The 576,716-nt window shown below is 30.5% G+C and overlaps 2 protein-coding genes across 3 annotated transcripts; one reads left to right on the top strand and one right to left on the bottom strand.

Annotated features, from left to right (window-relative positions):
- Positions 1-156,495: 156,495 nt before the first annotated feature.
- Positions 156,496-402,431, bottom strand: Gycalpha99B (guanylate cyclase 1 soluble subunit alpha 2). Its single transcript, XM_085960885.1, has 14 exons — positions 402,211-402,431; positions 375,019-375,831; positions 233,055-233,137; positions 213,937-214,019; positions 208,326-208,480; positions 202,195-202,406; positions 201,126-201,400; positions 191,818-192,002; positions 188,073-188,252; positions 175,545-175,683; positions 169,013-169,179; positions 160,723-160,866; positions 158,126-158,280; positions 156,496-157,218 (listed from the first exon to the last, which is right to left on the bottom strand). The coding sequence occupies exons 2-14, from the start codon at positions 375,235-375,237 to the stop codon at positions 156,969-156,971; spliced, it is 2,247 nt and encodes a 748-aa protein (XP_085817011.1). The 5' UTR covers positions 375,238-375,831; positions 402,211-402,431; the 3' UTR covers positions 156,496-156,968.
- Positions 399,949-575,833, top strand: Gycbeta100B (guanylate cyclase soluble subunit beta-1-like). Of its 2 annotated transcripts, XM_085960888.1 has the most exons (16): positions 399,949-400,042; positions 401,195-401,334; positions 558,895-558,949; positions 559,354-559,427; positions 559,559-559,659; positions 559,862-559,980; positions 561,083-561,235; positions 562,966-563,119; positions 568,769-568,923; positions 569,449-569,580; positions 570,265-570,347; positions 570,584-570,754; positions 572,272-572,509; positions 573,901-574,038; positions 574,744-574,901; positions 575,286-575,833. In XM_085960888.1, the coding sequence occupies exons 3-16, from the start codon at positions 558,947-558,949 to the stop codon at positions 575,404-575,406; spliced, it is 1,800 nt and encodes a 599-aa protein (XP_085817014.1). In that variant the 5' UTR covers positions 399,949-400,042; positions 401,195-401,334; positions 558,895-558,946; the 3' UTR covers positions 575,407-575,833. The 2 variants fall into 2 exon arrangements, with proteins under 2 accessions (XP_085817014.1, XP_085817013.1); XM_085960887.1 differs by lacking the exons at positions 399,949-400,042; positions 401,195-401,334 and adding an exon at positions 558,607-558,633.
- Positions 575,834-576,716: the final 883 nt, after the last annotated feature.

The following is a 576,716-nucleotide window of genomic DNA, read 5'->3' as shown; positions in this document are numbered from 1 at the left end:
GAGAAGATATTATTTACATTGAAAAGCTATCAAAATTATAATAATAAAGACTATTAAATATTTTTAAAATTTAAGATAATTCGTATTTATTTTATATCTTATAGGGAGTTATTTATCTTATTTAATGTCAAAATAATATTATTCTAAAAACATGTTATGATTATTCAATTCGTAATCATTTCTACTGGAGCTTATAATCTTCACTGTTGTCTGCAAATACACGTGTGCATGCAAATAAAGTCATTAGGGCGCTTGACCACTCATAGAAATCGGCACATCTTTTTCCAAAACGACGTTTTAAAAGCAGGCCAGACGTTCTTCATATAACATTCAGTATCCACTAATAATACTTTGATAAACCAGATTTTAAATTTAAACGATCATTTTTTCTGTCCGATCAGTCTCCGCTTCAGTCGAGCTGTCAGTTAAACTGACGTGTAAATAAAAAACTGATGCGGCAAGCTGAAACCTTAGACAAGATGGGTTTTTCATCAGTTATTGTATCCGTTTTCAGAGTTGCCAATATGTTTAGAAGGTTATTATGCAAATAATATTTATTTGTAGTGGATAAAAAATACGCAAATATACAATTCGCTGATTCTCAACTGAACAGACCAAAACAGAAACCTTGAATGAACAAACAACACATAGCTATCGTCTAAAATTACCCTTTTAGAATATTTATTCAATCTCCACCAAATCGATAGCATTATTTAAAATAATAACCAGTTCACAATCACTGAAAGAATAATATAATCTCGTATTATTGCTGTATTTATATTAACAATAATAATATAAAATAGTATTTACTATAATAATATTATACTCGTAGCATGCATAATATATTATGAATGTGCATATTATTGCATATATTATTTTTTGTGAGTAACTTAATATCTAGAGTTATATTTTTGTACCAAAATTGCATGTCGTTTCCAAATATGAGCTTTGTGCTCGGTACAGTTTGTCCAATAATTGGTAAAAGCACTATCTTGATTAAGGTCGAATTTATATGGCACTGCTTTTGACTTGTTCAGCGCAGTTGGGCACTTTACCGTACGGGGAATGCTTGTTTAACTTTGTAAAATATTTTCCTATACTAATCATATAATTAATTATTCATAATACTGCTTTGAGTACATTATTTTATTAGTAATTTAAAGAATACAAATAAAGCAATACTTAATAACTAGTACGATAGAATGACTAAATGCGTGCAATACGACTTCATATAAATATAAACGTTTCTATATAAATATAATACGTTCTAGCCTTTGATACAGACAATCTTGTTTGGAAATTTATTCTCATCTGCAATAGAGTTTTTTAATTATCCACTTATTATACTGCGCCATAAAATTGACTATGTGAGAAGCATTCATCACTTAAGTTATTTCTTGTCACATTGAACGATTGACCTTATTATTTGTTGTTTTGGCGAGAGTAAGGTAAACCAAGAATTTAAACCGCTTGAAGCTATAGGTATAGGAGAATCAATTTGGTGATTTAAATGTTCATATCATTCTAATGAATTAAATCACAAATTAATTTAATTTTTCTTGAAACGTTTAGGAAAGAATAAAGAACAACACACGGTGATAACCCAAAATTCATATCTGTATACCAGAGGTAAACTACGGTAAATCCAAAATGACAACTTCACAGGAGAGACGAATTTGTGATTTTTGGAACTTTCAACTTGTGGCATTCGTGAATGGAAAAAGATGAAATTTATCTATTTATCAAAATCTTTTTGTTTGTTTACCGCTGTAATTCGATTATAAGTTTCATCAAAAGAATTGTATGTTTTCTTACTGTTGTTTACCTCTAATAATTATGGAGTTACAATGACATTTTTAATTTTGAACTTTTATAATAATGAGTTATATGAGTTACAGCTGTTTACCACGTTTGCAGGATAAGTAATGAAGTAACTAACAATAACTCCATTTCACGGTTTTTTGAGTTTATTTTACCTCTGGTATACAGATATTATATGGTTATTATTGATTTCAAGCGAGAATATAATTATAACGGTATTTTTAAATAAAATAAAATAAAACTGTAAGATTGAGAATCCTTTAAATTGAATGACAAAATTACGTTTGACTCAAAATATAACATAATGTTGCAATAACTTTTGCTTCCCGAAATTTGTTAGGATTCAGTTGTCACGTAGTATAAGCTCTCAACAATTTTAGCTTAAAGTTTAGTTTCGGTATTTCACATCAAAATATTGTATGATTATGTTATACTAGGTAGAAAATCTATCCAAGGACACGCAAAAACAATCTATATTAATAAACTAATTTAAGTGTATGACTATTTATTTTGTTTGGTTATAAGTCAAAAGCTACACTGATTAATGAAGTTTTTACGGCTTATAGACTAGGTAGATCGTTACAAATTTGGTTGATGTTATTAGATTTTATTTTGATTCTCTATATTTTAAAAGAAACGACTCATTAAATTAATGAACGAATCAGTTTATTTGATTCGAAGGCCATCACTAAAATATACATACTTGGGTAAATTTGAAGGTAGGTATTTTTTTGATTGTATTGTGTGTTTTTGAAACATTTTAATCCAATGATCGAATAATTGATAAACATCTGGGTATTTTGTGGATAACTTATTTCAAAATATCAAGAATAACTAAGAATTAGTATTCAGTACTGCAAAATACATGTCGAAAATGAAAATCAATCAAATCTGAAAATAATTATTAAACATGGAAATTTTAACCTTTAACTTGTAATGACACACATCTCAACATTAACTTTCAATTAGTATTTGGCATAGTATTGTTAAGTACATATCTATATTTGAAATTAATGTAATTAGACAATAAAATATTGGCATCCATCTATATTGGTATTTTACATTTAGCAATATTTAATATATATTTATTTTTAACTAAAATTATCGCTAATTTTACATTTAAAAGTATTTGTGTAATATAATATCAATATGTAAATGTATCCTGAAGGGTATATTTAATTAAATATGTACAGTGTCAATTAGGGAATCCAATCCCGAGCCAAAATTCTGATCCCGGTTCAATTTCGGGATTACAATTTTCACAATCCCGGGATCCTGGGACTGGTCCCGGGATTGGCATTTTTTTCCATTGTTAATATAAAATTTTTATATTTACAAATAACATTATTTAAGACATTTATTGTTAATACTTTGGACGCAGAAGACGCACACGGCGCGTAATGACCAGGCGGCCGATCGATGTAATTAACGTGCATTTTAAAGGGGGCAATTAAAACCTCATTATATATACAGCAGCGAATGCGTTAATATTGTATACGTTCAATCTTGGAAATACATAAGTTTAATGGAGTAAATAATATTTTAATATAAATAATAATGTGAATTTAATATGAGATTGCTGTTTCTGACAGTAAATACTTAATGAATGGGTTAGCGAGATTTAAAATAGTAAAGCAAATCATGGTGTCCTTATGGCCTTTCCGCTTCATAAATCTAATTAGTCAGCCAAATATGAAACTGCCGTAAAACGTATGAGATCATGGTGAAATTACTTTGTTAAAAGTGCGAAGCATTGTTTTTTCCAATCTTTCTAATTTTTATTAATTTATGCGAAAAAATAAAATGAATCGGCAACTTACACATGGGTTAAAATCAAACTTCATTCAAACTCAGTTTATTTTTTATGTAGCTATTTTTTCTTTTATATTTTCGTTTTTAATTTATTTTTCATAAAAATTGATAAAAAAGTCAATCCCGTAGGTTTCGGGATTATGTTTATCAATCCCGGGATTTATAGGTATCAAAAATAGTCCGAATCCCGGGATCCCGGGATTGGAATGCCTAGTGTCAATAGTTTGGTCCAATTTTCAATTTTTAATATTTAATTTTGTGCTTGGAGTCAGAGTATGTAGGTATATTTAATAAGTTTAGCAAGTCACTAACATCCATTTATCGTAAAAACAAAAATCTGTTAACACATACCTCAATTCTATAGAGGCCCATATGGTTTTATTACGATCGGATATGGCCAAAAGAAATGTACCCATTAATATAAAAAAGAGATGAATGGATATTTTACGATGATTTCAATTTTACAAATATATTAATTTGACTCAAGAATTCAACACTTTAACGCAAGATTAATTTCAGAATAATATTAGACGTGAGGTTTTTCTTGTATTTGTGTCATCTGCCATTACCAGAACCGGATAATCTAAAAAGCAATTCTATATGAATAGAAGTAAGGTCACCAAAAATTGCGACCAAATAGGATATGAAGGCCTTCAACAGTAATGTTTCTGGTGGGTATTTTTTATACGAAAGTGAACTTTTATTTAAAATTTATAAATATTAGTTATAAAAATTACATAATAATAATGTTATTTAGTTTGACTTTTCATGATACGCCATTTACTAGTAGTGTTGTTTTCGTTTTTAACTGTTACATTTTTGTTATTCTCTATAATGATTCTTTATTACAGTGCAATAAAGCTTATAATATAGATAGCGTTTGAGACTTTTTACAGCTGTCACAAGCATTCTTCTTAGAGTAACTTTTTGTATGTGCACTGCAAGAGAAAATATTTCTCATAAACTGTCACAAATCTTTCAGTTTTACATGAAGACCTCGTGTTATAACCTAATACCAAAATAATGTATTAATATATTAAGTATTTAGTCATCACAATAAATTATTATATTTAAAGTTTAGTTTGGTTCACAAATTTAAATCTGTTTAGTTTAATGATTATAACTTATTATTATAAATTATAATAATCGTCAGTTAAAATTACACTTGGTATTTTTATAGGCTTCATTTAGAAACATGGCGATTTTGCGGCAACGCAGTACTTTGGAAATTCACGAAATCGCAAATAATTTCAAAGTGATTTGGTATGTGCACACGTGTTAGTGAAATTCTCACGTAGGAAATTCGAATCCGTGAATATGACCGGATGTCGAAATGGCGCATGGATTTTCGATTGTTCGGTTGGTTAGGGCAAACTTTACAGTTTGTTACGTTTATTGTCAAACTAGATAATGAAATTTTGCGGCAGAAAATCAAGCGAAAATTGAATACTTTTTACAAATAATGTAAAAGTATTATTGAACATTGAGGATAAGAAATAAAAATTCCATAAACTCAATGATTCCTTTTTTCCGCTATCACTGGTCATTGATTTGATATTGTTATAACTTATAAACTCATGGTGTTACTTTGAAAGCCGTAATATATTAAATTATTGAGGCAAATAAAAAAGTCAAAGTTTTTTACTTCTTCGCAAATTGAATATTATATTGATCCAGTAGTGGCTGTTCTAACACTATACAAGTGTACTGGACTCCCTATATTTTTTAGAATATAACCATAGGTGAGTATTTTTTATTTATAAATAATTGGTTATTAATTTTATCGTAGCACAATAATTCATAGGATAATAATAAAAAATGTATTGTTAGTAGTGCTCAAAGATATCATATTTTAAAGAACCGTGCCATATTATTATTTCCAGGATTGAGAATCTGTAAGAGTACTTTATCAAATTTTAGTAAGTTAATTAATTAAGCTCCGTAATGAATGAGTTCGCTTATTAAGACTCGAGTCTCATGTGATTAACTCTAATGCGATGCCATCCTTTTTTACAAACATTATTGATTGTTCTATAGCGAATAAGTTAACTCTCAACTCCAGTTTACTACGCAACAGAGAGGTAATAATAAATTTAAACCAAATAGTATTGGAAAACGTAGGTACAATATTTTATTGGGTAATACAGAATAATTGAAAACAATTTTCATTATTCAAACGAATCCAATATAATTATTAGTTACCAAAAACTTTAAAAAAAAACCTAACCCACTAGATGTATTCAAAATATATTATGAGAGTTAAATTAAAAAACCACACTTTCTTTATTCATTAAATTATGTACATTTTGCATAACGGGTTCATCTGTTTAAAAAATCACTATTTTTTCCCGATTGTATCAAAAATTCTCAATTCAATTCAATTCAAAAAGTTTTAGAATCCGTGTACATTTTATGTAACGATATGACGTTATAATATCTAAACATGAGAAACAGGCTATCCTGAAATGAGTGGATAAGAAAATAAATTATTGTCAAATGGTTTATCAATATTCCATTAAATTATAAACATTTACGGATTTAGAGAAAATATGCAGAGAGAAATATATGAATTTGAAAAGCGAGGTACGCATTTATTTTTTTTATTTTTTTACAGAAAAATAATAAACAAAAGTATCGGCTATTTATAAGCAAGTTGCAATTTTGTAATTTAAATCCACTAACTTACAAAATATCAATTGGTGGCGCTTTTGCAGTGGACTGTAATTTGAGGATGCTGGTGGATTACAGGTATAAAGTGTGACACTGACCATTTATATTGAAGGCTCGCGCGCACTGGAGCCGGTTCGGTGTTCACGCACTGGTAAACGGACGGTTCAGAAGGTCACTCTCACTTTTTTCGGGATGAATAATGATGATAAGTTCATGATGGATGATAGATATGACGTTCACTCAAACCGTATCAGATTTAGCAAAACGAAGGTCAAACAGATGCATTTTGTATGAATCACTCTGTAGTTAACGCAGCCTCATTCGTATCGTATCAGATAGAGCGCGATAGCTTTAACAAACCTACGCGCTCGGCTGTATTGAAGTCACTAAACTTAACTTTCATCACGATCGATCATGACCCGAGACTGGTGGTCTTGTGACAATAATTGGGGATTTGAGGTTGGTGGGAAGAAAGGGTGAATGCGAATATAATTGGCCCAACCATCAATTTTATTCTCACAACCAGATTTTATATACTAAAATCATCTTATACCTACATACTATAAAGTATTTTAATATAAATATAATACAATACTTTAGCTACATTCTTACTGACAATAATATTTTTGAATTCCGAATCACACATTAATTTGAACTATCACGATTTGGGTAAATAATTCATAAATGGCTGCAATATAAACAATAATTGTCGACATTTTATCACTCTAACGGAATGTGTAACGACTTTTATTCGTTAATACGCATTATAATGGCTCTGTAACGGCCGCTGTGCCACTGGAGAGCAAATAAATAACGCCTGAAGTTGAAGAGTGCCTGAGCTTTGAGCTTTGGAAGCGAAACGCTGGTTAAAATTTTTGCGAACAGCTTTCAAATCGCACATTTGCAGGCTGCGAGAAAGTATGCAGTCAGCTTACAGCCGCTTGCAGGAATTGCCGTCACTAATTGAAAAAAATAATTGAAACGAAAAAAAAGAAAATTTTCATTAATCCGTATGGTAGAAATACGAGTATAATATGAGTATTTCACACTTTTTTAGAATAAGTACTTTAAAACAGCCGTATTGTTATTTTATCTGAATGAACAGTTATATACCTCTATATTGTGTTTATTTTTAAACTAAATGCATCTATGGATTTTTTTAAATATTCCATTTTAGAAAATAAAACGATTTTTTTTAAAATAAGCAACTAATACGAAAAAAGAATTCTAATGGATTTAAGTTTTGTACTATTCCATTTAAGTCGTTTCTTGCGACCCGAGTTTTGCCTTTCGGCATCTTTAGGCGCCGTGTACAATCACCAAAGGTAAACACACACTGACTACGGACACTCTTAACTCTAGCTTATATAATAAATCAATACAATAAAGTAGGTAAAAACTCAAGTCAGAGGTCACAAAAAATACAATAAACAAATTATGAATAGTTGAAGTATCAGTAAAAAAACCTAATTCCTATCTTATTAATAACAATACACTCGATAGCATATCGGATCGCAAAAAATGACTTAAATGTAATAATACAAAACTTAAATCCATTGGAATTTAAATTCAAATTCCATAAAGTATCTTCAGTCGATAGTATTAATAGAAAAAAGAAGTGTTCATAATAATAATGTTGAGGAGGTAAACAAATGTTTAAAAAATAAGCTTTCCATTTACATATCTATGCAGATGGCATTGTCTTGACACCTCAGGCTGATTTCATTGAAACTACATAATAGACCTTTGGTGCTGACTCCAAGGTCATGGAACCATAGGCACTTCAACGGTTGACATTTAAAACGATGCTCAGTATTACGTGTGTCAAACAATCAAGCCAAATCAATGGTATAAAGGTGTCAATTTAGCTCGACTGACCTATCAAACCCATATTTCAAGTTAATAAAAAGGATATTACTAGAAACGGCGTTAATCTTAGTTACTGAGTTTAGACCATTCAAGTCCATGGCCGACAGTACAACAATCCTCCAGAAATCTCTATCCCAAACTCTCTCTCTCTCCAGTGAGTCACACCCAGTCTCTTTGCATCCCTATAGACGTTATCCGAATATCTTCATCAGGGGCAATCCAGGGTTCTTTCGCAATTTTTACGGAGATGTCTAACTGTATATCATCTAACATCGTGACATTGACTATAATATCGGGCTTAAATAGTTCGCAAAGCTCAGAATTCCTACGGATACGCCACCTTTGGTTTTCTTTAACTGGTCCAAATATTCTTTGGAAAATATCATTTTTGATAGCCTTTTTTATGCATATATGTATTTCTTCTTAGGCTTATTGATATACGAGTGAAAAATGTAAATAATATATAAAAATAATTACAAGATAAAAAGAACTTTTTATGTATTAATAAAAACTTTTTATTGTACTTGATAGAAATACTGAATAAGATAATACAGCTATGCCATTTTGACATTTCATATTGATTTCCATAGTAACGCACGTAAATATTAATAACTTAGTTGCTAGGATTCACTTAGCAACCAATATTACTTTTACCGATTTTTTTCAGAAACATACAAAACAAAATTAATTGAAAATGAATTTAATTTTGCTTAAAGATGGCCAAAAGTTTAAAAAATGTATTAAAAGTATTAAAATTATTATGTATTGTCGTCGTGTTCTGATTAATTCTAAACGTTTCAAATATCTAGCTAGTCCGGAAGTTAGTTAAAAATCTTGGAAAACAACAAAAAACTGTACCGGACAAACAAGAATACGAGCTAATAAAAATGTGGTAATAAGCTATATTTTTAGTGGAACATAATTAATATAGTTGCATATTATTAATATTATGGTAAATTCATTTATAGGTAAATAAAAATTATGCTTAGTTTTCTTATAAAATATCTCAAATTAGGGACATCATATCGAAAGAAAAGTCTCAAACTTTTTTGATATCCCTACCTCCAACATACATTCTTGGTGTTTGAAGAAGTTAGCAATTCACTTTATTACCCGTTACATCCCGAGTGACAATCTTTCCATGTACTTAATCTAATTAGAAGCGATAAATAAAGTTTACGAGACACCTGCCAAGTAAATAAACATACCAAGACAATAAAGGGCAAAGGGAGTTATACCGTTGTCAATCCAATTTTAGCCCTAAACGGATCTTCTAGTATATGAGCTGTGTAGGAGCTGCTGAAAACTAAAATGGTGTAAGTACACACATAATATGAAATCAGTAGTCTTGATTTATACGATTGCGTAAATAATTAAATTGGATTGATGCTTGTCAATAAAAAAATTCGTTCAATATTTAAATTCTAAAATTGTTAACTTTCCAACAAATTACATAGTTCCATTGTTTACTAGTAGTGACAATTTTGTGCGCTTACTAAATGTATTAAAAGTGAATTAATAATATAATATATTCGACGGGTTTTTGCAAATACTTAAAATATTCAAAGTTTGTTTTTATACTTGGTCTTTTAACCCATTCGCTGTAAACCTTTGAATTAATATTTAATTACCACATTTAAATAACATGCTAATTATATATAATGACCATCTGATGGGAAACGCACCAGTTGCTTTGGACGTAGTGAATGGATTAAGAGTTTTAATTTTATATTTTATAAGCGAGAATTAACTGTATTAGTTATCAGTATGCATTGACGATTGGTGAGTGCGCATAATGCCTGAAGATGACGAAAAAAAAACCAGGATCAAAAAAGACGATGTAAACGGAATAGTAAATCAATTATTATAATTTTAATTCAAATTCCATTAAGTACTCTTGGGCGAAAGTATTAATTTTATAAATTATAATTTATTTACATTTTTAACTATCAATTCTATTTAATTCATTTATTGAGACCCGGGTTTTGTCTTTCGGCATCTTCAGGTGTATGTACTCGGTATATGTGCACTCGGCGATGAAAAATGCACACTGACACGTTTAATAGTTAATTCTCGTTTATATAACAAATAAATATAACAAAATAACGTGGACAACTTCTTGGTATATAAAGAAGCAAGGGTAAAAACATGTGTTGGAAATTTGAAGTGTTTCTAAGTAGGTACATTATAATATAACCAATTCTAATACATGTAGAAAAAATGCTATACTCATAAACAATGGAACTAATTGAATACAAAAATTTATAAATAACACTAATACGCATAGTAATTTAATGTATTATGTACGTTGATGTATTTTAGGTGTTAAAGATATTGAAAAAAAACATTCAGATTATGAAAATTAAGAGGGAAAACATAATTTTAAATGTATTACCTGAATGTAATTTTGCACTGCAGATTCATCTTCAGATTTATGCGTTAAGAATTTTTTGTCAGAAATACACTGAGATAAAAAAGCCAAGCAATAATGTTAGATCCCAGGGGATACGCAACCCACTTAGTCCTACGCATAAGGCACTGTCTTCTCATACTGGAGATCCAGATGCGATTTATGGTGCGGTAAAAATATTATATAATATATATATTAGGTATATATTTTAATAAACTATTTATTTTATTCAAAGAATAAGACACAATATTTCAGAATGTAAAATTGTATATACTTATATACATAATTTGAAAACATCTCATGCATATTAATAATTATAAATACTAGAAAAAATCAAATTGTAGAAAAATAATAACAATATAAAAATAACTTTTTATATACAACGTTTTTAAATTTCCTGTTGAATTATTATGCTGAATTTGCTTACTAACTTGTACTTGATATGAAGTAAATAAAAAACAAACAAACCAACAAATATAGAATACTGAAATGTCATTTTGATTTCCATCGTAACGCACGTATATATTAATAATTTAGTTTCTAGGACCACCCCCTTAGCAACCTATAATAGTCTTTTACTTTTTACGTATTTTTCTGAAATAACTTTCCATGCAAAACAGAATTAACAGAAAATTAATTCAATTATGCTTAAAGATGGCTAAAAATATTTAAAAAATGCATTGGCATCGTGTTCTGAAAATATATTTTCAAATTTTCAAATGTCTAGCTATTCGGGAAGTTAGTGAAAAATCGATTGCAAGATTTGTACTGAACAAAAAACCACCGGACAAACAAAAATACGAGCTAATAAAAACGTTGTAAAATACGACACCCGACGGGACTTGAACCTGTATCTGCTGGATTTGCGCCAGTATGCTTTTCCAATTAAGCTACAGAAATCTTATAACGTAATTTGATAAGCATTTCATGTAACAAGCTCTAGTTAAAATTGTCGTGATTCAATTTCTATACAGTTTCACAGCTGACAAGTCATAATACTACCCTGATCTCATCCCTTACTTTCATATCTATTTTTCACAATTGAATATGTTTCTCTTTGTAGCATATATTTATACATCAATGTGTTTTGTTCATAATATAATGTATTTAAAATGTATGACAAGTAAATCAAATTTGATGCATATTAATTAATTATGTATTGACTGGATAATCAATTTTTTAAATAATAACATTTTAATTAGAATGTAATATTGATGATACTTAAGGATAGTCGAAATATGAAGATGACTAAATGTATATTAACTGAAATATTTGCAGTTAATGCAGTAGCATTATAGTAACGGGAATGTTAACAACTAAATATTTGTTGCATATAAACAGAGTGTTTTATTTCCAAAAGGGAATTGTACTAGTATACATGTTGATTCTGATTAAATGAATGGCCAACTTTTTTCAATTCAATGAAGATATATTGTATACATAAAAATACGTGGCAAGAAATTACGCCCTTTTTTCCTATAAAGGTGATTTTGTATTAATGCGGTAGAATTTATACAAGCAATAAATATCTATTTGAAATCACATGGGAATTGCAGGATCAAGTATTTTCGGCTCTGTTCTTTTACGTTAGATACTAAAATAGTTTTGTATACAGAATTTTAATGTTCAATGGTACTTATTTTCTCTGGAGGTCTGTTTTATTTGGTTGTAAATCAAGATTAATGATTATAAAAACATCAATATCAGATATCTAACCAAAAATATTTAAAAAGGTTTAAAATATATGAAAAATGTTTTTTTATTTTAATTCTAGCTTTATACATAAGATTTAGGATTGTTGTATTCTTATTATTAAAGATATATAATTTCTACATTAGAAATATACTTATTAGAATATTTCCAGAAAAGAATTGAACCAAGTGAGATTCGAATTCACATCTTTTACTGTCTGGAAGCCAATGGCGTCCCTAGATACTGCACTACTGATGCTGCACCTAGGCAGCGTCAAAATGCCGCTCCATTTTTTTATACTTACAGTATTTTTATCATCCTTTCCCATATCTAAGAAATGTGTTGTATGGAGACATTACTAACAAAATATCAGACTTTAATAATTATTTGCAGATCTGCACGTGTCGTTTCTGGTCACCAAGGACGTCAAAAGGCAACGGAAGTAAACTAGAAATCGCAAACCTAACAAAACAAGTGAGCTGATTTTTTTAATGGAAAGATATTTTCGTTATTAGTAAGTTTAGGTAGCTATTTATATATATTTCGAATGATTCTCCTTGATTTGCCGCCCTTCGAGTAACTGCCGCCCCCAAGCGACGTTCAATCTGCCTTACCCCATGGGACATCACTGCTGGAAGCTCTTATACATCAAGCCGTATATGACGCAAGCAAACAATAAGTTATCGATGTATGTGTGCGAAAGATTATAAAAAATAGGAATTTGGCAAATTAGTAAAAATGAAAAGTCTAAGTCATTGAATTACCTACTAACATTTCACACACAATATAACAATTGTCATACAAAGTTATTTAAAATTCTTTTTTCAAGGCTCTAATGAAAAATTAAAATTTTAGAATTATCTCCCCTTTTCTTGCGCACGTAGATATTGAAAAAACATTAGCCTTACTTGACGAAATTTGAAAGATGTCAGACAGCGTAGTTAGTACCAATAATTATTCATATAAGTAATAGACAAAATATGGTAGCTAAATGGTAAAAGTACAAATCAATGTTTGAACCACAGTTGGTCTACGTTTTTTCGGTTTAAAGTTTGCTATAATATTTCAATTCAATCATTTTTTGTTAAACGTTAAATTTAATTAAATTTTCTTCATGACGTAATTAGCCCACTTTACTCCCATCTTCTCAAAAGTGTAGTTGAACTAATGGCTGCCAACCATTAAACAATAACAAGGAGTATTAGGAAAATCTGATACCAGTTCAATGGGAACACACCGCCTAAATGATGTTGGAGAATATTAAAGTCAAATTGAAATTGAAAACACGAAATGATGAGTGTAAAGCTTTTTGTAAAATGAAACTCACTCTAGGGTTTCAAGTTATAAACATTTTTTTTTATAAAAATCGATATTCTTAAATTAAATATAAAAAAACATTAAATCTACGAATTTGTCAAAAATCTTCTATGCATGTTAGAGAAAACTTAATTAACTAAATTTTAAAAATAAACATGACCATAAAAATATACCCTTCAACGAATGCGCATTTTTATTATGTATATTTTTAATTGACTGTAAATAAAAAAAAACATATGGAATTTTAATATTTTTATATATTACGCATTTATTAATTAGAATACTTTAAAATTTAAATTATTAAAAAAAATGTATCATATTGAAAACTTTGTATTTTTCCGATAGGTGTCTATGGTAGGTGGAGTAAAACGATAATATGACGTGTCATAAATAATAATTGTTCTCATACCACATTTATAATATCATTACGCCGCCAAATACTTTATTTTTTTATTTTTACTGATAGTGGTTGTTAATAGCCAAAATTCGGTTCAATGAAGTTGAGAACTTATGTTTAAAATATACCCAAGTGTCTCTTAATTTCATATGCATACGAATATCCTAAACTTTTGATGGCAAAAAGCTTTGAGCCCGAAGCTTACCGCAAACATAATTATTATTATATGTAGTAAGTGCAATCTCGTGTGCTGACCATTGAATTTCAAATAGGGGAAAATTTACGCTACGAATAGTAGTTTAATTTATACATGGAAATGTTTTTAGAAATTCACCTACGTGTGAATGAAAATAAAACGAAGTTTATGGTCCAAAACCGATGAGGCCGGAGAGAGTAAATAGTTCGAAGTTGTTGGCCGTTTTATCTACCTGGGATTTAATATTACACAATAAAACGAGATATTTGAAGATATACAGTAAATATCCACCGCAAAAGCTGTTTATTCTCGCTGCTGATAAATTTTAACTTCAGCAGGGCTATTATAATTATTTAACATGTTAATGCGTTTCCGTTATTGTTCTTGATCCAAAATAGCACGGATACAACTCATTGGTAGCACTGTATGTTAGTTGATTCCAAATTCATTTTAAAATCAAGTATGACTTGTCAAAAAATATGTTGCAGTACTACTCAATGACATGTGACAGCTCGCGGTTAACGCAATCACGAGCGGCCGTGTTAACAAACGTCATGCCTGACAGTTAGTTTCCCGGTACTTATAATTAACTACATACTTGAATTGATTAACTACGTCATATTATCATATTTATCACTTTTTTAAAAATTGGTTAGAATAGCCCGCAGAGAAAATAAAAGATTCTTTTTAATAAAATTATAAATAATACCTACATGCTACATGTAATCATATCATATGGTAACGAATCGTAAAATCGATGCATAATTTTATTATAATGTAATAGTTTTCGCAATATATATTACGCACACGAGCGCTGCGTCGTATATTCCGTTCGTTTAAACCAGTGTTTCCTAAACTTTCAACATCTGTGTACCCCTTCTATAGTTTATGTAATACTGTGTACCCCTCGTCAAAAAAATGCATCTACTTTAATAACAATCAAAATATATTTTTTCTTTTTTTAGTATGTAGGTACATAAACAAAATAATAATAAACGAACTTTAAAATTAATTCATAATAAAATATAAATAAAATAATTAAAAGTTATATTGTAAATAACATTTCTTATAATCAGAATGTAATTGTTTATGTTGAGAGGAGAGATCATCGTTACTTGGTTCCCTGGTTATTAATTTTAATCTGAGTTGCGGTTCCACATCCAAAAACCTGTTCCTTTTTTTTTACTTATTGTCTACAAATGGTGAAAAAGCAAGTTCGGAAGTTTGAAAAGGCAAGATGTATGTCAGGACTTTTTTTATTAAAACTGCATACACATGTTGCATTTGCAACCAGAATGATGCGGACCAGTTACAAAGTACACTCCTTACATTTATTTTTCAAGAATCCGTCTGAAGCTAATTCCAACAATTGGTCTTCTTCCGCATGTGATAAACCTTCTAGCATGAATATAGTATTGATCCCAAGTCCCGGTGCAGCGCGTACTCCCACCAAACTCTTCCCGTACCCCAGGGGGTACGCGTGCCACACTTTGGGAAACACTGGTTTAAACGAACGAAATATACGCAGATATAAATATAAGCAGGTTGTATATAGCAAATGCGATCAAATATCTAACTTGGCTAAATTATTTTCAAAATATATTATTTTATTAACCTTTATATTTTTCAAAAAATAATGACATAATGTTGTGACTTTTTTCACATTTTTTCCCCAAAATTATTAATTATTGTAGTACTTTTTCATAACTATAAAGTCTGTAAAAGAAAAAAAATGTTTTCTAGCGACATTTATTTAAATACATTAAGCAAGTAAAACACATACTAATGGAATTGTTTGGCGAGGGATTAAAACCATGATAATTATCAATATAAGATTAAGACATGAAACTCCATGGAGGTACTGCTTCATATAATCTGAATTAAGCCTTTTGTGATTATTACAAAGCATTGCAGCGAAGAGTAAGTAGCAGTATAGAAGCATCTCTTAAGCAGCTTTCTCCAGAGCTTATAAAATTAACTTCCAGTTAATGCCAGTGGGACGGAATAAGCAATTACTATTGCATATTATGGTACCCATCATTATTTTAAAGCTTTCGTATTGTTAATTTCGACTTACAGACGACTTATCGGAGATTATAAATAATTATTATCAATCCAAACAATATTACAGCTCACGTCTACAAATAAATGTGGGCTATTCAAAGCTAGAATTAGTATTATAGATTTTATAGAATTATTATTAGTAAGATGAAATTGTTGTAATACCTACCTAATAATTAATAATCTTTTAATCTAATAATCTATAAGTACCTACATGAGTTAAATTAATTTTATTATAATATAAAAAAACAAGGGTTTTCGAAGTCATACGCGAAAAAGACAGTAAGTGCCCAGGAAGGCACAATCACGAATAATACAAAATATATAGGTACATATTATATAAATATTATTTTTAACACTACACAGGCCTAGAGGCACAATGATAGTAGTGTAGTTTAACAGTAGTGTATTTAGTAATAGTGAAACAATTACAAACACTCAGGCCTTGATAAAATAACATAAAAATATTGTGTCCTCACCTAGAATCAAACCTGGAGCTCCCGGATAAAAAGCCAGCACCTTAAGTATTGCACAAGGAGAGCCGCCATGTCAATATATATATCTGTTCAACCTGTTGTGGGGTGACTCCAACGGACAGGACGTGTCTCAAGGATATTTACATCAGAAAGGATCATGAGAGTCGGGATATCCAGGATATTATATAGGATATCTGGATCGCCCAGTTATCACAGCCAAATTGTTCTACTCACTACAAATACTTACATACTATACCTACTACCATCGGTTAACAATATAAATTGAAGTAGGCATAAATAATTATGTCGTCAAAGGTTGATTCGATATAATTAAAGAAGATATCAAGTTATCCGTTTTTTATATCTCAGAATAATCAATGTCTTTGAAACTTTTAAGTATTTAAAAATGTCTTTGTCATCATTGGAAGAATTTAATAATCTATTTTTTAAGTTACAAAGTAAACAATAAATACCCAATATTTTTTAAATCATTTTATATTAGTTTAATGCTTTCAAATCAAAAGATATTTACATTTATTTTTATACAGTGTTGTAGATACAAATACATTATAAATTCGTACATAATATATAAACGTATTAAATTCATAAGCTCCAAGACGGTCTTTATACTTTCTATATATTTCCATAATATTCTCTTCCTCCATGTTGAATCTTTATTAAATCAATTTCATTATAAATATTCATTCGGGTGAAATAAATTCATCGAATCGCTTTAACATTCAAACACAGATTATGAATCTGTGATTTTTTTAATATTGAAAATGTATTCTTATTAAAGTTTGTTGCATTTTATAAGGAATATAATGAATTAATAAATAATTTACAACTAGGAATATACATCATCGGTTATACTAGGAATGTCTTATTATAATCGACTTTTTTATATAATGATCTCGTAGGAAAATCAAATTTAATTGAAAATAGTTTTCTTGGTCTCCCTTGACCTTTTCTTTACGTTGCTAATAATTTCCGTCCATTTTTGCGATGTCACCATGGGTTACCGTACGAGATTGACTAGTATTTCTATACACTCTTACATCATTCAAGTGATTATACTGTCTTGATCGCAACGCTTACTCTCATATCTATTTCTCACAATAATTGTTGAGTAAATTCAACACTCGATTCTATTTTTAGTTTGTTTCTTTGATCTTTATGTATTAATTCTCGATAATAGTTATGCCAATTATTTTTATTACCGTATAGGAATAAAAACATTTGAAAAAACGTACTGGTCATTTAAGGTGATTCATAATGTTTTAATGGATGTAAATATCATTAAAGTCTGAACTCTATCAGAGCATCCGGAAAGTTAATGGATTTGTCATTAATAAAAACGTTATTTATTATATCTCATTTTAAAATAATAACAATTGAAATTTGAAAATATGCCTGGGTACTTATCAAAATTAGATCCAGATTAAAAAACGAAATACTTGATGCTTTGGTATTACTTCGGGATATTCAGAATAATGTGTTAATGGGCTTAAATCTTTAATTTTTTATATTGTATTTATTGTCAACACAATTGGTTATTTTTAATTTTAATTGAAATTGTATTTGTATTTGTGATCTTTTCATAAATAAATAAAACTGTTTTACTTTCACATTATTATTTATATTACAATATTATTTATTCCATTAAACCTATGTATTTCCAAGATTGAACGTACACTATATTAACATAAATGTCTTAAATAGTATAAATAATTATACTAGATTTATTTTTGACCGATTTATCAACGTTATTTGTATATATATAAATTAAATATGAACTATTGAAAAAAATGCCAATCCCGGGACCAGTCCCGGGATCGTCAAATTGTAATCCCGAAATCCCGGGATCAAGATTTTGGCTCGGGATTGGATTCCCTAGTTGGGAATGAGAATTATAAATATAACTTGATTGTATTGGTCTTTTTATCACATAATCGTGGTAGTATTAAATTAGATGTATCAAAAGTACGCAAAACTTTGTAAATCAGTGATGAAAAATTATTTAGCGAAAATTTCTGATTGATAGTACTAAAGAAAACGATAGACGAATAGGTTGAGGGGCGTCTGCCGTTCAACAGAACGCCTAGTGGCGATAAAACAGACCAATATTAGTTTACACTATATGTTGGTCGAGTAGTTTTACCATTCCAAAAATTGACGCCCGCACCCGCCGCCACGCCACATTTGTCAGTTAGTCTTTTAATGTATAAAGTTCAGCCAATTTTCTGTAATATTAATGGTTCAAATTTTAGACATTTATCTGAATTCAATTATTCTGATCAAATAAAAAGATTGACATAATCTTAAATCAGACCCACTAAAGTTTGAAACTTAATGAAAGTAGCTACATTTTCAAAGAAGTCTTAGCAGATAATCAGACGTTAAGGTGACAAAAAACAAACATTTTTACGCCGAAAGAAAGAAACGTAAGATAAAACAATTAATTTTAGTTTTATCTGTGCTGTAAAAGAGATCTTAATAAGCCTTCAGAAAAAAAACATATTAAAAAAGAGTTCATTTAATAAAGCAGAGGTGGTGAAGCGTGGTTTTCATCGAAGCTCTTGTAAATTCATTAAAACCGTTTCGACTATTCCAAATCGGTAAGCAAGTTGTATTCTCAAACATTTCCACATCCTTTGAGGGCTGTCTCTTCGTTACTTTCAGTGAGGGAGTTATTTTATATCCAATGTACTTCATAGTTAATATTCCGAATGTTTTCAAAAACCACAGAAAAGCAGTGGTACAAAATATATCGTTTTTCAACGTTGAATTTGATACAATTTGATCAATTTAGTTTTGTTATAAACAAACATGTGTTTTCTTCGACTGAAGAAAGGAAAAAGGTCGTAATTCACACAAATCTTACAGGAGATACAAAACGTTTATGTTGTGATTTTAAGCATAAATCTTAAGGGCGGACGTGCTCAGCGTGGGTCAAAATGAAACTTTTTTTTCTATTTTCAAAGCATGATCCTGGACATACCTTAAACGTTGTAGATAATCTATTAATATAATTTTGAAGCCTTAATATTCTTTATATTTATTTTAAATTTTCATGTTTTTGATGAATAAATAGTATTCTTTTAACTCTAATGTTTTAAATAGTATTTTTACATAACTGTGCAGGTTAAATATTTTTTACATTAATGTGTTGGTGCTGTTAAAATTTTTTACATTTATTTAGTTTTAAACGCATTTATAAAACCATCAGTATAATTTATATCGACATTATTATAGTGAAATATTTACGATAAAAAAATATATTTATAATCTCTGTGATCCCACATTTGACAAGAATTAGGCATTTTATTATTCAAAAAATGGGCAAGATTAACACATTTTAAGATAATTCTAAAGATACTCATTATAAGCTATGTCTTTGACCATTCAAGTGTGATAAACCTAACCGATTTTTTTAAATATAATTTTATTAAAATAAATATAAAAGATAATAAGGCTTCAAAATTATATAAATAGATTATCTACAACGTTTAAGGTATGTCCAGGATCATGCTTTGAAAATAGAACAAAAGATTCATTTTGACCTACGCCGAGCACGTACCCCCTTAAGGGGGGACATGCTCGTCGAAGGTCAAAATTGAGTTTTTATTGTATTTTCAAACCATGATCCTGGACACTCCTTAAACGTTGTAGATAATCTATTTATATAATTTTGAAGCCTTATTATCCTTTATAGTTATTTTAAACATTTGATGACTGCATAAAGTATTTTTGTTACATAAAATAGTATTCTTTTAAACCTCTCGCTCTAATGTTTTAGAATATAGTCATATTTCGGTACATAACTGTGCAGTGGTGTTAAAATTTTTTACATTTATTAATTTTTAAACGCATTTATAAAACCATAAGTATAATTTATTACGAGATAATTTTTGTAAAATATTCACGATAAAAAATTATTTTGATAATCTCTGTGATCCCAAATTTGACAAGAATTAGGCATTTTATTATTCAAAAAATCGGCAAGATTAACACATTTGAAGATAATTCTAAAGATATTTATTATAAGCTTTGTTTTTGAGCATTCAAGTGTGATAAAAATCTTATGAATAATGATTGCTTTATAAGAATTATTGACCTAAGAATAAGGTAGTGTTTTTTTGAAATACGCCATTTCTTTTGTCATTCCCTAGTGGTTAAGCTACAACATACGGCCGTAGCCATAAAATGACAAACTATAATTAAAGTAGGGAGTAAAATTATGTTAACGTGCGTGTTTGAACATGTACCTAACCGAATTTTTTTTTATTTTTTTTTAAACGGTACATGTTCAAACACGCGCGTCAATATCATTTTATTCCCTACTTCAATTATAGTTTGTCAATTTATGGCTACGGCCGTATGTTGTAGCTTAACTACTAGGGAATGACAAAAGAAATGGCGTATTTCAAAAAAACACTACCTTATTCTTAGGTCAATAATTATTATAAAGCAATCATTATTCATAAGATGTTTATCACACTTGAATGGTCAAAAACAAAGCTTATAATAAATATCTTTAGAATCATCTTGAAATGTGTTAATCTTGCCGATTTTTTGAATAATAAAATGCCTAATTCTTGTCAAATTTGGGATCACAGAGATTATCAATATAATTTTTTATCGTGAATATTTTACAAAAATTATCTCGTAATAAATTATGCTAATGGTTTTATAAATGCGTTTAAAAATTAATAAATGTAAAAAATTTTAACACCACTGCACAGTTATGTACCGAAATATGACTATATTCTAAAACATTAGAGCGAGAGGTTTAAAAGAATACTATTTTATGTAATAAAAATACTTCATACAGTCATCAAATGCTTAAAATAACTATAAAGGATAATAAGGCTTCAAAATTATATAAATAGATTATCTACAACGTTTAAGGAGTGTCCAGGATCATGGTTTGAATATACAATAAAAACTCAATTTTGACCTTCGACGAGCATGTCCCCCCTTAAGTGCATGAAGATAATTATTTTGATGTTTTATGTTCCCATTAAAACCCAATAAAAATGATGGTTAGGTCTTTTTTCACACTTTATCCTTACTATCATTTGGACACAACGTGTATTGAAAAAACTGAGGGTTACTTCTTTTTAACTTTTACAGTCGAAATATTATCCTATAATACATATTAAACTAAAATAAAAATTATATCTGTCGCGCTCAATTTTTCCCTACTTCCATTATCATCAGACTCTTGTACATATGTAGTTACATGGCTTTCGTAACAATATGTTCATTTAAAATTTAGGGATGGTCCGATATTCCATACGTTTAGTAATCCATACCGACCATAATTGACCGAAACAGAGTCAGTTTGATTTTTGTTTGAAATCTGTTCCATTCTATCGTCGCCTTACGGCAAAAGTGAATAATATAGGCGCTTCCCAATTCATACACCTCATGAGATCAGTTGTTTTTCCACTGTATTGTTGTTAGCAAGTAGTTGTTTAAAAATAAAACTTCCACAGGCTTTTTTTCAGGCCGGGAGAGCGTGTTGTAATTTAGAGCCCCGCCAATAAGTTAAAAATCAATTCTAAAACTATAATAACAACATAAATGTGCTTAGATGTAAATTAGTATCAAAGTAAACGTGTCTGGTCGGGCCCCACCGTAGATGAAGTATCAATTATTATCAATGACCTATCCCTAGAATCGAAATCATATCAAAATCTCGTAGTCATACTCGTACCAAATACCATAAGCTCAGTGTCATAGTTGTTAATTACACAACTTAATTAATTAACATTTCACCAACTGTTGGTGACCAATTATAGAGCCGTTCCACCTTTTTTGTATTTTGAGTGAATCAATTTCATTTCGCTTCATAGAACTCGCGTATGTTTTGTTCTGAACCGATATTCGTTCAATCGCAAAGCTTTAATGAAAATCGCAGGTGGAGCAATGTGTGGGTGGTCTTTAAATACTTTAGTTAAATTTTTGAATGGTGAGTGATATCGTTCATTAACCAAAATCCATTATTAATTTAAAAAAAAAACTTTATACATTATTAATTAAAATATTTTTAAATTAAAAAACTACTTTTTAAATATTTTGGATCGGTTTCTTTTATTTTGTTAACAGTCGATTCATGGTGGAACTACATTGTACTGTTGTTTAATTTAATAAAACGCATTTTTTTTGTAGTACTTATTCCACTTTTAATCAATAAATTCGGACCGGTTTCGTCCGCCTCAGAGGGACATTTTCAACTTTTCTTTCAACTTTGAAAATGTCCCTCTGAGGCGGACGAAACCGGTCCTAATTTATTGATTAAAAGTGGAATATGTAATACAAAAAAAATTGCGTTTTATTAAATTAAACAACAATTTTGGATCGGTTTCACCCACTTCAGAAAAACATTGTCAACTAGAAGTATTCGCCAGCAATGTCAATTACACTATTCTACCAGTCAAGTTGCCTGAATAGACTCTTATGCCTTGATTACACGTAACGAGTACAGTGGCGAGACAGAAAAATGTTACTAGGCTGAGAGAGTGGTGTGGGCAAGAGAGTGTTAATACGTATTTTTCTCTTTTCGACTATGTGTGGCGAGTCAGTTCACTTTCGATCAAAAAACAGGTTAGTTTTGTGTACCTACCAAGAAATGGATCGTAAAACGTACATTAAAAATGTACTAAGCTGCTCATATCACTCCTGGTAAAAAAATTGAATGAATTATTGCGTGAAGAAGATAAACGTCTTTGGACAAGATAATGGATTTTAAGGAGACTAGATCGTGTGCAACATACCTACTATCTTTTTAGATAATTGGAGTCAGAAGACTCTAATGAATTTAGAGCGCTTCTGAGAATGGATGTAGAACGTTTTAATAAATTGATAAAAATATTACTCCAATGTAACAAAGAGAAGATACAGTCATGAGAGAAGCTATACCTGCAAAGATTAAACTACAAGTAGCTTTGAGTAGCGAGCGCATTTTGAAATGAGTGGCAAGTACGCACCGAGTGTGTGTTTAAACATGCCGAGTGGGCTAGTGAATCAGTTCCAGTAGGGTGGGGTTGGGCACTCGGTCTAGTAAATAAAAAAGCGTCCGAGTGACTGTCTCGCCATCCTACTAGGCCGAACGCTCGGCCGGGCGCTTGGTAATTTATGTTTATACCAACCGAGCACTCGGCCGAGAACACTGTCTTGCCACTGTACTCGTTACGTGTAATCAAGGCATTAGATAGAATCAAACTGGCATTGAGCGCATTTAAACATCTGAATAGTATCTTAAAAAGTTTCCTCCCATTATATCTAAACCGTAAAGTGTTCAACGAATGTGTGTTACCAGTGCTCATGTATGTATGTGAAATAAGTAGCATAGCGTTATATAGAAAAGTGCACGTTAAGTATAACGCGGGAAGACCTCAAAATAAGTCAATAGTTATCAAATCTTTTGGAAGCTGACAAGAGTATCTACTAGATATGATAGAGGTCACTAATTAGATGAAAAAGCAATAGGGTTGACACGTCGTTTGGTTACTAGGAAAGCGCTAGAATAATGCATTCTTAAAATTATTGTATCCAAGGAGTACTAAAAATGATTTCGTTGGTTACGTGTGAGAAAATAACTAGGAATGGAGAAAAGTGGAAGAAGTTAAATGTATAAAAAGTTGATGAACCACAGTCGATGTTGATGATGATAATTAACTTTAATTAATGTAATGTCTTCCTTCAAGAATTGACATCATTTAAAAGAATCTCAGATAAATTACATGTTTTTCACCAAATATCCCTCACACCCTTTTGTCTTAGCAACTTAATAGGGAGGTTTATACTCTATAAAGTCACTCATTCATTGTCAGTAGCGTCATATTTGCAATATTTTGTGAATTTGTGAACTTTTGTTTGTGGTTATCTCCCTTCCACACTTCCCCGAGTGACAAAGGAAAAAATCCACGCCATTTGAATAAAGTCTTTTTTCAAACGATTTAAATGTAAATTTTCTTTTCTACGCGTACAATAATATTGTATAGGTAAACACGCGAACAGGCGGATTTAACGCTATGTGCGTTTAGCAAGCGCTCAATAGAGCCCGATACGTTGTGATAATAGGTTCGTCATTAATTTCGTTCTACTTACTTTATTTTAAATGATTGTCGTAAAAGGTTTATTTGAAAAGGTAAATAATTTATAAATGTAATACTAATGTATACAGATATACACAGTAATTCAGTATGGAGCCCACACTACTCTTTTCATAATATCAATAAATTGGATCGAGTACAAAAACGTATTCTCTTTTACAAAATACCCTCACATTAACTTGCCTAATTATTCTTCATTAGTAGTATTCATTCAAGTATTCATCTAACAATTTTGAAAATGATGATGATTACATACTTAATTAGTAGAAATACTTATTATGCGATAAAATGAAACCGCTAAGAATTGTATAACATGTTGAAAAAGTACTTAAAATATTAAAAAAATAAACTCGGCGCATTGCTCTCTCAGATGATTACTTTAACCCTGACGGCTAAAATTATTAAACATAGAACATGCTTTGCCTACTGATTCTCTGAATGCTGGTTGTCCAAATTCGAAAAAAAAATATTTTGTCAAAGTAACCGAATCCAAAGGATACAAACAATTTTACTTTTCTGAAAATTATGTAATTACAATAATAAAACTAAAGAAGTAATAACAGACGAACAATACGTCGCACAGAATGTAGGCTACTGAACGAAATATGAAAATAATCGGCGCGCATAAGTAATCGGGCGGAGCGTCTATTTTTCGTAACGCTTTTGCGTCGGAGATCATGAATAAAACAGGTTCCATGTTAAAATTATAACATTAAATAAAAAAAACCTAATTATTTAAAATAATGTTATGTTAGAAAAAAAATTTTGTATTACACAAAAATACAAGAAAGACTTTGATAAAAACCTAGTAGGTCCGAGCTCTTTGTAAAAAATATGTTTTTTTTTGGTAATATATTATTACAATACAATATTATATAATAATATATTGTGTTTTGTTGTAATACATGGAATGACAATTATTTATTTCAATCTTTGAGCCTTTTTTCAAAGCTTCTATAACGATGCGGAAATCATTATATTATAATAAATATACCTCCATATTATAGAAATTGTATTTTCAGTAGGCTGTTATATTGTTTCTGTAGTCTAATTATGTATTCAATTGATAACACTAATTGTTGAAAGAGAAATTTGATTAATTTTATTATTTACATTAGAAAAATGAGAAATATTTAGAAAAATTACAATATTAATTATTATTTATATACTTATGTTATCTTTCTTAAATCATTTATTACTTATTATTAATTATTAGGTAAGTATAAAATAGTAAGTAGTAAATCATGAAACGTACAAGGAAATTTGAGCTAAATATACATTGTTTTGGGAATGTATAAAACAACGCCTACCTAAACTCACCTTCTTCTCCTTCAATGGCGCTACAGATCAAGTCGAGCACTGGACTCCTACACCGCCATCCTCCAGCCAAAACGGTCCTCCGCACGTCTTTTCCAGTTGCTGATTTTTAGCAGCTGGTTGGCATCTTTTCTAATATTGTTACCCCATCGTGTACGTGGCTTTTCCACTGGCCTTTTCTCTCTTGGGCTTCCTTCGAGGATCTTCTTCGGTATCCGTGACTCAGGCATACGCTGGAAATGGCCTGCCCAGTTTAGCCTCTAGAGTTTTATGAACGTGGAGAGTTTTGAAACTTGGTATAAGCGGTAAGTTCCGTGTTGTACCTAATTCTCCACTCCCCACCATCATTCACGGGTCCGTATATCCGCCTCAGGATCTTTCTCTCAAAGCAGTCCACCATTTCAGCTGCTTTCATATTTAGCGACTGTTTTATAGAGCCGGGCATTCGTTTTTCTGTGGACATTTCTAGATTTGAATATGGACTACAATGAGAAGTGCGATTTATTTGCAGCGGATATTCGGGCTTTTATTTCTTACAGTTTATCGTTCTCTTTTTTAATTTGGAACCCAGGTATGTGAACCGGTTGACAACCTAAAATTGATGGTTTCCAAAACTGGAACTTTGGTCCAGCCTACTCTGATTTTGTCGGTTTTGTACCATGACTTTAATTTTGTTTTCATTTACTCACTAACTCACCATAGGCAATTGGAATATATCAACATACAAAGATATTTGGGTGAACATGGTTATTATTTTCTCAATTTGAATTACGATTGGCAAAACCTTGTACTTCAGTAGAGCAAAAAATTAATTTTCACGATTTCTAAGGTAGTTTATATTATTAAATTATAGGTAAGTTGCATGGTGATCATTAAATAAAAAAGACAAAGCAGGTATCAATGGATACATCACAAAAATAAAGCTATTTTGATTATTCTTCGCCCATAATTATTCTGTCCGGCTACGCTACAATTCTTCGCGTCTAATTTTCTTTGTACAATTTATTCTTAACTACGTGTATCGAAAAAATACTTTTGACAAATAAGAAAATTTTCATTTATAATGAATGACATTTTTGCGAATTGTTTTACATGTTTCCAAAGTTGTTTCGTGTACATTTTTGTACTTTTTTGTTTTATAAATTTGAAATAGGTAAAAAAAGTCCACGTAAACTAGTTGGTTTAATTATTTTATTAATACATATTTTATTTCATGTTTTAAAAGTCGTAAAGGAGGTAGGGTTATATTTCAAATACAAAATTAATGACAAACTACTTTGTTGAATCAAAAGCAATCTTCATTATTAGTATTAAAAATTAACGAGTTAACAATTACGTCTATCTCGGATAAAAAAATCAATTGACAGTATGGACGACGAGATTGCTTACAAAAAAAAATTGGTATGGAGTGCATTTAGACGTCTGAATAGTATCTTCAAAAGTGACCTCCCATTGTGTCTTAAACGTGAAGTATTCAACTAATGCATGCTACAAGTGCTCATGCATACATGACGTGAAACATGGATCCTTAATAAAATAAAAATCAAAAAATTATGATGGCGCAACCTCGCATGCAAAGTGGATGTTGGGCATACGTAGAAAGAGCACAAAAGAAATTCGCAAAATTGATAGAATAGCAAAAGGCGCTGATGGCGGCAAATGGTCAACAGCTAAATAAATGCAGTCATTTATTGAAATATTTGAAGGCGTTTCCATGGTAACAATTTAATTATACACATACTTCAAAGGCAACAAAATATTACTACGCGTTGCCATGGTAACAATTTGAGAATAAAAAAGTTATCTACAGTTATACACAGTTGTTATACAGTTGACTACAATTATTATGAAATTGTTTCCATGGCAAAGCCTAGACATATTTTGATGTATAAGTATATTTATTCTGAAATTGTTACCATGGCAACACCTTGATATATTTCGATGTATCTTAAGTATGTTAATAAATAAATTATTACCATGGCAACGCCTAGAAATGTATCGATGAGTATAAAGTTTTTTTATTATAAAAATTTTACCATGGCAACGCATTTTACATTTATCTACAGTTATATACAGTTATATACAGTTATCTACAGTTATCTACAGTTATCTACAGTTATCTACATTTATCTACAGTTATCTACAGTTATCTAAGGTTATCTACAGTTATATACAGTTATCTACAGTTATACACATGGTAACATTTTCATAATTAACAAGCTTTACATAAATCTAAATAATTCTAGGCGTTGCCATGGTAACAATTTTATACTAAACAAATTTTACATATTATATTGGTAATCAAGAAATACGAAACAATCCCAGGGAAACTGTAAAAATGCGCTGGATCGTCGAACTCGTAAAGTTCAGCGGTCATACGTGGTATTATAGGCGAACTAGGAACCGAGATAAGTGAAAGGGCCTAGGATATGTCAGGCAGTAGATCGACTCTGACTGATCATGATAGCATACTGTTGTTATTTTTATTATAAAAAAAATATTTAATTAGTATTAGCAGTGGAGCAAAGAAAATTTTCCGTCCGAAGAATTGTGTTGGGGTAAAATTGTATCCAAAGAATTGTGGAGAAGACTGTTCTTATACCTACAAATAAGACAGCAAAAGGTAATCGATTGCTTGACAAATACTGTCATTATTTAATAGGTAGAACTACACGGTAAAATGGCACACTTATGAAAAGGTTACCAGAGTCCCTAATTGACAAATTGCACGGTTGTAAAAATAAAAAGTGAAGTCATCAAAGGAACTAAGGATACTTACTAAACAAAAAAGAGAGATTAATTAACAATAATTATTGTTTTCTTTTATTTTGTTAACTGTCATGTTCATGGTGGACTGCATTGTACTGTTGTTTTAATGTAATAAAACGCAATTTTTTTATAGTACTTATTCCACTTTTAATCAATAAATTAGGACCGGTTTCGTCTGCCTCGGAGGAACATTTTCAACTGAATACATTTTTTTTATTTACCTATTGTTATATTATTTCTGTCGCTTTGGATTTTGTTTGATAAATATTGGTTTATAAAAAAAATGTATTCAGTTGAAAATGTCGCTCTAAGGCGGACGAAACTGGTTCTAATTTATTGATTAAAAATGGAATAAGTACTACAAAAAAAATGCGTTTTATTAAGTTAAAACAACAAATATTTATTGTGTTTCTTCCAGATTTGAAATAAATGCTAGAAATCTTGTGAATTTTTCGTTGAACACAAACGGTAATTATTAAATTAGTAACAAATGGAAGAACGTTATAACCAAGATTTTCAAAGATTCTGAGGTCAATTGGTAATTAAAATATGTGATAAACACTTCTAGAATGATGTGAAAACTAGTAGTTAATTTTGTCGTAATAGATAATATGACGTCGTAGTTTAATTGGTAAAGCACATTGGTGCGAATCTAGTGGCTACGGGTTCAAGTCGGGTGTAGCATATTTTTCAAAGATTTTAATGTAGTACCTATGCAAAGATATATATTATAATATGTGAAACATGAACTCTTAATGTAAGAGAAGTTAAAAAAATACGAATAGCGCAACGTGGCATGGAAAGATGAATGTTGGGCATAATGCGTAAAGATAACAATGGATAAGGTGGCAGACAAGAGTGTGCGATGTGATAGAGGTCGCAAACAGATGAAAGGCAATGGGTCGGAGATGTCGCTCGGTGAGTGGACAGCCACTGGATAAATGCCGTCGCCAAGGGGCACTAAATGCCCACAGGGACGCCCGAAAACCTGCTGAATAGACGAGTTCATAAAGTTTGGTGGATGTACGTGGCAGAAAAGAACTAGGGACCGAAAAGAGTGGAAAGAGCTAGAAGAGGCCTTTGTTTATCAGTGGATCAACCCCGGCTGATGATAATGGTGATATGAAGTATCGAGTAAAAGTTTTTAACTGTTCCTAAATAATTATTCTGGATTATAACGAGTATATTGTAAAATTTAAGCTGTTAAAAGTGGGTATTTGCTAGATGTTGCATAAATGTAACGTGGAATAAAATGTTATTATTGTAAGTAAAAAAACAATTCCCTCTTACGCCAACGTAATAGAATTAAAAGATAAATAAACATTAACGCTTTCAAAGATAGGTTGTTTTACATGCCAGAAGAACATTTTTTTTTTCTCGGAAAAAATGGACGTTTACATTTTGTTTTTTTATGATAATTATTAGGAATAAAAATTACAATATTGTCTAACTTACTTTGAAGTAGTGAGATGATAATATCTGAACAAATAATGTATTCATACACTGGCACCCAATGAACACTATAATAATACTACACACAAAGAGTGGGGGGTTTTAGGGGAAGTATTCATTCAAGAATGGACGATCCCGGCTAATTATGTTTTTTTTAGTTTGTAAAAAAGATAAATAAAATATACACATAACCTGTTGGCGCCATTTATACTGGCGTAAATCCGATTTACCCACCGAAAAATTAAACTATTTTTTTCAATAAGTAAGTAAATCAATGGATAGGTTAGTCATAGGATTTTAAAATTTTTTAATGAATATAAATAATTTTGAATACCTCAGAAACATAATATTATTTATTATTAATTAACTGTTTTTTTAATGAACGAATAATTAACATGATTTAAGAATGTAACATTCTTTTTATTGAACATACGTATTTTAAAAACGCTTCTGAGATATATATATATATATAACCAATAAAAAAAATCTTTTTGAAAAAAATACGATAACCTGAAGGATGGCGCATGCACATAGCGCAGCGTCATATGCCAAATTGCGTACAATAACTACTCTTACCAAGCAATGATTGTAATAATTAGAGAATATTAAATAATGTAAATTTAATATAATTAGTATATAATATTTTGTAACTGATATCGATTTCGAATGACCAAAATATATTTCCACTTATTTATTTAAGCTGATGATAGAGACTATAATATAAATCCTCCCGGCCGAATGCTCAATTATTCTCCAGGATTTATCGTCAACTCTTTTTCTCTCCAGTCGGTCATACTCAGCATCTCTGCATTTATTTTCATACCGTGTCACATCTTAAAATGTGAATGGCTGCCCATATAAGTATTCGCGTCATATTATAATATTAGATTAAATTGCTCAAAAAACTCAGTACAATATCTTACAAAAATGCTTCCAGATATACAATTTAGAAAAGGTAGAATAATGTTTCAAACCGATTTTAAATTTAACGGGCACATAATTCCTTATAGTGTTGCTAAAAAAAGGGACAGTGAATTAAAATATTTATTAAAAAGATATTTTCTCATTACACTCACTTAAAAAAACAAACGAGATTGTCGCAAACAAAAAAAAAACAAATAATCTGTACTGGATTCTACGTACCCACTTTCAAAATGAAAAAGGCTTACTGACGACATTAATTAAAGTGATAATTTGTTTAATATTTCTAAAGAATTTACTTCTTTCAGAATTATTATATTCGGTTGAACAATAATTAATATCTACCTACTTAAATACCTACCATAAAGAATGCTAGAAATTCTACATATCTATCTATTTGTATGTGAATGTTATTGAACAAAATATGCCGATCGAATTTAAATAATTCATGAGTTCTTATAGGGTATTTATGATATAGGTTAGTGTGATAATTTTTTTGAAATCGCTTAAAAAATAAAGTAAATTAGCTGTACCCACACGTATTAGGTGATATTCGTGAATACATAATTCTCCGCTTAGGTACATGTATTTATAAACTAATAACTACTCATTATGATAAAAAAAATCATAACTATGACATTACGAAACAATAATTGGGTGTTAAATATTTTGTTTCATCATAATAACGTTTATTAAAGTGGTTTAGAACAGAGTTTTTCAATATTTTTACACCTGTGGACCACTGAAAATAGGAAACACGTTCTGCGGATCACTAACACAGAAATAACGTATAACACGTAAAACCATTAATATATTTTCAGAACAAACACATAATGTACAAACACTTGCGGCGCATGGGTTTTAAAAAATTATTGAAATTTCTAGCATATGCATCTGGAGGTCAAAAATTTGCAGGCCACCAAAAAATATCTGTGGACCACCGTCTGAATGAAATTTAATATAGGTAATAAACTGTTATTCGATTATTTTAAAAATATAAAGTTTTAATTAACTTCTATGTAAAGAAGGGCTTAGAGTCAGATGAGGCAAAAATATTATATTAAAGAATATGTTTTAATAAAATCATAAAATAATGTCATTTGCACATAGTTTTGTATTTGCTTTAGGTGTGTATTAATAACTTTAGTGTAATATAATGTAGTGGCTAGTTAATGCTATATTCAAAACCACAATATGTAAGTACCACGAATTGTATAATGTACCTAATTGTTTGATCTAATTCTAAACATTTTAAAAAGTGTATGATTACTCAAATATGATACGTAACCCATCGTTTATCATTATTTTAAATATTTAGCAAAAACTGCGTCAATCATCAGTCCACCTCATTTGAACGGTAGCAAAAAAAACTGATGTGTCATTGATATAAAATGTAGACGTTAGCCACTCCTTTGACTACAAGTATAATAGAGAAGGCGCAATGCAATGGCTAAATAATTTTCACCATAATAATTAGTAGGTAATAGTAATCTTTCTCTCTGTGGTGTAAAATAATATTTTTGTTTTTATTTTTTGAAACTAAGTTCATAACTAATATATTATTTATAATGTGATATTAATTAATTAAGTCTCTGTTTGGAAATCTACAATTTCATTTGACGCTTGGGTACAAGGTTAATTCGATCGATAACGGTAACTCCATTAGCAAGAAACAATGGCACAATGATGGTGCATAAGTAATGAATGATGAAAAGGTCACGCCTTTGGGATGAATGACGCCCAACGATGAGCAAGATAGCGACCATATTTACAGGGAAGGTGAGATGGCTTTATGGAAATATTAGAGAATTTTCCTGATTGAACGGTATACGAATTTGCCAAATTATCATATAAGCTGACTCAGCAAAGTAACCATATCTGTAGACATATTTTGGTAAATTAATACTATTGACTGAGGGTATTTTTGATAAAATTTGAATTTACATTCTAACTGATTCAAGTTTTGTACTTTGTCATTTACATTAGAATCAAAATGAATTAAAATTTATTGTGATTTTATTTAAATTGTAAATATTGGGTAAAACTAAATGCCGCATATTTAACGCTTGCTTTACGATAATGAATCATTTCACCTTACGAAGGCTCAGATCATCATCCATGTCCGATCCTAATACAATTATATGGGCCTCCATAGAGTGGAGGTTTTTATTGAGGCTATACTTCAGCTGAAGCATGATCTAAAACGATCGTGACTACGCGACGCGCAGATTGTGCAAACGACGCGTGACGAACGAAACATAATTTGTCATAAAAATTCAACATGCGTCAATTTAATGCGTATTGTTATTTAAGTAATAATAATAATATATTCATTTACATGTTTTATTTTTCGGGTAAATACGTAACGTTTTTTAGTCATCTTTACACGATTTAAGAATTAATTCCTCCGACGCCATCACAAAACAAATTGACGTGCTCACAGGTCGACTATTGCTCTCCAAATGGCAATGCGGGCGAAATTACGTCCCACCTATTGCTGAAAATTATTTGCCGTTTCACTGAAGTATGCTCTTAACAGATTTATAATAAATGAATTTTAGCCACTTGCTCAACCTAGTAGGTCCATACTCTGACTCAAACACAAATTGAAAGACAATTTGTATATTTGCCAGACCCAGGATTTGAACTGAAACCCACGACGTTATAGACTGACGCTTAAGTCACTTGGCCACCATGGGGTCGCTACGAAGGCTCAGAGCAACCGTATACTGAGCCTCAAGAACGGATGTTTGCGACGGATACTGGGTGTACGGCTGGTATGACTTTAGGGGTAACGAGAAGATAAGAAAATATACAACGCAGCTTCTCATCACGTTGGGAGTGAAGAGGCAATGTTGGATCTGGCTCAGCTACGTGGTGCAGATGCCAGAAGATAACCGTAACCTGGCTTGCCTGTTCTTTAAACCAACTGGATGCCGGCATCCTGGAAGGCCCCTAAATACTATCTATAAAATGTATACGGCGAAGTTAAGGGATACCGGTATGATCTGGAAGACTAGAGCAAGCAACAGAGATTCTTAGAGAAGCCGTTTGGTATTCAAATACTCCAAGGAGACAGATATAGCTGAAGAAGAAGAATACATATTGACCCGATTCTAATAGTGTGGTTTAAAGCTGATGTTAGCCTCTACTTCTAAGACATGGATTATCAACTTTTTAAAGATACGACCCGCTGACATAATTGTGTGAAAATCAAAATAAGTGTTTATTATAATAAAACGTGATAGAAGTGAAAAAAAAATATTTTTCTTTGCGTCTTCATAGTTTACAACACTGCCATCGTCAATATCATGACAAGAGTGAACGGAATTCTCATCAGCACTGTTATCCATCTTATTTCCACTTCTACTGAGTTTATCCGTATTCTCACAAAGTTACCCATCGGTTATATAATCTTCGTAAGATATTTGTTTACGTAAAAAATAGACAATGAGAATTAGATTATTATGGCTTCTTGTTGATTTTCTGAATGCAATAAGTAGGTAAGTATTAAATTTAAGTAGAGTTTCCACTTCATAACTTTACACTCTGACTCTAGGGTGACAATGGTGTAATATATTATATTTTTTACATTTATATTATTTATTTATTTATTTATTACTACATATTATATTAATACAGGTGAATATCATTTAATCTAATTTTATGGAAGGTAATCAGGCAAAGAAGCGTAGCAGTGTAGTAAAAAGTGCAAAGTTATAAAGCATATAATCTGATTTCTTCTTTGAATTTTTTGTATTTTTTTTTTTGAGATTTGAGCACTTTACACGTTTGGCCGGCAACTCAAAATCAAAACAATATATCTTATTCACTTTGTAAAGTAGATGTGTGTAGGTAATACTAATTATATTTTTTTTCATATTTTTCATGACCTCAACGGTGCGCAATTTGTATTGCGCTACCGAATGGTTAGTTGTTCAAGACCAAACGTAAACATTACTTGTTTATTTAATTTTTGAATTGGCTATGACGGTTTTCCGTTTCAAATAAACTGGATTTATTCTATTGATGGAATTTTACTACGCTTCAAACTATCTTGAAATGAATATTTCAGGATGACGCTACTTTTCCATAGAGGGACCCAGTTTCAACAGCATCAAATAGAAGTAAAGCATTGGAAAATTAAATAATCTGTATCAGCCTATAGACTTAATTAATTTGAAAATTTATCATGTCTTTCGTTCAATCCCACCGCACTTCACTGACAAGTGTCGAGGTGGCCAAATTAATTGCCCTGGGGAAATAGCGCAGTACCAACTACTTGCGTAAACCAAGAAGACAGTGGCTCTCTTAAAATGAGGATTTTTTAGATGTAAATTAACATAATTATATTACTATGGCTGTCATCGGATTCCTGTAACCCAGATCTCACTAATTATAATATTATTTATTAAATATTCAATTTTCATGTACAATCAGTCAGTACCTTAATATATTATGATTTCGTAATATTATGGGATAGCGGAGCTGCAAATTCATAATATTACGAATTAATATTATTTCATAATAATTTCAACATATTATTTCATAGTGTGCCGGTCAATAAATAGCGAGTCAGAATCGATTGGACATCTCACTCGATTACAAATTTCTGTTAAAGACACATCGCATCGAATTACCGTTATATTTATTATATTTGCATCGATTGTACCCTTGTAGTTATTTGAAACAGTAAATAAATTATTGCCTCCTCCATCACGAACAACTATTACCGTCTTTCATTTATAATACCTATCCTCCGCCGAATTAGAATACGATGTCGATATACAATGGAAATTTATTATCTGACATATTTTGTTTAATATAATAATTGAATGCATTTTTTCAAAATAGTTATTCAGAATGAACCCGTTATCATACTCGTATAATAAAGTTTTATCACAAACTACATAAAAGTTATGTAATTACTTCAGTGATTTAAACTGAAAAAAAATACTTAATAAATATCATTACTCAGCCTGACAAGAATCATTTTGGGAAATATAAAGTTCGCATTATATTAAATTTTGTATATATTATAATATTACATTCTTCTTGATAGTAGTTTGTCACGTGTGCGAATCCCCGTATTTCCAATGGACCAGACTCATCCTATAACAAACACCTGGATTGTAACCTTTCACCGTGTCTGTTGTATGTGATGAGCTTTAGAATAATTCAATCATAAAATAAAATATATGCAGTGAAAAATGATGGTTTAACTTGAATCTTTTATCTCTATTAATTTCTGTGATATAAATAAATTATTTGAATAGTTTAGTCTTATCAATTCTATTTATGGGTCCAAGGTAGGTACCTATACATATTATTATCAATGTTTGAATTTATCCAGATAAAAATATGCTCTAGTAGAATCTTTTACTATTCTAGAAGCATGTATACAACATATTGGCTGAAAGATCAATGTGACAAAAAATAATTATATGGCCAGCCTGGTCAACTAAACGTATAAACTCTCAGATCTCAAAATGAACGACTACCTTTTCGATTGTGTTGAGTGTTTTACTCTTACTTAGACTGATGAGCATCAGTCTTAGGAAGCAGCAATATGTGGACCCATGCTAGAAAGAGAATAGTAGCGTACACGATATAACCTGGAGCTATACAATACCAAGCAAGAAGAATGTATCACTATCTATTCTTTACATTTGGTAAACTTTGATAGACCGGCTATGTAGCAAAAAGTGATAGAGCTACATCGTCGAAATGCATCTTGGTTAACAGACTGGGCGGTCAGAGGTCGACTGGCAGGTCCAGACTTCCGTGATTGGATAGTGTCAACAAGGATGCTAGAGTAGCCGTTGCAGACATCTGTAGTAGTCGTCCGTCCAAGATAGGGATAGATGTTAAAGCTCTTGTTGGAGGTCAGATTTCGCCCTGAGTTATTAGACCAATAATGATACTGATAATGGAATCTAGTATATGAGGAAAGAAACCAAAATAATAATATATGAAACATTAAAACACAGGTTAGTAATTATGTGGCGTAAAGATGATTAAAAATAATAGTTGATTAATATAACGTATCAAATATGTAGGTACGTAATTATTATTACCAAATTAATGATGAGCGCCACTGCTTCCATCAAAAGGGCGTATGTACACAATGGCATGTATCCTGTCATTCACAATATGACGGTCTGGTGCATATTATAATAGATATATTATATTAGATTATAGGATAGGGCTGAAGAGATATAATTATTTCATATAGTTTATTGTAAAATCTCTATATATATAAAAATCTCGTGTCACGATGTTTGTGGTCGCACTCCTCCGAAATGGCTCGACCGATTTTTATGATTTTTTTTATGTATATTTGTTAGGCATGAAAATAGGTCAACAAGTATATTTCATACCGCTAGGTGATAAGGGTATCTCTATCCAGAAAAAATTTTCTTTTATTTTTTTGAAAATTTCTATTTGTATTTTTTTTATTATTTTGCCTCAAAAAATACTTATAACTCCAAATTTTCACTCTCCTACCCCCACCCTCCCATTTTTAATCGCGATTTTATTATTTTTGTATGAACAAATTTAACCGTCGTTCGTATTTCAAACAGAATGAAATTATTTACATTGTTGAATGACAGATGCCGCTACGTCCGAGAAGAATTCAAGAGAAGCGTCACGTCATTTTGACATTTTATTCGGCATATCACAACGCAGTGCGTGCAAAATTTTGTATGATTTATTTTAATTTATATATTTTTGTGTGCGTGTATTACAGTGCACAATGCCAGCAAGACGCAAGGGGGTCATTTGTGCCGTCGAACGAATAAAGCAACAAACATGCAAAATAGTAAAGCAGAAAGAACATACGAACAAATCCAACAAGATAACAAAAACGTGCATGTGAGCATGTTGCAATTGCGTGCATCTCAATCACAAGAGGCACGAGCTGAACGAAATCAACAATGACAATTGTAACGGAGCCAAGCGCGCCGGTTTGTAGTTAACACACGCATAGCAATTGACCGACAATGCCAACAAGTACATTGAGCATTTACATCCGCTTCGTTCCTTCGTCTCGCATTCGAGTACGAGCCAGATATTGAATATTCCGCTCATCAAAAAGTGCTGATTGGTGCTATGGACAAAGAATGTCCCCATTGTCATGCTCTCAAATTCAAACATGAGTCAACCGGGATGTGTTGCGCATCAGGAGAAGTGCAACTACCAGAAATTGAGATACCACCAAAACTATTGAACGGCTTGCTCATCGGCACGGTTCCAGATTCAAAGCTGTTCCTGAAGTCTATTCGCACATTCAATTCATACTTCCAAATGACTTCGTTCGGAGCAACAGAAATAGTTCACAATACTGCGGCAAATGGTCAACAATTCCATTCTACGTTCAAAATCAAAGGCCAAATATACCACAAAGTTGGCTCATTGCTGCCAATGCCAAACGAACCACATAATTTTTTACAAATCTACTTCATGGACGGTGAGGACATCAATCGTGTGGATGCACGTTGCGGCTACAATAACCTCAATTCGCCTAATGCCAGGCGCATCGTCGGCAAACTAGACGCCCTATTGAATGAGCATAATTAATTATTGAAATTCTTCAAAGCACACATGCACGAATTGCAAAGTGACAATCACGCTATTGTCATCAATCCTGATAAAACACCAGCTGGAGAGCACGTGCGTCGATTCAATGCGCCTGTTGTTGACGACATTGCTGGAATCATGGTTGGCGACCGCACATCGACGCGAGAAATCGTGATTCGAAGAAGAAGCAATAATCTGGAGTTCATCGCTGACACATACCGTTCATACGACGCTCTCCAATATCCGCTAATTTTCTGGAAGGGACAAGACGGTTATTGCATAAACATTAAACAACGAGATCCTATCACAGGTAATTCATTCATTATGAACATCATTACTCATTTTGAATTGAGAAAATGAATGGTTGGTGTTTTTTTGTTTTTATCAGCGGTCATCGACTACAGCGCTCCATTCCACTTTCTGTCATAGATCCCATCCCCACACACTTACGATACATTCGTTATTTTTTATTTAACAACCAAAATATTTACTACAAATAATTTATATGGCAGGACAACGTTTGCCGGGTCAGCTAGTAACTATATGAAATTGAAACCATTTCATTGACTTCAATTGTCATATTACTGAATATTATTAATTTTTGATATTTATTTATAAATTGTCAATATATATAGTTTTTTTTTTATTAAAATATTATTTTTAAAAATCTCATTTTTTCCATGTTTGATCCCAAGAATATCATAATATGGGCCTTCACAGTCCGCTGGGTGGAGGTTGTATTAACAGATTTTTTTACGAGAGCCATTTGCTGAATTGATTAACTTCATACCCTATCTTCAAACATACATATGAATTTACTAGACTCGGTTTTCGAACCCGGGCGCTCGAGCACCGTGAGCTCAAAAACATACACATTATTTACAAGAAAATGTTTTAACAAATCTTATATTATATAATAATTATGACGTGTGGATGTCATTGGATTCCTGTAACCCAGATTTCAATTATAATATTATTTATTAAATATACATTTCTCACGTACAGTCAGTACCTATATATAATTTATGATTTCGTAATGTTCTGAGATAACATATTTAAAAAAAATACGAATTAATATGATTTCATAATAATTTTAACATATTATTTCATATTGTAAATATGTATAAATAGCGGGTATAAATATTGGACATCTCACTCGATTACAAGTTTCCGTTAAAGAAACATCGCACCGAATTGCTGTTATAATTTATTACATTGCTTCGATTGTACCCTTGTAGTTATTTGAAATAGTAAATAAATTCTCGCCTCCTCCATCATCACGAACAACTACTACCGTCTTTCATCTGCAATACCTATCCTTTGCTAAACCAGGATATTATCTACATTCATAATACTTATTATTGAATTTATCTGCAATTTCATAAAATTGCGAATTAATATTATTTCATAGTAATTTCATAATGTAAATCAGAATCGATTGAACATCTCACTCGATTACAAGTTTCCGTTAAAGACACATCGCACCGAATTGCCGTTATAATTTATTATATTGCTTCGATTTTACCCTTGTAGTTATTTGAAACAGTAAATTAATTCTCGCTTCCTCCATCATTACGAACAACTACTTAAGGCTATACATCAGTAGTTGAGGCATGCTCTAAAAAGATCGTGGCTAGGCGATGCGCGGATGCGGGTCGCGGGTGCAAATGACGCATGCCGAACGAAATATAATTTGTCATATAAATCCAACATGCGTCCATTTAATGTTCTGTTTGTCATAGAAAGTGGCCGTGCATATCCACGGCTGTGCATATATGACGGGTGGTAGTGGGCACTTTAACGTATGTTCTATTAGTAACAATAATAATATATTCATTGACATGTTTTCTTTTTCAAGTAAATGGGTAACGTTTTTAGTCATCTTTGCACGATTTAAGAATCAATACCCCCGTCGCCATCACGAAACAAATTTACTTATTCACACCTCGACGTTCACTCTCCGATTGCCAGCAAGTCCAAAATTTCTTCGCGCCTATAATTGAAAATTATTTGCCGTTTCACTGAAGTATCGTCCTAACTACCGTCTCTCATCTGCAATACCTATTCTCCGCCGAAACAAAGAATACCACAGAATTTCATGTATAAAATTTGGTTCTAAAGAAATATTTTTTTTTAAATATGTTAGTAATGTATGTGTATTAGTGTATTCCATTATTATATTACTAATCGCTCAACTGTAGTATATCTTGTTATATATTTTTTTCATACAAACTCGTTAAAAGTATAAATGCTTTTAAAATAATTAAGAGGAGTAAGTTAAATCTTTGAACGCAGAAAAAAATGGTACCGCTATGTAAAAAAAATTTCTTTCAGAATAAAAGATCTTTTTAAAAAGGAAGTGTGACTATTTGTAAAAAAAATGTTAGAACTCCCTGAAGCGATATTCTTTCAGATGTCTTCAAAACCTTGATGTGAATAGTAGTTTTAATTAGCAGATATATGAGACTGTAATATAATCAAAATTGCTGTGAATAGCTCGCATAATTATAATATACATATTTATGATAGGTAGACATAGCTCTTAGTTATTACTACCATAAAATATTGCTAAACATGCTTTTACTAGATTAACATGATAAATCGTCTAGAATTATCAAGAAAACAAGTTAATATTAATACATCAAATTTCATTAATCGCTAAAAAAAACTATGTAGATTGAAGAGAAATAATTTTGAAAAATCTCTGAAAATAAGGATTTAATATTTTTGAATCAAGTGTAGGTATATTCAAAATTGAATAACAAATAATAATTTTTCCCAAGTGAAAATAAATTTAGTAAAGATGACCCCTTACACCAGTGTTTCCCAAAGCGTGGTACGCGTACCCCCTGGGGTACGGGAAGAGTTTGGTGGCAGTACGCGCTGTACCGGGCTTTGGCTGCGCCTGATGCAACAAGCATTAATACGACAACAATACAACATCCATGCTAGAAGGTTTATCTCATGCGGAAGAAGAGCAATTGTTGGAATTAGCTTTAGACTATTCTTGAAAAATAAATATAAGGAGTGTTCTTTGACATCTTTAACAACACCAGGGAACCAAATTATGATGATCTGTCTCAACATAAACAATTTCATTCTTCTCATTGAGATTTAATTTATGTTTTATTATGAATGAATTTTATTTTTCGCTTATTATTATTTTGTTTATGTACCTACTAAAGAAGGAAAAAATAGATATATTTTGATTGGTATTAAAGTATATGCATTTTTTTGACAAGGGGTCTCAGTGTTACGAAAATTATAGAAGCGGCTCACAGATGTCTAAAGTTTGGGAAACATTGCCTTACACTATAATATATACGTATACCATGTGTGTAATAATGTAATCACAAAGCTGGTTGCCTCTCTTTGGCGAAGTTTAAAACACGTCCGATAGCGGTTATATTAGAATTAATTTGTATAAGTCATACGCGGATCGATCAAAGTATTGGAGTATTTATCCGGGAAGTGAAATAAATACATGTTCGAGTCTCTCTCACACAGTATGTTTCCGATGCTTTTCAAAATTATATAATTTAAAAATTCTCAAAAAGTGGAAAGATAGCTGAGTCTCAACATCACATAATTCTGTAGAAAACAGACCCAATAGTCTATAAAATAATGATGGTAGAAGAATAAACAAAAATAACTCTGTTTCAAAACCATTATAATGGATTTCGACCACGTAAACGCCAGTTGAATTAATGAGATTGTTTATAATTCGTAATTATATAGTTAAAAAATTACAAGCAAAATATTTTACTAATAAGTTTGATTACAATAGAAAAATAAAATTGATTCTCAAATAGATCTTATATAATATAAATACATTATATTTGCATCACCATATTATTTTGATCTGCCTGAATAATATCTTCAAAAATGACCTTCCACTGCGCCTACAGCGCAAAGTGTTCAACCAGTGTGTGCTTCCCGTGATCACATATGCGTGTGAAACATGGACCCTAAGTAAAAGAGAGATCCAGAAACTTATGTGGTATGGAGAAGTGCATGCTGGGCATACCGCGAAACGACAAAAAGAGGAATGAGTGGATAAGGAAGCAGACAAGGGTTTTCGATGTAATAGAGTTTATTAAAAGCCTTAAATGGAGATGGGCTGGACACATAGCTCAAAGAAGAGACAATCGTTGGACAAATTTAGTCATCAGTGGTATCCAAGAAGTACAAAACGTCCGCAAGGTAGACCTAGACGTCGCTGGATCGATGAAATGATAAAGTTCTGCGGGAGTACGTGGCAACGCAATGCACAGGACCGAGATAAGTTGAAGCAGCTTGAAGAGGCCTTCATCCAGCAATGGATAGATTCAGGATAATGATGATGATTATTTTGATCACTTTGTTAATTGCTAAGTAAGCTTGAGTAAGTAAGTGAATTCAGTGGTCGTGGAAAACATTATGGATAAATGATTAACGTAGAATAAAACATAGTTTAACGATATACTTATTTGTTACTCTGTAAACATAGACTCGGGTAGATTTAAACTATTGTTTTTAGCTAGGTACTATTTTTTTAGTAAAGGGTTTGAATGAAGATAGTTTTCATTGTGGGTATGTAGGTATAGGCTATACGATAGCCGATCGGCTTAAGCGTCGACCTATAACATTGTGGATCCCATGCTAAAATCCTGGGTCTAGCAAAAACACATATTGTTTTTCAATTTGTGGTTGAGTTAGAGTATGTACCTAATGGTAAACATCCATTTCTCGCAAAAAACAAAAATCTGTTAATACAAAACCTTCAACCTGTGGAGACCCATGATATGATCTTATTAGGATCGGACATAGTGTATGTATTTATATTCAGGTAGATGTATTTTTATCCATATAATGGAGTCAAGAAAAAATAACAAACTTTACATAGAAATTTAGATGACTCCACATTGTGATCGTCCGTAGGTTTTGCGATATAGAGAAAATAACGAGAATGTGATTAAATTCTTCAAAATTAATTTTGATGTTTTAAAATCGTCCTAATTCATGACAAATATGACTATATGAAAAGTGCCAAACCATAATGTTTCAAGTGCGAGAAAATCAATTGTTCAGGAGAGACTAAAAACTGTTTAAATAAATAATGCATAAATTCATTCTTGCAATATTTATTTTTGAACTTTCATTCTTCTGTTAGGTTATTATAATCATTCAATGAGCAATCAATTAATGGTAGATAATAGAAAAATTAATTAAAAAAAACAAGATGAACAAAACGTTTTAAGTGCCATCGCGTGTGCAAGTCATAACGTTGTATGTACCACTTTACTTGCACAACAGTAAGGTGAGTGGGATGAATAAAATAGCCTTTTTCCTCTGGATAAATAAGGCAACATGGCAGCAATATCTTATTTTTTCTCTGCATACAAAGGTATTGGCGTTTTATTTGCTGCAATTTCTTTTTAAAAAAGTTTAGGAAACTCAACTTAGTGACCCCTGGTTTCAGCACTGAAGTTGTAAGCCATGAACTCATTTCGCTATAAGGCCTTATTGTTTGAATTTTACCAAAACTCTCAGATGTTACCTTGATCATCATGGCTGTAGATATCATCAGCTTTTTGGTGTTAATCATCTCTTTAAAAATATATATCCAGTTAAAGAATGTCATAGTACTCACTACCAAGAACGGATTTTTCTTTCCATCATTTGCAACAAGCTCAATTAGGTCTACCGGAACAATAAGAGCTACTTGTCTTTTCTGTTTTTCAATAACCGCAAAATCCCGATTACAATGACAGAAAGGTATGCTTTTTTACTGGAAATTTATGAGTGATTTCCGAAAATTATCCTTTGGCAACTAAAGTTAAGAGCATTGTAAGGACAGCCTGGTTTTTGTTTTGGCCTGCACAATTATCAGACCACAGAATCAGTTTTTGTTTGTGAGTAATGTATCCTATCTCATTACACGTGAAAAATTTGTACGAACAGGAAGCTATTTTATTGGATCCCCTTTGACCAACAGTTCCATTCCAAAGAAACATAACTCCCCTTTTTTCGCCATCCAAATGGATTCCCATATTGATGCAAACAAGTTGTCCGCTATAATACATTTGGGTATGAGTTAATGTGGGAAGATACATCGGTTGTTGCAGATCAAATTGAACCAATCGAACATCTGAGTCGAACCCTCTTGATTTAATGCCACCTCTACTTATTTCATTTCTTGCAGCTTCAGCTTGCCGGTGATGAAATTCCAATTCCTGCTCGGTACGGCGCTTTGTTTCTTCTGTTGAGGTGGTATCAATTTTGATTTTAAGGGAGTCACGTGTAGGACATGTATCAACTCTAGGGGGCTTGAACGAAAGGTTAAATTCCATCAGAAATATTTCATTGAACCATTGACGAGATACAGGCGGCATATTAGTTCCATCACGGTGCTGTTCCAAGAAACCTCTGTATAATTTGACCACATTAAGTTTTGTCGGAAGATATTTTCTGTTGGGTGAGTTGTTTCGTTAATAATGACTTTCCTGGGCTGCTATTGAGGATATAAAATCCATTATTCCTAGTCTCCATAAGCCAGAGCGTCTTTGTCTTTTTCCACTGCGACAGTGCAACCAATAAGGCACTTACAACATTATGACTTGCTACTTCAAATTTTTACCACTAGGAAGCGGCATTCCAAAATTATTTTTAAGGTGCAAGTAAAGGCCGGTAGATACACCGCAAATCACGAATAAAACGCATTTGAGCCTATGCGGCACTTACAACGTTATGGTTAGGCACCCTTCATACAGCTAAATATTATATACGCGCAACTTTATAATATAATATGGCACAAAAGGAATACTATTATATGTAAAGTATGTTTAAATAATGAAAATACCTTTCTTGTCAGCTTTCAATTTGCACTAAGAAAATACTTAGATCACGTCTGATTCAACACTTCTCATTTCCTATTTCAACAAATTTCCTTGCCACTTTCCCAGAAGCTGCAAAAACTTGGGCAAATGAGTGCCGGCGGTCGCTTTTATTGGAGATTAAAACGAAATTAGTTTATGAATACATTATCATGCCATCTTGTCCATTTTACCCCAGTTTCATCGGTAATACTTAGGAAAAGTATATCGAAAGATTAAACAAAACGACCTGGAAAATACACCATAAAACTATATGATAGCCATAAAAATTCAAATTGAAATTTTCGTTTTTAAATTAAGATTATTAAAAAATGATAAATTGATTTAAGATCTGTAGTTAGTGATGGCCCTACAAAAAATTCTGCCCCATTCTTTATAAAGAGAATAAATATAATTAAGCTAGACAATTACCAAATAAATCATTAGAGTCTGAGGTATTTGGTTGATATTTCTGACACTTTGGTTTGTGTCATTTAGCAATACACAGATTTATTATTTTGACATCATTTTACTTTTAATCAAAAATACACCATTAATTATTAATAGTCTCAACGCTCAACCATTAAAATAAAAAAACATTCCTGGACTTTTTTGTTGCAAAGTCAGTAACTATGTCATACAAATCTAATTTAAATGCCATCTCTGATTCAATAGACAATATTGTGAGTCCACGGTTTCAGATAAATTTAAAAATATAATTGACAACTTCCAAAATTCACGAGTATTGGCAAGGATATTTGGATAAATTTAAAATTATGTAAGTAGGTATGTATCTACTTATAATTCAAATATAATTCGCAAATCTGCATGTGTCATTTTTTCTGGTCACCAAAGACGTGACGTCCAAAGGCAATGGAACTAAACGACACATCGTGAACCCAACAAATAAATTACAGTCCTGTAAAATATTTTATTTTAATTAATACATTTTGTTTCCAATTAGTGAGCTGAAGTTTTTAATGGAAAGCTATTTCCGTTATTATCAAGTTTATGTAGGTATATATATCTAATGATTCTCCCCAATTTGACATAGTCAAAATTAATGACATTATCTACTCGTGCACCCGGTCTTTTGGTAACTGCTGTTTTTCAAAAATCTCTACTCATTTACTTTTTTCAATTATATATAGGTAAAATATGAGGCTCCAAGGCCAAACGGCCTTTCATCCTTGTCATCTGTAGTATTCGCGTTTGAATACCTATTAACGAAGAGTGCATGGCTCTTCGTCGTGGGTCTGAAGGAAAAAAATGACTTGGAAAAAAGGGGATATACAGTGGTTTCTACTTCGAATTGACTGAGCTAGCACTGCGGTGTACCTATTTTATTTTTTTATGTCTATGTAGATGGAGAGGCTACCAAATAAATGGCTTCTTTTTGTCTCGTATCGTAGGAAAAACATATAAACTAAGAATAGCAGTATTGCTCATGGTCTCGGAAATTCGGTGGGGATGGCTGGATTGTAATTGTTGAGATTTTTGATTGACTTGGAAAGTCTGCTGTCATGGAGCTGTAGATTTTTTTAGAAAGACGTGGTCGTAAATGGTTTCTACGTCCAAGTCTCTATGAAAAATGGTATTGCGTACAAACCATGGGGCATCTGTGATTATTCTAAGAGATTTGTTTTGTATAGTCTTTAGCGTTTTAATGTATTTTGTAGGATTAGCATAGCCCCAGACGGGGGCAGCATATGTCATAATGGGACGGGTGATGGCAGTATAGAGAAGAAGTTTGGTTCTAAGGGCGTGCTTGCTTATTATACCTATCATAGGGCGTAGTCTGGCGTTTGTAACTTGAGCTTGGCTTGGTTTTTGATTTCCAAATGTTTATTAAATGGTAGATGTTCATCTAAAGTTAGGCCAAGGTATTTGACTGTATGAGTCCAAGGAATATTAATGCCGTGCATCTTGATGTTTTTGACTTTATGCTTGTGTCAGTCGTATCTTTTTATGAAAGTCTGCAGGTACTTTGTATATTCTAGGAATCTAGTGACTGGGCGTCTATCGCCTCTATTGGTAGGTATATTTTGAAATTATGAACCGAAAGATCGGGAATTTTGAATAAATTAAATTATAGTTCGTCTGTAGGTTAACTAATTATTTAGTTAGGCCGTGATAATCACGATGGTAATAATAGGTTTTGATACTTCACGGATATGGAACTGAGCATGTAAGATGGTGGAGTGGCGTTATCTCGTTTTTGAAGGTACGGGTTATTATATTTATATTATAAAATGAAAACACGCTATTTTGCAGTGCGAGTACCACTTTCGTTCATTCAGTCACAAGACGTTATAAATGATACAAAAATTATTGAAATAAATGGATTACGACAAATCTAAAGTCTAAATCTAACCAAAAGAGGTATGTCCGAAAAAGAAAATCAGTCTCTTCTAAATTCAACACACAATGGATTCTAACCCCAGCATTATGATGAAGGAAGAAACCAAATAATCAGTTACGTACCCTTTTGTAAACAACAAGTTTAGTCTTAGTCACTGTAGAATGTACAGTGTAGATATGTCAAAGCATGTTATGAAATTAAATTCATACCATCGCTGTACCCTTTTTGTAAATAGTGAATACAGCAGTAAGTACTTTCATCGTGATTATATAATTTTATGTTTGAGTGTTTATATTTTTATGAAATTGTATGTCTGCGTTGTATAATATAATAATACTGTGCGGATATGAAATATATAAGTAAAATATAATCATGAATATATTTTGTAAATGTTTGTTAAAAGTGAACAAATGAGCATAAAGCAAAATTCAAACCCACACCACGTAGGTGCCTACCATTAATAATTATTTGCTAACATGAATTTCGAATTCGGTGTTTGATTAAATTAATGACCCAACTTTGTCCGTTACCGCTTAAATGACCATTTGACCAGAATAATTAAACTTTACGTAATATATTTTGAATATAATTATATATTCACAAGATTAACACAATGTATTACTCATGATTTGCCTACGAAATTAATATTAACTTTTTTATAATAATGTGTCATATTAAGTAGGTGGTTCATTATTGATTTGTAGGTGGTAATTGATACAAAATAGTTCCCTTATAATCATCACAATTGCACAGGAAGTGAATCTGGTCTCTGGAAAACTTAAAAAATAGGGACCAGCCAGCAGACCATCCGTAGTCAGTCTCGAATACTAAACATGGATAGTTTTTAATATAATTATAACCTGAAAGAATAAATGGTGAAATAAGGGTTCTCCAATGAGCAAGCCTATAATTGTGGCGAAATTTATTTAGCACTCATTTAGACACGACGCAAAATAAGACCAAGGTTTCAAATTTAATAACGCAATATTGATAAATTTCATAACCCACGAATATTGTTAAACTGTCAATCGAAAAAGGATCCATCACGCACTAAAATAAATATTTTATCAAATTGAACAATTTTATTTCCAGAATTTACTTATTTGGTCACGATAATATTTATTTTTGTAAAAATATACCCAAATTGTAAAGAAAATTTTACTTGATTTGAACACGAAAACATCTTATCTTTACAGTTATCGAGTGATGGTAAAAAAAAACTATTATAGTATAATATTTTATGATTTCCTACTATTTTGGTCAAAAAATCTTATTAAGTACCTACTTCATCATTTTTTATTACCTACATAGTAAATACCATGATCAATCTACCGTCTTAAGTTAGATAGCTGACTCAGATACGCTGTTCTTGAATTTTGACGTACATAAAATTGTATCTACATACCTACGTATCTTTGATGGATGTTACAACCATAAATCAGGCAGTTGTACTATGAAATCACGACATTGTCGTTTAGTATTTTTTTTTGTAGGCAAATGATTTTATTATTAGAACATAGAACATAAGCACTACAAATCAAAAATTTAAACTGCAAAAAATAAAAATGCCACTGATGCTTGTTAATTAATGTTACCTACTTCGTATTGATAAAATATAAATGTCAAAACTAGTTACCACGTGAACATTATGAATGTTACATTATGAATGTCAAAGCGGGATGGCATGATGTTGTGTTTCAGTCATAATATGCCATCTTAATACCTTGTCCACATAGCGCGTGTCTTGCCACGAAATGCCGTGACTACATGTGGACGGCTCAATGAGGTCACATTGAGCTTTTACGTGCGAGTCAAAATGTGCCATGTGGGCAAGGCCTAGGCTAAGGCATGAATGATTAATTAAGCGACACATCAACAATCGTGTAGACAGCGGTGTTATGTAGAAAAGCGCGTATGTCGATAAAAAAAAATGTGTTCTGTTACAGATTTCCGACCAATCACATCTGGCTGAGTGCGTTACGATAATTGATCTCATGCGTGTAATGTGCGTATCAAAACTCGGCCAAAACCATACTATGCAGTGTTCAATGACATTAATATGGACGAATCATCTGGAAAAGAAAATGACACTCACTTTATTGTCGGGTCTGCCGAATGGCATAATCTGTTCTAACGCCATTACAATAAAGGTGATATTGCTATAAATTCCTGATGCTTTTTGTTGGGTCTGCCGAATGATTCGGTTCAAACCGGTTCACTCAAATGAACATTGACATTAGAAACACTGCTCTTATGCCATTACAATAAAGGTCATATTACTATAAATTCCCGATGCGTGATATCGCATAATGGAAATTGCGTGACGTCTACCTATATATGTGCGAATGTCGCTATGTGCGAATTTACTTGCTAGCTACTGTATTGAGTGCGTCGTCCATTAATAATGTCATTGGCAGTGTTCAATAAGTTCACACATGTGAACTTATTCAGCTGATATAACACGATTCATGATATTATTGGCTCAGTCCGATCGTCCAATTAACAAATCTTTCATGTACGCTTAAACTAATTCTAATTGAATATATTAATACATACATTAAATTACCTATTGTTACCGTTGTAATATTACGGCCTAGCTAAATTAATTGGTTGAACTAAACAAACCGAATTTTATTTTATTTATTCAAAATTGCCGCCCTTTCGGGACATAATTTTTAAAATATACCGTTGAAGCATTAGCCACCCGGTCACTAGAATGCTAGTATAAAATACCCTACCGTGAGGACTTTCAAAAATGTCAGTCGAGAAGGGCCTGTGCGCGAGTCCGCCATTTTAATTATCAACCCAAAACGTAATGTCTAAACAAAATGTAATCGAATAATTTTGTAACCGGACGGCGATGTTTACATGACTCTAATAACATCTATCGACATAAAATAGAACTAACGATATCAATTGATATCAAACCTTTTAATAAAGCAGTTAAAAATAATCTATTAGTTGAATAATCGTTCCTCGCATACTGTGTTTGTCCGCAATATATATAAAACTAGCAAAATAATATAGCCATACTGTCATGTAATAATAAAATAATAATTATTAATCAAATATAATTGTATTCATATAAAAAAAACTAAACTTAGTAGGTGCACATAATACCAAATTAAAAATATATGATTAGAATAACGAAAAACTATATATATTATCCTCATAGCGACATAATAACGTAACTGTATGTAATATTATACCCAAATATAACTTAAGTACTTATTTTAAAGAATAAAATTGTCCCCACGTGCTAAATCCAGTTTTACAATACATAAAAAACCCACCCTTATCTTGTTGTATTTTAATAAGTTGACCTAAATTCATTATTTTTCACTATCAATAATTATATATTTTTTTCAGTAACCAATTAATATACCTACATATTATTATTTAATCAATGACACCCTACACTTATTAGTAAAGTTTTTTTTTTTTTTAAATAATATCACTTGTATTTAATTTGTACTTATACTTACTTACACTTGTACTTATTTGTAAAATTTCTTATGAATACTTAATAATTGTTCAGGTAAATATTTTTATTAATATGATACTTAGCTAATTTTAAATGAAACCTATATTAAGACAACAAGTTTCGAATTCCACAATTCATCTTCAAAGAACTTCTGTTAGTATTACTTACTACAAAGTGAACACAGAAACCCACCAAGTAATTAATTTTAAGGGATAGTTTGCTTACGGAGAGGTTCACTTGAATATTTACGAAAAACAATTTGTTGTCCGCATTCAATAGGTATACTTAATATAACATTAGGGTAGGGAAGTACTTGTAAAGGGGAATCTTGAAACACAACTTCTGGCAAACCATATCTATATTAATCATTAATAGAAAATTACGTTTTGAAATGTATATATTAATAATAGACAGTTATGTTATGTACTATTATAATAATAATATATAATTGTATATATTGTACTATAGCTCGTCTAACTTCTAAGGTTAGTTTCTTGTTAAATTTTGAGAACTTGAATAATAGGTTTTATTACATAATATACTATGTAGGCATATTGGTACCTATATTATTCGTTTCTTAGCATCTTTGTTTCCTTTGTAATCTATGGTATTTCTCGCTAAATACTTATTTCAGCAAGAATTTACATACAATTTCGATAAAATCAATAAAACCTGTTTTTGAGGCTTACAAACTTTTGGCAGTAACGATATCGAATAATCAGTATAAATAATGAAAATTTGAGTGTAGCCATATTATGCTTTTGTAGAGAATTATTGATCTCAAAAGACACCATACACCCATAATGTGTTACCCCGTTTTTAATGGTTATAAGCCAAACTCTTTGAATAATAAAATAGTGATTTAATTTTGTTTAGTAATGAAAAAGTGCTGCGTTTTATAATGTATACCGTAAGGAAAATCGTTACAATTTACTTCACCCACAAAAAATCAAAGATGTATTTTAGGGTTCACGTAATACTTCAAAGTTGTTTTTGGGGTTGTATCCCTAAGGACCTCGATCTATTTTTTCCTTTAGTTCATCTCGCCGTTGAAATCTATTTTGCGTCCTCGCTTTGGGGCCGCAAAAAAACCGTGCACCGGATTTGTCTGAGAGCAATATTTTTGTAATGTCAAAAAAATGGCACGCGTCTGACGAAAAATTTACGATCTTATTTCGCGCCAAAACCTACGACTTCCTGTGAAAATCTTACTCAAGCTTGACAGTATAATATAGATAGTCATATGAAAACCCGTCGGTGGTAAATACTATTTTCATATATATATAATAAATTATTAATATATATAAATTAAAAAATATCAATTACCATTTTATTTACTAAGCAGAGCATGTGGGCTTCCATTGAAAGAAAGTTACATTTTTATGATTTTTTGCCAGTACCGTGATCGGTCCAACTATAACATCGTGGAAATAAAATAAATAATTAAGGAGCTTTAATATGTAAGTAGATAGACCCGATTTTAATCTAATATACTGAATTTACTTTTAATATGACGACAGCATTTTGATGACTAGTAGAATGGACTTTTGAGGCCGCGGATTATGGGTTTAAATCTCGCATATGGTCAATTCACTTAAAGTGGTGATTTTACTTATGCGATCATCGCATGCGAATTAACAATGTAGGTACATTCAAAAGGCAGTCATTTTATATATGCGACCATCGCATGGCATTCAAATTTCAATTTTAATCTATGTTATCAAATGGCATTGATTCTATTTTTGGATGCGATCATTGCGCTCAATTTTTCCCGTTTGGCATTTGACTGATTTTTTTCAGAAATAATACAATGATCACAGTCGACCGAATTGATTCTGTATAGGTATTCAAATCGCATTGATTCTACTTATGCAACGATTACATGCGATGATCGCATTACAAGTACATGATTTAATTGTAATGCAACTACTCATTGAATCTTTTCGATTTTGTAGCAATATTTATTTTTATTATTAATACACATTTATTTTAATTCAACAGTTGCATTGAGCAAATAACAAAACAAAAATTGTTGGAAACATCAATCTAATATCTTTTTTATATAATTTAGGAAAAAAAACTACTTTTAGACTACTTTTTTTACTACTACTAACATGAGTTCGTGCAACATTTAATCAAATGACGAGTTCTTCGTTGAACATTTCACCGTGGAATACATTTCACCGTAGAATACGTATTCTACAACATGTGGCGCTGGTTTGCTGTTCCAATTAGATTCAATACGAATTTTATGAGATGTCTTTATTGGTTTTAAATAATTTAATGTTGAAACTACATAAATATAATTACAATATGAAAGTATTTCTAATTTAGTTACCTACTTATTTTCTTCTACTACAGTTACTACAGTTAGTATACATACAACATTTTAGAACTTTTTTTAAAACCTGGTACAAATAAAATATGCATTGTTAATGACGATAAAAATTGCCGTTTTTGTTTCCAGAGCCTTCAAATGCAGTGCGGTTATCGCATAAGTAAAATCACCACTTTATAGGTCGAATTGAATTCTATCTCACAAAAATGCTAATAAATTTCTTCGGGCGGCTCTTTGAGTTGTAAATTCAATTTGTCAGATTCCAATATTATATTTAAAATTACAAGATTCTATAAACCCATATAGTTTTACAATATTTCATAAATTATTCATAGTTATAAAGCTGGACATCACAGTTATATTTTGTCAAAGTAGGTACTAATTTGTCATTCTGTGGCATCACCTATCGGAGATCAGCCACCGTCGGGGCGATTTAAAGTCGATCAGCAGTTTCCCGGAAATGGTCGGTTGAGCTGATCTCGTGTCAATCACTAACGTGAGTAAGCCAGCAAATGCGACATGTTTCTCTGTAACTTTTACAGTTGATCTTTCCTTGGATAATTAGCAGGAAAATGCTGTAGGTATGTTTTTTCTTTCATAATGTGGCCATAAAATAACTATTGATGAATCTAATTCAATAAATAAAAAGCATTGTTTTTAAAATTGTCATATTAGGCATTATACATTAGTAATAATGTTTGAAATAACTGAATATTCTCAAAAACGAAAAAGGACTGGTAGGATTTATAAATTTGCGGTCACAAAACCACTCGGCCGAGTCACATACCTGTGCAAATTCAACGTCACGCTAAGTGCCGCAGGAGACGGGGGGATCGAAAAGAGATTTGGGGGATGGGGAAAATATTTCTTACGCATCACAAGAATTGAAGAGAAGAGAAAAGGAAAGAAGTGGCGGAAGGGATGATTGAATTTTCACATCAGCAGTTTTTATGAATCTTTTACATTTAAATAAAAGGAGCCATTGACATCTTACCCGTATAAAAATCGAATAAAAATTGCATATGTTTGTTTTTTAAATCCGGATTGATATGTCTGTCGTATAAGACGTTTACATTCAATCCATTTAAGGATTTATTTTGTCTTACAATCGGAAATACTATGTCAATGTTCCAAAAGAGAATACTGCATTACAAATGTTTTATTTCTGGAGATTTTTATAGTTACCAATACAAATTTTATTATTATGTAATAAAATAGCTCATAAAATTCTATATTCAATTAATTTAAATAAAATAGTAATTTTATTATGTCAAAAGTAATAGAAATGAGCAAATATTTCTAATTCGAAAAGAAAGTACGATATAAAAAAGAAACTACCTAACGATAAAATCAACCAGTTATATTTGACGAAAAACAATAAAATTTAGTTACCAATAATATTGACTTGTGGAATTGACTGTTTTTGTTTCACAATGAGTTATCCGTAATTGATATATTATGCGTAAAAATATACTTCATGTATTATAAAAGAATCCTAGTTTTTACTAACAATGACACCAGAAATAAAGTTTTTCGAGAAGTAGTTGATAAGCCGCTACGTAAAATGGCACGCACAAGAAAAAGTTTTTTAGGATAAAAATAAAGTAAGGGATATCTCTTTTAAACTGAATTATTTACACATTCAGTACACGTGCCTTCTGCTAGTACTAAATTAAGGGAGAAATCTACCAAAGAAATATATTTAGTGTATTATTATTTACCTACCTACATTATTTGAATTATTATACTATGTTTACTTGAAATACATTAGGTATCTTCATCTTTGAGACTATTATCATTATTGACGTGTCTTTATATCTGCTAAAAAATTTACTCTGGGCGATTCAGCGCCAACGCTTTCCGCCTTGGCCAAGTGTCCTTAAGGGGGAGAAGCACGCCAGCAGAGAACCTAGCGGAAAAATACAAAGCTTGCAATTTGAGATATTTTTTTTGATGAGTAATGTAAATAAAAAGGATTTCAAGTTATACACATTTATATTTTTATAAAAATCGATGTTTTTTAAAATAAATATAAAAAATATTAAAACGATGAATTAGTCAAAAATCTAAACGACAAAAAATTGAAAACTTAATAAACTAAATTTTAATAACAAATATGACCATAAAATATAATGTAATAATAAGATGTGACCCTGCAACGAATTCACATTTTATTACATTGTCTTATAATTGTAAGTTTATCTTTAAATTAACAATCTTTTTTAAGTTTTCAGATACATATTTATTAATTAATACAGTTGAAATTGTTAATTATCAAAAAAAAATCTCAAATTCCAAGCTTCGTATTTTTCCGGTAGGTTCTCTGATAGCATGCCTCTCTCCCTTAACCCCTCTATGGCGCAGTCCAGCTATCAGTTTCGGCCCTCAGTTGTTCTCATTAGAAATTCTATGAACGTGGCCAATCCAGCGCAGTCTCTAAATTTTCAAAGAATGTTACGTGATCTTTTCGTTTTATCATTATAATTCGACCATTACGCCATTTACTTTAGCAACCCTAAAGATTCTTTTTGAGAGTCTGATTTTAATGATATTCACGTTTATTTTATCATATCGTAAATAGAATGGTAGATAATAAAAAAAGGTTTTAAATGTTAAATAATAATTAAATTGTAGAATAATAAATTTACAAAGTAAAAGAGATCATGTATCAACTCGAATTCCAATTACAATTTTTTCCTCTATCCGATGTGAAGCTAATTATATTTTGGCATTACTTAGATATTGTGTATATAATTCTAAATCAACAACATTTACACATTCAATTAATTATTGACGGCCCACGATAGCCGAGCAATTTACGCATCGGCTTATAATATCATTTTGTCTCAGGTTTGAATCTTAGGTCTGACAAATACACATTTTGTTTTTCAATCCACACTGTAGATGCCCATATTTTGATCTTGTCACGATTCGACATGGTCAATGAAGAAATTCATTATATTTTATAATATGTTATCTGTCAAATATAATATGTTTTATAATATAATCTCCGAACCCTTTCAAGTAATTTGTAACAAACAATCGTGAAAGTCTCAAAAAACCTTTCATTTAACTAAACTCTCCGTTCTAACCGAAAATAAGGTCAGTTAATAAGGTATTGTTCATAATTTTTCACATAAAACTACACATCTAATTCCGAAAACTTAAAATATAAAAGTAATGGATTTAGTATAAGTACTATGTTTGTTTTATTTTACAGAAAATTTATGTATTTTAAGAATATCTAATATGGCGGCAAATTAGGGTTAGAACCACATTTTCTATTTTGACACATGGATATATTATTAAATTTACATATAAATATCCGTTTTCGTCTGGTTGAATTTCAATGTATTTTTACGACTGTAGGATTTCGAATCCCTCTCAACAATAACATCGATAATATGTACGCTTGATTACATCTGAATAAAAAGACATGGCCGCTTGATATAAATAAAATATATCACTTTAAGGGCGTTAACTATTTCGTAATATTTTAAATAAATACTATAAGTAAAATAGTACTTATTTTCCTATTATTATTGTTATATATAATTTAATAACGATACGGATTGATTTGGTTATGAGTCTAATGACATTTTTATTTTAATTCATATAAATACATAATATTATTATGTAATCCCGTAAATTTATTAAAATCGTTATTACATTCTTAACGTTTATGTTTACAAAATTCTGATCCCGGGATTTCGGGAATACAATTTGACAATCCCGGGATTGGCATTTTTTTCCATTGTTAATATAAAATTTTTATATTTACAAATAACATTGATAAAATCGGCCAAAAATAAATCTAGTACAAATTTATACTATTTTTATTAAGACATTTATTGTTAATATTGTATACGTTCAATGTTGGAAATACATAAGTTTAATGGAGTAAATAATATTGTAATATAAATAATAATGTGAATTTAATACGAGATTACTGTTTCTGATAGTAAAGACTTAATGAATGGGTTAGAGAGATTTAAAATAGTAAAGCAAATCATGGTGTACTTATGGCCTTTCCGCTTCATAAATCTAATTAGTCAGCAAAATATGAAACTGTCGTAAAACGAGATCATGGTGGAATTACTTTGTTAATCGTGTGGAAGCATTGTTTTTTTCCAATATTTCTCATTTTTATTAATTTATGTGAAAAAATAAAATGAATCGGCAACTTACACATGGATATAAATCAAACTTTATTCAAACTCAGTTTACTTCTAATGTAGTTATTTCTTATTAAAAGTATTTTTTTTATAATTTAGTTTTTATTTTATTTTCCATAAAAATTGATAAAAAAGTCAATCACGAATGTTTCGGGATTATGTTTTTCAATCCCCATCCCCATCCCCATCCCCATCCCCATCCCCATCCCCATCCCCATCCCCATCCCCATCCCCATCCCCATCCCCATCCCCATCCCCATCCCCATCCCCATCCCCATCCCCATCCCCATCCCCATCCCCATCCCCATCCCCATCCCCATCCCCATCCCCATCCCCATCCCCATCCCCATCCCCATCCCCATCCCCATCCCCATCCCCATCCCCATCCCCATCCCCATCCCCATCCCCATCCCCATCCCCATCCCCATCCCCATCCCCATCCCCATCCCCATCCCCATCCCCATCCCCATCCCCATCCCCATCCCCATCCCCATCCCCATCCCCATCACCATCCCCATCCCCATCCCCATCCCCATCCCCATCCCCATCCCCATCCCCATCCCCATCCCCATCCCCATCCCCATCCCCATCCCCATCCCCATCCCCATCCCCATCCCCATCCCCATCCCCATCCCCATCCCCATCCCCATCCCCATCCCCATCCCCATCCCCATCCCCATCCCCATCCCCATCCCCATCCCCATCCCCATCCCCATCCCCATCCCCATCCCCATCCCCATCCCCATCCCCATCCCCATCCCCATCCCCATCCCCATCCCCATCCCCATCCCCATCCCCATCCCCATCCCCATCCCCATCCCCATCCCCATCCCCATCCCCATCCCCATCCCCATCCCCATCCCCATCCCCATCCCCATCCCCATCCCCATCCCCATCCCCATCCCCATCCCCATCCCCATCCCCATCCCCATCCCCATCCCCATCCCCATCCCCATCCCCATCCCCATCCCCATCCCCATCCCCATCCCCATCCCCATCCCCATCCCCATCCCCATCCCCATCCCCATCCCCATCCCCATCCCCATCCCCATCCCCATCCCCATCCCCATCCCCATCCCCATCCCCATCCCCATCCCCATCCCCATCCCTATCCCTATCCCCATCCCTATCCCTATCTATCCTTATCACTTATCCCGGGAAAATAGCGCGGGATCCCGGAATTGAAATCCCTAATACGAACTAACTACTGCCAGTACACCTGCGTTCTAAATATATTACTAGAATCCTCTGAATAACTTTTTTTTTATCTTATTGCTATTTTCCAGTACAAGTAGTGAGGGCGGGCAAAAAATTGGCCATAAATACAAAAATGTAATTTTCTTTACAGTATAATCTTAAAATTATCGTTTCACATTATGCGGCCAAAAAGCTAAGTAACATTTTTATTCTTTTGAAAAAACGCAGTATAAAAAATCTTATTATTTTTAATATTAAAAGTTTTTAAATAGATTTTTTTATATAAATGAGATACATATGAACATAACATCAAACGTTTAAATAACTGCCTCAAATATTACTGTTACCTGGTGAATATACCTACTCGTACATCAAAACTAATGTATTAATTATTAGTGTTTGAATAATAAATTATTGGTGTAATTAGTGGAATTAAATTGATCGCGAATTGCTTGAATATAATATAGATATTTATGTAAAATAGATTGTATTTTGAATAACTAGCAATCTGCCTCAATATGCTTTGAATAATTATTAATTATTTGTTTGATTGTATTATAGATATTATAATAGATCATATAAATTACCAACTGAGGTGAGTAATTGAAGTGGTAAATTTTTTTGGTTTGGTATTTTTTTCTTTAAAATATTGAAAAAAATCAAATGCCAACGATATGTTAGGGACCTTACGAAGACTCATATCAGTCATTTGTTGAGTTCTGAAAAAATATGCTTTGTGTAAAGACTCAATGTGCGTGCGACTGATATAATTTAAAGAATAACAAGAACATATTGAAAGTGGAATATATTATATCCTTTTGTCATACTAAAGGTATAAAACCGACATTAGCCTGGCTTGGATATCTTAAAGAATCTTAAACTGGTCTGCCGTTTTTAATCCAACTGTTTGGGCCAATTATGGTCGCCCTCATCCCTATATTCCCATCCTATCTGAAATCCATGTTATTGTCGCAAGTCCATGTGCAATTCAGTTACGGGTCATCAGTCGACCTAGATTGAATAACATTCGGTTACCTTAAGTTACTTCAAGACAACGGGCGTATCTAGGCTTGTTACAGCTAGACTGTCGTTTAACGAGTAATTCGAAGCGCATACAGACTGATTCAAAAGTAAGTTAAGTACTGACTACGAGCGTGTACAGCACAACGGTCGTGGAAACCATAATTCTATTCAAATCTCCGTGTAAACTCCATTAATCAAACTACCTGTGTCCATGTTCCGGCACATAGTGTCTCCTAATTTATCATGCCATTCATTGACCGTGCGCTTATACACACATACAACCTATACCACATTTTATTATCAACGGCATAAAAGGTCAGTGCCTGGCATCTTAAAATAACCCCCCTAGCATCCACATCCACATCCACCACTACAATAATTCCATCAAAATCAATTACAGTGCACCATAAAAAGCGCAACATCGAACAGAATTCTTGATTCTATGAGTTTCTTGCATGGCATGAAAAATCAGAAGAAAACTGGTGAGTCATTGCATTTTAACAGACGAGCAATTATGGTTAAAGAAGAAGTAATGTGTGGAGAACCTATGAAAGCGAGTTCAAAAATATAATATTTTAATTTTCATAAATTTTACCGCCCTGTAGTCATTGTAATAATTTTTCCAAAGCTTAGGAGGTTAAAAAAGTTTTCATAATACGCATTTCAATCAAGTATTTTTAAATAGCCCGGAGCTTTTCATTTAAAAAAAAAATATTCAAAGGAAAAAAACCATTCTACAGAATCGTTAGCAATACTGATTGGCAAGGATAATTTAATAAAAGAATTAACACAAAAAGAAACTTTTTAAACTTAGAGCCTCCTTTTGAGATGAAAATCTTTTTGAATTTTATATTTTTTCACATTAAAAACATATAGGCTGTTCGATACATATTTTTATTGTGGGTATCTATCTCTGTACCGGTAAATTATCGGTTTTCTAAGAATATTTTATTTAAAAAAAATAGTGCTTTCTTAACAATTTTCATTACAAACATAAATATAAGAAATTTAATCGTTTTTAGTTTATTAGATTACTAGTAAGTTTTGAAAACAGTGTATAGTGATTGCGGTGTAATTAGTTATTTGTGGGAGACTGTTTAACTATGAAATTAACTTCAATATTATTGGTATAATAATCATGAATGCGTTCATATAATAACATACTTATTATAAGAGAACTGTTGTAATTTGTATTAAACATGAGTTAAAAATAGCTTTAGTCTATTATAGCAGTCTTTTTGATTAGATTTCTTTATACAGATACAGTATCCTGGCAAAAGAAGCTCCAAAAGATATCCTAAACTAAAATTATTTTCTGGTATTAGTTTGAAAGTAAATTATCTGAGAAGAATGAATGGTGTAGATTACTCTCTGAAATAAATATTACATCACATCATATTTATTGATTTATTACGTAGTACTTTGCTGGTAATATTAAAAAAAAATTATAATCCTCACTGAGATTTATTTATATATTTTTAACGTTATGTACGTTCATTATTGAAATCCATTGTTATGCGTATGGCCGATGAAAGGAATAATTTTACTGTATTAATTAATAAGGAAGGGACAATTTATTACATATTATTTAAAGTTGACATGGATCACTAATGCTTTTGACAGATTCCTTTTTTTTAGTCAGCCATAGACAACTTTCATACCACAAGATATATAAAATTATGTCGTTATTCATATTTTTCTACGATACGATTGATGAGTGCGATTTATTGAAAATAAAAAAAAATGACGAAATAGTCAGTCTTGAGAACGCGATAGTTCAGATGGGCCGGTCACGTTGTTAGACGTGATATATCTAGAGCTTTTCATAAAGTCGCCCCTGGAAAAGATGAGCGGATAACATTGAGAGGGATGCAGAGAGACTGAGTGTGACCAACTGGAGAGAGACTAAGTAAGTAAGTAAAGAAAGCGATGAGGCACTTTACTATAGTTTAAAAAAAATGTATTTTCTGGTTGAAATAAAAAAAAAGATAAAACATAGAGCCGACAGTTGTAAATAAAACATTGAGGAAGATTCGATCTTTAATTTTTATTACGAAGCAAACTAAAATTTAGCATTACAAATTAAATTCCCTTTTATTTATTTTACATATAGTGAACTTTATAAATTTATGATAAATTCAAGACTAGCAAAATGTAAAATGTGTAAAAACAAAAAGAGTAGGTATGTAACAGCATTTATAGAACATTATGATTATTAAAAGAGTAAAAGACACATTATAAAAAGTAATGGAAATAGACCGAATGAACTGAACTGAACCCCTTTTATGAATATATAAAAAACGTTCACCTAAACTCATCCTCACGCAAGTGAAACAATACCGAAAATATTTTGATTGAACGCAGTTACTGCCCTTTTAATTAGAATTACCAATAACGGTTAGTTCTGCATCTTAGAATAACAAACAGCTGGTGCTCCTGATTTTTAAGATAAATATCGGGGACACACAGGATAAAACTACTAATCTATTCTATACACAAGGCTGCTATCGGCGGTGATCGAGGGTAGTTTATCATATTTATATATTGAAGAGAGTAATTGTTACAATATGTTAACAGTCTGAACTATCTAAAAGTTCTATGTTTTAACAGTACCTCTAAGCTAAGTTATTGTAACAATTATAATACCCTAAATATGAGAAACAACCGATGTATAGAAAAGATGCACAGGAATGAAAAAAAGAGGTCTCATTTATAAGCGCATAGTATAGTTCTAATATAACAACCAAATTTTGTAAGCTTTAAAAATTATTCAATGCCAAAGTTCACATTATTAACTGTAATATTATTATCAATAAAAGTACTTACTGATTTTTTAAATTGATATGTGTATAATGTCTTATATGAATAACCTTTTCTTGGATCACGAGACGAAAAATATTATTCTAATGTATGTTTCAACACAAACAGGCTGAGAAACTCTAGAATATTTATAAATTTTCGTAATAATAATAGTTTAGTTAGTTATTCAACTTTACATCAAATTTAGTAGGTATATTTTTAATATTACGTCGGAATATTTAGTGATAATATTATTATAACTAACTTATATACTACAAAATTGCAGAAAAAATATGATTAGGTACAGATATTGATTACTCGCCACATACTTCAAAATACACGCTTTAAAATATAAGTATATAGGTATGCATCCTATATAGGAAGTCGGTGAATTGTACTGGGAAATTAAATTTGTAAATTAATTTCGTCGTACTAATGAAATTGTAACATTTTAGCATGTACATACAAATACAATTTATGAAATATGTCAGTCTTATCAGCGAAATATGTACGTGTGACGTGTTATACAATTCGACTACCTCATGGAATAACACACTAGCTCTAAATTATCAACTTTTCAGGAGAGCAAAAAAACCATTCAAAAAAATGTGTAGCAAAAGCCGTTTATTATGTGCAAATATTATTTAAATTATAATTTATATCTTTAAATAGAGTATCATTTAAGCATACAATCAACTTTTGCAAGACAATAATTTGGGAAATAATACCCTAAATGTGTTTTTCCACGTTAAGTTTGACAACTAAAATATTACATCTAGATTTGGTGTGATTTTTCCCGTTTATATATTTTTAGAGGGTGTATATATCTATACTTGGTGTGTTTTTCCACGTAATTATTATTTTTTTCATAAAAAAAGTACCACGTACCTAGAGATGGTGTTTTTTTTCATGCTAATTCTGAAAGATAATCTTAAATATCTCGACTTAGAGAGATTTTTGTTTTGACTTTTACGGGAAATGACATACTATGTGCTCTTAGTGTTTTCTCTCTCGATGATATTTGATTAAACCAAAAATATGTTTAGATATTCTGATGGAATATGAAGAGATTTTTTAATTAAACAATATTTTATCGCAATAAACTGTATTTTAACCATTAAGTCAGTTTGAGGAAATTGTTTTACAGAACATAATATTATAGTAAAATAATTGCAAAGTTACTTAATGGATATTCCACTCAACATAATAATGATTGGTAGTATAAATTAAGAAATGATAGGATAGTTTGTTACCTATATATTTTACGTAAATTACGTTGCAGCATTATAAACGTTATGTAAATTAAACTTTTTTTTAAATTAAGTATATGAAAACTATCATATAATATACAACTGTATTCTTCAAATTAGATTTAAAATATGTAAAAATAGTACTTATAAGACTTCTATACTTCTATGCAGCTACTTATTTCTATCGCACCTCACTTAGCTGTTTGTAGATGCCAAAGGTAACAATTAATAGCCATCCTATCATGAACAGTGAGATTATAGATGGCATATTATTTTCTCTTATAATGAAAGACTCATACTTCACTTTGTGACACAGTTAAAACTTTTGTAAATCAAAACATGCTGTAACAGTTGTAATGTGATTTTCTTTTGCACGATTTATATCACCCTGTTTCATCTCTCTCGAACGTTCTGTAAATAATAAATGTTGCTGATAATCACTTTATTTTTTATTAAATATTTAATTTACTCAATTATTGTTTCCGTTCCTGTTCAGACGAAGAAATACGAGAAAAATATGCCTTTATATTGGCGTTCAGTAGTAATTGGAAATTGATATTATTTTGATCCAAATCATATGCTATATTGGGGAAACATTTTCACCATATTCAAATTCTCGTCTTAATATTCTTTTTGGCTATTTTTTCTAACATAGTGGGATTCTTTTCTTATGAAATATATTATTAACATGTTCAATTATACTCGTACTATTTTTTTTTGCTTCCTTGAGTGCATGAGAACGGTTGTTGTACCTGCCTTGACTATACAATAGCAATTCTGACTCTTCCTTTTTTTAAAAGCACTCACCACCCACATATTTGATATTGAAAGTGTTTGTAAAAACATAGTTTTACATAATTTTATTATTTCGTTATTGCATGACAAACCATAAATAAGTGCTTTTAAACGTCTTAAAGAAGCTGGTAGTTTTTGGGTTTTCTTTTGCACTGACTTGTCATATCGTAAGATGTAATCCCATTGTTTCTCATGATTGCCAATAATACAAAATGAATCAAAACTAACTTGACGTTCGGATTCACTCATTTTTTGGGCACATATTTGAATTGGCAAGAATTTTTACATAGTGTTCCATGGTATTCAAATATTCTTATATTCATTCACATATTCTTCACCTGAATTGAATGCTTTTTTGGCTTTCTTCCTTTTGCACAAGTCTTAAATTACAGCTCTCTTCTTTTTCTCGATTCAAGTGTGTCAATTTATAGTGAAAATACTTTGTACAGATGCACTAAGTAGGTACAACGTCATGTCTGATGACGTGATGTCTACAAGTGCATTTATGTTTCAAGGTGGCAAAGTACTGACAGAAGTATACTGTTATTTATTATGCTCTAAAATAGAGCGATATATTTCATTCTGTGTAAGATCTGCTGGAGATTTCGTAATTTCTTCGATCAAATCATCAATCATTCCCAAATCTCCTCCAAATTTTTGCGTCATAATGGCACACTGGAAGAACAACTAAAACCCGACAATCCAGGATCACTAGGACTATTCGGAGTCTTCAGATGGGGATAAAATCAACCTGGACTATCCAATTTTCACCCAAACATGCAATAAACCTTTTAGACTTTTTTTACTACCATATTTATCATAAAAGTATAGTAAAAAGGTCAACACATGTGCAAAAATAGGCAAGTATTACCTTATTTACTTATCACAAGTCGTCATGGAATCAATACAAGAAGAATAATTATTGTAGGTTGTAAATTGGAAACTAATGGTGCAAATATGCATTTATACGATGCTTACTAATGATAGGAAGACGTTATAGTTTATATTACGAAACACAGAATATTATAAACATTGAAAATCCTGTAGGAGTCAATAGTACAGACAGAATATTTAAGGTTGAATCATTTATAATTATAACCTAAAAATGTGTTGTCTGAAATAGGAGATTTATTTTTTTATTGTTTCCATCCTTTATTTTATTAGTCTCTTGAGTTTATTGTAATATTCGCCGAGATCTAGTTGGCGACATATTAATTAAATGGAATAGTTCATAACTTAAATCCATTAGAATTTAAATTCAAATTCCAATAGTACCTACCATAGGCCGATAGTATTAATAATAATATTAAAATTAGTAATTTGCACACAATAACAAAAATAATACAATTTTACTGTCACAAAAGCAATTTGTGATAATGAAAGTAGGTGCGATTCATTACAAAGGATAATGATTTTTCAATACAGTGTTGTTATATGTTGATAAAGGCGAGATTTGAAGGTGAAAGTTGAATTAGTGTCATATTCCACGGTGAAATCATAGTTAAATGATACACTAAAATGATTTGTGTAGGGAGCATGTATATTTTTTCCGAGTAATAACACACCAACTACAAGTGGATTATTATTCCATGTAATTTAAGATTTTACAAAAAAGGTTATATAATCATAACTCTACTTACGAGTATTATTTTAAACAGTATTTTGGGTGTTTTTCGAGAAAAAAATCCAAAAAAAAATTGGCTGGTGTGGTATTTTTTTCTATGCAACAATAGCTCAAAAAACATAAAACACACTATTTCGAATTGGTGTGTTATTACATGAGGCAGTCGAATTCTAATATTTTATAATAAATAAGTACCATTTACAGAAAGAAGAAGCAGGTTTATGTATTTATTATTAAGATTCTGGCTTCTTCTAACAACATTCTCTGCATTATACGTACCTCCAAAATTTCCAACTCGATAATCCAAATTTAGTATTATGGTAGATAGTGTTAGTTTCTTCTAGATAACGAGTTTTGTTTCTGCCTCTTCTTCAAAATATTAATTTAATAACCATCGTTGGAGTAGCTGTGTATAACGTATAACTCAGTGTTGAATCAATTAATTTATTATTATGCAGTTCATAAAAAGTAAATATTTTGTCAACATTTTATGAGAGATTTTCCAGAAGAATAACGACCAGCGATTCTTCTGTCTGACTTAGTTAGAACCATAGATAACAGACGTATAAATATAGATTCGTAAGTTCCATACAAGAAGATGCCCCCTATAATTAGCACCATCTATTAGCGTGACTAGAAGTTTGACTATGACAGAACCATAGATCCGAACCCAAAAAAAGTATTTATAAATATAAAAACGAAATTGTGACAAAAATGAATAAAAGTCGATATTTCAATTCAGATAGGTACACTTTATTGCAATGATAATAATATTAACAAATTATGAATAACAACATAAATTCATGAGGACAGAATTATGAAATAATAATAATAGTAACGCTCTTCCTCCATGGAATTTTGTTGTCAGCACTTCCTGTCAGATTGATGACTTCTTAATTATTTCATATTGTGTTTCATTATAAATTTTCATCGCTTGCTGTTATTCTCGCAGTCAAATCCTCAACGATCGACAACATATTGATGTAGATTCTGAAACAATAATTTTAAAATGTACTTAATGTCAAAATATATATGTATAAGGTGAGTCGGAGTAAGTGTAACTTTGGGGTAAGTGTAGCTACTAAGATATCTCAGTATCTACTACAAATTGGATGATGCCATATATGGAAAGGTGATAGCAAAGTCACCGATTTATAAAAATAAACAGAAATAGTGTCGATACCATGTTTTTTGAGGTGACTACTTGGATTATTCTCCAGACGACATTTTGAAGTCGACGAGTGAGATGGTAGTTACTAAAATATTTTTTTAAACACGGAAATCTGCACATTGTGCTTGTAAACATTGGTGAGTATATGTGTTTTGATACGCTGCTTTACGTTGTGTTATCGTTTTACTGAATTACAAGCATTTGAAACCTTTAATCAAGTAGACACACTTCCCCCATGAAAGTAAGCACGTGGGGTAAGTGTGCCTTTGTATTGTGTCACACTTCCCCCATATATATTCCCCCTATATAGTGAATATTTTAACTAGTGATGGGACATGACGCATTATTTATATCGATCGAAGATCGAAAATGTTCGTTATTGAAATAGAATGTTTATAATATGTAAGAATTTGTATAACAGTATAACATAGATAATTCTAAATCCAAGGGACTCTGAAAATTTGATTTCGAATTCGCGAAAATCGCTATAAATCGGATTTTCTGAAGAAGAAAGAAAATTCGTCAATTTGTATGGGGACTGTTAGTTCGACTCAAAAATGTTCTTCTAAGCCTATAATTTAGGATTGCAAAGTTGTTCAATTACCAAATAAAGAAGTTACCGAAAGTTTAATAGAAATGCCACTGTTACAAAAGTTTCCTGCAGAAAATATAGAAAAAACTTTGTTTGAAACACTTTTGCTGAATTCTATCAGTAGTAAGGCGCCTATAAAAAATAAGAAAAAAATGCCCCAGGACCAGAAGTGATCACATGTTATGATGTTATAAAGCAAATGAAAAACAATGTCCCAATAGAAAAGAAAATAAAGCCATTGCAAGACAAAACTAACATGCAGAAGAAGGTATTGAAACCGATAAAAGTACACCAAAATAAAAAAAAACACGAACCCATGTCATCGGAAGAAGATTTGTCATGGACATCAAGTGACGAAAGCGAAGATAATATGCAAGACTATATTAATGTTTGATCAGTTTGATGATACTGCAGTTGCATCTAATTCAGAAATGTTAGAGATTGGAAAATGGATTGTAGTACAATTTGCTACAAAAAAACTGTGAAACATTTTTTCGGAGTTATAATAAAATTTGAGCAAGATGACAGAATTCTGACAAAGTTTGTTCTAAAATTTAAGACGATTAAAAAAGACAACGAAACTATGTTTTCATTTCCAAGAGTAGAAGACATTTACAAAATGAAAGAAGAGGATGTCATCTGCATATTGCCTCAACCATCAACTGGACGAAGAGGCGAAATAATTTTCAAAACAAACATCTCTGGTTACAATATTCAGTAGGTACCTAGTCATGCAATTTCAAACATTGCAATTCGAAATAATTAAGTTAGAATAAATAGTTTTGTAAGTAAGCACTCAACTTGAATTGTAAGTACAGTAAAAACGAAAGAATGATTCGAGAATGAGACCCAAAACGTTACTAGAGATTTATGTTTTTGTGTATTAATTATTATTTTTTCTTTTATATCTTACTCTCTATTCGTATCCACATTTTATTTTTGCTGATTGTTATTTAATTTTGTAATAATACGAAAATAATCATGTTAGGTATATTAAATTTCATCAACTGTTTGTTAATGCTCACTGTTTTGAGCTAAAAAAATAATGTATTACCCTGTTAATTATTGGTGAAGCTATTATAACATTTCAAATTTAACTCATTATTTCGTACACTTATTCTCACGCCGCACACAATCGACAAACCTCTTTATCGTTTTGATTTTACTGTTAGTGCTTACGTCTTTGTCATGTAAGTACTGACTATTTTTAGGGTTACTCTACATTCCTGTATTGTATACTTTCTATTTGTGTTCTTTCGAGACGAATAAAATTATAAGTTGATCTTCAAAAGCCTTTGATTAATTTACCTACCACTCCTGTTGCTGAGATAACCACATTCAATAATTAAGTACTTACCTAATAAAAAACGTCATTTTTGTTTCGGGACATCACTAGCTCTACATACATTAGTATGACACACTTACCCCAAAAAAAATGATAGACATCATTTTTGTTGAAAATCTATACAAAAGTTTTAATTTAAGAATCAATATCCATTAAATGATATATTACCTTTCTATGCATGTAATACGTCATGGTTTTGAAGAACTTTTGGAATAATGGTGAATTTAGTTACACTTAACCCAATATTGGGGTAAGTGTAACATACTGACTAGTAATAAAAAAATATTAAAATGTCGTATTACAGTAAGATATACAGTGGGTTCCTTCTGCACATATTAATTGTAATGATATTGTACATCATATGGTAAAGTTTTCAACTGTTTAAAACATACCTATTCATCATGAACCAGGTTGAAATTCATCTCATTAAATTCTATGTCACACTTACCCCGAATCACTTTATATGTATATGCAAAATATAAATATGTAAATGACTGGTTGCCATTTACACTTTTGTAAGAATGCGCAAATATAATATAGTCATTTTTATTGGTAGGTACGTAATTTACTCAACATAATCTTCTTTATATACCTACCTATTTTGTATGTGTGCCTTGGTAGATTTGCAAACGTGAAAATTACAATAGGTAGGTACTATCATTATTTTGATGCCATGACTGCAAAGAAATTTCAAAGGGCATACAAGTGTATATAGGTACATATAAACATAATATAATAAAAGTAGACTTACCCATTCACTTATTTTATCAGCTATCGGATTGCAAAACCTTTTTATCAACATGGCTTAAAAACGCCGAATAGCAATATTATTCTGACACTTGACATTATGTCAACTCGAAAAATATTACTCGACTGCTTTTGTTTTGAACATTTATCATGTAGAATTGACATGGAATTTGAAAAGACTGATCGAAAGCTCGAATGTTGATTGGCTGGACCATGGGTCAGCTCTGATTGGTCATTGAAAAGGCCTTGTATCATGCGACTTCGTGTGTGACCGTGCTGCCATCTATTCTGAAAACTGAGCATTAGGTGGTCACGTTCGCTGTATGGAACTTTTACCCCCCTGTTAGAACTCACTCTTACATGATGTGCAGGATTCTAGTTTCACATATATTTTCCACGTGTGATATAAAAAAACATATTCTTTATCATCAGCTTCACATTTTTTCGGATGTTGAAATTGACAAACTATAATTGAAGTAGGGAGTAAAATGATGTGAACGCGCGTTTTGAACATGTACCGTTTAAAAAAAATCGGTTATGTACATGTTCAAACACGCGCGTTAATATCATTTTACTCTCTACTTCAATTATAGTTTGTCAGTTTATGGCTACGGCCGTATGTTGTAGCTTAACCACTGGGGAATGCCAAAAGAAATGGCGTATTTCAAAAAAACACTACCTTATTCTTAGGTCAATAATTATTATAAAGCAATCATTATTCGTAGGATGTTTATCACACTTGAATGGTCAAAGACATAGCTTATAATGAATATTTTTAGAATTATATTCAAATGTGTTAATCTTGCCCATTTTTGAATAATAAAATGCCTAATTCTTGTCAAATTTGGGATCACAGAGATTATCAATCTAATTTTTTATCGTAAATATTTCACTATAATAATGTCGATATAAATTATACTGATAGTTTTATAAATGCGTTTAAAAATTAATAAATGTAAAAAATCTTAACACTGCACATTTATGTACCTACTGAAATATGACTATATTCTAAAGCATTAGAGCGAGAGGTTTAAAAGAAAACTATTTTATGTAATAAAAATACTTTATGCAGTCATCAAATGTTTAAAATAAATATAAAGGATAATAAGGCTTCAAAATTACATAAATAGATTATCTACAACGTGTAAGGTATGTCCAGGATCATGCTTTGAAAATAGGAAAAAGCTCCATTTTGACCCACGCTGAGCACGTCCGCCCTTAAACAGTAGTTTACTAAACATATCTATCCAATTATTTGAGTCATAATTATCACTGATTTTCACATTTATCCTACACCAAAGATTCCCAATTGGTCTGTCATGACTCATAAGCGTTTGAGCAAGATTGCTAAGTAACTCAACATTGCGGGAATCGGTGCATCTAATTTGATGATATTAACATTCAAATCGTTTAGAGAAAAAATATTATATACTATATAAAACGTAGGCTTAGAGATAGCATATCGAAAGAAAAAGTAGAGATACCTGGTATCAAAATATCGGTCAAATCATATCTCTGCTAACTCATTTGAAAAAATATGTTAATGATAAAAGCCGTACAATGTTTTGTCCTAGCTCATAGCAAATCATTACTAGTACTTACTGAACTGATAACATCTGAGCATATTCTATTATCATTTTGACAAAACACACATTTTAAAAGATCTATTAAATAATTTTATACTCTAAACTATTTTAAACTTTTGTTCTTCAGAAAGAAAGGTTTTAAAATACGAAGAATGATCAAAGTATCATTAATTCAAAAACCGTCTTAATCAAGAATTTTAAGTACCTACCTATTTAACTTTTTTAAACATTGACGGGAGTTATGAAATGTCTTTACAGATTCTTTTAAATAACCGTGAGTACCTCAGTAAATTAATTTATTAGTTTTAAGTAGACAGTAGTATATTTGAGAGTATACCAAAGTATTAAAAAAACCGTAATTCGAATGGTATGTAGTAGAGGTGAGTTGGAAATACTGTCACCAGTTTGTGTACTCAAGTTTCGGATGAAACTACCCATACTAAGTATTTGTGGCCCAATAAACTTATTCCAAAAAACTTGTGATGATATTATCGCGAGTCGCTGTTTTGTGTACTCGCCAGGTAGACTTTCAACACTATTGACATTAAATGCGCACGAACGAAATAGCACTTGAATATAGATATATTTTAATTTATTAGTCTATTACGTTCGAATGTATGAATAATAATAGGTCATAAATTTTGTGTCGCAGCACAATGGTGAGATGACGCACAGGCTTGGACTTATTATATACCGCTCAAAACATGTTTAAAATTTAAAAAAAAATCAATTAATTTTGTTAACAATAATATTGTAACCTAACAGAAAAACAACTCATAAATTTAAAATTTTATAATAAATGTGACTTTTCGACAAGCGGAGCTCAGCATATTTTTAGCGATTATATTGAAGCCGATACAGATTTGAGTTCCCTGAGCCGATACGTATTTTAAAATACTAATAATATGGAGTTGGTTTTAGTTTCAGTTGAGTATGAAACTTTTACGCATACGCATGCCAAACGATTTATATAGTATTCCAAATAATAGTATTCCAAATAATAGTAGGTATTTTGGAACAAGTTTATATACTAAGTATTTTTTATACTGGTAGTAAGTATACTTAGTCTTCAAAATCGACCAGTTTTCCCATCTCTAGTATGTAGGTATGTCATCACGCAAAAAGGTTGCCATATAATATACATTCAATATTTAGCATCTGCACATGTGATTTCAATCACACTATTATGAAATAAACGAATATTTATGCAAAATAATTGTATAACTTATATCAAAAGTTTATTAAAACACCATGCTTATAATAGTGTCTCCAGAAAATTATAGTATATATTATTCTTTAAAGTGTCTATAAAGAGTTAATTACTTCGGAATAATGCTCCACACGTGCCCCCAAAAAGTGTCCACCATAAATTTATTGCAAACGCCGCTAAATTTTTTTTCTCTCTCGCCGAACGGAAATGGCGCCTATAATTAACAGTCGTGTTCCAAATTCAGATATTGAAACCGGAAGCATTGTCCGCTTCAGTGGCGTACGTATAAACACAGAGAGATTCCACTAGTTAACCGTACAGATGAATAAACGGTCATGGATCTATGGGCAATTGAATTTGATATATTATTTCTTAAAGATGTAGATACCTATTAATAGTTTTTTTTATTTGTCAACATAAAATAAAGTAATATGTATAAATTAATTAACGTTATAATTAATATTGTGGTCGATTTCATATTATATCTTTAACTCATTTAGTGCTCACACCGCGACTGGCGCGTTTGGACTCGTTGGTCATTAGATCAGTGGTAATTTTTCAAAGCTGGACATGTCCACTATTCACTCCTCAGAGATAAATGAACTTTTCAAATAAAAACACAGCGAAAAAACGCACGTGACAAAAACCAAACTGTCAGATTGTATTACAACATACTTGGTCACGTGACTCAATACAGTCCTGCCATTACCTGAAAGTGACATGTCTCATTTCGAATGTCAACAACGGTGGACGTGTCCCTGTTTGAATGTCAACCTACTATTTGAAACCTCTTTTCAATATGAAATCGGTGTTTTGTGGATATTTTTGAAAGTCAATGAAGTGTGTATGAGGTTATAGAATGATATTCCGATAATAACTCATTATCGGCATCTATGAGACATGTCCAGTTTTGAAAGTTAACCGCTGAGATATAATGAACGTGTTATTTAAATGTGGTAATTAAAAGGTTAGCAGTGATTTTAAATAACTAACACTTGAAAATATAAAACAGAGCGATTCTTTAGGAATGAGCTAATGATATAAAGTAGATTCTTTACCCGCTTGGAGTTTGAGAATTAAATTATTTAGACATGTGGCATCACAAATAACTTGGAATATAATGGAAAAAAAATGATAGGAATATGAATAATATCGGTACGACATGAATCGATCAAATAAGATAACCGGATCATGGAGTTCGGCAGTCAAATGAGTCCAGGGACAACTAAAAAAGAATTGTAAGAATAATCGGGATTGGTCATGAATTCCATAATCCTCAGTCATTAGATTTTAACAGGTATGTAAAAATAATATTATATACCTACTACAATGATTGCAATAAAAATTGTGTAGTAATATCATGAAAAATACGTTCTGATCCATTCTCAGAAATGATAACCCCTTTAAAACAAATGAATGAAGAAATGAGTCAAAAGATACTCATCGTAACGAATTTATCAGACCTCGTCATATCACCCTCCCCGAGTACTGTCTGCCTGCCTGTTTTATGGGGAGGTATCAATTGGTGTCTGTTTCGTGGTAGACGATGTTATGTACAATATTCAATATAGACAGATCACTGATGTTTGTGTAGCATGATCGGACGCCACTTCTATTTGGACTAATGGATTGAAAACCATTGCGATAGATTATCTAAATGAGAGTAATTTTACCTTTGCAAGGGACTGTGTTGGGTTCTACACTTTTGCGGTGATTAACGCTGTGAAAACAGATATTCCCAAGACTTTGCTCCGAGACATATCAACCCTAATGACTTTAGAAGAAGCAAGTACTATACACAGCATTAATAATGCAATCAGACAATATATTATCGCAAATTTATAGTTTCATTAAGTACTGAAACTAAGTATAGATAATTATCCAGTGTTGCTTTTTTAAAAATTGGCTCTATAATGCGATGTGAGATCTGGGTCGCCTTATGAAAAGCTTTTGTAATTAATCAAAGTAGATATTACTTTAATTACTAGCGGACTTCACGGATCACTCCAAGATTTTTTGTTGTAAGTTACTTGAACTTGCTAATAATTTTTATTCAACGAATAATTTACAAGATTTAAGAATGTTATAAATTATTAAATATAAATAATTTTGAAAACATTTTTGAGAAAATAATATTATAACCAATAGAAAAAATCTTTTTGAAAAAAGTAAGACACCGATCGAACCGAACGAAATCGAGGAATTGAACCTGCATCTCTCGGGTTTCGCGCCCATGCACATATACCACTATGCTATAGTTATACACATTTATATTTTTATAAAAATCGATGTTTTTTAAAATAAATATAGAAAATTATAAAACTAGGAATTAATCAAAAATCTCTTTAGCGACAGATACATATTATTAATTAACACAGTTGAAATTATAAATTAGCAGAAAAATGTCTAAAATTGAAAGCTTCATATTTTTCCGCTAGGTGCCTCTGGTAGGTAAAGACATCGCCTTAATTACTAGCCGGTATTCGGATCTACCCAAATTTTTGTTATAACGTACTTGCAATTACTAATAATTTTCAAGAAAAAATACTGAGATATATATCAAATTGCAATGGACCTACTAAAATATCAATATTTTTTTATTTAGTTGCATGTCATGATCACTGTTATTTTATTAATGATAATGATTTTTATAAATTTTGATTGTTTATTGTGATTGAATGATAAATCTAAGTGTAAAAGGTGATAAATAATGTAACCACCATTATCCTAATCCCATCCACTCTATGAGAATTAAGCAGCTATCTAAAATCCAATAACCACATCACATGGGTCAAGCACTGTCATCAAAACTAGACGTGATGTGATGAGTGATAAAATAATATAGCCAGGAAATATCCCTCATGGCAAACATTTTTTGTAAGTTAACGATAAGAAAATTAATAAATGGTCTAATACTACTTAGTTGATTTTTATTAATATTAATAAGCCATAATAATAATAATAATTATTATTATAAATATATTATATTATACGACGAAATTCATCAAAATTTCTTCTTTTCTTTTTTCGACCATGTCCGATTATAATAGGATCATATATAGGCCTTCACAGAGTGGAGGTTTGTATTGATAGATTTTGTTTTTTACGAGAAATGCATGTCAGCCACTTGCTCAACCTATTAGGTCCATACCCTGACACACACAAAATGAAAAACAATATGTGTACTTGCCAGACCCAGGATTCGAATCTGGGACCCACGGCGTTATAGTCCAACGCTAAAGCCGCGCGGCCACCGTGGGCGCTTATTCATCATCAAAATTGACCAAATACCTATTCATGTGGGCCTATTAAGGTAGTTTATCATATTTATGTAAGTATTCAGGCGGTTAATAATTGTTACAATAAGTAAACTATTTAATCTATCAAAAAGTGCTATGTTTTAATAGCCATTCTCTTGACTGTGTTAGCTTTTAGAGCGAGATATACAGTTTCAACCGATTAGATGGCAAACTTATTGTAACAATTATAATAGGTACTTCAATATATAAATATGATAAACTACCGTAGATAGCAGCCGATAGCCGCCTTGTGTATACTATAGACCCAATATGATAAGGAAACAACTATATAAATCACGTTGTTTGGTAACGTCTACTTTATGGTGGTCAAAGACTAAAGCTCCTAAAAAAAATGATTCAATTACCACTTAATCTTGAGATATTTATTTATGCCGATACACTATGAAGTATAAAATGCACTATACACTATAAGAACAGGAGCCAAATGACCAACTAAGCAGCATTGACGAGAATCTCTAATCATAGCCTTTTCCCGCATTTTATTCTACCTGATGCCATCACATCACTGAGTCGTTGTTTCTCCATATAGCTCACGGGCAGAACATTTTGTCTTAGAAGGTAGTTTATTACATTTATACATCTTATCAAATTTGTCAAGATGCATAAAAATAATACAATTAAATCTAAATTATTACATTTTTAATTAAAATACATACTGGTTATATGGCCACCAAAAGTTGGTTTTGGTCTAATTTTTATATTTACGAAACAAATAATATACTTACTACTTTGGTTATATTTTATAAAATGATACTATAAATTATATTAAAGTTGTTGGTTAATCAGTTTTCATTCTTAATAATGGTATTACATCCGAAATACGAGTAGTTATCAATAAAATAAACCAATTCGCAAAAATTGATATAATTTCTATTATCATTATGTGATATCTATTATAAATTGAAAATTACGATTTTAATACTTTTTTCACAGCTCACAACTCCTGTCAAGATATAGGTATTAGCATATTTTTTTTTAAATCGAGCGTAGTTATGCAGAAAGCAGACAGTCCACAATTTTCGAAAAAATGAGTTATCATGTTTAACACAAACCAACATGTTTTTTCTACCTTCTGCATAAATCAGCCAGATAGCCAGTATACAAAAATATAACATAAATGATTTACGAAAATTTCACATAACAAAAATCACGCTAAAGTTGATTTGCAGAAAGCAGCCACAATCACTTGAGTGATTTCTGCATTTAATTATGTTCACAAATAGTTGGTCTCCTAATTTTGCAGAAATCACTCTTGACATGACGTTTTTTTCGGAAAAATAGGTTATTTATCAGCCTCTACTGGCAAAGTGAATTTAATTGTAGGTATGATCTGAATAAAACCGCTAGCTAAAAAAACATTAACATTTACAAAGTAATAAAATATTTATAATAAATCTAAAAAAAATACTTACACTGATTTTGCAATTGTCGAATTTTTTGTTCATCTTAGAATATGTTATTTTAAAGAAAACCTAAAAGAATACATATTTAGTATATTACCGCTTGTACACGTTCATGGATTTACACCAATTATGTGTATGTTAAACTATCGCGATAATAACTGTTTACACGTAAAAGTGCTGACTGTCTCACCAATCTCATTCTTCCAAAGTATGACAAGACATTTTATGGTACTATTTGACAGTGACATATTATTTCCTGGCAGGTTCCTTACTATCATTCTACTGCGTAGGCGTAGATATTGCACGGTCCAATTGTCGCGTGAAAATTCAGAAGCTTCTAAACTTTTTGATTCATGCATGCAATCTTGCAATTTGCACAGTAATAGTGTTTACACGTACTGTCAGTAGTAAATGCACGTGTAAACGGGTTATATGAGTTTATAAGTTAACCAAAGTTTGCAAGCGTAGTTAGTTAATTCGTTACCCCAGTCCCAATTTGTTATTGTGCTATTTACCTATTAGCGTTTTGTTTATTCATGTTGGTAAGTAATATTGTTATAGATAGATGTAAGAGTTGAAATCTAGACTTAAAATATGGCAATAGCTATTGTAATAAGTCTAAAACAACATCTATATAGCGATAACAGAAAGCAATAATTAACTTAGTAATATTTCACTTAATTATAAATAGGGTGATGTTATTGCACTAAAACCATACGTTGCTTAAAACTGATTAATATGGATAGGGGGCGTTATGTCAAACGTTTACCTAGATTAGATACTTGTCTACTCACAACCGTGGAATTGTTTCATTAATATAGATGCAGCTTGCGATATTACATAAAGTAATTATATTAGTAATACAATAACACTTCAAAATTCAAATTCAAATAAACTAATTTATATATTGTGAACTTCACAATTTACAAATTCAACATGTTCACAACATGACATGAAAAAAAATATCGAAATGGTATTAAAAACATTTACGATAATAATATTATAAAAAAGGAAGTAAGTAAGGTAAAAATTATACCTCATCATAATCACACTGGGATCCAATTTAATTATTTTTGTGTTTCTGGTTTCGTACTTTACCAAGATCTTACTGAATATCTTGTGTCTTTATAGATTAGTATTTTAAAGAGAAATGTAAATTATATAAATACATCAGTAGCCTGATGCTGAGTACCACCGCTACACGGAAGTACATTGGAACATATATATGTCTGAAAGCGATTGCTTGGGTGGCTCTCGAAAGAATTCGAACGTTCGCAATTAAATTTATACCGCAAAATTGTCGCTTTCAACGCGGCGACCATTGGTGCAAAAGCCAGGCGTTCAGATGCTAACCGAAAGGTCGGTGGTTCGAACCTACCCAAGCGCGTTATTTTTTCATGTGAAAAAAATATCTAAAATTATGCCATAAATAAACCATACACAATTTTAGATATTTTATGGATAGAAGAATATTTATTATCGTCAATTATTGTTAAGTCTAAGTAGATTTTGCTATATTATATCATTAACATATTAATAATAAAATGTCAATTTTTTTTTATTTTGCATATAAAAGTTTTCACTCATCTAAGTACCACTCGCGCGCAATGTTGCTTATCTTCAGTAATCGGACGAGAACCGTCAGCCGCTCGGCTGGTAATATTCTGCGTTACATTTGAATTTTGTGCACTTTGTTTTAATGCTAATGTCACAGGGAGCGGTAAAACATATACATGTTAAAAGCAACAAGTATTTTATTTGTTACATTGATTCTACTTAAATTAATATATATATGATATCTAAACATCTTCTTTGTGTATTTTCATAAAAATTGTACCTTAATAATCTCGCGTAGAAATAATGACAAAATGCTTAACTGCAGACTATCGTTTCTCAGTACATAATTATAATATGTTGACAGCGTTCTATGTCTTCTTTATTGACTCTATACGAGGTAATAACCTTTCCTTATTAGTTCATTATTCTTCATTGTTGATTTAAAAAAAAGTAATAGTTACAACACGATTACCCACGATGTCAAAAAAATCTTTTCTATTGATATACATAACACACACATACACACGATGTTACTCAAAACAGTGATATACTAACTACATTATAATATTCTAATGCGAGTAAAAGTTATGGGTACGGAGAAGCTTCAATCACTGAGCATCTGTCATAGCGCGAATTGAGTCTTTATTAAACTAATTTTTTATTCAACGAATAATTCACGAGATCTTAAGAATGTAACATTTTTCTATTGAACGTGCATAATTTTAAGACACTTCTGAGAAATATATAACCACTAGAATAAATCTTTTAAAAAAATATGATACTCATCAGGATTCGAACCTACGCCTCCCAGGATTTGCGTATAACATGTGCTTTAAAAAGATTTTTTCCAACAAGCACGTTAATAACAACAATAATAATTTTAAGTGATCCTGATACCGGTTGGTAATTAAGGTAATTCAACACTTTGATTTAAAATACAAAGCCAATTGCCAATAATTAGTAACGCAATTTAGAAAGTGCGTCGGAGAATTCTGTAAAAACATTAGTGATCTTTCTCACAATTAAATAGGACACGTATAGCTTAGTTGTCAAGGCGCAACCCGGGGGCGCGTATTCAAATCCTGCTGGGTGTCATATTTTTTCAAAAATATATTTTCTAATGGCTATAATATATTATATTTATCGGACATGTTTTCAAATAACGAGTCTTTATTGGTGCCACTATCACAGTGTGGTGTAGATTTTTCTCATTTTGATAGGTTTTATGATCATTGATACGCTACCCGGATAAAAAATGAAGATTATGTTACTTAAGCATTTATGTCATGAATGCAAAAAAAGTTTGTTTGGAAAATATTAGAGAAAATCACAAATATCTAGCCTAGCATCATAGTAATCATACAATATATTGAAACCAAATAAATAATTATTATGTATGAGGATTTTTTGAATCTACATAATATCTATGATTCAAGCCAGAGTCCTTCTACATCGTTAATACGGCTAACATGCGCTTGTACAGCCAGGCTATATTATTTATCGACCGTATTAAATCTATGTTGTACACGACATAGGATAGACTAGGATCTCATTACTATTCGGAGAATGTATTATATGTGGAACTTAATCCATATTTCCAGGGCCAAAGAAAACCAATCTCTAACTTTGAAGGAAGGATCAAAGTAAAAGGTTCTCACGAGTAGATTCTGTAGCGTGACCACGTCTGGGGATTAACATAAAATGGCCTGGACTAATATTGTTAATTTTACTGTGACTAATATTATTTAGTAGGTATAAAAAATTAGAAATTGTCTCCTCTCTAAGTCACGGGTTTCTAAACTATCGGTTGCAATCCCCAAGAGAGTCTCTTTGAAAGGCTTACCACTTAACTGTCGATTTTAATTAGTTACTTATTAAGAATAAATACGTATTTAAAAGAATTTTATTTATAGATAAATATGAATTTTACCATTTAAAATTGATACTTACATTTTTTTTTCGACCATGTCCGATCCTAATAGGACCATATTATGGGCCTCCACAGAGTAGAGGTTTGTATTAACAGATTATGTTTTTTACGAGAAATGGATGTCAGCCACTTGCTCAACCTATTAGGTCCATACCCTGACTCACACACAAATTGAAAAACAATATGTGTACTTGCCAGATCCAGGATTCGAAACTGAGACCCACGGCGTGATAGTCCAACGCCTAAGCCGCGCGGCCACCGTGGGTGTATTATAATATATTTATTTATAAACATGTAAAACTTGAATTTATGTATACTTCTTACTAGTGATATGCATAATATCATGTTCACATTAATCGGGAGTATCATGGAAGTCATATGTGAGTATGAGGTCGCCATGCACTCATGTGCTTTGATTGAATTACATTACATATGATGACGTTGGTACGAGAGCAGACCGTCATATGAATTGCTTCTTGCATCTCACCACATTCACATGATAATAATATGTCCTCGTCGGTTAAGATGACCCACCTCTTCGGATTTGCCTAGCATCATTGGATTTAATATATTCAATGCCTTACATATTATATTGGAAGGCAGTCCATACTCAGATGGTAGTTCCATCTAGACATTGCTGATCTCTTTTTCTCCTCTGGTGAAACTTACTTATGTAATCATCATAAGCCAACTATTACTTCATGGAATTTGTACACTAGTAACAATGTTACAATTAGTAGGAAAAATGACCAAATTATGTTAAATAAATCGTTTATTTTTTATTCTTTCTCCCTATGATGAAAAGTAATATAAGCAGTTAAAAAATCGCCTGCGGTGTAATATTATTTTAAGTTTATTATGATTAAAAAAAACGCTTAAACAATACTACACGTTTTTATACTTTTAATTATTGTATATCCATAGTTTAGCACTTAATAGCCCAGTAAAGATGCCAAATTTCTAATATCATAAACGAAACAACTCCGCTCTTTATATAAATTTTCTTTATATATAAAACGGAAGCTAACATAGCGTATTAATTGATAGTGTAGCTTATTTATAAACTAAAAAAATTAATGGAGTTAACCGGTTTGCGGATTAAGCAATCGACATTATTTACATTTTATTAAAGTAAGCTTTATATTGTAATATGTTAGGTAGAAATACGTATTAGGAAAGCTACACCTAATATAGAAAGTTTACAAAGTACTGGTATGGAGAGTTTTATATAAGGCAAACCTGTTGGTATCAAAAATATCTGTGACTGGGCTAGATATAGATAGTCCATTCAAATGAATATAATAGCATAGTATAATATTTAAATGAGATTTTATCTATGCAATTATTAATCTCAATAGGACCTGATAATATCAAACAAAAAGATTTAGTCACACACATTATGGAAAATGTACAACAAATACATAATATAATATATTAATTATTGTAGATTTTTTAAATATAAATTATGTTTTATTAATTTATATGCATCGAAAGAATCCAAAAAAACAATATTGTCATTTATATATAAACGGGATCGATTGCTATGAATATTAGTTCAATTTTATTATTCGTTTATTCTGTTCACGATTTTTGTAGTTTCTTGGTTATAACATCTCATATCTGTTTTCTACAAACTTTTCTCATTAACGATGAAACATTTGTTGAGAAAACATAACTTATACTAATATTAAAGTAAGTTTTTTTATGTATCCTATCTTATTGTGAGAGATATTATTTAATCAACATTGTCTCTATAAATATCATACTGCGTTATCGTTATATATTTAGATCGATCCATTATTAGACAAAGGTCTCCCCTAGCTTATTCTGTTCTTTTGCCATGTTTTATTTTCTAGAGACTATAAGATCATGTCCTAAGTCTTTTCGTTTTATATACTAAAGAGTAAATAACAATATAAAATCCGTAGTTATAAAAAATCTTCTGTAAATGTAAATTATTTGAAAAGAAAATTGTTTTAAAATAATAATATACTCTCATTTTAGATTTAAATCACATTTCTCTCTGAAATAGCCCTCGAAATACAAGATTACACTTATTAGTAATATATAATTATTACTTTACCATGAGTTAGACCCTAAGGGGTAAACTATGCCATATTATGGGCCTTCACAGGTTAAGAAGGTTATGTTTACATAATTTGTTTATTTTATTAACCTATAAGGTTGATACACATACATAGTCAAAAAATAAAATGTGAATTTGCAAGACCGATTCGCACCAGGGACTTATGACATTATAAGTCGATATATTGCCGCTAGACTATCGTAGGTATCTGTATGTGTAATATATTATATAATAATATTAAAAAAAACGAAACAAAATCAATACGTTTTATTTTGTAGTAATGCATCGTTTGTATAGTAATATGATAAACTTCGCGATAATAGAATTCACAAATAAATAATAAAGCTGTATTTTAAATCGCAAAATACATATTTAGGTATAACAGAGATTTTATTATAATAATAAAAAAATGATGTCAGGTTAACTATAATGATCAATTCTATGAAATATCCCATTCAATTTTATTTACTTATTATTTTGTTGTTTAATTTAATAAAAAGAATTTTTTATAGTACTTTTTCCACTTTTAATCAATAAATAAGGACCGGTTTCGTCCTCCTCAGAAGGACATTTTCAACTCAGTTTACATTTTACTTATTTACAGTAAATAATGTATCGAAAATTAATGTTAAATAAAAGATTTATTACATAATATTCATATATTAATACACTCGGTATATTATATAAATTCCGAATTCTTACCAGTTATTGACAATATTATTTTTATTAACGACTTTTTTATGTTTTTTTGATATTATACCGCATCAAACTTAATTGAGTGTATCTTTTCGTTTTAAAAAAAATATGTAAAAAATGTTTTTATCGACAAAGTTTTTGATATTTAATCAATTTTATTTAACAATTATAACACACATAATAAAACGTGATTTATGTTTAATAATTTCACATGAATAAAAGCATACGACTTTACAAAATATTGAATAAACAAGATACATTAATATTATAAAAAGCTTACTCTGAATTATTTTCCACCCGAGTTGTGTTGAATGTTCAGTTTGATGGATTATCCCAAAACAAACAGATAATACATTTTTGATAAATATATCTACCTAGTAGCTAACACGAACGATCCATGCATAAATACAAATATTATTATGTAGCATTAAATATATTTTATCAAAACAAAATCCTCGCTTTTCATTTCAAATATTTTCATAACATATTATGTATTATCTTTGTATATTCTTTAGTTCTTAGTATTTATAATAAAAAGGTAAATAATTATTATTCACCGTATAAATTGAATCTTACAGCCCTCTGCAGAGTGAAAATTTTATTAAAAGATATTTTACCAGACATTAATGTCAGCAATTTTCTCTGCTAATTGGATCCTTGATCTGTATTAAAAACACATTGAGACAAAAAACATCATGTCAATTTTGTTAGACACGAGATTTAAACCCACCCACAGCTTCAAAGATAAAAACCACTTTGATTTAACAATATTTATTTCGAAACAGTAGTAAAAACGTATGTATTATACAAGAAAATCTGTTATTTTAAAATTTCAATGAAACGAAATTCTCAATTCTACTGGAACCGGAATTTAAAAAGTAACTGCGATATAATGCTTGCAAAAAACAATATAAACATACCGATTAGAGCACGGGTTCCCAACCTATGGGTCGCCCGCTGAAACACTAAACGTATAAAAATATTGATTTTTGACAAATCGCACCCATAATATAATTATATAACAAGACCTAACCAACAAAATCGACGTTTTGAGTTAGTATTAGGAAAGTATTATATATTTCTTAACCATGATTACGACATATTTTATTTTCTGGATTATCTGCTTATAATTATTGACAAAGATACTAATTTAAGGTTCCAACTACATCGGTTTATTTTAAAAATTGGTGTTACTCATCCAGTGTACATATGTTAGAACGCAAATTAACACTATCAAACAACGAAACTGGTAAACGAGTTACAATTTCAATTAATTAAACAATATGTCTTAAGTTAAAATTATATTGTAGTGAAGAACCTATTTTCGATGCGTTTTATTTACTCCGTTAAAAACCTTGTTTTACAATTTATCGGAGTCGCGGGTCACTTGGCTACGACAAAATGGGGCCACGACTCAAAAAGGGTTCAGAATGTGGATTAGAGAATATCATATCAAATGGAGTTAGGAGAATACTTCATTCACTTTCCGGTAAAAGGTTTTAACCAATAATTGCGGATATTTCTTAATGCCTATAATAACTGAGAATGTCTCCAATTTTTATAATTGTGAAGTTTTTTATTAGCTATGTTTTTCAATAAAAATGCGTTCTAAAAATCTTTTGTAAGTAGATACCTATACTTATATAAAAATTAACAATTAATTACATAACTAAACTATTTAGTTCAGATGATCATGTTAATCCTTATGTAGAATACAACATTTAGCTGGCGCAAGTTTTAAATTTATTTAAATAGTTGATTAATATAATAATTATGTATTTTTAATTTCATACCAACTTGAATTCGAATGTAACATATTGTAATATTATTGATTATTCTTGGGGAAGGGTTCATTTGAAATCCACTGTGTATTGTTAATATGACAGACGATACGTGTCGCTATCAAAGCTAGAATACAATGAATTAAATTACTTAATTCTAATTGCATTAATTATTACCTACAGTGAATTTAGACATTGCTGAAATCGACATATTATTATCAATAAAATAGATTGGTATTAAGAATAAGGTATTGACAATGTAAATTATAGAGCTAATAAAATATAGAGATGGAATAAAAAGGTGTACATATAATGGGTTATCAAAGCCCAATCAGTACAATTTTGACACACCAAATGCTCATACGATTTAAGTTCCTGTATTAACTGTATTTTATACATCTAAAAATACAAAATTGTATGAAGATTATTCTATGTATAGCTGTAAAAATGTCCAACTTCTTGAGAATGCCGTGTAATTGATTTTCATCCACACTTTAGTTCACAACATCAATATTTTATATAATAAGTAACTGTGGTTATTAATTGTTTTGACAATAAATTTCACATAATGCCCGAAGCGTAGTTCGAAGAGATTCATTGTTGTTGTAATAGGTACATTTTAACAACTTATACATGCTCTACAACTGTGACGACTGTTACATAATTTTTGTTAAACAATGAACGCAAATAATCATCGCTATAAGATTGGTTTGTCGAATATCCGTTTTTTTCAAAATCTACCTTTTAATGCAGAATGATTTTCTGTATCTAAATGGAACTGAACCATCTTTTTCTTTAAATTGCATTGTTATGAATACAGCATTCATATGCTGTAAAAACAACAATTTAAATACCTCCATTTATTTAAATATAAGATAATGAAATTTGTTTTTTGTCTCCTGAACATTTGACATTTAGTCTATTCGACAAACCAATCCTACAGCCGACGTAATGTCAATTTTGGTGGGAATCAGAAAAAAAAAATCACTGCTATGACGTTTTAAAAATTTATAGTACTAATTTGTACCCCTTACAAGCGTCTAAAGAAATATTTACTGACAATTTGTGTGCGAAAAGGTGTAGGGCCACACCCTCCCCAAATTGATAAAATTAAAAACAAAACATATTCGGAAAAATAAGTCATTATTTTAATTTTGTCAATATATTAAAAACATTTTTTCTCTGTAAGAGGCCCCCTGGTACTATAAGGAGGACCTCCAACAGATTAAATACACCGCAGTAAGCGGCCTCAGTACTTTGTGATGTATTGTTAACATTGTTATATTGTATGATGAAATCTTTATCTGTAGATAGATTGCAAGTTTTATTAGAGACAATAAAATTCCGTAATATACTTAATACCGTGTTGTGGTGTAGCTAGTGTTACCAAATATCATAATGCCTAAATCCCCCATCAACAATCCTCCAATCGACAGAGTTGAGAATATAATGATAATATTATTGTAACTGTAAAGGAGTCAAGGCTAAACGATGATGCACAGCGAAACGAACAAAAAGTACGTTACCGTTATCTGTTTCTAGGCAAACGAAGGATCGAGGGTAGGTACGGCCAGTCGGCTACCTACCCTTCAGCCCTTACGTCGCCGCCAAATACGATTCGCTACCTTTTTCGCGCCACATCGCGCCTTTACAAATGTTATTAACAATTAATTGTTTATCGTCAAGGGAAATATACTTACTTAATGTCCCTGAATCGGTGTTTTTAATAAGTGGAAAAGTGTAAATCAACACCCTCCGCAAACCCATACTTATCACTAGGAATTGCAATACCAAATGAAAATATCAATATTAGTATTTTGGTATTTCCTATTGAATATTATCAGTATTCGTATATGGAAGTATATGGAAAACAGAAGAATCTACTAATTAATAAAGATATAAATATCTCTTAAAAATATTAAGATTTTATTGCAAAAATATTTAAATATTAATACATATTTTAAAAGTAAAGTTTTAAAAATAAGTAAAAATAAAATATGATTGCGATGCTGATGTTTACAAATACCTAGTTCTAGTAGTTGAACTATTGGCACTTTTTCATGATTATACAAACGAACAGTTAACTTGAATTTCAAATATATCTACTTAAAAATATACCTGACAATTTTTAAAACCCGCAAGCGACTAGCAAAAATATTTGGATACATTTAAAATTATGGAATTTAAAATGTGTTTCGCAAATCTACACGTGTCATTACTGGTTACCAAGGAAGTTGAAAGGTAACGGAAATAAACCAGATATCACGTAACTCGACAAAAAATAAAAGTCCTGTTAAATTTTTTATGTTGATAAATACATTTTGTTTTCGCTTTCAATACCGAAAATATCGGTAATGGCTGATTTTTAAAACCGGTATATCGGTATCGAAAAATACTGTGATACCGGTATTGCAATATCTATATGTAGCTCTGTACACTAAATGTATAAATTATGTAAGAAAACATAAATAGTGCGTATTTCACGATCAAATGGCATTGTCGCAGATCCATTTTTTCGTACCAATAACTACGAAATACAGAGACTTCTTCTATCGGCATTATAAAAACTCGGCGTCTGAAAGCTATTCTTTATTTGCTTTCTTTACATACGAACAGTATATTATCGCTTTGGATATTTTGACCAAATTCTTTGACAGCCCGTTGCCCAACATCATCCATCAAATCTGATGTAATTTTTTTGTTCGGCGTATAAAATTTCACGCACCGGATGTTATAAGATTCAGCGCCACATAATACGATATAAACGAGGTCGTAATCTTATATTTCTCACCAGAAGATTTATTTCCATTAGATTCACAATTATTTTGAACTGATTATACTATTTATTCGAAATATAACTAGAGATTTAGATCATACCCCCTTAAAAATTATTTATAAATTATTTCATAATTCGATTAACAGGAAAATTTTAGTTTTAAAATAGCTCTCTGCATCCTGATTCTGTTTTAAAAAAAATAGTATACATAAAGATATAAGTAAGACTTAAAGTTTTCGTACACTGATTATTATTTTTAAAATGTAATACATAATCCATATAAGTGTTTACAATCCAAGATTTCTGAGCCAAGTTCCTTCTTTACCATCGGGCTAGAGCAATACATCATACTGGAAACAAAATGCTTCTTCCAAGACCAAAACTCACAATATTTTGCGACCGGTTGGGATAATAAATAATAATATGTATAATATAGAAACAGGGCGATCCTGAAGGTTTTTTTTATGATGTGAAATAGCTTATCAATCAAATTATTATTTTAAATATAATATTCATAAAACGCAGTGTAGTAATAAAAATGAAAATACGACAATTTTATCAAGTTTTTTTCCTATAGTTCCTAAGTTATAAAAAATAATAAAAAAATGTTTTTGGTATTTCAATGTTGATTATTTAAATTGACAATAATTATCGGTACAATGTATTAAATAAATTGTAGTTTTGAAATTTTCCTGCTAAAGCATTGCGGTCACCTTTGTGGATGTTATCCAGATGTTATGTAATAATAGTATATATATATAATATTAGTTTAGTATAATCTATAAAAAAATATTTTTATAATTTACTATATTAATTAATATTAGTTGTGATCTAACACTTATTGGAAAAAACCAACCATTGAATAATTCAAGCCATTCCAAGTTTCTACCACTGCTTTTAAGGTATTAAAATATAACTTATTTATTATACAGCGTAATATTATGTAATATCGTCACCGCAATATACTAAAACTACATAACTCTGATTAGGTTATTGTTGGGAAAATGATATTTAAGCTTTACTTGATTAACATAAATCTAGGATCTAGGTTATAATTATTATTTAAAATAAAAATGTTAAATTGTGCTTGCCTAATTGGGTACCATTAGATAATGTTCAATTATTGTACTAACAAATATTATAGATATATATTATTTTATTTATTAATTAATGTATTCATGGTTTTAAAGTTATCAAACATTTCCAATCACAAAATTAATACAGTTCCCATTAACTTCTGACTTAGGTACCTAGTTTTGTCATTTTGTAAAGAAGAAGATTGAATGTAGAATCATATTATTCAATAGCTAACTCAAAAATAGTGAAAATCAAGTTACCTAGTTGTAGTATATTGAGGTGACGATATTATATAATATAATATGGTTATTGTGTGTTTGGTAATTTAAATCAAATAGGTACAGAAAAAGTTTTAATAAAATAGAAATATGTTCAGATAATATTATTCCAATCGGTGTATCGCAGCAGTGACGTCCCGTAGGGGTCGGCAGATTGATCGTCACTTGGGGGCGGCAGTTATTCGAAGGGCGGCGAATCTAAGAAAATCGTTTGGAATATATAGAAATAGCTACGTAAACTTAGTAATAACGAAAATATCTTTCCAATAAATAATTCAGCTCACTGGTTTTCTCGTGTTCCCGATATCTAGTTTACTTCCGTTGTCCTTCGACGTCCTTGGTAACCAGAAACGACAGGTGCAAATTTGCGAATAATTGGTCTGATATTTTGTTTGTAATGTATCCATACAACACATTTCTTAGATATTGGACTCATGAAATGAGATAAAAAATAAGGCGGCATTTTGACGCTGCCTAGGGGTGGCATTTTATCTAGGGATGTCACTGTATCGCAGTGTTTTTTAGCATTTTTTAAACGGAGCTCGATTTCTAGATAATATATTATTATATTTCAGTTTGACGATTTGGTGCGTCGTTAGTTTTATACAAACTATACTTAAGTATACGTATAAGTAGTCCATCGTATAATTTTCTTAAAAATGTATACCAAAATCAGCATATTGTGAAGAATTTGGATATAACACCGTTATATGCCATGTGAAAATACTGCATTTCAATGCAAAACACTTAACATAATGTCCATGGCAAATCATTTGTCAAAGTCAGTGTTTTTGGTACTTTTCACGACCCTTGTCTGTCAATATTGAAAGCTCTTCTGTACTCTATAATGAATGACCTCCAAGAAATTTTGCGGCACTCTTCTTTTCAGAGTATGTTTATACGACAGTGAAACAAAACACTCTACTCTAATGGCGTTTTTAACTAAAAATAGATATCATTTTATAAAATGAAACGTATTTTTTTGTAAAAAAATCTAGTACCTACTACCATAATATTAGCGTTAGTGTAAATTATTCAATACTTGTCTTATCTGTACTACTACAGCTTTTAAAAAATATTATACTTACGTAAAAAATATGTTATTTTAAAACGATCTTGAATTAACAATGGATTAAAAACAATGGAATATATAATAATATATGAACATAATATGAAACAATGGTAACATTGTTTATATATTTTAATGACGTAAATACATATTTTATTGATAGGAACTACATTCAAAAACCGTAACAAATTTACCACAATGCGACAGTTAGCAAACAGCAAATGATTTCTAAACAAATGTAAGTTACTATTTTCCCCGTCGGAGGTTATATTAAGATATTTTTGAACAGGAGTTATTACTACTAATTTATCGGTCCAACCATCTATTGAGCCTATCGAGCCGTCTGACCTTATCGCCACAAAGGCCAATTATATTACATTTAAAAATTGCGGCGTCTTATTGGGGATGCGAAGATCTCTTAACATAGCCTTTGAAAGACTTGGATATCTGCTCCTTAGACATAACCAGGCGTAAAAAAAACTGGTGATGCTTCACATCCAAACAAATGGTCTCGTGATTCGCTCGATTAAGACCGAGTGTGGTGAGGGGTGAGTTGGTTTAAAGGGGTTTATGTTTGTGTTTTACTCATTTATACAACTCATTAAATTCACGCTTTGCATATATATAAGACAATATTACATTTTTGGCAGGTACGGAGTCGAACACTTAACTACGGTTTCGTGGTTACCGTCAAGTTAAACGAAGATTATTTAACAATAATAATAAATATATATATTAGAGTTATTAATACTTTACCAATCTACGTAAAGAAAATATATGATTATAAACTTAGTTTTGTAGTTAGTCTGTCATAATATTTTTTAGTTGAAAATCACTGATATATAATAATGTAAATGTATACTTTACAAAAGGAGATTTTAATAAAATCTGTGCCCTTTTCTTCTGTAATACTATAATCTGCTAAGGCAAGTTCATTTGGCTCCGAAATATTCTAAATCGGCTTCACTCGCTCGGGGATATTTTCATCCTACACAGTAATCTACTTTAACTGCATTTCATTGAGGTCACGACGAGAAATAATTATTCGGGATCTCAAAAAGGGTCCGGACCTTTTAAAGGTGGAATATTTCTGTACCTTCTTAACGGTGAATATATTTTTCGACTTAACGGTAGGTGCTGTAGGATTATAATACATTAGAATATTTAGAATATTTAGAATCCTTAGCTTTACATATTATATACTATATGCTCGTATATTGTATTTTTTAGTAATATACGACCATGACAGCCATTCATAATAATATGCGTATATTCTCATTTTCAATGTTTTTAGATATAATGAACATAATATAATGGTTTTTTAAGAACAAAATATAATCAAATAACAGGAAATTACGTTTAGTAATGCGGTTTTATATTCCCACAATAAACAAGTAACTTGATGTAAAAAGATTTATACATTAGGTATATTGTCTGAATTAAAATTGTCTACAGCGTTTATCCTAATTTTCATATACCCAGAGGCATGATAGTTAGATGATAGTGATAATATATTTTATAAAAATGTGTGTGTGTGTGTGAATAATAAGTCGAGTGATCTAAACATAAAATACTTATATAACTTGGAGTTTTGATTGAATTTTATTTAGCATTGAGTATACATAAATGCCATATTTATTATCAATTACCAAAAATAACTCACCAATTATCACGATGTGTTTATAAATTGTCTTTCATTCATGATAATCATAATCATCATCATCTGCTAGGATCGATCCACTGCTTGGTGAAGGTCTCCTCTAGCTCCTTCCACATTTCTCGGTCTCTAGTTCTTCGCTGCTACTTACGTTCACCGAACTTTATAAGTTCGTTTATCCAGCAGATGTTTGGGTGTCCGTGTGATCATTTAATATCACGGTATGACGGCATATGTTTCTCTATTCGTAGAGTGACATGTACAGTCCATATCCATTTAATCTGCTTAGCGACCTTTGTTACATGAGGGTTCCATTTTTCACATCTATAATAATTGAGTACCTGTCACACACATTTTTGAACACTTTGTGTTTAATACACTATGGGAGGTCACTTTTAAAGATACTATACAGGTTTCAAAATGCATTGCATGCCAGTAAGGATATGCGACCGATTTCATCATACATACAACCATTCAATTAATATTTGTTATCTAAGGTAAACGTATTTATTGACTCACTCGATGTAAGTGCCATTGATGAGGGTCGCTATCGGTTCAACTAAGCAGTTTACAGTTGCTTTTGTTTTTAAATATTTCATCGTTAATCCTACTTTGAAGTTTTCATTTTCAACTTCTTGCCTCCAATTCTGAAGGATTTCTGGGACGTGCGGTGACTGAGGTATACTCTATATTAATGGCGATTCCATTATTCTCGCAGTCAAGATTTTCCAAAATAGCTGTGTATAATTTGAGTGACATTGTGTTGTCTTATCACAGAAGACGACCGCATTTCAGGGTGGATACGATACTCAGTCATGAGGGGACGACGGAGAAAAGAGAAAATAAAATATGGCTTAATAAATTTATAAAAGGATCTATTGTTAAAAAAATATCCATGTCTCCTTGTGCACATTTTTTGACAACCTGCCTAATTAGTTATTAGTCAAAATATGGTTTTCTACTTTTCTATTAAAATACGTTAATTTGATATTTTTTCAATAGCAATTTTTTTTTCAATTTATTAAAAAAATATATTTCATATATTTATACTAATTACGAGGGCAAAGTGCCGGTGCAAAGATTATTGGTTTAAACTTTAGGCAACCGTGTAAGTGGGCAAGATAAAAAGTAGTAAGATATTTTTTTTATTCAGTTTTAATGACAGACAAAAAATAACATATTACTTGGTGTCACCACGGACTTTTAGTGATATAATAGAAAACATTTTTTTAAAATTTCACTAATAATTTTACAATTCAAGTTTTTTAATTAATCACATCCAACTTTGGTATAGTGGCCATGCTGAATAATATCGGTATAAGTAAATAAAAAGGTTTTGATTAAACTTATTTTTACTGTAATTATATAAACAAAGATTATTTTGAAATTTAATAAAAATAAATTAAAACTATCAATTATTTAATTAAAATAACTGTCCTACATATTTGAGGGACCATTTATTTAGAAAAGCTTTGTTAATTAAAAATAACAAAACTTAAACTAAACTAGATTCTTTGACAAGCTCTTAATTATCTTATTAAATTACACACTCAAGAAAAAGGACCGCGTATTGGAACGCCGTTGGTTTATTTCTATACACTCTAACTTATATTACTAAATTGTATAATGATTTCTCGTTGTTTTTATTTTTAAAGTACCAACTGTTACTCTGACGTTTAATCGTTTGTTTACGTAAGGAATTACAAATAGCCGAAAATAATATACTCGCTGCCTAGGCAACGGAACAATTCTAAACTATAATATTATACTGTATAATCGTCACGATTGCAGTATGATACTGTGGCGTAAAGGTAGTGCGTTCGGCTGGTAACCGAACAATTGGTGGTTCGAATCCAATCGAGTGCGTTTTTTTTCGTGTGAAAAAAATAAATTATGTGTTACATGACACGCCAAAAATACACTCTGATCTGATTTCCCAAACGCGCCAAAAGAAGTATAACTTCAAAAATAGTTTAACAGAAAATTATCAGTAAATTGTATAAAAATGAATTAGCCATATTCTGCCATTACTTTTGTCCTCTTAATCCTCCTTTAATTTAACTGATCTTATATATAATACTCAAATAAAATAAATACATTGTTGTTCAATATCCTATATTATATCAACACTTATTTCATTATTACATACTAGACATTGGATTATCGAGGGAATTATCATGAACGACAGCTAAGTATAGACCATAACTCATTCAATAATATAACAATCGATTATTATAAGTTTACACACTTAATCATTATTTTTTAATAAAACTATTTATTCACAAACTACTCGTAGCTATACAATATTTTTGTTAGTGAAAAGAAATTCAAAAATAATAAATTCGTATTCGATTTCAAATCTTGATATCATTTTAATAATGCCAAAAGTGAAATTCGTATTTTTTTGGCTTTTGTTTGTGTAATTTTATACGTTGACGAGTAGGTAGGTAATATGAGAAATTTATTCAGCCTAATGATTTCACGTTGGATTTTCTTAGAAGTATTAATTTACATTAACATTTACATCGGCATTAGAAATATTTATATTAAAATCTTCTTCTCCAAACAATAAAAAAACAAACCTAATTTTTTAATTAACTATATTTTTTTTACTTAACGAAAAATTTACGAGATTTGAGAATGTAATATGCATTATTGAACATATATTCTCATGTTAGCATGTACATGTATGTTTGATATGACTAAAATTTGGAGATACAGGCTAGTAATTGAGGTAAGTACATACCAGCTGTTATTGGTACCTTGATTTAAACCTCAAAAGCAATTTTTCAATATTAGTAAAACTAATACACTTCAGTTGCATGGTGTTGATTAATTTCGTCGTCTATTTAAGACGAATGTGATTAAATTGGCTGGAATCCGATGGATACAGGATTGAGTCCCGTTTGGAGCCACATTTTTGTTTATAGTAAGAAGATGTTTCTGATGTGTTTCAAAATTATATATGTAAACAGAAAAAAATGAGTAAAAATAATCTTGGAACATACTTTATTAACATGTAAAATGATGATTTTTGTTTAATAAATTGTTTACTTCTTTGAAATATTATTAAGTGTTTAATATATCTAATAAAAATAGTTGGCAGTATTCAACATTAAATAATTTTTATTTTGCAAATAAGTAGGTATATTTTTTATGATACAGAGATGAAAACGAAGATGAACGAAAACATTTTTTAGGTCAGCGAAAATTCATTTTTTGTGAATACATTTTGAGTTAATTACAACGTTTTTCTTAGCTCGTATTCTTATTTGTCCGGTGGTTCTTTGTCCGGTACATTGCAATCAATTTTTAACTACCCGACTAGCTAGACATTTAAAACTTTTAGAATATATATTATCAGAACACGATGCCAATGCATTTTTTAATACGTTTAGCCATCTTTAAGTAGAATTGAATTCGTTTTCAGTTAATTCTGTTTTGTATGAAAAGTTATTTCGACACCATTATTGGTTGCTAGGGATCTGGGGTCCTAGCAACTAAATTATTAATATATACGTGCGTTACTATAGAAATCAATATGACATGTCAAAATGACATTTCAGTATTATTTCTATCAAGTACAATTTTTTTGATCGTTTAAGCTAGTCAAGTCAAGTTTATAATATGATTCAACAGAAAATTTAAAAACGTTGTATATAAAAAGTTCTTTTTATCTTGTAATTATTTTTACATAAAGTTGAATACATATATGATATAATTAATGAATAACCTTGATTTAATACACAATTTAGGGTCGTCGTCCTTTAATAATTGGTATATTATAATTTCTGGTACCTACTTTCAAAAGAACCATTAATATTAATTTATAGTTATATTATATACAGTTAAATTAAAATAGTCTAATCTTGTGGCTACCTCCAGCGATGGTCGAGTGGAATGTGTCGGCATACAATGTCGTCGAATCCCCGGTCTGGAAAATTAAAATGTTTTTTTTTTTTATTTTGTATGTTTTTATCCAGAGCATGAACCTTATACGATGAGCAGGTGGTTGAAATATTATAAAAGACTACTGTTAAGAAACCTCTTTGTGAAACAGGATTATAGAGCCAAATGAAAATAATCTTGTTTTAGGCAGCACATGATGAGGTTTTTATCATAATAATTGTCAAAATGGGTCAACGGAAAAAATTTGCATGCAGACGATGTTATATTATTTATAGAAATAACAAAATCGTGAAAAACTTCAGCAAATCGATAATTTAGAGGTCAAAGCACTCACCCATAAAGTGAAAGACGTGAGTTTGACTCCCACTCCGCCCAACTTTTTTTTCTAGATTTTTGTTTTTGTAATATGTATGTTTGTAATATGTTTTCAAAATTTGTGTTATTTCAATAATAAAGAATCAAACATTCTTATAACCTTGTGTATATTTAATATTATTTATATACTCACTTAGGATATTTTATAATATTATAATATGGCATTTGTGGAAAAGGTGGGAAAGAAAGGGTATCTTGACATATTTGTATTACAACACGTCATAATCCTAGAATATTTTTTATCTATATATTATATAAGTATCTGTGGTTGAATTCAAAACAATAATATTTGTTAATAAAATTTAAATGGTAGTCTAATAGTTGCCCTTTGGCATTATTTACTTACACACGTATCATTAAATATTTAAAGCACAATTTTAGGCGATTTTAATCGTACCAATACAACATGTATTAGTCACGTAAAGTTAATAAAAGGTATTTCCTTTCATTATCATCTCAGTGTTGCCCCTAATAATAGGTGTCAAAACATATATATTGCCTTAGTTACTAACGTTTTTTCTGCTTCATTTAATATATAAATACTTCATTTTCATGTGAAAGCAGTTTTATCTTCGATATATTTGAAATATGTACATTTTTATCTTAAGTGGTGCATATGAATACAATAGATCGCTTCTCATTTTGACACTAGTCAATTTGCGTGTTCCCCAGTTATGCTAGTATCTTACGTATATTATACTGTAGTATTAGCAGTTTTTAGTTGCCATAAAGAAAATGCAGGTTAGGTTGAGACTCTAGGTATCCACAGCACGTGATAAATTCGCATGTTTACGTTAGATAATATGACCTGCTCGTTTCATACAGTCATCCCACCGCACACCCAGTATCCGCCGCAACAGTTTTATACTTACTTACAGTATTTTATAAATTATGTTTCAACTACTAAATATATTTTATATAACTACTTGGAACATAAATTTTAACTTTCGTAAAAGTTTAAAACTCTAATATAGACATAAACTTATAAACGTAAAGTTTCCTAAACAATTACAGTTTTTTTAGTTTATGGAAAGTTATTTGATTTCACTTTGATAATTATTTTTAACTTCAAGTCTAGAAATATTACAATATTTATATTGAGATTACTAAGCCAAATGGGTGTATCACAGAATCTTAATAGAGTGTATCACAGGTCACAACTCTACGGTTGGATTTAAAGCATATTTTTTTTTATGACTGAGAATATCTCAGGAGCAGTTACCCAAGACTAAAGTAATCATACACTCAAGTGTGTTTTGACTGAATATACTCGTACATGAGTAGCCACAAGAGGGAGTAGTAGGTAGTGGTAAGTGAAGAGATCTTCACGTTGGAAATACGACTCCGAAAATTTTCTAAATGCAACAAAGTTGGCTTTTGTGGCGACCAGGTTGGACGGTCTGATGGGTCCAAGAGCTGCATTTATATGAAAATTAATTATATATATATATTACAAATTTGAATAAATGGAGATGGGAAAACTCAAATAATTGTGCAAATAACTCAGTGAAAGCTCACTTGAGAGCGTGGCGACCTTAGTCTTGGGTATCTGCTCCTGAGACATTACCAGTCGTAAAAAAAACTGCTGATGCTTCACACCCAAACGTAAAGCTTTGTGATACGATCAATTAAGACCGAGTGTGGTGCGGGGTGGGTTGGTTTGGAGAGGGTCTATGTTTGTGTAGTGCCGTCTCAGTATTAATTAGAAGGTACAGTTTTTGGTAGTGCGTCAATTAAATATCAGCGAAACCAATCAAATTCTAACTTTCTTTGGTTTCTTGTAAACTTTTTAATCATCACACGATCACTTGAGACTTACCAACTTGATGTATTTATTATAAACAAATGTTTTATAATTAATATAATGTGTAAATTAGTGAAGTTTACTCTTTTCTAAATTAATGAATATAAATTTAACCAACGAAATAATGCTATGGCAACATACATTTCTACCTTAAAAAGAGACATTATTATTTAAACATAGATAAAAGTAATCATCTTAATTGTTATTATAATATAATATTATGTGTCATAAGTAAAATGTTTGAATGGCTTTGAACGTGTAACGAAAACCATGTTTTCATGTATTTAATTGGATACTTTTACCTGGGGAAATTATCAAAATTGCCTGCGTCTGTAGAGTTCACTCGCGTGAGTTTCAAGTCTTTAAACTAAATTTGAAGCAAAATACGTCTGATAAAGATATAACGTGAATGCCTTACTTTTATGTACTATTTTTGTTTGACGAGTCTTACTCACACTCTAATATAGACTAGAAGTAGAAGTTTGGGAACATAGATTAATTACCCCACATAGAGTAAACAAAATATTTGTTATTAAAACTAAAAAGGAAACTAAGTAATTTTAATTCGGTTGTCATTTTGGCAACACTAATATTCTTGTTTTTTAATCATTACGATATACAAAAAAGGATAGCTTTCTGTATATAATGATAATGATTGAAGACAAAAACTAAGCATTTAACTAAATTTGGCATATGTATGTGATGGTGCTTTTTATTGGACTGTAGGAAGAGAATGATTTGGACGCTGAGGGGGAGGGAAATTACACAGAGATTCCATCCAGGTACTAACCTTTAATGTTGATAAGGTGGGCGTGATGGGCTGGCTCCATGTTCTCGCGCTCACCTACTAGTACTATCACTCTCACGGTTGCACTTTAGTCTTGGGAGGAAGATGAGCTTATGATAGATGGTAGAAGTAAAGTTCGCTCAAACCCCAACAGGTTTAGCGGTAACGAAGGTCGAATGATAACATTTTGATGAGTCACCCTGTGTTGCAGCAATCATTGTTCAAAACTTATGCTGGCAATGACGTCTCGATGGGTAACAGGTAAACAGGTGTTTATATCAATAATATTGAACAATGACCGAATTGTTTATAACATGCTTATAATCATTGTGGGAGGTAGGGTAAGAAATTTGTATGGAATTAATGCTACCATATTATTAATTGCCCCAAACAGTATGTTTAACTAATATACCTTCTTAAAACCTGACATATTGGTGCCACCACTGGTGCATTTAGTTAACCATTTCTTTCTTTCTTTATTAGGTAGGTATATTTTGTGATATTTCATTCGTTAATTATATTAAACTCCCAACAGATTATTTGGTTCCATTATTTACGTATAATAATAATTTGTATATAAATATAAAATATATTTCACAGGTTTTTACAAACACTTCAAATATAAAAGTTTTGACTATATACTTTTTTTTTACTTGTATGTAGATTGTAGATAATATGGTCATTATATTATTTTATTATATTAGGCGTCTAATTACAAAAAGCGACAAGTCCGCAATTCAATATTTTCGGGAAACAACGTTTTTATGTTTCAAGCTTCAATTATTTGTTTTAACGTGAGATTATTTTTTCCGTTGTATTCTATGTCGAAATTAGAACCAAATGCCAATTTGTTTCAGCCGATAAACTCTTAAATGTAATAAATATAGCCAAAATAATGTTGGACGTAGCGCTATTTGTAGCTCACTTTTTAATTTACTCCGCATAAGGCACATATTTTCGTGGCACTGTCATGAGTTTACCGGATGCTACAATATGGGAGACGCCATTTCCAACATTGAACGTTCCCTTATTGGCTGACTTAAACACGCGCAAAATCAACCAAGCTTTAAATAATATGAAACACGGACTTGACGCTTTTTGTAATAAATCGAGAGTTAAAATATTTTTTTTCGTAGGGTTATGTCGCGTTTTGGAATTTATAGATCAATACATATTGTGTAAAATTATACAAAGAATACGTGCGTATTTTTTTCTCGATTTTGACCAAATGTGGACTTATCGCTTTTTGGAATTAGATGCCTCAAATAAGCAGAATTAATTGTATTCGTTGTCAGTGTGCATTTACCATCGGTGAGTACGCATAGTGCCTGACGATGCCGAAAGTCAGGTGAGTCGTAAAAGATGACTTAAATGGAATAGTACACAACTGATATAGAAGAAGATTTAAATGTATTGATGTTTGATAGGTGATCATACAATTTGTACATTTATTCATACAGCATTAACATCTAAATAAAAATTATTTCATTTAATCTAGCTTGTAATATTATTTCTATGTATACATACAAAAAATAGTGATAATTTTTTTTATAACACTCAATTAGATACATGAATTAGGAAGACATTCATTGATCAATGATGATAAAAAATGTACACACGTGTCAGATAATTGATATCAATCCGGGATAATATAATGTTATATTATACTTTCATGGCTTATACATAATGTGGAAGGTACATTATATTATTTATCACTTAATACCCTTTTCAACAATATATCAGAGCAGGCTAATAATTATCAATAAAGCTTACTCTTTTATTAAGTATATTGTAGTAAAATAATAATCCTATTGATTTTTTCCTTTGAAATACTCGTCTAAAACGATAATTATTTAAGTAAGTTGGTAATATTACCTTTTACTAGAAGATCATACTGACAATATTTTTCCCTTATAGACAGTTAGGCGACCCTTTGTTAAGTCACGTTCAAAATAAATGTTCGAACGGAACCAAACTTTGTAAAGAGGTAATTTCGTAATTTGCCCAACCGTGTAAAGACCCAAAAATGTACGGATAACAAAAAAATACTATTTGGCCAACTATTTTATTGATTTTGTCTCTAGTCTCAGAACTGAGAATAAAAAGTATAGTTAAATTGGTACTGTGAAAATATTACATACAAATAATTATCATTCCAATTCAACCCACTATTTAAACAAATTACATTGTTATTCTTTAACTCAATATTGAGAAAATATGTTTAAAAAAGAAAATGAAGCCTAAATGTATATATACATAAAAAAGACTTCTGGTCTGTAGAGACTTTGGATTGTAGGTTCGATATTGTAGAGAACTTTATACAGTTTACACTACTGCTATTATTTTTCAATTTGCAGAACGTATAAGAAAACAAATCATCACATTGAGTGGATAAGCAGCCAATAATACGACACTTCGGCAATATTATATAATTGAAAAATTCTTTAAAATTGGTGTAAAACCATTTATAACTAACTGCACTATAGTAAGTATTCACACCAATCATAAAAAAATGATAGCAATACTGTGTGAGTAAGAAAATTGAAATCGCAAGTACCTAAGTGATCTTAATATTTTTCATCATCATCATCAGGGGCGCGACAGCCCGGTGTGGGTCTTGGCCTCCTCCAACAGTTCCCTCCACCTGTCTCTATCCAGTTTGGCCGCTTTCCAATTTAGTATCCCCAGAATACGGCAGTCACTGGCAGCTCCATCCAACCAGAGAATCTATGGCCTGCCTCTTCTTGGATTGCTGGATATCACTCTCTGCCGGGTCATTGTCATTCATACGGTGCACATGACCTAGCCATCGCAGTCTCCCAATCTTAATTTATTGAACTGCGCTGCAATCTTCGTACAGTCCGTAGAGCTCAGCTTTATATCTTCTCCTCCAATTGGTGCCGTCCCTGATCGGTCCATATATACGGCGGAGAATTTTTCTTTCAAAAATGTTCAGGGCTCGTTCATAATATCTATAGAGTTTGATAAATGCGTAGATTGCGTTTTTTTCTACTGAGCACAGATTGCATAGAGTAGATTAAATTTAATTGTTGTGACTTTTATTAATTCCGACTGCTCTTACATGAATCCTATTGTATCATTTTATCTCGCTCGGCGTCGCTCTACGTCATGTTTTATGTTATAACCATAGAACTTCACGCTTATGTGATTTGTTTACATATATTGATTAGTTTACATCATAATAATAAAATGAAATCTGAACCATTAAAACGAAATAAAAATAAAATATAATTTTTCAATTAAACCAATCACACTGTAATTTAGCAATATATTGATTGTTAATTTAATTTATAAAATCATTCTTTAATTCTTAAATCCTGAAAACATGAACCTTAATTATTTCTTCTTGAAGAAAATCAATTCACGTAGATCGGTGATGCACAATCCACGGTTTGCGAGCTGCACGAGGCTATTCAAGCCCGTACTGCCGTTTACCTACTAAATGAACTATGAAATCGTTTTATAGTAATGAGCGAATGAGTTAAATGATTTCATATGTTTTATAACTTTTTGTTTTTTTTGAAAATCCAATTTTATGGCAATATTTTTGAGTAGACTATATTTGCTTGGGCTCGAGTTTTGTAAAAAAAGAGTGGACGTAGGGATGAATTCCAAGCACTAACCTTTTGAGGGTGGGACTGCTGGACTTCTGGAGCAGTCAAGCTGCACCCGGGACACTCACTCGCATACTTGTTTTTTATTGTTGGGGTTGAGTTAGGTGTATCACTCGTGCGGCGAGTCACCTTGTACTTCAGGTGTGTATTCGATTTATTGTTATAATTATTATGTACGCCAATAATTGATTGGTATACGATATGCAGAGCAATACATAAAAAAGTGTTCCTCCTTCCAAAATAACTAGGAGGACTTACCACTATAACATAATTATAACATATTTACCAGGGCAATGTTCCTTATTGATGTATAATTGACTTTTTTAGCCCTAATGCTGACCCACGTCGGGGTCACCACTTGTTAATGTCCATAGCATTCATTAACAATTTAACAATAACATAATTTATATTTAAGTTTCATTTTCACATTAAAAATTTTAATTGTTACTGAAAGTACTATTTATTTGTTACCATCATTATATCTATTAACGATGGTGGTCGATGAAAGATATTGTATTTTATAATGAATGGGTGATGTTAACTCATTCCGTGCATCCAACACAACAGTAGTTGGCCATTAGATACTAATAGCATGTTAATTAAATGTGGTAATTAAATAATAATTAACAGGTCCGCAGAGAATGAGAATGAGAATTTTATTAAATTAAACCTTGACAAACAATTTGATTTAGGTGTAAGTGAATGCAGATCGATTGATTTGACAGATTTCTATTTTTTTTAGTCAAAAATCGACAACTTCCATTCTTCACCTCAGAATGTTGATAAAATTCTTCAGTCTATAATATTTGAGTAATATCAATGGCCGATCGTAACTGCTTGGTAAGTCGAGGGCCTTGGGTTTAAATCCTAACCTAGTAGGTTGAGCAAGTAGCTAACATCCATTTATCATAAAAAATGTAATGAAACATCTTCGTTAGGTGACCAAAATTTATAACAGATTGTAGAGGCAATCAAAAAACTACGGGCGAGAATATAGGTACTATTTTATGGAAAAGAGACTCAAGAGATAATAATATAATATCGTAATCCAGTACACTTGTTCCAAATGAGACCTGTAAATAATTATTAAATGGATAAATTTATTCTACTGGTAAAAATGTTGTGCATCACTAATATATTTGAGGAAAGAGGTTATACTTCTTTTCTATGGTACGCGAATGCTTTTAAGTGTACAATTAAATGCAAGATAGGGTAACATCAAAATGATAAATTCGGTAGAATTTGTTATTTTAATACGAGGCAATTTTTGCCAAGGTGGAATTCGTTTAGTGCAAACAAGATAAGCGCCTTTATTGCACAATACACAATCTATGTACTAAATCGCGTTCGTAAGAAAATGAAACATGCTCGAATTTATTCATTGTGTTTTTGTGTTTTCTTGCCATGAATCTTTTGTATAACTGTTTACATATTGTTAGTAAGAATTTAGAAGATGCATTATTATACTTATAGAAGATTGATCCAATTTTTAAATTTTATTTTTTGTTTTTCAATACTATGTTATTAGTTGATAACAAAAGTTAAAAATGAAATCATTCATAGGTACATACTCTTATGTTCGTAATGTATAACGTTACATACACAAAGGTGTCTTTTTTACATAACAAGAGCACGTTCAAATAAGTCATGAAAACGCAAAAAAATTTAGAGAAGGCAATGTAGTAGTCAACCTATTTAAAGTTACTTAGAAATAAGTTTCAAAAGCCCCTAAAACGGTTTTTGAAAATTTTTGAGTTAGATATGTATTTAGATGTACATTTTTGTTATCTAAATGATGGCCAAAGATTGAACTTTAAAAAATGCCAAAATACGTAAGATCAAAAATTAGGGTGAATTTCAAAACCCGCTAAAATGGTTGGTCGTGCTTTTCAAATACCCCTAAAATGGAAAGCCAAAATACTCTTCAGAATGACGTAATGATTAAAAAAATAAAAACATAAAATTCACAGATTTAATAGATATGATTTTTTCTCATTTTTCTCAAAACTACCTAAAATCGTTTTTCTCATTTTTATCAGAACTACCTAAAATCATTTTAGTTGCTTTTGAAACTAAGCGCTTCGTATAATACTGAAAGATATTTAACGTTCGTATTAAATAATACGTATTAAATAATACATACAATAAAATAATTAATAAAATAAAAATGAAATCAGCATCGCTATTGTGTGAAGGGGTAAAGCAGATAGCTTAACAGATTACTTTCTGACATGACGTGGATCGTTTTATAGCTTGAAATAGCTGTCAACATATTAAATAATGCATATTTATTAGAAATAACAAAACCATTGTGATGATTTTATTATAACTTTTATGGACATGGAACGTATTTTGTTCCTGATTTTAATAATGAATAAATGTTGTTACAAAAATTCTATAAAAATTTTGCGTTATTTATTATCAAAGAGCATACGTATCCTAAATTTTTTCGTGCACTAAAGACGTTTTATAACTGCTGTAAAATGATATTAGATTTTTATCTACGCAATATTTTTTCACTTAAGTTTTATCTCGGTCCATCAAAATGCAAATTCGGCAGATTTTTAGACGTCGTACAAAATTTAATGTCTAAAGTGACGTATCTTTATTGATTTTTTCTTCACATTTTATTTTATTAGTTTAAAAAATATAGCTTTTGCAGGGAAAATGGTTTTTGAATAGACGATTTTGATAATTGTATCTACTATAATAATAATACCTTATAATATATCGTTCAGATATATGAATATTCCCTTCATTGCCCTAATATTTTTGATGTTCTTATAAAGTAACCCAATGACTTTATATAAGTACCTAGTTATGTATATATGCGTCGGTGAGAGTAATAATAATTTATTCAAGCTTATATTATTAGCTTATATAGCCTTTCTACGATCAAAATCGCGTCTATAAAAATCCGTGATAAATTATGTCACTATTGCATTGATGTAATTACAAATTACCCATGTCTTTTATTCAATGAATAATTCATTTTCGATTTCAGAATGTAACATTCTATATATTGAATATACATAATTTGAAAACATAAACCTACAAAAAAAACTTTTTTTACGCATTTTCTCGATGGAACTTGAATCTGTAAACGTTGACTATCGGGTTTTGCGGACTTAATATTTGAACTTATTAATAAACTACTAATCAATTAATAACTTTGTAAATAATATGAAACTCTATGCCATAAGTTAATAATATTTTTTGTCTACTCCACAACTGCGTGGAAGAACGACGTATTTTTTTTTTAAATATTGTATTAAATGCGTCAAAACGATAAATTTCAAAATTGGAATTGGTTGCTACATAAAATGTTATATAATATGAAATAAATATATCTTAAAATACTTGACTTAAATACATATGGAAAGTTAACTGAACAGTCACAAATCAATCTCGTATGGTAGTAGGTTGTCAGTGGTATAAGAATATAAAAACAATATGACTATCACTATAATAAAAAAAGTTTAAACACAAAATCTAATTCGTATTATAATATATTGTATGTAAACAATAGTAATAATCTTGATCTCGATCAAATTTAGAGAACCAAATATTTTTTGGAGAAAACGCGTGGTTTGAATATGAAATAGAGTATTTACGTAGATCATCAGTATGTGTACGTTGAATGAGCTATTTTAAAAGCAAATGGAAATATAAAGGATTTTGTATAACTTTCTTTATATTTAAATCAATTATCGTACACGCTTCGTTCATTTTTTGCGTTTGCTCTAGTAAGGGCGTCGCCATTTTGCCACCTCTTTAATAATAACCCCTGATTTATGACTCAAGCGCGTCTGTTTTCCACCGTCATGTTGAATTAATTATCCATTTCACATTTCACACGGGAGACAAGAAGAGTTAGCGGGTTGGGGTGCAGTGACAGCTTATGGGGAGCTCGATATAATCTACTTAGTTACAATCTGGCTGCTTTGTAATTGAGGACATTTAAAATTCTCGGCTGAGTTATATTTTAAATCTTTATTGCCTATTATAACCCGTAAATTTTTCGTTAAGGAGATCAACGTTTTAACATTGATTCTACCGTAGCGGTGGCAAACTTTTTTATGATGATTATGTGAAAAAACAAATATTTTTAATAACGCGTGGAGTACCAATAGCTAACTAATATTGGAAATAATTCCAAGATAAAAAGAACTTTTTAAATTTTCTGTTGATTCATATAAACTTGACTTGCTAGCTTAAACGATCAAAAAAACTTGTAGGTACTTAAAAGAAATAATACTGAAATGTCATTTTGATTTCCATAGTAATGCACGTATATATTATTAATTTAGTTGCTAGGACCATCCTCTTAGCAACCAATAATTGTGTCAAAATAACTTTTCATACAAAACAGAATCAACTGAAGATTAATTCAATTCTACTTAAAGATGGCTAAAAGTATTAAAAACTGCATTGGCATTGTGTTATGATATATTCTAAAAGTTTCAAATGTCTAGCTAGTCTGGAAGTTAGTTAAAATCGATTGCAAGATTTGTACCGGACAAAGAATCACCGGACAAATAAAAATACGAGCTAAGAAAAAATTGTAAAATAAAATAAAAAATAAGGAATTACTAGTATTAGTGTAAATTTACAGATTTTTTTGGCAGTAGATGAAGGGGATGAGCGATGAAGTAGTTAAGAACTGAAGTCTGAGGATGATATAGATTTTGGCATTAGATGGCAAAAGATAACAATGAGGTAAGTGATAGTTCTCTAGCAAGATACAATGTGGAGTGAGATTACATCGTGTGAGAATATCAAGTGAATGTTTTGTTCGATTATTCTAGCCTTTTTATTTAACCCAACACGGTTAAAATAAATGCTTATACAAGATCCCAGGTTTTTGGTGAGAAAAATATTTTAATATAAAAAATAAACATTATTTTTCGCCTTTTTCATCATTATTAACACACTGGCGCAAATCCAGCAGTTACAGGTTCAAGTCTCGTCGGGTGTTGTATTTTTTCTAATATGATATTTTCTAGTGGGCATATGCATGTGATATTTTCAAATTATGTATAGTTTATGCATACACACGTATACATACATACATCCAAGTACATACATACATATAAATGTTGTATATTAATACCTTTGACGATAGAGTCTCGCATGTAAACCATCATTATAGGGTATAGCAATGGGCTATTTGGATAGCTAAGTTGATCATTCAAGATAGGTAGGCTCTGCAACTGTGCTCTATTTATGTCTAATATTTCTTGGTAGAATAATTAATAATCACTCACATGACTGTGAAGTAATTTTGCACCTTTTCAATTTACAGTGCTTGAAGATGCCGAAATGCGAAACTCGGGTCGCAAAAAAATGTCTCAAATGGCATAGTACAAAACTTAAATCTATTAGAATTTAAATTTAAATTCCATCTAGTACCTTCGGTCGATAGTATTAATATGATATATTATTAACTATGTTTCCACACAAATAACGCTACGTTGGTGAGTAAGGTAAATACAACCATTATAAGTTGATTTACTTAGTTGACCGGAAATTTGCTTTTAACCTTCTAAAAACGAGACAATTTAGTAGGTTGTTTGCGTAGGGTTCCAAATACTCTGTTTATTAAATTTTGTCTAACCTCAGTACTATTATATCACACTAGTATATAACTTAATAATACTTTGAATAACGTAAGGGTAAATGAAAAAGAATAATAATTACTTATAGGTTTTGATAATCTAGTAAAAATAAATACGTTATTCCAATTGAATAATTAAGCTATTCGTTTGTAAAATACGTAGATTTATTGTATGGTCACCAGAGGGCACGACACACCTGGAAAATCAAGATATATATTTACTTAATGTTTTTTCTGTGATTCCGACCCAGTTTTTCCAATTGATTACAAAATTCCCAGGTGCTACTTTTGCTCCTTTATGCAAACGCTACTATCTTGGAAAAATAGTTTCCAAAAACAGTTTTTTTGCTTTTCCAAAAACAGTTCGGTAATACCTACTTAGAGTTCCATATTACAGAATGATAATATAAATTACATTAAATTCTACAGGTTGTTTTTTTAAGTTGACATTTATTTTGGTTGTAGCACCATTATCAAGACTACAAAAATAAATGACTTATTTACGCCTACATATAAAAGTCATAGAATGAAACGGAATTATGGTAATTTCATACGGTTTCTAAGTAGGTATTATTCTTGAATGGCCCTGAGGTAAGAAGAAAAGATCACCTGTCTCATTATTTGAATTTTGTACCTAAGTGTAGACATCGATCGAAATAGAAAATTTTACGAACCGGAGCGCTCGATAATTTTTCGAAAATATTGACATTGTTATCGAATTTTATGTATATTTTATGAAAAGAAGTGTGTTTTATATACCTAAAACTGTCAAATTAATTTTTCCACGAGACGAAATGATAATTTTGCCAATTGCATGAGCTGGAACGGCGCTCCGGTGGCTCTGGTCCATTTCGATCCCTCAGTGGAGACAAGTCGTTTATTTGTATAGTCTTGGTAATGATATTAAAACAGAAATAGCTACCGACTTAAAAATAACATATAACGTATAATATAGTTAATAAGATCACTTCAAAATTAATAAATTGCATTTACAATGGAGTTAAATTTAAGAAAAAGATCTGCGTTTAACGCATCCGTGTGAATTCTATCCTTTAAATCACGATTGACTGCAACAACTATATAATATGCAATTATTACACAAAGACCAACAAAAACTCTTTTCCACATTGACTGCTGAGTAGATAATTACTTTTTAAATATCACATTTAAATACCATGCTAATTACATCGATCAGCCGGCTGATCGTTACGCGTTATGTGCGTTTTCAGCGTCCAATGACTTAACTCTTTTACTTTATCTTGTTACGGTACTGGATACAGCATCAGATCACAAGGTAAACACAAGGTGGCACCATTTATAGTGACCCCTGCCATGTGAGACTTTATACTTGTCGTGTTAGGCTTAGTCTATAATTTGAAATAAAATAAACACGTGAATAACAAATCACAAGCGTTAAGAAATAATTTGGATTCTATATTGTAATTTGAAACATTTTATTTGAGAATTTATTTTAATTGAAAAGCCAAAATGTACTTGGTAATTTAAAAGTTTTGCTCCATAAACTGTAGTATGTATAGAATGGCACACTTACAGGTATTCGAATAACAGCAAAATCGTCTGAAATGGCCGGCCATTCCGCAGACGGGAAACACGTTTATAACATTACTGGAGCATACATTACTAATGAAAATTAAGTATCAGAACAGTGAATAAACCAGGGATTTGCACCGTTATTTATTATTAAGTGAAAAAATGTATATCGGTTTGTTTCCGGTTTTTGTTCCGAAAAAATAACGGTTCAACCGGTTTTCGGTTTACGTTTAACTCTTGATTAATTTTTAAATGTTTTTATTTGTATGAAAAAAATATGTTATACCACAATTTAGAACATTTTATGTTACTTGTATGATAGCCCGGCGCCAAGCTCCAAAACCAATAGATGCTGCACCGCATGGCCATTCATAGCCATACGAAAACTGAACGACAACTGAAGTGGGGAGTAAGATCATGTTAACGCGAGTTTTTTTAACACATTTGAAAAAATATCGGTTTTTTGGTTCGGTTCCCATTTTCGTTCTGACAATAATAACGGTTTTTCCAGGTTTCGGTTCAGTTATGGTTCAAAGCCCTGGAATTCGTAATTTGTTTCGGAGTATGGAAGAATATCAAACTTGGCATTTTCGTTTTTTTTTAACGTCTTAATTAACCCAAGGAAACATTGTCAGGTGTTTTTTTAAATAAAAATAAAAGTTTAACTGTATTTAAATTGAACATGTACCCATCGTTGAGATAGAACACTGTCCACTTAATTTTTGAGTTGATAATTAAAATACAATCATTAAGCAATACCATTACCTGATTTTTCAATTAAAATTAAGCATTTGAATCCAATCGCTTGGAAAAATGGATAAAATCTTTCTCTCGTAAAAAATATTAATAAGTATATCTATCTCTGAAGATGTTCATAATACCTATGCTTTGGCGTAGAGCGGATATGGATTTTTTTAATATTACAATAATAAAATACCTAGGTATTACAAGTATATTGCTATTTAACATAATGTCATTAAAATGTTATATAATTACTGCAATTGCATATAATATTATAATAAGTATGAAGGAACTGTTTCCGTTTTTTTGTTGATAAATCAAACTGAATTCGATTTTTTGTATGTTAAAACATATATTAAATTCTTTATTATATAATCTGAATCAAATACTGAATGAACTAAAAAACGACAAAATGGGTCGCGTGAAAATCAACGCTGTATTATATAAGTACCAAATTACTGCTTAACGAGTACGCGCTACTCATAGTCCTGTATGACTGTGAGACATGGCATCTTACTAGGAGTCAAATGAACAAACTTTTGAGCTTTGGAATGCTGTCTCTACCAATAATATGAGGGGTACACTTGTATGACAGTGTTACAAGCTCGAGACCGTGAGCTGATACCTCTTGGTGATTGTTTCGGATGCTGCCAAAGAGTGAGACACTTAGTACCCTCTTGCTCTTGTATTAAAAGCACCTTGTATTTAAACAATATTTTAATTGGTAGAATTTAATTTTTTCGTGTGCTCAGCGTAGGTCAAAATGGAGCTTTTGGAGGTCAAAGACATAGCTTATAATGAGTATATTTAGAATTATCTTCAAATGTGTTAATCTTGCCCATTTTTTGAATAATAAAATGCCTAATTCTTGTCAAATTTGGGATCACAGTGATTATCAATATATTTTTTATCGTAAATATTTCACTCTAATAACGTCGACATAAATAATACTGATGGTTTTATAAATGCGTTTAAAAATTAATAAATGTAAAAAATCTTAACACCACTGCACATTTATGTACTGAAATATGACTATATTCTGAAACATTAGAGCAAGAGGTTTAAAAGAATACTATTTTATGTAATAAAAATACTTTATGCAGTCATCAAATGTTTAAAATAATTATAAAGGATAATAAGGCTTCAAAATTATATAAATAGATTATCTACAACGTTTAAGGTATGTCCAGGATCATGCTTTGAAAATAGAAAAAAAGCTCCATTTTGACCCACGCTGAGCACGTCCGCCCTTCTGCATGCACGTAATGCCGTAAGATTTATGCTTAAAACTACAACATAAACGTTTTGTGTCTCCTGTAAGATTTGTGTGAATTACGACTATTTTCCTTTCTACAGTCGAAGAAAACACATGTTAGTTTATAACAAAACTAAATTGATCAAATCGTAACAAATAATTCAACGTTGAAAAACGATATATTTTGTACCACTGCTTTTACTGTGATTTTTGAAAACATTCGGAATATTAACTATGAAGTACATTGGATATAAAATAACTCCCTCACTGAAAGTAACAAAGAGACAGCCCTCAAAGGATGTGGAAATGTTTGAGAATACAACTTGCTTGCCGATTTGGAACAGTCGAAACGATTTAATGAATTTACAAGAGCTTCGATGAAAACCACGCTTCACCACCTCTACTTTATTAAATGAACTCTTTTTTAATATGTTTTTTTCTGAAGGCTTATTAAGATCTCTTTTACAGCACAGATAAAACTAAGATTAATTGTTTTATCTTACGTTTCTTTAAGGAATGTCCAGGATCATGCTTTGAAATTAGAATAAAAGCTCCATTTTGACCCACGCTGAGCACGTCCCCCCTAAATAAAGCTATGTAGTATTAGAATTGATTACTAACAGAGACATTAACTTGTGATAAAATTATATTTTGCTATGAGAGAAGAATTAGGTCAACCAGTAATAAGAGGCAGGAAGAGTCCCAAGTGGTTTGCGTTCCCCTTTGTGTTGATGGGTTTGAACAAGTTAGTTTGAAAGTGATGTTTTCAAGTGACAACATTAGAATAATATTTGACTTCATCTTCTGTATAATAATGCTGAAGAGATAATATATATATATTATGTTGCATAAAGCGAGACGAGAATATATTATGTAACTTTCATAAATGTATACCTATATAATAAGATCACAATATATTATATAATATATTTTGTATATGCTAAATAAATAACAAACAACATTATTGAATTATATAATATATGAGGGAATTAATAATTGTTTTAAAGATTTAGTAGAGCAATTTTATAGTTACATTTAGTGTCATTTAAGGATAAAATAAAAAAAAACACATTATCAATAAAACACATATGCATAAAACAATTCAGATATCTGTATCAAGACACTGATTACTGATTCAACGTAAAAACTCATAGTTTCCACAGACCTTTTACATTACAAATAAGTAAATATTTTTTAAATATATTGTTTTAATGGTACTTTATATTTCTGTGAATTTAGTAGCTAAATATTTTTTCACGACTGCTGTTTGTTTTAGGCATTTTTTAGGTTATCAAAGGTCAGGGATTCTAAAAAGCCATGTTTAAAGAAATAACAGAAGTTTGCGACGAAATATTAAATAAATAATCATAGTTAATGGTATGTTTTTATACTCAATTTATCGTAATATTGTTTAAATATTTAGATTATTATTATTTCGTAATAATATGTAAATCAAATCGAAATATATGCGTTTCTTTATTGGTAAATTTCACAGTCGGAGCAAGTCTGCAAATGAGAAAACATATCACTATGTGTAAATTTTTTCATTCATTTGACCGTCAATTTACAAAATGTTACTGAAAACCCCTATGCTTGCGTTAAAAAAATATTACTACAATCAATAGAAATATAAAATTGACGAAAAAAATACGTTAGATTAAGGGCATCAAAATTGATATTCTTCCATTGGTGCATTTGTGTCGTATCATTTGCGACTGATGAAAAGTTTCATAAATATTTGTCTTACTATTTATTATATTTTAATGCATACATTTATTTAATTACCATTTTTGTTGATGTTTACTATTGAATGTATGGTTCGTTCACGTATCAGCGAGCGCTAGTAAATAGGATTGCGAGTACACATTTGGGAACCACTGAAAATTAAGTTAAACATCATTTTATATTGTGGCAGAATACATGCATATGTTTTATTATTAAAAATGACGCCAATAAATGGTCGATATAAGTAAAATTCAATTTAAAAAAAATGTATGATAATTAATAATTTATGGTGATCTTGATGGGTAAATATATTTTTAAGTTACGAAGTCCAATAGGATGCAATAGTTTTTACAATGTAAATTTTATTTTATACTTATATGAGAAACTAGTTACATCATTAGACAGTATGAAATTATTAGTCAGTAACCGTGAGTAATATGTAAGTATATGGAAATAATTAGCGCTTCATCTTTGAGAAATTTTCGATACAAATGAATCGTAAGCCGAATATATTTGAACCAAATACTAGAGGTAGGTACCATTTTATTGGCATTATTATCTACTGTAAGTATACCAGTAGTAGAATATATTGATATACTAGGATTTTTTTTATAATAATCGTTTACCTCCATCCAACAGGCAGCGTCACTACTGAAGCGTACCCTATACACACATACGTACACCATTGTTGGAAATATTTCAATAAATATAAACTGTCAAATACTTTTCTTCTGTAAATTTACTGTAAGGTCCAACAATAGGTCGCACCCAAGCCTCCGGCCGCAAAATGTAATAAATTGTAATTTTCTACTATTAGACTTTATGACCTTGTCGAGTTAACACCATAAAATACAACGTCAAATGAAAATTTAGAAACATTGCTACAAATCGAACTTTTTTTATATGGTTTTTCCTTGTTAACTTACTGGCGACTATATTTTTGGCACATATTGGAAATTCGTTCGTAGATTAATGTACTTAATAATTTATTTTCCATTACACAACATAAAAAACTGCGCCAGAATAAAGTAATTTCATCCCTGCATAATAATAATATTGTTTTTTAGATCATAATTATGCGCGTCCACAGGGCAAAGGTAGAATTAACAGATTTTTATTAAAAAAATGTTTGATACTTGTTCCACACTCTTGGTCTAAATACAAATTAAAAAAAAACAACATATGAATTTTCCGGACCCGGAATTAGAACCCGGGGTCCATGATATTTTAAACCTGATGCGTAACTAGTCGGCCGTCATGGTAATAATATACCTACATAATATTTATTAATTGAATATTTTATCTTTCAATAGAAAATGTACTTATTATTTCATACATAATATCATTCGTAGATAGGTATAATTTTTACTTGGGATCTGACATGCTACAATATGCCTGTTGTATTATAATGTCCTAATATGTAAAAACACTGTATTTTTACTTATCAGGGCAGTTATAAGGTTGGATATTTTTGAAAAGATCTGAATGACATATAAATTCTATTATCTCATATAATGTGAAGTCGACATTGATTCAGTGAGAGAGAAAAGCCCTTATCTATGACGATAACGCATTCAAAATGGTTCTACAATTAAAATCTATATTAATATTTATGCATTTATGCATATTCAATTGTCATACCGATTGATTCAATGAAAAATTATTATTACTGGTAGACGATAAATAAATAAATCTAATAAAAATGCAATGCTATATAATATAGAAGAATTACAGCTAAAAATTATTACAATTAACTAAATATGAAATGCATTTTTTTAAATTATCTGATAGGTACAATAATAAATTAGAATATGTCAAAATCATCAACAAACTTTGATTGATCTGATTGAATCATCTATCTATCGTATCTGCTATTAATTAATATTTTTGATAGGGGATATGACGTGTTAAAATAAACTAAATTATTTTTGCACTAAGCGTATTTTTGATTTTATTTAATTTCATTTGTAATAACATTTTAACTACCGCCTATCAGAAATATTGAATGTTAGATACGAGGTGTCAATGTTAGACAATCGATAATCAATATTTTACAAGGATTTTTATAAAATATTTAGTCAATATTTGTATTTGGCTAAGGCAATTTGAACCAAAATATTATTTCCAATCTAAAACCAGCAAACTATGAATTTACATACGTTGCCAAATTATTATAACAAATTTTTTTGCGACGATTTATCTTAACCGTTTATTTGACCCTACTTTAGGGAATGCAAATAATCAATATGAGATATTCTTAAATTAGCCGGACACAGAAACATGACTGCTTTGTAAATTGGAGCAGAAAATTAATTTCAAACCCAGTGTCGCAACACACTGACGTGTTAGTATGCAAGGTATGTTGCAATATAATATTATGTAACCCTACTCAAAAACATTCACTAGAACAATGTGTATATTTTCAATGAAATAGTAAATTATGTATAACTATGCAGTGAAGATAGGTTGATGATCTGCCGACCTGTCTGGTGGACGATCTGGTGACGACAAAGTTATTCCACATCACGATTTTAGCAAATTTTTAGTCTTTATTCTATCTTGTTTTTATTGAACTAACACCAAAAATTATTATAGATAGTGTTGGTTAGTTTTTAAAATTAAATAAGACTGAAAACTTTAAAATTAACTAAGAATAAAAAGACATAGGCTGTGGAAATTCTACAAAAATAATGCACAATAAACATAGGCAGTCGCACTTTTTTCCATTGAACTAAGAATACAAAGTGCAGGTAGTGTTAAGTTTAGGCAGGGTTTAATTCGATTAATTCAATCGAATGGGAAAGCACCGAAAAGTTCTGCATAGTATCAATACCAGCAAACTACAGTTACCTCGGCCACATTATGAGAGGACAAACGTACAGCATTCTACAACTTAGCACCCAAGGAAAGATCAACGGTAAGCGTAGCAGAAGACGACGCTTTATTTCGTGGATTGAAGAACCTCCGTGATTTTTGCTAGTGCAGCTCCACCGAACCTTTCCGAGTAGCAGACGACAAAACTAAGATCGCCCTGTTGGTGGCCGACCTCCACTTGAGGATGGCACGATAAGAAGAAGAATTAAATTTTAAAAACTAACCAACAAAGTCTACTATTAGTATTATTACGAGGTTCAATGAAAACAGGAGTATATTTGACAAGGCTTAGTGTGCACTATTTATAAATTGAACTGATATTTACGTGGTAGGACTCCATTATAATAGTTTTGAAATAAAATTATTTTTATTAAAAATAATTTTGTTTCAAAGCTATTGCATTATTTTTTACGGATGTCCAAAGCCTACCACCCTTCACTATGATGTCATACTTATATATTTAAAAAAATAATTTGAAGCTGGTGATATAAGTTCATAAATTTAATGTAGTGTGCTATTATTAAAAAAGATTACAGACCCCTGCAGAAAAATATCTGAAAAAATATTATGTATCTTATTTTATTCATTATTAATTTTGTGTTAGTTCTTTTACGTAGGTAAAGAAAAGTCTTTTTTATTTTTCAAAAACTTTCCTCTTTTAAAGAATGCTAATTGATTACCGACAGCACTCTTGGCTGAATGGTCTTAACTAATGATTCTTCCATGATTTATTATACTGAACACCGGTTAAATAATTTATGAAGGAAACAATACGAAGTGCTTTGTCTTACAGACTCGGAATTGAAAAGCTTCAAGATCAAAGGAGGTGTTTCGTACAAACAAAACTTCTAGGAAGATGTTCAGAAAATTTGATCTTTTGGTACAATTTTAAGATACAACCGTGATTAGAGGTTTTAGTCTTAGATAATTTAACTCATTTAAATTGTTTATTTAGACGAAGGTGTACTATGAATAATGTATGTAGATATATTATTATATTTTATTTTGTAATGTTCACAATATTTTCATATTAGATAATTATTACGATTTTCATAATATTCATCATCATCATCAGCCTAAATCTATCCACTGCTGGATGAAGGCTTCTTCAAGCTGCTTTCACTTCTCTCGGTCCTGTGCATAGCGTTGCCACGTACTTCCACAGAACTGTATCATTTCATCGATCCAGCGGCCTCTAGGTCTACCTTGCGGACGTTTTTTAATTCTTGGATACCACTGAATGACTATATTTGTCCAACGATTGTCTCTTCTTCAAGCCATGTGTCCAGTCTATCTTCATTTAAGGCTTTTAATAAACTCTATTACATCGCAAACCCTTGTCTGCTTCCTTATCCACTCATTCCTCTTTATTCCTCATAATATTAATTTATTGAAATGTGGGTTGCTGCCAAAAGTTGATAAGTCGATAATTTAGGTATTTAGGATTATGTGTTAATACATAAATATATATTGGTTCTAGAAAAAAAATCAACTTCATCTGATATAATATAATGCACATAAGCACAAAGAAATTAGCATTATGCCTAATTTTAGAGGTCAACTCAAATTTAAAATTGTAATTACTCCATAACATGATTTCGAGACTTACCATTTTTTGGCAGTAACCCCATGAATTTTTACTGTCTTATTTTTCTTATTTTTCGACAATACATCCTGGGGTCAGATTTGATTCTGATTCTCTGATTCTTATTTCTCCTGTCCTGTCCAGTATCCGGTTCATGTTTCTTCTGCTACAATAATTATTGTCCCCATATAGTCGCTCTACCTCATTCTTGGTATTTTTCTCTATGTGGTTTCCACTATAATAGTGTCTCTGGGAAAATTCTTGTCATTTTAAAAATAATTACGAAGAAATATATTTAAGAAAACCAAATTTTTAAAAATTGTAATTGTTTATAATACAATGGTTGAGTTATTATTTTTATTTTATAACCTACCAAAAATGTTTTTGTATCAAAATTCTTTCGAAAGCTGCTGTGAATAATTGCGGTACCCTGCTGGAAAATAACTAGTCTAAAATTTTGATCTAGTTATGTAGTATAATATTCCTAGTACGTGCGCAGCTTAATAGATTTCACGTGACGTACCTATACGTATAATATCAAAAGGTTTAATGACAGCTACCACCTGTATAAAATTAATATGAGGTAACACCAAAACCACAACCATGATTAAGGTTGAATGCCATTTGACTTAGCGCCTTTTAACGCTTTAAGTTTAGTTATACGTTAATGGTACAGTAACCAGAATAACAAGAGCATAATGCATGTGACACGGGCCGAATTGTCTGGCCTACAACAATGGGATATCTGTCTACAGCAGGCTTCAACGAACGCCTCTGGCACAAGACCTTCCTCGTCGAAAGCCAAAAGGCGGTGTCTATAAGAAAAGGAAACTGTGAAAGGATATCAGTGACCGCTATTAAGCAATACAAGTAAATTTAGTAACATCATATTAAATTGAACTAGATTTTACCCTTATAAAATCAAGGTAATGTTTTAAGTAGAGCATTAAATTAATGCAGCAAGTTTTTTGTTTTTTATTCTCTGCTATTACTACTTTTGACTGAGGGTATTTAATAGAATTTTAATTACAAATAACTTAAGTTCTGTACATATATTAACAGTGAGTATCTTGTGTACTACAATATTTTCAAATACTAGATGTATAGGTACATACTTTACTTTAACAAAATATAATAATCTTTTCTCGTTCATTTATTTTATCGTATGTTAATTACAAACGAGAATCAAATATATTTAGTATAATTGTGCATTTTCTATTTGTGAGTACGCGTAATGCTTGAAGATGCCGAAAGGTGAAATCCCGATGGCAAAAATAGTTTAAATAAAATAAGACAAAAGTAAAATCTATTTCAGTTTATTTATATTATGTTGATTCTGAATTGAAGACTCTCTGGATTGTTGCCTTATTTTTTAATTAATATAGTAACTAGAAATGGCTCTCATAAATTAAAAAAATACTCTTCCTAATTATCATATTGTCGTTAAAATTTAGGAGTATTGAATTTCAATTTGGTATTAAATTTGCTGTACCTATACTATTAGAGTGTATAATACAGTCAGATAGCTAAAAAAACGATTTTTTTCCGCTTTGGTACATGTTCAAACACGTGCGTTAACATGATCTTACTCCCTACCTCAGTTATAGTTTGTTAATTTATGGCTACGTCCGTATTTTGTAGCCTAACCACTGGGAAATGCCAATAGAAATGGCGTATTTCAAAAAATACTACCGTATTCTTAGGTCAATAATTATTATAAAACAATCATTATTCGTACGTTATTTTATCACATTTGAATGGTCAAAGACATAGGTTATAATTAGTATCTTTAAAATTATCTTCAAATCTGGTAATTTTGCCTATTTTTGAATAATAAAATGCCTAATTATTGTCAAATTTGGGATCACAGAGATTATAAATATATTTTTTATCGTAAATATTTCACTATAATAATGTCAACATAAATTTTACTAATAGTTGTATAAATGCGTTTCAAAATTAATAAATCTAAAAAATCTTAATACCACTGCACATTTATGTACTTACTGAAATATGACTATATTCTAAAACATTATATCGAGATGTTTAAAAGAATACTATATTATGTAATAAAAATACTTTATGCAGTCATCAAATATTTAAAATAAATATAAAGGATAATAAGGCTTCAAAGTTATATAAATAGATTATCTACAACGTTTAAGGAATGTTCAGGATATTGCTTTGAAAATACCATAAAATTTCCATTTTGACCTTCGTTGGGCATGTGGGCCCTTCCTAATTTGCTTATATAACAAAAAAATAATACAAATTATGACATTACATTTTATTATTATTTTATTGGTTATCATTATGATGTGGTGATTTAGTTTTACTGTAAAACAATACAAATAATGATCATACATATCTTGAAAACACCTCAGACATATACTCACTATACCCACTAGAAAAAATCACATTTTAAAATTTTGCTCGTACCTAGCTTAATTGGTTAAAGCATATTGGCGTGATACCAGTGGAGAAATGGGTTAAAATCCTGTCGAGCATCGTTTTTTTTAATTGTGATTTTTTTTAGTGGGTATTTGTATCTGATGTGTTTTCAAGTTATGTATGTTCAATATATGGAATGTTACATTCTCAAATCTTGCAAATTATACGTTGAATAAAAGAAATGGTTTATTAAAAATGGTTGGCAAGTTCAAGTAGACGATATAACTAAATATTTGAGAAGAGCCGGACGTCGGTTAGTAATTAAGGTCATTTATATTCCTTGATTTAAAACAAAAAAACCGATAGTCAATAATGACGCAATTTGATAAGCATTAATTCATGTGGGACCTACTAGTTTAAATTATCCCATTTAGGTAGGAAGCTTGTAGCATAAATGGTTAATGCACATTGGCGCAATACCAGTGGATATACAGATTCAAATACCGTCGAGCATCGTATTTTTTTAAAATGTAATTTTGTCTGTGTATAATAATATCTTAGTTAGTTAAGAGTTAGTTTCAAGTTATGTATGTTCAATATATGGAATGTTATATTTTCAAATATGCTGAAATATTCGGTGAATTCGTGGCACAGTCTTCACAATGTATTTAGCATGATTTTCAATAACAGATAACGTTACTTCATTGATTTAAAAATATAATGTATATTATTAAATTTACTATATAGAAGTAGCATTAAATTTAGATCAATAATAATATTTTACAAGAAATGTTTACTATTCTCTCAAATCTTCGTCTTATCTTACGCTAATTTAGTTTGTGTGGGTTCATTCACTTGAGAAAGCATACAATTTGACGTGATAAAGTTCGTTGCGAATGAATGCGTTTGTGTGTTGAATAAAATACGCCATATTTCAAACGAATGGTTGAAATAATAATAGCATTATGTCTAAGCAATATTATTCCAATCTTGTTTACAAGGGCATTGACATAAATAAATTTATTCGATAGTGTTATTTTTTCTATACATAATATTATTATGATGATAAAATGACATAACAATGATATGTTTGAATACAGAAGTGATATTTATTGACTAATAATATTAAATGAATCCTTATAATAAGAACCTTGAACAAAGTCAAATAGTAGACATTAAAAAAATATGATAAAAGCACTTATTTAGGGGTACAAATATAGGGTGAATACCCTACCACCGTGACTTAGACTTAACCTACTTAATTATTTAGTCAGAATGATAATTCAATTAATCAATTACGAAATAAAACATATCAAACACTCATACGTAAACACACAGCGGGTCTATTCTAGATACAAAATGCGACTATCGACCGCTAACGTGCTAACGTGATAATGTGTTAGTATTTATTACATACATTTTGTATTGAAATAGTATAATTTTAACAATCAGTTAGCCATTTAATCAGTCGAAACTGTCTCTCTCTCGCTCTCGCTCTCTCTCTATCGCTCATGCTCTAAATTTTAGCACAGCCAAAGGGCATGCCGTTAAAGTATAGCATTTATTGCAACAATTAATACCAGCTAATTGTAATTTTTACAATACGTGCTAATAATTCGATACAAACATACCCTAGTTAGCGGTTTAGCAGACGAAAGCAGCTGTTTGTATAGAATAGACCCGCTATTAAGTAAGAAGTTCAAACACCCGCAGCAGAAGAATAAAATATGCATTTCATTGTTATTGCAAAATAATAACAAAAAAATACATACGCAGCAAATTTTAAAGTCAATAAATAATTCACTCAAAGATTTTCAAACACACTCTCTTACATTTTCATAAAACACATCTGACGTCACTTTGTTACTTAATACTTATAAATTCGCATCGTAATTATTCTTACTACTTGCTAAAGTATTTCTTAAGCCTCAATTACATTGAGCTTCTTTACGAGCTGTTTATTGGCGAATTTACAATCTGCCTGTAATGTCGCCCAGTGTAATCATCGAATAAGCTAATAAGCAGGTTGTAAACACCCTACCGAGAAAAATTGAAAGCCGGTCAACTTTACACGCTACACGCCGGCGTGTGGGCCTACTGCGTCTGCGCAGTAGAGCGCAGTACCAACCTCCCGGTAAAAAAACGAACTACGTTCTGTCAGAATAGTCGTTGGCTTGTGGCTTCTCAGCGAATGGAAAGTTTTGTGTGTAATCATCAAATCGCAGTAGCTGAATCGCCCGCTTTTAAATTCGCCAATAAACAGCTCGTAAAGAAGCTCAATGTAATTGAGGCTTTATCTATGAAATTTGATTCGCTGTCGTAATCATTGTAAATTTTACATTGTCATAATATTTGTAGTTTTTATGGGGGAATAAACTGGGTATTTTTCTTAATCACACTCATCCTATCTAAGTCTTAAAATTGAAACCTTAACTACCCTCATCCTTATTTACATCCCCATAGAATTATATAACTGGAGCTTGACATAAATATTATTAATTATAAATAACAATCTAAGCACAGTAGTTGATACTGAGTTGTTTCCTTTGCATTTCAACTACAATAGATTCGGTAAGTTTAAGATTATTACAATAAACCGATTATTTTAATAAGTGATTTAACTAGCTTTAATTAATATGTATACAAACAATGCCATTATAGCGTATAGCACGATTGTTAAATTGAAAGTTTTTATTGTTGTGTATGAGGGAAATAAAATAAAATTAAAACCACGGCTTTAGAAAATCCTTGTCGTGGATTTATTGCTCAAAGTTTTGCGTCTCGAGCCAAGTTACAGTTTGTATGTAGAGAAAAATCACAATAAGAAGTAAAGAAAAGTCAACTTTGGAATGACATCGCGGCGTTGAATGCTGAACGCAACAAATTTAAGCTTACACAAAAAGTTTATATTATGGCAACGGAGTTGGTCAGTTTTAGAAACTTATGCAGTAAATCTTTCAGAAGCGTTGTCTTATTTTTAATTTAATTATTGACTGTACGATTAATATTAAACGTTTTGTATCAATTGTACTTCCATCTTTAAAAATATTTCTTATTTAATGACAGTTCTAATTTGGTAGATATAAATTCATAACTATTGAGTGAATAATATCATAAAAATCATAGTTATGTAAACATTAGGGAAAAATCTCAGCGTAATGCTATATAGCGAGTGGTTATTAATTGTTCGACAAAATTAAACCATGTTTCTTGTATATAACGCACAGTAGAACCTCATTATTATTATTATTATTAACTTCACTATGAAACGTTATATCAACATGTTGCGTGTCAATACGGCTACCAAATTTTAACACAACATAGTTAAACATATTATTTTCTACTAAATTAACTAAAAATAATTACCACTAATTTTATATTTAACACAAAAACAATAAATTTCAGCAACACGTGCTCGCAGTTTTTAAATGAATGTAGTCATTGAAATCAATATTTACTGGCTACGCGACAAAAAATATTTAATTCAGCCGTAGAAATTTAATCTAACTCTAACGCACATTGAGGATATTATAAGCGTGCCAAATGCTTTTTCATTCGCACTTATGGTTCGCTTTTGTTCAGGCATTGAAAAAAATCAAAATGGCCATTGTCTATAATGTACAGTATTGTGCTTCTTCTCTGATCAATTACTGCCGAGCATATCATAACAACATACTTTGTTAGTTTTAACTAAATTGTCATTATTTTTTATTGTTATTAGAATATTTTAATTCTCACTTTTCCAGTGTAATTAAAGCTAATCAGAGGAATTTTGAGAAGTACATCACTGCATTCTGTATTTATTTGATGTAACGCCGGATAGTGTGTCCACCGCGCACGAGTCATTATGGCTAATATGGATGTTACAAAAATTTAATCTACTCTCTCACTCCGGCAAAGAATGCGCTCCGTTTGACAGTTGATATAATTATCTGATACCGGCTTTCTCTAAATTTTGGACTAGGTAACATTCAGATGAATAAGAAAGACTACATTAATTACAGCTAATTTTGTAAAAAGTTAATATTAATAGTAGTTTTGTTTCAGGCAATTTGAAAAATATATGATAATATTTTTAATAAAACTGATTCCAATTAATTGTTATACAAAAATCTTATACTTAACTAAAATTAAAACTCATAGAAACTAATGCTTTTAACTACATTTTAAGGTAATTCTATTGTATTTCTATACAACACGTAGAGAAATATCTTTTGGAGGTAACACTACGTATTTGAAATAATTAATGTACTAAATTGAATATGTAAAAAACATATTATCTTTTATTCCTATTTAATAGGCATTAAATACAAATATATATATATATATACACCTACCACAGATCTAAGCAAGACTGGTAACGTGCCGTATAATTTATTTTATGACATTATTTTTGAAAGGAACATATTTTACGAAATTGATTCACTTTTGCCATTTAAAACAAAGTTAAATAAAATATACTTAATGACTATTTTACGACTTTGTTCTTTATAGATGACATTCGCTTTATTTCCATACAATGCCCCGGATGAGAAAAGCCACAATTATGATTGAAAGGTCGCACCAGTCGTTTTGTATTTCAAAGTGACGCATTCAAATAAATTAAATTGCCAGAAGACGAGGGAAGAAACCGCAATTTTGCGGAATTGAAGCGATTTGAATATTAGGCTACTGAACGATAATTTATTTTTCATGGAATGCTTGCTCTTGACTCAATTTAGGTGATGTATTAGAACAACGTCTTACACCTACACACCGAATAGAATGCTAGCACACTACGCTAGATATACTGTGATATATATCAAAATATATATATGAAAACAATGTATCTGGATAGCTTAAATAATGTTTGATTAAATGCAATAAATACTCAACAGTAAAATAATATAATATTATATTTATCGGAAGTGAGATGGAATAAGGACCAGGCAGGGTAGGTTGGTTTGACTCCAATAATAAGAAGATTGATGCGTGTAATAAGGGGGGACGTGCTCGTCGAAGGTCAAAATTGAGTTTTTATTGTATTTTCAAACCATGATCCTGGACACTCCTTAAACGTTGTAGATAATCTATTTATATAATTTTGAAGCCTTATTATCCTTTATAGTTATTTTAAACATTTGATGACTGCATGAAGTATTTTTGTTACATAAAATAGTATTCTTTTAAACCTCTCGCTCTAATGTTTTAGAATATAGTCATATTTCAGTACATAACTGTGCAGTGGTGTTAAGATTTTTTACATTTATTAATTTTTAAACGCATTTATAAAACCATTAGCATAATTTATTACGAGATAATTTTTGTAAAATATTCACGATAAAAAATTATATTGATAATCTCTGTGATCCCAAATTTGACAAGAATTAGGCATTTTATTATTCAAAAAATCAGCAAGATTAACACATTTGAAGATGATTCTAAAGATATTTATTATAAGCTATGTCTTTGACCATTCAAGTGTGATAAACATCTTATGAATAATGATTGCTTTATAATAATTATTGACCTAAGAATAAGGTAGTGTTTTTTTGAAATACGCCATTTCTTTTGTCATTCCCCAGTGGTTAAGCTACAACATACGGCCGTAGCCATAAATTGACAAACTATAATTGAAGTAGGGAGTCAAATGATATTGACGCGCGTGTTTGAACATGTACCGTTTAAAGAAAAATTTAAAAAAATTCAGTTAGGTACATGTTCAAACACGCGCGTTAACATAATTTTGCTCCCTACTTTAATTAGAGTTTGTCAATTTATGGCTACGGCCGTATGTTGTAGCTTAACTACTAGGAATGGACAAATGAAATGGCGTATTTCAAAAAAACACTACCTTATTCTTAGGTCAATAATTATTATAAAGCAATCATTATTCATAAGATGTTTATCACACTTGAATGGTCAAAGACATAGCTTATAATAAGTATCTTTAGAATCTTCTTCAAATGTGTTAATCTTGCTGATTTTTTGAATAATAAAATGCCTAATTCTTGTCAAATTTGGGATCACAGAGATTATCAATATAATTTTTTATCGTGAATATTTTACAAAAATTATCTCGTAATAAATTATGCTAATGGTTTTATAAATGCGTTTAAAAATTAATAAATGAAAAAAATCTTAACACCACTGCACAGTTATGTACTGAAATATGACTATATTCTAAAACATTAGAGCGAGAGGTTTAAAAGAATACTATTTTATGTAACAAAAATACTTCATGCAGTCATCAAATGTTTAAAATAACTATAAAGGATAATAAGGCTTCAAAATTATATAAATAGATTATCTACAACGTTTAAGGAGTGTCCAGGATCATGGTTTGAAAATACAATAAAAACTCAATTTTGACCTTCGACGAGCACGTCCCCCCTGGTTTTATTATCTCCTTCCAAATAAATATTAATTTAATTATTACAGATAAGTTTACAGATTATAATTTAGGTGGGTGAAATCACGATTATGCGTTCTGATGGATTTGCGAAATCTATCGGGCGAAGCTGAACGATAATCTTACGGTTAAATCTTTGATAACTGACTGACAATATTGATGTCATGTACTGCGTATTTTTATAGTGATTCGATACAATAGAAAATGCTGCTATCACTACTTCAATATTTTGATAATCATGCTTTATTGTATAACGCATGATTCATTTTGTAAATTATAAGTAATTGACTTTAATTTGAACAATTATGCAGTTTTAATAATTGTGTAAGATTGATTTTCATATAAACAACTTTTGTGCATATCATAGCAAACTTAAATAGCATCATTTATTAGGTTGCAATATTGGTGAATAATTGAATTATTAAATTATTTTTGCTAAATTAGCTTTCTGTTAGAATTTGATTGATTCACAACTCGCTTGTTTTAAAATTTTAGCAATATTATGTTGCAAGATACATTGTAGTTATAAATTTATGGTTTTCTGATAAATCATGCGGATGGTAGGGTATTCACTCTACATATTTTAGTAACCGGACAAAATAGAACATGATTACAGAACAGCAAGTAGAAAAATAAAACATTCATTTTTGTTGTATCTATTTATTTATTAAATACTTATAAAACTTAAGTTTATAAAATACCTATATAAATATTTCATATTATATAATCACTACATGTTGCCCATTTGGCGTAAAAGCCTCAATTTATCTGCCTGATTTTGATAATCATGCATAACTCCACAGAATTATTAAACTCAATATTTCGTTGTAACAAGTCATCAAAATATTTTAACCTCTTGAGACCCGAGGAAGAACCAGCCATCAGAAATTTTTTTTTAATGATTTTATGTGAAATGAATATCATCAAAACAACAAAAAAATTTTTTTTAGATTTTTTTATTTTATACTAAGTAAAATATACTACGTGCACATATGTGCAACCCAGGTCACTATACAGATAAAGCTTAGATATACTACATACATGAAAATAATACAGAAAAGTAAAACATTGATAAGAATTAAGACATTTTTATTAGAAAATAATACAATTAAAATGAAAAAAAAAATACAATACAATAAAAATAGCCTAATTAAATTTATTTACACTTAAACATAGATTGATTAAGACGAGATATACCTAGTTTGCTGGCAACACCGAGTTGAGGCCCGTTTAATTGAGGCTTTCCAGCGATTAGGAATATATAAATTATATAGTTTGATTTTTTTACGGCGTATTGAAAACGAAGTGTTTTTAAAAATCTGTAGAGATACGACAATTGCAATATTAAATGCTATATTTTTCCTAAAATGTCACAGTTATATTTATTATTTATCGGTGTTCTGTTTTGTCACCGATATGTTTCTTCATGTTCTGTTTATTCATGGAACCTATATTTTTTATAGAGGAATAGTAACTCACCGATTAAGAACACATGAGTGAAAGACAACAAATCGCAATGTTTAGAGATATTTGTTGTATAACAAATATTCTAATCATCAATCAATTTAAAAATACGATTTTATAGTAGGTATTAAATATTTTTATATACATCAATTAATTATAAATTTATTTAATCTTCAGAGGTAATTTTATAACTTATCGCAAACAAAATGGCAAAACGTTTGCATCGAATATATCGTCGGTGTTTTGTAAAAAGGGCGAATCAACCATTATGGCGAAATCGAGATTTTAATGAAAATACAATATGTACCCCACTAGCTTTGTTGTGTAAAAACGGAAAATTTTTATCTCCACAGGAAGGTACTTAAAAATAATATTCGACTAAAATTAAATTAAATAAAATTACGAAATAAAAAGCAAATGTGACATATTAGGCCTTTTAAAATATTATATAATAATACCTATTATAATGACGGTATTCTTTCTAAGCTTTGTTCTAAACTTGTTAGATATTTATAATCATCTACAGGTAAAAAACAAATAAATGTCAAAAGTTAAAAGTCCTCCTCCTGTAAAGTAGCATTTTGGTTAATTCGCCCTTTTTAAAAAACACCGACGATATATCTACTATTGTATAATATTTCACTATTTTTTTATTCACGCAAAATTATATCGATAAAATATAAATTATTGCATTATTCTACGACTATTTCTATAGAATAGAATGAGTTTAACTTTTTTGATATATCATCATCAAAATCAGTTGAGGTCGATCCTCTATCGAATGAAGGACTTCTCTAGCCGTCTCCACTCTTCTCGGTCCCTAGATCTTCGCTGCTTCTGCATTATCTATCAAGCGGGTTTTAGGGAATCCCTGCGGGCGCTTAGCGCCCCTCGAGTAACCACTGTATGACGGTATTTCTCCAGCGATGGTCTAATCGCCGAGCAACATGTCCAGCCCATTGTAATTTTATCTGCTTAGCGACCTTTATCACATCGCGTACTAACTCTAGTATACTTCCTTTATATATAATATGTATATTTATGTCAATTCCAACCATTTTAGAATTTCCAACATTTTTTCTACTTCTTTACGTAAATACGTAAAACGTTTAAACTAAATAATTGTTGTGTAAGTATGCATTTTTGCTATTATACTTATGCATAGTGTTTGAAGATGATAAAGAAAAAAACCTGAATTCAAAAATGACTCAAAATGGAATAGTATAAGGAACACCTAAAACAGTCATAATCATAATTACGTATAATACAACTATGTGAATCGAGATGTTTCGGTAGGTATATGATTGTTATGTATTAGTATTTTAACGTTTAATATATTAAATTTAAATAAAATGAAATTAACATTATAATGTAAATCACTAGTACATACATCGAAACATAAAAATTCTCGCAGTCGAAGAATTTACAAACTACTCTAAGGTAACGTTATATAACAAGATGGTTCTAGATGCGGTGCTTTTCTTTCCACTATGGACTGACATTATATACCTCTAAAGTCAGTAGAGAATTTTCCTACAGAACATTTGTAGACGTTGCATAGTGTTGTATTATGTTTCAAAGCATAGCAATATTATCTCGAATTTCGATGTTTCACATGTACGGTTTCCCAGTTCCTGGAATAATAAAATCATTAGTATAATATATATTTGTCATGATTTATCTATAACGCATGAGAGAATACGTATAACATGGGGTACGGTGAGAGAAAAGATATACGTAAACGCAAATTCAAAACTTAATAAAATACTCAAAAATAAACGAATTATTTATTTCAATCAAAATAATTTATATTGCAGCATTAACCTACTTACAAGAAGGTTTGCAGGTGGTACTGCCACCTGGTATTTTTTTCTAGTAATAATATAATTGTGTTTACTCTTTCCAGCATTTAAAAAGTTTAAAGTATCGTGGAGGTATTCATGGGAAGTGGGGAAGTGGAGGGCAAATAACTGCATTTAAATATATATATATAATAAGATCATATTATGGGCCTCCACAGAGTAAAGGTTTGTATTAACAGATTTTTTGTTTTTACGAGAAATGGATGTTAGCCACTTGCTCAACCTGTTAGGTCCATACTCTGACTCATACACAAATTGAAAAACAATATGTGTGTTTGCCAGACCCAGGATTCGAACCTGGGACCCACGATACTAAAAGCTGACGCTTAAGCCGCTCATCCATCGTGAATGTTACCAATTGAATTATAATAACATGTAAGTATATGGAAAACATATACGCACATGTTAGTATAATACAAATTTTAACGAATTAGCAAAATGTATACCATTATAAATAATGATACATTCATTTTGTGTGCTGAAAAAAATGCCTAAATAATTGTGGAACCAGAGTCTACCTGGATATCTGACCTTAAATACCTGATTATTTAATGGTTCCTTTTTATAAAATGAATGTTTGTTAATAAATAAAATGGATCCATCTCCCATCGGTTGTCATCATACATTTAAAAAATCGATTTATTTTATTTTGACATCACGTGCAGATGTCATTGGGTTTAGTGCGATAAATTTATTCGAGCCTCTGTGAACCCTGAATATCGAAATTACTAACCTACGTTTGTACAATTGTTGTTTTAAATGGTTTTTAATGTTTGATTTCGATATTCCAGAGGTGGTTGAAGAAAATGAAAAATGCGTTGTTTTGTTTTCCTTGAATAGTTTGCCTTTCATTTATATGTATATAGGTAATATAAAAGGCATATACTCTTCGGCCCACCTAATAATTAGATCATGTTATATAGATGAGTAAATTGTAGATCATTACTGAATACCGTTTACAATTCCGCGTGTTTAGATAGGTGCCCACTAGGTAGGTCGAAAATAACGTAAGTCTTTTTTAACAGTGTCATACTATATTATATTTGACGCTCAATTTTGCCGACACATCTGTATAATCTTCGCCGTACGTGGAGTGGTGTTTTACTGAATACCTACCACTGAAATGTCACTATTCTAGTGTGTACTATACCATTCAAATTTAATATTGGACTAACACTTAAGTTATTGAGCACGATTATAAGCTTTGAATATACTTGTTACTACATATTTATCATATGTCATGTATATGTCATGTATATGTCATGTCATGTATTTATCATATATTCGGATATTTTCCATTTTATCTCGTATTTCTAATAGGGATTTCAATACCTACTATTCTACTATTTATAAATACCAAAGTACTGATTAAAAAAAATAATATTTTCAGTAATTAAGAAAGCACACTTTATGGTTCTGAAAAATAATTTAATGTTGTTTCTCTATTACTGTATTGCTTATTAAATAGAGTATAGAAGTTAAGTACTGCCAAAATACAAATATATTGACTGAATCAAATAAAAATAAAATAATAAAAAAAACAAAATCCATCAAATATTTATAAAATTCTCCCGATGAATTAACATAATATTTCAAAATAAACAAAATTTGTGACAAATATTATATGATTATAATTTGATGACTATTTTTCCAAAAAACTCTCAGGGGAGTCTGTAACCCTTAGAGAGCGCGTCTCCAGGTGGCGGATAGGAGAATGCCCTAATCAAGGGTAGGAGAAAAATAAAATATCTCCCGCGGACCAACAGACCTGGCCCTCCAGGTTGGGGGTTGGGCAGAGGGCTAACCACACACTCCCGTAAAACAACAACCAGAGTTCACAAAACTAAACAACCGTGCCTCGGACAAATGGCAAATTCACAAAGACGACCCAGCAAGAAAAACGGACTAAGAATTGGATATTGGAACGTACTAAGCCTATACATAACAGGAGCAGAACAAAACCTAGTGGAAGAATTAACCAAATATAAGGTCCAAATCACCGCTATTCAGGAAATTCGCTGGCCAAATAGTGGTGAAATTGGCATTGGACAAGACCTCATTTATTATAGCGGGAATTTGGATGGAAAACATATATTTGGAACAGGTTTTGTTGTTGCCAAAGAGACAGTAAGCAGCTTTCACAAACCCATCAGTGAACGCATATGTGTACTCCAAATCAAAGCAAAATGGTCAAAAATTTCCCTAATTAATATACATGCACCTACTGAAGCATCAAAAGAGACCAAAAAGGAAGAATTCTACGACCTCCTTGAAGCAACATTTGACAGACTTTCAAGGCATGACATTAAATGTGTATTGAGGGATTTTAACACGAAACTGGGAAAAGAGGCGGTCTATAGACCTTTTATTGGAAGTGAAAGCCTGCATAACACGACCAGTGAAAATGGAAAGATGGTTGCTCTCTTCTACAGTGCTAAGAATCTGGTTGTGCGGAGCACTATGTTTCGACATAAAGATATTCATAAGGTCACCTGAAATTCCAGAGATAGCAGGACGCACAATCAAATTGACCACTTTCTTATAGACAGCCGGCATTGGAAGACAATTGAAGACATCAGAAGCTACAGAGGCGCAGATTGTGACACGGACCACAACTTGTCAATAGCTAATTTTAAAGAAAAACTTTCGAAAACCATCCGCAAAACTCCCAAAATAAGGACGAAATACCACGTAGAAAACCTTAATATCATATCTAACCTAAAGAGACTCTTATATTAAGAAAGTCACTAATCGAACCCACATACGGGAAGAGGGCTCGATATCTCGATGTCGAGGATGTCGAGGACCAGTGGCAAGAAGTAAAATAAGCCATCCATCAAGCGGCGGAAAGTACATTAGGAATAGTAACAAAAAAACAATTTTATAAGTCTTGGTACAATGACACGTGTCGGCAGATAGTAGATGAAAGAAAAACGTATAACCCTTTGTCTACAAAATCCACAAAAGGAGAAATATTTAAAGGAATACACAGACAAGGCAAATAAAGCTCGAAATCATTTGAGAAAGTATAAAAGAGCCTTTATGAAACGCCATTTTGAGGAAATGAAGGAAGAAGCTAAGGCCAATAATACAAGGTCATTCTTTGAAGAAGTGAATCTGGAGAAAAGAGGATTCCAATTAAGAACGTCCTCAATCCGAGACCCACAATGTCATATAGTGGCGAAAAAGGACTTAGTTCTTAATGTATGGAGAACACATTTCCAAGATTTACTGCAAAGCTCCAATCCATCCATCTCACTTGAATCTCCAACTGTAGACACATCTGAACCACTTATTGCACCACCCAGCAGAGCAGAACTCAAAGGAGCTCTTCGGCAAATGAAAAACAATAGGGCGGCGGGAAACGACAACATTCCCACGGAACTACTCAATCACGGAGGGGAAGCTTTTCTCAACTCCATGCTGGGGTTGTTTAAACAAATCAGGGAAGAAGAGAGAATACCTGACAAATAAAGAGAGTCACTGGTGTGCCCAATCCTCAAAAAAGGAGACAAGCACAACTGCACAAATTATCGTGGCATATCTCTCCTACCGACAGTGAATAAAGTTCTCTCAAATGTTGTCCTAGCAAAAATGTTGCCTTATGCAGAAGCTGCTCTGGGTGACTATCAGTGTGGGTTCAGGAGAAATCGCAGCACAACGGATCAGTTTTTACACTGCGCCAGATAGTAAAAAAGAGGTGGGAATATAACCAAGATGTCCACTGTCTCTTCGTTGACTTCAAAACTGCATACGACTCTGTGCATAGAGAAACTCTCTGGAAAATATTGAAAGAGTTTCAGTTCCCAGAAAAGCTTATCAATTTGGTTAGGGTATGTACAGCAGGATCGCAAAGCAGGATACTTATCCAAGGAGATGTATCGGAACCCTTCGAGGTGACACGTGGGCTGAGGCAGGGCGATTCTCTATCACCGTTGCTTTTCAATCTTGCATTAGAGAAAGCAGTGAGAGAAGCTCTCAAAAGTGACGGAGGAGTCGACCTGAATGAATCCCATAAAGTTCTTGGCTATGCAGATGATCTGGTGATCCTGGGCAATGATCAGGCACATAAAGTTGATATTTTCACTGAATTGGAGGCCACGGCAAAGAAAATTAATCTTCAGGTTAACGCAGAGAAGACCAAGTGCCTAAGAGTGTCGAGAAAAAACCGAAACTCAGGAAATATTGTAATTGGAAATTCCATATTTGAAAAAGTAGCACAATTTAGGTACTTAGGAACTGGGATCTCTGAAAAAAATGATCTTGACACAGAGCTTGCCTGCCGACTGAAGAGTGGAAATAGAGCTTTCTTTGTAGAGCATATTTGGGTCCAAACTGCTGTCCAGAAAAACGAAATTTCGGGTATACAACGTGATCGTAAAACCTATAGTTCTCTACGGATGCAAAACCTGGAGCATTACGGAGAAACAAGAAAAGGCTATCCAAGTATTTGAAAACAAAATTCTCCGAAGAATACTTGGACCAATTAAAGAGGACCAAGGGTGGCGCATTCGTAAGAATGCCGAACTTTACGAGTCTTTCAAAGCCGAAGATCAGAAATATTCTGAGGGCAAGAAGGCTGAGATGGGCTGGTCACGTTGTAAGGTGCAAAGAAAGCAGAGCTCTCTACAGCGTCTACAAGGGAGTCCCAGTGGGTGTCCGGCCTCTAGGCCGACCTCGGAAGAGATGGTCGGACGCCGTCAGCCGGGATGCAGCGAAGCTGGGTGTGACCGACTGGAAAAGAGAAACTCTGGACAGAGACGCCTGGAGAATGGTTGTGCAGTCGGCCATGGACCTAAATGGATCTCAGCACCAGTTTAATCATCATCATTTTTCCAAAAAGCGTTGAATTTTGGAGAGTTTTTTCTGCAACCGGACTTATTTTCATATACTAGCCTTTTTGAGTGCAAATTGTAGTTTAAATTATCAAAAAATTCAAAAAAATTGCAAAACTCAGCAGTTGTATAATAATATTATGAGCTATAAATATTTTTAAAAGTCAATATTATAATAAATGTAAGTACATACTTTAGATTTTTGCTGTATAAAGATTTATATAGCTATATTTTAACAAATAGCGGTATTCAATAAGAAAAAAATACCGAAATAACGTTATTGATATTTTGTTTTTGTATTGCAAGCCCATGTTTTACTTACTAATTGACCATTATTGACAGATAAGTAAACACTTTAATAAAAAATATATAAATATGTTTCACGTTTGGGAGATTCAAATCATTTACTTAATATTTGACAAAAACAGTTAAAGAGAGAATGAATTTTATCGATATGTGAAATTCCTAACGTCATCTTGCCCCTCCCATTAAAGTTTCAATCACGTGGAAACAGTGAAAAAATTCAGAATACACTGCATTATTCGTATGCTTTATTTAAGGCACGTTTTCACGCTGTTTCTTATCGCTACATAGTAGACAATGTTTCACTTCATTGTTGTACTGCTACTTACTGCTATATTATGCTATATTCTTGTAAGAGTTTCAAGACGGTTGAGTCGCAATATATATTTTAAGCGATTCACAGAAGAGCGTTTAATTACTTATTAATTAACACATTTAAATAACATGCTAATTATATCTAATGGCCCCTAATCAGGACACAACAGCTGTGGCATTCGCGCTGTAAGGATTAATATTTTTTTTATCATATTTTTAAAACCATCTTTTATCTAAGCTACATAACATTTACTTACTAATTTAGGTACTTGTCACCATCTTTTTACGTCGTGTAATATAACAAACATGATTTTTTGTGACTTTTTAAAACAGAAAAAGACGCTATAGCATGTTTTGTGACTCAACAACTCAATTACTGAAGATTAATGAAAACATAAAAATGCTTTACATTACTTATTATATTTTTCTAATTTTAGTTATAACAATCCACATGCATCAATTTAAAACATGACGAATAAAATACCTACGTATTGTTACATTAATTGCACGGTTAATAAAATTACTTATTACACTCACTATTTTTACAATGAGAAAAGGAGCAAATTTTGTCGGTGTTCATATTATTTGACTCCCACGTCGTAGAATGCCAGATTAGACTATCTAATTAAGGCTTGTTCCCAGTTGACCAAAAACGGTGTAACAGTAAGTAATAGAAGTCGCAATTGTCACCAATATGCTGAATGTTAGATAAACAATCCCGTGACAATATCTGAGCATAGCTACTTTCTATTTTAACTTGACAACTGCTGGTATGCGTGCGATGTCTTATTTGCAGAAATAGTATACAATTCTTTAAAGTAGTTTATTTTTAATTATCTAGGACATAGGTAATAAAAATAGCTTATATCAAGGGATTAATTAAAAAAAGATATTTAACAAAAGTTGGACATTTAAATAACAGTAAAATAAAATTATTGTCAGTTTGGTTAATTACGAAATATAATATTTATTTATGTACTTATAAACGGCGAATCCATTTATGAAAAAATAATTTACACAGTGTATACTTACATAGTATCATGTATAATGATTTACTTACATCAAATACATTGAAAAAGTGATTTTTATAAAGTTACTATAATAATATATTTCTAATATTTTCAAATGTTTATAAAAAAGAACACAATATGAGCAACGTCGTTTACTTAATAATGTGTTATGAAATATTTAATCAAAAATATGTATTGAGTAGGTTTATATATATTAGTATTATAATAATGTATATTGACCCTTCTCTAATGGGTTACATTTAAGTTGTACGTATGCAGTTCATCGTGGTACACTTATTCGTGCGCCACAGTACGTGAAACATGAGTTCGTATAACATTTTATCAAATGATTAGTTCTTCGTTGAACATTTCACCGTGGAATACATTTGTACGTATCTTGCAAAATGCAGCGATAGTTTTCAAATAGTACTGTTCCAATTAGATTAACCCTAACCTAATCTAACCTAACCTAGTAAAGACATCTCCACATGTTGTAGTATACGTACAAATATACTCCACGGTGAAAGGTTCAACGAATAACTCGTCATTTGATTAAATGTTACATGAACTCATGTTTCACGTACTGCGGCGCACGAATAAGTTTCCTGTGGTGAACTGTTTACGTACAAATTTCCGTATACGCCTCCAATGACTTCCTCAATCCCGGACGATCCAGTGCCACCACTGATCAGCTGATGTCTTGACTTAGGATTTTTAAATTCACCGTGTCCAACCACCTCTCTTTCAACAGACCAGGTATTTGCCTCTCTGGATTCATATGCTATGTAATATTTGCGTACCCAAAATTATTAATTTTGAATTATTATTTAAGATAAACGATTATGGCATATATTTTAGTTCTTTCACATTCATTCGGTATGAACATACAAAAGGAAATTAATAAAATAAACACTTAATTTACAATATATGAACGTGAAATTTGAAAGAATCAAGTGATAGTAAGTAAAAAGCGCTAAACTATGCACTAAAATTATTAACACTGCCCTACTAAATAAAAAGACAGTGTTTTTGGTTTAAGTGAAATGAGAACACAAATTTTAAACTACTTTTCCTCTTATATTATGTAAAATTATTGAATTGTTTTGATATAATCTTTAAGTTGACAGTATCTTTTTAGAGATTATGTGAAAACAATCTAATAATTTTATATAGGTACTTAATAAAAGAGAAAATGTAGTCGAAACTTGGGTTCTCATTTAACTAAAACCAAAAACACTGTCTTTTTACTTAGCAGGGTAAAATAAGTGTCTTCTGTATAATAGATTTTTACCAAACGAAGTAATTACTTTATATGTCAATATACTAGCATAAAACAGAGGTAAACACAGCTAATAAATCACTATGTATAAAATTTATTATGATATCATTATAATGTAGATGTACTAACTAAAGTAGGAACATCGACTAAACTTGCTTTCCTATCCATAGTAAGAGTATGTACCATCGTGTTATAAATTTAAGACATCCTTACAAGTTGTACGGTGAGAGTTCCAGAAGCAACTAACAAAAAAAGTGACGGCACTAGAAAAATACGAAGTATTTTGCTGTAAAATAATACTTACTTTTATGCTACATTTTCATTTTTTTTTTTCACTTTTCATTTCAATATTAAATTTAGTAAGCTACAAAATCCTCACAAAACTAACTGAATCGAATTTTTTTATTACAATAATAAGAATAACCTTTATCTTCAAAATCCTGTTTGGGAATTGGCCGTCTTCAGTGAACAAATACATCAAAGGTTATCTTTTATCTTATCTTTTAAATATATTTCTACGTGATTATGGCTTTTGTTTCGTATTTTATAAAATAAATATTTTGAATGTTTTGAATAATTTTAAATCCAATTATTATTCCACTGCCTATTTTTCCATTTATGTATTTAATAACTCAAGTGCCATACAAATAATCTGTAGACTTTTTAAAAGAAATGTGTAAGTCATTTTGGTTCCCTATATTTTTTTAACTGGGAAATCTTATGGTAATATAACATATTATATAATTATCGCAGAAGAGTATTTTTTTAATTAAACATCGCAATTCATTGAGAATAAGATATTCATGATTATGGCACTTTTAAAAAAATATTTTTTTGTTTTTAAATGCAATTCACAATCTATGATAAATATATTATTCTGTACATCGGTGCTCATGTATATGTGTAAAGCATGGACTCTTAATTGACTCCAAAAATTACAAGTAACGCAACGTGGTGTGGGAAGGTGTATGCTGATAATATCGCGAAAAGAACTCAAAAGAAACCAATTTATAAGGAAGTAGACAAAAGTATGCATTGTCATAGAGGTTGCTAAGCAAATGAAATAGTAATGAACTGAAAAACCACTGGATTAAACCATCATACAGTGGTACCCAAAGAGGAGTAAACGACCATAGGTACGCCCTAAAACCCGTTGGATAGACGAACTCATAAAGTACGGTGGATGTACATATAGTAGTGGATAGATTCCGGCTGATGATGATGACAATATTTTCCCATTTGTGTTGATGCATGCTTATCTTGAGTGTATGTTCCAGTACAGTAGTTTTTTCATTAATGTCATCAAACTATCTCAATAAGGCTCTTTCAATCCAGGCTAGATAAATTGTATAGTTTCATTGGTGAAAAGATTGCTGAAGATCAATACCCAAAGATTTATTAATCGCCTGTTAGTTGTGTTTTTCACACCAGCGTACGTTTAATCCACGGATTTCCTGGAAATCAATTTGGCCTGCCCTTTCTATATAACTTTTATTCTGTTAATTTACACATAACCGATGATACTTAAAAATAATTAAGATGTAGGTAAACTGTCTCTATATGATGAGGACGGCGAGTAGATAATCACTGGATAGCTGCCGTCCTATAGTGGTACCGAAAATCTTTCACTTTCTGAATGAAGCTTCTTATCCATTTAGTTAACGACCCAGCTGTTATACCTGCGAATATTTATTGCTAATCGTCTGTAATGAGTGAGTAGTAAAATATGTTTATAATGTCGTAGATCTTGTGTTAAAATCGCTGGTTTTCACAATGTTTATTGTGTTTGTAAACAAAGTATGGACCTCATAGGTTGACCAAGTGGGTAGCAACTGTTTATTGTAATAATAAGCTGTTGAAAAACCTCAGAACATCACATTGGATTGGTGAGCCAATAAAAATAATATTAATAGTAATTATTACTAATTATGTTCTGAACAATGTTTGTTGATATCAAATATTATCGTTTTCATAGTAGCATATTCATTCTTCCATCTAACAGCACTTTTTTGTGATTTTACCGAGGCTTTGGCTGCGACTCGCTGTCATATCGCCTCTTCTCTTCTAGAAGGTGATCCGTCAATCAGGTACTCACTCCTATTCTGTTAAATAACTTTACAATTTTGCCTAGCTCTTCCGTCTTACCCACCGCCAGGACACCCTTCTATTCGTCGACATTCTCATAGATATCCGCAATTCGCAGCTGTACTCTGTGAAGTTCATATTTAGGGTATTGTAATTCTATATGTACAATGTCCTCTAAAACATGACATTCATCGCAGAGTTGCGATTCGCTTCTTCCCATGAGGTTGTCAGTAAATGCCATTGCACGTACACTTGCGTAGCGTGTAGATCGGCAGTTTTTGTTTAAATACAAAGCCGTGGGTCACAGATTAGACCCCGCGGATGATCACAGAATGTATGCCGTTTGTTTCAATGTGTATATCCTAATCCAGTGCAAGAACTCAATGAATTCTTCATAAAATTGATAATAATTAATACAACCTCCGCTCTGTGAAAACCCACATGCTCTGGCCATAATTTTGTTCCCTTCACGAATAAATTTTCATTTTAAGGGAAAATGATATTAGCCACTTTTGCAGACCTAGGATTTGAACCAGGGACCTATAACTTTATAAGCCGACACATCACAAAATCAATAAATTAAAAGTTGCTGATTTCTAAAATACCTACTTATCATTATGATTAGAATATTTTTTTGATAGAATACAATAATTAGCTAATAAATTTAATCCCATATGCACATTATTTGGTTCTATACGTTTATCCTGGATACAGCGGCAAACACATTTTGAAAATAGCCAATATACTGGATTATTTGTTAGTTTGGGTTAATTTAGGTTAGGTTAAGTTAGGTTAGGTTATCCTAACAAATAATCCAGTATATCGGCTATTTTCAAAATGTATTTGCCGCTGTATCCAGGATAACCGACTTGTATACATTATTTTGTCCTGAACATTAAAAAAACCGTTTAAATTTCAAAGTAATTTGCTATTTACTATAAATTAGTACGCATGAAAAAAATTGCGTTCCTTACCAGTGTTAAGCAGAACCATTTATCATCCTGCTCTATTATTCAGTCTTTGGGTCTAAATATGAGGTTACATTTTACATTGTATACAGAAGATGGAATGGTGTGCGAACTGTACCTACATTTTTTTATGTATTGAAATACCGCTGTGTTAGAGGAATTTGAGTAAAATTAATCGGTGAATGTACCGCAGCCGGTTGTCAATCCCGTTCGTGGGTCTACCGCAGAGGCATCCCATTCCCATACCGCGGCCATAATCAAATATTTACCCGGACCGCAGAACGACGCAAGCAACGACTGCTTTAATCTCCGATTAGTTACAGATGCCAGGCACCGCACCGCGCCGCACCCGAGCGGGGGAGGGGGGTAATTTAGATTCGCCTAATGTTTCCCGCCGCTTTCATATTATCTTTTCGCTCTTTCGTGTTTCACTTGTGGTCGTAAATGTTAATGTCATTTTTTTCGCCGCCAGTAAGTGAAAAAATATAATTAAAAGGTCGTTTGTGGAAACATTTGTGAATGCATTAACATTCATATTGTTTTGCGTCTAGTGCTTACAGACGCTCAAGAACAAGTCTCGGAACATAACGGAGTTGTGAAGGAAGGAGTTCACTTACAATTGATTGCCCGCACAATTGATCCCCAACAAAAACATCGTTAAATTTTAATTATTATAATTTTTTTACTATTTTTTATTCTGTTATTTTCAAGAATTATACCTCTTTAGATAAAAAAAAACCGGTACAAGTCGGTTATGGGGAAGCCAGGTGGGAATCGCGCTAATTGTCAAAGCCGATTTTGGGCAAAATTTATGAATTCAAGAATGAAAACCTAACCTAACCTTACTTAACCTTACCTTAACTAACCTATCCTAACAAATAATCCAGTGCATCGGCTATTTTCAAAATGTGTTTGCCGCTGGCTTCCCCATAACCGACTTGTACCAAAAAACCATTTGTGTAACTCATGTGATTATTTGTACGTTTGAGTTACTGATACTAGACATGAAAAATACTAATGTGTATTATTTGAAGCGAAGTGTTTTTAATAAATTTATGTGTTTTACGGTCTTTAAAAGTAACGACCCTATAAAACCAAACATAGTCTTAAACGAGCATATCACGATTCCCTACGTTAAATGGGAATGGGAATATCTCAAGACCAGTCATCCGTCACCGAGGTCACCACATACCTACGTGTACTTTTACTGAGTTTAAAAAGACTTTAAATTAAGTGCGCCCACGGGGGAGAGGAACATGGAAAATAGATAATAATTAAATAATTCAGGTAACGAAATTAGTTATTAATAACGTTTAAGCTAATGGTCCCATCAAATCACTCAGCCCCACATCAGACCCGGTCTTAATCAAGCATATTCCAATTCAAATCAAGCTTTAAAATTTTAATCAAGCATTGTCCCGTAGCCGTATGCTTTGTGTGAAGCATCAACATTTGTTATGACTAGAAATGTATCAGAAGTAGCTACCCAAGACTGAAGCATCCATGCACTCAACATGTACTTTGACCGAATTAACATGTCTTAAAAGTTAAGGGCTTACAGTACCTACACATAGGAGAGAGTAGCACGGAAAATAGACAACAAATTTAATAATTTAATATGATAAAAACAAATGAAGTACATATTCATTATAAAATCATATTAATTTATTTTAACCATGATTATTTATTGAATATTAGAGTGAGTAGGTAATAGTTTTTGTTTTTTTTTTATAAAATTTCAAGTGTATCCATACGAGTAATTGTCTGGCTACCAACTTAAGCGATTTCTTCAATTAGTAATGAGTTTAGATTGTGTTAAATACAATTATTTTATGCGTAATTTTATTCGCTTTCTTTGACTTACACCTAGCTAGGGGATACCAATGGCGAAGGGTGACTTTAGGAAATAGGTAGGCTGTGGAGAAAGCACACTTGTTAGATATATTTACGGGAAATACGAAGATAATCTGACATTACTACTGCTGAATAGGTACACAAAAATCGATGAAATTTCAAAAGTTCACTGATGGTATAAATTTAAGCAATTAATTTGAATTATGTATTTTCCTAAACATTTATAAACGCACAATACGCTCGAAATATATTATTGTCATCTTTGAAAAAATCCGTTGTTGTGTATCTATTCCATAACTATTTATAATTTAACCCGTAAAACTAAACATTTTCAAATACGTATATATTTAAAACACAGATTTATGTGATGTCAACTGACATAACTGACTGAATATATTGTCTTAGTCTATGAATGAACTATACTGATAAATTAAAATCACGAGATAAATTATTTTATATTTTTAACTACAATCAATATTATATGTGTATGTATCACATAGAAATATTTTTTTTAAATTATCTTATTAATTATTTTGAATAAATGTGCACTAACGTAATACGTAAGCGCTCCTTAAATGGCTTGCCGATTTGTATAGACCGCCCCAGATGTCTTGAAATTATGAGAAACAAACTTCATATAAAAAAAAAACTTTCGATTCACGAGAACATAATCTATACAATATGTGAAGCGAAACGAGATGTCGCTTATTTTTTTAAACTTTCGAGATATGCCATAAATGGTGCTTATTGAAATAGGGGAAAAGATCGTCAAATTATTATGACAATCATACGATAGATGTCGTTGGGCAAATTGAATATATTATTATGTGATTATATTATTTAATATGTTAATATAAATTTAAAAAATATTTTTCTTAAGAAGGTAGGCCTTAAATAATCGCCTAGTATGGAGTCTTCACCACTGGGGGATACATACAGTCATTTAACATATTCACTGGTGGTAACTGAATTTCTGTAGTAAGATGGCAATCCCCAATATGTTCCTTTTTCTAAATTGTTCAGGAGAGCAATTTTAAACTTTGACGGGATCGAAAAAATCAGAGTTTTTGAAAACCTTACTTTATTGTTAAATTTAATTTGTATAAAATAGATCTTTACAGAGGGATATTTTTTAAATTAAGGTATCTATAGAAGAAATGCTAAAATTTTCCAAATATCTCCAGGCTTTCATGACATATCATATTTTACCATCTAATCCAGGTGGCAAAACATGATATGTCATGGCAATTGATCAAATTATATAGTTGTTTATTGTATTTTTAAGTTGTTTTTAAAAGAAAGAAGACTGCATGTTCTGACAAACATAATTTTATTGTAATAAAAAAATCACATTGTATAACGCGAAAGACACAAAGTTTACAATAATTGTTTTACATTAAACATCACCACTGGTTGGATCTAAATCTTCTAACTCGTTAAACTCTGGAGCCTCTTCCGTTGTGGGTAGCTTTACAGAGTAGTGAGTACAGGTTTAGAGACATATCGTATTCTGCCAAATTGAGAATCACAAAAATGGTGACCAAATATGATATATTATCATATATGTCATAAATTGATCTGGGATAAAAGTGTAAAAATGTAGGAAGTCAAAATAAGTCACGTCATGACATATCATAGTTTTCCATCTTTTTATTATTCAAATAATGAACAAATCACATATTGACACAGCTTATTTTTCCGAACATATAAGACCTAGACATATAATATTTTGACAACTTGTAGATCTCACCTAGACGAGTCTGGTAGTATACATAACTCAATTTGTCAAAAAAACGGACATATTGGGTATTGCCATCTTACTACAGATTTCACATTCTATTTATAAGGGACATTTGTGCACGCCGCATGTCAAAACATAATGTCCTCAGTTATTACCGTACACCCTACACACTACGACTATATTATACCATTTATCTACCGATTTTACTCAAACTTAACGTATATACATTCCTCATGTACAGACAATCCGCGTTTTGATTCAAGCTATGAATACTTTGCTTGCATACCAGTGGACAAGTTCACCTAGTAATTGTTCTGACCTGTCGTATCCAAAATAAATTCCGTATTATATGACGAATTTTGTAAAATATCAATGGTGTTAATAATATCTATGTCGTTAGTGCGGAGTATTCATTATCTGGAGTCCTTATGAGGTTTCATATATAAGCTTGTTTTAGAGCGTGTTCAGAAGAAATTTCTTTAACATCTTTATTTTAATGTACCCACCTATATAATTATTTTCCTTTTGAGAGTTTCTCAAACGAGTATTTTCGGACTAATTTTCTTCAAGGCATGCTCGGCTTTCATTCTCTTGAAGCTCGCAGGTCACTTCTGCTCTTAAAGCATTTTTCCCTGCTCTCGCATGGTATAGTTTTCAATCCCGATATTCTGGAAAATTTAAATTTTCATGCAGTTTTATGCTATTTTTATGACCTATTTTGGTTCATAGCTGTTTCTTCATGTCAGGCTCACCAGGCACCACACAAGCAGACATTTTTAGCGATGCATTATATATTTTGTTTTAAAACTCTATTTTATTGTTTAATTTGTATTTTTCTTGAATTATTGTTGTTGTTTTTTTTTTAAATTTCTTTTGTTATGAAATTAGCGTTTGCTTAGTTTTTTCTTTACAAAGTTGATGTATCTATACCTGTTATTCTAAATGTCATATTGTGAACGTCTTGAATAAATAAATTGTTATGTGCTCAATGTGTCCTTTTAAATAAATAAATAAATAAATAAAATAAAATGTTTAATATGAGATAACAAAATATGTGCAGTATATATTCACCTGTTTATTTTTATTCTTACCTTATGTCATTAGTGCTTTCTCTAACAATCGTCTGATCAACGCATCCTTTGATACTGGTGAATATAATAATGTTTTCTTATTCGTCTCGTTTCGCATACTTACTAGACATTTCTAATCATTTTTGCAGTCTCGTCTAATAAAAAATTGAAAGATAGCACGGTGCTGCGACTTAACCCTTCTTCGAGATTATCTTTCCAGTAAGTTATTCTTCTACCCACATTCCGATAACTCTGGATAGTTATCAGTTGCAGCAGTTTTGGTATAATATATCGTTTCTTATATTTGGTATAGTTATTTTTCTGGCTTAGCAGGGAAATATTTTTTAGATAAAGGTATAAGCTGAAAAATTGAAAGTCGACACAAAATCCTCGTAGTTCTCACAGAGTTAATAAAATACTGAAGTTGTGACAACTCTGTTTTTGTATGTTTATCATTTTAGTGTGAAAATATTCACGATAAACTCGAGAAACATGTTAATTTGGTAAGTTAGTACAAATATTAATAATTAATCATTTTATGCCTAGCTTATAAATTTTAACTGGTTTATTTTTTCCAAAAAAAACTGGCCTACAAGTATCTACCTAGTGAAAATTGGCTGGCAGTGATAAGTTTCAATATAATGACATTATAGAAGCATTAAAGGTACATCTTTATTATTGTTAAAACAGGTATTCGAGTGGAAGTGATATAAAAATCGACTTCAGACCGACTTATTAGAATTGCATAAGCACAATGTTTCTAACGGCTTTATCTTCTTACTTTTTTCTTTTCTTTTATTCTTCTAGTATAATTTGTTTCAAAAATAAATTTATTAAGCACATATTAATGCATGGCAACATTTTCCTTGGTTGAGCCGAGACATTCCCAGAGCTACGCAAATGTAAATGCAATACATTACCTTTTGTACCCGATTAAGGCCACTTATGTTATGTGGTGTGGGCATTATATCTTAACTGTAGACAAACATATAATAATATTATGTAGAGATTGTAGAGCATGAATGAAATTACAATATGGGTCTTCTTTAATTCTTTTTTTATTAAGAACATATTTTGCACAGATAGTTTTAATGGCATTGAATTTAACATATTATGTTTATGGTAGTAGGTATAGGTATTTACATTTCTATAAGAAAACCAAATCAATATAGTACTAAGTTCGTACATACTATCAAATAAATCAAAATTTATAACTAAAAAAATGATATCATTTTTCAATCCTGGTATTAAACGTAAATGGCGCTAAAATATTTATCATAAATTTAAAAAATGCGTGAAACATATTATTGTATTTAAGTAGGTATCTAATATTGCTTGCATAATACATAGATACAGTTTCTACCTTTGTAGTAATAAATATGTGAAGTTATATATGACGATTTGAACACAATAATTACTTAAATATGTAAGGAATAAGTAAAAGTGAGTAAATATCATATTGATTGCTCCCAAGAAAAGCAATATGCATGTGGATGGAAGATAGTTTTACCGACTTTTTCTAAAAATAATTGGATAGTATGCAATGTTGAGGGTTGATGCAACAAGGTATCAACCCTCAACAAGTTAAAATATGATTATTTGAGTTAGTACTAGTAGTAATGACTGTAGTTCCCATAAGAGTCGATTTGTTAGGAAAAAATACCACGCGTGTAAGTGAAAGTAAGAAAGAACCAACCAACATTCGTCTATGGACTGTTTCAATTTTGCAACAAAGATCCAATCAACATTTTTTGTTAAAAATGTATTAATTTCATCAGATAAAGCAAAAGTTAACTACTAACTCAATATTAATAAATAATTACTTTAAATATTTTTGAACTCCTTATATTTTTAAATATAAAAACATATACAACTTAAACAACATTTATCTCAGAAATAGATTTTTGTGGATTGATCCTTTGTTGCATAATACCGTCTAATTGATAGTCATTTTTAAACTCATTGTATCTTTGCGCTGAATATAATATACATTTAAAAATCCAATATGCATTTTTTCACCAGCCACGGATTCTAACCCGTAACCAACGGCTTTGTATTTATACAAAACGGCCAATTTACCAACTTGTGTGACAAAAATAGACGAGACAAATATATGAATACAGTTTAAATAAATTAGACTTTACAAAATTACAGTAGCTGCTTTATTTTTTAAACATATTATTCATTATTTGATAGTAGGCAAGTACGAACATTGCATAATATAAAATTAAATAGAATACAATTGATCAGTAAGTGGAGAATGAAATAACTATTATTGTAATATCAAATTTCTCTATACATCAAAATATTTAGTTTTTTTGTCATTTATGTAATGCGAAGAATTTTAAGTACATTTACATAATATTATAGATTACTGTTACCTACTTGATAAAGCCTCAGTGTTTACGTTTATAAGACCTACTTTAATTACATATAATTTTATATATCAATTAATTTAATTTACGATACGTCGATAGATTAATAAAGCTTTGAAAAGACAGTCAACATATATGTTTTAAAATTATAGAATAACTAATCAATAATAACAAACGATAGTTCGATTCTTATAGATAAACATCGAAAATAATTTTATATTTATATAGTATGTATATAAAGAGACTTTTATTATATAAACATCAAATATTAAACAGATAATATACACAAGATTGCTTATATAAAGTAAATTTTCATACAAGTACCTACTTATTTTAAATCACTATAAGCAAAGTTATACATGGATTATATTTTTTTATATTGTTAGAAGTTTTCTATATAAACACTAAAATAAAAACCTAACATAAACTAGAATAGTATTTATATTGTTATTGAATAGTTAATATTATATTACAAATTTTATACAAAATGAATAATAGTGAAATATTAATAAGTAAATAGATAAATTGTGTGCAGTCTCGTATTTGTATATACAATGCTATGTGGAAATAAGCGACAATATTGTTAAAGCGATTTTTTCTATTTTATATTCTTAGGTACACTTAAATAAATTTCATTATCTACTTAATGGTAGCTATATTCATTAATAGTTGTTAAATATATTGAAAAACAATGTATTATGGTAACTATCTTTAAAAAAAATCTGCAGGTCTTTAGTTATACAGTCAAAGGGAAGATTGTTTTTAGGCAGAGAGAAATATCATGAGTTAATAATAAAGAGTACCTACGTCTTCGATTTGATAAATTTTAATACATATATTGATAAAGTTTAATTTGAAATTCAATTTGTGAAAAAAAGCAGGTTGCAATCTAGTATATTGATTGATTGATTGATTTTATACATGAATTATATTTTTGATACATACAATTGATTAACACATACAATTCATTGATTTTGTAAAGTATAAGCATTGGTTGTTATGTACATATAAGTTTTGTAATAGGTTCCCAATATGCAGTATTTTCAACTGCGTAGATTTAAACTGAAATGATGCCAAAAGTATACCCTCTTCTTTGTTTTGTTCTATTAACCACAGTTAAAAATAAATTTAGATTAAGTTAAAATATTTACTGTGTTATAAAATAGATAGGTACTGTATTCAATAGTGAAAATGATGAGTAAACTTATTTGCATTATGTACTGTTTAGTAATTTACTGAATCCTAATAATTTTCAAGACAGAGTAAATAATTTTTGTTCAAATATTACATTTCATTGTGGCTAAGTGCTTCATTTTAGATTTTAAAACTCAACCTACTATGACACTAAAACACATTACTTCATATTTTCATAACATATTTCCCTTTGGTTAAGTTTTAATTTTTGGATTTATTTCATTTTGTTAACTGTCGATTCATGGTGGAACTGCATTGTATTGTTGTTTGATTTAATAAAGCGCATTTTTTTGTAGTAAATTCCACTTTCAATCACAAAATTAGGACCGGTTTCGTCCTCCTCAGAGGGTCATTTTCAACTGAAAGTTGAAATAACTGAGGTGGACGAAACCGGTCCTAAGTAATGTTTAAAAGTGGAATAAGTACTACAAAAAAAATTGCGTTTTATTAATTTTTGGAATAAAATATTTTGTCAAAACATAATATACTTAGGTATTATTTTATGTAAATTATTTACAATTTTTATTGTATTACATACATTAAAATGAATTATCCTAACTACTTAAACAATTACGAGCTTCGCTTTTATTATATAACATATATATTATTATGTATATAGTACCTCATATAGAAATTAAGACGGAGGTCATTAAGTGCCAAAAAACTGAAAAAATGATTAATTGTAGTCCTCATAAAGGTTCAACAGGGTGCTTCTGGGACCACTGTTTTTTGGCTAAAAATCACTCCAAAGCCAAATGTGACTTACCAAATACGGCCGGCTTACTGAGTCGGATATGTTCTGCGTGACATTATTTGAGGATTTACATGGTTCTACAATTATTCCGCGTATAAAACGTAGCACGCGTGCGATTGGTTTCCTACCGCTGATCTAAGAAGTTACTAAAAGGTTCGTAGAAAAACAGTGTATGCTGAATGCTGAAATTTTTTTATTTATATGCAAATAATTTGAAGTAAATAAGAAAATTAGTAAATAATAAATTTCTATTATTAACAATAATAATTATTATTAGGTTGGTATGTACAGTAAAGCTTTCCTAAATACTTGCATATATAGGTAAATAGATAGGGACATAATTAATTTTTAATATACTATTCATTTTTACAGTATTTATAAATATGTCTTAAAATCACTATAAGGTATAAGTAAGTGAATATTTATTATTTATTTAACGTGTAAAGCCATAAAAATAAATTTTATATTCGCACAACTATTCTACTGAATATTGTACCTATATTTTTTTTTTAAATTAACTGCAATATATCTTAAAGCTGATAGTAAGTTTAATCGGGTCTAGGACGATTCGGCGCCGAGACAACTGGACGCTACGCGATCGAATGAACTTCGAAAATAAATAATGAATTATTTGTACTTTTATATATATATTTAATACTTATATTTTATTATGTTATTTAATACTTTGTGGCAGTTTAAATATGGACACGTAAATAATGATTTAATTTTGCATATTATGTTTAAGTTCCAACGCAAAGAGAGTTCTTTCATTTTATATGAAGCATTCAGGCACAATAATTCTCAATCCGCAATAAACATTATAACGCCAAGAGAAAAAGGCATTTGAAACTACTAAGTAGTAGATAGAAACTTATTAATCTTTCTCGTCTAATATCTGTATCAAATCGTAACGAACAGTCATTCGACAGTGCGGTGCTCATTTTCCCTGGCGCCCAGTTGTCCCAGTGCCGTTTCATAAAATAAAAAAAATTGTAATATTTTAGCTATATAGCTTCCAATGATATATTATATTATATATTAATGCTCAATCTTAACTCAGATTACTATAATGTTGTTCGACAACAAGTAAAGGTACTCAATATATAACATAATTTTATATTATTCTACATGTAATTATCATTAGTTAAATAAAGGAGTTTTATTTTTATTTTAATCAGTAAATATTGAAAAAAAAAATGCACTTAAATAAAACCGTTTTAAACTGTGATACTATAGAAAAATATAACTTCAAATTCAATATCAGTTAATGTATATAATTATATTTTTAGTATACTGCATAAGTATATCATTTACGTAAAAACATAGTTAATATTTAAAAAAAATAATGTATTTACTTAATTTTCAAATAAATATTTAATCCAAATAAGTATTATTCACGCTCAACCTAATTATATAACGTTAAGATTTTAAGTGAGTAAATAACTAAAATGAAATTTTACTGTAAAGTTTAATTTAGCACTATAATTTATATTATTATTAATACGTAAATGCATCCCTTTGTGAAATAAACAAAAAAACACATGCCTATATATTTTTCAGAATATATTACACTCGGGTATTTTTTTAAATGTACTTTCTTATTTGTATTTAATATTATTATTATTGCATAGTTGTTCTCATGTATACATTGTTAATATTATTTACCACACCTAACCGCTTGGTAATTTATGTGAATGAATTATATGTTTATAATAAGATGTGTAGCTGTATTTGTAAGCTAGTTTATTTGTATGCTAACGCAATCTAAGTCTTGCAATTTGCCTTTTTGATTTTATAATTTTCAGGCTTTAGTTATGAATAAACTCGTGAATAAAAAATCTGTACTTAAACTGGCTCTCACATCAAAAATCGTCTTACCTGCCACGTGTCGAATACCTCTATGTGACGTCATCGATATTCACAAAACACACGTTGCCAAATGGAGCTCCGCAGATTGGTCGAATGCGACTCTTTAGTTAAAAAAAACATCTATTGTTGCAATCGACAAGTTGTATGCTTTTCGGGTTTCCATGCGAAGACGCTAAGATGTAAACGAACACCCACAAATTGGTCATTCCTATACCAGCTAGCCGATCGCCGCATCTAAATATCTATACGTTTCGAATGTTACGTGCGACTGTCGCTAGGTCGATGTGACCGGTCTTCATATGCAACACCGGTTCGACGTTATTGGATGGTTTGATTTATGATTGTGTGGCAGACGAGGCCAGTTTAGATGTGAGAGTAGGTTTACTCATTTAATGCAAAGTCGTTCGTCTGATATACTGGCTATGAAGTACAGACATGAAAAACGACCTAGGTGGATAATTAAAAAAAAACAATATTTATTTTAACAAACTATTTTAGTGTTTGAGTCTTTGAAAATTAAAAAGGCTGTTATGATATTGATTTGATTGTTATCGTTAAATTTTATACGGTGAAAGTTTTTCTTATCCTAATGAATATTACATCAATTTTAGAATCTTGTCTACACATATATTATTATAACAAATATATAATCAGGGGTTTTCTTTACCTAATTAAAAGACGGTATTTTTTTGAATAGATGACAATACATAAAAACCAATAAATAAAAGCCAAAACAAGCCTTATATGGAAAAGCGGAAGTACCTAGCGAAGTATAAATATTTGACAACCAAAAACCCAGACACTAGAAAATGAAGGTCTTATATATTTTTGATGCATTAAATTTTTTGAGACACATACTATTTATCATAAATGTATCACAGAATTTTTTTTTCAATTAAATAAAAAAATTAATGATTTTGTAATTTATTTTGAACTATTATAATAAATTTAGCTCTATGATTATACAGTAAGCAAAATATGGCGGGTGAAAACAAATCAACATTAGATAATTAATTTTAACATTGCGATTTGGTCGTAATCACAAATTATAAAATATTTTAAAGACATTTGAGTCGCTAGATTTCAAAATCAGCCAAGTCCATAATAGATGGATAGGAGAAAAACAGTTTTTTGTTTTTTCGAGTACACAGTCACAAGGGTGAAAGTTTATATTATTTCGAGTATAGAATATTTAAAATTAATAAGTTCTACGTTTCGATAATGCAGAAATGTTAAAAAGCAGTAGTTCTTCAGGGATTCACAAAAAAGTAAAAAATACCTAAAGGTGGATTTGGCTGATTTTGAAATCTAGCGACACATTTATAATATAATATTATTTATATTATAGCGTTGGACCTGACACCACTTATTGCATCAAATGTTCAAGTTTCATAATAATATTACCAATTCAAAATTGGACTTTTTTTAAATCAAAATATTTATTATCATCATATTCTCATTTTCCAAAAAAATATATATAATATAATACTTATACTTTAGGCAGATAATCAATGTGCGTCTATTAAACATATTGTATTAATGATTATTAGTAAATAAACATAAAGAATTAATAAATAAATTTAATATATAAGACATGCCTACCAATAGACACTTAACATTAATTATTATTGGTAAATAGGCCGCCTATTACTTATATTTAATTAAAAGTCAATTACATATAATATTTATCTATAACTTATCATCTGTGGATGCACACACAATATGTATTATTAATAATATTTGTTTATACACATATAGCACATTCAAATATGTTCGAACTTTGCTAAAAGTTAGTATTATGTGATTATAAATGGTAATGCATGCGAGGCAAGCACTATTAATTTATAACATCAAACGGAAATGTATTATAAACTATTTTATTAAGTATATTGTAGTAAATAATGTATTTACATAGAATCTTTATAATATATCATCGTTATGAATACCGAACAAGCATAATTTTAAACGTGAAATCATTAATTATTCGGTGTTTGTTTATTTTATTAAATATATGTACATATTTAGTAAATGTACAGAATATAGTTTACTGTGATGATATTATAATATGTGATTTATTGCTAGAAAAAAAATGTTATATTTCAAACTAAAGCGATTTTTATAGAACAACACTTGAGATAATTACAATGTAATCATTAATTTAAGAACTTACTAATATTAATATTAATTAATATTAATAGTTTTTTTTCAAGATTTGGTTCTTCATGATGAACAATTTTATTAAAATTATTTTGTAATAAAAAACTATGAATATCGAAATTTATGAGTGTTAAGAAATGAGAAATATATAAATTAAGATTTTATGATGCGATAAAAATTAGATTAGCAGGTTAAATTGAAACTATAAAATAATTAAGTAACTCTACTGAAATACTTGTAAACAAACTAGCATATTTAAATGACATTATTTTTCATGTATTTAATGCGCTCATACCGAGTAATATTATTATATTGAAGTAAAAATTAAGCTCAGATTGTTAACAATAAACCTCCAGACTTGTTGTTATGTCGAAATAATACAATATATTAAAATAAAGTAAAAATAAATCAAGGTATATTGAAATTGGGAGAGCCGAACTTGTCAGTGTTTTTTTTTATAAAATATTCGTACATAATTTGACACATAAATATTAGAACAATATGTTCTCCGAATTTGTACAACCATTGGAATCCAGATACTATATTCTAACCAAGTGTTGTAATATTGAGACAATTTTAGCAAAATTATTAGTTCTCTATATTAGTTGCTTAATTTGATAAAACAAATTGTCCGGAATGCGGTGTAGGCCGGTTCATGTCCCACTCAGTATTTTTTTTTCAAAAAAATCTTCTGATTTCTGGTTTCTGATTGTTTCACGTCATTATGTATGTTCAAAATAAATGATACATCTTAAAATCTAAATCTAAAAAAAAATCTAAAATGATTTATTGAATAAAAAATAATTATACTGAAATATTATGAAATAAGTAATTATCGTAACAATGTTTAAAAAATAAAATACATCTATAACATAATTACAATACGCAGCTGCTAATTGGGCTTAACAGGTTTTGATAGATATTTTGTAGAATAAAGTATTCTATGTTGTGTTTTTATTTTAATTAATGCATTACCTTTCAGTCCAAGGATTGACTGTTAATAAATCATTCAAGTGTACAAGTTTTAGTTATTAATCTAGTGAACTCAACTTATATACACTAGATATATACAGGCGTAAAACACAACCATATTAAAAATATATATATAATAATAAAATGTAGCTGCTTAACGTCAGATTAAAGTGCGGACTACCTAATAGTTCCCTCCAAACCAACCTGCCTCACACTCACAGACCCTACATTTGAATATTAAGTATTAGAAGATTATTTCTGGGAGATTATTTCAGGAGTAGATGCCCAAGACTGATGGCACTACATACTAAACTGTGCTTTGAATGAGTTTACCAAGGTTTAATTTATTATAAAGTGTAAATGGGAGATAGGAGCATGGAGAATTAACCAAAATAAGTAATTCTAATATACCTAAGTACTAAATAATGTGAAGACATCTTCACGTCCACAGTAAAACGCCGCATTTATTTTTAATAAACATTATAGTTGGCCTTTGTGGCGACCAGTTTGGATTATTTAAATGAAAAATTTCATATGAAATACGGTTATAATTAAATTTGTACGTGTGTATCTATGCCATTGTTGAAATTAAATGTGAAGATCTCTTCACATAATTTTTGCTGTACGTATGATTAGCTTCGCTTTTTTTGCTGTATACACAACGGAACTTCATTTTCTTTTCGTAATTTCCATGTGATTTTCTCTTCCTGGCACTTTGCATAAAAATAAACTCATTAAACTCAGTCAGCGCTCACTTTGAGCGTAGCAACTTAAGTCTTGAGGCATCTTCTCTCAGGACACTCCCAATCCAATTATTGTTTCAGATGCTTCACATCATTAATTGTAAGGTCCCACAAAACGCTCGATTAAGACCGAGATGTAGTGCAAGGCGGATTTTGGTGGATGCCGCTTAACTTCAATGTTGAAATTATAACTTAAGCCAACAAATATTACGAAATGAATTCGTAAAAATTTTAAATGATTTAAAATGAGAAATTGTTTTTCGCTGAGGCGTATTATTTTATTTTTATACAACAATGAAAAGAAACCCGGAAAATCACTATAAATTTACGACTACAAATCAGTTTCAAGTAGACCGGAAACTCTCTTAGCTAGACCTAGGGGAAGATGCGCACCCGGGCGCATTCTGCGTTGCTACTCCGAGGGCACGCGACCGTTCCCGCTTCCACCGGCGCCCGAGTTTTCCCCGGCCGGACTGCTTCCTATGCCGTAGTCTTTCAGGGCTGTAGCTATGTGAACCTCCTGCGGCTCACTCTCCTCAACACCTGGGTGTAGGTATTTTCGCAGGAAGTGACACGTTCCGGGAATGTCCGGCGGAAAGGAACTCGGCAAACATGACCTTTCCCGTGGCTCCATAATGAACCCTGGCGAGTCGGCCAGCCACCTGTTTGAAATAATTGTAAATAAAAGAAACAAAAATAAATTTAAAAGAAGTAACAATATCACTGCAACTGAAATACCGTAAAATAGCCATGTTTTAAACTCGCATTTCGTTAAAAATGTTTTGGAATCGAACACTAGTTTTCTTGTTTTTAGCTTAAATAAAACCGCTTAAAAACTATGTATACAAATTTTTATAAAACCCGCGTAATATAAATCATAGTATTGATATAAACACCCTTTTACTAGACTGATTTTCTTTCACATAATATGATGTATATCGTGTTCCGAGAACGGAAACTCACATATTAACAAGATTTTTAGTCTCTCCTGAACGTTAAAAAACGGTTAAATTATAATATTATCAACTCAAACTTTAAAAACCCTTTATGATTTCTGAAACAAGTGCAAGAATTATTTGTACTGCAATATTTGATTAATAATCATTTAAAGTCATAATTATTTGCAGTAATCGAATAAAATATCTATTTTTTTCTTTAATAAAATAAACTGATATTAATATAATATAGATTATGATTATGACTTATTAACTATAATGAAACAATATGCTTGTTGACATGCAATTAATAAACGTTTTATGGTTTTTATGTTCATATAACACGATAATATGTACTATTATTAAAACCGCCAACATTAAAAATAAGTGCATCATCATTTTTTAAGATGACATAGGTAACTTCTAAAAATATGGCAATTTATAAGTTCGAAAAAGTATGTTACGCAAAAATATTGGGAAGTAGGTCCTGGAATAGGATAAATATATTAAACTATACACAGAAATCACAGGAGTTGGAAAGCATAATATACCTATATATTATAATTATAATACAATGAGAGTTTTAGTACACTTGATAATGAAACGACAAAAAATGGTTCAGTAATGCACTTACTCATATGTAGTTGGACTGACGTTGATCATCAGAGGTTCAGAGCCGGATTCGAACTTGTTGGCCAATGTGACGTTATGGCCAAATAGGCAATATTTCAACATAGTCTTTCCAACAACGCCCGCTAATACTGTACCCGTGTGAAGACCGATCCGCATCTGTAGGAAACATGATATATTTTTCAAAAATCATCATTATTTTGTTTCATTATTTTTACGGGGTGCTTTACGTGGGCGAAGTCGCGCGAAGCGTTGAGTGGCACGCGCAACTTAAACGTATAACCATGTGTGAAAATGTTCAAAAACAGTATTTTTTTGGTTGTATGTTTATACGGTTATACGTCTGAGTTGCGCGCGCCGCTCATCGCTTTGCCGACTAGCCGTTAGTTATTTTTTTTTCAAATATAGAAAAATCTCAATATTCCTTGCAACTATATTGATCGAAAGGTAATACGTTATAAAGTGTGGTCCAACTGAAACTGATGGATTTGAAAAAAATATAATATTAAATTTGTAAAATAAATTTTACACAATTATAAAAGCTACTTATGGTGTGAAAAACAGAGTCAAAATAATCGTTTTCTTATTTTAGATGATCTATACATTATTATATCGTCTCTGTTCTGGCAGAACACACCAACTGGAGAATACTAGTTTTAAAGTTGTTAAAATGCTTGAAATGGTCTATCACGTGAGTGTATTAAGTATTCGTAAAAAGGATGACTTTAAAATAAAGACTGTTTATTTATTAAGAAGGTTTCCAGACGCTAAAGTTTTTTTAATGAACATTTTGGTATAACTAACTCAATATGTCATTTTTTCGAATTAGTGTCTTCTGCCAGAATAGTGACGATATTAACCCAATGAAAGTACCGTAAGAATTTTATTGTCAGAACACCTCTTAGTCGTAATATGATTAGAGACTTAGTCTTCCATAAATTTTTCTAGGAAGGTCAATCTTATGGCGATGCATCAACGTTAATTATAACTAAACACTAATTAGTCCGGTGTTATGGCTGATAAGCTATCGGTCCATATTGGTTATTATTAAGCTATTGGTCCATATAAGGGTCATCCAGAAATCATCACCGGGGCTCTGTTCGTGACGATAACCGATAACTTTTACGTCGGGTAGTACAAAATAATTTTAATAATATATAGTTTCAGTAGGATGAAACCACTACGCACACAGCCAGTGCAACAATGGAGCCTCTATGTGAGTAATTTCAAGAAATTCTGATTTCGCTTGGCCTCCCCGTTTACCAAATTTGACGTTTCCCGACATTTTTAATATGACTTCTTGAAGAAACTGTTGTATGTTAAGAAACTTTGAACAATTCAGCAACTCAGGCAAAAATTTTATATCGAGATAGGAAACTTGAAACTAACAACCTTACGAAAATTCTCTGAAAAGAGGCCATATATTTTGCCAACAAGAGAACGGAAGATATTTGAGGTAGGAAATATTTCATAAATAGCTCTAAAAATGTGCATAAATTATATTTTGTAAAAAAAATCAACGGATTAATTTAAAAAATATTTCAGAAGATATTTATGTTTTACATCCATCACTCTTAATTGATATTTTATTTATTATTTATCTTTAATTTTGTATCCAAAGTTTTAATTTTAGCCGTGTTTTCTTTGAATAACTAGACGTTAGTTTAAAGGTAGGTATTATATTTTTTACTTCCAGGTTACTTATTTATTTATTTATATAAATTCAAGATACAGAAATATAAAATTTTGAAAACAAAAAAACATACAATTTTACACAGAAAAATAAAGTCTCAAAAACAAAATGCAAAGTACACCACTGAAAATATCTACGTCTTTAGGGAGCACATTTACTAATCTTGCATCCCTCGCTAATCGTGCCTGATAGGCTTGACGCGAGGAAACGGTTCCGATCCAGAATAAATCATGGCTGCGACCACGTAGGTAATTGGCTGGCGCATGTAAATTCAAATTTATTAGGACACCAGGATTGGAAACCATCCCTCGCGCTAACAAGCAAAAGTGTTTCAAGGGAAGAAGAGACCGACGAGATTCAAGAGAGTGAAAAGTAAGCATGCCTTGTAGAAAAGCAGTCGGAAAATAATCATTTGACGAATTGTTTTGCAGAAATATTATTTGGATGCACAAAAATGCTTTGATATTTGGCTGAGCTATAAACATCTCAAGATTAAGTTGAAATTGATAGTTTTTATTTATTTTTGTGATATTGTAAATTAACTGTATAAATCATTTAAATAATATAATAAAGAGTTTTACTAATCTATTTGAATTTAAATAACAGTTTTTACAACCCATGTTGCCTATAATTTGATATTACATAAAAATAGTCCAAAATATGAATACAATAAAGGTTTTTTCAATAAAATCTCCATGTAAAGTACTGACATTAATACATGTTTATTGAATTGACATATCATGTCCTGATTCCCAATTCAAATTCGAACTACCGCAGAAATTGCGTAAGCACAATTTTTTTTTTTTTGAATATTTGGTTTTATATATCTAGCTTTCGTTTGCAGCGATATCGATAACTCTTTGAAATAATTTTAGAGTAGATAGGTGTGAAAATGTGAATAAATTTACCTTTATTGGATCTCCCATATGTGTGAGGTGATCAGCACACGCATCGACCATTCGGAGGCCCATCCATGCGATCCGCTGCGCGTGGGTAGACGTTGCTCCCTGAAGTCCACTTGCCACACAGTAAGCATCTCCTATTGTTTCTACCTGTTCAAAATAAATTATCATGAAGGTTGTCTAAAATAAATATCATTACTAGGTAGAGCAATACAATTGATAGTAGGTAATAATTAAAATTATTTCCAGGACTAAAATACTTTATATCAAGCATCTCCAACTTCAAGAAGGCTATCATCTACTCTCCAGTATTAACACGGACAGTAGTTATTTACTACACTCTTCCATTGTGATTTTTTACCGTAAAAATCGGTGTATGTACTTATGTACGCGCGTTAGAAGTTATACTTCTTTGGCGTAACAAAACAAAACTTGTAATAACCTAGATTTTTTGACTAGCTCTTAATTATCTTGTTAAATTACACACTCAAGAAAAAGGACCGCTTATTGGAACGCCGTTGGTTTATTTCTATACAATTTAACTTATATTATCAAATTATATAATTATTTATCGTTGTTTTTATTTTTAAATTAACAACTGCCACTATGACGTTTAATAGTTTGTTTACGTAAGGAATTGCAAATGGCCGACAATAATAAATTCGCTGTCTAGCCAACGGAACAATTCTAAACTATAAAATTATACTATATAATCGTCACAATTGGAGTATCATACTGTGGCATAGTGGTAGTGCGTTTAGCTGATAACCGAGCAATCGGTGGTTCCAATTCAACTGAGTGCGCTTATTTTTGTGTGAAAAAAAATTATGTGTTACATGTTACACGCCAAAAATACACTCTGATCTGATTTTCCAAACGCGCCTAAAGAAGTATAACTTCGAAAAATGTATTTGGCTGAGATCACTGACAGAACTACCCTTACAAATAACAATGACACTTTGTCCTTCACCATCACAAAGAAATACTGAGTTTTGGTTTTGTTTTGGGTACCCATTGCACTCATCGTAAAACTAATCTTATGCTATATAAAAAGCCTACTGCGTAACGGTAAGGAAAACTACGCCTCAGAATAAAGCGTGGGGATTTACACCTTCTCTTTCTCTTAATCCTGCGGGAAGCCCTGAGTGATGCAATTCGAATCAAGTGATACGTCGAAGTCACGCAGGTTTTATCATGTTTAATTTAAAAATTATACGTTTACATAAGTTGCGCATCCATACTACACACTATAGCAGTCTTGTGTATAGAATAGATGCGTAGGTCATGAAAATAAAAATAGGAACGGTAAATGCTTTCTTTTCAAAATTACAATAATATCATCTACAACCAAGTGTACATACACGCTTTTCACATTTTCACGATCAATTCTTATGGGTATTTGGGCATGCCTGTTATACAGCATCTAAATAAAATATACATGTATCCATATTATGTATGCCTCAAAACTACCAGTCCGTGGGCCCGCGCCATGGGTTTTGCGACATTCACGAGACAGATCGAAACATTGTGACCTATTTAAAAGGAATGGAACTCGAAAGTTGAGTTCAGTTATATATCGCTTATATATAGTTATTGTGAAAGTAACTAAGCTTTATATGGGAAGAAATATTTTATGATCACAGGGAATAAATGATCTAGAACTCTCCCTAAGGTTTGTGAAAGGGCCCTAGTAAGCACCTGGGTCGCTCCTAAAGTATATGGGTGGAGAGATGCAGAGAGGCTGAGTGTGACCGACTAAAGAGAGTATGTTAGAAAATGGTTGTGCAGTCGGCCGTGGACTTGAATGATCAGCTTAAATAAGTAAGAAAGGAATAAAGGAATACAAATTAAATAGTTGGACTGTCGTCACATACACAATGCATTGATACTTTTGTTAGTGTAAAATAGTGTGAAACTTGTACTCTTACGCGGCGTTTTACATGGGCGAAGTCGATGCGAATGCGATGCGACGCGGAACGGAACGGCACGGAAATATCAAAAACATGGAGTGCATGTGGAGTGGCCTATGTGCAGATAATACCCGGCGAGCGATGCGAAGCGGCGCGGGGCGTCAGCGACGCGATAAGTTAGTTTGATATTTTTGCGCGAACGAACGTGGCGCGCTGCGAATACTCATTGAATATCTTTATATAAAATGATAGAATTCTCCATGAAGGTATCTTTCTAAATATATAATATTAGTTCCACTTCTGTGAGACAGATATTTTATTATATTTTGTATTTAAAATATGAGTTTCCAAATAAAAAGCCCGTCCATGATGAATATGCGATGCCGACTCATTACCAACTGGTGACTGGCCACGTAGGACAACGTAGCCGCTTCGCACCGCTTTGCTTTATATCGCTTCAAACCGCGTCGTGATCGCGTTGGCATTGAATTCGACCGAACGTTCACATACGTTGACGTAACCATCACAATGGTGGTGGGTGGGTCACGTGGTTCAGTGCGTTAAGCGATGGCCTTCCGCCCGAAATCTCTGGGTTCGATTCTCTGTGTCGACACAATATGTATGCGATTTTCTCCAAAGCCTGGGTGTTTGTAATTGTTCAAAACTACAAACAACTATCTTCTACGTTAAAGCAAGGACATGGTTATTAATCATTATTCTAAAAAAAAACCATCACAATGGTTCACTCATCATCAATTACAGTCCACTATAAAAAGTGCAACCGGAAGATAGTATTTTTTGTTACCTGCGATACTTACTACTTGTGCCTACTTATTTGTCCGTATGTATATGTGAATTATACATATGTTATTTTAATGTGTAATAAAAAAACGACGGAGACATAATACAATGTAAATAATTGGTCATGAGTTACAGAATATTTGACAGTAAAAATATAAAACAGTAGTAATTTGATTACATAGTTATGTCACTATCTACAGTTTATGTTATATTTTACTTCCTCTATATCTCAGTGTCTGTCAACCAAGCATGATTTTTGTATGATTTTACAGAACGCTTAAAAGGTTTCACTATACAAAAACGATTGAGAAACACTGATTGTATACAATAGCATGCATATACTGAAATTTCAAACAGTATTACCAACCATGCAATATTAATATATAAAGGCGGACTTCGACGGGGCCTGCCAAAAGACCGAGTGAACCCAAAAATAACAAGACAAACAAAAACCATGCAATGCCACTGGCGCATATCTAGCATCTAGCTCAGGAGGGGGCAAACTTTTTGGATGGAGGGCCAAATTCAAGAATTTAAAATGAGCGGCGGGCCGCAAGTAAAATACCATTTTTAGATATACACTATTTATTATCACGAAAAATAAACATTACAAAAAGTTAATGAGAAGAATGAAACTGTTGTTGTGAAAATGTTGTAATGAAATTAATGAGTAGAAAAAATCATTTTTTTAATTCAGGTGTTAATTTTGTAGTTGATATTCTCAAAACTGCTTGTAAATAGGTATCGGAGATATTTGACCGTAAAGAATTTTTATTGAGGTCCAAGTTGGTCGAATTTGTCTGAATTAAGGGCATTATAAAATTTGGAGATTTCTTCACGACGATGCAATTCTCTTAAATCAGTGTCACACTGCAGATCAATAATATCAAGTTGTAGCTCACCAAATCTTTGTGAAAAATTGTCATTCAGAGCTTTAATAATTTTACCATATTCTTCAAATTTATATTCTGGTATATTCAGCAACTTCAAAGTTGGAAAGTGGTCCACGTTGTTATTCAATATTTTTCGAAGGAATGACTTGAGTTTTAATTGAAATCCATTCAAACTTTTTACCATATCATGGGCATATATTTTGTTTCCTTGCAACGCGGAGTTAAAAGTATTTAAATGTGTCACGGTGATGTTCAACGTAGAAAAAAGTGGTAACATAGTGTAGACGAGATGCAAGGAAGACGTACTGAGATAATACATTTACAAAACAACAAATTCTTCAAATTTTAATCTATTGTCAATATTTTTTAAAAAATTATAAAAAAGTTATTCGTAATCAGAAGTACAATTAATGATGGCGGGCCGCAAAAAAATACCTGGCGGGCCACATGCGGCCCGCGGGCCGCAGTTTGCCCTCCCCTGATCTAGCTGGTAAAATGTTTTAATATTATAGCATGCGGCCTACATAAATGTACGGTGATAGAGGGAAGCAAAAACAATTGTGGTATAGTTACAATAACAATATTTATTTTTATACGCAAAATAGTGGATATTTTGGTTTATATAGGTAGATTTTCCTGTTTTTTTTTTACATAATATGAAAAAAAATATCCAAAATCAGAGTCAAAATCATTTTTAACACTGCTATTTAACATCTCACCAAAATTCGTGCAGAATTCACGCCAATTTATTTGTTTCGCTTTACTTCCCTAAATATTTCCATTTTCCTGTTGTTAAGTGACTCTCGTGGTGCAATGCGTAAAGCGCTGGCTTTCCATCCGGGACCTCCGGGTTCGATTCACGTTGAGCACACAATATATTTATGTGATTTTCTCAAAGACTGATAGAGGGAAGCAAAAACAATTGTGGTATAGTTACAATAACAATATTTATTTTTATACGCAAAATAGTGGATATTTTGGTTTATATAGGTAGATTTTCCTGTTTTTTTTTCTATAATATGAAAAAAAATATCCAAAATCAGAGTCAAAATCATTTTTAATACTGCTATTTAACATATCACCAAAATTCGTGCAGAATTCACGCCAATTTATTTGTTTCGCTTTACTTCCCTAAATATTTCCATTTTCCTGTTGTTAAGTGACTCTCGTGGTGCAATGCGTAAAGCGCTGGCTTTCCATCCGGGACCTCCGGGTTCGATTCACGTTGAGCACACAATATATTTATGTGATTTTCTCAAAGACTGGCGTTTGCGATTGTTCAAAATACTAATAACCACCTAGTACGAAAAAGCAAGTGCATGGTTAATAATAATAATAAAAACATTTTTCTGATTTTTTCCAATATAAAATAAAGTGTATTTTAAAAAATCATCCAGGATTTTGATCGAGATCTTTTTTTATCCTTCTATTTAGCATCCCATATTCCATTACTTAAAAATGCGTCCAAAATTCAGGTCGAGACATTTTTACTATACTTAATAAATCTTCATTTCCACATTTACCATTTTTTTCAAAATTATGAAAAAAATCCTTTAAAATAAATCTGTCCAGAATCAAAGTTAGATTTTTGTTTCCATCCCTCACAAAGAAACGCTTCTAAAGACGCACCTTTTTCGGTCATTTTATAATAATATTATATACCTAATTATATTCGTTGCAGATTATCGGTCGATGTAAACTCATAGCATTAAGCAGCAATTGGACAGTTAATACATAATATAAGTACCTACTTTAATACTATGGCGTATTTACATGATAAATTAATTGCGTATATCGAATTTACTTGTTATCTTCATCAAATATGATCGCATCGTATACTAAAGAACGAAGACATTAAAAATGACAGGTCTATTTCTTGATTGCCTCATATTATATAATAATACATGAACTGGCTTTCCTATTGTTATCTATACAAATGTCTGTGTTGGACGTCTGTGTACTAATTAATGATTTGGGATCTAGGTAGAGGCGGATAAGCCCGGAGGGACACTCGGATAAATTCTGGTAAACATTTTCATTGTAACTCATGAACAATGAATGCTTATATAGATTCTAAATACGATATCGTAGACGATTATAAAAGCGGATACACACAGTAAGTATGCGATACTAGGATGATGTATACTGAGTTTACTAACTACGCATTTATGCAATTATTTTCACAATAATCTAGTGAAAGCTAATGAAACGTGTAAACAGAGCAAATGTAAACACGGACACATCTGTAATGTTATATTTATTCAGTATAATAATTTATTGTGTTTTATTTTTATTCTAGGTATGATCATAAATTTATAATGAATCCTATGTTTGAGAACTATTCGGAAGAAAATTTAAAATGCTTGTTTTTATTTATAAGTAGGTATGTTATCAAAAAGTGACTAAGTAGGTACCCATTAATTTATCTTAATAGTACCTACCTAAAGTGTTCGACCAATGTGTGCTACTAACGTTCATGTATGCATATTAAACGTAAGAAACATCCAAAAATTACGAGTAGCTCAACGTAGCTTGGAAAGGTGCATGTTGGGCATAACGCAGAAAAATTACAAAATAAACATCATAGACATGAAGCCCTTCAAAACTACCTGCCCTGAACTATACTTGGTCTTAATTGAGCGTATCACAAGACACTTACGTTTGGTGTGAAGCATCAGTAGTTTTTTTACTCCTGGGAATGTCTTAGGAGTAAAAGCGTGCTTTAACTGCATTTACAGAGACTCTCTAAATGAAAAGTGCCCATTTGAGAGAAGAGCACGGTGAAATAATAAAAATAAAAGATTTTAATTAATAATGAATAATTAATAATATAAGTACAAAAAAACAAAGCTCAAGCAAACAAACAACAAGGACAAACAAAATTAAAAAAAAATGTAATAGAAATCCAAAAATTACTAGTAGCACAACGTGGCATGGAAAGGTGCATGTTTGGCATAATGCGGAAAGATCACAAATAACTAATGGATAAAGAAGCAGACATGATTACGCGATATGATATAGGTCGTTAAGCAGATGAAATGGCATGTACTGTACATGTTGCTCGGTGGCTAGAAAAATGTCGCCATACAGTGGTACCCAAGAGGGACTAAACGTCTACAGCAGTATTTCCTAACGTAGGGTGTACGCCCTACCGGGGAGCAATTTCAATATTTTGGGGGGCAAAAAGGTCGTTTTGAAACACATTTGAAGATTAAGCATAGCACAAAAATTGTACTAATTTTCTTCTGAGTTGTACATAAATAATATAATATACATAATTTTTGCCCACGAAAGTTAAATTAAAAATATTATTACCTATTGCATTTTTACTTGAAGCAATTCATTTTTTTCAGAATTTATTATTTAACTATACAATTATGATAGAAGAGGGAGGGGGGGCTGGTGATTTTTGAAGTGTTGAAATGGGGCGGTTGGGAAACACTGATTAGACTCTACAGCGACGCCATAAAACCAGCTGGATGACGAACTTATGAATCTCGTAGATGTACCTATATGGTAGCAAATAATTAAAAAGTGGACGGAGCTAGAGTCTGTATTTTATAAACTGGCGTTCACATCACGTCGTTTGCGGACGGAGAGCATTGTGTCATCGCGTTCGACTATTGCTAGTTTTCAATTGGAGGGAACAAAAGGGAATGCAGTGCTGAATGGTGAAGCGGGAAGGGGGGAGGGGAAACTGCACGCCAGCTTATAGAAGACAGACTCTAGGGAAGACATCCAGAAGTAAATCGACCCCGGCCGATGATGATGATGATGATGATGTAATGAAAAGCATCTCGAAATATTTACTGTCGTCTTGATCCTGAATTATTGTTGATAGTATAAAGTTGTTAACAAGGCCTGAACAAAAACGATGCATGAGTGCGAGTGAGAAAGTATTCGGCACCCTTACAATCTCTGCGACACGCGCTAGAGTAAGATAAAAGGTCTACATATCTGTGAGCTATTTTCCAAAAGTATCGCCATAAAATTGGGGCGAAACGCTTCACATAGCGTCGATACCTTGCGAGCTCGAGTTGCTAAAATTGATATTTTTTGTGTAAAACATAAAGTCAATGGTAAATATTTTTAGTTAATTAAGTAGAAAAGATTGTTCTGTGTGTTGTCTTAAAATGTGGTAGCCGTACTGATAAGCAAGAAGATGGTATTACGTTTCATAGGTAATGTGATACATGTTCGTGATAATTTATTTGTATTTTATTATATATTTTAATATCAGTGACCTAGTGTTTCTTTAAAATAACTTAAATTATGGATATTTTTACCTAATGGTTGCATTTTGACCGCTTAAAAATACTATATAACGTAAAAAAATAGAAAATTATATTTTCATTCTGAGCGTCTAGTGCGAGCACTTTGGGCGAGCACTAGCGAAATGGTCTATGGTCTCGAACATTTGTAGACGAATGCGTTCGCTCGCCCACAAACCAAACGCAAGGCACGCGGCTTCATTTAGCAATGCAACGGGTGGCGTCTAGATGTATCTATAGTTTAAGGTTGTTAATTCATTTCATTTCATTTCATTTCAATAACTATGTGATTATACTAATAATTAGTGGTTTTTATGCTATACTCATAGCAGCTACCTTTTCTGTCCCATTGATATGGCTTGACAATTTATATATAGTTATCAAATACAGGTAATACAAATAAATAAATCAAAATTATTACCTTATAAACATCAAGCTGTCCACAAAACTCGTCAAACACGCTGTAAAGATCTTCGAGCATATTGATGACCATCATTGCAGTTGCCGTGGAACATATTGAAGTGAATCCAACGATATCGCTGAACAGCATGGTCACCCTGTCGTGCGTTTTCGCCTCGATTGTTTCACCTATTAAAGACAAAAAAAACTATAGTCAATTGTTTTCATCTCGTGCATTACTAGAACACTGAATATTTTGTCGAGTCTGACGACGAAAGACACACGGATATTTGAAACCTGCAGATCGTATTTCTAAAATTTAGAATCTGTGAAGTGTAGGTATATTATTAAATAATGCACAAAAGATTCAGTAAATATCTCAACTCATCATATAAGCCAGTTATACTATATATATACTAATATTAATACTTATATATCTCTGATATCTTAGTAATTTGTAGCATCCCGGCTCAAGTCAAGAACACAGTCACAAGTTGTCCGCGTTGCAGCATGAACATTTATATTAACGACTTTATAATATAATCAACTCAAACGAACGGATATTAAAAGTGTTCACACGTGTTTCACTAATCACCCAAATACAATTTCAAAAAATCTTTCTTATTGATAAAGTAGAGCTATCGTGAACAGACTTATTAAAATTCTCTTTTCAACTTATCTCACGAACCTTCAACATAATAAAATTGAAATTAAATGGATCGACCATCTTCAGATGCGCTAATATTTCAGAAGCACTTATGATAAATAATGTACCTAATAATTGATTACAAAAATAAAATAAAAAAACATGGCTTTACATCAGTTAGCATAAATTGAATGTATTTAGAGTGATTCTACATAAAGTGTTTAGAGAGAAATTTTTTTTTTTATGATATTCATATTAATTATGAAATTTTATTGACTGATACCTATTTACATAGTTCATATTATTATTTATTATCATAGTTTTATTTCTTAATTTCTGTTTCCATTGTGAATTTCGTGGTGAAATTCGTGTATGCTTTACAATAACATAATATTATCCTAAAAAGTCGCTGGGCCATCAATGATGGTATTATAATCAAAACCGTCATCAACGTAAAGTTAATTATTGTTGCTAGTATTGTTGTCAGTCCCGTTGCAATTTCAATCGCAATTCACCGGACATGTTGTGCAGCAAGAGAAAAACCGTTGGACAGGTGCAGTCATTTAGTGGTTACTCGGATGGCGTTAAATGACAGCTATCCTGAAATCCGATGGATCGTTGAAATTCGTGGAGAAGTTTCCCTATACCAGTGAATCGGTTTTCTGTCCTTCCAAGGAAGAAGGCAGTAACTGATTCTCATACACTTTCGAGATAAATTACATAATGTTTTTTTTTTCCTTTCATATTTTAGTACTGTGAATTAATAAAAAAACGGTGATATTTTTTATAAGCAAGGTGTTAAAATATAAGCTAATTCATAAACAATCAGTAACTGCAATAAATACGTAAAAATACTGCCTTTTGCTAAGAGATGTGTATTATTTTAGCAGATTTCTATTTTTTCACTAGGGATTTTAACGGTATTTTAGTGATAATATTGATTTTAAAGAGAACAGAATATAAAGCTTTCAAAATTATCTAACGGATGGCATTTATATCTCAATCTCATAAATTTTGTGAGTTACTGCCTTTTTCCTTGGTAAAACAGTCTGTATACTGACGGTATTGCAATATAATATTGTTAAAACATTATAAAATAATTTGATCATTGATTGTTACATTTTTATATTTGAACTCATTCACTTGTTACTTGATAATAAATAATATTGTGGTTATTGAGATGTAGATGATTATAAAATATATTATATATAAATGCATGTAATGGTATGTAAGCAAAAAATATGTTGCAGTTGTAATGAAATGTCATATTACTATTACATATATTTGAATGAAAAAAGATTCTACCGTATAACTGATTTACTTATATAAAAAGTTAAAAAATATATTTGTTATATTAAAATATATTTCATTAAACATACATAATTTTAAGACACGTCAGGAATATACCTACAAGAAAAATACTTTTTTGAAAAAAATACGATGCCTGACAAGACTTGATTTTGTAACCATGGTTTTGGGTTAATGTGCTTTATCAGGTTTAGAAATAACGTAGTGGTTTTTACATGAAATGCTTATCAAATTGAGCTGTTTTCAAATTATTTATGTTCAATATAATATAATATAATATATGAATGTTATATTCTTAAATATTGTAAATGTTATATTGAAATTTATCATAACGTGTCTAATTTGAAGGTATTCGTCCATCGTATACCCCTTAAAATACTAATAATTGAAAAATATTAACAAATATGAATATTCTTCGCATAGGAATGATGTACAAATAAATTAGTTTCTAAAGCTCTCGAAGAATGAGTAATGCCAGCAGAGCATCCCCTATCCGGAGTTCAAACATTTAAAACTCTCAATAGACTGCGAATCATGGTAGAGAGCACCCAAGACAATATGGTGAAACGGAGGTTTTTTGATAAACAAATCTGATAGTGGGTCGATTTTAATGCAATTTCTATAAGATCCTACGAGCAAAAGAAAATGGTAATCTGTTTGCTAAATAATTATAGCCACTGAAGATTTGACACGACGAGGAGAAAAAAACTAAAATTAATCATTTGAGAAAGAGTCATCTATACAATAATTATATAGAATTTATAATAAAGTACCTATTTGCATGATAGACTTAGGTATAAATTGATTTACTGCAAATGATGACGTATGCATCTAGATTATTTTAATTCTCAGCACTTCAATTATTATTGTTATTATTATCGAGTTCAAAATATATATTTGATTGAATTACAACTAATGCATTATAAAATTATTTAAGGATTAAATTTTAATTAGGTAGGTATGTAATATAATATAATATACCTAGATATGGCGCAAATAAATTTTGTAGCTGCGTGACTAAGAAAAAGACCCATAGATGGCGCTGTCCACTGCCTGGATATCGCAAGCGTTATGTAGACGGATTGTGATTTAACCTTATGTTAAATTCATAGTTTTCACTCATAATTTCACAGTCTCGGCTTAGTCTTATTAGCTCTGATCCTTTTGACTATACAGGTCATCTATTTAGAAACTAAGCACCTTACGCTATCGATATTTTTTGTTAAGTGTGGTTATCTAATTGTCAAAAGCGATACCTACCTGAACTGAACTAATTCTTTGGCAAGTTCATCTGGTTATTGGGTCGAGAGAGTCATCTTATCTTGTCAATCTCTTTTCGTGTACCGTTTGAAGTATTCTCTATTATTTTTGATTAAACTCTGTGAACTCTGAATAAATACTAAAACCATAAGTGTTTCTATTTTATAAATAAACTATCCTTTAATTTTATTTATCTTATGAATACGGTAAAAAAAATTGTTGAGCCTAAAAGGTATGATAATTTGTGTTAAAAATCCCCAAGTCTATAACTTATTTTAGTATCTACTATAGAATCTGAGTCTCTGAGATGTAAAAGTATGCATACTTACATTTCAAAAGTATATTAAAAACATCTACAGAGTTGCGTCTAGTATTCAAAAGTATTCTTCCTAGTTTCAAGCTTTGTACTTCGATTTCTGCGTCTCCATTTCCACACAAATATGTACTTGTATACAATCATTTTTAATTCACTACGTTTTTCTTTTCATTAATTGTGTATCTTCTTTAAAAGGAAACTTTGTTTACTCTTGCCAGTAGAACATTTCCAAAAGCGAGTTTCCATGACAACTGAAGCGTTATCGCATCTTTTCGAAATTGTATTAAAAATACGAAAATATACAAACACTTGCGCAATTCCCGAAGAACACAAGTAAGCTGTTGTTGAAAAATTCAACGATAAATAAACACGAGTGGGTATGAATAATATGCGAAGCAATATCACATTTTCTTACCTTTTGAAGTTTATGTTTTCAATTCAAAATAAATAAGTCGTATAAACTCTCACAGGTGGATTGAAAAATTCATATTTTGATTTTTTTTTCAATCAAAATATTGCGTATCCAGGTCTTCTTTTTGCCATACAATAATACGTATAGAATAATAAAAAAAAACTTGTGTGAAAGACTATACTCTAGAAAAAGTTGTATACTATAAAAATATGATACCCATGTACATTTTTTTATTTTTTTATATTTTACAGTACATGTTTAAGAAGTTAACAAACCATTTCTTTCTTTAGTTATTCCTATTTTTAATCATCGAATATACAGCATAATGGTTAATAATAAATAATATATTATTATAAATATTTTTCTATTAAAGAAAATTAAATTAGTTCAGCAAGTACAGTTTTGAAAAATATCAGAAAAATTACTGTTATGAAATACAATTCAATATAATATATATAATAAGAATTGAATTTACCACAATTGTAAATTTATACGATAAAGAACTACAAAAAAAATATAATTTATTTAAGAATTATTCTACATTAATTATTTACTTACTTAATTATTACTATTTATTGACTCATTAGCTCTGAGGCATTCATAAACATAATACAAAGGCCCCTTTATTCGAATACAAAGGCCTCCTATATTATATCGAGCGCGACACCGGTGTCCCATCTGAAACGGGCCTAACTGAAATTGAGAAACAATATGTATATTTGCCAGATGACCCAGGATTCAAACTTGGGACCCACGATACTATAAGCCGACACGTATACCGCTTGGTTATATTAATTATGTATATATATAAATATATATATATATTTAAATCAATGTAATATAATAAAATTGACCAATATAATAAAGATTTATCCTCGATCAGACTTAATAAATTATCTTTGTTCGTTTTAATTTTGACGTAATTCATTTCGAAAAGGTCCGTCAATTCAACCATGGCAATTTTACGTCATTTAGTCTAATATGTCGAAGCTCCTTTTCTCGTGTGACACATTTTGCATTCTGTAACACGTTTTTGGTAACATCGGGTGACACGAGCTTATGTTAGCTCTACAGAGAACGCTTTATTGCAGCTTTCGACGGAGCTTTATTGAGAACTTTGTAAAGAAACGTTGTTGAAGGTATATATTATAAATAATAGCTTCTAAGTAAGTATGTAGTTCTTGGCGCGTGTTTTTTAAAACTGCATGTGAGCAACAGTAACAGTACTTGTTTATCAATTCTGTTAATTGAAAATATTCTTTCGAGTACGATTTTTTTTGGAATGTAGTAGTAATTAGCAATAATTAATACATTTCCTTGGCAATGGTTATGGAATAGTTATATTTCGCACCTACCTAGAAGCGGAATGAAATTTTAAATAATTGTATTTGTTCATAAAAAGCTTAAAAAACAAATCATTTTCTGAAATATATTTCAATTTGAAAAAGTTTTAAAACTCAAATTATATAGATATCCGAATAAGTTAAGGGAATTCGTCAGAAATAAAATTACAGTAACGAAAAATTCTTGCAAAATTCAATGCTTTGTAAAATATAATTTGTCTAAATTATCTTTCTGGAATCTGTTAATTGAACAAAGTAAAGTTATTTCTCACAGAGATGGTAAACAATATTTTGTTTTATAAATGTGTACCAAATTTAATATAATTTGGAGATTCGTCAAAGAAAAAGGTCAATGATTGATGATTAAAATTATTATCGGACCATAAAAAAATTACATTTCCACTCAATTTAAATGAGATTTACTCTCAAAACTTCGCTGTTAAAACTAATAATACAGACATTTTTAATTTAATCTTAATTCCAATAATTGATTCGATGGATTATAAGGGAAAAAATACGAGTTTTGTCAATCTGTGACTTTTCTTCTTAAAATATTAATCAAATTTTATAAAATTATAGTATTATGTATATAATATTATTTTGAAATAAATTAATTATATCTAATATAAAATACTAGGTATCCATAATATATCTTTTATCAATACAATATTTCAGGAATCTATTAATGAGACTACACAAATTTTCAACAACATATTTTCGTAAGTTAATAAAAGCCTTTCATAATTATTTAAAAAGGTTTAAAGGTGATTTGTTACAAATTTATAGATAAAAGTAGGTGCAATTAAAATAATAATGATTTTTGAATAAATATATTTATTTTTCTTTGAATGAGTTTAAAATATTTTTTTTATTAAAAAAAAAATTGTAGTTGACTATGATGGTATTCCTATAAAAAAATTAACAAAGGGCTATGATTGATATAAATGGTTATTTTTTCGCGAAAAACTTTTAAGAATTCTATAATAGAGTGATCCAAATTAAAGTATCTTTAAAACTTTGTAGAGTCTGTAGACACGGGAAAATTTGACAGTGTCCAGTATTACCCGTATAACATCGGAGGATAATGAGGCCTGTTTGAGGAAAAATATTGTTTGCTTTCATTAAAAAATATTTCTTTAAGTTGTTGACATATTTTCTGCCTCATTAAGAACCTTTTGCATACAATTAAAATCATAAAAACTTTTTCGCGCGGTTGAATAAATTTGAATAATGACTTGAAATTTAAAAATATAAATAATTTTTCCTTACCAAGCCAAAGTCTTTTGGCGATGTCCGGCGGGAAAATGAGTTGCAAAAGACTAACGTTCTTTGCTCTTTCTTTGTCTACTGCTCTGTTGGCTTCTTCTATTGAGCTCTTCAGTTTGTCCATTCTTCGTCTCAAACCGTCCTGTGGAAATAATATTTATTTTAAATTTCGCATTGAAATCTCTAAACCATTGTCATATGATTTTTAAATGAATATTTAAATTAACTGTACATCAAATTTTGTTTTACTAAAAAAATACTATTTCATGCCATTAGTTTCAATGTCGGTAATATCCATTTTTTACTTATATTCACAAAATATCAAATCGTAAATAGAATTAAACCTGAGGTTGATTGCAAAGTTTTTTTAAATTCAGCTATTATTTTTTATTTGTAGGACTAACAAAAATATTTTTTTAGTAATCGTAATGACAATATAGTAAGGACATTTTATTTCGCTTGTTTTTTAATAATATGTTTACAATAAGAAAATTCTGTTTGCAGTGAAAAATGGGTTTGATGGTTTTTTGCGAATATTTCAAAATGGTTGAACATTGAGGTTACTTATTTTGAAACCAATAGCCTCATTTATACTCCAATATTATTACAATATCTAAATAAAAATATAGTGACACAAAATGAAATTTTGTTAAAAATATGTAATATTATAATATTTTATATATTAATTATACCGTATGATAATATAAGAGTATACAACGGCATCTAACAAAGTAAATAGGTATAAATCATATAAAAAATAATACAAAGAAGGAAAGGGTGGCACCATCATCAAATATAATTATTTTGACTCATAAATATGTTTGACAACAGGAAGATAATTACTTTTGAGATATAAAATATTTATCACGTCAATTTGTCAAAATGGTGAAAATTAAAACGAAACAAAACAAGAAATTCTTTTGATGAATGTTGGGGTCATTATTGCAGGTGTGGCATACAATTTTGAAAAACATTTTGAAAAGTGACAAAATTAAAGGGCAATGTTATGTGTCTACTAAAATTACAGTAATGGATTTGTAGAAATGATTTTTCGTTTATATTAATAATGGCATTCTCTGTATTGTCAGAATAATAAAAATAGATTTAAAAAAAAGATTACATATCAAAATAATATTATGGGGTCTCCCAAAATGTATTACCCCATTAATTTCATGTCTTTCTAAATCAATAATTCGAAAAGTTTTAAAAGTCTTGCCAGTAGACTATTTTTTTGATGTTCACAACCCGAATTGGGCTTTTTGATTTTATTAGGGCCAATTATGATACAAACCCTAACCTAATTCCATATTTTCTACCAACGTATCATAATTATTGTTGCCATCCAGGCACGTTAATCAAATGACAGTTAGTTACACTGTAAAGCCGTTGATATTGACAGTTGTGAATTTATCATAAATCGCTGTGCGTACAGGGTGACTCATCCAACCAGGACGCTTTAGACCTCCAACGCACTATAATTTGATAAAATTCAACCAAAGCCGCATTAATAACACATATTAACTCATCCATCACGTATATGATCGACGTTTGTTGCGCAAAATCAGATATGATTTGAGCAAACGTTGCGTTTCTCACCCACCTGAACTTGTTATCATCATTCATTCCAAAACACAAACGTAACCGTGGGCTTGACAAACTACCATCAGAGTGTGAGTCGTTCACTTTTTTATGAAGGTGATTGCTTCACACTTCAACATAATTCACACTACCGCATGCAAAAAATTCAAATACATTATTAGCATCAAGTACAAAAAAAATCCTTAGTATATTATGTGCTATGCCGGGCATTAATAGGGTTTTATCTAAGTTTACATAGTCACAGTTTTTGACATTTCGTGAGGCAATCTGGCCCATTTATAGATCAGCCATCAGCTGGTATTATGTGGTATCTAGCCAATAACATGTCAGCCCATCGGTACGGAGTGGTTTGCAGCATATGACTTTTTATATCGATGTGGAACTGAAAATAGTCTCTTTACGATGTTTACGCTTAAAGGCGTCTCCACCAGCGCAACAACAAGTGTGTGAATACGAAACCTGCTCCAGCGCGCCAGCTATTTCAACATCAAATGTTAGTGTCTGGATTGAATCCCTGTGTAACCGCCCTCCCCCAGCATCCAGAGCACTGATAAGTGCCGCAGGCTTTAATTTTTATTCCATCTGTATATTATATTTTTTCTACCCATGAAGGTAAAAATAAAATTAAGATAATTATTTACTTTCATGAAACAATGAATATGGTTACAATTATTATTGTATTAAAGATGAGTTTTTATAGAAAGATTGAAAGTAACCTATTTTTAAATATTACATATAAAACCTTTTTCAGTTTGACAAAATTTCCCCTGTGTGGCAATCAGAATGAAACACAATTTAAATTGATAAAGAATTTCAGTGTCCCTTTGAATCAATGAAATCTCTCGTGAATAATTAACGAAATTCAATTGAATTGAACATTTGCAATCGCGTGTCATTTGTACTAGAATACGTTGTTAAATTACATGTAATTAAGCAATTATCTATTGATGGAGTGTAAGTTAGCCTAATACATCAATTATTACTGAAACAGGCTTAATGTATGAGGCAAATAGTTTACATATGACAGTTCTATTCACATGACGTATGTAACAAATTTTGGCATGTATTGTTATTGATTAACTTACATTGAATAACTAATTTTTCGGTTAGCAAAAAAAACTTAGCATCCAAATGGGTTATTTGTAAATAGTTGATCGGAGATAATTAATTCAAAGGCACAAACAACTCCATAACGTATATAAATAAATTATTACTTTCGATTAGCGGTTTTCAAACTACGGTGCACAAAAAGTTTATAATCTATTATTTATTCGTGGAAAATACATTTTCTCACGAACTTAATATATATTTGAATATTTTTTTCTTAAATATGAGGTGGCATAGTAATTTAGAAATTACTGCTTTATATGGAGAATGTAAAATGTAAAATGAAAAAACCCTCTTCAACGGTTTTTGATAGATAGATCTCAAGTTAGATTCTATTTCGTATTATTATATTGTTGATTTTGAAATAAAATAAAATTTATAACCTACATGAAAATATATTTATAACTTTTTATTTAACGTATAATTTACAAGATTTTTTTTTATTGAACACAAATTATCCAAAAACGCTTTTTAAAAAAATAATGAGCAGAACTCGAACTTGCATCCATCATCTTCCGGTCAATGTGCCTTACCAATTTAAATTTAAATTGTTTATCGTAATACAAATATATTAACTGCCGAACGCACTACCTTTACGCCACAGTATGATACTGCAATAGTAACGATGCTACAGTATAGCACTATAGTTAAGAATTGTTCCGTTGCCTAGATAGCGAATATTGTCGGCTATTTGCGTACTTAAGTACGCGCGTTAGAAGCTTTTTTGGCGTAACAAAACTTGTGATAAATTAGATTCTTTGACTAGCTCTTAATTATCTTGTTAACTTACACACTCAAGAAAAAGGACCGCTTATTGGAACGCTGTTGGTTTATTTTTTTATATTATAACTTATATTACTAAATTTTATAATGGTTTCTCGTTGTTTTTATTTTTAAAGTACCAACAGACTCTGATGTTTAATAATTTGTTTACGTAAGGAATTGCAAATGACCGATAATAATAATTACGCTGCCTAGGCAACGGAACAATTCTAAAATATAATATTATACTGTATAATCGTCACGATTGCATTATCATACTGTGGCGTAAAGGTAGTGCGTTCGGCTGATAACCGAACAATCGGTGATTAGAATCCAATCGAGTGCGTTTTTTTCGTGTGGAAAAATAAATTATGTGCTACATGTCACGCCAAAAATACACTCTGATATGATTTCCCAAACGCGCCAAAAGAAGTATAACTTCAAAAAATAGTGTGCTACAAAATCTTAAGCAAATGTTTACTAGACCGCGTATGGTCATAATCTGGACTCGAACTGTAATACGAAATGTTCGGTCATGGGTTCAAACCCTCAAAAATTGCATGTTGTTTCTCAATATATATTTAATTCAGTGCTACAAACAAGTCTTTAAAGGCTTCAAATTCATCACTTAGGAGCGAACATGGTAACATAAAAGTGTTTAAATGAAGAATTTTCTTTCCGGTCTCTATTTAATTTTAATATGCCTCAGAGTTTTTGTTTATAAAAAATATCGTAAAAAATATTCTGTTTTCTTCAGATTATATTTAATATTTTTCAAAACGGAAAATTGTGTCAAAAGCACACAGCAAAAAAAATAAAATCGCTGAGTCATAATTCTAATTCAATTATCATTGCGTGACTAACCGTTCAAAAAAATACTCATACCTTTTCTGACAACTTGTAAAAAACCATTAAATGTAAAAAATCGTTTAACGTAATGAAAAAAAATACCTAATGAACAATTTGTAAAGGCGCTTTTAGACAAATTATTTGTACAATATTCATATCTCAGGGGATAGGAAAATTAACCTGTATGTACACATTTTTTATACCATTGATAATTTCCTACTATTTAACTTGACGTTTTAATGATAATAGAAACATTAAAAGCGTTTTATAAAAAAATGTTAAAATACAATGGACTTGTTTAAATACATTTTAGTATTATATTATACACTATTATATTTAAATTAAATATATTTTTATATTATATTTTACTTAATAAAAATATAATTATAATTTACTTAATATTATTTTTACTTGTACATATATAATATTTACACCCACGGTGGCCGCGCGGCTAAAGCGTTGGACTATCATGCCTTGGGTCTCAGGTTCGAATCCTGGGTCTGGCAAGTATACATATTGTTTTTTAATTTGTGTGTGAGTCAGGGGGTATGGACCTAATAGGTTGAGCAAGTGGCTTACATCCATTTCTCGTAAAAAAAAATCTGTTAATACAAACCTCTACTCTGTGGAGACCCATATGATCCTATTAGGATCGGAAATGGTGGATAATAATAAGTATATAGTATTAATCGAGAATCAGATTTACTACGTAGTGAATAGTACTATCGTAGTAGATTTTTGGGTTTCCATCGTGTGTCTTCTTCCTTCTTTACTCGACGTTTCGGGCTCGTTGCAGAGGCCATTATCAAGAGATGATATGTGTTATGATGAAAATGAAGTGTAGGTATGTGAATGTAAACATCGCTCTAAGAATGTCAAAAGGAATCCGATTAGCTAAGAGCAAACGTTGCTCAGAGTAATCTGTCAATCGTTACGACCAGGGATACCGGCTCGAATATTGGATTTTGCTAATAGTGCCGAAACGTCGAGTAAAGAAGGAAGAAGGACACACGGTGGAAACCCAAAAATCTACTACGATAAAACACAACCGTGAAAGCCTCAAACATTATATGAATAGTACTTATCAGTAGTATGGCTTAAGTGGTTTTGGAACAGAATTATTTAGTCACGTAGAGGTCTGATACACTGGCTTATTTTGACGCAGCTTACAATGAAAAAAAATCGAATTTCAAATTATCCAAGTAAATCCATGCATTCCACAATTTATAATTTTTATTTCACACATTATTGTGTATAATATTGCTATATGATTAGGTGGCATTTAATTAAATTTATTCACATTCGACTACTTGCATTATACGTACATACTTAATGACTGATTTATACTGTTTGGAAGGGTCTATTTAAATTGAATCTGTTTCGTTATTAGCATCAAATAAACTCGTTACTGGTTGAATGTCAAAAAAGAAATTGACGATTTTCTTATCTCAAAAATTAGTGATAATATTTTAGTTTGCCAAACTATTGGTTTAAAACAAGGTTTTATTAGGTTAAGCTGAATGTAGTTTTAAAAACCCCACTTAGATAATCAATAAAATTTTATTATATAGCAGATTTACGTATATTTTTAATCGACTATAATTACATGAAGCATCTAATATTAATTACAAAAACCAGTAAATCCACAATTCAATATTAATTACGATTTAACGTTAGTCTATTTTCTTATAGCATTTTATTTTCGAATAAAAACACTATACAATTTTCTAATAAGTAGCTGATTGATTAACCCCTTTGCAATAAATTTATGAAAAAAAATCTGGAAATAGTATTTAAATTTATTTATTACTATTATTAATAATTGGTTAATATCTAAAAGATTATGTTATTCTGTGCTTTTGCGCATTAAATCATAACCTAAATATTGTGTGAATTTCATATAAATATTATTTACTTAAGTGTTTTTTGTTAAATTTTGACCATTTATGTGACTTATCTGATTTTGTTATTTTAAGCACATCAAATTATTTTTACATTGAATCACCAAAAAAATACAAATTTGCTTATTTAATTATTTGCATAGTTGCCAGTCACATTATTTTCGTTATTTTTTTCTTATAAATTTAACTCTTTATACGAAAAACGTCATCTACAGGGCAAGATAGGGTTTTAATTACCATAATGACAAGAAAACAATTAAAATCACTGCTTTATATGGCACGATTGAGAAATAATTTTAAATTGCAACTTTTTATGTACCAGTCATTTTTTTGTCAAGCTAAATTTACCATTTTCTATATTCGCTATTGGTGGCTGCACATGAGGTGTTTGTAGTGCATTTTTTTTTTAATTCAAATTGATTTATCAGTCATTTTAATTTGCTGTTATTTATACTCAATATTCATAAATACATATACAAATTTATATAAAATAAAAGTTTTATAAAATCATCTACTTTTGGCTCTGATATATATTATAAACCAAATAATCCTTTTTATAATCTTTCGATAAAATCTTGAGAAATATTTCGATTATAATGGTTGAGTACTTTTAAAACCTTAATAATTTAAAAGTCTTTAACCTAATAATCTACTAAGTCAAGTAAAATCTCCAAAAGCGGATTCAGTAAATAACAAATCCAGTCTTAGCCTTTTTTGAGTCTCGATTATCCTTTATTAATTCCAATCACGCTTAAACCGATCTGAATATAAAATAAAAAATTGGAAAATCGATGAAAATTAAGGAAACGGAAAAGGCTGCAATTAAATTTTATCATACGCTCTTTTTTCCTCTACGATGGATTAAATGAAAATTTTACAGTGTCAAATAAATGACCATTATAAACTTTTTACAAAGCCATGCTGTTAGCCATTAAATCAACGCATTGTAAATTATGTTTGAATTTAAAGACATTTACCTGATAATTAAAAATGGAAATAACTATTTATTTGTGGATTTAAAAACGATCAAATCCCTTTACTGGGTAGTTACTGTATTAACCCCTTTTGTATGTTGAGGTTATAAGCAACTTAAACAGGTATCGTATTTTAATATAAGTATGATTCTATTGATTGAATAAATAATTTAAAAAAAAACTTCTTAAGATAAACTAAGAAAAACTGTGCATGCTGATGTACTCCGCTGAGTAAGAAAATGGTAGTTAACTTTTTTGTATTTAAGTATGACGACGAAGAACTATTTTAAAACACAAACGGTAGTTTCCATTTTGATAAAATTTGGCAAATCAATAGAAATGTAATATCATATCTTTCACATATTTTTATAAAAAAAATATTCATTAACTGTTGCTGTATACTTTTTTTTGACCATGTCTGATCCGAAGAGTGGAGATTTTGTATTAACAGTTTTTATTTTACGAGAAATGGATGTTCGCCACATGCTCAACTTGCCTCAAGGTCCTCTGACTTCAAACATACATTGATAAACAATGTGTATTTGCCAGACCCAGGATTCGAATTTGGGACCCAAGGATTCAACGCATTACAATGGATTAACCGCTTGGCCATCGTGGGCCGTTTTTTAATAACAATACCGTTTTTAGAAATCATATATTTAAGAAAGAAATAAGACATCTTAATTATTGACTTTCCAATCTTTTTTCAAAATGGAAACTGCCGTTTTTGTTTCTATAGCCTCCACTTTTTCTTATGTCAAAATCAAAACATAAAATACAAAACTTTTTCATTCTTTCTATAATGGCTTGCATAATAATAGTATTAAACAAGAACAATATTATATTGTAGGACAACAAGAACGTTTGATATTTATATCTTTTGATGCAATTATTTTTATCTCAAAAACATTATTATTAATATTTATCCACGATTGCTAAAAATGTTTTCTGTCTGACAAAACTTTTCTTGGAGTGTAAGAAAAATGATTAAACACCTACTGCGATGAAATATTGTCGCAGTAAGTTTCTTTGAAATTGTCTTTGCGTATTTTGTAACCATTACGTATACATATTTTATGTCTCTTATTATTTTTCAGGCATTTTATTAGCATTTTTATCAGGGCGAGCATAATTGAATTTTTAAATGTGGCGGTAAAATAAAGTAATGCGATTCTTTAGAAGTGTTTAGGGGGATTTTTAAAAGTGTGTTTTAAAACTTTGGTAAGTATATTATTATATTTTCATTGAATTTAACTAAAGATTGACTAGGTCTTTTGGCTTCAATGATATGAAATGAATTTTAACAAAAAAAAAATACCCACGACGGCTGTGGGGTTTTTGCGTCGGTTTATAGTGTCGTGACTCCCAGGTTCGTATCCTGAGTCTGGAAAAATATATACATATTGTTTTAAAATTTATATGGACCTAATAGGTTGAGCAAGTAGCTAACATCCAGTTCTCTTAAGGGGGATGCTTATACTATCAGAGGCGAAAAGAGGCACCTAACGGAAAAATACGAAGCTTAAAATTTGAGATTTTTTTGATAATTTACAATTTCAACTATAGTAATTAATAAATATGTATCTGAAAACACTAAAAAGATTTTTTATTTTTTTTTTAAATTTAAAGATAAACTGGCAATTGTAAAAAAATGTAATAAAATGTGAATTCGTTGCAGGGTCAAAACTTATTATTACATTATATTTTATGGCCATATTTGTTAATAAAACTTAGTTTATTAAGTTTTAGATTTTATGTGGTGTAGATTTTTGACTAATTCATCGTTTTAATATTTTTTATATATATTTTAAAAAACATCGATTTTTCAAAAAATATAAAAGTGTATAACTTGAAATCCTTTTTATTTATATCAAATTTTATTTTAGGCATGGTCACAATGTTGAAACTCGAGTTGATATAAATAAAAAGGATTTCAAGTTACACACATTTATATTTTTATAAAAATCGATGTTTTTTAAAATATATATAAAAAATATTAAAACGATGAATTAGTCAAAAATCTACACCACATAAAATCTAAAACTTAATAAACTGAATTTTAATGATAATTATGACCATAAAATATAATGCAATAATAAGATTTGACCCTGCAACGAATTCACATTTTATTACATTTTTTTACAATTGTAAGTTTATCTTTAAGTTTAAAAAAAAATAAAAAATCTTTTTAATGTTTACAAATACATATTTATTAAATAGTACAGTTGAAATTGTAAATTAACAAAAAAAAATCTCAAATTGCAAGCTTCGTATATTTCCGCTAGGTTCTCTGCTGGCATGCGTCTACCCCTTAATGCAAACCTCCACTCTGTGGAGGCCAAGGCTTGAACAAAAACAATGCATAAGTGAGAGTGAGAAAGTATTCGGTACCCTTATAATCTCTGCGACACGCGCTAAGATAAAAAGTTTACAGATCTGGGAGATTGTTTTCTACGATATAGCCGGCAAATCTTAGCTTATTGCATAACTATAAGCGTCAACAACCGTGTTGCTAAAATTGCTATTTTTTGTGTTAAACATAAAGTCAGTGGTAAATATTTTTAGTTAATTTAGTAGAAAAGATCGTTCTGTGGGTTGTATTAAAATATGGTAGCCGTACCGATAAGCAAGAAGATAGTATTACGTTTCATAGGTAAGTTGATATATGTTCGTGATAATTTATTTGTATATTATTATATATTTTAAAATCAGTGACCTAGTGTTTCTTTAAAATAATTTAAATTATGGATATATTTAACTAATGGTCGCATTTTGACCGCTTAAAAATACTTTACAACGTAAAAAAAATAGAAAATTATACTTTTAATTCTGAGCGTCTAGTGCGAGCACATTGGGCGAGCACTAGCAAAATGGTCTATGGTCTCGAACATTTGTAGGCGAATGCGTTTGATCGCCCACAAACCAAACGCACGGCACGCGGCTTCATTTAGCAATACAACGGGTGGCGTCTAGACGTATCTATAGTCTATGGCGGAGGCCCATATTATGATCCTATTAGGATCGGACATGGTTAATTGATACTATTTCACGTAGGAAGATTTTTATGACAAATAATAAAAGAGTCAACACAGTATAAATAATATACGGGCTCAAATCCTGTCGGACGTTGTATTTTTTTTAAATGTGATTTTTTTCTAGTGGGTAAATATATATAATATATATCTGAAATATTTTCAAGTTTATGTTCAATATGGGGTATGATATTATGTAAACAACGTTTCAAGATTATCAAAATTATACCTAATTTAGTTGACACACATAATATCGAGGGTATACTGACAGAAAGCATTAACTCATTAAAACAAGTTCTGAGATAATCGCAAAATAGATTTTATTATGATTTAAAAACATTTTTTCTACATTATAAAGACTAACCCTTATGGCAACACACAATATACAAGTCCTGTATTTTGTATACGCAGAACGCATTAGGTCATTATCATGCTTTCTATCAGAATAAAAAAATAACAATATGATTTAATAATGTTTTTATTTTCTCACCATCATATTATATGCCTTTGTGCGTTTTGCCAGGACGTAGAGCGTAAAATTGTATATATTTTGGCATTTAAAACAGAAAAACAGCAAAAAGTAAAATAATGTGTTCTGTCAGTATACGCTCGATATTTTGCTTGTTAAAATAAAATATTACTTTCGAACGTCATTTAATGAGTATTTTTTTATCAAGGGTAGGAATGATTAATTATTATTGTGAATAAATTTGTGTTCGTAATGAATTAAGTTATTCTTTGTAGATAACTGAAAGCAAGTAATTGATAAAACATGTTTTGTGAGTGAGGCAGGCTTTAAGATAGTTTACGTAACTTTTCTAGACTTTGAGACTTCTTGCGTATATGGCCAAATCCCGAGAAAATTTATACCATATGTTTGTATTTAACATTATATAATATAATATTATACAATGTATAATATGTACATGTGTTTGATCCGTATGGCAAAGTTTCTGACTCCTACAACTGCCTCTTGATAAATGACAAATTAGTTTGCTCTTAAAATTATAATTCGAAGCTTTACCTTGTCGAATATAAATTATGCTTTGCTCCTATGTTGGCAAACTACTCTGATTTACATGTGTTGTTTTAAACATAAGATTTATATTATAAATTTGTTATAATATTCAGTAAATACAAACTTCACAGTGAAATATAATATTATACATATCTAACGTAAGGTAAAGTATTGTATTTAAAATAACATAATTACGAAGTACTAGGTATTTATTATTATTGTATTCCAAAATTATTTAATATTAAATTTGGTAATATAATATGATTTTATTGTAATATAATATGCTTTGATTGTAGTACCGATGTATTTAGTCAGAAAAATGTGACTTTAAATAAATTATTAAATATTATTTTATTCTAAATGTATGATATACTATCGTTATCTAATCAATAGTTTAACCACTATCATCAATGCTTAATGATGCCTGTACATTTTTATAGATTCACTTGCACCAATAGTATGTGTTAAAAACTATCGCGATAATAACTGTTTACACGTATAAATGCTATCTGTCTCACCATTTTTTCTTCAAAAGTAAGCAAGACACGATTTTATTATTATTTGGTACCATTTGACAGGTCGTGAAAATTACTTAATAGAAAAAAGGTATGAAAATTATTATTTCATAAAAAAAATGTTGTCATAGTAAGAAAATAGTATCCCATTAGAATAGAGACAAATAAAATCATGTTTATATTTGACATATGTAAGGTTTACTGGGTAAATTAAAAATAATTTACAAATACATAGTAAAATTATAATGAAAAATATGAGATTAATTGGAATTCATTCCATTGTAAGTTTTAACCACAGTTAAAATACAATAATATACTTACTCTATATTACATAAAAAAAAATAAAACAAATATTACTAAAAATGGCAAATAGTTATATTTCATAAATTATTGGCAAAAAAATAGTTCTCACGCCACAAAGCTTATACAAGCTTAATATAAATCAATTGTCGTCGCATTACTTTCTTTTAATAGACAATAATATAGCAGGGCATGTGGTCTAATGACAGTAATGTAGTGGAACTGTGGTGTAGTAACAGAAGTGTAATAATAAAAAAACACCCAGCTTTTGGAAAACTATATAAATATATTGTGACTCACCGGAAATCAAACTTGGAAGAAAGACTTTACACACTGAACTACGCGAGGTAAGTACCGAAGTGGTAAAAAATATTATAATATTATTACTACATACCAATTACTGTTTATATTTGATTTGTATTTTTTTCATAGCTGTACTGGTGATATAAAATTGGTTAAATATATTATACATACCTGTGCTCTGGCTTGTTCGCCAACCAAAATGACGTCTCTTGTTGCATCATGAAGCGGTATGTCAGATATAAAAAGCCCCCTCCCTGTTAATCCTTCCAGGCCGTCAAGGAAAGGTGATCCGATAAACAGCAAGGAATCCGATTCTGGGCAAAATACCATCTGCCCTTTCAATTCTAAGCCCTGCGAATAAAGGAAAAAAGAGAATTTTGGAAATGGCGATAGGCAAAATCTATATACATGATATTATAGCGTAGGTATAATATGGTGACCTTTTGAAATCAGAAATAGAATATACGAATTTGAACTATTTCATATATTTAGGTTTGAAACAGTACATAAGAATAAAATAATACTTATGTACATATTATAAAGTATTTATAAAACCATGATGATAACATTTACCTTATTATTTAAATAGACAAATATATACGTTTAACAAGAATACATAATTTAAAAAAATATAAAGAGTACATTCAGTAGGTATTGAATAAAAAATATTTAATAATTTATTTTTTAATAATTATTCATAAGTACAAGTACCATTTATTGTAATCCATTATAATGTCAGTAATTTAAGTAGATAACTTGATTAATTACCTTAGCGGTAACGGAATTTGAACCATCTCAGATAACGAAGTTGTTAGGACTAATTTTTACAGTCAAAAACGGATCGGTAGGTTAATAGATAAGAGCACTCACACCTAAATAATGAAAAATTTGAGTTTGAATCATGTTCGGTACATTTTTTTCCTGGAATTATTTTCACATAATAAATTCGTGGGGTTAGGTACTGCCAAAAGTTGTTAAGTCTGGAAATCATGTTATGGAGTAATTGAAATTTTAAGTTTGCCCTTGTTATGTTCTATCTATATGTTCAATTACTGTATTTTGATGGTTATTCATAGTCAAAACTAATAAATTAATTTTATAGAGGCGTTCCGGTTCTAAAGATTTATTCAGTGTAATGTATTTGTCAATTCTAGAATAGAATTTTAAATTGTCAAAAAGTAGTTGTCAAAATGAAAAAAAATATTACATAAAACCACGTATAAATGACTTCATTGTGTCACTAAAAAATATGATTGCTTGTTAGCAAATAGGTAGGGTTAAAAAAACTTTTTAACACTGGATGAGCTCCATAAATTGGATAAATTGCCTAATTTTTTTTCTAAATTATGCGTGACTGTGTCATTTTAAAAGCTAATGGGACCTGAAATCACTGAAAAGGTAAGAAGTTTCATTTTAACTTGTAACTTTATACCATTAAACGAGGGAAAAAACGAAATTAAAAGTTTTAAGCACTTTTGCGAACAGTTGTTAAAAAGCACCAGTTTGCTTTTATTTGGGATGTCCTCATGCAAATAAAAACTTTGTGTTTTTTTGCATTTTTTTTTTACAAAAAAATCCCAAGGACTATCGTTCAATGACTTTATATTTTCTTTTTCCTCCATTATCTACCACGCCTTGCCATTCGTTAACAATTTATATAATATATAACGTGACGTAATGAACGTTATACGTCCTTCAAAACCGTATTGACGGCGTTCCAAAAGTAACTTTCCAATACCTCGACTGGCGTGCACTAAAGTGTATTGCAAGTGAGACTGTGATTTATATAATAACTAGCTGACCCGGCGAACTTCGTACCGCCTCAGAATCAATAACCTTGTGTTAACATATTAGCTGAATTAAATTCATTTTTTATTAAGTTAAAATGAATATTCAAAATGAATTAAGTTCAAAAAATTTGGAAAAATCAAACCAAATATTACCAAGGATTACATAGTTTTGGTTGGTTCAGATTTCGAAGCATGATGACTACTGAGCCAACCTTCAGTTGTAAATTGTGCGGTGGCAAGCCAGAAAGATCCAATGAGTTTAAAAATTCAGTTGGCTAGTTGGTTGCTTCGTCTTCGTTTGTACGAAAGTAGTGGTCGCGCGGGGGTGGCGCGCCGGCATCTTGCGAAACTCAAACGTATAACCGTGTGTAAAATGTTCGTAGACATGAGGTAACACATGTCTTCAATCAAAAGGAAAACCTGGTTATGTATCTCTTTATTCACCTCGAGATCAGGATTCCCTGAAACGACATGAATTCGATGTAAAATGTCTTCTGACATGTCATCCTTGTAGTTGTTCTACAGTTCAGGTGGATTCGATGGGAAGCATCTCGAAATAATGATAGCAAATAATGTGCGTATCTGACTTAGAGATGCAGAAACAAATACTTTAGCGATTGTCATGTCCCAATAAGTATCATTTTCAAGCAAATTGAGCTTTTGACATGTAGCACAAAATGTTGGGCACACTACACCATTGACAGTTCGAAGTGATTCAAATGATGTCGGCCCACGAACATTTACCAGCAACAACCGCAAGTAGAATCATTCGCCATTCTTCGGATGAACTGTGTAAATGCGACCAAGAGCATCAGTAAAATGCACATCCGGATGATCAGGAACCGCATCGCCTTGCTTTCGACGTTGAAATTTCTTCGATGAAGCGTTCCAAGTGTAATAACGTGGCATCTTAGAGTAGAACAACGTTCGTGCAAACGGATCGCTTTGGCAAATCGAAAAGAAACTGGTCAATGTTGGCGCTGGAGATATTTCAGCACGTTGAGCAACATTCGATGCGTTAAAATAAACTTGTTGACCATTCTCCAGACGCACCGCCAAATGTACAGCAGTGGGATGACGTTCATGAATGGGGAATGAGAGAATACGCCAAATTGCTTCATTGCAGCTCACATAACGACCAATTTGATAGTGCGTGATTTCATCGTTGGTATTGGGAGTTTGAACGCCAAAAACTACAATATCGCTGCCTTTGGTGACATATTTGCAGATGTATTTGATGGACTTCACTGAATTGCAAAACTCCACGTTGCAATGCCCCTTGAATGTTTTGGAAAAAAAGTGGCGAATACGGAATAATCCAAGTGTTGTCGACCACGATATCGTTTCACTTCATTTTCGTTGTGATAGTTCTACCGTTATCATTGGGTAATCGACGCCGATACAGTGGATAACCATCATTGGCAGTGATAGTCTCCGCCGTTAAGCTTCATGGATAACGCTTGGAACACTTGCCGTCGACCATGCACGGTGATTGGGGGTTGATGGCGCCACATTGTCCATGAATCATGTAAGTAATTACAACATCATGTTGAAACTATCTGGAGCTTGACGTGGTGAAAACGTTTACGAGTACATTACAAGCAAGGTATATGGGAAATATATACATATTAATCATAATAATGATGTAAAACAATTGTAATTTTTGCAAATATTAAAAAAATAGCAAATGCATAAAAACGCAGGATGAAGAAGTAGGTTGTCTGTATTTTAAAGTATTTGCTGATTTTATTTATTTATTTATTTATCCGAAAAATATGTTATTACACTCGCATTTAGGTATTTAATATGTATCAAGTAAACAATAATATTTCCATAGTGAATAGTTATTAGGCATTCAATGACTAAACCTCTAATTGTTAACATAAAATAGTAAATTTCAATATAATTACATTGAAAAATCCACTTACTAACTAATGAGTTTGGTATAATCATGAGTCAATTAATTAATATTTAATAATAAGATAATATTTAGACTGATTATCAACTTTTATATCTTTATTTTATTTATTTTCTTCTTGAGAAAATAACAAATAATGTTATGTTTTTATTGTTAAAATCAAGGTTGATACATTTTTTTAATAAATTATATTATGAACTTTACTTACATTAGCAGCACACTGGCCTTTATCGCTTGGTATCTTGAGAACAAAGACGAATGGCGTATTAGCTCTTTGGAGGATGTCTTTGAAGGTGAGGGAGATCCCCCGCGGTCGCTGCAGGCTGAAGTAAGTCGGAAGTGTGGTCCCGCAGAGCGGAAGTGCATTGCCGAATAGTCGCATAAAGCCGGCTCCTGGGGATATAGACAAAAGCGATATTAAATTGTCCAACTCGGGTATTGCAGCATTCGAAAATAACTAAACAAAAATAATGTACTTGTGAAAACTATAAATACGAAATATGTGTAATTAAAATTCACCACAATATATTATATTATAAGTAAACCACTTCCAAATTTTTTAACTTACATTTCGAGTGATATATTCTACTCATATAAACACTATTAGCTGATGATTGGGTAAAAGATTTAATGTCCTCATGGGAATAAGCAATTCGCAACTCTACAATGAATGTGATGTTTTGGAAAACATTGTATATATAGCAGTACAATGCCCTAAATATGAAGGACGCAGAGTACAGTTGCAAATTGTGCATATCTTTGAGAGTGTCGATGAACTGAAAGGTGCCCTGGCGGTGGGTAGCACAGAAGATCTTAGCAGAATAAAATTGTTAAGTTCTTTAACAGAATGTGATTGAAGGCCTCATCTGCGGATCCTCTTCTAGATAAGAAGAGGCGATATGGCAGTGAGTCGCACTGAAAGCTTTGGTAAAATCATAAAAAAAAACTGATGATTGGGTGAAACAAAACCGATTCTGATATTGGTAAATTTTATATATAATGTTGTGTATTATTTGTGTAATGGGTTAGGGGGATGTGTGAAAGTCGAAAGTTAGGAATTTGGGTGACTTTGCTAGTTGAACTTGCAAAAATTTGTAGACTTTGTAGTAAAGCTGTATTTATATCGTTATGATTAGGAATTCCAATCACGGGATTCCGAGCTATTTTCGACACCTATGAATCCCGGGATTGATAAACATAATCCTAAAACTTTCGGGATTGATTTTTTTATCAATTTTTATGGAAAATAAAATAAAAACGAAAATATAAAAGAAAAAATACTTTTAATAACAAATAACTACATTAGAAATAAACTGAGTTTGAATGAAGTTTGATTTATACCCATGTGTAAGTTGCCGATTCATTTTATTTTTTCACATGAATTAATAAAAATGAGAAAGGTTGGAAAAAAACAATGCTTCGCACTATTAACAAAGTAATTTAACCATGATCTCATACGTTTTACGGCAGTTTCATATTTCGTCGCTATAGGATTTGTTTCCCGAATATCCATTTTTGTCGAAATAGACATTTTAATGCAGTTCAATTTCTTTTATCGAACTCTACCGAAATCATTTATAAAAACAATATATTTTTATCTAGGAACAGAGATATTTTTTTAAAAAACCCGAATACGCCATGTTAAGTTACAATTACTCCGTGGTATTCTCCCGAATGTCCAACTATTCGTACCTGAATATCCAAGTTAATTTCGCTCGAAATATATCTCTGGCTGAGTGTTTATTTCCCGAATATGACTGTTAGCCAATCAAACCGCGCTCACGCCGTGCATCTCGCTCCCACATTCACGCTGTCTAGCTCTAAAACAATCACGCCCACTTTCATATTTTTCGGCCGTCCGGAGACTTCTTTCAAATTTCGTCTTATTGATATTGTTTTTAACGTTACTATTGTTTTAATAGTGAATTCATCAAATTTGAAGAGATCATTCATAGCTGATACATCACCAGTTCGCACTGAACTTACAGTAGAGTTGTGGAAGTGAGTATTTTATCCTAAATAACTGCATTTTGTTTTGATAAATGACACAAAATCCCAACGGTTATATGAATTCTACAGTATGACCCGGCAACTACTATGACGTAAAAAATAATTATTATTTCAAATTATTATTAATCAAACATTGTTTGTCTTTATTTTACTTTTAATCTAGGTACGATATTCTATTTCTCGTATTTCTATGAAAATAAATGCGATGCTATTATTTATTTTTGAATGCGCTGATAGTTAATTTAATTTTATATGTATGTTAGTAACTATTTATTTGGTGGATATTATATACTTAGGATATTGGTACCTACCTTATATTAGCAGCCAATGGTAATTAATTTATACATGCTATTATTTTGTGTTGTTATTCCTTACAATAGTAAATATATAATATTTATTTGGTGGTTTGTAATAAGTTCAATTATCAATTATAGAAATATATAGATATAATAATATACAGATATATATAAATAGATATTTTTTTTTTTGGAAAAAGTATTAATATAAAATTGTTAGCAAGTACGAGTAAGTACCATGATAAAATATTGGAGAAATGACCGTGACGTCGGTTAGTAATTGAAGTAGTAGATACCTTATAATATATTTTCTCATAAGTGATTTTTAAAAAATATGTAAGTATGTTCAATTATTAGAATGGTACATTCTTAAATCTTGTGAATTATTCGTTCAATAAAAAAATAGTTAATTACTTAAAAACTATTTTATTACTTAATCCGAAAAAAAATCGCAAAAGCGATTGCCGCATGTTATTATTACATACGAACTTGGATAATTACGATCATTAAGTATTTAAATAGTAGAGGTAATTATTAACAATTATCATGTAAATAAATATAACATTTGAGGCGCGTACTTTTTGACCACTCAGTAATCTGTGGGAAGTGCAGCAATACGCTACGGTCTTAAATCCCGAACGTCCATGTTTTGTCCCGAATATCCATTATTCTGAGAGAGCGCTAAAAATTTCCCGAATATCCACAGTGAGTACTTGTAAATAAAACGCATTTTCTGTGCATTTAATGATTTATACTAGTATATTATTCTTGGAATCTATTCTTAGATAATGTTGCAATCATACAGTATAGAAAGAATGATTGATACATCTACTGATATTAAAATATACGACAATGAAATTTGTTTTTCGTCTCCTGTAAAATTGACATTTGGTCTATTCGGGAAACAAAACCTATAGCGACGATTTGGCTGACTAATTAGATTTATGAAGCGGAAAGGCCATAAGTACACCATAAAACCTCGCTAACCCATTCATTAAGTCTTTACTATCAGAAAAAGCAATCTTATATTAAATTCACATTATTATTTATATTACGATATTATTTACTCCATTAAACTTATGTATTTCCAAGATTGAACGTATACAATATTAACAATAAATGTCATAAATAGTATAAATTATACTAGATTTATTTTGACTAATTTTATCAATGTTATTTGTAAATATAAAAATTTTATAATGTAATTATAAAATAATATAATATTATAAAACAATGGAAAAAAATGCTGATCCCAGGATTGTCAAATTGTATTCTCGAACTCCTGGAAGAATTTCAGAATTTCGGCTCGGGATTGGATTCCTTAGTTATGATGTCTTTTCTTTTCTCACCTTAAAATCATATTTTTTTATATTTACACGGCACTATTTTTCTTAATTACCTTGTATAATTTATTGTTTTTTATTTAAAGTAATGTATTGTCTGTCTATCAGTAGAAGCAATGAAATAAATTATCGTAGTAATTTCGTAAATAAGTACTATTTTGATCTTTAAAATATTCCGAAAATCAAGGCCATTACAATCATATAAAATCCTAAAATCCTCATGTACCCAGTATTGATAATTGAATCAGAATATTTATCAATCAGGATATTAGAAAGATGGATTTGCGTAGGTTCATCAGCACTTTTGAATAAAATAGTATTTAGAAGTCGAAATATAATGAGGAGTTGAATCTACTATTGAGGCGACACTAGTACGCTTACGTCATATAAGTAAATCCAGAGACTGCATGCATTTAGTGCAGTAGGGAGTTACTAGCAAAACTCGTAGGTACCTATGTGCGTATCTTTAGACGGTAAGATAATACCTCTGACTGAAACTGATGGATGAATTATGCTATTGGGGATTTAAGGATGCAGTCAGTCAACGACATGACGTCAAAGACATGTCAGTCAAAGCAACTAGAAAGCATCACCACTGGATCAGTTTCTCATGTATTTCTATTACAAAACAACTGAAACTCTGATGCCGTTCAAATGATTTCTATGGAACTTTTGTTTTATCAGTCTGTATACCATAACGGGATTTGTGTATGTAATTACGATAATCGACGTTTATATTCTAACTTTAATCAACTTGTATAAAATTTGCGCAATTATACTCAATTTTAATTAACTAGTGATGATTATCAAAGTTACGGCTTCTAACCATTTGGGGGTGCCATAAAACTCAAGACACCAAAATAAAAAGGATGCTGAATAATTGGTTTGTGAAATACAGATCAATATTTTAAAGTCCGTTTATTATATAAAATAATAAACATCACATTTAAATGAGTTTTCTCCGGTCAGTAGGTATGTGATATTTTATAGTTATTAAACGGTAATACATACTACTGGATAAAAAATATCATTTTTTTTTATAATTAAATATGGATATATCGCACCCCTAGTTTTAAACTATTACAAGTCGAAAAAGTGACATTTTGAGTTAATAATGCAGAATGGTTGAAAATATCATTATTTATCTGGTCAAAGACTATCACAAGTCTAAATGAATTCTACGGAAATACAGGACAGAAAGAATAGTCTATAATTTTTATAAATAGTATTATGTGATATTTAAAGACTATGCTATTTTGAGTTGTTATAGTCTTAAATTAGGATTCAAATTTTTAGCGAGTTTAAGACTATGACATCTTGAATTATCATAGGTCAGGAATGGACAAAGTAAATAAAACTTGTGTTGTGGTCACACTGGTGACTTGCCATTCTGAAAACATTGACAATTTGACAGTAGTTTGTTGATAAACACAATAATAAATAAAACAAACAGTGATGAAATCATAGAAAAGGATCTCAGAGGAACACGTGAAATCGTAAGAAAATTGATACCGAATTAAAACAATATGTTAGAGATCACATCGAATGCATTCCTAGGGTAGACTCCCACTTCCTGAGCTCAAACTTTCAACCATGTCCAATCTAATAAGATCATATGGGCCTCCACGTGTGGTTTGTAATAACATATTTTTGTTTTTTACGAGATATGGATGTCACCCACTTGCTCAATCTATTAGGTTCATACTCATACACAAATTGAAAAAAAAAATATGTGTACTTGCCAGACCCTGTATTTATATTAGGAATCTATGACCCACGACGCTACACCAGACTAACTACCAGACAATTTATTGATGGCTCTTTAAATTTAGCAACACTATAGGCTATACAAAGGAAAGTGTCGACAAAATGATCGACCTTTCGTGAAATTATCTCACTATTCTACGATCTTTAATACAGAATTTAATATTAGGCGCTTTCAGTCAAAAAACGATCGATGGTCAGCACAGCATACTTATACAAATTTAAATGATGCACAAAAAGCAAAACAATTAATTGCAGTTCTCTCATAACCCTGTGGTAAAGTCTCAAACTTCTATTACACCAGAAAACTTGCAACATATTTCACAATCTTTGATATTGGTGAGAAAAAGGGTTCTGTTGTATCTGGAACGAAGTGACTCCTAAAAGAGATTCTAATGAAATTGGTAGTTGTATTTACACACCATTAATTGAAAAAGAAATTCTAAAAAATAAGAATGTGCATTTTTGGTCCGATAATTGTGCTGGACAGAATAATAATAAATATTTAGTTGCGTTGTATTTATTATTGGAAACAGAAAATATAAAGTCTATAACGCAAAAATATTTGACCACGGGTCACACCCAAAATCAGTGTATTGCGATGCACTCACTCATTGAAAAAGAAAAAAAGAGAATGCTAAAAGTGCTCCAGTCTTCATACCAGCTCAATGGATACCCATTATAGCCATGGCTGAAAAGAATGATGAACCTTATAGAGTTAATGCAATGGCAACTGATGATATATTTGACCTGAAATTGCTGTCCGACGAGCTGGGACAAAATTATGTTATAACTTCCGTAGGTACGAAGGTAACATGGCAAGCAATCAAAGTCATGCATTTGAAAAAAGAATCACCGTATAGTTTTTTCATTATTTCCAATTTTATTGATTCTTCATACGAGGAAATTAGTATAATGCATCGCATGACGGGTCGTCCGGTTCACATGAATATGATAATTTTACAGAAAGCTTATAATGAGCCACCAGGAATAACCATGCAGAAAAGGCAAGATCTTTTAACTATATGCAAAAGAATTGATACCGATGACGTACCACGATTTTTACAATAATTTGAAAGTCGCTAATAGTACTCAAGTGGCAAGAAATGACTTGGTTCACGAAGAAAGTGATGGAAATTACTCTGATTAATTCTAAATTATATAATAATTTTCATTAAGCCGCGTTGACACGGTCCAAGTACGATCCAAGTACACTTGGACAGAATGCCATCCAAACGCATTTGTATGAGACAGCTTCATACAAATTACTCGGATGCGCACTTGGATGACGGCGTCCGATCCAAGTACACTTGGATCGAGTGCCATCCAAGTGACAGCTTCATACTATTTATTCCTATCCAAGTGCACTCGTATGAGACATCTTCATACTAATTCCTATCCTAGCTACTTGGACCGCGTCCTACTCATCCAAGTTAACTTGGATAGGAATAAATAGTATGAAGCTGTCACTTGGATGGCACTCGATCCAAGTCTACTTGGATCGTACTTGGGCCGTGTCAACGCGGCTTTACATAATATGCAAGAATCTTGGAAAGGTAATCATAATATTATACAATTATATATTTTAAAAATTCGGTAGGTAGGTATGTGATGGTTTACCTGTTCCAGTTATTTTATTTTGAAATAAAAATTTCAAATAACCATTTCGTTTATTATTTTACTTGATTTGCATAATATATTGAAGAGATTTTATGTTGTTTCATATAAGTTTGTATTGTGTGCATGATGGGTTATTTCAAAATTTATCAAAATAGTCCAATTTTAGACTATGACATTTCAAAAAAACTACCAAAAATATGTGTTCTGTATAATTTTTCAATATAATAATAATTTCATACAAAAGTACAAGACCTAATACACATTGAGCAAGAAAATCAGTTTGGTACATACATTTTTAGATTTAGTTGAGGGGGTTTGAATCTTTGAATCCAATTATCTCAGAATGCTGTTTTTTGACTTGTCATACTTTAAAACTAGGGGTGCGATATGTTACATGTGCCTAAAGTGCAAAATTTTCAACCAGTGTGTGCTTCCCGTAATTACATATGCGTGTGAAACATGGACTCTAAGTAAAAGAACGATCCAAAAACTTAAAGAAGTATAACGTGGTATGGAGAGGTACGTGCTGGGCATAACGCGAAAGAACAAGGAGTTCGCTAAAAACCTCAAATGGATATAAACTGTACACATAGCTCAAAAAAGGGACAATCTTTGGACAAATCTAGTCATCTAGTTTTACCCGAGAGGTACAAAACGTCCGCAAGTAGACCTAGAGGCCGCTGGATCGATGGAATGATTAAGTTCTGCGGAAGTACGTGGCAATGCAACGCACTGCACCGATAGAAGTGCATACAGCTTAAAGAGGCCTTTATCCAGTAGTGGGTAGATTCAGGCTGATGATGTTGATACGTTACATATTTTTTTTCTAGTATGCGTGTTTATGAACTGATATTATGAATTTTACATTTTAAAATCTTGTGTATTATAATAATTCATGGAATAATTATATAATATTTTTTCCGTAAAAGAGAACATCAAACCAAGCATATGAATAATTTTCAATATTAATACTGTTTTGCGACTTCAGTAGAATTTATAAGAGAGATACAAAATAATATATTTATCTTGCAGAAAAAAAATATCCGGCGATAAAAAACTTTTTCGATTTCGGAAAAGAAACGATTTCTTCTTCTCAATCGAAAATTTCGCTCTAAAGTGACAAGGCTCCAACTTTATATTTATTTTATACCAGAATATAAAGTGATGACGAAATACTTGAGCTTAAAAATAGCTGAGACGAGCATCGGAAACTTGATGGCTTGAATAAGGGTTCACTAACTTGAACTTTTGAAGGGAGTAGAAGTTTTTGTAAGTTCATACAATATGTGTAAAATGAAATTCTTTAAATTCTCAACACGGATTTTGCATTATCGTTAATTTTAAATATAACTAAGTATATTCTTTCAAAAAATAATACTCATTATCGTATCAAGATAATTTATATGTTAACATATAAAATAGTTATTAAACGAATAATCAACCCTTTTGGTCCTTAAACTGAATCAAACACATATTATGCATTATTTTTTTATAAACTTCCAGCCTGAAAGACGGCTGCTTTATTAATTTGACCAATGTGCGTAATATTGTAAAAATAGTATTGTTTATAATTCAGTCGCCGGACAAATTTACTTACTAAGTGTCAACTATAATTCATTAACGTGCCAAAATCAGACTACATGTCTTTGAATCAATAAGATGATTAAGTTCTGATGTAGTACATAGTAAACCAATCAGGCCGCCACATCCTGAAGCGGGCCCCCAGGCTAGGATGCTTGGCGAGCCCTTTGCCTACCTAAGTTTAAGAGTAGTATGATGTTCTACAGTAGTGTTTCCTAAATGGAATTAAACAGAACCCAGGGTTCTATAAGGTAAAATTAAGGCCATTTCGTGTATTTTTAGTGATTTTTTGTGTTTTTAAATAAATCCACTCGAATTATTCAGTCATCGGCACTTGGCATCATTATATTAAAAACACTGATAACGACCCTTTTTTTGGTATCTAAGTAACATGCAACCGTTCGCCATAATTGCTAAATAGCCATTTTTATTAGTCATAAAATACATTAAGATAGTTCCTATAAAACCTACATTTTTTGAATTATCAATTAATTATATTTATCATCATATCCATCACATCAAACTTCATCCCACAGACAAATAGTTTAAAATATTTAAGAAAAATAGCGGCTTTTTTACTATTGGAACAAATTTGTGGTGTGTGTTTATTTCACTTAATTGATCGATTAACCACGCCGGGCCCCTTAAGCCCGAGACCCCTTGTGGGGGCCATGAAACCAATACACAGAACTGAGAGGAATGGAATTATCTTGGAGAGCCTTTTATTTATCAGTGAATTTCTCCAGAGTAATGATGATAGTAATAATGATTCAGTAATATAGTAATCATAATAAATTTGTATGTCTGACGAAAATTAAATAAAATCATCTAGCAGAATATGTAACGTCTTGTATGGCACTAAGAAAATTGCAGTGATCGACTAAGAATAAATTACTTCTGACCTAATTGGACGATCTCCATTTTCCTATCGATGACAAAGTGCCATGGAAATGCCTTGCAGAAGCTGGCGACACCCATTCTGAGGTCGGCGGCATTCGTGGAGATTTCAGGCGTCGACTGCCTGTCGTCTCGGGTGACGACGTCGCTCGAATCGGCGTCAGAATCCGCGCCTGCGTCACTAGATACTGTTGATTGGGTATCACGGGGAGGGATTGGTGGTGGAGGTCTTCCTTTTGAAGGTACCGGGGCTGCATGGGGTATTGCTGTGATCTCGTACCTATTAGAAAATAAGAACATCTTGTTTAATATACTTGTTCATTATCAAGTAGACATTAAAAAAATGATATATTATGAACTGGATACCTGCGGGTCTATTCTATACACAAGGCGACTATCGACCGCTAATGATTTTTTCTAGTGAGTATAATATGCATGAAATATTTTCAAATTATATATATTCTTTCAATAAGTACAAGCGTTGACAAATATTTTTTTTACGTTTATTCTTTGGTTGATATTTAATGCGTTATTTATTGCAATTATTCAATGTGTCCTTAAATAATTATTAATACATACACATATTATAAACATTCATTTTTATATAATTATTTTTGCTTTACATAGGAGCTAAATTGTTATTTCATATAATATATCAGTTTGAGGCTGTGAAAGTAAGTCATAAAATTTTAATTTTAAAATCTAACATCTTAAGATAGGTAAGTAATTTTCTATTATAACTTTACATTATGCAACTTCAAATCATACAGTTGACATTACGGTATGATCTTTCTGTTCAATAAATAATAGCGCATCTATATCACTATAATTAAAACAATCAAAACAATGCAATAATAATTTATGTTGAATATTGATAAAATATTCTGAAATACAATATTATGAGATTACGTCATTATTATTCAATTTCATTCGAATTTCATTTAAATTTACGATCACCCTATATATTGTGTTAAATTATAGTATACGTTAACACAAATTAATACATTATACAAAGCAAACCATTGATATTCAAAGGCAACTACTAAATACCAAATCGATCCAATATCCACTCACCTAAAATGCCTCGGGTCATTATGATATCGGCTGAATTCTATGACCGCAGTCGTATTGTAGTAAATTTGTGCAATAGCTTTAAGGCTACCGACCAGTAGATAAGCTAATGGCTCCCTCTCGGTCGTGAAATGGAGTTCGATGCAACCATGTCCCACGGGGGTGCATACAAATGCAGCTTCGTAGTCTTGCGATGCACTTTCTGATGCATCGTCCTGTTGATAGAAATATAAATAATTCAATTATTCATGACATTCAAATATTTCTACTTTCATATGTGGTGAAATTTCCAGGCGTTTCAAAGCTGTCTACTTTTTATTAGCAAATCTATCCACCTAGACACTTACATATTATTTTAATATTAATAAAATCATGCAATCTATTGAAAAACCAAGTTAATAGTATCAAGGTAATAATGAATAAATATCGCACAATATGTGTATAGTTAAATCTTAAGTAGATAAGCAAGTGTATATCAACACCAAATTTATTTTGTTGATCACTGTGTATTTAAAAAAATAACATCATTAATGAACAATAAAATTTTCTCAATAATTATTATTATTTTAGCCTAACCTTTATTATAATGTGCAGTCAATACATAGAATAATTAATAATGAAGCAATGTTGTACACATGTATATAATAATAAATAACAACGTGAAAAGGCGACGTTAGTCGAACACATGAATAATGAGAAATTCATATGATTCACAAACTATTTAACGCGTATGACAATATATTTCTGTATTTTTCACATTTTTCTGATATTCTTACTTTTTTCCCATGTTTAATCGTAAGAAGATCATCTGCCTCCACAGGATAGAGGGTGTATTTTTTTTGTTGTTTTTACGTTGGTTTACGAGAAATAGGTGTTTGCCCCTTGCTCAATCTATCAGGTCCAAAAACATATTGAAAAATAATAGATGAATTTGCCATAGTGAGCGTCAATATCAAACCAGAGTATTTTTTTTCCCGTGGAAGTATATTATGTACTAAATAAAAATATTTCAATTATGTTCATGAGGAGTAGTGTTTATTTAGTAGTGATTTATTTAATTTATTTATCTATAACTATATACTAACCACTTAAAAGCTCACCATGTGCACGAAAAACACGTGTTTTATACATATTTTGTGGTGAATAAGTAATGAATACATTTTATAAATTAAATTTTATTATTTTCTAACACAATTTTCTTGATAAAATAATTGTTTGATTATGTATTTTTGAACCAATTGAAAATATCTTCACAGATAAACAAACCATTTTGACATGACATGGATTATTTGTCAAATATTTTATTTTAATCACTATACAGTGTCATAATATAGAGTTACTTTAAAATCTTAAATGAGTAGAGAGCTGAAAGTCAATCGAAAATTGCTGGACAACTATAATCACACAGTAGTTAGTACCAACATGTATAAAACGTCTGATGGTAGACACGGTGAGATAGTTAAACCATGTATTTACTAGAATAGAGGACAAATGGAGCAACATGTCGCGGGACATAACGCTTAACATCTACGTCAATGTCTCGCGAACAATGATGTCGCAGAACATTTTGCTTGTACACTAGTTGTCGCAGAAATGTTACCCATGAGGTTAGATTGGTCAGTGCTGCGAACATTATTTACTCTAATTTAAAGTTTATCGAAACGCAAGAGAAAGAAAAGGTGGTGAGTGTTGAACTACTTACTACAAATAGAAAGAATATTGGTTATTCGAATGACTCTTGTTGAGTTATAATATGTTACACACCTGTCTACACTCACCAAAATTTGACGAGTGATAGACGCGCAATACGTGCGATTACTTGCGAAGCGACAACATGCAGCATGTCTTGTGTCAAGTAGAAATACAGCACTATGTTGCGCTTTATGTTGAGGGACATTTTGACCCCTAATGAATACGAGGCTTTAAACTCTACGGAACTAAATTGCAGTGTAACCCACAGTAATAAGAGAAATATAATCACCTTAGAGATGCCTTAATACAGTATAATTATGGCTGACTATTTCCGACTGGTTTACAACTATATCTATAGTTTGAAAAATATTACTATTCACTTAGTTCACTACAATATAGTGGCTGTTACTGTCATTATTCAAAGTAATAATTCATTTCATCGCGGACTTATTATATAGTCCTTTAATTTATGGTGTACTATTATTCGTATGCAAATAAAATGACGCAATCAAGTTAAGAGCCAGCTTTCATTCATTGTTACAAAAAGTCGCTATTTGAAAACTGTCACGCCTATAAAAATTCTCTTGGGTCAGTGAAATCCCACGTTTATAGCTGAACAGTATACAGAATTAAGGCAATGGTACGGAAGAAAACAGAAAATAGGACACGATGGTGTTGTAAATTTGATGCTGGTTAAAATGCATTACATTGTTTAGTCATTTGTATATTTTTGTAACACCTATCCTTTGAGAGTCCATTATATAGCCGTATCTAATTATAATATAAATATTTTAGTTCCGGTACAAATCAGATAGTTTTTGTTTTCTAATTTTATTAATCAATGGATATAGTTATCATTAAAATACTACAATCCATTAATAATATCGTCTCTGTTCTGGTAGAACACACTAACTGGAGAATACTTGTTTTGAGTAATTTGAAGTTGTTAAAATGTTTGAAATAATGGTCAATCATATGAGTTTATTAAGTAATCTTAAAAAGGATGACTTCAAAATAAAAACTGTTTATTTATTAAGAAGGTTTCCAGTCGGTAAAGTTTGAAAAAAGGAATATTTTGGTACTAACTCAATATGTCACTTTTTCGAATTAGTGTCTTCTGCCAGAACAGTGACGATATGATAATACAGTTAACAGTGTCGATATTGACCAATATCTGTCCATTTCATAATAAATTTATCGATTTAACTGATAGTGAATCTAAAGTAGACGTTATATTCACATATACGTTTTAATGTATCGCTGAGTTTCAAAACCTGCTATAACACTTTTTGGAAATAATTAAGACATATATATCGTTGGATTCGTTTTTAAAAACTCTACATGAAAATTGTATTGCCTCTTTCAAAAGCCGCTACAATTAACTGTCATTTATGACACAAAATCAATGTGTCTATCAAATCCCGCTATAACACTTTTTCATTATGTTGACTTATAGAAATACTTGTTATTATTATTAAATTAAACACGAACTACGAACTAAGTCACTTTGGATTCTCATTTTTTTTACACAACATGTAGGTTCTCTCCTTCTCCAGAATTTACATCGAAGAGTACCTGCCCTGCATAGATTCCTTCTCAATACCTAGAGACCGTTCTCAATCTTTTTCCGAAATATCAGTATTGTTTTTCTGTGAGTGACTTTTCCATTTCGCGTATATGGCCCAACCATCTAAGACGTTCTATTTTAATATAATCCACATTGAATATAACCTCCATTGAATAAATAAATATCATAGCCATTTATTGAAGGAATTTAATAATATCTTAGACATTATAATATATACAGATACTTAGGTCGGTAGTTGAGTGGTTACAGCTTTTGCTTGGTAAGCTAAAGGCGTGTGTTTGATTATTCCAAGGTTTTTTGCAAGTTAACGTTCATTATGTTAAATCAATACTGATGTTATAATATATATAGCATAATACAGTGGCGAAGACCCCATACTAGACGATTATTTAAAGCCTGTCTAAAACCTTCGCGCATAATATTGTTGTCATGACTGAACTTTGTCCAAAATAATTGATAATTAGAAATTTGAAAAAATAATTTTTATGGCGTTTAATCTTATATTAATAATTAATATAGACTGTTTTTAAAAATAAAAAGAAATTTTATCCAATGATTTTTGATGTGTATATTTTAAAAAATACGTAATTTAAACTTATCGCTTAATTTTATAACGTCAGTGTAATAAATTTAATAAAAAGGTCTTTTTTCATTCTTAATTTGACTAAAAGTAAAAGGTAACATTTAAAATTATAAATGAACAATGAAACTGCTAGTTAGCAGGGGTATCAAAGCAGAGGTATTATAACTAATTTCTTTTTCTTCTATCCGATGGTCTTGCGGTCGTAAACTCGACAATAAAGTACGCCCATAAAGTCGACGTTTAAACAAAAAGTGCCATCTACATTTTACGACACGGCGTTTTGACGTTTTGTCAACTGCAGATGAACCAAATTAACTTCTTCCGTCGGGTTCTGCGGAGGTACGCGGAGGATTATGGAGACGGGCTGTAAATAGCTCCGTCAACGCACCTTCAATGTGATGCAAAATTTACGACGACTAAAAAAAACTGGACCACGCGGCGACCCGCCAATATAAAAGTTTATCGCATCTGGATGAGTGGAAATTAGTGAAGTGTGCCAAGAGTTAGCCGAGATTAAATCTTAACAATTTGACATTTAGGAGGCTTTATTGATAATACTTAATTTGTTTATTTCTAGTGTATTGGTATATATTTATAATATCGATGATCTAATATCAATACCCCGTATCTGACCTATATGACGAAAATGACTTTTTGATGTACTAAAAACAACAAAAATACTGCCCATCGACTGCGAAATTCCCATATCTGTAGTTACTTTAACAAAAATTGTACAGCCATTTTAGTAATTTTCTTTATCTTTTGCCTTTAAGCTGTCAAGCGTGTTGCATGACGTGTGTCAAATTCGGCAAAATGTCACTTTCGAGTTATTTAAAAGGTAAAACAGTAAGTAATATAATAAATTTGGATGGTTATCTTTATATAATATATATCACATTTTATTGGAGCTTATTGTTATATTATGCGTTATGTGCTTTGTTTTACCACTTTTTACGTTAAGGGTTATTGGCATGCTATGTAGTTACAACACGTGTGAACTATTAACAGACAGATACGAGATATTAAATATTTAGTTTTTTAGCGTCTTGCACAATTTGTAAAAAGTCACTTACGGGATACTTACATTAAGCTATCGATATATCGTTGTTTCCATTGCAAAATTGTATATCTGCATAATCTGAAGTTTCTATGGGAGCATAAAAACAGTTTAAAAAATTGAATTTTCGTTGAAATTATAAAAACCTTGTTTGAACTGATTCAAGTGCCATTCTAATCAATTCAAAAAAGGTTTTCATAATTTCAACGAAAATGCAATTTTTGTAAATTGTGTGATTTTTCGTGTGTGTAAATGCGATTTTTGCGGTTTTAATTATAAAAAAATGTCAAAAACGCATATTTTGCAGATATATAATTTTGCAATAGAAACGACAAGATTCAACAATATAACCAGTATACTTATAACATCATTTACATAAACGTGATATTATAAAGGCGTTGAGCTTTCAAAACAGGCGATGTGTCAATTTTATAAAAGTGTTTTTTTATGATACATTTTCCTTTCTACTATAACGTCTAGCCATTGCAACATAACCTCGCTGTACTAAATGTCGAAGACAGTTGGCGCAGTATGGAATCGTGGAGTTTAGAGGGTAGGTATATAATATTTACATAAAAACGCAACCACAGTCGATGATAGTATACCGCATAATTTAATGAAACCGCAAATGTTCCAAAATTACCCTACCTAAACCGACATACAATTAATAATTGAGGAATCATTATAATAATATAGTGATATCTCGGTAGGCATCATATCGAATAAAATCAATATTGATAAATTCTCTATATTTTTATTCAGGTAAATCAAATTATCAAACTCAAAAAGACTTGCACAAAATATTGAAAATCTACATTCATTTCCATATTTTTAAGTACTTAGATTTTTGTATTTATTGTAAAATTTCAATGTCATATCGTAGGTTTTAACAAGACAACGATGATATTATAGATGTTTGAATATTAATTAACACGAAAAACGAAAATAACAATTGACAATAAAAATATTTTTAAAACGAATAAAGATAATAAATATAATTACAACTTATGTACAAATATTTTCCGGTTATGCGTTGATGACTCAAACAACGTTTGCAGAAACTATGCAGCAAATTGTGTAGAAGTTAAAATTAATCATGACTCTCATAAAGAGAAAATGAATAATAACGGTATATGTAACACATTTTGGTATTGTAAAATGATAAATAATCACATGAAAAACATTAATGAAAATGTATTTTTAATTAAGTATACCTGATTATGTAAAACATCATGTACGCTGTCCAGTGTAGATAGAAAATCGTGCAGATCTCCTCCAAGGCAGCGTAGCGCTCTTTCTAATCGCCCCGAGCAACATCTTGCAACTAATTCTCCGCCTAGTTGCTCCAGAAACAATTCCGCATCAAGAGCTGTCAATTAAATCATTCAAATTAATACGGATATTCTATCAAAATCACTAAATCACAAACAAGACATTTACATTATTATAAAAAACTTTTAATTGTATTATTTATTACATATATGTATATTATATTTATTTTGATTTAACTGGGAGACAGGGAGAAGACGAATTGAAAGGTGAAAAAAAAACATAAACGCAATTCTAAGAAATTCATTGAAAGCAAACTGATACGCAAATAAACGAATCGTTTATTTTAACGGGTCGTGAAAGAATACAATTAATATGATACACTTATAATAGTTTAACAAACGCTTACAGTGCAATGCTATCATAATATCGAGTGTATAGTAAGTATTAAACGACATTACAATTAATTTGTTACAGATGTACTAAAGTTTCGTATCGGATAGCGCATTATAAAACACACAAACACATAAAACACGATTTAGAAAATAATATATTTCTTTTATCTTTAAATCTATTTTTAAAAATTAAATGTAACATTAATCAAAATAATTTGTTTTACTGAACTAATCCACATCCAAGAATAATGACAGGTTGCAGTTTGGTATTTTTTTCGGATTGGCCTGAAAGTCGAAAGCCATGTCATTCATTTTCAAAACATGTTATTAATATAATACAGATAAATAATAAATGTAACATTCTTTTTTTTAAAATAGACAATTAAAAATTACTTTAGAATTTTTTATTTTTAAAACAATCTTTGAAAATCCATTCGGTACATTTTATTCAACGATTTTATCTAGTAAGTAGATATATTTTTAGGGATTTGTAAATTAATCGTACGTTGTTAATGCTAAATTATTTCTCTAGTTCTAATGTATCATTCGTTAATTGGTGTTAAATACATAGTCCAAAGATGCATATGTAATATTAGAATGAAATCCAGAATATCCAGTATGAGACGGCTTATGTACTACGAGGGGTCATAAAACTTGGAAAATTTGAATAAAATCTAGACGATATTGATTTGTACATACGATAAAGTACACGCAGTTATGGCTTAAGCTAATTGATAAAAGTAGTGCACACTAAATACAAATTAAAACTACATGTATATATTTGTGATACCTATATATGGAAATTCAAAAAAAATATTTTTCACTTATAATAAGTTAGAAACGGTGTAACTAAATGACAATATGAAAACGTAGTATAATCATGAAATCAATGTGTATCACCTATTTAAAGGATTCGAGCACTAGTTTACATTATGAATTAAAAGTACCGGATTTATATAACTATGGTATACATAATATATTATGTACTTATTTTGTGGATATACGATACTGGTAATAACATAAAATTTCCTATTATTATCAAATAAAATAAAAATAAACATCTCGTTCAATTAAAAATAATTACAAGATAAAAAGAAATTTTTATATACCTACAACGTTTTTAAATGTTCTGTTTAATTATTATGCTCAATATGCTCAAACTTGTACTTGATATGAAGTAAATAAAAAACAAACAAACAAATATAGAATACTGAAATGTCATTTTGGTTTCCATAGTAACGTACGTATATATTAATAATTTAGTTCCTCGGACCACCCACTTAGCAACCAATAATAGTGGATTGGATTATGGATTTCTTCCTAAATAACTTTACATACCAAACAGAATTAACTGAAAATGAATTCAATTCTACTTAAAGATGGCTAAAAGTATTAAAAGAATGCATTGGCATCGTGTTCTGGTATATTCTAAATGTTTTAAATGTCTAGCTAGTCGGGAAATTAGTTAAAAATCGATTGAAAAATTTGTACCGGATAAACATCCACCGGACAAATAAGAATACGAGCTAATAAAATCGTTGTAAAATATAGGTATACGTTCCATTGGCATTGTTATGATTATAGTATAATATACATATTTTTTATCTACATACGTCAAATAGAATAAAATAAACAGACAATCAATTGATAACTAAAACACAATAAATTATCAAAACAACATTATTAAATAAATAATTATATGTACTTAAACAAATTATTCATTTTATTGTGATTTTTATCAGTAGTTATGTAAATACGAAAAAATCCAATTACATTTTTGTAATACTCAGATACAAAATTATTTAACCAATGTTAACGACTATTTGAATTTCCCTTATTACTTGTAGAACTTCTTTCATTTTCTGGAATTGGTAAACAAAATAATCAAGATACACAAAAATTGTATTCAATTTCCTTCAACGACCAATTAAATACTTCAACTACAGTTTGAGTTTTATTGGCAATCAGATATAATATATTTCTAGAATGTTCAACGCCTACTTGTATTATAATATTATAAAATGTGATTTCGTTCTGTAAAGTGCCCACTTCAAAGTTTATTTTCCTTTGGCACGTAAAGTATAATTATTTTGTTTAAGAATTTTCACACTCAATTCTAACCACAAAGATATTTAGCGGGAAAGAATACAAATAAACCTACTGTTTAAATGTAAAATTTTTGAAAATGGAATATAAAATGTAATAAATATCGTGGGATTACTACCAAAAGTTGGTAAGTCTAAAAATTATGTTATGGAGTAATTGCATTTTGAAGCTTGATTTTCCCTCTATAATAAGGCATAATACTAATTTCTTTGTTCTTTATATTATGCATGTTCTATATTTAATATTGGATGACCTCAATATTTTTTCAAGAATACATATTCATATAAATCGACTTAACAACTTTTCGCAGGAACCCCTTAAATTTTGTTATGTTATATTCCTACTGATGATATTAGGAAACAAATGTTATATTAAAAACACTCATAAATAGATGCATAGTTTATGTACTTAAAAATTAGATTATTATTTTTATTGATAAGACAAGTAATACACCAATGTTGTATTCTTTAATAAACTATTTTTTTATTCAACGAATAATTAACAATATTTGAGAACGTAACATTCTTTATTGAACATACATAATTTGAAAACACCTTAGATATATACCTACTAGTAAAAACATTTGATTAAAATATGAAACCCAGCGGGAGTCGAACCCGCATCCACTATTATATAAAACTAATGTCTAAAGGGAAACTTAAGCCGTCAAAAACAATAGTATTGTAACTCGTGAACTATCATTAAGTTTGCGTTCCACATTGTATGTATAAAAATAAATATTGTATATTATATTATTATGCATCGGCATATAACGTCATGGGTTACAGGTTCGAATTCTAGGTCTGGCAAATTCACTATTGTTTTACAATTTATGTTTGAGTCAGAGTATGTTCATAATAGGTTGGGCAAGTGGCTAACATTAATTTAAAAACAAAAATCTGTTAATACAAACTTCTACTCTGTGAAGGCCCATAATGATCTTATTAGATTGGACATGGTAAAAAAAATATGTTTACAATATTTCAATTTAAAATATTTTTATCGTTAAAAATATAATATTTTAAATAATAATTATTGTTAGGAAAAATAGTATTGCATCAAAAACAAATTTAATATAAATATTTTTATCATTTCACTAACTTCTTGGGTAAATCTTATAAGTAAATATATTACCAAGACTGCATGCATCTAAATAAAAAGGTCAAACAACCCCTTTCGTATAACGGGTCAGGAACAGTTTGCCAGTTAGGAATCCCCAATTCCTTCGGGACCATTTTCCGGTGAAAATTGGATGGCCGGCAAATAAAATCAACTGGAATTTTTCTGCAGAAAATTGTACCCAATTTATGGACGAGGCGGATAACAGCGCAGCCAATAACAAAGTTATAGAAATTTGATTTGCAACGTTATAAGTTACAAAGGTTATTTTGTTATTTGTAAACTCTTTTTATTGTTTTGTCGAAATGAAAGCATAACGGGATCCACCAGTATAAAGTTAGTTAAATGACTTTTCAGATACTTTATTTATTACAATATGACTGTCCTATTTTTTACATTATATTCAATAAAGATTTGAAGAATCATTTACTTAATATAATACATAAGATAAAGCCTTGGATTTTTATGTATTACAATAAACCTGGATAATTTTCCAGTCAGAGTGGAGTGGAGATTCAAATAATACACTATGTAAAAAATATTTCAAGTTATATACATTTTTATATTTTATGGAAACACATTTTTTTGAAAAATACGACACCCAGAAGGATACAAATCAGCGCACCCATGTGTCCTGACCACTAAGCTATATATATCCAATGTAATTGCGACAAAGTTAACTAAGGTTTTTTAAAATATGTTGTAAAGCGCTTTTTACACAAAAGTTTTTATATTGAATATAATATAGTGAGAAAGTGTTTTAAAATTATGTATATTGAATGTTAAATTCTTAAAATGTTGTGAATTATTCATTGAATAAAATAAATTGTGTATTAATCATGAAAAACATGAATTAGGCATTTTTTTCAATAATACTCTAGGCAATAATTGCATAGATTAGATTATTACATTTCAGAATCATTATGAAATAAATAAATTATTATTTTATAACTAATTACTAACTTATAGGTACTTAATCGTATCGCCGACGATGTTCTTTACAAATGAAACAGCGATGAATATTAAACACGCCGATTTTATGCAGGCGATGTAATATATTATTTCAAATTCTGTTGATATTGGTGGCCATTTTTAATTATTTTAAAGTAAGGTATGTCTTTACAAATGCTACATTCTTAAGTATTGAATAAAATGTAATTTAATTGAACATATTATATAATTTGAAAAAGTCCACTAAACATGTATTTTAGAAAATCTTTTTTTTTTAAATCCTGAAATATTTTTTTCGTTACCCTATTTTACCATCCCATTTTCACAAAGGTTGCTTTAACAGTACCTGAGGGATGTTGCTATCGGCAGTAAAAACTAAAATCACGGCCCGGGCAGCAAAACGTGGCAGAAAAAAAATCACACTCGATTTTGTAAAAAATATCCTTTTCATGTGCCGGTCGAGGAAGTTTGTAAATAAAAGCAATTTAACCAATGCTACACGTCAGATTTCGAGAAAATTTCATATTTTTTAATTTACAATACTCGCGTGGATAGAAAAGGTCTATTCGAAATAATTGAAATTCAATGCATGTCCGTGTGAAAGAATCGTGAACTGTTTGATTAAAATCTAAATCATAAATTTTGTATCGTAAAATTTTAAAGGTATTCGCTCACGAAATCAATCACTGGGGAAAATTATTTAAATTACAATTTTACAATAGTGAATCACAAATTACTTTCAACACGATGTTCCCGCCAAATTACATCGTAAAATAAAATAATGGTCAATTTATATTGCTTTACAATAACTTTTGCTAAAATTTTAAACAAACGGCACTTGATTTTTTTCTTATAAAAAGTACCTAGCATTAAACAGATTATCGAACAATAAAACATCAAAAGTCAAAAGTCCATGTTTATTTGATTTGTTTTATCTTCTATATTAACTATTTATGTTAGCTAGTAAAATTATTATAATACTCACTTTCATCTGCAGTAATTGCTTCATAAATGTCTTCTAAATAGGCGTAATTACTGCAACTACTAACATCAGCTGGCAGTTTGTCTCTGAAATTAAAAAAATACACACAATATAATAATTTGTATTTAAAATTAATTTAGTTATGCTGAAAATTGTCTAGACGAATTAGACACATTTATTTTAGGTGTGATTATTTAAAACTAACACGAATTAGATTTTTAAATGATAAATACTGTAATTATATAATATGCGTGTTTAATTACCACAGGGAACACAGAATAAATGGGAACTGAAATACCTAACGGGTGTGGAGTAACACGTAACCGATCTTGAGTGTGGAAGAATATAGGATAAACTTATGTCATTCTGTGTCAAAAATATGTCATTCTAATCTTTTACTTCGCTCTGACATCTGCTTTCAGTTTGCATTTATTCTCACTTATTCGCATTTAATATTAGTGTATTTAAGGGTTGCAACACACACTTTTGTATGTCTACAATGTGTTTTATTTTTGTAGGCCACTTACACATTCAAAGTCCTGCTTCAAACCACTAGTATTTTAGTATTTTAGTGGCCTAGTTAGTATTATGTGGTGTGGTTATTTTCTGCAAATGGAAAGTGGGATATTCTTCGATCAGTGAAATTTTCTTATTGGGTTTGTATTACATTTTATATGAACAGGAACCTGTTTGATTTATTAAGAATATGGAAAAAATAAGTTATGGTATGATACACGATAACTTCTAAAGATTCTTTTTTTGCCAGATTTGACAGACTGACTATTTTCTGAATAAATACGTTCAATCTACAATGAATATGTTTCTTAAAAAAATAAATCAATTTTAATATGGTTAATCATTAACTTGGGGTGTATTTTTTGAAAACAAGTTTACATATTATTATGACGATGAGCATCTGACTACTGCATTTATTATCTTCTATGTGTAATTTCACGTAATATATTGTAATGACAGAAAAAATGGACAGATGTACAAAATCTATCTTAGAAATCGGTAGCATCAGATGTATGTTCTCCCAAGGCGCAGAACTAACCTGCCATTGATAATGCCAATTGGGAGGGCAATAACTCTGTTGTACCAAATCACTTCGGATATTAACCTGCGTGAGGATGAGTATAGGTGGGAAAATTCCTAAAATAGTGTCTGCTTAGCTCATTCGGTGTAGCTACTTCCTTGTATCTAATTTATATATATATTTTTTTTGTGTTTACACTTTTCTACTGTTTAATAACTTTTATATAATACTGTTTTAATAATGTTTCTTTATTTTAAATGTGATGTTGTGAACGTCTTAAATTATTAATTTGTAATGTTCACTATATTAAAAAAAAAAAAAAAATGAAATTGTAAAAATGAATAGATAAATTGATTTGATGTTATCTAGATACGTGTCCCTCTAACCACATCTTACCTCACCGCCCCACCACTTCCGACTTCCATCTGAATTATTTTATTGCCCGTGATAAATTGTTGCAAGTGCGTTATTTTTACATATTATTTTATCTTTGGAACCTTTTGAGGTATGGAAATGAAACTTAAATTAAAATAGTACTGATAAAGTATTACATAATCTTTGCAAGTTTCATTACTGTTGGACGTGTTTTTTAATAGTTATAATGGAACACACCGACAAGGAGAGAGAGAAACACAGAGAGAGAGAGAGACACAGAGACACGGAGAAGGAGAGAGCACACGTAATCTATTTTGTGTTTCTGTATCATAAAAATTGTGTCGATAAAAAGACTAATATTTAAAAATCACTGTCAATATTTCGTATTTTATTATAAGTACAGATTGACGAGAATAATATATTTTAAAATAACGATTTTGTAATAAAATTCATAAATTTGATGAAAAGTGATTGTTATTTATTTCCAATCATACCCATATTGTTTTCCAGCGAATAAAGCTGTTATCAGTTACCTTCATAATAATTGAAAATTTATACTGTAATATACAACTTAACGGAGTCAAACGCTGTCAATAAAATCACTCAAATTGATTGATAAGTATAGAAATAATATTTATGAAAATGAAAAACGTTTGCAAAGTGGGTTTATTTTTATAAAATCCAAGTAATAGCTTATAACTCTCGACGAAAATTTGATCAAACGTTTCCAAGAGATACGCAAACAAAGCGAATTCTTGTATCACTTGATAGAAGTCTGTTATTGAATTGCCCAACTCCATGTTAAAATCATACAATGAATGATATTCTGTTGAAATTTTTGTATCGAATATTATGTGCATTATTTCAGTTTGACAAATTTATTATTTTTTCTTTGAGATTTTATTTAAAAAAATTCTTTTTCATTAATATCATCATTAGCCTGGATTAAGTCCTCTAATTTAAGTCCTCTCTTTCCATAGTTATTGGTCTTTAATTCTTCCACATCCAATGAACTTTAAGAGCAGGTTTTAGCGTGTCCATGTGGTCGTTTAGTGACCCCTTCTTCTTATTGTGCCATCCCCTAGCGGAGGTCGGCCGCCATCAAGGCGATCTTAGATTTGTCGTCTGGTACCCGGAACAGTTCAGTGGAGCTGCACTCGTACCAATCACGGAGGTTCTTAAGCCACGAAATGCGGCGCCGTCCTTTGCTACGCTTACGATTGATCTTTTGTTGAATGACAAGTTGGGGAATGCTGTACTTTTGTCCTCTCATACTGTAGTTTCCTGGTTTTGATACTGCGTAGAAGTTCTCGGTCCTTCCCCGTTCGATTAAGAACTTGTCAACCGGTTAGTCCAAAGAATTTTGAGGATATAAAACCACCTCTCGAAAGCTTCAAGTCTCCGTGACATCTCTTGGTTTAGCGTCCATACTTACATACTATAGAAAAGAATTGAGAGAATATAACAATGTACCATACGCAGCCATACCCCCTAACCACTGTATTATGGCATTTTGTGAACGGTTATCCATGTTGTGTACTTAGAGTCCTCCATCGTATCACGTACTCTTGTCTGTTTTCTTATAAATTGGTTTCTTTTGTGATCTTTTTGCGTTATGCCCAATATGCACATTTACATGGCATGTTGCGCAACTAATAATTTTTAGATTTCTTTCACATTAAAATTCCATTTTCAAATGCACACTTTTCGCTTAAGATACAATGAGAGGTTAGTTTTATAGATACCATTAAGCCAGACAAATGCGGCCTATGCCAGTTTGCCTATGACATTTGTTGATCCGCCCCATTTGAATGCCATTGATGATGATATTTTTGTTTCAGTAGAGCAGGTTTTTTATTGTCTTTATCTTTGATATCTTTTTGATTATTTATCTTTAAACTTACATATATTTTGGCTTTCATTTGTAAGTTCGTTCATCATATTCTTAAAGACTTCTGGATCCTCTGCGGGATTGGTATGGTTTCATTGCATATGATAAATAGCTTCAATCCTCTTAATAATATGTTAGAATGGAGAAGCGTGTCCCTCTTTATATAGATATTCTCCAACTTCAATCAACTTATTTTCACTTAATATTTAAACTGTAGGGAGACTTTATCTAGGAATAAATTTCAATCATTTATCTTTTCACTCTGATTATTTTCGTTTATTTGCAGGACGCGACTGAATTTATGTACCTACTAAGTGAAAAGTAATTATAATAATATTCAACGTGTTGATTTCCAGCGAATAATTTTGCCTTTTCCGCTTTCTGTAAATTGTACAAAACCTGTTTGAGTGATCAGTTAAAGGTGCAAAAGAGACGGATTTCAGTATCAATTTACGAACGTTGTTCCAAGAAATAATACAAAAAAATTATACAAAGAAATATTAAACAATTTGAAGGGTGTTGATTACAATTCTGCGAGCTTGATATCCAATCCCTTGAACTTCTCACAGATTTTCGGAACAATCTAGACTACCCTTAAACTGCCCACCTTTAGTGAGCCAACGTCCGATCGAGGGTTTTGCCCCCCTGGCTGATTTCAACCTTACGCCCTGACCACTTACGCAATTCGATGTTAAAGTTCCATTATCTTAAAAAGTAGGTCGACAACAACTATATTTTTTACATTCATATTGTATAGAAAATGCCTATAAGAAAATAGTGGAAGCTATAATAGCAACCATAAATATTCCCGTGTAGCCGTAAATATTAATTTTTGGGAGGTCGCATGATGGGTTAAAGTAGGCTGTGTTTAAGTTTTGTTTTGATTATTTTGACCATTTCATCTATGACACCCCGACTTTGCATTGCTTTGTTAGTTTGTTCTAGCATTGTTTATGTGAGTGTCACGCTTCTACTCTGTATTGTATGATCTACGAGACATACAATCTTGTCATTATCGTTCTGATTACCAGCTTAGGTTAAATAATTGCTACATAATACTATAACAGTTTTCGCTATATATTGTTTACGTACAGGTGTGCTGCGTTGTATATTTACAACTAATACTGATGTGTTCAAAGGCTGTAATAATCACTACGTAAATTTGTCATGTTTTGTATAGAATGTCGTTTCATCTATTGGCAAATTATCGTAACAGATCGGCAAATTGTACTAGAGTTGCAGGCTTTTCATCATTAAAACTTTATGCCATGAAAGCATATTTAATTGTAGCTAATATTACCACGCCCATGCCACGATAGCCGCGTGGCTTAAGCGTTAGCTTTTGGCGTCGTGGGTTTCTGGTTCAAATCCTGGGTCTGGCATACATATTGTACACATATTGTTTTTCAATTTGTGTATGAGCCAGAGTATGGACATCATAGGTTAAGCACTAGTGGCTGACATACATTTCTTGTAAAAAACAAAATCTGTTAATACAAAGCTTCACTCTGTGGAGACTCATAATAATGATGGTTATCTTATTATTAACCTATTATGGTTAAATATGATAAAAAAATATATACATTTAAATTTAAAATATTTTTTATCGTTAAAATATAATATTTTAAGTAATAATTATTATTAGGAAAAATGGTATTGCATCAACAAAACTAATTTAATATAAATATTTTATCATTTCACTAACTTCTTGGGTAAATCTTATAAGTAAATATATAAAAAATAACTAATACTATCTATTTTGAACATACATAAATGCATCACTAGAAAAATCTTTTTTATAGAAAAAAATATGACACACGACGAGACTTGAATCCGTAACCGTTCGCGCCAGTATACTTTTCTAATTAAGCTACGCGCATCAAAATTAATTACGACGCTTTTTACATGAAATGCTTATCGAATAGCGTTATAATGTTGTTTATCGGATTTAGTATATTAAATTAAGGTAGGTATCAATTCATTCCTTAATAATTACTAACCAACGTCATAGATCACTGCATAATTTAGTTTTTATTACGTACGTAGACTTGATAATAATTTAATAAAATATTTCTTTTTTTATTATTCAACGAATACTAGCGGAAGAATGACGCGAATCCAGCTCTGACAGGTTCAAGTCCCGTCGGTTGTCGTATTTTTTCTAAAAAGATTTTTTCTAGTGATTTAAAATTATGTATGTTACATTCTTATATTCGTTGAATAAAAGAAAAAGTGGTACTGTTCGGTTATGAGGAATACAGCAGAAAACACATTTTTAAAATAGCCGATATACTGGATTATTTGTTAGGTTAGGTTAGGTAAACCTTACCTAACCTAACCTAAACTAACCCAAACTAACAAATAATCCAGTATATCGGGTATTTTCAAAATGTGTTTTCCGCTGTATTCCTCATAACCGAACAGTACCGAAATAGTTTATTAAATTACCTATCTATTTTCTTAATTATATCACACTATTTTAGGTTGATCTATTCATCGGTTATCTAGTATTATCATATTGTATTACTATTAATACTGTCTTAAGTTCGTAAATATAACCGAAATATACATATTATTATTTTTTTTTGTATTCTTACAGTCCATATACTTTCAAAGGCCGCTTGAATATAGTACTTAATTGAAAAAATATACGTATTATATAATATAACAGTTATGCTTAAATAAGTTTCAGAGCATGTTTAGTCAATAAATTATATTATAAACAATAATTTTATAATAATACTTAATCGTTATAATATTGGATTCAGTTTATATACTTTACACACGGTAAGTTTGTCAGTGTCTGCCATGTACCAAGGGAATTGCTAGAAAAAACAGTTTGGCAAAAATCGCCTTGAACATTTTTCCAGAATATTTGAACATGACTTTTGTTGTTTACAGAAGCAATTTTACCTACTTAATCAAATTACTTGCTCCACTATTAAGATAACAAAGTTATCTTTCGGTTTTGTTATTGCGCTTACTTACAAATAGCCTCTCTCAATTTGTTTTTGCTCTAGGGACTCCCAACTGCCGAAATACTTTTGCCTTTGAAGTGCTTACTTAAGAAAATCAAAATTTTCATTAGGTACACGTTTTTATGTTATGGCTTTCGAAATGAAATTTTGAAAATTCCGCGTGGAGATAAGGTACTACTTTGCGAAAATATAGACCATTATAAATAATTTGTGAGGTAGTGAAAATATTAACAGCCTTATTAATTTTGTCATAAACAATAATATTTAAAACGGCCGTAAATGTGGACCCCTTATTAATAAGAGTACCTACGGGTAAATTAATTATTATTGATCATTTTAACCTCCTACGTGAGTAATTAATACTCTCTTGGAACTAAAACCTGTGGACATGTTCGCTTAACTGAGATCGACGTAGGCAAAAACAAAGATTGCCAAAAAATCCGATGACACGTTTTGGCACTATATGAAATGATCGATAAATCTCGAACACTACTAAACTTATGCGTACAAATCAAAATGCCAGTGCTCTCTTTATATTTTTACGATGTAGGTCATAAATCTTGTAGACAAGACAATTTAAAGAAAGATGCCTTTGAAATTTGGTATTGATATCGAACATGTCCGGAAATTTAGACGTATAAAGTTAGCCGTGAGATGATGTACCTATTAGAAATAGATAGCTATATATCAGTAGCGAAGGATAGAGGTAGGCTGTTAAGGTCCACCATAAATAGTGCACATTAAACTTTGTTAGTTATACATATTTGTTTATATTGAACTAAGACTACAATGTACAGATGGTGTTGGTTAGTTTTTAAAAATCAATTTTATTAAACACAGTCTAAACCAAACCTTAACAGTGTTGGTATACTTTGGGCAATACGACAAAATTGTGCTCACTTTTTCATTCATACTTATTTGTTTTCATTGGAATTAGAATACATATTACACATATTGTTCATTTTTTTTTAAATCATTAAACCCTGCTTAACCAAACTACAATAGATAAAAAATATTATTCTATCTATAAAATATCCAAAGTTATTTATGATTTAATTGCCTAATTATAGCTATTTTAGAGATGGACAAGTATTTTTTGACTATTATTTATTATGGCTTGGTGTCGCAGGGTTTAATTGAATTTTAAAAACTAACCAACACCGTCTGTAAATTGTAGTTTTATTTCAATGAAAACAAATACCTTTAGTGTGCATTATTTATATCGAATCTTAACAGCCTACCTCCACCTTTCGCCACTTCCATATATAGTATTGATATCAAATTCAAAATCGAAGTGTAAATAAAATACGTAATACAAATCACAGGGATACAATGAAAAAACAGAGTAAATAATAACGTAATAAATTAGAAATACAATCATATAGTATAATTTATATATAATTCTCGTAGTCGCTCGTAATTATCAAGTCATATGTATCAATTACTATTTTTATTATTCAAACGAACAATTCACAAAATTCAAGAATGTAACATTATTTTTATTGAACATACACACATAATTTCTGAGAAATAAATATATATTATAACCAATAGATAAAATCTTTTTTGAAAAAAATACAAAGCTCAGCAGGATTCAAACCTGCGTCTCTCAGGATTTTCATCCACGTCCATTGACCACTATGCTATAGAAATCCTATCTAATTGCGACGAATTAGATATATTTTTTTCTATTCATTGGTTATAATATATTTCTCAGAAGTATTTTAAAATTATGTTATGTTAATATAAATATGTATCATATGAATGTTCTTATTGAATCTGCAATACTCCATGATCATCGCGTTTTTTTTATTTCAATGCCCTACGGCCATCTTTGGTGGTAATAAAGCTCAGAGTGAATCGTGCAATGACTAAATGTAATATGTATAATTTACGTCATGACGTAATAATTATATGATCAATCATCCAGAGACTGGAATAATGTCAACAGTGATGTCGAAATTGGATGTTAAAAAATGTTAAAAATCCGAAATAAACATTGGCATACTGCACCGATCAAGTGAAAGAAGTACTGGTGATAACCTTCACTATGTCTTGAGAGAAACAGAGGACAGTCAAAAGTGAATGAATTATCTCAGTTATTACTTATTTTAAGTGCGATATACCCATTTTGAATTTGCAAATAGAATTAGAATATATGCTACCAAAACTACGTACAATATACACAATATTATGTATCACAATGATGTCAATTCAAAAATATGTTTGGTTGCAAGTCCAAGTGCAACGCAGTTGACCATAACTGGATAACATTTAGTTACCTTAAGGCATAAAGCCCACCAAAAAAGCGCTCGATGCGCTCACTACTGAGTAGGCCCCCTCCCACCCGCGCATTACCATGCAACAGGGACCAGCTTCAACTAGACAGCCGAACATCAATAAGGTTAGTGCTTGGACTAACTCCCTGTAACCGCCCCCCGCAGCATCCACATCCACCATCACAATTTACAGTCCACTATGAATAGCGCAGCCAATATGTTTTCTTGATCAAGTAATAATACGGAGTAATTCTACCTATATACAATAAAATTAATTCTATAGTATCTAGCAAAAAATTTGTTAAAAGGACCAAAAATTAGTGTAAAATCATATTTTTATAAATAAGTATTGTTAATATGTAATATTTTGTCTATATAATAATAATATGGCATCTAATATAAAAGTCGTTGTGCATTATAAATATTATTCTCTTATTTAGATAAAAAAAATACGTAACACAACATTTGTAAACAATATGACAACGGTCCACCCAAAATTTTATGACATATACTTCCATGTTATTACTTAATATTGTATCCATTTTCATACTCCGTAAACTCGTTAATAAATAGTATAAAGATAGCTTGTTTTTGTTTCTACTGAAACTTTTCATGGGAAAAGAGAAAATCTCCCCAATTTTCCAAAGCCTTGACAAAACAAATAACTGTCATGGAATCTCTACTGTGGATCAGATCAACGGAAGGCCGAATATATTTGTATACATCTGAAAGATATAAAAGCCTCCTAGACTTGCTTTCCTTGCCTTGGTTGAGGACTTAGACGAAATAATCAGAGGCTTAACTAGTATTGGATGAGGGGCAAAGCGTATTTACTCGCAGAGAAAATACGTTGACTTTAGGTATTCCGGTGCCAATTTTCTTAGTAAAGGATTGATTGAATACACACTTACAGATATATTGTAATATTAATCGAAAAATAAATGATATAATTTATGAAATTTAATTAATTTCGACGAATCACAAGATTTGAGAATGTAAAATTCTTTTTATTGAACATTTATAATTTGAAAAGACTTCTAATTTTATATTGGTCATATATTTTCTCAGAAGTGTTTCAAATTATGTATATTCAATAAAAGAGTGTTATATTCTTAAATCTTATGAGTTTTTGTTGAATAAAAAAATAATTAATTAAATTATTAGCAAGTTCAAGAAAGTTACAACAAAAAGTCATCGAGTGATCTGTGACATCAGTTGGAGTATTGTAAAATCCATTATTTCAAATTCGTCGTAATTAGATAAGATGTCAATAGCATTGTGGTCAATGCGCATGGGCGTGAATCCCGAGGTTTGATTCCTGCTGGGTGTCATATTTATATAGTCAAGGATTGATTGAATACACTTACAGATATATTATAATATAAATCGAAAAATAAATGATATAATTTATGAAATTTATTTATTCAACGAATCAAACGATTTAAGAACGTAAAATTCTTTTTATTTAACATAATACATAATAATTTTGAAAACATTTTTTTCTATTGGTTATATATATTTCTTAGAAGTGTTTTCAAATGATATATTTTCAATAATTTATGAAAGATTTTTATATAATACTTTTGATCAGAGAGTTTTTAAATTTAAAAAAATGTAGTATTCCAATGAAGTAATATTTAAAATTATATGATCTTTTAAAGTATTAATTTTATTACAAATCAATCCATATGTAGGAATTCTTTCCATACACAGTGATAACATAAATATTTGCCTATTTTAATTGATTTATTAAACATAAAAAAAGAGTTTCACAGATACCACGATAATTGTCTTATTAGTGTAGATATTTTCCTACAATATGGTAAGAATTCCGAGAATCATTAATTTCATTGAAACGTTAATAATAATGGATACCCTTTCTTTCAATGTGCATCCCTGCTATACAATATGAGTACATTATGTAGCGCTACGTTCATTAATTTAATTGCGTTTATTTATTTATTATGCTTAATGAAAGGCCATAATAATGGGAGTACCTTTTTTTAACAGCCGCTAAAGCTTAATGAGTGTAAATCAATGTATGATAATTTTGTTTGTAATTATTTCCTATATAATATTATTATCCTACAGCTTTTCCCGTTTTGGCGAGAGATTGTGTGCCTTATTCGTCATGTCCAATAGGTTTAAATAAAACATGCATTAAAGAAACGTTCTTTATTCAGAAAAAAATGTGCGGAATTTGATAAATTTGACTCTTTTTAGGGAATTTCCACCACCCGCCACGTCTCCACACCCGTTATGCAAGCATATACCGTGGCATAATCGGACGATAGGCGCTCTTCAAATTTGTGCCGAAAGTGTCCCAGGAGCAACTTTCCAAGACCTTGGTTGGCGTGCACTAGAATGTACGTGATCCCTACTTCTATATAATGTGTTACGGTCAATTCTCGAAAAAAAAGACCTTCTCGCTCGTCGTAAAATGCCGCAACTTTTTAAAAGCTGAGAAATTTCCCTAGTAGATCTACCAAGTCGCAATGGCCGACCGGTCCAACTGAGTGTCGGACCAACTTGAGAAGCTCTTCCATTTCAACCGATATATGGGGACACTCCTAGAGGATGTGATCGGCATCCTGCAATTCGCCACATCAGCAAGTCGGACATTCTATAAGGCCAAGCTGACAGAGCTTGAAGGCAAAACCACCGTGTCTGGTTCCTGAGAAGTCCAATGGTCTGGAGTCATCTGGTTATCTCCATGCGCCACTGCATAAAATACGTACGCCATTATTAAATTATTAAAAAAATACACAAACAAGAAAACCACAGAAAAGATTAATAAATAGAATTCCTAGTGTGAGTGTCCTACGAAAATGAATTACACATTATATACGTATAGTAGTATATGTTGCAACCTTAATATTCATTAATATTAAATTGGCGTCAGTGCATAAGCCGAGAGCAGTTGTCAGAACAAAGGAAAGGCTTAGAATGACGTATTTTTGACACGTGTTTAAGTTTATCCCATATTCTTTTATACTCAAGATTGGGTGCCTCCCCGTTCCCATTAATTCTGTGTTCAAACAGAAGAAATTTTTCAATATTTATTGAAGTATTTATGACAATTACAATTTATAGTAATTTTCCAACTATATTATTTTGAAAAATAGAGTTTTGTTAATAGATAACACTTAAATTCAGTTTTTATTTGGGTTCCGGTTATAGTTTATTCGGATTTGATAATATAAATTTAAGTAGTTAAAAAATACATTGTATGGTATAAAAACGTATTTAATAAAATTAAGAATAAAAAAAAATTGAAAAATAAACCAATACTTAATTAAATTGTGATGATTTTGGATCAATTTAAAAATATGTATATTATTTTCAAATCATATAATATCTTATGAAAATTATATTGAATCGAACTTATATATCGTGACTAGGGAATCCAATCCCGAGCCAAAATGCTGATCCCGGGATTTCGGGATTACAATTTGACATTTTTTTTCCATTGTTAATATAAAATTTTTATATTTACAAATAACATTGATAAAATCGGTCAAAAATAAATCTAGTATAATTTATACTATTTAAGACATTTGTTGTTAATTTTGTATACGTTTAATCTTGGAAATACATAAGCTTAATGGAGTAAATAATATTGTAATATAAATAATATTGTAAATTTAATATGAGATTGCTGTTTCTGATGGAAAAGACTTAATGAATGGGTTAGCGAGATTTAAAATAGTAAAGCAAATCATGGTTTACTTATGGTCTTTCCGCTTCATAAATCTAATTAGTTAGCCAAATATAAAACTGTCGTAAAACGTATGAGATCATGGTGGAATTACTTTGTTAATAGTGCGAAGCATTGTTTTTTTCCAATTTTTTTCATTTTTATTAATTTATGTGAAAAAATAAAATGAATTGGCAACTTACACATGGTTATAAATCAAAGTTCATTCAAACTCAGTTTATTTCTTGGTTATTTGTTATTAAAAGTATTTTCTCGGTTATATTTTCGTTTTTATTTTATTTTCCATAAAAATTGATAAAAAAATCAATCCCGGGATTCATAGGTATCGAAAAGTAGCTCGGGATCCCGGGATTGGAATCCCTAATCGTGACCATTCCAAAGATGATAAAGTGTAGTAATAATAGTTTATAAAAATATTTACAATCTTTTATTTTGTCATCCAATTAACAATGTTAAACAATCATACTGTCCAAAATTTTACTAAGTAAAACTAAGGAAGTTTACGCGTAAATAATGTAACATTTATTTAATACAGAAGATATCTACTTAGGCAAAATCAATAATTCTGTGATGTAGTCATCTATATCAAATCAATTCAAGATAGTCATGATAAGAGGCAATATAAATCCATGAAATGTTTAATTTCCTCTTGAAATACAACTCAAAACTCCAGATTAATCAACTCTAAACTAACCTAGTTACACTTATGACATACTCTAAGATAGATTTACGTTAAAGTAGTGTCCACTTAGCATCGGGCACCCACCAGAAATGAACAAGAGGATTAACTACTATACACTGCTTGCCCCTTGTGCCAACACTGTATAAAATACTAAAGTAATAGAAACTGTATAACATTACTAGATTGTCTATCGGCTTTGAGATATTTATAATATTATAAAAGTAGGTATTATAATTATTTCCTACATTGTAATATTTTTTTTGTAATTCTTCTTCTTTTTCTTCCTACACCCTGTCACGACCCAGCTTTAGGGCATAGGGCAAACACAAGTTCACGCTACTTCCCTCGATCCATCACCAACTATTACACCTCCTGCCATGCCAGTATATTTACACTTACACTTACAATAAATGTAAATAGAATACAATATTTTTTATAAATAAACAGCTAAAACTATTGCTTGAGGCAGCCAGGGATCGATTTAGATAATAGCAATATTAAAAAAGAAGACAATACAAAATACGTATATATAAAAGATAGTGAATAATTATGTATATTTATATATATAAAGCTTTTCTTCCTCTAAAAGTAAAGACATTAAAAGCCAAAATTCAATTGACACGACCTCGAAATATTGGTCTTCAGCGGACATTTCAGACGCCGCATTAGGCGACGCAACTATGCGGTCTGACCATTTTGTCGACCCTTCTGTTCAATAAGTACGTCTATCTCTTGGCAGAGCAATGTACAAATATATATGTAAAGTCCTACAGCTTACACTGACGGGTCTCGCGATCCCTCAAAGTAGGCCGTAGATGAAATAAAAGCATAGACGCATATAAAATGACTGTAGTTAATAAGATTATTTTGTAAGTGATAATTTTGTTAGCCTTAAGGAATGCCTGTTTTATTTCAAGTATTCAAATTTTCATCTGTATTTTAAATACCTGTATGCGAAGGCTTTATGAGAAGCGAAGTTTACCTCAATTATTTTTTTGCCAGAAGCATCAGCTAGATGTCGAAATGGTCTACGGGTTGGTTGGTAACCAGGAATCAAACCGACCGCAAGGCGGTATTTTTTTCAAGCCCCCAGGATAAAGTCACGTCACTTCGTGATTTTTGGAGCGATTTGAAATTTCTTCTAAAAGTCCAGAGAATTCAACTATTGAGTTCTTTGGCGATTGTTTCGCAATACTTATAGTTCCATAGTGTGGACAGTAAACTAATGGTATCGTACATAATTCGTCAGTTCTGCTGTCGTTTTACTAAGTTTTACCAAGCATTTTACTATACCTTTACAACTTTTACAAATCTGTACAAACTTTTTATTTTTTACTACTTATATATTATGCTTCATGTGAACAACGTGGAACGTAATAAACTGGTGAAAATACCCAATTGTGTCTTAATAATAAAGTTCTATATTGTGAATGTGCCGATCCTCATCATCAGCCACACCACTTCCAGATCTTCTTCTTTTTTGACCACCAGCTATGGTTGAGCTAGCCAAGCCTGGTGCATCACACTATGGATAATATTTTATTAATCACAACGTCATTTATTAGAATATTTAACTGTAAGTTACTGAACGCCTTCTGAAATATTAATATATTACTTTTCATTAGTCATGAAAATAACATGGCATGGTGATATCTACTATTTAAATAACATTAATCTGCTAGTTGTATTCAAAATAATGAAAATGTTTCAAAATACGTGTTTCATGTACTTGAGACTTTATCAAGAAAACGATTATAATAAACAATATTACAAATATACGGAATTATACTATTTCAGTTGAGTGTTACATAATATTTTTAATTTCGTAATAAATTCCTGCATAATAATATTCCATCCAAAAATGGTGTTAGACATTATTCTCACTGTAGTAAAATAGATAATTAAATATCCATTTTCAAACTAAACTTTCCTCAGTAAACTTTTCCATAATATTTTACTTGCATTAAACTTCTGAACGTGTTTCCAACGTTAAGCAGCAGATGTTTGAGAGTTTTCTTATGCGGTAATAGAAATTAACGTCAAGTAATATTTTCATTTTTTCTCGTCGACTGATAATAAATTATAACAATAATTATTGAAAAATTTATTCATTATTATTATTCGACCATGTCCGATCCTAAAGCATCATATGGGCCTCCACAGAGTAGAGGTTTGTATTGACAGATTTTGTTTTTTACGAGAAATGGATGTCAGCCACTTGTTCAACCTATTAGGTCCATACCCTGACAAACACAAATTGAAAAACAATATGTGTACTTGCCAGACCCAGAATTCGAACCTGGGACCCACGGCTTTATAGTCAAACGCTTAAGCTACGCAGCCACCGTGGGTGAAAAATACTTCATTTTTATTTTATTATCTCAGTTAATTATGGTATTCAAATTTTTATAATACATCGGAGTTATAGCAATGGTAACTATAATACAGCTGAGAATTGAGGAATTTGGCCCTAATTTTTAATACCAAATTTACTAATAATTATGGTTTCATACCCACAACCTTGCATACCTGTGATAATAAGGTCTTAAAGGGTAAATTCCAAAATGTACGTGTAAAATAGTAGGCAGTGGCATACATAGGTATATAAGTAAAATGATTACATTATGTAACTTTATATTAAATTTATGTACTACTTATATTATATACTAAAGTCCTATTTTTTTTTTCCAAAATATTTTATTATTTTACGTGCAGGTATATTTTTTCATGCGAATTTATATTGACGTGCCTACTTACCTATAAACAGAAAATATTTTGAATCTTTACGAAATCTTTTTTTAAAAAATGTTGCATTTGTCACACTTATTCTTTATCTTGACAACCACTTAGAACGAACAGCATCTTGACCTTACAACACTTGAACATACTTGACTGAAATTGTAATTAAACTGTAAGCAAAACACTTTGACATAAATAAAAAAATGACGTTCATTACTGACAACTAAATTCCATAAAATGTATTTCTTTTATCCATTTTTCTATTTGAATTCCTCAACAAATTAAATACAGCAAATAATAGACGCGATAATATCTAACTAAGGTAATCTTTTTAAAATAATCATTTTTAAATATGTCATGATGGTATATAAGTTTCAAGCATTTTTTATAATATGGTTGGACCAATTATGGTCGCATTCATCCTTTCTTCCCACCAACCTCAAATCCTCAATTATTGTCACAAACCAGGTAAGTCAGCAGTTATGGGCCACGAGTCGACCGTAATTGCAAGTTAAGTTTAATTACATCAAGACAGTTCTGTTAAAGCTAACCGTCGTTAACCACAGGTGACTCAGACAACTCTGTTCGAACTTCGTTGCATTAAATCTGATACGGTTTGAGTGAACGTCGCGTCTATCAACCATTCTAAATTTGTCATCATTATTCATCTCAAAACATAAAATTACAGTGCGCGACAGCCCTCTCAACATAAAAGGTCAGTCTTTGGCATCCTGTTAACACTCCCCCACCCTAGATCCGTAATCCACCAACCAGCATCTTCAAATTACAGTCCACTGCAAAAGCGCCTCTATAAATTTTTATTAATTCTTACAACTACATGGTTTATAATCACTAAATCATATAGTATTTCCCATAAAATATAGTAACAATATTATAATATTATAAAACCCAAGTTTTTTGGACTATTGCATTAATATATCTACGCACTTATAAGTTTAAAAATATTTTTACATAGCAGATACGTCATATTATTATTCGTAGAAAAACTTCTTAAAAATACAAAATAAAAGACTCCCCAAAAGCATGTGACTTTTAACATACTCAAAGCTCTAAAACGTATGCAGTGTGCGTGAAACGATCGGAAGTAGGGCGTTGTTACACAAATGGCTTTTTTGTGTTACTTGTACAAGATTTCCCAAAGCATCAGCCGCTCAGAAGTACCTCACGCCTGTAAACTTTAGACGTTTTTGTACAACTTTCTTGGAAAATTGCACAGAGTAAAAATATTCACACCTTTGTAAGTTTTTTGTTTTAAGACAATATAATAATATATTACAAGTACAGTAGTATCATATTAATAATATATTAATAAATATTAATTACCTAATCAATTAAGGTAGCATTAATTTTATTTTACAATATAAAAACGTTCACAATAAGACACAGAAAGGATAAAAATCCTACACTATATTATAAAGAGTGAGTATATAAAATACATACAAAGATGTGTTATAAAGTAAAGTAAACATACAAATTGAGAGGTAAATTGTCAAAGAGTACATATTACTATGGTGACAAACATATTATCAGTAGATTGTCCTCGTGTATTAAGAAACTAAGGAACAGTTTTTTTAGCCCAACTAAATGAAAACACATCGTGGCGTTCAGTATTGCACAGCGGAATTAGTTTTAAATGACTTATCTATACATACATCATTCTACAGTGGTAGGTACCATAGGCGATTTCGAAATATAATGGAATTGTTTACGGAAATTTAGGTTTTTATGGTAGACAACCACTACAACTTTACTGCAAGGCATTTACTTTAAACTGATTTACTTATACATCTTTCTAATAATCGCTGCTTTCCGTCGTGTACCTAGTTGATGGCATTGAGAGACTTGTAGCGTTCTTCAATTTGTATGGCTATCAAGTTGTTAACCTCAGTTTTCCGGGAAACTCTCGATGTTTTTGCTGACGACGAGCCTTTACAAATTATGTTTTTTTTCCATCATGGTATTGTGGCTAAATAGTCATAAGAAACAAGTCATTTAAATTTTAAATAAGTCTACGCATCAATTACATTAACATGTATCGTTCTTACTGCTTCGGACATTCGAGTCGCGAATAACAAAAAAGAATGTTATTCAAAAAAATATTTGTGATTGCGTTCGATGATTATTTAGTGATCTCAAACACAATTACAAAAATAATGCTTTAACTTGATCATATCTTCAGATCGTTCACTATGTACCGTCTGACTCGTTCTTATTACGTTCCTCTCCGTTCATGAACGGTGTTAACCGTTTAGCCATGATATCTAAGCTATATCTATAAATATGTATTTGATCAATTAAATTTCCACGTAACTTCAACTTCTTAATTCTGGTTTCAACACCGAATCAATTTCCGCATAATTTAGGAAAGCGTATTACGCACCGTTACTGTCTACACTTGTTCGTCAAATAGTTTTCAATTGTTGACGGAAAGAAGTGTTTTACTATTATAATATATATGTCACGGAATCTTTTGCTTGGAAACATTGACGTGATGGTTAAAATATGTCCATCGGTGATGGAACTTCGTGCGCTACCACTTTCATCAAGAAAAACTGTCAAATTGAGACCGGTTTGAGGCAGGTAATTCGCAGGCATGATGATGCATATGCATAAAACTAGATGAACGACTGTTTCACGGGAAGCCTATTGTTATGTATCTGTAACTATTCTCTCTATGATATCTCCAAATTAATGACAATATTATATTATTGAACAACCCTAATTTATCCACCCTATCTAGCTGTCTTACACACATATAAACCCTTGTACATGAACTAAGCGTCACTTATTATTACTTATTTACTATTTAATATTTATATTATTGTAAATGATTCTGATATCATTCAACTCGGACCATTCAACTTGTTCAAACTTAACTCAGTTCTGCTATCCGAGTTGTTTAACTGCGGATAGAACTTTCTTGAGTTCTTTCATTTTTATTTATACACAATGTAATTATTGTAAATTGAGAATTAACGAATAAACATCTCTGAATATTAACATCCACTGAGTCTTATTCCTGACATACACCTTCCACTGGACCACGTGAAGGATCGGAGCCCGTTGGTAAGAATTTCCGTTGCCGAAAACATAACACTCTGACTTACATGTTTCAAGTCAATCATACATGACCGACGCATGTCTACAAACAATGAACAACATTGACATATTATATTTTAGAGAGTCAATCGTTCACGTTCATCTATTTCAGAACGAATCTATTTAATCGCTGTAGTAATTTTAAGATTGGTGAATTTAATGTGTATTTACTTTACTGTACATTATGTACCCTAAAAACTTAATTTATTATGTACAATATGTTATAATATATTAAATATATATATTTCCGTTATAAACGTCTCATTTTATAAATAGCAGTAAAATAAAATTATTCATACTCACAGGCATCTATACTTGTTTGATGAAAAACTCTCCTGGCATTCTTTCGTCTTTAACGACTGGAGCGCCGTCTGGAGTGACTCGTTCTGGAAATAAAAAAACGGAATATTTTTAGTACGTGATCACTCAAAGGGTTACGCATCAAAATTTTTATGTGGCATGTTAAAATGTCTTATATGAGACATATTATTAAGAGAAGAAACGTGCATATTATCTTAAAATATTAACATAGCGACATGGTATTTAGGTACACCAAAAAGCTTGCATATTTTAATATGCTTCAGAGATAAAAACTTTTTCAGTAGGTATATGAAAATGTGAACTAGTTGACAAAAAAAGTAAAAAAAAAATATTAAAAAAACTCATAAAATAATTTTATAATGCCACGGTAAACAAAGTTATCAAACCAGCGCGCGATAATTTTGGATGCTGAGGATAAACTGAGTGCAAGTGAAATAGAATTTAAAAATGAGATATGAGCAGTTTTTCATAAACCACATAGGTACCTATATTTGTGTGAAAAAAGTTTTAAGCACATATAACTGCTTTGTATGAAAAGTTCTGAACATCATAGTATATCCCATGGATATAGTGTATTCTTCTTCTTATTGTGCCATCTCCTAGCGGAGGTCGGCAACCATCAAGGCGATCTTATCTTTGTCGTCTGCTACCCGGAACAGTTTGGTGGAGCTGCACTCGTACCAATCACGAAGGTTCTTAAGCCACAAAATGTGGCGCCGTCCTCTGCTACGCTTCTCATTGATCTTTCCTTGAATGACGAGTGGTATGCTGTATTTTTGTCCTCTCATAATGTGGCCGAGGTATTGTAGTTTCCTGGTTTTGATACTACGTAGAACTTCTCGGTCCTTCCCCATTCGATTGAGAATTTCAACATTTGTCACCCTGTCAGTCCAAGAAATTTTGAGGATGCGTCTGTACAGCCACATCTCGAAAGCTTCAACTCTCCGTGACATCTCTTGGTTTAGCGTCCATACTTCCATACCATAGAAAAGAATTGAGAGCACATAACAACGTACCATACACAGTCTCAGACCTAGGTTAAGATCTCGATTGCTAAGGATGCGTCTCATTTTTTATCCTTTTCCTTTATTAACCTTTTCTATCAGTTGATGTAAACTCCTTAAACTATCAGCAATCAGTATTAATGTTGTTAATTAATATTTGAATGCTTTCGTCTTACTTCAGATACTAAAAATTAAATAATCATAAAGAAAGGTCAAGTTTTTTTATTTGAATAATAATGATGAATCATTTAAAAGTAATACTTCATTTTACAGAATGTTGAAATACAGGTATATAGAATATTTGCAAGACCAAATTGGTATTGAGCGTATTTATGCATCTGGAATAGTATCTTCAAAGATGACCTCCTATTATATTTGAAGCGTAAAGTGTTTAACCAATTTGTGCTACCAGTGCTTACGTATAAAATATGATGTAAGAGAAATCCAAAAAATGCGATTAGCGCAACGTGACAAGTAAAGATACATGTAGGGCATAACGTAAAAAAACCATAAAATAAATCAATGGATAAGGAATCAGACAATGTGATAAAGATCACTAAATAGATTAAATGACATGGCAAGTGGATGATCGCTAGATAAATGTCACCAAAATGATACTGGACGACCACAGAGACGCATTAAAACCCGTTGTATAGACGAAAAACTAGGGACCGAGAAGAGTGAAAGGAACTAGAGGAGACCTTCATACAGAAGTTTATCAACCTCCAATGATGACGACGCTAATATATTTAAAATTGTGTTCTTAACACATAAAACGCCCGTCTATATCTCACATAACTGTACAAATATTGTGTATTTGTCACTGTTCTGGCAGAAGACACTGATTCGAAAAAATAACATGTTGAGTTAGTTATACCAAAATGTTCCTTATTTCAAATTTTACTGTCTGGAAACCTTCTTAATAAATAAACAGTCTTTATTTTAAAGTCATCCTTTTTACGATTACTACTTAATAAACTCACATGATGGACCATTTCAAACATTTTAACAACTTTAAAGTCAAATTACTCAAAACTAGTATTCTCCAGTTAGTGTGTTTTGCCAGAACAGAGACTATAATAATATGTCCAAATAGCGTATTTGAAAACACATTGCATCATTCAAATTAAATGATATCCATTTAGAATTCAATTTGCATTCGACACAAATCATTGAAATTGCATTTTCTCAAAACAAAACAAAACAATAAACTAGAGATACAACATCCATTCACTAGCTCATTGAGTGTCTGTATTTTACAAAGTGCGTCTTCGTATTGGTAGGGTACTAGTTAAGTTGTATGTGATCATATCATTCTTAGTTATAATTCTTACTTAGTTATATTCTTAGTTGCAAAATAACACCTCGTTTTTCTTATAAACTAGCCTTGGCCTTAATATTTATATTCATAAAAACCCAATGCGCTTTTATGCTATATCACAAGAGTAGGTAGTAAATATAATGGTAAAGATTTTTTTTTGAAAAAAGAAAATTCTTCATTGTAGAGGTTTTATCCGGATATGACCTGAAAATTTTACGACCTCGCATAGCTTTAAATATTGTAAAAATTGTGGCTCCTTCTTCCATTTTTCCATTTTCAAACGCCATGAGATTCTATTCAATTGTAAAAATACCGCATTAAGTCAGAATGTAAGAGCTACAGTGTGGTGTGGAATAACAAAATCACTTAATATAATTTAAGGGCAAAATGTCAGTTGAAACATGTATAACTTATTTGTAAGTCTCGCAAGGATTTAGTTTAAAAAAATAAAGCAATAAATGTTGTTTTTATTCAAATAAAATTGATAAGATAAATAAATACCTAATAAAAAAAATAATGAATAATTCTGATAAATAAATAAATATTTCATTTATTAACAGATATTATTGAAAATTCTATGTTAGTAATTTAACAAAATCCAAATAAGCTGGCTCACAGATTATAAACTCGACATCGTCTACGGCACAGCCATAAATCAAACCTTCTAGGAACATTGCACCGATGTTTCATATTGAACCACGCAAGAAGGCGCCTAGCGACAGTCACACGTAACCTCTCAAAATGTCAAAATATACTCTGACTAGAGACCGGTAAGCTTGACGACTGTATTGAAATGACTAACTTCTAGCCTGTGAGCATGCGTGACCGCAAACTGGCGGTTTCGACTGACAGCATGAATCGAATGCAACTTGTTGCTTGTAACACTAGATATTCAAACTAAAATGTCGCATTCTACCAATGTGCGGAGCTAAATTTGACAACGTGTGTTTTGTGAATAACGACAGCATCACATCGATTTGCATTCTCAATTTTGGTCAAAAGTGCAGTTGGCTGGTTTGCAGATTAAGTAGTCGCATTGATATTTTTGCCACCGTTATAGTTCCACGTTTTCTAAAGAAATAGCTGGGGAAGATAAGTATTGCTCACATTTTGAAGGAATCCAAAAAATGATCCTCTTGGATACATGTAATATTACCCTATTTTAAGATGGTAAGTTCTATCGGCTATCTCCACTCACTCAATATCATCTCTGCATTTTAGTTAATAACAATATTATTTATTTCTCAGTGATAAAACAACGTCTATTAGCTTGAATACTTAGAAAATTTTTTCTAATATTATAATATATAATAGTGTAGACTAAAAAAGCTTTTGCATTGCAATCACCTTGTATTTTGTATAATAGATACCGCTATAGGGAAATAATATGCATATTTGTGAATTGCATAAGGTCGCATATGCTTTGCTAGTTAGCATAATAGACGTTCACTTTAGCCTGCCATTACGGTTATGCGCTTCGCTTTTGAAGAGATTTTCAGAATAATGATAATATTATGTTACAGTTGGCAGATTTTCATTTCCATATCTTTCTGTACGTTTACAAAATATTGGTATACTATATATTTTGGGATATGTATTATATTATACTGGATATATTCAGTTAATAATTAACTAGATACTTCTTTGTAACAAATATTTTATTTAAATTATCAGCTTGTTATCACAGTACCCCTTCTCGAGATATTATTCCTAAGCTTATAATAGAATATATACAACATAATATGTTCTCAGTGTATGTAAATATACTTTCTTGATCTTGCTCATTCGTTGCTTTCATTTTCACTATAGTACCGATGGAGTCTTCACTCGATTTAATGGGCATAATATTATATGAGAAAAATCTCTACAAATTGCAAATCTTTAGCATGTTAACTGCAATATAGTCAGACGTTCATGATATTTTTCTATACGTTAACTGTTATATAACATTTGAAAGTCCTATCCTGATTCTCTATAAAGATAGACTTATGTGTGTAACACATTCACAATACAGTCTTAAAGCAGGGAAACTTTTGACTGATTTTTTTGAGTGAATAATCAAATTTTGTAGAATTAGTAGTATGTTTGTTAAAACGACGTGTAGGTATCCATTAAAATATTATGAAAATAACACAAGTTCAGTAATTTTATACTAGTTTATGTTTCATTTCCTAAGCTTTAGTATTGAATGCTTTGGCATTTGAATTATTGACCAGAATATCTTTGAGGGCTTACGACTATTAAGTGTATCAATATTTGCAGTTAAGAAATCAATAAAGTTGACGATAATAGAAACATCACCATTAAGCAGTAAAAAATCTTATATGCATCTTTCGTGAACCTGCCTATGTATTTTAAAACAATGTGGAATACTATCTGGAATTTATGCCATTTTAAAGATAAAGAGTATGCGAATGCCATCGCACTATTTTAATTTTGATTTTTGATTTTGATGATAACATAATGTCAATTAAGAAACGGGTAAACTTGCACTTCTTGATAGTACTTTTTTTATTTCTGAGTCGATGTTTAGAAGACTAACTCAATTTTGGTCAATATATCGCATCCTCAATAAAATACCTAGTAGGAAAAAAAATATATACAATTTTGGAGAAGAACCATTTTTTAAGTTTAAAATCTTTCCAAAATTCAAGAAAACTCTTATGACGTATGTTACTGGGAGCGCTAGATATCATAAATTAGGTAAAATTTAGTATACCTATGAAACACAATCTTGTGACGCATTTACATTGTAGAATATTTTTAAACTCTTTATGTGCTAGCTTTGGGTACCTATACATAAATGGTCAGTATATTTTAATCTTATTATAATACTTATATGTGAAATACTTCATAAATAATATAATCCGCCAAAGTTTTCCAAGTTTTTCAAAGTTTTATTTACACTATGAATTACTATAATAACACAAAGTACAATTTGGTGTCACAGGATAATCCGTTAAGTGCATGCAGCTTCTGTACAAAACACAATATACGCCAGCCGAGTAACGCTAGATAGAGTGGATTTATTCAAAAAGTTCAACACCAATACCTAATACGCTATTGAATAGTAAAGTTATCATTTAAATTGCAAATTTGCCGAATAATTTTACATAAATTTACATTTAAAGGTAACTACAATTAAAGGGATGGTGTAAGTATTTAAACTTTGTATAAAGTCATTTTTTTAATTAAATTTAATGTTTAAATAATATAGCCTTTATAGTATTAATTAAAAATTAGAAAAATAAATAATGAAAGCATTCAACGTAATAGCATATTACTCTAGTGGCATAGCCAAAGAATAAAATTGTGTATTTTTATATAAAAGCTTGAATTTTGGTATTTTGAAAAGGTATATCCTGATGGTTATTGAGTCGTCATACAAAACCCATTCTGGAGATTTGTATACTTAAGAAAAAAATACAGAAAACTGTTTTCACTTCATATTTACTACGATAATACATATAATTTTGTTTTCTCATTATTTTTACCGAAAATAAAACAATGATAATAAATACCCCAATTGTGACTTTAACTTTAATAACTAAGATATTGAACTGCTTCAAGATTTACCCAGGTGCTTCTAAATTCTAAAATGGCGGAAAAAAGAATTATCATCTAATTTGATTTAGTTTCAATTTGGAGATATATTTTATTGTGATCAATACTAAATAATTGAAGATGAACTTGATATTTAGCGATTGAAAATTCATAAAATACCAAGATGGCGGCCAAAAAAACACATTCATAAAAAAGGGTTTTATATTTTTTAAAACATTGCTTTATTCACAGTTCGTTAGATCTTCCAGGCTTTCCCGCCGGACTTTAATATTATGTAGATGCCATTTAACATGCTCTCGTGAAATCTTAATAAAACATTTGAAAAATCTTTTAAAAAAATATTAAATTCCTACAGATTATTTAAAATTAGCAATAATTTATTTATGATTTGTAATATTCACCTGTGTTGAATGAATAATCACAAATTATAATAACAGTTATAATCGCTGAACTAACCTTGTCATTCTGTGGTACCTACCCAAGATTTAAGATATATCCAAAAGGTAGATCAGAGGGTAGTTAGAAATTCTGAGTAGGTAGTTAAATCCTTTGTTAAAGTATGTGAAAAAATAACACACAGGATTGAAAAGAATTAAATCAGCTTGAAAAGGACTTTACGTTGTTTATATAAAAATACCATGAAGCAATTATGTAATAATGTTGTTCTGCGTAAACAGTAAATAGGTACTATTAGGTATCAGTGGCGATTTTGATAAATATATACTGAGTAACGAAGTCTCCGGTAAAGCTTATTTAGCTTTACATTATTATTATACACTGCTATTACATTTATATACAATTAAATATGTTTTTTTAAATGATTATAAAACAAAAAAAAAATACTTAATATATTATTCAAAATGGGTAGGTGCATAATAATATTACATGTTTGCTTCAACCGTGTAGTATATTACAATTTAAACTCGCAGGTTACATTTTCTCGGAGAAATTAATTAGAAACACAAAAACGCTTTGACGTTTGGCTGAGCTATAAACATCTAAAGATTGTGGTAATTGATAATTTTGACTTGCAAAATTTTGACGGGGCCTTCGGCTTTGACCATCATTAAAAAACGTGATTTATATCTTTATTATCGCATCCGCATTGACATTTAATTTTTTTAACGTTGGGATTGACATCAGATGCAATTCCATCGTTAGATAATACCGATATTTAAAAAAATGCGTATAATGCAATTATAATTTATTAAATGTCTCCGGACTCATGGTACCAAAAACCACCACTGACCGCTGCTGCAAAAATAAACTGAAGAAAAAAGAGACGCAAAGCATCTTTTGTAGTTGCCAGTAATTCTATGAAAATATTCTATTTTCACCTCTTTTGTAGTAAAAAAGCGCCCGAGATAAGTCTTCAAGTTGAAGCAAAGTGCAAAGCGCAAAGCTGTATAAATATTAAATCTCGTGCAAGAATACAAAGCAAAAACAAACGTTATAAATTTTCCAATATATGTTTCACGCTTCTTCACCTGAATGCATTTTGCTCTAATAATGCACAGTGCAAAAATAGAACGGATTAAATTTACCCAATCTTTTCAATTTCACTGCCCTTTTTTCAGATACAGTTATAACATTTACAGAATAAATTCATACACAATTTATTTATATACATTATAGTTATGCTTTGAGAAATATATAAATAGTTATATGGGGCCTTGTTTTTGTATTTAATTAGATTAAATAAGATTCAAGCTTTATCGTACCGATTCCACTTTTATTAAATATAACTAAAGCAGTTTTATCCGCCTTAGAGGGGCATTTTTAACTAAATGAATATACAACAACAAATAGACATTTATATTTTGGTTGGGTTTTGTTAATAATTATGGTCGCCTTTTCCCACCTACCTCAAATCCCCAGATATTGTCGCAAGTCAAGGCCATCACTTACGAGTCATCAGTAGACCGTGATGGTAGTTATTTAAAGTTACTTCAAGATAGTGGACGCGCTTAGGCTTGTTAAAGCTAAGATTCTATCACGGCGCATTAACCACAGAGTGACTCATCCAAAACGCATCTTTTCTACCTTCTTTGGGCTTAATTTGATATGGTCTGAGCAAACATCGCGTCTATCATCCATTCTAAACTTGTCACATCATTTTTTATCCCAAAACACAAGTGAAACCGTGAGAGTGGTAGTCCGAACCGTCCGTCAGTGCGTTGACAGCGAACCAGTTCGAGCGCGCCAGCAATCTCAACATCAAATGTAAGTGTCTGGATTGAATCACTGTTTAAAATCCCCTTAGATCCGTAATCTACAAGTATCTTTAAATTACAGTCCTCCGTGAAAGCACAACCATATTTAACAAATTTAAAAAGAGACAAATACATTTAAATAGCTGATCAAATAATATTAATGCAATCACATTTAGGTAGTTAAATGAATAATTAATATTAATATTTCATAATTCATTGTTAACACGAATCTAAACCAAAAATTCTAATTATTAACATAAAATAAAACAGGTAGACGAAACCGGTCCAGGTATGTTATATTATTTAATAAAAGTGGAATAAATACGATAAAATTTGCGTTTTATTTAAACTAATGATACAATGATATCACAATTAATGAAATATTTATTCAAGTGGTACCTTATTGATTAAAATGACATATTACCAAGATTAATTTTATTATACACTAACAATTTTATTATTACCAGGTGGCAGTACCATTATCAACCTTCTTCTACCTGTCTTTCTTATACCTTTACGTGTGTGTTCCGTCTTACTGTCTTTGTTCTGATGTTTCAGACTCAATTATTTTCCTGTGAGCTGCTGAATAACCCCGCTGGAGTATTTGTAGAGTGTCTTGACTTTTCTGAACAAACCATCACCGAACTCGTTCATTAAATTAGACGACGGTTAGCAGATGGTTCTTCCTTATCTATAATGTTTCTATTTTTTGATTAATTGTTTATGTAGCCTCAGGTTACAGTAGGTTAAAGTACCATATTCCTATTCTAATAACTCTTAAATTTCTTATATAATATACAAGTTTATTATCTATCACTTTGTTGATTTTTAATACTTTCATTTCGATTTATCAACTCCCGAAAACTTAAATGTAAGTAAAGGGAAAGAAAGTTAAAAAAAAAAGTAAGTATGTCTTTAAAAGAATTATGACCTTATATTGTCCGACAATAAGAAATGAGCGATAACATTAAGTTGCTGTAGTCGCATGGAGAAGACTTCAGTGACGTATCTGTCATGGCGGCTAGAGGCGTGTTTAAATAATGTATCAGATCTCCTTGTAGATGTGACATCTTTTCTTTTTCGCAATAAACCGTTATTTTACTAATAATAATTTGATCATCACTCCTAATCATTTTAGATAAATTTGTATTATAAATTATGCTTAAAATTACGTAGATTCACAGACCCGTACACCATGAGAGCATATTATGAAATGATAAATTTTGGGGCGTTTCTCAAGTGCGATTAGCTAAACTTTAGAGGATTGTTAGTTCACATGGGACAAGAGGTGGTCAAGAAGTTCTCGTTCGACGATAGAGATTGACATTTTTAGAGATATATCATTTTCAAAATCGTGTTTCCTATCTGACGACATATACTTTTTTATACATTTCCGTCAAGAGACATTTATTTAACACAACACAATATTACGTAACGTAATATTGTCATGATCATGCAGTATTTATACATAATAGTTATGAGTGTGCTAACTGGACTAGCTATAATTAATTGAATATCTATGGCGTATTCAATAAAGCATAAGATCTCAGTGCCCAAGCACTAAAAATAATAATGATGTCTCAAAAAAAGCGGAAAGGAGAACTGATAAACCGTAATTCATCTCAAAAGTTACGCGATAGAAAATAAATATCAGTGGGGTGGTTAATCCTTTTATTCCCTTTTCTTCTTGCGATAGAGTAAAGCAAAAAAAATATGTTGAGGGCTATCCCCTCTATACTCTGTCGTTATAATTCATTGGACAGCTGTTTTGTGGTAGGAAACGAAAAAAAAAATCATTTGTTTGATTTTTTTAGTGTTAGGTTATTGAAAGATTTTTATAGGCTACGCTTGGTCTGTAATTTGATCGAGTGTGATCTGTGTTTAACAGCTTCTTCTTTCAGACATGTTTTTTTATCAAAAATGATACTTTTGTAGTATTCTTTGGTTTGGCGGAGGATAGGTATTGCAGATAAGATACGGTAGTAGTTGTTCGTGATGGAGAAGGCGATAATTTATTTACTGTTTCAAATAACTACAAGGGTACAATCGATGCAATATGATAAAAATAACGGCAATTTGGTGCGATGTGTCTTTAACGGAAACTTGTAATCGAGTGAGATGTCCAATCAATTCTGTCCCGTTATTTATTGACTGGCCGCATTATGAAATAATATTAATTCGCAATATTATAAAATTGCAGATCCGTATCTCATAACATTACGAAATCATATTATATAATCTATATGACTGATTGTACGTGAAAAATGAATATTTAATAAATAATATTATAATTGAGATCTGGGTAACAGGAATCCGATGACAGTCACACTTCTGAACAATTTTGAAAAATTGTCTAATTAACTATCTATTACAATAATTGTTAAATAGATACACATCAGATCATACCTTATTATAAAATTAATTGGAAAAAATGTTACAAAAAATAGACCAAGTTGGACTCGAACTTAAATCTTTCACTTTCCGGGTAATTGGTTTTATCCTTTCAGCTATTAACCCATGTATTTTCTATTAAGACCGGGTGTGATGGGAGGCACGCGTGGTTTAGTAGGACCATTAACTCTAATGTATGTACAAATTACCTTAAGAATTTTATTGTAATGATAATAAACTGCCTAGAACTTTCTAGGAAAGGCTCTACCCCGAGACGATGACAAAATAGTGGAATAGAGTCATTTGTATGGAACACATCTCTCTACTATATAAAATAAAACCGATTTTTGAACCATTGTTGTTAATTTGTAAACACTGTCTATACATGGATCACTTGGATCTCAGCCTCTTATCTCAGTTGAGACACTAGAACTTTAATACTTATATGGTATATACTTGGCAGAATAGTGTGTATATGCATGAGCTGATTTCAAATTGTGGTATATTCAATTATATAGAACGTTACATTCTCAAATCTTGTGTATTATTCGTTGAATGAAATAAATAGTTTATTTAATTATTAGCAAGTTTAAGTACGTTATAAAATTTCTTTTAATTTTTTAACTGTCAATTCATGGTGGAACTGCATTGTATTGTTGTTTTAATTTAATAAAATGCAATTTTTTGTAGTACTTATTCCACTTTTAATCAATAGATTAGGACCGGTTTGCGTCCGCCTCAGAGGGAGAGTTGAAAATATCCCTCTGAGGCGGACGAAATAGGTCCTAATCTATTGATTAAAAGTGGAATAAGTAGTACAAAAAAATGCGTTTTATTAAATTAAAACAACAATACGTTATAAAAACTAAATAATGGAATAATCTGCTACGTCGGTTAGTAATTAAGGAAGTAATTGATACCTGCCTTAATTTATTTTTTTAATTTTAATTTCGATAAGCATTTCATGTAACTACTAGTTAAAATCGTAGTAATTAACTAAGATGCCCGTAGCTTAGTTGGAAATTCATACTGGCGCGAATCCAGCAGATACAGGTTCAAATCAGATCGGGTGTCATATTTTTTCCACAAAATGATTTTTTTAGTGTGTATATGGATGATTTGTTTTCAAAATATGTATATTCAATATATAAAATGTGTCATTCTTAAATCTTGTGTCTTATTCGTTGAATAAAGAAAAATAGTTTATTTGAACGTTATGTAGATACATATTGTTTTTAATTATAGAAACATAATATTTCTTTTTAATCGAATAATTCTATCACAAATAATTTGGTGCTTTCCAAATCCCTCAACTATTATGTTATGGAAATTTTTAAATTCAATCTCACGTCATAAATAAATTTTGTAATGGCGCCGAATTTAATTTTGGGACCGCAAGAGACACGGTGATTTTTTTTTGCGAGTAGATTTGACGTTGATCGATGTATGGTAATTGCTAGTTCATTATTTTGGCATGCAAACTAATGACGCCAGTTATTTTTTCCACTAAATCCCAGTTGTCTGGCAGCGCCATTTGTAAACCCCACTTGTTAAGCCCTTTTCAGCACAATTGAAGTAATTCTGTCTCAACATTTATATTGTTTTATACGTCATATTATTTCAGAATGCAACGCATTTATTTACGTATTATATAATTATAGTATGATTAGAATATTGTATTAACATATTTTTATAATAATTACTATCGCTACATACTTCTTTTTACTACGTTTTTATTAGCTCATATTCTTGTTTATCCAGTACAGATTTTTTTTTGTGTCCAGTACAAATTTTTTCTTGTTTGTCAAAGATTTGTATTGGACGATTGAAGATTTTTAACTAACTTCCCTACTAGCTACACATTTGAAACTTTTAGAATATATCAGAACACGACGACAATGCATTCTTTTAATACTTTTGGCCATCTTTAAGCAGAATTGAATTCATTTTAAGTTAATTCTGTTTTGTATGTTTCGGAAAAAAATCGTTAAAAGTAATATTTACTTCTCACTATTATTGATTGCTAAGAGGGCCTTAGTAACTAAATTATTAATATATACGTGCGTTACTATGGAAATCAATATGACATATCAAAATTACATTTCAGTATTCTATAATATTTATTCAGTATTTCTGCCAAGTGCAAAAAAAAGTTTTTATTAATACATATAAAATTGACAAGTTTATATGGTTCAACAGAAAATTGAAAAACGTGGTAGGTATATATAAAATTCTTTTTATCTTGTTATTATTTATATTTGTATTTTATTTTATTATTTTTCAATGTTTTTCGCCTCAATTGTCTTACAAAGAGAAAAATCTTCCAAATTTTTTTGTGCGCCCTTAGCCTGGTCGCACATATAAACTCGTATCGACTGGAACATGTCGAATTTGTCGATGTATTTTTTTTGCATTCACAAAACACACATATTTTAATGTACTGTTGCATACAGTGTTACTAAGTCATTTTAGAAAAAAAATCTGCTTGTGCAAAACATGTTATAAATTTCACTCGACATGGGCAGCAGGTATATTAGTTAAATGATGCACCGATGCATGTGCAGATGCTGTTTTTAATTCGTTTCGGCTAGCCACGTGACGTCACTATCACGGCGTAGTCTCGTCTGTGTGCGTTGGTAGAGAATTACAATATTGCTAGCGGTTTTAGCAACCTGACTTAATGTTACTCTAATTACGGGGGTATTCTTTTAATAATTTTTGGGTTCTATATATCTTATATCTTATAATAGTTCATTTTTATTCAAAATGTTTACGATATATTTTTTAATTGGCTCTACGATGCACGAGAAATAGATGTTGAGCACACATTCCATCTATTAGCGCCATATTCTGGGTCAAAACACACATTTAAAAAACATCATGAAAATTTTCCAAACTAGAACCTGAAACCCACAACTGTATAAACCGACACGTTACCACTCAGCCAGAACGGGCGTACCTATAACGTACGTTTATAAAATCTAAATCAGCCAAATCTTTTTTTTACAGTGTTTATAAGAAAATATTCCTTATATTACTAGAGATCATTTCAATGTAAAAGAAATATAAAATGGTTGGACACCTCAGAGACATCATAATATATCTTATAAAAAAAATATGTTTGATATATTATTATAATAATTGTATCGAGTGAGATTCAAAATAGCATTCATCGGATTTCGGAAAAATAAATGTGCTTTAAGGAACTTAGACAATACACGCTCAAATTCACTGATTATGGAGGTAATTCATTTTAAATAAAATTTTGTTAGTGTCTTGGTGTAATAATTTAAAATCTTTTATAATTTTGAATCAAGATATTTTAAGGTGTAATAGTTAATAATGAAGGCTACATCATTTAATGTTACTTATTAAAGATTTCGGATTTATTATAAAGATTAAAGAAATCGGCGTGTGTAGGTACTTATGTACGCGCGTTAGAAGTTATACTTCTTTGGCGTAACAAAACAATAACAAAACTTGTGATAACCTAGATTCTTCGACTAGCTCTCAATTTTCTTGTTAAATTACACACTTAAAAAAAAGGCCGCTTATTAGAACGCCGTTGGTTTATGTCTATACACTTTAACTTATATTACTAAATTACATAATTAGTTCTCGTTGTTTTTATTTTACAACGTTTTTATTTTTTACAACGTTTTTATTTTTTACAACGTTTTTATTAGGTCGTATTCTTGTTTGTCCGGTGGTTGTTTATCTAGTACAAATCTTGCAATCGATTTTAACTAACTTCCCGACTATCTAGACATTTGACACTTTTAGAATATATCGGAACATGATGCCAATGCATTCTTTTAATACTTTTAGCCATCTTTAAGTAGAATTGAATTCATTTTCAGTTAATGTTTTGTATGAAAAGTTATTTCGGAAGAAATCCATAAAAAGTAAAACACTATTATTGGTTGCTAGGAGTCTGTGGTCCTAGCAACTAAATTATTAATATATACGTGCGTTACTATGGAAATCAATATGAAATGTCAAAATGACATTTCAGTATTCTATATTTATTCTGTATTTCTATCAAGTACATTTTTTTTGATCGTTTAAGCTAGTCAAGTCAAATTTATATGATTCAACAGATAATTTAAAAACGTTGTATGTAAAAAGTTTTTTTTTATCTTTTAATTATTTAAAGTAACAACTGTCACCGTGTCGTTTAATCGTTTGTTTACGTAAGGAATTGCAAATGGCCGACAATAATACATTCGTTGTCTAGGCAACGGAACAATTCTACTACCAAACTTGCGTTTGTATATAGATGACAGATTTGCAGTTACCTTCATACTGTCGCACACTTTCGTAGAGGTGCACACGCAGCTCTCAATTTCACACTCTACCAAACGCCCCAAAAGAAGTATAACATGAAAAAGTTTATTTTAAATATGTATAATTATTTTATATATGTATTATAAACAACTAATAAATGATTAATAATTATTAAATTAATTGTATGTACACCGTTATATTAATTCAATAATGAGAGAACCAGGTTTCAAGTTGATATTATTATAATCTGTCATCGTCGCCTGAGGAAATGCCACTAAGACGTAGTGACGGACTGAGATGTAAAATTCGCAGAAACAAATTTCCGTTTTCGTCCTTTTTGAACAATCGTTGAAATGTAATTGATTCGGCAAACTGGCGCGGTATACGTGTCAATAAGCAAAATTAATTGAATTAAACCTCTGGTAACTCAATTTCTACTTAACCCACAACTGTTTGATACAGTGACGTAGGAAAAACATAATATAATGTTATATTAAACTCTATTAAAAACGCAATTGGTAATATTATGTTTAATTACTAATGTACTATTTTTTTATTCAATTTAATAATACCTTCATCAGATATTATACATGACTACATTATTTATTAGATTTATGTTTAAGAACACTACGTTTTATAATTATAATGATATATAAGATTACAAGCAAGTTGAAGAGAGATAATGAAACAATGTGTAATATATATATATCAGAATAATACTAATATATTATATCTGACGATTTCGAAGAGATTTCTCTCACATATTATTTATTATCTAGTTTTAAAAAAATCCGGTACCTATCTAATGTGTTGAGCGATTTACTTTTTTCACTCTATCATTGTTATTTTCTTACTGTATCGTGAACGAATAATGTTGCGTGCTTTCAGTGATATAATAAAGCTATTATTTTTATATAAAAGTAAAATATCTAGCTAAAGATATTTTTATGTATCTATATTCTTAATAAATTATTATTTCCTTGAGATGTATCTAGATGGAATAGAAAATAACTATTTTCTTCTATAAAAACGTCTGACACATCGTCCCTGAGAGATTACGACTGACAACATCAGCTATCAATTATCTTTAATTGAAATGAAGAGGTACATTATGTACATAGCTCGAGAAGCCAACTAATATGCCCAATCGAATAAAAAACATAACATCACATATATTACAAATAATATGTTCTTTTCATTTTACGTTCTTTTTATTTTTCAAGTTCAGGGTAGACCATAGTTGCTTTATGGAGCACTTTACTCTGCCCGATCCCCCACTATTATTCTACAGTCGATCACTTGCAAGCATCAATATACCAATGTCGTGATTTTCCCGCACTTAGTTTTCCATCTGTATCACTAAATGTCAAGGGTGTGTCAGTAATAGTTTCTGATCTGACGACGGCAGGCTCATAAAAAGTGACATAATCAAATACTATGCTTGCAAATGAGGCCAAAGATCCTCCGCATGGTTATGAGCTCAAACATAATACAATCTTAAAAAATACGTTTTGCTATCACACGTTTTATAAAATATTATATTATCTATCACAATCTTGGTTTTACCAAGAGACTTAGTCTAATATAGAAACAACTTCCTTTTCACCATGTCTTAGGCGTCAATCGAGCTAATAGGTACGGCTAATATAATATGCAAAAAGGAAAGCAGCCGAAGAATTACTATATCGAAAAATACGATTTTAAAAAACTGCGGCATTATGAAAAGGACTTTTAGAGTTATATGATTTTCTCAAATATTCATGTATGTTGTTACAAGCTGAACTTGAGAATCTGTTTGGAACCTAACCGAAGCATTCAAGATATTGTGGTGTTGGGAATCACGAACACATTTTTTTTCATATTAAAAGAGCTTAGTATAATATTAAAATGGTGTAGTATAAATACTATATAAATGAATGCAAAACTATTAATTTTAACCAGAGATATACGTTCATTCAATGAAAATTTACGTTAGATAGATATTAAAACTGAGGGGCTAGCTATTACGAGAACAGCGTATTGTGCTCTCTCTTTCGCACTCGCAGTGAGTATCAGTCAGTCAAGGGGTGGTTAAAGTCTATATCGTGCATTGCAGATCTATGATCAATAATTTTTGCTATGGTTCAAATGAGGTGGAATATGATTGACACAGTGTTAGACATTTAGAATAGATTCATGATGTGATAATAAAAAAAATGTTAACAAATGATTTCCGTATAAACTAAATTTTAAAATATTCTTTACGGCATATAATTTATGATTTCATTATTACACTTTCTCATTTATCTTTATTATACAATCTTTGAGTTGTGAAACTTTAATATAATATAGTTTATTTAATATATCATTAACTAGTCACTTCATTGCATCGTTGTATAACCAATGCTTAAATAAAATTCACAATTCTTGATCAGATTCGTTTTTTTATTTACGCATACCATTATATTTTTTCTAACAAACAATTTTTTTCAGAATACTAGTAACATAGATTATGACAAAAAAATCTTTAATTTCTAAAGATTAACTCCTCTGTAAAGCCTAACTGAGAACGTAACTGTAAATCACTAAATTTGAGTTTTTTATTAGGGCTTCTGAGGGATAACTGTGATTTCGATAGATAGGTATAAGTATAATATTATTGCATAGTTTGAGTCAACTTATATATAATATAAGTATCATAAATATATCAAAACAGAATACAATATTAAGTGTAGGTTGTCTTAGGCAGGATTGCTAGTTAGTTAAATTTTGAACCAAAACAAATAAAATACAATAATGTACGTTAACTGTGATGATTAAAGTTATATTTTGTTTGCACGTCACTGGATCGTTGGAAACTCTCTGTTTGTATTTGACACACATATTATTTGTTGAAGTAAGAGTCAATACAAGTTATACACCATGGGTATTCAGTTACAAGACTTGCGAAGAAAAAATTACTTTAACTTTGTTTGAAACTTTGCACATATTATCCCATATTTATTAAAATATCAAACAAATAAAATCAATTATTGGGTACTGATTTGGCTTCTTAGCGGAGGGCGTAGCCTAGACATCAAAATTAAATGAATAGTTTCACCGGGGAAAAAATATCGTCTCGACCTAATGAAGGTGCTACGTTTCGATTTATTGAATCAACGCTTGAAATTTATTTTATATAAAATTAATTTCAAGCGTTTATAATACCAGTCGTAATGTATGGCTCGAAAAGTTGGTGTATGTCTAAAAATATAGAATGATGACAAGCATAAGTTCGCGCCACTTCTCTAGCTCTTCCCGCCATGACAGACCTGCAGCGCGTAGATTGTTTTTGGCATATATCTTGTTAAATTCAACTCAACACTATTCCTCCATCTTGTACGAGGCGGCCAGGTATTTGGTGGCCTTCCAGCTTCCCTAATATCATTATCTTTATCATTCGTGACTTACCTATTCTATATACACGGTCCAGCTATTGAAGTCGGTTCAATTTAATGGACTGTACGATACGAAGGTTTCTACATAAAGTATATAGCTAGCTGTGTCTCTCTTTCTACCCTGATCGCATGTTATTAATGGGTTGAATGATACCGTGCAATATGTATTGAATAATTAAATGATTCAGAAGTTTTCGTCTGTCTACAGTGGCGACACGAAACATGCTCAGAGCAGTCGCGTATTAAATTTATAGTTTTAAACATAACGACAAGATTAACTGTTTGTCGTCTTGATTTTAGCGTGGATAGATTAGTTATTTCTAACAAAATACCTAGATAATAGATTCAGCTGAATCCCAAGTTTAAAGTAAATAAAACGTAGAAAATTAAAATTTCTATTACAATATGACACATCACACTCGGTTGTATATTTACATAGGATTTCTATTGAAAAGTACACGACTTGAAATATTCTTGTGACCTACGTCCTGTATGACGTCATTCCTGGGGGACTTTCTGTCCTCTGCCAAGCTGATGTAAATGCACTCTCTAGAGATAACTATTTCTTGGCAATGTAATTTTGCATTGGTGACTGTGATTTGGTTTATGTGGATATTTATTTTTTGTATACATCCTGCAAAATTAAAATGAAAAGATGTATTTAAATTTAAATTTCATCAATATATTTAAAAAAAATAATATATGTACCAATACTATTTACAGTAGCTGAGGGTGGAGGTAGGCTGTTAAGACCCGCCATAAATAATGCACATTAAACTTTGTTAGTCATTCGTATTTGTTTTAATTGAACTAAGATTATAATTTACAGATTGTGTTGGCTAGTTTTTAAAAATTAATTAAGCCTTGCCTAAACCAAACCATATGTAATTTTGGTATACTTTGGGTGATACGACAAAATTGTGCACATTTTTTCATTCATACTTATTAGTTTTCGTTGGATTAAGAATACATATCATACATAATTCTGTTGGTTCGTTTTTTCAAAATCATTAAGCCCTGCCTAAACTAAATTATAATAGATAAAAAATATTATTCTATCTATAAAATATCCAGAGTTATGTATGATTTAATTGCATAATTTAAGATATTTTATAGATAGACGAGTATTTTTTGACTATTATTTGTTATGGATTGGTTTCGCAGAGTATAATTAAATGTTAAAAACTAACACATCACACCGTCTGTAAAATGTAGTCTCATTTCAATGAAAACAAATACGTATGACAGATAAAGTTTAGTGTGTACTATTTATGGCAGATAACAGCCTACCTTCATCCTTCGCCACTGCTTATTTATAATATACTTAAATATGTAACTAATAATGTTTATATTTTAATTAATTGTATATTAAAATGTATTCCACAAAATGAGTGCTGACTAATCATTGATTTCTAATAATTGTAAACACAAAAAATCACTAAAGTGATTTCCGCTACAAAAATGTCATCATTTATTTATCATGTATAATAAATTAGTTGTTTTCAAATACTGTTTTTTTTTTTTTTTTTTAATAATAATTGGTAAACAAAATGATGAAAATGAAAAATACAAGCGCGGTGAAAACAAATATTTCCTGGTGTTCAGGTTTAATTATATTTTTAATCACCCTCTCTCGCCACGTATAAATGCGGTGACGAAAACTCCCATTTTGTGAACGCCCTTTTAATCACGTCATGAACTGCCTGCCATTCGGGTGAAGTGGGCCGAGTGACACCACAAAAAAAGGATATATCTCAAACCAAGAATAGAAATAGACTGAGGATATTTTCGGTTTATATTCGACCGTTTATGCGCATTAATACGGTTAATTAGTTATTACCAAGCACATGTCGCACATTCGCAGAATAATTATTCGGACTAATTAAGATAATATTAGTCCAAATAATGATGATTTAATAATATATTTTTGCAGAGTAATTTTTAAAATTTTCAAGTTTCTTTACATTTTTGCATTGCTTGTATAAACTAATTGCAGTGACGATGGTTTTGAAACAAAGTGATTTTTATTAATTCTACTTTAAATGAGTCATTTACGTTTACATCTGTTTCGGTTGAAAGCCCGAAATAGTGTTTAACGTAAATGTATACAAATAATGTAATGACTACAAGATAAAAAGAACTTTTTATATACAACGTTTTTAAATTTTCTGTTGTATCATATTATAAACTTGAATTGACTAGCTTAAACGATCAAAAAAAATTGTACTTGATAGAAATACTGAATAATGAAATGTCATTTCATATCGATTTCCATAGTAACGCACGTATATATTATTTAATAATTTAGTTGCTAGGACCCCCTAACAACCAATAATGGTATCGAAAAAACTTTTCATACAAAACAGAATGAACTAAAAATGAATTCAATTCTACTTAAATATAGCTAAAAGTATTAAAAAATGCATTGGCATCGTGTTCTGATATATTCTCAAAGTTTCAAATATCTAGCTAGTCGGGAAGTTAGTTAAAAATCGATTGCAAGATTTATACCGGACAAACAACCACCGGACAAATAAGAATACGACCAAAGAAAAACGTTGTAAAATAACGTTGTTTTAAAAACATTATAATGGAGTTCTAGAACGTAAACGCCAGTTTAATTTATATTAAATGACGCTGACTATTATAATGCAAGCGTAATTTAAAATCGATATAAATAATCCATACACGAATATCTACTAGTTCTAGTTTGACTAAACTTTTCATAGTATTAATTGACTATTTACTAATAAACTTCATTAATTTATATTTATCTAAAGGACTGGAAGGCCGCTAAATACAATCTACAGAATGTATACAGCGGAGCTACGGGATGCTGGTTTGACTTGGAACGACGCAAGAAGACTGGCGAGCGACAGGGAATCTTGGAGGCGCCGCGTAGTGTCCACATGCTCAACTAAGGGGCGGATATGGCCAAAGAAGAAGAAGAAGAAAAAAATATAATGCAATATTCGCCAAGGCTCCTATAAAAAGCCACGTATACACATTCGTGCAAGAAATCGTACTTTTGAAATTAATACATTTTTTACATAATATTGAAGCAGTTAATGTAGTATTGAACTTTGACATACAATTATTTTTTTGCGAAGAATTGACATCTGAAAATAAATCAACTCGAATGGAAATACGCATCATCGATTTCAAAAACCTTATTTGTTATCTGATTAATATATAGTACCTGTTTTATAGGAATTATATTAATATGTATTCAAAATACTTAATACGATTTAAAAAAAATCTGGCTGTAAATGTAAAAATCAGAAAAAATTCAGATATTAAAGAAAGAGTGCTAAAGTGGTTAGGCAAAGTATAAATTGACTCTTAATACCAGGATATGTAAAATTGAAAAGTTATTAAATATGAAAGTATTGTAAGTATAAATATTATATGGGCGCCAAATTTCTTCTGAAATGTGTACACAGTGTAAATAATGGACATGTCAAAGAAACAACTGTAATTTGGGTAAGCTAGTAAAAAAATATTACAAGCATAACATAATATAATAATAATTATAATATTAACAACTGAAACTTGTGATCTTTGGTTCGAAAGATAGGTACATTAATTATATAGCAATATTAAAGATATCTGAATCTTCTTTACCTTTATAAACTGACTCTATTAAAAACTTCCAAAGAAGCTACACATTCCATTGAATCTAAAAGGATGCCATCCAAAGGCTACCGTCAAGCTTAACTGAGTAGTAAAAAATCCTTCCTTATGTGAAGTCATGATTTAAGTGGTCAAAACAAAGGAATCGAATGCCCTTATTTTCTACCGCAGTTGTAGCGTTTTAGTGTGAAAGAGAAAACCAATCTTGTGTCTTTTTCTTCTTGATCAACTGTATACCTAATTTGGTTTAGGTAACCGCCATTTTTAGATTAATAAAGCCTGAGCATAACTTTTTGCACAAGCAACGAGTAGTCCACTTTTCAGCTGTCAAAATCAGATCCCAGATTGCTTGACACATTAATTCACCCTTCCTCGTTTCAAATTGAATTATAAAAAATCTCAAATCAAATATTATTAACTATCAGTGTTATTAATAAATAATATACATTCCTGTTATTCATCAGCACTGTCAAAGTCAGACTAGTCCTTCACACAAAAACCGGTGGTTATATCGATTTCCAAAAAATATATAGCATTGATCTATGCATTACATTGTTGTAGAAGGAGTGTTAATGCTATTGTATTATTTATCATGTAACTTATCTATTCAAATCAAACCATTCCCTGTGTGAACATGACAGACGTGTCAGTATGAGCACTCTATAAAACAATGACAAGCAATGACAGTTCATACATATACAACAACGGCATGGGCGGAAAAAGTAGGACCGTTCATTGTATATGTATCGGCTTTCTACTTGAGTCGGCAATGTTTAGGTGCATTTATGTACAGTGACAGAGAATAAGAAAAAATAATTAGTATAATCGAAATTTATTCATTGCAAGCAAAAGTCCTCTCGAAGCAATTTCTGTTTCTTTTGGTCAACGCATTTCCGTAGAACGTAACTATTTCATTGATCTGATCACTTATTTACCTACCAGAGGCACCTAGCGGAAAAAATACGAAGCTTGCAATTTGAGACATTTTTTTGATAATTTACAATTTTACCAAATTTTAATAATAAATATGACCATACAATATAATATGTTATAATCAGATAGAGTCCTTTGACAAATTCACATTTTATAACATTTTTTTTTACAATTGTAAGTTTATCTTTATCGTAATAAATCGTACTACTCATTGCTGCCCATATTCAAATCTGATGCTGAAATGTTGGACTGATTTGAAAGAAAGATCGTGAGGTGGATATACAAACCCATAAATGATGGTGTGGAGTAGAGAATTAGGTACAACACGGAACAATACCGCTTATACCAAGATTCAAAACTCTCCACCTTCATAAAACTCCAGAAGCTAAACTGGGCAGGCCATGTCCAGCGCATGCCTGAGTCACGGATACCGAAAAAGATCCTCGAGGAAACCCAGGGAGAAAAAGGCCAGTGGGAAAGCCACGCACACGATGGGGTGATAACATTACAAAAGATGCCAACCAGCTGCTAAAAATCAGGAACTGGAAAAGCTTTGCGGAGGACCGTTCCTGATAGAGGACGGCGGTGGAGGAGGCCAGGGCTCGACTTGAGCTGTAACGCCATCGAAGAAGAAAAAGTTAATCTTTGACTTAAAATAAAAAATGTTCTTATTTTTAATGTTTTCATATACATGTTTATAATTAATACAGTTGAAATTGTAAATTATATATATCTTAAATTGCAAGCATCGTATTTTTCCATTAAGTGCCTCTGGTAGGTAAAGACATCGCCTTAATAACGACTAGATGAATAGATTCAACCAGCAATAATTATCTTTTTTTAGAGCTATATTATATGCTGATTTTTAGGAAATTATCACAGTCACCTTAATTATTGTTTTATTCTATTATTCTATATTTTATTCGAACATTTTATACTCATTATTTACCATTCAAAACTGTTTTACTTTATAAATATAGCCCGTAATAATAAAAGTGGAAATTTAATATACCATATTTATCAAAAATTTGGGTAAATACCTACATATTTATTATATTTTCTATTTATTCTGGTTATTTCATAATAATAATGATGCTATGTTATTTCAAAAATTAACAACTTTACTAATATGATATAAAATTTAGTTTTCCTCAAAGCATATTATGTTACCTCAGTCTCCTCGGCAGCACGTCATACCTATCACAGTTTGCGTCAATTGGGCCATGCAATGATTACGTATACTGCAAACCTGACAACTTTTCCTGGCTTCAAACTTTCAGTCAGACTCGCTGATGTAGCAAGGCTCTTTTGCTCATTACTTGGCTATAAAACCAATTTGGCAGCTGCCGTAAAAAGGAATGTAATTTCGTCTTACGATGCTACGTAAAATAAGGTCAATTAACGTATTTAATTAGGTTTCATGATAACATTTTTTTTTCGAATACCTTATAACAGTGAGTATCAAACTGTGTGACGCGAAAGGCCATTGGACACGTTGAAAAAATGCCACTTATTCGCACTCGCCGCGAGCGCTTTTTTCCACCTTGTTCGATCAAACGTAAAGCTATACAAAAAGGCATAAATTTCAAATTTATAAAAATCAAACAAGTCTATTTATGTTTTTCAAAATAATGAATCGGTTAACAAATATCACGGATGCATTATCATGGTAGTAACAATATATTATACTACTTTTAAATATTTTTATAATACTTATTAACATACAATGAAATAAGTACATACTATTTATTCTCCTGTCTTCTTATTCTTCCTATGTTAACAATACCTTATAGTCAGTATAGCTTAAAAAATAATTGCATTATTCTATTTGACGATATTATAATATAATATCAATTATTATATTAAATTCCATTCAATTTGTTTTTGTCGATAATTCTTTCAGAAAACAATTTCTTCAACATTATTTTGGTATAGGTAGGTATATAATTTATTTAACTCAAGGCCGAATGACCAGCGGATTTATTCTATACACAAGACTGCTTTTGGCTACTATGAGAGCTATCTAGGGTAGGTTTGTATCGATGTATTAGCACTTATTGTAACAATTACAATAAGTTAGCCGTCTTAACAGTCAAAACTGTCTATCTCGCTCTTAAATTTACCACAGCCAAAAGAGGTGCTGTTAAAATATAGCATTTATTGTATCAATTACAACTTACTTATTGTAATTGTTAGTGCTAATGCTTAGATACAAACCTACACTAGATAGCTGCCGTAGCGGCCAAAATGAGTTTTGTGAGGCATAGCGTACGGCATCTAAGTACTTTCCATAACTTTATTATCAAATATATGAGTGGATAATAAATTGTTTCGCAAAATACGATAGTAGGTATACACCTGAAATTAACAGCAAAAGAAATTTTAATTGATAATCTAAGAAATGATCCTGTCTACAAAGCCTCATTTTCTGAGTCAATGTTCAACATTTGCTACTATAGTCATTAAATCTATGTTGCTATAGAAATATCTTAGTAAATTAGATTTGTTGAGGTCACTCTAGTGTGGTGTTCGATGTGTAGATTGAGGATGATGATAATGACGAAGTCTACGATGTAGCAGGGTGAGATTTATTAGCAGCGTATCGGTACAATAGTATATTATACATGATAGTTACTAGCTAAGTACTCTGATTCGAGTGAGATTGAGATAAATTGTTCTTCGTTATTTATACAGTAAAAATTAACACATTAACATTAAATTCTGGTAGATAATCATATTAGACTAATTATAGAATCAGCGTTTTAAATTGAGTAGCGAAAAGAAATATTATTTGTTATTACAGTTTTAATAAAATACTACGAAAAATGATTATTCAGCTAATACACCGTAATGGTATAATGTGCTCAGATATAATGTAATAATACACCGTCTCTAATTTCGCCAAACGACTTGCTGGTCTAGCTGAATTGTTTACTGGAAATGGATTCGATTATATTACTGCAAAGTAATTTGATATTTTTATAAACAATAGATATTCGATCGCTTATTATTCTACAGCTACAGATTTATTAGCACTCATGGATCTGAAATTTAAAAAAAACCGGAAACGACTAAAGATTGTATTCAGATGAGGAGTTATGTATTTGTTTATATAATTTAGAACCTTATTTGACATTATTATTTCTATTTTTTCTAATTGATTATTATTATTAGTATTAGTATTACTTCCCCGTGTATAATAAATATTATTGCAATATAATATTAAGTGTATTATTTTTTTCGGGAAATTTTAATTGGTGTCCCATGAAACAAATTCTCCTTCCCTAGTATGCCGTCAGATAAAAAAGGATAACTGACACTGCTTACCAACCAGTATCATCAAAAACATAGCCTAATAATTATATTGGTCGCCTACTACTGGAAACGTATCTACTCCCGTTTATCTACCGGAAGTTCTTTTAATTAATTAACCTCAAGGCTGCTGTGGATCTTGCAATACAGTTCGAAGAACGTAGTCTTTTGACCCGTCTTATATTTTCTTTTTAATTGAAATGGAACCTTTTGGGCAGTAGAGCCGTCTTTTATCCTTGTGACATAGCCTTCCTAACTGAGTCACCTACTTTTAAGTGGAAGACAACGAGATGATCGTACGACGCGTATAGTTTGTGATTTTGACGACTGTTTTCAATATCTTTATTTCAATTATCCAACACTTAGGCCCAGCATTCCAACCTTATATCTTTATTTTAGTTTTATTTAAATGCAGTTTTAATCAAAAGTATATCTGTAAAATTGTGTGGGATTTATTTGTCAGAGTATTTTTTCTACTAACTTCTACTAACTGATATAATATGATCTCAAATATCTATATTACTTTGTGTCGATTCTTTGACCTTATTATCTCATTTTATATGCACCAGTCAACTACATGCGTGGTCGCAACCATGATCTATTTTGGGTGAAAGATGTTTCCTCATGTCAGGCTCACCAGGCACCAATAGCAAGGGCTGTGCGGCTGGTCAATGCACTCCCTACAGATGTAGACATTTTTAGCGATGTATTATGTATTTTGTTTTTAAAATTCAATTTTATTGTTTAATTTTTTTTTTAATTATTGTAATTTTTTTATTTTAATTCTTTTCTATAAAATTATTTTTTGTTTGTTTTTTTCCTTTACTAAGTTGATTTACCTGTACTTTTTATTTTAAATGTCATGTTGTGAACATCTTGAATTAATAATTTGTTATTTATGCTTAATGTGTCTTTTTTAAATAAATACATATAAAGTCTTGGCACTCTGAATAAGAGAACTAACGACACATTCATAATTTTGTTTTTTGTAAGGCAAAATAGTAAAAATACACAAACACCAAGGAAAACTGCCGAATGAAGATGGTGTAAAATGCTAGTGAAGTACGAGTAATAAAGCTTTTTGACTTGAACTTGGAACAGTTTGACTTAGCCGTAGATATTGTAGCCAAAGTTAGGTATTTCACACTCTTAACAATAATAAATTATTTATCCATGAATGACTCACAACAGGATGAATTGATGGATTGTTACTGGCCAGAGAGATTTTCTGGTCAATCTGCGGGTCTATTCTATACACAAGGCTGCTTTAAGTCCGCTACGGCAGCTAAATAGTGTAGCCAAGTATCGAATTATCAACACTTATTCTAACAATTACAATAATGTAGTTATAATTGTTACAATAAGTACTTTGTTTTAACAAAACTTCTCTTGGCTGTGATAAATTTTAGACCGAGATAGACAGTTTTACTTATTGTAATTTTTACAATAAGTTTAGTGTTAATTATTCGGTACTTTCCTACCCTATTTAGCTACCGTAGCGGACCGAAAGCAGGCTTGTGTATAGAATAAATCCGCTGGTCCTTCGGCCTAGAATTAAATAAATTACATACCTACTTATATTAATACCAAAATAATGTTGAAGAAATTGTTTTTTGAAAGAATTATCGACAAAAAACAAATTTAATGGAATTTAATATATTAATTGATATTATATTATAATATCGTCAAATAGAATTATGCAATTATTTTTTAAGATATACTGACTATTAGGTATTGTTAACATAGGAAGAATAAGAAGACAGGAGAATAAAAATAGTATGTACTTATCTGATTGTACCGTACCTATGATGATATTAAGTATTATAAAAATATTTAAAAATAGTATAATATAATATATTGTTACTACCATGACAATGCATCCGTGATGTTTGTTAACCGATTCATTATTTTGAAAGACATAAATAGACTTGTTTGATTTTTATAAATTTGAAATTTACGCCTTTTTGTATAGCTTTTCGTTTGATCGAGCAAGGTGTAAAAAGCGCTCGCGGCGAGTGCGAATAAGACAAGTGTCCTTTTTTCAACATGTCCAATGACCAGCTCAGGCAGTTGCTCAGCAAGCATCATAAAGGACTGTGTAGAAACCCGTTTTATTTAACAATCTATTTGACAAAATCTTTCTCAATAAGGGCAAAAGAGAATATGTTGTACTTCACAGCCTTCACAGCCCCTTGTTATAGATACCTTTGACCCTTTAGTGCATGATGACAAATGGCAATCCTTTAATATACTCGTAGTTACATATTACTTTTCTAATAATTATAATCACATATTAATATAAATTAACAGTGGCACCTATGAATAAAAACTATAACTATTTTTTCAGCACATTTTGTCTACTACGAGTACAACAGAAGACTGCAAGTTTTAAAATAAAAATTAATTCACACAAAGAAATATATAAAAAACAATAGGCATAGTTTATTGCTGAAAAGTAACATCATGCAATTACGGGTTAAATTTCTACGCCGCTCCCTGAGTTGAAGTTCTGTTGTGACCTTCTGCCGCCTATAAAAAGTAACATAAGGGCAAAAATATTTATAGTCACACTACTTTTTGTATCTCTTCCAAAAGTCAGAAATGTTTCCAAAGTCATTAACCAATAATTGCATCATATAATATTATCGGATACTAAAGTTTTCTGGCTGTCAGCAAATGTACAAGTTTGGGGAACTTTGACACGCGAAGTTTCAACTTGCTACTTTACTTTTGTCTTTTCTATGGATCACTCCAAGGATATTATTATTATTAAAACAGAAGATACATTAAATTTATATCTATGTTATCTTAATCGTAAAATTTTTATACTAAATAGAGAACTTGTTTGTGGTCATTAATAGTTTTATTTATGTAACTGGATTATATCATCGATTATTCTCCTAAAAAAATCACTCATTATACAGTAAAATAGAATGGTAGGTACAATAGAATTTCCTAGGTATTGAAAAGTTTTAATCAATGAAAATTTCTCAAATATTAGGTAATGCTGGGTTTAATATTAAATTGATTATGATAAAATTATTCAGAGATAAATATTAGGTAGCTGAAATAATGTAATTTTATATTATAATAATATTGTAGTACCTACAATCTTACAATGCCCAAAAGTGGTGTAAAGATCAAATTTATTTCGGAACTAGATCAAGGTTGGTGCGATTATAATACCATATTCATTACGCCAATTAAAACTGTATGGTTATTAAAAAGATAATTATCATTATTTTTCATTAATAATATTATGTAGGTATTGCATATTATGTGTCTCCGCATGGCATGTACCTATATTATCTGGTTCTGAATCAAACAATATGCAAATAATATTAGACCTTTTCCGGAAGCGTTACCACAGCTTGGGGTAGACCTTTGCCGCATCAAGTAGATTTCTCCACTCTACCGGTTCCCTGATATCGTTTTCCAATCAACCAATCCTGCATTACGCAAGTCTCTTTGTAGACCATGCAGTCTCTGAAATCGGGACTTATTCATATATTCGTATCCAGCGGCTAGCTTTATGATGTTAGGATCAACAAATGACTTATATAACTCATGATTATAGCGACGTCAATGGTCCTAATAAAATAATAGGTCCAAAGATCTTTTATAATATTCTGTGCTCAAACACATGTATTTTCTTATTATAGCATCTGTTAGAGCTTAAGGTCATATTTTAAATTCTGATCATATGATCTGAGGTAAGAAAACTCATCAATTGTCTCAATACAATCATAGTTTAGTACATTCTAGTCATTCTACTATATTATGTTAAATTCTATTGAAATATTTATTAAAAATTTCTTAAAATTCATGAGTTTATCTAGTATGTATATTTACATAAACATAAACTATTATTTACAAAGCTACCTTATCAATAATTTATTGCACTCTGACTGCACTAATTATTTACTAAATCTGTCATGTTTGTATATGTAAATGTAATATACAGAAGTTACCCGTATGCAATAGGGATGGTGTTCTAAAGTTTCATTTTGGTTTTGCCAGTTTGTGGCTTGTAACATATTTGACTGGGCAACTCGAATAGTTCACATAGCACACCTTAAGTATAAAACAGTGTTAGTATAAATGTTCAAAATTCTCATGAATTACGTATAATATTGTAAAATAGTATTTAATATAATATGTGTTACAACCGAAGATGTCGAATCTTTTTTTATTGTTTCTCTATAGAAAAAATACGATAGCAAATTTCAGTTTCATGTAGGTATCATTTTTGTATGCAATAATAAATGCTGTTCACGATTTCAGAGTTTGTATGAAAACTCATTTTGCCTCATTTTCATAATAATAATATGCTAAACTTTACTTCTACTTAGAAATCGGGAACATTACTTGTTTATTTTCCAATGGTGCAGAACTAACCTGCCATTGGTAATATTAATGTCAATTGGGCGGGCAATAACTGTGTTCAACCAAATCGCTTTGGGTATTCCACGTAAGATGAGTATTTATAAGTGGACGTTGTTTTATAAATTCTTAATATAGGATATACTTTGGTCATTTGGCATACTTTCATGTAGGTCATAATTTTCGTATTTACTCTTTTATTAATAATTTTGCTTTTATTCCGTTTTACACTATTTTTTTATTTTTATACCATGTTTTGAACGTCTTAAATTTTTAATATAGTCCACTATAATTATGTAAATAAATTAAAATTGAATTTGAATTTCCATCTTTGGTTTCAACTATTTCTAAATAATTAGTTTAATTATTAACATATTTTTTGACCATGTCCGATCCTGAAAATTGGTAGGCCTCCACAGAGGGGAGGTTTGTATTAACAGAGTATTGTTTTAACGAGAAATAGATGTTAGCCATTTGTTTAAACAATTAGCTCCATACTCCGACTCTAAACTCCAAACATACATTGGAAAACAATATGTGTATGTGCCAGATCCAGAATTCTAATCAAGGATCCACAACATAACAAGATAATGCATTAGCCGCTTGGCCATCGCAGGTAAAATATTATAATCACGTACATAAAGTCATAGTAGTTTTATAATTTTGGTAACTAGACGTACACACGTTACTGCGGGCGTTTTTGGAACTAAAACCGTTGCAATACCGTTCTCATACAAAAAACACGTGGCATAATACTTAAATCACAAACAGCGCCATGACGTAGATGTCTATATACAGAAGCCAAATAGTATTGGACGTGTTGTTATTTTGTATCGTATATTTTATCAATTAGCATAATATTACAATATTGTTTTAAATCCGTGTGTCATCTTCAGCGACACCTAGCGATTATTCACAGTCGATATTCAAACACTCATTCGAACGGTCGATAATTTAATATCCAATCGAACTGTTGTTCAAAATATACCGTATTCGTCCGCAAAGACACAGAACTATTAAATATGAAAGTCATAAAACAATGTTCAAATAACCAATTATATCAAAACGAAAATTAAGTACTTTTCAGTTGGGAGTACATTCAATAAACTAGTTAAAATTACAAGTCCCAGAATTTTAATATCAAAGTTCTTGTCATATAAAATTATAGTCAATGTTAGGTTAACAACTTCAACTAACTTTTATATATTAAGTTATATCCTAGTGCGTTGTGAAATTTTTATAAATGTTTTTCTTTTAAATAATCATAATATTAAATATTCTAACAACCTATATCCTGGGAGATATAGGTACAACTAAATATTCTCAAGTAAGTTATTATAGTATGACTGCGGGAACACGTGTATTGATCAAAACTTGTGACTTGAAAAATGTTTCGGATGAAATAGAATAAGAATGAATGAGAAGATTTACAAAAAAAAACAATGTTTGCATTATAAGGACTATTAATTTTTTGATTTATGGCATGCCGCAGAAGTTTAAAAGACTTTAAAGTGTGCTGCTTTAGTAAAATAGTTTGAACAGATCTGTATTAACCAAAGCTTATATTGTATGACAGAGTGACTCTAAGACAATATAAAAAAGGATGTATAAACATCACAAAAAGACCCTTCTTAACAAACCCGCCCGCACCAGACTTGGTTTTAATCGAGCGTATCACGAGGCCCTAAGTTTAGGTGTGAAGCATCAGCATTTTTTAACGCCTGGTAATGTTTAAAGAGTAAATACCCAAGACTGGGGTCGCCACGCTCTCAAGTGAGCTTTGACTGAGTTTACTTAATTGTCTTAAGTACCATGGGAGATAAAAGCATGGAGAACTAACATAAAAGAATATAAAATAAACTGAAAAATGTATAAACAACCAAACCCACCTTTTACGTTGATATTACTTTTCGAACCTTATTTAATATCCCTATAATTAAATAAGTTTCTCGTAGTTCAATGTGTAAACTACTGGTATCTTATTATGGGGTTCATGTTTTGATTTTCGGTGATATCACAATACATTGATAGTATGTGCAATGGTTTCACAGCCATAACTCCATTACAGTTATTGGGCCGCGTAATGTGTTTGTTAAAAAACCGGCAGAAGAAGAGGTGGTTCAAATTGAAGACTTATGGTATCGTAAATGCTAAGCATCTGCCAAGATATCCGAAGCGCAGTTAAAACTCTCAAATCAAATTAAAACTTTACCACCTACATTACAGATATGTCCGATGTATATAATATAGCGTTCATACATGTACAATAAATATGTCTCCACTATATGAGTAAGGAAAATATAAATAACCTGAGACCATCGTTCAGACCAATTTTCTATGTACATTCTGCCATCCATTAATCAAGCTGATGAGAACGTGATTTTATGTTAGTCCTGTGGTTTTGTTTCTGTGTATATTCGATAAGAAAAAAATAGACCATTACTGTTTTAAACTCATGGTACAAATAAGCACTTTCCTATGCAAACACATACAGTGAAAAGAACTTGGCTAGATTTAAAGTAAAGCTGCGACGTTGCCGATTTTCGTTTTGTTTTAGAACTTTGCTAATTACATTTGGATTAAACCTCAGTCTCGCCTATAAGTAACTTCTTTTGAAGGCTGGTGACCAAAATATATGTATAAAACAGAATGTGTACCTACCTAATTTATTACCAACTGCTAATACAAAGTATACGATTTTCCCTATTTATAATCCATTATTATAGGCTACATTTTTAAAATTTCTTAAATAAGAGCTTGTGAAGACTTTATAGATTCTTGAGATTTGAAAAATATCACATTACCAGATTTTTGATTCCCTAAAATTTGAGATTAGTTTCTTGATTTCTCTAGATCTCAAAAATTATCTGGAATTTTTATTTAAAGCAAGGCAGTTTTTTTAATTCCTTTCAAAATTAGAGTCGACGATGGTTTTTTATATGAAAATCATTGTATAATGTTAAAATTCAAAAAAAATATATATATAAAAGATGATGGCTACTTTTTTATCTTTTCAGGGGTTTTTATAAAAACACTACCACATTAAAATTAAAAAAATGGCTCTTTTAACACTAAAAAAATGTAATATTTATTAGTTTGTATTGACATAATGATACCATCATCATCAGCCGGCTTACTACTGAAAGTATGCCTCCCTTAACTCCTTTCACTCGTTTCGATCTCCAGTTTTTTCGGCCACCGAATAGGTTTAAGAATGGCTCTGTAATCGTTTAGCGCCCGTTAGGTATGCATCTTTCCAGTGATTAGACGCGAACCATTGCACATCGCGGCTGCCTTCTTACTAAACTATTTAAATATCTCTTACCTCTTTCCCATCCATATATTTACATTATGTTTTAAGAAGAAAGTGAGGTCACAACACATTTTCAAGATATTTTCAGCCACGTAAATACTTCATACTAGTTTGGCTAAGTACTTGACCTACTTGATTTTAGTACCTTAGATGAATATAACTTCTGAGTCATTTATCATTAATTATAACTTTAAAAATTTGATACTCATTTCAACTGTCATAATATTATTAAATTAATACTTTCAAGTGAGGCTGCTTAGTGAAATTTGAAATAAAGTTAATATTGATATAAACTATTTACCTATCCAGTGGGTCTATTCTATGCTTATCGACCGCTAAAGTGATAAATATTATCAAACTTAGGGTAGGTTTGTATTAAAATATTAGCACTTATTGTAACAATTACACGAAGCTGGTTTTTATTGTTGCAATAAGTGCGATATTTTAACAGCAGCAAGATAGGTGCTGTTAAAATATCGCACTTATTGCAACAATAAAAACCAGCTTCGTGTAATTGTTACAATAAGTGCTAATATTTTGATACAAACCTACCCTAAGTTTGATACTATTTATCAATTTAGTGTTCGATAAGTATAGAATAGACCCACAGGAATTGGAAAATTTGTAACATCTTTTAACGGATGGGTATATTATTTATTTAGGAATAATATATATTCATGTTTTCCCAATATGTCAATTTTGTATATTATTATATAAACAATTAATAACTATATCTTGTGTAACTTTTATGTTTGTAATTGGTGAGTGTACTTTGATATGTATAATGTACTGTATATGTGCTATGTATGCTTTCTCTACAACCGAGATAACTCTTTACTATCCACAAAGTAGATAAAAATGCACTCGTATTTTACAACACTAGATTTATCATACAGTGGAATTTTATGGTACTATTTCTGTGAATTTGTTTATATATATTTATACCATACAGATTAATTATAATTTTAATGATTTAATTATAAAAAAATGTTGTTTCATTCATATAACTCGGTATTATTCGAATTTTAGAAAAAAACTGGTATAATCTCTATTACAATAATCTATTACTGTAACCACAAAAAATGGTTACCCTGGACGAAATCAGTTTCCAAGTAGCGTAACGTCCCGTCCAAAATTAGTTGCCAAACAGTGATTCACATGTAATCGAAACTTTGGCAAAGTTTTGCTCATTTCTAACTTAGCTCGCACATTTATTACGCCCAATTTATATTGATAGATTTCTTTGCTACATAAAACATTTATTGAAACTGAAGCCGCTTATTGATAATTAATTTATAAAAAATATTTTTAGAAATGAAAATTTGGAGGGACCAATAAATCCTAATTCTTCTAAATAAGCTAGCTTTAGTATAGAATTAGTATTTAGGTACTTAGTAAATTTACGTTTTTTAAATTGATAATTTAAGCGTTAACCGGATGAAGTAGAACATAAATAAACAAAACTGTGATAAAACAGAACAGCGATAAACATGTCTATAAAAATTCATATCAGATGGAAAATTTTACATTTATTTTAACAATCTAAAGACAAAAACAAAGAAATAAAAGCAATATTAGAAAAAAATACCTGAGTATAAAAAGAGTATATAATTACATAAAATGATCTCAGTAGATACTATTTAAAAAATATATAAAACAATGTCCACATAAACCCATTCTCACATGGGTGGAATACATTATTATCCGAAACATTTTAGTTAAATACAATTATTGCGCTTCCAATTGGTATTATCAATGTCACGTTGGTTCTGTAGCTAACAATATCAAACAAAATGTTTCTTAATTCTAATATATTTAATTATCAGAGATGAACAGACCAAAACAACAAAAAAAATGGTAGAGTTTGCATTTAAACCTCGTATAAGCCGGAAAAAGTACGTAGCCAAATAGAGATCTGTTCTGACTTTTTAGACTACAGTCATATGTAAGTATATCTAAGAGTAAGTCAGTCGTATAAACCCACGGATAGTATCCAAATAGCTTCAAGTAAAGGATAGTAGCAATAAGGATATACAAAGATAACAACGCACTGTGTATTATTACATTAAGTTTTTTTATAAACGTAATAAGTAACACAGAATGTTGACAATATTACCCCATATCCTACACCCATCTAATGTTCGTACCCTAATGGCAGTTCTCAAGAACACTATTTAGAGGCACTTCAAGTGGCCGGCTTGTTGACTCGCCTCATGTTTTCCGGGTTCAAATCCATTTAGTTCGAGGAGACAGCTCGTTAAGGAAAGCGTTGGGAAAATCAAATTAGCGGTAACATTTTCCGCGTGAAGATTTTTCCGACAAATGATTTTTTTACCCGCCAGTTTCCGGGAAATACCCAGTGCTTTGTTGTTACATTACATTTTCGGCTGCTAGAATATTTTTTTTTTTAAATTGAGATGGTTTTTCACACAAATGTATCGAATTAATGTTAACCGTATCCGGAAATTTGTACGTAAACAGTTCACAGCAGGACACTTATTTGTGCGCCGCAGTACGTGAAACATGAGTTTGTGTAACATTTAATCAAATGACGAGTTATTCGTTGAACGTTTCACTGTGGAGTATATTTGTACGTAACCTACAACATGTAGAGATGTCTTGACTAGGTTAGCTTAGGTTAGGTTAGGGTTGATCTAATTGGAACAGTACTATTTGCAAACTATTGCCGTATTTTGTAAGATACGTATAAATGTATTCCACGGTAAAATGTTCAACAAAGAACTCGTCATTTGATAAAATGCTATACGAACTCATGTTTCACGTACTGCGGCGCACGAATAAGTGTCCCACGATGAACTGCATACGTACAACTTACATGTAACCAATGTTAACTTACATTAGCAGATTGTTACCCTTAACATTATCATTTATTTTAAATAAGGATTTATAATTATTTATATTATTTTAATGTAAATGAATTATGTATTAAATATGTTTTTGTAATCTTTGAGCAGTGCTTTTAAAATTCTCCTAGTATATTATAAATATAAATCTTTTGAAAATATAATATAGGTAATTAATGTATTTTACTTAATTTAATATAATGCCGATACGTTATAAACATGGCCATCACAAGGGAGGGGTGATAGGGCTGTATCCTGGGGGCCGGGTTCAGGGGAGCAGTAAAGGATCTTTAACAGTAAAAAGTTTCATGCGGCACTATTTTCATTCGATATTGACGTTAAAATTTCAAAATATCTGGTTGTCTGATTATTGTGTGTTAATACTCGATAACTCAATAATCAAGCGGATGTATTAAAAAAACACAAAAATAAATACCGTCAAAAATACACTGAATATCCTAATTTTCCCAACATTACTAATTTTTGGAAAACATTGCCGCAGAACGTCACACTGCATGTAATCCCTGCTAAAGGTAGAGGGGCCCGCTTCAAGATACGACGTCATACAAATTGTATACAATGTTTAATTAATTAAAATATTGATGTTTTAATTCAGAATAACTCGTATTCAGTAATTTAATTAAGTAATACGTCATAATGCATAAAATCCTGTATTTATTTATACGAAAAATAAAAACTCGTTAATTGAACGTATGACATTTATTAAAAAATAGTGAAATAAATTTATTTATGTAAATACACTTTATAATAAAATGTTCATTTAATAAATTGTAGCCTTTTTGTAAGGAAGCTACTTTACTTACTTAAGTGATATATTTTTTAATTGTTATTAGCAAAGGAGAGAAGGAGAGCGGAAAATCAGATAAAGTGGTAAAATCTACTTGAAGCGGTCAAGGTCTCACCATAAAGTAGGATATTTTAAAAAATAATAACTTTTTTCTGCAAGAGAATCAATAATTTATCGTGGTGTAACTACTTGCTTTGAATTACAATTTTTTGTACTATTTTTTTACATTTGAAATAGTGTATTTCTGTATAATATCAATTAATAATACATTGATTTATTATTATATTAATTCAAAAGATTAAATGAATATAAAAATGTATTTAAAAATGTTATAATAAATAATCTAACGCGTTTGCAGATGTTGTGAGAAAAACATATTTTTACGTCAAGTATAAATAAAAATGCTGTCTGCTGTATTTAAAGCATTTTGCTCGCAATATACTTCAGCGGGAAAGGTTTAAATGTCAAAATGTCTTATGTTTGGAAACGTTAAGCTAACACTTTTTCTACTGCTATTTGAAGGATTATAAGATGTAACTTTGTCATATCGTTTTTTTCATCTTTCTACGAAATCTGAAATGGATATATTTTATGTACGAGAAAATGGATACGAGTATGAACTGAACGGAGGGGATAAGTGTCAAAAAGGTTTACCAGCTATAAAAAACATTAGAAAATATATTACTTTAAATACATTATTATTTTCTTTTAAACTGAGAAAAATACATAATATAAGGTGTTACAAAGGCAAGGTAATTCACTCGTTTTCTTCTTTGTTTTTTTTTATGAAAATGTAGGTATGCATCTCTAAAGCGTGATATAAAATTGTTATGATATATTATTCAACATACACATTATGAAAACACTTCTGAGAAATATAATTTAACCAATAGAAAATTTCTTTTTTGAAAAAATACGACACCTAGAAGATGTTTTCAAATTATTTTTCTTCAATAAAAAGAATGTTACATTCGTAAATCTTATGAATTATTCGTTTGAATAAAAAAATAGTTGATATATTATTCAATTTATATTTTAAATATGTTATAACTACTGTAGTGACAAATAACACGGTAATCACTATACGGATATCGGAATATCATGGTGGTTATCTACAATAATTGATAACACATACATAGGAGATTTTAAACGGACGCATTTGGGATGAAATATTTTTTTTGTTTTTGACCATAGTCGATCCTAATAAGATCATAAATATGGACTTCACGGTGTGGAGATTTGTATTAACAGATTATTGTTTTTACGAGAAATAGATATTAGCCACTTGCTCAATCTATTAGGTCCTATCAAGTATGCCGTGTTAAAAATGTGTTGCAGTACTATTGAGCGACAGTGGACAGCTTGAGGTCAACGCAGTTATGATCAGCCGTGTTAAAAAACATTACGCCTGACAGTTAACATCCCGCAAAAATTAACTGCCTGAATACGACATTTATTATATGTATCACTATTTTTGTTGATTTTGCAGTTAAGCGTTATGTTAGAATAATCCTGCAGGTATTCTTTTATACCCATTTTTACTTTTTAAAATTGACTCATACATTTACCAGCATACAGTTTTTAAATTTAACCTAAAATTCACTTACTACAAAATTAATCATTTTAAAATATGTGTATTATGGTTGTTTCTAAAGAAAAATAATGGCTTTCAACTATAATTAATATATTTATCAATATTAGCAAAACATAATTTGAATTATACCGTAAATTAAGAAAGATTGAAAGAAATTTTTTCTAATATAATATGGAGACATTATGTTTTTATTGTTATACAATTTAGTTATTTTATGCCAAAATTCAACGAGCAAAAATATCTTTATTTTCTCAACATTAAAAAATATATATTTATATCCAACGTTTCTTTCTTCTATCATGATACCTTCTTAATAAAATTCATATAATTTATATTTGTTTTTACTAAATTTATAATAAAACAATATAATAATCACTTCACGTAAAATATACATTATTATCACGACACGTAGCTCATTCGCATTTTAAACACGTTTATGTTATGTTTAGATAAAAAAACAATTACATACTTCATACGTGAATAATTTTATTTTCGATATGAAAATTAGTACACGATCCAAATAAGATTATATAGATTCTGATTATACTCCACGTTACGTGTGCGGTATAAAATATAACATTTATATTGTTTATATTTAATAAAAGTATATTAATAACACACATATCTCAAAAACAAATCAACTATCTACTAAGTTATTAAAGTGTAACACGAAACTGTTGCGATTATGTTAATCAAATTATTAATAAAACTTGATTACAAATCCTAGATTATCTAACAGTCGACTTTTTGTTGCGAACTGAATTATTACCATGATTTCATGTAACGACCACCGTATAATAACGTAATTTTTCCATAACACGTTGAGTGAATGGCTACATTATTTTCAATTATCATAATCAACTTAAATAAAAAAAAATGTAAACACTTATAATGTCATAATATATTATGTGACAGAACAATTCTTTCACACTAACTAATAAAATTATCTAATTATTAGTCACACAATATTATTTACATTGGGTATTTTTGTATTCTGTCTTAATTATAAAATATATTATAGAACAATTTATGTTGTAAATATTATTAAATGATATAGGAAATTAGAATGATTATAAAGTATTCAAGCTCTGTACTATTCCATTTAAGTACATTTAAGTTACTTAAATGGAATAGTACAGAGCTTGAATCCATTAAAATTTAAATTCAAATTCCATCAAGTACCTTCGGTCAAAAGTATTAATATTAGAATGATTATAATTTTATAATAAAAAAATACTATAATAATATAATAAAATTATGGTATACATTTCATTTACAATTATTCTATGTTAGCAAGTATTAACTTTTATTATATCCTCACCAATTCCACTCAAAACGTTTTCAATATAATATATCATTGCAGGATGGATGTGGTATTTCATGATATTCTCTATCATGCAGTTAATTTGCTTAATATTCCGATTGTGATTCGTTTTATAAATGATTGGAAATATTAAATAACCTAAACTTTTAGCAGTGATTAATTGTTTTCTATGTTATTTTTATATCAGGCGTTTACTTTTAAGTTTCGATATATCAACAATTTAATATTTATGTAAGTACGACTTTTTACGTTTCAAGCGTAAATACTTGATTCTCAAAAGTAAGCAAGTAGCGATGATATCATTGTTTTGTACTATTTGACCAGTCGTAAAAATTGTTTAACTTCAAAATGCGGCTCTGCGTGGTATAGTTTGATTTTTTACCGGCAGGTTTGTTACTATGGTTCTACTGCACACACGCAGATATTGCACGGACCAATTATCGCGTGAAAATTTAGAAGCTTCTGAACATTTTTGATTCATGCATGCAATCTTGAAATTTGCAAGATAATACTTGTATTTATCGATACCTACACCTGCATTTTTTTGTTATATCTGTGATAAAACTTACTGTCAGCAGTAAATCCATATACGTGTGAACGGGGTATTAGTTTCTTTTCTTATATTGAATTATATTAGAAATTATCACAACATGTATATAGATATTTCTAAATTACGGGTAGAATTTAGAATTTAGGAAAGGGTAGGGTTTAGAATGTTCAGACAAAAAATTAGGTTTCGGTTCCATGTTAAACCAAGAGAACAATATTAACTCAATTTAGAAAGCGCTACAAAGAATATTGCAAGTACCATTAGTTAAAATTCGTCACAATTAGATAAGATGCCTATAGCATTGTTGTCAATGCGCGTGGGCGCAAATCCCGAGAGACGCAGGTTTGATTCCTGCTGGCTGTAATTTTTTTCCAAAAATGATTATTTCTAAATTATTATGTTTTTAAATCATTTTGCAATAACTACTAAGTTTAAAATAAAATTTTATAATATTTATATAGTAATATTTTCTACAAAGATATCTGATAATCAATAATATGATTTATGAATACATAAAACAGACTGAGTAATATTTTCTATGCAGTCTTTTTTTCCTATTTTAAAAAGAGTAATCCATTTGGCGTAGCCACCTCTACGTTCTTGTAGAGAAATTTCATCACGTAGCCCCGTCCACAGAAGCACTTTATAAATCGCCAAACCCGAGATCGGGTTGAAAGCATTTAACATAATAAACGTTCCCATATAGCCAGCGATCATTACCGCGAGAGTACTCCATCTTTTCTCGGAGCAGAACTCTCTGGGAAATCGTAAATCTTCCGCTCCATTACTTCGATATGAGGCTGTAAATTATTTACTTTGGTCGGCCGGGAGATGCACACCCTGCGGTCGGTCAGCCATGCCATACGTTTGCGGGATATCCTATCAAAGTTTGTCTAAAACTTTAACATTCCTGGCGCACGAAATTATTTTATGTTACGTTTTGTAACGGTGTTTGTTTCTCACCTTTTGGTGGCCTCGCCAGAAGTTTGAAACAGGCATTTGTTAAAGTAATCGACGATAATATTTATAATTTATTATAAAACCGATTTTAGAATAATACCCAATATTATGTTTTCATTGCGTACATAATTTCAATTCCATTCATTTATTTTACATATTGTGGACATTACAAATTATAAGTTTAAGACGTTCACAACATGACATTTAGAAACAACTAAATATTATTAAAACAATATTAGGTACATAAAAAAAGAGATATATCAGTATTCTGCCCTTCTAAGGAAAAAGGCAGTAACTTGAAAAATTTGTGAAATTGAGTTATGAATGCCATCCGCTAGGTAATTTTGAAAACTATATATTCTGTTCACTTTAAAATCAGTATTATCACTAAAATACCGTTAAAATCCTTAAAAAAAATAGACAGCCTCTAAAATTATATATTTTTTAAGCAAAAAGGCAGTAATTGCACCTATTCATTGCAGTTACTGCTTGATTATTATTACTTTGTTTGTATTTTAACATCCTACTAATAAAAATTACCACCGTTTTTTATTAATTCGCAGTACTAAAGTTTGAGAAAAAACACATTATGTCATTTATCTCGAAAGTGTGTGAGAGTCAGTTACTGCCTTCTTTCTTAGAAGGGCAGTATTAATTATTCTACAGTATAAATGTGTAAACACAAAAAAAATATATAGGTACAAGGAAGTACACCGGATGAGTTAAGCAGACCCTATTTTAAGAATTTATAAAATAACGTCCAAGTATACTCATCCTCATGTAGATGGAATATATCAACATCCGAAGCGATTTGGTTGAACAGAGATATTGCCCTCCCAATTGGCATCACCAATGGCAGGTTAGTTCTGCTCCTCGGGAGAACAAACAACTGATGGTCCCGATGTCTAAGATAGTTATCAGGGATACACAAGTCAATACTACCAAGAATGGCAGAGTTCTCATTCACACCACGTATAAGTCGAAAAAAATACGTGGCCAAATATTGATATCTTCAAGCACTTAAACTAAAGTATGTGAGCATACCTAAGAGAAATTCAGTTGGATAAAGCCACGAATAGTATCCATATAACCTCAAATAAAGGAGTCTTTATTTAATACCCACTAAAAGATAAACATAAAAATTCTAAATAAAATTTGTATCGAACTATATTGCTTAAATGATAAAATTAAATTTTACATTAATACAGTTTTTTAATAACTGATATTTATTTCGGTTATCAAAACTATATTAAGCTATGTCTTCGTAATAAATGTAAAATTAGAGAACTAAAAAATAAATGCTTATGCAAACACTTGAATCGAATATTGAATGAATAATAGTAGAAGGGATCTCAATTTCATTCAATTCAACAAGTTGTTCAACTTTAATAAAATGCGGTTCTCATTTGTCACCTATTGACATTCAATTATCATTAAGCACACTGATGAATGACAAAAATTTCTACGCGAGAATTAAAAGAATTTCTTCTGCCTACATATCATCTACCCTGACAATTTTCTTCTATTATCAACTGAATTAAATTATATCAATTATTGCTCCTGAAAAGAAAACACAAGTATGCTGCCCTTTTTTGCTTGGATGAAACAAAAACTCATCTTAAAATTTTCTTATAGGTGAAGTGTTCAGCCCAAGAAATCCTCATTGTACACTGATATAATAACACCTTGAAAACCTAGAGCACGATGTAGAAACATACTTAGGTACGTGAGTATTTAGAACGCCGAAGTGGAAGATAAAAAGAACATCTACGTCTTTTTCTTGTTAGAACTGCTGCTTAACGTCAACCATTCTGCATTGCGCTACTAAAGTCTTTAATATGATAGAAAATAAATTAATGGTATAGGTGGTTAAAGTATCTATATGTAGCAATCATGCCACTCAGCATTAAATGTGTGACAGACACACTTTATATGTACATTTTTTTCTCAAAACAAGACAAGTGATAATGATTGTCAGCATTTCCTCAATCATAACTAGATCAGTGGGGTCTGTTATCATTTGTTAATAACGACAATATCCCGTGTAATTTATTATGTACCACATTTGTATAAATTGGATAGACAATCCATGAATCCTCACTCTCTCATCGAGTCCATCACGCGACGCATTACTATTGTCACGAGTCCTTCACTCGACATTATCAGCCGTCATTCCGCTCTAATCAAGTCTCTTAGTGTACTAAGATAATCAATCTCTTGACATATTATGCATCTATATCATTACCCGTGCACGCTGTCATCCTTATTATTGTAGTTATTTATTCTGATATCGAAACATAAACGCTCTCCTTAAAACCTACAAGCAACAACAACTTTTTCTCCTACACCTCACCAATCCCCAAATATATACAACTACTACTTCAGCATGTTCGATCCTAAGAGAATTATTTGGGCCCACACAGAGTGGAGGTTTTATTAACATATATATATATATATTTACATTATTTAAATATAAGATTAAATGATATATATTATAATGTCAAACATTTTTTATTTTCATAAATTCTCTTCAAAAAATTTAAATTCAAACAATAATTGTTTACTTATTATAAATTCTTTAGATTTTTTTATAATTTAAAACTATATCAGTATGTATAATATTTATTTTGTATTGTGGATGTTGTTGAATTTTAAATTTTTTAGAGTAAATACCTAGTTGGCAACACGGTTTGACTCTCTTAAAATCGTAATATAAATGAAACCGTTCCCGTTTATATCCGTTGTATGAAATGAGTTGGCAAAAGGAAAAATTACCTACTATGGCACGACAATCCAATAAAACAATTTCTGAAATAATAAAAATAACGAGTTGTTTTATTAGATTGCAATTTTTCTCTGTGTGTTCAAGCTTTAACGTAGACAATCGATTTATTTATGACGACAAAAGTTAAACGGTGATTTTCACTCAGTGATACAGTAATTTTTGAAAAATAGCCTACATGAATCATGTGGTCAATTCAACAGTTAAAATATTTTTAGAATTTAAAAAGCTGCACTTAACGAATTTTAATAGCCATGATATGAAAAGAAAAAATATTCATAGAAATATACACAGTACCTATACATATTCACCATAATATTATAATAATGTTGAGATATTATAACCGACGTTTGATGATCAATAATCTTTCAATAATTTAAACTTTATTTGAAGAATAAATGCAAAGTTTCACTATAAAATATTAAGCATACATATTTTACTGTACTTAACTATTTAATCGGGTATCTCTCTTTTACTTACATCGATTATAGAAACTATTATAATATTATTTATTATTACAATTTACTAAGAGTACTTGATGATATTTGAATTTAAATTCATGTTGATTTAAGGGGGAGAGGCATGCCTGCAGAGAACCTAGCGGAAAAATACGAAGCTTGCAAATTGAGACTTTTTTTGATAATTTGATAAAATGCGAATCTGTTGCAGGGTCATATATTATTATTACTTTATATTTTATGGTTTTCAAATTTTTAGCCATTTAGATTTTTGACTAATTCATCGTTTTTATATTTTTTATAATTCTTTATATATATTTAAGGTAAACGTACCAGTAGTTGACCATTTAAGAAAAAAATTCAACAAAAATAACGATTAACGTTTAGCATTACACCGAATGTTGGCAAAGCAAGTCTACCCATAATGGATCAAATGTCTTAATTAATATGACTAGACAAAAATTAAGAAAGGGTCTGTTACAAAAAAATTGTGTTCAATTTTGTTAAGACCATGTTTTTTTTCTAGTAGTTGACCATCCAAAAAATTGAAAGTTCCAGTAGTTGACCACTATATGTTTCAGTAGTTGACCATGTCTAATCAGGGGTTCCAGTAGTTGACCACTATATTTTTCAGTAGTTGACCATGTCTAATCAGAAGGCTTTATGGCAAATCTGTCATCAGAGTTGCCTCAGGGCTTCCTGTCAAACCACTCTAGCCCATAGCTACTTGAATCAACTTGGTAGCAATGGGCGGTTCAGTAACAAGTTACATAGGAGAGGATTTTGTTTGACAGCCAATGATCAGCTTTGTTCGGGTAACAAAAGGTGCAAAATTAGTTACTTCAAACTAAAAATACAAAAATATACTTATTTTAGCAACAAAGTACATACTTACATACTACATAGTAACGCATAGGCTCAGTACTTACCAGAATAAAACTTAACATAAAAATCCTTAGATATTCCAAATAAAGTCCAATTCCGGAACTAAATAAACATTACGAGTTTTGCTTACTTGTGTCGGGTCATTTATGTGGGATACTACCGCCTTCCATTCATAGCTGAGTACATCGGGTCGCTTTGGCCATTTCCATAGTCTCCCGCACTTTTGCATCGATGAAATAGTAGCTTTTACTTTAGAAATATGGACGATTTTCCCCGGGAAGTATTATAATATAATGTTCATTAATGACTTTCATAACGGGCAGCCATCGAGTTTTAGGCTTAAAGCTTTCATCACTAGACTCATGCCATTCACTCTCCGCTGAGTCTGAAATGTCAACACTTGGGTTAGAAGACTCGGAAGAAAAAAGCATTTTCTTCTTGACTGCTTTCAATTCCCCATTTCTTTCTTCTTTTACTTGCTCATTTAGTTCTTTCTTTCTTTGCCTCTCTGCAGCTCGTTCTTTTTTCAACCGTTCCATTTCTTCTTTCTTCCTCTTTTTGTTTAGAAAATACTCCTGGCAAGGTTTACTGGAAACACTGGTGGGGATTTTTTCCCTTTTTTGCTTTCTTCTTGAATTTTTCTTCCCCTTCACCGGGGAAGAAAAAATGTCTCTTGAATGAACTACGAATATTTGATGGACCAGCCACGGGTTCACTGGCGATTGGAGACGAATCACCATCACAAGTCGTTAGACCAGCCACAGGTGCCCTAGCGATTGGAGATGAAACATCATAATAATTCATAGTATTCCAGGTGGCCAAAGACATCATATCATCGGATTCCTCTTCTTGCAATGCCTCATCGATAAGTCTGACCGGGTCAGGTGGAGTGATATTTTCCAACTCATTTTTTACTTTTCGTCACAGTGCGAACAGTAACTTATCATCTTTATCAGGTTCGTTGTTTTTGCGGAATGATTCAAGATTTTCCTCATCAATGTTTTTACTCAGGAACTCTCTCTAAATACCGCTTGGGTTCCTCTTATGTAACCATTGAAGGCACACTTTACGATTCTCCTGGTACTGTTACAGCTAAAGGGCTCCATGGACAAAGTCCACATTTTCGGAAATTTCTTGAGGAATTTTTTTGTACTTGTAGAGGACTGTCGTTGGTGTGACAGCCCCACCGACACTCCCTGTTACTATGACGGTTATGCATTCTTTATCGTCGGCATTTACCTGCTGGTACACTGTCTCGATTCCTTTTTTGGCTAAGACCCTGCTCCCCTAGGGGCGGCAGGTTATATGAAAGTATGGTGAAGCAGGCAGGTTATATAAAAAAGTATGGTGAGGTAGGCTGATAAACAATTTGCGGCAAAACTAAAGTTAACATTATTAATTATATGGGTACGTTATAATGACCGAAGTAAATCCTCCGTGATGCCTTGCATTTTTTTTATCGCGTCGCTATTTCTCGTAAGTTGTCGGCTATTGTTGGCCTGCTTCATTCAGTTGCTATATATTCAGGGCTATAATTCAAGAAATTTTTGTTTTCCGAAGAAAAAATACACAAACCCGTTGCTGAAAAACTAAAAAAATAAAGTTGACGCCTAGGTCATCTACTGGACAGAACCACCCTAGACACTTCTAATTAATAAATAATCATCGTTCCATACTTATGAATGTAAAAATTGTTCAAGACTAAGTGAAATAATCTTATTTAATTTATGTAGTAGTTGACCACCCTGGTCAACTACTGAAAAAGTATTAAAAAAAGTTTGAGTAGTTGACCCCCCCACAAACTTGCTTCCTTGTAAATATAACTTAAAAATTACAAATGATATCGATACTTCAATATTATGACTGCCCGTAATGCATTAACTTGATATTATGAAGTCAAAAACATTAAATTGCCATTTGCTTACATCCACTGATATCCTTAACAATTTACTTAAGAAATTAAAAATAAAATGCTTACGGCGTGATGTGTTGTTTTCAAATAGCTGCTATGACGCTCCTATGACATATGGTGATGTGTTAGTTCCTCAATCCGACCACAGATAGCTTCACTTGTCTCAACTTTTACAATTTAGAGCAATCCCGTGTCTACGTTTCTTATTTTGGGCATTTTATTGAAAAAAGGTCAACTACTGGTACATGGTCAACTACTGGTACATTTACCTTATAATAATATAAATGTGTATAACTTGAAATCCTTTTTATTTATATCAAATCGAGTTTAAATATTGGGACCATACCTAAAATAAATTTGATATAATGATTATAATGATATATATATAATATGAGCATTTTAATTATAATTTCAAGTGATTTATATTTTGTGCTATTATATGTATAATATATCTTATAAAATTATGTAATTTCAATATAAAAAATATAACATTCTCAAATCTTGTGAATTATTTGTTGAATAAAAAAAATGTTTATTAATGATTTATTATCCGTATAATATTATTATATTATAGAAAAAGGTATCTGCTCACAATAAAAAACTATTAGTTCTCTCTGTTTAAGAATTATAAATCTCTGGATTATTTTAATCTCAAAACTGTTGATTTTATAAAATTAATTTGGTTTATCCATTAGTACATTGATTGTAATAGTATTACATAATATATTCTTGGTACTTACTCAGTAATATAATAATTGAATATTACATAGTGTATTTATTTTGTAGGATAATAAAGACGAGCGATAATCACAATTCCAGCTACAATCGTTGTATATTTATATGAATATAATATTATTGAACACGAAAATTATATGATTATGTGTATTAAATTACACATATTAATAGGTTTGTTAACGATATTAATCCTCTATATTTACCATGAAAATTTATGTATGTTATTTTATAATTATATTAGTATCGAATTTAATTCTAGAATTTTATTAAAACAGACGGCATGGGACTTGGTAATAGGACGATAAGAGTTCTAAATCCTGGGTCTATGACGATTCGGCGCCGAGACAACTAGGCACCATGCAATCAAATGAATTATAGGTACTCTTAAAATAGGTATATATTGAATATTATTACTTATATTTAAATTATTATATTAATATTTAATACTTGGTTAGAATTTAAATATGCACAAGTAAATAATGATTTAATTGTGCCTATGTTTAAGTTAAACGAGAAAAGAGTTCTTTTATTTTTATATAAAGCCTCAGGTACTCGTATGATAATTCTCAACCAGCAATAAAAAACATTATATTAAGAGAAAAATGAATTGAAACTACTGAGTAGTAGATAGAAACTAATTAAAACTCCTCGTCTACTTTCTGTATAACATCGTACGAATATCTATTTATTTCATTTGACAGTGCGGCGATCACTTATTGTCCTAGCGTCCAGTTGTGCCATTCCCGTGTCCCTGTGTTTGGCCTATGTTTAGATACCGAAGCTTGTTAGGGTGAAATTGTTTAGTTGTAATAATATTAGCAGTAGTTTAAAAACTAAATTATTGATGTAATATTTATTGTTCTAAAACCAAATGGGCAGAGTAATATATGCATCAGATAGTTTATGGAGAAACCTAGTCATTCAAATGGTACTCGAGAGTTTAGATATATTCGAATGATAGAACAAAAATCCGCTGAATTGACAAAATATTAATTAATTCAGACTAAATTAGGTAACTGGCAACGTAACAAACAATCTCAAGAAGAATGGAATCAGTTTGGAGAGGCCTTTTTTCAGTATGGGGATTGATATTATAACCTAATAAATATAACTATATAAGGCTCAGGAACCAATCTCCAGGGGAGAGAAAAAAGATTATTTCTCAAAGTTTTAACTATGTATATATTGTTTGATATTTTAAATAGATACGAAAAAAATACTACTTACTTTATTTAAAATTTTGCAAATAGCTGAATAATTGTATCCAACGTAACATCCCTTTGGAAAATTAAATATCGCTATGTGTCAAAATATTCAAATTAAGTTTTTGTCGAACTGTAATAAATAACATCGTAAAAGACTCCATTACGGACTGCTTTTAAAGGAGCATAAAAATCTGGGTTTCTTTTGTGTTCGCGAAATGGATAATGTCTCTTTTGACATTAAAAAAGAGATGAAACAATCCCGCTGAATATGTGGCAATTTATTTGCACAATTTCGCCGGATTTAAGGATGAAATAAATAAATAAATGTCAAACGACACACATTGAAAATGGGAAAATCTCCGAGTGACGTATCATTTAAACAGATTTAGCAATTTTTTGATTCCTCACAGATCACAGCAAAATCACAGACAAAATAATATGTCGACAGTACCCTAATTTTATATAATACGAATTGTATTTCATTTGAAATAAAATACCATTCGTTATAAATTAATAGCTAGGTACTGCAATAATGTCGGCTTAATTTAAAGGAATAAGTCGATTTCTCTTTTGTTAATCACACGTATGATACTTTGTCTTGATATCTTTTCTTTTTTGTTTACTGGGTACATACCTATTTATTTTTTTAAATTAACTCTATAAAATGAATGGTATTGTATTTGTTACAATCACATTACAATGCATCACGTATAGTTAATTAGCAGTGAGCAAAAATATTGAAAAAAAATTCTTCAAAAAAAATGACGACTAAATGTATAAAATTGAAGCAAGCAAAACATCAGCTAGTGATAAAAATTACGTTAGCTACGAGTGATGTTGCTTTGTAGTTTTATTTAATGATAATTTAATAGCTTTTCTATGACATTCCACAATAAAGTCACATTCACTCAATTATTAATTACATACAATAACACACATGATTATACGCGCAGATATTTCCAAAATAATTATTAATACATAAATTAACCCGAAGATACTATTTTGTTATGTTATGTGGGAAACCAAAAGCAATTCATTTATCAAAGTTTTAAAATGAATAATCACGTAAAATGCTGAGAAATGCGTAGGTTAAGTAAATAATTCAATAGACTACAATTCAGAATGTAAACCGCATTTTGTTTTGTGGCTGCCAATTGAAGAATAAAATTATAAACTTGTTATCAACACAACCACAAAAAATATACGTTCAATCGTTCGATTCAAAAATCGAATACCCTTCAAAATTCCTAATATGTTATGCGTATAAAGTTCGTTATATCTAAAGTCAAAATTATTTGGTAGTGAGTCTATTATGTTGTAAGAAATAACCAATTCTTCGTAAAACATTGCCTTGTTTTAATAAAGGACTTGTATATTGTTATACTACAAAATACTGTGATACATTATCATATTTATATTTATGTTTGGCAAGGTGTGATCCAAACAAAGTATACATTATGAGGGAGAAAGCAAGGTTGGTTGATCAAATCCTAATAATATGTTGAGTTGCCATAGAAACCGGTGAGATAAAAGGGCCACATTATTTTGAATCGAATTAAACTGAATACGGTCCAGCTGACGACAATGGGCGATATTAATATTATACGATACAGAATGTTGGTTCAAATAATTGGAAATATATTATATTTTATGGTTTCGTAATAGATATTTCACTAATACAAAATGATAACATATATTATTTTCATGGTAATAAAATATTGATTGATGACTACTATCATATCTTTTCTAATTTCTTAGCTGATAACATTATCAATGACAGACAATACAATAAAAGAATTCAAACAAATTATTTATGTGAAACATTCAATTTTATAATATTTTAACTGTGGAGACCAGAGAGCACAAAAAAATGGAGAATGGGCTGCCTTCTGAATGAGGATGACGTAGGTATTAAAGTTTAAATCTCTTGTGTGTGAAAAATATAGGTTAAACCTAAACACGTGTTAGAGAATACGTTATTTTTAATAGTTACGTGCAGTAATTTCACATTTAACAAAATGCTTATTCAATATCAGTAATATTTGAAGACAAACGGCGCATTTTGTGTTTCTTTGGTTTTCTGAATGACCGTCATAAAGTAATAAATTGAGCTCGGCTTTAAAACCATAGCCAATGGCGGCTGGAGTTCACATTTTACATCTTATTAATCTGTTTAATGGTACCTTACATGATTACTATTAATAGTAAATAGGTAAATTTCATTAAAAAAGTCATATAGTACAATATTATTATGAAGTAGATATTGAATAGTCACAATGTTTTCATTGAAGGTCTATCTATAATATCACAAGCATAGTAAACAAAGTCCATTCTGATTATTTTTGAGTAAACTAGGTTAAAACATAATATTTCTATTATATTTTTCATTCTGTAAGTAGCAGTTTTTCTATAAACTTCGAACAAAATTTTAATTATAGACTAACAAAAATCACAATCAAACACATTTATTTTATTTATTGTATTATGTGAAAATGTATAATATTGAATACACACAGTGTTTTCAAAAATAATTAGAAAATAATATTTATATTTTTTAAGTTGTTAAAATTTTAATTAATAACATAAAAATATAAAGGGAACTTTTAAATTACATACCTTTAATATAATATTCCAATAATAATATTGAATATTAATAATAATTTTGAAGATTTCTTTGTAAAAAGGTTAAACGTATTATAAATAAATAATTTTTCGAGAAAAAAAACAAACGATAATCAAGGGTGAATGAAAACCGTTTTTTCTGTAGTTGACAGCTGTTGAAAATCCTTTTATACTTAAATTTAATTTGAAAGCACAAATTTTAATACTGTAAAAAGTTTGTGATCCTTTTTTGTGAATTTTGATTTATAAAGATAACTCATTTCCGCTCAAAGGAATATTATAGACCGAAAAAATGTGATTTTTTTGACATTTATTAGATTGTTTAAAAACATAATCGGGGGACTGAAAATTAAAGAGATACGAAAAACATAATATATTTTTATAACATGGTATATTCAGCAGTTATATTAATTATTTATGCTTGAGAAAATACTATACAATTATTAAATGTATTGCAACAACTTCTTTGTATAAAACATAATAACCATTTAATAACAACTAAAACTAATAATTATCTATAGAGTACTAAAATTGACGTCAATTAACAGCTATATTATGTAGATACTTTGCTTTTTCTATATAATTTTATGTACTTATATCTCAGTTTTTTATTTTTTATTTGTGAAAATGTCCGTATTAATGAATATCATTATATTTTTACATAATTGCTAACAGTTCAGTTTCCCAAACGGAAATATTGGTAATCAAAAAATCTCCCAAGTGGATAGACACTCAATAGAGATATTTCCAGATTTCCAATCCTGTCTAGTAGCTTTCCAAAACTTGCCAGTAAAAGACACAATAACACTTTTTTCCCTTTAATTATGTTAACTGCCAATTCTCACCGGAATAATAATGTATTATTTATTAAAATAGAATAATTTAATATGCTTCTTATACCACTTAAGTTAATAATAATATGGAGATACATTCTTCTTGGAAGAGTTTGCAGAACTCTAGGTTGTGCCGAATATGCCATTCTTGTCCTTTTCGTATGAGTCTACATATCATACGTAGCAACTTTGTTTTCAACATATTGAGCGCACGCTCATCGGCCTAGGTGAGAGTTCATATTGTATTATACATTTAAATAAATAATACGTTATTTAAAACTAGTTTAATTCTCAATATAATATATCGCCTCTGTTCTGGCAGAACACACTAACTGGAGAATACTAGTTTTGAGTAATTTGACTTTGAAGTTGTTAAAATGTTTGAAATGGTCTATCATGTGAATTTATTAAGTAATCATAAAAAGAATAACTTTAAAATAAAAACTGTTTATTTATTAAGAAGATTTCCAGACAGTAAAGTTTGAAGTAAGGAACATTTTGGTATAACTAACTCAATATGTAATTTTTTCGAATTAGTGTTTTCTGCTAGAGCAGTGACGGTAGTATATAGATATTTATATTATATTTGTAGCAGGTAACGACCTCGGGCTTGTCAGCGTTATTTAGACAATGTATCATTCAACTATCACACGATCGTTGCATTTACAGTCAGCATATTCTACAAGTGTGACAAACTTCGATTGGGTTCGACTACCTTGGGCTTGGTCATCGAAATGACTCGAAGTTGCAACAATGCAGTAGCCAGTAGATTTTTCTATTGAGGACTACAACAAATGACTCTCGCAATTTATATAAATAGGGAATCATAGTTGGTGAGTTAGTTGAGTCTATTAGTGTCAAGTCAGTTACGTATTATTAGTCTTAGTCAGATCTCAATATTATCACGCCCCATAGTATTCACTTCCACCGAGCCTCGGACCGCTAACGTAATTTCTGTATTATTTACTCTTATACAAACTGTATACTGTTCTACCAGCAATAAACTTTTACTCCTCCATTCATCTGTGCAACCACCAACCAGTCTCTTTTCATCTCTACAACTGTCACTCCTAAGTGGGTTTCTCATCCGTTTACAACGAGAATGCAAAATAGTTATCTACTAGTAATAAGATAAATTATTGTAATATGAAAACTATTAGCTTTATTTAATGCTTAAAATAATTTTTGACCCACAAATTTATCATAAACAAACATCGTAAAATAGTTATGATAACATTTGCAGCCCAATATCGTCCAGATAAAACTTGCTGCTTATTTTTTGTTTGAATAACGGATACAGTTAATCTAATACCCATATGCCCGGAGGCTGTTAAGAAAGATTAACTAACGACCACAGGCTAACGTTAACCGATCAAAGTCCGGCATGGACTTAACGTGTTAGCAATCTTGCTTATATCAAAACAGATCTCTGAGGGATAGCTGTATTGCATGAAGCTACTTCAATATGATTTAATTTGCGAATTGAAAACGAAATCATAAGATATAGCTAGTATTTTATTTTTGAAAATCCGATTTCACATTTAAATTTACTTTATAACATCAAGTTTTTTTTTTAAATATTAATAACCATGCCCTTGCTTTTTCGTACAAGGTGATTGGGTGGGTAAGTTGCTTTTATGTGTGGCTAATTAGGTTCTTCCATTTATATCTATAATTTTCTTTATGGCCAGGATTAAATATTTTATGTAGTGTTCTTGTGTTGTTCTATTGTTTAGTACTTCGTGAGGCTTTTGGAGGTCAATTTCATAATTTTGTTGTCTATACCGAGTTCTGAGAGTCCATCGCTTCTTTTCTAGTATAGAGCAGTCGTTAATGACATGCCACGCAGTTTGAGATATGTTGCCGTCACATGGACAACAGTCATCATCCCTCAATTTAAATCTTTTAAGATAAGATCGCACCGCTCCGTGGTCTGTTAGTATCTGTGTGAGTTTGTGTGATATTTTTATGTCCCGTGTGTGTAAGAGTTTATATTTGGAATAAATTTCAGCGTTATTGATCCTGTGGCGGATGTTGTGTATCTGTGGTTCCATAGCTATATTGTGTCTTCGTTTAGTTTATCTAGATTACTACATCTAGATTGTCATCTGTGAGATTTTTTATTTTATAGTATATATTGTTTTTTTCTGAAACTACATGGATTCAGTTGAGACCAATTTTCATAAAGAATAATATTTAAAAAAAAACATATTTTTAATAATTGGTTGTTAGATTACATTATAATATTATGTTAGCTGCAAATATGTGATATCACAATCTATCGATGTTTGGCTGAGCTATAAACATCAAGATTAATAAATAATTAGTAATTGATTATTTTGGTGGAGCTAAGAATTAAAAGAAGCGTTTATTTTAAGAAGCCTAGGGGTGGCTTTTTATAAAATACATTGGTTTTATGTAATTTATTGTAGACGTTTTAAACTTATTTTTTGATAAATATCCATCTTAAATCTTTAAAATAGAAGTATAAGAAAATTATTGTAATGTGATAAAATTGAAATGGGTTATGAATCATTTTTAATAGGTATCTACAATCATACATAATTAAGAAAACATATGCATAATTATATCCACTAGATTTTTTTTTATAAAAATCCGATACTTAAAAGGACTTCAACCTGTAACCACTAGATTCGAGCCAGTATTTTTTTCTAATTAAACTACTTGCACCTTACTTAATTTCGGCGATTTTAACTAGTTAGTAGTTGTTAATTGAAATGCTTATCGAATTGCGTTATAATGTTGGCTATTGGTTTTCAATTAAAGTAAGTTAAGTTTGAATTAAGCTAGGTATCAATTAATTCCTCAATTTTTAACCGACGTCATGGATAACTCTATTATATAGTTTTTATAACGTACTTTTGCATGATTAATAGAATTACAATTCACATTGTATATAATTATATTTTGATAGAAATATCACATAAATACCAGCGATAATTTCAATTATCAATGTTTTTTAAACAATAAGTAATGATTCATATAATCAAAAAAAAGAACAACCTTCAATGGATAAAAATAGGAAACTTATTTTAAGTTTTCAAAGAATAGTGTATAATGTAATGTCACGTTTCCATAGGAAACACTTTTCGAAGAGTGGCAGGACAGATTAAAAAAAACTTTTCTAATCACGAAGCGTGCAACACTTTTCGAACACTCCTCTCACTTTATAAGTGGTACATCTATTCTATACCCTAATAATCCTTTTACTAAGTATACAACGTAAAAAGGATTAGGCAGATCGGTTTTCAAAAACCTTTCAAATCCTATCTAAAGGATTTGAGCGAATGGTTTGGAACGTTTTGCATAACAGAATTTCAAATAACGATCAATGTTATTTTAACACATACAAAAGAATTATACCACGCACTAACGGGTTTTGGTTATAACCACCTTAGTGCTTATGAATTAAATCATATTAAGTACTTAAATACGTAAAAGCAGTGGTTTTTAAATTTTTAGTTTTACGCCACCATTGGTGAATTAAGAATTATTTAAGGTTCCCTCAACAACAAATTACCAGTAGACAATCCTACAATTTTCAGAACAGGTTCTCAAAATTTGGAAATAAATTAAACACAGTTATTGTCATTTTTAGTTCCAAGTAGTTTTTAGCGATGTTTGATTTTTATTACAGCTACCGCTAAAAATCAATATTTAACAATTTTACTTTAATATTTTTATCACAAGATGGTTCTATTTTTTGTATACACAAAGTCAGATTAATTTCTGTGGGTATATTCTATACACAAGGCGGCTATCGATAGTAGTGTATCATATTTATTAATGAGTTATTTAATTGTTACAAGAAATTAACCGTTTCTAAACTGTCAAAAAGTGCTGTTTGGTCTCTCTCTTGGTTGTGTCAACTTTTAGAACGAGATAGACAACGTATTGTAACAATTATAATACCTCAATACATGAATATGATAAAATTTATCACTTTAGCCGTCAATATAGTCGACTGATATATAGATTTTTTTCCGACTATGTCCGATCCTAATTTGATCATATAGGCCTCCACAGAGTAGAGCTTTGTATTAACATATTTTGTTTTTTTACGAGAAATGGATGTAAGCCACTTGCTCAACCTATTAGGTCCATACCCTGACTCACACACAAATTAAAAATTAATATGTGTACTTGCCAGACCCAGGATTCTACCTGTGATCCATGGCGTGATAGTCCAACGCTTAAGGGGACGTTCTACAGAATTGGCCTTGAGAATTGAAAATATGATTTTTTTTAAATGTGGTCCATAATATCTGGTCTACTAGTTAATATAAAAAGGTCGCGTCAAAGTTGTTTGTGTCAATAAACTTGCTCGACTGACTCGATCGACTCATATTTCGTATTTATTTCATCACGGCTGTCTGTCATAATTTTAAATTTTTATTTATAATATATATTATTTAAGTTTTGTGCATCTAATGCCGGGTCCACACTGGCAACATGTTGCTGGCAACCTCGTTAGATTTTACGATAATTATGATAATTATCGTAAAATTTCTTAAGCATTTATGGTAAGTATCGTAAAATTTAATGAGGTTGCCAGCAACTTGTTGCCAGTGTGGAAATGGCTTAATGTCCACTGTGGTTCACGTAGTGGCATGGACCTGGGGTTAACTAATTCAGGAAGTCAACACACATGATAGATTTTTTTCCAGTTATGGTTGCATTATATTCCAAAACTCTTCTGTAAAAATCGTCTCAGATTTTATAAATGGAAATTTCTCGGTGTACATAGTAAACAAACCTACGAATAAAAAAGACAAGAAGGAACATACTAATTCATCGCAGTAAAATCTGGCAATTAAATTTGCCATTTTCAAAAGCGACGATTTTGCGTATATCACGTGGTCTGTACGTGTGCGGCAAACTTCGAATGTGTTTGTAATTTTGTGTATTTTATGTTTGTGTATCACGCATTGTCGGCCATATTTGCCGGCCTTTCTGATTGCCGTGATTTGTACACATCTTCCTTCCTGTTTTTTTTTATTCGTAGAACCAAACAGTATTTTTTATTAGTTATATGAATTTGGCCTAGAATCTGTAATAAAATAATACACAATTAAAAGATTTTGAAATAGAAAAAAACACATTTCCAAGCGTTCAGCCGTGCTCACTCATGAATGTCATTCGTCATTTAGTAAGTATATACACATTTTGATGTTATCTTGCAAAGTACAGTTATCTGATCTTTACACTATAAATGTACATGCGAATGTAATGTTTTCAAATAATTGATATGGATTATATACCATCATATTATTTTCTCGAAATCATAAACATACTATAATAGTATTTCAGTATCAACCTATGTTCAATTTGAATTGAGTTATAATAATAATATACCCGTATATATAGCAATAGTATGTTTGCTACGAAATCCACCCAAGTTATCAGTATGTACTTGCACAGGTTTGATTAAAAACTATGATGAAATTAACATTTTAAAAATACTAATGCATATATTATTTTGAAAGCCCTGTTTACTGATTGGCGTAAAATGTGCAGGTGTTTATAAAATAATAATATTGTTCAGCGGCCGACAATATCAATAATAATAATAATGTTTCTTGAAATAAAATCTCCGATGATTAGTGATTTTTGCGAAAAGATAGATTTAAATTAACGTGCTTACAACGCCGATGTCCTTTTTATACTAAATTATAATCAAATACCGAGCTCTTCAGCCCCCCCTTAAGCCGCGCGGCCACCGTGGGTGTAGAATAGACCCATAATAAATATTGTATTTTGAATCAATTTAATTCAAACTTTCATGAACTATTTATTGCCACCATTTGTAAAGCTGTGTAAAGTGTTTTTTGTTTATATCGTTAGAGAAAGCTACTTCATTTGAGGTTATTAATATCAAGCTTTATAAAAATCTGATCTTTAATAACGGTTTGTCTTTTGTAACATTTTCCACTTTCACTACACATTACAAGACTATTTTCCGTAGGGAGCTTAAATTCTTTGATGCGAGTGCTTTTCTGAGAATTATGCTATTAATTTAGCAATCGCTTTGAAGATAATTAATGACTGATGCATATGAATCTACCATAGTTATCATGTTTCGGCGCATTGAATTAAGGTTGCCTGAAATATTAAAATTATCCGAATATCCTGTGGCGCCCTATAAATTATTAATAGTACACACACTTTGAAAACGCATGCATTAGAGATATTAAATAATAATATAATCCATGAGAATAGAAGAGATTTAATATGTATATTTTGTCACAGATTACGTAAATCAAATATTATCACATATTAATATTGGTTAACTAATAATTGTGACTATCTGCAATATTATTATAAACAAGATTATTGGATATCATTCCCTTATATATATAGTATATATTATATAATATAATATATCTTGATTTATTTGTAACATATGAGAGAAAACATATATAAATGCGGAAACAGGTAGTTGGTGAAAGAGAAGATAAACGTCAACGCAAATTTAAATAAATTTAAAAAATGACGCGTAAATAAAAGTCATTTTTTTTTATCGAGACGTGTAAGAAAACAAAATCATTAGACACTTTTATAATAGTTTGAAAGATGATTTTAAAATTCAAATGTGACTTTAATCAAAAAAATTATATTGCAAACTTAAGTCACTTCCAAGAATGTTGACAGGTGGCACCACTACTACTTTGTAATTTGTATTTTTGTATTTTGTAAAAATACAAAAAAAACTTATTTAAAATAAGAAAATACGAAAATGTTAAGTTTAGTATTACATTATAAACAAATAATCAATGTACAAATTACGTGTAACATTTATTTTTATACAACATTTTTTGTATTTCAGCGCGGATGAAAAAGTATGCAAATACCATAAAAAACCAAAAAATGTGCCTAGAAATATTTTTTTTCAAAAGTAAGTACATGTAGTCTTGTGGAGTGTTGTTTTGATTAAACCGCATATTTTTACTCTGTGAACCGCATACATAATACTTAATTTGGTAGGAATAATTTCAAGCTATAAACATCCGTGGGTTTCAAACAATTATTTTGTTTTTGCATCTGCATTTGTGTAGAGATAAAAGTTTACAAACAACTGTATAATTTGTTTTGAGAGAAAGTGTATGTCGATTAGACTTACAATGTTAAATGAGTATTGTCTATAAATAATATAAATAAATTGATCGACTACTTCCAATAAAGCAATGGACGATTGTGCCATTGTTCAGAGCTGATGCCTTTAAATAATAGTGAAGTAATAGATCATAATGATGATCACCAACCAGGAAGAGAAATTTCTCGAGAAGAAGAAACATAAAATATATTATGTAAAATGTTTTATGTATACATGGAGGAAAGCACACATTAATTATTTCATAAAAGCTTTAAATGTTATTTTGAACTGTGCTAAGGCTACGTAAACGTACTATGTAAGTATATTATTATAACATTACACTAAAATGTGACATAATATTTCAACCTGGTTTATTTTACTGTGGCAGTATATCTTCAGTGGACTATAAATGTGTAGTATCTACTATGCTATTATGATTCCATTGTTTTACAAACTTATTTCTTCTTCTAAGATGTTCTTAAAATTATGTTAAAGGTATCATACAATTTGTATAATGTATACAAAATGTACTTTTACGTCTAAATGTTTATTAATAATATTTTTTATTATATTATTATTTGTAATATTAGGAATCAAATGCCAATTGTATTTTTTTTGAAGAAATAATATTGTAGTAGTTAAATACATTAAATCACCTAAAAAATATCAGATTATATTTTTAAAAACCACTTAAAATAGTGTAAAAATAGTTTTATGTTCAAAATTCCCCCAAATCCACTAGCCAATTACAGTCAATTACAGCCAATTACAGTCAATTGGTATTTTAAAATGGCCACATATTGAGGGAAACTAGATTTAATGTTGTGCTTACATAATACATAAAATTTAAAGCGTCATACAGTAAAACAGCGAATTTTAATAATATGTTAAAACTCGAGATAATCCAATTGCATGTATTTCAAAATATAGCTAAATCCATACCCCATAAACAATACCAACATATTTTTTTAATTTTAAATAACCTCTGTAGAATTATAATATATCGTGCAAAATCATTTAAAATTACATTTTTATTACATTTTTATTAATTCTGTTTAGTTTCAACGATAGTTGAAAAAATTAATTCTATAAACGTATAAATCGAAGTATAAAAATTATGTACTATAGGTTTAAAGTTTTAAGAATATTTTCAGCGTAACAAAGATTCATCAAGATTTTTTTCGACGGTAACACTATTTCTTGATAGTGTAAAATTATGTGATGTAAACTAGTGGTCGGTAGCCTATAGAATACGTGCCACTACGTAGCACATGATTGGTTTTGTTGTGGCACAATCTAGACTCTGGAGAATGACGATAAATGGAATTTTGCAAAAGTGTAATAAAAATATTTTAATTATTGTGATTTATAATAGTATAGTCAAATATTCTTTTCTTAATATACTTATATTAGTCAAATATTTGTGGCAAACTATGGTACCTATTTAATTATTTTAAATGTGGCACTTTCATATTATAATAAATTATATAGGTTGCCGATTACTGATAATATAATTCTTATTTCAAATTTCTTTATTTTAAATTTGGAAGTTGTCATGTGCGTTCTTTTATCTTAGTATACTCCAAAGAAGGTGTTCAATCATTGAAAAAAACTAAACGAACTGACATTTTTTATCATGTCTATTTAAATTAGCGTAAAAAACTGATTAAATATAAAATAAACTTTTAAAATGTTAAACTTGATCAAGAGATAACTGAAAACGCAAAGGTTTTATGTATTACCAATAAATTGTATCTCTGTGTGAAAACTTAAAAGTATTTCGGATTTTCTTGTTTGGTAGTTACTACTTTAGAATGAAAATTTAATACTCTTGGGAAATCTTCGCGTAAGATAGCAACGCTCTGTGTATTTTTTATATTTTATTGGTAGCCATTTTCATAAATCTAACTGGGGCTGTTGTGGACTGCGCCACTTTCTTGGAAAGTTCTTTTATTATCTCCGACAACGACCCTTTTCAATGTGCTTTGGCCACTTTACATTTGCAGGGACATTTTTTTTAATACCTTCTTATCTAACAGTTTACATAGCTCAGCGGAAGATCTCTTCATTTTAGCCAAAATAAAACCGTATGGAAAGAGATCTTTAATTAGTCACGTAAAAAATCACTAGATTCCGTTGATATACTATAAACTTGTGTCCAGAAAAAATGATTTCCTTCTCAAAGAAAAAAAAAGTTTAATGCGCACGAACTTTTTAAAGTAATAAAAATTTATGGCGTGATAAATTTATAGATAAAGTGTTTTTTTAGATTGATATAAAGTACCTAATTTAAAAATCTTTTATTCTTTAATATATCTGTATATCTACCGCAATGAAGCATGGATTTATATTTTGACAATTTTGTTGTTAGATATATTTAATTCATTTATTTGCAATTTTCCTATGCGGAACATTTACAAATATACGTATGTAGAGTTAAGGGTATATTATTATTAACAATTTTTTTATGGGGAATATTTATTAGCTATTCACCAAACCCATTGTGTTCCTTTATTCGATTAAACATACATTGAAAAACATACTAATATGTATTTTGCCAGTCGAAGTGTCAAATCCGTGATCTAATGGTTTCAGATAATATTGCTCTGCCAATTTTATTACACAATCACTGGTGGCATATTTAAAAGTTTATAATTTAATTTGAGAAGTTTACTTACCTACAGTTAAAAATGATACATAAATAATGAAATACATAATACCACCTACTCAAGTATGTGCTACAAATTTTCTTTTTTTATCATCAAATACTAAAATACCGTTGACTTTTGCTTATTTTTTTTTTATTTATTGTTAAATTATTTCCAGTTGTGAGATCTTCATGATGAAAAAAAATACGTGGATTTTTTTTCAATTTATTTTTGATCGACTAGTGGAAGTATTCAAAATGTGACACGAATGGCTAATAACCATTCCTAAGTATATTTTTTTTTTAGAATTATTAATCACCATGTCTTTGCTTCGTTCAAGGTGGTTGTTAGTAATTTTGAACAATCACAAACACCCAGGCTTTGAGAAAAACACATAAACGTTTTTGTCATCACCGAGAATCGAACCTAGAACTCTCGGGTGGAAGGCCAGCGTCTTACCCACTGCACCACGAGAGCCGCCATTCCTAAGTATATTTTAGTATATTTATCTAGTATATTATCTATATCTGTACGTTGTGGAAACAGGTAATATGCTTCAGTTAGAAAAGAAATATTTATATAATAACTACATTTTTATACTAATTATTTTCTTCAACACCAACAAAAACCTTACGTAATTTCTAATATTGGTTTTGGTGATTAGTAAGCTTGTAAATATTCAGTGTAATTAGTATGCCACCTTCCTGTTTATGTAAGCTTTAGTATACCATAAAACAAATGCACCATGTTTCAAAATATTTAAAGTTCGTAGTCTACCTAAAATATTAATTTCAATTATTATAGGCTTTATCCCAATAATCTTCATTTATACGTAGGTATATGATCATGTGAGACAAACTACTGCTAAAATGTAGTTTCATAAAATGATTTCGTCTCCCTGATAAGGCGAAAAAAATGAACTTTAATGTAATATCATGAAATTTGCGATATCCTGAGATGAATTCCGGTTTTTTCAGCAACTCTCTCCTTCTAACCCTATGACATATACAAACTTTGGGGCTTTTAAAATGTTTACTTCTCTGATTTTGTAAAGTTTCAGTACATGGATACAAAGGACACATAATGATACTAAAAATAAATGACGGCAGAGAAAGTTAAAGTAATATTTTAATTTTCTAAATCCTTTCTTTAGACACCACAATGTATCTTGGGACAAGGAAGGATGGCACTAAAATCTGTTCATTCAGATACGTTTATAGCGTTATAGAAGACGGCCGTGTACAAATTATATTACTATCTATTTATACTTCAATCACTATATGAAAGTCATTGGTAGCTTTACCTACCTAGAAAATTTTAGGCCTAGCTTTTCTTCTGCGTCCAATTCGACACTGATATAATTGACTTTCTCAGATCATTATCACTGATATGGTGTACTTGACCTTTGCCAGCATAGTTTTTCACTACTATAAATGATCAAACTAAGATATTTTTTAATAAAATGGTTGATAAATACCATTTTTGCTTTGGATTGTTGTATATGGAAGTTAAAATGTTTGCATCAAATCTCTATATCTAAACTTTCTTCTTTCTGTGTCAATTCAATTCAATTCAATTTTTTTTTTTTTTTTTTACATATTGTGGACATTACAAATTATAAGTTTAAGACGTTCACAACATGACATTTAGAAACAAAGAAATATTATTAAAACAGTATTATGTAATACTGTAATTATGCAATATTAAGTTATTTTACAGTATAAATGTGTAAATACAAAAATATGAAGTATATAGGTACTATAGGTACTATAGGTACTATAGGTTTAGCGGCTCGTAGAATTCGCCACTCTGAACGAGCTTGCAATCGGAGGCACTGTTTTTCCCCACAAAGACATTCACAAATATACGTGGACGTCTCCTGATGGACGCACGAGGACGCAGATTGACCACTTCTTATACAGCTTGAAGCACCGAAAGGAACTTCTCGACGTGCGTACTTACAGAGGCGCCGATATCCATAGCGATCATGAGTTACTTATTGGAAACATCCGAGTAAAACTCAGTCGCCAGGCGAGGCCTCCAAAGTGCGAACGAATTGACGTTGAGAAGCTCCGACGCCGAAGAATTCGGACCGACTTCGAAACTGCTGTACGAGATAGTGTAGATCGTATCTACGAGCGGCACAAATCTGAATCCGACCTCATTGAGGCGGACTGGAGCCTCATAAAGAGTGCGATTGTGTCGTCGGCTCGTACCGTCCTTGGTACCAGAAGGAGTGAGCAGCCAAAGTGGATGTCTGACGAAACGTGGGTTGAAATTGGTGAACGAGCCAGGCTGAAAGCCCTGAGAGACGAGGAGAGAGACCCCGACCGAACCGAGGACCGCCGGACTGACTACCAGACCCAAGACAGGGTAGTCAAACGATCCGTGCGGTTGGACAAGCGCAATTTTATGAACCGGCAAATTGAAGCGGCAGAGGAGGCAGCAAGCAGAAATGACACCAGAAAACTCTTCCGAATCACCCGTGAAGTCTGCGGCAGGCGACCACCGACTCCCGGAGCCATTCGTGGTCCCAGTGGAGCAATAGAGTCTGACGCAGAATGCGTCAAGAAGATTTGGAAGAATCATTTCTGCGGAGTGCTGAACCACCCACCCCCCTTGGATCCCTTTGACATATCTGCGGAAGCTTTACTTTTGGACATTCCCCGAGTGACCGACATTTCTGATTGCCCGCCCACGCACACCGAGATAAAATCGGCTGTGAAAAGGCTCAAGAACGGAAAGGCACCGGGGGGAGACGGGATTCATCCTGAATTCCTCAAGTACAGCTTGAGCGCAATCCTGCACCCTATGTTTCATCTGATGACAAAGGTGTGGGAAGAAGAGCGCTGCCCAAGGGACTGGGTGAACGGTGAAATCATCACACTTCTTAAAAAAGGTGACCCTCTAAGCTGCGACAATTACCGAGGCATTACGCTACTCAGTGTTCCGGGAAAGATTTTGGCAAACATCATTTTGATGAGAATAAGGGACCCAATAATGCACGTCCTCAGGAAAAACCAAGCCGGGTTTCTACCTGGTCGAGCGTGTGCAGACCAAATCCACAACCTTCGATGTCTTCTCCAGCAGAGCCATGAGTTGAACAGTCCGATGGCCTGCTGTTTTGTGGATTATGAGAAGGCTTTCGACAGTCCGCACCGCCCCTCCCTCTGGATGATACTGGGAGCATACGGGATCCCTCCCAAGATCATTGCCATAATCAAAAGCCTGCACGAGAATAGCGAATGCTGTGTCAGAATTGGAGACACTGTCACGGAATGGTTCGGGGTCACGACCGGAGTCAGACAGGGTTGTGTCCTTGCACCGTTTCTCTTTATCATTCTCTTTGACTTCATACTACGGAAGTCAATACCACCCGACCGAGGCATACCTGTTACCCCCACGGTGAAGCTATGCGACCTGGAATACGCCGATGATGCTGTCCTATTCGACAACTCAATCGAGGGCATTCAAGAGACAATCGACAGGTTGCATAACAACTTCTCTCGCGTTGGTTTGAAAATCAACGCGAAGAAAACCAACGTCTTGTGCAATAGCACCTGTCCTGATCTAGATTTCCCTCTGATTAGCGATAGACAGAGCATCGAGAGCGTCGACAGCTTCAAGTACCTGGGGGTACACATCACGGGAGATGGCATTTTGCAGAAAGAGCTCGCTATCCGAATGGGAATGGCTGGATCAACATTCAACTCGATGCGAAATGTCTAGGACTCACGATTGTACTAGGTCAAAACCAAATGCCGCCTATTCGACGCTTGCATTCTGACGGTGCTGCTTTACGGTAGCGAATCATGGCACCTTACGAAGGCTCAGAGCAACCGTATACTGAGCTTCGAAAACAGATGTTTGCGACGAATACTGGGTGTGCGGTGGTATGACTTTAGGAGCAACGAGGAGATAAGAGAACGTACCAAGCAGCCTCTCATCACGCTGAAAGTGAAGAGGCGACGTTGGACCTGGCTCGGCCACGTGCTGCAGATGCCAGAAGAGAACTTTAACCTGGCTTGCCTGTTCTTCAAGCCGACCGGATTCCGGCGTCCTGGAAGGCCGCTAAATACAATCTACAGAGTGTATACGGCGGAGCTACGGGATGCTGGTTTGACCTGGAACGAAGCAAGAAGACTGGCGAGCGACAGGGATTCTTGGAGGCGCCGCGTGGTGTCCATATGCTCCAGTTAAGGGGCGGATATGGGCAAAGAAGAAAGAAGATATAGGTACAAGGAAGTACACCGGATGAGTTAAGCAGACCCTATTTTAAGAATTGATAAAATAACGTCCACCTATACTCATTCTCACGTAGATGGAATATATCAACATCCGAAGCAATTTGGTTGAACAGAGTTATTGCCCTCCCAATTGGCATCACCAATGGCAGGTTAGTTCTGCTCCTCGGGAGAACAAACAACTGAAGCTTTCGATTTCTAAGATAGTTATCAGAGACACACAAGTCAATATTACCAAGAATGGCAGAGTTCTCATTCACACCACGTATAAGTCGAAAAAAATACGTGGCCAAATATTGATATCTTCTAGCACTTATAAACTACAGTATGTAAGCATACCTAAGTGGGCTCGCACATCAGAACTCGCCGCATGCGTCTTACGACAAATTCGTCGATGTGACGTCATCGTAAACCAAGAAACAAACGTTATCAAATGGAGCTTCGCAGATTGGCCGATGCAACTGCAACTCTGCGACCCTGCGACATTCATCTAGTTGCATTGGCCAAAGCCTGCATGTCGATCTCAAAAAATGTCGGCTTCGCGCAAGCGCACAACCTGCGGCCATCGGCCATTCCTGTCTCTGTCTCTGTCTACACTGTCATTGCTCGTTTATCGCTGGTCACCGCGTTTGACGTTTGTTCATACAATCAACACAATAAAAATAGCAGACGAGAGACTTCTCCTTTTTCGCGTTTGACGTTTGCCGCTAGGCAGATGTGCGAGGTTGTAGCATGCAACATTCGCCGGCAGTCTCAGAAGTCTTTGATTTATGGCCGTTAGGCACACAAGGCGAGTTGTGATGTGCGAGCCGGCTAAGAGAAAGTCAGTTGGGTAAAGCCACAAATAGTATCTATATAACCTCAAATAAAGGAGTCTCAAAAATTTCTTTTGAACTCGTTCCACCATAAGGTCATATTTCAACTGATGCGGGGCACAAACAATCGACCCACTCTCAAGCCGGCTTCTCACTAAGGAATTATAAAGAATTTTTAATACAGTAACATCCGAAAAAACCCGGGAAGTACGCAAGACGAAGCCCAACATTAACAACTTGCCTTCACTGCCGTACAATAATAATACTCACAGGTGACTCCGGAAAATTTAGTGCACTTTTAAAATCGGTATCTTAAAAGCCGTCAACACGATAAGTACCTACAATGTACAATTATATAAGTAGGTATTGTTTTACTTACCCTTGATAATACTCAATATAACTTTACTATAAAAGTGTTATTATAGTGCACATAGTGAGATTAGGGTCGTCCAAAAACTTCCACATTAAGGTTAGTACCCATGTACACTTCCTGAATTCCGACCTACCTACCCATACAGTCCACTTACGTAACAACTAAGAGGTTGTTATCCATTCGATATTTATTAAAGATTAGAATAGATTACAAAAAAAAAACAGACAAGTGAATTTGACTCAGTCGCGAGATTCAAACCACACATTTGGATGCGGGTATTCTACGAATACTCTACTGTGGTAAATGTAAAATTAAGTAGATACTTCAATAAAATGGTAAGCTTTTAAAACCAATACATTTAATATATTACTACGTAAATTCAATTGTTTTGGTAGTATTCGTAAAAAAATAAATAATCACCATTATTTAATGTCTAATATTAATGATAAATAATTTTAAAAGCTTCTATCTCAAAATTATGATTTTATTACGATTAATAAAAGTATAGATAAGAAGTAAATTCAATCTTCTTAGATATACTTTTATATAAAAATTCAAAGAGTATTTTAACGTATACCAATAGAGTGCCATAAACAAATTAGGTCATTCTTTCTGATTCACTGTGTATATCTTTGATGAAAGTTTTCTCCAAAACATGTTGCAAAACCAAAATAAACAAGTGATACAAAGGCAAACTGGCCTAAAAGTATTTATTCCACAAGAGAAACTTTGTCAAAGGCTTTGAATGGGCCTAAAGGATATTGTCATCTCACATCTTTGAGGCAGACATACACTGTGTTTTATTTTGACTAATGTATGAGGAAATTTTTATTTGAGCAATGCCTTAATTACGTCCGTTTTTTCACTAAAGCATTTTACTGTACAATGTCAAATATGTGAAGTTGTTTTTTTTGTCCTAAGTAATGCACATAAATTATCCTTTTCGTATGAAAACGTTTCGAAATTTCTTTTGTCATTTATTATGTGCTTTTTTCATGGCAATTTAGAAAGCGGTTTGTATACGGTTTCATTTTATAAGTTTAGTGCCTACTTGACTATAATGATTTTTTTCAAACTTTGTACATTAAAATATTATACTATACTTTAGGCATGTTCAATTCCAAGTAGACTGTTATCCACTACATACAAGTGGCGAAGGGTGGATGTAGGGTGTTAAGATCCGACGTAAATAGTGTATACTAAATTTTATCAGTCAAACGTATTTGTTTTCATTTATCAAGGACTACAATGTGTAGATAGTGTTTGTTGATTTTAAAACTTCAAGAAACCTGCATTCTACTCTAAGATAAATAAAATAACTTGAGGGGTATTTATAGCGTCTTAGTCGTGAAGAATATGACTACATTTTTGAATTGATCATGACTTTTAAATATATGAACGATAAAAGAGAAGAAATACTCAATACTTATATTTGTAGACGAGAATTATCTAATAAGCGAAGACTTATTGTAAATTCAAATGAAAACAATCATAATACTGCCATTTCATTGGACATCTCAATTGCATTCCTTTACTTTAAGGTTATAAAACCATTTCGAATGTAGGCCAATGCAGTTTTATTTTCTATGCCAACCCTCTCTCAAGTCGGGAAAATAAAATTTTCCATTAGACTGTTTATTGTAGATGGTATATTGCCGATTTTTAGTTTTTATAGCTCTTTAAAAATATAAATGGCCATAAACACAATGAAATTCAGCAAATAAATTATATCACGTAATCCATTTAGAAATGGAATACCTAGCTAAGAAAACCATTTACTACATAGTTAATAATAATAATAAATATTTATAGTTAGTCCACTTCACGAATATTAAGTAAATGCATAATTCATTTCTTTTAAATTTAATATCGCCAAGATGAGTGCATTCATTGGGTCTAGGATGATTTGAAGTACATACTAAAAAGTAGAACTAAGCATAATATTTTATTATATAATATGTAAAATATTCCATAATATGCTGGTAATTTATATATATTATACTTATATTAGTTACTCAATAGTTTCATATGTAACGTAACTACATTTAATACATCCATTGCATCCATATTTTTTACATGTACCAAAATGGCAAAAGTCTTGTAGTGATATCTAGATGACATAGACAAGTTGGAAGAGTCAAGATGATGCCAACAAATAATTTCATTCTCTCATCCAGTTCTGATGAATATATCATTATTATCAGTATTACTACTCAGTGTGAGTATTGGCTACCTCCAGGAAAGGTCTACACTCGCTTTTCTTTTTAGTCTCAGTGATGCTGCACATATTTCTACATAGTTCAATCTTTAAGACTTTCTACTCTCAGTTTATTTTTTATATTTTATTGTATTAGACGATGGAAGAATTATCCTACAACATGTATTTAGTTTATAGTTGTACTTTTATCACCACATGCTATCTTTCTTTCATGTAACTTCAATCACCTTAAATAATTGCATTCCCTCAACGATGGCGTTAAATCGTCCTACAAAGCTATTTCAACATAACACTTAACCCCAAAATTGATAACAATAGTGATAAAAATGCTATGTTGTATTCCAATAGTTAACTATCTATTTCGAAGTAAGAGCTGCCAATAATGTAACGTTTCTTATGAATATATCTGGCCGCTACTATAAACTAGATAGACGACATTAATAATACATTGTGACTCCTCTTTCGAATTGGTATTGAGCTGCTGAAATAAACTTATTGTCTATGTTATACAAAATGTATAATACTTCGGTTGTAGAGTTGGGTAAACTTCTTCAAATGCATCGCAAATCAAAAATATTATGATCACAGTAGAAGTTGATTCATATTTAATTTTTATATAGGTTGTAAATCCTTTAAAGTTTTATCACATTATGTATTGATTTTATCTAAATATAGATAGATATCACTTATAAAAAATAGCTGTACTGAAGGACAAACCGTAACGTCAACATACGACTTTTTTCATTTCTCGAGATTCGAGAAGTCTCGAATTCAAGTATACCTATTTGTTTTTTCGAAAAATCTAGATTAGTTTATTGATTGAAATCGAGATTTGTCTTTTTCATCGGGAAATTTAAGATATTCTGTATTGTGTCAAAGTCAACCGGAAAATTAAAGATTTTTATTCAATCGTTCGATTGCAAGCATTTTTTGACGAATTATTATTTTCTGTATCAACTTCCCTTTGTTTTATTTTTTGCATAGCAACAATTTATCAAATTCTCGAGATTTTTTTTTAAATATCGATAAACTGGTTTCTCGTGAATCTACTTTTCTTAAACATTTATTTCTCGATCACAACCTCCACGCTAAACGCGTTTGGAGGAAAAAACAAATACAAATCTGAAATAGTTACTACTCGTATTCATTTAAATAATAAATATGTATTCTATTTTATAAAACAGTAGAAATTATATAACATAACAATAATATTAATTTAAATATGTACATAATTAATTGTCAGCATATATGTCAGAACTAAATATAACAAAATTCTACTGAAAAGAAGTCAACGCCAATTTGAATTTGAATTGACGTTTACTTAAACAAGTAATAATAGTGACAAATGATTGAAAATCAAGCGCTTTTATTTGATGTTGTTACAATAAAATACAATAAATCTTTGAAGGTCACCTAACTTACCCAACATGCGATGACCTGCTTTTGATTAATTTGACATTTCAATTATATTTTAGGTTTATTCTCTATGCTTTTATTGTTTGTTGTTGAAAAGATCACAAAGTCTTTTTTGTTTATTTTTTCGGATATTTTGGCACGAATCCAAATATTTACAATTCATAATACGCCAAAGATACGGCATTGAAAAATGTTATCTGAGGCCAAATAATGCAAATACCCACCTTACCATATTTATTGTGGCTCGTTTTTCATGTTACAGCGCCAATATCGCAGAACGTGTTTTCTTTGTATTAGTATACATTTTCGGAACGTATTAATTAATAATATTTAAAAAAGTTATCAATAAACAAAAAGCTTTAACATGATAGAATCACATTTTAAAAAAAAGTATCATACTAATAATCTTATATATTACGTATTTCAGTTGTAACACCATTATAAAGACTGGACTCGATGATAGTGTTAAGACTGCAATATCTATATTTATAGAATATATTTAATACTAACTGAAGTACCCGGCTTCGCACAGGGTCGCTTCGTGGGTATATTTATCTTAGATATTTAAAAAATAATAAGAGGTAATTGTTTTTTTAATATTAAAATATCGGTGTAATACAATATGGCAATATGAAAATAATTCTAATAGGAGTAAATTTCAAACAAAAGACGACTAAATTAAAATCGAATCCAAAATATGCAAACGTTATTAGTAGTAAAAAAAAACAAAATTGCATTGGCCTACATTCGAAATGGTTTTATAACTTTAAAGTAAAGGAATGCAATTGAGATGTCCAATGGAATGGCAGTATTATGATTGCTTTCATTTAAATTACAAACAATAAGCGTTGTATTTTATATAATACTAATTTAGAAACCTTTGCAGGTGTGCGCACAACAACTGACAAAAGTTTCATCGCAATCGGACGAATGTTATAGGAACGCATACGAATAGAAGAAGATGATTTTCTAATTCATAAATCTTCGTGGGCATGCGCTCGACAACTCACAAAAGTTTCATTGCAAATAGAAGAAGATAAAATAGAAGAAGAAGGGGATGGTTATTCTAATTCAGAAACCTTTACGGGTTTTGGCACAATTATTGACGAAAGTTTTATTGCAATCAGATGAATGGAATAGAAACGCATACGAATAAAAGAAAATAGAATGATGAAGAAGAAGAAGATGATAATTTTTATAATTTAGAAACCTTTATGAGTGTGCATATAACCACTTACCAAAATTTCATTGCAATCGGATGAATGATATAGGAACCATACGAATAAAAGAAAATAGAATGAAGAAGAAGATGATGATTTTTCTAATTCAGAAACCTTTATGGGTGTGCATACAACCACTTACCAAAATTTCATCGCAATCGGATGAATGGTATAGGAACGCATACGGGACAGACAGACAGACAGACAGACATACAGACAGACAGACAGACAGACATACAGACAGACAGACAGACAGACATACAGACAGACAGACATTTATTTTTATATATTAGTATAGCCTATACTCTTTGCGCAAGTGCAAGCAATAAGTTGACAAAGTTTTATCGCAATCGGATGAACGGTATGGCTGCGCATTAAATACGAACAAACAAACACACAAACACACAAATATTATATTTTTATATATTAGATAAATAAGTGGTACTTTTGTAAAACTATCTTTGTTACAAATACTACATACAACTGATTTAATATTATGTCATTTTAATATATCTGTGGATAGGGGTGGTAGTTAATATTCAGCATAAATCGTTCACACGAAACTTTGTCAGACGAAGGTATTTATTTTAATTGAACTTAGACTACAATATTATGAAGATCGTGTATGTTGATGTTTGAAATTCAATTAAACCCTGCCTAATCCAAGCCATATAGTCAAGAAATTTGTATTATATTTTATAGATAGAATAATATTTTTTATCGATTATAGTTTGGCTTAATAAATTTAAAAAAAAAAACCAACTAACACTATCTGTAATACGTATTCTTAATTCAACAAAAACAAATAAAAATATGACTCAAAAATTGAGCAAATTTTTTTTCGGATCGCCCATAGTATACCAAAATTATTATGGTTTAGTTCAGGTTTTCATTTGAAAATTGTAATTTATAGTTTAATGAAAACAAATAAGTATAACTGACAACGTTTAATATGCCCTTTTTATAATATTAATACTATCGACTGAAGGTACTTGATGAAAATGAGTTTAAATTGTGTGAAAAATAGTGTGTGTTTACCTTTGGTGAGTGTACACGGCGCCTGAAGATGCCGAAAGGCGAAACCCGGGTCGCAAAAAACGACCTAAATGGAATAGTACAGAGCTTGAATACATTAGAATTTGCACTATTTATGCCGAATCTTAACAGCCGATCTCCATCCCTCGCCATTGTGTCTGTCGGTAGGAAGGTTCAAAATTCACAAAATATCGTATAAAACTGTTAGTTTCAATATTAGTTATCTCCATTTTCTGCTATTTCAGATAATCACAATAAAATTCAAGCATTTTTAGTACTGCTAAAAGAATATTTTATATTATTAGTTAATAAATTTGAAAAAGAGGATACCGAATTAGAATATTCTTAACGTCGTTAGAATGTAAAAAAATGGTGGCTAATAAATATAATGCAATATTTATTAATGCAATAATTATTAATCCCTTTTACTATATTTAAATATAAAATTGAGCTAGATTTATTATTTTATGAATATACATACGGTGAAAATGTACTTACAGAATCATAATATCAGAAAAATTAAAAATGAAGATAACTGATATTGAAACCGTTAGTCCCATAATGTGTTCGGGTAAATACAAATTTTATTGAACTTTTAACATACCTTATTATGAGTTCAACATCTTTTGATAGTATTTACAAGTGTCCTCAATAAATTTTAACTTTTCAACTTAAATGCTGCATAAGCTACGTAATTTCGGTTTGAGTACGGAATTATTTATATTGTTTCACCGATTCTAATAATTTACCATATTGTACATTAAATTTGGGTTTTAAATTTTGTTGCTATTTCAAAAAATTTAATTACTTATTTTAAATAATGCTTTACTATGAAGTTGAGATTTTCCAAAACTAAATGCATCATGCGGTAATAACTTTTTTCATTTTATTCCTTCTATTTATATTTACTTATAGATCATTTTACTAAAAAAAAAGAAGGAATTTCATATAAATCTCTAAAAACTACCATTTAAACCTTTTACGTCCATTCATGTAAACATGAAAACTAAGGCGATTAAATATGAAGCCATAATGTAGAGGTAGCAAACATATTATTATGAAGGTATATTTTTTAAAAATAGAATATTATGACGTAATCGTTGTATCGTTGAATAAATCGATATAATATGAATTCATTCACTTGTATGTCGATAGGTTATAAATATAAAAAAAGCTTTGAATTTTGAAAATATTTTGAAAAAAATACAATCCATCTTTAGTGTGAAGCGTGTGTGTGGAAAAATGGATTGATGATGATGATAGGCGGAGAATGAAGACTTGTAGTTGTTGGTGGAGATGGCGAGATTTATTTATGGATCGAAATTAGTACAATTTACACAGGTACAGTAAAGACAATAATAATTATATAAAAAAACGATTACGTAACCCGAGGCTTAGCGATACTGAGTTACTGATATGGAGTGACTGTTACACGATCAAGATTAAAACGGAGTGATATATTAAATCAATTGTAATTTATTGAACTTCTCACGATTTAAAAATGCTGACACTGAATATCCCATACCATGGATGAGAAATTCATTTTAACATAATAAATATTACTGAGGTAAAAGTTCTTATTCGCAGTTGGTAATTAGATTCGTGTGAAATTTTTATGCTAAAAATATATATACTAAACAATCTTATTCTCGTCGTCAACATTTCTCACTCACTAAGAACTAACCGATACCGCTGACAGCCTATGAAAAATGTATATAAAAATAATTAAATAATATTTCTGTTATCAATTCGTATGTCACGGATTTTACTGACAATGCGTGTTCTCACAGGACTCATTGATCGCCACACGTCTATGTGATACTATTTTATGTACAGTACTCAAAAAATACGTACGTTTTCCAGAATTTTTTTTAAAAACATGTGACAAAAATCTGTAATAATCATCGTTATTTTCATGTAAGTAGTGTCCAGTTTTAAATACTTACATTATGTATTTACAACGAATCTCTCAAAAGACACCCATAGAATTTAATTATTTCTCTATTTTCCTTTATTTTATATTGAAGTAACAATGAAATTGATAAATACCTACCGATGAAAGTGACGGAAAAATTAACTTGTCTGTATTGTAATACGAGTTAATAATTTCTAAATTGCATTAACATAGATAAAATATGTCGTCATTTAATTTTTGACACACTTCTTCCATATTATAAAATGTATATGACCACTATTATTTAGAATGAAAAGGTATAATTATTAATATGATATTTTCCAGAATATTATTGTTCTTATAATATCATGGCGATCTTTGTTCGCTTTAATTAGCAACATACATTAATAATTAAACATACATAATTGTGTCGCTACATTTCAAAATCAGCCAAGTCCACCTTTTGGTATTTTTGACTTTTTTGTGAATTGGTGAAGAACTACTGCTTTCTAACATTTCTGAATTATCTAATGTGGAGTTGATTAATTTAAAATATTCTACACTCGAAATAATATAAACTTTCACCCTTGTGACTGTGTATTTGAGAAAACAAAAAGCTGTTTTTCTCCTTTTCATCTATTATGGACTTACCATTATGAATATACCTGCAGGTAAAAATCTTTTTGATGAGTTATTTTTAAATTGTTTATATTCAATAAAGAATGTTGCTTTATCAAATCTTGTGAATTATATTATGTTGATTAAAAAAATAGTTTATTATACTTTAATAATTAATTTTAGCTGTGGCTTTTCTGACATTAATCCCACTACGTCGAAACTGGTCTGAATTTTAAGTATTATTTGTATTTCGCATAAATTTAATTTATTTATTATAATTATAATGCATTATTCATAATATAGGTATGTTGAATTAAAATAGCGCATCTGTTTACGTATTCCTTAAAAAATGTGAAACAATTTGTTTTTTTCATTAAATTTTTCATTTTTGTTGTGAGATGAAATCTGTTCTTTAAATGTCATTTTATCGTTCTGGTATAATTACTAATAGCATCGTCTGGGAAGAATAAAATGTTAAAGTTCATGTATTATTATTATTATCTTACTTTCAATAGTGCTATGAGAATGAAATGAGAAAAAAAGTAGTGAAATCTAACCATTTTCCACCTCTCATGTCTTTAAAACTATAGACGATCTTTGGCAGATTTCACAAATCCCATTCGGGTGCTAGCTTCTCTCATCTTGCGTACATGATTTAACTATCTAAGACGTCCGATCTTGATAGGTTTTACGATATATGGCATCTAGTACACACGTATGCTTTATCATTGCATCGTCTTCTACATACCAACTGAATGTTATTGATGGGATTAATGATACCACGAAACTCTTTCTAGTTGAAAAGGCTCATGCTGTTACTAATATTTAGTTACATCCTGTTTTTTTTTAATCTTATACCTTATATCTAATCTAACGTAACCTAATAAGATAAAACAGCTCTTAAATAAAATTTCTAAATATTTTACACAATTGAAACTCCCCCCTCAGTAATGATGTGTGTTACATTGACAGACTAAATATGCAACAATGATCTATATTATATTGGCTCTGTTTTATTATATTTATTTTTTTAATCTAGCAACATTAAGTCACTTGTTTTTTATCCGTTATTTTGGCCTCTCTACAACAATGACCAATGCATTTGTCAAAATGGAGGATGACACGAGAGTTTTTGTTAACTCTGCGGATGCAAAAATACTTCACAGAGACAAATATAAAAACGTGATTAAGCAATTCAGGAGAGGCCTTTTAATTATAAATAATTATTTCTTCTCAACAGAATAATTTTCTTCGATTATCTCAAAATGCAAAAATGTAACATATATCGTTATTGAGGGGAAAGCTTTAAATATGTAAACCTTAATTGCATGGTGTTGCCTTTCAGCAACAAACTGTTTTATTCTTTATATATATTTTTTGTGTGAATGACCTTTTATTTAAAAAAAAAAAATGCAGCTCTCTACTAGTGGACAACGCGTCCTGACAACATAGTTATGGTTTTTATTCACAGGTGGCACTGATATTTTATAATAATATACAACATTAAATGTGGTCGATTAGAAAAGTAATAAAATGTATATTAAATGGTTCACATAAACAATAAAATAAAACAAAATATATTCACACAAACAATAAAAAAATATTGATTCAGTATTTCATATATTTTTTAAATAAATCAATACATAGAATTAATAACAATGTTTACTAACAAAAGTAAACACTATAAATAATACATACGAATTTAATATCAATATGTGGATAACCGTTTTTATGATTGTCAATAAACAGAAAGTCGGATATGTCCGCTAATGTATTGAGGGCAAGCTTACAGGCGAAAGTAAAGACCGCGATATTAAAATAACTAATCATACCATTCTAAAGATCGGTTCATAGCTCGAAATAGCTGTCAAAATAAATAATTCGTTTATATAACACTATTGTCGTGAAGTTTTACTGATGCTGACTACAGTATACAATGTATAAAAAATGAAAGCCGTTCATTCGAATTCCACTCTAAAAACTGCTTTTCTGAAGTTTATATTATTATATTTATATACGTAGGTATATTATTCATAGCTTCGTAAGTTTATTTTAAATAAACTTTAATCATTTTTAAATGTTTTTTTTGTAATTGTATTTTTGTTCTCAGCTAAGATATTTGTTATAATAAAGCTTTTTAATCAGCACCATCTATTAATAAATCGAAAGCACACATAAAAGCTAAGGCGCACTAACCATATTAACGATAGCCTTTCTTAATTAACCGAAAGTCGATACGGCTGGTTTATTGAACCGCCAATAGTGGCCATAAATAGCCACACAGCCTAACTAACCGAGAAATATATCGATATCCTTACTAAGTGGCCTTTAGCCCCTTTTATTTTGGTTTTTACAAGTAATATTGTGAAACATAATAAGCAATATTATGAGTGATGGTGAGAGAATTGGAAACATTTTCAAAGTAATAATATTATATCGAAAGATATTATAACTACTATATTATAATATTAAACTAAGCTGGCGTGGAGTGCATTTGGGCGCCTGAATAGTATCTTCAAAAGTGACCTCCTATTGTGTCTTAAACGTAAATTAGTGTTCGACCAGTTTACGCTACTAACGGCCATGTAAGCATAACAATATGAAACATGGTCTCTTGTATATAGTATATAGAATAGTGCAATGTGGCATGGAAAGGTACATATTGGGCATAACGCAGAAAAATCATAAAATAAACCAATGGATAGGGAAGCAGACCAGAATACACGATGTGAGCAGAGGAAATGGCAATCGCTCGGCGAGTGACCAACCGCTGGACAAATGCCGTCATGCATTGATACCCAATGGGTACTAAATACCCACAGTGATGCCTTAAAACCCGCTGAGACGATAAAGTGTAGGAAGCTAGCAGAGGCCTTCATTCAGCAGTAGATTGCGCCCGGCTAATGATGATGACTTAATATAATATTATGTCAGAAATAATATTTTTTTTTGTATAATGTGATAACGATTCCAAAGCGTACCTATGTACAGTACCTATGAAAAAAAGATAATATATTTTCAATACAATATTGTTTTATAGTTCAGATTTGATTCTGTGTCTGGTTAAAATATTACATGATATCTAAATATTGGATGAATGGCATTAAACTGATTTTTGTAAAAATGTATACAATACAATATATGTTTTTTTATTGTGGGACCTAATCATTCTCTTACTTTAGGATAGGTTATGTTAGAATTAGATTATAGACGTTTTATAAATCCTTAAAATAGGGTCATTCGCCGTACTTTCATGTTATATTCTACCTTATAATTTTTGTATTATTTATTTATACTATTTTACCACGTTTTTTTAGCTCGTATTCTTGTTTGTCCGGTGGTTGTTTATCCAGTACAAATCTTGCAATCGATTTTTAACTAACTTTCCGACTAGTTAGACATTTGAAACTTTTAGAATATATCAGAACATGATGCCAATGCATTCTTTTAATACTTTTAGCCATCTTTAAGTAGAATTGAATTCAATTTCAGTTAATTCTGTTTTGTATGAAAAATTATTTCGGAAGAAATCCGTAATCCAATCCACTATTATTGGTTGCTAAGGGAGTGGTCCTAGCAACTTAGCTATTAATACTTTGGACGCGGAAGACGCACACGGCGCGTAATGACCAGGCGGCCGATCGATGTAATTAACGTGCATTTTAATTAATCATTATATAGTCAGCAGCGAATGCGTTAATATATACGTGCATTACTATAGAAATCAAATTGATATTTCAGTATTCTATATTTGTTTGTTTGTTGCAAAATAGGAAAAAAATGATTTGTTGACAATTATTGCCTATTTGTCCTAAATTATTAATACATAAAATTGTCAAGTTTATATGATTCATCAGAAAATTTAAAAACGTGGTATATAAAAGTTCTTTTTATCTTGTAATTATTTATACTAAATCCTTTCGAACGTCTAGAATTTGTTATTTCTAAAGATCACTATATTTAAATAAATAACTTTGAATTTGAATTATTTATTAATATGTAATAGAAACGTGTAAGTCATATATATATATATATATATATTATATGTTAGAAAGAAAATGTAACACACTTGCAAACTAGTATCCAACGGAACGGGAAATATCTCGAGTATGGCACGATAAAAGGACTAGGGTCGCGAAGATAACGTACCTACATACGAATAGAGGTCGGATGAAAAATTACCGCCCGCATTTTCCAGCTATTGCTTTTCTTTTTCGAGAACAAAGTAGTGAAAGGGGTTAGTTCTAGATCTCCGTTGAGCAAGAATTTGTAAGCATACAATAGCTATAAGAACCGATGATTTATTTCACCCCGGCTGCACTCTTTTTGAATAATCGTAGCGAATATGTTTTATCAGTTTATTTGCTTTTCATCATAATATTACTTGTCTGCTAGGAAAATAATAAATTATATAATTTACCATATTCTATCTGTACCAAAGTTTATGGACATTAAGTTTAATAGTAAAGTTGACAAGTAAAAGAATATTTAAATAAAAAGAAGTTTTTAAACATATACGTTATATTGTAGAAACTAATATATGAGATTTATTTTACTCATTCAATCGATAGATAGATACAATAATTATGGGAATCTCATAATAAGTTTAGTCCAAATGTTGTTAAATGACAAAAATTGTCAAAATGTGCATTTTTGATAAATTCAGAATTAAAAGTAATGTTAGGAAGATTTCGAAATTGATTTTTTTGCTAACTAAATTAGTATAGCACTGTTTTTGTCTTCACTTTCATATTATTAGACCTGATCTTTATATAAGAAGGATTTCTTCCCAACATCTTTGATTGGAAAAAATATTGATTCATTATAAAAGGAAAACATTATAATAAAATTGTTGAGATATAGCCGTCTAATAGAATAATATAATAGAATAAAGAAGTACGTGTCGACATCTAGCGCTAGCTCCGCCGAAGCTAGATATCAACTATTGTTTGTAAGAGAAAGACAGATCCTTCTTCCCCCTCTTATGCCGCACTTGTGTGTGGCGTGATAGTTGTCATCGGTTATTTAGAGCACACGCTCATATAAAATGTGATCCTTCTGTATAATAATATTCATGCAGATTAATCTAAATAAAGTTAATCGTATATTAAAACTACGTTGCTTATTTACGATCCTCAAAACAATCCACAATTCCCAATAAAAATATTTAAAAAAATATATATACTGCTTCTAATTAGATCATAATAATATAATATGTTTCTCTACAAGGTGGAGGTAACATAAACAGATTTTATATTGATATTGGTTATTAACCATTTACTCAGCTCATTGGTTCTTTTTACTGGATAAAACACATAGTATTGAGAAAAATAATCTTGTAACATCCACCGGATTGAAAATTTTACCCATGATTTCAAAGATAAAAGATGTACTAAATATGCCATCATGATGTATAAGTAAGGTTATTAGTTTCAAATGCGGTTATTTTCATATTCCATAGTTTTGAGATAAACGAAAAATTTTAGATGTGAGTTCATCAGAGATCTGGTTTATCTTCTTAGTTATATGGAGAGCATAAATTCAAAAAACACTAGATCATTGGTATGGCGGAATAAGAAATTGGTAGTCAGAAAATACATAACAATTAAGATTTTCAGAAGACACTATGATAATCGCTGCTAATAAAATAAAACTAAAGGATTACTACACTGGCAGAGAAATAGAGTCGCAAATACGGCCTTATTATTTTAAGAATAAGTTCAAGTTAATGGTTAACGATCAGACAAATTTCTACCCATAGCAAGTACACTTTAAAATCTAAAAACAGCGGAAGAGTTTGTTTATCTGGGATCGATTAGTGAAAAAGACGGATGTAAAACTGAATTAGGAAGTCGCACATAGAATGTAAAAATGCGATTACATGTTTTCCTACTATACGGAAGGATTGAGAAAATTTAACTGCTACAAAAACAATGCTTGTACAAACGTGTAGTGTTTTTCATATTTATGTACAGTATTGAGTCATGGATCCTGATAGCAAAGGAGTGGAAGAAAATTGATGCCTTTGAAATATGGTGCTGGTACCAAAATTTTGTATTTCTTGGAAAGATCACAGGGCAAACCGGTCAATCATCCAAAGACTCCAGATAAAGGAACGGATCTCAACAAAAGTTTGGGTAACCTATAGAACATTAGCACACTGGAACAACCAAGTGAATGAGCTTACTGGGAGAAGCCTTCATTTTATCTTGAAAGAAACAGAAAACCGTAAAATTCATAGAGTCTTGGTCGCTCAGAAGATGAATTCAGAGTGGCACGATCCAAAACCACGAGGGAATGACCAAGTTAACTTTCTTTAATTTTGACATTTTTAAAAACATCTGTTAATGGTGCAATGATCATTCATGTATCCAAGGGTATCTGATACGAAATATTTAGAAATTATTTTTTTTTGTTAAATAGATAGGTAAGTAACTTTAGTTTATTATTGACTTTTAAAGTTACACATAAACGTAAAAACCAAAGAAAATACATTTTTTTTTATAAAATCTCCGAAATATTCTTGACAGGCAGTATATTTTCACGTATAGTGGAGCTAAAATTTGGGACTCAAAAAGATTCAAAGTTTAATATAAACTTGTTTTTTTGTAGAAGTTGTTTGACCTTTTGATATTAAATATTTTCTGAGATAGGTAGTATTTGACGCTTGGGGCGAATTTACCTGAACATTTCTACATTTACATTTCTAAAATAAACCTTGGATTCACTTTTATTTCTGAATGTTTGGAGTTTTTTTTTTGTAAATAACAACAATGTCCTATGCCAAAATACGTAAAATATTCCTTTACGAATATATTATACTTAGGTAGGTTGAATATATTATACATTAATGATTTGATCCTAAAAATATATGTAGTAAAAAATGTTGTGTGAGTACCTATGTAAATTCAACCCTTTTCAGGTTAATTTGTTTAAAGCCAACTTCGGGCTATTATTAATTAGTACCAATGATTTATTTTCTTTCTAATAATTCTTCTATTGACATGTTCAATATCTCCATTCAGGCACTCAAGCACTGCAATATAGGATTATTTTTTGCTGTCTTTCTACTAAACTTTTTTATTTTATATGCAGCTTTTACGTAATAAAACTATTTATTTCAATTAATTTACAATTTAACGATAAAATGTATTTTTTGTTGTATAAACTCTGCATGACTATAATATTTATTATATTGTATTCTCTGTTTTATTGATGTATTTCTACTTCATTTCAGAGGTTCATGCGCCGTTTATAAATAACTAAATAAATCCATTAGAATTTAAATTCAAATTTCATCAAGTATCTTTGGTCGATCGTATAAATAATATAATAAATAAATACGTAAAACTTTTTGATAATAAGCTTGAAATGAATAATTCTTAAATGTTATATTATCTATGTAAGTATTCACGTAGATAAATATTTAAAATGTATAAAAATGAATCAACTATTTTTTATTGAACAATAAATATACATAGATATATATTGGTAAAAATATATGCATTCAATAAATAATGATATATTCTTAAATGTTCATATCTCAAAGTACACATTATAATTATTATTAATATCCTTTTTCATTCATGTTAGAATACACAATGCCATGCAACAGACGTGATGCTTTTGCAGAGAAAACAAATAATATCGTACATACTTTATTACCACATCTGTCATCGTAAGGCTTTCAAGTAAAGCATTTTCCTCTAACGGATCTTGGCGCAATCTGGGATTTTCTTTCATCCATTTGTTTTGCGCTGTCACATAAACCAGAAACCTATTTAGGCAATAGCCAATAATGATTAGGTCAATGCTTTTTGCAGCAAACTTCGGACAATGAAGTTTGTTGACAATGAATCGTGGTCGATAAATTTACCAATAAAATTTAATATCATGATCATAAATATTTTTTTAATAATATCATAAAGTTATCTTATTTACATGATTAAGATTAAAGTTAATTAGCTTTCTATATAAATTGTATAACTATACATGTATTATATTCTTTCATAGTGGTACTGTCAATTCTAGATAAAAATATAGTATTAATTTAAATAAACCACAATATGTAGTAGTTAGTTTAATAATAAAGAGAACCGGTTTTACTCATTTCATAAGTTGACATTTTTAACTGGTACAGAATATACAATAATATAGATATTATTAATTATTATGCTAACCGATTTTAAAATAAAAACTATCGATCGAGGATACTTGATGGAATTTAAACTTAAATTTGTTGTCAGTGTATAATATTTACTATTGGTAAATGCGCACAGTGCCTGAAGATCCGGGTCAAAAAATACTCAAATGGATTTGTACAAAACATAAATCAATTAAACATACATAATTTGAAAACACTTCTGAGAAAATATTTAACCAAAAGAAAAAATCTTTTTTGAAAAAAATACGACACCCAGCAGGAATCAAACCTGCGTTTCTCGGAATTCACGCTCACGCACATATCAACCATAATACTATAGGTCTCCTATCTAATTGCGACAAATTTTACTAATGGCTCTTGCAATACTCTCTGAAGCGCTTTCTAAATTGAGTTAGTATTGGCAATCGGCATTTGTATTTTAGTAGGTATTAATTACCTTGATTACTGACCGATATCACGGATAACTCCATTTTTTTTTATTCAAATTATGTACCTATTTTCAATAAAATAATATTACATTTTTAAATCTTGTAAATTATTCATTGAATAAAAAAAATGATAATTAAATTATTAGCAAGTATTGTAAAATCTTGGAGTGATCCGTGACGTCGGTTAGTAATCAAGGTAAATAATAATACTTTGATTTAAAATAAAAAAACCGTTTGTCAATAGTAATTAATGATATTGTATATTCCTCTACCAGTTGAAAATGACTCTGGACAAAATTGGTCATGATTAGTTTTAAACTAAGCGGAATTAATTGGTATCTACATATTGTGGTTTATATTAATTAGGTATAAATTTACACATATCTACCTTTTGAATAATAAAAATATTAATAAAATTACAATTCGGTTAATTACATTTGTAATCTGAAACTCGAATTTTGAAATTACAGCCAGTCAAAAAATTGATAAGATTTTTATTTTATTTATTTTGAAACGTTGAATGTTTTTTACCACAATACTATTTGTTCAAAACAAATCTGCGAATTTCTCACTGCAGCAAAAGTAAAAACTGCTATAGTGGTTTCAGTTCGTGTGCCAAATATTTCCAACAAATTATGTATCACAGCATTGCTTGGACGGGAAACAAAGAATTGGATTTAAAATATTCAAACGAAAAGTATTATTGGATTTGAAAATAAGAAATGTGAACGCTCGTAATCATATCTATACTCTCAATAACAGTAGTCAATAAGAATTTTTATTAATTATTTAATATTTTCATATAATATGCATAATACTATGTGGATTGATTGTAAAGAATTCACTCAACCTCATAGCGTGGTAGTAGGAGACAAAAAATATTATAAATAGCATTCCTTACTCTAATCTATTATCCGAGTACCACTCTATTTTTTAAACACTATTTAAGTTTGATTTATACACTCTCTTAGCTTTTAACCTTCAATTTGAATAGATAGAATATAAGAGGCGTCTATTTCCAATACCCGCCAAATCCACACGCAAGCACTTTTGGCAAATGGACATTTTCTGTATAAGGAAATTACATGCTTAAATTTAACAAATAAAAATGCACGTATGTTAAGAAGTATGAATCTTTAGGATTAAACAATAAATTGCCGAAATATTTTCGTTTTAAAGTATAAAAAATGCAAAACCCGTTTGGAGGTAGCGGAGTTTGATTGTTATCACAGGATTTGGCGGAGTTAGTAAGTAATCACTGTTGGATTTGGCGTCGTTCGATGGTAATAAATTAACATTTGTTTCAGCATGATACAGGGTTACCAGTAATAATTATGTAAGTGCAAGTTTTAGTTTTAAATATTTTTATTGAATAAAAATGATTCCGTAATAAAAATAATGACATAAAATAATAAACACTATAGAGTAGAGCTATAGCTACGGGGGTTTTCAACTGGAAAACAAGGAAATTGTTACCGCCTTATTGAAAATGTATACAAAATAACAGCTAATTCGAAAAAAACAGGTTTTCACAGAAATAAAAAAAGAATAGGTATTATACTTATGAGATTCCTTATCATTTTTCATTGCGCACACGAATGTGTCCGCTGCCGCACTTACGCGCGCGATCAATTGCGAGAAATCTCTGCTATAGACAATACTAGCATGCAGCTAGAATATTTAGTAGGTATATAATATTAATTTATAGGTGCATATTATTTTAAAATCGTCCATTATTTAAAAAAAAAATGCAATATTAAGTAGGTACTTAGTAGGTAATTTTCAAACAGATATATAGTTAGGTACTTACATTAATTATATGCCATTCTACTTACAACTTTAAGCTACTTGATGTTCACATATTTACAGGTTTATTGTTTAAAACTTTTTATCTGCATAGGTTCCACAAATAAGTATTTGTCTAAAGTAAAAATTTGCGTAGGTATATTCTTTCATTACGTAATTAATTCGACATGCCGTCACCAATAATAAAAAATACCTAGGTACCTGCATATTACGTTTTGTAGGTATTCGTTTAAATTTTAAATAAAAAAGAATTTGAAATAAAAATACCAACAATTAAAAATACTGTTTGACTGTGTTACACATTAAAATGATCAACAAAATATAATAAAAATGTCAAGGAAGCAGGCAGTCGCAATAAACAATGGGTTTCTTTATCACCTACCATATATTAACAATCAATATTGCTGTCAACTTGACTCTACAGAAGCAGCAGAATATTCGCGCCGTAAACGTGTATTGTTTCACTTTTAAAGCTTATAAAAAAACGTAAACAATCACATAAAATAAAAAAAAACACGGCATTTTAACAATATAACATAAGTAAAAAAATCACACAAAATAATTGTCGCGTGTTCTAAAATTAGGACCTCTTAAATGTTTATGTTCACCAACATCATTTCTTAAATACTTATTTCATAAATTAAACAAACTTTACGTAAGAAACAAAACCATTTAACATAGTTACGGGAGAGTATTTTTTCATGCAAGCATTTCGTTTCAATCATACATTTTATTACTCTATTGGAAAAAAAACCTTTGTTTTGATTCACATTTACACGGTGTTATTTTAATACGTTCGTTTTAGTCGACGGGACCTACATTTATTTTGAATCGGCGATAAATTCTTATAGGAATTGGTTATACCTATTCAAATTTGAAATACTTTTTATGGCAAACGTGCGTCACGAGCATTAGCATCTTAGAATATTTATACATAAGAATACTTCTACATAAGTTAGTGTTTATCATGTCTTTTGTAATTTACAATTTATTTTTTTTAAATTAAAAGCTACTTAAATATAATTTACACGATAAAACCAAAAACACCAAGTACCTACATAATAATTGACCGAAAAATAGGCATTGTCCACGATTAAATTATTATGTAGGTTATTATTTGAAGATGAATAGTGTGTAAATAACATTTTTCACTGGCTTGTGGATTTGCTACTAGTAATATTTATAATTTTTTTTTTTTAAATTGACCTAATAATTATTAGTAGGTACCTAGGTAAACACTCAAGAAACTCAAGATAGTTATGTGTAAAAATCTTTTGGAGAAACGCGTATATGTTAATATTGTTTTCCGCCAGTGAGATGAATGATGATTGATGGAACTTAAAATTATTAATTTGTTTGTTTATGTCACTTCATCCGACACATTTATGTTGCATTTGCATTGAATTATTCTCGGGGGCCAAATGACCGATACAATGTTAACCCATCAATAAACATTTTTTATTCACCAGTCTTTCGATAATTAAGTACTTATAATTCATTTTACAAAGAGATGTTGCATTCTTGAAAACTGCCATGTATATATTGGCACACTGTATATAGATCTGTATTTGAATAATCATGATAGTATAAATTAATAATTTAACACAAAACAATATTTCAACACAATTTGTTAAACACCCAGTCATTATCAAAATTAGAGGGAAATATTAGGAACTTCATTTACCTTTCATTGTGTTGTATTTCTTTTTTCCATAAAAATCGTTACTGGATATACTTCCGTCCTTTATTTAGAGAACTTTTTTGTACATTTTTCAATAATTTCGACATTATAACTTGGTAAAAACACGGACGAAATGGACACGATATTCACTGTTTGAGAGCTAGGCCGCCATCTTGCATTTCCGCGCAATGCAGAGCGCTCATTGGCTGATGAAGGATTTGGCGGATATGGGAACGATTTGCCGTCTGGAGATGGCGGATATAGGAAATAACTTGAAACTTTAGAGTCGTTTTTCCTAGGGATATAACGTATTTAGGAACAAAATAAATACACAGGCCGCACTGATTCTTATTCATAGACACGATACAACCAAAACATGATTTTTTCGTGATTATGGATTTAGCGGGTATTGGAAATAGACGCCTCATAATATATCGAATGTTGAAAATTGGCTTTATACATATTTCAAAACATTTTGACACCTTTTTATCCAGTTGTCAAAATTCATATTCACGGGGCATATAACGTTTTATATTATTTGTACCATTCATGAAAAATATTTAAATACTTCAATGAGACACTGGCATTTAATGACTTTTTGCCCTTAGCTAATCTTAAATCTGTCATCAATGTAGTATGTATTATGTAATATGCTTACATACTGTGGTTTAAATGCTAGAAGATATCAATATTTGCCCATATATTTCTTTCGACATACACGTGATGTAAATGAGAAATCAGCCATTCTTGGTAGTATTGACTAGTGTGTCCCTTATAACTATCTTAGAAATCGGGAGCGTCAGTTGTTTGATCTCTCAAGGAGCGAAACTAACCTGCCATTGGTGATGCCAATTGAGAGGGCAATAACTCTGTTTAACCAAAGTGCTTCGCATGTTGATATATATTTCGCCTACGTGAGGATGAGTATAGGACCTATATTTATAGGTGGACATTGTTTTATAAATTCTTAAAATACTGCTTAGCTCATTTTGTGTACTTCCTTGTATCATTTTTTTGTGTTTACACTTTAACACTGATCTATAACCAAACTTCTACTCTGTGGAGGCCCATATGATCCTATTAGGATCGGACATGGTCGAAAGAAAAAAGAATTTCTTTTTAATATAATACTGTTTTAATAATATTTCTTTGTTTCTAAATGTCATGTTGTGAACATCTTAAATTAATATTTTGTAGTGTTCACTATATGTAAAAATAAATTAAATTTGAATTAGGATTGTCAAATTGAATTGTATATATTATCTAAACTGAAATACATCGGACTTCCCTGTAAGTAATAGTTATTTTACTCAAATAAAACAGTACAAAACTTAAACATAACATTTGAAAAAAAAAATTATCAATAATATTTACACTAACTTTATTGAAAACTATCGCAAATGAGTTAAATTTTGTTTTTTGCTTGGTTTATTGAACTACGGTTTACATTTTAATTTCAAATTTAATTATCAATCAGTCATGATGTTTTGATATTTGAATTATTCATTAAACCACTTTTGAAAAATTAATATATTATATATATATTTCCTTTCCTTGTTAATATGCCATTAAATTAATTTTGTATACCACACTGATATGTCACACAAATATGCGACGTGTGTTACTTAGTTCTTACCCAGAATTACTTAGTATCTAATTCTGAATTTATGGTACATTCATTATAATATAATGTGAGCGCGAGTTATACAAGACTTTATGGCTTTCAGAAATTGTCTGCTACCTGCCAGTGGAACATGGAATTTTTACTATCGTGTCTGACTTAGTAACGTCACAACCCATTTGTTTATGTAGTATTTTCTATCGGGAATGAATTGAATATAACAAAACTAATTGTTTTGCTAGATTAAAAATAAGTACCTACGTAAGTTTTAAGGGAAAATTGAGCTGTGTATGTAAATATGCGGCCGATCAAAATGACTAGAAGTTGAGCTTCTTTCCAGTTATAACCGCAGTTCAGATGTTCATTCTTAGCAAAACGCGGATTATCTACGCACGGTTAATGAACACAGAAAGTTGTTCGGGTCTGTTGCTAAAAAAACGTGGTACAGTAAGTAGTGGGTTACAAAAAACCTGTTAAATTTTTAAACTCAGTTAAAGTCACCTCTTACCAGGGGGAGGGGGTTCGAAGTTAGAATCTTATCCCCAATTTTATATATAATTCAGACGGTTGCGTCATGTGTGTGGCATGTGATGGACAGCGTTGAATGATAACAAGAGTTGGTATTTATATCGTTTATATTATGGCGCAAATAGATTTTATGTTTATTACTCGGCACTATGAAAAGACAGTATATTAATTTTAGTTTTGAGTGAAGGTTTATAATATTACTTTTGAAATAGATATTGAAAGGGAACGGAGAACTGCTCGGGTCGACTAGATTTTAGAAGTGCTCTATGATAACTGCATCATTTCCGTTGCGTTCTTGTCTATACTCTAAAAATGAGTATATAAAAGAACATGTCAGTTGTAGGGTTATATTATAAAATGTCTACAAGTCATATCCGATTTAAACTTGATTTAATCATTTTTATCGACGAAATTTAAAGCACCATAGCGTGGATATTATAATTTATTCACATGAGTAAATTGATAGATCAGTCAGAGTCGGACAGTGAACAATGTCAATTTGAATCCCAATCGGTCTAATCTTTCATGGGATTTTTATAAAAGACATTTTTCTTAAATTTTCAAATATATGAATAAAACATTCTTAAATTTTGTATATATGCATAACTAAAATAAAACGAATTCAACTTACAATTTATTTTAGAGTGACTTCAAACTTAACCTATTGATAATATTATTGGAACTAAATATGGTTGAGTAGCGTCACCTGTCCAAAAATCCGTTACACTCAAAAAAATAAGACAGAACCTATAATGGATAAGTAATATTTAATTAATTCATGTAAGATTGTATCCAGAACACTTTTAATAATTATTTTACTTGTCATGTATCGCTTAATAAAGTCTTATATCGTAATTATAATAAGATACCTATATAAGTCTTAGTATCACTGACAATCTTATTATCTAGTTAATTAAGTACCTATTTGAATTAGTTACAGTGTAATTAATATGTTTATTGCTAATCTAATCATATGAAAATATAAATTAATTTAGGCATATTTTGTAGGTTGTTTTAGAAAATACAAGGGTTAATTATTCAAAAATAGGAAAAGCAATAAATGAAATAAAATGAATGAATCATCAATTTTATCAGTATTGGAACATATTTTCATTCTAACGATTTTCAGCTGAAATGTTGACTACTTTTTTTATAAATCACCACGATTATTCATCTCATGAATGCAGTTTGGCATTGAAACATCGTGATATATATTGAACTAGGTTACTGGAACAAACTCATATCACAACATTCACAACACATTACTGAAATTACTTCATGATATATATTATGTAAATATATCATGACCATAACATATGAATTCAGTTGTTCCTATTTTATAGAGTCCAACAGACAAATTACATTAACTTACATTCATTTACAGCAAAATATAATATACAACTCAAAACATGTACTATATCGTGCGTAGTATTCTTAAGAGCCCACATGCCCAAAGTAGGTCAAAATGGAGTTTTAATGGTATTTTCAGAGCATAACCCTGGACATTCCTTAAATGTTGTAGATAATCTATTTATTTAATTTTGAAGCCTTATTATTATTAATATTTATTTTAAAAATTTGATAACTGCATAAAGTATTTTTATTACATAAAATAGTATTCTTTTAAACTTCTCGATCTAATGTTTAAGAATATAGTCATATTTCAGTACATCCATTTACTAACCAAAAAAAATCTTTTTTTTTAAACGGTACATGTTCAAACACGCGCGTTAACATGATCTTACTCCCTACTTCATTTATCGTTTGTCAGGTACCATTAGCCAGAGGCACAAGACTAGTCAATGCGCTCCCCAAAGACATATATATTACGTTCAGTGATGTGTTATGCATTTTGTTTTTAAAATTTTATTTTATTGTATAACGTTATTTATGTTTTTTTCTTCTCTCTTGTGAGGGTAATATTTGCTTTATATTGGACAAAGTATGTATTTTTATTTAACTTGTTTTGATTAGAACCAGATTTAGGGTCTTAAATTATATTCTTTTTAGGTCGACAATGTTTTGTTTTTTTTTAATAAATAAATAAATGTATAAAAAACATGTTGCTTAGATTTCTTTTTCTAGAATATTTTTCTCCATTGTAAGTTATAACGTTAATGTATAAATGGCTGAAAAAAACGCTCTCTAAAAAAGTCGTTTCTATGTGGTTGGTTTAAGAATCGAGATATACTTATTTCAAATTTGTTTGAAGTCTGTACCAGAAATTCTCCCGGTTCATTGCCTTACCTATACAGAGGTCTAAAGCGCTGAGCTGTAGTCATCTTAATTTGGCCAGACCATTGAGCGTGATATTCTGTTTTACGTATATATATTATATACCTTCAAATATTCGTCTAATATATTCAACGTATTATTAATATATACAAAGTCATTTTCTCTTATAAGAGTGTGCTAAAAAACTGAGAAAAATGGTAAAAGTATGTTAATATACAATCCTTATATTATTTATGATGAAATTACCAACGCCTTTGTCAATAAGGCATGTTAGAAGGCTGTATAACCGAAAAAATATTTTTGGTACAGATATCAAGGAGTCTCAGCAGTGTTCGTAATGTCAGAATGTTGGATTACCTACCTATGTTTACAGTTCTATACAAAATATACTAAGTGGAAAAGTTTGCGATACATCATTTGAATGGTACTCGTACTACATATGCGTACATATTAAAAAAATATATTTAAATTAAATCAACTTGTTCCCTTTTTTGTTTTGCCCCTCTATCACTCAAACTAATAAAAAATAATATAATACTCTTAAAAAAGAATTCAACACAATCAGGGTGACGTTTTACTTTAAATTCAGTAAAAATTTGAATTCCGGTTTGGTTTTTTAAACTTACTTTCTATCTTTTTTCTATATCATATTTTCAATTCGGAAAATACCTATGGCCGATGTACTCAGATTGTCTAAATTTAAGGCAGTTATAAATCCTCTTGAGTTGTTGATTTATCTAAAACATTCTCAAAAAAAAAAAATCTTTCTCTTAGCATCTGTCTCAATCTAAGCATGGTTGACCAATATTTTTCAAATTTAACTCGACACAGTCCTTCCACCGTGTAAGTGGTTGACCAGGCATTTATTTGCCTTCCGAGTAACCTAGTGTAATTTTCTTTCGTATTTCATATTATTCTTATTCGTATATTCGCATGTGTATGGCATAGTCAGATTTGATAAAATGTGCGATGTGCAAGCATCTCTATAAAATGTACAGCTGGTTTTTATATATCTGACTATGTATCATTCGTGTTCGAAGATACCACGTAGAACCTTCCGCTCAAATGAGCCCAGCCCGCTTTTCATATTTTTTGACATGTACCAAGTTTCCAATCATGACAACTGGTGTTATTAGTGTTTTTTAGGTGTATTTAAAATGTCGGTATAATGCCTTAGAAAGTAGCACCTTTGACTAGACTGGCTAGACCGAAAAGACATTTTTTGCCTAACACAATATTCTACATTTTATGTTATTTTGTTTTTTAAGCTGACTTGAACAGTAAAAAAAATACTGGTTGCACTAACAAACTCCTCAGACAAAAATCTAAGAAATAAAAGAAGTATATTTACATATTATTATTATGTTTTTTTTTAAACTAAAACTGTGAAGATTTTTAGGCTGAATATTACGGTAAATAAAATAACAAAAGGTAAATATCAACTTGTACAGAGTATTATATAGGAATAATATTGTAGACTCAGATACTTAAGTATGTACGTACACTTGCGTACTTGGAAATGGAAAAGATCTCTTGGTGAATACATTTTTATGGAGAAAATATAGTTGCCAGTATTTTTGCCGACAGTGCATATTTGATTTACGTTTAGCATACCTACATCCAAACACTTGATACTACTTGAAAAGATCTAAAAAAACGAAAAAATACCTTTGCTTTCCCAAGCAGGTGGGTTTTTTTCAAAGCCTTGACAATTTATGTGCTTTCTTTGATGTTTTTTTTATTATAGAGGATGTCTTTGGGAGAAGAAATGGTGAAAATAACACGCCTTCCTTTTACTTTGTAATATTACATAGCACCTTGTTATCCAGAAAATTAAGCCAAATGGTACAAAAGAATATGTTAAGTTGAACTGTCAGAGAGAGTTTTTTTTTATAATATACATGACTTTTGAACATACATAATATATTTTATTTTTTATCATAATTTCCGTGTATATAATTTTAGGAATAAGTGAAAATGAATATTTTATAAGGAAAGTTTACTGCTAGCGATAGGTGTTAATTATGATATTACTGAATTTGATAATCACCTTTAAGGAATGGACATGATCATAGTAATAAGGATTAAGAAATATTTTATACCATATACTTATAACCATATCATATAAGAAAACTTTTATTAATTGCAGATTGGGTGAGTATTGAAGTAATATACTATTGAATGATGCATTGAAAGATGAGTTAAGTTTGTATTATAATATATCTCAATAAAATTCGATAATACTGTCAATAATGTTTTTTTTTCAAAACTATGACATACTTACTTTTATCAATACGATATTTATTATTCCAATATTTTATGACAACATTTCTGTGTTTTATAATTATTAGTCATAGGTCTTTAAACACCGAGATAAATCCAAAATCTTTGTTGTCTGCGTACTCGTACATCACGTCGTTCTTCTCTGATCAGCTATCCCCAAGCAAGCTGCGTCCGCTTTGTATTAATGTATTTTATTCAATGCATTTGGTTTAAAATCATCTAGCTAATTTTGAAAGGGAGGGAAGTAATACAATTTAATTTAAATTCTACAACGTTTTGAGTGTAGTAAAAATGGTAGATATAGAAAATTTAATAAACCGTCACTGTTCTGGCAGAAGACACTAATTCGAAAAAATGACACATGGAGTTAGTTATACCAAAATGTTCCTTATTTCAAACATTTCCGTCTAGAAACTTTAATAAATAAACAGTTTTTATTTTAAAGTCATTCTTTTTACGATTACTTAATAAACTCACATGATACACCATTTCAAACATTTTAACAACTTCAAAGTAAAATTACTCAAAACGAGTATTCTCCAGTTAGTGTGTTCTGCTAGAACAGAGATAAAACAATCCATTGGTCCATTTTCGGCAGGTGTTTTGATTTTTTTCGATAATTTCAGTATACTGAATACTATGATTGATGAGATATTTTTGCATGTAGTTATATATAAACTTAATACAATAATAACTTATGAGATTGACTATTTGAATGAAATTTGTGTACTTAAATGCTAGCGAACAATATGTAAACTAAAACCAATTTTAAAGTACTTAATTTAAAAATAAGTGATATTTTTTTTCACCATCCTGTATCCCCATATATTTTAGTATATAATATTGTTTTGTTTATTTTAGTATATAATGTTATATCATATAGAAATACCTATAAGATTTCGTTTGGTGTTTTATTGCCTTCGCAATATTCCCAAAGTTTTGATGAAAAAAAATCGATGAAAAAGTTGCATATATCTTACTTATCTTCTGCGACACAATGAACAAAAAAGTAAATATTTGATAGATAACGCGATGTGCAGAATTACTCTGCTCCTATCTGCCGTCATACTGTCTGGGGTTTAGTAATTTATGATATTTTACTCTCAAAAATATATTTTCACACGAGTTAAAGAAATTGTTTAGTAAGCTTTTACACAGTTTTAAATAAACAAAATATGATGGATGAATATTTTATTATTCTTTAAAAATTTCACTCCACATTAAAAAAAAAAACTTCCATTTAATATTTTAGTACCGACAATAAAATAATATGTATCTCTTGTCTGCACATCTTCTTAAGCCCATTAAGTTAGTTTCATTAACATAATTTCTATTGTTTTAGTTCAATGATTTGATTTTAGCAATGGGTACATATTACATTTTTCATAGATATACTTTCGACAACTGAATACTTTATGATTTTGAATGATTAAATCAAATCAAATTTATTTATTTTACATATAATGAACATAACAAATTATAAATTCAAAGCGTTCACAACATGACATAAAATAAGTGTTAATAATTTAAAAAAATTAAAATACCGAAAAGTGTGAGTTAATAATACAATAGGCAATAAAATAAGAAATAAAATAAATAACAAAAATAATAAAGTAAAAGTAGATGGAAGCACACAGTGAACTTTGATAGACCCTATCTTAAAAACTTATAAAACAACGTCCACCAAAATTCACCCTCACGTAAGTGGAATATATCAATATCCGAAGTGATTTCATTAAACATGGTTATTGCCCTCCTAATTGGCATTACTAATGGCAGGTTAGTTCTGCACCGTGGGAGAACAAACAATGGATGCCCTCGATTCCTAAGGTAATTATCAAAGACACACAAGCCAACACCACCAAGAATGACAGTGTTCACATTTACGCCGCGTATAAGTCTGAAAAAATATGTAGCTAAATAAAGATCTTTTCTAAATTTTAAGCTACAGTATGTAAGCATCCCTATGAGAAAATCAGTAGGATAGAGCCACGGATAATATGCATACAGCGGAAAGTAAAGGAGTCTCAAAAATTTCTTTTGGACTCTCTCCACCATAAGGCCGTATTTCAACTGATGCGGGGCCTAAACGATTAAAAGACCCAATCTCAAGTCTGCTTCTAACTAATGAGTTATAGAAAATTTTTAGTACCGTAACATCCGAAAAGACCCGGGAAGTACGCAAGATAAAGCCCAACATCTTTTTACAAATGGTATCTATATGACCACTAAACGTCAGTTTACTGTCAAACGTAATTCCAAGATCTCTTACAGATGATATTCGCGAGAGAACTCTGCCATGCATCGAATACTGGAAAAACAATACTCGTGAGGCTTTAGTAAACAATAAAAGATTGCATTTATCAATATTGAAGTTCAGTTTGTTACGCCTGCCCCAATTTAATATATTATTTATATCAAGTTGGAGTTGACTACAATCGTCCAACGTGACAACTTCCATGAAGAGTTTCAAGTCATCAGCAAACAACAAAAACATAACATTTTTAATTACCAATGCTTTGTCATTTATAAAAATTGTGAACAGCAATGACCCCAAGTTTGAGCCCTGAGGCACACCAGAAAATGTTTCAAATGTCTGTGACTGATAAAAGCCGTGCGATAAGTATTGTTGACGATTCTTATATAATGACATTGACATGATTTATATGATGACATACGTTATAATAATGGTTTTTTTTTAAATGCAGTAATAAGCTAAATAATTTTCATTTTAATAAATGTCATAAAATAGGATAACCGTTTGAGAAATTTAATCATTATTTCAATTTTATTCGATAATATCTGAGTTGGTTCCATATTAACTGTTCAATTTCACTGTGCACTATTTAACTCCGTAAGGTCAGTATTAGACGGTCACAGATCTTTTTCAAATATCTTTTATGAAAAATATTTTATAAAATCTTCGTTTTTCAGTCAAATTTTTATGAAATATGTTTTTCTAGTCGATGATATTTTTTTCCATTATAACCAGATAAAAACTCACCTATGTGGGACTTGAATCTGACATATTTCACTATGCAGGCAATTTCTCTCAATGTTTACAGTTTATATACAGTTTGTATAATTATTATACTCGTATATTAAATTATTTAAACTGATGAATATGAAGTTATATTATATTATACATAATATAGAGTATCATAAATTACTTCTAAGTAAACGCTAAGGATCTTAAATTATAATTACTGTTTCTCCAAATTATTTGAAGTAAAATGATTATTACTCTAGCCAAATCGTAAATACCATTTCAAGCTTAAATTGAATTAATTAATTACTTATTATAATGTCTACTCGATAATACAAACATTTTCGTGCAAATAAATTAAATAATGTTGATTTGAAACATCAAGGGGGATAATACAAATTTCGTTGATTTCCACGTAGAAGCTTTTGGGCAATTTAAGCTTTTTCGTTTACCAATGCGAAATCTTTTTCACCGTCGATTGCATCATTCAATGAAAAACAAACATCGTTTGTATTCTAAATTCACTGGAGGCTATTATTTCTTTACGCCAACAAAATCTTTTGTACTTATATGTTTCATTTATTTTGAATATGTTTTGAAACGCTTTCATTTTGGGACTGATGAGACGTGTTTAATCGATTACTTTTTGCGGAAAAGGGTTGTTTTCCCAATGTTTATATTACAAAATAAATATAAATTACTATTATTTACTGATTTAAAATAATGAAAACAAAGTATGTTTAGGCTATGACCTATATAAACCTACCAGTATGATTTTTTTTTTAAATATATTCGTTAACGATACTTTAATAATTTTCAGATAACTAAAATTTGTTAAGATTCAGGAGTTATTATCTCTTTCTTATTTTAGTAAAAAAAATCCTAGTCACGCTCAAGTCAGCAAAGCTTGTTAGAATTAATTTTCATTAGTCATAGAAGCAGCAATAGTTAAATGTTAAAGCTAATATAAAGCACTTATCCGGATAGTAAAAGATGTGAATTCGAATTAATCGCTGTTTTTTTTTGAGGATTTTTCAAAATTTTGTATTTATTATAATTATAAATTAATATAGTTTAATTACGCAAGAATAAAATCTACGTCAAAATTTACGATTTGTGTCAAGTCGGATTCACCTTCAATTAATATTTTGAGGACTATGAGTGTTGATTTTTATGAGATAATTGCAGTTTTGAAGTACGTGATACGTAATAATAATATGTTTGTAAAATTAATTTAAGGTTATTTCGTGTGTTGCTGCCAAAAGTTCCTCGTCTTAATTTCAAAAAGTCTCAAAGTTGATAATTTATGTGTTTAGAGATAATAATGGATTATATGTATATAATTATATAAATATGTGTGTTAGAAAAAAATATGGTCATCCAATAGAATAGTACAAATAAAATTGTATTATGCCTGCTTTTAGAGGGAATGTCAAAGTTTAAAATTCCAATTACCCCATAACATGACTTATAAACTTATCAAATTTTGGCAGTAAGAAGAAAAAAATTTTTTTTTGACATTACTAAAAATATAGAAAAAAGTGGACCTATTTTCCGGGTCAGTGCCTTTGACAGATAATAATAACGAGATAATTAGAATCTATCTATTGTAAAATAAACAAAAAGGATATACCACAGTTATTATTGTGAGTTAATGTCTATATTAGTAGATCAAGTGGCCTAAATTAAATTGGCCCTTGTCCATAATAAATTATACGGTATTGAGTGTTATTTTTTGTTTGTTTTATGTATCTTATTTTTAATAACATAGATAATGTTTATTTACTAAGAATTAAGAGTTAACAATATTAAAGTATTTTATATATTATTATGTGACATAAATTTCACTGATGCTGTTTGAAGTAAGGTTTAAAAAGGTATTCACGTCATAAAAACGGCAAGATAGTTTTCACGAAACGTTTTTATTTTTACTGTGGTAATTTTATTTTTACTATTCTGCATCGAATACTGCTCTTTTATGCCGGAGGACGTAACGTTATACAGTAAATTTATTGGCCAAATGCCATTGACTTATGCGGCGTATTTTATTCTTACATTGACGTTGAAATTTCCAATTTCCAATTGATCTAAAAGAAAAATATGACAAATCGTATTTCACAACACGTGTAATGAGATAACGAAGGAATTCAGAACTATAAATTATAAACACAACTTGAAAAGCATAAAAAATAAACATCCTTCATCCTGGCGCTATAAGCCTATGTGGGTCTTGACTAAGGAATCCAATCCCGAGCCAAAATTCTGAGTTTTGGGATTATGTTTATTAATCCCGGGATTTATAGGAATCGAAAATAGCTCGGAATCCCGGGATTGGAATCCCTAGTCTTCACCTCTTTCACCATCTGTATTCTGATAACTGTACGCGCAGACAAAATTAGAGGCCATGTTTAAAGATACTATCCGGGTGCCCAAATGTACTCCCTGATAGTTTATTTCCACGACAAATGTCGCCATAGATATTTATAATATAAAATTGTTAACCGAGATAAACGTACTTCTTGACCTGTTTGATATTATTACTATTGACGTTGGGTCAGCAAAAAATTGTATCAGCACTAGTAATTTTACCATCTGTGCATCCTATTCTAGTAGACTTTTAGAGAAATGGTAGTGTAACGAATTATAGATCTAACTTTCTTACCATCTAGCATATTTTACAGATTACTGGAGAGTATTTTTGTAAAAGATTTGTTCAGAATTGGCAACAGACTGATAGGTCAATATTTTTTAAATTCAAGCAAAATGGGTGGTCATTCATCTTCGTTTCACACACATCAAACATTATCCCGCGATACAAAGACCCGAGATTTTTAAACGCAGATAGAGGTTAATTTCCCGTTTCATGCGCAGCAAATACATAACAATTGTATGCCGACGTATATAATATGGAAAATTGAACTAGCAACAATATTCGCCGTGTGTGAAACGGGGTTTACAGGTAAATAAATATACACGTACACAATACATTACCAAACGCACAAAACTATGACCTATAACAGATCAGGTTATCATCCAGTGGCGATGCGCCCTTGAGAGCGCTGGAGCGGTGAACACCTACCCACTCAATTTATGCGAAAATATATATATTTTTTTAAATAAGTATTTCATTTATATTTGATTTATTAAAAGTGTTATGATCTATTACCGTAGTCATTAATTCATATACAAAAACAAATTCTAATAAGTATGTGTTTTTAACCGGCTATTGTAATATAATATACAATGTTCATGTTCACGCGTCACACTGGCATCGTCCTGTGAGGTTTTGCTTTGCCAAATGCAATGCTATTCAGGAGCGCGTTTCCTCGATCGCTCGAGCAATCATGCCTTGTAATGAGAATGAGTGCGACAGCAATAATATTCGTCTTTAGGTGATAGCGTGAGATAGCAATACTTCTTCGAGCGCCACTCACTGTCGCCAAGGCGCGTTCCGTACTCGAACCGTATAAACGTATAACTAAAAAATGACTTTGTCTACAAGCATTTTCACACACGGTTTATACGTTTGATTTGAGCCATGCAAGGCTCGTAAGACGCCCAGTAAAACCTCCTAAAAGCGGATTTATATTATTAATAATTATTGTCTGTTATTTACAGCTTGGGTATTTTTTATAATGCTGATATTGCCTCAGCATTATTAAACATTATTATAGAAAAAAATCTTATTGACACATTTACAAAAACGGTTTTACTATTAAACTTAATTATTTGCACTATTCCGATGACATCAGTGGAAAGTGAAAGATGTTTTTCCACACTCAAACGGATCAAGTATTTTAGCAGAAACACCATCACGCAACCAAGATTGAAGGCATTATATATGCTCAATATCCAAAAAAGAATGAATTTGTGTCGATGAAAAACAGTAGAATGGATTTTTCATACAAATGATCAATAACATAGGTACTTTAAAAAAAGTGAACTCCTAGTAAAATAACTCACTGATCGCCATTTTTATCATATATATAGTTTGGTATAGTATTTTAATTATTTGTGTTAATTTATATACCATCAGATTAGGGGTATATTTTATCATAACATAACACAAATCATGCAAAGCATTGGCGTAGGTATTTCTACAATATAAAATCCTAATTAATATCCATATCTCGCTGTGAACTAAACTAGGCCGACGCATATTATTCACGCTCGGAGTGAATTATTCTCTAATGAAAATTCCGTGATATCCCTCTTTATCAGAATTTTCTCCTTCGTTGGCCGTTTAACACATCAAAACGCGAGAATTTCATTAATAATAATCATATTAAATATAAATTATTATCTGAGACTTTAATGATATTATTTTAATCTATTCTACTGGATGTTTTAATAATGTTGTTATTTTGCTTCCTCTTATACGAGATATAAACATATTTAATGTTAATAACATTTACATTTTTAGACTGATGAAACGAAAATGAAATTTCAATGAGCAAAAACATTACATAAAGAGCGCCTAGTTTGATATTATCATGCCTTTTCAATGTGTATATTATTTTTGTTGTAAAAAAAACTCTCCTGCGCTTAGTATTAATGGATGTATCAGAATGTTGGGCATTCAGCAAACAGTATAAAATAAATATGACTATCTTTGAGAGAAAAGTTTTGTAAATAATCTTTGGGGCTGTTCAAGAAAGTGGCATTTTGAGACTAAGCTATAATTTGAAGGTACATGCTGTATGGGGACAACAAGATCACATGGCATATGAAAATGCAGAAACTGCGCTGGTCAGCCACGTTAATATAATACCGGAGGCTATACTAGGATGGCGTAAACTCTCGAGGGCAAGAGAATGCGTGGACGGAAATTTAGATGACTGGACTGCGCCGCAGGAGTTCTGAAGAATATAACTCTAGATTGTCGGTGCTGAATCTTCCAAGATGGAAGGGGTTTTTGAAGAAGGCTAAGACCCGCCAAAGGGTTGTAGTAGGTATCATAAAAAATGACATCATCGTTGAGCTGAATAATGTTCAATATAATAATTTGTCCAAATGATTTTTTTAAATTATATTATATTATGTCTATTTATAATTTATATTACATAGTTTAGTTGACTAAAACTTGTAATGTTCTATATTTCACCAAAATCAAAACATATTTAATTATATAAACCTTCAATATAACATTTAATTATAACATTAAGACAGCAATATCTTCAATATACGTAGTCATCACATTAGAACCATTATTAACAAGACTCGTTATTTACATAAATCAGATAATTTAAACTTCAGGTTAGATTTAAACCTAGTTTCATGTATAGGTATGCTTATAGAGGAAGTTTTTATCGTTTAAAAAAAAAATGAAGAGTGACATTCCAAACCGACCTTAGTCCAAAATTACAATTTTTCATGTTTTTATGGAATCCGATAGAGTGTGCTGAGATCTATAGTCTCACTAAAACTTAGATTTTACAAAAAATCTCTTCTTCAAAAAATCTTCAATTTGATGTCGAAATGTGTCTTTTTTTCAAAACAGCACTAAGGTAACGGTTGATTCTTTCCAAACTCGCCTAAGGATATATGCGCATGCGCAGTTCAACTCTTTTTGCTACATTATTTACGCTCCAAGCGGCCATAATATAATATTGTAACACGTCAGATTAGAAATGTCAGATGAAATATTAGAGAACTTGTGTTTTATAAGTTCATGTGCACATCAGTAAACTATTTTTTTTATTGAAGATGATCCTACATTGTATTATTATTATATACTATATTATTATGCTGTAAAAGTTTCAATGTTTATCTTTTTATCAAAAAATGCAATAAAGTGAAGGAAATTAAATATTATTTTTATTCATTAATCATCCCAACAGACTTGTCCATGACCACATTCTATTACACAATCATAATTGTACACACGAAAGATACTCAACTTTACTTTATTATATTCAAAACTGTACTTAGTACAGACTTAGGGCCATTTTAAAAAAGAAGTCAGTTTTTAAATGAATTTTTTTGAAGTTTTACTATGCTTTTTAATGTTATTTATATATTATGTTTTCGAGTCTTTGAATTTTCTATGAAATTGCTAAATATTATAGTACCGAAAAATTAAGAGGTAAATTGCAAATCACAAAAATATGATTATCTCAAAATCAGATTTTTAGACTTAGGCCGGTTTGGGATGTCACTCTTCAATTGTTACATTGAAGGTTTTAACAACTCAACGATGGTATTTTACTAGAAGTATTAATAATATTGTTATGTTGCTATCTCCTTTATAAAATATATACATATTTGATGTTAATATTATTCATATTTTTGAAAGAGAAAAAACATAACGTAAAGTATGTCTAGTAAAATATCTTGGTCTTATTATACAGTTATTCTTTGAGATTTATTTTTCAGGATCGCACTAAGATTAAAAAAAAAACTTCTTGCTTATTACACTAATAACAAGCTCAAGACATGTTTTTTTTATATAATCGACGATTAATGAAACAAATTAGGTTATTCAAATAGATTCTATCATTTAAATGAAATTATTACATACCTAATAATTATTATAACAATGTATACGAAAGGAAAAAATCAAAATTTCTAAAATCACTACTTTTAAGAGAGTCAAATTAAAATTGAGTGTTAACTTATATGTAATATATAAAATTTATAGATTCAATAGTGTTTATTTAACTACTACGTTTTCTCCTTTATGAATGACATAATGTTATGGTTAATTTATTATTTTCGTACCCGTTTCAACCAATACGTAACTTTATAATATTACGATATAATGCACATAATTAATAACATGGTGAAATACTTATTAGAACAATGCATTCATTACATACGCAATTAGTTTAATAAATAATAATTTACAATATTAAAAATTGATTTTTTTTATTGGGAAATAGTTAATTTAACTGCCTTACTTAACTATTATATTATATATTATCTTCATTAAAACTCAGAGTTATGAAAGTAACTACAAGTAACCACTTACTATACATACCAATAATTACGCATTAAAAATCTTGGTTAATTAATTAATGTTTATTCAGTATCTACTTATTATTTGTATGGATACTAAAAAAAATCAACTGATTTTTCCATGGTCAAGGTAAGATTTTTTTATTTATATAAATAACCATGCACTTGTTATTTCGTTGAAGGTGGTTGGGAAGGTTAGTTGATTATGTTCGTTTTTAAATCTTTAATTTTCTTTATGGCCAGACTTAAATGTTTTGTGTAGTGTTCTTATGTTGTTTTGTTGTTTACTATTTCGTAAGGTTTTTGGATGTCAATTCTGAAAGTCCATCGCTAATTTTATAGTATAGGGCAGTCGATGATGACATGCCACACAATTCAAGATATGTAGTTGTCGTATAGACAACAGTCATAGTCTCTCAATTTAAATATTTTTAGATAGGCTCGCACTGCTCCATGGTCTGTTAAGGTAAGGTAAGAAACTTGCTTTTCCCTCCACCACCCGCCACGTCTCCACACCCGTTATGAAGGCGTATACCGTGGCGTAACAAACGATAGGCACTGTTCAAATTTGTGCTGAAAGTGTCCCAGGAGCAACTTCCCAAGACCTTGGTTGGCGTGCACTAGAGTGTGTGTGATTCCTAATTCCATATAATGTATTACGGTCAATTCTCGATGAGAAAAGACCTTCTCGCTCGCCGTATAATGCCGCAAACTTTTTAAAAGCTGAAAAATTTTCCCTCGTAGATACCAAGTCGCAATGGCCGACCGGTCCAACTGAGGGTCGGACTGACTTGAGAAGCTCTTCCCTTTCAACTGACATATGGGGGCACTCTCAGAGGATGTGATCGGCATCCTGCAATTCGCCACATAAGCAAGTCGGAGATTCTATTAGGCCAAGCTGACAGAGCTTGGAGGCAAAACCACCGTGTCCGGTTAAGAACTGAGAAGTCCAATGGTCTGCAGTCAATCTGGTTATCTCCATGCGCCACTTAATATTAGGAAAAAACAAATGCGTTTGTCTGCCCTTGGAAGAAGTGGTCCATCGCCCCTGCCACACACGTAGCGCCGTGTCATACGCCAGGTCGCGTACAATAACTTTTAGAGCAGCCTCAACGTCATAAATTATATAGATTTGGATTAATGATTTTGATACCTCTTTCATTAACAAAATCTTCAGTTTCAAATTATATACATCTTAGACTGAGTTTTTTTTTCCATTAAAACATGATTGTACTTCAATGTTAGAAAAATTACCGTGTTTTATATGTGTGTAAAATAGTTAAGCGAAAACTCTTGTTATGCAAAGCAGACCAAATTAATTATATTAAAGCAAGGTAAATTGATTAAAGGCCCCAACTTACATGCTTTATAATAAAAAGTGAGTCCTCTACACACTCAACGACAGAGTGTCTCATAACCGTGGTACGTTAAAATTGCCGCCCAAACTCCTAACCTCTTAAGTTTTATGGGTTAACAGGGAATTCTTAGCGGAGTTATGTTTAATTAGTTAGTAGGAGCACCGTAAGTATTTACACCGTGACACGGTAATTTATTCTCAGGTAGGAGTGGAGAATTGCTTAAATTTGCAAAATGGGTGCTATTGTACGGAGAGTCTTTCACTTTCGAGGAACTTGAAAAGATAATGTGTTTTGAGAGTTTCGTAATTTACTCCTGTTGCTTGGGTAAACTGAACAAGGAGAATTGATAAAACGTATCCGGAGCCTGTTCATAAAGTATTTTTAAGTAATAATTGAATTCCAAAATTTAATATGCTGGAAAATAATTTGTTATGTTAAATGTTGATTATGATAATTTTGTGGGTAGGTTTTAGCATTATTTTATTTATATATTGTAATACATTAAATAAAATTAGTAGAAAAGTTGTTTAGACGATATCATTTTTTACGTATTTTTAAACTGGACTGATTTTGTCCGTTGAATAATATGTTTTTTAAAACCGTTTAAAATTAACTATTCTTGCACTAATTGTATAACCCAGCCATTCTCAACCCTGCTATTGCGACTTACTAGTGTGTCGTTGGCAACTGCCAGGTGTATTGAAAAGTATTTGATCATACTTTAAAAAAATTTACAAACCGGAGCGCTGAATAATTTCCGAAGCATTCCAGTCCATTTCGAGCCCTGCTTCTGATATTACATTTTAAGATGCTGATGCTGTATGCAGGTTTGTGTCGGCCGTGTCTGCAGTGTTTTCTTTAGACAGGTGGTTAATAATCCCTAGTATAACTTATTGATATAATTCATGCTGTAAATACTAATTTTTTTATAAGTATGTTTGTTTGTTGAACTTGTATTAATTTAAACTGTGCAATCCAAAAATTAAAAATGTATATTGAAATTTATTACATTATTTTTGTGAAAGTCACAAAATCAGTTTACTGTTATTTTAGTTGACGACTACCAAGAAAATATTTTCCGATCATCTGGAGATTACGATCCATGGGTTTATAAACCAGAACCATAGATAATCGGCACGTACCAATGAATTGAGTATGGCGTATGAAATTGTAAAGGAGAAATAATTAAATGTGAATCTGAACTTTAATGAAGATTATTTACTATGTAATATGCTGTTTCAGCCTAAGTTTTAGCAGTATACTTTTAAAAATATTGAAAAAAAACTGATATAAATGGTATTAAAACGTTTCCTTTGAAAATGTCTGCACAAATAACTTTTATACGGATCGAGGCATATATTATATTTTTACTTCGTTGTTAAAAAATTCCAAGTATAAAGTAAAATAAACGGTTCGGGCGAAATAATGGCAACAATTTTTACGAAGCTTGCGTGGAGTTTTTTTTTATTTTTAAATGTATACGAGATTTAATTTTAGAAAAAAAAATGAATACAAAAACTTGATGTATAATGGGGTTATCAGCTCATTTTTGTTAAGGTAGGTGAAAAGGTAGAAAAATAAACAAAATAAAAATATTTATGCACCAATTTCCTCTTCTAAATGGTTAAATTAAAAACAAACAATATATGTCCGTAGCACACAGCTAGAAAAAATAAAATAAAATTGGAATCATTATTAACGATGCAGTATTGTTTTATATTTTTAATAATACCATGTTTGATGAACATAACATAGAAAATATTATGAAAGTATTATATAAAATAAATACGTATGTTATTAATTACCTATTAAAAATAAACGAGATACAAAACATACATTGCATCACACAAATAAACCAAACAAAAAAAATTCAATCTGACACATTTTGACACAACAAAACATTTTTTCTCTAACTCGATTTTAACTGATTTTAACTCGGTTATATGTATGATTAATTAGTTCTGAGATAATCAAGTTTTAAAATTATTGCCTTTTAACATAATTTATATTAAAATGAAGTGAATTTTATTTAGTTATATTTAAGTTTAAAATAAATTACAATCCAGCGCGTAAAAATATATGTCGTGGAACTGAAAATTTAATGAATGAATATAGTATAATACAATAATTGAACAGACGTCTTGCGGAGAAATATTGTTATTATAATAGTCGAAATAGTCCCAGCTCCCGGCATAGTATGTAATAGTTTATGTTTGACAGGTATTACTACGAAATAAATCAAAAAGAAAAATTGTATTAGTACGTTATAGTATCCGTTTTTCTGCGTCAGATTATATATAGCATGGTAGCTTTTACAAAATATGGTAAATAAATATATTTTTTTTTATTAATTATATAATTTATTGTTGCTTTAGAATCCTACATGAATTTGGGCCGGCTAACGAAGAGGTTTCTTAACAGATTTTTGTTTTACGACAAATATAAGTTAATCAATTTCTCAACCTATTAGGTCCATGGTCTGGACCAAGGCACACATTGGAAAATAACATGTGAATTATTTTTTCCTGACCCGGGATTTAAAAACGGGATCCACGACATTATATGCCTGATCCATAAGCGATCAGTGGGCGACAAAATCAGTTACAAAAAAAATATCATTAGTCTTAGTATCTCTTAAAAGATACCTTTCCGAATTTTTATGGGTAAAACAAATAAATATATTAAGTATAAAAATATTTACATCCAATATATGTGTCGCTAGATTTTAAAATCAGTCAAGTCCACCTTTAGGTATTTTTTACTTTTTTGTGAATTGTTGAAGAACTACTGCTTTCTAACATTTTTGCATTATCGAAATGTATAACTTATTAATTTTAAATATTTTATAATCAAAATAATATAAAATTTCACCCTTGTGACTATGATGTACTTGAGACAACAAAAAGCTGTTTTTCTCCTATTCATTCATTATGGACTTGGCTGATTTTGAAATCTAGCAACACATATGAACATGTATATGTTTTACCGCTCGCCGTGACTATTAAAATAAAATTCTGTTTACAAATTTCAAATGTAACGCAGAATGTTACCAGCCGAGCGGTTGACGTTTCTCGTCCGATCACTTAAGTTAAGCAACATTGCGCGCGGATACCAGTTGGATTGACAAATATTTTTATATTTTATTTTACTATTTTTCAATGTTTTTTTAGATAAAATTAGGTGGTTTCATGGCGCCGCATATCTATCTCCGTACCTCTCATGCTAAGCGAGCGCTTTACGATTTGAGCTACGCCTTCGGTGAACGTTGCCGACAAAAATAGCTTATTAAAATATTCGTTATTATTCGTTGAATAAATAAATTAATTTAACGAATGAATGTTAGATATTTCCAACAATAATTTTATCCAATAAATTTGATTGATGTATTATGAATATATTACTTATATAATTTTATCACTACTATGTATTAATTATATTTTTAACCTTAGTATGACAGGTTGTATCCAGTGGCGGCCGGTGGTCTTCAGAATAGCATTTTCTGGTAGTGCGCAATGGTTTACCTTCTATAAAGAGAAGATCTTCTTCTTTCGCCCTGTCACGACCCAGCATTGGGGCATAGGGCAAGCACAAGCTTGTGCCACTTCCCGCGGTCCATCGCCAACTCTTGCGCCTCCCGCCATGTCAGACCTGCAGCACGTAGGTCGCTTTTGTAGCACCGCTGCAAAGTGAGAGAGGGCTGGCCATGCGACGGAACCCTTGAGCCTGTGCCATAAGGGTACGAAGTGTCACACTCTTTGGCAGCATCTGAAAAACATATCTTTGCCACTTTCCGACTATCTGAAGGCTGAGGTGTTCTCTTACCGACTTCTCAGAAGGTAAATTAAATATGACTTTGTTTATTTATACTATTTCTCAAAAAAAAATTTGAACAGCTAGAATGATTTAATATCAATAAATAAATATAAATGTCACAGTTTATGGGTTTTACGCTTCGAGAGAATAATGCGTCAGCCAAAATAACCGGCTGATGTGTTTTTTTATTATTTTGAATGTATTTGAGTTGTTTAGAAAAAAACGCAGCAGTTTGTATTTTCGTAAAATTTTGGCGATTCATTAAATATGTTAACTCTAAAATTGTTAAAAATTAACTTGCCAACATTGTTATAAAACAAAAACTGGCGTTTTTGTTTCTAGAGTCCTTCGTTTCGTGCGCGGATCTAAAAGTGTGTAAAAAAAATTACACAAAACGCCAATACAGGAACATTCGACCACGGTTTAAGTAGTATACAATGACCTCATTGTAATCCTGTGCAAACTGAAAATCTATTTGGATCGCAATCGCTTTGCGCTCATGAACGGAGAATTGTTCATAATACTGCTACATGTTCTACTTCGCGAAGTGAGTGATACACGTATGAATAACAATGAAAAGTTGAGCGATGTCTTCAAAAATGCAGACAGTGCATAGCACTTGCAAGTCAAAGATAAACTTTTAATTATTGTAAAAAAATGTAATTTATTACGTCATATTTAATTCTGCAGTTACGTTATTATAACATTTTATTTTATGGTCATATTTATTATGTAAATGCTCAGTAACTTCGCTACATGGAAGTACATTAGAATGTGAATATGTATCTTCAATCGCTCTCAGACATATACATGTTCCAATGTACTTCCGTGTAGCGAAGATACTCAGCACCAGGCTTCTGATGGATTTTTATAAGTACTAATGATTTTAGACTTGATTCTTTACGTAGGTAATAATATGGTTTTACCTTATTTTATTGTATTCATTTATTATAATATAAGCGAGAATTAACTGTATGCATTGTCGGTGTGCATTTCCGATTGGTGAATGCACATGGTGTTTGAAGATACCGAAAGGCAAATACCGTGTCACAGAAACGACTCAAATGGATTAGTACAAAATTTAAATCAATTAGAAACTAATTTTTATCATTTATCTTTTGAAAGAATCCAATTAGATGTTTGTTATGAAAACAAATGTCTCAAAAACTTACCAAAGCATCTGTTAGCACTCACTGATCCTTCTTTTAATTGCTTCGAGTATTTACCTGTGATCCGAAATAAACACACTTATAAACTATCCCGACGCATTAACTGTTTCGTGACTATTTTAATGGAAAAAGTAACAAATTACAAAAGACGATAATTTTTCAAGTTTTTGTTAAGTAATAACATCAATTAGTTATACAAAAGTAATATTTTTTTCTGATAGAAAGTACTAACAAAATATAGTTACCTAATTTTATTGAAGTCCTAAATTCGAAATAGTGATTAGTCATTTTTATAAAACATGTTAGTATAGAGTATAGACGACTAAGTAGACTTCCGGTTAGCAAAGATGTAAGCCCATTGATAAAACATTACAAAGTCTACTGAATAGAATATATTAAAACTACACATACTCATAATTATTTACCAATTCATAAAAGCTATTCTTTTCGTTCAATAAGTTAGAGGCGAGAATAAAAATATATTATTTCATAAATAGTTTCAAATATACACGTATGGACTTATTCCATATAAAATTCTGTAATATTTTTGGTTAAATTACCCGCCAATACGACGGAATACAAAGGAAAATTATAATGTGCTACAAATATTAACACAAGCTTTGTAGTTTGCTGAAAAGTCCTTGGAATGAGCATATTATATTATTATGTAATCCTACTACAATGCTAGTTTCACATATATAAGGCTTTATGTTTGTAAAAACAAAACAAAATAAACATTTCTCATTTATGAACTTACTTAAGTAAATTAATTTTATAATTAAACTTTTAGTTAAGCTATTTCTTTTATTCAACGAATAATTCACAAAATTTAAGAATGTACCATTCTAATTATTGAACATACATAATTTTGAAAAACACTTTCTGAGAAAATATATTATAACCAATAGAAAGATTTTTTTTGAAAAAAGTAAGCCACCCCGGCACGGAATCGAACCCTACAACTCCCGGGTTTACGTCCCATCCACGCATTACCTCTATGCTACGCAGTGACATACTAATTGCGACAAATTTTAAATATTGGCCACTTTTAATACCCACTCATCAGCGCTCTTCTAAATCAAGCTACTTTGACAATCGATTTTTGTTTATTAAATCAAAGTAGATAACTATTACTTCAATTACTAACCGACGTCGTGGATTTCTCCAATATTGGAGGACAAAAATCGATTGCCAAAGTAGATTGATTTAGAAGAGCGCTGATGAGTGGGTATTAAAAGTGGCCAATAGTTAAAATTTGTCGCAATTAGTATGTCACTGCGTAGCATAGAGGTAATGCGCGGATGGGACGTAAGCCCGGGAGATGCAGGGTTCGATTCCCTGCCGGGCTTACTTTTTTCAAAAAGATTTTTTAATTGGTTATAATATTATATTTTCTCAGAAAGTGTTTTTCAAAATTATGTATGTTCAATATTAGTTAAACATAAATAAATTTTAGTCAAATGACTTTTTGTTAATTTTGTATTGATGAGAAATGGCATGGATGGCTTAATAAAAGTTGTGCATGTTGGTCGGTATTTAAAGGATGTAAATTCTTCGTAACGACATTTTATCAAAAATATTGTTCTGAAGTATTTCAAATTATGTTTTAATAATATTACCTAATAGCACAGTTATAAAAAAATCTTTTAATATGACTTCTTTTTGTAAAATTACTTAAGAAGGCGTTGTAAGATTTCATCAATTTTATCAAGAGATACAAGAATATTAGAAATTTTTGCTTCATTTTGATCAAAATTTAGTAAACACCTAGCACGTTTTATTTCCGGCCACTTCGGTTTCGTTTGAAAGGTGCTGGATTGGGAAGCCAATACAAAATCGCCTTAGGCTTTCCCTATATAACGTAAGAGAAATAAAGCTAGCTCTTTGCTCTCAGAGTACAAAATACAAGGGGAAGAAACATTGTATCATCTGACGGAAACGATTTTCTTCGACGGGTATATTTAGGAAGAAAAACGACCATAAAAAAACAAATATGTATTTTTTTTAAAAAATATTATTGTGTAAATAATACCATTGTCATAAAATTGAAATTAAAGTAAATGACTTGAATCTTATTTGAGAGTTTAATAATTTAAGAATATTTTCTGGTATTTATTGATACATTAATATCAACACAGGGGTTCTCAACACATAGTTTGAATGCGACCATTGTAAATTACTAAATAATAATAAATTAATTTCATATTTTAATTGTGATTTTTACTAAAAAAAATCATAAAAATACTATTATTTTACGTGTTTTGTACTTACACAATACAACACTAGTTTACTTGTAGCTATCACTTGTGTTTGGCTGTCAGAAATTAGTCAATAAATAATACACAGTCAAAATACACACTAATTTAAATTATACGTTAACCGAAATCTTTTATTTTCTGCTTTTATTATTTTTAACTACATATTATATTTATTTCTATATTTTTTTATTAAATCAAATGTGAAATTCTTTAACTTTTAATAATGTTTTGTTTGTCTGAATAATAATTAAAAAGAATAATAAGAATAATAGTAATAATTTTAAGTTTAATTTACAAATTATCCCATTATGCTCATCACTATGTTGGTTTTTTGTTTAAAAAAGGCATTGTTTTTCATTGAAAAAAATATTTGCACTCGTCACTTTCTGCCCAATCTTGAATGCGTCCGCAACCACAAAGCTGTTGAAAACTCCTGTAGTATCCAATAAAACATTAAATATCTTATATATATACGTTTAAAGTATCACAAGCACTGGCAAACAACATATATTATTTAAGCACTGATGTTAAAACGTATTCATAATGAAAGCTTAGATAAATGTGGGTAGAAGATTTTGTTGGCACATCCGATTAACTAGACATGTGTTTTTTTATCTTTTATAACCCTGCCTGCTAAGCTTTAGATGAATTTAAAATTTGCTATATACCTCTATATTAACGAGATAAATTGCGCTTTTAAATATTACATAACATACATTAATAATCTTATTCAGATGAAATAACACACATTATTCACTGTACTACTGTAATATATGGCGGAGACAGTCTTGGAATTATATAATATGTATAAATAATTATTAACTACATCTATCTATAAGTTGAAAATTTTGATTAAAAATTTGAGTGTTATATAACTATAATTTGACTGCATTTAATATTGTAGAAGATACCTTGTCCAACAGTGACCATATAAATGAATAAATCACAATATGACAAAAGTGACCTTAATCTAGAATCCCATCTTTTATAATATTTTTTGGTGTGGAATTCAATTCTTTTAAATTTGTTCATACATTATAATTACAAACTATGAGACACCTAACGGGAATACACAAAGCTTGAAATTTAAAACTTTTTTTTGATAATAATTTACATCTTGAAGTATTTAAATTAATAAATACGTATCTCAAACATTAAAAAGAAAATAATTTTTATTTAAATAATAAGATAAACTTACAAATAAAAAACCTTATAAAATGTGAATACGTTCAAGGACCCCACCTTTTTAAACATCGACTTCATAAACAATATAAATGTATAAACCTTGAAATTTTTTGTTATTCATATCAAATTGAGCTTCAATATTTTGAACATACCAAAATTAAATATAATATAAATAAAAGGATTTAAGTAATTTTTCGTAAGTATGTTGCAATTAGAAGTGAGTTAGCTAATATATAATATGCATATTGTTCAAGTTTAAAAATCAAATACTATAAAAAAAGGAAACTAACGTTATAAATAGATTTTTGTTATAAGACGCCACATAGTAAAAAATAGATAGATAGACTATAAGACATAAAAATTACACATTATTTGAAGACAATATATTAATATGTAAGTCATTTGGTTTTAAAAATGTATGATAATAAAATTATAATCGTCAATTCAACCGATTCAAGGCAGTAGGAGTAATGTATACGCTTCTCGGAATTAAATTCGCTTGCTATGAAATATTGTGAAATCAATTTCAAATTAGCCGAGGCAAGCGCGGTGCCCCGCATAGCATGACGACGGCATCGCCTGAAGTATGAAACAGGAGATTTTCCGCTAATGCACGGTAAAAGGGATAACGCGACAAGGGATAAGAGAGGATACCGAACCGTGTAATGGGAACCTGGCGACTGATGCGTAACAAAGGCAAACATAAAAAATCGGAAACGATTCGTTACATGCCGCTAACGCCGTTACCACGCGCCGCTACTGGAAAGTTTTCAGAGCCAAATCGGTAAAATTTACCATAGACATGTTCACTTATTTCCAAGCTTATTTCTTTCATCTTATTTTTGGTTTCCCATACCACTACACTTAATACTATAATACTAAAGACAATGATATCCTTCATAATATAGTAAGCGACAAAGTATGGTGTGTAATATTTATATTTATATATATTATATATTTCTTTTTTGATGTTAACTGTCAATTTTATTCATAATGTAAATTCATTGTAATACTCGTAATAAATAAATAAAATAAAATTTTATTCTGGAGTTGAAAATTTCCCTCTAAAGCAGACGAAACCGATCCAGAATAATATTAAACCAATAGAATTAGTGTATTTTTCTATAATCCAAGAATTAGTGCTAAATAGTGTGTTATTTAATTATTAATGTATCTGTAGTAAGATGACAAAACATGTTATGGCCGATATCCTTAATTAATTGTTCACGAGAGCAATTTTTATACTTCAAAAGATATTCAAACAATGAACATATCTTATATTGACACAGTTTATTTCTCCCATCCTATAATACCTAAACATACCATATTTTGATATCTCACTGTGACAAATCTGAAGGTATACATAACACAATCTCCCAAAAAAATGGACATATTATATTTTGCCATCTTATTACAGATAAATAAATATATAGTATTAGAATAATAATCTGTGGTTATCTCTTTTGCAGTTTTCAAAATAAATCATCGTAAGATAAGCCTGGTCTTCCACAATACTTGTGCACAAATGCTAGTTTTATCGTATTACATTGAAGGCATCCAGCATGGCCAAGTGTCAAAATTTGCACTTGTAAATCCGTTGGCTTACGAGTTTGAATCCCGCATCTGATAAATTAAACTCTTGTTTTTTCAATGATTTTTTAGATTTTTTTATTCGTTTTACTAACTATCTAAAATAGTGTTATGGTATTTTTCTATATTACAATGACCAAAAAATATTTGTGGCAATAATTCTCAGTGACATAAATAATATATAAATGGTATATTAGCGGAAACACACCCATTACTTGTGTTCATATGGACAGAAATAGTATAGCATGATAATTATTATTTGGTTATTAATAAACATGTAAGTATATAAAATTTATCGATGTATTTTTGTAATTTAAATTACGATATCTAATAAATTAGGTACCTACATGAAAACTATTTATTTAAATAAGCAGCGCGTCTTAATTAAATTATCTATACACATGACAATTTCTAATAAATAAGGATTTCAACAATATAGTACTGTTCAGAAATACAGCGGAAAACACATTTTGAAAATAGACGATATCCTGGATTGTTTGTTAGGTTGGGTTAGGTTAGGTTAGGTTAGGTTTAGTTAGGTTAACCTAACAAATAATCTAGTTAATCGGCTATTTTCAAAATTTGTTTTCCACTGTATTCCTGATAACCGAACAGTACCAAAATTATTATTACCGCATGATTATATCATAATCAAAATATTAAAATTATATTTTTGAAACAATTAATCCTATTTCAATTACTGCGCAAACAAATTAAAAATACAGCTAAGTAAAGAATTATAAATCTGTTCACGTTTGATTAATAAAAACTAAGATGCATACATACTGTGTGAGCGTGTTTGAAAAACGTCTTAAAACAAAAGCGATTGTATATTATTTGACAGAACAATCAAGCATAAGCTTACGCATTCAGATTGTTTGAAAAAAAAATTTGAACGTATATAGATTGCTTTAAATAAGAGAAATCGAAAGCTCGGTGACAATGTTAATGCACAAAACCGAATAGCAAAGGATTTCGATAGAAAAGGAAAATAAGAGAAGCTTTCGTTAAGAATTCAATGGAAGGTAGCTGAAAGCAATCATTTTGTAGCCCAGTGTTTTCTTACCCTTAGCTTTGCAAAAAATACTCATTCTGTTTTTATCGTTTGAAAGTAGCTAAAATATACATATTTGTATTTTCCTTTGTGCCATATAGAGTGGGTAGTTGATAAAATTGCCTCTATGCCAATTCGGTACTGGCGTCAATGGACTTGAAGTAGAAAGATAAAGGAAAAGAAAAAAATAAACGAATCACCAGAAGAAGAAACAAATAAGTGGAACAAGCAGGGGCAATGAAAGAAAGTGTCCTCTTAAATGATTCCTTGTTAAGCCCCTGAATACATTTTGTCGATACACTTTCAATACATTTGATCCAACCTCTACTTGACATTCATTTTACGGATCTTATTTATGTTATGTTGCGGAAAACGTTCATCGTAAACGATTTATTTATATGTTAACCATAAATATTGGGAAAATTTTCATTCAATATATTACGCTAACACGGCATCTCAAAGTATGAGGGTTATTAATCCATTATTATTTTTATGCTTGTGTTGTCACCTCGGTTGTAATTAAACATATTGTCAGTACAATTTATAAGTTTTTAATTAAAATACTCGTAGTATGAAGATGAAATATCGCGTTGTTGGTATATACGAAAAACTGATGAAAAATGACACTATAATTATCATAACTACACGTAGATATTGTCCGGCAACTTTATCTTGGCTACGTGGCAAATCTGTGAACTACAATCCCCTCCAGTACAGCTAATCGAACTTCCGGTTTCAAATTAGGAACGCTCCCAAATTATTCATTACATTTTTGACACTTCGTATTGGGCGCATCTATCAATTTACGTAATTTGAAGCTTTTTATATTCAAAAGATGTCTAAAACAATACGAAATGATGTTCGTAATATTATCAGTAAACTTTTGATTTATTGCGAAAAAGAAAAAGAGTCGTATTTAAAAGGCGAGCCTATACAATACTTTAAACAAGCCCATTTTACGGGTTCCTGTCATGTCAGGTATGTCAAAATTCAGTGTTGCAATCCTAGAAATATTTCCCCAAATACTGGAAATTATGTTTGTATTTTATAAAGTTATGTGTATCGTAATCTATTTTATTAACATTTTAGACGTATAATTATGTATAAATGATCATTAGTTAGTTCATGAATTATCCTTGTATTTTTAAACCGATAAGTAGGTATATATTGTTTTAAAATTTATGTAAGATGGATATAATTTAATTTATAGAAAATTATTTTCACAGTATGTGTTTCTACAACAATTTTAGTAAAAATACGATATAAAGACATCATTTGTAAATTATAAAACATGTGATTGGGTCATCAATATAATATTGAATATGTTATATCTTTCACTTCTACTTATTTAGTCATAATTTGTGTGCTAGTTATTTCATTAATAAATACCTGAAGCAATATTATCAGTTAATGTGGGTTCAATGATACAATTCCTTCCAAATTCAATAATTACGCTGTATTAATTAACTTAATATAATAGTAATAATTAAGAGGTGAAATTATTTGAAAAAAAATTTCTATTGATATTTATTGAACAATAATTAGACTTATAAATTAATGTACTTAAAATGTACTAAAACTAAAATGTATTAAAAAAATGTACTAAAACTTAAAACCTTATTTCGCGGATATGTTTTCTCAAAAAATGACAACACTGAGAAATATTCTAAATGCGACAAGGGCGACTTCCTGTTGTCGCCTAAATAATGTTGTCGGACAGTAGTACAGTGCGTACAGTACAGTAGATGTAATATATGATATGTCCACGATAAAAGTTGGAAGAAATGCTCACGACATGAAAATGGTTTTATTTTTATCGCAAGTATTGTCAGATTGGTGAAATAATATTGTTGATTTTATTAAATATTTTGTTAGTTGTATAGATTTACCGATTGATTCTAATTGGTTTATTTATACATATGAATACAAAAAAAATAATGTATCGATCTACTTTGCGAAATAATTATTATAAACGCCAAAAACAATGTAAAATTATATCGTTAAGCTCACAAAACAGATTAACAAAATACAAATTTAATGGTCATCGAAATGCACCAAGATTTTGATGCATCGTACTTTATAACAGTATGGCCAAAAGCCGCGCTGACTGTCTTCAAATACTAAAAGCGAGTTACATTTACGTGAAAACTTTAATGTATGTATATGATTATATGACTTAGGCATAAGTACTTATTAAAATAACATATTTTAAAACGTGTTTAAGTTTATCCCATATTTTTTTAGTAAGATGAGTTACTTAATGTTGTGCTCCTTGATTAGGTCAATTCATAAAATAAAACAATGCATTCTATGAGACTATAATTTTACTCATTTGATATAACTGATGACGACTAATAAAAGTATTTTTTTTTTAATATTCTGTCAGAAACGGAATAATTGTGTATTTTAAACTGACGTTTGATAAATCTCAAAAGATATGTGGATGTACTATTAAATCTGAGGGTAGTGAATCCAGTTAACAAATACTTGACAGAAAGAAGGATATTTTTTATAAATTATTGTCGATGTCAATTTTCCGTCATTTATAATTTAGTGACTCCGAAGTGAAGGTCAATTTAGAATATTTGAGTTGCCTAGAGTCATAAATTACATATTCCAAAAATCGAGATAATCGCAAAAACCACCAGACCACTGTTTTTTGTAATTAGAAGAAAGGTATTGAACTCCCTTGAATATTAATGAGTGAGTGAGTCGATTTATATTATTTTTCTTTTAAATATATATAATACTTCCAAGGCAGCTCCCTGATTGGTTAAAAAGACCTTGATGACAGAACCCACAGTATTCATTGAAAAATGTAAGTTATGACACCAATAGTCAACTTTATCAACGATTTTCACATGTTTTAATATGGCTTTTGAAAGCCGACTATTTTTCTTTATATATATCAATGCCTTTAGTATATTAACCTCAAAAATATCAAAATTGCAAAATGTGAGTTATGACTTTAAGCGACTCATTTAAAATCTATCATTAAATTACAGTGCCGAAAAATAAGAGGGTATTCAAAGTTAACTTTGATGTTGTTTTAATTACTAGTATTATATAATTATTTAAAAAATAACCAGTGCCATTTAAAATGCAAATTAATTAAATATTTATGTTGAAAATTACCATGACTATCTAAAAATATTAATAAAATGTATAAAACATTATTATAGATGTCACTGTAATATTCTTTTCAATATAGATAATTGTTTTGTCAAATCTATCAAATCAGAAAATAATAATCGAATTTAAATTTAAATCGCTGGCTCCATCTATCGGACAATTATAAAAGGTGATCGGTGGGATGTTAGAGCCATAATAGGGGTTATAAAGCTTGTGGTTATATTATGTATGAGTAGGTTTAAATATATTTCAATTTTGTAAAAGGTTAATAGGTACTAAATACAAAATAATTTAGGAGAATTTTCGATTTTTTTTACCAAAGCTTGCCCAATTAATAATTATGAAGCAGCATCCGCCAAAAATAGCATAAATAAATTGACGTGTCACTTATTAAATATGCTATGTAATTAATGATTATAAATTGGGAAAATGCATATTTTTTAAGACAATTTGGAGTCGCTGTGGTTAGTGTGTCTTCGTTTTTTCTCATAATTAATAAATTTTGCAAAACTGACTGTATGTATGAGATTCCCAAATTCTTTATAAGCTATTTAATCAATTGTCCACCATATAGCGTATAGCACTGTTTGTGACGTAAGCAATCTGATGTCACACGCCATTCAAAATGGCTGCTTCATCAAACACAAGTCACTTTCAAATGTCATTTTAATAATGCATTCATTACAACACATGTTTACTTGAGGCCCTCGTTCATTTTGTAGACTCTGTAAAACATTTGCGAACTTTAAAAATAGTTCCTAGTTGTGCTGTTTACAAAATACGTAGTACTTTTGATCTATAGTCTATAATCTAGATAGAAGGGTGGTAGATAGATATATAGATAGTATGATAACATGGATTTACGTAAGATTATGATAAAATATTTCCGCTAAACGATTGCAAAGATAAGTACCTACTGCTGCATCTGTATAATATTATACAGAGATCATTACATTACATTCTAAACTAAATTCATTTTCATTTCTGTCATTACTTATTCCGTTTTGATATCTCATAATAATATAAGTGATTGAAGTGAAGTTAGCCATAATATAATTGTATGAATTGCCATCAAATGGAAATGTTTATCGGGAATACTTTATCCTTTCGTACATTAGAATTATAAAATAAATGTGATAACACAACTGATAAATTATTTAAAGTTCATAATAATTATTCATGTATAATTATTAAATTTATATGGTACCGTTCGCACATTTACAATTTCAAAATTTAAAATTAATGGTCGGGGAATGAAATTTTAAAGGTTTGCCATTATTTGCACGCTATGACACATTATGGCGTCACATCATGACGTCGCTAAACAACGAATTACATCTGCACTCATGCATACAAATGGGTAATATATACCTATCAAGTATTGCTCTATGCATACGACCCTAAGTATACATTAGTCTTATATGTTGCATACCATTTATCTTTTAATATGTAGTTTTAGCTACGTATAATAATAATGTTTGAGTATTGTACTGTGTTGTTGAAAAACACTTATGTAATACATACTTTATCAATTTTTATAAAAATATTTGATTACTTCAATTACCACGTAATTGAAAATAAATGATTTTTTACTGGGGTTAATTCATGATGGCACATAATAATAATTTATAAAAATAAGCTGTACATTTTAGGAAAACAAACAAAAATAATCTCTGCTACGAGAAGTACGTTATAATAAAATAAATTGAATCGACAAGGATGATTAAGTTAAATCAAGAAAGACTAAGGTATATTTTAAGAGTAAAACAATGATAAATATGATATCAACGTCATAGATAAGATCTGTTTTTTGGCCATATCACGTATATCTAATTCTGAATTTGTCAGCCCCTGTCTACATAATCGAAAGAGAATATATGAAAAACTTATACTACAATAAAAATAGAATGTTTAAAAATAGACATCTCCAGATTATACATCCCAAAGCTAAAAAATAATAAAAATTGTTTGTAAATATAGACATATTCATAATATATATACAAAAGATAGATGTTAATATAAATAAACAGTTAAAATATTATAATATATAGGTACGTATTATATTTTGTGAAGTAAATAGTATAAAGTGATTAAAAAAAGAAGAACGCTTTAAAATTCCGTCAAGTTACGACGTTTTTATTCATTTCTTATTAATTGTGAGACTTTAAATTAAGAAACCTTATTTAAATCACATTTTTACAAAAAATCAAAAAGAGCTAGTAAAATTATAATCACATTTAAAAACTTAATATTTTTACAGCAATATGACTAATTGTTAAATTGTTCCTCCTGAATATTTATTTATTGTTGTCAAATAATACTATATATATAATAAAAACTGTAGTCTGAAACATGTGACCAAGATCATTTTAATTGGGCTTGAAGCACTTTTAATAAAAATAAAATCTCTTCTTTAATCCAGACCTAAATGTAAGTATTATATAGAAAGTAATCATATGCCATATTTTATCCATAATGGTCTATGGAGGCAAACTCGGGAAGTTTTATTAACATTAAATAAGAAAACTGAATGCTTTGATCTTCTAGATATTATGAAGTTTTAAGACAAGCTATTAAACTTGGAGGAAAAAGCTACTATCAAGCACAGAAAACTGCATGCATTTGTCGCATTTTTTAAATTGAAAATATAATGCAAGAAACGTAAATAGAAGAGATTTTGTTGTCTAGGTCAGCTCAATAAATATCTCAATGACCAAGATATAGGTGATCTGATTTGACTAGAAAAAAATACCTAGGACAATTTACTCATACAATTTTGCTAAAAGACGATACCAAAAGAAACATAAGATATCTGATACTTATTTTTTTTACCGACCATGTCCGATCCTAATAGGATCATATGGGCCTCCACCGAGTAGAGGTTTGTATCAACAGATTTTGTTTTTTACGAGAAATGGATATCAGCCACTTGCTCAACCTATTAGGTCCATACCCTGACTCATACCCAAATTGAAAAACAATATATGTACTTGCCAGACCCAGGATTTTAACCTGGGACCCACGGCGTGATAGTCCAACGGTTAAGCCGTTAAATAAGTTACTGGGCTGCTCTAGAAGAATTTAGTTAACAATATTAAAAGGCATAGAGGCAGCTGAAAGAACTTGAGATTCCTGATGATGGCAGTGAAATAGACCATGATTCAGTAGCGAGCAAAGACCTCGGGTCGTTTAAATATCGTACAATCGTCGCATCTACAATCAGCATATTCTACAGTTGTGAAATACTTTGTTGTTTGATGTTCGAGTATATTAAGCTTGGTCATCAAAACTCCTCGAAGTTGTAAAAATTCGGCGGCCAGCAAATTCCCCAATTGCGATTTACCGAATATATACATATACAAATATATTCGAGTATTCAATTTACCGAATATTCATAAATATATAAATAGCGAGTCATATTTGATGGGTTAGCTCAGAGTAGTGTCAGTCATATCTGTCTGTTCAGTAATCTCAGCCCTTTAACGCAATCAGTCTTATAAACATACCAGTACACTATATCATAACTTAACTCTATAATTTTACCATTGTACTTATTTATTTGTCAGCAATAAACTCTCTCCTCGATTCATTTGAGCCACTCAATCCGACTTTCATAGATACACCTGTCAAACCTAAAATGGTTCTCATCTCTTTACAATGAGACTGCCAAAGTTCCGAATAGTAAGTAGCGATATATTTTAGAAATAAATAGCTTTTTTATCCATAAGTTACAATGTGTACATTACTGAATATTTTCTTACATTTATTATCTAAATTTAAATTATCGTCTAGGATGTAACATGTTGACTAAGTAAGTGTCTATGTAGATAGTAATATAATTTTAAGAATAGACTTAGAAAAAGCTTTTAAGGCTTTCTCCGATGATAAAAAAATTAAGATAATACACAAAAGGCTACTTAAGATTTCAGTACAATCACTGCTTACTCAATGAAGTACATTGTTATGGAATAGAGGTCTAGGCAATTACTTTCTTTATTCTTTTACATGTCAACTTTTTGTACTATAAATACTGAAGTTGTAACAAAAAATATTTAGGAATCTTATAGATAGGTATATTTAAAATAAATACCTATATCGAATTTGCCACGTCAAATTTACATATTATATAATATTCCCAGGTTCAAATCCTGGGTCTAGCAAGTACACATATTGTTTTTCAATTTGTGTGTGAGTCAGGGTATGGACCTTATAGGTTGAGCAAGTGGCTGACATCTATTTCTCGTAAAAAACAAAATCTGTTGATACAATCCTCTACTCTGTGAAGGCCCATATGATCCTATTAGGATCGGACATGGTCGGGGGAAAAATATATATATATATATAATATGGTTATATTAATTATAATCTGTATAGTTTTTTAATAACGCTTTACATTGATTAATCTCAAAACGAATTATTTAATTTTATGATAATATGTTTAAAAAGGATCGTGAGCTGCATCTACATCAAATGGAATTACTAACTCAAAAACTTATTTTTTCATTTTTTCTTTATTTGGAAGCAATTGAGCTCTTCTCTGAATGGCAGGCTATTCTGTTTTACAATGGTTTACAAAAGTATACATACATTTTTTTAACGACAGGAATAAATAGTTACATTATTAATGATACAGAATTACATTTTTGTTACACTATACACTAGACATTTACGTTACATTTTTGGAGAAATTCATGTACAATTTTCATAACTGAAATATTTGGTTTTGCCAGGAACGAATTAATCGTAAAAAAAGGGTATAACCTGCATTTTCCCAACTTATTCAATAACACTTCTCTCTCCAGGTCATAGGCATCACATTGCCAGACAATGTGGTTAAGATCTTGAGTGGGATGTCCACACTGACACTGAGGGCTATCTACCACTTTAATTTTGTACAATAATTCGTTGAGACTGTAATGCCCTGTCCTGCTTCTAGCTATTGTCACTATTACATCTCGCTTTATTTTACAATGTTTACTAAACCAAGTTTTAGGAGATCTACTATAAAAGTTTTGATAGTAGTGTGTTCCTTTTTTTTTCCCAAGATTTTCTCCTCCTCTGGCGTACGTCCTGTCTCGCCGAAGCACCATAAAATCTGGGAAGCTAATAACTATGTGAGAAATGGTGTCGTTTAACCATGTTTCCACACCTATAAAAATATCAATTTCATCTAGCATCACTCTAAGCTCCTCTAGTCTATTAAGAATGCTTCTTGTATTCCAGAAAACAATACGTATATCAGATTGAAAAAATTGGTTAACTTTGTTGCTGGAATTACGCATTATGTTATTGTTCCTCTTGTCCTTCCAACGAACTAATATCTTCACTGGAAACTTTTAATTGTGGATTACTGAGTCTTTTCTTGATCCTTGTTATGCGACTTTTAATGCTGCGTTCTTTTAAATGACTATAGATTTCTGTTAGCATGTTATTAAGAGCTTCTATATCAGTAGTAAATTCATTAATAATCATTTCGGTATTGGGATTTCCATGTGTTTTCACAAGGAAACTGAGTAATGTTTCATAATCGATGGGAAATCTATGACGATTACTTTCAACATGTTCCTTGGCAGTTAACAAAAGTTCATTTGTATCCTCAGTGGATACTTTTTTCGATTTTTTTGGTGTCTGTTGGAGTGCAGGAATGCGTGTGATTGCATTCCGTTTTACTGTATCTTCAAATTCAAATTCTACGCTGCTGATATCAGTTGGACTGGTCAACGGCCTTTTTGAACCGATGGGCGTATCCTTGTTGATAATAGAGTTGTCCGACTCTATATCTGCGGCTAGTTCATCCTCCTGGAGTGTATTTTTCTCTCTAACGAAAGAAAGGTTAACATCTTTGGTACATTGAGAGAGTCAGGCAATTGTACAGTGTGAGGTTCATTGTTTCCAGTTGTTTTACAATATTTGGCCAGATGGCCCTCTTCTTTGCAAATAAAGCATGTCAATTTTTTGGTGGAGAAGTAAATCCAGTACAAGGTATTATCAAAATTTATTTGCATTGACTCTGGTAGTTTTATTGTGTCTTCTGGGTTTACATAAACCTGTCTCCGGAAACTTAAACTATGTGCATAACCCGGTTCGTTAATACCAGCTCTGATGCTTGTGATACGTGAGGTAGTTCTTATCTTTAAGTCATTGAGTTTTGATTCCAAAACGCTGTGTGGGATTATAGGACATACGTTTGATATTATTATCCTCTTTGATTTGGTGATCAGCGGCCTGTTTTCTAGTATGTGGTTTCCAATTTTAACTGTTTCTTTATTTTCTGTTAATTTATCTGCTTGTTCTTCACTACTCAAGTATATACACATTCTTCCCTGGGAAATCCTAGATACATATCTTATATGACATGGACCTACCTTATTCCCGATCGATAGCGTGTATTCTCGTATAGAGATGCCATCGATAGCATCTAGAACGATGGCTTGCTCCTTCTTCGGAAACTGCATTTTTTGAGCAACTGATGCATACGACATTGTTTGTTGGGTTTCTTTTTGGTGATCCATTGCTGGCAACGTTGTATTTTTTTGATTTTTAATAAGCGCCCCTGTAGTCAGAGACACTTAAATGTAAACAACTTTGTAACAATAATTTATTGTTACGCCGCACGCACAACTGGTTATTATTAATTTGTAAACACTCGCTATCTCGTTATTGGAGACGTCCGACTGTCGTCGATCACACGGAACAACTGATTTTTTCATTTATTTTAAATATTAGTAGATTAGTGTCGGTGAATCTACGGTATGAAAACCAAGCATGACACGTAAATTATGCTATCATGCGAAAGAATTGTCAATTATCAACTTTGAAGTGCACCAACAATACGTAGCTCCTGGAAAAGGTAGAAAATTGACTCAAATTTCAGACGCATATTTATTTTTACAAAAAAAATCCTAATCCTAAGTTAAGCTTATAAATAAACAAGCATTTAGTAAAGTGGCCTCAGCGTCAATTACCCGAATTTTCTGTTTTTGTAAAAAAAAGCTGTCGACAAGATCCCGAAGCCCCTTTTTTGGCAAGGAGAGTAAAAAATACTTGTGACTGTTTTACGTAATGACCTTCAAGAAAATATCTTGATCCTGTGAAATCAAAAGATAGACACCCATGCTTTAACAAAAAAAATATTACAGTAAAAGTTCTTTTTTAAATCTTATTTATCTTTTTCACTCCACTTATTATTACATTTTTTCTCACTTGAGTTTTTGCACTTTGTCATAAAAAGATTCGCTTAGGAAAAAAAAATTAGTAAGTTTGCACTATAAATTGTAGAAAAGTTAATAATTATTGTATGTTATTATTTCCTTTCAACGCAAATTGATTAAAAGTGAAATTGGTAACAATATTACTTAATATGTTAAAAATATGGGATTTATTTTCATTAAATTAATACATAAAAAATAATCTCCTTCTGTGTTTAGTGAGCGCACGCTTTTTGTACATTTTATAAATAACTAGCTGACCCGGCGAACTTCGTACCGCCTCAGAATCAATAATCTTGTGTTAACTTATTAGCTGAATTAAATTCATTTTTTTATTAAGTTAAAATGAATATTCAAAATGAATTAAGTTCAATAAATGAGCAAAAATCAAACCAAAATGAAATGGATTACATAGTTTTGGTTGGTTCAGATTTCGAAGCATGATGACTACCGAGCCAACCTTCAATTGTAAATTGTGCGGTGGCAAGCCAGGAAGATCCAATAAGTTTAAAAATTCAGTTGGCTAGTTGGTTGCTTCGTCTTCGTTTGTAATTGCAAGAACGTAGTGGTCGCGCGGGGGTGGCGTGCCGGCATCTTGCGAAACTCAAACGTATAACCGTGTGTAAAATGTTCTTAGACAGTGTCTTTTTTCGGGCATAATACACATGGCTATATGTTTGAGTTTCGAAAGACGCCGCCGCACCACGCCCGCCAAGTTACTACGGCCGAGCACTTACACAGTCGATAGATTTGAAGGAATGCAGTAGACCAACGATTTGATTTTGAATTGTGAAGTTTAAGTGATCCACATCTTTGTTCTTTGCCGCAAGAATTGCTCGTTCACTCAACCAATTCTTGACACGAAATTGCAAAAATTCAGCGGAAACGAAATCAATCCGTTTGATTCGTCGACAGGAACACGGCCGTTACCGATAGTCAGAAATTGCTTAGAGAAATCTTCGGCAGACGGATCATTTAGCAATGTAACTCGCATGTTTGTCGTCAGCTGAAGGTTCTTCACATAGCGCCACAGAGTCAATGGTTTGAGGCAAGCATTTATTTCATCGGCAGCGGTCGATCTTGGAATGACTGGTAGTGTTTGGCAGAAATCGCCAGATAGTAGAATCATTGCGCCTCCAAAACATCTCTCACAATGCGCGTTTGTGCGCCATTCTAAATTCATCCCAGGTGATTATTTTACTTGCTACCAAAACTGTGGCCATTGCTGAATGTTTCGCAATATTGCATATCGGTTTTTCAGTCGTTTGAAGGTTTAACGGCAATTTCAACGCTGAATGAGCCGTTCGGCATCCTTTTAGCAACGTGGCCGCTATCCCGGAAGAAGCAACTGCTACAGCAATTTCGGATCTCGCACGAACAGTGGCCAAAATCAATGCCATGAGGAATGTCTTCCCAGTTCCACTGGGCGCATCGAGGAAAAATAAGCCACCATTTCCATCATCAATTGCCTTCATTAACGTATCGTGCACTACCTTCTGTTGGGGGTTCAACATTAGTACATTCGTTCGAACTAATTAGTTCAATGGATCTTGATCATTTTCACGTTCACGTTCCAATTCTAGATGGAAAGCGTAATTCACTCCACGATGTGGCATTGGCATTCCTAACTTGACTAACAAACTGCCGCACATGAGGTAACACATGTCTTCGATCAAAAGGAAAACCTGGTTATGTATCTCCTTATTCACCTCGAGATCAGGATTCCCTGAAATGACACGAATTCGATGTAAAATGTCTTCTGACATGTCATCCTTGTAGTTGTTCTACAGTTCAGGTGGATTCGATGGGAAGCATGTCGAAATAATGATAGCAAATAATGTGCGTATCTGACTTGGAGATGCAGAAACAAATGCTTTAGCGATTGTCATGTCCCAATGAGTATCATTTTTAAGCAAATTGAGCTTTTGACATGCAGCATTAAATGTTGGGCACACTACACCATTGACAGTTTGAAGTGATTCAAATGATGTCGGCCCACGAACATTTACCAGCAACAACCGCAAGTAGAATCATTCGCCATTCTTTGGATGAACTGTGTAAATGCGACCAAGAGCATCAGTAGAATGCACATCCGGATGATCAGGAACCGCATCGCCTTGCTTCCGACGTTGAAATTTCTTCGATGAAGCGTTCCAAGTGTAATAATGTGGCATCTTAGAGTAGAACAACGTTCGTGCAAACGGATCGCTTTGGCAAATTGAAAAGAAACTGGTCAATGTTGGTGCTGGAGATATTTCAGCACGTTGAGCAACATTCGATGCGTTGAAATAAACTTGTTGACCATTCTTCAGATGTACCGCCAAATGTACAGCAGTGGGATGACGTTCATGAATGGGGAATGAGAGAATACGCCAAATTGCTTCATTGCAGGTCACATATCGACCAACTTATAGTGCGTGATTTCATCGTTGGTATTGGGAGTTTGAACGCCAAAAACTACAATATCGCTGCCTTTTCTGGCATATTTGCAGATGTATTTGATGGATTTCACTGAATTGCAAAACTCCAAGTTGCAATGCGCCTTGAATGTTTTGGAAAAAAGTGGCGAATACGGAACAATCCAAGTGTTGTCGACCGCGATATCGTTTCACTTCATTTTCGTTGTGATAGTTCTACCGTTATCATTGGGTGATCAACGCCGATACAGTGGATAACCATCATTGGCAGTGATAGTCTCCGCCGTTAAACTTCATGGATAACGCTTAGAACACTGTCTTGCCGTCGACCATGCACGCTGATTGGGGGGGATTGATGGCGCCACACTGTCCATGAATCATTTAAGTAATTACAATATCATGCAGGTCTGGATCGGTTTCGGGATCAGGAATCTCGGCACATATGATGTCATCTTTTTGGTCTGGTCGAATTCTTTCGACTAACCAAATAAGAATGTGTGCATGCGGCAAGGTTCGTTTTTGTCATTCAATCGAATACATCCAGCATCGAGTTTCCCAAAGACGCGATGCTTTACAATGTAGTTCATCAGCGACAGGATTTTTTGTTTGAAGACACGTGCCGATCACTTGATGTTTGTCCGGGGATTAGCAGTTGAACAATTTCTATTCATTTCGGATTTCATGTAAAGGTGATGAATAGATCTGGACGACCGTAATGACGAACATATTTCATTGCATCTTGCGCATATTCATGCATATGACGTGGGCTGACAATGTACATCGCCGATAGAATAGTCAATCGACCAACATTAGCTGCATCTCCTACGGTGCTGATTGCATCGCGTAAATGAATATACTCCTCCGATCGCAGTTTGGCTTGGTTCAACCGAATGAAAGTGAGGCGCTCCGTCTCGATTTTAAGCAATCGACGAATAATAAACACTGGAAAATTAATCACATAATTCAAAATTACATAATGAAGCAGTTATCGATGCACACACAATCACAAATTTGATAACCTCACAAAGTGAACATCTTCGAAGGCAACTTACCGTTTGAAAATCACGATCGAAATAGCTATTTGCGCACCTAGCTGGTAATCGGCTCGATTATTCACGTAGATCGATTGTCGAATGAAGTTCGAAGGATGGATTTTGAAATTGGTAGGTAAATAATGAGCAATACCAGCAATGAGATCATGTAATTTTATCCTTGGCTTTATTTTTGGACGCTGTCGAAGAAGTAAAAAAGATTCAGGCAGGACAACTTCCTCCAAAATTCACCGGAGTATACAACAAAGTCTTTCGGGATTATCTGAGGCTAAACTGAATCAACTGTCAAAGGATAGATAATGCACACAACGCCTTTCATTTGTTTCTTGTTTATTCTTTCTGTCATGTATCGTTGCATATGGATTTAAATTTTTTGTGATTTTCTTTTATTTTCGAATGCGCGAGGTCATTTTTAAAAATGTCAAAATGTATGAGAAAATTAATTGTCTTCATAATGTATTTTTTCCGTGATTTATCCGATATTTTAATAGTTATTCTGCTAATCGGGGCGGAGATAAATCTAACAAATCAAAGATCATAAAAATCGGTCCAGCCGTTCTCGAGTTATAAATGGTGTAACTAACCCGACTTTGTTTTATATATATATATAGATTGTCATACCTGGAAAACATAAAATAAAATGGAAAAAAGAATCCTGAGAGACGGTGAGCTATTTTTCCATTCTTTGGTACGGGTTTTCCGCAAGAATGTGTGAATGTTTTGTCCCTTTGTGTGTGAAAGTGGCGTCGGAGTGAAAATATCCTCAAAAACTGAAAAATATGGAATACATAAGGCAGAAAAACATGCGATGTTATCAGAGGATATTCTTTGTGGTTTTTCATGCGGTACAAAAGAATATAAACCTATGATAACGGCTACGCCTCGCTCATTAGGTTTTCATGAGAGCCTGTCATAAGTATGAAAATAATAATTGAAAACGATAAAATATTTTTTTTAACATCAATAAAAATTTAATGAGTTTCTAACGGGGCTATTCAATTGTATTTTTAGACTTAAATAAGGTATTTTGATTTTTTCAACAATAATACTGATGTAATTAAGTTAAAAAACTTGATATAATTCTATTGTACAAGTATATACTTTTAATTATATTAAATTCTACAATTCTAAACAAAATAATATGGTAACTCAAAAAAGGTATTTTCCGTAACAACAAAAAAATGTGTTGGTATATTTTTATTATTGCGTATATATCCACAAGTTTTACTAAAAACAAACCAATGCATTTTATTTAACATTAGTTGTAAACATTCAGTAGTACTGGGTTTTATTTTAAAACAAAGACACCACAAAGCAATCACTGCCGGTTGTATGACTTACAATACATGGATTTTTATGCACAAATTAATAAATTTATTGTTGACGGTAAAGCAAAATAATATTGATATTGGCAGGCATATAAGATAAATGCAATTTTTAAAAGGAAAACATTTTTTTAATATTATTCTTATCGACCGAAGGTCTTTGAATTTAAATTCTAATGGATTTAAGTTTTGTACTATTACATTTGAGTAATTTAGATTGAATAGATTTGATTCAAATGGAATAGTACAAAACTTAATTCTATTAGAATGTAAACGTTTTTTTATATATTCTTGTTGAAACCCCTTAAGTCTATTTTATTCAGATTTTAAAATTTTATTTTTGCAAAGTTGGTTTCTAATTATCTCTAAATTTTGGGGACTTATTGGAAAGACAAAAACTGGCCAGTATTTTAAACATCACGATATTATGTGCGACCCTAGTTTTTTCACATTGTTTCTACGCGTCCATTGCAGAATTTTATTCATCTTTTTCTCTATCTGACCACATTCTCAATTTTTTAATTTTGTTGGATCTATTTATTTATTTTATGATTGCTTAGCCTTTCCATTATAGTCTATAAATACCTCAAATTATATTTAAATATGATTATAAATGACCCGTCGTTGAAAGTGCAACATCAAAAAAGGAAATTAATGTACGTGCTTATTAAGACTGAGCTGAACAGGACAAGGTCATTCATAGTTCAGTCAGAAATTAACTTCAGCGTTGAAAAGATGTCATTTTAATTCAGTCTAACCTCAAAAACCTCTAACCATCGGGGATTTATTTTAAGAAACGCAATAACTATTAATTACAATTCTCGGTAGAATGAATAATCATTATAATTATTAGTATTATTATCTTCAAATATAAAATGTATGCGACGTAACCTGATGCCGGCCGATGGAATACAGGGCTGTCAAAATAATATCAATCTAATGGAACGTTTTAAAGAGTTACAACTTTAATGTTTAAAATTGCTAGTAAGCTATTTTCTTATTATTCCATCTGTACAGTAGTACAGATGGAATAATTAGATATTTCCAAGCGTCAAACGGCATACAACATTCATCTAAAATAAGTATGAAAAGACTAGCTGATTATGTTATGTTATTTTTGTATTGTTCTTATTTTTTTGCTTATCAAAATATTTCACATATTATCTGATGATGTGTATTTTGAGTATATCGTAATATGCATCTTGTATCATTAAAATTGGTATTAAGTTGATATAATATAGAAAAATCTGTAAATCATTAAAATGTTAATTTCGTTATAGTTTTTAATTAAACCTGTACAATTACATATTAAATTTAAATACTGTTGTACTGTGTGACTTTTATAATATCAGATAGCCTTACGCGAGATGGACAAGATAAAAAATAAAACTGTAGGATGTTTGCAGAAGATTAAATAAAACCGAGCTCATTGGATAACCGAATGGTAAGCAATTGTATATTTTATATTTTCCGCCAAATTGCAGACAATTAAAAACACTTATTATCAAAATAAGTAATTGGTCTTCGACAGCCCTGGCGTGACTTTCGGTAACTTTGCTATCTTCTCAGCGACGCTAGTTTTGAATAAAAAAATAATCTCTGGGTGTCTCTACGTTTATAATCATTTTTTATATAAATTATTTCTTGCAGTGGCTTTACTTACCAACAAAATACAATAATTTTGTACCTACCTATTTTTGTAAAAGTAAAACTGCGTTACTTGTTTGTAAAAGTTTAATTAAGCTAATCGGGTAGGTAATAAAAAGTCATTAATTGAGTTAGCATTTACTTGGTAGAATTCCATTTTAAAAGAAATGAAAATATAATTAATTATATTTTCATTTTTTTATTAAAAAGTCACTTTCTTTTTATAATAAACAGACATCACTATATTCCACTTTTTTTTAAATATGCATTAGAATTAAACAATATGTACCTATTTTTTTTAATAATTATGTAATAGGTCTTACACATTCAAAATAAATACTATTCATTAATAATGTTTTTTGGATAGCACATGAAATAAAAATGTAGGTAGATATGTATTTCAACATCCTTCGTATGTTTAGATCTCGGACAATTTCAGGTTAAAACGTAATTAATATATTATTAAGTTTATATCGTGGCTATCCATCATATTGGTTGCAATATTTCCCACCAAACAGCTGATTAACAAATTGGATTTAGTAACATTTACGTATATTATAAGATATCATTTTTTGGTCACTCCATATTTTATTCACTTTGACAGTGTTATGATTTAAATTTAATTAAGAGAACATTATTATTACTTTAGACCAAAGCATTGTCGGCAACCTTTGAATATTACCAGTAGAGCAACAATTCCGGACCACATGTAAAAAAATCATATTTTCAATTCTGAAGGGCAATTCTGTAGAGCGTCCCCTTAAGTTGACTCTACCAGCAAACGGACGTTCTCATGTTAAATCAAAATTCTGGATTTGTGCTTTAAAGATATCTAAAGTATCATAAATATATGTCCTGATATAGTTATTATAAAGATGCTTTAATTACGTACAACTAACTGTTCACACAAATTCACATTTTCATGCTTTATTTCTAGGCCTCATAATATTATAATATATTTGGTGAAAAATTTAGATATATTTATACATTATATTTTGATAAAATACCATCAGAATATTTATAAAGAACAATTAAAAAGTTAAACGCAGGTATTTGTGAGTAGCTTAGTGAAAGTTAAAAAATATCGTGACTTCAATATAAAATTGATATTAAAATCTTTTTTTCAAAGTTCAGCGTCTCGGAACATTAACTTTGCACGTGGCGTGGGTGACATTTCGCGTATTTTTTCTCCACGCGTTAAAATACCTACCTTCGTTATTTTTAAGATGAGTTCATTTATTTTTTCATATCCATTCACTTTAATGCTCTTAAATTGGCTATTAAGAAAAACGTAAAACTTTTCCGCATTAAATACGATCGTTATATTTCTCAGTTATACACAAATTATGGAAGAAGAAAACTTTTTTAATACTCGACCGGGAATTAGTATGTCACAGATGGGGCGAGACTAATAATTGGGAATGAATTTTAATATATTAACAAAAATACACTTTTAATGACAACTTTATTTCTTTGTATCAGATTAATAAAAAAAACACTGTTAAAAATTTTAATATAGTAGCATAATATAACTCGTTGAATGTAAATTTCGACAATAATTTGAATCAATTATTCTAATGTTAAAATTTTCACGTACTAACTCTTGCATTCCAATGAATAATGCACCTGTTTCTTATTTAGAGGGTTTGATTCCTGGTGAGATCACAATTAATATAAGAATATGTTTTCTTAAACCTGGATATTTCTATAGTTGTTTCACTACTACTAAACTATTTTTTTGCTACAACTACACTATTATAGTATCTTTTATAGTATTAATAAAATAATTTAACAATTCATTAGATTCATTTAATATTATACTAATTTTAGACTAATCGATTTAAACTTTGGAGTAATTCTTATCGAATCGGGTGTTAAATCGAAATATTATCATTACTTTACACCTAACGACAAAGTTCCAAGATGACCGTTGATTTAACGACACCGAGCAGCGTTTTTAAGAGCGCCGGCTAACGAATAAAGATTAAAGAATATTCTTGATGAGCCTATGCATAATATAATTAAATTGTTTTGTTGGTTTTGTTAGCATACTGGAGATAAAACCGAAAAATATACATTTGTAGATTTAGCCAATCATTTTAGAGCGAATATAATATGATGTTTCTTTTAATTTTTCTACATAATATCTGGAGCCGGTTTTATCAAGTTTATTTTTATGGTTTTGTAAGAATAACTTACTTATGAAAATATTGTCATAAGAAACAGCAATAATTTTCAAGAATAAAGAACAGAAACTCGACAACCATCGTTTGTCTTAGGGAAACAACGTGTCGACTCAATCACAGTCGTGTATTTTGTTCCAAAGCTTTACATAGGAAAATTAACATCGAGACGACAATCGAATCGAATCTGTTGTTGCTTGTAGCCATCATTGGTATAATTTTTTTTTTATAAATACGTAAAAATAATTTTAAATATTGAAACTAATTTTTGTTCAGATTTTTTCTAAAATATTGTATGTAAATTTTTCTATTTAATGATATCAAATGACATAATATATTTGAAGATTATAAAAATTAATTTACTTATAGCAATTGGGCTATATTATAGATATGATGGTATTTCATATCAGTATAAAGGAATGCGCAGAAACGTAAAAAGAGAAGATCTGTGTAATAATAAAAACGGTATAAGTAAATGAGTGATACGTATAATATTGAGGAATATTTAAATATAATAAGGATGAAGATATTCGCTCTACGTATAAGGTTATCCACCATATTTATTAAAATTGTGTGAAGGAGTATACACGTGAAATATTCAAAGGCCACACAGGGATCGAGGACTTCTTGTAACGTGAGAGAAATACCTGTGGGTATAGGATGAATAATAATAATACACCACGTGTTATTTTTTATTCAGGTATTTTTTTATGCTTTAATTATTATTTATTTAGTTTTTATATGAATCCATTCATTTGTTGGTTACTTTCAACATAACTATCATACGTGCATTTAAATTTTTCCAAAAGTATTATCCGAATATTGGCGCCAAAAAACCATAATAAGTTAAATCACTAATCGAATCGATTTGCATTAAGTACTGTATTTTTTTCTGATAATATTTAATTATTAATTAATAAATATATCTTAGCAATGTAGTAAACCTTTTTTATAAAGATGAAGGTAAATACATTTTTGAACGCAAAGCCATCACAAATATTACTGAGGCTACTGATTGGATTAATTGATTACCTTAGGATTCATATTTGTACAAAACTACATACTTAAAGCACTGTAATGTATTTTCCAGGACCACTTTATATAATAAAAATACTTTCTTTTATAGAATGTACCATCAAAATTTAATAATTTAAAAATATTTTGTAAATTATTAAATAGCAACAATGCTTCCAATGTGAATAATAGATTTTTCTACAATTCATTTATTTACGATGTTCGATCCGAAGAAGATCATATTGACTGCTTAATCTACAAAATAGCTAACTGCATTTGGGCAAATTGTTTGTGAAATAGAAAAAAACCTAATAATTTAACTATCGAGCGGAATTTAATAATTCCAAAAATACACTATGATTTTTTTTTACAAATAAACTGCATAATGAATTAATACACTATTATCTTAGCTTCTTTTTTAAAGAAAATTTATAAACAAAGCGGAGTTTACAATATTGGAAATTTGGCACCTACAGTTGGCTGCTTTGTGTGAAGAACGAAAACCCATTTATTTATAGGATTAGGGGGTTTGCACATTAAGCAGTCGAATGGGCCTCTACAAAGTAAAGGTTGTATTAATAGTTTTATTTCTTGCGAGAAATGGATGTTTCCACTTGCTCAACCAATTCCATACTCTTGGTTTAAATACACATTACAAAAAAACATAAAAATTTTTCCACACCTGTGACTCAAACCAGGAATCTACAGTATTATAAGTCGTAAATGGCGTAAATTTTATCATAAGTACCTACTAAAAACGTTCTGCAATCGCTACAAACTATGAATAACCCCCTCTTTAATACAATGAGTAATCTTTGTACTGAATAACTGATGTAATATTATTAAAAGTATTTGTTTTTCTATTAATTTCTATAAAATATATAAAAAATACCTATAATCTTCATTAACATAAACGTAAATAATTGAATTATTGATCTAAACGTGACTAAACCTAAAGATATCTTAATTTTAGTTTAATACATAACCAGTACATTGAGAGACACGAAAATACATCCATAAAATGTGTAAGGTATTTTTTAGGTAGACTGTTTATAAATAAAACGCAGATATAGATGGCTTTGGGTAACCAACCCCGAGGGAACCAAATATGAAAAGGTGAACCCCCGTGTTTTAAAAGAGGGTAGAGCAGATTGTGGTAAATACTAAAGGAGGGCGAAAATACAGAATAATATGGAATAAAACATCACAGGCAGTCCTTTAAGATCGCTTTCGATCGATAGGTTTTGACATTAAGGCTTTTATCCTACTCGTTTTCGCAAAATATTTACGCTTACCGTTTTCCGTTATCTATTGATATATCTACGTTAAGGAATTTATTTCAATGAAGGCATTATTTTATATTTTAATTTTATAGCATACGTGTCTATATTTTAACGTGAAACTTTTTTATATGATTATTGAGAAATTTTATAGATAAAACAATGCACGTCGACTGATCGAAATGTTCCCATTTTTTAAATTTGCCGCGCTATATACGTATAAATATCTGTTTTGAAATCGGTACACATATTTATGATATTTGTCAATTTTTACTCATAATATTGGTATCTTAGTTTGTTCTCAGTAAGTAGTTTAGTAGGCAAATAAGTAAAACGTATTTTGATATGCTCGGTGTCTTTTTTAATATTTTAAAATGACGAAACCAAAAATTCACAATAAAATGCATGTTAAAAATAAAATAAAGTGCAGTCACGTAGTGAAAATACTGGAAAAAGGTTTTCGGTAGTCTTTATGAAAAAAACAAGTTAAGTATTTATAGATGAGATTGTAAGAAGGGTGTAAAGATGTTAAAGATGAGGAGAGGGTTGTTCGGTCTATCACATCAACTATCGATGAAAATATAGAAAAAAATAAGAAAACATTTTTATAATAGTTGAATGACTATTAAAGGGAAGTCGGTGTCTCATACGACTTATGTAAAGTATTTTTTACGCCACAGTTTTAGCCGTTTTGGGCATGAAATGACTGGCAGCCGAATTTAAAAATAAATATTATGTATAAATATTATATTATTGATGTTTTGCACTATTTTATTTGAGATTTTGTTTGAAATCTGATTTTTCCTTACAGTATCTTCAGGTACTAATAGTAACTGCATACTGACAAAATGTTTTGCGGCACTCGTAGTCCAGTGTGCGTTAGTGCTGGACTTTCATTCAGGGTCCCGAGTTCGATTTTCCGTGAGGTTACAATATATTTACGTGATTTTCTCAAAACCTGGATGTTTATGAGTGTTTATCTTTTATTACTGAATACACTATTAACCTTGGGTCTCATGGCTTGTTGTTGTGTTAAAAAGAATATATATTATAAAATATATTAAATATATTTTTTCACGTATTTTTTACATTTTTACTTTTAGCAAAACACTGATGATATTTGCATAAAGTCTGGTGTAAAAAGTATAGATTTTATCAGTACGTACTACTTTAAAAAACTTTCTAAAGTACATATTTTTGTTATATTATTTAAAACCTCTTTTGTTCTCTCATAGGTGCATAATAATAAAACGTGATAGCAGTTAGTGAAATATCGTGGCTTTATTATTTTATTTTTCAAGGCAAACAAAAGCCGCGTAAAATTATAGTTCTAAGTTTAATTGCCAAGTAAACCGATTTAAATTTCAAAACAGAACCCGTTTTAATTGCTTTGTTAACGAAGTAGTATTAATATATTTGAAAATTTATTCAGAATAGGAACGTTATTGTGTTGCGTAATGGTTATAAATACGAAATTATCATACCATATTTAAGAACAAAGTAAACAAAATGTAAAATAATATTCTTAAAGTGTTCTCTCGAATTTTTGATGATGTATTTATCATTTTACAATAGTGCTTCTTAAGCTGAAGGGTTTATAGAAAAAAAAATCCTCCAGAGAGCGGCATATACTAACCACCAGACGCACAAGTAAATAACTCAGTATCTAATCATTTTTATAGTTCATAAATTTTACAATACATATCTTTATTTATTTTCAACCAAACTACTAGAGATCACATTTGTTTAAGAAACATCAGTGCAGTAGTCCCATAATATAAAAAATGTGTATTTTTGACGATGTTTAACCATTTATTAATCCAATTGAGCACACATTGAAAAAAATAAAATGTGATAAGATGCAGAAATTGAGCCCGCATCCACAATTTCAGAATCTGCCATTCTACCATTACTCCAAAATGCTGACCCAGTAATAACGGCATACTATTTAGAATTTTGTTAACAATTAATATTAAATCATTAACTATAATGTAGGTACATTGTATTATATTTATCTAGATTTATCAGTCTATCTGTAACGCAGTGCAACACAGTACAGCACACATACAGACCCTCTCTTTCCATCTCAGTTTGAGCATTGAACACATTGAGCGCATCGATAATATTGTTGACAGGTGATACTGCTACCTGGTATTATTTCTAGTAATAAAATAATTGCATAGTATTTTGCAAATTAGTAGTCGTGTACCTATAAATTATATTGGAAATAAACAATATGTATTTAACTTAACTGATGATTTAATTAATGATATTTGTATAGAAACAGTAGTAGTTAAAAAGTTCATTTAACTTAGAACATATTATTTGATTTCAAAAATGTTAAATTATTAAACATTCTATTTATTACTTCTTCTTTTTTTTTTACCATGTCCGATCCTGATAGGGTCATATGGGCCTCCACAGAGTAGAGATTTGTATTAACAGATTTTATTTTTACGAGAAATGGATGTCAGACATTTGCTCAACCTATTAGGTCTATACTCTGACTCATGCACAAATTGAAAAACAGTACGTGTGTACTTGCCAGACCCAAGATTCAAACCTGGGACCCTCGACACTGTAGAGGCCATCGTGGGTGTATTTATTACTAATAACACATTTTTTGTGTTTGGACGTTATTATAATGTTTATGAAGAAATTTTTAAATATCTTACCTTTGGTGCCGTCAGAATCTGCAGCGCTGCACTCAGATGTTTGAGGTTCAGAGTATTCTGATCATCGCTGTGTTCGTCTCCTAGAAGGTGGAATGAGCTCTGCCTGGATTGCAGACCCTCGATCCTATTGGGAATTGAGCCCCGACTTACTGCTCCCGCTCCAGGCGAACCGTTGGTCAGCTGCTGTTGTGTTGACGCTCGTCGAAATGGACAGGCCATTTTTTATAAATGATATCGTTTACAAATGGATGACCAGCTATAATTTATTTTATTTTATTTATTCACATGTATTGTAAAGTTTGTTGAGTTTAAATTTATTTCATTATAGAAAATAGTTATACATTAAAAGTTGTTTTTTGAATATCTATTAAGTTTAACTGCTTTAAAATTATCTGTTATTTTTAAACACATTTTCAATAAAACTGATAATATTTTGATACACTTTTATCGCCAATCGTAAAACACAATGAAAAATAAGTTTTATATTGTTATAGTTTTGTTCGACAATGCTAATTGTTTTGATGAATACACATAAGTATACATAAATATTATTTTACAATGTTATTTTTAGTTGTCAAAGTAATTATTTTTAAGCCGATTTGTGTGCAATAGTAAAACGTATTAGGCAATTAAATGTTTCTGTCATCTGCCACGTTCCTGCGGCTTGTAAATATGACTTGCATTCAGACAATCTATTAAATTATTATGTCACTGATGTTTGCGTGTTTAGTTGGAATATTTGTGGTGTGATAATTTGATTATGACTATTATGTTTTGATATTAACTTTTCTTGAACACTGTATATTGTGAAATCTGAAAAGAATAAGAAAAATAAAATATTTATTGACAATCAAGATAACAATCTGATTTGTATTGAATTATAAAATAATAATACATATACATAAATAAGGAAGAAGTAAGTATTGATACTTTTTAACCGACACTGAGTACCTAGTAGATAATTTTCTGTCAATATAATGTCCCTATACATAAGTATACTGAGTATTATACCTACTTATATTATTTAGAGTCGATATTTAAAAAAAAGTATTATTATTTACTAAGATGAATATCACATTAACATAAGTTTTTATCAAATGATTTTCTTTAAATTGCGTTTATTTTTTCATTATAATTCAATTCAAATCCAATACAATTATTTAAGTTTATTTATTTACGTACATAATTGAATATTACAAATGATAAGTTCGTAATCGAAAGTTCAAAACGTTCATTATATAACATGAAAAATATGAGTAAGACACAATATTTTGAAATGTAACATTTTTTATATTGAACATACATAATTTGAAAACATCTTATACATATACACACTAGAAAAAAAGCATTTTGTAAAAAAAATACGACAACTGACACACACTAGAAAAATCTTTTTGTAGAAAAAAAATACGACACCCTACGGGACTTGAACCTGTATACACTGGATTCGTACCAATGTGCTTTTCCAATTACGATGTCGTATTTTTTCTACAAAAAGATTTTTTCTAGGTTGTATAATATGCATGAGATGTTTTTAAATTATGTATGTTCAATGAAATATGTGGTGCAAAAGTAACAATAAATACTTACAAACATATTACGAAATTGTGAAAATATTAAAATAAGTACTAGAAAGAACACTTAGTGAGCTAAATAAAACCATAACATATTTTGTATTTATATAACAACTTTTCTATGTTATATTCTCTTGTTCACATTAGTGAAATATATCAATATCCAAAACAATTTGGTTAAACACATAATAAATATTCCTTTTCCAATCAACAATATCACGTTACCTTAGCACATTATAAAAATAAACAACTAAAGCTTCCAATTTCTTAGATAATAAAGTTATGAGAGACAAATATGAATAGCAGCAAAAATATCGGAGATCTCGTAAACAAAGTGTATTATTAGTCGGAAAAAATATGTAGCAAAGTAAATATATTAAACAAGCCTATGAGGACGATTAATATATTTATGTGAACTGTAATTATACTTGATAATTTAAAGTGATTTGTATTTTATTTAAACGGTTGGAAACTATTTATAATGTCAAATGAATCTCGGGTATCCACTACATAATATGCGTTAGTAATATTAAAATTACTGTGTAATGAATCCAATGAACAAAAACTTGAGTAGCGAATGGTTAATATTTTATAGTTTCAGACAAATAACACATTATAGTTTAGGTTTAGAGTAATTATTATATTAATAAGAAAATTAAAAAAGCACACCCCGTTGGCGAGGGGTAAGATCTCGACTGAAAATTCTTGTTTACTGCGCGAGCTATGATAATAACGGCTGCATATACTCGATGCTTTTTTTCTCAGAATTATGGGACCAGGTACCTTATATGCCTAATTTTTAATATTAATTACATTATTCAAATAAAACTTAATATTAATATTTGTCTGTGTTGTAACCCACTCCTTCCTATATGACCGTCAGAACTAGTCCGGACTAATTCTTGAAGGAGAATAAGTTTAGTAAATGTTGACCTACTGTATCTAGCTAAGTTTTTTCAAGAATGAAGATAGCATGTAGCATATTATATAACTACAAAGCTTACTAGAATTTGAGAAATCTAACGTAACTCAAAGTATTACAATGTGTCTACTAAAATCGAATGGATATATCCAACAAATTTAATGAAGATGGGTCGGGTCGACTAGCCTAAATAATTTTTGATGCAAACCTAAGAGGCATGTTGGAAAATCTAAATTTCACTGGCTGTACGTATCTCTAGCTATTGTACCATGAATGAAGGTAATCATGTGGTGGTAATGTTTAAGTTAAGTTTTTTTTTTAATTATTTAATCCACATGGTAAAATAAGAAAAATACGCGTACTGTATATTTAAAAACGGATGATTAAAATATATGAAATACAATTGCATTTTCTTACATTCTTTTTCCGCAAGAGTATTAAAGAATTAAAACAGCGGCGTCGGGCAAAAGGAAAAAGACAGGCATCTGTCGGACGGGAAAATGCTTTAAATTTAAAATGCGGTACCGCGCGCCGCAGCGTCACGGCTTTTCTATCCGCCTGTCTATTCCAGCATACCACTGAATATAATACTGACATGTTATAGGGGTACTACAAAACTGTCTATTCTATTATGCACTTAGCTTCCTCGCATTAGAAAAAGGGTTTCAATTTATATTTAAAAAATATAAAGGAAAATGTTTAACGTATAAAAAACGCCCGTAGATAAAAATATTGCAGGGAAAATTTATTCCGGACCTAATACTTGCCATTAGATGTATATTAAATATAGTAGATAAGCATGTCATCAATAATGCAATTAATAAAAAAAAATGGGACCAAACACTCAGTGAAAATAAATGAACAAATATTTATATGCATCGCTGGATTTCTCCAATACACTTCAGAAGCAGACATTGTTATTTAGCCAACAAGAGCGCATTTGATCCTATGTTATTATAATTTTTATTGGTGTGTTAAATGTAAAATATTTTTACTGTCCAATTTTTATTATAATAATAATATATAACTAGCTGAGCCAGCTGGCTCTCGCCAGTCTGTCTCGCTAGGTCTTGCAGACAGCTTAGCGTCCTGGCGGCTCTCGTGGTGCAGTTTGTAAGGCGCTCGCCTTCCACCCGAGAGTTCCTGGGTTCGATTCCCAGTCATGACAAAAACATTTATGTGTTTTTCTCAAAGCCTGGGTGTTTGTGATTGTTCAAAATTACTAACAACCACCTTAAACGAAAAAACAAGGACATGGTTATTAATAATTCTAAAAAAAAAAAAATGTATGGTATTGGAGGATTTTAATAAAATTGTGAAGTATGCAGAGACGGCGCCGTTTGACATTTCGCTGATTTTTCACTTTTACAATTTGCAAGTCGTTACTTTCGATATAAATTTGGCGTCATATGCAGAGTCTATTTTAGATTCACCATCCCAGGCTGCTAGACCCAGCAGAATATCAGGTAATTTGATTGCGATTCAATAATATAACGTTAATATTAATCTCACGCGTATCCCCTTGAGGTAATAGAAGAATATTAGCTATATAAAAAATAAATTTTAACTATTAAATTATTTTGTTTCATTATCTAAAAAAATGATTGCAGCTATAGAATTATTTTTAAAAAATCAAATTTTGAATTAACATTTTATATAATGTTTCCCGGTGCGGGACGTTCATATCGAAACAAATGTTGATAAAAGAAGAAACTCAGATCTGAGAGGAAGGAATTGGGTTAAAAAGGACTTTGTCTATAATATGTATTGATCCAAACTGATTATGATAATGGCATTATAAATATGTAGGTAGATATGTGTATGTATATGTTACGCCTAATGTGTGAAATTGCGTATTACCTACATGAAATCGGCTAAATATCTGTCGAGTGCGTGAATTCGGCAGTAATTTTTCTGCCTAGTTCATGCATAGGGCAAATAAGATATTGGCGCTCCGGTGGTGTTTTTTTCAACTAAACCAAATGTGTCAAATGCTCATGCATTGGTCAATATAGATAGTGGCGCTCCGGTGGTGTTTTCTGCAATTAATCAAACTAACCAGATGTCAAATGTCATTGATTATATAAAAATATAGCAATCAATAACTACAATGACGTTCATTTCCAATTACTATGCCCAAAAAAATCTAGAACTATAATATGATAACGGGAGAATTTTATTAAAAGGTATTTTCGCGATTTGATTTGTGCTTGGGTATCAGGCAATGGTCGATTGTTTGTTTGTGATAGTATGATTAAATTTGATAGTTTGTTGACAGTTGTTAGGTAACCTTAAAATGGACATTCAGTTAAATTCAGAATAACAAAACCTAACCTAACCTAACTTAATAATAATAATATAATATTATGTCCAATTATATCTAATAAAACCATCCGTATTAAATTTACTTTTTCTACTGACATATTGACAGTTTAAGAATTCTATACCCTGCCGAATTCACTCACTTGGCAGATAATTTGCCTAATTCATGAAAGGCAACGGGCTTCCATTTTTCATAAATTTGTCAAAATTTTGCGATTTCAAATAATCCGCAATTTCACAAATTCGGTTCAGTTCAATTCATAGAACAAAAAATAGTGGAATCAGCTTAGAGAGGCCTTCATCCAGTAGTGTATTGATCCGTTCTAATTATGATAACGATGAAATGAATATATTATTATTGTATAAAAATGTTTGATAAATGCAGCAATATATAATTATGAAAGAGGAATAGAATTAGTTCTGAGACGGCTTCATCGAGTAGTGGATTGATCCTGGTTCATGATGGTAATGAGGATATAAATGGGTAGGTACATCAATTTTGATAGATATAGCAATTCATATGACCAAGAGGATTATTGGAATAACCTTCACCCAGCATTGAATCCTAATAAGCATAACTAAGTAAATTAATCATAAATAATCTCCTATATATTATTATCTCCTTTATATTAGTATCCTAAGAGATTTTGGAAAATACGTCAACTTTTTTATTTAAATACCACTTTGTTGATTATTAAAGGAATTCACTTCAATCACAGATACTATCGTTTTTAAATCGCGTTTTACATCCGTCACCATACATTTTCGCATCTTGCCTTTCGTCTACCGCAAATCGATTATAATGTCGCTTAATTCTTTCTATATAATCAATATTGCAAAATATCTAAATTAATATTCCACAAAATTATTCAAATCTGTAAGTAGCACATTGGCGTACGAACAAGAAATAAATACATATTTCCTCACTAATTACTACGAAAATATAATCTAAAACCACGTCACTGCTATTTATCTGTCAAACTGAAATAATAGATGATTGATTTCAATTGTTTTCTTTTGTGATATAAACAAGTTCATTTGACGTGTCAAAATTCAAATTTAGAATTTGCAGAAATAATCGAAAAATGTGACATTTCTATTAGCATATTAAATAATCAATTTCAATCAAGACATTTATTGTTAATGTTTACGTTAATTGCATAATAAATATAATATTTTAATGTCTCTATAAACGAGCATAAAAAAACAATAGTTAATCACTTTCAGAAATACTTTTCCTATAGATATATTTTTGCCCATATTTAATCCGAAAATTCCTGGCTGTCACAAATCACACAACAATGTATTAATAGGTACGTCATTGCCTTGCCTCTTCACAATATTCGATGAGTTTATTTAAATTTAATAATAAGGCCACATTTCAACGATTATCATCATGATCAAAGATTAAAACTACATATAAAACTACGTTGATTAATCAAATTATCCTAAAAAAATATTGACGGAGCATCATTTACGCATGCATTTTTATTTATTTTGAACCATAGACAAAGTACTTTTATTTAAGCTGTCATATTCATAGACAACGTAGGTAGGTAAATTAAAAATGACGTTTACTATACGTAATAAATACACAAGGTTTTTACAATTTTATTAATAGATAGTATTTATATAATGTTGAATTAAACGTTTTATTACACAATATAAGAAAAATTCATGCTTTATAGACAACTAAAAAAGTCAATTATGATCATTTCATCCCATAATCGCACTATGAAGTACCTACGTCATATTATTATCCACTATTTGCATCCATGTGGTTACTATATAGAAGAATCAATGTGTGTCACTATGCTTATTAGGATTCCATGCTGGGTGAAGGTTATTCCAATAATCCTCTTGGTCATATGAATTGCTATATCTATCAAAATTGATGAACTTACCCATTTATATCCTCATTATCACCATGAATCAGGATCAATCCACTACTCGATATAGCCGTCTCAGAACTAATTCCATTCCTCTTATATACATTGCTGCATTTATCAAACATTTTTAAATAATAATAATATATTCATTTCGTCGTTATCATAATAACACCGGATCAATACACTGCTCGATGAAGGCCTCTCTAAGCTGAGTCCACTATTTTTTGTTCTATGAATTGAACTGAACCGAATTTGTGAAATTGCGTATTACATGAAATCGGCAAAATTTTGTCAAATTCATGAAAAATGCAAGCCCGTTGCCTTATTTATGAATAAGGCAAATTATCTGCCAAGTGAGTGAATTCGGCAGGGTATAGAATTCTTAAACTGTCAACATGACAGTAAAAAAAGTAAATTTAATACGGATGGTTTTATTAGTTATAATTGGACATAATATTATAATATTATTATTAGGTTCGGTTAGGTTTTGTAATTCTGAATTCAACTGAATATCCATTTTAAGGTTACCTAACACCTGTCAACAAACTATCAAATTTAATCATACTATCACAAACAAACAATCGACTATTGCCTGATACCAAAGCTCAAATCAAATCGCGAAAATACCTTTTAATAAAATTCTCCCGTTATCATATTATAGTTCTAGATTTTTTTGGGCATAGTAATTGGAAATGAACGTCATTGTAGTTATTAATAGGCATATTTTTATATAATCAATAACATTTGACATCTGGTTAGTTTGATTATTTGCAAAAAACTCCACCGGAGCGCCACTATCTATATTGACCAATGCATGAGCATTTGACAAATTTGATTTACTTGGAAAAAACACCACCGGAGCGGAGCGCCAATATCTAATTTGCCCTATGCATGAACTAGGCAGAAAAATTACTGCCAAATTCACGCACTCGACAGATGTTTTGCCTATTTCATGAATAAGGCAATGGGTTTGCATTTTTATGAAATAAGCAAAATTTAGCCGATTTCATGTAGGTAATACGCAATTTCACACGTAGGCGTAACATATACATACATATATCTACTTAAATATTTATAATGCCATTATCATAATCAGTTTGGATCAATACATAAATAGACGAAGTCCTTTCTAACCCAATTACTTCCTCTCAGATCTACGAGTTCCTTCTTTTATCAACATTTGTTTCGATATGAACGTCCCGCACCGGGAAACATTATATAAAATGTTAATTCAAAATTTGTTTTTTAAATATTATTCTATAGCTGCAAGCATTTTTTTAGACAATTAAACAAAATAATTTAATAGTTATATGGCTAATCTTCATCTATTACCTCAAGGGGATACGCGTGAGATTAATATAAACGTTATATTATTGAATTGCAATCAAATTACCTGCTATTCTGCTAGGTCTAGCAGCCTGGGATGGTGAATCCAGAATAGACTCTGCATATGACGCCAAATTTATATCGAAAGTAACGACTTGCAAATTGTAAAAGCTAAAAATCAGCGAAATGTCAAACGGCGCCGTCTCTGCATACCTCACAATTTTATTAAAATTCAACACCATACATTAGGACGCTAAGCTGTCTGCAAGACCTAGCGAGACAGACTGGCGAGAGCCAGCTGGCTCAGCTAGTCTCCTATATATTATTATTCTAAGAGATTTTTGAAAATACGTCAACTTTATTATTTAAATACCACTTTGTTGATTATTAAAGGAATTCACTTCAATTTTTGGAGTCCCGAATCTACTTCCATTTGAATCGGGCACAATCTGATAAAACTTGACACAATCACAGATACTATCGTTTTTAAATCGCGTTTTACATCCGTCACCATACATTTTCGCATCTTGCCTTTCGTCTACCGCAAATCGATTATAATGTCGCTTAATTCTTTCTATATAATCAATATTGCAAAATATCTAAATTAATATTCCACAAAATTATTCAAATCTGTAAGTAGCACATTGGCGTACGAACAAGAAATAAATACATATTTCCTCACTAATTACTACGAAAATATAATCTAAAACCACGTCACTGCTATTTATCTGTCAAACTGAAAAAATAGATGATTGATTTTCAATTTTTTCTTTTGTGATATAAACAAGTTCATTTGACGTGTGAAAATTCAAATTTAGAATTTGCAGAAATAATCGAAAAATGTGACATTTCTATTAGCATATTAAATAATCAATTTCAATCAAGACATTTATTGTTAATGTTTACGTTAATTGCATAATAAATATAATATTTTAATGTCTCTATAAACGAGCATAAAAAAACAATAGTCAATCACTTTCAGAAATACGTTTCCTATAGATATATTTTTGCCCATATTTAATCCGAAAATTCCTGGCTGTCACAAATCACACAACAATGTATTAATAGGTACGTCATTGCCTTGCCTCTTCACAATATTCGATGAGTTTATTTAAATTTAATAATAAGGCCACATTTCAACGATTATCATCATGATCAAAGATTAAAACTACATATAAAACTACGTTGATTAATCAAAAAATCCTAAAAAAATATTGACGGAGCATCATTTACGCATGCATTTTTATTTATTTTGAACCATAGACAAAGTACTTTTATTTAAGCTGTCATATTCATAGACAACGTAGGTAGGTAAATTAAAAATGACGTTTACTATACGTAATAAATACACAAGGTTTTTACAATTTTATTAATAGATAGTATTTATATAATGTTGAATTAAACGTTTTATTACACAATATAAGAAAATTTCATGCTTTATAGACAACTAAAAAAGTCAATTATGATCATTTCATCCCATAATCGCACTATGAAGTACCTACGTCATATTATTATCCACTATTTGCATCCATGTGGTTACTATATAGAAGAATCAATGTGTGTCACTATGCTTATTAGGATTCCATGCTGGGTGAAGGTTATTCCAATAATCCTCTTGGTCATATGAATTGCTATATCTATCAAAATTGATGTACCTACCCATTTATATCCTCATTATCACCATGAACCAGGATCAATCCACTACTCGATATAGCCGTCTCAGAACTAATTCCATTCCTCTTATATACATTGCTGCATTTATCAAACATTTTTAAATAATAATAATATATTCATTTCGTCGTTATCATAATTACACCGGATCAATACACTGCTCGATGAAGGCCTCTCTAAGCTGAGTCCACTATTTTTTGTTCTATGAATTGAACTGAACCGAATTTGTGAAATTGCGTATTACATGAAATCGGCAAAATTTTGTCAAATTCATGAAAAATGCAAGCCCGTTGCCTTATTCATGAATAAGGCAAATTATCTGCCAAGTACGTGAATTCGGCAGGGTATAGAATTCTTAAACTGTCAACATGACAGTAGAAAAAGTAAATTTAATACGGATGGTTTTATTAGTTATAAATGGACATAATATTATAATATTATTATTAGGTTCGGTTAGGTTTTGTAATTCTGAATTCAACTGAATATCCATTTTAAGGTTACCTAACACCTGTCAACAAACTATCAAATTTAATCATACTATCACAAACAAACAATCGACTATTGCCTGATACCAAAGCTCAAATCAAATCGCAAAAATACCTTTTAATAAAATTCTCCCGTTATCATATTATAGTTCTAGATTTTTTTGGGCATAGTAATTGGAAATGAACGTCATTGTAGTTATTAATAGGCATATTTTTATATAATCAATAACATTTGACATCTGGTTAGTTTGATTAGCTTGTTAGTTTTATCCTAAGAGATTTTGGAAAATACACCAACAGCTCATTTAAGCGACATTTTATTGTTATTTTTATATCTTCACTTCGAAATGTGCGCTACCGATTGAATTGAACACATTTCAGAAATTTTCCATGATTTTACATGTACGTGACGTTTATATCCGATATTTTCTTACACACCGTATGCAATCGCCATATTTACTGTTTACGCCTCGCAGAATGACGTCTTCGTCGCTTAAGACCTTTTTATCGTTTATTTGACAAACAGATTCGATTATTTTTATTCAAATATCGTAATGTAGGCATTGGCGCACTTTTTTCCGGTGAAAAAACCATAATTTTGGTACAATTTACTACGTAAATAAAAATCTAACAGGCACGTTCGCCACTGGTGTTCCAAATTCGATTCTTTTTAAATAATATTTTACGGCTGTCACGATTACAGGTTTGCAACAATGTAGTACTAATATACTTTTGAGTGCGATATTTATATTAAAATGCATTTTGACAGACAATTCCTAATCGGATCGAGTGATACACATACTTTATTTAATTTAATCATGTTTCCGAGAGATATTAAATGCGAATTATTTCACAATATCGACTCAAAAATTAAACAAGTACCCATAACCTCAAAATAAATGTAACGTCATCATAATGTATACACACAATATAGTGTTCTTTTTTTGTTTTTTAGAGTATGGCTATAAATAATATTTTTTGGAACCAATGAAAATTATTTAAAGCCTGGATATAAATATAATTTAAAATTAAAATACATTTTTGACAAACATCGGATCGACTGATACACATACTTTATTTGATTTAATCATGTTCCCGAGAGATATTAAATGCGAATTAATTCATAACATCGTCTCAAAAATTAAATAGGTACCCATAACCTCAAAATAATTGTAACGTCATCATAAAAATGTATACACACATAGTGTTCTTTTTTTAAAGTATGGCTATAAATACTATTTTTTTTGAACCAATATACATATTCATATCGTCATCATCATCATCATCATCATCAACCAGGATCAATCCACTGCTGAATGAAGGGTTCCGCAACCTCTATTCTACTACTATCGGTTTAACGAATTTGTGATATTATACCTATTTCTATCGTCTTAATCATCATCGACCTGAACCAATCCACTGCTGGATAAAGGGCTCCCTATCCTAAGAGGCCATCCATGGACTGAAACCGAATGCGGTTTAGATCCATGTGCCATACTAAACTTATGATTTTTGTTCATGAAAATATATTTTCACTAAATTTTTAAGTGTAAGTGTATGGTATAAACGGATATGATCAGATGCTTATAATATAATTTGTGGAAATAAATTTCCAAGACCAGAAAAGATAAGCTTAGTATGGCACACGGTTTGAAACCGCATTCGGCTTCAGTCCATAGATGGCCTATAATTCTACTCCTTTCCGTCATATGAATTGCTGTATTAATCAAAATCGCTGATATTATATTTATATACATATTCATATCGTCATCATCATCATCATCATCATCATCATCATCATCATCAACCAGGATCAATCCACTGTTGGATGAAGGGTTCCGCAACGTCTATTCTACTACTATCGGTTTAACGAATTTGTGATATTATACCTATGTCTACCGTCTTTATCATCATCGATCTGAACCAATCCACTGCTGTGTAAAGGCCTCCCTAGCCTAATTCTACTCCTTTCTGTCATTTGAATTGCTATATTTATCAAAATCGGTTATATTATATTTAACTACATATTCATATCGTCATCATCATCATCATCAACCAGGATCAATCCACTGCTGGATGAAGGGTTCCGCAACCTGATTCTACTACTATCGGTTTAACGAATTTCTGATATTATCGACCATCGACCTGAACCCATCCACTGCTGGATAAAGGCATCTTTAGCCTGATTCTACTCCTTTCTGTCATTTAAATGGCTGTATTTATCAAAATCGGTAATTTTATATTATATTTATTTATAATGCCATTATCATCATGAGCCTGAATCAATCCACTGGTGGATGAAGGCCTCTCTAAGTTATTTGTATTTTTGTCGGTCATATGAATTGCTATATTTATCAAAATTGCTGATATTATATTTACCTATTCATAATATCGTCATTATCATCATCATCTGGATTAATCCACTGCTGGATGAAGGCCTCTAAGCTGATTCCATACCTTTGGGTCTTATAAATTACTATTCTAATCAGAATTGATTTATTCCTCTCAGATGTATACATTGCTTCATTATTTATCAACATTTCTTTCGATATGAATGTCCCGCACCAACATTGAAACAAAATAATGTTAAAATTTATTTTTTACATTGCTTATGTACCTTCTTCTATTCTAAATGGGCCCCGCGGGAGATTAATATTAACGTTATATTGGATTGCTATTTTCATGATAATCACATATTGCTTTGTATTCGAGCGGTTCAGATGTATAATTTATCATATTTAAATGCACGTGATTTAACGAAACATTCATATTACCTATACACATAATTTATCAAAATGTCAGTGGTAGCAATCGGTGATTGCCAGCTGTTTTGCTAGACCAAGCAGCCTGAGGTGGTATGAGGCAACATTCTAAAGGCCAGACTCCGGGCTAAACAACGCGGATGACCTCAAATTTGTATTGGCAGTGACAAGGGAAAACTATGGCGTCGTCTATGCATTCTTCACAATAATTGTATTCAAATCCAACACCATGTCATTAGGATGCCAAGCTGTCTGCAAGACCTAGCGAAACAGACTGGCGAGAGCCAGCTGGCTCAGCTAGTCTTACATTATTATTATCCTAAGAGATTTTGGAAAATTCACTAACAGCTCATTTAAGCGACATTTTATTGTTATTTTTACATCTTCACTTCGAAATGTGCGCTACCGATTCATCTACCGTTTGAATTGACCACATTTCACAAATTTTCAATGATTTTACAGGTACTTGACGTTTACATCCGATATTTTCTTACATACCGTATACGATACGCCATATTTCATTTAACGTACAGCAGAATGACGTCTTCGTCGCTTAAGACCTTCTAATCCTTTATTTGACAAACAAATTCGATTATTTTTATTCAAATATCGTAATGTAGGCATTGGCGCACTTTTTTTTGGTGAAAAAAACATAATCTTGCTACAATTCACTGCGTAAATAAAAATCTGACAGGTGTGTCCACCACTGTCCGTCATATCATAGATAACGTGATATTCCAAATTTGATTTTTTTAAAATACTTTGTGGCTGTTCACTCAATCTTTTTTTATGGAATAATTACCTAGGCTACTAATTTCCATACTAAAAAAGTTGCCATTGCAAACAATGAAAGAAATTAATACGAATTGTTATAGTTATCAAAATGTGTGATATTGTATAATATCTACCTATTTTTTTCGTCCCTATCATCATCAATCTTGACCTATACACTGCTAGATGAAGGCCTCCTCAGCCTTATTCTACTCCTTACTTACACATGAATTGTTATATTTATCAAAATCAGTGATATAACATTATTATCTACCTATCTATATATAATGCCATTATTATCACGAGCTTCAATAAATCCACTACTGGATGAAGGCCTCTCTACGTTGATTGTATTCTTGACAGTATTTAATTTCTAATGTTATTTATCGACATATTCATTTCGTCATCATAATCATCATCATCATCAACTAGGATCAATCCACTACTGGATGAAGGGTTCCGCAACCTGATTCTACTACTATCGGTTTAACGAATTTGTGATATTATACCTATTTCTATCATTCTTATATCATCGACCTGAACTAATCCACTGCTGGATAATGGCCTCCCTAGCCCGGTTCTACTCCTTTCTGTCATATGAATAGCTGTAATTATCAAAATCGGTGATATTATATTTAAAAACATATTCATATCGTCATCATCATCATCAACCAGGATCCATCCACTGCTTAATAAAGACCTCCCTAGCCTGATTCTACTCCTTTTGTCATATGAATGTATTTAGTTATCAAAATCTGTGATATTATATGTATCTACACATTCATATCGTCATCATCATCATCATCATTATCATATACCTGAACCAATCCACTGCTTAATAAAGACCCCCTTAGCCTAATTCTCCTCCTTTCTGTCATATGAATTTCTGTATTTATCAAAATCGGTGATATTATATTTATCTACATATTCATATGGTCATTATCATTATCATCATCATTGACCTGAACCAATCCACTGCTTAATAAATATCTCACTAGCCAGATTCTACTCCTTTCTGTCATATGAATTGCTGTATTTATCAAAATCGGTGATATTATATTTATCTACATATTCATATCGTCATCATCATCATCATCGACCTAAACCAATCCACTGCTTAATAAAGACCTCCTTAGCTTGATTCTACTCCTTTCTGTCATTTGAATTGCTGTATTTATCAAAATCGGTGATATTATATTTATTTACATATTCATATCGTCATCATCATCATCATCATCGACCTGAACCAATCCACTGTTTAATAAAGACCTCCCTAGCCAGATTCTACTCCTTTCTGTCATATGAATTGCTATATTTATCAAAATCGGTGATATTATATTTATTTAAATATTCATATCGTCATCATCATCATCAACCAGGATCCATCCACTGCTTAATAAAGACCTCCCTAGCTTGATTCTACTCCTTTTGTCATATGAATGTATGTATTTATCAAAATCTGTGATATTATATGTATCTACACATTCATATCGTCATCATCATCATCATCATCGACCTGAACCAATCTACTGCTTAATAAAGACCTCCCTAGCCAGATTCTACTCCTTTCTCTCATATGAATTTCTGTATTTATCAAAATCGGTGATATTATATTTATTTACATATTCATATCGTCATCATCATCATCATTGACCTAAACCAATCCACTACTTAAAGACCTCCTTAGCCTGATTCTACTCCTTTCTGTCATATGCATTGCTGTATTTATCAAAATCGGTGATATTATATTTATCTACATATTCATATGGTCATTATCATTATCATCATCATTGACCTGAACCAATCCACTGCTTAATAAATATCTCACTAGCCAGATTCTACTCCTTTCTGTCATAAGAATTGCTGAATTTATCAAAATCGGTGATATTATATTTATCTACATATTCATATCGTCATCATTATCATCATCGACCTTAACCAATCCACTGCTTAATAAAGACCTCCCTAGCTTGATTCTACTCCTTTCTGTCATATGAATTGCTGTATTTATCAAAATCGGTGATATTATATTTATTTACATATTCATATCGTCATTATCATCATTATCATCATCATCATCATCGACCTGAAACAATCCACTGCTTAATAAAGACCTCGCTAGCCTGATTCTACTCTTTTCTGTAATATGAATTTCTGTATTTATCAAAATCGGTGATATTATATTTATTTACATATTCATATCGTCATCATCATCATCATCGACCTAAACCAATCCACTACTTAACGTCTTTGCTGCTGAAAAGATAATGAGATTTTAATTGCCCCCTTTAAAATGCACGTTAATTACATCGATCGGCCGCCTGATCATTACGCACCGTGTGCGTCTTCCGCGTCCAAAGTATTAAAGACCTCCTTAGCCTGATTCTACTCCTTTCTGTGATATGAATTTCTGTATTTATCAAGATCGGTGATATTACATTTATCTACATATTCATATCGTCATCATCATCAACCAGGATCAATTCACTGCTGGATGAAGAGTTCCGCAACCTGATTCTACTACTATATTATACCTATTTCTATCGTCCTTATCATCATTGACCTGAACCCATCTATTGCTGGATAAAGGCCTCCCATGCCTGATTCTACTCCTTTCTGTCATTTGAATTGCTGTATTTATCAAAATCGGTGATAATATATTATATCTATTTATATTTCCATTATCATTATGAACCTGAATCAATCCACCGGTGGATGAAGGCCTCTCTAAGTTGTTTGAATTTCTGTCGGTCATGTGAATTACTATATTTATTAAAATTGCTGATATTATATTTTCCCATTCATAATATCGTCATTATCATCATCAACCAAGATTAATCCACTGCTGGATGAAGGTTATCCCAACCTAATTATACTCTTCTTGGTCATATAAACTGCAATATTTTTTTAAATTTGTGATTTTATATACCTACCCATTTATATCGTCATTATCGTCATCAACCTGTATCAATCCACTGCTGGATGTAGGCCTTTTTAAGCTGATTCCACATCTTTAGGTCTTATAAATTCCTATTCTTATCAGATATAATATGTATTACTTCATTATTTATCAACATTTGTCTCGATATGAATGTCCCGCACCGGGAAACTATATTGTTTAAGGATAATTTTTAAAACAAAATATGATTTTTAAAATATTATTCTGTGGCTCCAAGCATTTATTTTTTATAGACAATGAAACAAAATAATGTTTAAATTTATTTTTTATGCTGCTAACCTTTTTCTATTATGTAAATGGGACCCGAAAGAGATTAATATTCGCGTTATATTGGATCGCTATTTATGATAATCACGATTGAGATGTATAACTATTTATCATATTTAAATGCACATACCTACACATATATTGTATTAAAATTAAAATGACAGTGGTAGCAATCGGCGATTGCCAGCTGTTTTGCTAGGCTTAGCAGCCTGAAATGGTGTCAGATGATATTGAGAAGGCCAGATCCATCCCGAAGGGAAAACTATGGCGCCGTCTATACACACTTTACAATTATTATATTAAAATCCAACACCAAGTCACTATGATGAAAAGCTGTCTGCAAGACCTAGCGAGACAGACTGGCGAGAGCCAGCTGGCTTAGCTAGTCATAATAATTAATATAAGACATATATCCTATATTACAGTAATCACATGAATGCAAATAATGGATAATATGATGTAGGTACATTATAGTGTGATTATGGGATGAAATAATCATAATTAACTTTTTTAGTTGTCTATAAAACATGGATTTTTCTTTGGAATAACATTCATCCAGCAGTAGAATCCTAATAAGCATAGTGACACATATTAATTCTTCTATATAGTAACCACATGTATGCAAATAGTGGATAACAACATGACGTAGGTACTTCATAGTGCGATTATGGGATGAAATGATCATAATTGACTTTTTTAGTTGTCTATAAAGCATGCATTTTTCTTATATTGTGTAATAAAACATTTAATTCAACATTTTATAACTACTATCTATTAATAAAATAATAAAAACGTTGTGTATTAATTACCTATAGTAAACGTCATTTTTAATTTACCTACCTACGTTGTCTTTGAATATGACAGCTAAAATAAAAGTATTTTGTCTATGGTTAAAAATGAAAATGCATGCAATTGCATACCGAAAATGATGCTCCGTCAATATTTTTTTAGGATATATTGATTAATCATCGTAGTTTTATATAATGTAGTTTTAATCTTTGATCACCATGATAATCGTTGAAATGTGGCATTATTATTATATTTAAATAAACTCATCGAACATTGCAAAGAGGCAAAGCAATGACGTACCTATTAATACATTGTGTGATTTGTGACAGGCAGGATTTTTCGAATTAAATATGGACAAAAATATATCTATAGGAAACGTATTTCTGAAAGTAATTGACTATTGTTTTTATGCTCGTCTATACTGCCGTACTAAGCACAGAGGCCGTAACTGACGTATTTAGGTATTTTCATGTTTTTAGATATTTGGATTCTGCAGAGTTTTTGTATAAGATCGGTGAATAAATCCAAGCCGTAACTGCTATAGTTACGGAGAAATCAAGGGTTTTAATAGCCGTATCTACGGAGTTTGAGAAATAAACTCGATACATACTAAGCGATTTGGTTGTAACTATCATTTACTAAGGCATATTAGCCGTATCTGACATATATATGGCTAATATCAATACATAATAATAATAATAACATAAATCAAATTTTCAAGGTATGTAAACAAATCTTAAACCAAAATAACTATTATAGGCAAATAAAATAAATAAAAAGTTCCCCAGTATTAGCAGAAAAAGTAAAATAATATGAAAGCTCAGATCTCCCACTTGCCTAAAATGCAGATACGGCCTCTGTGTTTAGTACGGCAGTATAGAGACATTAAACATATTATATGCATTATGTAATTAACGTAAACAATGAATGCTAATAGAAATGTCACATTTTTTCGATTAGGTATTCCTGCAAATTCTAAATTTGAATTCTGCCACGTCAAATGAACTTGTTTATATCACAAAAGAAAACAATTGAAAATCGATCATCTATTATTTCAGTTTGACAGATAAATGGCAGTGAAGTGGTTTTGGATTATATTTTCGTAATAATTAGTGAGGAAATATGCATTTAATTCTTGTTAAATTTCTTAGTCTGCCAATGTGCTGGTTACAGATTTGAATAATTTTGTGGGATATTAATTTAGATATTTTGCAATATTGATTATATAGAAAGAATTAAGCGACATTATAATCGATTTGCGGTAGATGAAAGGCAAGATGCGAAAATGTATGGTGACGGATATAAAACGCGATTTAAAAATGATTTTATCTGTGATTGTGTCGAGTTTTATCAGATTGTGCTCGATTCAAATGGAAGTAGATTTGGGACTCCAAAAATTGAAGTGAATTCCTTTAATAATCAACAAAGTGGTATTTAAATAAAAAAATTGACGTATTTTCCAAAATCTCTTAGCATAATAATATATAGGAGACTAGCTGAGCCAGCTGGCTCTCGCCAGTCTGTCTCACTAGGTCTTGCAGACAGCTTTTCATCATAGTGACTTGGTGTTGGATTTTAATATAATAATTGTAAAGTGTGTATAGACGGCGCCATAGTTTTCCCTTCGGGATGGATTTTCATTCACGTCAGACAATTGAAAATTTATCTGATTTGTCAGTTTTACGATATGCATGTCGTCACTGCAAATACAAATTTGGAGTCATGTGCGTAGTCTATTCTGGAGTCTGGCCTTCTCAATATCATCTGACACCATTTCAGGCTGCTAAGCCTAGCAAAACAGCTGGCAATCGCCGATTGCTACCACTGTCATTTTAATTTTAATACAATATATGTGTAGGTATGTGCATTTAAATATGATAAATAGTTATACATCTCAATCGTGATTATCATAAATAGCGATCCAATATAACGCGAATATTAATCTCTTTCGGGTCCCATTTACATAATAGAAAAAGGTTAGCAGCATAAAAAATAAATTTAAACATTATTTTGTTTCATTGTCTATAAAAAATAAATGCTTGGAGCCACAGGATAATATTTTAAAAATCATATTTTGTTTTAAAAATTAACCTTAAACAATATAGTTTCCCGGTGCGGGACATTCATATCGAGACAAATGTTGATAAATAATGAAGTAATACATATTATATCTGATAAAAATAGGAATTTATAAGACCTAAAGATGTGGAATCAGCTTAAAAAGGCCTTCATCCAGCAGTGGATTGATACAGGTTGATGACGATAATGACGATATAAATGGGTAGGTATATAAAATCACAAATTTAAAAAAATATTGCAGTTTATATGACCAAGAAGAGTAGAATTAGGTTGGGATAACCTTCATCCAGCAGTAGATTAATCTTGGTTGATGATGATAATGACGATATTATGAATGGGAAAATATAATATCAGCAATTTTGATAAATATAGTAATTCATATGACCGACAGAAATTCAAACAACTTAGAGAGGCCTTCATCCACCGGTGGATTGATTCAGGTTCATAATGATAATGGAAATATAAATAGATATAATACGAGGGTGGGTCAATAAGTCCTTAGAAAAGCCGACAGGTGGCGCGAATTGTACTGTAAGCGGTTTGTTTTCATGAAACGGCACTACCGATTCAGTATGCTGCGAAGTTTCAATCAGATCGGTCGGGTTGTTGTGTGTTTCTCGTACATTTAAAAAAAAAATTTGCTTGTGGAAAATGGAAAAATGGAAAATGGAGAAAATTGAGTTTAGAGCTGTTATTAAACATTTTAATATAAAAGGGTTAACAGCAAAGGAAATAAAAAATGAGTTGGATTTAGTTCACGGCATATCTGCTCCTTCACTTGCAACTATTTAAAACTGGTTAAATGAATTTAAACGTGGTCGTACATCAACAAAGGATGAACCACGCTCAGGACGTCCTGTAGAGGTGACTACACCAGAAATGATCAATAAAATCCACGATATGGTGTTAACTGACCGAAGATTAAAGTTGAGTGAGATAATAGAGGTTACAGGGATCTCAAAAGGTAGCGTCATTTCTATTTTACATGACAAATTGGGCATGAAAAATATTTCTGCAAGATGGGTGCCGCGTTTGCTCACAGTCGACAATAAACGCAATAGGGTGGTGGCCTCTAAAGCCCTGTTGTCGCTCATGCAACGCAATCCGGATGAATTTTTTCGTCGCTTTGTGACTGTAGATGAAACATGGATACACCACTATACTCCCGAGACGAAAGAACAGTCAAAGCAGTGGATTGCGAAGGCAAACCATGTCCAAAGAAGGCGAAAACCGTAAAATCAGCTGGTAAGGTTATGGCTACTGTATTTTGGGATGCACGTGAAATTATTTTCGTTGACTATTTGGAAAAAGGAAAAACAATAACAGGGGATTATTATGCATCTTTATTGGACCAGCTAAAAAACAAAATTGAAGAAAAACGGCCTCATTTAAACAGGAAAAAAATCCTCTTTCATCAAGACAATGCCCGTGTTCACACATGTTTACGATCAATGGCTAAAATTGAAGAATTGAAGTTCGAATTGGTTGACCACCCACCGTATTCGCCAGATTTAGCCCCCAGTGACTTTTTCCTTTTCCCAAACTTAAAAAACTGGCTAAGTGGACAACGTTTTTTTTCAAATGAAGAAGTCATCGATCGGACAAATGCTTATTTTGAGGACCTTCCGAAAACTTATTTTTCTGACGGTTTAAAAAAAATTGAGAAACGTCTAACCAAGTGTATTGAGCTCCAAGGAGATTATGTTGAGAAATAAAAAAAAAATACAAAAATAAAAAGTGTTTTAATGCTTTTTTCTAAGGAATTATTGACCCATTCTCGTATATTATCACTGATTTTGATAAATACAGCAATTCAAATGACAGAAAGGAGTAGAATCAGGCATGGGAGGCCTTTATCCAGCAATAGATGGGTTCAGGTCAATGATGATAAGGACGATAGAAATAGGTATAATATAGTAGTAGAATCAGGTTGCGGAACTCTTCATCCAGCAGTGAATTGATCCTGGTTGATGATGATGACGATATGAATATGTAGATAAATGTAATATCACCGATTTTGATAAATACAGAAATTCATATCACAGAAAAGAGTAGAATCAGGCTAAGGAGGTCTTTAAGTAGTGGATTGGTTTAGGTCGATGATGATGATGATGACGATATGAATATGTAAATAAATATAATATCACCGATTTTGATAAATACAGAAATTCATATGACAGAAAAGAGTAGAATCAGGCTAGCGAGGTCTTTATTAAGCAGTGGATTGTTTCAGGTCGATGATGATGATGACAATATGAATGTGTAGATACATAATATAATATAACAGATTTTGATAAATACATACATTCATATGACAAAAGGAGTAGAATCAGGCATGGGAGGTCTTTATTAAGCAGTTGATGGATCCTGGTTGATGATGATGATGACGATATGAATATGTTTTTAAATATAATATCACCGATTTTGATAAATACAGCAATTCATATGACAGAAAGGAGTAGAATCTGGCTAGGGAGGTCTTTATTAAGCAGTGGATTGGTTCAGGTCAATGATGATGATACTGATAATGACCATATGAATATGTAGATAAATATAATATCACCGATTTTTATAAATACAGCAATGTATATGACAAAAAGGAGTAAAATCAGGCTAAGGAGGTCTTTAAGTAGTGGATTGGTTCAGGTCAATGATGATGATGATGACGATATGAATATGTAAATAAATATAATATCACCGATTTTGATAAATGCAGAAATTCATATGACAGAAAGGAGTAGAATCTGGCTAGGGAGGTCTTTATTAAGCAGTGGATTGGTTCAGGTCGATGATGATGATGATGATGACGATATGAATATGTAAATAAATATAATATCACCGATTTTGATAAATACAGAAATTCATATGACAGAAAGGAGGAGAATTAGGCTAAGGGGGTCTTTATTAAGCAGTGGATTGGTTCAATTATATGATAATGATGATGGTGATGATGACGATATGAATGTGTAGATACATATAATATCACAGATTTTGATAAATACATACATTCATATGACAAAAGGAGTAGAATCAAGCTAGGGAGGTCTTTATTAAGCAATGGATGGATCCTGGTTGATGATGATGATAACGATATGAATATGTTTTTAAATATAATATCACCGATTTTGATAAATTCAGCAATTCATATGACAGAAAGGAGTAGAACCGGGCTAGGGAGGCCATTATCCAGCAGTGGATTGGTTCAGGTCGATGATATAAGAATGATAGAAATAGGTATAATATCACAAATTCGTTAAACCGATAGTAGTAGAATCAGGTTGCGGAACCCTTCATCCAGTAGTGGATTCCTAGTTGAGGATGATGATGATGTATATGATGACGATATGAATATGTAGATAAATAACATTAGAAATTAAATACTGTCAAGAATACAATCAACGTAGAGAGGCCTTCATCCAGCAGTGGATTTATTGAGGCTCGTGATAATAATGGCATTATATATAGATAGGTAGATAATAATATTATATCACTGATTTTGATAAATATAACAATTCATGTGTAAGTAAGGAGTAGAATAAGGCTGAGGAGGCCTTCATCCAGCAGTGTATAGGTCAAGATTGATGATGATAGGGACGAAAAAAATAGGTAGATATTATATAATATCACACATTTTGATAACTATAACAATTCGTATTAATTTCTTTCATTGTTTGCAATGGCAACTTTTTTAGTATGGAAATTAGTAGCCTAGGTAATTATTCAATAACAAAAATAGTGGGTGAACAGCCACAAAGAAGTATTTAAAAAAATCAAATTTGGAATATCACGTTATCTATGATATGATGGACAGTGGCGGACACACCTGTCAGATTTTTATTTACGCAGTGAATTGTAGCAAGATTATGGTTTTTTCACCGGAAAAAAGTGCGCCAATACCTACATTACGATATTTGAATAAAAATAATCGAATTTGTTTGTCAAATAAAGGATTAGAAGGTCTTAAGCGACGAAGACGTCATTTTGCTGTACGTTAAATGAAATATGGCGTATCGTATACGGTATGTAAGTAAATATCGGATATAAACGTCAAGTACCTGTAAAATCATTGAAAATTTGTGAAATGTGGTCAATTCAAACGGTAGATGAATCGGTAGCGCACATTTCGAAGTGAAGATGTAAAAATAACAATAAAATGTCGCTTAAATGAGCTGTTGGTGTATTTTCCAAAATCTCTTAGGATAATAATAATGAAAGATACACAAAAAAAAATATTATCACCACAAAAAATGAAGCTAACAATGTATTTTTTTTGCAAGCAAATGTCTATAATATGAGGTCTCTAATAACAACAACAGAAATATCCATAATTCAAAATTAGTGGAAAATTATGTTTTAATGCATAAATAGTTTATTTTGTATAATATCATATTTTATTTATAAACTAGAACAATATACTTATTTATATTAGCTATATAAACCCTATATGTAATACATCTTAACTATAGATAATTGATTTCTGTAACTTATTAAGATTTCAAGTTTGATTAAGTGTGATTTTAGGGCGTTTTTGACTATTATTAATACCATGTGAAAATGCACATAAAATGTGGAAATTTTTTCATTAGATTTTGACCATATATATACGCCTCATATTCCCGGTTTCATAAGATACAATAAAAACTTTAAATATTTGTTTGTAAATATAGAAATTTATATTTATAAATATATATTTAGCATTTATAACAGAGTAATCAATTTTATAGTATAAATGAAAATTCGTATATTTTTTCTAAATTCTATCGGGTAAATAAATGGAAATGAATTTAAAAAAATTATACTATTTTGTTTCTTGCTTAGGTATAGTATTGTAAAATAATAAAGAAAAACATTCACCTTTTAAATTTTTAACGCATTTATTTTTATCAAAATAGTCACTTACAGTATTTATTAATAATTGTAGATTATAAAGTGAACTACATTTTGTTAAACTCTGCAGTGATTAATATTTTAACCACTTCCGATATGTTGTATCTATAAATGCGGTTTGCCGAAATACATACAATTTATAAAATATAATAACGGAAAACTTATCATATTCAGTGAGTACATACTAAAATAAAATCAGTATTTTAAGTTTAGTAATATCAAGGACACAACACAGTCATCTTGATTATAATATTTTGATTATAAAATAAAACAAAACTAAACTGAAATGAACCAGTTTTGTTAAAATCCGAGTACAAATTTGTATGTTATTAATTCAGTGTATTATTTTGCGCTATAATTATTGTGTTAACGTCAAAAATCCCGAATCTTATTCCAAATTAAACCTTCCGTGATTTCTTTATAAAAAATGCCAAATAAAGTTCCAGTTTGATATAAGTACCACTTTTGTAATCTAAAAAGTAAGTAAGGTAACATCTTAACAGGGTTTACAAGAAAATTAGTAGCTGTAGTGTTTTTTTTGTTTAGTTTTCATTCGTTTCGATTCACTCTCCAAACAAAAGAGTTTCTTTAACTTTTTTGCTTGAAATACAATATTGGTCTTAATAATTTTGCATTAATAAGTAAAATAATTACATAAATAATAATTATTAAATAAATTTAAAGTACACAATATATTTTTGTATTCAATATTAAATAATGTGACATACTTTATACACACTCGTGATACGTGATTCTTATTGCTCAAAAAACATATATTAGAAACATGTTTATTATAAAAACTCTTATAAATAAAATAGGATAACTCTAACGTTAAATATAATTACTATATAATGTTTGTTACATCATTACCATTATTTAAAAAATAACACTTAGTACAAATCATCGGATGAATTTGAAATACTTTGAATATTGTAGTTATTAGATTTAGTTTTCATTGGACATAAATGACTCAATAATTTAAAAGATTACAGTACTTTTTTGGATAGTGAACGTTGTGAGCACTCGGCCAACATCATTTCTAGGATTTTTTTATAATAATTGATTTATTCTAAAATAAAAAAAAATGTATAAAAATTAATGACTATCATATTAATAGAAATTAGTAAGCTTACTTTCAATATATTATAGATATTGGAAAAGCGCTAACTAGTAACTAAACAGTTACCGAATACATTTAATTAAAATCAACGTCATTCCGAAACCATCTGTATAATGTTTAGATATTGTCTATTGAATTTATTCGTACTTACTGATTTAGTACTTACTTTATTTGTGAAAAACAGTGTTTGGTTTCAAAACAAGTAAATAAATCTTCAATTATATTAAGGACAGTGGTAAAATAGGCAGTTGAAAGGTTTTCTACTGCGCACTTCGATGAATTAATATTCTTTGACATGTTTTCCAGTCGTATATAATATAATTTATTTATTATTGAAATTTATTGTGAAAAAGTTTTTCTATCCCTACCCCCACCAAATGTTTGTATACACTCCTGATAAGTCGGTAATAGCTTTTTTCTGTGGACATTATAAAAGTGGTACCTACAACAGTGAAGTGACAATATTGATCGAAAACGTTATGAAATGAAAAAGGTAAAAATTATTACATTATATTTAATAACTATGAATAAATTGCGACCATTTTGAAAACATTAAATTAAAAATTAAAAAGCTAAGTTTCATTAATTTCGTTAAATTTTTACCTTTGACGATAACAGCAGACGACCAATTTCAGTGGAGTTATGTCAGTTAATTTCGCGGATTAAAATCAAATAATGAACAAAATACGGAACAGTGTTTATACCTTGAAAATTTTATACTTGTGCGTAAAAAGTTAATAATGCAAAGTCATGAAAAATATCGGTGCATCAGCACTTTTCTGTGATAATTAATTCCATGTTATCTAACCTAATCATACAGTTTTTTTTAAATAATAACTCGCATTTAAATGTATATCTATTGTTAAAACCTGCGACTCTTTTTCTGTATATTCAAAAAGTCCATTTAGAGACAACAGTCGAAGGTATGCTGTAAACAACACACTTTTGCATTATTATTTAGCCGTCAGGTTAATTATTTATGTTAGAAAATGTATCTAGGACAATTCTAATGACCAGCACCATATCACTTGTTTCATCATAATTCTATATATAAATGTGTTTAGTATTGTATCCGTAGTATCTATGACCCAATAGAAATTACTTTATTTAAATGAAATCCTTAATGGTAAACACTGCTTTCAATTACATCTAATCACCCCTAAAAAAACCCATGGCTCGACCCTCTGTCGCCCTTACGAAGATAACTATAACTGATTAAGTGACACTATATATTGATAAGACCAGATTTTTTGCAATCATCATCTATGTGAAATAAAAGAATTAATAATTCACAATCCCTCATAAAACACTTTTATTAAACACACTCTATTGGAATAGATGTTATGTGTTCGGCAACGGATATCCTTACCAACGGGCTCCGATCCTTCACGTGGTCCAGTGAAATGTGCTTCGGTAATAAGACTCGGTGGATATTATACTTCAATATTGATTATTTGTCAATTAATATCAAAGTATAGTTACATTGTGTATATAAAACGGAAAGAACTCATGAGAGTTCGATCCGCGGTGAAACAACTTGGAGAGTAGAGCTGAGTTAAGTGTAAACAGTAGAGTTGAGTTAAGTTGAGTGATATTAGAATCATTTACAATCTTATAAATATGAAAAAGTAATAAGTATTGTTATTGACGCTTAGTTCATGTAAAAGGATTTATATGTGTTTAGTAACACAGTTAGATAGGGTGGATAAATTGGGGGTGATCAATAATATAGTATTGAGTAGTTATATTGCAATAGTCGAAATCAAACCAATCGAATATTCGTAACAATGGGTACTCAATTAGATACACAGGGTATTACTGAATAAATAATTGTCAATTTTTTGTCATTAGTGAGGTATCATAGAGAGAGCAGTTATGGATACATAACCTAGATATGAAATCCTGAAAGTATTATAACAATTTTTAAGTTGTGGATGGTTAATATTTTTCATAGTCATACATAATGTAGTAAGTTTTTCGCCTACTTTCAAATTGAATAACCCAATATAAATACGTGTCTGAGGAGATATAAATTAATAATTTATAAAAATACAAATACTTTGAGAGAATTCTCAGGAAAACATCTTTAAAGTATTTTATAATAATAAAAATTCTTGCGTATGCCAACGTCAAAGATGTTATGAAAGAAAAATTACCAATAAGATAAAAATTGAAAGCTCAGAAATAGATACTATCAGATGGGAAAGAGATTTCTGTATAAGTATATTTTATTTTGTGAAAATGTATCCAAGTCGATCGTTTTAAAAACGTTTTTGGGGCAAATAGAATTCGTTCCACGCCAGTTCTTCGCCGACGATTTTTTCTACAAATGTTTATTTTAAAATCAAAATTCATTTTCTGTTTCTTTCTCCGGAGTAGTTGGATAGTGAGTGAAAAATTCTTTCTATTTCACTACAAAAATATGACACATTTATGGTTACATAAAAACTCATATAAAAGATTCGTTTTTTAATAATTGCCTTTCATATTTTTTACCAAACCAAAATTATATTTATCATAAATAGCAATAGTAGGCATTAATTTACCGATGTTATATATATTTTTTGCATATAAAGCAGTAATAGAATTTAATTTTAATTTCAAAAATCAGACAAAAATGATTTAGTAGAATTTTCACTAGTATTGAAAGTTCACGATCAAATTTTACATTCAAATTTTAAAAAAATCATTCACATTCGTGTTCGCATTAACATCATGTATAGATAGTATATATAAGAATTTTAGATAGTAAATTTGTTTGTATATTTCTTTCAATCATCCATTAAAATAAATCTGTAAATATTGTAATATCATTGCGAGATTCGTGATAATCAAGAATCTGACAATATTATTGTATAAACGTTAACAATTGAATTAATATAGTCGCGGATAATAAATTAACTCTTTATACAGAATTGGGTGAATGAAGGTTCGTAAGATTTTTTCTAATATGTATATTTTTGAGATGTTTTTAACTTATATACCTTTAATAAAGAATGTTACATTCTGAAATATTCAAAATTATTAGCTAAATATAAAAAAAATATTTAAAAATAATTAACTATGATTACAGGTACCTTTTCATTTTATTTAAAATTATATATTATATATTATATAAATTAAAAATAAAAAAATAAATATAAATAAGTGTCATAGTGATAGTCATAATCTTATATTGTTATTTAAATACATATTATGTATATAGGCCCAATGAGATGTACACACAATTAAGTTAAAATAGCCCTCGTAAACATCTGTTTAGAATTAATAACCCTCATAATCTAGATTCTAGATTATAGATAGATGATGACACGTTCTGCTTTTGATTAGAATTAGTAACTTAGATTTTCACGTATTATTATTAATAATATAATGTAGTAAATCCTGCAGAGAGGCGCTCGTTCATATTTAACTGTTGTCGATTCGATTGCATGGGCTTACTCGTACTTACTTATGGGCTTGAAAGCAACTGATTGAATATACATTTATTGTTACGTTACTATTACTATAATAATAACATCACCTCAATACTTTAATTAGATTACTTGATTTTCACTGTTTTTTTTAAATAGCTATTGAATATGATTCTACATTTACTTTTCTACAAAATGATGAAACTAGGTAAGTTAAAAGATAATAATAACTGTATTAATTTTGTGTTTTAAAATATTAGATAACGTTAAAACCATAAATGCATAATTATAAAATGTAAATAAATAAAATAATATATATACAATACTTTCCATACAAATGAACATTATTATATTTAGTTGATCCCAATTAGACAAGAACAATTTTCCATCTTTATTTTAAATAATAATTCGGTGGCGTTTGGGCATAACCTGTAAACTGCAAAATGTTGAATTTACAGGAGAGCCATTTTAAGATTTGAATTGCCCACATAAATTTCAGTTCATTTTTTTGTTTAAAATTGAAAAAAACATTTTAAAATAAATAACTGAAGAAGAATATGACAATACTTAGATTGTCAATTATTTCACTAATTAAGAAAATAAGGTCACTTATCAGTGATCAAACTATGATAAGGTCATTGGTCATGTTTTGACCAAACTAACCACTGTGTTTGTTCACATATTATTATCATCGTATTATTACAATAGCGTTTTGAGCATTTTAAGTGAAATATAGATATTGGGTTATTACCAAATGGAAGATAATACTATAGTGACCCAATTTTTACTCTTAACATAAAATGACCAAAAAAGCAGTTATCAGGTTATGCATAAACGACACCGAATTATAGCCTAGATTTATGTTAAGCAAGTAAAGCTTAAATTTCATTTTCCCAACAATGACGAAATCAGAGTTATCCAGTTGTAGTATTGAGGTGACGTATGTATTTATTAGTCATATAATAAAACATATATAATAGTGATGTATAGATGTATTATATGTACTTTAATAAGTTATATAACGAGTGAAATAAAAAAGTAACAAAAATATTATTGAGTATAAAAACACTGTGTCAATTTTATTTCTATACACACACGAGTACAATAAAGTGAGTTTTTTTTACAGGGAAGAGAAAGATGAATAGCTTTATTGAGTTTGGCGAAGCGACAAAGAGCTTTCAGGTGTAAAGCTTCAATAGTAGCTAACAGATTAATCTTTTAAAAATACCATTTTAATAACAAAGCTAACAGGCCGTCAAACCTGGTACAAAACAAAATAAACTTTCAAAGTTTCATCATTTAAGATTTTAAACAATGTTTGGTTAGCAAAGATCCCCGTATTGTTTTATAAAGTAATATAATATTAAATCGACAAAAGAAAATATTTTTTCAGTTTCAATGATCTCATACTACAATGGTTGCTTACGTTTCTAAGTAAAATGTTTAAGTGAAACAAAATTTTCTAAAGTTAACCGGAAAATCTATCAAACTTGCTATATTTAAGATTGTTTATTTCGTTAAACTAACTGCTCAAAATTACTCAATTACTATTTAATTATTTTTTTACCGTCCAATATTATTTTTTTATATTTAAACAATAATTAATAATATATATATTATATATTATATATCATTGCATATATTAAAGTATATTTTTCTGTCTTATTATTTTTTATGAATAGCCGCTGTCTAATAATATATGTAAATGTAAAATTCTTTACCCCCGTCATAGATAGTTATCTTCATGTCGGACGAAGTGAAGATATAAAATGATTGATGAATGAGAATTTATAACTCCCTACGCGTGTTTTTAAAACGTGCATAATATAAAACTCTACCTAATGTGTAAAAAGTGATAAACGTTATAAGGATTCTATGATGTTACCAATGTTTATAAAATACATAATATTTATAACACAAATTTTGCTTATTAAGGCATTTAACTATTTCTTTAAATAGTACATAACTAAATTTCTTATAGTACCTATGATATTATGAAGTAATATATGTTCTAGTATCAAAATTCATTATAATTGACTAACTACTAAATATATAATAATCGAAGCCTTCATTGTATAATTATAACATAACATTATGCGTGTTTTTTTAAAGAATTTTTAATTATTGTTAACATATTATGGTGCATATTAAAAATTATTAATCTAAAAAGTTCACAGCATGATATTTAGAAATAAAGAAATAATATTAAAATAGTATTACATAAAATTTATTAATCAGTATAAAAGTCTAAATACAAAAAAATATAAATTAGAAACATGGAAGTACACTAAGCAAACCCTAGTTGTATCTTTAGCTCACTCAGATTTCTCTCATCCAAAATTCTTCTTTGGAGTGTTAAGTTTTTGTTTCATGGAAGTATAATTATTATTATAAAACAAAAAGATACGTCATTTACATACATGTTATATTGATAGTTTAAAAAATCATAAATAGATGTGCACTTTGTGGGTTTGACTAGATAAATGTTTATAGCTTCGACAAGTCTCACAAAAAACATATCAATAGAAATTCTTAAAAAAATAATTATGGGTGAAGTAGGATTTGAATGCAAATATTTAGCATACCGGTTAAGGTGAAGCTATTAACGTAATAATCACAATTAACTCAAAGTGTTTGCGGAGTTTGTTTAATATAATATTGTTATACAATATATTCTGAGTTTATTTAAAATCGTGTTAAATTCATTATTGAATATAAAATAATTTAACCTAAAAAGTATTTATCTTAACTTTCATGCACTTATTTAAATATAGATAAAATTATCCACTAAAATAACAATTAAGATAAATGTTACACACTTGTATTTATTTTACAAAACTGTTAAAACTTTCAAATAATTTCCAACAGCGATATAAGTAATTTCACAACAGCACACCTAATTTACTCTGAGACCTCTGGTCCTTTGTATCCCTCGGCAAAAAAACTTTGTAGACCTTTCTTTCTATACGCAAGCTCGCCTTCGTTGCGTCCGAGATAAACTTTTTTCGGTCACCATATAAATTTCGTTAGCCGGCTGGGTTTTTTTTTGTTTTGTTTCTTTCGTTGTTTTTATTTGTAAAGTATCAATTTCCTGATGCGTGATAATCTAATCTTGAGATGGTTTAGTGCCTTTACAGCCTCCAACTCTTCAAACAAAACTCAGGTTTCTTTTATGTATTTATTTTCAGCGCCTTCAGTATTTTATTGTGTGGTTTATATTTCTTATTCTTTGACACTATGACCTATTCTTAGAGAGTGTCAAACACACGTTACCTACAAGTTAATAATAAAATTTCATTACAATATAAATATGTGTTATAAAACAGTTTTACACTATTATAAATATTATGTACTTTTATTTTCCAAATAACTTTTTGCAATTTTCTTGTATTCGGAAAACTATAACTATTTTTAAATTACTTTTTTCATTCAATGAGTAATACACAACATTTAAAAAAATTGTTGTTGTCATTGTTGAATATTGATAATATGAACTGCTTCTTTTTAAAAATATTGATAACTGCATTCATTGTATTCCGACCAATGTGATTTACCAATTGAGTCACCTGAACGATAACTAATTAAGATGCAATTAACTTAATTATATCAAATAAAATCTTGTATCAGTGTTTGATTTTCAATCAAAATATTAACAATAGGTAGGTACTTTACCTCAATTCCTAGATGGCTTCAGAATCAGTCAAAATTCTAGCTTTAATGTATTTGTACTTAATATACATAATTTGAAAATACCTCAGATATATACATACTAGAAAAACTACGACGCCTGGCGGAACTTGAACCTATAACCACTGGATTCGCGCCAATGTGCTTATTTCAAAAAGATTTTTTCTAGTAGGTATAAGTATATCTGAAGTGTTTTAAAATTTTGTACTTTCACTATTATAGAATGTTCCTTTTTTTATATTCTTCTTCTCTTCGATGGCGCTACAGCTAAAGTCGAGCCCTGGCCTCCTCCACCGCTGTCCTCCAGCCGGAACGGTCCTCCGCACGTCCTTTCCAGTTCCCGACCTTTAGCAGCTGGTTGGCATCCTTTGCAACACTATCACCCCATCGTGTGCGTGGCTTTCCCACTGGTCTTTTCCCCCCTGGGTTTTTTTCGAGGATCTTCTTCGGTATCCGTGACTCAGGCATGCGCTGGACATGGCCTGCCCAGTTTAGCCTCTGGAGTTTTATAAAGTTGGAGAGTTTTGTATCTTGGTATAAGCGGTATAGTTCCGTGTTGTACCTAATTCTCCACTCCCCACCATCATTCATGGGTCCGTATATCCGCCTAAGGATCTTTCTCTCAAAGCAATCCACCATTTCAGCTGCTTTCACATTTGGCGTCCATGACTCGCACCCGTATGCAACGACTGTGCGTATGACGGTTTTATAGAGCCGCGTCTTAGTTTTTCTGTGGACATTTCTGGATTTGAATATGGGCAGCAATGAGAAGTACGATTTATTTGCAGCATTTATATTCAATGATTTATAAATGCAGAATTCTAGCAAATTGGTCGGAATCCAAAGGATATAATCCTGTTTAGCACCAACACTTCTTCAACATAATAATATATTCTCCCAATGTGTATGTTTCTGAGATGTTAAATTAATTAATAACGCAAATATTTGATTTAATATTTAGATTGTAAGGGTGCACTTGACATATAAATAAGACTAAATTATGATCTGCATTCACATAACCACATATGTCTTACAGATTTATGAATGAATAATGATTCACAAATCAAACCCAGTATATATAATGTTTTAAAAATATTTCTTGTTCAGATAATATGTCACAGTGAAAACGAAATCTATTTATTCAATTTAATCTTCAGCTAATCAATTGTAAATATCTAGATTGAATTAAATTCTAATTCAATACCCCTAATTAGAACTTCATTTATAATTTATTATTTTGTGAAAATGGAACTATCTGCTTCTATGTTTCTACGCGTCTCCTAAAAGTATCATTCTCGTACGCAGGTCTTTTTTGGTTTTCCCAAATTGTGACGTCATCCCGTATCTTCGCTGTATCTTATGTATGGTATTTAGAGAGTTTTAAAAACGACGGATTCCGGGTGACTTAAGGACCCACATGCTCAGCGTAGGTCAAAATGGAGCTTTTATGGTATTTTTAGAGCATAACCCTGAACATTCTTTAAACGTTGTAGATAATCTATTTATATAATTTTGAAGCCTTATTATCCTTTATATTTATTTTAAACATTTGATGACTATATAAAGTATTTTTATTACATAAAATAGTATTCTTTTAAACCTCTCGATATGTTTTAGAATATAGATTAGAAATAAATTATCTACAACGTTTAAGGAATATCCAAGGTTATGCTCTGAAAATACCATAAAAGCTCCATTTTGACCTACGCTGAGCATGTGGGCCGTTAAAGAACAGGCAGATAGGTTGGTGACTGAGTTAGTGTCCAATGTCGTAAATTTACCTTTGATATTATGAAAGATTGCGTGATCCCCTTTTTTATCTCTTAGCCTATAAAAAATACCACTGTGCATATCCAATATTATGTACATCTGTTGTAGAAGCACAACACACTTCTACAAAGTATTAGTAAGGTGTTATGTTTCGCGAACGTAAACCAGCACCGGCGTAATGTAAATGTTGAACATGCAGTATTTGCTTTTTACATAAAATAGCTATGCATCCTAAAAATTCCGCATTGAATTGAATATTATTTCTCCAACTATTCCCATTTAAATAGCAAGCTCGTTTTACGAAATTTTGTTTTCTGTGACGTACGTTCCTAGATTTTTTCGGTAATTTCGATGTTCTGACTGTCGCTAATTAGAAGAGAATTTCCAAGTTATATGGTAATAAACATTAAACTGATAAACATAGATGTATAATATTATATCTAATTATATCATCCACGACGGCCGCATGGCTTAAACGCAGGTCTATAGTGTCGAGGGTCCCAGGTTTGGATGCTGGGTCTGGCAAGTACACGTATTGTTTTTCAATTTGTGTATGGGTCAGAGTATGGACCTAATATGTTGAGCAAGTGGCTGACATTCATTTCTCGTAAAAATAAATCTATTAATACAAACCTCCACTTTATGGAGGACCATATGATCCTATTAGGATCGGATATGGTCGAAAGAAGAAGAAAAAGTTTCTTTCAAACTCTTTTATAATAATTCTTCAATAAATTAATTGAAACTTACATTTTTGTAAGCAAAATAAATAATTCACGAATATTTAAAAATTAGAGAACAAGTTATATAATATGTACTATTCATTGAATGTATAACTGTGTGTGTTAATTTTCATTACTTAAGTAATAATAATATATCGTATTGATGTTCAATTACTTATCACCAGGTCTACCTTCTTCTCTCCAGAGAATTCTTCACCCCATTTCTAATGTGTTGTAAAGTAAAAATAGCTTGTTTGAATTGCCATTTAGTTATCACAAATGTGTGTAATTTTGGCCATTCTTCAGGAAACATTGTCAAATTTTATCAATTCGCCTAAGTATTTGCTAAACGTAATTCCGTTCTGGCGTTTATATCAACATCACATTTATTTGGATTCAATCTTCAAATTCAATTAACTCAAAACTCATAAAGCTTATATACAGAATCTTAGAACAAGGGCAAAGAATTATTAAGCTTACGACTACGTAAACAGTATTAATATAGTTTTTAATATGGAATATATTTAATTAGATTATACTTTTATATTTTTTATGCTAATAATTATTTATAGATTTCATTTCATTTTAAAGGATAATTGGATAACCATCTGATTATAATATTATATACATATAGTTATTATTTTATTTGATTATACAATTCTAACATAATCATCTACCTACGTGACGATAAGTACAGGTGGGCGTTGTTTTATAAATTCTTAAAATAAGGTCCACCTAGCTCATTTGGTGTGCTTCCATTATTTATATTTTTTGTACCTATTTACATTGTATACCGTTTTTGTGATACTGCATTTATATTTCATTCTTCTTTACACTGTTTTTATACTATTTATTTGCTTTTAAATGTTCTAAACGTTTTAAATTTACAATTTGTAATGTTCACTGTAAGTAAAAAAAGAAAAAATGAATTAATATTTGTTAATATTATATAATATATGGAAATGCCTACTACACTTTAAAAAAGCAAACGTAAGAGCGACAATTAAGAACACTGTACCAGGGATTTCCAACGTTGTGTTCACATACATGTATGGATGCACTCACGGTCGCATTTGTGCATTTTATAGTTTTTTTAAAATAAAAAAATACAATTGTCATAATATTTCAAATCGATTGATAAAAATAATATTGCAATCGCATTTTTGAATTGGTTGATTGAATTCATGGTGGGTAAATTTATCGTCGATGTGGTTGAATAAGCAATTTATTTAAAATTTGGCAATTTTAAAATTAGTGCTGCCACCTAGCGGGATAAAAATACTGTTTTAGTCAATTTATAGCTGTGCGCGTACTCGATTGTCACTATGCCGTATTGTTTTGTTCTTCATATTATTTTTGAAGACTTGTCCAAAAATGAGTACCTAATTCAAATAAAAAACCGCGTAAATTGAATAAATCGACTTAAGAATAATTATTGTTTTGAAATTAAGGATGATAAACGTGTTCGCATATTGTAAAATCTTTTTCTTTCAGTGGCAACGGAACATAATAAGATCGAGCGTCATTACATTACCAGATTCACGGTTTTCGCCATAGTAAATTTAATATAAATAGATAATACATCATGTAACAAGTGAATTAAGAATAAAAAAATCACCTTTCTATTTTACCTATAAAAATGTGCTTCTGATGACAATAAGGTTAGAAATTCTGACTGTATGTCAATACAGCAAATTAAAATTGACATACTTATGATACAGAGAATGAAAACTTCGGATAAGTACTATTTTGTGTAATTAGACTTTTTACAACGTTTTTATTATCTCGTATTCTTATTTGTCCGGTATAAATTTTTCAATCGATTTTTAACTAACTTCCCGACTAGCTAGACATTTGAAACTTTTAGAATATATTATTATCAGAACACGATGCCAATGCATTATTTTAATACTTTTAGCCATCTTATAATCGTAGAATTGAATTCATTTTCAGTTAATTCTGATTTGTATGAAAAGATATTTCGGAAGAAATCCGTAATCCAATCCACTATTATTGGTTGCTAAGTGGGTGGTCCTGGCAACTAAATTATTAATATATACGTGCGTTACTATAGAAATCAAAATGACATTTCAGTAATATTTTTGTTTGTTTGTTTGTCTGTTTTTTATTTACTTCATATCAAGTACAAGTTTGAGAATATTGAGCATAATAATTCGACAGAAAATTTAAAAACGTTGTATATAAAAGTTCTTTTTATCTTGTAATTATATATACATATTTTATTGCAGTATGTTTATATAACAATTATATGATAATGCATGACAACAATTTTATATTAGGTATCTATATAAAGAATATAATATGCCTACTTACATACATTATAATAATATGTAATATGTATATTGTAAAGTGTTGTAATGTATAAGCTTCCCAGATCACACATCTTAAATAATGAATATTTATGATGTATTACGTTATATTTTGGAAGTTTTCTTGAAAGACTTGTGGGAATATCTCTATCCCTTTGTGCATATTGATTAGAGAATAAACAAAGTTTTCGCCCAGGTAATTTATACATAAAATTATATTTAATAAGTAAATAAATTATATTTTAATTTAGATTACCAAAGTACAATCAAGATACTGGTAAGATCAAAGAGTATAACTACCAAGATAAACTAATATCGTGCAACACTTGATGGCGATTCCAAAAACTATTGACTTAAATTAAAAAAAAAATTAAATTAAATAAAATTGAACTTAAATAATATTCTGTACGTTGGCGAACTGTAAAAATTGTGACTAAATAAGATGGCACCCTTTTTGATCGTTTGGTATGGAGAAATTACAGATGTTAGCCGCTGTCTTAACTTATTAGATCCGTGGTGTGAGTTCAAACACCCATTTAAATACAGCATGTTCCCAGAACCATGATTTTAATCCGAATACTATAAATAAATGAATATGTTACCACTTGTACAACGTAAGAATGTTTATTTAAATAACTTGTTTTTTTGCATTTATAACGCTAAAACAACGCGTTTTTAATTCAGTGCAAGCTTAGCAAATAAATCTCTAAATAAAAGAATGATATTCAAATGAATCTGCAATTCAAAATGTAGCAAATCGTTAGCTTTACTCTAAAAGTGCATAGATGATGAACTTCATGAATAATAAAATTTCTTTTGTATATGGCGTATTCCTCTATGTTTTTACATCTCTCTATTTTTTAAGTTATACTTTTTTATATTTCACATCCCAATGCATTTTTCAAATAAACGTAAGCCCCTAACACCAAATAATTTGGTTGATTACGTCAACGTTAATTTTAATAAAATTAGTCCTTGATTTTACTTCTTTCGGTACCATCTTCTGTCAAAAACCACGCCGCCGCCACCACATCTGGTATTAATCGGGCATATCACTGGACCATACGCTTGGCTGTGAAGCATTGGCCATTATGCAGGTGTATACCATGGCGTAAAAAACGTTAAGCACTTTTCAAAGTTGTGCTGAGAGTGTCCCAGAAGTATTTTTTCAAGACATTTGGTGGCATGCACTAGGGCAGGGTTTCCCAAACAATGTGGAACACCAGTATTCCGCTGAACCTGAATAGATGTTTCGCGACCATTTGGAAAGGTTTATACACTGCAACACATTTAGAGATCTTCTACTAAGTAAAACTAAAATAATTAAAGAATCTCCTTCATATTAAAAGGCGAGTGATGATCAATCTCCACTGATGTTTATGACATCAAGTATCTAGATAGGTCATGGCTCCCACAAAAGGGGTGTCAGGTTTCTAGCTTGAGGGCCTGGGCTAACGGGGGGCCCGGCTTGAGAGATCGACCAGCAAAGTGAGATAAACACACATCACAAACATGCACTTATAGTAAAAAAATATCGCCTGCGATGGTGTTTTACTTCGATCATATTAAAATTTATTATGTGGTTTTGCCATACTTACAATTTTTGATTGTTGTCGATATTTGACATGTCCATAATTGTGCATGTCAATATAAAAGTGGGTGTATTAAAAATACAAAAAATCGCTAAAAATACCCTTAATTTTACCTCGAACACCATTTGGAATATGCAACTGTAGATCGTCACATTGCTTTTAACCATAGCGATAAGTAAAGAGCGCGCTTTAGGATGTGGAGGCGATGATCTAGGTACAGGCGAAGGACCATCTTTTCTCACACCGTGCACATGAAAAAGATGGGGTAGGTATATTGTTTTTAACTGAGCAGCTGACAAGTCTTGTCAGTTTAACAACAGTTGCCAAAATTGGCAGAACGGTTAGCTGCGCTAATAAATAACCTACAAAATAAACCAAGTGTTTCGTTAAATTTCCGGGTTTGCACAGTGTTTCATTGCAAAAAAGGTTTGGGAATCCCTGCACTTGGGTGTGCGTGATTCAGAGCTGATTTAAGTCAATTCTCGATAAAAACAGACCTTTTTACTTGCCGTAAAATGCCGCAAAATGTTTGAAAGCTGAGAAATTTTCTCCCATATATACCAAGTTGCAATGGATGATCGGTCCAATTGAGAGTTGGACTGACTTAAGGAGCTCTTCGCTTTCAATCGACATATAGGGATAACCCCAGAGGATGTGATTGGTATCCTGCAATACGCCACATTAGCAAGTCCTATTAAGCCAAGCTGATAAATCTTTGAGGACAATTTACATGACTAAAAATTAAGAGTACCTATGGGAGAAAGGAGCACATCGAGGCAAACTTAATTTTTTTATTAAGTAACAAAAGCTAATTCAAAACAGCCAAACAACCTAAATGTATTGATCTTAACGTTGACAACAGGATGCCGCAATTTTTTAAATACCACAGAATTGGCCTTTGTGGCGACCAAGTCAGACATCGTACAAGATAGAAAGGTAGTGTCGAATTGAATTTAAAAACCTTGGTTATATTAAACCTGGAGGGAAAGATCTGGATAAAGGCTGACGTTGGAGGAATCCAAGGCCCACATAAGGTTGTAGCGCCAGGAAGAAGAAGATTTTATGTTTCTGTCCATATTTGAATAGCTGTAAGATTGTAATATACCATTATCTAAATATCCTTGATATAGAGAAAAGTCTCACGGATGTTAGCCAACAATGCCTTTATGGAAAGAGAAAGCCATCGATGAGTAAGAAGGGGTGATGATTACAATATATATTATTGTCGTCAGTTGCCATTCACCCGAAATCATGGGTAGAAAGGCCAATGGTCCTTTTAGTAGGCCACCGCACCCCGTACCGGTTGCATTTATAATTGTACGGTATTATTATTTATTATATACACTGTAATTGTTGTATTGTTAAAATAAACAGCTCTCCACCACTAGTTTATTAGATTCGTCTCCCTACAGCCTTAACAATATGTACTATCAATCAAATTATTTTTCATCTTGATACTACCTCCCTTTGTAGATCTTGTCCTGTTCTAGTATCTGTTTTTATGTAGGTCTTTCCAAAGCCTACCTATTTCCTGTTTTATGCCAACTCGACACTATTCATTCATATTGATCAAGGTCAAATAAATCTTTGTTTGTCATCTGTCTTTTTGAATTTTAGTTTATTTATTATCCGTGACTCGTCTATTATATGTACATGAATCAACTATCTAAGAAGCCCCCAATTTTATGAACTGTATAGTAAGTGGGCTCTTGTACAAAGTATACAGCATATTATTTAAATTATAAATTATGTATTTCTCCACCGTTGATCCTTTTAATAATTCACATGTTTCATTTAAACGCGCTATCTCCAAAATGTTGTATAAATAGATATATATATGTTACTTTTTTTTGTATATAATTTAATTATTCATTATTCTTCCTTATTTTTCTCATCTAATTTTCTTATGTAATTTATTTATATTTATGTTATTCTTAATCTATATCTTATTAGACTTAACTATATTATAATATATACATGGAAACTTTGCTAGTTGCAATAACTTTTCATTATTATATTTTAAATTTTTGTAATCAATATGTAACTGTTTGTTTCCTAAATAAATAAATAAAAAAATTATTGTATCTTCGTATCCATCCTGACTACATATAATTGATGAGTCCGAAAATACTACGTAGCGTGCTCCGCTCAAATGAGCCTAACAATATTTTCACGTTTTTACTCATGAATCGGCAGATTTCCAATCCATACATTATGACAACTGGTCTTATATATGTATTATATAAGATGCTTTCCGTCATCAAACCTTCATTGGGCTAAAGTGACACTAAATGTGCCATGTATTACGTAGTAGTATTTTCTTAGTTTTCCGTGTTTGGTATAATGTTACTTTTTATTACGTCCGATAAATATAATCCGTCTTTTTTTTTATACGAGAAATAGATATTAGGAAATTGCTTAACCTATTAGATTTATATAGATAGTATAAGTACACATAAAAAATCAATACGTGAATTTTCCAGACTCCGGTTTCAAACCCATGATTTCACAAGCGTATACGTTATCACTTCTCCATCATGAGCCTCTGACATCCCGATTATTGGAGAATCATCAAATTATAATAATATATTTGTTCCCTGAGGGCAGGATCCACTATCAATGCTTATATTATGCCACGTATAAACGCATTATTGTAGGACAGAGTTAAATCAAAATGATCTAGTTACAGAAGATATCGGCTTAAGGTTAAGCTCACAGTGATACCATCAGTCACGCATATCGTCCACGTGACAGGATTTAAATACTCCAACCATACCAGTTTTCAAATAAGTGTTATGAAAACATTTTAAATTAATTAATAGGCATCACGATTATCAAAATATTCTTATAATATTGTAATAATATTATGTTTGTTTATGTCAAATATTTTATTTCGCTCTTCCCGCTAAAAAAAGACGTACTATAGTATCTAATGTCAGAAATATATGACAAAAATTAAATACTTAAATGAATTTATCCGTTGAGTGATCGTGTGGAAACAGTAATAATATCTCAGTTGACGCCATTGAAAAGGCGCCTTTTCATGATGTCGCTTATCATCAAATATTATAAAATATGGAATCTTTACTCCGTATGTAATTGACTGACAAGATTTAAATACACCAACCATACCACTTTTCAAATAAATGTTATGAAAACATTGTCAATTAAAAGAATAGGCATCAAGGTATTTTTAATCTCTATATATATAAAAATCTCGTGTCACGATGTTTGTGGTCCAACTCCTCCGAAATGGCTAAACCGATTTTTATGAATTATTTTATGTATATTTTTTAGGTATGAGAATAGGTCAACAAGTATATTTCATACCGATAGGTGATTGGAGTATCTCTATCCAGAAAAATTTTCTATTATTTTTTTGACAATTTTTTTTTTGTATTTTTTTTATTATTTGGCATAAAAAAAATACCTATAACCCTAAATTTTCACCCTCCTACCCTTACCCTCCCATTTTTTAATCGCGATTTTATTATTTTTGTATGAACAAATTTAACCGTCGTTCGTATTTCAAACAGAACGAAATTATTTATGTTGTTGAATGACAGATGACGCTACGTCCGAGAAGAATTCAAGAGAAGCGTCGCGTCATTTTGACATTTCATTCGGCATTTCACAACGTAGTGCGTGCAAAATTTTGTACGATTTATTTTAATTTATCTATTTTTATGTGCGTGTATCAAAGTCACAATGCCAGCAAGACGCAAGGGGGGCCATTTGGGCCGTCGAACGAATAAAGCAACAAACATGCAAAATAGTAGAGCAGAAAGAACAGACGAACAAATCCAACAAGATAACAAAAATGTGCGTGTAAGCATGTCGCAATTGCGTGCATCTCAATCACAAGAGGTACGAGCTGAACGAAATCAACAACGACAATTGGAACGGAGCTAAACGCGCCGGTTCGTAGTTAACACACGCAGAGCAAATGACTGACAACGCCAACAAGTACATCGAACATTTACATCCGCTTCGTTCCTTCGTCTTGCATTCGAGTACGAGCCAGATATTGAATATTCCGCTCATCCGAAAGTGCTGATTGGTGCTATGGACAAAGAATTTCCCCATTGTCATGCGCTCAAATTCAAACATGAGTCAGCCGGGATGTGTTGCGCATCAGGAAAAATGCAACTACCAGAAATTGAGATACCACCAGAACCATTGAACCACGGTTCCAGATTCAAACCTGTTCCTGAAGTCCATTCGCACATTCAATTCATGCTTCCAAATGACTTCGTTCGGAGTAACAGAAATAGTTCACAATACTGCGGCAAATGGTCAACAATTCCATTCTACGCTCAAAATCAAAGGCCAAGTATACCACAAAGTAGGCTCATTGCTGCCAATGCCAAACGAACTACATAAATTTTTACAAATCTACTTCATGGGCGGTGAGGACATCAATCATGTGGATGCACGTTGCGGCTACAATAGCCTCAATTCGCCTAATGCCAGGCGCATCGTCGGCAAACTGGACGCCCTGTTGAATGAGCACAATGAATTATTGAAATTCTTCAAAGCACACATGCACGAATTGCAAAGTGACAATCACGCTTTTGTCATCAATACTGATAAAACACTAGCTAGAGAGCACGTGCGTTGATTCAATGTGCCTGTTGTTGACGACATTGCTGGAATCATGGTTGGCGACCGTACATCGACGTGAGATATCGTGATTCGAAGAAGAAACAATAATCTGGAGTTCATCGCTGACACACACCGTTCATACGACGCTCTCTAATATCCGCTAATTTTCTAGAAGGGACATGACGGGTATTGCATATACATTAAGGGGACGCTCTACAGAATTGCCCTTGAGAATTGAAAATATGATTTTTTTACATGTGGTCCGGAATTGTTGCTCTACTGGTAATATGCAAAGGTCGCCGACAATGCTTTGGTCTAAAGTAATAATAATGATCTCTTATTTAATTTAAATCATAACACTGTCAAAGTGTATAAAATATGGGGTGACCAAAAAATGATATCATCTAATATACGTAAATGTTACTAAATTCAATTTGTTAATCAGCTGTTTGGTGGAAAACATTGCAACCAATATGATGGATAGCCACGATATAAACTTAATAATAATATATTAATAACGTTTTAACCTGAAATTGTCCGAGAGGATGTTGAAATACATATCTACCTACATCTTTATTTCATGTGCTATCCAAAAAACATTATTAATGAATAGTATTTATTTTGAATATGTAAGACCTATTACATAACTATTTAAAAAAAAAATGGGTACATATTGTTTAATTCTAATGCATATTTAAAAAAAAAATTAATATAGTGATGTCTGTTTATTATAAAAGAAAGTGACTTTTTATTAAAAGAAATGAAAATATAATTAATTATATTTTCATTTCTTTTAAAATGGAATTCTACCAAGTAAATGCTAACTCAATTAATGACTTTTTGTTACTTACCCGATTAGTTTAATTAATTTAGTCTGACACTTTTACAAACAAGTAACGCAACTTTACTTTTAGTTGGTAGGTACAATAATTATTAATTAATAAAAGCCAATGCAAGAAATAATTTATACTCATAAAAAATGGTCACCCATAGATTTTTTTTATTCAAAGCTAGCGATCGCAGAGAACAAGACAAAAAAAACTGCCGACTTTATCGAATCAATCACCCAGGGCTGTCGAAGACGTCTTACTTGTTTTTATGATAAATTGTTTTTAATTGTGTGCAATTTGGCGGGAAAATATAATATATACAGTTGCTTACCATTCGGTTATCCCATGAGCTGGGTTTTGTTTACTCTTTTGCTGACATCCTACAGTTTTATCTGATATTATAAAAGTCACACAGTACAACAGTGTTTAAATCTAATATGTAATTGCACCGGTTTAATTAAAAACTATAACGAAATTAACATTTTAATGATTTACAGATTTTCCTATGTTATATCAACTTAATAGCAATTTTAATGAGACCAGATACATATGACGATATATCCAAAATACACATCATCAGATAATATGTGAAATATTTTGATAAGCAAAAAAATAAGAACAATACAAAAATAACATAACATAATCAGCTAGTCTTTTCATAATTATTTTAGATGAATGTTGTATGCCGTTTGACGCTTGGAAGTATGTAATTATTCCATCGGTACAGTAAGCTATTTTTAACTTTAAATTTGTAACTCTTTAAAACGTAAAATTAGATTCATATTATTTTGACAGCCCTGTATTCGTTCGGCCGGTTTCAGATTACGTCGCATACATGTTATGTTTGAAGGGAATAATAATAATGATATTCGTTCGACCGAGAATTGTAATTAATAATTATTGCGTTTCTTAAAATAAATCCCCGATGGTTAGAGGTTTTTGAGGTTAGACTATATTAAAATGACGTCCTTTCAACGCTGAGGTTTATTTCTGACTAAACTATGAATGACCTTGTTCCTGTTCAGCTGAGTCTTAAACAACGAGATTCTGTCACAGGTAATTCATTCATTATGAACATCATTACTCATTTTGAATTGAGAAAATGAATGGTTGATGTTTTTTTGTTTTTATCGGCGGTCATCGTCTACAGCGCTCTATTCCTCTTTCTGTCATAGATCCCATCCCCACACACTTACGATACATTCGTTATTTTTTATTTAACAACCAAAATATTCACTAGAAATAATTTATATGGCAGAACAACGTTTGCCGGGTCAGCTAGTATTCTTATAATATTGAAATAATATTTTAAATATTTTATTTCGCGCTTCCCACATAAAAAAGATGTACAGTAATCTCAAAAAAAATAAATACCTAATTGAATTTATCCATGGAGTGATCGTATGGAAACAGCAACAATATATCGGTTGACGTCATTGAAAAGGCGCCTTTTCATGATGTCGTTTATCACCAAATATTATAAATAAACAATCTGTACTCTATGTTATTTACTGCAAAATAGTTATAATTTGTTTTAAAAATGCATTCTTCATTTTTTCTCATTTTTTTGGTACGAAGTGACCTATATGAACAGTCGATTAAAATAATCTTAGAGCAATATTTTGAAGACAGATTTTGAAGCACATAATTGTATGCAAAAACTGCGCCGTATAAATATGTCACAACCAAAAAAAATTACGATAAATTTGGAAAACTCCAATATAATCCAAAGCATCAAAATTTCCTGATTAAACTGAATTGGTCATACAAATTGATTTAGATTGATCCAATAAGTTTTTGAAACGAAGCAGTCTTATATGAAGAGTATTACGATACCCGAATTGAGATGATAATAATATATAATAGCTGGAGAGCCTACTTGATAGGATTACTAATTTACTTGGATAACTTTCCAATGAAATGTATACATAAAATACATTCCTACACACATGGTGTATACACATAAACATGATACCTACTAACTTGTAGTTTTATTAAACTATTTTTTATTCAAGTATAGTATCAAATGTGACAAATTGTTCAACTACGTAAATTCCTGAAATACCTTGTCGCATTTGCTAAAACCTTATACCCACCCACCTGCTGTTACCTTAAAAATAGTATTCATTATTGATGTACCGCATCGAGGCGAACAATGTCGTAGGCAAGGCATGCCTCAGCACAGGCCGCGCAGGAAAAAGTTAGAACTGGCCCCTTTCCTCTTGGTTTTCACTATGCTATCCAAAGTGGGGTACGCGATAAAAATGTAATAGTAAATCTAATCTGTACACCCATAGTTTTTTGTAGACATCCCATGTTTTTTTCCACTATCGTATCGCCTCTTCTACTTTGAATGAATATCTCCCAGGTCCCCTCTTCAATTATCGTTAAAAATTTCACAATTTTACCAAGTTCTTCCATCTCTCCCCATTTCAGTTCTCAAGGATATCTGCAAGTTGCAACTAGACTCCATTTCGTTCAAATTAGAACATCGTATCACGTTATTGTGTTCAATATCTACCTGAACATTACATTCATCGCAGATCTCCAAATTGCTTCTCTCCATGAGTATATCAAATATTTTTGCTGATAATGTGACCTTATCTTAATCTCAATATCGTCTTATTATTATTCTGCTTAGAGGCAACTCAACAAATACACCGTTTTATGTTTGTGTGTTATGTATACAGTTCACTGAAAAGGAATGAGGTAAGTAATGAAATTTTAGTAATAATTTTTTTTAATTATTTTATAAATTAAATTGTTTTTTGTCGGCACAGTTCTTTAAATTATAGACTTTTATATTTATGTTAATTTAACTTCCCAGTAGGTTAGTTTATTTTTAATTCAATAACTTAACCCAAAAACTATCATCCTAATACCAAATTTTTTAATTATTTTTTGAGCATCGTTTTACAATATCGTGAGTCCCAAGTTCGAATCCTGGGTCTGAAAAATACACATAATATTATTGTTCAATGTTTGGAGCCAGAGTATGGACTTTATACGTTTAGCAAGTCAGTTATTAACTGTTCTAACTATTCTAACTTACATTTGAATTTTTAGGAGAGAGATCTTTAAAACAATTTATTGAAGTTATTTATTATTTTTATGGATAAATATATGCATTATAATTTTAGTAGGATTATTGATGAAAAAAAATTATACATACACTTGTCTATAGGTATAAATAATAAATAACTAAGCTAGGCTGTTTCAAAAAACTCTTCTGCAAAATATTTATAAGATTTATTATAGATATATAAAAAGGATTTCAAGTTATACACATTTATATTTTTATAAAAAATTATGTTTTTTAAAATAAATATAAAAATATTAATTCTATGAATTAGTCAAAAATCTGTACGAAAAAAAAATTAACACTTAATAAACTAAATTTTAATAATAAATATGACCATAAAATATAATGTAATAAAAAATGTGTCGTGTGACAAATTCACATTTTATAACATTTTTTTACGATTTACGATTACGTTTATCTTTGACATAAAAAAATATTTTTCTTTATAATGTTTTCAAATACATATTTATTAATTAATACAGTTGAAATTGTAAATTATCAAAAAAAATGTCTCAAATTGCAAGCTTCGTATTTTTTCGCTAGGTGTCTCTGCTGGTATAAGCATCCCCCTTAACATATATTTATTGTTAAAAAATAAATATATTAATGCAAACTTCCACTTTATGGAAACCTATATGGTGATCTTAGGATCGGAAATGGTCAAAAAAACTTTAATCAATTACTTATAGCCTAACATAAAAGTAACTGGGTGTTTCAGCGATAACGTTATTATAACATAAATCAAATAGTCTAAAATATGTACGTTGACACCGTCGATACACTGTTTGGCCAATTTTTAAACCCTTTGTTTTTTCATGTTATGTTGTGAATGTATTGAATATGCAATTTGTAACCTTCACTTAGTAAATTTAGATCAATAAGAAATAATGACAAGATAAAAATAACTTTTTATATACCACGTTTTTAAATTTTCCGTTGAATTATATAAACTTGACGATTCTATGTACCATTAATAAATACTTTTTTTGTACTTGATAGAAATACTGAATAAATATAGAATACTGAAATGTCATTTTGACATTTCATATTGATTTCTATAGTGACGCACGTATATATTAATAATTTAGTTGCTAGGACCCCCTTAGCAACCAATAATAGTGTTTTACTTTTTACGATTTTTTTCCGAAATAACTTTCCATATAAAACAGAAATAACTGAAAATGAATTCAATTCTGCTTAAAGATGGCTAAAAGTATTAAAAAAATACATTGTCATCGTGTTCTGATATATTTTAATAGTTTCAAATGTCTAGCTAGTCGGGAAGTTAGTTAAAAATCTTGGACAAACAAGAAAAAGAATTATACTGGACAAATAAGAATACGAGCTAATAAAAACGTAATGAAATATTTTATATGGCCATGCTAAACATCCAAGAACGATCCAGAAACACTGTTAAATCTTACAAGTCACTGTATTATATTTCTTTGAGAACCAAAATTATATCACAGAAACTGTCAATAGTGACTACAAACAAAATGAATTGAAAACTTTAGGAATTTCAAATGAAAAATCTATGGTTTCAAGTGAACAGTACCGGTTCGATATCACATGAATATGGGAAAAATAATAGAAATTTTAAAAGAGTCACTCCCTAGTCGTTTATATTCACTATTTAATATCAGTTACTGGTCATCAATATTATCCACTTTTGCACCCCCAGATTTTAAAAGTAATAATTACAAGATAAAAAGAACTTTTTATATACCACGTTTTTAAATTTTCTGTTGAATCATATAAACTTGACAATTGTATGTGTTAATAAAAACTTTTTATTGTACTTGATAGAAATACTGAATATATTATAGAGAATACTGAAATGTCATTTTGACATTTCATATTGATTTCTATAGTGACGCACGTATATTTTAATAATTTAGTTGCTAGGACCCCCTTAGCAACCAACAATAATAACTTTCCATACAAAACAGAATTAACTGAAAATGAATTCAATTCTGCTTAAAAATGGCTAAAAGTATTAAAAGAATTCATTGTCGTCGTGTTCTGATATATTCTAAAAGTTTAAAATGTCTAGCTAGTCGGGAAGTTAGTTAAAAATCTTCAATCTTCCCATACAAATCTTGGACAAACAAGAAAAAATTTATACAGGACACACAAGAAAAAAGCTGTACCGGACAAACAAGAATATGAGCTAATAAAAACGTGGTAAAAAAGTACGGACATTAAAATAATTTAGCAATATATTGATGAATGAACGAAATATTGAAGGTTGTGAAGAAAATGGAAAAACTCTTTTGGTTTTTTAAGTTATTTTAAACAATAGAGGTTTATTAACAAAAATGAAGATATGTATACTCTGTCTTTGTCACGACAGGTCAATACTATTTTGAAAATGTCTAAAAAATAAAATTATTGCTCTCAGTAATAATTGTTAAAATACTATGAAAAGTGATAAAAGAACAAAAAATAGTTATAACAATCAATATTATAACAATGCACATACAAGAATATATTGTTTAAACTATATAGTAAATATTACTTAAATATTATTACAGAGATTTGTACATTTGTTTTGATTTGAATTAGCTTGCGTGGTAAAAAAAGTTTAGAAACCCCTGCTATACAGTTCTCAATTCTCACTTGAGGGTCTTCGCTCAGCTTACGGCTTCACAAAAGAGCGCTCTGATTAATGATTATGTTCGAAGCAGTAAAGAATGCTTTTTCAATAGAGGTTGTCAACTTCATCAGCCTGTACGGAAATGAGACATGTCTTATACATTTTCTTCTTATGTATTCGTATGCGTACAAAGTGATAGCTTTCTATTGTTACATCAAATATCTTCTGAGATATTTTCTTTACCTTCTTTAATGATATTATTTTTTTCTGAAATATTTGTCTATAGAATGTAAATGTAGAAGCTTAAAATTATATTTGATAATATAATAAATTAAATTTAGTAGAATAATGACAGAATAACCGCCTTTAAAGCTATAATTAATGGATTCAAATCCTATGGCAAGCTCAAATTAACATTCTTTTTTCAACATATTGTGTTTGTTAAAACAATGATAAATAAAAATAGTGGTTTACATAAATTTGAGGAAGATACTTATTCTTAGTCTGTGTTCATTCTTTATGGCCTATTTACACCAGCAGACTCGCAGACACTCAACCAGATCCAACAATCCTCGTCGACCGTCGTGAGCAATCGTAGACTTTAAATAGCAATTACACGGAATGATTCAGATACCAATTCGATTGTGTTGACGCTTGATTTGATTAGTTCACAATATACACTCCATTGCTAGTGTTAACAATAATTTATTAGAAACAAACCAAGAAACTAAGCTACCAATATACTATATTGGCAGCTTAGTGGCAACAATAAACAGTATCCCCTCATTTGTTGTTAATTTAAATACTAATGAAAACTAAATTGAAGATGATATTTGGATAATTAACGAGATGAAAATTGTACTAGGATATTATTTTTGTTTTGTCTTGTGATTGTATGTTAAAATAATGAATGCACTCAGGTAGCCTTCATTATGCAAATGTCAACGGACAGCCACATTCGGAAGCTCTAGATTAATTCGAATATTTTTTCGAATGCTCTCGTATTTCGTTTACATTAAAAAACACAGTATTTTTCATGGAGAGATAAGATGGATTTACGTAAGATTACGATAAAACACCCCTGTTAAAAAACGACCGCAAAGATAGGTACCTACTGCTGCACCTGGCATTAAAATATGCAACTGGAAGAATTGGAAGCATTCTTTCAAAATATTATGGTACTTACCTACTTAGTTAATTGTAAGATAACTATAGCAAGTCTCAAACACACTGGTGACATCAATAGTATCATACGGTGATTGGTATAAATGATAATTTTATACAGAGATCATTACATAATATTATCTAAATCCATTTGCATTTCTGTCATTTATTCTTATTCCGTTTTGACATTTCATAATAGAAAAGAAGTTAGTCATAATATAACTGTATGTAATGTTTACTGGGAATACTCTATCTTTTTGTACAGTAGAATTGTAAAATAAATGTGATATAATATATGATAAATAATTATTTAAAGTTAAATAATTATTCATATATAATTATTAAATTTATATGGTACCGTTCGTACACTTTCAGACACATTAACAATTTCAAATTTTTGAATTAGTAATCGAGGAATAAAATTTTATAAGTTTGCCGTTATATGGACGCCATGACACATAATGACGTCACGTTCGTGACGTTACTAAACAACGGTTTATATTTTATATTCATGCATGCAAACGAGCAGTATTTAGCCTATAAAGTATTTGGGAATCTCATGCATACGACCCTTGGTATTATATTATTCTAAAATATGATATACTTATAATATTTCGTATGAAATCGTGCTATTCAACGCGCATTTTAAATACGGCTGGACGTAACAACGTAGTGGATGTTGTATAGCATATTAAATGATGAACGTCGTTGGCCACAATGACTCCTATCGTGCTCGTGGTTGCATTCATGTGTACGTAGTATAAATATAAAATATAATAATATATGACTACACGTGGCAGATATAATAGTAATAATTATTGTACATAGATTTGGAAAAAACTCACGTTACTACCATATTATGGTAATACAACAGGTGCGAACTATGGCGAAAATATTTTTTCCAATCTTTATTCAATTCACCACTGTACAAAATATTAATTTTTCTGTTACTACTAATCAATATACACTGAAAACTTGAATGAATATATAATAAGACGTATGTATTTCACCTAATGTAACCAAAGTCGTAGATCGTTTATTTAAAAGGTCGTGTGTTTGATTCAGTAACTCAACAAAAAAAGTATGCTTGTATAGTGCAAGGACTTAATAACGAATAAAAAAAATCTTAATACAATCGACCGATAGGACTTTCCATTAATATAACTTTTAAAAGACTATACGGTATTAGTTGGGCCAAATATGGTTACCGTCATTTCTTATTTCCCCACCTACCTCACATCCTTATTTATTATTGTCATAAGACCAGGCAAACAGCAATTATTACGGGTTATGAGACGACCGTGATTGCGAATAATAGCCAGTTATCTCAAGACAGTGGGTGCGTGTAGGCCTGTTACTTCTAAAGCACCGTTTATTGATTAATTTAATTATACAGACTGATTCAAAAGTTAGCTCAAGCTATATCCAGAAAGCGGACGTGGGCAAGCTTGTTCTAGCTTTACCGTCAGTAACTACAGCGTAACTCATACAAAACGTATCTGTTCGACCTTCGTTGCACTAAATCTGTTACGGTTTGAGTAAACTCCGCGTCTATATCATCCATCCTGAACTTATCATCTTTCATCAATCTCATAATATATCATCCATAAAAAGTGTACCGTCCATTCACCAGTGCGTGAGTGCATGAATATTGAACCGACTCCAGTACGCGCCAACCTTCTCAACATAAAGGTCAGTGTCTATAATTTTGTGTAAACCACCTCCTCCCTAGATCCGTAATCCACCAATCTAGCATCACCTTCAAATTACAGTCCACTGCTAAAAGCGCCAGCAGGAATTATTGATATCTATATACTGATAATCTCATTAGTTCACTTCGTTAAATTCCTAGTATTGATGATTTTAGACCTCTTGAATGTAGTTTTTGTTGATTATTATTTAATGATCTATTATTAGATTGTCTTGATGAAGTATACAAATATTAATTGTATTATTAGTGATTTATAAACACTTCAACCATTCATAATTTGTTGACTTAATAAGCAGGTGATCAAGTTTTTACCTACTTTATTGTATTAATTTAGTTAGAATTAATTTTATTTGGTGTCAGTGTGGATTTATCTTTTGGTAAGTGCATATAGTGCCTGAAAATGCAGAAAAGCGAAACCCAGGTCGCAAAAAAAAACGACTCAAGTGGAATAGTACAAAACTTAAATCCATTGGGAAAAAAATCTGTTGATATTAGCTCAATTTTTGGAAGTCCATAATTACGAGTATTATACTTCGCTTAGGAGCAAACATGATATTTCACTTTATCTTATGATGGTAAAAGTTTATAAGAATCGTTCTTGTTATAGTCCAAAGTATTTGATGGTATTAATCCTGCAAAGTTTTTTTGTAACGCACGTTAATGTTACGGTCTGCAGAACGCTCTACGCTCCACCGCACTCGGTTCGCATACAAAGACTATTATATTATAATAGAATCAATTTTCTTTTTAAATTATTTTTTATCTAAACACTATAGGCAGTTTAATTTAAAATTTTACATGTAATTCACAGGTGCGTTTCCATATTGAAATTGTTTGAAAATGTTCCATACTGCCTCTTTTCTGCGTCACCAATTTATTTGAAAATCTCTCCGCATAGTAAGTTGCGACATTCTTTTGAACGTATTTTACACGTCACAGGTGCTTCAGGTAGAACTGAATATTAACGTATTTTTGCAGTGAGAACTTATGCATGTATAGTGCAAGGAACGTTTTAACATATTGGAGACAATCTGCGCCAATTTGTTGCCGCTATTGAACAAATGATTCTGGACAATTGGCATCAATTTCGCGCCGATAGATATTTCATAAAACCCTATAAATTTACCAACATATTTAAAAAAAGAATTGTTCCAAGTTATTTTTTTTAAACACATAACAGAGTTTTAATAAAGTCTTGTCAAATTTATCACAATATTTAATATGGTTGTTGTTCAACTTTTTTTCTTCTTTTAAATCTGTCTTTAATGGGTTACTCGTTGACTCGGCTATATGTAAAAAATATGCTTGAATTATGTTGCACATAAATACAATAATTATTATAATCTCTCAATGTTATATGTCGAATTCCATGTTCTTTGGTTATTGTATATTTTCATGTTGTTTATGAGCGTGACTTCTTTTAAATTACTACCTTCACCCTATCACGCCACAGTTTTGGGGCATAGGGAAGCACAAGCTCGCACCACTTCCCTTGGTCCATCGCCAACTCTCGCGCCTCCCGCCATGCCAGACCTACAGTGCGTAGATCGCTTTTGTAGCACCACTGTATGGTGAGGGAGGACTGGCCACGGCGATAGAAATCTTGAGGTTGTCCCGCAAGGGTACATAGTGTTGAACTCTTTGGTTGCACCCGGAATATTTTTGCACGTGATTTTAATCCATTAATGATTATTTTAATCACCGAGAGCTGAAACGCCCAAAATTTTTCTAAACTTTTAAATTTTATATTATATCTCCAATGACCTCTGTCTCCTACTTTTCTCTGCATAGTTTAATATTATAATATTCAGGTGACCATAGTATTTTTACTTTGTAGCAACTTGGTTACCTGACCTTCCTCTTTCCCGTGGATCCTCAATATTTTCGTTAAACTTTTCCAATATATCGTTTTTTCTTCTGACCAAAGAACTGCATAAGAGCCTATTCTTTTATTTATTTCATAATGGATAAAAATATTCGACATATTTTCGTCGCGCATGGCCTGTAACATAATGTAAATAATATTATTTGCTTCATGATCCTCGGCTCTACTATAGTGTTATAACCTCTAATTATTAATGAAAATCGATTAGTATGATTTTATGAATTCTTTATTAGCAGTATGGTTAGCAATAATGGTTTATTCTCCAAACTCAGTAGAGGGATGTTTTAAAAATTTATCAGATAGAGAATTCAAGAGCATCTGAATATCTCAAGTTACTCGGATTACTTTATCGGAATAAGGATTCCACGTATTTTTAAAAAGACTGATTAATTCGTGGCTATTGGATTCAAAGTCGGTTGCCGCCATTTTTTTTTTATTCTAATTTTGTTATTACTTTTCCATTGTATATCAAATCCAGATCCATATGTTAGTTCAATAGAATTAAACTGAAGTTTGATTGCGATATCGATTATAATCAATAGCTAATATTTTTATTATACAATTAATTTTTAACATGGCTTTTTTAACATGATATTTATTTTAATGTCGTTTCAGATTATAAATTCACCTAGTGAATAACTTTTTAATCATATTAGGTTTAAAAAAAGAAAATATTTCATTTTCAGTCTGAAATGTGCTTGACGGGCTTTTTTTCGATTATCTTAAAATGGCGCAAATTCTAGATACTTAACTGATTTTTAAATTAATATCCTAATTAAAAGATAAATAAAATAAATTTTGCGTCGCAATTGTACCACAGAATCTCAAAATCATTTCTAGAGACATCTAGAAACTACAACTATCGTCAATTTTTATATAATATTAAGTACCTACTTAGGTAAAATGAACAAAAATGAATTATTATTTAAAATTTCACACAAAATATTACATTATGTGTATATTTTATATATTTACATATAATAATATAGTATATGTCATAACCAATTTCACCAAGACAACAAAATATCAATATAGGAAATGAAAGATACTCGCAATATATTAAATTGTATAAATATAATAACAATAACAACGCCATGTTTGTACATATTTGAAAAAAGAATATTATTTTATTTTATATTAATAAAACGAATACAGGATAAAATAAAGCTTTTGGCCAACCATCTTTCACGATATTGAATGAAAATATAAAAGTTCAGTTGTAAAAGCACACGTATGTTGCAGGTAGTTTAATTGGTTAATCATATTAGTTATAATTCTAGCTTGCTACCAATATTTTTAATATGTTTCTATGGTGTTCAGAATTATGTATATTTTACTTACTTATGCATGAACTTTCTCTTTTTCATACACTCCTTTTATTTATACTTCCATGGTAATATAACTTTTGACTGTGAGTTATGAACAATTCAAATAAATTATAAGTGGGTAGTCAAAGCTGAAGAATGCGCCCCATTAAATTTAATACGACTTTGTGACGTAGACGAAGGGTAGACTTACTATTATCAATAACAATTAACCACGCGGGCTAATAAATTATGTCACAACAGGCATTACTACATAGCAAAGACCCACTATAATAAAAGCATAACAATTGAATTCAAGATAATATTATATCTAAATCAGCATTTCCCAATTTAAATTAGTTGCAAAAATCATTTTTATTTTATAAAACATAACAGAATCACACAAATATTTTAATTAATCATATTATAAAAATGTTTCAAAAGCAAAAACTATTTTTATCACTGAAAATTTCGTCTTGAAACTTGAATACTTTAAAATGCTTCAGTATTAGAAAAAGTGATATTTTGCTTCATATCTGAGATTTACATGACAGTAAAAATATATTATCTCTCACAATAAAATTTGTCCTTGGAGTGATAAACATACCTACTTAATTTTGTTTAAAATTTTGGATGACGATTATGGATCAAAATTCATAATCCAGAAAATATGTCAATAACTCATGCTGCAGGTCCAACTTTCTAACAAGAATTAGCCTCATGAGAGCCGTTGAAATTTTGGATTCAGTTACACTTACCTATATTTTCACATACTTTTAAATTTATATGATCATCTAGGTCTTTGGGACTATTCTATACACAAGGCTACTTTCGGTCCGCTACGCCAGCTAAATAGGGTAGGAAAGTATCAAATTATTAACACTTATTGTAAAAATTACAATATTTTGTTATAATTGTTACAATAAGTGCTATGTTTTAACAGTACCTCTCTTCTTTGTGATGAATTTTAGACCAAGATAGACAGTTTTGACAGTTCAGACGGTGAACTTAGTAGGCTTGTGTATAGAATAGATCCACTGGTACAATTTTACGTATTTTTTTAATAAAATCTCTTTACCATAATCATATCTTACCAAAACCAGCAACCATCATCGAAAAGTAAGTTTTCACATAACTCCATTTTAGAAAAGCTGACCGAAATAAGTAATTGTTGTTTTAATTTAATAAAACGCATTTTTATTGTAGTACTTATTTTACTTTTAGTCAATAAATTAGGACCGGTTTCGTCTGCTTCAGAGGGATATTTTCAACATTGAACAACAAGTTGAAAATGTCCCTCTGAGGCGGACGAAACCGGTCCTAATTTATTGATTAAAAGTGGAATAAGTACTACAAAAAAAATCGTTTTATTAAATTAAAACAACAATACAATGCAGTTCCACCATGAATTGACAGTTAATAAAATAAAAGAAACGAAATAAGTAACTTAAACCACACTGAATAAAATCTTTGTGGTACTTTTCAGAACATTGATTAAATTTTCAACGTATTATTGTATAATATAATATTTGAAGAATAAATGGTTTATCAAAATATTATTTAAATTATTCCCGATGATTTAAAATGTCTGGACGATTCAGCGACTCACTCTGAAAGATGTCAACGAACACGGTCGGAATGAACTTGGAACAAAGAAATAATTTTCTTTGCAAATAATTTAGAGACACCATCTTGGTGCATAAATCAAATCACTTAAGACATAGTTATTATAATATTCGATTCAGCGCTGAAATAGCCCATAAATTTTTTTTTTATCATATTTGCATTATTTATTCATAATTTTCATTTTAATTTATAAAATCGAGTTAGAACTCGTATGCGAGATGCTTTTTATCTATATTACTTTGGTAATTATTCTTGTTAGAATCTCAACTATTATTAATTGTAAAAGTTTTTACACAATATATTATATTACTATAAATATTGAAAAATATTAGTGAATACAGTAATATTTTTTTTCAGATGCGAGTTTGATCAGTTAAGATCAATCCATTATCAAAATAACTTATTAATTCTTACAAGTTTATTATTTTTAAAACCGCTAATTATATTATACCCGTTTACACGTGCATGGATTTACTGATAACAGTACCTACGTATTATCACGGCCATAACAATAAAATGCACATGTAAATACGTATTATCACGCAAGTTGCAAAAGTGCATGCATGAATCAAAAAAGTTTGGAAGCTTCTGAATTTTCATGCGACAGTTAGAATTTTTTCGATCTGCGCCTGCGCAGTAGAACGACAGTGGCGAACTTGCCGGCAAAAAAACGAATGAAGAGACTTATTTTGAGGTAAACTAATTTTTACGACCTGTCAAATAGTACAATATAATGAAAACATGGCGTCTCGCTTACTCTTTGAGAATGAGATTGGAAAGACAGTCAGTACTTTTACGTGTAAACAATTATTGTCACGATAGTTTAAAATACACACTATTGCTCTCATAAAATCCATGCACGTGTACAGGCGCTATTATGCTGATTTACAAGAGCATTCTGTGATAATGCAATACTCATATTGGTCTTTTAAACTTAATTATTTTTAAAAATATGGATAGTAAAATCATGAGTACGGTCAGTAATAACTAAAATTTAAGTTTTTAATAAATTGAAGCAATTACGCCTTTCAATCATATTAATAATGGTATGTAAGACGTCATGAAAATAGCAATTTGATTATATTATTTCCTTGAAAATTTACTAACTTCAATTACTGTTAAATTTCTGTGTCAGATTGGATTGTTATTCTGGTTTGGTCGATTTGATATCTTGTTAAATTGACTGAAACAGGAACGGATCCATAATTATTTTCAATATTGAGTAATTACATTATATCTTTAAAATATTATATAAGTATTTGAAATATATTATATTCTTAAGTACCTATACAATAATTAACTATTTTTTTTATTCAACGTATAAGACACAAGATTTGAGAATGTATCATTATATATATTGAATTTCGAGAGTATACTGGCAGACAGTATTAACTCATTAAAACAAGTTCTGAGATAATCGCAATAAGGACTTTAATTTTTTTTTCAAAGCGTTCTCCCACGTAGATTTTTTTATGATTTAAAAACATTTTTTCTACATTATAAAGACTAACCTTTATGGCAAACACAATATACGACATGTTACAAGTCCTGTATTTTGTATACGCAGAACGCATTAGGTCATTATCATGCTTTCTTAAAAAAACAACAATATGATTTAATAATGTTTCTATTTTTTCACCATTATATCCTATGCCTTTGTGCGTTTTACCAGGACGTAGAATAGAGCGTAAAATTGTATATATTTTGGCTTTTAAAACAAAAAAAAAACAAAAACTGAAATAATGCATTCTGTCAGTTTACCCTCGATTATACATAATTTGATAACATCTCATGAATATACACACAAGAAAAAATTAGGAAAATACGACACCCGACGGATGAGATGTTTTCAAATTGTGTATATTCTATACAATAATTATTAATCATTGATATTTAACAATACTGACTTCAATAATTACATATTTTTATCAAAAGAATATGTTTGATTAAAATATTTTTTTGTTGAGCAGACAAACTTAAAAAATTTAGTATTTATTGTACATAAAAAAAACGTATAAATTACTATGGACTGGAAAAGAAAGTGATGTTTGAAAAATATAGCGCGAATGAAGAGGTCATCCACAAAACCGCTGATTTGATTGAATTACCGATGACAGGCATACTCGTATGCTTGGAGTACAGAATTTAAAAGTGTCATTTTGGATATAAACAACTGGCGACAATTTGTGTATGGTTATCGTATTTAATCAATTCTGATAGCAGTAAAAACCCAATACGTTTTGAACACGTACAAAGTTGAAGACATTTTTTCATATAAATCAACCTCTAATCGATGAGGTTTTTCTATCATTCTGTAGGAATTTAACAAATTTTGATTTTCCTTGATATGATCATCATGACAGGTAGGTGAAAAACGGAACTCTGAACTCTCATTAATTTGTATTGAAATTCAATGTTTTGCAAGTTTAATTAATTATCCAAATAATCCAAATAATCCAAAAACTCCCTTATAATCTGTCTCACTAGGTCTTGCAGACGGCTTGGCGGTGTTGGATTTTAATATAATTGTGAAGTATGCATAGATGGCGCCATAGTTTTCTCTTCGGGATGGGTTTTTTATTCACGTCAGACAGTTTGACATTTCGCTGATAGTAGTAGAATGAGGTTGCGGAATCCTTCATCCAGCAGTGGATTGATCCTAGTTGATGATGATGATGATAACGATATAAGTATGTAGATAAATATAATATCACCAATTTTGATAAATACAGCAATTCAAATGACTGAAAGGAGTAGACTATAGGTAGGGAGGCCTTTATCCAGCAGTGGATTGGATCAGGTCGATGGTGATGATGACGATATTATTATGTAGATAAATATAATATCACCGATTTTGATAAATACAGCAGTTCAAATGACAGAAAGGAATATAATCAGGCTAGGGAACCCTTCATTCAGCAGTGGATTGATCCTAGTTGATGATGATAACGATATAAATATGTAGATAAATATAATTTCACCGATTTTGATAAATACAGCAATTCAAAAGACAGAAAGGAGTAGAATCAGGCTAGGGAGGCCTTTATCCAGCAGTGGATTGGTTCAGGTCAATGATGATAATGACAATATGAATATATAGATAAACATAATATCACCGATTTTGATAAATACAGCAATTAAAATGCAGAAAGGAATAGAATCAGGCTAGGGAGGCCTTAATCCAGCAGTGGATTGGTTCAGGTCGATGTTGATAAGGATGATATAAATAGGTATAGTATCACAAATTCGTTTAACTGCTAGTAGTAGAATCAGGTTGCGGAACCCTTCATCCAGCAGTGGATTGATCTTAGTTGATGATGATGATGATAACGATACAAATATGTAGATAAATATAATATCACCGATTTTGATAAATACTGCAATTTAAATGACAGAAAGGAGAAGAATCAGGGTAGGGAGGCCTTTATCCAGCAGTGGATTGATTCAGGTCGATGATTATGATGACGATATGAATATGATGATAAATATAATATCACCGATTTTGATAAATACAGGAATTCAAATGACAGAAAGGAATAGAATCAGGCTAGGGAGGCCTTTATCCAGCAGTGGATTGATCCTGGTTGATAATGATTTAAATAATATGTATAAAACCAATTATTGTGAATACCTTTTAAATATTTTTGGGTTATAATGAGCTAATTAAATGTATATAAGTTTCATTGGTTCAAAAAAAAATTCATTCAACAGCCTTACAAAAAAAAACAAAAGTGACATATCAAATTTTGAAATATTATTCTTTGCGTTGAAATGACGATGCGTGCGCGCCCGCAGTGAAATGAAATAAACATTTTTATTGTGAATTTGTATAAATGTTATTGTTTATTTGAATAATTATAGTTATCTATAGGTATTTGCTATAAATGTGAGTTATTATATAGTGATGTGCATCTTTAAAATCATTATAAGACGTAAATAATCTCAGCTACAAATTCGTAATGATGCGATGACGGATGATAGTTTTTAAAAGTGATTTTTTTGTGACTGTGTTGAGTTTTATAAAATTGTGCTCACTTTGAATTATCACCACTCGAATGCATCCGATAAGTAAATATGTGGTGAGTAAATTGGAATAATGTAGTTAGGTATACATAGCGTGATAAATACGCAGTGTCAAAAGACTTCCTTTCCGTCAGAATTGTAGAAACTTAACTAAAAACAAAGAACTTAATTCATAAAAATTTAAATAAACCAGTTCTAATATATTTATCGGTTTATCTTATTATGATTAGTTTGTGAAAATTGATTGTATATATCGGTTAAAACGCATTTTAAATTTAAAGCGGCCATCTTTGGTTAGTTGGTTCGAGTGTTGCAAACATTGTGAAAAAATAAATTCCCGACATAATCAGTTGTCAATAAAGTGGCGTGTCGCTGGAAAATGTATCGAGAAATGAATAAAAATCACCGACTTCGAGTGGAATTTCGTCAAACGGCTGTCAACTATGGAAAACCCATTTTAAACGATCCGAGAACTGATTTTTTTTAACCCATCGGACATGACGAATAAGGCACATAATCGCTCGCCAAACACCGGGAAAGCTGTAGGATAATAATATAATATATTATAGGAGATAATTGGTACATATTTCTTTTTGTATGTAAAACTTATAATTTTATTTTAAGCGATGTTAAATATTTTTTTTATTTATACTACGATAAAAGAGTTAAACTGAAATCTGTACGATGAAAATATAATTACATCACGAGATTATGAAAATAACAGTCCTCCAGTACGTGCGGCACTGGGTTCACACCTGGGGCACAATATTTATGTGTTTTTTCAAAGTCATATATATTTAGGGTATTTATATGATTTACTTCTACTACTGCACTACTGTTTCACTACACTACTGCCTTTGGACACCATGGCTTGTTGTATTAAAAGGAATATGTATATATATATTTTTCAAATTTAAATTTAATTATATTGTGTAAAAATCGTGATGGTAGTATTTAAAAATGAAATATTATACCTTCTAATTCATTAATATGATATAAATGCTTTCTGTTTAAATTTTAAATATATTATTTCAGACATTCTGGTGATGGGTTGACATCGTAAAATAGCTTTTAACATATAATTTTCTCATAATACCAATACAATGGAGTTATTCCACGTAAATGTCAGATCAATTCGGTGGCCCAGTATTGAAAAGTAAAAGCTTAAAACACATAGTTTTGAGATAATCATGTTTTAATATTTGAATATTTTACAATACCTACACAAGATAAAAGGAAACATGTCAGACTTTATCTATTTGAAATTGAAACGTATAGTCAATTATTGTCAGTTTTAAATGGAAACAATTCTAAATGGATCTGCTGTACAAAACTGTTTTTTTAAAGTTTGTAAATGGTCTTTAAAAAACTGGCAAGAGTTCATTTTACGAATATTTTAATACCAATATCGTGAAATGTCTAATTTTTGAGTTGTTACCGTTCAATACTGGCCCATCGAATTATTTATGTTTATACATTTTAAAGCATACATTTAAAGGTATTACTTATTCCTTTTATTATAAGATTTTTTTAAAAGCTCTTTGACCACGACACCAATTCGTTCCTGAATTCGAGGAGATTTGTGGAAAATTTAAAGTGAACGCAATATTCAGACTGTGTATTTAAATTTAAATGTCAGTGGTTTAGTACCAAGCGGGCCTTCCGTTAAAACCAATTACGAATCTAAAACGCCTAATTTTATTACCTAAGCCTTCTTTGGTGGATGATAGCGGATAATAAGAGTTTGTTAATTCATTTACTCTAAATTTGTGCTCAAAATGTGCCATTGTAAACTCTTAATTGGTTTTTAAAGGGCATATGATATTAAAATTGAAAAGCTTTTAAACGTATTTTGATGATTAATACAAAAAGTATATAACTAAATCGTCTTTCTTTGAGGACAGATTAATGAAGTAGATTGTTTTTATTTACATTATCATCGACAACTAAGATTAATTTACTGTTGAATGAAGGGTTTGACTTTTTCCTCAATTATCTCTCTTGCAATGCTTGAAATGGCATGTACAATGTATATTAGGTAAAAAATAATTGTACCTATTTGTGATATTTTTATTATTTACCTGTCTATCAAGTTCAGACGCTCAAGTGTCTTTAAACTTGTGACATGCAAGATTAAGGCATATAAACGTCGTCAGCGCCGGAGATAAAAATTGTGGTTTACGATTCGTCATAACTTTTATTTTTTTACCATGATTCTGACAAATTGCGTTTCGTTTTAAATATTTAAAAGTTGAATTCAATTACCTCTTTAATAATTATTGACATAATAATTACGAGAAGTAGCTAAGCTCCCGTGTTGCCCCGGTCCATTTTGAGTCCTGTAATATAATAATTTATAATGTATGTCTGAAAATATTGTTCCAATTTTTGTATGAACAGTTCAAATGATAAATGCAATAAATTACATAATTACACTTAAAGTTCTACCATTTCGATTCAATTATTAGACGATTCATTTATAAATATTTCCCTAAATGGCATTCCAAAATTGATGATATATTTTCTCCGGGACAATAATTAGTAGCTTTTACCATTTGTAGCGCGGTACTTTGGGAAGCCAATAGTAGTTACCACTTACATCCAGAATGGACTTGATACTCAACGAAAACGAATATGTAACAATATTATTAAAATGTGTAATCAGCATTATCATCCAAGATACTTTTTTATCTGCCACATGATATTTTTATTATATTGTCTTAGACCCTAATAATATTATATAAATATATAATATATTATAAAATTAATCAGGCTTAGGTTGACATACACATCAAAATTTTGGGTTTAAACGAACAAGAATTATCAGAAGCTGGATATTTTTTGGAAAGATGATATTATTAGAAAGATGCTCGGAACCATATGTGGAGATGACGTTTGGATAAAGTACAGTGTTTAGTATATTATCTTACATGATACAATGTGTGGAGCGACTCTAACGTGCACATGATATTTCATGAATAAGATACCAAAAAGCTCTTTATTTAATATAAGGGGGAAGAGATTTAAACTGAGTTAATAAACTATTTCTTTATTCAACAAATAATCCACAAGATTTTAGAATGTAACATTCTTTATTGAACATGGTTAACTTGAAAACACAGGTGTTTTCAAATTATGTATGTTTAATAAATAATGTTACATTCTTAAATCTTGTGAATTGTTCATTTAATTAAATATGTCTTACTCATTTTTTTAGTAAGTGCGGTATAAAAAAAAATGGAAATATCCCGACACCGGTAAGTAACTACAGTAAATTATTAATACTTTGATTTAAAAAAAAAAAAAAGCCGATCGCCAAAATAATAATGCAATTGAGAATTATAAGAACCGTTTTTTTTATCTCATCGCAATTATATAGGATACTCATAGCTTAGTGGTTAGGTAAGAGCATATGGTTGCAAATTCTATAAGACGCAAGTTCGAATTCCGCTGGGTATCGTATTTTTTTCAAAAACATTTTTTCTACTGGTTATATATTTTCCACATGTGTTTTCAAATGATGTATAATCTGATTTATATTATGTATTGTGTATTAAATACTATATATAATCTATAATAAATCTATTATAACAATATTGTATTCACATGTTATTATTATTGAATACGCGTTTTTGAATTTACGTTAACGTTGAGTTATTTAATATCCCGAAATAGTTCTGCTGTATATTTGTAACGTTTTATATAAATATATATTTTCAGAAAATGATGCAAACTTTCGAATATAATATATTAGCAAGATGTTTTTCCAAAAACAAAATTCTCAGTGTCGTGGGGTGACAGATATAAGATTTTCATGTGATAAATCTAGGTGAGATGCCCGAAGAAGATCTTTAGTCACCAATTTAGGGAATCCAATCCCGGGATCCCGAGCTATTTTCGATACCTATGAATCCCGGGATTGATAAACACAATCCCGGGATTTCGGGATTGATTTTTTTATCAATTTTTATGGAAAATGTAACCGAAAAAATACTTTTAATACAAAATAACTACATTAGAAATAAACTGAGTTTGAATGAGGTTTGATGTGTAGGTTGCCGATTCATTTTATTTTTTCACATAGATTATTAAAAATGAGAAAGATTGGTAAAAAAACAATGCTTCGCACTTTTAACAAAGTAATTCCACCATGATATCACACGTTTTACGGCAGTTTCATATTTGGCTGACTAATTACATTTATGAAGCGGAAAGGCCATAAGTACGCCATGATTATTTGCTTTACAATTTTAAATCTCGCTGATCTATTCATTATGTCTTTACTATCAGAAATAGCAATCTCATATTAAATTCACATTATTATTTATATTAAAATATTATTTACTCCATTAAACTTGTGTATTTCCAAGATTTAACGTATACAATATTAACAATAAATGTCTTAAATAGTATAAATTAAACTAGATCTATTTTTGACCGATTTTATCAATGTTATTTGTAAATATAAAAATTTTATATTAACAATGGAAAAAAATCCCAATCCCGGGACCAGTCCCGGGATCCCGGGATTGTCAAATTGTAATCCCGAAATCCCGGGATCAGAATTTTGGCTCGGGATTGGATTCCCTAGTCACCATCACCAACAGATGCGACCGGTTTGAACAATCTGCTACATTTTGTCCCCTTATACTAATGTTCTTGAAGAAAAATAGAGCCATTGTAGTATAATATAATACGTGAAGATTAAAATATAATAGTTATTGTTAAATAAATATTTACATAAAACTCAGACGTGCATAAATGCACACAATATAATAGGGGAAAGGGTTAATTTTGAAAATATTTTTATGTTTATTTTTTGCATATGAATAAAGTAATCGTAAGAAAATTCTGCTAAACGTGCAACAATAAAATGCGACTCACTATGGAGTAGGGAATCCAATCCTGAGTCAAAATTTTGATCCCAGGATTTCGGGATTACAATTTGACAATCCCGGGACTGGCATTTTTTCCCATAGTTAATATAATATTTTTATATATACAAAACATTGATAAAATCGGTCAAAAATAAATCTTAACGATTTTCATTTATAAAATTTCGTATTTATATTAAACGAGATTGCTGTTTTTGATAGTAAAGACTTTATGAATGGGTTAGCGAGATTTAAAATAGTAAAGCAAATCATGGTGTATGGCCTTTCCGCTTCATAAATCTAATTGGTCAGCCAAATATGAAACTGCCGTAAAACGTATAAAATCATGGTGGAATTACTTTGTTAAAAGTGCAAAGCATTATTTTTTTCCAATCTTTCTCATTTTTATTAATTTATGTGAAAAAATAAATTGAATTGGCAACTTACACATGGGTTATATATCAAACTTCATTCAAATTCAGTTTATTTCTAATGTAGTTATTTGTTATTAAAAGTATTTTTTCTGTTATATTTTATTTTCCATAAAAATTGATAAAAAGTCAATTCCGAAAGTTTCGGGATTATATTTACCAATCCTGGGATTCATAGGTATCGAAAATAGTTCGGGATTCGGGATCCCGGGATTGGAATCCCTACTATGGAGTGTAAAAGTTTATATTTAGTTGGTTATGAAACATAACACAATAATTATTAATTATAAATTAAGTTTACGGAAAGACAGTTTTAACACCTACAATTTGTCAAATTATCTAACCGGTTTATTACATTTTTTTGAAGTAGGTAAACCCTAAAGTATTATTCACTTATTTTACATAAATAAATAAATATTATCATACATTTTCAGTTAATTTAATATGTCAGTGTCTCGTATAATAAACACCTGGTTTTGTAGTTAGTGTGAAAATAATTTTGCAGGAAGCTACTCCTTCCATGCATAGAACGTGCAAAATACCAGACAGTTGATACTCTCTTAATGCAACTTGCACCCGAGCTCAACTTCACTGGTGATAACAAGTTTCATAGTCATATTACATGGTGCAAATTAGAACGAATCCAATCCAAAGACGTGATATTATTAATATAGGTACAAGATACAGTAGAATTCGATTTGATATTTGGGACGAAACGCATGCATTTTAGCATTTTCTCTACTGCGAGCGTTTAAATAAAAATATATACCTATATAAATTCAGAAAGATATGTATCTTTTATGTGAATGTATTATAATCGGACCTTATATTATATACAAGTGAAACAAAAAGAAGGTTACGGAAACTAGTGATTACATTTTCTGTAAATGATTTGTCACTCGCGATGGCCGAGCGGTTACGCTTGTCGTGGGTTTGAGTCCAGCATATTTACACGTTACTTATCAATGTCTTTTTGGATATCTTATATATTAAGCAAGTAGCTAATATCCATTTCCCAGAAAAAGAAAAATCTGTTAATACAACTTCCAATCTGTGGACGGCGATCTAACCTTCTTAAGATCTAACATGGTTATAAAAATGATTTTATTTGTCTCAAACGTGACACTATTTCTACTAGCTTTTATCAAAAACTGTAAAATTTTAACAACATTATAGATTCTATGTAAATTTATTAGTGGATTATTTTATTTTCTTTTATTTTGTTAACTGTCAATTCATGGTGGAACTGCATTGTATTGTTGTTTAATTTAATAAAACACATTTTTTATAGTACTTATTTCACTTTTAATAAATAAATTAGGACCGGTTTCGTCCGCCTCAGAGGGACATTTTTAACTGAATCTATCTATCTTTCAGTTGAAAATATCTCTCTGAGGCAGACGAAACCGGTCCTAATTTATTGTTTAAAAGTGAAATAAGTACTACAAAAAAATGCATTTTTATTAAATTAAACAACGATTATGTTATTATAATAATACATATTGATCATTTCGAAAACAAAACAAGTTCGACTTGAATACGAAACTATAACATTCAGATTACTATATAAAATATTATGCAGCCAATATAGCTGCCTGTGAAATTATAGGTCATGTTAATATTTGTACATATTATAATATGTAGATAGATAGCCGAATATAATAAACTGTCAGAATATTTAAATGAACGTATATAAAAATTGCGTATGGCATACTTTTATGAAAGCGTGTCATCAAAAGCTTGTCAAAGATAACTATTATAAACTGGATTGTATAGTTACGATTTTCCAATGCGTCAATGTTATAAATGAAAAAAAATAAACAATCGCTGTGATAATATTATAAATAGTATGGAGAAATGTTACATTCTTAAATCTTGACTAATAAAAAGTTTAACTAAAAATTATAAACATACCTAACTTATTCAACTAAAACTTGAAGACAAATTGTGAAATTGCGACAAAAATCAATATCTATATATCAAAATGACTATCAAAATTATAATATGTATGTTTCTGGGGCATTCTAAATCTTGTAGGTATATAATAACCAATTAATAGTAGTCTTCGTAAGCTATCTTTTATATTTTTCCATTTGAAGCGCCTAGCTTCAAAAGCCCCTAAAACGATTTTAGGTAGTTCTGAGAAAAATGATAAAAACGATTTTAGGTAGTTTTGAGAAAAATGAGAAAAAGTCATATCTATTAAATGTGTGAAATTTATTTATATTTTAATTTGCTACATTCTAAAGAGTATCTTGGTTTTCCATTTTAGGGGTATTTGAAAAGCACACCCAACCATTTCAGCGGGTTTTGAAATTTACCCCAAATTTTGATCATGCGTATTGACGGTTTTTGGCGTTTTTTAAAGTTCAATCTTTGGCCATCATATAGATAACAAAAATATCCATCTAAATACAATATATCTAACTCAAAAAAAATCAAAAACTGTTTTAGGGGCTTTTGAAACTAGGACACTACATTTGAAGAAAAAATGAAAAGAATCGATTCCGTTCTTCTAAATAATAGCATCCCAGTATATGAAATTTCTCCTATGAAGTCATATTTTGAGATAATTGAAAAAAAACTTTTTTAAAAAATAGTCGTAAATGATATTTATTTTTTAACAATTTTTTAGATTGTAATCATACATTAAACTTGAATAATCATTTTTTTTATATTTATTATTTAATTTTCTATGTTTTTGTTACATAGGTTTAATTCTATATGTATCGTGTTGAATACGTTGAATCATGCTGTCGTCATATAAGATTATTTATACTGACCTATTGCGGTGGACGCTCACATAGGACTAATTACGGCGGATGATTTTGGATCCTCTCACATAGTATTAATATCGATGTTATTTGGTGATTTATTTTTTATTTGGTCTTTCCACAAATTATATAATACAAATATTAGAGAGAGAAAAATGCGCATCACGTGGTATCAATAACTTATTTTCGTCAAAATCACCACATATGAGGTATTTAATATGCCGGGATGATGATAGTATCTAATTTTGCAAAGTTTTAAGTAATTTATATCTACATAATATGTGTAATTAAGTCGTTATATAAATATGTAGGCTACAAATGTATTTATATTTGAAACAATGACCTTGTAATACAAAAAAACTCAAAGACTAGTACAGCGAATTTTCCTAATCGCCGCATAGAGAAACTAAAATGGCGTCTTCCGGTCTAATATGACGTATCTGAGCAGTGAGAAGTATGAAGTTTGTCGAAGCGGCTTAGGTCGACATGGCAAGAAGCCGGAAAGTGCACGAGCTCTCGAGCGTCATCTGGGTTTCTTAATTAGAAACAGACGCGTGCAGCACACATATCAGAAGGTTCCAACTAGTGGTATATTATATTACTATTATAAAAACATTAAAAATTAAACATAGTGCTCATAACTTTAATACCTGCTATGTTTTATATAATTTATCACTATTTAGGCACCTAACGAAACTTAAATCAATGTTTTCCTTCTTGGTCCTGAGACCTATTATCATCACGTCATGTGAGCTCATATAATAGAACCATCAGAACATTAAATATACGATTATAGTATAGAGATGGTCAAACAGAAGAAATAATTAGGAAACAAAATAACTAGTCACATTGAAACACAGTGAGTCACAGTGACACCGACAAGGCATCAATCAACGCAATAGCTTCCAATTTCTGGTGTATGACTGAAACTCAACCGAAGAAGGCATAATACCTTATATAACTCAACCATGTGCTCCGTGGTCTGAATCTCACCACACTCGCAAAATAGTAAGTATTTTTATACTGAATTCGGTTCAAATACTTTCTATATTAGTGTGAAAGCCTAAAGTCAGAAAATACTAACAACACATATTAATGAATGCAATATGTTTATGTCCGGAATTTTCTGCTTGTAGAATTTTCTGATGTGATTCTTTCGAATCAAAGCTACGTGAGATCATGTAGCGCGGACATTTGTATTTTTTTGAAAGTAAAAAGTCATATCATGCGATAGGTTGGTGATATAGCGTTAAACGCATTAGGTGTCTTCAGTGTGGTTATAATACGTTTAAATACCCGGTAAAACGACAGTGAACACTTATTACTCGTAGAGCGAGCTTATTGTGAGCTTACGTGTGTTTACGTGACGTAATAGTAGGTTGTTACTAGCTTTATTTTTATTTGTCCTATGTTAAATCATGTAGTTACATATTTATTTTACTGTTGCCAATCTAAAAAAAATAAATTTGCAGAAAGTACGAAGAGATAATATAAGTAAGTAACAATTTAAAACATAATATTACACATAGTAAGTATTTGTACGCAAGAGAATAAATACATGGCAAAATAATCAATGGAAACCATGATAAAAATATTACAAGGAATTTGTTATCCTTCGCGTTTATGGAGTTGTTTCAAATAATAAACTGCAGTGAGTCACATTGAAACACAGTGAGTCACAGTGACACCGGCAAGGCATCAATCAACGCAATAGCTTCCAATTTCTGGTGTATGACTGAAACTCAACCGAAGAAGGCATAATACGTTATATAACTCCACCATGTGCTCCGTGGTCTAAATCTCACCACACTCGCAAAATAGTAAGTATTTTTATACTGAATTCGGTTCAAATACTTTCTATATTAGTGTGAAAGTCTAAAGTCAGAAAATACTAACAACACATATTAATGAATGCAATATGTTTATGTCCGGAATTTTCTGCTTGTAGAATTTTCTGATGTGATTCTTTCGAATCAAAGCTACGTGAGATCATGTAGCGCGGACATTTGTATTTTTTTGAAAGTAAAAAGTCATATCATGCGATAGGTTGGTGATATAGCGTTAAACGCATTAGGTGTCTTCAGTGTGGTTATAATACGTTTAAATACCCGGTAAAACGACAGTGAACACTTATTACTCGTAGAGCGAGCTTACTGTGAGCTTACGTGTGTTTATGTGACGTAATAGTAGGTTGTTACTAACTTTATTTTTATTTGTCCTATGTTAAATCATGTAGTTACATATTTATTTTACTGTTGCCAATCTAAAAAAAATAAATTTGCAGAAAGTACGAAGAGATAATATAAGTAAGTAACAATTTAAAACATAATATTACACATAGTAAGTATTTGTACGCAAGAGAATAAATACATGGCAAAATAATCAATGGAAACCATGATAAAAATATTACAAGGAATTTGTTATCCTTCGCGTTTATGGAGTTGTTTCAAATAATAAACTGCAGTGAGTGAATAGCCAAGATTGTGTCTGACCTGTAAAGCAGAACTATTTCAGAAATCTTAAAATTACTTACACTTACTAAAGATATTGAATATTAATTACTAGTTCCCGATAAACTGAAATTGTATTAAGTACCGATTATCTACGATTATTACACAAAAGACAGTCATACAAATTATGACATACTGCCAAATGGTAGGGATACTGTATCCGCAGTGTTTTCATTTATTCAAAGAGCCCACTTATAAATCAACCATTAAAATTATATTTATATTAACTGCGAATTTATATTGAACAGTTTTCATAGTTTTACCATGTCTACGCAAAAATATTTTTTTTAATTTACGAAAAATCAGAAAATATGAAAATTAGCACCAAAAGCAATATTGCCATGTTTTTTTATGTTTAACTACTAACTACATAGAGTTCATAATTAGTTAGTGTTACATAATGTAGCTAATATATTATTTGCATTAAATTTAGCACATATTATATTTAAATATATAATATTATTCTCTATTCTTGTTTTAATTGCAATGAAATATTCTTGATATTGTGATAGAAATGTTGCTAAAAGTGGGACTAAAAATTGATAATATCTTTTGGTGTTAACAGTGAAGATACTAACATAAAATATTGTAATTTAATAAGCAAATTGACAATGTGAGACTCCAGGCTGATGTGACTAGGTGAAATAGTGTTACTATTTCGTTGTGTCTTGGCAAGCTGCCATCATATGAATATAACAATATAAGTACTAACGAAACATACATACTTATATGTTATATACTTACGTTGTACAGTTTTGTATTCGTCTAATTACTTGCACGTGTAATATTTTTAATATAATATAACAAAATTTTTAAAAAACATTAATGAAAATATGAAAATACAATAGTTTTTTATGCTCAAAATGATTTACAGGTTTTTTTTTATTTCCTTTGAAAAATAATCTAAACCTTAATATTCCTTTATAGACGAACGATTAATTTAAAATATTATTTCTTCAAATTGCTTTGTGCTAAAAATACGACCGTTTATATTATAATTCAAGGGGAATATTTAGTATACTGAAAAAGTGAGCAAGATAAATACAAACAGAATTTGTTTTTTCATGGTATTTTGGAAGAATAAAAAAATAACTAAATATGTACCTATTATGGTAGAGATTTAAAATGTAATTTTTATGTTATTATTCTGAGCAAATTAAAATAAATATTTGAATTATTGTAAAAACATCAGATCTATACATGTGTAGGTATATATATTTGTTTTAATAAAATAAAACAATATTTATAAATATATATATTTTAATAAATATAAAAATCACGTAAATAATGGCATATTATAATCCTTTTGTATTTATAATTAATTAAAATTGAGAAGTTGTGCTGATTATTTTATGTGCACCGTATGCACAGCATTTAACCGTCAGAGAGAAAGAGAGAAATATCACGAAATCAACACTGGATAAAGAAGAAGAGGCAGATCAATGATTCGCTGATTAGACGGAGCTACAAAATGACTTCGGTATACTTGAACTAGGGTAGGATGCGATGTAAGGAATCTTAAGTTTATTTTCTGAGAATGTCTTGAGTATTCACTGTTCTTTTATCTGATTTGTAGATACTAAATTCTATGAGAGAGAGAATCACAGAGGGTAAAACTAAAAAATAGTATATACATTAAAAAAATCTAATAGCAGTAGGGATGAATAACCAACAAAATAAGTGGGCCCTTGAAACCAACCGCTCCGAACCACAACGGGTCTTTATTTGACGTATCACGAGGCCCTCCTTTTGAATGTTTATTTTTTTTTGTTTGAGAATGTTTTAGGACCAGTTATTTACCCAAGACAAAATATCACCACACACTCAAGTATAATTTGAATGACTATATTACATTTTAAATATACAGAGTTATCCATGAGAAATACGTGCTTTAGATGCAAACAAAATTTAATAAAAACTTCCGAATAATTTCGTTCAAAGTATGATGCTGGATTGTTTTTCAATTGCAAGAAAATTCTGTGATCAATATAATTACTAAACTCATATAATAGGCTTCTGCGCATCTATTCTATATACAATACTGCTATCGGCAGCTATTTTTTTTTTAAATAATTTAGTTATAATTGTTGCAATAAGTGCTTTGTTTTAACAGTACCCCTCTTGGCTGTGCTAACTTTTAGAGCGAGATAGACAGTTTTGACTGTGGCTAACTTATTATATCTAACAAATTATAATATCAAAATACAACAATATGATAAACGACCCTCGATAGTCGCCGATAGCTGTCGATAGCAGTCTTGTGTATAAAAGAGAGACGCCGGTGTTGCATTTGAAATATACCTAATATTTCTTGATTTTTAATACAATGAAATTTTTCGTGTCTATGATAGATAATGGTTAGTATTCTTGCTCATCACAATTTCAGAAAAAAAGTTTAGTAAATAATGTTGAAAATATTCTTCTTCATTGATAGAATTAAGAAAGGAATAATGACAATGTGTTAGATAACACATTTAATAATGTAATTTAATCTTGCACCTTATCCATTTTTAAGAATCTCACCAAACAAAATGAATAAAGACACCCAAGTTTGATTGATTGTTCAACAAAATATTGCAAGTCATAAATTTTAAGTGAGTTTGACAATCAACTGGCAAATTTTATTATAATAAGGACGTGTCTAAAGAATACAACACCCTCATCAAATTGCTGAAGGAAACATTATTTTGTTGACATGGTATTAAATTTAATCTCGTTAACTTGTTATTTCAAATGTTATGTTTACCTTAGTGTCTTCAAAAGTTGAAACTCTGATACATACCGTTGATTTCAAGGGAACTGTACCGTATAAATGGATACTCTTTATTAAAAATAATTTAAAGTAACAGTCGATAACATTATTTGGCATTGAAATTACAACGTTTTTATTAGCTCGTATTCTTGTTTGTCCAGTGGTTGTTTGTCCAGTACAAATCTTGCAATCGATTTTTAATTTACTTCCCGACTAGCTAGACATTTAAAACTTTAAGAATATGCCAGAACACGATCAATGCCAATGTATTCTTTAATACTTTTAGCCATCTTTAAGCAGAATTGAATAATTCATTTTCAGTAAATTCTGTTTCGTATAAAAAGTTATTTCGAAAAATCCGTAAAAAGTAAAAGACTATTATTGGTTGCTAAGGGGGTGGTCCTAGCATCTAAATTATTAATAGATACGTGCGTTACTATGGAAATCAAAATGAAATGTCAAAATGACATTTCAGTATTCTATATTCGTTTGTTTGTTTGTTTGTTTGTTTGTTTTTTATTACAAGTTTGAGCATATTGAGCATAATAATTCAATAGAAAATTTAAAAACGTTGTATTTAAAAAATTCTTTTTATCTTGTAATTTTTCATACAACTTATGAATTTAGACTTCTATTGCATTTTGTATTAACGAAAACATAAATTAAGAATATTTATTTATACAGTTTAACAAAAATACCAACTATTTGTTGCAAAACATGTGTTACTATAACCATTTATATATAAATTGAACAAAATATTTTTTAGACAACAGATTGTTTGAAGTATGGACTTTTCGTGTAAAAAGCGACTATTATAAAAATTTAATGATACTGCCTACTTTTACACAACATTCAATAGGTATACAATATTAAGAATATATTCAATAACAATTAGTACAACTTCTATAAATGTACTTATAAAAGTAATCATTATACATTAAGAAAGGTCATATTTAGTGAGTATATAACCAGAGCTTTATATGATGTATTATGATTTATAAAGATTGAATATTTATCATAAATTATTTAGTTTATCTTCAGTGTAATTATACATATATAAATATTATGTGCAAAATACAAATAATTTTATTAATAGTACAATAATAGGATAAAGGTATTCTTACATGTAGATTCATATAAAAATGATTATTAATTACTCACTTTAAGTAATCATTTTGTCACGTTAAATTAAATTTCAATTAGGTTATGAATTATAAATAAAACCAAGCTTATATTTAAAATAGACAGGTCGCAAATTATGAATGCAAAAAGCTTTTAAGTTAACTTCACTAACTGCACCAAAGTTTTGCATAACTGATGTCCACGTGCCATTAAAAATTCAACCTAGCACAGTGGCCGCACGTGTGAAAGGATGTATCTTTTTATTATATATTTTATTTTATTATTTCTAGAATCTATCTTGCAATATGGCGTCCTCCAGTGAAAATTTGAGATATTTTTATAGAGACTGGAATTATATCTACCATTGCCGTGGACGTATTGATGTGTATTAAAATATAAATATGATATAAAAATTGCATAATATCAAATAAATTAAGATGCATATGACACCGTATATAATGTATAAGGTTACCTACCTAAAAAAATATTGTGCATAGGTTCTATAATATTTGACATAATATATTTTATTTTACTTTCCCACAATTTAAAAAGAACACATTTTGTAAAATACGGGTAGGTACTTAGCTTACATATAAAAATCTGATTTCTTTTATAAATAAATTTAAATAACATGAAACTTGAAAAAGGAAAATATTCTAAAGTTATTTAAAATATTGTTCGTACGTCGAAAATATCAAAGAAACTGCGGATGTAGGTTAGAAAGCATTTGTCAAGGGCCAATTATTTTTACAACTTCAGATTGAGGTGAAATGACAATTCGTATAAGCCTACGAGAATAAAAGTCGGTGGATACTTGACATCGCGTACCGTTATTAAATTTTACCAGGAATTTAAATAGTTTAATATAATTTTTGGCTGCCACTATATATTTCAAATGTTGAACTTCGAAGACTATTAATTTATAATTATAAATCGTTCATGTAGTGGGTATTACATAATTAATATACTTTGGAGTAGTATACTATATTCCAATATACTAACCAATGAAAATCATATATTTTTACTGATCTTATTTAAAAAAAACCGTACAATGTTTTTACTGTTTACAATGTATACAAAATTTTTGCTTACAGCATCAAAGGAATAACAATTTTATTGCCAATTTTATGTTATATGCACATACCATTCAAGAATTTCAGTAATGTAATATATTATGTGTCCATTTTATGCATCGTAAAATACTAACAAAAATGTATGACAATGTTGTATGTATACATTGAAATACATATTATTATTTTTCACAATGGAATGGTGCCATGTCTACAGAAAACAGTGAAAGTATAAAATTAGAGTATATAAAGGTTTTTAATAAATTAAACATTTAATTTAAATTGTAAAATTCAGCCGTAATATTTTCAGATCAATTTAATAATCATAATAAATTAAATTACAAAATGTTATTTTATCAATAAATAATAATAAAACAAATTATATTTCTACATAAAGTAGAACCATTAACTGTTTATAATTCAAATTTATAGAAATTATTCTGCAAATTAATTGTTATAATATTATTCATATGAACGTATCTAATTAAAAATATTCATTATAATGAAACCGTTTTGAAGTGAAAAAGTGATAATTATAGAATAAGACGATTAATTTAAAAATATATACTTTATAACATCATTGTAAAGACGTATTTGTTATTTCTTACAATATGACGTTATGTTAAAAATTAATTTGCAGTAAATCCAAAGTAAAATATTATAAACTAAATAATTAGTCATATTACGATTTAACATATAAGCATACGATTATAATATTGTATATTAAATAGTTACAATAATATTTAAAAAAAAATCACAACGACAACATATTAGTAAAACAAGGTGTTAGATAGTGTTATTTTTATTATATTATAAGTGTTGTTTGATAATTATTATGTTGACATCAATACTGATCCGATCAATAAATACAAATATACTACTTATGTTATATTATTACAAATGGATTTATTATATATTATACAATAGGATATTATAAAACAAATATTTAATAATAATAAAATACTTACCATTTTTCCTGGTGGCTATAATTACTGTCGTTAAAGTATGATCGTTGTTACTATTGTTGTTTTTAATGTAAAATATATAGTTTGTTTGATTATCTCGTTAGAATAATACATTAATCCGCACAATAAACACAATGAAAATAAAAACAACGAAACACTGTCAATGGTTGGGTTCTTTCAAAAAACACAGCTGTCTACGAGAATTTTCAACGCGAGATGTGGTATAGTTTATCGACGTGCAATATACAGTCTACGGCGGCGCGTAGAAGCGTAGTACCTCTCTGTAGCAAACGCGCCGAGCGACTGACTGCTACGATTGTGCCGGCACAGTGCGCTTCTAATACACCACGCCGACCATAAGGGAAATATTATATTATTTTTTTAAATTATATTGAGCAACGACCCAATGAAATATCGATACCCTAATTCAATATGAAATGCCAAGAAATCTTGTCGTATTATGGTGTTTGAAACTTTTGTACATTCTCTTATTCCAATTTAAAAATTTTGATTTCTGTAAGAAATGTTATTGTTTTATTGATTTTTATCAGTAAAATTTACACTTCAATAAGTAATCAATCCAGATATTTTTGTATGTAGGTATATGAAATAATTTATTACATAACGGTTTATTTGATTTGGTATCATTAATTTATAACCTTCAGTATTTTAAGTGTCTGCATATTTATAGAACTAGGGTAACTGCATTATGTATTATTTATTATTTTTCATGTCTTTTTTTTTATAATTCAGACTTAAATTTTATAAAACATTCAGTGATGTTAATAGTCAAATAATTCTTCTCCATCCTTATTGTTCCACTCTACATAAGAAGTTGAATAATATGTTGGATAACTTTAATTTATCTAAAGATTATAAAAGATATCCTCAGTAACAATTGCATCATCCAGTTTGTACCATTATATAGTTATGAGATGCATTTATTATCCATGGAAATTCCACTATTAGTATGTTCTGTATAATTTCACACGTCTAACTTCTCGATCACGTTTTATTTTGTTTAAAATATGTCTTTATATTCTCTTTATACTCTTTCTCGCTAAGAAGGTTTTTCTACTGTATCACTTTTAAAATACCAAAAATTTTTCACGGAAAAACACAAAAAATAATAGAAATAAAACTAAAATATTATTATCTCGAAAAAAAATACAATTTCATTTCTACTTCAAGATTGTCGATACATATATTTTTACGAGAATTGATTATCAGATTTTTGGTCAACGTCTTAGATTTATTACTAAAGATCCAACATTTGTTGAATAAATAACATGTGAAATTTATCAAGTAGTTACTAATTTAATGTATGTATTCACATAATAAAAAAAATACAATTTTAATATGATTCGAATACATACTTGATTTAATATGATGATTGATATTTTTTCTAAATTTGATCATAATTCACATTTGGAATTTTATTTTATAATTATTTGTAGTGCGTTAATTTGCCAGTGCCATTAAAAAATGGCTTTTTATCCAATATGTCAAAGGGTTGCATGTTACTTACCTAACATGAAAAGAGTTTGCGATCAGAGGTTTATAAAAAGCTGACTTATCAAAATAAGATGTCATTTTGAGTTTTTGTTCACAAAATATTTTATTTGTCTTTTTTAGTATACATCATACAGATATTTTTGTAAAAATAGTACCTATGTACAATTTTTTTTAAATTTATAATACGTCGTAGTTAATTTGTACTGCTTTAATTTTATATTAGGTTTTATACAATATAATATCATAAACTGCCTCATTACGGTGTAGCTACATTTTTTTTATAAAAGTAATTTTATAGCTTAGTTATATAAATGACATAAAAGTCAACATCAAATTTACTATAACAACGTATAAAAACGAAGGAATTTGTGAACCGTTACAAAATACATTAATTATAAGGAAGATACAAAATAGTCGGAGTTACAACTGAGTAGATAGCCGGGAAAGGCTCGTATAAGTATCCCATCGTAGAGGCATCTCCCGCTCCAACGATACTTATGCGGCTGACAAAAAAAGGATTCTCGGGAGAATTTTGAAATATTTTTTGTCCCGCGTTTTTTCAACTGTCAAGAGTGACATTCCACTATTTATCTAACACTGATGATTAGATTAACTTGCACTCATAAAAAAGGTTGTTTCCAAGAAAAATCATGTAAATTCTTTTTTAGTTTACATACTGGTGTATTCGTAGTAAATTATAAAACTTGCTGTATTTATCATAGTTAAATTATCATAATTGTTGGCTTGATACGATTTTGTTGGTCTTATATTAATTTTTTATATGGCGAAAGAATATTGACCGAACAAAGCATACATAGTTTAACTTGCTGGTAGATCCTTCCTAATTATATGTACGTGGCCAATATAGCGCAGTCTTTGTACTTTTCTGTCACATAAGTGAATATAACTTATCAATATATGTCAACTTTCAAATGTTTTTTTGCAAAATTTGTTCGATATTCGAAAAAAGTGACCGTACACGGTGGTTTTGCCTCCAAGCTCTGTCAGTTTTTGGCCAAAAAAATCTCCGACTTGCTTATATTCCAAATTGCAGGATACCAATCACATCATCTGGGAGTGTCTCCATATTATATCGGTAGAAAGAGAAGAGCTTCTCAAGCCGGTCGAACCCTCAGTTGAATTGGTTGGCCATTGAGGCTTGCTATCTACGAGCTATCTACGCTTAAAAGTTTATAGCATTTTACGGTGAGCGAAAAAACCTTTTTTCATCGAAAATTGACCGTAATACATTATATCGAAGTAGAAATCGCGCACACTCTAGTGCACGCCAACCAAAGTCTTGGGAAGTTGCTTGTAGATGACTTTTGGCACAACTTTAAATAACGCCTAACGTTCGTTGCGCTACGGTATATGCCTGCATAATGGGTGTGGAGACGTGCCGGGTGGTAGAAGAAAAAGCAAGTCGCAAAATTCTCAGGATTCTCTAATCAAAAATATGATTATTGCTGTATGGTCATAGGAAAGTTTTTTAAAGATTTATCTTCATTTTATTCTAAACTACCTTGATCTTTGGAAACGTTTGGAGACCAGCAGAGCAATTCTTGGCGAAATTAATACGGTGATTTATCTCTTTGCTTGCGTCGTTTGCATCTATGATAATAGACCCAATATCCTCATCATTATCATCATCAGCCTCTTCAAGCTGCTTCCACTTCTCTCGGTCCTGTGCGTTGCGTTGCCACGTACGTCCGCAGAACTGTATCATTTCATCGATCTAGCGGCCTCTAGGTCTACCTTGCGGACATTTTGTACCTCTTGAATACCACTGGATGACTAAATTTGTCCAAAGATTGTCTCTTCTTCGAGCTATGTGTCCAGCACATCTCCATTTGAGGCTTTTGATATATATATATTATACATAAATGTCATCATTCAATATTCTTCATAATCCTATATTTGCGTGACGTTTTATAGTGACATTGATAACTTTTGTATTGTTTTGACTTTATTAGTATGTAGCTATCTTAATTCATATTTAATTTAATACAAAAGCGTTACTAACCCCGCCCTTATTACACACGTAGGCTTTTAATACCTCCCATGTATATGACTTGCCAAATGATTACATAAAACACATTGGTAATTAACATGCAACGGTAATAATTATTATTGTGTTATATTTTACTAAAATGTATTTATTTGTGTTTACATTACAATTTTTATAGTTTTTGATAACATTCTATATAACTATAAGAAAATGGAATTTTTAGCGCAATGTTTTGAACTTTAATGAACTTAGATAATAAATAATAATATTGGAGTTGTACGACACTATGTCTATCAAATCCAACTTTGAGATTGATATGTCATTTTTATGCTTCAAAAATATTGTGTTTATGTATTTTTTAAAAATCTGAAAAGTGTATATTTTAAAGAAAAATGTTACCGTAATTTTAGCAAAAACAGAATATTTCTTTTTGGTAATATGGTTTGCTTGAAGTAATTTTTATATTTATAATAATGTAGAAACATCTTTGGTTAAACATAATTGGTGCAAATAGTGAAATGTTTGGCCGTCATCGGATTTCTGTGACCCAGATCTCAATTATAATATTATTTATTAATATTCATTTTCACGTAGAATCAGCCAGTATCCAGTTATCACAAACACAACGAAATAACTTACCTCAAGAATTATAATATTATTTTTTCATATTCATATAAATGATAGTCAACGAAATGTCCAATTATCGCACACTCAATAAAAGAGCTGATCCGCAATTCATTTAATAGTTATTTATCCAATAGTGCGTCCGTTTATAAATAGCGGATAATAATTTATTGGATAGGTTACTCGATTATAACTTCCTAGTCTGCTCCGCACAGCATCTCATTCTACCGAACGTCGGACCTCAGAACAGTATTATAAGTATGGTAACATAACTCTCTTATAGCATACTCTTGTACCGACTGTTTACGCTGCAAATAAAACACGCTCCGCCATTTATCGGAGCAACCACCAAATCTCGACTTCTCATCTCCATCGAAACCTCTAGAACAAAACCGCCAAAACATATAAATAATTTTGAGCATGTTTTGACATGTATTAATGTACGACTGAGCAGGTTGAATGCATCATGAAGAAATTCAAAAATAGAGGAAAATAGTATCTTTAACTATTTTTTTCGTTGGAAAACTCAAACTACAAAAATAGCGTATATAAATCGAATATTACAAACTATCCAATTAAACATTGACGTATTCTTAATACCTCAATATATTATTTTCATGTTAAATCATTATTCCCCATCATAATAAATACTCCTTTGAGTGACAGATACGATGATAAATTAAATGATGCTATCTATCGCACGGACAATAAATTAGATAATACCATTCACAACACTTTTTGGATAATATGTTAAATAAGTGTTGTATTTGTAATTATTTTTATTAATTGAATTTTCTCGAAGATTAGAACTGTATTATTCTTTTATTTTATTGTATAGTATTTATCGTGTTTAACGATTAAGTATTTATTATAATATTTATTTATTAAGTAATTATAATTATTATTTTATAGATAAGTTCTACTTTTAATATATTTTCAGATACATTAAATCAATCACTGTTATGTCAAAATACTTTCATATTCTTAATCTACAAATACATAGCATATTTTTTTCTCCAATTGTCATCATTTAAATGATGTAAAAATTATAATATTATGCATTATTTTTTTATTATATTACACGAAGTACCTATATGATACACAATACCATATTTTATAAAATACATACAGGAAAAATAATATAGGGTCTCGGCAATTTTTAAAATAATATAAATCTTAAATTTAATATGTCCTATTATAACTCTTACAAAGTAAATTAATGAACGAGTTCATGGAAAAAGCTTCTGCTAGATTACTTCTTGGAAGGTTGTGACCGCTTTCCCCAGGGGTTACTTAGTAATATAAATACGAATGACAAATGAGACGTCTTAATGAAGTTCTCCGGCAGTGGCGCCACTGAGCTCGCTGCAGTTTAATTGGCGACCGGAAACGGATGTCGCTGCTGGTCGGGTTTAATGATCGTGAAGGCTTTTAAGGCGGGAATATTCAAATGAGGAATCGGTTATTTTTAAATGACATAGCTTGCAGCAGATTCGAGTGGTTTATTGCGCGGTGTGAGTTTTATTTTCGCGGCTTATTTTTAAATTGTTTTGTTCAAATTTGAACAGTGTACCGATTCCGAATAATTTTATTTAAATAATTGTCATATGCTTTTTTATGTTTATTACATAATATATAACAAAAACCAATATAAAGAAGATAAAAAATTATGCACATAGCGACGAATTCAAATAATTATTTAATATTTTGATACGATGTGTTACCATAATAGAAAACAATGTATTTTCAAATCACTTATAAATATGTACATACATGAGTAATTAATTAATTATTTTTTATAGTGATCAAAATTATTTAAGCCCTTAAACATATTAACGCATTGTGTATTACATTTTCTAATCGACCACATTTAATATTATTATAAATTAACAGTGACACCTGTGAAAAAAATGATATTTATTCTGTCAGCATACTTTTCCAACTGCAGAGAACTGTAAGTTTTTAAATACAATTTTATGCTCAACGATTTTTTTACACTTAATACCAGCATTTTTTTTGTTACTCAATTGTTTTGCTTATACGATAAATATTATCATTAATCATAATAAATATGTTGTATTATTTTAAGTTTCCGAATTTCTCATTAAGGAGAGTTCATATTTTGCATGAACATAATATTATTTGTATAGTAGGGAAAGGTGGATCAAATTGCTCGAAAATAGATCATCATAGAAAAAAAATACCATCCAGTAGTACCCAAGAGATAATAATAATAAAAAAAACATTTTACTGGGGACCAAGACCCCTGTATCAATATGATAATCAAGGTTTGTAGAAGAACCAAGAACAGTAGAAACAGCAAGGATAGTTCATCTTCATCCAGCAGCAGACCAAAATCAGTTAAGGTAAGCATACTGTATGCATAATTTATTATATAATATATATAATATGAGAAAATAATTTAACCCTTAGTAATGTAGGCTTTACATATATTTCTCACTAAAAAAACTCAATAAAGTTACCATTGCGAAAAAAAAACATTTATGTTTTACCTTATCGAACACACATAATTTGTAATACGTCAAAAATATTCCTATTAGACAAAATATTTTGTTTCACTTTAAAAAAAAACCATTAATGTGTTGACGGAAACTGACATATTTACCGAAAACTATAGGGTAGGGCATTAACGTTGCTATAAAAATAAAACTTAATATATCCGTTGTTTATTTTTTTTTTAGGAAATAATTGACATAAAATTTAATTTAAGATAATCATCTAATTAGAGTAATATAACTATACTTTAGATCGAATGTTTTATGATTGAATTTAAGAAAGGAACCCGATATTTCTAAAAGTTTAAGTAATCTCTTATCACCAATACTGTGGAGCATGCGATTGTCTCGTTTCTAACACCCGTTGGACCGTAACAAGGGAATTTACGTTGAAGTAAAATACATAATACTACTGTTATTCGTTGTTTAATTTAAACCTTTTTTATTTCTTAAATGTTTCACGCTAATTACATTACAACAGACAAATAATAAAATCTTTAATTTATTATTTTGTAACAAAATTGGTTTCTCATTCAATATTTTACTTTTGGTAAACACGATGTAATGTGTTTTGTAATGAAAGTGGAAGCCGTCTAAAAAATTAATTGAACATTAATTATTATTATTAAATTAGTACAATTGTAGTATTTATATCATTGGCGAAGGGTGACTTTTGAAAACAGGTAGGCTGTGGAGAAAGCAGACTTTTTAGATGTATTTACGGGAAATAAGAAGATAATCCGACATAACTACGGATGAATAGGTAGGTACACAAAAACCAATGAAATTTCAAAAGCTCACTGATGGTATAAAATTGAGCAATTAATTTGAATTATGTACTTATTTTCTTAAATATAAACGCAAGATACGCTCACAATATATTGAAAATATTCGTTGTTGTGAATCTGTTCCATAACAATTTATAATTTAACCCGTAAACTAGACATTTTAAAATACTTATATATTTAAAGTACAGACTTAGATACAATATCAGATTTCAACGTTCATAATTGGCTGGTCTTAGTCTATGAATAAACTGACTGACAAATAAAAATCACGAGATGAATTATTTATTATTTTTCACAACAATCAATATTTATATGTGATGAATCCCTAGAAATTATTTTTTTAAATTATCTTTATTTTGAATAAATGTGCACTTACGTAATATGTAAACGTAAGCGCTCCTTAAATAGCTTACTAATTTATATGGGCCGCCGCAGACGTCTTGAAATTATGAGAAACAAGCTTCATATAAAAAAAGTTTTCGATTCACGCGAACGTAATCCATACAATATGTAAAGCGAAACGAGATGTCGCTTATTTTTTTAAACCTTCGAGACGTGCCACAAATGGTGCTTATTGAAATAGTGGAAAAGATCGTAAAATTATTATGACAATTATACGATAGATGTCGTTGGGCATATTGAATATAATTATTATTATGTGATTATATTATTTAATGTGTCAATATAAAATTTTAAAAAAAATCTTAAGAAGGTATGCTTTAAATAATCGCCTAGTATGGAGTCTTCGCCACTGATTTATATATATTATAACTGGATTGGTATCCTATCCTATTATAATTTAAATTGTTAATAATTAAAGCTAAGTATAGAAGTTTGTGATATTTATTTTAAGCTTTTGAAATGAAAAAGCTCCGCCAATTATGTGCTTAAAATCTAAAACGAAGGTAAGCTATTTTTTGTATGAGAACATTGTTAAAAGAAATGTTGGAATAATGTCACATTTCCGACGTGTCAGCACAATGTTTGAATGGTATAATAGGGTACATTTAAAAGTCAGTCCCTGACAGCAAAGAAAAAGATAACAGAATAGAAGCGAGCTGAATTGTCAACCTTCAACAGAACGTTATTTAACCATATCGATGAAGGTGGATAAATGCCTTCCTCTGGGGAATGTTTTGCTACTACTTTTGTGAATTATTCTTATACACGAAGACTTTTTTTTGAATCTGCAAATCTTTCAGAAAATAAATTATACTGCATCGACCCAAGACCAAAGAACACATTATTTTTGTCTATAATAGCTACAATATAATAATTACACATTTTCATAAAATTAATCAACCTTATTACAACGTAATTTACTATAATATAGTTTTTCATATGAATTAATTAGATGTATTTGTTTAGGCATTGTTCATAATATCTTCGATAGGTGGCTCTCGTGGACCAGTGCGTAATGCGCTGGCCTTCTATCCGAGAGTTCTGGGTTCGATTCCTGGTAAGGACACAATATTTATGTGTTTTTCTCAAAGCCTGGGTGTTTGTGATTATTCAAAATTACTAACAACCACCTTGCACTTAGTCATTGTTCATAATATCTTCGATAGGTGGCTCTCGTGGACCAGTGCGTAATGCGCTGGCCTTCTATCCAAGAGTTCTGGGTTCGATTCCCGGTAAGGATACAATATTTATGTGTTTTTCTCAAAGCCTGGGTGTTTGTGATTATTCAAAATTACTAACAATCACTTTGCACGAAAAAGCAAAGACATGGTTATTAATAATTCTAAAAAAATATCTTCGCTAACTATTTTTTCTTCTTTATTATATTCTCTTTTTAGATTATAATAGACCTAGAGGTTCAACGACAGTAGTATAGTTTAACAATATCGTATTTAGTGATATAAATGAAACAATCACTAACACAGGCTTTGAGAAAATCACATAAACATATTGTGTTCTCACCAGATCGGGCCCGAAGCTCTCGGATAAAAAGACAGCACCTTGCGCACTGCATCAAGAGGACCGTTTTGTCTAAAATTGGTTAGTATCGGTAAATATCTATATTATTGTATATTTTGTACAAGTTGGCGATATCCCTCTGAAGCGGACAAAACCGCTACTGATTGTTGTCAATCAAAGTGGATTTAGTACTCCAAATTGTGTTTTATTGTATTTAATATTATTATAATCTATAATATAAAAAAACAATATTTGTTTGTTTGTTCGTGTGTTATGCGCTGCCATACCGTTCATCCGATTGCGATAAAACTTTGACAACTTATTGCTTGCACTTGCGCAAAGATTATAGACTATATCTTATTTATACAAATGAATGTCTGTCTGTCTGTCCCGTATGCGTTCTTATACCATTCATCCGATTGCGATGAAACCTTCGTCAGTTGTTGTGGTAACACCCGCAAAGGTTTCTGAATTAGTACAACCATCATCTTCTTCTTCTTCTTCTTCATTCTATCTCCTTTTATTCATATGGTCCCTATACCATTCATCCGATTGGGATGAAACCTTCGTAAGTTGTTGTGGTAACACCCGCAAAGGTTTCTGAATTAGTATAACCATATTTTTCTTCTTATTCTATTCAATATTCTTCTATTCGTATATGTTCCTATTCCATTCATCTGATTGCAATAAAATTTTTGTCAGTAATTGTGCCAATACCCGCAAAGGTTTCTAAATTAGTACAACCATCTTTTTCTTCTTCTTCTTCTATTTGTATGCGTTTCTATACTATTCATCTGATTGCAATAAAATGTTGATCAAGTTAGTGTTGTGCTCACGCCCGCAAAGGTTTCTGAATTGATGCAACCATTTTCTTCTTCTTTTTCTTCTATTCTATCTTTTTCTATTTGTATGCGTTCTTATACCATTCATCCGATTGCGATGAAATTTTTGTCAGTTGTTGTGCGCACACCTGCAAAGGTTTCTGAATGAGAAAAATTATCATCTTCTTCTTCTTCATTTTATCTTTTTTTATTCGTATGGTTCCTATAATACCATTCATCCAATTGGGACGAAACTTTCGTTATTTGTTGTGCGCACACCCGGGAAGGTTTCTGAATTAGAAAAACTATCATCATCTCCTTCATTATAACTTCTTTTATTAGTATGGTTTTTATACCGTTCATCCAATTGCAATAAAACCTTCGTCAGTTGGTGTAGTAACACCCGAAAAGGTTTCTGAATTAGTACAACCATCATCTTCTTCATTATATCTTCTTTTATTCATATGGTTCCTATACCATTCATCCGACTGCGACGTAGTTATTGTGCATACGCCCGGCAAGATTTCTGAATTAGAAAAACCATCATCATCTTTTTCTTCTTCTTCTTCATTAAATCTTCTTTTATTCGTATGGTTCCTATACCATTCATTCGATTACAATGAAATTTTTGTCAGTGGTTGTGCCAACACCCGCAAAGGTTTCTGAGTTAGTACAACCATCTTCTTCTTCTTCTTTTCGTATGCGTCGCTATACCATTCATATAATTGCAATGAAATTTTGATCAAGTGTTGTGCTCACGCCCGCAAAGGTTTCTGAATTGATACAACCATTTTCTTCTTATTTTTCTTCTATTCTATTTTCTTCTATTCGTATGCATTCATATACCATTCATCCGATTGCGATGAAATTTTTACCAGTTATTGTGCGCATGCCCGCAAAGGTTTCTGAATTAGTATAACTATCTTTTCTTTCTTCTATTCGTATGCATTCCTATATCATTCATCCGATCGCAATGAAACTTTGGTGAGTTGTCGAGCGCACCCCCGTAAAGATTTCTGAATTAGAAAATCATCTTCTTCTTCTATTCGTATGCGTTTCTATACCATTCATTCGATTGCGATGAAACTTTTGTCAGTTGTTGTGCGCATACCTGCAAAGGTTTCTAAATCAGTATTATACAAAATACAAAGTTTTCTGTTTGTTTGTTTCATCCAATTTTGATTTTTTTCTACATATTAATACTATTAATAACGTTTGCATATTTTACATTCGATTTTAATTTAGTGTTCTTTTGTTTGACCTTTACTCATATTAAAATTACTTTCATAATGCCATATTATATCACACAGATATTTTAATATTAAAAAGATAATAACTTATTGTTATTTTTTAAATATTTAAGATAAATATATCCACGAAGCGCCCCCTGTGCGAAGCCGAGTACTTCAGCTAGTATATTATATTTTTTAACAGTATAATTCATAGAATAATTGAACAGAATTTTATTACAACAATCAAGTTAACGCTATAACTCAATTGGTTATGCAATTAGTTTACAGTAATACTAGTCTAACACAATGTAACTAATTAAGTCAAGATAAACATTATATTTTATATCGTTCAAAATCAGTGCATTTTCCACGTACTTTGACAATACTCCCTTATAAAGTGAAACATAACCCACCCCATAATACCTCAGAATTGCTTCAGAGCGTGTTTGTTTCTTCTCAAAACTTACTATTTAGATATAGTGGGTATAATAATAATTTTGGGTGGAATTGAGAATGCACAGGAATTCAATCAGTTATAAAAAGAAGTTGAAACTCTTTTCACACCTTGTATATCATATGAATGTCATAATAAATTTCTAATCCTACTTATGTGTCTTCTTAGTAAAACATTTAGGTTGATTTATTTTTCGTGTTTGCTAATAAGCAAACCATTTATATATTATCTCTGTTGGTTGTAAAAAGGTTATGTATAATTAATTCTTTGTGCGAGTAATAATTCATTTGCCTAACTCTTTAAACTTTTGTACTGCATCAAACGCATACTGAAAAAAAAAACAAATTGCACTTTTATCCAGCAGCACAATCGAACTCAAAATTAATTGGTCTAAAGACGGTTACTCTACTAACTAGGTTACTGAAGGTGCTTACACAAATATATGTGTCATCTTAAGTTAAAATCAAGTCACTGTTGGACAAAAGCTTCTCCATGATTCCTTTTAATTTTGTTGGCACATACCTACTAAATTTTCTAAATATAAAACAATATCATCATCATCATCATCATCATCATCAGCCTGAATCTATCCACTGCTGGATGAAGGCCTCTTCAAGTTGCTTCCACTTCTCTCGGTCCTGTGCATTGCGTTGCCACGTACTTCCGCAGAACTTTATCATTTCATCGATCCAGCGGCCTCTAGGTCTACCTTGTGGACGTTTTGTACTTCTTGGATACCACTGGATGACTAGATTTGTCCAACGATTGTCTCTTCTTCGAGCTATGTGTCCAGCCCATCTCCATTTAAGGCTTTTAATAAACTCTATTACATCGCAAACCCTTGTCTGCTTCCTTATCCACTCATTCCTCTTTTTGTCCTTTCGCGTTATGCCCAGCATGCACCTCTCCATACCACGTTGTGCTACTCTAAGTTTCTGGATCTCTCTTTTACTTAGGGTCCATGTTTCACACGCATATGTCATCACGGGAAGCACACACTGGTTGAACACTTTGCGCTTTAGGCACAGTGGAAGGTCACTTTTGAAGACATTATTCAGGCGGCCAAAAGCACTCCAGCCTAGCTTTACTCTGCGAACAATTTCATCAAATATACATCCATCTATAGATACTTGTTGTCCCAGATAGATGTAGCTTTTCACCTGTTCGAGCTGAGTGCCATTGATGAGGATCTCTTTTTGGCCTGCAAAGCAGTTGAACATAACTTTTGTCTTTGTTACATTTATTTTCAAACCTACTTTGTTGCTTACTTCAGCGAGTTCCTGCATTCTGCTTTGGAGGTCTTCTGAGTCTTGCGAGAAAATTACTATGTCATCGGCAAAGCGCAGATGACTCAGGTATTCTCCATTTATGGGGATCCCTTTGTCATTCCAGTCAAGTTGCCTGAATAAGTCTTCAAGGGTAGCTGTAAATAGTTTAGGTGAGATTGTATCACCTTGTCGGACTCCTTTGCTGATAGGAAATCTGCGCGATGGTTTATGGAGATTTACAGATGCTGTTGCGCTACTGTATATATTATTGAAAATATTTATATAGCGTCCAGGGATTCTTTGTTTTCTGAGTGCGTCGAGTATTGAACATTTCTTTATCGAATCAAACGCCTTCTCATAGTCTATAAAACCCATGCATAGTGGCAGTTTGTATTCCTGGTACCGCTCTATGATTTCTCTGACGACTTGGATATGGTCCATAGTGCTGTATCCTCCTCTAAATCCGGCTTGTTCTCTCGGTTGGTTCTCGTCTAGTACATTTTGCAGACGGTTTAATTAATTTTGTAATTAACGTGTTAATTTGCATTTGAAAAGTAATTAGCAAAAACACAATTTTGTGCGGCCCGTAAGCTATGGGTTAAGAAATAAAAAAAATTCTTATCAATGACTACTACAAAAGATAAAATGATATTAACAAATAAATCAATTTCCTATAATCAGAATATTTGTCTACATTCTACATGATAAATTATTTTCTTCCTTAATATATCTAAGCAACATAAATCACTTTACCTGTCAATTATTAGTGGAAAGATATTGTTGTTATCACAATAAAACACAATAACTGTAATATTAATTCCACATTATTTAAGGATAAATATTACTGGTTTTGTTTCCTTCAATAGGACATCTTTTATTAGCTTAAAATCTGTCTGATATAGCTAAAATCTTAACGGCCCACATGCTCAGCGTAGGTCGAAATGGAGCTTTTATGGTATATTCAGAGCATAACCCTGGACATTTCTTAAACGTTGTAGATAATCTATTTATATAATTTTGAAGCCTTATTATCCTTTATATTTATTTTAAACAATTAATTGATGACTGCATAAAGTATTTTTATTACATAAAATAGTATTCTTTTAAACCTCTCGCTCTCATATTTTAGAATATAGTCATATTTCAGTACATCCATGTGCAGTGGTGTTAAGATTTTTTAGATTTATAATTTTTAAACGCATTTACAAAACCATTAGTAAAATTAATGTTTACATTATATAGTGACATATTTACGATAAAAAAAAATATTTTATAATCTTTGTGATCCCAAATTTGACAAGAATTAGGCATTTTATTATTCAAAAAATTGGCACGATTAACACATTTGAAGATAATTCTAAAGATACTGTTTATAAGTATGTACTATGTCTTTGACCATAATGTCATAAACATCTTACGAATAATGATTGCTTTATAATAATTATTGACCTAAGAATAAGGTAGTATTTTTTTGAAATACGCCATTTCTATTGTCATTTCCCAGTGGTTAAGCTACAACATACGGCTGTAGTCATAAATTTACAAACGATAAATGAAGTAGGGAGTAAGATCATAGTAACGCGCGTGTTTGAACATGTACCGTTTTAAAAAAAAATCGGTAAGGTTAGGTTGTGACGTGAGTAGAGTGTGAACGACTGGAGAGGGAGATCTCGGGATAGAGATTACTGAAATATGGCTATGCAGTCGGCCATGACTGAATAAACTATAACAATAGCCTAACTAATTAAGTAATAAATATGTTTGTATAAGTATCTTATTGAAATGGACTATGTGATTGAGGTTATCACGAAGAGACGCTTTACGTGGCTGAGACACGTATTCCAGATGCCGCCAAAGAGTGCGACACTTTGTACTCTTGTGGCTCTCCCTCACCCTGCAGCGGTGCTACAAAAACGACCTACGTGATGCAGGTCTGATATGGCGGGAGGCGCAAAAGTTGGTGATGAACCGAGGGAAATGGCGCGAATTTTTGCTTGTCTTATGCCCCAATATTGGGTCTTGACAGAGTAGAAGAAGAAGAAGACGTAAATAGTCACATATATATAAGGAGATCTACATGCATATTAATAATAACATGAAAAGACAATACTATTATGTGTGTTTCAGTTTATTAACGTTATATAAAATGTATATTGACCCCAAAACAAAAGAACCTCGCAATAGGAAACTTTATCAGACACGTATCAAAGTTTCTATACTACCCAAATGATCCTGCACGAATATTTTTTGTCGCCCTTGATCTCTCACGCTATTCCAGATATGTTTTAGTAGTACAATCAGCTAGCAAGAATCGCGCATCGTCAACGGGCGTCGAATCTTTTATTCATTTGGCGTCGTCTTGTAAAAAAAATAGCACCTACGAACGAAGAAGCGCCGCGACGCTATATTTTGGCGACGCCCTGTTCATATTTTGACACACGTTCGATGTCGCGTGCGGCGCTGTACAGAAGTGCAAATAAACTTTAGGGTTCATTAGATTACTATAAATGTTTAAGTTGATACTACAAAGTTAATTTTAAAAGTAGACATCAATTTAATTTAATTGAAATTTCTTTTATTCAAAAAATAATTCATCATAATATTTTTCATTTATCATCATAACTTTCATAATTTGAAAAAACCTCATAAACATAATATATCATGTACAGGATTTTTTTCAAAACAAATAATTGTGACGATGTTAGCAAAAAATTTAATATGCTTCAATTTCATGACTTTTAGTAATTTTTGTCGTATTTAGGAAGGAAGCAAGTGGCTATATTGGTAAAGCACAATATGCCCAGCGTTTTAAGATTTTTTTGAAATTTCTGAAGTCTTTCCAAAATACGATAAATCGATTTATTTAGCTGAAGTATATTTTCATTAGTGATTATTATTCTTATCAATGGGAAAATATAACCTACAAAAAAAGTTTAATACGTCATGACCTGTCTTATTGGTTTCTATTTTAATATATAATAAGATAAAATCACACATAACTTTGAATATTTATAGTATGGCTTAGGCAAGGCTTAATGAATTAAATTAACATTAATAAAAAATTTAAAAAAAATAATCAACAATATGAGTAATATGTATTCTTAATCCAACGAAAACAAATAAGTACGAATGAAAAAGTATGCACAATTTTGTTGTATCGCCCAAAATATACCAAAACTATTATGGTTTGGTTAGATAGGGTTGAATTGATTTTAAAAAACTAAATTAGATTAATAAAAACAAATACGCATGACTAACAAAGTGTAATGTGCACTATTTATAGCGGATCTTAACAGCCTACCGTTACTTTTCGTTACTGATATTAATAAGTATATGGAAAATGCTAAAACTACATTGACATTTTAATAAAATAAAATAAAAAAATAAAAATAAAATCTCTTTTATTTTGTTAATTGTCAATTTATGGTGGAACTGCATTGTATTGTTGTTTTAATTTAATAAAACGCATTTTTTTGTAGTACTTATTCCACTTTTAATCAATAGATTAGGACCTGTTTCGTCCGCCTCAGAGAGACATTTTCAACTGTTGTTGATCAAGAGTTGCAAATGTCCCTCCGAGGCGGATGAAACCGGTCCTAATCTATTGATTAAAAATGGAATAATTACTATAAAAAAAATGCGTTTTATTAAATTAAAACAACAATTATATTATATCAACTTAAACTTACCATTCACAATTTGCATGTTTGAAATACGTGATATATTTTTTAAATTGAAAATGAAACAAAATTTGACATATTTATTTGTCATTTTTCAATAACAAAAAAAATATAAAAGATAAATCACCCCTTTTTGTGTAAAGCATTCATTATGCGAAGCATGATGTCAAACTTTCCCAAAGAACACTTTGACTGTGTTTACTTTTCGGCGAGGAAAATGGAATTATTTGGAAACAGCATTTTGTCTGAATATTATATTAATGTGATGGCAGGCCTTGTCTGCTCTCTGTGTAAATATTAGTATTGAAAAACTTTCTCAAAAGAAATGTCGCGAATCGATTTAAATGATGACCGTGGTTTGATCGGGGTGAAAATGTTTGTTGTATGGCTTACTTTACATATTTTACGCTAATAGGAATTATTCATTCTAAAAGTAGATAGAGTAATAACATCTATGTAATTTAACTTAATTTAAATAATTAAGAACCTGACCTTACTAAATCTTATATAATATTCAGTATTGAATAAAAAATATATTATTTACTTATTCGTAAATTCGATAACATCGATTTTTAAATTTGGTTAACATCTGACGCCAGGTATAATTAAGTGAGGTTAGGTTAGGTAAAAAATATGGGCTCCTGTCATTTAAGGGAATCATAATAATTTCAGATAAGCGTAGTTGTTTTAGCGTAGTGATAATAATTTGCATGTATCATAATATACGGAACGATATCCCAGAGAATAAACGCACTTGTCTGAATAGTGAAAGTTTAAATATCACTCTTTTATATCACATTTTTTCTACGACATTTTATAATATATGGACGGCTACTATAAAACACGCTACAAGTCTGAAAATAGCATTTTAACTTTTATTATCTTTTTGTAATACATAATATAAAACTTTGCCTCCAAACGCATCGTCACAGCTTTACAATTTTTGCGATAACTGTTGCGTTATTTATAACGTTCAATCCTATATTAACATTAAACTAGAGCGCACAATTATTCTGATTCTTGTTTTACCACTACAGCAGGCCACGGAGCTTAATGATAGTAGTGTTATGAAACAATAGTGTAGTAATATAAGTAAAATAATCACAAAGATATCAGTCTGAAACTCTTTTTTCCACATTTTTTCTATTTCCATCTATAATTTTACAAATACCAAGATTCACTGTTGGTAATAAGCAACGATTTTGAATTTTATTTACTTGCCGTATCATTCAAATTTTGAATACAGAATTAATCATTTTCTTGTGATATCTTATATAAGAGTTTGGGGTGCTTGGCTTTGGCATGGAATTGGCTGCTGTCCATAACAGTTTTATGAAGCAATATTTATAACAATGACCGTAGATATTATGCTTCAAAAATGCAATATCTTCCTCTGCATTGTATAGTATAATAAATCTCATTGGATAATGAAATAAACTGTTTTCCTCTCACAAATTGACTAAGATATTATGTAAGTGTGTTTTTATACTATGCATAACTTTTCAATATTTTTCCAGTTATTTGAAGATGCCAAAAATAGTTACCTTCTCTATCGAAGAAATTTTTAGTATATCTCAACACTTGAAGTAGAGTTTGTAGACTAAAAACAGCTGTCAAAATAAATAATTCAATTAATGTATAATTAATATAACAGAATTTTCTTTTAAAACTACAATATTTTATTTAATAACACATCTCGGAAGTGGATTAAAAATATATTTTTAATAATCAAGCAGTGAAGTCCCGTTAATAAAATATTTCATAGAAAATTATATACAAAATTAATATATAGATACACAATACAAACAATAAAAAGTTAAATGAAATAATTGTGTAGGAAGCTGATGTAAAATAAAATGATAATAAGTACATATTATATGAAATCAAATATTTAAAAAAAAATGATATTCTAGATTTCTCTTGGTATATAAAAAAATATCTCCTTAAGCTCCTTGGATACTTCAAGAGTTCCTAAACAACAATTGCATTACCTCTTTGGACTTAAATGCTTATTACTTAAATTAAGTACTAAGTTTAATAGTACTCACCAGTCTTATCAGTGAAATGTGAAATTATAAAACCAAAGTTTTAAATAATATTGTATTGTCTGGTTGATATTAATAAATTGAAATATTTTAAATTATGTATAATATGTTCTAGGTTTATTATATTTTACATAAAACTATTCATATATCTACCATTATCAATCACATAAGCTTAAATTTACGATACATGAAGAACATTGTTATTTCTTTGAAAACGTTTTGATCTAACATCACAAAAACGAAATAGAATTTTTTCGAAAATTTGATGGATATGACAAAATTGGCGAAAACTGCCTTCTTTCTTTGTACGTGTTTGCAAAAGAACACGTATTTCCTTTGCTCGGCTTAAAATTCTTAGTAAGCAAGTACTCTTTAACAGTTCATTTCCGACTTCATAAATATAAATTAGAATAAATTGGCTGTGTGGGTTGCATTACTTCTTTGGAAAATTAAGATTAATTTGCTTTCACTTGTGTAATACTGTTATACCTTCAACCCTGTTAACAAATAAAACATTTTAAGTAGGATACATACGCACAATTTTTTATACATTTCTTCATATATTCTTTATAAAACTTTTAACTTAATATTACATTCACTGGTAATTACTAAATAATATCCTCTATGTTGTGTATTTATGCAGTTTTAACTTTTCAAAATTTAATGAATATTTTTTTATTAAGTAGGTGTATAATTGTTAGATTAAAATATGTCTATATAATAATATATAAAAATGAAAATTAATTGACCAAATAAAACTAAGCCACTGTTGTGCAAAAGAAAGACTCTATAATAACATAATAGACTACGTATTTTTTTGTTATGCCTTGATAATTATAAACTTATTTTTTAGTTTTTAATAATTAGATAACTCGTTGGTATTCTGAATACAACGTGAACTGAAACGACTGTCAACCCGAATAACTCATATAACATAGAATTAATTAAAACCTTGGTATGCTTATTATTTGATCCTACGCTTATCTTTAACATAATATTCAATTTATGTATTTATTTAGAAAACAGTATTATAGACTGCAATTAAAGCTTGTCGTTTCTCGATTTTTTTTCATTTATCGAGATTCAAGAATTTTCAAAAATCTAGTGAGTCAATTTATTTTCTTGAGAATTCGTGATTGGTTTATAATTTCTCGAGAATACTCCAGAAATTATTTCTTCATAGTATTTTTTCCATTTATAGATGTAACTAAAAAACATAACCGGGAAATTTAAGAATTTTTTTTAAGAATTTCTATTCTGGGGCGAGATCTTTGATTGACGAAAAATCAAATTTTCTCGATAAATTGCTTTCAGTTATTTTTTTAATTCCGGTTGCGGTCGTCATTTTAGAATAGTGATAATTGATCGATTTTTCAAGAAATGGGAACTCTTGAATCTTTGAAAAATTAGTTTCTTGAAATTCTGGATAGGTCTTTTCTAAATATTTTTCGATCATAACATCTAATCGCAATACAAATATGCTATGATCATAAAAAATGATTATATTATACAATAGACAAAACAAATAATTAATTAAATTTAATATGATACAATAACACAACAAACATAAATGCTAAATTCAGTTAATAAAAACCTATTCAATGACATCTAATAGGATAACCACGTGACATATAGAAGCATGAAATTTCACATTCTGTCCTACGTTGAGGTTTCAAGAAGACCGCCGAGTTACAGCTGATATTACTAGAATTATGATAATTATTAATGTTTGCTAATATGAACCCAGGGTAATTTATAAAAAAATATATTAAACCAAGAATTTATCTTCAGTTGGACAATGATTATATTAAAATCAAATTTAGAAAAAAACGTGCTTAATTTTTATTGTTGAAATAGTAGCATATATTTTATTAAAAAATCTTAGGCGAATTGTTTGAATATTCTAAAGTCGTCTCAATCTGTAAAGTCAAGAAAGACACTCGTTTACGTCAATGTGTGAATTTCACGACTTGATGTGAACCAGAGTGAAAAGTCTTTGCAAGCCTAAAAAGAAATAATAAACAACTGCCAACGCTTTATCATATAAAATTCAAATTGTATTTTCTCTATATTTTTAGTAATATGTCGACTAATATTACAAATTTCAAAATTTCATATTTTTTAAGTAAACGAAATAATTAGTGCATACTGTAATGACCTATTGTTTTCTCCCCCTCGAGGAATTTCTTCAAAAAGGGGGCAGAACTGAATGACCATTTGAAAGATATGCGTTATTTTAAAGTAAAAAAATGAATATTAATTGCATTTTATTTAATATATTACAAAAATTACAATTATAATATAGTTTACGGGTGGATAAGGATGGGTTATTATGATAAAAAGTGATGCCAGCTAGGGTAGTCTTGATACATATTATATCATCATCATCAGCCGGGGTCAATCCACTTCTGTATGAAAACCTCCTCAAGCTTCTTCCAACTCTCTTGGTCCTGTGTAATTCGCTGCCACGTATTTCCGCCGAACTTTACCAGTTTGTCAATCCAGCGGCTTTTAGGTCAATCCTGTGGCCGTTTCGTGCCCCTTGGGTATCACTGGATGACGGCATTTGTCCAGAGGCCGTCTTTTTGGCGAGCATTGTGCCTCGCCCATCCTCATTTTAGCTGTTTGGCAACGTTTATTACATCGCGTACTTCTGTCTGCTTCCTAACACACCAACCCGTTTGGACAGCGTGGTGTGTTCACATACCCCCATAGATACATATTATGTAAACACGTTAATATATTAAATGTATTGTTACTTTAAAACTAGATAAAACACAAATTGTTTAGTGGCGGCACACTAATATTATCTTCAACCGGAAACAGTATACTATAATTCTAAGCACCATTTTTTTCGTGCTCGTCGTGCAAAATAAAGAGATAAAATAAATACGCCTACAAGTATTAATGAAGTAGTATTATGTTGATTTTTTTATGATTTTACCAAAGCTTTGACTACAACTCACTGTCATATCGCCTCTTCTTATCTAGAAGAAGATCTGCCGATCAGGGCCTAATTCTGTTAAATAACTTCAAATTTTTGCCACCGCCAGGGTACCACCTACCTTTAAATTCGTAGACATTCTCATAGTTATCCGCAATTCGCAGCTATACTCGGTGTCTTTCATGTTTAGGACATTGTACTGCTATATGTACGATGTCCTTCAAAACATCACATTCATAGCAAAGCTGCGAATTGCTTCTTTCCATGAGGACATCAAATTGTTTACCCATTTTGTGACCTGTTCTTAGCCTCAGTATCAGCTTAAGCTCATTTTTCTTCAAAGGAGACTCTATAAATCTCCATTAATGTGGGGATTATTATGTTGATATAATTCATATTTCATTAAATATTAAAACACACCGACTTTTAAACTATGTAAAGTTTCATTTATTTCGTTCAGTTTTCAGCATTATTTAGTTACTTACTAAAACTTTTGAAACAGATGGAATGGCCAGCCGGTGTAATATTTTCAAACCACACTTTAAATTTTTAGTACCTAGTAATTGTTTCCTTAAATAAATATTCACGAATTTAATAAAGTTTTTCTGACGTCATGATTGTTTTGTCATTGTATTATTTGGCATGTAGTAGTTTGTTTTGAAAATATCTTAATGTAATTGATATCAGTCAAAAGTCTTTACAGACGCAATTATCTTTAATCATTTCGACATCCAGAGGCATATTTTATCAGATTATTCAAAAATTAGGTTCGGAAATTGGAAGCGCTTCGGCCTCTGATGTGAAATTTTCAATTATTTCCCTAGAATGATTGGAATTTCGGCTTTTCCTTCACATTTCGAAGAAAACGTTTTCGAAAAATGGAATTTTTATTTGTACACGTTTCGTATTCTGTATTTATTATTCTTTGCAAATATCCATTTCGTCCTGCTAATTTATTTATAGAGACCGCGAAAGGAATTCTAAATATTTCTTCTAATTGCTATTTTCATTTAAGATAAATGTCATTGAGTAACATTTACACTAAAAATTAAGATATAAAGTCATGAATTACCATTGTCACTGCCTTTAAAATTTAAAATAACACTCCTAAGATTTCCAATACAATTAGGTATTTAAAGCGGACAACTCAAATATAAATGTACAATTAAAAACATTGAATGTTAAGTATTAATGTATTTTTTCTATAACACAATATTATGTTAAATCTAAAGTTTATTAAATTCTAATGGATTTAAGTTTTGTACTATTCCATTTAAGTCGTTTTTTGTGACTCGGGTTTCGCCTTTTGGTGTCTTTATGTGCCATGTACACTCACCAAAGATAAACACACGCTGACAACGAACACTCTTAACTCTAGCCATATATAATAAATCAACACAATAAAGTAGGTAAAAACTCCATTACCTACCTATCAAGTTAAAGGTCATAAAAATACAACAAACAAATTATGAATAGTTAAAGTGTCAGTAAAAAACTTATTTAGTAAAAACCTTATATATATTAAACATACATAATTTGAAAATACTTCAGATATATACTGACTAGAAAAAATTACATTTGAAAAAAATACGACGCCTAGTGGGATTTGCATCCGTATATTATCTACTGGTATCACGCCAATATACTTTAACTAATTAAGCTACGAAACGGGCTTCCTAATTAATTACGATAATTGTTGAAATTATTTTAAGTAGTAGGCCATACATGAAATGCTTATCAAACTAAATTATTCGTTGATTAAAAGAAATGGTTTATTAAAAATTATTAGTAAGTTCAAGCAGACGTTATAACTTAATTTTTGATGAGATTTAGTAATTAAGACAACTAATGATTCATTAATTTAAAACACAAAAACTGATAGTCGAAAATAACGCAATTTGATAAGCATTTCATGTAGGACTAACTATTCAAACCATAGCTTACTGGCCGCACAAAATTGTGTTTTTGCTAATTACTTTTCAAATGCAAATTAACACGTTAATTACTAATTAGGAGCGTACTTCAGTGAAACGGCAAATAATTTTCAACAGTAGGTGCGACAAAATTTCTCACCAGTCGCCAATCGGAGACGGACAGTTGAGGTGTCCGCAAGTCGATTTGTTTTGTCATCGAATGAAAATATTCTTAAATCGTGTAAAGATGACTAAAAAACTTTACGTGTGTACTTAAAAAAGAAAACAAGTCAATGAATATACTATTATTATTAGTAATATAACAATAAACTTAACATTTAATGGGCGCATGTTGGATTTTTATGACAAATTATATTTCGTTCAGCACGCGTCATTTGCACAATCTGCGCATTGCTTAGCCACGATCTTTTTATACCATGCCTCAACTGAAGTATTGCCTTAAGTAAGATGCCCGTTAATTGGTAAAAACATATTGGCGCGATACTTTAAATACCGTCGGGCGTCGTATTTTTTCCAAGTGTGATTTTTTCTAGTTTGTATATATATGCATATAATATATCTGAGGTATTTTCAATTTATTTATGTGAAATATTTAACTTGGACAGTGGCAATGGTATAAAAGATAATATATAAAAATACAAAAGTCTCGTAAGATGGTTGTTTTAAAAAAAATGCTGACATTTTAAAAAGTTATATAAATATGCATTGTCTCTTTGCCGGAATAAAAGAAACCGAGTAAATCTCAATTCATTTGAAAGTTTCTAATACGACTTGGAAAACAAAAGCGCAACTCATATCAATGAAAATTGCGAGCGTGGAAAAAAAACCGAAATATCCTTCAGCTTTTTCTGCGAGATGTTTTAAACTTTGCTTTTCGCGAACGAAACGACGCGCAATAAAGAACGCTTCCTTCAGAATCGAAGAAACTTCTCAACGTTCCCGGTAATCGTTGCTCCATGGAAAACTTTAGACAGAGATTTAAGTCCCTTTGAACACATAGCCCACGCAGCAATGCGAGCTCTTAGAGAAGATGACTTTCCAACAGTGATTGTGCACCGAATATTTACTTTCGTATTTTTATTTTACCTTTTAACCACGCAAAAATAAAGACATAATATTGATTTCGTTGAACGACATGCTAAAGATTCTAGATACTGGAGTGGAAAATAGTATTTTATCTTCCAGTGAACTTCGACTTTTATCATTATTATTTTATTCAAATAAAATATTACTTTTTTATAAATGTTTTTTCAAAGAAAATGATTAACCAATAGTATTGTTATCTTTTAGAGAAACTATCAGTATAATAACCTAAAATAAAATAAACATTGTTGTTAACAAGAATCCTTTTTAATATTAATACCATAGGCAGATTATAAATATAATTCCTATAGGCTAGAATTATTCAATACGCTACATTTTGATATATGGTTTTGAATGTGTTAGTGTCCTACGAAAATGAAACACGCATTATGCACGTGCAATAGTGTGTGTAATACACCAATATTAAACGAGCGTCAATGCATAAACTGAGAGCAGTTGTCAGTATTCGACGTATGACATATTCTTGACACGTGTTTATGTTTATCCCAAACTATTCCTTACTCGCAACCGGTTGCCTTCTACTCATTACCCATTAGGTATTTCAGATCCCATTAGTCTTGAGTTCCCTGATTATAGTATTAATCGGGGAACTCAGGTACCGAAGGTACTCGATGGAATTTGAATTTAAATTCGAATAGATTTAAGTTTTGTATTATTTCATTTGAGTCGTTTTTTGCGACCCGATTTTGGCACTTCGGCATCTTCAGGCACTATAATATATAATTTAAGTGTTTGTAAAAAAATCGTATCACTAATAATACAATCAATAGGAATATACATCGCCAAATCCTAAGAATAGATCATTTAATAATAATGAATAAATACTACACTCAAGAAGTCTAAAATCGTCAATACTAGGAATTTAATGAAGTTATTGATTAATGATATATATAATAAGATTCATTAGTCTTTAAAAAAATATCTTAGATAAATATTATTACATGCTACTATTTTTTTCAAATATATATATAACAAATCCACAAATAAGCACACATACATACCCAAATACACACACTATTCATAATCCTTTTTATTTATATCAATATCAATAACTTATCTACACAGTATGAACAGGATGATAAAATGTTTTATTTGTTTTGGCTTAATATTAAATATTAAAATGATAAATATTCAAAATTCAGTCGTTTCATAATATTAAAAATTCAATTATGGCAAATTGTATGTTCTAGTAACGCACGGATTTTAAAATAATCTTCCACTGGTACTAAACGGTCAAACGATATTTTTTTATTTGTTTATTTATTAATTGAAATCATGTTAATTAATATGTATGTAAGTTATCAAGTTGTAAGGAGTTAAAAGAGGGCAAAGTTATTTTTAACAATGTTACCAATTATTTAGGTAATATTATGAATCGCTACTAAATTTAAATAAATAAAGTGAGTAAAATAAGTTCTTTTGAGGTCAAAATGAAACTATTTGGCTAATTCAGTCAAAATTATATTATGCCCATGTGTTGTCAGTTTGCATCATCTTATCTAAATTTTCTGACGTATGATTTATTCAGAAAAAAAGAATCAGGTCTGAATTATGCATCGACTTTATTTTTTCCCAAAAGGCAGAACCTCTTACTAACAATTTATTTTACATATGATTACTGAGAGTATTTGAATATATATTCGAATTGGAACCTAGGTTACAAAAGACGAAGAAATGGCGAAAGGTTTTTTTCTTGTATTTATATTCCAAGAAATTCTAACACAAATTGTACACATTCATAAAAACAACAGACTTTAATGAGATAAGGTTAAATTTACTTCACATAATATGTACTATATTTAAGTAACTTTTTTCACGGCAGAATTTCAATTATACTATAAAGAATAATACATATGATATTATTTTTAAAGTAAATACTTATAATATATAACAGAAATATATAATATATAACAGAAAAAATGTAGATTCTTTATTTTTAGAAATACACAATTTAAAAAAACTTAAAAAACAAAATATGAAATAAGTAACTCTTAAAAATAGAGGATCCTAAAGACAAAAAAAATATTGTAGTTCGAATCTCATTTAGTCTCGCATTTATCATTAGACTTTTACCTAGTATGTACATATTTTATATTCCTGAGATTTAGAGTATTTATAGTGGAATTACTATTTATAAATATTTCTTTTAGTTACTAACACTTTAGATTGTTATATCAATATGTAAGTAGTCTTAAAATTAGTTTGGCATCTAACATATTTATAACAATTAATTATTAAATAAACTATTGTGAGGAATCAAAAAGCCGTAATTATGATTTTTACTATAAATGCATTTACCAGTTCGATAAAGTAAGTATATTTACATTATTTTACATTTTTTTTTCAATTCATTTTATTTTCTTAAATATATGATAATAAAATGACCTTAATAAATAATAAGTAGTTACTAAACAGTTTAAAAATGGTGTAATCATCTGTAAAATATTGAACTAGATTAGTAGACGCTGAAGAAAGTTCTCGTAGAAGACTATCACCGGCTTTTGATTGTTAAGCCACCGATAATAATTAAATTTAAAACAACCCCAAAATAATGTGTTTAATACATTAATTAGATTATGACTCTTATTATTCTATTTCTACCGAGTTATTATGTTATATTTATTTATTAATATTAAAAAAATATTCTGAACCTGTCAACGACTTGACATTTAACATTATTTTCTGTCAACAGGCCAAACTACATGTAAAATACTTTTAATCTGTTTTGAACACAATCATAGTAAATCGGCTTTGGTGGCACAAAGGAAAATATTTTTACTGGTTGTGTCACATTTATAATAGAGATATGATAACTATATACTATTTTGTATAATGCTCTTTTGTGAAAATGGTCAGTGTGATTATATTCTATTGTTTGTTTTGATATGGGGCTATTTTGAGAGAATATATTTTAGCACGTTTAAAAATAGCGGCTTAATATTTTTAATAAATGATAGATTTTGTATTCCGAGCAATAGAAACAACATAAATTATTGGTTTTGTTGATATTGTATTAAAAACATTTTGAAATCGCTGTAGGTAAAAATAATAGTTATATTGTAAATTCTTAATTTATAATATGTATTATAATTAAAAATTAAAAATCTTATATAAAAATAAGGATAAGGAGAATAAAAAGGTATATTCATATAATATGTTCTATATAAATATGTAATCTTTTACATCATGCCGGATATTTCCGGCAAGTTTATAGTTTTGGTCAAATATTAGTGGATGGATCAAGCGGGCAATATCTGTGTTCAACGCAATTGCTTCGTTTGTATTTCATTTACATGATAATTAGTTTAGTTTGACGTTGTTTTAAAAATTCTTAAAATAGTGTATATTTAACTTACATATTTTTCAATGTTTGTATTTAATTCTTATCCATAATCTTTGTTATTCTGTGTCTTGTGAACGTCTTTAATTTGTAATTTGTTAGTTGTGTGTGTGTACGTGTATATTCTTTTTGGTCATACCCCCATGGTTGAGCATCGTGACCACCCTTGAAATTTGCCATCCTTTGAGTGTATATGTTACGCCGAATGTGCGAATTGAATATAACATGAAATGGGCAAAATTTTGCCTAAATCATGAAAAATGCAAGCCCGTTGTCTTATTCATGAATTAGACAAAATATCTGGAGAGTGCATGAATTTGGCAGTAATTTTTCTGCTTAGTTCATGTATTGGAAAAATTTGATAGTAGCGCTACGGTGGTATTTTTTGCAACTAAACTAAATGTATCAAAATGCTCATGCATTGGTCAAAATGTACATATATTATCTATGGTCAAAATAGATGTTTGCGCTCCGGTGGTATTTTTTGCAACTAATCAAACTAAACAAATGTGTCAAATGTCATTGATTATAATATAAAAATATACCAATCAATAACTGCAATGACGTTCATATCCATTTACTATGCGCAAAAAAATCTAGAACTATAATATGATAACGGAAGAATGTAACGTGCAATGGTCGATTGAATGTTTGTGATAGTTTGTTGACACTTGATAGCTAACCTCAAAATGGACATTCAGTTGAATAATTTAATTCAGAATTACAAAAACCTAACCTAACCTAACCTAATATTAAAAATATTATATTATTATAGCTAATAAAACCATCCGTATTAAATTTACTTTTTCTTCTGTCAGGTTGACAGTTCAAGAATTCCATACCCTGGCGAATTCATGTACTCAGCAGAAAATTTACCTAATTCATGAATAAGGCAACAGGCTTGACTATTACATGTATTAGCCAAAATTTTGCCCATTTCATGTAATAGTCAATTTCGCACATTCGGTGTAACATATATATATATAAAGATAAATTCCAATTTTAAGTCTTATTTTAAAATAAATTATTACAACTTAATACTCGAAAATAATATATTTTTTAAATAATTCAACGTAGCCTTTGCTGTCATTGCTTTCATGTAATTCATTAATTTATTTGAAAAATAGTTATTACTAGTGATAGAGTATAAAATGACTAGGTATTGCACTATTCATTATCAAATACCTACCAATTACCTATTATTTGCTTCAATATGGAGGACTATCAGGCAGCTAGTATTAGTATATTATTTTTTTAAATTAATATGTTACTATCTGTTTTATATTAAATAGTTTTTATGTGCTCACGATAATTGTACAGATAACTGTATATAAATATATACCACATATTATATTACAATAGTCATAACTAAATGATATCTAGAAAAATAAAATAATATTAATCACAAAAAATCTCACTATTTACAAAAGATTATGACTTATTAGTTTATTATCATTTTTTGCTTGAAATTTTGCAATTAAAGGATGTTAACTGAATAGTCAATAATATATTATCGTAAGCATAGTTTTAACTTTTCGTTAGTTATTAGTGTTGATTGTATCGAATTTAAAGATCGAATCCAAATAATATATTATGTGATGTTGTAGGCAGACAAGAATTTTGGGTGTTAAACTTTAGTCGATTGATAAAATATATATTATTACTGAAGATAAACTACACATATTTGTAAAGGTTAATGATAATTCAAAAATTTGTTTAAACGAACCCACTAACTGATTTCAATTACTTTTTTATATGGATAAAAATAACCCATTGAAATTATTTTCAACGTAATAAAAATATTGCGGAAAAAAGGCATTGTTACTAGATATGAGATTGTCAATAAAAATACAGCTAGTCTTCTATTCTGTTGAGATTGCTACTACATATTTGTTTTACTTTTATTCAAGGTATATTGAAAATATAATCGCAATCAAATGGAAAAAAATCGATATAGCAATAAAGTTTTGCATCGTAAAGAAGTCTAATATTGTCTTGAAGCCGAACCAATAAGACTAGACTACATACGCTCAAGGAAGATCACATAATATTACCCACTCAAAGACATTCTGCAGTACTTACAAAACACGACTTTAACATTTATATTTATATTGTATACATTTTTCCACGTATGAATAATATAAACAATCAACAATCGTCAAACTATATTAATATGTTTTAAGGAGAGATTTATTATTTTTCCTGGTGCTATATGCCAATCAGATCTACGATTAACTACACATATGTCTTGCAGGTATATCCATCCCGAGCTTTCTCTCTCGAGTTAGTCACACTCAGCTAATCTGCGTCCCTCTTGACGTTGTCCACCTACCTCCTTAGGGGATAACCTAGAGGCCAACTATGTACTGCTATTCCCTCATAAGCCTTATGAAAAAATCTAGATATATCTTATTTGATTCCACGACCGGTCCATCTGAGTCTGCATTCTCAAGATATTAAGTAGGTATGTTAGATTTTAGTTAAAAACTGATTATTTTTGGTCACTTTTAGTTTCATTCAATCGAAATACTTCGATAATCTTCTCCTGTTTTCTGTTTGACCCCAGGTTTCACACCCATATAAAATTATTAGGATACCTACTAGGAATTTTATATTCTTTGACATATGGACTTACATAGAAACTTTCAACTCTAAAAATGTGGCATTCCCACTCTTCAAAGATGTTGGCTCTCAAGTATTTAAATGCACAAGTATTTTAGAATATCGAACTGCCCACAAAAATATTTTTTGGGTTGAGTAAATTGTAATTTAAGTTTGAATCCAGATATATAATATAGATACCCACATAAAGATACCAAAACATTATTTTCAATAACGTAATAAAAATAAATAAAAATTTAATTTTTCCTTAAAGTAAGATAGAAATATGGTAAAAAACTTTTGAATTCACAACTTTTGACAACTACATAGAAGGATATTATTATTATATTTTCAAGTGAACGTTAGATTTTCATTTAAAATATAAACTTATCATATTATTCTACCTATATACTTTTACCATCATGATACATCTGATTGATGATTACCATCATACTGATCGAAGCAACTATTTTTTTATAGATTCCCCGACCCGACTATTTTTTATAAATTTATAAATTCACGCTATTTGCGCTACCCGCTTAAACACTGTGCAGTATCATCGAAAGATATTATATAATCGGATAATATGATACTAAGCGTAGCGAATCGTAAATATTAAAAAAATAGCCCCAAAGGCTGGGATAGATGTTTATCCTTACTTTAACTTATCGCATTCTGCAGTTAACTTAAGTAACAATGTATAACCATACAATATCGTAGGTTTTTGTATTTTGGGTCGTTGTAATGTTAGAGTTTTTGTATAAAATACATAAGATCGACGGGATACTGGCGTGTAAAAAATACCATGTTATGATTTACGATTCAATTCCCTTGTTAGAAAACCCCAATTCACAGTAGTCTGTTATCCATTTGAAAGTACCTAACCCTGCCATAGGGTTATATTACGTATATAGTGATGTAAATAATAGACAATTATCATTGAAACTACTACAATTATAACACCAAAATATATTTTGGAACGATGAGGTACCTATACATAAATGAATATATAAATATTATAGCGTTGATATAGTTAAATATACGTTTTTATACATAGTTACTACATAGGGATTGCAATACCGGTATTTTAAAACCGGGATCCCAGTATTTATTGATTTATATCAAAATAACAGTTTTAAAAATCGAAAATAAAAAAAGCAAAAATTCAGTCGTAGATTTTAGAAGTTGTCGAGCATACTTTTACATTTATCTGAAATTTTCGTGACAAATATTTTATGATAAAATGCAATGTAAAAAAGTTTGCAGCCCAATACGAGCTAATATTAAAACTAACTGACTTTAATCTTGATTAATTAGCATTTTAAGGCATATTTTAGTTCAGATCAATAAATTCAAGATATTTGTAAAAGTCAGCATTTCCACTAAGTACACTATTTTCTAAATTGTAAATTTTTAAAGCTATATTGATTGATTGTTCCGTATTTTAATTAATACCGATATTTAATAATAAATACCAAAATACTGGTTTTTACATTTTTCATTAAATATTCCTATCCCTAGTTAATAGTACTTCCTACAAAATTACTAGGAAGAATTATGAAAATATTTTCTTCTATCTAAGAAGACATAGATAAAATAGCTTGAAGCTTTTGTGCAATTTCTTTATTACTTACTGGCTGGTTAGGTACACAGTGACTGTCAATATTCATACTTTAACTTGTCAAATATATTGGAAAATCCTAAGTGCCGTATTATTTATCCCGCTTGATTCCAGTGGGTGTAAAATAACATTGCGATGACATTAATTAATTATGTTATGTAAAAATTAAGTAGTACAATAAATATTTTATTTCACCTCCTTTTACTATATTTTGCCAGGTATATTTTTCCAGTCAATATTGTTCAGAATATTAGAGATAGATAATGTATTAAGATAGTGTCATGGTAATTTCATAACTTTGTAACAAAATCTGTTATTAATTAATTTAGGTAATTTTGAATTATAATTTTAAGGGACCCACCTATTTTAATGTAATTACACTTGAAATGATAAAGTATCTATTACAAAAGTTAATTTTTTTTTTTAAAAGACTCAAATATTTACAGGTATTTTACGCAATATAATGTAAACAAAATCAACAATGAAAGTCCATTGACTGCATGAACCATTCTAAAAAATTTGACTTAAAGATATTGAAAATAATAACGTATGTTACATGAGAAATAAAAATAGCATATATCAAGTTATTAAAAAAAAAAAAATATCAACTTTTATTACATATACAAATTTCATTGAATAATAATTATGGGAAGGTAACATTTTTTTCCTGAGAAAATAATTTTATTTTTCATCAATAAATCAATGTTATCGTATAAAAAAATCTTCAAAATATTATCAATAAAGAAGTTCATAATAAGTATAGATTGAGCTAAAGTAATTCTTCGTGTAGGTAATATTTATCTAAAACCCGCTTTCCAATATGAATTTGTTATTCGAACGATAACAGAATTTCCCTGAACTATATAATATAAATTATCAAAAATACCAATCGTAATTCGATTTGACAACATATGTCACTCAAATAATTGATGGTTATTGTATGCCGCTGAAAAAATATTACTAGGCTAATCAAACGTTTACTTGCAAGTTCTATTAAGTAGTACATATTCCACAATTATTATAAAACACAAAAGACTGGTCTCTCTCTGATGGACACTCTCATTTCATAACAAAACCTTATGGAACACCATATTATAATATATAACCACATTTGATGACGTAGCTATTCAACTTTATAATATAATATATTAAATATTTGATATCAAGATATACAATATGAAAACTCAAGTAAAAATAACCACTCATACCCTAATAATTTACTTTATGCAAGCATAATAATTATGTTCACCCTCATTGATCAATTCTGAAATAACTATGTACTAATACAAATTATCCGAAATGGGACAACTGGACGCCAGGACGATTGGACGCCGCACTGTCGTAGACACGTATACAGAACGTAGACGAGGAGTTTTAATCAGTTTCTATCTACTACTTAGAAGTTTTAATTCATTTTACTCTTAATATAATGTTTTTTTTGAGAATTATCATGCATCTCTTCTTGGTCGTGCACTCATGGCTGAGGATCGTGACCACATTTAAATTTCGCCATCCTTTGAGCGACCAAGACTTTCCATCCTTCTCGATCTTCCGCTTCTCTCAGGGCAGAATGGATGGTGCCCCTAGTCAGCTCTTTCACTTGGTCGCTCCATCGCGCAGACGCTCTTCCTCTGCTTCGCCTTCCCTGGGGGCTACCCAAAACTACCAGACTCTCCAGGTCCGCGCCTGACAATATGTCCAAAAAACTGCAGAATTCTTCTCAGACATATCGTCGAGAGCCGTTCCTTTATCTTCAGTCCCTGGATGATTGACTGGTTCGTCTTGTGCTCCGTCCAAGAAATGCAAAGCATTTGGCGCCAACACCACATCTCAAAGGCATCAATTGCCTTCCGTTCCCTTACCTTCAGGGTCCACGACTCGACTCCGTATAGGAATATCGAGAACACTAATGTTTGCACAAGCATCATTTTTGTGGCAATCGAAATTCCCCGATCCTTCCATATAGTGGTAAGGCGTGTCATCGTACTTTTTGCAATTTGTGAGCGCCTTCTTATTTCCGCTTCGCATCCGCCCTTTCCACTGATGGTCGATCCAAGATATACCAACTCGTCGACTGTTTCGAGGTTTTGGAGTGTACTTGGTGTATGTAGAAAGTTGGCCCGATCAACAACCATTAACTTGGTTTTATTCCTAATAATAAGGAGGCCGTATTTGCGACACTCTTCCTCTACCCGGTGTAGCAACTCTGTGAGTTCTCTTTCATCAGCAGCGATTAGTGTGGTATCATCTGCGAATCTTAAGTTATTTATTTTCTGGCCACCAATTGTTATTCCGCCTTGCCAATGATTTAGGGCTCTTCGCATTATATGCTCTCTATATATATTGAATAACTAGGGAGATAAAACACATCCCTGACGAACTCCCTTCTCGGTTCGGAAATTCTCAGAAAACGCACTATTTACTCTCACCTTTGTGTGGCTATTGTTATATAAGTTTTTGATGAGACAGGTAAGGTCTGATGGAACTCCCATTTCCAGAAGTACCTTCCACATACAGTTCCATCTTACGCAGTCAAATACCTTCTGGTAGTCAATAAAGCATAACATCATAGGAGTATTAAACTCTCTGCATTTTTTAATTAATTGTCTGATGTTCAGAATTTGCTCTCGAGTTCTCTTCCCCATAACAAAACCTGCTTGTTCCTTGGGTATTTGTCGGTCGATGAAATGCTTCAGACGCCTGCTGATTATATGTAATAAGATCTTACTTGCATGTGGAATAAGTGAGATTGTTTGATAGTTTTCACATTTACGTGAGGAGCCTTTTTTTGTGCAGGAGGATCAAAATTGACTCTGTCCAGTCCTTGGGCCATACACCACTTTTCCAGATCATGTTGCATAATTGATGTATGATTCTTTTTCCGTCATCATTGACCTTTTTTAATGCTTCTGCAGCTATGCCATCGCCAACTGGTGACTTGTGGGTTTTTAGTCTCTTTATCGCCTCTATCACTTCATTAAAAAGTATTTCAGGTTCTTGCTCATCGATACGTACGTCAACCACCTTATCATCCTCTTCTGTATCTCTGTATAGGGCTTCACAATATGTTTTCCACCTTGCCGTGACCCTATCCAACTCCATAAGTAGTGTGCCGTCCTCTTCCTCGATGGCCCATTTCATTTTCTTGAAATCTCTTGTGATTTCTTTCACTTTTTGGAAAAGATCGCGAGTTTCTACTCTGACAGCATGGGTTTCGATGTCTTCACACTTATTTCTGAGGAAAAGATTTTTGTCCCGCCGACAGAGTCGTTGAACAACTCTGTTTTGTTCAGAGTACCTTGCATGTTGTATAGTTGAATTAAGTCCCTTATTTCTAAGATCGGCTCTTGTTTGTATGGCCTCCCATGTTTCATCAGATATCCAGATCTTGCGACGTTTCGGATGTTCCTTACTGTTATTGAGTTTCTGGACTTCCTCCATCGCGCATAAGGTGGCTTCCTTCAACTTATTCCATGTTGTTTCGACATTGTCGCTGGGGTCTACATATAGTGATGCCATTTTACGATTCACCTCCTCGCTAAATTGCGATGTCGTAGTATCGTTAAATATAAACAGTCGATTATTCTCACATCATTTAGTCTTTTTCAACTTAAGTTACATATTGGCAATAAGAAGTTGATGATCGCTACCGCAGTCTGCACCTGGGTAGGTTTGTACATTAAACACTGATGACCGCTATCTTTTATTTATTGTTATGAAATCAATCTGGTTTCTATAGCGATCACCCGGTGAGATCCATGTATATTATCTCCTAGGGTGATGTTGGAACCATGTATTCATGATTGCAAGATCCTGCTCTACGCAGGACTGCAAAAAATCTTCCCTTCTTGCGTTGCGATTGCCATGTCCAAATTTACCGATAAACTCTCTGAGATGATTGTCGTTCATGGTATTACCGACTTTGGCGTTCATATCTCCTTGAACAACGGTGTCTCTCTTTTGGGTATTTCTTGGATTGTGCTTCTTAGCTCCTTGAAAAATTCTTCGCTATCCTCGTCTGTTGATGCAGCTGTAGGCGCATATTCTTGTATAATGTTCAGAAAACATGGCTGGGTGTTGAGCTTTATTGTTATTATCCTGTCACTGATCGAATTTTGACACTATCTCGGAGAGTTCGTGGTACAATAAAAGCTACTCCGTTTCGACTTTCGTTTTGTCCTGAACAATATACCATGTTGTTAAGTCCAGTCTCGAAGTATCCGGATCCTTTCCAGTGTGTTTCGCTTAAACCCATTATTATTTACGTTGTATCTCTGCATCTCTTTTTCGATGATTGCGAGCTTTCCAGGATGTTGTACAAGTCCCCTTACGTTCCATGTACCTATTTTCTTTGGGATTTTTGTGACCAATTTACCAGTATCTGATTTCCCACACGTTGCCTGATAAATCACACCCGTGTGCCCAGTAACCAATTTCACACCACGCGGCCCAGACCTTGCGTGCGCCGGGTGTCAGCCGGATCGCCTGACATACTGTTACGATTTTGATGTTGCATTTCATGTGGTTTTCATGGGATTTTAATGTGGTGGTTTCCCTTTGCCTTCCACATCGCAATATTGAAACCGTTCATAATGTTCTCATTATCGCTTTCAAGTGTCTGCTCTAAGGCTGTTACAATCCCCTTGATCACCATCCTTAGTCAGTGCTGAAGAAATTGCTGCCTGGCTGGCTTGGGAGACCCTTCCGGTAGTTATAATACCGCCAGCATAGCCCTACAAATCCTCTGAACGCGCAAGCCTCCTCACCACGACAAGGTGGAGATCCAATCGAGGAGGTAATCATGCATAAGGCTTTATATAAAATAAAAAACTCTTTTTTCGTTGGAACTTAAACATATGCACGATTAAATCAATATTTAGGTGTGCATATTTAAATTCTCACCAACTATTAAATCACAACATAATAATTTAAATATAAATAATAATAATAATATTAAATATTTTTTTTAAAGCACCTAGAAGTACCTAACGTCTATTTATTTTAATTTCGAAATGCGTGGCGTCCAGTTGTTCCGGTGCCAAATCGTTCTAGAACCAAATTATCACTATGTGAAAATTTCGTCTCATCAAGAATCAACAGTGGATATAATTGACAAACAAAATTATATACAGTACGAATATTTCAAGTTTTCCATTTGTTGATGTCGACAATAATTCTTCCGACACTATGTGTTGACATTTTTACTGTGAAATAAATACGTTGGGTTATTTATGTCGAATATCTGTGGTTGGATTTCGTTACGTATTCATGTATTCAAAGGAACCTCTGTTTACCATTAGAGAGATGGTAAATTAATGCACATCACTTGTACCTGATACAGAAGGAAGGATTCGCAGAGTGCCTTTGTCTCGATTCGGGTGTTATTCTTTGGAAAAAATCAGGCATATATCACCGTCGTCAACAAGAAGTATATAGATTGGTATTAATGTATTATTTAAACAACCTAGGTTACATCTTCACCTATTTCAAAAATTATGCTTTATTTTTATTTTATTGAATTATTTCCAAAATAAAAGTACATGGATCAGATAAAAGAAGCTAATAATATAATATACAGATTTTTTTACTTTATAATATTTATACTAACTTCGTACTATTGATTTTAAATCTTTACCAATCGATTATTCTTAATCGGATTCTAAATATAAAAAATAATGTTCGTATCGTCAATTTGTTTTCCGAAATTTTTATAATATAATAAATGCAAGATTAAGCACACTGTCTTTAATTAATTAATGGCCATCTTCTGTAATTTTAAATTAAGGCAATAAAAATACTATCATTAATCTGTAGCTCTCCAAATTATATGTATTACGTTCTTATACATGTTATGTATTTTGATTTTTTTATTCAACAATAATACGCATGATTTAAAAATGGAACATTTTTTTATTCAGTAGTAGCAAGTACCCGGCATGCGTTACAATGCCACTCAAAAAAAGAAAGTGTTTGTAATTTAATTCTGTTTATTAAAGTGCTTTTGGATACACAATATTTTTTGTTTTTCTGTCTGGTGCGTACACGAATAAATCAGAAGGTTTTCCAACGCGTGAGCAGGCTACATACAGCTGTTCATGTGAGAAGCACGGATTTTACAAATTTGTTATAGGAACGCATACGAATAGAAGAAGAAGAAGATAGTTGTACTTATCCAGAAACCGGCTGGGGCGTGCGCACAACTACTGACCAAAGTTTCATTACAATAGGATGAATGGCATAGCAACGGACACGAATATAAGTAGATAGAATAAAATAAGAAGGAGATGGTTGTAGCTACTAATTCAGAAACCTTTGCGGGTGAGCGCACAACAACTGATGAAAGTTTCATCGCAATCGGATGAATGCTATAGGAAACATTCGAATAAAAGAAGATAGAATGAAGAAGAAGAAAAATAAAAAGAAAAAGATTTTTTAAATTCAGAAGCCTTCGGAGGTGTGCACACAGTAACTCACCAAAGTTTCATCTCAATCGGATGAATGGTATAGGAATGCATACGGGACAGACAAACAGACAAATAAACATTAATTTATTTATATATATAGATAAATAATTTGGATTAACCTCATAACTATGACGTGTATATACATAATTATAAAAATACTATATTTGGAAATGTATGCTAAATAAAAATTGTTGCATTCTTATATGTATAATTGATTAAATAAAATAATAAATTCATTTTAATAGCTAAATCATATTAATAAGCACTAATTTACATGCATATTATGTATAGTATACTATGATAACTACGAATATAAAAACACGTTACAAAAAAACTCAATTCAGTATTGCGTTGTTAAACGGGCAACGTTGATGAGATTTTGTTTATTTACAGTGAAAATATGAACATGCTACCCTTTCAGCGCCTACCAGCTCGCTACAAGTTCCCTGCCCATTAATACTGTATGAGACACCATCCCTTACTGATCCTGCATTTAAAATTTAATCAATTACAAGGAAGTGCTATTTTTGCCACGAAACAAGAGCTAAATGTAAACAGGGACGTGAAAAAAGCAAATTAGGCAATGTCTTCGCAGAGAAAATTGGTAAGGGGAAATGTGAACCTTGAACGTGTATTGGAAAATAAGAGAAAGAGAGACTCGTTTTTACGGTAAAATTCGATAAACACACAAATTTATTTAATAAAATAATGTATCTTCGTCACATTTTCTTAATATATTTTGCTTTCATATTATATTAGTCATTCCTTCTTCGTCGGGACCACGTGACTGATCCAGATAATGTGACGAAGACCCGTAGAGTGGCAGTATTTTTTACGACTACGATCCACTTCTTTTTTTTCTCATCTCTTTCATCTTCTCCGACTCTTGGCTGAATAATACAAGATTTTGTATGGATATTCCGTATTTATGTTTTAAAAGGCCATGGAATATTAAATATCTTGAATGGAATTCTTACTTTTCTGATGTATGATATTGCACTTCTTTACCCAGAATTTTTTTGGCTACAGCATATCATAAAGTCTAAACTAAACGCTATGATTACATCTGATATTGACAAATTTGTGCTTAGTAAAAACTTCTTTCAGTGGAATATATTTTTGGCAATATATTTCATTTAGAAGTTGTAAGTTTATTGACAATAGAAATATATATATATATATATTGATATTGTCAATAAACTTACAAAACATATATTTTTTTAATAAAACAACAGCAATAATGCCCAATAATAGTATTGCAGTGAAACAGTAGTACAATAGTAAAAGTGAAGTAATAACATCAATATCGCAGGCATTGACAAAATTATTTAATTGTTATGTGACTCTACAGAAAATCTAGTCTATATCTTATTTTTGCATCACCATTTTAGTGTTTTATGCATATTTTCAATTAGAAAGACCTGACAGGACTGCGGTCGGAGTCAGCAAAAGGAGAACAGCGAGGTCATAATAATATATTATATGATCCGTTCACTATTTATATTACTATATTACTGTTCAACTACACATTTATCACTGCGCCGCATGGCCTGCTGTAGAGTTAAAAATAAAATACTATATATAAATTATCAAAGTATTATAAATTCTATAAAAACAAAAAACATTTTATCAATCAAAGAAATTTCATTTTGATAAAACCTAATTTAAATACACTTTTAGCCTACATGTTACTTGGCTAATCACAAAGCAATAAATTTACAATTGTTTTAATATACAACAGTGAAGTAAAATAGTATCTTTTAAACGTATTTACTTGGTTAAATTTAACATTCTTTTATCAATCCTGAATAAGATTTTCGAATATCAAATCTTTGTTAATTTTGAAACATAACTATTTCAAAAAATAAAATAAAAATGGTCCGAGTGATATTCAGACTCACATCAATCGATAACCAGATGAATACTCTTATCCATTGAACTACCAATCCATCAAACAAAAAATAATGTACTTGATAATAATCAGCAAGTGCAATTATTGATATAAGAAATAACAGCAGCAATTTTAATCATAGTAATAATATCATTACGTAAATACGGTAATTTGAATTACAAGATTATTTACCATTCCTTAGTGAATGTTAGTTAAGTTGAATCCCACACTCTCTAACTTTTCAGCTAAGTTTTTTTTAAATATGCATGTTTTGTGGTTATAATAAAATATGTATTTAAAAAAATATTTAAATGATGTTTTGTTGTTCTTTTTTAATTAAACTCTTATTAATCTGATAGTAAACAGCTGATACTGATAAAAAAATATTATATTCGCTTATAGAGTATGACATGTTATTAGTATTTTAGTACATATTATATAAGAACAATATATTTAGTCAGGCTAAGTAAATAAATAATACTTTTTCAATAAAAGTAGCAACGGATCAGGGGGAAAATCAAGACGCAGTAGCGCATTGTAAATTATCTCGTGATGAAATTTCCCCCGCCCTGGGAAATATGTTCGGTGGTAACTCGATACAAGGGAATCGTGCCCACCCCCATAATAAAATCCAATTAGCTCCAGAGTCTGGTGCCTACCTGTAAGTAATTTGATTTGGTTTCTTTTCTTAGTCAACCCGCACATTCATTAAATAAAATAAATATTGTGGCGGTAAATCATTCTTGGAAAAAATAATTTTCGGAATGGTAACCTTATAAATTGTACTGGGAATTAAAACGATTTTTACACTTTTCTTTTGTATTTAATTAAAATATTTTTTTTACCATGAATTGTGTTGAAATTAAAATATAATTGTTATAATAAATTATTACAACGTTGTTAGATAGCGAATATTTTTTATATTTCATAAACATTTCGATAAAAAAACACATTTTACCTTGATCTTTAATTTAATTTGTTATGAATATAAATTAACCTTATTATTTTTATTTCTTGGTGGAAAAACAAGATATTAAAAAAACAACTTAATTTTGTTTCAACCGAGTATATTTTTTCGCGCATACAATAAAAATGTCCGTAGTTGAAAACGGCTGAGTTTTAGTAAAAATGTATTTGCAGCCGACTCAAATGGCGAAACACAAATAAACACTCATGGATAGACTTGAACCACTAACCATTTGATCTGCAGTCAAATGTTCTACTTTGACCTACGCTAAAAGTAAATTTAATAAAATTTAATAATATGAAAACATGACACCCCCAGTTGGATTCGTATCACCAATTTTTTTTATTAGAGATAGAGATTAAATGCGAAACAACTGCAAAAGTCGTGAACTTGATAATGTAAAAGTGAAGTAATTGAAATAATATGCAATATAATGTAGATATATACCAAATATTATGTTTTTTTTTAGAAACTCTATTTGTCCTAACAAAACGAAAACTTCAAACCCTAATATATTCAAAATATGTGTTTTGCAGATGTCTTGGTTTTACACTCACGGTGCGTATGTCTAGTAATAGTTTATAAATATATGAATTTAAATAAATTAAAAAGATATTAATTATTATGTTCGGTGGTTTCCTTGGATACCACATATACACAATATGTGTACAAAATAAATAATCATAATCGAGAAAAAATGAGAAAGCAGTATCTCTGCTTTGCTATTATAATTATATGCGATGGGTGAAAGCCATAATTACTATTAGATATATATTCTATAGTAGTAGGTACCCAATATTTTCATTTCAATTATGGTGATACTTTTATGAGAAAATAATATTTAAATAAAATAATATTTATTTTATTTATTTAAAAAAAGACACGTTGAGCACATAACAAAATTATTAATTCAAGACGTTCACAACATGAAATTTAGAATAAAAAGTTAAAAAAAATACAAATTAAACATTAAAATAGAATTAAAAAACAGAATGCATAATGTATCGCTAAAAATACATATCTAGTGAGTGCATTGATCAACCGCACAGCCCTCGCTATTGATGCCTGGCAAGCCTGACATGAAGAAACAGCTTTTACCCAAAATAGTTCATGGCTGCGACCAAGCATGTAATTTACGGGTGCATAAAAAAATTAATTTACCAGAATATCGGGATTGAAAACTATACCATGTGAGAGCAGGGAAAAATGCTTTAAAAGCAGAAGTAACCTACGTGCTTCAAGAGAATGAAAGGCGAGCATACCTTGAAGAAAGTTAGTCGGAAAATTGAGAAGCTGTCAAAAGGAAAGTAATTATATACATTAAAATAAAGATGTCAATGGAATATATGAGTACGTATATAAATATAAAAAATTTATGTATGTTTTGCTCTTTTTTAAAAATAAAATCAATTTGTTTATTGCATAGGTATCCTACTATAAAGAAGATTTAGGTCTACCGCCAGCATATTATTCACATAATTTTTATTTTTAAGAGGTAGGTAGTATTTCCATATTTTATTTATTACTAGTTTTTTTATAAGACATATTATTTCATCGGTCAAAAAAAATAAAGTCCCTCTTGAAGTGATTGTAATAAAATTGTTTATAGTAATACAACCGCATTTATTTATTGTGATCCTTCTGAATGATGCAAACTAGCGAAGTTTTTATTATTCGAATGATCAATCACACTTAATATAGGAGAAATTCATGCTTCTGCATGATTAAATAAATCCGTCATTTTATAGTAGTTAACAATAAATGTGATGTAACTATTTTTATTCAAAATTAAATCACTGTAATTTTGAAATGTTTATTTTTAATTTTTTCCCTCGACAAACGACTATAGGTATTACAAAAAAATACTCAGAAACACTAATCTATACATTAAACCAATGTGGAACTAGGCCCCATTGCGGATAATTTTTTAACTTCTTCTTCTTTGGCCATATCCGCCCCTTAACTGGAGCATATGGACACCACGCGGCACCTCCACGAATCCCTGTCGCTCGCCAGTTTTCTTGCTTCGTTCTAGGTCAAACCAGCATCCCGTAGCTCCTCCGCCATATACACTCTGTAGATTGTATTTAGCGGCCTTCCAGGATGCCAAAATTTGGTCGGCTTGAAGAACAGGCAAGCCAGGTTGAAGTTCTCTTCTGACATCCGCAGCACGTGGCCGAACCAGGTCCAACGTCGCCTCTTCACTTACAGCGTGATGAGAGGCTGTTTGGTGCGTTCTCTTATCTCCTCGTTGCTGTTTTTTAACAGGTTGTTTAAATGAGAAATGGAAGTTAGAATTCACTCAACATATTAAGTCCATGCTCTGGGTATAAACACACTATAATAATAATAAAAAATCCAGAAGCAAGACTTCAACTCGCGACTAACGACTCAACAAGCGGACATTCTACCATTCATACATAGCATGTGTGACAAAATTTATAATATATAATTTATATCATTCATAATACTTACTACTTTTTTAGAAAATAGATTACTAGAGTAAAGTAACGATTATTTTGACTACTAGGAATATTATTAGATGAATAAAAATTTCCCAATATGCGACAGGCTTTATCATTGATATAACTGTGCTAATTTGTATTCTCGTATGATAAAGGCCGCTTAACCTTTCGTTCTATATTATTAGTCTCATTTAAAAAAAAACTTTTGTTGATTAAAAAATGCTGAGGTAGGATAATTTAATAGTGAAAGGATGAAAAAGTAGGTTCATACCGTATTAAGTACCTATAATTATTATATGTTAACTTTAGTGTTTTAAATATGCATATTTTAATGGTATATTAATGTTACTGCGTAACTATTTAAAATGCAAAATCTTGTGTTTATTTCAATTTTAATTCAATTTATTTATTTTTTAACATATTGTGGGCATTACAAATTAAAAGTTTAAGACGTTCACAATATGACATTTATAAATAAAGATATATAATTATAACAGTATTATATAAATAAAAAGAGATAGATCATTAGATAAATTAGATAGGTACAAGGAAGTACACCGGATGAGTTAAGCAGACCCTATTTTAAGAATTTATAAAACAACGTCCACCGAAACTCATTTTCACGTAGGTGGAATATATCAACACCCGAAGCTATTTCGTTGAACATAGTTATCGCCCTCTCAATTGGCATTACCAGTGGCAGGTTGGTTCTGCACCTTGGGAGAATAAACAACTGATGGTCTCTATTTCTAAGATAGTTATCAGGGACACACAGGTCAACACTGCCTAGAATGGCTGAGTTCTCATTTATACCTCGTATAAGTCGAAAAAATTATTTACATAATTGGTAAAGGGTATTTTTACAGTTTTAAATTTGTACTGAAAATATTTTCTAAAATACATTAATTACTAGTAAATCAATAAATACATATATTTTATTTATCTATACAGCAAAAAAAATATTTTTAAATATATTGTTTTTCTTAATAATTTAAATCGTTATACTTATATGAATGTTTCATCTTAAAAGCTAAATAATATGCTATAAGAATATTCTTCTTCGGCAGTTTTCTTATTTATCGAGAAAACAGATTTTTCCGTGTCTGGATAACGTTTACTAAAATTGACGCTGTCGAATTTCAAGTTATTCGGCTTCACAAGATCGGTAATTCAGTTTTTAGAAAATCGTCCCTTTCACTTTGAAAGTCTTTCTTTTTACACCTTAGCATGTTTTTCGAAAACAAAATAAAAGCATCTGAGAAGCGGAATGATATATTTTTTTTCATTTACTTTCATCTTACTTACCCCAACTGCTAAATTACGTAACATGACTTGTTTCAAGCGAGACTAAAATAATACTCTTAGTCTTAATTTAGTCCAAAAAATATAATAAATATTCTCACATATTTCTTAGTAATAATTTAAGATTTTTTGAATAAACATTATTTAACAAAAATAAAAAATATATTATTAACCAAAATCTGGTAAAAATTAATGAAAATAACTAAGAATACTTCTTTAATTTTGGTGAACCTTTTGCAGATAATAAAAATATTATTTTATTTTATGTGTATTGCATTTTTACTGGATATTATGTTTATTGTATATATTATATATCTTTTTAAAATAAAAAAAAACTTTTTTAATTACACCATACTTGATACTGTTTGACTTTTATAATAAGTAGAGCGACATCAGATTCTAATTGGTAAAATTAAATAATTAAAAATATATTATAATATATTAATTTATATTCATAATACGCACCATCGCAACTAAACTGCCACAATCCAAATACGTCAAACAGAGAAAATCATCTTTGAAGTTTTTACCTTACGCATTTTTGTACTGTGTTTTTGAAATATGTTTAGATATTGAATGAAGTTTTGACTTGAATTTGATGACTTAAAGATATGAAATTTTCGGTACATATACTATGAACGATAGACAATAAAAAGTAGTAATTAACTCAAAACACGTAAATTTGGACTTGTGGTGGTTTAGTTCCGAGGTGCGAATAATGTTTCGATGACTGCATAGTAAATCGACTAAACTGACTCCCTTTCGTGGGATTAAGTCGACACTGACTTCTGACCGCCTTATAACAAGTAGTTGGCGATAAATATTAATATAACGTTAAGTTTAAAAAGTGTAGTAAATGTTTAAAATTAGCTATTTAGTGTGTAACAAACATTTTACCTGGCCGTATATTCCAATAAATCAAAACTCAAGTAACACCGTGCATTGAAAATAACAAATGAGGACACTCGGATTTGTCTTCGGATTCACTTTGGATTCTCGAAAATTAAATTTGATAATTTATTAACAAAGTATTGTTAAGATTACATATTTTCATTTTTATGACGTTAAACAATAAAATAATAATTATTATATTATTTAGACATTTTAGATAGTCACACTAATTATTATAGTAGATCTCCTAAAACTTGGTTTAGTAAATATTGTAAAATAAAGCGAGATGTAATAGTGACAATAGCTAGAAGCAGGACAGGGCATTACAGTCTCAACGAATCATTGTACAAAATTAAAGTGGTAGATTGCCCTCAGTGTCAGTGTGGGCATCCCACTCAAGATCTTAACCACGTTATCTGGCAATGTGATGCCTATGACCAGAAGAGGAGAGGTGTTAATGAGTAAATTGGGAAAATGCAGGTTATACCCTCCTTTCACGATTAATTCGTTCCTGGCAAAACCATATATTTCAGTTATGAAAATTATACATGAATTTCTCCAAAAATGTAACGTAAATGTCTAGTGTGTAGTGTAACAAAAATGTAATTCTGTATTATTAATAATGTAACTATTTATCTCTGTAGTTAAGAAAAGTGTATGTATACTTTTGTAAACCATTGTAAAACAGAATAGCCTTCCATTCAGAGAAGAGCTCAATTGCTTCCAAATAAAGGGGGGAAAAAAGATAGTCACACATTAACATATATTATTATTAAGAGTGTGTAATAATTATTTTTTTATCTCATATTTCGCCATGTATTTTATTGTTTACCACCAGATTATTTATGTAGTATTTTCTGTGTTAATTATGTCGGAAAGTTTTCGAAAATGATATTGTAGTTTTTCTGTGCTAATCTCTGACATACCATTACTTATTTTGTCATGTAAGAGTTTACTGGATTCAATCAGGCTACGAAAAGTAACACATTCTACTTCCGCTCGGTTCCGTCATATTTTTCATCCCGTGACGATTTTTTTCCATACACCTCGCTTTCATTTGACTCTCTCAATTTTGCTTTGTTTTATAGTATCTCTTTGTTCCTTCATTTTAGAATATCAACAAGGAATGAAGATGGAAAAAAAGCAATTATCTTGATGAAAATCTGTAATGGTTAGAATACTGTAAAATTTGGAATCATAACCAGTAGCTTATGCGTATAATTTTAGCGTTTTAAACAAATAATTACATTATTTTTTTATTTAATTAATACTACACAAGATTAAAAATACATCATTCTCTATTAAACATACATAATTAAAAATACTTCAAACATTTATTTTGTATGTCTGAAGTATTCTGTAAAACATGTAGAGGGCAACGACCTCGGGCCTTGTCAGCTTTAATGCGACTACAAGAATCAGGGAGTCATTTAACGATCGGACAATCGTCGTATCTACAGTCAACATATTCAACAGGCGTGACATACTTTGATAGGGTTCGACTACCTCGAATTTGGTCATCAAAACGCCTCGAAGCTGCAATAATTTAGCGGCCAGCAGATTTACCAAATATTCATGTATATAAATTTTTTTTTCGACCATGTCTGATCCTAATAGGATCATATGGGCCTCCATAGAGTAGAGGTTTGTATTAACAGATTTTGTTTTTTTCGAGAAATGGATGTCTATTTGGAAACCTATTAGGTCCATACCCTCACTCACACACAAATTGAAAAACAATATGTGTACTTGCCAGACCCTGGATTTGAACCTGAGACCCACGGCGTGATAGTCCAACGCTTAAGCCACGCGGCCACCGTGGGTGCAAAAAAATAGCTGGTCATTATTATTGATGGGTTTGTTCAGTTAGCTCTGCCAGTTCCGTAATCTCAGTCGCAGTCAAATCATACTTTCCGTATCACTTCACACAGCATCTCTTCCACCGAGCCTTGGACCAATGCACTCTCTCGTCTCATCTCATCTTGAAGCATTCTTTTACCGTACCTGGGACTATAGCATCACTTCCATCGAGCCTCGGATCGCTAATCTAACTCCGGTATCAATTACTCTTGTACCAACTGTATACCGTTACAAAACAATAAACTCTTGCTCTTCCATTCGTCTGAGCAACCTCCAATCCAACTTTTATATCTACACCTGTCACCCATTAAGCGGTCTCGTCCCTCTATAATTAGACCACCAAAAACACATTAACAGTAATCCAATGGAGTCTGGACTCGGTTTTTTGTCAGTTTTTTTCTTCTAATTGGTTGGTAATAAATGATAAATAATCTACCTACATAAAATCGAGTTTCAATATTGTAACCATACCAAAATTAAATTTGACATTAATATAAAAGAATTCGAGTGATACACAATAATATTTTCAATATATTAGTGAAAATTTAATAAACTAAATGTGAATTATTAAACTTAACAATAAGATAATATATAAGATGGGATCCTATATCGGATTCCCATTTTAATCGTTTATTTTTATTCTTTGGCGTATTTTATTATTATTTTTTATATTTTTAGATGTGCACTTACGTACCTATCTATTAATAAAACACTTACAATGTAAATTATCATAAAGATGTCTCTAATTACAAGCTTCGTATTTTTCCACCAGATGCCTATAATAGACGGCGCATTCACCTTTGGTACAATATTGTTCTATTTTTTTGTGCTAATTTGTATATATCTAAAGTTTTCCAAATAATGTGTAATCAGTATATTAATGATTCCTAACACTATTTTTAAAACTGTTTGGTAATTTACGAAAAATGCCTATGCATGTGGGGTATTGTAATTTTGTTGAGGCACTTAGGCGCTAGGCCTTTATCCCATTCATCTCATGTATAGATCTCTTGTAAGTTTGATGAATTTAATTCGACCCCTGGGGGATTCGCAGCCGTCAGAGGTCGGTGAGATAGCGTTTGTTTGGTGTGTTCTCACCTGGGACAGTCCTCAGTATTCACTGTTCTGGTGACGCTTCCGGTGTGGGCTGCTATGCTGTTTGTAATATGAAATGGATGGTCGCTTGGAGCGTCAATAAATCTATGGTCTTCATCGTTAAAAATCTATCCACCTCGCGTACAAAATCTCGAGAGCAGGTTGCTCTAAGTAAAATACGTGGGGGTTCTTGGCGCTTGGACGGCTGATGCAGTTCTCTCAAATAGCATTTTATCTGTTGTGATTTGCCCTTGATCTGATTTTGGTTTGGTATTTAGATTTTTTAATACCTAGGGTGAGTGGGTACTGGCCCTTCCACTTTTGTCAAATGCCAGACTGGCCACCATCTTTTGTTATTTATTTTATCCTCGAGGGAAGGTTGGTCTCCGTATGACAATGAAGTCCCGGTTGCGGTTGCTGAAAAGAAGTGATTTATGGCTAAATGAGTAAGTAAAATAATGCACTATGTGGTAAATAAGGACAGAAGCTTTGTAAATACTGGCAAAAATATCGATCATAATAATATACCTACAATGTGTATATTAGTCTTACCTACTTTTTACACATGAAAGCAAATGCTGTAAATGCTCATTTTACGGTTAGGTTATCTCTTCATTTTGAGGTTAATGAAAAAAATTAACAAATAAATAATTTATTCAATTATTTTCAATATTCCAACACGTTTTCGTGACATGCAACTTTTTCTTGCTAACTTTTGACTAAATCAATTATAGTGTAGTATGATACACTACTAACATACGTAGAATCAAATTCTTATTTTTTATCAAAATTTGTTGTAAATAAGAACATTTATGATAATATCATTGTATAAAATTTCTAATAAATGTTAGTTTTTGCGTTTTATTGACGTAATTAAAATTAAAATTAATTATATTTAAATAAATTTGTGTCAAAAAGGTATGCTCGGTGTTATAAGAATGGATATTAAAACAATGTATCATTCAACATACATAATTTTGAAAACACACTATAACCAATAGAAAAAATCTTTATGAAATTATAATGTTACATTCTTAAATCTTATGAATAAATATTTAATATAGCCATATTTGTTAGTAAACATATTATCAAATCGGGTAATAAAAGCGATTATATTAATTATCAGTTGCTATTTTTTAATTCTCTCGGCCAACTATAATCAAGTATTTTATTATTTTTAAAGCCCTTTGAGTAATTTTGGTTAGGTTATATTATGCTCTTTGTGTGAAAAATATAACATTCTATCACCGATACTAAATTTACTTTACAGTTTTTTACGAGTATCTATAAAAAATAGAAGAAATATTGAAATTAATACCTTCATCTAATTTAGTATTTTTATGGGATTATTTATATATGTTTTCTCTTTCATAATCTGGTGATATTCAAGTAAAAAAGGACGTTAAACTATTATGACTATAAATATCATTGTTCTAATTCATGCTCGATTAATGGAGAATCTAATAAAGTTTATCAAAAATTGGTAATTTCTATCCCATGATAATCTTATTATTCCTTTAAAAAATTAATTAAAAGAAATTTTAATCATTAAAATGATGATTAGTAGTATTAATTTTGTTAGTAATAAACAGCTTTAAACCGTAAGAAATAGATATAATAATGTTAGTAAAAACATGATAAGTTTAATTTCTGTTATAAAAAAATCCAGCACAATAAAATACTTACTTACCTAAAGAAGTAAAATTATATTGTGAAGAATTTAATAAATTCAGTAACAATAAATTATTCCAAGACATTAAGTAGCTATCTCGAATTTAACTGGTAAATGCTGAATAATATAACAAAAAAGCTCGTTGAATAAAACTCAGTGTTAAAAAGCTCCGTAATCGTCATTTTGAAATCCTTTAATGAAGCATCGATAAGCTTTTATTGCTGACTAAATGAAAACGACACCGGTGTCACAATATTTTTCCAGAAAAGAGGTTTGACTGTGAATTCTTCCAGTAACCACACATCATTATTTTCTCATTTGCATATTTATCTTGGCATCTGCGATTGTAAAGTTTATAACAGATTTATAGTTTTGTATTATTTAGGATGTTACAAAAACATTATTATCAAAAAAATGTTCTTTTAGCTTAACAACGTCATTAATAATATAATTATACTTTTCACCTACCCTACTTGTGTTTTGAGTATAAATTATTTTTTTACTAATGAAATACACAATCGTGTTTTACTTCCTTCTATATGTTATTACACTTTTCTTAATATATGATTTAATTAAATATGTTCTATGATATTGACATATGTTTTGAGTTAAATATTCAACGACAAATTCGTATTTATAATATAATCTATTTCTAACTAGTAATTAATAAATTATACAAGCAACATTGCCTGGGAATACGTGGTTTTCTGCTATAATATCCATTAAAATTATGAATGACAAATAAGTAAATTATAAATACATAGATATAGGACGTTAATCACTGCTTATATTGATAATTTGATTCAAATTCAAATTGATTTATTTACATTAATTAACATTAAAAATAATATGTTTATAACATGACAAGTATATGTACAAGGAAACATATTAAATACTTCAATTAATCAATAAAATATATACTATATTTAAATTTAGTTTAACGTACATATATACTTGTATATACAAAAAACAGTCAAAAAAAATATTCAAAATGATATGCAAGTCGAATATGTACCTACGCGTAGTGAGCTAAATTGGCGGTATATAAAAAAATACATAAAATAACAGTTAACCTTAGCTCTCGCGAAATTGACCTAAGCTACCTCACGCACGTAGACTCTTTTAATATCCGAAGCAAATTTATTTAAAAACATTGTTCAATGCAGTAGTAAAATATAACTATATAAGTTATTAAAAAGGATGGTATGTCTGTTTTTAAATACAGATCAGTCATAGTCAAGGTAAAAATCGATCATGAAATGCATACATATTATAATTGTATAATAAATTCTAGATCCGTCCAAAATCATAACAAAAAAGCTTTAATATTTAACAAAAAAACTATAATTACATTAGTTTTATGTGAAATGAAACAAAGATAATATCTCTATATATTACGTCGATATGTCAATTTTTACTTTAGATAATTTTAATGCAAAATAACGTTAAACAGCTATTAAAAAAATCTGTTTACAATATCTTATATTGAAAATACAATATAAAAGGTACGATAGAAAAAAGAAAACTAAGGTTTAAACCGATCAGTTACAATAACGTAGTTTACTACAAATATTGCAAATTACGGATAACCAGTTTTTCAAAAAAAAAAAAAAAAAGCAATTATATTACAAGATATATTAGTAAAATCAATAAGTATAATATGTACAAATTAATTAATTAAAAATATATTTAACAAGATAATACGGTACTGTTCGGTTAAAGCGGATACAGCGGAAAACGCATTTTGAAAATAACCGATAAACTGGATTATTTGTTAGGTTAACCAAACCTAACCTAACCTAACCCAACCTAAACTTACCCAAACTAACAAATAATCCAGTTTATTGGCTATTTTCAAAATGGGTTTTCCGCTGTATCCGCTTTAACCGAACAGTACCGATAATACTTCATATCAAAATAGCAGAATAAATAATAATAATCTTATACGTACACCTTGAGAAGGTAACCTAAAATAAACTTACTATGATTATTAATGTAAACTAACTAAATGTGGATTAATTTTCTCCAGACACTACATAATAGAAAACGTTACCTATTTCAATTTGATAATTGTTTTGAAATCTGACATTTGATATCTGAAAGCAAGGTAGAATTTGATTTGACAATCTAAATAACCGTTTCAATAATATATTAAACAAAATACAGGATTATAATACTGTTCGTAAAATTTTACTATTAATTCACTAGGTAATAATAATTATTATTTTACTTCAATATGTTTTTTATATATATTTTTATTTATAAACGGTTAATTAAAATTATAATTATTTCATCATTTTTGACGCTTAATTGCTCGATAACCCATCTTCAATGTTTAAATAATTTGAAATATATGCTATTACAATATTATATTATGCAACACGTTATGGAATATATCTATTTTCTGTAGAACAGTTGATTTTCTAAATGTGATAGCATTTAGCTGTATTCATAATATCTTCAAAAATCCATAATAAGTATTCTATGAAAGGCTTTTGAATGTTAATATAATAATTTCAAATAGAAAATAATCTTTATACATGATATACTCGTACCTAAATTCTTGTTTCGCTATAATATGAGTTTTAAAAACATAAAAATTTGTGTTGGCTTAGTTTAAAAAAGTATTCGATACGTTATAATGGGAGAAAAACTAAGTCAATTAATATTCATTGTATTTTGATTCCATCAAAAAATCTATTTTCCACACATATTATGTAACTTATCCAGCACCAATTATGAAATCAATAAACTACTTTCTGAAATGGTTTTGAAAGATTATTCTAAATTACAAATACCGCAACAATCATAAATCATAGTCACCACAGTTTCATTAATATACCACTGTTTTCAACAATAGATTCTCTTTTAGCGTAGACTGTGTTTGAATTTCTGATACCGTACAGAAAAGTTATTCACGGAAAATTGGTTACGCAGACAATAATATTTTATTATTTTAAAACACAAATCTTAATTTCATTAATTTACTGCTAGCAATATTTTATAATTTAGCTAAAACCCATTAATAACAGTGTTATTTATTTCGATTATTTTTGCTCTATCAAATAGTCAGGAATGTAAATTTATTTGTAAATTAAAAAATTCGAATTTATATATTTAATACATACTGTTTTATAAAACTGCAAGTACGTTAAAATTACAATTTGAAGGGATCCTGGCGTCGGTGATAAATCAACCTATTATTAATAGGTACCTTGATTCAAACCATAAAAACCGATTACCAATATTAATGTAAGTTGATATTCGGTAATTTGTAGTATAGTAGTACTAGTATATATATTTCAACAGGGCATTCTAATACTTCACTTTGAAAATAAAAAAAAGTGATAAATATGATAAGTATATCGTATTCAGGCGGTTAATTATTCCCTGAAGTTAACTGGCAAGCGTGATATTTGTTAACATGACAGCCCATGACCGCGTTAACCGCGAGCCGTCAAATGTAGTTAAATAACACAGTAAACACATCTTACTTGATTCAAAATGCATCTAATTACAATCTCCAATTTATTTAAAAAAAAAAAAAAAAAAACGTCCAAATTCAGACCTGATTTTGGAGTTGAGTGATATATGAAAATATAGGTATTTTAAAACTATTATATCTGTTCAATAAATCTTGAATTTGTATTTTTTATAAAAAGTCGATTTACCATTTATGAAAAAATAAACATACTTTGTATGTTACTATAAAAAAATGATTTACTTACAAAAAATATGCCATCAATATAAAACCATGGAAGATTACACATTTACAAAATAAATAATGTAAACATAATAATTTTATTATGCATTTATTATAAAATGTAATTAAAATGATTCACTGATGATTTTAACAAGTACATCATATTATTATTGTTTTAGAACTTTTTAAATTCGTCCCTTCACAGTAATTACGTTAATGGTCTGTTTAACAGTTACGTTGTATAAAAGCAAAACCAATTTTTAATAATTGGATTAAAAATACCCCGTGCTCGTTTTTATAATCCTGTGTGTATTGAGTGGATTACTATTTGAACGTAATATTTTATAACAGCTTACATAAATACATTAAAAATAAAATATTAAAAATATAATGTGTTTTCGATATAACATTGTTAAAAAAATAATCTCCATTAATGATTAATAAAATTTTTCTATCTTCAGTAAAATTTATATTATTTTATATAAGTATACAAAATGCTTACCTTTTATTGGATTTGTTAGAACTATTTCATTTCATTCTGCAAAGACATACATATTTCTTAATATCCGATAATATAATATTTGATGAACTACCTTTTGTTGAGATTTTCTTATTATTATTTGATCTTCGGAAAAGTAAATGATTTTTCGTGAAGTAGTAGGTACTAGGTATACATGGCTAATCAAATAGAATTGAGAAAACTTCTCGTCAAGGGAAATAAATATACTTATGAAATCATAACAACTCAATAAACTCCGTTACCAAAATATTATAAAAATATATTTAAAGGTTATATTAATAATATTTTACTTGCACGCTCATGATAGTACACATAGCAATCTTACCAAATTTAAAAATGCATTATATTTATTCAGTATATCAAGAAACTCATTTTCTTTTATTCAACGAATAATTCACAAGATTTGAGAATGTTAAATTCTATATATTGAACATATATTACATTAAAACACCTCAAATATATACCTACTAGAAAAATCACATTTGAAAAAATACGACGCCCGACGCGTTTGAACCCGTAAATTCATTGGTATTGTGCCAATATACTTTAACCAATACGGGTATTTAAAGTAGTATAATATCGCTTGTACTATTATTTTCTTTAATTTACATAACTAAATAATGCGGTAAAAGCTTTTTTCAGAGGATTTAAGTGTTATTTTAAGTATACTGTATGCTAAAAGTTTTTTTCAATAACTGTATGCATACTATGTTTGATTCATCACAAAAGATAATCTTTTTTGTTTAGTATCCAAAACTGGTTATCGACATTCATACTATATTCACTTTTTTTTTTTTTTTTTCTTCTTTATTTGGAAGCAATTGAGCTCTTCTCTGAATGGAAGGCTATTCTGCTTTATAATGGTTTACAAAAGTATACATACATTTTTTTTAACGACAGGCATAAATAGTTACATTATTATTGATACAGAATTACATTTTTGTTACACTATACACTAGACATTTACGTTACATTTTTGGAGAAATTCATGTACAATTTTCATAACTGAAATATTTGGTTTTGCCAGGAATGAATTAATCGTAAAAGGAGGGTATAACCTGCATTTCCCCAACTTATTCAATAACACTTCTCTCTCCTGGTCATAGGCATCACATTGCCAGACAATGTGGTTAAGATCTTGAGTGGGATGTCCACACTGACACTGAGGGCTATCTACCACTTTAATTTTGTACAATGATTCGTTGAGACTGTGATGCCCTGACCTGCTTCTAGCTATTGTCACTATTACATCTCGCTTTATTTTACAATGTTTACTAAACCAAGTTTTAGGAGATCTACTATGAAAGTTTTGATAGTAGTGTGTTCCCTTTTCTTTCCCAAGATTTTCTAAATATTTACCGTTATTTTCGCTCATTGTTTGTTTAAACTGGGCTTTAAAATCTGTGTATGGAATTCTTATATTTTCTGATGGGTATTTTACAGATTTTTTTGCCAATTGATCAGCAATTTCATTGCCATTAATTCCTTTATGTGCTGGAATCCAGTATATCTGTATATTTGTACCGTGTTCGTTACTATTGCCAAATTTGGAAATGTTGGTTCTAATATTAAGAATGTAGTCATTAGTTTTGATGCTGAAATTTGGATTTTCGAGCGAGTGAATCAGACTTAAGGAGTCAGTGAAAATGTTGATATTTTTATTTTTGTAATTAAGTGCAATTTTAGTGGCTTCGCATAAGGCTAAGCACTCTGATGTATAGATGGAAGTGAATCTGTGGACACTTTTGGCAACCGACGTGTTGGATTGGGGGAAGAACACTGCTACACCTACTGAAGGTGAATCGGGAATTTTGCTTCCATCCGTAAAAATTTGGACTACATTTTGATTGCTAAATTTGGACTTGAATAATAAGTCGGGAGAGTCGGAGTGCGATAGCTCCATTTCTATTTTTGTATTAGTTAAAACGTTATATATAATATCCTCATAGGTATAATTAAAAAAGTTGTAGAAGTCTCTTTTTAAAATCAGATGATCAATACAATTTACAGCTTGGATACTTTCTTTTAAAATTTGAAATCTCTTCGGAGTACGATCTCGCGTTATAGTTGTTTGTAGAAATCTGTTGACATTGTATCTCGTATTAGAAGTACGGTTTGACATACATTTTACCAAGAAGTTTTTACATAGAAATTTAGATCTTTCTTCTAGTAATGTTATCTTGGCTTCGGCAAGTAGTATGTTAGTAGGTGTACTTTTTCTTAGGCCAAGAGCCAATCTGATAGCTTGGTTCTGTAGTCGTTCTAACTGTAGCTTTGCTCCTTTATTTTTGGGAAGTAAATATAGCTTCCATAGTCCATTATGGATCTGATGTAGCTTTTATAGAAAGTTATTAGAGTGGAAGGGTGTGATCCCCACCAAGTACCTCTGAGGAACTTTATAATGTTGGTGGCTCTATTGACTTTCTGGGCAATGTAATTGACATGTTTATCAAAAGAAAGCTTGAAGTCGAAATAAATACCTAGAAATTTGGCTGAGTCAGATGATTTAATCATCATATCATTCAATTTAATTTGAAATTCTCCCGACAGTATTTTGTTTTTGTTGAAATGTACAAATACCGTTTTCTCCGGAGATAGATCCAAACCCAGTTTAAATAGATTATTTCTAATTGTTTCTAGTGCACATTCCATTATATTTTTATCCTGATTGGGGTCTTTAGTTTTAAGGAACAAAGATATATCGTCTGCAAATTGGAAGACTGTTATAGCTTTCGGTATATTGCGAACAATGTGGCTAACGTATATAATGTAAAACAGCGGACTTAAAATTCCTCCTTGAGGAACGCCTTTATACAGTGTCCTCGGGAGATCTATGTTTGAATTAGTATAGATTAATCTCTCGTAGACAAGAAAAAAACAAAATTTAACGAGTTTAAAGGGGCACCCTATTTGTGCCAATATTTCAACGAGAATATCTGATTGAACGTTATTAAAGGCTCCAATCACGTCCAAAAAAATACCTAGCGTATGTTTTTTTTCATTAAAAGATTCTTCAATATACATTGCAACATTTGTTAGGTTATCCGCACAGAAAAAACCTCTCCTGAATCCGGTTTGTGTATCTGGGATAATTTTTTCTCTTTCCAGCCACCAGCGAAATCTATTTGCGACCATGATTTCTAAGATTTTGCAGACACATGAGGTCAGTGCAATAGGTCTTAAGCTATCCGAATTAGGTTTATTAATAAAATGTATAAATATGCTTTTTCATTCGTCAGAGAATTCCATGCTATGAAACATGAGGTTAAAAATGTCAAGGAATATATGTTTTATTGGAGTGGGAAGCATATTAATGACTTCATACGTTATCCCGTCCGTTCCAGGTGCGGAATTATGTTGACGAAAATTTAATGCTATGCTGAATTCTATGAAACTAACGTGAGTGTCGAATAGCGTGTTATTTTTGGTAACAGGGAAAATGTTAGGGTTACTTGGAACCCACGGTGGGCATAGTTTTTCAAGAGCAGCTTCAATTTTCTGTTTATTTTGCATATTTTGTTCAATACTATCGGGTCTAATTTTTATCCATTTGTTTTTAAAAATTTTTGCTTTTTCCCATGTATACTTAAGGTCTGTGCTAAAATTGATGGTCTCTGCAAATTTTCGAAAGCAGTCACTCTTTTTCTTTTTAAAAGTTTTTTTAGCTATGGCAGCATTCTTTTTGTATTCAATTAAGTCTTTAAAATCTAAGGTAAATTCCCATTTTTTTAAGGCAGCTTTTCTTTTTCTCTTTACCTTATCACACTCTGAATCCCACTATTCTACTGGATTGCTATGGCGAAATTGGGGATTATTCCTTTTTTTTGGGGTGCAGTCTATGACTGCTTGTGTGATTTTTTTAGTGAGGAATTTATACTGCGAGACTGAACTTAAACTGAGAAAAGAATCTGTTTTGAATTCATTAATATTTTCCGCCATTGTATTTTTAAATTTAACCCAATTGGTTTTTTTGGTCTGCAACTTGAAAGTCTTTTTGAAATATATTGCTTTTTGTACAAATAAATTAATACGCACTGGATAGTGATCCGATCCCCGGGGGTCTTCATCTATATTTAATACAATCTGTTGTAGAAGATTAGGAGAAGAAAAAACTAAATCAATATTTGATTTTGTACCTCGTCGCAGATCAATACAGGTTTTAGTATTATTGTTTATTAAAATTAAGTCGTAATCAGCTAAAGTATAGATGATTCTAGAACCATTTATATCATTTCTATTGCAATTCCACGCGACATTGTGGGCATTGAAGTCTCCCACCAATATGGTTTTATCATCTAATAGAGTATTACTAAAAACTTGATCCCATTCCTGAAGCGACAGATTTGTATTATTTCCGCTATTGCTCGGGGGCCTATAAACTGCAATGATATTAATTTTATCTTTAAGGTTAGTCAGTGTAATGCCCAAAACTTCAGTGGATATGTTCGGAATGATGAGGTTGTTAATAGCTTTGTAAGCTATAGTATTTCTAATAATGAAAATTATACCTCCTCCTCTGGCGTACGTCCTGTCTCGCCGAAGCACCATAAAACCTGGAAAGCTAATAACTATGTGAGAAATGGTGTCGTTTAACCATGTTTCCACGCCTATAAAAATATCAATTTCATCTAGCATCACTCTAAGCTCCTCTAGTCTATTAAGAATGCTTCTTGTATTCCAGAAAACAATACGTATATCAGATTGAATAAATTGGTTAACTTTGTTGCTGGAATTATGCATTATGTTATTGTTCCTCTTGTCCTTCCAACGAACTAATATCTTCACTGGAAACTTTTAATTGTGGATTACTGAGTCTTTTCTTGATCCTTGTTATGCGACTTTTAATGCTGCGTTCTTTTAAATGACTATAGATTTCTGTTAGCATGTTATTAAGAGCTTCTATATCAGTAGTAAATTCATTTGCAATCATTTCGGTATTGGGATTTCCATGTGTTTTCACAAGGAAACTGAGTAATGTTTCATAATCGATGGGAAATCTATGACGATTACTTTCAACATGTTCCTTGGCAGTTAACAAAAGTTCATTTTTATCCTCAGTGGATACTTTTTTCGATTTTTTTGGTGTCTGTTGGAGTGCAGGAATGCGTGTGATTGCATTCCGTTTTACTGTATCTTCAAATTCAAATTCTACGCTGCTGATATCAGTTGGACTGGTCAACGGCCTTTTTGAACCGATTGGCGTATCCTTGTTGATAATAGAGTTGTCCGACTCTATATCTGCGGCTAGTTCATCCTCCTGGAGTGTATTTTCTCTCTCTAACGAAAGAGAGGTTAACACCTTTGGTACATTGAGAGAGTCAGGCAATTGTACAGTGTGAGGTTCATTATTTCCAGTTGTTTTACAATATTTGGCCAGATGGCCCTCTTCTTTGCAAATAAAGCATGTCAATTTTTTGGTGGAGAAGTAAATCCAGTACAGGGTATTATCAAAATTTATTTGCATTGACTCTGGCAGTTTAATTGTGTCTTCTGGGTTTACATAAACTTGTCTCCGGAAACTTAAAATATGTGCATAACCCGGTTCGTTAATACCAGCTCTGATGCTTGTAATACGTGAAGTAGTTTTTATGTTTAATTCGTTGAGTTTTGATTCCAGAACGCTGTGTGGGATTATAGGACACACGTTTGATATTATTATCCTCTTAGATTTGGTGATCAGCGGCCTAATTTCTAGTATGTGGTTTCCAATTTTAACTGTTTCTTGATTTACTGTTAATTTATCTGCTTGTTCTTCACTACTCAAGTATATACATATTCTTCCCTGGGAAATCCTAGATACATATCTTATATGACATGGACCTACCTTATTCCCGATTGACAGTGTATATTCTCGTATCGAGATGCCATCGATAGCATCTAGAACGATGGCCTGCTCCTTCTTCGGAAATTGCATTTTTTGAGCAACTGATGCATAAGACATTGTTTGTTGGGTTTCTTTTTGGTGATTCATTGCTGGCAACGTTGTATTTTTTGATTTTTAATAAGCGCCCCTGTAGTCAGAGACACTTAAATGTAAACAACTTTGTAACAATAATTTATTGTTACGCCGCACGCACAACTGGTTATTATTAATTTGTAAACACTTGCTATCTCGTTATTGGTGACGTCCGTCTGTCGTCGATCACACGGAACAACCACTATATTCACTTAATTTCTGTTTTCGTTAGTATTTATTTGAATGCATATTATGCACGGTTAAATATTGTGAATTTAACAATATAATATTACATTTTGCCGTTGCACAATTCACCGTGAGCTGTCTTACCGGATAGAGATGGCCCTATAGTATTACGATAAAAAAATAACGTGTCGTTTGCGGAACATTGCACATATTAATTTGTTATTGATTAGTATCCAATATGTGATAAAAATGCTGTCATTTTTATCAGATATTTTTAGATCCGATTTGCTACCTACAAATACCTTCCTATGTTTTATATAAATATATACGATATGATTGTATTTATAATTTACTTACTTAGGTACATATTTTCTTCTGCCTTTCCTTTGTATTACGGTTGTTTTTATTACGTATTTTTAAGTGTTTTATTTAATTCATTAAAGGTTGTCTATTTCCGATACACCAAGTATACAAATGCAGAACTATTCTAACTGACATTCGAAATATTTCAGAAGGGAGTTCTTTAAAATAACCTACTGAAATTATTTTATATTTTAGTAAGACAAAAATAATGATTCATAATGAGTATATTTAAATAATAAATGACTTTAATAGAATGATTAAAAGACGTATGTACAAATTTTAGGAAATGATTATACACAGTTATTTATAAGTATATAGCTCTAAGAAGTAACAATTTCAAAGGCATCTGTCATTTTATTACAGTAACAGCATTGAGATAAAATAAAACAATGTCAAACTGATATAGCTACCTACGTATTTCTGACTTTTGATATTAAAGCTTTGATGTTATTAAAGTTAACTTTAGTCTAGATGGCTACCTAGAATCAAAAACTGTTTCCGGTGCCGGTGCTCCACTCGTTGTCATTCAAATTCAAAAACCCAAATTCCATCAACAATAACGACTATAAGAGTAGAGTGAACAACAAACTTAACAATATTTTGAACAGATGTGGTTGTCAAGAAGAAACAAACAACTTTAACTGCGATGTAGCTAAAAGTTTTAATGAACATAACTGACGTAACATTGGCACCATGGTGTTACTCTGAAGATAATATTCTGGAAATCAATATTTAATCTCAATCCTCGACTGAAAATTGTTTGACTGTTTTAGTATATTTCATGTTATTAGGCACTCGTTAATTCAGTTTGATAATATAATATTGACAGTACCTACATAATCATTTAATTTAACATGTTATATATAATAATTATTATTAATACAACGTTTATAATTTTTTCAAACATAAATGTTTTTTCTTTAAGAATATGACTAGCTACCCGAAACAACTCCATACGAGGTGGTGTGGTGTGAGATTTGCTATTTGGTACCTAATGAAAAATAACATTGGTGCTGTAAAAATTTCATATTTGGTTTTATATTACATTAAAGTAGAATAATATAATATATATTATATATTTTAAACATATCCCAAAAATATCATCTGGAATATCTCCACAAAGTAGAGGTTGTATTAACAGTTTTTTAGAAGTTTTTTAGTTAAAACAGCATGTGATTTTTGGCCAGACCCAAGACCTATGACATTATAATCTGACGTAACTGCTCATGGGATAAGTGTATGTTAAAAATAATTTGTATATAAGTTAAGTAAAAAGTTTAGCTTGCCCACTTGCATTTATTTGTGTTAGATTGCAATGTTTACATATCATCCAGCCCATAGAAAATACATTTATTTTTTTTGAGGGCACCTAAGTTATTCCGTTGATACTATCACATATCTGCAAGTAGGTCTAATCACTTCGATATAATTGTTTTCGCATTTTTTTAGATAAGCAATAAATCTTAGATTAAATTAAGCTCGGAAAAATTAGATAGAGAAAATACTTTTAAAAAAATCTAAGGGCCCCCAAGTCGTTCCAAATGTTTTAATAATCGTAGTAATTAATAAAAAAAAATACGTTTAAAAAATGACAGTTCCTGACATTATAGAATAAAATATCAAATAAACATAGTTTTCATGCATAGTGACAGAAAACGCGATTTTTACGTTTGTTTTTTTAATATTTTATAAAATGAGTGGAAAGTATGCAAGATCGCAGTATTTTTTGTATTCATTTATTTCTTTTTTAAAATCTCATATGAAATGAGTAATATGAACTAGTTATATAATAAAGAATCATATATCGAAAAATACTCCTCACACGTTTCACATATTTATATGATTATAAATGACATTAGTGATGTTTTGCATTGCATATCTAATAATTATGTTATCAATAAACATATGCCATCATAAAGGCCACACCATACAATTGACAACCTAATGAAATACATACGTAATAGTTTCTTATACGGTAAAATGTTAGGTTATTGAAATAACTTCGTGAATCAGCTTTTCTTGTCCACTAAAATAAATAAAATCCGCTTGATTTTTATTGATTTTTCCGAGATTCAGAGCCGTCGCACATGACTTCCAAAAGATGATACACGTAAAGTAGCAGAAAATCACAGACCAGGTGTTCATTATATGGATTCTTTAAGTATGGATATATTTTTCAAGGAGATGTGGACGTGCCGCATTCCCACTATATCACCAAGCTACGAGGGAAATAAATTCCAAGTAACTTACGCCGATCTTCCCGTGTATGCAACATTCCCGCTGAATTAATGGGCATCTGACACCTCTACATTCCCTACGTAGTATCTCTATATCCAAACCGTTTTAGTAATGAACACCTGGTCTGGGACTTCTTGCAATTTTATACAATGGATTGTGTTTGACGTGTGCGATAGCTTGTAATTACCGAGTCGAGCCTTGCTTCCCATTTTATAATGTTGTCATTTTCAGACTAGCCACTCTTATTATAAACCAAATTATAATTAAATTTATTATACTACAAATTATTACAGAGCATTATTGAGCTAGTTTGGCATACTAATATATACATTAATGTCAACTTACTATTTGATTTTCGAGACTTAATAAGCGCGTAGAATGATTATGAGATGCTGTCATTCAGTTCACCATGCTATACATGGTAACCGGACGAAATTGTCATGTAACATTTCACGTAACATGGCTACATTTCAAACGCAGATATTAAAATAAATAATGTTAATTTAAATAACAAAATTTGGCACAACCTTATTAAAAAGTGTGTGTCAACCCTTGTTTCCAAGACAATGACGGTTAAAAATAGGCCAATCGGGTTTCTTCCCGCCTTTTTGAAAGCGTCTTGTTTACAAATAACTTATTTCCGCCCGCAAGATCCTCACTCCGAGATAAGATTCAGTACCGATCGGACGTCTTTGATTAACAGTTAGATACAGTTTCAACGCCATTTGTAGTTACTTCCTTTCGGACAGGAGGAAGGATTCGCAGTTCATAATTCCAGCCAAGATGAAGTTCCAGCCATCACAATTTAAACATAAAGTTAAGTAATAATTACCATCTTCCAACAAATGCTCTATGTCCATACCAAGTAAACGCTTCTCAACGTTGTATTAAAAATCTGTATTTGTTTTAGTATGTTTTTAAATTTCAATGGTTTGTGTAATTAAATAACACTTTTCACGATTAGCTGTGTTCTTATTTTTATACTGTTATATTTAATTTGTAATTACACATCTTTCAAGGCGCCCAAAAATTATAATTTAATATTTCAACGAGTTTACAAATGACATTTTATTTGAGGTAGATAAATGATTTATAAGGCATTCTTTACACAGGGTTAAGTTGGCAGAAAGCCGAATCTTATAAGCTGTGAGATTAAATATTTCATGTTTTATTGATTGAATTAGTTGGCACTCTTATGTTTAATAATTGTGCATTACAATTATTAAACTTCTTTTACTATCATTCAAACTATATACATTTATACACTTCCCCATTTTTCTAATTTGACAATTGGCGCCCAACGTGGGGCGCTTTTTAGTATAAAATTTACTACAAACGTGTTTCTGTTATAATAATTTTGTATAGGGAGAGTTTTTTTTTCATTTCATAAAATGTCACTGTAAATTTTGTTTCGACTTTTAAACTTTGAGATGTGTTACTTGGTACAATACTTTTGAATTAATTATTACCTATTATATTGTATTATATTTTATATTATATTCCATGCTATATTTCATTTATGTTGACAATCTGCTTATTATTGTTTATTACCTATTGCATGAATTTTGTGTGATTCGTATTTCTTTTACGTTTTTTGACATTCAATGCATACCTACCTACTTATAAAAACTTATTATAAAGTTTGTTTTGCTACATACTTTTCATTAAAACATGAAAAGTATGAAGTAAATCGATTTAAATGTTAGCTGGTTGTTAAATTAATTCAAATTTGTCAAATTCGATAAGAATTAGTTAATTTTCAACTATTTTAGTATTATTATTAAATATGATATAATTACTAAATTTATGGTAATGTTCATAGCTGCCATTAAAATTTTAAAGCTATTTCCGTTAATAAGGAGGTAGCCATTTTCTGAACTAAAATTACTATGATTAGTAATATTATAATTATAAAAGCATACGCCATTTTGGTTATGAATCCAGTTCAGTTTGTGCCTTCTTACAAAACACTACAATTTGCATAGTCAATTTTGTTGTTTTATTCAAGAAATTTCACGGTGAGTACTATAATTAAAAAAAATCTATATTATATTTCATAATATTCAATAATATTATAGACTATAGTTCTTTCTGTTCATTCTTATTATTACCTAGTCATTCTTTCTCACGCGATAAAAACGCCGAGACTTGAACGTAATAAATTTTTTGTTGACGACTTCGTTAATATTTACGCTTTTTTTTGTCTTGTGAAATACGACGCGCCACACAATAAAACGTTGTATTTCAAATTGTTTCAAACCAAAGAAGATTGATCTTTGTTTCAAAACGTATTTTGTTTTGTTGTTTTCAATACCCGTGGCGAAATAATGCATTGATTCTAAATCACGCATGTGTATATTTCTTGTAAACAAAATTATATTATGTAAACGATATTCTTGAGATAATTGTAGAAGCATTTATAATACCTACTTACATGAATTCCCGCTTGTTTTTAGTTTTTGTTGTTAGTTGTACCTACTCGATTTGTCTTCCAAGTTTTTTTGTTTGGAAAAAGATATAAATGAAGAAAAACCATTAAATCTTATCTTTGTGTTTTAGGGAAATGATCAAGCAGATATAATTTCATCGTAATCCGGTTAAATAAAGTCATATTTTTTTCAATTTCAAATCAGTCGATATATAAAAATTCATTATTAATTTTGTTAAAATATTTTCAGAAAAGAGAAATTAATTCCGCCATTTGCAAAACCTAAAATTTGTTAAAAATGCCGTTATTTTAATGGAAAATTACCAATTTACAATGTTGCCAAATTTTGTTCCATAGTACCTATATACCTACATAAATTATAAAACATTTTAGAAAGAGAAATCATAAATTTTGTTGTCTCCTTCTAAATTATCCTATGATAATTAAATTCGAAATTAGAATCTTGCATTTGTACGTACTTTTTTTCGCTGTATGCTATGTGGTTAGTGAGCTAGTATATAATAAATAGTAAATAATAAACCCTGCCGAATCCGACAAGTACATAGAATGTCTTGTTGCTATCCCAAACACACAAATAAGTGAGTGTTTGAGAAATAATATTTTTTATTTTTGTGGATTGATTTTTTTTCATATCATAAATGTTTGGTTACTTTTTTTAGGATACGGGAATGATTTATAATCTTGTTTCAAGATAATGGAGTATTTATATGTTTTTTTAAAGCAAAGAATGCCTATCTAAACAAATTCAAATTATTTAAAGTTAACTTCTTAATAATTTTTTTTTGTAAATTTATATTGTTTTAGAGTTTTTGAAATTAATGATTTAAAACTCATTATTTTTTACAAATCACTGAAAAAAGCTATGCCAAATACTGTTTTCAGGTTTTTTTCAACTGTTCGTATTGTGATTGATGAGACAACGAGATCATCGACATCGATACTACAACTACTTCTTTACTTCACTTCACTCCTTCACTTCACTCCTTCACTTCTCTGCACTGATTGGATCTTCGATCTTAAAGAGAAAATCTACATTTCTCAGCAGAACTGGATGAAAAATAACTGAAAAAGCTAAGTAAATTGAAATAGAATTGATTGGAATTGTTTTTATTGAACTTTTAGTAATGCTATAATAAATTTTTTTTCTTCTTCTCAACATTAAAAGTACTTACTCTTATTTAAAATAAATTAATAAAATAACCAAGCAAAATAATATTTGTTTGTTTAATTATTGATAGTTTTACAATCTATCTCTTTTTTATGATTCACATTTGAAATTTTTAAGCGTTGTGATTTTAATTCTATATTGAAATTCATTTAACGTCCATTGGTCATTTAAACAATTTCAACAAATTTTATTAATGTAGTATAAATAAAATTGTAATTTTCAGCTTATATACCTACTTAATAATTGACAACCAGCGAAATATTTTAATTTTTTGTGTACGAACCAATTTTATTCAATATTTTTGAATAGGTTTGTCCAAGCTGTTGTGAAACGAAGAGTTTCACAGCTATATTTTATAATATTGTACATATATTCAGTACAATAAATGATTTGGTTTTACTTTAGAGTGTATACTAAATTAAAAAAAATTCTGGTTTAACAATTAATTTTAAGAAATCCGAATTTTGTAAATCAGAATTAAAATTTTTGGGTTATATTGTAAATGAAAAAGGTTTGCAGTGCGATCCTATTAAATTAGATTGTGTTAAGAATTTTCCAATACCCAAGTCTTCGAAAGATATTAAATCATTTGTTGGTTTATGTAGTTATTATCGAAGATTTATAAATAATTTTTCTACTATTTCTGCACCTTTAACTAAACTAACTGGTATAAAAGGTGGTATTTCTAATTTTAAATGGTCACCAGATGCACAATTAGCATTTGAGTCACTAAAACAGGCACTTATAACAGCACCTGTTCTTGCTTGTCCAAATTTTGAATTGGAGTTTTCTTTACATACTGATGCAAGTAATTACGGACCTGTGCGTTATTGTCACTAAAAGGCAATACACATGGAAGACTTGCAATTAAAATTATCAAAATATCATATTAACATTATATGAAAACGGACCTGTGCGTTATTGTCACTAAAAGGCAATACACATGGAAGACTTGCAATTAAAATTATCCAAATACCTATCGTATTAATATTATATAAACCCGGACCTGTGCGTTTTTGTCACCAAAAGACAATACACATGGAAGACTTGCAATTAAAATTATCAAAATATCGTATTAATATTATATAAACCCGGACCTGTGCGTTTTCGTCACCAAAAGACAATACACATGGAAGACTTGCAATTAAAATTATCCAAATATCTATTAATATTATATACCTAATACTTATATCCTTATCTACTAAAATATTATATCTACCTATATATTAATATTATTATTTTATAATCTGATTTGTAAACTTTCTGTTTGCAAATATTTTCTATAGATTTAATTGGACCTTTTCCAAAAACAATTATTTTAATAATTTCAGTAACGATGCAAAACGTTAAAATTTAAGAAAGAAATCTGTTCAATAATACTGGTGACATTGTTTACCGTTAAAACGCTATAAATTTCTTTTGCTGAAATATAATACTTAAAAAGATTTCACCTGTAATGTATATTCTGGGAGATATGAATTTAAAACCACTTGGAAAATTCCACATAAAAGATATTAAAAAAAGTATTTAATTGTTAATTTAACTCTAAAGAATTAATGATTGAATACATTAATTAATGATTTAAACTATTTAAAACTTACTTTATTTTTTAATAAGAAAGTTATTTATTCCTTTCTATTCAACAAAAGGGGTAACTCTATACATTGTATAGACACTTATTTTTTTAGATTCATTGATAATACAAGTAATTTTGTATTACTAACAATTCTTTGTGTATGTATTGATGTCAAAGACTAAAAGTCTGTCTATAAAACAAAACTGTCATTCTTGTTGTAATAATCGTTGCGCTTTGCAACAATTACCTTGTCATTTCTCCGTTATTCAATATATTATAGAAACTTTTTAATATTGTTTAACTCTAATTAAATAAATCTTCTATGTAAATTGTTTAAACTGTTTTAAACTACATATTTTTTGTTTTTTTATTCAAGGTTGATAATGTCGATCCTGAAGTACTATGAATGAAGTACAGTCTACTTGTGGAATTCAAGGTAGCAGCTTTCCGGCGCTTTGACTATGGAATTGCAACCTGATACAAATTGTTGTCCTAAAAAATGGTATACTTTGCTTAATGAATGTATAAAAAACACTTATAAAATAATGTATTTCAGTATATTGACAGGTATCGGTTTAATTGCTTGGTTGTAGTTGTTGAGAGGTTTTCTGCGTGGATTCTGACAAGTACGATTGTCAATTTTTTGTTTTGTTTTACAATACTGTTATAATCCTAATATTGTTTGGATTATTTCTATAACTTACAATATATTCTGAGAGAAAGGATTAATTTTGCTTATGGGTTAATTTTCTTTATATTTTTTAATACTGCTAAAAGTTTTTTTTTGAGAGTAGAGAGCTTGATGCGGTCACCTAGATTCAAAGGTATTTTTTTTTTTCTCTTTTTTCTCGTTCATGGTGATAATTTCTAGTTATTTAACCTTATTGAACGAGGTTATACAATTTCTCTTCTGTAGCTCGGCATGTCGGATAGACTGGTGTAACTTATGTTGGCCAGCGCCTTCGTGTATTTTCTATGGATTGTTTGTTGGCTTATGAAATCGCGAAAATTTTATTAGGTTGCAACGATTCTATTTCTTACCATTGAGTTGCAAACATAGAGAGGGGATTCTTTACTCAATGGGGCATATATTACGTGATCTCACGGTATGCTATTTTTTCGAGCTCAGAATAGGAAACAAGCCTGGGAATTGGTCACTAAATTAAGTTCTTGCTCGAAATGTTTTTATTGTAAAAAGGCAATGGTGGAGGCTTGAATGCTTCTTATTTTGTGTCACTAAATTCGTTCTTTGCAAAGAGGTAACAACATGACAAAGTGTTTGTTGCTTCGAATTTCGCTGGTGGAATTCAAAAACTTAATTACAAATTAACTTCGGACGTTTAATGTAATGTTTTTGATTATTTTTGTGGGTTCAGATGATATTTTCATAGCTTTCTTTTTTTAATTTCTTTGTTAATTATACCTTCCGATCGATCCAGCAACTTTGCTGAATTCTTTAGTTAAAGCAGTTGAATCTAGAGGAGGAATATAAAAGACTTAGAGATTGTTTTTGTGTTTTGATTGATCTTGGCTTAACTAACCGGTGGAGCTATAAAAGATGATGAATAGAAGCCGTAGATGATGTATGAGAGTAACGGAAAATTGTATGGTATGTTAGAATAGTGTAGTCATGAAGACTGGGCCATAGTTAGGGATGTCCGAGCCAATTAAAACTGGAAACATTATTGTTGATTAATTTTTGTATGTATAATAACCTCGGTGAAGGTTTTGTTTTGTTTATCATGCGAATATCATGATAGTTTTATTGGTCGTAGTATGTCTAATCGTTTAGGAAATGTTGTTCGATGCTATTGAGAGTAACTGAACCATTCATTGCGTTAATCCCGGTAAATGACACAAAAGACCACAAACTCAACTAAATATTTTGTTGCTATGTTAACTATTAATTATAAATGTACGGACAGCTTGCTAAATGGTAAGTTAGTATATACCGTCGAGTTGAAAACCCTAAGTCAAGTTATTCCTATCACTAAATATATGGGCGTTTCTTTTTTTTCATATTTTCGAATATATTTTTTCTCTTTAAATATTTTACAAGTGTAAATGTTTATAAATTACAAGTTAGTACTGGATTGTGTTCTTTTTGTAGCCTGTAATTGTCTTCTGGGACCTGGAGCGAAGGGAATATCAGTTTAGTACTTGCTTAATCTTCTCAGACCCATATGTTTGGTACCTTTCTCAGAATTTCTATTGAATTAACCCTGTTGAATTTTATCGTGCTTTTTTCTCTAATAAATGTATATTCATAATGAATAGTCATATTTTACACGTTGATTCGCAGTTGTTTTCAAATAAATACTTAATCAATATGAATGTAAACATATTGATTTCTCTTAATTGTGCATAATAATTAATTATTGTATAATTTTTCTTCTTACAAATTGTAATTTGATGATATTTAACCTGTAAATTAACATGGTTAAAAGTAAAATATTTCTTATTAAATTAAATTACAATGCAACAAGAATGATCGTAAAACTTAAATGTCTCTTTAAAAATAATTTATAGTATAATTCTATAAATTAAAATTTTCTTTTCATCCAATATAACTTGGATTGTATAAAGTTATTGTAATTTTTTGTTCTTATTGTCAATAATATATATTATAATGGTATAGCATGGAAGCAACTTAATCTCTAAATCTTTTAACTTTATTTCCATTATTATGATGATATAGTATGGAAATATCTCTTAATTTTGTTTCCATTATTTGAATGATCTAAATGGAAGCAACTATTGTCTATTGAATTTTATTACCAGTATTTAAATGATGATATTTAAATGGTATTAAATAGTATTTCTATATTTTATTACCAATGTTCAAATAGTATTAAATAACTATTATTTCTTGATTTTATTACCAATATTTAAATGGAATATCGTGGTAATATTAATTATAACTCAAAAAGGTATTGTTTGATAGGATTGTGGCGCTTTTTTCAATTTTTAGGCGTTCTTTTCATAGAACTACCGTAAATCGCCACAATTTTGTTATAACAACCACATATTATAAATGATAATGTAATTTTAATTATCCAAAAATGTTATCACTAATTATATATAAATAAATTTCTGTAATTTAAGTAAAAGATTGTGGATTTCTTGTTCAAATTTGTTGGCGTACTTTCCAAAAGTACTACCGTAACTTTCCACAATTCTTTATTTTATTATAATATTATGTTTACTATGATATGTTATCACCTAAAATGACTGATTAACAATAAGTATTTCGCTTTTGTTATAAAAGAAAAATGTTTAAGATTGTTTCTTTTTCAAATTTTTGCATAATTAACTATATTTACAATTTTCCTCTAAATTTTACCCTATTTTAAAAAAAAATTTGTGTGTACTTGCATGTACATTTTTATTACCTGATTTATATGTGATTATTAATTATAATTGTATATCTGTTTTCTTCGATTGGTATGGTACATAGAGTATGGTATAATATATATTTTTTAAACAACTTATTCGACGACGAGAAGAATAAATATAATTTCAAGTTCAGTGCAAGTGTAGATAGTTCCTATTGAAGGAAAGAAAGTGAAACCTTAGCTAGTTCTAAACAAGAATGAAAAGCGAAGACCTGAAGGATGACACGATCTTCTCCGATGTACGACACAATCTTCTCCGATGTACAAAATGATCTTCTTTTGAAGGACAACACTACCTTCCTTTGATGGACAAAACTATGCTGAGCCACTACATTATTCTAACAATCTGTTGGATACTGCTTCCACATGAGGTGCCTACGACTACTGTCGACTGACATTGGACACCCTGGGAAGGAGTTCCAGATTTTTTCATCTATTGCGGAACGAGGGTATTGTCATGTTACATTTCACGTAACATGGCTACATTTCAAACGCAGATATTAAAATAAATAATGTTAATTTAAATAACAAAATTTGGCACAACCTTATTAAAAAGTGTGTGTCAACCCTTGTTTCCAAGACAATGACGGTTAAAAATAGGCCAATCGGGTTTCTTCCCGCCTTTTTGAAAGCGTCTTGTTTACAAATAACTTATTTCCGCCCGCAAGATCCTCACTCCGAGATTAGATTCAGTACCGATCGGACGTCTTTGATTAACAGTTAGATACAGTTTCAACGCCATTTGTAGTTACTTCCTTTCGGACAGGAGGAAGGATTCGCAGTTCATAATTCCAGCCAAGATGAAGTTCCAGCCATCACAATTTAAACATAAAGTTAAGTAATAATTACCATCTTCCAACAAATGCTCTATGTCCATACCAAGTAAACGCTTCTCAACGTTGTATTAAAAATCTGTATTTGTTTTAGTATGTTTTTAAATTTCAATGGTTTGTGTAATTAAATAACACTTTTCACGATTAGCTGTGTTCTTATTTTTATACTGTTATATTTAATTTGTAATTACACATCTTTCAAGGCGCCCAAAAATTATAATTTAATATTTCAACGAGTTTACAAATGACATTTTATTTGAGGTAGATAAATGATTTATAAGGCATTCTTTACACAGGGTTAAGTTGGCAGAAAGCCGAATCTTATAAGCTGTGAGATTAAATATTTCATGTTTTATTGATTGAATTAGTTGGCACTCTTATGTTTAATAATTGTGCATTACAATTATTAAACTTCTTTTACTATCATTCAAACTATATACATTTATACACTTCCCCATTTTTCTAATTTGACAAAATAGAACAGCATGGGAAAAAATGAAATATTATTTTTTGTGGAATCTATTTAGGTTAGGTTAGGTCATTATTTCGTTGTACCTAGTCACCCAATCATTTTGAATATACTATATTGATTAAGATGAGATATCTTAAGCTTGCCGGCAAAGTCCCGTTTAGTTGACGCTTTCTAGCGATTAGGAATGCAGAAATTAGGTATATAATTTGATTTATTATGGCGTATTGAAAATCTGTGCTATTAAAAATCTATCAATATAATAGATATAATAGGACAATTTAAATATTAAATTTATATTTTTTCTGAAAGGTCATAGTTATATTTATAGTTGTTCTATTTTGTCATGTTCTGTTTTGTCACTGTTCTGTTCTCTGTTAACAACGGATTGTGTGTCTATATATAAATATATATGTTAGAAAAAAATTGAATTTATCTGATATATAGAACATACATATAAAGCACAAAGATATTAGCAGTATGCCTGATTTTAGAGGGCATGTTAAACTTGACATTGCAAAAACTCCATAACATGATTTTGAGATTGACACGACTATGTAATAAGATATTCTGTAATAAAATATACCTATATTTAATTTGTTATCTCGTAGCGTTATGAAAATCTAAATATAATACTCAGCATGTCTGATTGGTGAATTCTAATTTCTGGGTGTAAACATATTTTTCCCCATAAAAGTATCTCATGTTTTATTTTTTAATGGTGTTAAATATCAATTATTCATGGAAAGTCATCATTTAAATTAAAATACACTATTAATTAATACTTTTTCCGAATTATTTAATAAACATCAGAACTGGTTACGTCCGCTTCAACCGAGCATTGTCAATGGATGAAGTATCTCTTTCACAAAAATATTCTTGTAGAAAATATGCTTATCTGTAATTTCTTTGACATTTGATAAATATTAAATTATTATGAATTTCAACAAACTTAATGCTGAATCTCTTAAAAAGATATTACGGTTATTAATTTACGAAGTAAAATAATTTTCAGTTTTTAACTATGACAATAAATTATACAGCTGTAACACTCATCGGTGGTGAGTGATAATTATTATCATATAAAATGTGTAACCATATAAATTTTGCCTGCAAATATCTATAACGCACTCTTTTATATGGTATTATTGTGAGTAATCCTTATACGTCTCCATATTTAACATACATAACTTGAAAACACCTCAGTTATAATATTTATTATACTCACTAAAAAAAATACATTTGAAAAGATACGAGTCCCGTATCTGCTATCGCGCCAATATGCTTTATGTATGTTCAAGATATAGAATGTTAGATTTTCATTTATTTTTAAATTATTTGTTGAATAAAAAAAATGGTCTCCATATTAATTTGAATAGGTCTTCGTCAAGAATAATTTGTTTAAAGAGAGTTTGTTATTCACAAAACTTTCCTTACGTAAGTTTAATTACGATACCATTCTTTAGAGAAATGCATTTTGAATTCCCATTACTTGTGTACAGACTGAGTAGAAGTCAAAGTTGTCTTGGAAAATTATTTAAAATTTTCGAATTGGAAAGAATACGTAATGAGGCAAAGTAGTGACTGCGCTTTTACTTAAGAAAGGAAAAAACTTTACTTTTACCAATTCGGATTGAAAATGCATAAAACATCTATTAACAAACTGAATGATTATTATCAACAACATAAGTTTCTTATTTCCCTTCAATAGGAAATAAGTAATTACTAAACATTTATAAATGTTACATTTCATTGGATAACAATAACTTTAAATAACATCAAAAAATCAACGAGAAAAACCAAATAGAATTCGAAGCTTTATCAATATTTTTTTATAAAACACCTCAAATATATTAGAATATATTAGTACAGAAAGTAAGTACTTAGAACCTAGCTCGGGTACCTACTTAATAATTGATAGAGCTCTCGCTCGGAATGCTACAAGTTATTACAAATTTTACAATTAAAAATTACAAGTGACGTTCGTAATATCATCATGACAAGTATTCACATATATTATATAAAAATCAAATTACTAAACTCACCATGACGCACGTGGAATAAAGCCTAAGTGCTCGGCCGTAGTGGTTTGGCGGATGACGCGCGGCGGCGTCTTGCGAAACTCAAAGATATAACCGTGTATATTATGCCCCAAAAAAGACACTGTCTATGAACATTTCACACACGGTTATACGTTTGAGTTTTGCAAGACGCCGCCGCGCCGCACCCGCCAAACCACTACGGCTGAGTACTAAGTGATTGAATATTCGAAGTGATTTAGTTGAATACGTGTATTGCCTACCTATTTGATACCCAAGTGTTACATCTGAACATTAGAATAATAAACAACGGATGCTCTCGATGTTTTCAATTATTTATCAGGGACACAGGATATCAACACTATCAACAATGAAAGAGATTTCATTTTCATTATACTAAAATTTCGTTAAGTCGTAAAATTTAGAAGGAAAATAAGTGGACTGTATAGATTGGGTATATATTTTCAACTATAAAGAAAAGAGGTGCTGGAAGTATGGAATAATCGATATACAATGGGCTGGCACTAACCTTGAAACTGAACGTTGACCATAATATAATATGTTAAATTTAAAATTGTATTGTTACACGAAGCAAAACGGACGAAACATATGTTTATTAGTAAAAGTCACCTCTTAGTTTTATGTTATACTTTAAAATTTCATGTAAACGTCATGTGTATAATATACGATACGTTGGGCAGAGAAAAGGTTGAAAGGATATTTTTTTAATGGAATTAGCTCAAACAATATGATTCAAATTATTTGATATTCATCAAAGTAACCATTATTAATTATTTTGATAAAAACTTTACACAGCTAGTAAAGATTACGTAGCCTTTTCAAATACTCTGATAAACAGCAAGAAATATCCACACAATACAAAAGCTTTTATTGTAAGTTTAGATTTGGTTTACAAAACTTCATCAAATTAATAAAAAAAACTTTGTTTATTTCCAAGAACGAAGCGCGTAAGTTGTTGTTCGGCGAAATCTTTCATCTGTTAAACTGAAAACAACTATAATAATTGCGCGAGAAAACAATTGAAAAAGTTTTCTAGTAAACCATTTTCTATTATAATCGCAGGCATGTATTTTCAAAACTTACACCCATGCTTTTTGAGATTAATTAAATAATAATTTTGGTTATTTATAAATAAACTCTTTTTTCAATTATTATACAACATTTTTGTCAGTTGATAGTCAGTTTTGGTGTTCATATTCTTCAATTATTACTATCAAGAGACTATATTATGGCGATCGCAGATCAACAAATAGTTGACAGCAAATGACGTGTGTTGTATATTAAGTATATGCACCTATTAAATATTGACAAAAGACTACGGTACATTCTAACTATCAACCACGACTTGTTTTACAAATCATTAGATAGCAGTGACAGTCCGTCTATATATGCGGTAAATGCGGCGCATGCCTTATAATTCCAGAATAAAAACACTTGTCTCATGCCAATCGCAGATCAACAAACAGTTGACAGCAAATGACGTGTGTTGTATAATAAGTATACGTACCTATTAAATATTATTGTTTTTATTTAATAAAACGCAATTTTTGTGTAGTACTTATTCCACTTTTAATCAATAGATTAAGACCGGTTTCGTCCGCCTCAGTAGGACATTTGCGTTTTATTAGATAAAAACAACAAAACAATGCAGTTCCACCATGAATTGACAGTTAACAAAATAAAAGAAACTATTAAATATTGACAAAAGACTACGTTACAAACTATCAACCACGACTAGTTTTACAAACCATTAAATACCAGTGGCAGTCCGTCCATATATGCGGTAGATGCAGCGCTTGCCTTATAATTCAAGAATAAAAACACTTTTCTCATGTTTATCGTTATTCAATTCTTACTTTGCGAATTCACCAATCATATTCAACCCTTCAACCCGCGTGTGTTGAGTGGCTACTGTGTGGAGTACTATGGAACAATATTGTAATGCAACATATGCATCGTTCGCGAATGCGCATGGTATACAATAAAATTCGTACATTGAGTCGCATTTTGACAGATATGTATGCGAACGTGTTCGGATGAATGCGATTCAAGTTTAGAATTTCTACTGTAATTTCACTATGATTCGTATATTGTTATTTACTTTTGTTCGTATTGAGATTCGGTTTATATTGTAATATTTAAATAACATAACCTTAAATACTGTTTATTTATCATAGACGATAGAATCGTAATTAACATATTAAGAAAATTTGTTAGAGCCTAAACATTTTTTGTGAATTTAGGATAAGTTGTGTCTAAAGAAATATCAGTTAAGACATAATGGTTTTGGTTTATTTATTATTATTATAGTTATTACTATGAATACAAGCGTGGGATGATGTGCCACCGAAGAATATAGTTTTTGATAAAAAATACACTTGGATCAAGTTGGCTCTCAGGTACAGATATTATTTGTCACAACCCTCAATATGGAAAAAACAGCAAAGCAATGAAAGTGAATCCAATACTGATATTAATTGTAATAATTTTATTATCTGGAAAATAATTGATATTGTTTAATTGAATTGTTATTGAAAATATTTAAACATTATCAGAGATCAATGGGTTTTACAACACCGTAATAAATGCAAAACACTTCGTCGCTATATGTCGCTTCAATGTGTGTGCCACCACAAGCATTTCTCAGAGACGCTGAAGCTTATTCATAAAAAAATATACAATTTTAATTCAATATACTGATGTACGATCACAATAATAGATTTGCATATTTTGGTGGCTAAGCACCTGGGATGGCCGAGTGGTGACTTGTCGACTTATAAAGATATGGATCTCGGGTTCAAATCCTGGGTCTGAAAAAAAATGTTTTTTCAATGTGTGTTTGGATTCAGAGCATGCAACTAATTTGTAAGTGGCTAAGACAAATTTCTCGTAAAACAAAAATCTCTTAGTGTGCCGACCATTATCGAGATAAGATTATAGAGTCAATTAATATATTACTATATCGGTGATTATTTTGTTCAAGCAGAACCCATATTTAATATATAAACTATACATTCTTTTATCGCAGATATTACAAGTTAACGTAGGATATGACTCCTTTTCCGAACGGCCAAGCATTGACATCTTTCTCAAAAGCAAAAAAATATGTTTGTTGGGATTCAGAAGAGAAATTGTTCGATTGATAGCTTAAAATATATTTTTAGAATCGATAGAAAGAATCTTTATATGCATTGATACTGAAGATACTAAAATGAAACAAAAAAGTTTATAAAACACTACCTTATGGTATTAAGTATATTTAGAACTTATTGAATGTGACAGATATTTTGTGTACCATCAGAAAAAATAATAATTAAAGTCACTTAGAAGTAGCTGTCTAGATCTCTCATATTATGTATTATATTATCTATGTTTTTTTATAATCAATGCATGTACTGTATATACAGATAAAGTATATAAATGTACTTTAAATAGGTAAGTTTATTCTACAATATAAGATTTTCACAAAATTTATTTTGTCCGTTTATTTTATTAAACCCTATAAAAAACCCCAAATACTCAATAATTTGTATACCGCATAAAGAAAGAGATTAAGAAACATCTCTATACCTACAAGTAATTTTTTATTTTTTCATACAACATCCAAAGTTAAAATACAATGACAAGTTTTGTAAGCAGACAACAACAGCTAATGTAAAAGTTTTCTCTCACAACGAAATAAAGTTAGCTTTGCAATAAATAATCTGAAATTGCCGATTACCTTTCTGATTTATCTGGTCCTGCAACAATGCGACGTTAATTGGTTGAAAATTCCGCGAAACTTTTTGTTACTTGATTGATGAGACAAAAAATAATTGTTTTTTTCGGCAGGAATTTGATTAATAGCGAGGCAATTAGGATGCTTCTGACGGTTCTGTGTAACCCGACCTGGTGATTGAATTAAAATTAATTGTCGGTCAACGTTTTAACATTTTTTTTACATTCCTACATACATTTTGACCTTCTATTTACATTCTGGAGACCTTTTGTTTATTTTATAAATTAAATCAGCAAATTGAAAGACAACTACAGATGTTGACAGCTTAATTTATTGGTAGTTAGTATTCTAAAATGACTATTTCGTAATTCAGTTGTACAGTTCGTTTAAATAAAAATTCAATTCATTTGGACCAATAATCATGTTAAATCCGTTGGATCGCGAGATGGGTTTTGGTCGATCACACTTCCATAGTAATTGAGTCGTGAAAATATTAAAAGTGTGTAGATTTACTTGTAATAATATTATGTTTTCATGAAAATTTTTAAGGTGAAGAATTAACAAATTCCTATTTTTATTTCGTTTGGCCTCATCGGCAAAAATATTGCGAGGAAATCAAACCTACTTGATGATTTGACAATTTAAAAATATTGCGAACCTTCATATCATAGATATCTGCAGCAATGCGTAATACCCCGTTTACACGTGCATGGATTTACTACTTAAAATTCATGTGTTTGCGCGCATGCATCAAAACAGTTCAGAATTTCCGAATTTTCACGCAACAATTGGTACTTGTAAGGTGGTGCGCATGCGCAGTTAAACGATAGTGGCGAATCTGGGGGAAAAAATACAAACTACAACACCGCACAAAATATTTTGACGTCTACCGATTATCTATGAACTCGTCGGAACCTGTCCAAACCTGTCTGAATCTGTCAAATAGCCCGAATACCACAGAACAGATATTAAATAGAATTCCGATAGGCTATATACCAATAGATTTAGAATGTGTGAGTGTCCTACGAAAATAAACCACGCATTATAAATTAATATACGTGCAATAGTATGCGTCATACACCAATATTAAATGAGCGTCAATGTATAAACCGAGATGAATTGTCAGTATTCGGCGTATAACATTTTCTTGACACATGTCTACATTTATCCCATATTCTTCATTATCGAAATCGATTTTACTCACTCGTTAGGTATTTGAGTTCCCATTATTTCTAAGTTCCCTAAAAAAAACGTTGAGATTGGAGAAACAGTCAGCACTTTTACGTGTAAACAGTTATTATCGCGATAGTTTCAAACACACACTATTGGTGAAAGTAATATACCCATGCAAGCGTACAGGCGCTATAAGAATACGACAATACAAACATTTAAAAATATATATAATTTCTACGATTATTACTAAATTAAATTGTATGCAAAAATTTATAATATATTTGTTCAAACGTCTGCTCAGTAATTTATATTTGACATGACTAATTTAAAACAGCAGTACCTACTGTGTTACAAATTATTTCAAATTGTACAAGTCCACATTTAGGCGTACTAAAATCAAAGCTCTGCTGTACGAAATATTCAACTACTATAAATGTGGTATGAACGAATAGTTAGCGAGATTGAATGATCGATTGGAAAGCAGTGACGAGCCCGCATAGCGTGATTTTAGATAACAATACTCCCAGACGGTTTATCTCGAAAAGCGATATAACTCTGCCATCGCGATGCTACCTTTTGGCGAAACTAATGACAATTCTATCATTCCGTCATAATCTATAGTCAAATTTCTATACCGAAAACTAACAATATTTACGGTTTTATATTTTAGTTTAGAGTGTAGCATTAATTATATTGTTACATCCAAAAACAGTAGACTATGATTGGAAATATAAATGTTTACATAAGATATATTAGAAAAAAATCAAGAAAAAAATGCATCATATGTATGACCGTGTCCGGATGTTTGTACGTATACAATTGACCGTAGGGCACTTCTTTGTTAGCTGTTGTCCTTGAAACAATTGTTCGTATAGCATTTAATCAAATTAGTTGTTTTGTTGAACATTTCGCACAAAATGCGACGGTAGTTTGCAAGCAGTAATGTTCCAATTAGATAGCTACATGAAGTATTTTCGGGAAATGGATACAGTTAAGTATGTTTCTATTACCTATAAGTGAATACTTATTATTATTTCGGTTAACCTATAATATTCATGTCAAAATAAAACACTTAAAAATACGTAATAAAACCATCTGAAAGACAGAAGAAAATAGGGAGGGAACTAAATTAGAATTATTATAATCATATCATATATAATGTACATAATTTCATCATTAAATTCATATAGAATCTAGAAACTAGCATTGCATTTTGTAACATACGTACATGTAACCATGTATGACTAGATCTATACTGATAGACATTTGCGGAGATTTTTCAAAATATGTATTTTCCTTGTTATCATTGGAATTGCACTACAGGACATCTATTCTATGAACAAGGCTGCTATCATCGGCTATCGAAGGTTTTTTTATATCATATTTATGTATTGAGGTAGTATAATTGTTACAATAAGTAAGCCGTCTAAACTGTCACAACTGTCTATCATACTCTAAAAGTTGACATAGCCAAGAGAGGTGCCGTTAAAATATAGCACTTTTTGACAGTTCAGGCAGTTAACTTATTGTAACAATTAACCACTTCAATACATAAATACGATAAACTACTCTCGATAGCCGCCGATACCCACCGATAGCTGTCTGTGTAAGAATAGATGCGCTAATACCATATGATTATTAACTCAAATGTATCAATCTTACGTATATCTTTTATATGGATAAAGTGTAAACGACTCAAGGATTCCCAATCATGTGCCCACGGATGTAGGTGCGCCGACAGACTCATATGTACATTTTATATACTTATTTTTAAAATATATAATAATTTTCATAATATTTTAAATCGACTAATAAAAATAATTATAATTCTGTCGGTTGATTCAATATATAAAATTTCTCGTTTGTGTGCGATTAAACAAGCAATTTAATTTACTTCTAAATGCACAAAACTAAATATATTTGACAATTTGATAAATTACAGCCACTAGTGCTGTCGCCTAGTGGGATAACAATGGAGATTTAGTATATTTATAGATGTTGACGTGTTTCGTTGTCACGAAGCAGTGTTTTTGTACTTGACAATATTTTGTTTAAAACATGCCGAAAAATGAAAAAAAATTAAATTCCACAGACTCAAGTAATTTAAATGCATCCACCACAAAAAAAAATTGATAGTGTATTTCAATAATTTGAGATCCTTGAACCCGTGATTAATAAAGTTAACATATTTCTTATAATTCTCAAAATGAAAAAAATATTTAAAACTTCATTAATACATACTATAAACAATAATAATATTAGAAATTGATAAAAAAATAAATCTTATTCTATGTATTAATTTATCAAATATATATTGAGTACTTTCTATCTAAGTTATGTAAGTTTCATTTTTAAAAAAATATGTCCGCCGTTCCATCTTTAGCTATAATTAATGTGCTGATAAAAATAAGCTTAGAAATTCTTGTTTAACACCATAAAGAATGGCGCATAATGGCGAACTTTGGTTCATTTTGATATTATACTTTTTCCATTTTATTTTCAAGAATATCATCGCTCTCCTTGCCATGCCGTTCTGCAATTTTATTAATCTCATTTTCGTAATCTCCGTTGTTTTAATGCAAGATCTAAAATTTAAAAAAAATCCCAATCATCACCAGTCGTTGACTCTCGTCATTATCGAATAACTTCTTTGATCACGTATATTACGCATTAAAAAGTAATTAAAAATATGCATATTTTTAGTCCTAAATGATTTTCAAATAGAGTTGCCACTCCATTACTTTGCACTCCGGCTCTAGGATGACAATAATGTAATATATTTTTACATATATTATCTATTTATTTATTTATTAATACATATATTAATATAAGTGAATATCATTTGATCTAATTTTATGCGAGGTAATCAGGCAAAGAAGCGTATAAGTGTAGTAAAAAGTGCAAAGTTATGAAGCGTATGCTTTACTTCACACATAGAGTAAGCATTGGAACAATAATTAAAGTTGTATATCTAGAGGTTTTTTGTATAAAAGTATAATTTTACCATACCTGTAATTAATAGATGATTGGTACAATATCCGCTTATAAAATCGTGTGTCTCGGGTTTTAATCCCTCATCTGGTAAGATCTGAAAAACGTGTTGTTTTTTAATGCATATTTGACCAAGAGTTGTAGGTTAAGTAAGTGAATGACATCCATTTCATCTAAAAGAAATCAAAGAAATCTGAAACCTCTTGGTTTATAGAGCCAATGAAATAAAATATTTTATGAAGTTTTATTTTCAGTTGGTCTTTTATTTAAGTAATTAAATTTATTGAATAAAACATAGTTATATTTCATATTACTTATTCTGTACAGTTTGTTACTAAATTAATTTATTTTACAATGAAACCTTCTAATATTAATCATTATATCATAATTATAGGAAAAAGCTTAAATAAATAAAATGAAAGCTAATGTTTTAAAGTAACAAAATTGAAATGTTTGCTGAGCTGATTATTTTCCAACATGTCAAAATGACAAATGAATAAATAATTATTATTTCAGCTAAACTTCAGTTTCCAGTCTAGTAATTGCTTTAGTTTTAATGATCAACAGTTTATATTATAACATCATATATTACTGTAGGCAGTTGTATGTGTACATCTAAATAGAAAAGCCTGCGGTAGTTTACTAGTCAAAACTCACTTTTAGAGTTTCCCTACGTATATCATATTAATACTTCAAACACGTATGGAACATAATAACAGTTATATAGTTAAAGGAAAATCTAAGTTTACTTTCACAAATATTCCATGCAAATACTTCAAACTGCGTTAACTAATGTTGCTTGTGTTGTTCCTTACGGTACTTTGAATTAAACTACTTTTACAACAACAAACTTTGTCTTACAAAGTTTTTTAGACTTATTCGTGTATAAATAATTATTACCACAGGAAAAATATGGATACTATATATTATATTATGTATATTTAGCATGGTTATTGGTATGTGCATTCTAGCGTATTATTTATTCTATACAGTATACACAAGGCTACTATCGGCCGCTGTTGAGGGTTGTCTATCATATTTATATATTGAGGTATTATAAATAATGTTTTAACAGCACCTCTTCTTTCTTACCTCAACTTTTAGAGCGAGATAGACAGTTTTGACAATTTAGATGGCTAACTTACTGTAAAAATTATAATACATAAATATAATAAACTACCCATGATAGTCGCTGATAGCGGCCGATAGCAGGATTGTGTATATAATAGATGCGCAGGTGTTCTTATTTAATACACAAGTGGTGAGTTTTAGACCATGGAGCAAATCGTAGAGTCACGTATGTAACATATTATATGCCTTACTACACATACACCAGCTCAAACCGGAAGATATCGCGTAGATTGATGTCTTACCGGTTTCAATGTAATCTGTTATATGACTAGTTCTATGATTTTGCTTTCTAACGACTTACTTTATATTATATTTTACTTATTTATTGTTTTATTACCTATTTATTGTATTGCCTTATGATTATATAATATATATCCATATCCTTAAGGGTGGACGTGCTCAGCGTGGGTAAAAATGGATCTTTTATTCTATTTTCAAAGCATGATCCTGGATATTCTTTAAACGTTGTAGATAATCTATTGATATAATTTTGAAGCCTTATTATCCTTTATATTTATTTTAAACATTTGATGACTGCATGTACTGTTTAAAAAAAATCTATTAGGTACATGTTCAAACACGCGCGTTAACATGATCTTCAGTTTTAGTTTGTCGATTTATGGCTACGGCCGTATGTTGTAGCTTAACTACTGGGGAATGCCAAAAGAAATGGCATATTTCAAGAAAACACTATCTTATTATTAGGTCAATAATTATTCTAAAGCAAGCATTATTCGTAGGATGTTTATCACACTTGAATGTTCAAATACGTAGCTTATAATTTAGTATCTTTAGAATTATCTTCAAATGTGTAAACCTTGCCTATTTTTTTGAATAATAAAATGCCTAATTCTTGTCAAATTTGGGATCACAGAGATTATCAATATAATTTTTATCGTAAATATTTCACTATAATAATGTCAACATAAATTATACTAATGGTTTTATAAATGCGTTTAGCTCCATTTTGACCAACGCTGAGCATGTCCCCCCCTTAAGGTTTACTTATGTCCATGCAAACTATGGTGAAAATGGGAAATCAGATTTTTGTTTGTGAATGTACTTTTTTTGGATTAATAATAGTTTTTAGATAGGTATATAATATAAAATCTATCCTACCTTATAAAAATACCAATATAATTAATGACTAAATTTCCTATCGGAAACTTAAAATATAATAACCAGATCGAAAACACTTAGGTATAATATAAAACAGTAAATTAGCCGATTCACAAGTACATGACCCCTAACAAGTACCTTAGTTTCACATTCCTTGCATCTGGAAAAAAAGTTCTCGACGTTGGAAAACCTCGACCAAAGTTAACAAAACCCGGAATAATGATAATCTTTGTCAAAGCCATAAGAGAAGATTCTAAAAATCTATCCCCGCCTTGCGACCTCAAAAAGATGCACCATCAATGTAATATATTATGATTTTTTTAAAATGAAAGGAAGTTGCAAACACAGCCTGAACTGAAGGGGGTGGCGATTCAAAAATTGCCACGGGAGGAGCGGTGGTTCCTGCCAAATAGATATAGTAAATGAGGAATACAGCGGAAAACACATTTTGAAAATACCCGATATACTAGATTATTTATTAGGTTAACCGAACCTTTTTTTTTTTTTTTTCGGCGGGGGGAAATCTTCTTAAGACACCACCAGCAGTCAGCGGCGACTGACTGGTGGTAGTGTGGGATTCTTACCCACTAAAACCCCCCTCCTCTTCTCAGCTGCCCTCCCGGAATCCGCTTTTATGCATTACTTCAGGAAGACAGCTATGTCCTTGCCTTTTGTTAGGCCACTTCTACCTGTTCTCCTCGCCGAGATCTTTCATCTTCTTCTTTGGTCTTGAGGACGCACGATGCAAATTCTGCCCATGCTGACCATGCAGCTGTGCTTTCCAGCATTGAAGGAACCATGTTCGTCAGCGACAATGCTTCCTCGCTGACAATCCCCTTCAGGGTGTCTCTGGCTTCCTTCCAAGCTGGGCAGTCAAACAGCGTGTGTGCAGGGTTATTGTCATGGCCTCCACAGTGATGGCATTCGCGGGTCGCTTCTTTTCCTATCCTGTGGAGGTAGTTGGAGAAACATCCATGACCTGTGAGCATTTGGGTCAGGTGGTAATTCAGCTCGCCGTGTTTCCTTTCGCACCACGCGTTTTGGTTCCCAACGAGCTGATGTGTCCACCTGCCCTTTGTGGAGTCATCCCACCTTTCTTTACATTTTTGCATGGTCAGCTCCTTAGCATTGTACGTTGTACACTGCTCGCCTTTTTTTGGCAAGCAGGTCTATGGGCGGGGTGGCAGTCAACACGAGGATGGCGTCCTCCGACACCGTGCGGTATGCCGAAGCGACTCTGAGTGCACTCCTTCTTTGCACCCTTGCCAGAGTGAGCCTCGTCCTCTCTATTTTCGTGGCATTGGCCCATATTGGGGCGCCGTATAGGAGAATGGAGTGGACCACTTCGGAGTAGAGTTTCCGTCTTTTTTGTTTTGGTCCACCGATGTTGGGCATCAGCCTGGCAAGGTCTTCTGCAATTCTCGTTGCTTTGGATGCCGCCTTTTCTGCGTGCTCTGCGAATCGCAGCTTGTCGTTGAAGGTTAACCGAACCTAACCCAACCCAACCTAACTTAACCTAAACTAACCAAACTAACAAATAATCCAGTATATCGGGTATTTTCAAAATGTGTTTTCCGCTGTATTCCTCATAACCGAACTGTACCAAATAACCTAATAAACTTGACTAATGATACGTATAAAGTGCTGGGCAGTTAAAAATATAACCGCGTCTGCCTACACAATGTGCAACCTTACTAATAATTTCTCAAATGTAATTAATTAAGTATTAATTATTAGCCCTTCACAAACCCCTACCTCTCATGTTATTGTGTTAGTCTCTGAAGTTCTAAAGAAGTGTAATACTCCTGACTTCTGAATATTATCTAAACATTGCACCCAGCTAGGAGATATATAAGAAAAATTACAGAGTCTTACGTTTAAGCAATGTGAATATTTACGTACCTACATATTTTTTTTGTACAAAATTTACAATGAAGATGTTGAAGCCGCATAGACAATACAAACTTAGAAAGAGCGTTGGTCTTAGGTACAGGTATTTTAGAGTATTTTAATTCAGCGTTTACTCAGTATTCTTACAATTCAAGGTAAGGATTACTTGTAAAAGATTTTGATAACCATCATACCGTAATATTTTTTTTTTTTCAAATTTATTGTATTTTAATAAATTACAAGAATATTTATGAAAGAGAAACAAAGTGAAATACAAATAGAATTCACTGAATAAACCTCGCCAAAAACAGGTCGAATATCTCAAAGTGAAAGAATTACTTTCATACATCCCACTTTCTTAAGCATTTTCTTCTAAGGAAAAGCTAACGTTTCTTTTTTAATAATTTTCTCACAGGTTATTACTTTTCATGAAATCCTCCTTATCAGTTTTTACGTCTTATTATGATGATTACTTTGAAATGTCTTGCTTACTTTACGTTTTCTGAAAAACAATTTAAAAAATAACACATTTTCTTTACGAAGGAGAAAATAATTTGTTGAGAGACACGAACAAAATAAAAATGTTTCAGCATTCTATTAAACTCTACTTTTAATGCTGACGCCAAAAATGAAAACAAGTATTTTAATTTTAGCCAATTCGATTTTAATTCATTTTAACACTCGACAGCATGATCATTAAATTCAGATATTAAAACATTAATCTTTAGTGCTGTTTAATTAAAACTACATATATACAATTAGTAATGTTCTATGGATTGAATATTATCTTTACGATTTATGGTCTAATACAATTTATATTAATTAACAGATCACATTTTTAATGAAACTAGAAACAATAATTAATTCAGAATTGATAATAATTTATATTCACGCAACGAGCAAAGAAAATTTCTCATTTTATGACTTATTTTTACATTGTACAATATACTTAATATCATTGATTTATTTTTAGCACGTAGGTACATTATTTTTGGCTTAACTTTCAATCGTAAATGTATCGATCAATTCAATATTTAAAGATATATCTAAGTATAGAAACTTTATAGTTTCAAAGTCCTTAAATAAAATTAACTATTTTTTTATATATACTGATGCATCACTTACAATTATTATATTATCATTATATATGGACATCACATGATACATCCTATCGCTCGTCAGTCAACTTGCATTATTCCAGGTCATGTGAGCATCCCGTAGCTCCGCCACATATATTCTGCAGATGTTATATAGCAATGAGTATGAAAAATAAATAAATTAGAGAACATGAAACAGACAAAAACCACCTAATTACTAGTTAAAATCAATATAATACAACAATTTAAATATTAAGAGTAATTTAAATGTTTATGAGTAAAAAGTTTACGAATAAAAATAATTAACTTATTCAAAAGTAATTAATTTTTTAATAATAAAACAAACTTAATCGTACTATCAAATATGTATGTTAACCACATACACAGTTACAGCATTATGACACATTTACATCGGTCCTGCCATGGGGTTTCAATATGAGGTTATCATGGGGTTAAAGTATACATGTTAAAATTCTATACCACATAAATATAACTCTACCAATCTTGTTGTGTAAACTCTTTTCCTCGATAAACTCGTAAATTCTTAAGGACTCTTCATTGGTAATAGCAATCAAGAGGACAATAGCTGTGTGTAACCATCTTGATATTCATATCGATAATCTATTTCACTTACTTGATGATTAATGACAGAGTTAATGGCTACTATATGTACAAAAAATATAATTTGGAATAACCCAAGAAACATATGTATTTGAACTAATCTTAGAAAAAAAATATCATATGGGACATGAACCTACGTCCACAGCAATCCGAGCTGTGAAATTCTTATTATTACTATTAAATTAATGTGATATTTCAGACGCCAGTAATTACGGTGTCTACCTTATATTATTTAAATATTCTTACATACGAGATCCAAATATATTTTTTTCTTTGACTATAAATTCAACCACATTGTGTAATCACCGTCAATTATTGCAGCACAAATAGTTTAAATGACTTTCTCTAATTAGAGTTTTAAGTCCGACAACACAAAGTTATTCCTCTTAAAAAAATAAAAACAAAATATTTTGTATTTTTAAACATGGCTCATTTGGAAGGTCTTTTTATTTTTCAAGCTTGTATTTGGATTTTTTTTGTCCATTTACGTTCTCGTCACGTACCTAATGCCTTTATTTTGTCGGAAAAGACCGTCTTTTCGCTACGTCACTGATGTGATCACGTGACCATGGTCAATTTAAAAATAAATTACACATACACAGTTTGGGCGTCGCGTTTAATAAGGTGTGTGCACCGCTGCGGAATAAAAATGTAAAGGATATAATTTTAGACTTTTTCGGTTATTATCAATATGAGAATAACAACACTAGGTACTAGACAATTAAACTTCTATATTGTAAATCATGGAACACTCTCAATTAACTTAAATCCATGATGGTAGCATGTACTTAATACAATATTATGAAATGAATATTTTAAAATCCTATAAGCTTAAAAATAGTATTTTCTTTGATGACCTGGTGTGATAAAGATGAACCTATATTTTGAATTATAGATTTACTGGGATTTAATTGTTGTTTTAAGTCAATAAACTCTACTAGTACTGGGTCATTGATAGTAATATTGTAATTATGTAATCACTAACAGATTTTGAATTCTTTTTTATGATATATTATACATCCACCACAATTCGATAGTTAATATAGATATTATTTAAACAATATAATATTATCTAATATATTATAATGGAAATATATGTGTATATGTACCTTATATGTATTATAGTGTGTAGTTAAAAATATAGGATTACCATGATAATTCAGTTATGCATTAATATTAATATTATTTTCATATGAGTCAGAATATATAAATATTTGTAGAAAATTAAATCAAAATATATTTCTTAAATAAAAACTGCTTGCCAGCTGGGAGAGCTCGAAAAATTCGACATTTTTTTTAACTTTTGTATAAAAGCATGAAATTTGTCATGATGAATAGAATTTTCCAAAAAATCATTATTATAGGAGTCCCCATAGTTCAAAATGGCGGATAATGTTTCGATTTCTTATAATTAGCGTCTGATTTGATTGATTTTCAGTTTGCATATATATTATGTTATGACGTATGGTATTGAATATAAATTTGTAATTAAGCTTTACCAAAATATAATAATTATTAAATTATAATTTGATTTGATTGATTTTTCGGTTATAGTGCTGAATACTAAAGTTAATTTGAATATTTTGGAATTGTGAGCCCAAGATGGCATCCACAATTCACATGTTTTTAGATTAGATTGATTATTTTTTAAACATATATAATAAGTGCATACAAATGTCTTACATCGTTTGAAACTTTGATTTTTTGAAAACGTTAATAACCAAACTAGTAATTTCATTTTTTTATCAGCATATATATATAGATTCTGAACTAAGATTTCTATAATAAAAGCTTTTATATATAATATATATACCTATTCCTATATATTTTTTCCCAAGTTATTTTCTACCGTACTGTGTAAATAAAAAGGGACAACAATATTATACATATTTTAGTCAAATACACCCGACGCAAGTTCAAATTTTAGTACCTACATACATGTTTCTTTTGATTTGAATTTTAGAGCTTTTGGTTTACATTTCAGTACATATTATGATACATAAATGCAGGTTGTCAGACCATAACTTTACTATGCATACTATCTGAACAGACAAAGTTGAGCGATTCCTAGTAATTTATATTTAACTGTTTTCAACATGTATAATAATATAAATTGGAAACAATTATTTGTATTCCTTAACTTAATAATATGTACATACTTTAACATTTAGTTAGCGTCTTGATAATAAGTCTTTATTTAATATGTACATTAAAAAAATATATTTCTAATAATTTTATTTATTTGCATAGACGACAGCATATAAATATTAAAAAAAAACTACAATCACAGTCACAGTCACATACATGAATATAATATCGTAAATAAAAGGTAACCACTAGATAGTTACTCGTGTTAGCACATTTTCATCAGCTTAATCAGCTGGATGATCAGGAAGTTACAACCGATGAAACACAGGACGCAGGTCCCAAGAGCATGCACAAAGGCTTGGATTTCTCTGCACTCAAATTGATATAAAATTCTATCGTCATTTGGAAAGAGAAAAAGAGCACATTGATAATAGTTATAAAAACATAACCATATAGAAACTTTTATAATATATTAAAGTTATACTTCTTTAGGCGCGTTTGGGAAATCAGATCAGAGTGTATTTTTGGTATGTGACATGTAACACATAAAGCTCTGTCGAGAGAAAAAGCAAATGATGCTCAAGAGAATACTCTAAGACATGGAATATCAAAGAAGAAACAATGATCCCAAAAAAATTTACAAGACTCTTCGAAATCTAATGAAATCCTATCAACCCAGATTAAACTCCTGTAAGGATAGTGAAGGACAAATGCTGATCAAAAAAGAGGACATTATGGAAAGATGGAAAGGCTATTTTACAACACTTTCAAATAGTAATGATCATAAGGAAACGGAAGAAGTTTTGTACCACACTGCTGAGGAATTCATTGATGAACCTACTCTGCCTGAAGTAGGAAGAGCATTAAGAATGCTGAAAAACAATAAAGCACCTGGAACCGACAGGATAACAGCCGAGCTGATAAAAAGTGGTGGCCCAACACTGAAAGCAAATATCCACAAGATAATTTTCAATATTTGGGGAAAAGAAATTTTACCTGAGGAATGGAAGATGGCTATAATCGTGCCTATTCTGAAAAAGGGAGACAAAACAATGTGCGATAACTACAGAGGGATCACAATTCTAAACGCAGCATATAAAGTTTTCTCATCAGTACTGTACAGCAGGTTAACGATCTATGGTGAGGAAATCCTGGGAGAATACCAATGCGGCTTCCGACCAAATAGATCCACCATAGATCACATCCATCTTATGAGGCAAACTATGGAAAAAGCGCACGAATACAACCTGACACTCCACCAACTGTTTATTGATTTTAAACAAGCTTTCAACAGCTGCAAAGCCTAAAAATACTGGGAATTCCCTTAAAATTAGTAAGGCTGATAAAGATCACACTGACGGATACTCAAGCAGTTGTCAGTGTGCAAAATGAGCAAACTGAGAGCTTCAAAATCAAATCAGGTGTGAGACAAGGGAATGCGCTATCCACTATGGTATTTAACCTTGTGGTGGAATCCATAGCTCGTGAAACTAACATAAGAGGATGGGTAGATAACAATACAACGCAGATGTGCGCTTATGCTGACGACATAGTAATTACATGCAGATCCAAATAGAGGATGATCGACCATGGTGGCACTATAAAAATAAAAGCAGAAAACGCTGGGCTGCATATAAACTAGTCAAAAACTAGGTATATGGTCAGCATACGCGATCAGGTACCGCTGCAGAATATAGACATAGAACAGCATACATATGAAGGGGTGGACAAGTTCACGTATCTCGGATCCAGCCTAAATACCCAAAATAAGACAGCAGAGGAGATAAAAATCCGCCTTATCTCCGGGAATAAATTCTGGCATGCAAGCGACTGGTGGGATCAAAAATTCTAGGCCGAAGAAGTAAACTTCTAATTTATTAAACAATTATAAGGCCAGTGGTCACTTATGGCTGTGAGACTTGGTGCTTAACTCAAAACGAGGAAAACAAATTAGCTGTCTTTGAGCGCAAAACACTCCACAAAATCTTTGGACCAAGTTGTAAAATGGAAACTACAGAATAAAAATGAACCACAAGTTGGAAGAGCTGATTGAATAGCAAACAATCATAAGGTACTGTAAGTCCCAAAGACTACGATGGGCGGGACATGTGGAGAGAATGCTTGAAGTTAGAGCGCCAAAGATCATGACGAAGTAGCTACCCCAACGGAAGAGACCCAGAGGCCGTCCAAGAAGGAGATGGGCTGACGCCGTAGAAGTGGACTGGCTTCATATAGGAAGACCCGATAACTGGAAAAGTGTGGCGAGAGACCGGAGTGAGTGGAGAGCGGTTGTGGAGGAGGCCAAATCCTACCCCAGGATGTAGCGCTGTAGAAGATAATATTATAGTTTAGAATTTTTCCATTGCGAAGTCTATTATAGCCAATTTATTATTGTCGGCCATTTGCAATTCCTTACCTAAACAAACTATTAACATCATAGTAGTAGTTGTTACTTTAAAAATAAAAAAACGATACATAATTATATAATTTAGTATATAAGTTAAAGTGTATAGAAATAAACCATCGGTGTTCCAATAAGCGGTCCTTTTTCTTGAGTGTGTAATTTAACAAGATAATTAAGAACTAGTCGAAGAATCTAGGTTATCACAAGTTTTGTTTGTTCAAAGAAGTATAACTTCAAACGCGCATACATAAGTACACACACCGATTTTTTTTTCTATCACTAGTTATATAGTATAGCACAAATTATTTGATAACTTATCAAAATGTTTTTATTATAAATTTTAGAATTATCTTATAATTTAAAACGTCTTTTACTACTTGGTGCAATTCGCCATATTTTTAATATTATTAATTATTAATTTCGGCAGATTTAAATATTGTGTATTTGATCAATATAATCCTCTATATAATAATAAAATTATTATTGTATTTAATATCGAATACTCCTTCCAATGATAGAGCGGAATTGAAATTTTATACGAGTTACGTTTAACAAAAACTTAACAAAACTATTTCGACATCACGAGTTAGGTCATAGACTATAGATACATCAGTTAGGTATTAAACAACACAATGCATCAGCGCCAAATGCATCTTTGCGCCGGGTTATATTGATATAACCGAAGTGGTTTCAGTTTGCAATACGCTGTATCATGAAAATATTGGTTTACATAGTGAACATTATGTTAGGGCTGATAAATAAACTAGTCATATGATAATATAAATTGTTAACGCAATTAAATACATATTTAAATGTACATAGTCATAAGCCTATTATCACATTTGTCGGTGTTTTGTAAAAAGGGCGAATTAACCAAAATGCTACTTTACAGGAGGAGGATTTTTAACTTTTGACATTTATTTGTTTTTTACCTGTAGATGATTATAAATATCTAACAAGTTTATAATAAAGCTTAGAAAGAATACTGTCATTATAATAGGTATTATGATATAATATTTTAAAAGGCATAATATGTCACATTTGCTTTTTATTTCGTAATTTTAATTAATTTAATTTTAGTCGATTATCGTTTTTAAGTACTTTCCTGTGGAGATAAAAATTCGTTGTTTTTACACAGCAAAGCTAGTGGGGTACATATTGTATTTTCATTAAAATCTTGATTTCGCCAAAATGTTTGATTCGCCCTTTTTATAAAACACCGACGAATTAGAACTTTTTTCGAAAATATGGATTAAAAATATACGGAAATACCGGACGTATGTGACCGGGACGGACATGTGCAGTGAAGTTTTATTATCAATTAATTATTTCAGTACTATTAAATAAAATTGGTACTATAAAAACTTGGATCTACATAAGTAATTATTTATAAATATCATTTAGTATGATAACAATATAAATAATAATAGTTGGTGGCGCTTTAGCAGTGGACTGTAATTTAAATATGCTGGTAAATTACGGATCTAGGGGGGTTTATACAGGATGCCAGACACTGACCTTTTATATTGAGAGGGCTGGTGCGTGCTTAAGCCGTTTCGGTGTTCACGCACTCACGCTCTGGTAAACGGATGGTTCGAAATGTAACTCTTACGGTTTCACTTAGTTTTGGGATGAATAATGATGAAAAAATCAGGATAGATGATAGACGTGACGTTTGCTCAAGCCGTATCAGATTTAGCGCAACGAAGGTCAAATATATGCGTTTTGAGTCACTTTGTGGTTAACGACGGCTAAGCTACAATAACCCCACCCCGCACACGACCACTTTCTCGATGTCACTCGAGCTAACAGAATGTTATTCAATCACGGTCGACTGATGACCCGTAATTATTGCTCGTCGTCTGGTCTTGTGACAATAATAAGGGATTTGAAAGTAAGTGGGAAGAAAGGAATGAGGGCTAGCATAATAATTGTATCAACCAATAGTGAAAGAATCATTATCTCAATAAATATGTAAGTACATTCTTTTACTCGTGAACAATGATGATATTATTTTTTTGTATTATAGAACACGCATAAGGTTTAAGAATATTCTAAGCTTCAGAGACATCAATTCTTACAGAAATATACTTAATTTAATTCTCTTTAATTGGTATGTTATTGAGGATCTTCATCCAACATTCGCAGATCTTGTTTATATTCAGTATTAAATAAAAAAAATAACAATTTAAGAGTAATTTTATTAGAAATACATAGTTGTGTAAAATCTCAGAAACATACCTGAAAAAAATCTTTGAAAATGGTTTGACCGAATAGAATTCAAATTAACATATTTTACTGCCCGGAAGAATAGTATCTACTCTTATTATTCAAGCTGCTTGCTTTGATTATTGAATTTTAGTAGCGAGTTGCTACTAATATTTTCCTGGTAGAAGTACTTACAGTCGACTTATTGCAAAATAATAGCCGTAAATTCCCCTATTATAAAAATACACCTTATCTAATATTGATTAATATAATTTTTTTATAAATAATAAATAACACAGGTAAATATATTTATTTATTTACTCTTTTTCATTCAGTGACAAATAAATTAATAAATTTTCCAAGTAAGTAGATATTCTTTATGAATGGATGAGTAAGAGAGATTATTCTAGCTGATTTTGTGAGTTTTTTTACGTATATGTAGACAAGTCAGTTATTTTTGTAATCTTGATCACAGTAGTTTTGTAGTCACAGACTTTAATAACTTGGGAAATAAGTAAGTATAAAAAAATCTTCTGGAAGGTATTGTATTATTTTGCTGATGCCAATCATAGATGATCTTCAACAACCACTTATTGCATGGAGCAGTCTAATTTTGAACTGCAACCTGACTGTGTGAAAACCTGTGACAACAACAATTATTATTCATGACACATATTGACTGTGTTTAGGAAAAAGGGTGTAACCCACACAGAACAAATTTTACAGGAGAGGCAAAAAACATTTTTTGAATGATTTTGGTTCAATATTAATAAAAAAAATAGTCACAGACATTGGGTGCATGATGATTGATGATTTGGTGTAATATCTTTTTGATCTACTAATAATTAAAGAAGTTTTTTTACAAAAAATCATTAAAATTGAGGGTAAATGCTTTTTTCCTTAAATTAAAACTTAATTAAAACTCAATTAAAACCTGAATTTAGATTATAAATTGGCATTTGCGGCTTACTTCCTTTTTACAGAACATGTATTTAGTTGTATACATTGTTAATATCTAATAAAAGCACTTTTCGAAAAATCGAGGGTTACGCCCTTTTTCATAAACACAGTCGATATTATATTATTATCTTAAGTTGTCTTTATTTTTGTAAATAGAAAACATCTAAAGCTTATTTACACTCTAGATATGAAGGAAATAACGAGGCTAACGCAGATGCTCCAAAAAATATAAAAAGCAATACACTTATCACAAAACAGATTAATAAATATAATTCTGATAGACTACATTTAGATGCAGTATTTTGAATGTGTGAGTGTCTTAAATAAATCACTTATTATATACGTACAATAGTGTATGTTATACACCAATATTGAATGAGTCTGAGAGTATAAAACGAGAACAGTTGTCAGAACGAATGTGAACGCGTATTCTTGACACATGTTTAAGTTTATCCCTTATTTTTCCATACTCAAGATTGAACAATTTGTTTGATCAAACACCCGTTAAGTATTTCAGTTTCCATTATTTCTGAGTTCCCTGCTCATCATTTTTATAATTTTTGTAGTCCTGACAACAGAAATATTTATCGACCTAATAATATCCTGTAGAAATTATTATAATTATCATTTTGAGATTGGTGAAGACTGCGCACAATTATCTGTTGGTTGCACAAATAATTATATGAGCTGTTATAAATACAATATTAAGTTTTCCTCACCGTCATCTCACCCTCTCAAAGTTTGAGCCGTTTATGGGCAAATACGTAATTAATCACCCTTATCGTAGGCTTTCAGAGACAATTAATGTAGGTCGTACTTTATCTGACTGAACCTTCCCTTCGCCGTGTAATTAGGGATAGTCTGCCAAGTAACACGATATGCCTACTAACTTCTTCCTGTCTGATATATAATATATGACTCTAAGCTAAGAGTCGCTAATAATAATTAACTTTGCCATCATTACATGTTAGCAGCATTGCTGCCAATTTCCAAACGAATAAAAGGCACGATACAATTAGACACTTCTGATTTCTCGATTTTTTTTCATCAATCAAGAATATTTATTTTCTCTTGATTTTGAGGTTGATTTATTGATTCTCGAGATTTTTTTAAACGTTTTTCTCTCAATACCTACAAACATATTTTTTTATCCGGAAATTGTAAAAAAATCCGTTCAGAATCAAAAGTCAAGAGGTTTTACTCAGTTAAAAAGCTTCCAAGAAACTTTCACAGACAAGTAAATTTTTACGCTACAATTTTTTACCGAGGTATTTTTTTTAATTTCTACCCTTTTCGTCTCTATTATTGCCTCGTAACGATTTCCTGAATTGAGAATAATCGATATTCCGAAAAAAATATTTCTCCAGATTCGAGATTAACTCTAACTAAGAATTCTCGATAGGAGATTTTTCGATCACAACCTCTAATAAATTGTACTACCAATAGATTAATACCCATTGTGAGTAGGTATTAAGTTCTTTTTATTATAACATTTATTTCACAATTCAATTTCATTTTTAATGACATTATATCTACATAAAGGCCACGGCCGTTTTCAATATTACTATATAACCATCTCTTCTCCTTTTTACTCTTTCTCTAGAATGCCTGTTGACCATACAAAGTTTTTGGACGTATATTTTACTCATACTTCATAAATTCATGATATCTAGCAACGTATACGCTTTGTAATTACATTTTGTAATTAAAGTGACGTCAAATATTCCATTTTCTCAGATAACCCCGAGAATATTCCCGAATATCCAGAACATCAGTTTCTATCATTAAAATATAGAGTACAGAGTCTATAATATCAGCCTTGTATAATACAACCAGTCTCAATTGAGCTTTTTACTGCCGTATCTTTGTTTTCCTGTATAGTACCAAATTATTTTAATGTAATTGATTTTAATAAACCGTATAACCACTTATTAGCGATGAATAGGACTCATTTAATTTCATCGCTTATTTTATTATCGGCAATAAATTTTGAAATCGATTTTATAAAATGAGTTTATTACATAGTATTCAGTATTCCCCACATAAAAGGATTGTTTTACGACACGTCTTTGTTCACACTAGCACTCGTTCACACGGTGAGTTTTATCGAGCACTTATGTATTTATAAAGTATCATGAATTACCATTAACCACATCTTGGAAGCGTGTAAAAACGAATCTAAGTACACAATTTCGTATAGCTCTTCAGGACAGCGACAATCAAAAGTTAAAGGATTTTTTTTATGTTTTACAGACATCAAAACAAAATCGATGTATTTACATGTGAGCATTTTACTTCGTAGAAATCCATTTTGCAAATGATACTATAAATTTAATTTAATTCTATAAGATATTTTTAAGTTGGTGACTATTTTGATTGTAACACCATTATCAAGAATACAAAAATAAACTACGTACTTGATATTTAGGTCAACGGATTTTTACTTCCTCAAATGTCATTTATAAACTTAAATTCTTTTATATTAACTCATTTAGTGCTGAGAACGCGACTGGCGCGTTTGCATTAGTTGGCCATTAGATATAATTAACATGATATTCAAATGTGGTAATTAATTAGTAATTAATTAGTAATTACCTGGTCAGCAGTAAATGTGTTCACTGTCAATTCATGGTGGAAATGCAATGTATTATTAGTTTAAATTTAAAAAAAAATTATAGCACTAAATCTAGGTTTATTAAATATTAAACTGGACCAGTTTCGTCTGCCTAGACATTGTCAACTAGACACTAATAGTCGACGAAACAAGTCCAGTTCAATATTTAATAAACTTGGATTTAGTACTATATAATTGCTTTTTATTTAAATTAATAATACTAAAGTGCATAATCGCCCAACCTAATTGATAACATGTCCGGGAAAAAGTAGATAATTTATGTACCTACAAGAAATTGACATGAATTCTAGGTGTCATTTATTGGTGGCCATATGCTTAAATTAAAATACGAATATTATCAAATAATAATAAAAATACAAATATTTAATCATTTTGCAGCTCCGCAACCAAAAAGTATGTGGGATAATTACTTTTTCTTTTTTTTCTTCTTTTTTATGGCCATAATTGCTGCTCAGTTAGAGCATATTAATACCACAATCGCCTCCAAAAATCGTTATCGTTCGACAGTCTTGTTGCATAATCCCAAGTCATACCAGCATCTCGCAGCTATGGTGTATATACTTTGTAGATGATATTTAGCAGCCTTCCAGCACGCTGGAATGCAAGCGAGGATGGTGTTTTTAGGCATCCACAGAACGTGACCGATCCAGGTCAAACGTCGCCTATTTACTCTCAACTACTCACAGGGTAAAAGACTGCTTAGTTTATTCTCGTTACTTCTAAAGTTGTACCACCGCACACCGAATATTCGCGCAGACATATTATATTCTCGAAGCTGATTAGAGGTAATTATACCTGCAAACAAATCTTACTACAATGATACCATATACTGATGGTACTTAGGGTAAATAGAATTTAAATCCCTATATGGTTTACAGATATCCCAGTGTCTTCGCAAACCGTGTGATGAGATCTAAACTTCTCTCAAAGAAATCTAAAATATCCACAAAATACTCAAAAAGCCTATATTAAGACGGTACTTTAGTGAAACGGCAAATAATTTTCAACTATAGGTGCGACAAAATTTCAGACTGGCTGGCAATCGGAGAGCGAAAGTCGAGCTGAGAACACGTCAATTTGTTTTGTGATGGTGACGGGAGAATTAATTCTTAAATCGTGTAAAGATGACTAAAAAACGTTACTCATTTACTTGAAAAAGAAAGCATGTCAATGAATATATTATTATTATTAGTAATAGAACAATAAACATAACACTAAATGGACGTATGTTGACTTTTTATGACAAATTATGTTTTGTTCTGCACGCGTCATTTGCACAATCTTCGCGTCGCGTAGTCACGATCGTTTTAGACCGTGTCCCAGCCGAAGTATATCCTTAACATAATATGATTGAAGCTTATCAAAATATATCACAGAAACCTGAATATTTTTGAAAGAAAAATGTTAAAAAGGGTTTTCCGATCCGTATCAGAATAATAATATGATTTACAGTGAAGAAGGTATAAACACGAATATGAATAATTATAATCCCCCCATTATCTCACATCTGAACGTAAAGCGACTCCATTGGGAAGGCCATGTCTCAAGTATGGTAACCTATTGTTCAAGATTTCAGCTAAAAAAATAAAGTTAAGTAACTTAAACGTTGGTTTTACTGTATGGAAAGAAGCACAGCATACATAGATGTCAGTGAAGACCACCGCTAGAGTGTAATGCTGTGCATAAGCGAAAGCTTTCAGAAATGTAGTTTTATTAATAAAGCACCAGATTTTCTCTACGATTTTTAAAATGTATAGGTATTATGGAGGCGGTTCCATGTAAAAATATAATTGACAAAAAAAATCGGTATGTATACTTATGTACGCGCGTTATAAATGATACTTCTTAGGCGTAACAAAACAAAAACAAAACTTGTGATAAACTAGATTCTTTGACTAGCTCTTAATTATCTTGTTAAATTACACACTTAAGAAAAAGACCGCTTATTGGAACGCCGTTGGTTTATTTTAATACACTTTAACTTATATTACTAACTGAGGTTTAATCGTTTGTTTACGTAAGGAATTGCAAATGGCCAGCAATAATAAATTCGCTGCCTAGGCAACGGAACAATTCTAAAGTATAATATTATAATGTATAATCGTCACGATTGCAGTATCATACTGTGGCGTAAAGGTAGTGCGTTCGGCTGATAACCGAACAATCGGTGGTTCGAATTCAATCGAGTGAGTTTTTTTTCGTGTGAAAAAATAAATTATGTGTTACATACATGTCACTCGCCAAAAATACACTCTGATCTGATTTCCCAAGTGCGCCAAAAGAAGTATAACTTCCAAAATTATTCATTTTCTATAAGTAATAATACTATTTCTATATGTAATTAATATAGTATATATAAGTAATAAGTAATAATACTATTTCAATATGTAATTTCATAAAATATATCTATTTATAATATATTAAAAGAAAATAACGTCATCAAATTAATTGTATATGTAAATACGACGAGTTTTCAATTTGAAAAAAAAAAATATAGAAAACCTGACGAGAAACTATGGCGGCTATGTTTTACATTTTTTTTCTAGAAATCACAATTTCCTAAGTTGTACTAGGGCAATAAGTCGCTCCTTATTCTACTCCGGGAATAACTCAAGCCCACCGGATATTCCGGGAAATGGCTCTTAAAGTGTCTACCCAGCGCCATTACACTAAAACGCTGCGCATTTTTCTTCTTTTTCGTCTATTTGTGTTCATCTTACGTGGGGATAAATTAGACAAAAAACCCGGGGTTAAGGTGAGACTGTATTTCATATCGAAGAGTAAAATTTTCCGATTCTCATAAATTTTCCACTAACTTCCTTTTCATATAGTATATTACTGTGTTATTTATACTCGTAACGGTAAGTAATATAATTTTAATTCATTCAATCGTATGATGATCGGGTCTCGGCTATCGGCATCTAAATATAAATACATTAACAAAAACACAGTCAGAGTAACACAAAATAACATTGTCAATAGGTACTACAGAGGAACGCTAAAATCTCAACCAATGCCAGGGCATTTTCAATAGCTTAGCGGATGTTTATAAACTAGGTTAAGCAAAGCAATGCAAATGGTATGTAGTCACATCCCTTGCTATTTTTGAATAAATTAGTTTTAATAAAGTTTAAAGAAAATATATGACCGTTGCCTTTGAAATGTGGTAAAGAAGAAGCACTTAAATATGTATATGGACAAAAATAACTAATATTTGAAGAAATAATATGTCAAACTTCAAGTAGGCTGTGTTCTAAACTACCCAGTATTAAAATAATCAATTCTCAACTACACTCTACCATTGTCATTCTCATAATGTATCAATCGTATTTTATTTAACTGACGACACTGAGGTGATACAAATAAATTAATACTTAGAGAAACAGATACTCAGTTTCCCATTCGTCATAAAAATGATAAGTTTTGGGAAAGCATTGCACTCATTGTCAAACTATTCTCGCTATTGCACGATGGTAAGGGAAAATTTATTATGCATCAGCGTAAAACGCGGAGATTCACACCTCCCATTTCTCTCACTCCTGCGGTAACCCGTGAGTGATTCAATATAAAACAAGTGATACGACGAGATCACGAAAACTAGGAATGGTTAAAGCTTCCCTTTAAAAATCTCAATCAAATCATTGTATTCTACTGCATGCTTTTTACGTTTTCACAAGTCAATTCATATTTCTTATGATGTTTCAATCAATCAGAACGCGACCGGACGCGTCTAAAATTCCTCAATTATCTAATATGTATATGTGGGGTTCATTAACCATATAGACAGGACGGAAAACTATATTAGTAAATTACAGTATACAGAAACATAATATACATGTATAAACATAGAGAACTGGAAATTTCATAACATCCCCCGCAAACTTTGTATAAGATAGTAAAATGTAGAAAAAGATAATTCAGAAGAAATCACGATCCTCAGTCATGAATCTAAGGCCGAGGAAACAATCCATATGAATTGCAGTATTTAATAAATAATTAAGATTTTTCTACCCTTTGTAAAACAAATTTATAATTCACAATCAAGAAATTTAAAAGGCAAAAAATACCACTTTGAAATAATGTTAAAACCAATTAAAATCCCCAATTTCATCCCGGCGAGTCGTAATAAGAACTTCAAATATTTTTTCACTTTGTAAAAATCCCAATCCAGATGAATTGTACGAGAACATTTAAATGTATGCAAATTGTATTTGCAAAATAAAAATGAATCAAGACTCACTACCGCCATCTGTTATTTAAATATTAAAGCTCCGTCGTTCAAGTTTTCCCACCTACGTAATATAGATACAATATTTTATATTATATGGGGATGTACAAATCGATTTAATTCCATGACAAACGTATATTGTTCTCTTTCTCGCACGTGAGATAAAATGTGAGGCAGTAGGCCATCTGTATGGTTTCTTAGAGTAATGTGCTGAGAGAGACAAACATATGACGCTATCGTCAATTTCTAAATGATAGGGTGGTTTTTCATTCCATTTTACACGTATTTAGTATAAATTTTACAGTGCATCAAATTGAATTTAATCATAATGAAGCAATGCAATACGTATACCTAATAAATAAATCTAATTAATAGAAAAAATATATACTTATTTATAATCTGTATATTATATTATTTATATAAATAGGTAGATACATAGTGATCATTTGAAAATACATTGTCAATGATAAAATAAGAAAATGTAATATATTAAATATTAATAGAAAATTATAATACTACTAGGTATTTCATATTTTATTTTGCATTTAAGTACCAAGATAGAAATATATATTTTTTTATTCTGTCATAAACTCAATAGAATCAAGTTGAGTTTTTATATTATTAAAATAATGAAATTTATAATACAAATGTTAAATTTGTTATTATGCAAAAGTAATTTTCCATCACCCGGTATGACTCGATACGAAAACGCTCTGCGCAATTTTCATCCAGTCTGCGCCTGGCAGTCACGGGGTAGGCAATCCGCACACCACATTACATGTTTTTGCAATATTTTGTTTTCAATTTTACGACACTCAACCAAGGAATTGTGTTGACGCGACTTTTTTCGCTAATTTTTCTTTTAAAACTTAAAAATATATTAAAATGTATCAAATAAAATTTAAAATAATATATAAAAAATTTATTACAGTATTCCTTTAGAGGAATTCTTGTTTTTTTTATAAAGAAATAATATCAATAATATTGTGGTTTTAATTTTTTTTTCACTTCCAGAAAAACAAAATAAATATCTCCAGTATCTAATGTGGATTCTTCTTTCGTCAAGATGGTAATATATTTTTTTTATATTATTCAAACTTTATAATATCAACATAATATTCAATATGACATCGTTATTATTTACAATAATTAATGATGTTTTAATAAATTAATATCTGTCTGCAAGGGGTAAACGATGATAATTCAAAAAATAATAATTTCGAATTATTAGACATTATATCGAAAATTCATATTCTATAAGATGGTATTTATAAGTAACTGAAAATAATTTTAACAACAAAAATAAATAATATTATTAAAATATTTTAAGTTCTCATCAAATTTGGTGTGAGTCCATTAAATATTTGTTTACATCACAGTATATTCTGCTAAAAATGTTTTTTATCTATGGTTTTCACCGTCATCGAGTCATCAAATGGCTATTTTTACTATAGTGAAATATTTTTTTTTCAGTATGGCTTTGTGAATTATGCTCTGGAACTTTTGGTGGTGAAAACGTTTGGTGAAGAAACATGGGAAACAGTAAAGTAAGCATATATTTCCTACTTACTTATAATAAACCTAACAAAATAATTTTGAAAATTACTTTAATCAAATAATTAATTTGAAAATTTGATATTAATATAATATAATATTATTTGCAAAATTATTTTCATAGAAAAGCTGCAGATGTGCAAATGGAAGGTCAGTTTTTGGTGAGGCAAATCTACGAGGATGAGATCACATATAACCTAATTTTTGCAGCAGTGGAACTTTTACGTAAGTAGACTAAAATAATATTATATTTTTGTTTTAGAATCCAAGTATGAAAAGTTTTTTTAAGTGTAGAAAATTGATAGTCATTATTTGTTATACGATTTTTTAGATACGCGCCTATTATTTTGTAATTTGCTAGATTGTCGTATTTAAATAAATTAAATCAAAATGTTAATTTAACTTATTTTTTATCTAATACCCACAGAAATACCGGCCGATGCTATTTTGGAGTTATTTGGCAAAACATTTTTTGAGTTTTGTCAAGATTCAGGATATGACAAGATTCTGCAAGTGCTTGGAGCTACTCCGCGAGATTTTTTACAGGTAAAATAACAATTCAATTATTACTAAATTTAAACTCGTCTCATACCGTAGTAAATAATTGATTGCAAATGAAAAACAGAAATCATTATACTTTAATTCCAATAATTTTACACTTTAGGCACAATTTGGCACAATTTATTTATTTAAATGATTTAGAAATAGATATTCTCTTGTAATATTATTAATATCGACGTCAATAGTCAATAATTTTGTAAATTCATCAATAATATATCGTCGGTTCTAATATTTTAAGTACCTATACTTGTGTGCTTAAAACATGTCTTTACTTATAAAATTCATGTGGAATAATACACTATTCGTTTTATTTTAAAAGCTTTTTCAAAAATAAACTCTTATACCTAAAAACTGCACTTTCATTGCATATTGTACCTATATAATATGAAGTGCGTTGTATGGTAAGTCACAATATATTGTTTTTAATAATAACCTATTAATTAACATAAATTTTATGGTAATTAATGTACTCTTCAATAGATTTAGTTAGATACATCTGCAATATAATTAGAGCAAGTTTTGAAAGTATTCACAAAATATATTTTATTTATGATTCAGTCAAAATAAAGTATACCTACTGTAAATGATTTAACCGCATATTTAATAAAATATTCAATATTCTATATACAACCAAAATATACATATCTCATTTAGATATATACTATTGTATGTAGTCATTATATAGGTACTATTAGAAATACTTAATTATGACAATTCTCAGGCGGTTACTTGCTGTTTAAAAAAAATCAAATTATTTGTAAAATTACAAAATAAAAAATGTCTACCTCCATTTGTATGATATCAGTTTTTTATCACGTTTGTCAAATATCAATTTCGTCACATCAGAGGTTTTAATACATCAACGGCGCTCTATTATGTTCTTAAAATAATCATAAATGATATGGAAATGCTTAAATCACATGGAATAAAAAATTTATGAGCACATCATTATTTATAAAAAAAAAATAAAACATTTTATTCATCAATTTATATAAAATTACACATATTTTGTGTTACTCTGTGAAAGTTATTGCGTACAAAATAATTTGATTGTTGTAAAATCTTTTATTATATTTTCATTACTAAGAATCTGGATGCTCTTCACGATCATCTCGGAACACTGTACCCGGGCATGCGCGCCCCATCCTTCCGGTGCACGGATCAACCAAATGGTGACCTGATTCTTCATTACTATTCCGACAGGCCTGGTCTTGAGCATATCGTCATTGGAATTGTTAAGGTATCTTGCATTCTTAAACCTTTCGCACATAATCACTATTACGATCATTTATATAAGCAAATTCCATTATCAAATATATTTGATAATAATATTACTATGAATACACATAACTTTTAAAATAATTCTGACCCTATTTATAAATTAAATTTAAATTTAAAACATGTTTGCATTTATTATTAAAGAATTTTATAAACACCTCAGACAACCTGGCTTTTAGGTATTATTTTAAAGTTTGGTACTTGCATTGATAACTTAGTAGTTAAAACTTAATTAAGTTGTAGGAGCCCAGTTAATTTATGAGTTATGATTTTTCATTGAAGTATGCTACAGTTCTAAATCCTATATACAATAATTGTCTACAAAAAAGACATCATTATCATTACTTATCTTCTTCACAATGCATAATTTTATAAATTTATTGTAATTTCACAAAAAGTTACACGTAGGTAAGGATTGCAATAGCGGTATTTTAAAACCGGTATTCAATTATTTATCGATACCAAAATACCGGTTACATAAATACCTCTATTTTCGGTACTAAGAAAGCATACATGTTTTTTTTTGACAGTGAATTTGATGTTTTTTTTTTTTTGTGATTTTACCGAGGCTTTGACTGCGACTCGCTGTCATATCGCCTCTTCTCTTCTAGAAGGGGATCCGTCGATCAGGTCCTTACTCCTATTCTGTTAAATAACTTTACAATTTTGCCTAGCTCTTCCGTCTTACCCACCGCCAGGACACCCTTCAATTCGTCGACATTCTCATAGATATCTGCAATTCGCAGCTGTACTTTGTGAATTTCATATTTGGGGCATTGCAGTGCTATATGTACAATGTCCTCTAAAACATGACATTCATCGCAGAGCTGCGATTCGCTTCTTCCCATGAGGACATCAAATCTTTTGCCCATGGTGTGCCCTGTTCTTAGCCTCAGTATTAACTTAAGCTCATTCCTCGTCAAAGAAGACTCTACAAACCAGGGCACCTCTCGTGGTGATGGTAGAATTGACTTACTCCATTTCCCCTTTTCTAATGATGCCCTATGGTGAAAATCTATCCACATACGAATTTGATGTTATTTTTCATTACTTACTGCTATATTATTGTATATTGAATTTAGTGTATAAAGTTAATGCTTCCAAAACGCTAATGTTATATTGAGTGAAACTTACAAAATTTAAATAATAACAAAACAAAAACCCTCAAATATATAGAATTATCGCGATGAATTGACATAATATTTAAAAAACGTAAACATTCGTGGAAAATATTTCCAATTACTTTGTAACTATCCAACGTTGATAGTACTTAAAACAAATGTTTATTTGAAAAAAAATTTCCTGTATCTGGACATATTGTATTAATAATTGTAAAAATAATCAGTTCTAAATTATTATAATCTATACATTTTTTATAAAGATCAACATAATAAATGTAGGTAGATTCTTTCGGTTACTATAAAATACTGTTTTTTTTTTACTATAATATGTTTTGACGACATGTACCGGTATTGATATATTTATTCGGTATAACCATCTTAAAGTTTAGCTTAAATTTAAAATAATCTTAAGTTTACTAGCTTGATAAATTTGATGTTATAAATTTAATTTTTTAAATTCACTAATAGTAAAAAAAAATGATGATGAAGCCTAATTCATTTCTCAAAATTAATATTAAAGTTATTCGGTTTCCGAAATACTTAATAGAAATTATCGTGATTTGTTCCTTAGACCGTGGCCACCAAATTGCATGACACTGAAGTGGAAGTGAAGATCTTAAAAACCAAACAGGAATGTGATCATGTTCAGTTTTTGATCACTGAAACTTCTGGACCTGAAAGAGTTCCCGCTCCAAAGATTGACGAAATCGAGACCCTTTCACTCGGTAAGTAATATAATAATATTCCTAAACATTTATTTTTGAAGAAATGTATAAAATTTTGGGCACGTAATTCAATGTGGCCATTATTTATATTCATTCTTAATTACTAATTTTAATGGTTTTAACTGTCAATTCTCTCGGTAGAAAAACTATTAATGTTATCATTAAAACACACTATGTGATAATTCCACATAATTGAATATTGGTCAAAATCTAAACTAGGCAAATTTCATTAAATTAGTAAGGCTTCGCTCTCACGCACCCATCACCCTATTATATGACTTCACCCCCAACCAGAGTACCTACCCTTCCTTTGCAACATGCACAAAATCATCGAAGATAATGCAACATTTAAGTTCAATTATCTTGGCAATAATATTGACGACATCCATATTTTTTAAATTTCATTTTGGAAACCGTCCATGAGGAATCTTTATATCATCATTAAAAAACACTTTTTTTAATAATATTGTATATTATTATGGAAGGTTTGAAATATCTAGCTTTGGTAAATTTTAAAAGAATATTTGCTGTATATTTAAATTGTATATATTTTATTTTATACTAGCTGAAGTACCCGGCTTCGCACATTGTCGCTTTGTGGTTATATTTATCTTAGATATTTAAAAATTAATATGAGGTAATTATTTTTTTATTATTAAAACATTTGTGTAATACAATATGGCAATATGAAAATAATTCTAATAGGAGTAAAGGTCAAACAAAAGAACACTAAATTAAAATCGAATCCAAAATATGAAAACTTTATTAATGTTATTAATATGTAGTAAAAAAAAAAATCAAAATTGGATGGAACAAACAAACAACACACTTTGTATTTTATATAATACCAATTCAGAAACCTTCGCAGGTGTGCGCATGACAACTGACAAAAGTTTCATCGCAATCGGTGAATGGTATAAGAACGCATACGAATAGAAGAAGATGATGATTTTCTAATTCAGAAATCTTTGTGGGCATGCGCACGACAAGTCACAAAAGTTTCATTGCAATCGAATGAATGGTATAGGTACGCATACGAATAGAAGAAGATGGTTGTACTAATTCTGAAACCTTCGCAGGCGTGCGCACAACAACTGGTCAAAATTTCATCGCAATCGGATGAATGGTATAAGAACGCATACGAATCAAGAATATAGAATAGAAGAAAAATAAGTAGAAAATGGTTGTATCAATTCAGAAACCTTTGCGGGCGTGCGCACAATAACTGGTCAAAAGTTTAATCGCAATCGGATGAATGGTAGAGGAACGCATACGAATAGAAGAAGAAGATGATTTTCTAATTCAGAAATCTTCGTGGGCATGCGCTCGACAACTCACCAAAGTTGAATTGCGAATAGAAGAAGATAAAATAGAAGAAGAAGAATATGGTTGTACTAATTCAAAAACCTTCGCGGATGTTCGCACAATTACTGACGCAAGTTTTATTACAATCGGATGAATGGAATAGGAACGCTTACAATTAGAAAAATATGGAATAGAAGAAGAATATGGTTGTACTAATTCAGAAACTTTTGCTGGTGTTACCACAACAACTGACAAAGGTTTCATCGCAATCGGATGAATGGTATAGGAACCATACTAACAAAAGAAAATAGAATGAAGAAGAAGAAGTTGATGATGATTTTTCTAATTCAAAAACCTTCGCGACAACCACTTACCAAAATTTCATCGCAATCGGATGAGTGGTATAGGAACTCATACGGGACAGACAGAAAGACAGACAGACAGGCATACAGACGGACAGACATTCATTTTTATATATAAGATATAGCCTATACTCTTTGCGCAAGTGCAAGCAATAAGTTGACAAAGTTTTATTGCAATCGGATGAACGGTTTGGCAGCGCATAAAATACGAACAAACAAACAAACAAATATTGATTTTTATATTATAGATTGTAGACTAAATTAGGACTAATGAATATGTAAATAATTACTACATTTAAATAAATATCTATAAGAACGTATTTTTTAACAGTTGAAGTTGGTCTTCTAATAATGATGTTTTTATACTATCATGCTCATAGTATAAATTTGTAGTAGTATTGTTATGTTTTCGGCAGGGGAAATCCTTACCAACTGGCCCCGATACTTCACATGATCCAGCGGAAGGTGTATGTCAGTAATAAGACTCGATGGATGTTAATCTTCAGAGATGTTTATTGGTCATGTCTCAATTTACAGTTACATTGTGTAAAAATTAAAGGGAAAGAACTCAGGAGAGTACGATCCGCAGTGAAACAACTTGGGGAGCAGAGCTGAGTTAAGTTTGAACAAGTTGAATGGTCCGAGTTGAATGATATTAGAATCATTTATAATAGTATAAATATAAAATAGTAAGTAAGTAATATTAGTTACGCTTAGTTCACGTACAAGGGTATATGTGTGTAGTAACACAGCTAGATAGGGTAGATAAATTGGGGCTTATCAATAATAACATATTGAGTAGGTATATTGCAATAGTCTAAATCACACCGGTATTCTTAACAATGGTACATAATCAGTAACTTAGGGTGTCGATGAATTAAACAAAAGAATATTTATTGTCATTTGGGAGATATCATAGAGAGAGGAGTTATGGATACATAACAGTATCGTGCCTCTATCTATTCAAGAACGTTCCCTCTATTATACTGTATATACGGATCATAAACTCATCTGAGCAGTAAAATTGTATACAAAAAACATATTATATGCGCAAATATGTACCATTTTTTATGGAAAAATCAACTCAAATTATTATAGGTACCTATAACGAATAAGATATCTACCTACATAAAATCTTAATGTGATATCGCAACTTTACTTCCCACAAATTTCACGTGTACGGAAGTCGGAAACATTTGTGCGGAAATTATTTTACAAGACATGTTTAGACACACACACACACGCGTCAGTGCCAAAGGGTGGAGGTAGGCTGTGAAGATTCGATATAAATAGCGCATACTAAACTTTGTCAGTCATATTTATTTGTTTTCATTGAACGAAGTATCAAAATTGCAAATGGTATTGGCAAGTTTTTAAAATTCAATTTAATCCTGCCTAGACCAAACCATAATGATATAGGCAGACTGTGGAGATTTGACAAACATAATTTTGTCAGTCATACTTATTTATTTTCATTAAACTAATTCTACAAATTGCAGATGGTATTGGTTAGTTTTTAAAATACAATTAAACTCTGCCTAACCGATAAAAAATATTCTTCTATCAATAAAATATCTCAAATTATCTATGATTTAGTGGCATAATTTTAGATATTTTATAAATATAAGATTTTTTTATCCAATTCCTATTTTGCTTTGCATTAGAGAGAGTTTAATTGAATTTTAAAAACTAACCAACATCATCTGCAATTTGTATTCTTAGTTTAATGAAAAATAATTACAAGATAAAAAGAACTTTTTATATACAACGTTCTGAAATGTCAATTTGACATGTCATATTGATTTCCATAGTAACGCACGTGTATATAAATAATTTGGTTGCTAGGACCCCAGACCCCCTAGCAACCAATAATGGTGTCGAAATAACTTTTCATACAAAACAGAATTAACTGAAAATGAATTCAATTTTACTTAAAGATGACTAAAAGTATTTTAAAAAAATGCATTGGCATCGTGTTCTGATATATTCTAAAAGTTTCAAATGTCTAGCTAGTCGGGAAGTCAGTTAAAAATCGATTGCAAGATTTTTACCGGACAAATAAGAATACGAGCTAAGAAAAACGTTGTAAAATGGTATTACTGACAAAGTTTAGTTTGCACTATTTATATTGGATCTCCACAGCCTACCTCTATCCTTCACCATTAACATATGTACAGCGTTGAGTCATTCGATGGAACGTTACTGCTAAGTCAAACGTTTAATAGTTGTCATACAATTTTAATAAAACTATTATTAAAAACTATTATTTTCTCCTTGCAAAGTGTATTTACTCTTCATTACGTTCTTTTGTGCTATTAAAAATGTTGACATATTATTATCCTCCGTCCGCTTTGTTTGAATTTTGTTTTACAAACAAAAGTGTGGTTGTAAACTACTAGCTATACTATGGAATGAGTAACGCTGGACCAACGTTTTCCTCTACATATTCAAAGAGTTTTGTTTACTTATTAAAAGTAATACTCCAGTCTGCATACAACTTTACGTTCTACTGCGACGTAATAAAATTTTATACGTCGGTTTTAAAATATATTATATAATATTTTGCTATAGTATACAACCACTATAAAATATGGTCCCTGTTCAATAAGTTTACTGACATATTTGTGGATTTTTAAAAATGAATATTAAACATCATAAAAATATTTAAGAGACAGTTATTTTTGGTTGCCCTATCCTATATTATAACAAATATTAATACTACGTATGGTATCATGGCATTCTAAATTCAATCATGTCTTCATCTCGATAAGCAAGGATTAAAATTATTTAGTTTTTGTCAAAAAATTACAGTAAGTAGATACTAGAGTTTTAGTGCCAAACACCCCATAACTATAATAACAAAATTATTTTATATTATATCATCATTATCTTGAATCTGGATGAAGGCCTCTCCAAGCTGATTCCACTTCTCTCGTTCCTGTGCATTGCGTTGCCACGTACTTCTGCAGACCGTAATCATTTCATCGATTCATTGGCGTCTAGGTCTACCTTGCGGACGTTTTGTACCTCTAGGGTACCACTGGATGACTAGATTTCTCCAGCATTTATCTTCTTCGAGCTATGTGTCCAGCCCATTTCCATTTGAGGTTTTTAGTGGACATTAGATCTAAAACCCTTGCCTGCTTCCTTATTCACTGATTTCTCTTTTTGTCTTTTCGCGTTATTCCCAGCATGCATCTCTCCATACCACGTCTGGATCTCTCTTTTACTTAGCGTTCATGTTTCACAAGCATATGTGATTATGGGAAGTATACATAACATAAACACGGCACAACCAGAGCATCTAAAACAGTTTTTCAACCTATTTGAGTTAGTGACACAATTTAAAATTAATTAAGATTTGGCGACACACCTGCATTATTATTTTTTTAAATTCTTTAAATACTACACATTTATTCTTATTACAGTTCTCGAAAAATTTCTATGGCCCACTGGTTGAGGAACATTGGTATACAGATAAAAAATAACAGTATGCTAGTATAGGGTGGCGCAGTGAGATCATCCAACTGTAAACCCATATGTTGCGGATTCGAGTCTTGCGTTTAGCAAATAATTCAAATGTTTTCAATGTATATTTTTAATCAACAGTGATGCTAAGTATCCACACACGTTCTTGCTCAATGGTTTTACGCTCATTCTAATATGTCTCAGCGTGTGTAGCATCTCGCTTAATGCTTTTTTGTTCGATATCGTGCAAACGATTGATGCAAAAAGGTTCAAGGGCCGTAATTCTTGCTCGGTGTTCGACAGAAATTCGCTCGTCATCCATGGCTCAAGATGCTTTAACTAAGCATCTTGTATCGAGCTGCTCGAACGTGTTGACGCAATGACGAGCATGCTTGCAAGTCAACATATTCGATCGAGCAAGAATGTACGTGTGTAGCTAGATTATGACTTCACTGAATTGGACGAATGGCTAAAAACAAAGTAAAAAGAATTTATATTTTTTATGAAATTTTAGAGCCCAAAGTGAGTCCAGCCACATTTTGCCGGATGTTTCCCTTCCACCTGATGTTTGATCGCCGGCTGCGCGTCGTGCAGAGCGGGCGTGCAGTTGCACGCGTTCTACCCCGAGTAACTAGCGCCTCGTGCAAAGTTACTCACGTCCTTGATACGGTAAAAAATTTAAATAAAACACAAATAATAACGTAAGCAAATATTGGATGTCTCTTTTACGATTAAGTTTGAATAATTCAAAGTTACTTCACCGATTTTGTTATCCGTTTTTGAAGAAGCAAGCATAAAATAAATAAATATATGACATTGTTTTTGTTTGCGGTCAATTATTGGGTCGGTCAATTTTTCATAGAAACTAATAGAGTTATAGAGTATCACACATTTGAGCGACATTAAGAAGACACGCCAGAGCCATATAAACCATATCTTGCATTACTCATGTTTACAACTGACTAAATTAGTTACACCAGTGATGCAGCTACATAGGTACCATACTTTAAATAAAATAATCGTAAAAACTATCATAAATAAATGGTAAAAAAAAGCTTGAAATTTAAATCATATAATATTGTCTGCCTAATCCCGACCCACACCATATTTTCTCCCATGTGGAGTAGTACCGTTCATCTTAAACTTAGTAATAGTCACTTTCAGTATTCAAACTCAACACCTAACCACTTTCAGGTTCGTCCCCACTTGGAGTTTACATTTGAGAATATTTTGGCTCACATCAACACAGTATACGTTCTGAAGACAAAACCAGGAGAGATGAAAGTCCAAGATGTTCATGACGAATTTGCATCTTTACGTTTAAAGGTACATATTTATTCTTAATTATAATATTATACTAGTGTCTACGTTTACAGCGCGCGCAAAATCAACGAACATAATTATTCATATTTAAAATTCTATTAAGTATCCCGAAAAGTATATCAGCGACATTCATTTTTTTTACATTTTTATCTGGAATCTATCTACGAGGAATCTATTAGTGAAATGGTACCAGGCTTGAATGGCATTAATATTGGATTTACTGGGTGACCAATTTAGTAGCCGCTATAAAAATCGAAACTCCTGCGATATTTGGAACAATTAAGTCATCCATAGTATAACATCAGTCATAAACATATTTTACATTAATAATAACTCAATAAAATGTATTTTATTGTTTATTATTAGTAGCCGCCCTTAAATAAGTTGTCCTTTGGTTTAAATTTCGTGCTAACCTTGTAAAAGTATAAAATATATTATTATTTATAGTGGTATGTATATATACCGGACTACATTTAAATAGTCCCTGCAGTTTTGCTCTCTCTTCTTCGGCTTCTCTTCATATTTTTTTGTTTTCTACAGCGGCCTGCCTTAACTATCAAAATTGACTTATAACAATTACATTTATCATACTATTCTAGTATGGTTTAGTAGCGAAAATGGTAATGATCCAATTTTTATTTGTTAATAAAACATTACTAATAATAATTATATTTTTATAAATTCTAGGGTCAAATGCTGTACATTCCGGAGACTGACCTTATGGTTTTTCTTTGCTACCCGAGCGTTATGAATTTGGACGACCTCACCAGGTTAATTGCCTGAAATATTATTTCATTTATTGCGTAATGAATCATATTAATATTACAAAATACTTTTATCTTCACATTTGAATAGCTAGCATTACGGATACCAGTAAATTTGTTTAATAACTAATATTTTCAAAGTTAAAATGCATAATAATTCTTTACTCGCTAACTTTGACAGTATTGATATTGTGAATACATCACCAGCAAGTTCAACAGCATATAACTTTTATTTCCATAAGGCGTGGTCTCTACATATCAGATATTCCACTGCACGACGCCACCAGGGATCTCGTGTTGATGTCCGAACAATTCGAAGCCGATTACAAATTGACGAGAAACCTCGAAGTACTAACCGATAAACTCCAGCACACATACAGGGAGTTGGAATCCGAGAAACAAAAAACAGATACGTAAGTCATAAACTCCCGAATATTTTCTACTCACGATCGGTTAAAGTTCTTGCCATGGTCGCATTTATTTTTTTTCGCTTTTTAATATAGCCAATATTAAACTAAAGCGTGTCGAGAGATCTGTGGCCTTTGCTCAACTCTTGATATACGTGGAACTTAGTGGAAAGAGGTTGAACTTGTAATTTCTATACTACGGAAGTTAATTGTGAAAAAAGTATTGTTATTTTAATGATTTGGATTGACTAAACAAAACAGTTCAATCAAATATCATTGTATAACTGTATACTCATCTCAAAGTTATTTATAAAGACTTATCATAAATTGACCGAAAACTATAGAAATATAAGTAAGTATGTATACCTAGTATTGAAGCTCTTGTTATGCTTTATTCTATATTTAAAAAAAAACTTCACCTAAAACCATAATCTTAATTACTTATCTCACAACATGCAATTCCCTTGTTGAGAAAATATGTCTTCTTATTGGTCAACCAAAACATATATACACTACTATAAGAATAATATGCAAATCATATTTTTCTCCGTAACACCATCAATGCGTCGGTTCTTTTAGTCAAGTGCGTAAGGCGCTGGCCTTTCATCCAGGGGCTCCGAGTTCAATCCTCGGTGGGGTCCACGATATATTTATCTGAATATCTCAAATATTTGGTGTTTGTGATGTTTCACTTATAACTTAACTAACTAACTAAACTATATTTTCATTGGGCCTCACGGCCTGTTATAGTGTTAAAAAGAATATAAACAGACCAACACATTGAATCCATGCAAATCAATTTAACGAAAATAGCATTCGAATTAGTGCAGCTGCAAAATAGAGTTAGTATTGTATTATATAATTTTTATAAAATTATGATATTGAATAATGATTAATTTATTATATTTTCATCTATAAATAAAGCATTATTATAGACTGCCATTTATAGAAAATTTTTGACAAAGAATTTAATAAGACATGGTTATAAAAGTGTCATCCAAACCATTGAGTCCAAGCATTGAATAATACACATATTTAAAATTGAACGCTGTATTTCGAAAACGTTACATGTCACATTTAAAAAATAGTGAAATAAGTTGCAAAAATCTTCATATTACCTAAATACACAAACGTAAGGCAATTTTTGTTGTATTTTTTTGAAGACAACAGTTAACCACTTACTATAAAAGAATATATTTAACATAAAAACTTTTTATTTTTATATTATGTAAGATTTTGCTTTCTTATTTTGACTAAAATACAATTGTGACTTGTAAGGTTTTCGAAATACATAATTAAATTAAAAAAAAATGTTAAATTATCTATTAGACAAGATAAAGATCTAAAACCCACGGCATTATAGATGAATACTCTGCCGCTACACTACCTTGTATTATATTTTTAGAATAGAGTTAGAAATCTAATATACTTAGGTTACTATCATGCATTTTACACACGTGAGTCGTAAAATATTATATGACACGACAAAGCACGTATACTAAAATTGTTTATGTATTTTTCAGGCTTCTCTATTCGGTCCTGCCAATCAGCGTGGCGTCGGAACTACGTCACGGGCGTCCGGTAGCGGCGCGGCGCTATGACGTCGTGACGCTTCTTTTCAGTGGCGTCGTTGAGTTCGCGAGGTTTTGCGCCCAAAACACCGACTCCCGAGGGGCGATGAAGATTGTGCGAATGCTCAACGATCTCTACACTACGTTCGATGTTCTAACGGATCCTAAAAAGAACCCGGATGTTTACAAGGTAAATTTCGATAGCGTTTCTTGAGACTAGAGTGAAACTCTATTTTTATTGACAGTCATTATAGATTCGTTATATATAAAAAATTACTTACTTATACATTATTTGATTATTTAATTATTTGAATAACAACACTCTTATTAAAATAATCTACATATAGGTATAATTGAACATTTTTTTTTAATATAATAATATAAATTAAGTACGCTTAAAATGGAAAAACTAATTTTTCACATTTAAATAAATCAAACGAACGTTCTATCAAGAATTTATTTATACACATTAAGATAGTTTTAATATCAAAAAAAAACATAACCTTTTTAATATTTTCCGAGGTTTCGACTGCAACATGAGTCACATACCTCCCCGCTCTAAGTGAAGATCCATTATTGATACCCTTTTTCTAATTCCTAATAAAACTATAAAATTTTACTGAGCTCTCCCCCGTCTTCTTCAAAATATACGTAAGTCGCAGCTGTAGAGTAGTCTGTGTCGCTCAAATCTAGGGCATTGTACCACGATGTGCGCAATATTAAATCGTTTCTCCAAATGAGGATATCAAATCTTGTGACCACTGTGTAGCCTGATTAAATATCATTATTATCAGTGACATACTCCTCAACATTATTATTGTTGCGTTCATGTTGATAGTTTTAAAATAATGTTTTTGTTAAAAAAAAATTACAAAAATTTTGTTTATAAATCATTATGCCGAAGTTCTACCATGCAAACACCAGTTAAACTAATAAGGTTAGGTTAAGTAATTTAACGGTAGACAATATTAGTTTACCTTGGAAGTGATTTTAAAAATATATTATTGAGATAAGTTTATTATTCAGAAATATGTCATTATGCATCTATACTACGAGTATCATACCTATACTAAGTTAAGTCAGTATTATCATTAAAAAACCAATAGTGAATGTTTGTATAATACTTACCTATATGTATTGTTGAGTAAGGCTATATATATATATATATATATATATATATATATATATATATATATATATATATATAATATAATATAATATAATATAATATAATATAATATAATATAATATAATATATATATTATAATATAAATATAATATATTTAGAAAATGCACATACATTAATTTAGATAGGTAATGAAAGAAATCATAAGATTTCCTTTATTTTGTTAACTGTCATTTTCAAAATGTCCCTCTGAGGCGGACGAAACCGGTCCTAATCTATTGATTAAAAGTGGAATAAGTACTACAAAAAAATTGCGTTTTATTAAATAAAAACAACAATAAATCATAAGATGTTTAATAATCTTTTATCTTTGACAATATGTTTGAAATATAAAAACTAAGTGTTTATTTTATTAGGTTGATGAAATAATTATTATCTCATTATTTCATCAACAGGTGGAAACTGTGGGTGATAAATACATGGCTGTATCCGGTCTACCAGAGCCATGCGCGGGACATGCGCGTTGGATTGCGAGACTTGCTTTGGAAATGATGGACCTTGCACAGGAAGTCACTATTGATGGGCAGCTAGTTGTAAGTAACTAATATATAAATCAATGCATTATATTAAAAAGTATATACCTATCAGTAAATTTATTTTAATAAAATGTCGTCTTTAAATAAAATGATGGGATTGATCTGGCGATGTCAATATAATCATGAGCTTTATAAGGTATTTAATAAGACTGACGTCATCAGATATGTTAAAACGTAGGGGCAGCTTTACTTTAAGGGTTCGTAGGAACCATCCGCATATCTCCACAATGCCAGAAGTGTGTTTTTGATATTTTTATTATTAGACAGGTGTTAGATCTTAACAAGACTGTAATGAGGCTAATTAATATCGATCACTAATAAAATCCATCACGTTTAGTGAATCAGAAGAAAAACTGATTACGAGAAACCCCACAGTGCTGTGGTTTTATGGGCTACATAAAAAATTGCCAGCGAACGGGGTAATCAACGGCAGAATGAGAACAGATGAAGTGCAAAATGAAAGAGTCCGTTAGAGGCGAATAAGGCCCCATATAGACTGTACGGGTAAACGAGAATACAAATAATCGACATTTTTGAATGAAAAGTTTTCGATAGATAGGCATAGTAATATTATACGATTGTCAACATGAATTATTTGAAGAAATAATTGTGTACAAAAATAATGATACAAACGTTTTTAAGCAATGAATTTGTTTCATTTTTAAAATGCATATGTAATTTCATATTTTATTTTAATTTCAGGGTATAACGATCGGCATCCATTCCGGTGAAGTGGTAACTGGAGTGATTGGTCACAGAATGCCTCGCTATTGCCTCTTTGGAAACACGGTCAATCTGACAAGTCGTTGTGAGACAACGGGTGTCCCAGGAACTATAAATGTATCCGAAGATACGTACAAGTGAGGCATTTTTTCAAAATTATATAAAAGCTTGCACATTATATTAATAGTTCCTAATTAGGTAATAATTCACACACCGAGCTTAAAAAAAGGTGATAACTTTTTAAATGTAAATTTGATAAAACAGAAATCTGTGATGTAAGGAAATTTACCATAATTCAAACGATATTACAGTTTACTTCTTACCCACTTTTAGTACTTTCATAGACATATAACGTGTGGCGCTGTTGTCATAGTATTATCTTTAAAATTTTCCAATAGATGCTGCATGATTTCCGTATAATGATATTTTGGTGCTGCTAAACAAAATTATTTGAAATAATTTTAATAATTTTAATAATTATAACTTCTTATAAAAGTACAATATTGCTGTCATATTTTTAGGTATCTGTGCAGGGAAGATAATTTTGATCCTCAGTTCGAGCTGACACATCGTGGGCCAGTTGTCATGAAAGGAAAGTCAGAACCAATGGAGACATGGTTCCTCAAAAGAGCTGCCACATAGATTAATTCACATAATTCAGTACGATAAATAATATTAGCATAATATAATAATAAAATGCTATTCATTAAATCACAAAATAATATAACCATCGTTATAATTCGCTTCTACTAGCTGTTTTATCCCGTTGGTGGTATTTATTTTTTCCATTCCATTAGGACGTAAACTGTGAATAATATAAATTAGTATTTATTTATTTGTTTAATATTTTTCTGTATTCACGAATATATGTATTTTGGTAAAAATAATATTTATTACAAATCGGAAAGTTATTAGACTATGATCGGATTGCTGCATAATATATTATTATTATTTACCTATCAATATTTTTTATTATTTTGTAAATATTTTAATTCATTTATAAAACATAATTAATTATTTTTCAATGTATCTATTAAAATTATTGTATTCTTCTAACATTTTAACTTTAAGTGACATAAATAAGTAATACATATTCAGTTATTTCAATTGAAAATAAAATATGTGGAAATCAGCTGCCTGTTTTTTTTTTAATTGGACTTACACAGATAATAAAAAAATACATGGTAAGCATTTAACACATTGGAATAATATAATGTGACTGAAAGTAAATGTATACAAATAATATTTAAATTGGACAAATCATTGAGTTGAATAATATGGAGACGCGTGGGTTACTCGTAAAGTGGGAGTATGAAGTATTTGACCCCTTAGCATCCAATGATATATGATTCACTCATCAAAATAATGTATACTGTGATTTCTACACAATATAATATAAAAGTTCGGTTAAGTTATACATGCGAAATTTAGAAATCAGGAACAGCTTCACCGTTTTTTTTAATAAATATTCATCTAGAATAATTATGATTAACTATAAAATTGTTTAAAAGATAGGAAAGTAAAATATATAAACTGTTATATAAAACTTTATTTATAATTATAAAACAGGAATATAATAACTGGTTTCTATGACATTTATAATGCATAATATATTTTTTATTATGTATTATTGTATTATTTACCGGTATGTTGATCGTATATTCAATTTAAATTTCTTGAGGTTAGCTTGGTTTTATATATTTAAAAAATCACCTGTTTCTGCTAGGCGCGCACACAAGGGGAGAGTTTTCAGACCCCCCCCCCCTCACCCCATGAAAAAATGCAATTTATTTAGGTTTGTCGAGTATTTTACTACTTCTTCTTCATCAGGACTTCATGCCTGAGAAACGTGACCCGGATACTTTGCTTGTCGGACGGCCTTCTTAATCGCGCTGTAAGGATTAAAGAGTTCTACGGCGCCAATGTCAGTGGAAAAATATTCTGATTGAATT

Source organism: Rhyacophila brunnea, unplaced genomic scaffold, assembly GCF_057557595.1.
Source record: "Rhyacophila brunnea isolate RB1 unplaced genomic scaffold, BYU_Rbru_1.0 scaffold_12, whole genome shotgun sequence".
In the NCBI taxonomy this organism is placed as follows: domain Eukaryota; kingdom Metazoa; phylum Arthropoda; class Insecta; order Trichoptera; family Rhyacophilidae; genus Rhyacophila; species Rhyacophila brunnea.
This window is presented reverse-complemented; position numbering and strand designations above follow the sequence as displayed.

Coding starts and splice junctions, on each gene's coding strand:
- Gycalpha99B (XM_085960885.1), bottom strand. CDS start 375,237: ATGGCCTGTCCATTTCGACGAGCGTCAACACAACAGCAGCTGACCAAC. Junction 233,138..375,018: donor AGATTCTGACGGCACCAAAG/GTAAGATATTTA, acceptor TTTTATTTCCAG/AACGAGTCACTCCAGACGGC. Junction 160,867..169,012: donor GACAGCTTGATGTTTATAAG/GTAATAATTTTG, acceptor TATTTTGAACAG/GTAGAAACAATAGGAGATGC.
- Gycbeta100B (XM_085960888.1), top strand. Junction 563,120..568,768: donor AATCGAGACCCTTTCACTCG/GTAAGTAATATA, acceptor ATGAAATTTTAG/AGCCCAAAGTGAGTCCAGCC. Junction 572,510..573,900: donor AGAACCCGGATGTTTACAAG/GTAAATTTCGAT, acceptor TTTCATCAACAG/GTGGAAACTGTGGGTGATAA.